Genomic DNA, 542,347 nt, shown 5'->3' on the forward strand with positions numbered 1-542,347 from the left:
CTCACACGTGCTGAAAATGACTCGCTTGGCTTCTGAGAAGGCCCAGCATGGCCAGGTGGTTAAGGCACTTGACTCGTAATCTGAGGGTCGCGTGTTCGAATCCCCGTCACACCAAACATGCTCGCCCTTTCAGTCGTGGGGGCGTTATCATGTTTCGGTCAGTCACACTATTCGTTGGTAAAAGAGTATCCCAAGAGTTGGTGGTGGGTGGTGATGACTAGCTGCCTTCCCTCAAGTCTTACACTGCTAAATTAGGGACGGCTAGCGCAGATAGCCCTTGAGTAGCTTTGTGCGAAATTCAAAAACAAACAAACGTAACAAACGGTAACTTAATTTTACTTAGAGTTTTTATCTTATTTTCTAATAACAGATTGTCTTTAGAAACAGTTTATTTGAAGTGCAGTTAAGATTGCGATTGGAAATAATCTTGTGATTGGTGTTAAACCCAAGGCCATCTTTGTGGGTGACTGGAATGGTTCTCCCCAAGGCTCGGAAAGGGTCCTAAAATAATAGTCTCTGTAAGGTATTTCTAATTAGACCGGATTAACTTCTTTCTACACGGAAATTACACAGTTGCTCAATGTTCCCAGCTGAACTAGGGGATCCACACGAGGTCAACCTTTTATTTTTACATCTATACCTGCGTTTTGTGAAACGTCGTTCTTTAAATTAAGCCATCAGATTTTGTTTGATCTTTTGAAACTCAAAAAGTGGGCTGTTTAACAATTTGAATTGGTTATGCTGATTTCCTTCAAATTATACCTACAATTAATTAACACTTTGACAATTAGTATCCGTCATTTTACAAATGTAAACATGTTTTACCTAAAATGTTTATGTTTTACCTAAAATTGCTGAATATGTTATCTATGCAATAGCTGCCACGAGGATCGAACTGAGAATTTTAGGTGTAATTGTGGATACATTAAGACTATCATGACTTGTTACGTACTGTTATTTATATCAGTAGAGATAACAATTTATATACAAAAGTTTTACAAGCTTACAAACAATACTGCTTTTTTATATTTTGTCTGGAACTGAATATTTTATAGGCTGTTCACGAGGAGCGAATTCTGAGTTGATGTTGTTACACATCGCTTAATGGCTAGCCCTACGGCGTTTACAAGCTGATGTTTCTCCGACGAAAATATCTGATATCCTCGTAGAAATACTAACGTCCAAGTTAATGCTCTGAAGTTAAACAGTTTGTAATATTCGAAATTTATATAAGTTCGTGGTCAAATATTTGTAGTTCTCCGATTAATAAGTGTTTATCACAATTATAGTATTCTGACTGTAGTCAACTAATAATATTAAACTGTCTCTCCGCTTGTTGCGATGACTACCTTTTATACTCACTAGGCGAGATTCTCGAAAACTCAGCTGGCAATAATACTGGCAGTCACTAATATTTTACATACACACAACAAAAGCTGCTGGTTCTTACGTTCGAGAATCATCTACAAATATAAAGAAAAGATGGGACTTTTGCAATACACATTTAACACTATACGTTTAAACACATTTCTAAATATATATTTAACTAAAACAAACATCAATATTAAAATAGATATATAAAAGAAAATCCGTTACATACTTAAATGTTTACCATTCTATATTCATGAAAAGGCTACTAAATCTATTGTGGTCTGCTTCTGAATATTTTTGATAACTTGTTCATTTTCTCGTTTTTGCGCTTCACATATTATGTAATTGATTATCAAACTACACGGATTTAGGGGGTGAGAATATAATAGATCACCAGAAGCTTTCACCAAACAGAAGGGTCCTTTTCATTTGGGGCTGAAAACTACAGACGGGAGTTTGTCGACTGGTAATTCTATCATTTGTCAGCGCTGTCATGGTGCTAAGTAATGAGAAGCACATGTGTCTGTTTAGCACAGACGCTATACTTTTGTAGTAGTGCAAGATAGACCACAATGAAACAGCTAAGATAGATGTGTACAATTCTATTATAATACACTTTAACGACGGGAAAGGTTTTATATTTAATAATAATAAAATTGTTTTAGTCATGCTTGAAGAATTTCCGACTGAAAAATAATTTATTGTTCTACAATATTGTTTTAATCGGGTTATTGTCAAGCACAATGCTACACAACAGGTCGTCTGTGCTCTCTCCACTGCTGGCATCGAAATAAGAAATTAAAATTATAAGCCTTCAGTCTTACATCTGAGCCACTGGGATTCATTTTACAAAAAGAGAGTGAGTAAAAAACACTGACAAAAGTTAACGTTTCCACTAACACGAAACTTGTTTATCATCAGATAAGATTATTTACCCTTATGGTGATTATTCTTTTGTTTCATCTAAACGTGAAATAAAGTGTGGTATGAATGTTTTAAAGAAATCTACAAAGTTAATGAAAATATGATACAGTGTAAACTATAATCTTAGCAGTATCTTTAACTTTTCATATTAGATTGTTTCTTCTTCTTGTGTGAAACTTGATACAGAGAAATGAAACCTTGATTATTTCCTTTATTTTCAATTTATAGAGAATAGAAAAACGTGATTAATAATATTATATAAACAGAACAGTCTATAGTTAACAAGTTACATTATTTAATGTGATGATTATTTAGTTCTGATTTATGTAAGAAACTTACTTTGACGAAAAGGTATTGATAAAATGAAAAAGTAAAAGTCTATATACACAAATACCATATGTCAGTTAACCTTAAAATGACTTCCTGTGAAAGAAAAAAGGCGGTTTATTTTTTATATATCTTCAATGTTGTTCTCTGTCTAAAATTTTGTCTTTTCGCAAATGAGCCACCCCTGGTGTAAGAATTCTCAGCTTTGGTGACTAATTTTTGGAATCTCAGTCACTAACTTGATTCATCACAATAACCTGACGTAAGTTTCTGGTAAGAGAAATTGGAGAACGCAAGCAGGCGTATTGCACCAGTTAAATTTGATAAGCTTATATACCTCGCTATCTAGGAGATGCTGTCCGATTCTTGTGGACAATATTCTGGTGTTTGGCAAAGATTCCAGGAGAGGATAAATTTTCGATATGCAAATATTACAATAGTCAGGGTTCATAGCTATGTTTGTCCTCATTACCAACACTGATGTCGTTATTGAGGAAAGGCAGAGGAAAAGGCTTCGTGTGATTAAGGAGTGTCCTGTTTAATGCACCTGTGTTGTCAGAATTGTCTGTTAACTGTGGATTCTGATACTAGCAAGTAACAGCATTGGAGCACTGTTGTTGTTAATATAAGATGATGAGATTTTTTATGATTTTGAACACAATGCTTCGAACTGGTTTATGTTTTTCTTCATAATGTAAATAAAGATTGTTTTATCATATCATATGCTAACCCTGATATCAGTTTGGGTTGCTACAAAGTAACTTGGATACTCACTGACGATACCCTGTGAATCTTTAGCCTCTAACCAATTTTGAATCCATCTATTTAAACACCTTAAAGTGAACTACTAAATTTAACTTTAAAGAAAACAAAAAATGTGCCCTAGTGTCTCACAAGTAATGCTTAAGTATCAGTTATTTATCTTAAAAATCTCACATTAAAAATTTGACATTGAAATAAATTTTCTGTTTTTATTCTCCTAAATTTCAGTAATTTATATATGTCCAATTTTTTGTTTCATCTTTCACATTTCTAGTCAATCTTATTTTAGCCTGACCAGTGCACGTGAGCACATATCGTAAATTTCATCATCATCATCATTATGTCTCTCGATTCCATGAAGAAACATAGGGCCGCAATCGCTTGCGGATTCATTAACAGGCTGCTTTTTTAAGTGAGTAAATTTTTATCCTACCGCAAACCCCCAACCAGGAAGAGAAACCTGAGCCGTCCCTAATTTTGCAGTGTAAGACTAAAGGGAAGGCAGCTAGCTAGTCATCACCACCCACCGCCAACTCTTGGGCTACTCTTTTACCAACGAATAGTGGGATTGACCGTAACATTATAATGCTCCCACGGCTGAAAGGGCGAGCATGTTTAGCGCGACAGGGATGCGAATCCGCGACCCTTGGACTACGAGTCGCACGCCTAACGCGCTCGGCCATGCCGGGCACTATCGTAAATTTAAGGAAATAAATTTGCTAATTTTGATGGGTGTTAGATTTTCTACAATATTGTATGTATGATAAAAAGTAAGTTTCGTACGTTAAGCATGCGAGAACTTTGACAGCTATTACAAAAATAGCCATTCATTGTGAGATGCAACTAAAAGTCTGTAAGTCTTTATCAACTTCAATTATTTATTTATGGTGATTTGGGTCATAACTATATATTTAACTTTGTGAATGAGGGCTTTCATCCTGATTGGCTCAGGAATGTGGTTTCAGAAACTATTGCTGTCCTAAATGCTCTGCTGTGCGAATTCTTCTGCTTGTATGGAGATCTTTGGAATGTTGTGCCCTTAGGGTCTACATCATTTAACAATTTCACTGTGCGAATATTTCATTTAAGAAAGAGTGTACACTTCTCTGGCCACTTTTTAAATTTTAGAGGGTATTTACAAGTCTGGGTTAGTGTAGTTTGCTTTTGATGCCTATCAAGTAGCCATATTTTTAGAATCTCTATTTTCTCACAATACCTAATTTGGACACATTAGTATTGCTATACTTTGCAAGTAGCCCTCTTTAGTAGAAAGTTGTGAACACCAGTCTTAACTATTAACATGTTATAAACTCTGAACAGTCATTATTGAAAACTGCACATAAAGGATACGGACTCTGAATAATTACAGTGAGCTTCATATGTTTAGCTGCATTGTGTATACGATAAACGTGTTTACCAGTAAGTTGTGACTGAACACTGAGTAGAGTTAACACAGTTGTATTTGTTTCAACTTTCTGTACAAAACTACCACATATGCGCATTGTCGTCCCTAATTTTGAACTGAAAAAGTCAAAGCAGCTTGTCAGCATCACATTGTCAACTTCTACGTTGATCTTGTTTGATCAATTATAATGGGATTTGATCATCCCTCTTGTAGTGCACTCACAATTTCAGAGTAAAGAGTGCGTTTTCGCGGAAACAAGCTGCGAACAACAAATACCCAAATTCACAGTTTGCACACGCTAACTACAAGGTTAGGGCCGGTACGACATAGTTCTACACAGTGAGCTTTTGTTCACAGCATGTTATAAGCAGTTACCATGGCTGATTAGTTGAAAGACATGAAGACTGATCTTTCTTATGAATAAGTTCCACATGCTGAGCATTATTAACTGCAAAACTCTAATAGATTGGCGTTTTACGCTCTGAATATCACATACTGTGTTTACTGTTTCTAACACTAAATGTGAACACTGGTATGATTAGCAGCAAGTTATTAGCGATATAGTTGATAACCTCAAGATACGGATCATCGAGTAAAGTCTGGATACTGAGAGGGTTAAGCGGAAACATTGATTACTGAATTTATTTTCCAATGAACATTATGTAACTAACCAGGAACGTTTCCGTGATTACTTGCAAGAAATGAAAGCTGATCATATTCACATAGATAAGCAAGACTTCGAGTATTAATCACTGATTTGAGTTTGTAAGTTAAACATAAAAGTACACAATGGGGATCGCTGTCTTGTGCCCATCACAAATATTGAAACCAGTTTTTTTAATTTTATGAACCTTTAAGTTTAGGGCTGAGATAATGGTGATGATGGTTTACAAATGAAAAATACAAAACATAAAAATGTTTACACTGAGAACTTGTATAAGTAATATGATAGTTTGTTTTGTTTAAGTAAAGTAAATAATTAATATCATAAACACTAGTAAGCGTTTTTTAGTTAATAAAAGACTGTTTGTTTTTGATAAAACGTCAAAGTTCTTTGAGATGCGTCTCAGGAGATTACTTTAAAATGTTAATCTGTACAAGTTTGTTTTAGTGGCTCAAACTAATCTGTGTATTTATAACAAAACAAATCGGGTTTTGATACTCTTGGTTGGCACAGCACAGATAACCCATTATAGAGTTTTGCGCTTAAGTACAAATAAGTTACTAGGGGTCTGGCATGGCCAAGCGCGTAAGGCGTGCGACTCGTAATCCGAGGGTCGCGGGTTCGCGCCCGCGTCGCGCTAAACATGCTTGCCCTCCCAGCCGTGGGGGCGTATAATGTGACGGTCAATCCCACTATTCGTTGGTAAAAGAGTAGCCCAAGAGTTGGCTGTGGGTGGTGATGACTAGCTGCCTTCCCTCTAGTCTTACACTGCTAAAGTAGGGACGGCGAAATTCCAAAAACAAACAAACAAACAGTTACTAGGAGGCACTGGTGTAGTGGGAAAAATAAATTATTCCTCATTTCTGTGGAACAAACACAAAGCTTACATACTTTAATTCAAAGCTATGTTATTCAGTGAAACTTAAAAAGAAATTACTTTAACAATTTTGTGTATGTTCTTGTCTGACAAAATTCTTTACTTGATCTCTTTATCTGCTTCTCTGATGCTTGCGACAGCAAATTTTTATTTTTTTAACTATGCCCAAAGTGTTGTTTTCAGTGTAATCTCGCATATCTCAGTTTGTTTTTATGTGTGGGAATTCTTTCTGTTTATGGTTTAACACATTTCAACTGGAAAGCATAGAAATAATGAAACTTGGAAGCCGATTCTATCAAGTAACCCTACTCGTAAAGGTTAAAAGCGGTTGATGAAACAGTAGACACATTTGAAAATGTAACAAATGTTATATTACTTAAAATATCCAAGAGATAGAGCTGTTCTAAGGTTAATTATGATATACGAGACGCACGGGAGAGACATTCAGCTCATGCTTTAAGTCTGTTATACAAATAAAGCTCTTTCCGTTTAAGGAAGTACTCATCTAAACTGTTCTGTTGATAAAACAAACCCGGACTCTCACGTTGTGCACCACATGGCCTAGAAATACCTACAGTGTAAGTAAATTAAGACTGACACGCACGTGATGAGTTAACCGTGTTCACGTTAAAATAGGAAATATATTTACTGATTTTGCTTTTCAGTAAAAATTGTAGTGGAGTAAAACGAAAGAAACCAACAACTGATTGTGATTCATCGATATACGAGTCAAAACCTTAACGTTGAGTTAAGATTTTGTGTGATACTTAATGCACTTCTGTGGAAGAGCAGTAGGTTTACCGACTTCCAATAGTAAAATTCAGAGCTCGATTCCTAACGGTAAACACGTCAGATAGCACAGCAGCTTTTAATTAATTATGAGACTGGAAAGCGTGAATATAACGTTTATATTAAAAGTAATTTGTTACGATTTCAAAGGTTGAAATGTTTAATGTGTTCACTGAAACCAAGTTCACGTTTTTCTGTTCTTTTGTTAATTCAGTGTCTAGTTTATCGATATTAAATGTTAAAAAAGTCCGGACAGTTTTGAAATAAAAACTTGTGAAATACCATCTGTTTAATATCTCGTTTAGCACAAGGTATTTTCAATTTAAACTCTTGCCCCAAATAAAGGTTTTATTAATTAATCTTGTTTAAAGTTGCACTTGTTAGGGAAGCCTAACTTAATATTGTGCATAAGACAGTTTAGGATATATATATTTAAATCTCAAACTACAACTTTAAATAAACATCAAACGACACTAATAATTTTACTTGCTTTTATGGTTCAAACGTTCATACCAAGCTATAAAAGAGCTATTGTTTGTTTGTTTTAGAACTGAGCACAAAGCTACACAATTGGTTATTTGTGCTCTGTCCACTACGGGTATCGAAACTCGGTTTATAGTGTTATGAATCCGCAGACATGCCACTGTGCCACTGGGGGCGCAATAGCCGTCTGTTTTAGCCATCCCTATTAATTAAATATTAGACTACTTTAATCGAAAAGTGGAATTCTTTAATCACTCTTATAAAGCATCTATAGCACTATAGGGCATAGTACGTTTTTTTCTTTTTAGTTTGTATGGGTGAAATGGAAGGGTAATGGAAAGCTAACCGTGACCTTTTCCACAATTGATAAAAAAACACGGAACACTCTTCTTTGAAGCCTTCTACAATATTTGACTTTCTCTTTGTATAAATGTGTTCAGCTGTACCTTAACATTATTACACATCCTAAAGTGTATCCATAGAAACACTGTATTGTCAAACGGTCAGAAGTTCACTGAGAACCAACTTCATACATACTAAACATATTCCATGAGTAGAATGACAGGGAACACACAATATTGGCATATAGCACATTCTAAGAAGTGCAATTAAGATTATATATTGTGTGTGTTTTTATGTACAATATAATATCTTTCAAATATCAAAATCACCTTTCATCAAACCTTGGTTGTGTCTACTATCAAAAGTTTAGGTAGATATCGCTCAATCTTTTATTTTGTTTGTGCTGCTATGAATAATTTTCTATAATTCCACTATCAATGGTGTAGGTGCTCCTCTATACAGATGTCTGCTATGTATTTTCCTACTTTGAACTTTGTATTTTGCATACTGTAAGTTATGTATACCAGATATCTGAGTTACCAGTTTCCTCTCCTGTTGTAAAAATCTGGTTACTTTGCAAAGCTCAGATGTGTCTCTTATTAAGTATATATATATATATATATATAAGTCAAATTCATCTTTCATCTGATGTGCACCTGTGTAAATTTTCTCACACTTCCACGAGAGTTGTGGGTGCGTTTTCTTGGATTCAGATGCCTAAACATACAAGTCTCGTTTCTATCTTTTAATGTATAAATCTGCCAATCCACAATCTACTTCTGCTTTGCCAGATTTGTGTTGGAATTTTCTATCGATTGTTGTGCCCATCCTTTTCAGAACATATTTGTACAGTCTAACTGAGTTGTGCATACCTAATTTTCATCTATAATTATTTCTTTATCTCTTAATATATAGCGTAGCCTATTATTAAAACATCAGTTGCACCTGTTCTTACGCCTTATGTCCAACTCTCATATGGATTCATTTTTGGGAAATTTTGTCCACAGTGTAACTGTTAGTAATGTCAACTGATCTGCTTGCAATCAACTTTCAGTTTATCTGATTACCTGTCATCAATTAACTTCTAAGCTGCTTTTATGTTTTATGGAAGAAAGCTTCATCTTCAAACTCAGTTTTCTCTAATTTCACATCGTTGAGAGCCTAACTGTCCAACATCACTTATACATGCTTTCTTGCCTAGACCTAAATACTTTCTATACTTATGTTACATAGATTTTTTTGCTTAGATCTAGATACTTCCATCCTGAAGTTACATGTGTTTTCTGTCTACATCTAGATACTTTCCATTTTTAAGTTACATATATTTTCTTACCCTGACCTTGGTACTGTCCATCCTTAAGTTACAAATCTCTTTATCAAGAACAAGCAATCAACCCTCTTTGAGATGTGTCTGTTGGATTTTTAAAAATCTCTTCTTTGAAACCTCAAGTAAGTCCTTCTCTCTATCTAAGTCTCTGTATCGTACGACATGCATCAATATTTTTTCATCTACCTTAAGTTGCTTTCCATCACTTATCTTGTATATAATTAGTTTTCAGTTCAGGCAAGTTTACATGAAAAACATGGGACTTCAGCTAGAGATGATCTTTACTCACAGTTATTTTGACACTAAGACTGAAAGAGAAAGTTAAGGAAGGAAAATAGAAACACACCCTTGGAATTATTTTAAACAGATAAGGAACTGTAGCTGATGGTTACTAGAGGTAAACCTTGAGTGATGATAAAACAGACAGTATCTAACCAAATTATTGCCACTCATTATCCTTTGAAAGCCAAGAAAAAAGCCTAACGAGGGTTAGGAATAACCTCATATAGCTGACAAATCACATGCAGACAATCTTAGTTTGTGAAACTTTTCTTTTCTAAGTTGGAATGGTTTGTTACTACACAACTAGCTTGCTGCTGATAATCAATATCAAACAGACCAATGAATAAACAGATGCATATAAAAATGACTACAAAGTTTCAGGGTCATGTTTGTGATAGATCATAAATGAGCTAGCCAGTTCGTACCAGGTTCATATATGAATATAAAAACAACTTAGAGAAAGAATTATAATAAAAACCTAGAAGATTGTGTAGTTTATGAAGTTAAGCATATTGTAACATTCCGTTCCATACTTTTGTCTCAACTCATTTTTAAGTTAAATCAAATATTACCAATGACCCTATCATCACCTTACATAAACCATCACAAAACAAAACTAGGAAATATCTTTACAAAATCGTATTTTAAATCCACAATTTAACATACCCAAATAAATGATATCAAATCCAAGGATAAATAATACATAAACACATGATTTTAACGCTCACCAAAAATTATCTTTAAAACAAACGGAAATACAGCGCATCTGTGTACATTAAAGCCGGAAACCTAATCTTGCCAGAACGTATCAAAACAGAAAAACCTGATAATGCCGAAAACTGAGAAAAAATACACGATGAATATGCAGAGAAAAATAAAGTACCGCATACGAAGTAAAATCTGCAGTTAAAACATAACAACCAAACCAAATCACGTTTTTATTTTTAAGTATCTAAAAGTCAAGATCAGATAAAAAACGCACAAAATGAAATTTATGCGCTTATACACTAAAATACACGACGTCGATAAAACACAGTCGTTTAGATTAATACATTTATTCCACACAGTCATTTACAAAAAAACAAACACAACAAAAACACGCGTTACAATAACAGATAATAAAACAGACAAGGACAACCAAATTTAACTGAAACAAAATATACACATAAAATAATATAAAAAGAAAAAAACACGAAAAGTCAATGACACACAAATACAGATATGTTGGTCTCCTAATACGCCGAAATGGTCCTTTTTTGGTAATATTATATGCTATGTGTTGCTGTGCGTTGTTGAAGCCTTTTTCTGCTTTTCTGATAATATTATAGTCTATGTATTGCTGTGCTTTGAAGCCTTCTTCTGCTTTTCAGGTAATATTATATGCTATGTGTTGCTGTGCCTTGAAGCCTTCTTCTGGTCATTCTTCTTTTACCATTTGTCTGACTTAGAAGTTGCATTCGTTTTTCTACCTAAAATATGACTTAGGCCTGATAGAGTTGGTTCTAATATTATTTTGTTGGCAAATTCAATCACGTGGAAACCATGATCATTGACAGTCCGAGAGTTTATCTTTGATTGTGACTGGATCAAAGTTGGTGTTTTGTCCTTGATCTTTTTTTCTCATTGGCTTGAGATATGTAGTTTTAATAACACTGCAGAATGTTTGTTAGTGGTCTACCCATACTGATCTTTAAATTCCTTCACTTTGTTGTCATACATCTCAACCCCTTTTGTTTTGTTACTAACTGGACCTCAATCAGACGACAGATTTGTTTTATTGAACTCAATGCATTCAGGTTAACAAGGAATTTAACCATAAGGACTGAAACTGGAAGACCTAGTTAAAGTCCTCAAAATTGAATCTCATAGATGATGTTCTTTAACTCTATTCCTGATGCTGTGTATATAATGTCCTCCAAGCAGTTTGTCCATAAGTATAAAATCAGAGTGCAATGGGAGTATAAGTAATAAAAAGTAGATTATCAAGTTATCAAAATGTATCTAAGAAAATAAGGAGGGTTAGCTTTGCCAAACCCTCCTGCAACCAGTCAAGTAATCTATGTTTCAATATATGATAAATCTATGCTGAAACTAAATATTACACTATAAGAGTTTTCAGCAATAATGTTATAATAACATCTCTTTTTCTTAAAACATACTACAAAACTTATTTTGATAAAGTCACACAAAAACCAATCTACAGATCATACTTTGCTGGAATAAGGCGTCATATGCCGTAACTGATATCTGGGTTTCTGATGAATACTGGTAATGTACAATGAGGCAGTGGAAAGTTTACATTATTTCTTATTGGGTTATTGTTACACTGTCATCAAAAGAAATATGGATTATGTAGCTTACACCAAGAGAACCAATCTCACAGGCTGGTCGCTGATGGTAAAGTACTCTTTCCTTGAAGCTGTGAACACTACTTGCTGATGATTTCTGAAAATGTTGAAATGTTCAACTTATATTATATAAGAATTTTTGTTAGCGCCACACCATAAACTAAATAATTAAATAAACTAACCCCAACGGTTTATCATCTGGATATCAATAGCCGTGTTATAAATAATGTAACTATTTTCAAAAAACTTCCATAGAAACTACATTTTCATCTTCAGTTCTACTAACTATACTAAATTTGTCAAACAAAATCACAACTGTGCATTTAGTTTTCACCTATTCTTTTAATGAGTTTACTGATAATACAAATAGTTTAACAAAGATTTTATCGCCTGTAAAATAAACTTTAGCTCTTATTTCAACTCTGTTTTGTTTAAAGTTAATCACGAGACTTCCAGGGTAAAGCGATATTTTGTTGTATATAAAATTTGATGTCTTTGCTGAACTATTAGGTGACTAATAAAAAAAATAAAACAGTGCCAACCAACCAAGAAATACATCAGGTATAACACTTGACTTTCAGAATGACAGTACTTTACGATTTTGATTGACAATGCCCCCGAGTGACACAACGGTGTATGTCTGTGGACCCTCACCTCTAAAAACTGAGTTTCGAAACCAGATATCCCATTGTGTAGCTTTGTGCTTAATCCCAAACAAACAATTTATTGACAGCCTCACTAGAGTGAACAGAGCTGGGAATAAAGAGGAGTTGTGGATTCTTGAGAAAGTTATTTGTTGTGAGTCTGAAATCAATTTTATGTCAATGATATCAAATGCACTCTCCTGTCTTCATAGTCTGACCTGTTTATTTCATTATTTTATCACCTATACAACTTTATTTTGGGCGTTTTGCTTTGGGTTACTCTCCAATAGCAAAAATGATTTCTGAATTTACTTCTCATAATGGCTGACAACACTAAATAAATACTAGGGGCATGTAAGTTCTTGGCTAGTTGCACGTATATACACCACAAATAGTAACTGTTATTTGTGTATTTGTACTACACTATACCAAGCTGGACTTAACATTAATAAGGATGAATCGACCGCCACACCTGTTGGAATATAACATCTGCTACACTATCAGAGGTCAATAGCCCTAACTGATTCATATTATTCTGGATTAAAGTAAAATATTACAGGAAACATTGTTTGCTTTTAGACCTTTCGCTATTCTTTCTCTTTGGTTTAAAAGATACCCTCCAGATACTGTCCTCATATTACATAGGAAGTGCTCTGGTATTTGCTTTTGGAACGTACATTACATTGTTGTCAGCATTAACTTGGTAACCGTCTATCATAGTTGAAAGCTTAGCCAGAATATCGGATACATATTAGCCATATTTGGTATGCTCTATTCATCTTAGATACACCAGTATTCCTCAAAATCATGTTGTTTCTGGGAGTCAAAATGAGGTGGACTGAAGGAAATATTTATCCCTGGTGCTCGCTAGTCCAGATGTATGTATGAAATGGTCACTATGAAGTTATTCAATACCAACATGTTTTTTATTACGGATACTTTCAACTGCATGTGGAATTCACGTCAACATACCTGGAAGACCCCTTATGAGAACATCCTTAAGATATATGTATGGTCGACTGTGGCTGCATATTAGACATGTTATCTTCATGATCAAATACTAAACACATCCTCGAAGTTGAATTAAACTCTATTTCTTCTAACACCATTCTAAACCTAGAATGCTGCTTCTCATCGATATGCAAGATGGAATCAGAGTGGTCAGACCCTCTAGGTATTACACTGTACACTTTATTGCCTCTTCCTGAGTTTAGACATTCCATAATTTTAAGAGGTGGCAGTCTAACCTAATCTTTCTTACATCTTCATAGCAAAGCCAAATCTATATGGTTAGCTTTATTGGTGCATGGTTGTAGTTTTAAAATCTAGGAGCATGACCTAGGTCAATTTAGAATAACAATGCAAAGGAAATGTGTTTACCTTGAGAATAGTATTGTATTATTTACTGTGTTAAGTTCTGTGACATGTTTGTGTTGTTCTTGTAATTATCTGTATAAGCACACCTAAAATATTCTCAAAAATGTATTAATACATTTAGATTTGGTTTCTATAGTTTTGAACTGGCTCACTGTTTTTATGGTATATAGAATATTACAGGTGCAATAGAGGTTATACTAAAGGGGTACAATAAGATGGCTACATTCTGAAGAGGATGGCCGAGCACCAGTGATTACTAGACCTCCAGTGAAGAAATGAGCCTTTTCTAGTTGATCTGTGGTTTTCTGATCTGAAGCGAGCTTTAGATATTTAGTCACTTCCTTAAAATTTTCTTATGTACCTTTGACATAGTTTTTATAAGGAAAAAAAAAAAGAGAAGCATAATGGTAATCAATTCATTACAACCTGTAAAAGAACTCCATCAACAACAAATTTTTGTTTTGGTAACAAAAGGTAAATCAAACTGCAATGTGAATTTCCCTATTAGAAAATAAATAATACTGTTTGTTTTGTTTTTGAATTTCGCGCAAAGCTACTCGAGGGCTATCTGCACTAGACGTCCCTAATTTAGTAGTGTAACACTAGAGGGAAGGCAGCTAGTCATCACCACCCACCGCCAACTCTTGGGCTACTCTTTTACCAACGAATAGTGGGGATTGACTGTCACATTATAACGCCCCCACGGCTGGGAGGGCAAGCATGGTTGGTGCGACCGGGATTCGAACCCGCGACCCTTGGATTACGAGTCGAGCGCCTTAACACGCTTGGCCATGCCGGACCCAATAAATAATACACAAGTGAGTTGGCCTGAAAAGACAAAAAATTATGAAACATTTTCATAGTAATTTTTATGCTACTAAATAATATCTAAACAATTAAGCAGACTGCTTGCTTCAAGATGCCAAAAATAAAGCTCTTTATTCAGAAGCCTTTTAGACTTTGTGTCTAACAAAGAAAACTAAACAAATAAAACAAACTCACAGTGCAGTAAAATAACTATGAAAAATAATTTGTACTTTCATGTTTCGAGATGCATCTGACCTACATTAAAACCAATGTGTATCACATCACGTCAAGCACGATTTCTCGAAATAAGAAGAGTTATAAAAGCCAAAACTCATTTATCTGGATTAAATAATTCGATAACTGTCTACCCATTACGAATATTTAGTGACATGAGCGCAAAGGGAACCGTGAGGGAAGTGTTCCATGAAACGATATAAGTGCACTGAGTTTTGGCATAATGAGTCTAATTTATGTAAAGACGTTGTGTGAGATCACCTAACCTAGAGCCAAATACCTGAAATTTATCATGAAAGTAAAAATATCGATTTACTTTTAAACTTAAATCGTTTCTAAACTAAGCTATTTTTTGTTATATCAGCAAAGTTTTTAACAAAAAAAACCTCTTTAATCAACTGAAACTCCAAATTAAGAAATCAATAAACATTTCTCCAGTTTTGTTATCTTTACATGTTGTTTTGAATTAAGCACAAAGCTACACAATGGGCTATCTGTGTTCTGCCCACCACGGGTATCGAAACCCGGTTTTTAGCGTTGTATGTCCTCAGACGTACCGCTGAGCCACTGGGGGGCTTGTCTTTACATTTCATTTTATACTTCCAGTACACAGAGTAACAACAATATTAGACAATATTTTGTTACTAAAATTTTTTTCTATTTATTAGGAATTCTTAATCTAACTGATTTTTACCAATAATTTCATTCTATAAATACATCGCATGTTCTTTTCATGAATGGTCTTCATTTTGATTAGCTCACAAAGGAATTTATCGACGTTTGATTGCTGCGATTGCACTTTTTTGTCTCTTTGTTGGTCAAGACTGATTTCACAAAATTTATTTATTTCAGTCAGCCATTAAAAATGTAAGGATAGGGTAGAATATGGGCTGGGTATGGTTGTATTTGCCCTGTAAGGTTTGACGGATTATACGTTAATGAGTAAATAAGTCACAACTTCTAGCCCCTTGAAAACCAATTTGGAAATTTCCAAAACTGATTTACGAAAAGCATCATCACTTCCTATAACTAACCAAATCAGTTGCAAGTAGTCTTAGTTTATGATAGCTATAGCTTTTTTACGTAATCATATTATGAACCAACAGCAGTAGTGTAGATTTACAGTAGAAACAGAGAATAATATTTCTTTCCCAGAATCATTTTTGTGGAAGCTCAGTACCATGATTATTACTCATTATTCCACAGAATCATATTTGAGAATACTCAGTACCATGATTATTGCTTATTATTTTCCAAAATGATGTTTGAAAAAACAGTACCGTAATTATCACTCATTAGTTACTTACGAGTAGTAAATCCTTTTAGTGGTTCAATGGTAATTCTGAAGACTTATAACACTGACAGCTGGGTTTCGATATCTATGACATGTGCAGCACAAACAACCGTTCGTGTAGTTTTTTTGACTAGCAATAAACAAAGCAACAAATAATAATATTATAGCTTGTTATTCCTCATAATCGGAATGTTAGAAAATAAATAATATGATGTCAGAGAAACACTTAAGTTCAACAAGTTTTAATATTAAACGATAAAAATTCCATAATAATGGTTAATTCCTCTATAGTATTTCCTACCAATGCTATTTTTTATTTGTTTCTCTATCGTAGAAATATAAGCCAATCATGTTTCTTTTGGATTTTTGTGAGCAAGCTGATATCAAATCTCTGCCAGTACTTCCCCACCCTCCGTATAAAGCTGATTAATTACCATTTACGATTTGTGCCTCTGTTTACGTGTGTTTGTGTTTTATTTTAGCAAAGCCATATCGGGCTGTCTGCTGAGTTCGCCGAGGGAAATCGAACCCCTGATTTTAGCATTGTAACTCTGTAGGCTTCCCGCTCTACTAGTGGGGGATGCCTCTGTTTATATTTGTCAATCGTTTCATTTACACTTTAATTTTCTTGTTAGTTTTAAAGAGAGAAGTTGCCTGTCATTGTTAAGTATAAAGCTACACAGTAAGCTTTCTGTGTTGTGCCTACCACAGGTACAGGAAACTGGGTTTTTAATATTATAAGTTTCAGACTTACGGTTGAGCCACTGTAGGGGAGGCGAAAGGAGAGATGAAGCATCTAAGCGACGTCTTGGTTCACTTTTATTTTTCTACGTTATAGTGTTCTGTATTATTATGCAGAACTACCTTTAATATTTTGACCTGTCTCCAATAGTACCCTCTGTGTTTGTTTTTCTTCTTATTCATAGTAACAACCATTCAAGGTTCAGTTGTCTCTTTCTTACGATGTAGTTGTGTTTTCAATCAAATGCTTTCTGTGCTTTTTATCTTGTGCAGCGCTGTTCACCATTCATATTTCAATATATTTTGTCTTACTATCCTCCATCTTCGTCTCTCATTGTACAACTGTCTGTTTCATATAACTTTAAGTTATTCTTGTTTTGGCTTGTGCTTTAACCTTGGCACAGTCTGCTTTATTCTTCCTTTGTATAACTACCAAGCCTTCCATCACCTTTTTATCTATTTCCTCGTGCGCTTGCTTATTATCCAAATCTTTGTTCAGTCTGCTTTTCTTTCTGTCTATGTCCTAGGTGTGTCTGCCTTCCTGTGAAGAGAAGCCTACTTTTCAAGTCTCAGCCATATTTATTTCTCTATGTAGAGCTGTCCACCCTCTACCTCAATCGTATTCTGAATAAAGCTTTCTAACCTTTCAGTGTCACCTGGTGGCTCGGCATAACCAGGTAGTTAGAACACTTGACTCGTAATTTGAAGGTCTCGGGTTTGAATCCTCGTTACACCAAACATGCCCGTTCTATCGGTTGTGGAGGTATTTTAAAGTAACGGTCAAGCCAACTATTCATTGGTAAAAGAGTGACCCAGAAGTTGGCGGTTGGTAGTGATGACTGTCTTTCTTTTGGTCTTAATTTGCTAAATTAGGGAGGACTAACGCAGATAGCCCTCGTGTAGCTTTGTGCGAAATTAAAAACAATCCACTGTCAGCTGTTTCTTCATATATCTGTAGAACATGGAAATGTCTCTGCACTTGTATAGAAGTGACAATCATTGAAACTTATATTTTACCAATTTCTTTTCCGGTATTCAATGCTCTGCTCTTTACCTAATTTATGTGTGTTTTCTTTTCTCTGAAACCTCGTTTCTGCTATGATCAATAAAGGAGATTTTCCTTGGACCAATGACATTACTATTCATACAAACCTATTATTTCCTGTAATTTCCAGGTTGAAATAATCTTGATAACATTAACACGAGATATTTCCCTCAACAACAGGCGGTTCAGTGGTATAGGTAGTAACATAGATTGGAGTTAAAAAACAAGAGATTTGTCTTATTTTGGTAAAAATTTATGATAGTTACAGTATCATAAGACTATAATTGACTGACGCATGACATTTATCGTCATCAGCGTTGTTAATGACGACACTTTCTGTTTACGGGTCCAATACGTAAGCCTTCGTATTCTTCGTCCATCTTTACACCTGTTTTTCAGAACTGACTCTGACAGATCTGACGGCGACTGGAACTCCTTCTTCTATCGATTACTTGCACGTGGAAGTCCTGAGATAATCTGTGCAGCCGCTGTGGATTCGATCACGGTGGACTTTTTGACAGTCCTTGTTCAGGCAAGTATAAGGGAAACAGGATAATCAATGAATGTGTGTGATCCTTGCTGATGAGGTGGTGCGACCACTTAGAAATCTCCTTGGCTGCTCATAATTCCCGAATTTGCTGTTTTTAAATATACAATTTGTGCAAAAGTGACGTATTTCAATCGGGAATTATGAGCAACCAAGAAGATTTAAATATATTGCATTATATTGAGTTATGTTGTTTCTATCTGTTACTTTAACCAGTATACGAGTATAGAAGGACTGACACAAAGATTGAATGTCACCAAAATTATTCCATATAAATACACAGTAACTAATACTTATTACATAAGTATTACTTATGCTATTTTTGCTTATGTGTTTTATCTTGACTCCAGTTATACTTGGGATCCTGTAACCAAAACATTCATGGAGCGGCAAGCTGTATGTTTCAAACATAATTTTAGTATTTAGAGTTAATATATATTATTAGAGCTACTTGTTATAATGTGCTTATTTATTTCAGCGCAAAAATACACAACGAGTTATCTGTGTCTATCCACCACTGGGAAATGAACTCCGTATTTTAGCTTTCGTAAGTCTCTAAACTTACCGCTGACACAAGTAGGGGGGGGAGGTATTATGACCCGTATAGGTAGGTACTTTGCGTGATTAATATTTGTATTATAGTGCCTGTGTGGAATTTAGCGAAGCTGTTTCATTTTAGGTACTCAATGAAAGAATACTTCCACTTTAAATAAACATATATCACAATAGTTTTGTCAAATGTTTAATGCTAAGAAACAGAGTATTTTGTATACTTAAGAAATAGAGCATTTTGTATACCACAGCAACAATGATTGAAATAATAATACATAAATACTTTATTTATTAGATGCAAGATGTGTGACAGTGAACACAGTTACAAACACGTATAAGCTAGAACCAGGTCTGTATTATCGTTTGTGTTAATTGTTTTCTTTCTTTAACGTTTTTATTTTTAATCTTATGCAAAGCTATTGGAGGTCAATCTGAAATGACAGATTAGAGAGAGAGAAGGTTACTAATCAACACAACCCACCGTCAAGTCTAGAACTACTCTACTCGAATAGGAGGATTTCACCATAACCCTTACAATTCATCTAAATTCCAAAGTGAAGAGCACGTTCTCCCCCTTTTTTAGGGGAAGGGTGGGTGAGACCAATAATGGGACACGAATAATAAAATCTCTGATTCTAAGTTCGGCACTGTAGGCTTTAGGTTCCCACGCTAGAAACTGAGTTTCAATCCCCGTGGTGGGCAGAGCATTGTGTATTTTTATTCTTAACTTCAATCAAACAGTAGGCATTAAACCACTCTCTCTGTTTTGTGCATAACTATCAGTATAGTAATTATAACTTTCCTAACAATAACAAAAGGCCCGGCATAGCCAAGTGTGTTAAGGCGTTCGACTCGTAATCCGAGGATCGCGGGTTCGAATCCCAGTCGCACCAAACGTACTCACCCTCCTAGCTGTGGGGGCGATATAATGTTTGGTCAATCATACTATTCGTTGGTAAAAGAGTAGCCCAAGAGTTGGCGGTGGGTGGTGATGACTAGCTTTCTTCCCTCTAGTCTTACACTGCTAAATTAGAGACGGCTAACGCAGATAGTCCTCGAGTAACTTTGCGCGAAATTCAAAACAAACAAACAATTTCTCAGCCAATGTAACTTCAAGCCCTGAAGTCATAATCATGCTTTGATGAGTATCAAAGTGGATTCCAAATATTTTATTAAGAATATAAGTTAGGACTAAATGATTTAATGATGGCTTATAAAAGACCCATGTGTCGTTTAATTCATGTTTTATTTTTAAGAACAAAATTAACTTAGTCTCGCTAATTAAACAAGTTATAGCTGACGGCAATATAACAAAGTGTTGTCATGCGCTCGTATCGTATTGACGAGAAAAACACGCCTGACAATTATTTGAACTCGTAAACCTGATAACTGTTAAGATTGGAACTAAAAATTACAGACTTTCTTTTTTATTTCATAAATTTATCGATTTCGATAATTTCACAACATGTTTACGTATTTTATAACTGCCAACTGTTATCAGGTAAAACACAAACAAACCCAGAGGATTTGTTTTCTTTTTTGAATTTCGCACAAAGCTACTCGTGGGTTATCTGCCGTCCCTAATTTTGCAGTCAAAGACTAGAGGGAAGGCAGCTAGTCATCAAGACCCACCGCCAATACTTGGGCTACTCTTTTTACCAATGAATAGTGGGATTGACCGTAACATTATAAAGCCCCCACAGCTGAAAGTGAGAGCATGTTTGGCACGACGGGTATATAAACCCGCGACCCTCAGATTACGAGTCGCACGCCTTAACCCACCTGGCTATGTCGGGCCAAACTCAGAGGAAGCTGATGGAAGTGACTAGTATGGAGAAAAACTAACCGTATCTTATATTAACCTGAAGTACACTGTAGTGTACTAGTTTATCTTAACACAGGAATTGAAAAAATATGTGATATTCACAAAAATAAAATGAAATCTAACTCGCAGACTAATGTCGCTGACATCGCAATTTGCTTGTTTACACGTATGACGTTTCACTTTTATTTTTGTAACACTGTAAGCCATGCGACGTCTGGCGTCCACATGGCCATACGCACCGACGCCCATTTCCGCACGAACCCAAGCGTGTAAATGATCGGCTGCTTTAACGGTATGGTGGTATCCCGGCATGTGCGGTGGTTCTGCTGTTTGACGCACTTCAAGACGAATTATCTCTACCTGCCTCGTCTGTACTTTGAGAGGACCATCTGTCACGCTACTTGAGCTCCTAGATAGCCAGTTCGTAGATTTAGACAAATTTGGAATGTGCTACGGCAAAGAAAAAAACATTCTGAAAAAACAGTTTAAAAAACTTTTCGTGTTATCTTCAAGAAACGCACAGTTGACCTCAGAATGTGTGGTTCTAACAGTCTATAAATTTTCAAATACTATCTTATGATAAGTTTGGTTGAATTTTGCGCTTAGCTGCACGAATACTTTGTACAATAACCGCCCCTAAATTAGCAGTGATAGACTAGAGAGAAAGCAGCTAGTCATCACCACTACCCACCAAACTTTACCAATAAAATAGTGGGATTAACAGTTACCTTATAACGTCTCCACTTCTGAAAGAACGATCACGTTTGATTTCAGGAGGGTTAGAACCCGCGATCCGCAGACTGCGCCCTAAGTACCATGCAAGGCTCACGTGATAACAACCATTTTGTTGCTTTAGAAAGTAACATGTATGGGACGGTAGTGAAATAATTTACTACTTAATTCACCAGGAAAGATGGCTCTAAATTCCACGTTCATTAAAGCTCAAAAATTGCAATAGTACGTGCCTTGTTAGAACTATTTTATAACACACGTTTTAAGTAACGGTAGAATAGTTAGTTAATATCTCATACACCTTGCAAAGAACGACATTTCAATTTAGTAATTTTCATTACTGCGTTTATTTCTCGTTCGTAGGTGGCTTGTTTAGATCAGAAATTATTGATAATACGTTTGAAGTGTGAACATGTTTAGTAAGCCATGAAAAGGTATTTGTTCTAAATGAAGGTACTTATTTCCGTTTTCTTTATGTATTAATGTCCGTATGGCTTTCAAACTATGATTTCGTATAAACAAACATTAACTTTCTCACTTGCGTGTACGGAACTTTCAGTTTCTCAGAGATAGTTCTTACGGCTTATAACGCTAAAAATCGAGGTTTGGACGCTGCAGTAAGCACAACACAGGTAATCTATAACTTTGTGCTTGACAACAAAGAGACAAACACGTATGTTACCGTCTGTTGTTAGAGAATTTTGTGTAGTAGCTACTGCTACTCTTAAGAAATCATGAAGGTAAAGAAAGTTTAATCAGTTAGAAAACGGCCTAGCATACTTTAGTAATTAGGGGGGTCAACTCAGTCAAACTCCATCATGAATCGCGCTTGCCATTTCAGTCATAGAGTCGTTATATTGTGACAACCAATCGCACTATTCATTGGTAAATAGCGATTGGTGGTGTTGATTGACTAACTTGTTTCTAGTTTCTCATTTTAAAATTAGGGATGTTTAGTGCAGCTAATCCTCGAGTAGCTTTGAGTGAAATTCAACAAGCAAAGAAACAGAAAATAATATTATTGTGTTTTTGATTGCGGAATTAAAATAAAAATTCATACTTAGATATTTGACTAACATGTGACTGAATATAGGATAAAACTATTAATTCCTGGGAAACACAAAGAAAAAATATTAAAATGTTAGATAAACTTTTGAATCGAATAAATCTTGACAATCATTTCTTTTCTTTTCTTTTTTGAAACAGGAAAAAAAAGACCCCCCCAAAAAAAAATCCACTAACTTGTTCTGTACGTCATTTTCCGATGTTTAGTCTAACACTTCATATGTATGTACGAACTATGATGTTTTAATATGTTCATTGAAATAGTTACTTTTAACAATTGTTCTTTCACCACTTTTTGTACTGAGTATAGAGTGAACATTTCTGTTGTTGTTGTTTTCTTTATTGAAAATAACACGTTTTTAAAAAATTCCCACCTTTGGCTTATTTCTTTGTTCTGCTGCCAACCATCAAGTTACCCTTGTGGATAAATTCATTGAGTCTTTTATTGGCATATGCTAGAAGAGACGTTCTTACTCTTACAGAGGTAGTGTGTGATGTGTTTTGAAACTTTGAATAAAACGCAGAGAATAGCAAAGAAAGAGAGTTGTAGTAACTGTGTCAGTAACTTAACATCTAGAAATTCACAGAGTTAACGTGCTAGAACTAAATTGTAAAGTAACTCAACTGAAATGCAAGAATATAATATCACCTGTCACACCAAGATTGTAGAAATATGACCTTGACCAATTGACCAAGGTTTTGAAGTACCTCAAAACCTTTATCATAGTTAAAGAGAAATAAGGTTGTAGAAAACTTGACCACTCCAATGTGGATCATGTGATTAATATAATAAGGTAGTAGAAATTTTATTATAATACCAGTGAGAGTTAAAGGTAAGACGTGAGAACCTCTTAGATTAGCTATATTAAACCGGCTGGTCCCACATTTTACGTGACCATTAATCTGGAAAAAAAAGTAATGAATGTACTGTATCGGATAGGATGGCGGTCAGTGCTAACCATACTGACACAAGTTAAGAGAGAAATGTTCCTATACAAATGCACAGAAGCAAGGTAATTTTTGACGCAGTAGGAGCCATACATACTAGCCCAGTCTCCACTGACTTTAGTTTTCAGGTAAACAGGGAAAACAAGTAGCTGTTTAACGTCATCTCGCTACCAACAGTTACCTTCTTTCATAGAGTGGAATTAGTCACAGCTTCAGCACAAAATCTTAATAACAGTCTTGGTGTAGAAGTTGTAAGCGAAACGTGAACTGTATGTCAATATGTGTTATCACTAAAAAAAGTGAAAACATGTCATTTCTTCCTTGAAAATTACCACAATTAGTCACAAGTCTCTGGCAGCTATATGGTTACTTCCATAGCATAGAATTAATTTCTATATGACTTTAATCATGGTAACATATGTGCCATATTTGCTCTTTCTTTACCACCATCTAGTGTAATCTATAGCTTCACTGAGAATTGGATGTCTTTTTTATTGAAATGCTGAATGGATAGCTCTTCTACTTGTGTCAGTCACTGCTTTTACGTGCACCATGCTAATAATCATTCTAGAAAATATCTACAAATTGTCTATCTTGTACTTTATTTTCATTCTTGGTGACAGTTTAATTAGAAATAATCACATTTCTTGCCGTGGTTGTAAACAGTCATGTAAAGTTCCGCTGAACACTGCTTGTACAAAAGCTTTCCTTACTGTTTACTTTACACTTCACTGCCTTGGTAGCCAGTGGATGGCCTTACCAGACAGCATCATCACATAGGCTGCTTCCACATCAGGCCCACCTTTACTTGAGTCTAAATTGGTAGTGAAGCCAAATGTGTGGTTATGTTGAATTTCTCAGCTCATCTTGAGTTAAAATAAAATAAACATTCGCTATTTAAGGAAACAAGAAAGTGAATGTTGAATACTGAATCAAGGCAATTTTTAAATTACCAGTTGCATTGCATTCTATGTTCTAATAAATGTGACTTCGTCAATTAAACCTGCTTTCTTACATTCAGTCTACACGAGAGATGTTACACCAAACGTATATTCTGATATTAATATCCCGTGTTATTTTTAAGGGTGTAGCATAGTTTTGTGGTTAGGGTTCGCAGTATATAAATCTCAAAATCAAAACCCATCACTGAAGAATGAATACTTATCCTTTCAATAGAGGGACGCTCTGATGTGTAGATTGATACAATTTTGCGCTGGTATAGCGTAACCCAAGTGTTTGCGGTGGGTGTTATTGATCAGTTGCCTTTCTGTAGTTTATTACTTTCAAATTAGGAACGGCTAACATAGTTAGTTCTCCAATACCTTTGAGCAAAATTAAAAACAAGTAAACAAACTGTCAAATTTTTAAATTTAATTACTTTTTTCACCCTTAAAAACTACTTTAAGATGTAGTTAAGACCTACTAAAGGCATATGATATTACTCTGTACCAGATAAAAGCATAATTGTTGTTTTCTTTGGGACAGTAAAACAGCTGTCTGGAGGTAACAGCTTTGTTCCAATTTTTATATACTGTGTGTTCAAGAAATACAGTGAATAAAATAATTGAGTTTCAAAACTTTCTCAATCTTTACAATTCTTCAATTATTAAAACATTATTACTCACAACTCTGTGTACAAATTAAGAGTAGTTTTAATATTATTCATACAACTACCAAGATTTGCATATAATTCAGAAAATATTTGTTTAAAAAATTCACTTTAAACATTTTTACTTATGCATTAATTAATCTAGAAAGATGCATTTAGACTAAACTTAGTTTTAGGATTTTTACTGTTCAAATAATTTTATTACACGCAAAATATAGCAAGTGTGTCAACTGTGTAGCATCTTTAATAAAGAAGATTATAAATCACAAGATAATTATTATTTATATGTTAAGTAGGCAAATCAGATGAGCACACAGAAATGGACAGTTTTTCTTCTCTGCTCTGATTGTTTTCAGTTGAAATAAACACTAAATTGTTCTCTCTGTAACGGACTTAGTTTCATATATCTATTTCAATATTGATGTGTGTTTGAGTTAAATTCATATTTAAGAATGTAGACAACTTATACTGTTAAATCTGTAATGCGAAACTTCCGCCTATTCACTAAAGTTGTAGAAGATTCTTGAGCCTAAGAATCTTCAATATATGTATTTATGTAAACATTAATGCATCGTCTATAATGTTGTGCAGGCTGAAATTGCTAGAAACTCTCTTCACGCGATATGTTTCTATCGCGACGCGCCAAAAACCATTTATTTTATATTACTGGATTGCTATAGTTGGTGTATTATAAATCTCAGAAGTTGTTATTGTGATTAACACTTATTAATTGGGAATTTCAGATATTTGTCCAGAAACGCTTACAAATTTCGAACATTACAAATCATTTGAGTTCGATGGATTCACATCAGATACTAGTATTTTCACGAAGACATTATATATATTCAGCGGTGAAAAACTCGACGTATGATCACGAAGAATGCAGAACTAGCTGGTCCCATATTAAGTGGATTGCACCTGTATCAACTAAAAATTTATTTGCTTATCGTGAACCCTCAACAATATACCAAGGAAGTTCCAGAACAGAAATAAGATTTGATATTGTTTGTAAGTTTTTAAATTTTTGGACACCATTAATATTAATTGTATTATTGTTTTTATATTAAAATATATTTGTATTAAACAGGAACTGTGTGTATCAATCCTGTTGGTAAGTATTATAAATTGGATACACATCGACATTTATTTAACTTCTAGCTTTCAATTTAATTTAATCTAGTTTCAGGCCATTCGAGATTATATAAGTAACATCTGTAACAGAATTGGATTGGTAGCTTTGAGGTTGAATTTAAAATCACGGACCCACTGTAGTTGTTTTTAACTGCTGACCTTCCCAATGTCAATTCCATTGAGAATCGTTTGAAACTGAGAAGTCCCTGAAGGCGAAGTATGTGATGGAGGCACTTTATCTGACATGGCTGCATTTTGATAGTAAGACAACATCTAAAAAAAAAATATTTTATACCTGATCACCACTCACACATTTTACTTGTTAAAAATATTTTTGACTGTATGTAAATATACTCTGAAGACCTTTGATGAACTTATCCAAAATGACATATTTATGGTCTGCTGCCTCGATACTTAAAAAAACATTCCCAAGCAAAAAACACGGAATATGTGTATAGATCGTCAAGCATTTGATATGTTCTGGTCAGAAAATATTCATTTTTTGCTTTTTAGACTTTATCATTTTTTCACCAGCAGGAGCAATTACGCTCTTTTAGCATTCTGTTCTATCAAAAAGTGCTTGTTCTTGACAAGATGAATGATTGAATGAGAGACCAAAGAATCTAGGCTTAATAGCCACTGCTACATTAGTTTTCTATGCGTTCAGGTATCTCAGATTCTTTAAGGATGGTGGCTTAACATGTTTATTTATACAATTTTAATTCTGTTGTAGCAATATCAAATGCCAGTTGTCAGCTCTATTGACCCATATTTGTAGTGTCATTAACAATATTAGCATAAGTTCCTTGCTCTTATTTCCCAGCATTCAAGTCCATTTAGTATTGCTTTGTTTTATAGTAAACATACCTGCCTCACTAATCACCTTATCAGTAACAGTCTTTGCTTCTTCTTGCATGCTTCTTCATTCTAAAGGTTCTACAATCAAAACATGTGTCATGTGTTTCTCATGGGATGGATATTCACTTCACTTGATTGGTTTTCACCAGTGAGACAAGCTACGTCTACTGCTGATGTTTGGTAAAAAGTGTGAATGTGAAAACACTAAAACAGTTTTTCCAGAGCATCTTAATGCTCTCAAATTACGTTTTTTCAACATCAGTTATTTCACAGCTTTAATGCTTCACTACCACAGTTTTTTGAGAAAGAAACCATGAGAACTACCATGCAGGACTCACCTAGCGAGTCCAGCAAGATAGGCACTCCATACAGGAATCTAATGAAATGTTTTGCATTCCACAAAGGACACCTCCTATAACCCACCTTTTGTTTTCTACTTTCAAAGAGATTTCAGATCGTCATATCTTTCTTGAACATAATACATTATCCTATGTGGTATTAATGTGAAGTTGAAGTTATAAGCATCAAAAAGCAAAACAGAAACAAATCGTGGTCATAGATAGCACAAAACTCATGGGCAAACGTCGTATTGTGGCAATCAAAGCCACATAACAACTGTGAGAAAACATCAATGTTTTCAGAGGAAGTTCTCAGAAAATGAAACTGCGTCTCTCAGTTATGTATATAGTATGACATATACATAAAATTATCCTATATGCAATGCCTAAATTAAGTTTGGAGGCACAAAATATCTAGCCATTTGAAGTATACGTATGTATGCCATATGCAGTTTTATTTTTCAAGAAATAACTTATCAAAAATGGTAGTTATTCACTTATGCAAATCATAATTCTTTAACTCTCCTTACGAGTAATAATGAATTTTACTAGTATGTAACCACACTTCCCTCTTTGTATGGTAATAACCTAAAGATATTATTGTACTAATTTATGTGGAAATAAAAAGAGATGCTTCAACAACTTCACAATGTTTTATTTACACTTACTCGTCATCCAAACATCAGTTTACACTTCCTTTCTATATGTAATAGTTAACCACACAAGTTTCAGCTGTTTTTGTATGTTTCCAAGTGTGAAGATGCCTACTTTGCTTATATCAGATATATATAAATATTTCTCTGCAGAACGACCAACTTTTTTTCAGCTAATACACTGTTAATGAATATATCTGCCTAACACATTATTACTAGTTGTGTCTTTGTAAAATTAGTTATTAAAGTATCTGTTCTGTCCAGTTCTTGTGAAAAACTAATAAATATTTAACAAATTTCATTTGTATCTGTATTCTTGTTCTTACTGTTGTTTATTTTCAAACTCTCAATTGTGTTTTTCGTTTCGTGTGATCTTTGTTTTTGCTTTCACCAATCACGCTGTTCATCCTAAAACTATTGGCCAAGACACTCATACATATTGACCTTGGCTACTGCTGTTGAATTTACATTTTAGTTTCTGATAATCCAAATGAGTTTTATCAGTTTTTTCAAATAGAACAAGTATAAATTTTCTATAGATCCTAAAAAAAACATATACACCTAGTAGTTAACACATGATACAGCTAATGGTACAAAGTGCTTTTACTGACGCAAGACGTGTGTGGTCCAAGGATTTGTCATGCGATATATGAAGTGGTGATTTCTTTCTAGCTTCATTCATGTGAAGATGTTCGTGATGGTATAGATATTTTACGGAGTATTCTGCACACAGAAAAAGAAGCAGATGTAACAGGGAAACTCAAGAAAAAGTAATAGTTCTCCATCTGGAGACAGTTTCCCTGATTATACCTTTATTATAAAATACGTAATTATTGTTCTAGTCATTATCAATTACTTCATTACAGTGGCTAAAGCTTATCCACTAGCTAACACATTAGCACAGTCTGTTACAGATGTGTTGGCAGAACAATTGATATCGTGCTTTGGTGTAACAGGGGACTCTACAAAGCCCAAGGAGTTAAACTCAACCATCATACAGATTTGTGTAGAACTTTAGGTATAGCCAATGTACACAACTAATTATATCATCTTCGGTCCGATGGTCTGGCTGATAAGATGGTACTGACTGTTAAGTTTATGCTTCATGGCTTTATTAACCCTACGTTCGAACAAAATGTATAGATATCTGTAGATCCTAAGTAAGGCTCTCCATCCAGTGCAGAAGTATTATAGTATTTGTAGGAATATGTGAATAATTGTATTCTGTAATAATAGTTGCGCATAGACTTTTATAAGAGCTTATGGGTAAAGTAGTCAGGTGTCAAAAGGAATGCTTTGGCAAATCAGTAATGGACCGAAAGATCAAGTATAATGACTGGATACGGTTGTAATAAATGCATTTAGCACAAAATAACTTAACTCTGTCCTGGCTTTCACTTGTTCATAGCTGAATGAAATTAATTATTAGTTAGCGATCGTATGGCGTGAATATATATGTACATGAAACACGTCAACAAGCTGGATCTCAATAACGAAGCTATAGGAATCAGAGGTGGATTAACAGGTTGATTCTGAGCTTAAGAGTTTTGTGTCATATAATCTTGTCCTAATTGATGATGAAGAAGACATATTTAAATGTTCCTGAAGAGTCCAATGAGAAATGCCAATGGAAGTAAAGTTTTTGTGATTAGAAGAGATGAAAATATCTTAATTAAACTATCTAGGAGTGACTATTAACCAGCAACTGGAATTGTCACTTGATTGAAAATCAATGAATAAAAGGAATTAGCGTTTTTCTAGCTACAAAACAGCGCTTGACAACATGCAGTATATCACGTCGTAACCGTTAAATTATTTCTCTGAAAGGACGTTACCCTTACCTGCCGAGCTATTGAGTGATGTTTGCTGGTAGAATATTTGGCAGTAATTACTCAGCCTGTCTTGCATTTTTGAGGCAGATTTTTTATGTAGACTGACTTGGTAGACATGCTAATACACAGCTATGACAGTTCAGATTATAAGACAGGAGCAATAACAATATTCAATCTGCTGGTGATAACCAACGTGTCTCGAAAAATGCTGAAAATACTTTATGATTCTATGTTTTCTAGGTTTGTGGAAAATGTTGGTGGATATTTGCAGGTATAAACTTTCTCAGCATTCTCGTGATCTTCAATGAAGGCAAACACGATTTAATGTTTTGTCGCTATGTAAGATTATCCGTGATTGTCTGGATGTGTATTAAGAAAGACAGACTCAAACAGAGCATAAAAAATTATCATAGTCAGTATTAATCAGAGGAAATGAAATGTGTACTGCTTTTCTAAATATTTTTCGGGCTTAACTAATACAGTGAGGTTTCATGGCAGAAAGCACTGCCTAGATGAAACATTTGATTAGGACTGATTTCTATGTTATAACAGTGAAAGTAATTTTTAACAATCTTTCGTGCGCCTTCAACATTTATCTGTTTTGCAAAAGACGACAATAACTGTGATTTGGATGTTTATTGAAAAATAGGCCATTTCTATGCATTTCTGTCTTTGATGACTTTTGTTTTCATGACATCGTTCGAGTTCTAGTAACTGAACTCTACCTAGAACCTGAGGCCTAACAGTTGTTTAGCACACACTTTTGAGGCTGGTACCAGTTGCCACCATAGAAACCAGTTTGACTCTTGAACAATGACTTCGTGTACTGCAACTACACATTAGCTGATGATAACCATGGATTTATATGTGTGTATTTGACAGAATGGGCGTATTTTTCGTGATATATTTGAACCAGGTTCTCTAATTCAGTCATTTACACGAACGTAATACAGTGTAAGAGCTCAATTTTTCAAATTCATAAAACTTTGGCTTTAAATACTGAATGCATGGTATGTTTAATAAAAAGTAGGAAATAAACAAATATATTCTCTGTTTTCTTAAACAGAGCATAGAGGTCGCCTTAAACCAGAATATTCGAAAGTACGTGATTTCTAACTGCAAAAATAGTTTCTTGAGAATCCCACCACACCAGATGAAACTAATGGTTGACTCACTGTTGTTACTGGAAGTTTTGAATGAATATGTTATCGTTGAGGAAACTGAGATATTAGTAGATTATGTGTTTAGGGAGTAAAATTACGATTACTTTTTGTTTTGGAATGAAAGTTAACTTAGTGATCCAACTGAATTGGAGTGAATTTAATTTATAAATTTGTTTTATTTGTATGATTAAGTGTTAATAAATATTACTATGTTTCATCTCATTATTATTCTTCAATAAATTAGTTATAATTTACCATCGTTCTGCCATAATATTTTTTTTTATTGTGGACTACACAAATATAATTGCATATGTATTTGTGAAGTCAATATAATTTAGTTTATTTATTCAGAGTTTTGGATAGACAGGCGGCGTTAAAAGCTTTGTAATGACTTGTAAAACATTTGGGCTTATTTTGTTTTCTAGTATAAGGTATTACTTGCATTTTTTTTCACCTTTTCTATTGCTATTATGCCAACTAGAATAAACAGTGAATGTTTGCATGAGTCGAAACGGTCAAAGATTTGGCTAAAGTAGCTGGACGCACATTGTTATATACGAAGCTGTGTGGATTGTATACACAGTAATTCTTGAAACACAGTGTTTCAAAGTCATTATGGTGAGCGCATTCACCGTAAGTGACACACAACATAGAACGTGTGCTAAATCCTTATTCGGACGATGTTTTCAAGAAATTATAGGGTCGGGGCCTGACTGCTGGCTAAACTACAGAACCTACTACAGGTTTAAATGATTTGGAATTTTCAACCTTGACCGACCTTAGAGTGCAGGGTGCCCAAGTGCAAGAATTAATGTGGGGCCCTCTGTTAGAATATAGATGAAATTATATATATATAATATATATAATTATATATATATATATATATGTCTGTGAAAGACAGGGAGATAACAAGCAAAAAATATAACTATTCATGATGCATCTGAAACTCAGTTTTAGTTTGTTTAGAATTAGGCATAAAGCTACACAAAGAGCATCTGTGCTCTGCCCACCACAGGTATCGAAATCCGGTTTTTAGCTATGTGAGTCCGCAGACATGCCGCTGTGCCACTGGGAAACCTCAATTTTAGTTTTCAAACACAAAATAATGTAAGTAGATACAATAATAACAATGAAAATGTATTTACAGTATTCTAGTTCAAGTGAAATTAAATTTTCTTGCACTATAACTGGTCCACTGTTCTATGAGGTTTTCTAAATTACAGCGGTAATTTAGATTTATATTCAATTTTGTTTTTCTTTCGGTGGTTACGAAATCGACCAAATTCTCCGACCCTGTATTTTTAGTCTTAACATGAAAATCACTTCGTACGTGGACTAGTAAAAAATACACGATATATTTACGGATATATCTTTTTTCCTGTTTGGTTTATTAAAAGAAAAATTCACTAAAAATACGACTGGGAGATGGATTACCTTCCTTCAGGGACCCGAATGCCTCGAACTCGCTGCACCATTCCCTAAGGACCGAACCTGTGGTAATGGAAACACAAATCTTGTGAACTTTCTGACAATGTATTGCAGTTATAAGAAAACTGTGTAAGATTCCTCAACACAAAACCTCAACCCAGTACGTTGAAAATATGCATCACTCACACACAGCAGTATGACGATCATTTGATGAAAAATTATATTTGATTCCGAAGAAGATCACAAAGAGTGAGAGGCGTCCAAATACCGGAGCAAACCATAAAACAGCAGTACCTCCAATACTGTACAGATTGTAAATATCTTCAATTTTATGTTCACTGATCTTTTTATTGTTATCATTATTTTGTACTTGTTTTCGTTTGTACTTTAATTCACAGTTAAATTTCGTATTACTGTTCATGTATTATCATTTATAAAGTATTTATATCATGATTTGTGTGCTCTTTGTTTCGTTGTGTTTTAGTGTTGGTTCAAATTCCCGTCACTCCAAACATGCTCTTTCCTTCAACTGTAAGGGCGTTATTATGTGATAATCAATCCCACTATTCGTTGGTAAAAAAATAGCCCAAGAGTTGTCACTAGGTGGTGATGACTAGCTGCCTTCTCTTTAATTTTACACAGTTAAATTAAATATAAAAACAAACAAACAAACAATCTTTGTAGTTTTAAGAACAAAATTACACGGAATTATCTGCTGTACCCGCTTTGGGGAATCAAACGCCGTATTTTAGCGTTATAAGTGTGTATACTTATCGCTGTCTCACTGAATAATTTTTCTATTTTATAACTGTGTTCAATGTTTTAAACTATCGGTTGTTGAGTGTTTCTTAATCGTATAATTTTAGTTCAGTTTATTTTCTATTTTCTTCTGCATCTTAATACTAATGTATTTTATTTTAACTTATTTTGAATATCACTTTATTTTAGTTTCGTACTAGTTTATTCCTTATACTCATGCTTCGTTTTGTTGTTTTAGTATCTGTGTCGTGTCGCTTTGAATGTCACTACCGGTAGTACTGTTTACTCTTAATGCCTAATGCTTAGAGCTGAAAGACCAACCTTAGTAGCTAAAACAACTACTAATTTTACAATTTAGTGAATAATATCCGTATCAAATATATTTAGATATTTTTTTTACATTTTGATGCAGGTTTTCCACATTTGCTTATGGCATTTTCAGTAATCAGATGTTCAAAATACGGAAACGTATGCTACTCCTTGTATTTAAACAAGTGTGTGTGTGTGTCTTCATATAGCAAAGCCACATCGGGCCATTTGCTGAGTCCACCGAGGTGAATCGAACTCCTAATTTTAGCGTTGTAGATCCGCAGACTTATTATTTATACAAAGGTAACATATAGCAACAGACAACAGTTTCAATCACTTTAGACTATGTGAGATGCAAATCTATTATAAGAGATAATACAGATACTCGTACAAATTAGTATGAGTTGGGGTCTTTTTCTCGTGTACACGCTATATGGAATAGTTAGTGACTCACATAGAATTGTACTGTAGGATATTGCACTTCAATTCTTTAACTGACTTAAAAGTGTGGTACGTATTTAGAAAAAAATATTTTCACCAAAAAAGCCCCCCCAAAAAAAAAAAAAAAAAACCATCAGTTTTACAAATACACAAGTCTTATTAATATTCAATTTATTCATTACATATTTCAGGAATATACATTTTAGGAACATTTCATATTTGCCCGTGTACTGGAATATACAACCTTAACGAGAAGTAAGAAGTAAGAAAAAAAGAGTAGCCCAAGAGTTGGCGGTGGGTGGTGATGACTAGCTGCCTTCCCTCTAGTCTTACATTACCAAATTAAAGATAGCTAGCACAGATAGCCCTCGAGTAGCTTTGCGCGAAATTAAAAAACAAACAAGATATTGTGAATACTAAAATACACGTGCATTAGTTTGTTTTGGAATTTCGCACAAAGCTACTCGAGGGCTATCTGTGCTAGCTGTCCCTAATTTAGCAGTGTAAGACTAGAGGGAAGGCAGCTAGTCATCACCACCCACCGCCAACTCTTGGAAAACTCTTTTATCAACGAATAGTGGGATTGACCGTCACATTATAACGCCCACACGGCTGAAAGGGCGAGCATGTTTGGCGCGACCGGGATGCGAACCCGCGACCCTCAGATTACGAGTCGTACGCCTTAACACGCTTGGCCATGCCGGGCCACACGTGCATTAGACTTGGCTTGGTAAGGTTAGATTATTTTAAGATTATAAAAAAAAAATCCTTGTCAATTAAATATAGGCGACTTAGAACGTTTATCACACATAAAAATGGGTTTGTGTGTTTTTCTTATAGCAAAGCCACAAAGGGCTATCTGCTCAGCCCACCTATGGGAATCGAACCCCTGATTTTAGAGTTGTAAATCGGGAGACATACCGCTATACTAGCGGGGGACCACATAAAAATACTTGGATGTCTAATCTGTATTTATTCCGATCAATAAAAAAAAACAGCTTTTCCAATAAATATGTTAAAATTACAAATTTCGCTACCTTATTAAACTTATATATATCAAATGTTAACGTTAACCTTATTTTGCTAAATAATTAACCCATGAAACGTTGATAGTGACACTGTTAGAATCAACCATGTAAAAAAAAGGGCTTATTTATCAGTCAAAACTGTTTTGATATAAAGTCGGTTTTTACTATATGTATCAATAAATAGTAGAATAATCTATTTTTTTATACTTAGGTCAATTCAACATTATTTAATATATACCATTACTGTTTATTATGTTAGTTGACTTTGAACTTAGCTTATGATTTATGCAAAAATATTATTTTGTTTTCTGGTCATTTTACTTTTAGAGACGAGCCAGGTATTGTGTACTGGTTAGTTTGCAACGTTTCGAATCGAAAGATCCAAATCTGGAGTCAGTGATATACACCTAAATACTCTATTTGATTACAAGTAGAAGCCGTGTGAGGAAGGGGCTACTGATTGGCTCCACCCTCATTGTTTATCAATTCTAAAACAAGAATAATTATTTCTGAACCCTCTGGGATTCTGACCTGCATGCTTTGCCTGATAATGAGTTGTTTTTTCGAACTGAATATTAAATTTTGTTTAGAAAACTGACATGATGCTCTTCATGGCTGTACAGTTGTTTGTGGTTTACGTAAATTTCTGATTCCCTAGACCTAATTGTTTTCAAAACATTTATGTAAGTGTGGTTGGGACACATTACGATAGAAAAAACACAAATTTCATTCAGACAGTAATACACAATATGGAGTTCTTAATGTCTGTTTTAGGACATAAAAGCCATTAAAAATACTTTTTGTAGATTATCACGGTTTGACTGAAGCCATATATTGTTTATAATAGCATTCATCTAATTGTAAAATTTACTACAGTGTTAACATTCAGTATTAAACAGGAATTAATTTAAGTTGTCAAATGTTTCTTCACGACGATGAATGTCTTCAGATCATTAACTGACCAGTTATGATGTTCTGTTATGTGGTTTCTAACTATTGGACCAGCGAGAGTTTGTTTTGTTTTAATATCTGCATATGGAAGAAACTAGAATCAGAATAATTCAGCATAGGAGATAATCTGTACACATTAATAAGCGTTGCATGGATTTCGCCTGCTAATTGAAGTAAACAACTATTACAATAAGTTGGGATGATACATAACTCTTTTATGGACAAATCGAGAAGCATTATGATGAATGACATAAAAACGTAAAAAAATACAGAGTATAACAATATGGTGTACCAAATTTCCCAATTTTTCATTATAAGCCCTCACAGCATAAAAAAACAAACAAACTTACCTCTTAAATAATTTCCAGTGTAAAGGCCGAACAGAACTAGAACCTTGTTCTCTATTTCAATACTTCTGGGTATTAGGCCTCATAGAATCAAGATCTTGTTCCTTGTTTCAATACTGTTTAGTGTGAGGCCTCACAGAATTGAAACCTTGTTCTCTGTTTCATAAATTTTCTGTTTATAACAGAAATAAGAAAGAAGGCTAAATCACAGCATTCTGTCAAACAATAATAGTTTGAAATTTGACGTTGCGTGTTGTTGAATGGTTACCCTCCCTCTACCAGTTGAAAATTAGGAACTGCTATGCGCTTATAAGCTTTGCATGAAACTTGTAAAACAAACAAACGACCTAACTTCCGGTTTTAAAAAAAATCAAAAACAGTAATCTACGAACATTATAAGTACGCTCACCGACTTTGAAAGAAATGCATAAGTTGATTTGACTAAATCCATCAACAAGATGAAAGAACAACAATGTAAGCTGTTAAAAAAGATAGACTTTGAAACTGGTTTCAAAACTAAATTCGGCTCACAGCACAATTCTACCTCGCTATATAGTAGAATGCAAAATTCATCACTAAATATGAGATGTTAAGACTTACCTAGCCTCCGCGGAAACTGTCTCTTAAATGTGCTATTCCAACACGTAGTGTGTTCTCTTAAAGTGTACTGAGAAAGTTGTTAAGCTAATGTTGTGAAATGATTCGGTCACAAAAGAGTATGACATCTGAAAGACCGACCCTACCAGGAGTGTCAGTCATATATATATCTTTATACAAAGTTTTCGATTTATGTCAATGACTCACGCTGCACGGATCAAAGTGTGAACACTTATAATACTATGTATGACAGCCGTCACACGTTATTGTAACGATGAACATGACGTCACAGTTTGAGAGGATGGATCTAAAGCAGCAACTCACACGGTCGCCTGTATCAGTTTAAAGCTGTGTTCTAAAGTTGTACTAAAAATTATTCTGTACCAAAAATTTAAATTATTAAAAAATAATGCTTACAAACTGCTTTAATGTGGAATTTAGTATTATTGGTACTTACAGTTACACCTATTGCTCACAAACAGAGTTCAATTTGAAATATAAAATACTTTTGATCAGTTCAACTTCAAGTATAAACTTATGTCGATCCATGAGTGTTCTATATTATTCAGAATCAATGGTTATTCACATTTGTCTGTATTGTTAGGTTTAAACTTACTTTAATGTTTTCATAATACATCTCGAACATCCTTAATAAATGTAGCTTATTGCATTAAATAAACAAAACTTAAGGTTAAGGTTATTAACATTAAATAATACTTTAGTTTTAATGACAACAAAATAATTTTCATATTACGGTTTGTTTTTCTGTGTGTGTAGATATAACCATGTCAACTCTAGCTAGTTATCGTTCATGCAGGTTTTTTTTTAGTTTTACAATATTTATTTGAAAGCTGCCTCAATTGCTCTTTTATTTTATAGTTCTTACGTTTTCTTCAATGTAAAACTGCAAAACTATGTCTAAAGTAAACTTAGTTCTCAAACTGTGATCGGGTTTTGGGTACAGCTTGACATTACAAGTTAAGAATAACTAACTTACTGTGGGTGAAACCAACCAGCATCCGGTAGTAAATTAAAGTGTTTGCTAACTTTATGAACTGTGGCTAAACATGACTCACTCATTCTTTACATTACAGGTTTCCTGGGTCCGGGAGTTTACAGACCAAACGAACACGGTACGTTGTGAAAACTCGAGTTGAGTATACCAGATATATCCACTTCACTCAGAGTAGCTTTGGGGAGATGCAGACGTGGTATGACGCATTATGGCTTATCCTGAAGAGGTCGAGTTTGATATCATACGAAACAGCATCTCAGTGAGGAAATCTCGTCGAATTGCTAAGTCATTGATGAAAACAGCAAGATTTTAAGTAAAGCAACAAAAGGGACAGAGCTTAAGCCTAGGATAGGGCTTTTTTAAGAAGCTGATGAACCGTTCATTGACAAACATCTTACACAAGCGCTAACGTAATTAGCACATCAAAACAGATACAAAAAGTAATATTTGAGATCTTCATAACAATTTGTAGCGAGAAACAAAATAGATCCACGCGCATTTAATCCAGCTGTCACCAGATATCAATTTTTGAAGAAAACCGTTTCGTAGATGTGGCAACTGGGTGAAACATGTGCTCGCCTGACTTTGCCTTATTCGTGTGTATATATTCTGGTACCTTTGTTAATTTTTGGCCTTATTCTTTTCTACACATCATAGTAATTTGAACTGGTGAATGAATTACATTTGCAACATCCTTTTTTATTATAGTGACTATGGGCAATAATATCTGGACAGGTTGAACTTGATGACGTTACAATTAATTTATGAAAGCTACTGGTGGAGAGGGACAGATCCGTGATAAGCGTTTCACAAATAATCTGTTTTGGAGGATCTGATAAAGATCGCTTGGCCGAGACGTTGAAAACATACCTTTTTTTCTTTATACAACAGTTTTAGAAATTTGTGGTTGAAATTATTTGTAATTTATTCTTTTGGTTTGGTTTATTGTTACACTTTTATGTTTAGTACAAATAACAATCAAGTTTCGTGAGATAAACATAATCAGCTATTTCCAAGAAACATTCTATTTCGCACTCACGATTTGAGCTTAGCAGAGCCAGGTGGTTAGGGCGCTCGATTCATAATCTGAGGGCCACGGGTTAGAATCTTCTTCACATTAAATATGCTCGCCCTTTCAGCCGTGAGTGTGATATAATGTGATGGTCAATCCCACTATTCGTTGATGAAAGAGTATCCCAAGAGTTGGCGGTGGGTGGTGATGACTAGGTGCCTTCTCTCTAGTCTTACACTGTTAAATTAGGGAGGGAAAGCGTAGATAGCCCTCATGTTGCTTTGCGAGAACTTAAAAAAAAAAAAACAAACAAACCCTCTAATCTTACACTGCTAAACTAGGTTCGGCTAGCGCAAATAGCCCTGATGTAGCTTTGTGTGATAACTCTAAACAAATAAGTTCGTGATTTAGATCGACTGATAGTGATGATGTACTGTAGTCTTTCAAATATAACTTCCTTGTCACGAGGGAATAAAGGTATCAGAATATTGTCAGGTGACTTTAGGTTGTTGACTGAAGCTCGCAAAAACATGAGAAATTGACATGACTGTATAAAATAATTTTATAATAAATTAATATAATAGATTCAAATTCCTGTAATAACAGGAGTTAGTCAAAAAATGTACATTCATTCGATAGGTTATATCAGGTTATATACACGAAACACAAACTTATTTAATTGTACTTATTATAAGTTATTAATATAGTATATCTGCATTCAATATTAAAATTATTATATTTATAGCATTACTTTCTTGATTCAAAATTGTTTATTTACAAACAATATACTAGGCCTAAAACTAATGTCTTATGGCTAGTTTAATTAATTAAACCTAGCAGAACCGCCACCCTACGGACGGTTGTATTTTTTATAGCAATTGCTAATCGTAGGCTTCATACTTCATTGAAAAAGTTTAGAAAAAAGTGAATATTAAAAAAAGGATTTTTTCTGGAAAGTACTGCACGAAAAAATGTTCGGATTGCGCTATAATGTTTTTATATATTAAAAATGATACCATTTGTTGAAGAATTAAACACAGTTTTTAAAAACTCCATTCTTATAGTATTATATTTACAAATTAAATTAATAAAGATATAAGGGAACTCAAATATACAGTCCTAACGAAAGTCGTGTTCTCATTCGGAAAAAGGGTAATTTTATTTAAAATTATATTATGTGATAAATAAATGGTTGTTGCATATACAGTAGTTATTTTTCTAATTGTCTCATTCTTGAATACCCAAAGTGTGAAGTTTTTTATGGATTTTTGTTTCTAGCACTATTCAATAAATGGCGTCACATTGTATTTATTATTTCGGTAACATACATTAGAAGGATACATATATAAAAACTACGTCCACTATGGCAAAATTTGCTAGTTATTTGTTTAGCTTAGTAATTTATTCAAGCCATTCTGTAACACCTTAAAATCCCCAACTTAGCATTAACTAACCGTAAATGCAACGTAATCAGTAAACTTTATTAATTATGCTTCAACCGATACTACTAAAGTAATATTTCTTTAAAAAAACGGCAAATGCCCGAAAACACTACTAGTAACAAAGGTTCAGTTTGAGTTAACTCCATTAATAAAAAGTATTTGCTCCTGGCAATAACAAGTTTCTTTATTTGACACGAAATTATAATAAACAATAGAAAATAAAACTAATGAAACAAAGTCGCAAATACGAAATGTATAATAATTCCTAATATTCAGACACAGGAGAGTTAACTGAAATTAAAAGCCATGCTAGACATTGGTTTGGTTTGAATTTTGCTCAAAGCTACTCGAGGGCTATATGTGTTAGCCATCCATAATAGTAATAGTAGTGATAGATTAGAGGGTAGGCGACTAGTCAAGACAACGTATCGCCGACTCCTAGGCTACTTCTTTTTTACAGTACAATTGACTGTCATATTACAACTCTTTTAATGGGCAAGCATATTCGGTGACGGGGCTTTTATCCCGCGACCCGCAGGTTGCAAGTCAAGCGCTATTACCACTAGGTACGAGTTTCAAAGCTAATACGTTACATTATCTTCTTTCGATTTGTACTTAATTACAACCTAACAAACACAAAATCTTCTGGGAGAAAAAGTACACTAGTAGAAACGCTTGATCACATAGCAATGATAAAACTTTGTTTTCGTTACTATAAATAAAAACAGACGGTTTTCTAACTGACTTACTTTTACACTCCATATAATTCCTATTATGATGGATTATTTTGACTATTATCCATAAAGGTCATTGAATCTTAAACAAATTGTGTTATTTTCATGAACTCAAGTTGATAACTGTTCAAACCTGATTAATTGGTTAGATGATTTAAATGTTGTTACAAGAGGACAGTAGCCAAAAAAAATAACCCCCATATAAACTTTATATTTCTATTTGTATTAATAATCGTCTTTTTTCCATATCATATTTGAATAAAATGTTAAAAGTGAATAGTGAATAACACACCCATGAAGTTATATCATAATTTTGGCGTAAAGTGAATATACAGTTTTAATTTTATGTAATCATATTTTAAGTTCACATTTCACATGAAGTCTAGAAAAAAAGTACCAGTTTTTCTGTAATAACAACATTACAAACTGTGTTTTTACAGTTTCATATTACTTATTAATTTTATTTTATAACTTTATGTGTGGTTCTGGTTTGAATTCTCAATCTCCTATTAAAACGCGACTCGAGTTTTGCTACTTTCATAGTTCCTTCCCATTTAAAATTGTTTCTGTTTTCTTATTGGTCTGTTCGGTCTCGATGACTACCAAGTTGACCTTGTGAGGTTATCGACTCGACATTTATATGGGAAAACAGGGCTATTCCAAATCAGGTTTACATGACTGTGCTTGCCTGATTTATCTTTGGTGATACTGTAACCGGGACAGACTGACGTGGAGAAGTTTATTATTGTCTTATTACGTAAGTCTAATCACTTTGAAAAATCTAAGTTCATTTGTACAGTCAACCATCTTTTAGTTCTGTTGAAGAAATTATTTCGTCTGTAATTTCTTCTCATTATCTGCTTCTTACCGGATTTTTTAAATATGAAAACCAAATTAACAGTCATTATACGATAATCTCTGTGCTTGCTTTAAAGTCATCACAGAAATTCTGTATAGCCTAATCGTTCGATTTTCTTGTATTATGATAAGGTACTCACATGTGTTTTAATATATCTTACATCAAAATATCAAAATGTGGAGTTCCAAGTACTTTGGTGACGAGACTAGAATTTAGTTCAACTAGAAAGTGATAACTTGTTGCTGTGTAATTCTTCCCATTAACTTTTTAACAACAACAACTGTGAAGGAAATTAATAAAATTGATATTCTATCATTACTGAAGTTGTCCAAACTCGCTGGCATGCGAATTTAGTTGAATTTGAAGAAAGAAGAAAATGTTAAAATATTTGTTAATCTGCTAAGCATGTAAGTGGTTTACAAAAAGTAAATATTAAATGACGTAATTCTATATAACAACAAAAACCAGCAATATAAACATTCAAAACAGTTTTAATCGTCTTTTAAGCTTTAAGTACTTTTCCAAATTTAGAGATAGATGATATTTAACTTTCTTGCCTCTTTTACCTGTACACACACAGGAATCTTAAGTTGTAATATTATACACTTCATATCTATGTATTGTTTGTGTTCAAGTTATTCGTAATGTATTTAAAATATTGTTATGACACTTTTAATATTTTGCATTATTCTATTGTAATCACGTTTGATACACTGACCGAATTAACAAAGTGTGTTATTGTATTGTAATCACATTTGATACAATGAATGAACTAATGAAGTGTATTATTGTATTTTAATCACGTTTGGTGCGCTGAATGAACTAAAAAGATTCATAAAGTAATAAACGTATGATTGTACAGATTATTTTTGTAATTAACATCATACAAGAGTTATTCAAAGTGTTATTTAAATTAAAACTAGTACAAAATGTTCTTATTTTAAAATTGTTTATAGCCAGTTTGAAATGCTTCAAATCATTCTCTGGTTCATGCCTTTAATTATTCAGGACAATTAAAGTATTCATGTTCGTTTGAAAAAACGTCATATGAATAGAATTTGTATGTTGCACACTTATCTAATAACTGTGAATTATTGTTGCCCGAGACTCCTCTCACACATTAACCAGGTCCGAATATTTCTACATAAAGTTAGGTGTACTTATATGCTATTATAAATGTGGTATGTTTTGAACATTGCATTACATTCTATACAATGGAAATTAACGCACCTCATATTCCAAACAATGTTTTATTTGATTTTTCACATAGAAAACGTGAATCACAGTGTCTGTTGGTTTAGAATTAAGCACAAAGTTATACAGTGAGCTATTGTGCTCTGGTTACCACAGCTTTCGAAACCCGGTTTATACCGGTGTGAGTCCGAAGATATGCTGCTGTGTCGCAGTGTCGAAGAAGAAGAAATACAACAGTAATTTGGTATTGTGTTAGTTATATATTATTATTTATATAAAAGTATAATAAAAACATTTATACGAAAAGTAATAATGTCAATTATTCTCTTGTCAGGGAATTCAGTTATTTATACTTAAAGAGATGTGCATTCGTTTAATACGGAAAACAATGAGGGATTATCTTATAAACAGCTTATGTTTCTGCAAATTTATGTACATATTTAACATGTTATGCTGCAGTTTGTTTGTTGGCTTGTTTTTGAATTTAGTGCAAAACTACACGAGGGCTATCTGCGCTAGCCGTCCTTAATTTAGCAGTGTAAGGCTAGAGGAAGGCTGAAGGGGTGGAAATGTTTGGTGTGACGGGAATTTTAACCCCGGACACTCAAATTACGAGTCGATCTCCCTCGCCACCTGGCCATGCCGGTCCGTTATACTGCAGTAAAACATAAATAATATTAGAATTACAAACAAAACAAAAACTTTTAAAATGTTCAATTCCTTTAGAAGATTTGAAACTAGCATTATACTGTTTGTCTTGGAAACAGCTTACACATTTTTTAGAAAGAGATTCTTCTAGTACTGTTTACGAGGACATGTAGTTGGCTTTTCTCTTCACCTCTGTATTCATTTTTTTCTAACTTGCTACAAGATGACTGTTAGGTATTACTATTTAAAATAGCCTGAAACTTAGTTAAATGATAACTTAAGTTTAGAAGTTCTATAAATGCTGATATGTATCCAACATATGATCCTCACCAAGAAATATATTTTAATATACAAACAATAATATGATTTCAATAACAATTTACAAATAATGGTTTATGTACAAACATTTTACAAACTTACAAATAACATCGAGCTCTTTTTCTTTTCTGGAATGTTCTTGATATCTTATCGAGGGTTCACGATGAGCAAATCAACTCTGAGTTGCTGAACGTACAATTCATTTAAAGTGGGGCCAGCTAATTCTGAGTTCTTCGTTAATCACACGAAATTTTCACTCCTGAAGTTATATAATGTTTTCGTAAAAATACTAATGTCTGATGTGAATCCATTGAAGTCAAATAGTTTGTATTGTTCGAAGTTTATAAACGTTCCCGATAAAACATCAGAAGTTAAGGATTTATAAACGTTAATTATAATTCCATCTTCTGAGGTTTACAGTATATCAACTATAGCAAAACAATAATATAAACTGTATCTTGGCGCGTCGCGTTGATAACATTTATAGGCCTGAAGGAAGTGCTAGAAATTTCAGTCTGTACAACAATATAGATGATACACTAGTGTTTACGTACACACATATATTGTTGATTTTTACATTCGAGAATTTTCTACAATTTTGTTGAATATGTGGGAGTTTTGCAATAGAGATTTAGCAGTATAATTATGTATGTTTCTAAATATAAATTTCACTTAAACAAACATTGATATTAAAACATATATATAATACAATCACTGCATATTTATTTGTGGATAATCTTGTATTCTCCAGTTTGATTCACATTCCTCTGTTTTCCTATGCATTTCGTTGAGAGAACAACCCTATTTTGGAAAGTTTAAATCCCAATTCTGAACATACTTATGTGGCCTGAGTGTATGAATATTTTGCGTTAAAAAAATATTATTACATATATATCTTCCCAAAAGGAACCAATTTTCGGTGGAATCTTATTACCCATAAAACGTTGCACTGGCTGTAGCTGTCTTGTTATTTGTTCATTTACATATTCAAAATCGTTTTAATATAACGTACACAATGTACTGTAGTTTTGGCCAGGTGGTTAGGGCACTCGACTTGCAGCCTGAGGTTGCGAACTCTAGTCTCCGTCACACCAAACATGTCGTCCTTTGAGGCGTGAGGGCTTTATAATGTTACGGTCAATTCCACTATTCGTTGGTAAAAGAGTAGCCCTAGAGTTGGTGGTGGGTGGTGACGACTAGCTACCTTCACTCTAGTCTTACGTTGCTAAATTAGGGACGGCTAGCGCAGATAATCCTCGTGTAGCTTTGACTACCATTTTATCCCATTGGTGAGTCACAATCGACTTTTAGTTATGAACCTCGTGACACACTAATGGGTCACACACAGTTACGTTTCAAAGCCAAATTGCTCTTGTGGCATATGAGTCTGAAACACTGCAACTGCTCCTTTGTAATTCTTGAATGTTCAGTTTTACTTGTACTTTATTTATTATGTGGCAACTAAAGTGTAAAGGTTTGGGCACTCTCATCATGATGCAATACAAAAGTGTTATCAAAAGACAGTGTCTTTTATATATACAGGTCCTTTTCAGGTTTTAAAAATTCAAAAACCATTTTAGTTTTACATGACGTACTGTCAATAGTTCCAAATAAATACTACATATACAAGAATTATTTTGTCTATTATGCTGCATTAGCATACTACTAGCAACAATGCTTTTCAATTCCACAGTAACTGTTATCAGATTTCCAGTACCAATGGTCTGATAAGTCTCAGAAATGCTAACATTTGAGCTTCGACTAAAGCTGGCTTAACCGTCTTTAATGATTGGAAAGAGTATTTTGTTCATCTGCTTTTAAGCTTTGGTCAGTGGAGATAACTGTACAATATATGTTTGAAATTAGCTACAAAGCATCAGTAATATTATGCAAAACATTTTGTCACAGGCGTAGCTAGGAGACACTTACCTGATTTCAGTTTAAAATATGTTCTCATTGCCAGATGAAAAATCACACTCATGTTTTCAGCAGTAGACATACAACCAAAAGTCAATGACTTAAGTTAGGAACCTCTTCCAATGCAGGTCTCTCGGTGTAAGCTGCATTACACACTTGAAAGTGGCGGGCATGTCTCAAGTACTAAAAGTAGTTTTAGACCTCCTCTCTTCATCTAGTTTGACATGCCATTATTCAGAAGCTAAGTCTAAAGACATGAATTAGTGGGATCATCTTCAGAAGTAAAAGAATGCATCTGTCAGTGTATTTACCTAAAACCAACACAGAATCTGTAAATTCGTCTGTTAATTTATAATGGCGACAATAACGCACTTTGCAAGTTGTTTTTCCATCATTCAACATTTGCTGTATTTGGATATCTCTTTAACTCCAGGGAAGCCTTTTTGTCAGTTTTTTTTAATGTCATATGCATTCGAGTGTTTGTGAGTTTATATTGTCTAACCCAGAAGATCATCTGAGCTTGCCCCCCAGTAGCTCAGCGGCATGTCTGTGGACTTACAACGCTGAAAACCGGGTTTCGATACCCGTGGTGGGCAGAGCATAGATAGCCCATTGTGTAGCTTTGTGCTTAATTCAAAATAAAAACAACAACAACATTATCTGGGCTTATGAAGCTCAGCATATTCAACCTGCGACTATATAAAATCGTTCAGCATATTGAACTGCGACTATATAAAACAGCTCAGCATATTCAACCTGCGACGATATAAAACAGCTCAGCATATTCAACCTGCGACTATATAAAACAGTTCAGCATATTCAACCTGCGACTATATACATTTCTCTCACTTTGCTGTATATAAATGGCTTCCACAATCATGAAAAAAATGCTCTCAGAGGTTTTTTAGCTGCAGATTTGTGTTTGGGCGCAGTAAAATGGTAACGCCAGCAATTCAACTAGTTTAAACCACATTTATTTCAGTATAACAATTTATTTCAATATATTTTACACGTATTATAGAACACAGAGATAGTATTATATACATTGTTTTAAACATACTATAGATCACGGAAACAATATTGTTATAAGTGTAGTAAAGATCATTTAAACAATATTACGTACATTGTTCTACAGATACTAGTAATCACAGAGGCAGTATTACGTAAAATGTCCTATATACATACCACAGGTCACAAAGATTATGATAGTACACTAGCACCTGTCTCTATTACATCACCTGTGCACCTAGAGGCACAGCGACCTCCTCTCTAAGATCATAAGATGATTTTAGGTACTGCGCTGCTTGCCCCTTAGTCCAATCATTCTAGAAATTTATCGGCAAAAAAAATTCAGGAAAGGAGTCCAAGTCTTTCTTAGCACTTTTTTGAATGTTGGTAGGACTATCTAATTTATTTTCTGGCAAACATATATTTCTGGTGAAACAAAACAGCTCCAATTTCAGCAAACAAGAGGCTAAAAACCTATGATCTCGAACGTATTAATAGATGTTGGTACCCATAAACGTGCATTACTTCCTTTTGATAAGCAGAATAATAAGCCGCTGGGCAAGCTTATGAGGCTGTTATGGGTGATCTCGAGTAGTTGTTCGCCCACTTGCGTTATATTCTTCTTAACATGAATCTCAACTCAAAAAGACTCTTATTTACCCCACGGGTTATCATTTCCATTACTAGGTGTTCATTCTTTCTCTCTCCATTTATGGCAATATAGCTCCATCTGGTGGACTTTATGTACTAAATCACTTTCATTCTCCTTCCATCTTTAGGCGACACTGACCAGTGTTGCGTATTTTATCCCAATAGTCATCAACAATCTGGGTGTTCTATAAAACTTCAGCATTTGATCCTAGGGACATTAGAGGGAAAATCACTGTAAGTTGTCTATATCTCCTACACACGGAAGAGCACATTTGTTGAGAACCATAATTAGAGATTTAACAAACTGTTGATCCTTTTATTTTTTGTGGAATTTGTTGGACTAAACATAGTAAAAATGGCCATTTGCATTAAAGGCAAGAGGTTAACACCCAGTAGAGAAAGAGTTTTCTCCTAGATTGAGTCATTTTCTTGGCATCCAGTATCTCCCCTTATGCATAAGCTCATTTGTTTTTGAAAGGAAACGTGCGAACAAAACATCACACATACAGAACACTCTGCGAAAATAAAGAAACATACACATCACACATACAGAACACTCTGCGAAAATAAAGAAACATACACATCACACATACAGAACACTCTGCATCACACATACAGAACACTCTGCGTCACACATACAGAACACTCTGCATCACACATACAGAACACTCTGCATCACACATACAGGACACTCTGCATCACACATACAGAACACTCTGCGAAAATACATTCTGACGTTATGACACTAGCATTTCTCTTTTATCTTACTCTGTGGTACTTTCATGTACAGTGAAAATTTGTTATTGAGGTACCAGAGGTTTTTACTTCACTAAACTGAATAAAGCAAGCAGTGAAAAGTAAGTAACAAAAAGAACAGAACATATTAATGGAACAAAAGGGAGTGTGTTTTTTTATAATACCTGTAGAAATTTATCCTGCCTGATGTTGTTCATCTCTTTGGAGATTATCACATCTGACCAGTGCTAACTAATAGGTTAAAAAGAATGTTCATTTGTCATTGCAATCGGTTAAGGTTTGTTAGCATCAATGATAATTGGTGTTGTTTTTGCCAGGAATGATTGTTCATGACTTATTTCGTACACAAGAATGCCACGCGGCTTATAAAATGGATCATTATTTTCTAGACAAAAGTAGACTGATAGAATTCTCTGTCCAAGGATGGAAGATCAGTCCATCATTTTAAGAATAACTCTAACTTTCAAACATATGGTAAATTTCGCAGTTGATCCAAAGCCACTAGTGATAAAAATAATCACATACAGAAAAAAAGTTTCACACTCACCATGGCTGTTACCATTGTATTGAATTATTAGGATCCTTCCGAAACTATCACAACAGGCCTGGATATAGAAGAAATAGACACTAGTGACTACTTAAAACCGGTATTTTGAAGAAGCCATATTTTTCTTCTGGTGAATGTCAACCTTAAACAGTCTTCGTATTATTGCAGCATTGTTTGGATGCATTTGTTTGTTAATGATTTCGTATCAATTGTTAATATGGCTCATTGACGGCTATAAAGATAGATCGTTTTCCAAATTTTTATGAGAATGATGGAAACTAAAGATGAGTTTATTCTTTGTTGTCATCGTCTGCTATTTCTTTCTTCTCACGTTAGAAATACTTAACAACTTTGCATAAACTAAATAAACAGCATGTTGCTTCAGCTTAAATAAATTTTGCAAAATTTTTCTGTGCGATATTGTTTTACAAAATCTTTTACAATACGTACTTTGATTGGGAATTTCATTGTTTTTATTATAGGGGCCCGGCATGGCCAAGCGTGTTAAGGCGTGCGACTCGTAATCGGAGGGTCGCGGGTTCGAATCCCGGTCGCACCAAACATGCTCGCCCTTTCAGCCGTGGGGGCGTTATAATGTTACGATCAATCCCACTATTCGTTCGTAAAAGAGTAACCCAAGAGTTGGAGGTGGGTGGTGATGACTAGCTGCCTTCCCTCTAGTCTTACACTGCTAAATTAGGGACGGCTAACGCAGATAGCCCTCGAGTAGCTTTGTGCGAAATTCAAAACAAGCAAACAAACACACCTTCCATAATTAGAACATTGCTGGGTTATTAAATCGTGTGATACTCTTGGTATTGCGACTTAAACTTACGTTATCTAGTCTATACACTAAAATTCCACATGATTCATAAAATGGATTATCAGGTTGTTGCATATTATAATTTATTATGTTACGAAGTTTACGTATGTCGATTCCAAACAGCGGGAAATTTTAATTTATAAGTTAATTAGATATTAATGTATATAAAATTTTATTTGTCAACAAGATTGATACACAGAATTTTCTTTCTCAACACAAATATATTTTGATATACAAAAAAAAAATTATAACGGTTATTACAAATAATAAATTATATACAAGAGTTTTACAAACTTATAAACTATACTGAGTCTTCTATCTGGTCTAGAACTGAACATTTTATGTATGGTCCAGCTCCATGACGAGAAAATTAATTATGAGTTGATATTGTTACACTTCGTTTATGTATTAAAGTTATGGTGATTGACAACAAGATTGATACACACAATTTTCTCTTTCTACACAAATATATTTTAATACAGAAAACAACAACAACAACACAATTTATAATGACAGTTATCACTAATAGTTATTACAAATGCTGGTTTATACAGAAGAGTTTAACAAACTTACAAACAACACTGAGTTTTCTACCTGCTCGAAAAATGAATCTTTTATCGACGTTCATAAAGAGTTTGGTTTGATTTGTTTTGAATTTCGCGCAAAGCTATACTAGGGCTATCTGCGCTAGCCGTCCCTATTTTAGAAGTGTAAGACTAGAGGGAAGGCAGCTAGTCATCACCACCCACCGCCAGCACTTGGGTTACTCTTTTACCACTCACAGAGAGCAAATTAATTATTTGGTGATACACCCGTACACTTCTTTTGAACATTTGTACACTTCGCCGACTACACAATCTAATGTCTTCGTAGAAGTATTAACATCAAAAGTTATTCACTGAAATTGCAGGGTTTATAGTGTTTGAATTCTATAAATGTTCCTCGACAGATTCTGGAGTTTTTCGATTAACAAGCCTTAACCACAACTATAGCTTCCGAGGCATTTGGTATAGTGACTGTAGCTGGCCAATAACACTATGTCACAAAATGTTTACTTTTTCTTGTTCTTGAGCAGAAAGTGTTATTTCCCAATTGCTTATGTCTAAAGTAAATGAAAGAAACCTATTTTTCTCTTCAAACTTTGCTTTTGTGACCTGGGAGTGTCCAACGAAAATATGATGGGAGACTATATTTGGGGGCTGATACGTGAAAGTGATTTACATTACAGTCGCAAATCTCGAAAAACTAGTTACTTCTGAAATGTTTGTATAACTTTAGTATAAATACATGTAAATTTTGATTCGTATGTTGTTTTATTCAGACATTATGCAAATGAAAATGTGCAGCTTTGTCCATTTTTACATAGAAAATAGATTAATTTCTAAATTTCATTATCCAGGTGACTAAAGCAAAGCTTGAAGAGAATAATGGCCATTTTCTGTACTTTTACGACGTAAGCAATTAAGAAATAACACATACAACCCAGGAACAAAATTTGTGTTATATAGTGTAATAATAATTATTTCTCGGGGCCTTGGTTATATATACCAATCACGTGAGATTTTCGAAATTGTAACAATGTTTTAAAACACTCTTGTGTTTTTGTAAAACAAATATTATTGATTCTTGCTCTCGGAAGTATTCTACAAATTTAGAGAACAGGCAAGACACATCCAACAATATACATCACATGCAAAAAACAACTGTACTGAAACAAATATAGGTATTAAACTGAACGTATGACTGTAAATCTGTCACAAGGTGTATAAAATGAATATATATGTAAAAACGACTGGTTTGGATGGAGAAAATTTTTATGTAGAGGAGCGAACAACGTTTCGTCCTTCTTCGGTCATCCAGGTTCACAAAGAAGGAAAGAGGTAACTGACCAATAGCTGACCACATGTTTGAAGGGAGTTGTGTAGCTGAGTGTAGGAATGTAGAGGGCGTTTTTACATATATATTTTTCTCTGCAAGTGGGTTTTCTTGTCATCTCTGATTATAAAATGAATAGTTCATATTTTTTCTTTTCAGACATAATGAACGTTTTAACCATGAATGCATAGTTAAAAAATACAAAATAACATTAGTTCGAGTTAACAGAAGTATTTGGTTACGTAATGTAAAAATCGAAATACGTGTACCAACTATGAGCTACAAAAAGCATAGTAGTACTACAATGAATAATACAAGAATTCAGAGATGGTGAAAGCCTTAGATTACAGTGCGTAAATATTGAATGGCTGGTAATTACTTTTGTGATATAACATAAGTCAAATTCTTAGATGGAATGAAGTTATCCAGATATTGGAAGTGTTGTCATAGTAAAATTAACAGATTAAGTAAATAGAAAAAATATAACTATTTTAAGATAGACATTTGAGCAATATAATGAAAAATAACCGATACTACGAAATTTGAACTTTGCCATAAAGATCATAGGTCAGTCACTATATCTAAATGTAATGAACGATATTAAATTATTTATGTTGTGAAATATACAAGTTTTTATTCTTTATTAATATAGTAAGTTATGAGTTATGAATAGATGAATATATAATACCGTTACAAATAATGTCAGTATTTGAGGCCTGCGGAAAAATCTGGAATTCGGAAATAATTGACAGATAATATTTTTTTATATGAGGTATTTGAGTTATGCGCCAAATAATTCATTTGAGAAGATTCTACAAATACTATTACAACTCACAGAAAATGAAAACTATGTGACAGTCGTGACTATCAAATCTGCCGTTCTATGATTTTATTTTCATAATATTCAAGAATCAGATATGTTTCCTGAGTTTAGCTTTGATTTAGCAGTTCATTCATAACTCCCGTAACAATAATTATCACTTATTATGAAGTTGTTTGACTATAGCAACAAAGAGGTTAATTCCCTCAGAGTGGCTGGCCACAATTTGTCACGGACTTTGTGGTTATTTAACCCGTACCTGGGACAGTTTAACTTGTTAGTTCAGAACCTACTTCTGAATAATTGGTACCGATTATTCAAGAAAACATAGGTAATAATTTTGTGATAAAATAAATAAATAATATTATGTTATTAACCCATGACACGTACAGGATTAGTAAATGACTCGTATTGAAACGATAAAAGGTACACGTTACTAAATTAATCTAGTTTACACCGTAACAGTGGCTGTCATGCAATTTGTTAATATAAATAGTGTCTCACCCAATTTTGCTTCTTTCTGTCCCAGGTGATCTTATATATCCTGGTATTAGGCGAAAGGCCTCGTAAACATTAAATATATCAGATCTGATTAATATATATTTTTTTAATTCTTGTTTAAAGTTCCTTTTAATTTCTTGGAATTGCTTTGCTTTGTACCAGTGGTCATCCAATGCTGTTCAGTTCTAGTCTTAGTCTACTTAAAATTATTGCGCGCTGTTGTTGAGACCTGAAGTATTTTTTAATTCATATCCTTTTGTCCAGTTATTTAAATAATGATAAGACGACTGCCTTAAGCCGACATCAGTCAGTATCTCCAGAATACACTGGTTGAAATATCTCCGTTAATATTATAATATTAACGTATAAGATCTAAGATCGTACATGTTAGATAATAAACATTTTAGAGAATGAAGATAATCTAATGGTACTAAAATCACACTTGTGATTTAGTACAAACAGCATATTTTAACGCAGTTTCTATTGTATCGATTAGTTGTAACATGTATGCTATTTTTAAAAAATACTTAATAAGGGTGATCAATCACTATGACGTGTTTTCACAAACTAATTTATTTCAACTGCACTATGAAACACAACCTACTCACAAATCTGTGCTTTTATTTACTCACACGACCAGTCACATCAACAGACCAATCAAATGTAGGAGCATAGTCCGGTGGCACCACACGCCCTACATACACTGCCATCTGTTGAGGAGAAAACAGGAGGCCCTTAAAAGTTCGTGTCTACATGTGTGGGGTGAACATTGGACACGGAAACTTAAGTGACCCATTGTAACTTTGAAGTGAAGCGAAATGAATCACAACTGTTCAAAAGCTACAGCCAAGTGTATAGGGTTATAGAACGTGTACAATCAAATCAGACTGAGGAAGACGTTCAAATCTGTATGGTTAAAAATCTTTGTCAGCCAAAAACCTCTAAAGTAAAATACGTTGTGCTACGACTTTTCTTTACTGGTCGTTTTTATAAGAAAAGAAAAGCTATTTTTAGCTCGTTTATTGAATGAACGTTTGCATACAACTGAACATTAGGTGAAAGCTGTGTTTAAGTACAACTGAACATTGGGTGAAACCTGTGTTTAAAGTATATAACTGAACATTGGGTGAAAGTTGTGTTTATGGTGTAATCAGAACTAAACAACGTACCCCGATGTTACATTTTGTTCCATTCTTTACTGTTAAAAGCATCTCTTTCTTTGTTAGATTCTCGCTAGAATAATACAAATCTAAAAGATATCCCCATTCAAAAGATTTTTAGAACACTTTCTGGTTGATAAATGTAGCAACCTAGAATATCTTGGCTTTTATTTAGTAGAAAGCTATCATTGGGCTGGTTTTAATAACATTTTCATTTAACGGTATAATTATAATACATTTACATAATGTGAACATCTTTTGTATATATATATTATTCCAAACTTTCTAAAGCTCCTTCATTTTATCGTGGATTACTTGAGGCTATGTTTTTCGATCGCTTTTGTTTGCTTGTAATTAAGCACAAGACTGCACAACAGACTGTCTGCGCTCTACATACTACGGTTATCAAAACTTTTTGGAGCTCTAACGTGAAGGAATTTACCAAACAATCTTATTTCCCTTAGCAACTTGCTTTGATAAACTCTTCTTAATACAAAGATTAGTATATAAGTTATACATAGAGTTTTTAAAAAAATATATAGAAATTGGATACTAACATGTTACTAATTATTATTTCAAACCGACTATTTTATTTTATTTTATTTTGTAAAGTCCAATAAAAATTCAATGATTTATATTGATTTTGAGATATTCCACCACACAACATACCTGTATAATTTTTCACTCTATCATATATATGGAGAATTTAATCTTCTTCAGAAGCGCCGCTAGGCACTGGCAAACAAGGTCCGTGTCCCAATTCTATTAGACAGTGCCCTAAATCTCCTGCTGGTGTTTTGAAAAACCGGAATAGAAAACAATGATCGATATCATACTGAAACTCAGAAAATTATGTAATTGGAAGAAATATACAATCTGGACAAGGTTTGACTCTGGAAATTGTTCTAATATTATTTATCGACTTATATTTTCTTCTTGGTAAATAGAATATATTAGAACAAACTTCAATCAAACTACAATACATAATTAACTTTCACATAGTAGCAGATGTAGTGTGGTTGATATACTATTTTCCTCTTTTTTTTTTTCTTTATTTTAGCTCACAACTTCTTAAAATTCCAGTAAGCCACTTAATGATTTACGGTTTTAAACACATCAAGATATTATTTTTGAAATATTAATTAATCAGTTAGAAATAGAACTAAGGAAAGAAGAATTTTGTATATTAATATATAAAACATTTTCACGAGAAATTAATGAAAATTTTTTGATTGAAATAAATACATTGTAGATTTCCTTAACTGTGTTATAGAAGGAAAGAATCCTGATGTTTTGCTTTTCCAGTCTCTTAAGCCAACAAATCGGTTTGCTTTTGTATTTATGGAGATAATGATAGAAGTCTTAATGCCTTACCATTTCACTATACTTCGTATAAGTAACTGGTTTAGGCTTTGTGCTCAGGCCTACTTACGCTCCTTCTTATGGCCTGGGTCCGGCATGGCCAGGTGGTTAAGGCACTCGACTCGTAATCCAGTGGTCGTGGGTACGAATTCCCGTCACACCAAACATACTCGCCATTTCAGCCGTGAAGGCGTTAAAATGTTTTGGTCAATCCCAATATTCGTTGGTAAAAGAGTAGCCCAAGAGATGGTGGTGGGTGGTGATGACTAGCTGCCTTCCCTCTAATCTTAACTGCAAAATTAGGGACGGCTAGCGCAGATAGCCCTCGAGTAGCTTCGCGCGAAATTCAAACAAATCTTATGGTCTGGTGATTAGTGCACTAGACTAGCACTATGATGGTCTGGGGTTCGAATTATTGTCCCACCAAACATGCTTGCCCTTTCAGCCGTGAGGGAGGTTAGAACGTTACGGTCGTTATCATCATTCTTTGATGAAAGAGTAGCACAAGAGTTGGCGATGGGTGGTGATCACCAATTGCCTTCTCTTTAGTTTTCAGTGATTAAATTGGGGATATATAGGGCAGATAGCACTTGTGTTAATTTGCCCGAAATTTCTAACAATTAAACGTCCCTTCTTTAATAAAGAAATTTTGCAAAGAAAGCTATTGTTATAACACTCAGCGTGAAAAGAGTTAGAACAGAATAAGATCTATGAAGGAAGAAGAGTTAGAGCTGATGTAAACGACGTGTTGAAAATTGTTCAACGAATCCACGGTATCGACGAAACAACGTTTTCCGATATTTAATGATAAGAATTGTAGGATAAAGATTTTTGTTTCTTATAATTTCGTAAAGAGCTACTAGAGGGGTATCTACTCCAGTCGTCTCTAATTTTAAAATGATAAACTAATCAATACCATTTATTACGAACCCTTCAGATGAATAGTGGGATTGCCTTTCACATTATAATGCCCCACCCCACCACCACCACCACCACCATCGCACACACAGCTATATATAGAGCGAGCATGTTCGATAGAAGGGTTCAGTAAAGCAAAGTAACCTGTAACGTACATATTTTCAACTTTCTAACAGTTTTGTTGTTGGGATTCAAATGTTTCAGATGTACGAAAATTTAAGAGAATTTTCTTCTGGATATATTGAAACCGTCAAGCATGAATTTGAGTTTTTTGAAATGGATAGGTCTGCTTCGATTGATCAATAAATCTGTTGTTGTCCCATATATGTTATGTGTGGTTCATAAGTAAAACCTAGAATAAAGATAATCATGAAACTTAGATACATTTCTATAGCTTATGTAAATCGTTAGATATTAATTTTTGTGTTTAATAATGTTACGAATTTTTTCAGTCAATTTTTATGTGAATTAAAAATATTTGTAATTCATATTTTACTAACAGTCGTGATAAAATTATAAAGACAGATACTCGTGAAACAAATCATATAAGTTCCTATATCGGTATTAATAACTCACGGAATTTACAAAACATATATTTTGTTTTGTGGTAGATTTCAAACATCCTGTGAGGGCTTAGCATGGCCACGTGGTTAAGGCACTCGACTCGTAATCCGAAGGTCGCGGGTTCGAATCCCCGTCACATCAAGCATGATCGCCATTTCAGCCGTAGGGACGTTATAATGTTACGGTCAATCCCACTATTGGTTGGTAAAAGAGTAGCTAGGGACGGCTAGCGCAGATAGCCCCCGAGTAGCTTTGCGTGAAATTCAAACAAACAAACAAAATATGTAAATATTTTTACGTTTATGTTACTAATACTTCCTTGTGTCTTGAGTGAAGAAATGGCCAATTCAGCTTAATTCCAACTATATTTAAACATTTATCAAAACTACATTAAAGGTTACATGCTCTCTAATCATCAGCTTTTCTCTGTTTTTGTGTAGTTTCGATTTATTACTGGCATGATCGAAACTACTATCAAATCAGTGGCAGTACGTTCTTAATCATTTTGTAAAATACACAATAAATAATACAGCGACAACGAAGAACCGTTAACATTGACAAAGACGTTATTTCTCTACAGTTAAACACCTTAGTTCAGATAAGGAACTTCACAACTTCACATTTTACTAAGCTATATACCGAAATTGAACTAGAAGATCAAGTTACTTGTAAGCATCATAGATTGAATGTGGCAGCCATTTTCTTCTCGACCCACCCATACATTCTAAACATTAATGTATTTAATGATATAGTAGAATATAAAAATACTAAACCCCAAACAATTAACAGATTCTTTTACAACTGTGCTGTTTAATGATTATTGTGTGTGTGTTTTCTTATAGCAAAGCCACATCAGGCTATCGGCTGAGTCCACCGTGGAGAATCGAACCACGTTGTAAATGCGTTGACTTACCGCTTTACCAGTGGGAGACTTAATGATTATTAGTTTCATATTTATAAATAAGGGAAGAATATAAATGCCATTCTTAAACGATATTTTTTAAATAAATGTTTTTTGTGCATCATAATCTGCTAATACGTTAAAAAATAATTAATTAACTCGTTCTGTTTTCTTTTCGAAGTTGCTCAGAATTCGTCTATATGAATAATCCCTTCATTCAATATCAATAACTTTGATAACAACTAATGAATGGATATTAATTACTTGTCTTTTTATGGTAAAAATGAAAATAGTTCGTCCATATTTCTATAAAAAAGTTAAGAATAATTCCATCGACGTTCCTTTTGCGATTTCTCTGTTTCTATTTTACTGCAAGGATCTAATGTACCTTATAATGTAATGCAACGAAAATTTTTTTATTGCTAATAACACAAAACTACTCGAGGGCTATTCATAAGTGATTTTGTTTTTGTTTATTTGTTTTTGAATTTCGCACAAAGCTACTCGAGGGCTATCTGTGCTAGCCGTCCCTAATTTTGCAGTGTAAGACTAGAGAGAAGGCAGTTAGTCATCACCACCTACCGCCAACTCTTGGGCTCTTTTACCAACGAATAGTGGGATTGTCCGTCACATTATACGCCCCCACGGCTGGGAGGGCAAGCATGTTTAGCGCGACGCGGGCGCGAACCCGCGACCCTCGGATTACGAGTCGCACGCCTTACGCGCTTGGCCATGCCAGACCCCTAGTAACTTATTTGTACTTAAGCGCAAAACTCTATAATGGGTTATCTGTGCTGTGCCAACCAAGATTATCAAAACCCGATTTGTTTTGTTATAAATACACAGATTAGTTTGAAACACTAAAACAAACTGGGAGGGCAAGCATGTTTGGCGCGACGGGGATGCGAACCCGCGTCATAAGTGATACGGTAAAGAGAAGGAAGTTAGGCAAGGCCACCTAATGCCAATTCATTTACTAATGATTGACTCTCATATTATAACGTTCTCATGGCTGAAAGGACAGGGTGTTTGGTGGAAAAAAAAAAGATTCGTAACTATTACCCACAATTACGAGCTGAGTGTCTTAACCACTAAGCCATGTTAGACCATTTTTTTATTGTTTGTAATTTTTATTAACTCATTTACATAAAATTATGATAGATCTTTTTGTTTGTGAATAATCTGCAGAAAAGTATTTCTGTTTCTTAATCTGCAATTTTGACTGCAGAAAGAAACAAACTTCAATAGGAAACCTTCATATAACACTGTCTAATCATTCCGTGGAGTAACACTAATTGGATGTGGTGAGATGCCAGACGCGTTTAATTTCGCACCGGCTTGGAGCTATCCATGTATTCAGATAAGTGGGTTTTAGAACCATCATGTAGATGAAAATTCTGCAGGTTTCATATGTTTCCTCCAGGGGAGCTACTGTCGTTTCTTTTGGGTATTTCTCATGGGTATGAATTAGTCTAACGATCGAAGTGGCGTTCATTCAAACACAGTTAAATTAACAAATGTGCTCAAAGATTAATTAGTGAAAATTTATTACTTTGATGTAATAACATTTCACTACTTAACATATGAAAGCTCTTGAGGACCCTTTCTTAATCGTTACCCCTAAATTTGTTATATTTGTTACATACTACAATGTAATTACACTTTTCTAAGCTAATATATATATATGTTATGAGCTAAAATATACTTAACCATACTGTTTTGTGAAGACAGCCAATATAATTCACAGAACCTCCTACTTCTAACATAAAGCATTCCTTCTGGAACCTCTTATTATTGACTCTTCGATGAACAGCCAAATAGTTCACATATAGACTCATCTATATAAAGAATAATGTGCCATTATTCTAAAAACAAGGATCCATGTGTTTTGTAAAAACTAGTCTATTTACTATATTCTTGGCCCCCAGTGGTTCAGCGATATGTCTGCGGACTTACAACGCTGAAAAACGGGTTTCGATACCCATGGTGGGCAGAGCACGGATAGTCCATTGTGTAGCTTTGTCCTTAATTCAAAACAACAACAACTACTATATTCTTTTAGCACAGTAAGGGCTTTCTTGTTTCCAGTCTTTTTCAAAGACCGTATTTCTTCAGCGTCCTTCAGACTATACTTGTTGAAACTTGGTGAATAGCCAAGGTCTTTTGAAATGTTTTTTAAGCTTCAATCAGCATTACGTAAGCATTTGACTCTGATTCTGTTAAATAATATTAATTATTTTTATTTGAAACTCTAAGGCTACACCAAATTATATTAGCTTTACTGAAAAAACAGCAAAAGACCTTGTGTACTCAGATGCACCTCGATGAAAATTTATAATAGGAAAATCTTAATTTTGGTATTTGACACCTGGCAGGGAAGCTAAAAACAGCGAAGTTTGGAAAAGTAGAAACCAATGTTGTAAAATATACTTCAATCAAAGTAAATATCATTTACTTCAACACAATTTTGCTAACGTGTAACGATGCTGTTTATGCCTCTGCTGTATAACTCAGAGTTTCTATGGTCAATAAACTCCCTGAAAGTTTCTTCTCCAGCTGCCTGGTTTTGAAAGACTTTTTTGATCAAAAAGTTGTCAAAGTGCTTGAAAAAATGAAAATCTGTAAGGGAAAGGTCTGAAGAACAAGATGGATGAAGCAGAACCTCGATTCCCAATTCATTCAATTTTTGAAGCGTCATCCTTGACAGGTCTCATAACACCGATTTTGTTGATCTTCAGTCGGCTCATGCGGAACCCACTTATCTAACTTTTTCATATTTCCAATTGCACTTAGGTGGTTGGAAATGCTTGATTTACTTGTGCCTAGCTTTTCTGCAAGCTCATGTATTATTGTGCGAAGATCTGTTTCAACTGCTTCCCTTAATGTGTTTTCATTTAAGGATTGCTTCCTTTCCCAACATTTATGGTCTTCAGGACTTTAATCTCCACGTCGAAGCCTTTCGAACCAATGCTGAACTGTACGTTTAGTAATAGCTCCATGGCCGAATACCTGGTTGATGTTCTGTGTAGTTTGGGTAACTTTTCGTTCAAGTTTGAAGTCGTAGAGGAAAAATCAGACGAAAGTCCTTCTTGTCCATGTTGCCTTAGGGGTCGTGAAACTTACTCTGAGTAGAGTCAAAACAGCAGACAATTAAGACACCTTGTAAAAGACAAATTACTGAATATTCAACTTCTAAATGCCATGGTGAGAATTTCAACATTTATTTCTCGACAGCCTAATAGTTTAAAAATCTTGAACAACCCTTAATAAATCTACTGTACTTAACTTTTTGTGGTCATATGTGTTCCTTTACTCTTAAAAGTTTAGATTGTTTAAATGTGTAGCATATGAAAACCATTCATAAAGTGAGAAAATCACTAATTTACCGATTTTGATATTTTATGAACAATCTTTTTTTTTTCCACAGGCATAACAAATTAATGATACAGAAGGAATGGGTTCTACTAGTAGATGGCGTTCAAACAGTTTACGTGAACTCAGCAGCCTTATTTTTTGTTGTTTTGTTTTTTAATTTCGCGCAAAGGTACTCGAGGGCTATCTATCTGCGCTAGTCGTCCCTAATTTAGCAGTGTAAGACTAGAGGAAAGGCACCTGGTCATCACTGCTCACCGCCAACTCTTGGACTACTCTTTTACCAACGAATAGTGGAATTGACCGTCACATTATAACGCCCCCACGGCTGAAAGGGCAAACATGTTTAGTGCGACCGGGATTCGAACCCGCGACGTTCGGATTACGAGTCGAACGCCTTAACACACTTGGCCATGCTGGGCCGCCTTGTTTTTAATAGGCAAACTTTTAAATACTCACAGCTTACAGTGAATCAGCTCAAAATTAAACTTCATGTACGTGGTGTCGCCACTGTTAGAATAAAGGAAAACATTTAATTGGAAGGATATTTATATTTTTGGCGATGTACGGTAGAGTTACACCCTCTTATAGTTTTACCAACTTATGACAGAGTCAGAAGGACATTAATTAAGAATTTCAAATTACTCTTGTTTTTTTTATAAACCATCTTTCGCACAAAATGATTAATTTGTTTGTGTGATAAATTTAGTATTTAACTGTATAAAATAAGCAATATATGGTTTTATGTTTCCTAGTTGCTTTGAATTCATATGAAACTACTGTACTCGATAACATTAATATGTTCATTAACTACAATATATTATAAATGATCCATACAAACAACGTTCAAACACAGTCCCGTCGCACCAAACATTCTCACCTTTTCAGCCGTGAGGGTGTTATAATGTGACGAACAATCCCAATATTCGTTGGTAAAAGAGGCCAAGAGTTGGCGGTGGGTGGTGATGACCAGCTGTCTTTCTTCTAGTCTTACACTAAATTAGGGACGGCTAGCACAGATAGTCCTCGAGTAGCTTTGTGCGAAATTCAAAAACAAGCAATCAAACATAGTCTGTTGATTGAAGATCTTTAGGTTTTTGTACGTGAGTATCTGACGTGATACAAGCAAAATACATTTTTTTTATTATAAAATATCTCTATTATAATGCAACTTCTACGTACTTTAAGTATGTTAACAAACATTGTGTCATTTGTTTGTTCTATGCGTTAAAAACAGTAGATATATATATGCTTAACACTTCCATTTTAAAGAACTGAGAAATACAAACATTCAAATCACATTTGTTTTTATATAATAAGATTAGTTTTAATGTCTTATTTACACTTATATAGCAAAAATTACGAAAATTATTAAAATACTGTTCGTTAAGTTTCATATTTCTGTAATACAACAAATTATGCAATTAAATAAGTTACCCTTGATTGAATATACAGAATCACATGAATTGTATGACAGATAAAATGCCTATCTTGGACAACGATAATTTATATATGTAGACATACATGAAGCTTCTTTTTTGTTATAAATCAATTTATTGGTTAATGTGCAACACAGGTTGCTGTTGTAACATTGGTTTTTATTGAGGGCTGTGAATTATTTTAACTTTTATGATGTTGAAATTTCTGAAAGTTTTACAAAAGTTCAACTTATTATTTTATAACAGATAAATATACATAATTTCATGGTTCTTCTTTTTTGTAGTTTATTGAATATTAATCTATTGGTTTTGTTTTAATTTATTTTCGAAAAAAACAACAACAAAAACAACTGACTCTTAGAGACGTAAACAAAAGTTAAAACATAGTTTAGAATTAAAAAAGAACTTAAAAGAAGAACGTAGTATTACCATTTTACGCCCTGAAACAACCAGGGCGTTTTCTCTAAAATTTCAATGACGAACCGAATTTCGATGAAGTCAGCAAAATCTGTTGAAATATGAAGGATAATCATCTCTTAAAGTCACAGGTTCAAGGTTCCCAGCATACCACTGACTTATCGTTCACGTGGAACTCTCGACTGCTCACTACTCTTCACTCTTGTACATGAGTTCATAAACAATCAGAAGCTAACCTAAAACTCACTCAACCAAACCACATTTCATTTAGATGTGCAAGCAAGAAAACGTACTTCCTTACAGAAGAACTTAACTGACAAAATGTATTACGTTCACATGCGAACTCAGCATTAACAACAATTTATTATTTAATGGTTTAGCTTTCGTACTAGAAACAAAATATGTTGACAACTAAGATACATCAATAATAAACTGTAAAGTTTAAATGCCGAATATTTAATCCTCAGAAATTAGTTAATTAGTCATTTTATCTAGTCTTATAACTCTCAATTAAAAGTCAGTTACCTAACCTGATACGGCAACAAGTTTCCTATCGTAACAAGAACGAAAACGTTATACTTTATAATTGTTTGATTTGTTGTTTATCACAACGTATTTAGCTCGGTTTTTAACATTATATGTCTTCAGGTTTACAACTGAGCCACTAGGGGAGGGGCTATTTCAAAACAGTTCCACATCACGGCGTCTCTTTACACTTATTGGTTATTTATATACGAATAAATACCGGAACTAATAATAATAAATAACTCCACATATAGCCCAATGTGTAGCTTTGTGCTTAATTCAAAACAATAAAAATAACAATTAAATAACTCACTCATAATAATATTAATATTGCCAACAAATGTTTTTAATACACAAAATCATAGAAACCATCATTAATCAACTGACACACAGACTTAACTAATTCAATAATTAAAGCATAATTGACATTGGGATATGTAACAGATTAAAAAAAAATTATATGTAAACGTTTGTATTAATCTATTGTTAACAAAATCATGTAAGAATCCCATTATTCCTTTATCAGCCGTAGAGGCGCTATAATGTGACGGTCAATCCCATTATTCGTTGGTAAAAGAGTAGCCCAATAGTTTGTGGTGATGATTAGCTGCTTTCCCTCTAGTCTTACACTGCTTAAGTAGGGACGGCTAGCGCAGATAGCCCTTTGTAGCTTTGCACTAACTTAAAAACCAACCAAACCAATTATTCCCTTACATGAATATCATAGACTACATACTTATCCGTCCCCCCAGTGGCAGAGTGGTATGTCTGCGGACTTACAAACTATAAACGGAGTTTCGATACCCGTGGTGAGAAGAGCACAGATAGCCCATTGCGTAGCTTTGTGTTTAATTCAAAACAAAGAAACAAAATTACTTATCTACATGTTGACTTATTAAGCAAAACTGAAATAAGAAGTTATATTGTTTAATTAACTCAAGGTTAAGTACAATCATTTAAGAAATCTAGTACCCTACGTTTTCTACAGTATAAATAGATTCAAACATTGGATATATCTCTGATATTCAGACTTAAAAACCACGTATATATACTTCCCATAAAACAAATATAGTCATACATAATATAATTAATCTTAGTCCATTATAATAGTGTAGTTATAACCAAAAATTCAGTAAAGAGAAACAGGTTATTTCATAAACACACAGACGTTCTTCGAGGGATGACAATTTCTCAGTAACAATGAATCGATAAGAATAACGGAAAATGATCCATGAAATTGACAGAAGATAAATCCATTGGAAAGATCTACAACAATGTGATATCATGGCTTAATACATTGATAGGACCTCCAGTTGTCGGGCTTCACGCCATCTTGAAATTAGCATAAAACAGTTGCTTTTAAGTACAGGCTCGTGAGTGCTGAAAATGTCAGTGTTTTTCCTGTCTGATCATATACTTAGCAGATTTGTACGTATTTGTCAAGTACATTATGTTCTACCAATTCCAGCTTTTCAGTTAGATAAAACGAAAACAGGAAAATTGGTTGAAAATAAAATACAAATATACATATTTAATATCACTGTATCATGGACTATTTCCTGGTCCAATATTCAAATGAAAAGAAACCAATCTGAACAGTGATTATCAAATAATTTCAACTAATTATAATAAATTCAGTTTATAACTCGCTTAAAGAAAGCGATAATTATAAATTTGTACAAAAAGTACCAGCACATACATAGAAGTGATTGTGCAGGCTTTATGAAAAAACTACACTACTTGATACATTATGACTTGTGAAACTGCTTCCATCATGTTGTTAGGTGATATTAAGTATATCTACTGTTGAATAACAACAAAAATGGATTTATTCATTCCAGGAAAAGATAACGTACAAATAACCATAACCTGTATTTGGGACCGTTTCTACTATTACCAGATATAAAAATAAGGAACTATGAAAGAAAGAAGCCATCTTATAAAAGTCTAAAGTCACTGGTATGGAGGATGGTTTTTGGTCTAATGATACTACTATACTATACACTACTATTTGTCTTGTTGAAGTTAAGTCAGTGTTGTCTAACCCTATCATGACTGGTTGTGAACACTTCAGATGTGGAGTATGGTACACACATGTATATTAAATTTTAAAATGTATATTAAAATGACATTCAAACTTTGTTTCAAGATTATGTTTACTCGAAAATATTTTATATTTGTAATTTTATTATGAAACATTTGTTTAACCGAGAAACATTGAAACAAATATTTTGCTCATCCACAGATCCACGTCTGTAAACAAGTATTTAGATTCATAATTGTTAAGACTGTAGGCCCTTGGAAAAACAACGTTTCAGATTTCGTTTTTCAAGTCATTTTCTTCTCTCTTGGAGGTTTTATTAGTATAGCTCTTTGTTGGCACCCAATTATGGTGAAATGACACGTGCTAAGAACACTTGTTATGGAAGTGCAGCTTTGGAAACTGTTATAGTCAATGAGTGACTAAGAATGATGGACAGAAAATGTAGTAATATATGTACAGTAATAAAAAGTAAATAAAAGAGTTTAAGCAGTAATTTGTGGTGTATTTACAAATTAACAAGTCAGAGAGATCCAACTGGCATGATCGAAGGAAACCTGTATAAAATGTACAACACCTGGAAACACATCACAGATCTGGAAATTTTTTTTATATTTTCTTTTAACGTTATTTCCGCTTATAAAAACTGTGTATTTATATTAAATGATATCTGTTTAAAACCCATAGACTTTTCTTTTCTATAAAATTCTGTTTTGTTTTTATTAATGACAAAGCTACATGACGGGCTATCTGCGCTCTAGCTCTCATCGGAATAGAAATTCGATTTTTATTACTATAAGCCCTCAGACGTACTGCCAAGCTGTCATTTTAAGTTAGTTAACGTTAGCAAAGAGGATAAGCGATGAAAGCTTATTAGGAAAACACAGCTTTTATTAATAATAATCATAAAATAGTTATATACGGTGTTAAAATATTAAACGATATAGTATTAAATAATTATTAGCCCAATTCTGGTTTATTGTCACATAAGTAGAACTGATGGAAAGAAAACTCCGAGAAATCAATCCAGTTTTCTCCGTAACATGCATTAATATAACAGTTCTCTCAACTATTACGATTTTGCTCGTATCTCAGCTAGCCTGAAAATCTCCGTTCATATTACATTAAGAACACATAGTGTGGTTGACATGCTGTATATATATATATATACTCTGTTTTACTTCTATAACAGTCTTATTAATGACATTGAAACAACACTCGCACAAATAAATAAATTTAATATTTAATTTAAACAAAAATTATATTTATTGAATATAAATTGATTTTGACAAAAAACATTATTGGCAAAAATCGTGATACAACACTGTTCATTTTGAAAAATAAAAGTAAAAGAGGTCTTGGGTCATCTCTAAATTTTAATTTGGCAAAATAAAGTATCAACATAAATGAATTAAAGGATATTAAGCGAAATGAAAATTGCCTGAACATATAAAATGAAACTTCCTGGTGAATATTAATCGCCCCCTAGTAGCACAGCGGCATATCTGCCGACACAGCGAAAAGTAATTACTGAACATTTCAGTCATGCTAAGAGCGGCTCAGCGATAACACACGGTAGATCTATATTATTATTCTCAAAATGACGTCACAATTTGAAATGTGATTGATAGTGTTATTACTTCCTAACCAGTTATTGTAGAATATCCTGCTTGAGAAATAAGATTTGGCAATGGTATTATTCATGCTTGCCCTCCTGTCATTTAAAAAGTGAATATTAAGCTTTGCTTGCGTGCGCAGCTTTTCAAACATAGCGTTGAAAGTGACCGCCTTAAACGGGAGACAGACAAACGTACGGATAGACATCGCAGTTTGCAATGTTATTATAAGATAAATGCCAGAGATTCTTTTCATGATTAATTCTAAAACTTCAAGCAGTGTTAGTAGTCTGGTGGTACGTGTAGTCTGCCTAATAACTGACCACACCTTTCAGATAGAGTGATACATTCTTCATCACTCTCGTAACTCAGAATGTGAACCCTGAAGGATGACTCTAGGAGTTTTCTCCTGAAAAACATGTTAATAATTCTCCAGTGTTTCTGCTTTATTTTATTTATGTCACTACTTATATTTCTGTTAGAGTAACTAGTTTCCTTGGTAAGATATAGTTTCAGCTTTTCCATTTTTTCCCTTCGTAGGTTCATCCTTTCTTAACATCGAATCTCATAAAGCAGTGAGCCAAACTGCTTGACCACAAGAAAAGATACAGTACATCTATCGCTCAACATTCCCAGGCAGAGGTATAGCACCATCTCATGACCGGATTCTTCTCATCTGAAACAAATTTTTACACAACATTCTTGTTGTAATTACAGTTCTGCCTCTCAGTATTCCTTTTTCCAGCTGCTACTGGGTATACACGTGAATCACCAATACAGAGCTACTCAACATAGCCAGCTGTATTGTCTAAGACACCCTGCAGGATATTGTTAGGGTTAGGAGAACAGTCAATCAACTATTGATTACTAGCCCTGTTAACCATCGTGAAATGTGTTAAGTCTTTATAGCAATCGGTACCTTTTTAATTTTGACGAGCTTCATAAGCATGACTTTGCTGTTTGGTCTTACCTCTCTTCCAACTTACCTGATTTTGTAGGTAATCGACTAATCTTGTTGGTAGATATTTCAAGGTGTTTTTACAATTCTTTACGAAACGGTTAAAGTTATTAATCATACTAAACTATTCGGATACACCGTACTTTAAGTTAAACTTTTATCCTGATCGTAACTGATTAATCGATACTCTGATTCGTGAAACAAGAGGACATTAACCTACTTTGCGAAGTAATCATTGCTCAAGACTGTAGATCTATTACAGGCTTCATGAATGACACTAGAAACACCCATTACAATTTTTTGGAAATAATATACAATACAATACTATATGTACTTTCTCTGTTTCTTTTATTATTTTAAAACACTTAGCATTTGTCATAGAACTCTATTACTTATCAAGCGTGGTGATCTAACCCAGACAGCAGGAAAACACACTTTAGTAATACGTTGTCTCAGATCAAACTGGATTACAAGCAGTAGTAATAAATGACTTGCACATTCGTTGCTAAAATACCCCTAGCATATCTCTTTAGATTAACATTATAAAATACTAGCTTTATACCGAAATCTGATTATGATTGACTGACAACCTTGCTTCGATTTTAACAGCTAGGTGATGCTAACATTGCTCGCCTGAGCCTCTCGTGTTTCTTCAGCTATAAAAACCTGGACCAATCTTGGTTTAAGTGAACTATGAAATTAAGTAGCTAATACAGTCACAATCAGATCACTGCACTAATGATATCTGTGGTTTAGTGTTATTCGTACAATATAAACAGAACGATATAAATTACTTGTGTTTCCAGTCACTTCCTGGGAAAAACTGATGCTACTGGAAGTTGTAAATCATGTAGTATGTTCCGTCATCAATAAAACTCTTCCTAATACTTATATACTGTTATTTGTTAACCAATTATTAGGTATATGTTATTATGGTCTCAAGAAGTCAATACGAAGATGCGCGAATAGAAATAGAAAGAATGAATTGAAGTGTTAGAGTTAAAGTTGTAAGTATGAAAAAGTGATATTTTTTTTCTGGAAATGTATTTAATAATATAATTGGGGAGAGAAGATAGCTCACAAGTGAAAAGAATTATAACTTTTGCATTTTTATTGTTGTATAAAAATCTATTTATATGAAATTAACAAATATTTTATATAAGATTGGTTTCTACTTATATGAGTCAGAATTATCTGTGCCAAAACCAGATAATCAGGTATACTAAGTCATGCTTCTATCCGATAGCTTCCTCTTGAAATCAGGTGGAAAGTGTGTTAGAGATAAATATTATATGAGATTCTGTTCTAAACTTTACTCAGTGTCGGAGATAAAAGCAAGTACTAAGTTGCCTAATCAGTGGATAAAGAAACTATCTGGTACTTGTTTAGGCCTTCTCAGAAGAAACATTTAACACTTGGCACTTATCAGCCATGTTCTCAACTCCTAACACTTATTCAATCTTTAGTGCCACAGAACTCCCGAGTGCTTGTATCAATAGCTGGTACAATATGTTTCCCTATATGGATCTCAACTTGTGTGACTACTTCGTACAGAGTGATTTATATTAGAATATCAGGGAACATTACAGTATTTGTCTCTCTCTAAACGTGAGTCTCCCAATCTGTTAAAGGCATCCGTGGTTACACCTTACAAAACAAATCTGTACCTGTATACTGTATAGACTAGTACAAACTGACCAACCTAATCTTACAAGCTTTACTTTATACGTTAACAACAAAATTTCATTTTTTTTTAGAATAAAACCTGTATTACAAATCTTTCACTACAATGTTCAAACTATACAACTGTTCTTTGCTTAAGTGATAATATCATTAAGTTCGTGTCCCTCGAATACCAGTAGTGCGGGTTGGGTGACTTGTATTTTTGCTCGTCTATTTAATTTGTGAATCTGTCCGAATACAGATAAAAATACTCTCTACAGAGATCCTCATTAGTAGACACGTGAAATTCCAATCTGAGCTCTATCTTTACCAACACTGTATTATAAGATTATTACAGTATTTTCAGAAACTTCAGTGTTCTCGTATTGTTCTTTCTAAACTGTTTATCGTAATTTCTCAGTTTCTAGAAAGTCACTCTGATCATAAAGAAACACACCTCACCACATCTGTCTGAACACTGAACTCATATTAACTTTTTGATTACTGCCACAAACACCCACTGGTGTTTCACGTTCGCAAATTGAAAATACTTAACAAATTGCACTAAACCCAATAAACACTTTTCTAGTAGTGTCTAGTTTTCTGTGTGAAGAAAAAGATTTATTATGAAAATTATGTTATGATTATTTTCGAATAAACCGAATGCCTCAAGAAGGATCATAAAACGTAAATAACGTAAAACATAAAAGACAAATTTCTATTTGAAATTGTATTTAGAGAAATAAAGGAAGAGATTATTTTTAGACGATATAAAAACGTAATGTTATTAGCTAAGATAATTATTGTTTGTTTTTGAATTTCGCGCAAAACTACACCAGGGCTATTTGCGCTAGCTGTCACTAATTTAGTAGTGTAAGGCTAGAGAGAAGAGAGCTAGTCCTTACTATCTACCGCCAACTCTTGGACTACTCTTTCACCAACGAATAGTGGAATTGACCGTCACATTATAACGCCCCCACGGCTGAAATGGCGAGCATGTTCGGTGTGACGGAGATTCGAACCCGCGACCCTCAAGTTACGAGTTGAACGCCTTAACCCGCCTGGCAGAGATAATTATTAACACAATTTAAAGACAGAAATAAAAGTATTATGTTTTCAGTTCATCCATTTATACGTAAATGTGGGAAAACATTTTAAAATAATTTAAAATAGTGACCAAGATGCGTTTCAGTTTTATTGTTTTGACAAATAGGTAGTGAAGAAACAAATAGCTTTATACTATTATTCGCAAGTTACTATATGATCTTAATGAATGTAATCTAATTAACTGTGGTTTATGTGTGTGTGTGTGTGCCGTGAAAATTATGCTCTAACCGTTAATCAAACATAAATACAAAGTTTATAGTTTATTTTGTGATTTTTCTTGCCTTTATCGTTTAACATATGTAATAATAAATAACAGTGTGAAAGAGTTAAATAAAACATATGTTTGATTTGTATAGTACTTTAGTGGTAAACATTTCAAATAAAATCAAATCAGCCCACTTTAATTATAAAACAAATGAATTCTTCCTTATGTATGAAACATATAGAGATCTCTATAATCTTAATATTATTTGTAGACTTACAACCCTAAAATACGGGATTCGATTCTCCGCAGTGGACACAGCAGACAGTCTATTGTGGTTTTGCTTGAAAAGAAACAGACAAACAAAACCATAAGTTTATTACATAATTTGTAGCAAAAATAGTATTACAAGTACGAAATAATTACAATGAGAAGCAAACCGATTTCTCATTGTTGTAAGTGCACATGAAAAGATATGAAATAACCTAGCATTGGTACAGAAAATTTCAATCAACAAATCATCGCAAGTTGTAAATGTTATGCTAACACAACAAAGGCGTTTGATTTTGTTTTGTTAATATATTCATAGTCAGTCTATGATGTGACTTGCAATGTATGAAATAATCACAGTCTCTGATATTCTGCATATAATACAGCCTGTAATTAATCAGTGACAGTTCTGAAACATACGACATGTAATGGAATTGAAGATTAATCACGTTTGAATTTATTTAGCATTAGCATGCGATACACCTTTTATGGCCAAGCAAACTGAAATATTCGGTATTTTGCATAGTTTCATATCTGTGATGCCATCTGTTATTAAACAACTAACAGTAATTAACATCTGTGGAATGAGAAAGTCTGATAAACAGTTATTCGCTTATACGCAGCGTACAATAAAAATGGAATATAAAACTTTATTTAAAACACGTCAGATATTTACCAAGATTTTGATATTCACCTTCTGGCTGTTCTGTATTTCCTGTGACCACATTCATTGGATATCTCCAGAACCTCAAAAGAAAGCGGCTAAAAATGAAGGATCTTCAATATTTAGTGCATTCAGTACAGTTTGCGATTAAGCAAATTGACGTCCATAAGAAAATTGAAGCGTAGCCTATAATAAATCGCTATGATACCACAGGCCTGAAAATTTAAACATCATAAAATTTGTTTTGATTTTAACAACGGATTTTCCATAGTTCAGCTATGCAGAATTCGAAAATATTATTCCTTTTTTTCTATCATATAAGGTTTTTTTTACAAATCGGGAAGAAATAAAGAACACTTAGAGGAAATTATGATTTCGTTTATCACAATGAATATTTGTTATTATTATATTTCTTAACAAAAATACAAACAAACTGGAGAAACAAGAAGAACAGTGATATCAAACGAATATGTGTTTTTATTTATCGTGATTCATGTGTGTAATCTGTGTTTTAGTCAGTAATCAACCATCGTAATGATGTTCAACCTTTCTTGATACCTCCTCTTCATTTGTCTGTTGTCTTGATTAAACCTTTTCCCTTGATCTTTGCTGACGATATCAAGAGAAATGGTCAATACATGAGTATAAGAAATGAACTTTAAAGACAGTATTACAACCAACTCTTTGAATTTATCAAGCATGTTATTGACAACATTTTCGTAATTTAGTCGTTGTTGTTCTCTAAACAATTGTCAATAACACTTTTAAAACGAATTCTTGCCTCTTTTTTTAAATTTGCTTATTGTTCTTTTGAACTGTTCAATCGAAGTAATTTTTTTTTAATCTGATACCCGGATTGAGGACCGCATTCTTTATCCAACAACATACAAAGGACTTTCAAGTCTCCATAAAGTATCCAACTATGTTCTTTATATCTCATCTTATTAGGAAGAAGTTCGAGACTTTCGTACGTTTCCATGAAGGAACCGAATGAGCAATGGAAACAGATGCATATATGTTACTATTGTGAAGGAGAACACCTTCTAGACTTCTTTTGGAAGAATCAGTGAATAATTGCCACTCTTTTGGTTTGTAGACTGGAGCTCCTAGTATTGGTATAAATTCAGCAATATTGAACCTTCTTGAAAAAAGTAAAATATAAACTTTGTATTATTTACCAGTAAAATGATGTCCCTGAAGAAATTAAGTTCTTAACCCAAAGTATAAACGTCAAAATGTCTGAAGAACCCTTTGAAAGGCTCAAATCTCTCACCAAGTCCAGAAATGACACGTCATGCCTCCTGTTAACCATTTATAAACTAGCAGTGTGTTTCTCACGGGTTCCAGAACGATCGATAAGACTCTCACGTCACGATTGGTCTACAGAAATCTATATCCAGTGGTTGTCAAGATTTTAAGCACATCAAAATGTGCTTGTTTTGTAATTTTGCGCAAAGCTACACGAGCCCTGTCTGCCCTGGCCTCCCCTAATTTAACAATTTAGCAGTGTAAGACTAAAGGGAAGGCAACTAGTCATCACTACCCACCGCTAACTCTTAGACTACTCTTTTACTAACAAATAGTGGGATTGATCGTCTTTATAACACCCCCACGGCTGAAAGAGCAAAAATGTTTAGTACGACAGAGATTGGAACTTACGACCCTAAGATTACGAGTCGAGCGACTTAACCACCTGGTTTTGCAGGGCCGTCAAAATGTGACCCGATTTCAATGAATATGACTCACTTATGTAAAAGCTGATGGAAGAAAATGGATATCAGTTTCGGATTCCGTTTACAGGAATTACTATAAAACATAAACAATTCATAACAATAAAACCATCGCAGGCCTGGGTGATCAACAAGTATAATTAAACAATTCGTTTTCTCTAAACTTTAGTATCAGATGTAGAATTTTAAATAATTGGATAGTGGAGTCTAATGAATGTATTCTATGATTAAATAGTTGAAGAATTGTGATATTCCACGAGTGATGCAGGATGTGATTGAATAGCGAATGTTTCTAATGCCGAATGAGGAATATAGTATATGAGTGAACAGTTGAAAGTGGTCTGGCATAGCCAAGTGGTTAGGGTACTCGACTCACGATCTTAGGGTCGTGTATTCGAATCTCTGTCTCATTAAATCATGTTCGTCCTTTCAACTGTGGCGGAGTTATAATGTGACTATTCGTTGGCAAAAAAGATATTTCAAGAGTTGTCTGTAGGTAGTGATGACTAGCTGCCTTTCTTCTTGTCTTTCACAGCTAAATTAGGGACGGCTAGCGCAGAAAACCACAGTGTAGCTTTGCACAGAATTCAAGAGAAATGAAACCAGGAAGAAGCCTAATATTAAACAAATGAAGATATCTTACATTATAGTGCCATACTTATCCCATAACTCTACTCTGACGTAGTTAATGTCAGCGATGGTTTAGATATACTACACAACTTTAAAATTCTTCACGTGTCTGTGTGTGGTACGGGATCAGATATAACTGATACACACCTGTGAAGGTCTTATTCAGGGTTTAAGTTTTATTGCAGGGGCAATCAAATAAGATTGATCGTTCAGTGGTGGTTCATCTTTTCAGTGTTATCTTTTCATTCAGTTCTCACAACCAGATCAAAAGATAGGATACCCAGACCCTGCTTTTTGTTTATTCTGATTGGTCCTGGAACAGGCCTGTAGTCTTACTGATTGGATCTGTAGAAGGTTTAGGAAGAATTCTTGTCTGATTTTGATTTTTCACTCTGTGTGAGAAATTAGTCATCTTCTTGCCAGATGACCAGTGCATCCTGACCTTTAACTTTTTAAGTTCAGTGTTTTTGTATCTATAATGCTTTGTTTCTTTCAGTAATTTATTCCAATCCTCTGTATTTGGTTTTAACATATAACATGCTAAATGTTCATTTTTGTGAGTGTATTAATAAAAATGTTGTATTTCTTAATGAAAACATTGTATCTCGCATATTTTGTTTGAAATTTTTGTGTGCGATAGAGACCACGAATAAATGTACATTCTTAATATTCAGAATGCAGCTAATATCAAAATATACAATTCTGTATATACAAGTTAAATAAGTTAACTAAGTATATTTCTTAACGATTGAATTTTCTAATCTCTAGCATACGATGCAGCATATAATTAAACCATTGGAAGGCATAGATTGATAGGTTGTAAATTTCTAATACTCAACAGATGATAAGAACAAAAGTAAATAAACGATGGAATTTAAAATTCAGCATAAGGTGCATTTTTTTTAATTATAAGGTTTCTATTATTCATCATACGAGACATTGAAGTGTAGATAAATAATCACAGAGAAATAAACACACGCACACGAAAAAATTAAATACAAATGTTCTTAGTATTTTGAATTTTTAATTAACTTCTCATACGTAGTCCATATATTAGTGATTGCATCGTGGTAGTGTAATTAAGTGTATGCTTCTATAGTTGTTAGTTAAACACAATAACTGTTTTTTTTGTGTTTTTTTTTTTGCTTTGGGCTCAGCTGTAGAAATAATTATTTCGTTTCTTTAGCTATTAAAGTATAAACAGATTAAACTTATTCCGGACAATCCCTCCTGCGCAAGCAGCAGGTACCACATTAATAGGTTGTATTAACTGGGAAAAGACAGGGATCGTAAAAACTGTGAGGATTAATCTGAGATACGTTATTACATGATTCATCCACCTATACACAAAGTAGAGTCGTTCTCGAAGTAACGTGTTGTGTGTGTCACGCACACTGGTCTATGAATATGGATTAGAAGCCTCATCACAACATGAGGTGAGCCTGCTGTCGTGACCATCCATCCCTGCCCACAAGAGTCTAGCCTAACAAAGAGTTACAAGAGCTTACGTCTCGTTAGTTTAATTGCCCGAAGTGCAAGTACTTTACAAACCTTTACAGTGCTGTATTTTATGTGAAACTATCATCAGTGGTGTTGTAACATATGTAGAGTTTGGAAGGCACTACACGTACTTTATGAGAATGGCCTTGTTAGTTGTCGGTGAACGTGTCGAATTTTCCTTGATTCATGGTTCAGTAAGCCATAAATTCAACGTGTGGATAACAAAATGTTTCTCATCCTCTGTCCCTTTTTCTCATTTCGCTTCATATTTAACGATGCGTTAATAATCGAAATTCGGTCGCTTACCTGAGGTCACGTGCTTTTTTTATACTAGTTGCATTGTAACACTTGCACTTACTTCAGCTGAAATATAGGACATCGTGTTTAAAATATTTTAGCAAAATCACATGTTCATTTCGGCACAGAGCTACACAATGGGCTATCTGTGCTCTGTTAACCGCGGGGAAACGACCCCCGGGTTTGAAAGTGGTAAGTCAATAAGACTATGGCTGAATCATTGGAAAACAAATTTTATGATAACAGTATCTATGTCTGTTAATAAATGTCATACAAATATAAATCAATGCTAAATATAGAATGGTCTAATTCAAGAGAGTCGAAGATTCATGGAAGAATTGTTGAAGAACTGACACCAATAACAGTATTTTCAGATAAAAGAAAAATAACCATAAAATATAAAATATCTGATGACGTAAATACTCTGAAGAAGTAATTGACCCCAACAATCTTTTCATGTATCTAATCAGCTCTTTTATCTGATTAATTTGATTTTATCGTAAGTTTATACAAATCATAGTTAAGACTTTGGAGATTAACGTAAGTGTATACTTGACATTTTATTTCATACAAATTGTTAAATAAATAAACATGCGACTAGAATAATTGGTTTTATCATTTTTCTGATAATTTATTTTTAATTAATAAAGTAAACAACGAATCGAAGTTTATATTGTCCATAAAAATAACCACCTGGTCGGTAAGCGTTAAGTTTGCGGACACACAGCACTGATATTTGGGGCTCGGTCTTTCTGTTGAAAAAAAAATGCAGTTAGTGATTTGCGCTAAAAATACACCAAAACCAACATCTATTAACGTATCATGATTTCTGTGTTATAATTCACAGTAAATTATACAAAGAGTTATTTTATCTGGTGGTAATATTTTAACAGTTTTCGACTATACATATCGTCCAGGAAGAAAAAAAAAGTTTTATAATTTATTTATTGCTTTGAATACGCAATGTATTTAAATTTTTATATAATCGCCCATTTAAATGTCACTTGACTTAATTTAAAATTAAACACTCATAGCTTATGCTATGTAAAATGCATCCATTATAGTGTTAAAAGTTTGTGCAATTCAACTGATATTTTTATTTGCAAACATTTCCCTTGAGAACAAAAATAACCAATACGTAAATTATACTTGAATATAGAAGGCATTTGAGATTTAATACACAAAAAGTAATGTTAGATTCATCTTATTTATTAAGATTTTGTAATACAACTTGTGTTTCCTGTCGCATATCTCATGTTTCGGAGTTAGGATATAAATATAAGCAAAAGTAAAGACCTTGAAAATATCATTCAGTGTGAGTTACTATAGATACTGTTATTCTATAAGCACTTATTTCTGAGAGAAAAACACTTCTTTATTTGTAAGTTTTTATCATAATCCTTTTGATGCACACTGAAAGCCCAGTAAAGTTGCAAATCAGATATTTGTAAAATGGTATACCTGTGTTGGAGTTTACACTTTATTTCTATTGAGACTGTGTTAATTCAGCTAGGATATGACATACATGAGCGTGTGGAATAAAGATAAACTAATGCGGTATTGCACGTAAATTAAGCGACCATTTCTATTGTACATATTCAAAGGGTATTAATATCTTAGCTCATACTAATTCATACAAGATTCTGTAACACTTTTACATTAAAACCCATACTCACAGGGTGACTAAATACCAATCAAGTATAGTCTTGTGAAGTTGGGCCCCGCATGGTCATGTGATTAAGGCACTCGACTCGTAATCCGAGGGTCGCGGATTCGAATCCCCGTCATTCCAAATATTCTCGCCCTTTCAGCTGTGAGGGCGTTATAATGTGACGGTCGATCCCACTATTCGTTGGTAAAAGAGTAGCTCAAGAGTTGGCGGTGGGTGGTGATGACTACTTGCTTTCCCTCTATTCTTACACCGCAAAATTAGGGATGGCTAGAGCAGATAGTCCTCCTGTAGCTTTGCGCGAAATTCAAAACAAACCAAAACAAAATAAACTTGCGAAGTTGTGTTGTGTAACTTTCGATCAAGGTGATTATTAATGAAAATTTATGATAACATACATTCTGTTCACAATACTTATGAATAAGTGAAATATAGCAGAAGAACCTTTTAACGTCAGGTAAAGCAATGACAATAAAACCAAAAAAACATTTAATAAACTGAACTGAATTGCACCAAACGAAATATACTGGATTCACAGCAGAGTTGCAAAATAAAAACTGAATATTAAATCAAATAAGTTCACTGAATAATTAAAACTAGATACACGATTTAATAAAATCACAAATTAAAAATATACGTAAAGTCTAAAATACACTGAACACGACATGAAATTGAGTTTTTAATTCACTGAGCATAATGCAATACACAACTAACTAAAATACAGTACAACTGAGCATAATACAAAGGTAAAATACGTATCAACTAAATTATAAAAAATTATGAGCGCAAAGTAAAAATAAAATACAGTGAAACACCATGATGATTTAATTTACAAAGTTAAACATTGCTACAAGAAAAAAATTAAGAGTAATCATAGTGAAATAAAATATAAACAAACAAAAACGGAAAATCAGGATAAATAAACGGAATACACTGTGTGAAATATACTTTACGTAATCAACCAAATGTAGAACATTGAAATGTGTCATATCGAAACAGTCGAAATACTAGACGTCCTTGAGACACGTGCTATCATATCACATGAGATTGTTCGACAGCACCTCCGCCAGCTTGTCAATGGGAATCTAATTGCGACCAACAAATACTTTCCCACGTAGAATCGTTCACGTGAGCGGTCAAAGCTTCGTGGTTCATACCTTTTAGTTTTGAACCCGGACCTGTGGATCGTTCTGTTCTCTAGAAGATTGCATAATATATATGGCCACTCTTCCTGTCGATTCAAAATTTGCTTTCGTTATTTAATCACGCGTGAGGCGAATAAAAACAACAGTTTCTAAACACCCCAGGTTGACTTCTAGGCTTTAATTTATCAAATTCCTATCAAGAAAAAGAAAATAAACAAAATATGTGAAATTTTTTTTCGATATTCTTAAACACCAGCAGGTCAACAGGTGTCACGTTATTACAAACCTATGATAGGCGATGCCCTTTAAACATCAACAGGTCAACAGGTGTCAAGTTATTACACCTATGATAGGCGATACCCTTTAACGCACGGTTATTAGTTCACTTCTAGTGTTGATGTAGCTGCTTGTTGCTTCAATAACATTTTACTTACCGTATTTCTTTAGACAGCTTTATGGCTGGTATTTCTATATAACGAATAGTGGGATTGACCACCATTTCATAACTTCTTCACGGTTGAAAGGGCGAGCATGTTTCATAGGATGGCGATTTGAAACAGCAACCAGCACGTCGCGAGCCGGGCGCTCTAATCACCAGATCATGCGAGAACTTCATGTACAATTCTTCAGGTAGCTATTCACAACTTTCTAATGAAGCTATTAGCTTTCTTAATCGGATAACTCAAATACGTTATTTTTTAAATTCTTCAAAACACTCTTAATTGGTTAGTTTTAGAGCAAAACCAGTGCGAAGATCAAAACTAGAATTTTAGCTTTGTAAGTAATGAAACTTCTGCTGATCCAAAACGTATTTTAAAATCTGCATTTTACTATTATCAATTCCAACAGAACAGCTCAAGGGCCATCAACCTCACTTATTTCCATAACTTATACTTTGTTGTTATTCAACATTCAGTTAGTGTCATATCAGTATAAAGCCTATAAAATTTATGGAATCATACCATTCCCAGTAGTAATATAGTAGTGTTATCCAGTTATAGCTTCCAGGACTGAAACACTGCATAAAAAATGTGAAGAATTCATTGTTTTGGCTGACCAAGAGTATTACTCCCTTGTTAACAACTGAGGCAGTCTGTTACGCTTCTATAAGTTTGTTTTTTATGAAAAACTCTGAAAGTGGTACAGAAAATTATAGAAGAGATATTAACATAGACCTTGACGATGAATGACCTTACTGTTACGAGTGTTACTTAGAAAACGGTAAGATACACATTACAAGGAAATACTCTTAATGACAAGTAGCTGCTCAGAAATGACTGTTGATAAGAAATACCAAAAGTTAAAATGTGCATCAGACAACGAGAAGTTAAAGGAGCAAAACTAAATATAATGTTTTTTAATGATAATTTCTAGTTTCAATTACTTATCAAAAACTATTTGTTCAATGGCAGAGAGGTATATGATATCACAATCAATGAACAGCATGAAACATGGTAAAGGAAAAATATAAGTATGGGACTGCATCTCAGCAAGCATTGCCAGTGGTTTATATTAATTGTTGGCACCATCACTGGTGACAAGTACAGGCAGGTTCTGATTCATCACTTTATTTCCTCAGAAAAACGACTCATCACTGGGGGATACAATTTCCAACAATGACTCCAAGAATAGAGCAAATGCGGTAAAAGATAGTTTGATGCTACAAAAGTCCATGGGACACTGAGAACCACGGCTTTGCTTGCACAAAGTCCCAGTAGGTGCATTCTTGAGACTTTATGAACTTATGTGAAAATTGAGAAGGTCCAGATGCAATCGGACAACTTAGGTGAATCGTGGGAAGTGGTACAAGATATTCTGAGCGTCAGCTCATAAATTTTCCTTGATAAATTGTATGATAGCATAAGAATAATGTGTAACGATCTGTGTAATGTAAAGTAAAGGATACACATATTAGTAAGTTATAGTGTTATTAATGCATTTATTTATTCACTTTAATTTTCTATCTTCATGATAATGTTTCGCCTTATCGATAAATTCGCCAAACGATTGACATAACGTGGGTCAGGTGGGTTAAAGCGTTCGACTCGTAATCAAAGGATCATGGGTTCGAATCCCCGTCGCACCAAACATGCTCGCCCTTTCAGCCGTTGGAGCTTTATAATGTAACGTTCAATTCCACTTTTCGTTGGTAAAAGAGTAGCCCAATAGTTGGCGGTGGGTGATAATGAATAGCTGCCTTCTCTCTCTAGTCTTACACTGCTAAATAGGGACAGCTGGCGCAGATAGTCCTCATGTAGCTTTGCACGAAATAAAAAAACAAGACATAACGTGTTATTTGTTACTTTTTGTATGTGTATACTTTTTGCGTTTCCATAAATATTTGCATTTTTATATACATATATAACTTGAACCAGAACTGAAAAATACATTAATCCTCGGTTTTCAAATTTCAAAGGTAAATATTACTGAAATGGTTCCTCTTTCATTATTAGAGTGGGTTTTACACAAATTTCAACACGAGCTTCTTGTACACATATTTAGACCCTCACTACACAATATAAATCCGAGAAACATATGCTTTTAAATGTTGGAATATATTTATTATCACGACTCAATTTTCTAAGAAAAGTGACAATGATTGCTTTCGAACAACAATTATTGTTAATAGAATGTGGACAGCCGATTTATTTAGTTAAGTAAAATATATGAAATAGATAATTCTTCATGATTCAGGAGAACCTAATTCATAAAGGTCCATAGACAAAGTCACTGATTTGAAAATATCTGTTTCTGTAATGTGTGTATTTTTATGTAAATGAGTAAGTACTCCGAAAACTAATGATATAAATAATATTGTTTAAGTTTATCCACGAAACTATCAATATGTGGCTATAACACTTAAAATTCTTATAAAAAACTGACTTGATATGTTAAGTTTTCTAAATAAATAATAAAAATATGAAAACAATAGTTTATCTGGCCATAAATGATTCGGACATTATCTCAGATATGGGGGTTAAATTATGGTAATGAAAGAAAGACCCTTATATATACTTTATTAGGGTTTCATTAATTACAAAATTATCATCTACTATTGTTGAACATCGCTACATGCATTCCACTGAAAAACGAGTGAATGTGAACGTTTCCTCAAGTGACTTCATTAAAGAAAACTTGGAATATCTAGCATGGATACAGCATTGAAACTCAAACATATCCGTAAAGAAAATGTGACAAATATAATGTATTCTAAGTGGCTCTGATAGATAGACTTGGTCACGTCGGTTGAACGCACTTCCTTGTCCTTCCTAAAATATCTACGTGATGTCCTGGTTGAGACCGTTAGAGTGAGGAAATAAGGAAGTAAAAAATAATAGTTTTATCAAACTTTTGTTTCATGTATTCTTCAGCACAAAATTATATAATGGATTATCTGTGTTCTGCTAATTTTAAGTATCAGAACCTGATTGTTAGTGCTATAAGCCTTCAGACTCATTGCTAGGCCACCTGGAGAGGATTTTCATGAAAAACAGTAATGTACGTCTTTAGATTATATATTTTTCTCCAATTGATGACATATCAATCAAAACAGTTTTAAATGATATACAGTAAGTGACGTATTCCTTCAGTAAAAAGGCTTCAAAACATTCTTTTCTTTCAATATTAAGATAGGTATTTAAAGGGCTTGGGTAATGTTTCACTTTTTACTTTTATAGAATTATAAGCTCATGAAGTAGTGTATCAAGCAAAGAAATTCATGTTTGATAAGTTTGTCCGTTCACCTATGGAATAAATAATGTTTTCGTACATTTCTATTTACGTTTGAATGTATGCGTTTTGATTCAAGCACTGTTGTTTGTAACTTGGTATGATTCTTAGATTTACATAAGCTAATGAGCTGGATTTTTTTTATGAAAATTTTTGTTCAAGATTTATTTAATGTACCTTTCAAAGCGCTATGTTATATATTTGATTAAATACACTCGGTCAATCTTTAATAATCTGAAATTATTCGAGATTATATAAAATTGAAGCTTGTTTAGAAGAACGATTTTGATTACACGTCTCTTTTTTTTAAAAGTGTTCTCACATAAAAACATAATCTGAAAAGTCCGGCATGGCTAGGTGGTCAGGGCATTTAACTCACAGTCTGGGGGTCGCGGGCTCAAATCCCCGTCTCTTTAAACATGTTCGATCTTTCAGCCATGTGGCATTATAATTTTACGGTCAACCCCACTATTTGTTCATAAAAGAGTTCGCGGTGAGTGGTGACAACTAGCTACCATCCATCTAGTCTCACTGCTAAATTGGGTACTGCTAGAGCAGATAGCTCTCATGTATCTTTGCGTGGAATTCAAAACAAAGAAACCACAAGTTTAAATACAAAAGTGCTTTTGAAGGTATGAATTTGGATGACATACCACCAACATTGATGTTATATCTCTGGATTTTCCGTTTGTTTTATTAGTAGCTGATACTGAAAATAAAGATATCACTCGTAGAATAAACAAGGCAGATTCCAATCATATATATATTGTTTTTTTTAATCAATCGAATATTTGTTAGAACACATTAAAATATGTAAATAATTGTAGAATGTGTTTCAATTAATGATATTCAAACACATTTTCTCAATATCTAACATATATGAAATTAAAGTTAATGGGATTATTTTAAATAGTCTGAAGAATATCTAAATTACAATATTTTAACAAATGAGGTATTTTTAAATATTTTGAAAAAATATTTGTATATAACGCCACTGTTAGGAAAATATTTAAATATTTTATTGAATACAGTAAGCTAGCTTTATTTCGTGATACATGTAACCCAAATCTGGAAACTAATATTTTCAACATGTTCAACCTTAAATGACAAACGATACACTTTCCTTCACTAATTATGATGTAACTTTAGAACAATCACGAGCTCACATCACGTGGTGACCTAATACTAGCTTTCTATTAGATAAGTATACGAAGAGTTCAATTTACGTATTTTAGAGGTCTTATGTAACATAATTACGTGGTAGCAAGCCTGAGGATTAGGAAAGACATTTATAGAAAGAATCATTGAACTATCCAACCTAATTGTACCTCCCTTAGAATCAGTAAACAGGCGTTGGTGAATTTAATGATCTTTTTAGGTTAATGATCGTGAGAAATTAGATGATCAATTAAAAACATGTTTCTCTACCTTTTCATAAGCATAAATAACTGAGTTAGTCGTCATTATATCTATATTTAAGGTCTTGTAACCTTAACTGTAAAAGAAGAGATGTTGGACTTAGTGGCATTAAAAGAAACAACTCGTGGTGTTGACATTAAAAATGCGCTTGACAGAGCCTTAAAAAATGCTGATATCCCACTGAATAAACTCGTAAGTGTTGCAACAGATGGAGCACTTGCAATGGTGGGGAAAAATGAAGGATCAATTGCACTTGTGAAAAGTTATACCTGCTTTCCAGAGTTTTTCCCTGTTCATTGTATTTATTCATCGTAAATACCTAGCAGCCAGATACTTCAAGTATGAAGATGTTATGAGATTTGTTCCTGAAATTGTCAACTTCATACGCTTAAATGGGAAGACCTATCGACAGTTCAAAGATTTATTGAAGAACTGCAGCTTGACGATAAACCCAGTGATGTCTCTTTCTAGTGCATTGTGAGGTGGTTGTCAACCAGCAATGTCTTAAATAGATTTGTGGATCTGCTGGAACTTATTTTTACTTTTCTTGAAGGAGAGAAAATATTCTATCCTCAACTGGAAAATGATGAATGGATGCAAGATCTGATGTTCTTTACTGATATAATGAATCATCTACAAACTCTCAACTTGGCATTCCAGGAGAATGATAAGATTGTTTCTGATCTTACTCAGGCAATTTTCAGCTGTCAGAATAAAATAAAACTTTTTCAAAGAGACACATTGTGAAGAAACTTCAGTTACTTTTCCAATGTCAAAAGGAGAGTAAATACATTCCTTGATATTGAAATAAATAAGCCACAAACTGGAAGAATACAAAGATAAATTACAAGGACTGCTTGAAAATTTCCTAGACAAGTTTGAGGACTTCACCTGCTTCACCTTTCTTGTAAATTCATTCATGGTTGATGTGATCAATGATGGTTGTCCACATCTCGAACCTCTGGTTACAGAATTATCTGCTGTGTAAATGGAATTTATAGAACTACAGGAGAACCTGGATCTAAAGATGATCCATAAATCCCATTCTACAATTGAATTCTGGAAGCAAGTTCCAAAAATAAAACATCCTGACCTGAAAAAAAAAACAATGTGTGACTCATCTCAATTTTCAGCACAACATACTGCTGTGAATCACTGTACTCTATAATGAAGTTTATGAAGTCGAAACATTATGCAGTTCTTAGAAATCAACACCTGACAGAGTTAATTTGTACAACCTCGACAACATATCAGCCGAAATGTCAACAACTCACAACCAAGACGAAAACTCACAAAACCTCTACTAGCAGTAAATAACCTGATAATTGTATCAATGTTTGTTTGTGTCAGAAAAATATTATAATAAGACTAACTTTTGTAAGGTGGTGTTTGATTAAAATATCTCTAATTTTATTGTTTTATATATTTTCCTCCATGTTATGACCAGATAGTTACTAAGACAAATAAATATCATTAAAAGCATCTGGTTTTACCCCTTTTATTTTTGGCAGTCTCATTTAATGTTAATGAAATGCAAGTTTGAATATATTTTTTAAACGTTTCCATAGTTCATTACCGTATTAAATACGCTCGATGTAGCTGAAGCAATAATGAGCCAGAATTTTGAAAATATTTGGTATATATGTATATGTGTGACCTTTGTGATTATTGAAACTAATACAAATTAACAGTTTAAAAACTACATACATGAATAAATATTATTACGTACATATATTTATTAATACTTACATAAAATATATGTAACATAATGTACATGTGACAATAAAAACACGTGTGTAATATTTGTTCAGCTCGTGCGGCTCTCAAACATCTGAAGTTTATCGTATGTGGCTCTTACCTTAACCAAACTTGGCCACCCTACCTTAAACATTAGGGTGTTCACTGTGTTACACATGCGCACTGGAACCTTTTCATTCTTCCAGACGAACTTGTATCTTGTCTGTTCAGCCATTATGTAACAACAGACTATTTAGCGACTTGCTGAGAATATTGCTGCTCTTGCTTTCTAGGAAGCAAGGAATTTTTGACAGCTGCAGGAAAAAAGGATGTTCTTGTAAGCTCTTTGTGCTATTAAACTCCCCAGCCGTTTATTGAAGGCGAATAAACACATGTCGAAATGATTGTAAAGCTCCCTGGAACACTTATAAAGTAGGCATCCCAACGTCCAGGAAGAGAGCTGCCTGTTTCTCAATATTATTAGACACGCCTCACGCATGTGACCCTCAGCGAATGTTGAAGTACAGTGACAGTGAATTGTGAAGTAGGAATTATTAGATTACAAATATTTTAACTAAAGGCCAGCTGCTGTCAAGGTTAAAGTTCACAAGCTTTACTTCATCCTCCACTAATATTAATGCATCGTCTTGAACGCTGAAACCATTATATTAATATCTAATTCACAAGTATTACAAGTGTTGTTACAAACTTTTGTTGACATGCGGTTTTAAGTTTTTCTGTCATGTTTTTGTTGTTGTAGGATTATTCTTTGTTTGTGTGGGCAGGGGCTTCTATTAAACAATACGGACTGTACTGTCGTATTAAGATATACACGATGTAGAAATGCTTAGCTGCATAGTTGAAACCTCTTGAAACATCTCATGACTTACTAAATATGAAGTCCAGTCCCTTCACCATCTGTTATTAACTTATATCAGATCGGTGAATTACATCCCTCTTAAATAACACTTGTAGCGATTAAAAGACGGTTAAAACGTAATCTAGCTATTTGAATCTTCACACCAATTAGTTTGAAATATAGGACATCAATGACCTTAGAAATCAGCGGGCGATAAAACTTTTGAGCACGAGGTGTTCTATCCTCTGATATATCCTGTCTACTTTTAAATCAAGCTTGTTCTTTCAGAGATTATTTGAACAGGCAAATACTTGAGGGAAGCATTACTACTTATTCAACGCTCTCTACCATACTCTTATATATATCGATAAAACTATACCATATCTTATACTTCTGTACTAAATAAACCACGTTCCTTACTCTTGGCCCGGCCTGGCCAGGTGTTTAAGGCACTCGACTCGTAATCTGAGAGTCGCGGGTTCCAAAATCCCCGTCACACCAAACATGCTCGTCCTTACAGCAGTGAGAGCGTTATAATGTACGATCAATCCCACTATTCTTTGGTAAAAGAGTAGCCCAAGAGTTGGCGGTGGGTGGTGATGACTAGCATTATCATCTCTCTAGTCTTTCACTGCTAAATTAGCTTTGCGCGAACTTCAAGACAAATCAAACAATCCTTACCCTTCTGTACTACACAATGCCATATATCTTGCCTTCCTATACTAAACAATGCTACGTATCATACTTTCCTGTACTAAACTATGCCTCGTATCTTACCCTCCTGTACTAAGCAATTCCACGTATCTTACCTGTATATATTAAATTCTGCCACGTATCTTACTTTCCTGTATTAAGCGTATCTTACCTTCCCTATCAATATTGGGGTTACAGTTATTTAACACATGCTGTGTAGGCTTTTATCTGTTAATCCTTAAAATGATAAACATCTGAATGAATTGGAATTAACTTTGTGCACAAACCATTTATCAGATGTACTTAGATGGTGATTGATACCATGATGGCGAATTGTTTACATGAGCTAAGATGTGCATGGTTAATACCTACTGTACTTTACAGAATCAAAGGTATTGGTCTAACAGTAATTTATATGGAGCAAACTTATGGACTCGGATAGCTCAAAATCAAAGTAAGTGGACTCTTTGTTGCTATTTAGAAGCAGTTGGAGAGGGAAGAATGCCCCATTTTGAACTATCTTCTCTTGTGTATCCCATCTAGTACGTAGACCCCAGCGAGACAAGAGTAGGTTTACGACTTACAATATTAAAATCCGGGGTTCGAACCTCGCGAATGAAACAGAGGGTTTGCTATAAAACAAACAGGGGCATGACTTAGTACGTAAGACCACCTATACACATACACACTATATAAACAGAACTTCAATTATTGTATAACTGGTTTCATCCACCTTATATGTACTCCAGTCGTTGACCAATATCCTAGGTTTCGTTTACCATATGTACAACTACACTCGTCAGTATTTAGATATCGAGATGTTGAAACAAATGTTATGCACAACAACCGATAGAGGGTAGGTAGTTTTTCCAACTGGATCGAACCTCTATCAAGGTATTTCAGTGTTCTTTGATTGAAATACTGCTTTTTTTAGCAGTTTGTATAACTAATGAATTGAACAATATATTCATAGTTAATGAGGCCTGGAACCACCTTTTTGTTAAGAATGACACATTGTTTTAATACCCCACCAGCTAATAATTTAGAACAATAAGTTCATAGATATATTTGGCTTGGCATAACCTTGAAATATTCGCAGTGTATCGAAACCATTTGATAAACATGCTTGCTCTTTCAGTCGAAGAGATTTTATAATGCGACAGTTAGTGGATGATTTTGACCACTGCCTTCCTTCTGTTCTATTATTTCCAAATTAGAGACGGCTGGCGCATATAGCCCTCGTGTAGCTTTAAGCGAAACTTGATAACGAATAAACAGTACCACACATGTTTATTTGCTAAAATTCACAGGTTAGAACACAAACAGCGAAGGTTTTATATCAAACTAAATATCTCTCGGTATGTCAGCGGCAAGTTTATAAAATTACGACTTCAAAATCCCAGACTCAATTTTCCTCCATAGTTTATGTTGTAGTTTTACGCTAAGAAAACAGCATCAAACTAAATATGGTTTTCATAAGAAATAAACAAATTTATTTTAAAAGTCATCGATTTCAAGCGGGTGTTATGGTAGTTTTTCAAAGTAAAAACAGCAAATTCGAAAATTATATTTTTGCCCTGGTTAGTCTGAAACTAAATCACCTGCCCCACGGCAGTACAGCGGTATGTCTCTGGATTTACAACGCTAAAATCAGGGTTCGATTCCCCTCGGTGAGCTGAGCAGATATCCCTTTGTGGCTTTGCTATAAAAAAAACACACAAAACCCACCAAATCACATGACTCTGTGAGACATTAAATCAGTAAAAGCACGTGAATCATGCCGAAACATACATTTTGTTCTCCAGTTCTCTTATGGATTCAAACTTAATCATCCACCAAAAGCTTTATTCATTTTACTAATTATGCAAACTGCTAAGAATGATCAATTTAGTTTAATGTGCAGGGGACAGATACAATGAATGCATGGCGCGCCCTCTATCGGTTAATGCGGTGTTTCGATGCGTGATGGTTTGGACATTTACAAGAGGGTCACACGCACGTATGGTGAATGAGGTTGTTGATACGTGCAGAGAGGAGGAAGAAAATTACGAACAACTAGCTTCCAGAACTTGAAACCATGAATTTTGTAATTAACCACGAAAAAAGTTTACCAAACCAAGTTCTAGACCACACTTTCATTGCAGATACACACGTTACAAAACAACAACAATGAATTATTTATTACAATTTATTTGTTATCGCTTGAATTGTGAAACTGTACTTAACACATAAGCTAGGGTAATAAATGCATTTCTCCATCAACGTGAGAGCAGATGTGTCTTGTATTGCGCGAACTTTCTGACGCATGTTCTAAATCCCGCAGTTTTTGATTGTCATGGGAGTTTTCAACACACCAACTTTCACACTTTGGAGAAAAAAAAATATAAACAATAAATGAAGACTAAATTTTGAATACTTAGCTTTAGGGTAAGAACAAGATTTTAATTATTTCAATTATTTCAAATAACAGGTATGATTGAGACTTAAATACATTAGTCCTATGTTAATCAATCACTTAAACTTATACAGCAAGGTATATGAAAGTTCGTTGGAAACGATAATGTCACAGATTTATGAAGAGATTTTGCCATTGAAAATAAATCTTGTCATTTGGAACAGATTAATAACGTAATGTTGTTTTTTTAAAATAAAATAACTAAGATAGGTTTGTTTCTTTTTTAATTTCGCGCAAAGCTACTCGAGGGCTATCTGTGCTAGCCGTCCCTAATTTAGCAGTGTAAGACTAGAGGAAAGGCAGCTAGTCATCACCACTCCCTGCAACTTCTTGGGCTACTCTTTTACAAGCGAATAATGGGATTGGCCGTCACATTATAATGCTCTCGCGGCTGAAAAGGCTAGCATGTCTGGTGCAACGGGGATGCGAATCCGCGACCCTCAGATTACGAGTCGCACGCCTTAACCCACCTGGCCATGTCGGGCCATCAAGATAGGTATTTTCACAAATGATACTCTTTATAGTTAATATTTCTTCATGAAGAAGTTTATAATAGATAAAGTAAGTTTATAATTCTGGAACCTGAAACAGTCTATTAGAGCTAGCGAGTTTATAAACCTGGAATAAGGAACAACTTATAAGAGCTAGCAACTTGATAATCGTGGAATAAGAAATAGTTTACAACTAGCAAATTTATAATCTTGGAACAATAAACAATTTATAAGAGATATCGTCTGGGTGTTTCTTTGTAGCAAAACTACATTGGTCTATCTGCCGAGGGGAATTGAGCCTCCAATTTTAGCGTTGTAAATTCGAAGACTTAATGCTGTCCCACCGCAGGATAACAGGCAGTGAATTTATAACAATAGTAATTTGTCAAACAACAATTTATAATCACAGCGATAATTATCTTATATATAGAACACTCCGCACGTTTTAACAGATTATTAATTTGTTTTCATTAGATTACTGAATAAAAAAGTCTTCATTATGTTTAGGAATCTTAGAAATCAGTTTATTATTGTATTGACATAATATGCTTTCGCTCACAATAAAGTTTAACGAGAACTGAGACTTTAATTTTGTTTAATATAACCAAGAACCAAACTTAAAAATTTAGAAAAAAAAAATCTTCGCAGCCGAAATCTTTACTTCTGCTTAGAATAGCAAGACAAACGAGTTTGTTGTCATTTTTGAATTCACAAGAATGAATTTTGTTGTTGCTCACGTAATCGAGGCGCCTGTTTAAAACGTTTGGAAGCAATAAAACAATAATCTACATAACTGAAGTAACATAAAGGTTTCAAAGAAGGTTGTACAACCATTGTGTTTATCACGTGACATAAAGAAGTTCAGTATGGATGGAGCGAGGGAATTCTCTGCTTCACGACCATCTGTTTGCCCACAAACGTCATCCTTAAATATGAAATAAGGTGATTTAGTTACACAGATTTTTCGTTACTCCATTAAAATTATAGCAAATTCAAAATCACGATCGCAAGCTGAAGCAATAAGTTCAAGTGGAACAATTTGCAACAACAAACGTTTCATTAAAATTTTGTTTCAAACTTGGCATGAAATAAGGGAACTCAGAACTGTTCTCAGACTTATATTCGAACGGAGTAATGACATACAAAGAAAAAGAAGATAAAATAGTCACCAAGTTAGAGTGCCTCTGTTTTTCGAAATTTGTCTTATTTGTATTGTTTTTCTTATAATTACAAATCACAAAGCTACACAATGAACTACCTGTGTTCTGCTCACAACGAGTATCGAAATCCGGTTTCTCACATTGTAATCCTCACACATATTGCTGTTTCACTGAAGAACAATCGTTCTAATAGGAACACCTTCTAATCGAGGCCTCCCAGGTGGTTAGCGGTAAGTTTCCTGGCTTAAAGTGCTAAAATACGAGGTTTGAGTTCCTGCAGTGGTCACGGCACAGATAGTGCATAATATAAGTTTATGCAAAAAACAGTTTTTTGGTGAGTCAGTCTAGTGAATCTCTCTTAAATGCAAGCAAAACTGACTTAGCTGCAATAACTCATTTATTAGCATTTTTTTGCTTTTGTAAAATTTAATTTTTCAAAATTGTTTAAGATTGTCAGTTCAAAATTTAATCTCAAATTTCTTTATAAGAAAATATTTTATACGCTTTAAGAAATATTAAACGTAATAATTATACTTGTCATAAGGCATTAGTATTAGGCCTATTATATTTTAAATACAACACCCTTTACACAGACTATAAGGGATTTTTAAAAATTAGCAAAGTGCGTGGTAGCAATATTACAACTACAATGTATTGGTCATATCCATTGGCGATAACGCATTTCGCTCAATTCAGAGATCTTCATAAATTTGTTGTAAGAAATGGCTTACATGAATGGTTTTCCGATCATCACTCTGTTCGTTATTTGCTAGCTGACTAGAAGAATTCTGAATTGATTGAAACGGTCGACAACGAACATGACAAATATAATGTGGGCGAAACACTATTAGTAATACACTCTTCTGATTCTTGACACTCCCTGAGGGATTATATAAAGGTAGCAGTGAGTATAATGGGCCTAATACCAATGTCTAATGACAAGTATAATTAAAATAACAAGAATGCTCACGCGTTTCTACTTACGTAATAAAAGTAAATAACGTTTATTTTGGATTCAAAACCTTCACATTCTTTACCACGGAGAGTTTCAAGTGATCGTAACAAGGTATCTAGGTTTACCTATTTGGTCTAAAAGTTATTTTTTAGAAGATCAATTATACTATTTCGTAAGTAGAAAGATTATTTTTATTTACCCGTGGCGCTAATGTATTAGATGATAATGTCATATCTGCCTGACAATTTAGAAAAATAATTCTGAATAACGGAAAACGGAGGCGAAATAATAAAATCGTGACCGTTATTGTAAATTTAAATGCACGCAAGATAAAAATTTCGCGAATTTGAGGGTTCCACGTCGCGTAATAAATTTTTTTATCCAGTATCATATAAGTAAATAGTTTCATTATAGTATAACGCTTATCCAACTTATAAAAGGCGTTGACATCATATTAAATGGATTATCTTGAAATCAGAATTACCAAACCTGCAAAAAGCAAGTGGTAGCTAAAATGTATTCCATGATAATGCGATGTCGCTCGCTGACTCAATAGTGGCCCGGCATGGCCTAGCGCGTAAGGCGTGCGACTCGTAATCCTAGGGTCGCGGGTTCGCGCCCCGTCGATGCTCGCCCTCAGCCGTGGGGGTGTATTGACGGTCAATCCCATATTCGTTGGTAAGTAGCCCAAGAGTTCGGTGGGTGGTGATGACTAGCTGCCTTCCCTCTAGTCTTACACTGCTAAATTAGGGACGGCTAGCACAGATAGCCCTCGAGTAGAAATTCCAAAAACAAACAAACAAACAGACTCAATAGTAAGCTTTAGATCTTATAATACTAAATTTCTGGGTTCGATCCCTGCTCTAGAAACATTGTGTAACTCCGCCTTAAAACAAACACTACGATAATGGAAGTTAATAATTTTAATGCTTGATAAGACATAGCCCATAGTTGTTTAATAGTCATAAAATTTCATGCTGTTGTCACAGTTTAATTATTATTAATTATTTTATACATCGTTTTTAAATTACGTGCTTTTGTTTTTGTGCTGTTGTTACTAAATGTGATGTAAGAAAACCATGCCAGGAGCTTTCTAAAATGTCAGCGCTTACTGAGACAGTCCCTCTATAAGGATATATATTCTTTTTGTTTCTTATGTAAAGTTCAAGTTTGCCACATAAATTACTGTTTCGATTTCTTTAATCTTGATTAAATGTAATTTGTTATGGTTTGGTGGATATACGGATATATACAATAATTTATTTACGCCATGCTCCCTTGAAGTCGTTACCATAATTCCCACTATTCGTAGTGAAATATTACCATAGCTACGCATCCCTTCGTCCAACAAGGATAGGATGTCGGAAATAATCCCCACTCTATGTAGGTGAAGTAACAAGAGTAGCGGTGACCAGCTGACCGAGAAGAATGCGCATTAGTTTGCTTTGTTCTTCTGTTCTGAGTGGAGAGAGTAGTGAAAGTGGAACATGCACAGACACGAGCTCTCTCGTAGAACAAAGGTATTAGAAGACTGAACAACGTTAACGGAGTATACAGCCAATCGTTTTTTTTTTTTTTCCAATTTTTGTTCCCCTGAAGTGACCCAGAGAGAATAAGATTATCATGAAACCGTATAGAAGCGAGTCTGTACTTTTCGGTTTATTCTCGTAGTTGCAAATGATTTATGGGGTCGGTGCAATGAATCATTTTGTGCATTAACCCTAAAAGGGTTAATTCTCTAACAAACAACGTATCGTTCATCATTATGTAAAACAATACATTATCAATGTCAAGGGCCAATACAAAACACACACCAATTTAAAATCGGCCAATACAAAACACACACCAATTTCAATTGTGTGGAAAAGACGGAAACCAAGGAAAAATCGTTATACTTATAGCATGTACAGAGTTTTAAGACTAGAGGAAAGGAAGCTAGTCATCACCGCCCACCGCCAACTCTCGGACTACTCTTTTATCAACGAATAACGGAACTGACCGTCACATTATAACGCCCCCCACGGCTTAAAGGGCGAGTATTTTAGGTGTGACAGAGATTCGATACCGCGACCCTCAGATTACGAGTCGAATGCCTTAACCATCGGGCCATACCGGGCCGATTCGAAAAGGAGAAAACAAAAATGGACTAGAATGTCACTTTAGAGGACATTTGAAGACAACAGAAGTAATATTATATATGAATGCGATGTGGCTGGAATTATTACGAGACACAATCTGTCTTGTCGTTTGAGTGAGACGACGTTTTGGTCGTTTATGTTGAGGCCGGATTCGATTTACAAAGACTCACCGTAGGGAACTTCTATCGGCACAGTCGTGACGACAAGTTTTATCTGACATGTTGTAACCTCTTTCACCTCACATGTCAGTTAAATCAACGTCATCAAACCTTTCTTACAGGGAAACAGTGTTAAAGGCATATATTTTGTGTTTTGTTTTATTGTTCTCTTTATAAGGTAAATTGCCAAGATATCTCGAGTAATAAATAAACAGTTATCTTATAGCTCAGACACGATAAATAAGTAACCATTCTCTGTGAGATTCATAACTTTATTTTAACTTGAAAATAACAGTAAAAGTGTTAATACCCATACCAGCCGTTCTGAGATACATTCATAACTGGATTGTGACATAGAATTTTAAAGTTCATGCTCTTTGAAATCAGATGCTGTAATCATGAGAAGACATACTTGCGACAAGCTACATATTGACCACGAACTGCAGCTGTCTTTAATATTGGAGTGACAAAATAGATGGAAAGGAGTTTGTACATAGTAGCCATCTCCAGCCCTTAGAGTATTCTAACCAGATAGTGGGATTTCACTATTGAAAAACAAATTTAGCAAATTGTATTAAGTGCACATAGAAACGTGAGCCAGTTTCAAATATAAATATGTATAAAAATATTTAAAATATTGAATTAAACAACAACAAAATTTTTCGATATAATACGTAAAATGTATAAAAATAACACTAATATTTATTGTCTCTGAATAACTACAGCGTTACTGACTTTTTGAAATAATATAATGATTAATTATTATAAGTTATAGTTTTACAGAGCACTACAGACTGTCAGATACGTGAAGTAAATTTAATTTAAAATATACCACATTGCAAACTGAGGAATGTGAAGAGGGTTATAAAACTGATGGGGACGATAAATGTCATTACCAATTAATATAATTAATAGTGGTATGTTTACAGCTCCATCCTGTTTCTTGTTCCGGCATGGCTAGGTGGTTAAGGCACTCAACTCCTAATCTTAAGGTCGCGGGTTCGAATCCCGTCACACTAAACATACTCGATCTTTTAGCCGCGGGGCATTATAATGTGATGGTTAATTCCACTATTCGTTGATGAAAAAGTAGCCCAAGAGTTGGCAGTGGATGGTGATGACTAGCTGCCTTCACTCTAATCTTATAGTGCTAAATTAGGGACGGCTAGCTCAGATAGCTCTCGTGTAGCTTTGCGCGAAATTCAAAACAAATCAAACCAGTCTTTCCCTCGAAAAAATATTTATTCAATCGACGTGTTTAACAAATCTCCTGTGAATTCTACTCCCAAGTAAGTTACCATGGCATTTATCCCCTGGCGGCTCAGAGGTAAGTCAGTTGGCTTATAACGTTAAAATCGGGTTTTGATACCCCTAGGAGTTAGAGAAGAAATATTTTGTTTTGCGACAAATAACCAAATACATTTACTGTAAGAGACTAATGGGTTACAATTAGAATTATTACATAAAAGAATCATTATCGTAACATCTTATTTCCATTGTTCAAAAACATATGTAGTAAATTACAGTTAAGTGTAATTGATGAAATATATGAATACAATAAACATAATCTGAACTTGTTTTAAATGAAAGGTAATTTCTGAAATCAAAAGAAAATTTACAATTCTTTCTATTTTCAGTAAAAAATAATATTGATGGCGTAATCATCCTTAGGTTTGTTGAAATTTACGTATATTTTGTTTGCTATATAAGATTATTATACATTGACTTTCGTAATTTTTAGTTTAATAATGTCTAAAATTCTCTCAGTATTGGAGACGCGTTTATAATTTTGCTATTTCTTTTAGTGTATTATTTAGCAAAAGCTAGACACATGCGTCACTATCTAACTTATTATAGCCGTTATTAAGTTCTTCCGATTTTGATATATGAGATTTACTTTGCAAATAATCTTTGTTGTTTATTATACAAGTTTTTAACATTGAAGTATTTAGTTCCACTGGAGACCATTAGAGATGCCACACATTAGAGATGCCAATGTGCATGAATATAGTTTTGGCTACATTCCCGAGAAGACAATGAATTAGTTTAAACACTACAAATGTATACTGTCCGCAGAAGAAGTCATTCACACCAAGTCCGATCACTGTAGAAAATAGAGTAAAAGATAAATTCGTCTTCTTCCAGAGATCGAGAAATGAAATGAACATTTGCTGGTTTTAATTAACTGCTTTAAAAGGAAGTTTGAAGCCCATCAAATGGTGATAATTCAAAGTAGTTCATCACAGGTGTGCTATCTGAACAGTAAATACCACAATTATGAGCACCTGAAGAAGTCCACATGTTTCAAAGAGCAAGCTTTGACACTTTGCTTATTATTTACCGAGTTTTACCACATATGAGATTAGGAAAGACGCACACCATTACCATCCATCTAGAGGATATGTAAGCTATCAATCATGAGAAGTTAAGGAGACTTGAACAAACTAAGTTAGATGATTATCAAGATGGAAACAAAATAACAGTCTAATGTTTTTCTTTAAACTTAATATTGCTCTTAACTGTATGTGATGTATAGTGGACCTACCAATACAAATGTTTTACTGTGCTCAAAGGAATAGATTGATCGATCATGGTTTAAAATAGATGATGTACGTAAATACCATATCAAGAGATAGGTGAATGGATGATATGATATAAGAGCCAAGAAAGGCTAGCTCGATATTAAGGTTGGTTATATTTCACATATACAGAACTGTAGTAAACTGGCTTTAGCTGGGCCCTACTTTATCACGCTGTTCATCAACTCAATTCGTCAAACTACGATGACAAGGCGCTACAAGTGTACTGAATAAATTGATAAATTCAAGCTGAATGAGCTGATGAGTCTTGAATGAGCTGGATGGATCAGAAGTCAGAGATGAGATGATTTGGTAAGCCAGCAGATAGCAAACTAGAGCTCTAATAATGGCAAAAAAAATGCTATGACAACTTATGTGGTTGCTTTTTAAGATTCAGAAGGGTAAGAGCTGATAATGGAGCAGTTCACCTCTTTAGATAATTAACTATTGCTAAAACATCAGCCATGAAATGGCATCAACAAATTGCAGTTGGTGAGTTGTCGATATGATTTTAATCTAAGAAATTTTAGCATTTCTTATATTTCAAGCACTGTTTTAAATGTTTCTTCAAAGTCAAGGTCACTTGACTTTATATACCAGAAAGATTTCAGCAGAAACTGGTTGTACAAATTTAATGTGAAATGGGATTTACATTTGTTACTTTACGAAGCATAAACTTGCAGCGATCCAAGTTAACAAGTTACATTATAAACTCTATATCGTGTATTTAATATGACACTTGAAACATTAACAGCTGAAATAGATAGTAATGATTGTTAGGATATTCAATACATATAAAGACCAAAAAGCTTTGACGCCCTTACGTTTTGTACATTCATATACAATTATCTAGTAAAAAGGAGCAGTTATAGTTTATGAATACTTGTGTCCGATTTATACCTTACCTACACACATTGTTGTATATAATAAAGCATTATTGGGCACATATCATCAGCCCAAACAGCAAGGTATATGTTGACTTACCTTGGTCAAGTTAGTCTCTTCATATGAACAAACTCTCTTTTTTATGCAAGGTTTTTTTAATCATTGGTCTTAACAAAACTCTTGAAGTAATACGAATGAAATACTTCTTTACACTCATATAAGAGTGTACTACAATGCACTCACTGACGCATTATTTCAGGTGGATTTGCACATAGCAGAATTAACCAGCTCTGTGGATGCAAGAACAAGTTAGTTCATGATTCACATTTATTATCTTCGGTTGTGATATTTTCTCTTTAGATCTAAACAAGTACTGCAAAGATGTAAAGGTTTTAAAATGGTTCTAAAGTAAGTTATGTGCCTGCACATTTAACTAAGTTTATATGGATTGAAGCTATACTTTTAAACAAACTTTTATCAAAACTACAAACACTTTAGAGGAGTTGTTTTGAATTTCACACAGGGCCATAGGAGGAATACCTGCGCTAGTCAACCGTAATATAACAGTGGTAAGGCACCTAATCATTACTACTCACCTTCTACTTTTAGACTACTCTTTCATTAAAACATAGTGGGATTGATCGTCACATAGGAACGTTTCCATAGCTGAAAGTGAGAGCATATTTAATGGGATGGGGATTCGAACCCGCGACCCAAAGCTTACAAGTTGAGCACCCTGACCACCTACCTGGTCATGCTGCGTCAAGTTAGATGGCATCTACTGGGATACCAATAGCCTGTTTGTAAACATAGTGTTTAATAAATAAAGATATTAGCACTTAAACTTATACGTTTAATGTCTTGATTATGAAAAGTTTTAACGTAAGGTCATTCGGTTAACGCATTAATAAAACAACAAGGTTCTCACAAGTATTTTCTATATTGAGTCATAAGGTCAAAATTATTGTGAAATAGGATTTTTTTTTTTCATTTAAGGTTAGCGATCGTGTAAAATAGTTATTATTATTTGGTATTCAGAAGTCCTGTTGTTATGGGTCATGTAAGACTTATGTAATTAGTATCTGAGACTAGAATATATGATTATTGTAATTATCATCAGATTTTCAGATAGCATGATGTTACATGTCATGTAAGTTAAATCATTATTATTTGATATAGAGAAGTCATGAATGATACGATCGATATGTCTAGCTTTAAATATGTTTCAGAACGGCTGGTATGGATATTAACACTTTTATTGACAAGCAGAGAACAACATTTCAACCTTTCTAAGTCATCTTAAGGTTAAGAGAGAGAGAGTTTGTTAGTAACCGTTGCCGGACACATGTGTTAGAGACGAGAGTATAAACGGGTAAGGAGGCTGTACGTGGCTTTGTAGTTGGATATGAGATTATTAATTAGTATAGGTATAAAGATGTTCTTTTAAATTGGTTTAATTCTGGTTTTGGTTTCAGAAACGTTGTTCTATTCTTATCAGTAAAAGTGTTAATACCCATACCAGCTGTCCTGAGATACATTTTTATTTCAAACAGATTTCTCGTCATCAAGAATGTCTAGTTTTAGTTATCAATTAATGGAAATGTATTTAATAGTATGGTTAAGACTTTTAGAATAGGTTTAACTGCACTTGTCAGTTACCCCGTTTGTTTCTATCTAAATAACATGTAAACCATTTTGTACTCCAATTTAAGATAAACTTTATTGGTTTTATGAGAAGTGTAAGGCTAGAGGGAAGGCAATTAGTCACCACCACCCACCGCCAACTCTTGAAATACTATTTTACCAACAAGTGATAAATATAATTGACTGTAATTCCTCTTATTCGGTTCAAACTGACCATAGCCTTTGTAGTGGTAAATTGTTCTTATTGTCTGTCTTCACTCTGAACAATATTCCAAACCTTAGTGCGTTTGATCTGGCTGGTTAACTCGTGTGTAGCATAAGATGCCAGTCATGTCATAATTAACAGATATATTTTACCTTTATATATAATCTTTTTACGCTCCATAAGATAAAAGACTCTTCTCAAAAAATCATTAATCAAAATACATCAATTACGATATAAAGAATTAGCTTAATGGTATCATGGAAATCTGCATTTTGAACGTACGAAAATAAGGTTTAAAGCCAAAAATGAGTGTATCTCTTACACATTAATTTGTTTGTTTGTTTTGTATTTAAGCACAAAGATACACAAAGGGCTATTTGTACTCTTCATAGCAGGAATATTGAAATCCATTTTCTAGCAGTATAGATCTGCAGACATACGGCTGTGCCACTGGGGGGGGGGCTTTGTACATTGAAGCAGAACCGTGTTCTAACTTACAACTTTTAACATGGAGGTATAAATATTCTCCAGAGTTTATATACATAAATATTCTAAGTACAAAGAATTCACAAAAATACTCTTATATGTTGACTTTTGCTAATTAGCCTCAAACATAAAGAATTAGGAGCTTCACCGTGTAACTGCAATAATAAAAGGTTAGAAAAGAAAGGACATTTAATTTTAAAATGATACTATAAGTAAATTAGTTAAACAGCACACAATGCTAAAATGTTGTAAAACAAACCAGGGATTCCCAAACTGTAGGCTTCAGGAAGATTTCAGGGGCTGTAGTAAATGCATGACACTTATATTTTAAATTTAATTTTTAATTAATTATTTAAATTTACTGTTTTTAATGAAAGTAAGACAGTCAGAAGCTATTGATTCACTGGTTGGGAGGATGTGAGAGCTCAGTTAAAATGTAAGATGTCCTGGGTCTTGGGACCTCTAGTTCAAAGGCTTACGAATATTTATACTTTTGTAAATCTGCAGCGTACTTAACCTCTGTCCCTATCATTACAGCGAAGAATACTCTTGAATTCACATTATTATGATCAGTCAATACGTGATGAGTTATATTAGACACACTATCCAGACTTATAAGAATGTTGACAGCACTTCTTAAGCTGTGTTAGTTATAATTTCCGGACTTCTAAGGGTGTAGACATCATTTGTTAAGCTGTGTTAGACAGCATTTCGTAAGCTGTGTTAGACATATTTTTCCAGACTTATAAGAGTGTAAACATCACTTCGTAAATTGTGTTTCATATTTTCTATACATATAAAAGCGTAGACAGCATTTGGTGAGTTATGTTTGATTCATTTTCTGGATTTATCATAGCGTGTTTGTTATTCTTCCTGACAAGTATAAGTTACGAATACAACATATACCTTCACCAAACAAGAACATGAAAGTGTGTGCACCACAACGTACTTTTCTCTATCTCTTGAGAATATATGCTTTCTATTAAAATGATGTTTCAAGATGTATATGACTTAAAGTCCTGAATATCCTGTGTGTCCAGTAGTTTACTTTTCCTTTGCAGCCATAAATTGTTTTCTGATGGAACCTAAACCTACAACTAATGATTTCCTTGAGAGAATGAACTATGATGTTTGAAGGGTAACAGTTTTTGTTCGATTATTCATGAGCTACGTTGTCAGTATGAATTGAGCAAAAAAAAAAGTTTATTCAATTTCAAATAGTTTAAGTAAAGAAAGTTAATGATTTCTGAAGGTTTAGTTCGTCCATTTGTTTCTATCTAAATAACATGCAACTTTTATGTTGAAGGTTTAGATCGTTCATTTGTTTCTATCTAAATAACATGCAATCTTTATATGACTTATCAATTTAAGATGAATTTTATTGACTTTATGGCGAATACAGCAAGTTTTGCCCCGGCATATACATAAAGTCAGTCATTCTTTATAATTGCATATAATAGCATAGTTACCAGTGTTGTCGCGTGATGACACTATGGTTGAAACGTTTAGCAACTACATTTATTATGTTCGTGGTGATTCCTCAACCATTCTAAAGGGAAATACCCTCAGGATAGATTTAGGGCTAAAGACATGTGTCACACTCATATCCATCCATGAAGTATACGCATACATCGAGATTGTTAAGGGATATGAATCCAGAGACTATTTTTTTAATATAACTACAACCTCAGTTTTCTCTCTATCAAAGTGAGAAAAAGCTCACAGAGAGGAGTTTCTAGATCAGCAATAAGATCTGAAACAAGTTTGAAGCCACTCCAGAAAAACAGCCTCATTTATAAAGTGTAGATCGTGGATTTAAAAGAAAACTTTCAAACTCACAAAGTCATTGTATTGTAGCTGCACAAATCTCTGGGTGCCATCAACAAGACTCAGAGGTTGTCAAGATATGAGATCAACATTGGTTTCACCATCTTTATTATAATATACACATAGTGTTGAACAATACTGCATGATAAAGACCATAGTATTCAGTACGACCAATTATGGATGAAGTGGTTCCCAGAATAGTATGTGACATGAAATATTGTTCATGTAAAGTGTGATTATCCAAGGAGTCATTGAGATGTCAAAGTTAAAACATTTGTTCATTAAAATAAATTTGATTGTAATATAAACACGAATAAACTGTTTCTCTGGATATTTTACATTAAAAATATCTTTATTGTTTACTGTTATTTATTTTAACACAAAAAAGGTCAGTCTGCTATTTGAACATAGCTAATTGTTGAGTTATCTCCAAGGTTTCATCTGAGTAGGGACATCAAATTAAAATTCGGAGAACCTGGACTCATTTTATGTTGTATTTTCTGTTATCCTTCTTTTACTATTCTCTCTGCTCTGCTTAGTATCTACATTTTGTCTTTATAGATAAAAAAGTAAAGTTTGCTAAGCTTTACAATCTTAAAGTAAAGGTTTAACAAAATTTTTACTTATCAAAATTTAAATTAAACGTGTAAATACAACATTTGTATATAGAACAGACAGAACGAAATTTAAACAAGGTGCACCATACTGGAGAAAACAATGAGACCAGTGTTACAGAAGGCACTTATTAGGATGTAGTAAACTTCTCAACAATATGAGAGCTGGAATATAAAGTGAGGAAAACTGAATGCCATTAAAGGTCAGATGGAGAAACCGAGCATCTGAGATGTCTTGCAACATGAACACAGGTACTTATAGTAAAAGATACCGAATGTTATACAATGATGTTCCCACAATCTATTGTCTCAGTGAAGGTTATCTGACTGTAGAAAACCAATAATGGCAGTGACACAATGTTTCTAACACTTATACTTTAGAAACAGCTACGCAAACTTCTTCAAGGATGGAATGAGAGTTCCTATGTCAAGCTGAATACATCATTTTTTCTCATCTGGAAGAGGATCAAGAGTGCTTGGAAGGATGATATTCCAGAAAATATCCTCTGCATGTAGTGATGAACAGTTATGCTAGTACATTATTCTAAAAGAAGAAATATAGTATAAAGCAATAAGGTTACAATACCCAATTGTATACAAGAGAGAGCTAACAGTATCTTAGTTAAGTCCAGTAACCGCTGATAATCGTGGGTAGAGAGAAGGATTGTTGATTGTACAAGGAAAGCTCCATCTCAAAGAAATAAGCTACTCTTAAACTATACATTAAAAGATGCAAAGACATTTCTAGAGTCTCGTGACTAAAAAGGAAATGAGCCAGAAGGAACTGACTTCTCAGTAGAGAACTGTATAAGGTTTTAAACAATTATTGACAGGGATTGAACTTCATACTCAAGAATGGTAAGAATAGGAAAGTACGCTTGGTACCTGGCCAACTCTGAGGAGATTCACCATACTTTTGAAAGTTGGATTTGCTCAAAAGGAGTTAAGGAAAACCATATTCTAAAAATCTATCCATACAAACTAGTGTTTAGAAATTCCCATTGTGAATAGGAGTGACGAATTGTAAACAACAGACGGGACAAGATGTTACAGAAAGTTTACTGCACCAGGAAATAAATATTAAGTAAGAGATGCAGTGACGTGTGCAATACCTTCAAGAGAATGGTCCAAACCAAATTTAGAAAACCTCCTATACATATTTCAGAAAACAATCAAATGAAATGAGTGGATGAAATGGCATCTCACTCACAACTTACAGATAATTCTGAAATTTCGTCGATTCAACGCAGTTTTCTAATTTTCACTTTGGAACCAACGTAAGTGGTAGCAAAGTGATAGAAAAATTTAGTAAGAGATTTGACTTTAAGGAAGGTTGTGCCTTCCATCATACAATTTTTAAATGCGTAAGCATAAATGTATATATGACGAAAATGAAACTCAGGACTTCTACATCGATACCTTGTAGAACATCCACACTTTAAAGTAGTAAACAGTGATAATGAAATCGTTTTCACATATTGTTTTATCAAAACGTTTTAGGCTATATTTTAAATTATGCGATTCAGAGGACCAAACACGAGAAAAGAGAAGTCTCTTTCAGCATAAGTATAAGATGGTTGAGTGAATAGCGAAAATAAGAAACCAACTGCTGCATTAGTTCAGAAGTTAGTCATATACCTCTAGCTCTAATTTCTAAGATAAAACTACACAGTCACCGCTTTCAAATAATGGAGAAAGAGTTGCTCCAAGCATCTAAGGAGCAGCTTTATGAAGCATCATTTCCATGTTACACAACTCGGTTTAAAACTGTAACACTGCTGAGTTTGTAAACAGTCTGTATACTTTACGGCGTTTATTCACTTTTGTAAATTGTTTTGTCAATTTTAGTTGAATTTCAAACATTTTATTGTAATGTGTGCTTGTTCAGGATTTCATGGTCCTTATTCAGCATTTCACGATCTCATTCAAATCTGAATCTAGTTTCATTTATTTCGTAATATCCTTCTATTTATTTGTATATTTTCTGTTTCCATTTATTTATTTTCTTGTAACTTTGTTTTGTAAACTTTAATTTTATATCAAGTTTGTTTAAATTCATTCTATTTACTTGCAATTAATTTGAGTATTATAATTAACCTCTATAGTGGTTCATAATAGTGATCACAAAGAAATTTACTCAAAACTTTAATATAACATTCGGGCATAAAACGTGTTAAAAGGTAAACGAATTCTTAACACTCAACACTTCCTCTTCAATAGTTAACTCCAATCAAACATTGACAATAAGCAAAATAAGTGATTTCACAATTATTAAACACAAACAAAATTTATCCATTTGTTCAAATTATTGTTTCACAAAAAAATCTATTCTTTATAAATGGACATAAAACTTACGAAATAAGATTTGTATGACTTAAAACTTTAATTTTACATGGAATATTTTATTTATATATAATAATCTGAGTTCGTTTATTGTTACACACAAATCTGTTAAAAGAGCCATGTATGCTGTGCTCACCACAAGTATCCAAAATCAGTTGTTGTTTCTTTGTGTTATGAGTATTTATATTTAAAGCTAAGCCACTGGAGGGATGGCGCACTAACACGAGAAAATTTTGTAATATTAAAATTTGATACAAATATCGATGTTATGATATTGCTTTGTTTGTTTGGTTTAACTTTCGCGCAAAGCTACACGAGAGCTATCTGCGCTAACCGTCCCTAATTTAGTAGTGTGAGACTAGAGGGAAGGCAGCTAGTTATCTCCACTTACCTCCAACTTTTGGGATATTCTTTTACCAACGAATAGTGGGATTGACCGTCATATTATAATTCTACCACGGCTGAAAGGGTGAGCATGTTTGTTGTGAGGGGGACTCGAACCCACGACCCTTGGATTACGAGTCGAGTGCCTTAACTGTCTGGCCATGCCGGGTCATACTGGTTTGTTAAATTTTATGTCAATCTTTAATAAATATTTTAGCTTAAACTCTAAAACATTGCTATTTCTAAAGCCTTCTTTTAAAATTTGTAGAACAATCTTCATGAGTAGAAAAACTTTGGGAAGTGCTGCTATCTTTACAGGAAAGAAAATTCTTTGTTTTGAATTTCACAAAATATACACGGAAGGGTGTGTGTGAAGCCACATCGGGCTATCTGCTGAGTTCACTGAGGGGAATCGAGCCCTTAATTTTAGCGTTGTAAATCCGTAGACTTACAGCTGTACTCGCGGGGTACACACGAAAGGGCATGCGCGCTAGCTGTTCTGAACGTAGCAGTGTAGACAACTAATCATCACCACTCACCAGTGCCAAGTCTTGGACGACTCTTTTACCAATGGATAGTGGTATCGATCATAACATTATAACATCCCCGTGGTTGATAGGGTGAATTTGTTTGGTGAGATAGGGTCTGAATCCGCTACCCTGTGATTGCAAGTCAAGCGCCCTAACCACCTGACCATGAATAATAAAGAAGCGATTATTATTTTGAAATTGTCAACTAATTAAATAAATGTGTAATTTGATAGTTGTTTACTTTCTAATTTCTCTAAATGTATTAGGAAAATCTTATAAATATTAATGCAATATAATAACGTACAACCCTCGTATTATCATTTACAGTATCGTACAAAAGTGTTAAGACAGCAGAATATTTTGTTATTCTTTCAATTCTTCCATGTTACTGCAGAATGTAAATTTCAACACTACAGTAATGCTTCACTGATTCCTGCTGACAAGTGAATAATCCAGATTGAAAATACTTATCATTCTTTAGAGTTCCCATATACCAGTACCAAAGGCATGTTATGAGTGTTCTGCTTGATTGAGCATACTGACCAAATTTAGGGTCTGAAATAACTTTCATGGTATCCCATGCAATGTCTTAACTATATAGAAAAATGGTAGCAAGGAGCTACCATACGGTATCAGTCTGGGCTATAATAAATCAATTTAATAACACTCCACAAATACACCTTGATAAAAACAGTGTTTAACACTATATATATTAAGTTTTTTTATCCTTTCATGGCTCAAAAAGCGAAAAGAATTGTCAGTAGAGAAGAGAGATCGTATAAAAGCTTTACTTGACGCTGATAAATTTTGCAACAAATTACTTTTTGGGATGGATGTGAATTTACTGTAAGAATGTCTGGACTGTGAGTCTATGGTTCATGGTTTACATCATTTTGCTGCAAATATTATGCTATGAACTATAGAGCCATAGTTATTCTAAGGGTGTGATGATGAAATATTGAAATCTTACTATTTGGTTAGACAAGAAAAGATCAAAAAATGGTGAGTGTTGTCTCTCTCTAACTCATCACTTCAAAATTGTGGATGTTTATGTGCATATAGCCCATTGTGTAGCACTGTGTTTACTTACAATCACTCCTCATTATCCTAAGTAATATTATTGTTTTTATATTCCTTCTTCTGCGAATGAACTGTTTTTGTGTTGCTCTCTTTACCTAACACAGTACACCATTATTTTTACTCGTGTTTTCTTACTGTCTTTTGGAAAATATCACTTGTTATCTTCATATTATTTTACCAAACACATCTAGTATATTTCAGTCCTTGTGATTCTCTGTTCCTCCAGACAATTGGTTTCTTTTCGCTCAGTCTGGTTCTCATTTCCTTTCTAATATAACTGTTTATTTGTTATTCCTGCTAACTCTTCACATTACTGACTCGTGACTCTTTTCTTGTGTCTTTCACTTTATTTATCATACAGTAGTTCTTGTTACACTTATTTCTTATATTATTTTTGTGCTATCGACATTCACAAAACCTAATTTTTTTTTTGTACTTTTAATTATTCTGATAAAATACTTTTCATGTTTTCTTGTTTTTGTATTCTTGGCAGATTTTGTTCGCTCTCTTTTTCTTGTGCTTATCTTCAGTCCCCTGGCGAGTGTTTTCCTTGTTCTTTCTGTTTTTGTTTTATTCCTGACAAAATGTCCTAACTGATAATATATTTGTTTTAGTTACCGTAGCTAACTTCTAGCAGAGAGTTAACTTTTCTAGTTCTTCTGTTTCTTGACTAATGAATGTTTTTTTTTCTTCTTTATACTATTCTAATTTTTCATACTATTGCCCCTTTTTTGTTTGTTGGTTGTAATGCTTCTCTCAATCTCTTGGAAACGTATTGTTTTTCCTATCCTTATTTTTGCCCCTTGCAGTCATCTAGAACGTAACGTTCATTAACTAACATCTTGTTCTTCTTTCCAAACTCCAGTTAAACCCAAACGTAATCTTCATTAACCAACATCTTGTTCTTCTTTCCAAACGTAATATTCAATAACCAACATCTTATTCTTCTTTCCAAACTCCAGTTAAACCCAAACGTAATGTTCATTAACCAACATCTTGTTCTTCATTCCAAACGTAATGTTCATTAACCAACATCTTGTTCTTCTTTCCAAACTCCAGTTAAACCCAAACGTAATGTTCAATAACCAACATCTTGTTCTTCTTTCCAAACTCCAGTTAAACCCAAACGTAATCTTCATTAAACAACATTTTGTTATTCTTTCCAATCGTAATGTTCAATAACCAACATATTATTATTCTTTTCAAATTCTAGTTAAACCCAAACGTAATGTTCAATAACTAACATCTTGTTCTTCTTTCCAAACTCCAGTTAAACCCAAACGTAATGTTCATTAACCAACATCTTGTTCTTCTTTCCAAACTCCAGTTAAACCCAAACGTAATCTTCATTAACCAACATCTTGTTCTTCTTTCCAAACGTAATGTTCAATAACCAACATCTTGTTCTTCTTTTCAAACTCCAGTTAAACCCAAACGTAATGTTCAATAGCTAATATCTTGTTCTTCTTTCCAAACGTAATGTTCATTAACCAACATCTTGTTCTTCTTTCCAAACATGATGTTCATTAACCAACATCTTGTTCTTCATTCCAAACGTAATGTTCATTAACCAACATCTTGTTCTTCTTTCCAAACTCCAGTTAAACCCAAACGTAATGTTCATTAACCAACATCTTGTTCTTCTTTCCAAACATAATGTTCATTAAGCAACATCTTGTTCTTTTCAAACTCCAGTGAAACCCAGTTTATTATTATCTAGTTATTATATCTGGTAACTAAAACTTACCATTTTATGTATACTAATAGCATTTTTTATCAAACAGATGATGTTGCTATGGCATAAAAATTAGTACCTAGTTTAGTAAACCTTTTTTATGCTCTTTTCCAAGAGAGTAATTGAATGATTATTGTCCGGATAGTTTTAAGCCTCGATAAATTTCCCTCGAGTGCATAATTTTCTTAAAAGAATCCTAGAGTAATTGCATTATAAACCATTACCATCACCTCTCATCACTATAGACTCTCTTTCCTAGACTTTTACTAGGCTTAATCTAGGTGCATGTGTGCGTCTAAAAATACTATTGTGTTGGTCATATCACTGTAGGCCTATGATTAACTTGTGATTATTACTGCTTGGAACTGATAGAGTTTAGAGCAGGCTATGTAACACCTGCCCTTTTAATAAGGTGTAATTTTGAGACTAGAATGTGATTTGTGCAAACCCTTTGATCATGTAGAAAACTGGGTTGTTTATCAACGAAATTCGAGGCCTGAAGGAGGTGCCCGCTGAAAATTTAGGAATCTTTGTTGATAATGTGCAATGATTTTTCAGGAATAATCACTTGTCAGTAGTGTTACTGAGTGCAATAATGTAACTTGGGAATGAGAATCATATCATCACTAAATAAGTGTCCATTGCAATGATCTTCAAAGTAGAAACCTCAAATAATTCACAAGGGAAAGCCTACAGCATCAGCAATAGGTTATCACTTGACTAGACCATTCTAGCACGTGTGAATTGTTAGTTTAAGATGTCTGCTCCTATTTTGTTGTACAGAAGAGGTGAAACAATCAAATTTTCCTAACTGCACAGTAGGTGGAGAAGGAGAGAACAAGCATCTAGCTGTAGTTACTGCTCTTCAGATAATTAATGGAGCTAAACTAATGATTAGTCATCACCTTAAGAAAATGTATCAGACAGCTCAGGTAGGTGGTCAACCCTGTTACAACAGGATCGGATGAGCAACAGAAGAACTGAGCTTTCAGAACGGTTCAAAACCATACATAAATGAGCTACTGCACAGTGATCAGCAATGGTACTGATTATGGAAGGGTTCACAAAAGATTTGTGTACACAGGTTATGTTTAATAATTCACTAAGGTCTTTGTTGAGTTCATTGTCAATGTTAATATGACCATGGAACCAATGCACGAGATAAGCTGATACTTCTCTATTATTTTGGACATTGGTGACCTGCATTGTTGATAGACAACTATCCAGCTTCTTGCTGGAATAGTCATCAGGATGGCAAATGAAGAGAAACGACTGAAGTGTGCTAGCAATAGCAGTAAATTTGCATTTTCCACGATAGGTCTACAAATAGTACTCACTTATTAGCATATCTGAAAATACTAGGTAAAGTATTTCACAGTCAATCTACATTCAATTCAGCAGCAAGTGCTCATTGATCTTTTTGGTTAAACCAATTCATTTGAGGGACCAGATGGTCAGTTGTATGTAATACAAATAAAATATGCAGGAGAAAGTTATCTGATTAATCATCCACCCTGAAGGGCTGCAATAATAAGCTTTGGACAAATAGCCAATGGCAAGATACAGCAGATGTCAAAGAACAAGATTATGCAACTTTCAGAGTGGTAATCTTTAATGATGATTTGTAGAGGTGACATTTACTGACCATATGTTTACTTGTGATCAGTGAATACCTTGGCACAGGTTTTTTTTTCTGTTGCTATGAATAGATAGATTTATAGACGTGTTGAAAGGTGTTCAGTGGATCAATAATTTAAACTTGGTCTTCAGGTACTTATTGCACGAGATATTAACTATGAAAGAGCCAAAATTACATCCAGCACTCACAGTGGCCTGTGCGAGTTGCAAGTCATGCTATTCAATTTCTATATAATGCTCTCCCCATTTCCTACAGCTTAATGAAGTTTATACTAAAGAAGCTGCAATGAGATAAATATTTGGTATATGTAAACATCGCATTCATATATTTGATTTTTACAATCAAGCCTCCTGTCTGGCAGATAAAAATGGCTAGTTTGAAGTTGAAACCTGGAAAGTACATGCTCGTGCACACAGAAGTACGATTTGTTGTAACAATCTGGAAAGAGACAGTATCTTCAAAGACTTTGTAAAAAATAACAGCAATTGAAGACAAGCCTGTACCCATGTCATGACATGAAGTACGAAATTTTCTTTATAATACTGATGCCTTTGGGTAATTTCTTTGTTATTATAGCCATATTATTTTGTGGTTTCATTGTAACGTATTGTGAGGAGAATAATAAATGTGAGTAGCATTCCTGTGCAATTTGATTAAGTAGAAGTTCTCATGTTGGCATAACAATGATACGACCGAGTTGTTACTGGATATCAACTTCAACGACAGATAATGGAATTGGAGAGTGATCTTAGAATTAAACAATGGATTGGAATGTGTAATAATGTATTTGGGTATTATGTTTATAATTATTAAATGAAACGTTTTGCAGTTGGGTTTATTATGAAGCACATTGAACGATATCTGTATGTTCATTCTCTAGGTAAATAATGGGTTACTAAAATATCTTATGAATTTTCATAATCTAGAAAGGATGGTAGCATGTTGGATCATGACACTGCACAAGTATAACACTAGGGATGAAAATATAGGTGCAGATGGACCATCTTGCTACACAGTGAGAAGATGTCAAGAGGCTGAATGTGATTTGAAAAATTTCCTAGAAATGATTGTTTTATCTTTTGTAGTAGCTACAAGTCCACTGGTAATGAATTCCATTGGATACCACAACTAACTTGTAAGAGCTCAAGTAAATGAGCAAATGAAAAACCTTAGTTCCAGAGTAGTTAGGTACCATTATATTAACAGTGACAACCATGGAAAGCATAGATAAATTATGGTCAAGTGTGAGACCTGATGAAGCCTGATTTGACTAGGATATCTATTGGTGTTAGGGATATTCATTGCTTACAAGGGTCATACATGTGAGTACACATAAGTATATATAAATTCCACTTGACCGTGGTTATTGTTTAATAAGCTGTTTATAAAGGAAATATTACGACAAAATGTGTGATGTTGTAAGTGAACTGTTACAAACTTAAACTACACTTTGAATAATTTTTTTTTGTAATTTAACTTCCTGTTCTTTCTATTTAATGTCAATTTATTAAACTATCTTTGTATGATGCTGTTTTTTACCAATAATTCCCAAAGTGCTCTTAAAATGTTAAAATGAGTATACTGAGAATTTCCCATCGTGAGATATCTCTAGTGATCAAGCTTCCAACAATAATTAAGGTGACTGTGGACACAACTATAATTAAGAGGAGTTTCCAAGTAGGTGGTCGAACTCCTATGTTGTAAAGTAGGTTAAGAAGTGACTTTTACTTAAAGCATTTATAAAAAAGCACGGCATGACCAGACGGTTAAGACAGTTGAATCATAATCTGAGGGTCGCAGATTCGAATCCTCATCCCACCAAAATGCTTGCCCTTTCCACTGATGGGGCGTTATCATGTGACGGTTATTCACACTATTTGGTGGTAAAACAATAGCCCAAGAGTTGGCGGTGGGTAGGGATGACTTACACTGCAAAATTAGGGATGGCTAGCGCAGATAGCTCTCGTGTAGCATTGCGCGAAATTCAAAACAAACTAAACTATCACTGTTTTTAGCTACATTTAACTTATCTATGATATTTGTCAGATAAAATCATATGGGTAAGAGCACTAATAAAGTTCTTTACCGTCATGCTTACTGGAAATATTCGAATGACTAACTTAAATTTGAACTTTGATTGTGCTGTTCAGTTATGATTGTGATTGTATACAAACGTGTGTTTAATATTTTGTACAGAAACTGAGTCAAAGACATGGAAAAATGCTTCTGTTTTACAGTTCCTTTAGGCTAAGAAAGTATGATAGTCTGAGAATTCCACAACAGGAACCATCAGTAAAACTCAGTCAATTAACTATGTTTGATAAAAGAAATTTATTTCATTATCTCAAAGACACTGGTGTCACATGTCTTATAAAACGTAAAAATATCTTAAGTTGTTGCTAACGTGATTGTAAAGGCAACAGATTGGTGTAACAATTTCTGCATCAGTTGTATCTGTAAGTTACTTTTCATTTTACTTAAGTCATCTTTCTTTGGTCACTTTAAGCTCTGCACAAATGTTATAACATAACCTAGGAAAGTTGAAACGTGCTTCTCTGCTTATCAGTAAAACTGTTAATACATACCAGCCGTTCTGAGACACATTTTTATTTCAAGTGGATTTCTTGTCATCAAGAACAAGTGATCATTTCGGTTTTCAAACGTGACACTAGTGTTACATGTCCTATAAAGAAGCCATCGTGTAGACTGTATCCTGGAAGCAACAGGTTATATATAGTTGAGGTAGTTATAGGATGTTTGAATGGTAGAAAGAAAAAAGAATCAGGGGATTCATTCAAACTGGACCATTGTTACTAGTGGCGTGCTTGGGACTTTGGCTTTCTTAAAAATTTACTTTAACAGTACTGATCAAATAATAATTAAAAATATTTACTGATGTCATTATATTCATTTCTATTTATAGCTCTGTTGAAGGTTTTAAGATACTATAGAATTAATTGGATAGATTTCTAATTTCAAGAAATAACTGTCAAATAACGTTTAATTATTGTTAATCCAAAGTAATTCATTTAGAGTATTAAACATTTAATATAGTTGGGTTTCGTTTGGTTTGAATTTCGTGCAAAGCTACCCGATAGCTGTTTGCGCTAGCAGCCTCGAATTTAGCAGTGAAAGACTAGAGGGAAGACAGTTAGTCATCACCACCTACCGTCAACTCTTGGGCTACTCTTTTACTAATGAATAGTGAGATTGACCATGATATTATAACGCCCCCACGGCTAAAAGGGTGAACATGTTTGGTAAGACGGGGATTCGAACCCACGGTCATCAGACTGTTAATCGAGTGCCCTACCCGTCTGGCCATGTTGGGACAGTATAGTTTGGACCCTACTAAATAGAAAAAAAAATTGGCATAGCGTTGGACAAGCCATTCAAATCATCAAGACAGTAGTTTGTTTATACTTATAAAGCAAATAGAATATTAGCTAACATAAACTAAATAAAGTTAATTTGACAATGTACTTACAGAAGCATTGAGTACAAGTCAAAAGAGGCAATTATTCCTCTCTTCGAACCAGTAGTTAGGCCTCATTTGGAATAGTGTGTAAAATTGTGGATTCTTCTCTAAGGAAGAATATCGACTTATTAAAAATGTTTCGGACGAGGACTACTGGGATGAATGCAGCAATGGAAGGGTTATCTTAACCTATTTACTCTTGGGAAACAAAGGGTAATTAATGATGTTCCTGAAGTTATAAGATTATCTGGAGGATCAATAGAAGAGAGGACTGTGAATTTTTGTATTACTTTCCGAAGATAACATGGCAAGAGTACATAAACGTAAGATTTAGACATAACAATTTACACCCAGATAAACGTTTTAACACTCATGGGATTAGTTACTAAGGCCAGGAATGTAAAGACAGTAAAAAGGGGAATGTGGTGAAATCTTTACTTTTCACTAGATTGGGTGTGAAAGGATAGACTTGAAGGAATAGTGTCCCACATGGTCAGTATGTTATGTTAAGCATAGGTGCACGTGTGTTTGCTCTTAAGTATATTGTAGCTTAATTTGAAAATCAGGTGTGATAAAGAACAGTATGGATAAATATACGTTAGCTGTAGCATCTGGTGAGAACGAATCTACTGCCTTATGTTGCAGTACGTTATAAATTGTCTAGACGAGTTAATGAAGAATGCTGTTGTCCTGTGGAACAGCCTTAGGCTTACGGACTTGATTATAGTAAAGTAGCTTTTCAAGTAGCCAAAATAAAGAAATTGACCGATAGCTGCCTCTGAAGACAATGGATTTATCAGACTAATGTCCTTTGGGTAATGTACGCAGTTCAATGGGGTTCTAAGAATGTCTAGGAGTAGCGTATACAGTAGTTTTACTTCCATTTCTTCAAACTTTTTTAACGTTTCATTTGAGTTTTTTTTAAGTCTTTGGTTAGCTGTTTATAAATATATGTATTATCAAGATGTACCTTAATTTTTGGCCATAAGCTAACGTATTTATTAATACAAAACTTTTACACTTGTCACTCATTTTTAGAGTAATTTTTGAGTTAATTACTGCCACTTTCTTGTAGGATTAGATTCACCACGCTGTTGATCTGATCTTAAATCTATTATACACCCTATGAAGAGTATTGTTAAGTATTTATACCCTTTCATGACACCATGGTTGTTACTGAAAACAATAACAACAGTAAATTATATATTCTAAACTATGAATTAAACCCATAGTTTTGCACTATGACTCACACTGGATACTAAATGTATCCGGAAAAACCTGAAACACCACAGATGGTGAAATACAAGTCAGGATGAACCTTTAAAAATTCCATTATTTAATGGTTATCTCTGTAGCTACATTTCTAAAGAATGTTCATAAATATGACCAAAAGATTCTAGCAAACTACAACTAAAGAAAAACAAACCAATACACGTAAACTGTTTCACTGATTATGCCTATCGTGGAGGAACCTACAACTATACATTTTCTTCAAGTTTTTAAAACCTTTGGTTTGAATATTCACACCATACAAAAACCCAGTATTAAAAAATATATACGCACTCTCTCAGCTGCAAATAACTACAATCCGTGTAAATCCAAAACTTCCTTTGTTAAAACCAGTGGCTGTGGAATAACATGCACATAGTGTTGAGCCATATACATAAGTGAATTCAGTTGTTCAATACAAGATTGTTTTAAAGAACATATTCGTATCCCTGCTGAACATGATAATAAAAGAGCCACTATTGAACATTACAAAAACTCACACGGTAACATTAACGAGACATCTTATCATACCAAAATGTTATAAAAGTGTATTCACTTTATTGACAAAAAATAGACGGCCCGGCATGGTCAGGTTGTTAAGACACTCGACTTATAATTTGAAGGTCGTGGGTTCGAATCCCCGTCAAAATAATTATGCCATCCCTTTTTGCCGTGGGGCGTTATAATGTGACGGTAATCCTACTCTTCGTTGGTAAAAGAGTAGCCTAAGAGTTGGCGGTGGGTAATGATGAGTAACTGCTTTCCCTCTAGTTTTACTCTGCAAAATTAGGGACGGCTAGGGCAGATAGCCCTCCTGTAGGTTTGGGTGAAATTCAAATACAAACCAAACCAATAAATAAAAGGAATCTCTTTTGATTTTGTCTAAACTCTCCTTATTAACATATACGACGTCTGGCGTCTATATAACAAAATCCCTCCCACTGACACGGAGCTATAGCTATGGACTTACAACTCAACGCTAGAAACCGGGTTTCGATGCCTTTGGTAGGCTGAGCTCAGGTAACCCATTCTGTAGGTTTGTGATTACGATCAAACGATTAACTATCATTATTGCATATAATTCTTTATTTATTTACATTTATTATTATTATCAGTGAATCTAGCTTTTCTAACAATAGTTTAACATGCTTCAACACGTGTGTTTCTATTGTGTTGTTGTAGTACCACATTATTTTCTGTTATTATAATTTAAAATCGGTTTGGTAACTTGTGACAATAAATACTTTCAAAAACGGCGTAATTCGAAACTTCAGTAGTAATAATAATAACATCAACATGTATTTAAAGTTATTTTTCCTGAATGTTGTTTCTATTCTTCAACCATTATTGACAACCTTAAAACGTTAAAAAATTAATAAATGAACTTACCATCGCTGATAAACATTGAACAGAACACACATATATATCTGTGTGCATGCATATATAAATGTATGCGTCTATGTAATTGTATTCATAGAGAGATATCCATCAATATATATATATATCTATGTGAGTGTGTGGTAACTATTTAAATTTCACTTTGAATAATAATAATCACGTAAGACAGATTCACTTTTTCCGCCTACTATTCTACTGTATGAGAGCGATTCATGGATATGCTGATAAACAGAACAGACCAAGATATTGAAGGAGCCAAAAAATATCTTTACTAACTGCTAACTTCGTGTAAAACGCATTTTATTTACCTTACTACAGATTTCACTAACTCTTATCGTTTACTAGAACTTTAGTGTCATCTAGTGGGAACATTCAGAGACACTTGTAAAAATGTTTCTCTGTGTTCTGTACCATTAATTTTTTAACAGTTTGTCCTTGCAAACACAATAAATGCTATAAATAAATTGGATTGTGCTTTTCAGCTACATTGGACAATAAACTTAAACAAACATGAAAAGTTAAAACCATTTTAAAATGCAAAAGACGTTAGTAATTCTTTATAAAATATTTGTTGAGATAGTTTGACGGTTGCAAAGTTACACACGTATATAAAACACACATATATATATTAAAAATACGCACAAGTAAAAGATTTTATTCAGATTTTTATAAACGATTACTTCAAAACAAACAACAATAAACGAACTTGAATGTTGTTGGAAACTGTAATTTGTAATTTTAGTCCAGAACAATTGCACCCACTAATTCATAAAATTAGACGAATGTTTCGTTTTACAGAGTTCTGTATGTGGTTTTCATAGATGTTTTACCTGTTAGGTCAAAGGTAATAGTTCCATACAGTTAGATGAGTTACATGGTGAAATGTAGTAGTTTATGTAGTCAGAATGAACAGGGTTAAAGCTACAGTTCTATATTATTAAACAACCTGACGAAACCTAATTGTTCACTTTGTCTATAAGTGCGTTACATATAAAGGTTAACAGTTTATCTGATTAAAACGTTCTGATTTGTTTTCTTTAATATGAATTTCAATACATTCTAAAAGTGAAAATGTGTCAGTTCCTCAAACTAATAAAACAATTTGGAATTAAACATATTAATCGAGGTAACTATTAAGTAAAAATGTTCTTAAATGAGATTAAAAGGAGAACCTTTTTATTTTTCTCCCTACGATATGGAACAACAGTTCTAAATATTATTATTTCTATACTTGGAGGTATGTGTGTTTAAATATTTTAGTACTGGAGCATATTCCACTAATAGTATATTTTTGAATGGCACAACATATTTCATTTTACTGAATTTCGGTTAGTAGTTATTTCACTTGTTTGAGATTTTATGAGTTGGTACCTTATAAAGTACAACATGGATACATGGATATTAAATTAACCATATACAAAGACGTTTAAACAGTTAACAGGTAAATTTCAATTCAGATGATGGTTTAGGATTAATAATAGAAGAAATATTAAATCAACCATAATCAATGTTATTTTCTTGGAAAAATAGATCTGTTGTTTCTGTCTCGAACAATATTTTGACGATATATATGTAAAAACGGATCGTTTGGGTTGAGAAAATATTTTACGTAGAGGAGCGAACAACGTTTCGACCTTCTTCGTTTTTACGTATATATTTCTCTACAAGTGGGTTTTCTCGACATCACTGATTACTATTTTGACGATAATTGCTCCTTTGTAATACATTTGTTAGTTAGCGTATTGTACTGTGGTAAGATGCTATGAGAAAGTAGGAGACTTCGATAAATCCTAGGTTTCAGATGTGTGATACGAAATTTCAAAACCGCTATAGACAAACAAGAATATCCAGTAAAAGAAGTATTTGTAGAATACATTAGATAGAATATGAATAGTATACTGTACTATCTTGCAGAATGGATCAGATGGATAATGATAACCCTTCTTCTCGTTTCCTTAACATCTGTTTCGCAGGGTGAGGAAGCAACACAGATTTCACGCTTTTTTACACAAGAAGCTAACAGTTGTCAACCAGAAACATTTAAGAAAACTTCATTAAGTGAGTTTTAGGAATTTACAGCTTTTATTTTCTCTGGTTCGTAATGGTATCTTATCATATAGGATTCCAAGATACAAACTAACAATTCGTGTGACATAATATAATTAGATCGAATGAACACTTGTCACGTGGATTCACCACATTTTTGTTGCTGTTTTTATCCAACTTATTACGGAACTTCCATTCATTGTTATTCTAACAAATATTCACTATACTCAGGCGCATCAGAGTATTATTATGGAACTTGCATTCATTGTTACTCTAACAAATATTCACTATGCTCAGGCGTATAAGAGCAATGTCTCCCACTCCTATTTAATTGCATCGGTGAGCCGCCTTCTTGCCACAGCTTATTAAATGGTCACAACCGTACTTGTATGCAATTCCGTGCACATACGTGAAACAGGACATGCTCTTGGGCACCTGCGCAGTTAACTCGCCAGAGACTGAGAGCGCACAAACCGTTGGAGCAGTTATTACAATAGACTGCGTGCCGCGTTCGCTGACTTGGCCATACTAGCAGGATCAGGTAATATCTCTACTGAAGCAGGAAGTTAGCAGCCTTATTTGCTAGTGGGTGTGGATCTTAGTGGAGAGATTCCTGGATGTTGTAGTTAACATTCATGTCTCTGACCAGTTAGCACCTGAGTACCTAGTAGTGTCATCTCAGTAATCTGTTGAACTTGAATATGCAACTTTACATGTTTTTGTTTTGTAAGTTACTTATAAGAGAAATGTCTCTGATTTAGACAGAACTTCTGTACTTACACATTTCTTTACAAAGACTAGATTTTGAGGTATAATTCTCGTGCCTTCTATCTGTGACAGAACAGTAATTAAGGAACCGTCAGTTGTTGGTGATGCCTAAATAAAGGTACCTGGTTTCCGCTGAAATTATTGAATTGGTTTAACACTTGATATTCAGTAGTTAGGTTTAGAGGAGTTTTAGTAACAATTTCGGATGTGTTGTAAATAGTTTGGTGTTTATTCAATGATAGATTTACAAGTGGATGAACACGTTGTTTAGTAATAAATTTAATTGCACACCAGCTAGACTGATGACTAGTGAATAACTAGACTATGTTGTTTATGGAACCAGTGTTCAAAAATAAATCTCCAGAAGGATTTACTTTTCGGTTATAAGTTGAACTGTGTTATAGGAGGACCCACTATTAGTGGCAAATTAAATACTTTCTTACAAAGATACTCACTGCGTTCCTAGATAGCAAGTTCCTGATCTAAAGTTGAAGGTAAGTTAGAACCATGTATAAAATGAAATTCATAAAGATAATGTTCATATACGAGTTGCTGTGAAATGAAGATAAAATTCTGATACTAAATTGGGTTGTAACGGGATTTCTGAAAGATACTTCCAGATATCTGCTTAACTTCAAGATTCAATTGTATAAAATGTTTAGCACATTTTATCTGTTTAAAATTGTACTTAACTAGCTTGGATTACATTACTTTTTATTTTAAAATATTAAACTAGCAATGATTTGTTAAACTTTTTGGTTTTCGTCATACTGAATATACACAAAACAGCATTTTTCTGTGATGTTAAACTATTGCATCTATTCTAGCTTTTGCAAAATATTTTAATAGAGAACTGTGTTCAACGAAACATTGTGTTTTTCATACGAAAGTTTCGTAAACTAAGTTGTAACCTCTGTAAGAAGTTTATGTTCCTAACTGCTAGCCTCCCGTTAGTACAGCGGTATGTCTCCGGATTTACAACGCTAAAATCAGGGGTTTGATTCCCCTCGGTAGGCTGAGCAGATAGCCCTTAGTGGCTTTGCTATATGAAAAACCCACACCTAACTACTATTTTTTAAAGTTTGAAAAAAAATTACTTTTGAGAAATTAATCCTTATAATATGATTTTTTTTTTCCAGCTACTAGATGGATACTATCAGATGATTTTGTTTTTATATGCTGCCAAACGAATTTTGTCACAAATATTACCAGATCCTTTTGTTTGTAGATACTGTCAGGTGTCCTTTTATTGTAAGATGTTTGCGATTGTAGTTACTCTCAGGTGTTTTAAATAGAAGGAAATGTGAGATGCTTTTCTTTCTACTATCGGGTGTGTTTTTTTTTTGCAGATGTCAGATGTTCGTTATTGTAGATAATTTAGGATGCTGTTTTGTACATCGTGAAATCCTTTTTTTTCTGTAGTTTTCGTCAGATGCTTTCGATTGTAGATAAAGAGGTTCTTTTAATTGTAGATATTGTTAGATGCATTCATTTGTAAGCACAGTCAAATGACCTTAATCATATATGCTGTCAGATGTGTGTGTTTATATATTCCTGATGTTAAATACCGGCAAATATTTCAAACTATACGTAGTGTCAACTCTTTCTGGTTGGTGATACTGTAATATATTTTTATTATACATATTGACAAAGTTATTTAATTTTTGATGCTATCAAATATCTTTGACTGTCAATATTATCAGACGTTTTGTACTTCTGATATATTTCTATAGATACTGGCAGGTACTTTAATTTGTCAAATGATTTTTTACAGATGTTGTCAGATACTTTTGATTGTAGATAGTATCAGGTGCTTTTTATTATAGATATTTTCAAATACACTTATTTGTAGACACTATCAGATGTTTTTGTTTGTAAACAATGTGTGAACGTAATGATTTTATATTTTAAGATTTTACATTATTGTATGTACATTGAGTTTTCATACTGTATGTAAGACACTTAATTTTATAATTGGCAATTTTTAGTTGCAGATAATGTAACACGTTTTTTAATTGTAAGTATTGTTCGTTGAATTTAAATGTTAAGTGTTATTTTTAAACTCACATAGCAATATCATTATCTACAACGAAGTACCTAAGCCTTTATTTCTAACCACAGTGTTTACTATCACATGTTATTTAAAATATGTAAAATCATATAAATCAAACACTTGATAGCAAACACTGTGAAAAGATGTTGGAGGTAATGGCTGATACATTGCGCTGTAGATAGTTTTTATATTATAAAGTTTGAGACAGTGTCAGTAACACTTCTGATGAAGTACAGTGAACAATTCCTACATATATTAGTTGATGATACTGGTCTGTAGGTACTATATTCTAGATTCTGTGTGCTTTATACGATTATAATTGTGGGTAGGATAACATATAATTACAACAAAGAAGCTTCCTGTATGGTAAAAATAACATGCTGACACCATAGAAATAGCAGTTGTTAACACACATATATGAAAAAAAAAAATATTTTTCTTGTCAATATATCGTGCATATTTCCTTCAGAAATATAACCAACTGAATGATTGTAACCACTTGTTGAACTTACGTTTAAAAGTCCTTTTTTATATAATCTTGTATATGCATAAAAAGCAACAATAAAAATAAACTGTAAACAATACATTATAAATAAAATACAATGAATGATGAAGATAAACAGAAGTATTGTATTGTTTATGTTATTTAGTAGTAAAGAGATTTAAACTCTTACAAACGCAAATGATATGGACATTTTGAAGAACGTGCATTACAATAATACTATTGATAACAAAAACTTCAAATCTCTAAATGAAAATGTCTTTGTTGATTTTGTCACTAGGAATTACTGTACCAGTGTTTTTTCTCGTCTGTTTCTTCTACTGAAATCTATATTAACTAGTTTATTTCAAAGAATTTATCTGCAGAAATGTTATCACAAAAGATTAGATGACACCATGTCCAATTAATACTTACTTGCAAGTGATGAACGAATGAGTACAAACATTAAAAAGCTTTTAGTACTTAAATGAAAAGTAATTTGAGGTTTTTAATCACACGTAGGATATTAATCAAAATAACCATTAATTTTTATGATCGACTCTCAAATTTAGGTTGAATTCACAAAAGTCAATTTTAATGGAAAAGTATTAAAATTAACTTTTAATATTTTATTACCTTCGTTTTAAATGACGTGAAAAATCTAGATGGACAATTTGTGACGAACTTTAGTTTAATTATGTAGTTTTCTATTTGATATACCAATAGTTTAAGGCTGGTTTGCAATGAGCGAACGTCAAATCCTAGGTTGTGTTTCTTATTGTACAAATAAACTTTAAAGGCCGTTTTTATTTAAAAATTACCCAATCTATAATTAAATTATTTATGAAGTGTGTTTAATAGATAATGGACAAGCCCAAAATCTAAGATACAAATAATTATACTCCTATAGGTAATTTATACATATAATTGAGTGATTTAATTAATGTAATACACATGGCTGTGTAATAAACATCATTGAACATACTGTGTTGATGTACTTGTAGGTTGATAGATTCAATTCTTTAATGCTGTGTAACTTGCGTAATTATTGACAGTATATGATGTTTTTACTTATAAATAATGTTATGTGTACTTCACGATACTTAGTATGAAATGTTCTCATCGACAATTTCTATGAGTTGTATTTTACTATGTTGTACGTGGATATATCTCAGTGAGCGGGTTAGAGTCTTTGAAAAATATTAGAAAGAAACTAAAGCAAAAATCAGTCTCATTGAATGACCCAGAACTCAACTTTCGATTATTGACCAACATATTCCAATAGACAACACTCAAATATCGATTATTGATAACTAACCGTTCATCTATTCCTTTTAGTTTGCGTTTATTGGGAATCTGATTTTTTAAAACAAATTATGTCCACCAGGGGCACGTGGCTGGCTTTGAGGTTTTGCTGGGAGTGCATGACATAAAAAATTTGGGAACCACTAAACTGTACGGGATTCTAGGTGGTGTGTAATATACTTACATGGAAATTACAAGTAATATAACTGCTATAAAACTGTGTAATACACTTGATTATAAACTGTGTGTGACGTACTTGGTTGTAAGTACTGTGTGGTGTAATAATTACAAAAAGTTATGTTTGGTTGTAAATGCTATATGATGCACTTCGTTGTTAATATTGGTGATTGTTTTTATCGTATGTAATGTTCAATGTAATGAACTGCAAAACTGACGTATTCTTGATATTAGAAAATATAAGAAGGATACGTGTGTTAATCTATGTGTGATGTACGTGTTCGTAGTTGTTAAATGATGTATCTGTCTGTAGATACTACTTGGTACCATTACGTTTAGTTCTCATACCATGTGGTTGATTTGGAATCATGCAATATCCGCAAGTGTTGATGACATCAGAGAATATGTGATATGTATTTCACTGTAAACCACATATTTATAGCTACAATTACCACGTAACACATTTAACCACATATTTATAGCTACAATTACCACGTAACACATTTAACCACATATTTATAGCTACAATTACCACGTAACACATTTTCTTATAGACATTATAACAAGCATGTGACCGTAGCTCCTATGTAATATAGTTTATTGTGCACAGTTTGAAACACATTTGGACAAATTACCTGTGATGTGCATAATTAACTCTAAATAAGTGTTCTCTCACAGACTGCAAAAGCTTGGAGATGTTCTTCATTATCAGTAGTGATTGATTTACGTGACTGAAAAGTATATGAGAGGTAATTTAAGTTACATGTTTTAAGATATAGTAATTCCAGATACTGGTATATATAATCTGCCATGTGTTATCCATGATTACTTGATTTGAAGTATTAACGGTGGATGATTTAGAGGTACTTTGTGATCTACTTCATTTAGGACATTATGTAATGTACTTCATTATAAATTCTGTTTCAGTTTATTTTAGACCTCATACCTGTTTGTAGATAGATTTTCGTTTAGCTGTTTCTACACGTTTTATATTGAAAAACTGTGTATATAGCTTATGATACCACAGTTATCGAAACCCCGGTTTTAATGACACAAATCTTCAATCTTACCGCTGAGCCATTGATAAACGAGTATCTTTTCTTCTGATTAACGAATAATATCTATTGAGGTTTCATTATTTTTATATAGTTTACCTATATTTACAGTTTAAACCTTACAAGATTTGTCTTTGGACTGCTCTTATCGGCAAAATTAATTTGCGAAAAAATGAAAAGCAATTTACATAAAGGATTCGTCATCTGAAGCATCTGTTTAATACTTCTACTGATTAAGCCACCAGTCTGGAAACACAAATCATAACGTTTTTCAAGCACATAAATCGAATGCTTTAGTGAATGGTTTGATTGTTAGAGGATTAAGCCTTATAGACACAAACATGTTCATTTTTTTATCTTTCTCTTTTGATTTTATCATTAAAGGTAAACTGAAGATAAACAAAAACCTTTTCCGACTTACTGGTGGTGATGTTTTCTTGAATTAATGGATTTATAGGAGCAGAAAAATAACACAGCTTACATCTTACAAATTCTGAATTTCTAAGTAGTTTCTCTGTAAGTAAAAACTGAAATTAATATATTTTTTAAATATATTTATATGTATTATTAGTATAACAGCGAGTTTAGGCTCATTATGAACGTCTTTAGAAAGAAAGCAGTCCTATCTAAATCTCCTGTAGGTCATTAATCTGTTTTACTTTAAGTGTAGCACATACACAACACTTGGCGAAGATGTTTCTGTCACGTGACTAGCAGGGAAGACATTTGCTCATTTGTTAAATCAAGATCACATTCACCCGCTAACGATTATTATTACATTTGTTGAAGCAAAACCATGCTCTGATCTCGTACTCAACAAACACAAGTAACTCATGTCTTCTCATTTGTTAACCTCACAAACTTCACTCTGATCCTATAGGACCAATTTTTGTAACATTTTAAGGTTGAAAGACTACCAATGTAGAAATTAGTTTGAAATTTTATTGAAAACGTTACTTTGATCGTCATTGTAAGATTCTGAAATAAGCTAATATCGTTTTCATCATTACGATACGTATTTGAACAATTGACATATAACTTCTTTGAAACTTACCTTTAAAGCTAATGCTTATGGGAGATAAACAGTGTTAGAGACGCTTTTCGAAAAGTGATTCTGTATTTTCTTCTAAAATCGTTCTTTTCCTCCCTCGGCCTGTCAAGTTTCAGGGTGCACGTGATCGATGGCTCACTCTTCGAAAAGCTAGGCTTGTACGTGTGGGGCAGAATATTGGCTGACAGTAGTTACACAGGGAATATACACTGCTTTTATCATTTTGTGACAGAGTATATATATGTATTGAAGGTTAAAATAGTATTGCAAAGTTCCTTCTAATATTTGAAACCCATATGTAGTACAAAAACAACTTAATTTCTTAATAGAGTAACTTTATTCTGGTTTAGTTCAACTGAAATGAAGAATACAGACTAACCTGATGCGCCCTCTCTCGCTTTTTCAAAGTATTGCAGTGTTTTAAGAACTCCTAGAAGTTCTTCTCCATATGTCATTGGTAAAGAAACATATAATTGCAATATTCTAACATTTTGATATTATATCTAACAGTGTTTTTAATTATTTATCAAACGACTACACTTTTATAGTTACTTAAGTAATTTACTACTTGTTCAAACAATGTTTATGTCAGATTGTTAATTAATAAGAATTATTTTATCCGGATGATTTGTTCAGCGTTGGTCTTTGTTATGATCTGAAACCAATTAGAATGAGAGAAAACGCCATGTTTTCTGAGAGCTTGTTTAGGTATATTTCACTTACTCAGTGATCTTAGGTTAGTATGCTCTTAAAATCTCTTTCACAGTTTTTTTTTTAGTAGAAACAATACAGCCTTGTTGATAGCAAGTGTTAAAATATCGTCTATCATACGTGGGGGAATATTCTTTAATCATCAAAAACCAGTAGAAAAATGTCATTTATAGAGTGTGTCCGCAGATACTTTCTTAAGATATATGTTTGAACCTCATTTTCACCTACGGTTCTTCTTTAGATTTATGGACCAGATTCTTATTTTGCTGTCATCATATCCGGCTTATAAATCTACTTATCAATACTGTCAGCAGGACTACATTGGTTCTATTAAAATAAAGTGTTAATGTGCATTGAAGAACATACTAACCTAATATTCCCCAATAAGTTAAGCGTATTTGAACATGCCCTAAGAGGTTGTGACGCTTAAAATCTTAACAAGGGCCAATGATGAACAGAGCATCCGAATACAATATAACTTACTCATAAGTTGAGGCTAGAGATAAACGTTGTTGAAATAAGTAGTATATTTATTTTGAGTATTAAGCTACAGGTCGAAAGGTTTGAGATTTGAAGCAGAATGTTCATGAAAATGCCATGCACTTTCAGCTGTGGGTGCGTTATAAAAGTGACAGTAAATCTCGTTTTTTTTTTGTTCAAACGAGCCTGATAAAGCCTTTATAGTAATGGATGCTGTTGAACGACTGCCGTTTTTTCTGCTCAGTAGTTTAAACTTAGGGCTAGCTGTACTTGAATTTTACAAATTCTCTGACCTGTCCATTTAGTCCACGTGGGCATTAGGTAATGTGTTTACTGATCAACAAATAGAATGTAAGATAACAAGATGTTATTACAAGATATGTAATATTATAAAAGGAAACTACTTTACTTTTCGGTTGTATGTCATTCAGCAAGAACATTATCATGTTGCAGTAGGGTTGATCTCAAAAATATGTACTTGTTGATAAATAATATTTTGTGTTACAACACACAACTTGCTGTTGCAAGTGTTGTAACAATGCCAGAGACGTGATCTCAAGTGTGTATTTACTTGTTTGTAGGTAGTGTTGGAGGATAAATAGTTACTACAGTAGATATAATATATATATATATGTTATAACTTTAAGGTTACGACTGGATTTACAAAGGATCTTGTAAATAACTTTTTAATGCTTATTACATATATATAATACTAATGTAGTTCTGATCTTAAAGTTGAATTTTACAGAAAAAAGAAAACTTTGCAGTCAAAAGAACTACTCATATTGATTAATTTTGCAGGTTCACATTTTTTATAAAAAATATGTGCTAATAAATGAAACATAGAACTTGGTGCAGAAAATGCCCTTTCGGAGCGGCAATCCGAACGTTTTAGTTTTTACGTTTGCCGCTAGGAAAAGTACTGTGACGTAATAGTTGCCAAACAAACCACCAACGCCAGAGCGTTGAATGTAAATAAACATGGCCAGTGCATACGGAGAAACAGAGGTGGAGTCTGTTTTGACTTTGTGTTCTGAACAGTGTCGAGTAGCACCATATCAATTCGAACCTACTCTGAACGAACCTAGAACAGTTACTTTTGACACAGATCTGACAAGTTCTAGTGATGAGGACAGTTCCACGAGAGAGTAGCGGAACTGTGAGTGATACTGATAGCGCCCAGGCCGGTTGCGAGTCGGTCATACCTCCAGTGGAAGAATAGTAAGCGTAAGTCATGACAACAAATATGGTCTGTGTTACTCTTGAAACCTGTCTGGTGTTTATAAATTATTGATATCACAGACTGGGTTTTATTTCTTTATACTTTGCTGACTATGGTAACTGATACTCGGCCCTTCCACAATCATTGTACCGGGTATTTATGATTCGGAACAAAATGAATTTCAATTATACGTCATAATTCTGTTTATAAAATCAAACTAAATATAGCAGTCTGAATAGTTAATTTAATATTTATCATAAATGTATAATTTATATGACATATTCCGTATGTTTGTGCAAGGTGTAGGTGTGGTTTATGCGATTACATGGAGTTTATATTTGATTGTTTACAAGTCTACAATTTAGAAAAAAAAATACATAACGCGTACTTGATTACTTCAACATGTTCAAGACAGTCTTATTTCAATTTATCTTGAAATGTTAAATTTGAAAAATGGAATTCTTCAAACTTTTCCATATTTAAAAATGATACAAAAACATCTACAGAATGATCTACCAGCTTTTAAACTTGAAATATACTCTATTTGGGATAGATTTGTCCACTGTCTAGACTAGGAAATCAAGGTTTTACTGATTTTCAGGTGCCACAAATGCAAAACACGCTCATGAATGTGAAATGTGTATGTCTAGTTTTATTCTTCAAAAACTTGTACTTTTTAAATTATTATATTATACTAGTTATTGTTTATCGTTTTATACTGCACACATACCTTTACGTTTGTTCTTTTCGTGATGGCAAGGGATGGCTTCAGAGAGGTGGAACCTGTACGCTGCAGACTGAGATCAGTCCTCAGCTTTACACGAGGAAAGATGGTGGGGACGATCCTGTCTACTGCCGATGGTTTTTTCAGTCTCAACCTGCCTGGCTTGAAACCCACGGAATCTAAAACAGTGGGATCCGACACAAAACATGAGCGTTCAAAGTGATCTTGACAAAGTTTTACATGGTGTGAAGGAGTCCAGTTCTTCCTATTGACCATCCGCACCCACTGTCGCCACCTTGCCGGTTTTTTCTCCTTGAACGGAAACGAAAAGAAGCTTTTTGCCCGATATCGAACCGTTTTTACGACCATAATCAACGCAGTAAACCATGTTATCATAAAACAAACATAAAGTAGCAATATCAAGACAAAAAATAGTCTCACAAAGTATGTAATCCAAAAAAAGCACCGATAGATTTACATAAAACACCAGCAATGAAAGGAACAAAATGGTCGGCGCGCAACGAAGCGTGTTTGGCAACTATTACGTCATAGTTGTAAAACGTCACAGAAACAGCCGAACGACCGAGAGGAACGTGAGTTCGAGGACCCGCATATTTTGTTTCATATATATCAATCTCTACTTGTCTTTATGAAATTTTAATTTTTTTATTATACTTGTTTATTTCATTTTTATTACCTATATTTTTGTACGCCAAGCTTAGGGCTCACGTATACCCAATTCTATTTATTATCCATAAGGGTCTCCTCCAACCTACCCACAAATTTAATTATACTCCTAGAGTAGCTTATCGTTGGTTTAAAAAATCATATATATAGATATACTAGTATTTTTTTTCGGTGGAAGAAAGAAATCATTGGGTCCCCAGATGGAAGAGTTCTGTGAAAGAATTAGGGCAATACAGTTTATCATTTTCTCACTGTACGTTTGTCTGGAAAAATCACTTACTTGCTTACTTCAATGAAAATTTGTTAAAAATTTTATTTAGTCCATAGACAGCTTTATAAATACAATAAGCTTGTTTGTTTTTTTTAATTTTGCGCATAGCTACACGAGGGCTGTCTGCGCTAGCCATCGCTAATTTAACAGTGTAAGACTAGAGGGAAGGCAGCTAGTCATCACCATCCACCACCAACTCTTGGGATATTCTTTTACCAATGAATAGTGGGATTGACCGTCACGTTATAACGTCCCTACGGCTGAAAGGGCGAGCATGTTTGGTGCTACGGGGATTTGAACCCGCGACCCTAAGATTACAAGTCAAACGCCTTAACCCACCTGGCCGTGCCGGGCCTTACAATAATCTTTAGCTTTTTTGAGCCAATAACATGAAATATTCATTGTTAATATTCAGACATTTTAAAAGTGGTTTTAAACGGGAGATTTTTATGACAACCATTTTTTTTTATGTGTGTTTTCATATAGCAAAGCCAGATCGGGCTATCTGCTAAGTCTACTGAGGGGAATCTAACCGCTAATTTTAGCGTTGTAAATCCGTAGACTTACCACTGTACCAGCAGGGAACGCCATTTTGTTATATTACGATTCCTACTATTAAGTACTACCTTAAATAATGATATTTTTATTTGAGAAAATTTCAGACTGAATATTGTTATACTGTTATTAAATCTGCAGAAGCTTGGCTCTGTTGTAAAAAAATTTGGAATTGATGTTATCCTTGTTTATATAATAGTATTTATAGAGTAAAGACAAAAAAACAGTAGTGTAAGTATAAGAATATTAATATTAGGACTCTAACAAACATCACTGCTTTTACAAGTTGTGAAATTCTGTTTATCTGTTTAGGCTATCTATGCTGTAGAAACTATGGGTAACGAAACCCAGTTTTTAGCTTTATAAGCCTTCAAACTTACAAGTGAATCATTGAGATGGGAGCAGATAAACATACACCTTTTCATGGATAATAAAAATGAGCTTAATATATAATAGTACGCACAATTGTTTGTTTCGGTTATCTTTACTTTTCCGAAAATAATGAACTTCCGCTTTTAATGTATTCGCTCTTAAGACAAATCTTACTCGTTAAAAGCACTGAGACTATAAGTAATCTCTAGAAGTCGTAACTTTCTTTTTGTGGTTGATTTTTTATAATCATTTGTTGGTTTTCTAAATCTACTCAGAAAATTGATAAATAATGTAGACCTGGAGTCAATATATGGGTTATTAGGCTGAGAAAATAATATTTTGACATTTATTAGAGTCCATAGTTGTAGACTAGAAAATAGACTATTTGCATTTTGATTAAACTTGTATATCTACATTTTCACGATTTCTATTCCTGTTTTAAAATGAATAATTTTTAATAACATTGTTTCTTAATTTTTATGTTCGTTTGTAGAGAATAAATTTTGAACCACGTAAGTGCATATTCAGTTGAATGTCACAAGTATTTTTAATAGTTTACTGCTGCATTGGCTTTTTTCCACCCAACTATTATTTACTGAGCGGTGAGGTGACTTTGTGCCTGAGGTTTTGTGTAAACACGCGTTTAACCAGCGTCTAGAACAAAGGAAGCCCCTCACAACAAAATCGCATGTATTACGCATTTATTGCCACGCAAATCAACTGTCAATAAAAAGCAGTTCACTTTTTATATAGAGGACATTCCCTCTTTTCATAAACTACATGTCTAGGTTTTGTGTAAGATATCCAGCGATATTACAAAATTACATACCATTGTTTGTAATAACCTGTATCATCGATATGTACTGTTTAATGTATAATTCCAATATTTGTACTTAGAATGTGGTACATTTGTATTTATGTGTTCCATTTTTAATGAGAACCGCTTGGTTGTCATCAGTTTATTACTGGAACATTCTGAATAAAGATAAACAAAGATGGTTTTGATACACTATTTATTGTTCAATACATGTGGTAAAAAAGTAACCCAAGAGTTGGCGGTGGATGGTGCTGACTAGCTGCCTTTCCTCTAGCTTTCTAGAACGAAAATATAAGAAAGAGATATAAAATGATGCTTGTACCTTTTACAATATTTGACTTTTTTTTTCCTAACAAGAAGACGATAAACAGACGGCGCGTTATGTGAAATAAATATCTATACACATTATTACTTATAACTGCATATACAATAACACATCATTCACACGTACCTACAGTTGTATCGATTATGCTAAAATAAACGAATATAAATCTAACAAAGTTAAAGGAGCAATGAATTCCAAATAACTGTAATCATCCCATTAAAACATTTATTCATGTAAACAATGAATAAAAGTTTGTTTGTCTGTTCAATTTTAGCGCAAAGCTACCTAATGGCTTATGCTACCTGTCGCTAATTTAGAAGTGATACACTAGAGGGAAATAATCTAGCAAACACAGCTAATCACCAAAATTGGACTTTTTTATTCCAACGTATACTGGAATTGACCATTAGTTTATAACAGCTCCATCGCTGAAAGAACGATCATGTTCAGTGGTATAGTTTGATCCCACGACCTACAACTTGTGAGTAGAGCACCTTAGTCATCAGGTTAAGCTAGCTTTGAGCTATAAGTAATTGAAGCACAATAACAAAACTACACAAATTTATTGCATACTGCCCCCTAGCGGCACAGCAGTATGTCTGCGGACTTATACTGCTAGAAACCGGGTGTCAATACCTGTGGTGAGCAGAGCACAGATAGTCCTTTTTTAGTTTCGTGATCAATAACAATATTATTGCATACTTCATTATGTGTATTCAACTATAGACAAGATGCAGACCGTCTGTTGCTCGATAATTTTTTGTTTTAAGGTTAGTTACCTGTCGAGACGGGTCAATACATTATGTATTGTTGACTAATGCTATACAGGGCCGTAACACATTGATTCAACTTATAGTCACATTTCGCAACCTCTTAAGTCAATACGTTAAAACCATTTAATTTGTTTGTTTTTAAGCGCAGACATACACAATGAGATGACTGAGCTGTACGCACCACGGGGATTGAAAAACAATTTTTGTCGTTATAAGCTTTCAGACTACTGAGCCATGGGAGTGTGAGGGGGTAGGTGGCATTATGATTTTGTTGGTTATCAATCACATGGCCATAACGACCTGGCTGAGTTTGGACTACAGATTAAATTAATGCGTTATGTCCTTCAATGGTTTGTCACGTGTTAAATTAATGCGTAGTGAAGCTTACCCAACTGTCAGGTTTTGTTAGGGGTCGGATTCTTTGCAGTAGGTGTTTATGACTTATTAGCAATAAATTGGTTTTCAGAGTTTCATACAGAGCTTTAAATAATTGTCTGGTTCAGTTATTTTAGAACATCCGTTGGCAAGCCAAATTGTTCTTCTTTATCTCTGTTATTACAATACAAACGGTGAAACTCACTTTATAAATTTCCATTATACGTTCTTTATGGTTAAACTCGAAATCACGGAGTCTAAATTCACTTTTACGTTCACTAACGTATGTATCTGCTCTAGCTTGGTCGTCTCTATCTCTGTGTATATATATGTATTGTTCGACTAAGATTTATAATTTTCTAAAAACTACGAAACGTATGATGTAAAAATACTCACTTAAACAATGAGTAAAATTCAGAAGGTTTGAGCAAAATGTCATCAATTCACAGGAAATAAATTGCACAACAAATGGTTCATAAACAATTATATACAATAACTTACCATAACCATCGCTTCTAAAAATAACGTACTTTAACACTCGCACTTGATAACTATCAAAATCATAATTCTCGTTTTAGATCTAAATAAAATAAATATCGTGTATATCTATCATCGACTTCTATTTTGTAAAATTTTATTTTGAGCTAAACAACCTAAGATTAGTTTGATTCAACAGAATATTCGTGTCAAACGAGTGCAGGGCTATAGTACCAACCAGTCATCTTTATAACACTGCATATCAAGAATCATTCTTTTTAACGTGAATTGACAATACTTTAACATTAAATTTGAAATCAAGAAGCAGGTAAGGAAAAGTAGACACCGGCATCGAGACATGAACGTCGGATCTCTGGGTCACAGAACTAATACTCTACCACTGATGTGTCTAATGTTACATGCCACCCTCGTTATAGATTGAAGTCCTGGTTCTGGAGTTTCTTTTTCCTTTCTTGGATTTTTCATGTAAAATTTAACATGAGTTAGAAACAACTCATTTAAATAACTCGTGTAAAAATCTAGTACTAATGCCTTATGATAAATATAATTAATTGTAATGATACTTTGCCAGTTTAGGTAAGGCGTTCACACCATAACAATGTAAATTTTACTTAAAGATGAAATATTTATCTTCTTTTATCTGCAAGATTTTTCCAGTTCCATCTCACCACATGGTTGCTCAGGATCAGAAACTTCTACACTTAACATTTTATCACAGCAGCTAGTGTCTGGATCGTTAGAAGATGTTATGGTACTATTTATCATCGTTTTATGATGTTTTCTGATGATTAGTGAAGTTTTCATTCCCTAAACGTGTTGTTTGCTAAGATTGCACTTACCATCATATACAAAATTTTTACTTAGCATGTCTTAAATCAGTTTTCATTAATTGTTTCTATCTTTTTGTTAAGTGTTAAAATTCTTCGAAATTCATGTTTTCAGATATCTCGTATACTGTACAATAAAATCCTCGTTTATAAACAGTATAACAGTTGGAAATTTGTTGTGTAGTAGTTTTATGGTTGGAGATCATATTTTTACGAACCCAGAGTTAGGTTTCATTACGCCTGGACGAGGAAAATATTATGCATAATATATACATCTTCAAACAATTTTAGATTTCAAAAGACATTTACTTGTATTTATGGTTATACATACTGGAGAGTAACACAACGAAACAAAAACATTATGCATTGTTTTAAACAGAAATGACAGATTTATTAGTGGCCTATTCAGACATTAAGCTGTATTATACTATTTCACTACTGAATGTGTAACGTACAAAATGTTGTCGAATTTCTAATATGAAACAGAAAACAAGAAAGATATATTTTTACTTTCAAGTGGGTTTTCGTTATCACGGAGGAATAAGGAGTGTTTTATCTGTTTGTTTTTTTATTTGAAAGATAAATGTTTTATTCAATATAGGTTAGCAATACTATCTCGAGTATCACCTCGTCTTGTAGGAAACTTGTAACTGCATTCTGTCTGATTTCAACGTTACGAAACATGAAAGAATTACGGGCCCTGTATGGCCAGAAGGTTAGGGCGCTCGATTCGCAATCTGAAGATAGCCGGTTCGAATCTTCATCCCACTAAACATGCTCGCTCGTTCAGCAATAGGAGCGTTATTATGTGACTGTCAATCTCACAATTCTTTAGTAAAATAGTAGCCCAAACGTTGGCGGTGGATGGTAATGACTAGCTGCCTTTCTTATCGTTTTACACTACTAAGTTAAAGACAGCTAGTGCCGATAGCCCTCGTGTAGCTTTGCGCGAAATTAAAAATCAAACCTTTATTTCCGTAATTTAAGAAAAAATATTAAACAAAAGTCTGAAATGTATGGACGAATTTTAAGATTCGTTTATATTTTGTTATTTTTCTTCTTGGGTATTTGACACAAAATTTTACAAAACACATATAATACAAGTTCCTAACCACACAGATAGATTTCTCGAGATGTAATCTGACTACTGACTTTTTTTTAGTTTGAGAATGTTTAGTATAAAAGACATTTGTCAGGAATAAGTGTTGAAATTAATGTGTGTGTTTTTCTTATAGCAAATCCACATAGAGCTATCTGTTGAGCTTCTCCCGAGAGGAATCGAACTGTTGATTTTAGCGTTGTAAATCCGAAGACATACCGCTGTACTAGCGTGGGGGTTTGAAATTAGTAGTTTAGTTTTTCACCTATAATACCATTTGTTGTCGGTAGGTTGATTATCTCTGCTGCTCCGATGGTATTATACGAATTATGCTACACCTCATCTGTCTTGACAAGTATCGTTTAGTTTTACATTTTACCAGTGATGAATGTACACGTGCTTTCGTCTAAATAATACATCCTAATATATCTGAATTATTAATTTCTTTTATCACATTTTCCAAGCAGAAAATAGGTCATGTTTAACAGAAAAAGAAAAGTTAAACTGTATTTAATTTTGTGTATCTTATAGGGTTGTTAGTTTTGGTAAGCAACTAACAACTCTGGTAATTCGGTGACCATAGTGTTTAATACGAAATAGATAAGGTCCATAGACAAAAAGGTTAATTAGTGATAGGCAAAACTTAGTTGCTGAAATCCGTAGGAAGAAAAATGTAAACTAATTATACAAGATAGTAAAATTAAAATTAGCACTTTTTCAAGTCTGCTGATTTGATTGACTTCATTATGTTGTTGTTTTTTCACATCTGAAGAATGAAATTTTATGTAATTCGTTTGGCTAATGTTTTACAAGTCCAGGCTGAGATAAAAACATTCCCCTATTCATGCGTATTACATTGCAATTGATAAGAAATAAGTTTTCCTTCTTCACGTTTTATTAAGAACATTCATTTCGTGATTTAAGTTGGAAAGAATTTATTTATTAGTATAATAATAATAATAATTAGTATAATAAAAGTATAATAATAATAATTAGTATAATAAAAGTATAATAATAATAATTAGTATAATAAAAGTATAATAATAATAATTAGTATAATAAAAGTATAATAATAATAATTAGTATAATAAAAGTATAATAATAATAATGTTTCGCGTCACGCGAAACATGCTCGCCCTTTCAGCCGTGGGGGCGTTATAATGTGGCGGTCAATCCCACTATTCGTTGGTAAAAGAGTAGCCCAAGAGTTGTCGGTGGGTGGTGATGATTAGCTACATTCCCTCTAATCTTACACTGCTAAATTAGGGACGGCTAGCACAGATAGCTCTCGATGAGCTTTGTGCGAAATTCAAAAACAACAACAACTTATACTTTCTTAACCCGTAAATGATCGTTTTGAGCTTACAACACCCATAACTGTGGAATCCATATATTACATCAAAGTGAGGAATGTTTTTGTGTGTTACCGTTAAACTAACTACAACAGGTTTATTTCCTTTGTCGATAACGCTTTCCCACTCCTATTTTGATAATATTCAACAATATACTTCGCCGTTTAACAACAAAACTATCACCTGATTGTTCTTCGGTCAACTATGATGTTTATGTTGAATGTTCAACAATAATGGTGATTTGTTAGAAATGTTTTTTTCTTTTACTCTACATTTTTTGATAACTTCGGTTAGTATTTTTAAAAAAATGAAGTGGTGAATAGATGTTAATTAATAAATACTCTTTTCATATTTTAACACATATTTTAAGCTACTTGGCCCTAAAACATAAAATAAAAAACGTTTATTACTACCATATATCTTTTAACCTTTGTACAATCGAGACAGTTGAAAAGTTGTATTGGAATGTCCACGTTATGTTTTCTAATTCCTCGCCTAGAATAAAATAAAAAGGCTCAATAAACATATTTAAATATCTTTCAGAGTGCACGTTTAGTTTTGTTCACAGCAACATTTCATTTTTCTGTGAAGTTTCTGCTAATTAAAGAATTATTTCGAGACCAATGAACTAAGTGAACAGTGGGTACAATTTGATGGTAGAAGTAAATTCGTTTTATTTAAATTCTATAACTTTCGTTAATCGTTCGACAACCATTTCCCGTCATTCTCGACGAGCTTTTATTCTAGTGCATTATATGGACGGTTCTTCCTACAATTTTCATCAGTTAAGTTGTAGCAATCTTTACAATTGCTTAAACACCCGCCATTTTGGACGGGTTTTTATACTAGCATAAATAATACATTGTAACTAACTTATGCTATATCCAAGAAAACAAAACAGTATTAATGGGAATGAAATTAAAGTAAAAAAACAACAACATATAATGTAAGAAGCGATGATAAATCGTAGCTTAAAATAGATTTTTTACTAGAATCATTTCAGTTTTGTCAGGGCAGTGACAACCCAATTAATGTATAAAAACAACTCACTAAAACACACAAATAAACACCAGTTCTTTAATCATACACAAACAAGGGATTGATGCCAACGATATTGTCCTATAAAATGGAAAATCCAAGGAGTCTTTCAAGAAATTAACTGATTCATGTAATAATTGTTATACAGGTAAACCAGAGAGAATCAGACTAAAGAAAAAGCCTCAATGGACTTTCTTTTTATAGTTTTGTTTGTTCATTGTTAATCGCAAAGCTACGCAATGGACTAACCACGCTGTGCCCAACAATTATTAAAACACTGTGTGTCTGTTTTCGTGTAGCAAAGACATATCGTGCTAGCTGTTGTGTCTATCGAGGGCAATCGAACCCCTGATTTTAGCACTGTAAATCCGAAGACTTACTGCTGTCCCACTGGGGCACTTTCTTAGCAGCATGAGCCCTCAGACTTACCGCTGTGTTATTGGGTCTCGTTTTTCAAAAGCTAAAATAAATCAAACATTTTCAGAACAACGTATGAAACATATAATAAAAATCTGATCTAAGAAAAATAGCCGAAGTCTTCCCAATGTGAAACGCACACTAAATACATATCTCAGTTTTCACCGCTTTCCTGATTGATTTTTATTATTCAAACGTTCTTTTTCATTGGTACAAAATATTTTATTAACAGTTATTAGCACTTATTTATTAGTTTTATTGTTAAAATAATTTTAACCGTCTTTCTTTCTGATAGTTAAGCGATAATTCAGAGGTCTTATAATACTGAAAACTGGGTTTCTATATTCGCGGTTGGCAAGATATTCCATTCTGTAGGTTTGTGCACAGAAACAGACTTTCAGATTTATTGATATACTTTCACGCATTAAGCATTTTGTTTAAGTTTAAATTACCAAAACTTAGTGTAGTTATAATCCAATAACATGCCACCCCTACTGTTTTTGAAACATTGTAGTTTTAAAAAGATTATTACGGTTGAACTGTTTATTATTTTCTTCACTAAACTTCATGAGATATGAAGAAGAAAATGTTTTCAATAAGGATATATTTATCCTTAATATAATATAATATAATATAATATAATATAATATAATATAATATAATATAATATAATATAATATAATATAATATAATATAATATAATATAATATAATTTATATTACTCCAAACAAATTCTACTGTGTGATGTAAGAAGAAATATTTTTATGTGTTGCAAAATTCTTTTTAAGTAGCGACGTTGTGTTGGTATACGACATAAATAGTATGTTATCAGTAACTATTCAAATAATTAATGCTAGACTCACGTAAAAATGAATACAACGTTACCCCAACTTCTCCTGTTACCTGGTAGATGAGTATTTAGAAAAATCCTCTAAATAATCGATTTTTACTTACAAGTAGAACGAAACAGAAAAATAGAACATGATAACAAAGTATCAAAGAGAAAAATAAAACACGATAAAAAATATGCTGTGTGGTCATGGACAAGAAAACTAAAAACACTGACGTAAAAAGTGTCATGAGTGGCTCTCTTCCACTTGCTCGACACGTTTCTGGATATTTAGGGAGCATCATACCATTACACAGTATAATATAAATAGGTTTTAATAACAAACAAAAATAAGACCCAATCCAATTCTGTGGTAGATGATAGCTGTGGTGGTAATACCGCGCTTGGTATTTTCTTCTTTTCAAACACCGTATAGCAACTACATACAAACCACCTGTTCTTTAATCCACTAATCTACCAGGGAAGAGTGCACAGCGCTAAGTATCTACCAGTTCTCAGAAATGTTGTCAAGTGCTATTTAAGCTCACTTAGCATCTTGCTCAGCAGTGGAGCTGAAAAGAAAGCAAACGGACTCGTTAACTTCCCAGGTGATTCCTAGCAACTTCATATGATGAAGCAGTTCGTAATATACGTCTATACACATAACATCAAACATGACTTTATCAACGTTCAATAAACTGTATCTAGTCGCTCTCACTTACTTGACTAGGAAACGCATAAACATTGAGAATATCTCTAGTTTTCGAAGTAATGTTGGGCTTAAGATTAAAATACACAATAGGATGTCCAATACAATAACTACATAATACAATAAAATAATAAACTACTTTATAAAAAATTAGAAACAATGATACCTTTTTACTGTAGTTAAAATGCCTTCATAACAGTTACAACTTCAGTTTATTGTAAGATTATAGTGTAAATTTGGCAGAGGCACAGAACTCTACAAGCTCTGCCTCTGTTAACTTGACCGATATATTTTTATATAGAATGGTATAAATACTGATTTTATTCTTGAGGTATGACAGCTGAGAAACAGTTTCTGTATTCACGGCCTGTTTCGCTTTTGCGGAAGAAATTTTTTTAAAATTATTTTTCTTATTATTAACTGGGGCATGTCGAATACAAACCTACACCATCGGTCTGCCTATGTCCTACCCACCATCAGTATCGGAATTTGGTTTCTGGCATTGTAAGTCCAAAGACATACCATTGTGGCATAGGGAGATGTATGAACAAACAAATAAAAGCCAGATTTTAAGTAGCAAACGCTACTGTCTGAATACTTTTAGCAGGCGTCACACCTCTTGTCAGAATACTTGCCTGTCAAACAAATTCGCAAGTTTGAAGCTTTATTAGTTCGTTGTTTATATATATATATATATAATTTGTATTGCATGTATTGTGTAACCCGTTCCATTTCTACTATACGTACTACCGATTATGATAAACATTAATCCTCTAATGATTTCGTTTGCATTATAAATTAATGGTTTAATATTGGTACACGTTGTGTGTTTAAACAAATTTGTGAGAACCTTATCAAAATTATTGATATTTCATATTTTTATTTACATCAGTATAAAGCTGTCAGTAGAAGCCTAAGTTAATCAACAGAAATATTCCGCTTTGGTGAGAAGGTTGACTATTTACATTCAATCATCTCACTGGTTGATTGCATACATTAATTAATTTGGAAAAAAATAAATAGATATCCGAGTATGAAAACAAGAAAGAAAGCTGGCAAGATGTTGAGATAAGGTTTACTACATACAAAACTATTTCAGTGAGAAAAGTGATTAAATATATAAAATGCAGGAAAATAAAGATTACTGGAAGATGTGATTAAATACGGCTCAGAGATAATGATGTAAACTGGGGATCAGATACGACAGTAAGGAACAGTTTGGGTTTTTATTCAGAACTGCAGCTGGAGCGTAATCGGTTTAACATTTCAAAATCATTCCTGTGATGAGCATGTTTACTAAATATCCAGAAAAACATCGACTAAACGTATATTAAAGTGAAGAGAATGTTTTCTAGATACATATCGAAGGAAGAAAACACTGGCTTGATATCGAACTATACTACATCGGGGAACTCACTTAAAACTCTAAACATATATTACAGCAAAATGAATACTGTGTGTATCTCTAAACAGCTTACAATAATAAACTGTAAATCTCTAAATATATAAAAACAACAAGAATATTGTTTAGATTTCTAAATAAATTACGATAAAAGGAACGCTGCTTATATCTGTAAGTATATTATAGTAATAAGAACATTGTTTACTTGTCTCAATAAACTAGGGTTGAGAAGAATATTGTTTAGTTCTGTATAACACGGTAAGAAGAATATTGTTTAGATCTGTATAACACGGTAAGAAGAATATTGTTTAGATCTGTATAACACGGTAAGAAGAATATTGTTTAGATCTGTATAACACGGTAAGAAGAATATTGTTTAGATCTATATAACATGGTAAGAAGAATGCTATTTAGGTCGTTAAATAAGTTAAGGTACGAGAATTATTTTTTTAAAGATCTCTAAACGTCTCATGGTAAAAATAATGTTATTTTGTTCCATAAATAAGTTAAGGTAAGAAAAACATGGAACCACTGACGACTGTATTTCATAAGTGAAATGTTTTCTAGGTCCTGTAAATGATGACAGCATGAATAATGCTAAATTATATTCAGTAGAGTATAGAACAGATCTCTAAATAAACCACAATAAGTAGAGATTTGACAATTTATCTCTAGATTAATTACAACGAGGAGTATGTTGATTGCATTTTTAAGTGAAACACAATGGGAAAGCATGAGTAGGTCTCTCGTTAGATTAAGCTGGATTACCTTAAAGGCGCCCTCTAGCTACTCTTCGTGTCTCTAAGAAATAAGTTTAGGGGACTACCCAATATAGATAAGAATACCCTTATCCTCTCACCCTAAGCCACCTACAAAATAAGGTTCTGATAGCTCAAACTGTATTTTCACAGCTATACGACATTTCCCTCTAGCTGTGCTATGGTTGGAAGCAGCTACGGAACATTTTTCTTGAATTTATTTTCAAATTTGAATATTATATTTTGCTTTCTGTAACCACTGGTTATTTAGAACATTGCTTCGAATTTTCCTAACCTCTAATTCTAAACTGACTTTCCGTGAGCTTAATAAACTATTAATTATTCCTAAGTCTTCTTACCTGTGAGATTAAAATTAATATGTATATATGGTGATACTTACTTTAAATAACGGTTCCAGTGCCCATCAAGGTAAACTAAAAGTTGGACTAATGTGTGGAATACGTTTTTCAATACACTAATATTAGACATCTAACAGAAATAAAAAGAAACAAAGGACACTCGGAAAACTGACTGGAAGAATGTGACATGTATATGGCAAATGAACTAACTTGAAATATTTTCTTTTTCATAATTCACATAACAAAGAAGTCGCGAGGAGAGAGACTCCTTGCCTTCCACGTTCGTTGCGTGACAACTGAGAAGTAGAACGTAAAACAAACATTAATTCAGACAGTACTGCGTGTACGTGATGTATGCAATGAAACATAATGAGTACAAAGCGAAATAATGAAGAAACGTGGTACGACATAAGCATGACACTGGTGACAAAAACAGGGGAATAGAGAAAATATGTCAGTAAAGTGTTATAAGTATGAAGTTTATGTGATATACAATGACATATCTAACGCAGAAGGTATGATAGTCAAGTGGCATATCATAAAGAAGTAAAAGATATATATATGTCACAAAATATGCGACATGAAAGTTATGTATCAGGTATATAAGCTATATTATATAATATTTATATCATATAAAAATAAATTGACAAACTGGATATAGTATGCAAGTGATGTTATAAAGCGAATATGTGATATACAAGTTGCATTTCAACAAAGAACATATCACAAACGAGCGACATGATATATCTGAAGATAAATACATTTGAGAAGAGTGAATCTGACTATGATAGAGGAAAGATCGACATGTTTCTCATTTTTATTTACTAAAAATAATTATATTTCTTCCTTGTAAAACACTTTTAACTCGTGTTGCAAAGATGAGTTATACAACAAAACTTTTATTGTTTTTGTGTACCATAAATAAAGCTCTTCTTTCTCACGGTATTCGGAGACTCCTTCACATCGAAGAATAGCAGAAAATGAAAACATGAAAATACACAATCCCCTTTTTTATAGCACAGAACCAGGATTTCACTGAACTTTAAAAGCCTTAACATGAATGGCGTTACTGTTAATGTGTTTTCCCCTTCTTGTGTTACAGAAACATCGAAAGACCATTAGGTTTGATGCTGAATTACATCATCCCAGACTCGTTAATGACATTTTTCCTCTAACATCATGTCTGCAATGATACTCAAATGGAGTGATGTTTAAGGGATTTTTATTTTCTTTTGAAATCGAACCAAATACTAATGTTTTCAATATTTGCTCTTTATGTACCAAGGTTGTTGTAGTCATTTCTTTTCAGCTAGAGAGTTTTTCTTAACACTGATTTTCAAACGTAATCTCCATTTAAAAGACTATAAATGATTTATAAAATGGCTATTAAAATCTATTTTCTAATTTTCTTCACACTTAATTTTCGTTTATAATAAACATTTTATTGAATGTAAAATTTGAGAAAAGAACAAACACAGATATTTATGTTTGACATTATAATTATAGACATTATGAGCAAAATGTTTTGCAGCATATAAAACATGAAATTAATGTGCAAATTTTTAGAAATACTTCTATATTTATTGTTTGTTTTTGAATTCTGCGCAAAGCTACACGAGAGCTATTTGCGTTAGCCGTCCCTAATTTAGTAGTGTAAGACAAGAGGGAAGGCTGCTAGTCATCACCACCAACCGCCAACTCTTGGGCTACTCTTGTACCAACGAATAGTGGGATTAACCGACACATTATAACGCCCCCACGGCTGAAAGGACAAGCATGTTTAGTGTGACGGAGATTCGAACCCGCTAACCTCAGATTACGAGTCGAATGCCTTAACCCACCTGGCCATGCCTGGCCTCCTACATTTATAATCGACTTATTTGACATAATCTGTATCAAATACTGCATTCTATTAAAAGACACGCTTGTATTACATAAGACTTAGCTCATTGTGAATAATACTTTAGTCTTCAATATGGAAAGATTGACAGTTTATACATAAAGTTTAATTCACAAGGCTTCGTGTATTATTGTAAGTAACACCCTTATTCTTCAGTGTTACAAGATGTTTATATATAAGGTTTAATTCACAAGGCCTAATGTATTATTCTAAGTAACACTCTTATTCTTTAGTATCACAAAATGTTTATATATAAGGTTTAATTCGTAAGGCCTGGTGTATTACGGTAAATAACACTCTTATTCTTCAGTGTCACAAAATGACATTGTGTTCACTATGTTTAAATCATAATGCTTAATGTATTATAAATGATACTATTAGCCTGCAGTATCTGTGAAAGACAATAATATACAATGTTTAATTCACTGAACCAAGGTGGCAGCTACATATATGTTTCAACTTAAGGTTTTTATACTAGATCTGGCATTATATACAATTAAAGGAACAGCTGAGCCCTTCGTGCTATTACAGCTGTTATTAGAAAACATCAGTTATTCTGAGCTGTACATTTGTTTTGCCCCTCCGCTAGTACAGCGGTAAGTCTACGGATTTACAACATTAAAATTATGGGTTCGATTCCCCTCGGTAGGCTCTGCATATAGCTCGATGTGGTATTGTGCCCGGCATGGCCAGGTGGGTTAAAGTATTCGATTCTTAATTTGAGGGTCGCTGCTTCTGGCGTCTTGGCCGGTATGTTTTGTAGGTGATAGCACGAATACCCGTTTCCTTCTACAGCTGGTTTATCTATGCAACGGTTGAGCAGATATGTCGCGGAAGCACTTTGTGTACAAATGATTTTTATCACTTTTCCACTCAGTGGGCCCCGCATGGCCAGGTGGTTAGGGCGCTCAACTCGTAATCTGAAGGTCGCGGGTTCGAATCCCCGTCACACCAAACATGCTCGCCCTTTCAGCCGTGGGGGCGTTATAATCTTATGGTCAATCCAACTATTCGTTGGTAAAAGAGTAGCCCAAGAGTTGGCGGTGTGTAATGATGACTATCTGTCTTCCTTCTACTCTATCGTTGCTGTTACATACGTTACTCAATTGGTCAATATTTGGTGGTATCATATTATATAAGCAATATCATATAATGCCAAAATGTTGTTTTGAAAAATGCATTTTACTGCGTATTTAATATTTGATCAAATTAAACTCTTGAGCTACACTTTACTAATGAACAATGGGAACGACCGTAACATTTTAAAGACTCATGGATTGAAAGTGTGAACATGTTCAGTGAGAGTTTCAATCCAACAACTACCAAGTAGCGATACGAACGGTCTAACCATCAAACCTGCCAGACTTCTCACATGTGAACAATACTGTTTTTCTCAGTTTATTCACATATAAAGAATGGTATCCTCCAAGCTGGCAAGACGAAAATTATATTTAAAGTACGTAATGCTCTTTTGAAAGTACTTAAAGATATTTTAAAATAACTTTTCACTCAAAAATAACAAAATAAACTTTATTATCCTAAGAAAACCCTCATAAATAATATATTTTAAAAAACACAACTGTTTTTGTCTGTAGATCCGCATCGGGTCTCAGTTAATTAAGGAATGTATTCCATTGTTGTAAATATAATTGCTTTTAAAAAGCTTTTAAGAATACACGTGGTTTTAGCAAAAATATTAATGTTCATGGATAAGATAAAAATGAAGAAATATCGGAACTTACTACGTAAATTAGTTACTTAGAAAAATAACATTCAAATATATATTAATTTCAGGAAAGTTTTTTTATTGAGCTAAGGAACATTTGAATATATATTCTTACATAGTTTGTCATTCCAAATAAAAGTGTTTTCAGTTATTTTTCTATGAAATGAGTCTAACGGTTGGAAATCCTTTCCAATGTGCACCACAAAATAAGTTCACCTCTTTTCCTCGGTATTTAATAGTATTTACCCTTGAGAAAGCGACAGATAAATGACATCAGCTCAATTCAATCCTTGAATAGTTGCACTTAATAAGACTCACAGTTAGCTGAGATAATTCGTTCTTCAGGTATTAGCGTAGCTGTTGTCCTGTCCTTTCAACAAAAGTAGTCAGATACGGAGATTTCTCAAGACAATCTAATTTCCTGGAGTGATGATAATGCTGACGGGAAAGAAAACGGATCAAGCTGTTGTATCTTTATTTCTGTATTAATCACTTGAAAGAGTATTTTAATTTCTAACTAATGTGATAAGTTATTTTATGTACCTTAAGATATGGTTATTGAGATAAAAATGATTATTATGTAATGCTGCTTTTTTCCATTTTTGTTAGTTTTATATGTAGAATGATTAATGAGCTCAACAGATCCAATATATTATTACTTACGCAAGTAAATCCGACATGAACAATGTATTGTTTCCCTGGGTAATTTCAAATTATCTATCAAGTTCGAATCCGTGGAACAATTAGAAATAAGATAAAGAAACCAATAAACCATTCAAGTTAGTCGTCGACAACACAACCTTTAATTTTCCCAGAAAATATTTATCTATCTATATCTATAAGTATGGCCAAGCGCGTAAGGCGTGCGACTCGTAATCCGAAGGTCGCGGGTTCGCATCCGCGTCGCACCAAACATGCTCGCCCTTTCAGCTGTAGGGGCGTTATAATGTGACGGTCAATCCCACTATTCGTTGGTATAAGAGTAACTCAAGAGTTGGCGGTGGGTGGTGATGACTAGCTGCCTTCCCTCTAGTCTTACACTACTAAATTAGGGTGCAGTGGGCTAACAACCTACTCACTTAAAAGAAAAACCTGTTACAGAAACCGCAGTGATTGCGGCCCTATGTTCCTTAAGGAATCGAGTGGCAGATGATGATGATATCTATAAGTATATACAGTCATGTGAAAAAGTTAGGATACCCTATGATAGCCTGTGTAATTTTGTAACATTTTTGGATATATAGATATTTAATCTCAATCGTAACAATACTGAGAGATTATAGGAATATAACTAAACAATTAAAACTGAAGAAAAGACTTTTCAAGATCTTCTGTACATGTAATTCTATAAAAATGCATATTATAACTGAGGAAAAAGTTAGGACACCCCCACATTTATTCCCACTTAAAATGGCTCAACTCACACACAGGTGTATCACACCAGGTGCACATGATTAGAATATCGTTATTCAGCATTGTGAATGAGGCTTGCCCTATTTAAACCTCAGACATTTAGTTTGGTGTGCTCCTGACTGTTGAAGTGAGAGTGAGCACCATGGTGAGAGCAAAAGAGCTGTCTGAGGCCTTCAGAAAGAAAATTGTAGCAGTTTATGAGTCGGGTAAGGTATTTAAAAAGATCCCAAAAGATTTTGAAATCAGCCATTCTACTGTCCGGAAAGTAATCAACCTGCTCTGTATGGGAATCACGTGCTCAGTGTGATAGAACATTCGAGAAGTCTCTCAACTGAACATAAAGGTAACGGAGTCAACGCCTCTCTCTTTCACTCAGTTGGTCACTTTGCCTCACCCTTCCTTTGCACACATAAAACAAAGTTCGATCTTCTTTCTCTCATTATACTTGCGATATAATCAAATTCTGCAAAATTATAGTTCTGTAAGAACAAATTATTTTTTTTTATTTTTAGAAAATTATCTGAAATGCTTGCTGTCCCCAGTTCCAATGAAGTCCGAAAGTGCAATAATCACCCATACAATTTTGCTAAATTTGTCGAAATTAGAGTACTGTGCATATGTGTCAGGACAAGCACGTATTGCGTATTTAGCCATTCTTTTCATTTTATGAGGTAATTCTTCCATACCACTACAGAATATAAATTTCAACATTTTGGTAATTGTATAATATGGCGTGAATCCAAAGGTCATCTAAAAGACTGTTATTTTTACACCACTAATGTTTCTGGATATTTAGGTAAAACTAAACAATACATTAAATACCCGGATATTGCATCTGCAATAAGACCAGTACCTCATGGGGATGATCTTCCAGTGTCACCAGGAACTTGAGAAACAAAATAGTTATACTTCGAAAAAGACAATGAATCATCTTCATCTAGTAATTTTATTCCTGTAGCAACTAAAAGTAAACCGCTTTATCAGGTCACAGAACAAAAACTAAATGATCTGATTCATAACTTATCTCTATCAAAGGGTAACTTCTTGGTTCTCCTTTACAACAATGAAATTTTTAGTTGTAGGAACAAGAGTTTTAATTTACCACAGTCACCAACAACGTTCCGCTTCTTACTACAGCATGCAAGATACTTTAGGTACTAAACATCATTCTCTAGAATAGAAACTTTTTACTAACTCATCCAGAGTTGGTCTGAAAGCTGTACTTTTGCACAATGGGAACATGAAGCCATTGATTCCTGTTGCTTACGCTGTGAACATGAAAGAAAGTTATCAAAGCATGCGTGTGATACAATATTAAATGCACTTTTCAATGAATAAGTAACATTATTAAAGGAACATTTGTTATTTAAAAGATATATGAGAATATTTTGGAAAATTCTATCATAACTTGAAAACTAGAGATGATGAGAATTTTTAGCATGGTTTTTAGGATCGACATTTTCAAATTATTCAGAGTTGTACGTTTTTTTGTTTTCCAGCAGCAAAAACTATTTTTGTTGGCCTGTATGATACAACAATTTGAAGGACTGGTTCTTTGGCTCAGGCCCAACATGGCCAGGTGGTTAAGGCGTTTGACTCGTAATCTGAGGATGGCAGGTTCGAATCGCTGTCGCAATAAACAAGCTCGCCCTTTCAGCTGTGGGGGCGTTATAATGTGATCGTCAATCCCACTATTCGTTGGTAAAAAAGTACCCCAAGAGTTGACGATGGATGGTGACGACTAGCTGCCTTCCCTCTACTCTTACACCGCTAAGTTAGGGATGGCTAGAGCAGATAGCCCTTGTGAAGCTTTGCGAGAAATTCAAAAACAAAAAAGTAAATCTTTGGCTCATGACACATCTTAAAACAGATACAGGATGTGTGTAAATGTTTTCATATTAAGCACTAGTAATGCATTTATACAGTACTTCATTGTTTTTGTTGAACAATTAAAGTTTCAGCTAGGTTTAACTTTCATAGGTTGTTAACAAAAACTGCCTAACTGCAATTATCACGTATTTCATGCAAATGAATAAAATTTAACTTTAATTTTTTATCCGTTCAACACTGTAGAAAAATAAGCTATATTCCATTCATCTGAACACTAACTTGTAGTTAGTAATGTGATTTATGATGCAGTGCATATAATTTAGCCTGTTTTATTTATAATAACTAATTTGTTTTGTAATACATAATATTAACCCATTTACGTGAAAAACGATAACCAAAAAGTCCTACTGGATTTACATAAATAATTGTGAGTCTGTTTATAAATTTCTATAATTTTGTGTTTTAATTTATCATACTTATTGTGAGAACCTTTGTACGTGAAGATTGACATGTACTCTCAAATATCTCAGTGCTAGAGCACTAACCTTGTTAACCAGAGGTCTCGGGTTCAAGTGTGATTCTGTTTATCGGCTTTTCAGATATAAATATTAATTACGACACTCTGAAACATTTATGCTTATCAATGTTTGACGTAAAATACTTGGAATTATTTTTTGCTTAATAAGTTTTCACGTAAAATATTTAATATTGATTATTAAGATGTAATAATAATACCATTTCACTTGTGAGTATTTGTTTGTTTTGGAATTTCGCACAAAGCTACTCGAGGGCTATCTGTGCTAGCCGTCCCTAATTTAGCAGTGTAAGACTAGAGGGAAGGCAGCTAGTCATCACCACCCACCGACAACTCTTGGGCTACTCTTTTACCAACGAATAGTGGGATTGACCGTCACATCATACGCCCCCACGGCTGGGAGGGCGAGCATGTTTAGGGCGACTCGGGCGCGAACCGGCGACCCTCGGATTACGAGTCGCACGCCTTACGCGCTTGGCTATGCCAGGCCTGTTTGTGAGTAACAAATTTATAGGGTATAACATTATTCAGCCAAGTGTAGAAATTATCTTGCATCTTCTGTTGACATCTTAATATTATTCAGAAAACTTTCAATTGAGGCCACCTACCACTCTGGTGTATTACAAGTTAGGATAAACAACACACAACATCCATTGTCTAATTTAACATAGATAAACACAATGTAATAAAGATTTGTATATGTAAGAAGGACGTCTCTATTTGTTGTCACAGCATTACGGTTCATACAACGGCTTCGAATTTGTTTGTTTCTCCTTGTTGTTGTTTTTCAAGTGCAAACATTTAGTTTATAGCTCTGACTGTTTTTGACCGAGATCTCTTTACAGTTCAGTACTCAGGAGGTCAAACCTTATCCATTGATGTATCTGTCACGCTCAAGGTCTCATTGATTCATTCTCTCTAATCCTGCCTAAGAGTTACAAGTGCCGCGGCTATTGAGGATTCCTTCCTGTTATGGGTTGAAAGTTATTACTTAACCTTTATCAAGACATAGTACTTATTTAAATAGCAAAGAAGTGCATAACTCATAGCTTCGCTTTGATAAAAAAATTGCCAACAGCAACGTAATTTAAACTGTTATAAGTTTCGTCTCTTCATAACTCATAAACAAATCCTTAAAATGGTTTACGTGTTCATCAACAACACGTGGTGTCTGTATTACTGTTTCCTTCTTCACAGAGAAATATAATATAAATATAATGCACATCCTGACCACAATAACTGCAACGAATATCTAGTGGAACGTTGATCTCTTATTCCATATTTCTATGATTTGTAAACAAAATTCAAACTGAAACCTAATCGTATGATTAGTTGCATTGTGATATGCTGTCTCTTTGAATTAAAAAGTGCTTGTAACTAGTAAAGCATTTCCGAGGCTATTACCCAATCTTTCACGTACAAAACTTACATATACATACTTACGAAACTTTTAATAAATACACATGTTCATCTATTGGGTGCTGATACTTACTTGCACAAGGGTGACAACTATTTTAGGGGAAAAAAACTTAAACTGTTGTGAATTTTTTTACAAAAATTCTTTAAAACTTATTAAAAACCGGAATCATTAGCTCGCATCAAACCTCGATTTCTATTGTTATAAAACCTCAGACATACCACCAATAAACTGAACACTTATTAATGGTTAAATTAATAGCTTGCATATGTATTTAAATAGATCGTGCATTATCGATTGATATATTAATAGCTATGTATGTTCATGTGTATGTGACCGTGTTATCTCCGAATTCTTCTATATTTTGTGTTCCATGCGATATTTCTTTGCAACTTGTATGCATTTTTAACTTTAAACTTTATGGAGCCTTCAGTAAAATTCTTCTAACTATATATATATTGGATTTTTCTAAATCATGTTTCAGCAATATCTTGGCATACTTAGACAACTCATATTCAGGGACTTCACAAAGTTCCTAAATTTGAGTTGTCTAAATACGCCAAGATATCACGGAAGTAAGATTTAGAAAAATGCAATATAGTTAGAAGTAAAGTAAATCACCCGTAAAATACGTGCTCCCTTTCCAAGTTATGGACTGTCAAAAAACACATAATTTCGCGCTTTTTATTTTTTATTGTAGTCATTCCTGTATGAAATATTTTGAGACTCATGAACGTCAATTTAAATAAACCGCTAGCTGCATTTTATAGGAAATAGTTATATTAATGGCCGATGTAACTGGAGTGAACAGAAATTTAAAGAATTTGGTGAATACAACAACAACAACGGACACGCATTAACATTTTCATGTTAATGATTATCAAAAGAAGAAGTGGATATAAACATTTATAAAGATCTATGTAAATACCTATTTTCAGTCACTTTTAATAATAAATTAATATGGCATTCATTGTTTTTCTTGCATGTGCCTGAAATTTCTTTATATTTCGCACTTCAGTCTTTTCTTTGCAAATTAAAAGAACTATTTTCAACGACAAATAAAAAACACTTTTAATGAAACTTCCAACATTATACTACTTAAAAACGAATATCTAACATTGTGATAAAAATCGTGTTTAGCTGTAGATGTTTTTCACATTACTCTAATGTTAAAAATTTAAATAAGAGGTGTCTAAAAGTAACATTTCAGGTCAGTCTTTTGATTAAGTATATATCACACGTCATAGCCAAGAAGGCCCTTTTTATCAGTACCAGATCTTAGCTGGGATAGACTATATGGCGGGTAGAAATTCGTATGAAACGCTATTTATATGTTTAGTATGGAAACAAACATTACTATTACGGTGCTGAACGCAGAAAATTGGATAAGCAGGGAAAAATAAATTGGTATAATATTTTGTTGAAATATACGTTTGACAGCAAATATTTTTGATTACATATATCTTAAGATTTTTTAATGGATTTGAAATGAAAGATATTTAAAATAATATTTTCGGTCTATCTTTTGTATATCGTAGCTGAGTAGACCTTTCGTAGTACAAGGACTTGTCTGCTGGACTATTCTATAGCAGACAAAATAAAGTCTGAAGTGCTATTTTTATAAATGTATTACTTAAAATCTATAATGAATAAGTTAATAGGATTGTGGAAAACAACAACAAAAAAGGCATATGCAGTCAAGCATGATTTCTATCACAAATATCAGGCATGTTGGTGTGAAAGGGTAAGACAGCTTTCGGCGAGCCATGGTAATATGCACTTACAGTTTTCATTACATTCATTGTAAAATAAATTCCATATAAAAAGTAGGAGGCTGTAACACCAAAGGAAAGGCTCGACTCGTACTCCGAGGATCCCAGGTTTGAATCCCCGTTGTACCAAATATGCTCGTGGGAGTGTTATAATGTGACATTGGTAAAAGTGTAGCCCAAGAGCTGGAGGTGGGTGGTGATGACTAGCTGCCTTCCCTCTAGTCTTACATCCCGAAATTAGGGACGGCTAGCGCAGATAGCCCTCGAACAGCTTTGCGCGAAATCCTAAAAGGACGTTTTTAGATTTAAATATTTAGTTTTAAAAAAGTCACTAATTAACATGTTGTAATATTGGCATACAAGTCAAATCATAATTATACTATTTTGGGCAATTTGTAGAATTAAAATAACATCTTGCCTAATTCACGCTTCAAATGTTTCAACTGCTTATTGTGTTTTGATCTTTTTAAAATCCACATTTGAATTATTATGAGTAAAATTTATAATAAAATTAAAGCCCACCTGAAACACGTCAAAAATATTGTTTATAAAATATTCAATGTTTTTAACGTTAAAGAAAGCAGACGAACAGATTACTACAATGCCATGGTAACGTGTTAGTTCAATGTGTCTGCACCCAACATCCCTAATATTGAAATGACAGACTAGGGGGAAGGCAGCTAGTCAACACCACCTACCGCCTACTCTTGTGCTGCTTTTTAGCAACGAATAATGGAATTGAGTGTTTTGTTTAATACCTCCACAGTTTATAGAACGAACATGTGCAGAGTTTAAATCCCGTGAACCACTGAGAATCTCGTGCCCTTATCAACTGGCCATGTTTTTAAAAACAAAGTAAAAAAACTAAAACCTTACATACAAATATTGTAGAAAATAACAACACTTATTGCCAGAACTCTAATTTTATTGTAAATTTAAAATTATGTTTTGTATTTTAGTTTATTTCATAAACTGTTGTATTAGTATTGGCACATTCTATACTTCATCATAAAAATTTCTGTTTCTTTCATTGATTTAATGATTTTTTAAGACAAAGTATATAATTTTCTTGGAAACATCCTAAAGAAAAACGATTATAAATAACTCAATCGGAGTTATGAACTTTAAATAAAAAACATAATTTATTTTTTGTAGGTAAGTCTTGTCTGAGTTTAAGTGTAGTATCTATGCAGTAATTAAAAGAACAAAGTTCGTTAGTCAGCTTCAATTGGCTAATTCTTCAATGGTGCTTTTAACTTATGTGAGAACGAAAGTTAACGACGTTTAACAAGCATTGTTGAACACGAATACAAACTTTGACGTTTTTAACATTAACTTTAAAGATAATTACTTCACCACTACCTTTTGTCACCCTACACATTCTAACAGGCGCCTGAAAATCAATAGTTAAGCCTAAAGTTTATATATGCTTTGTACGCGAATCACGAGTTTGCCTTCTAGGGTAATAAAATATTATACCATTGCTGTTGTTGGTGGTAGTGCCCCCTATAAAACTTTAGGGAATAATAAAAAAAATGAAACCATGGGAAAGAAAAATAAAAATAAATGAAAAAGCGACAAGCAATGACAGGTGATTTTTACATTTTTCATATCACAATTTTAAAATTGCACTATTTTATAACGTCGCTTTATCAAGAGTTCGATCAAGAATTTTGTCAAATATGGTGTTTGTCCAGAAACAAAAAAATGTCTATTGCTATAATTCATTTATAGTCATTATATTTTTCGGCACTTCTTTACCTTAAATCTAAATACAACAACGTCATTCAATGCTTTAGCTTGCAGTAGTGGATACAGGATTTTTTGGTGGGGGGGATGATCGACTAAGTAACAGTGACTTAAACCCGACACCAAGTAAACTTTTCCTTGTTACTGCAACATACATTTCATGGAATTAATTCTGAAACAAAGAAAAGAAACATATCTGATTATGAACTCTCATTTATTGATTTTATTTTAATATATCAAGTTACAAGTAATCGTACAGCACTATACTGAATCACAGAATCACACAACATAGTGCATGTGACAATGGAGTTTCATATATTTCTAATAACATGTTACAAGTAAACATACAGCAAAAATATTCTAATTGAGATGATCAGTACTTTATATTTCTGATTTCCCATTAACCTACACAATTTTGGTTAGACTAGTGGGGGGATGCATTCCCCCATACCCCCTCTGTATCCATCCCTGTTAGTTTGCCTTTTTTCATTTATGTCTCACTACATAATACAACAACAACAGCGTTCTTTAAAGGATTTAACTACTTAAGATATATTTTCTTCTCATATATACGTGTATATAGTATTTTATTTAATAATGGTGCAAATATGAAACTTCTTTAAGGCTCAGCTCACATGACACAGAACATGCTTCGAATTTGCGAAGTCGAAGTTTCAAACTCGTCAATATCCATCGCTGTAATTTTTTGCCAAAACACTGTTTTACAAGTCAAATAATTTTAGTGCGAACATCGTACACGAAGCACGAGTTGTTGTTCTAGTTTCCTGCGGAAAACATATCGAATAGAAAGTGCAGTATGCCAAACATATGAATTACAAATAACTTAAATGACAGTTCTTACGCAAAAAAAAAACAGAGAAACTTAAAACATAAGTGACCAGCATCTTATGACAGAATTATTACGTTTTACATATAAAATATCGCATTGATTACTTGTATTTACATATTTAATACCTATAAAGTTATTTGTTTATAAATATATGTGCATGAAACAGTTGACTTCTTTATTTTAGCAGTACGTTAATTACCAGTAAAGGAATTATGAAACTAATACTGCATACGTGCTATAAAAGTGAACCAAATTGTAAATATGATTTGTCTTTAAAACTAAAAGAACAAATGATTCATTTATGAAAATTCAGAAATAAATCGTTTTAAAGTCTACTTAGTTTGTTCAGGGACTAGTGATTTATCTCTGACGTGGTGTTATTTGATTGTTCTTTTTTTTCCCTCTCTTCCTCAGAATGGCTCAGCACAATAAACGTGGATCAGCACCGCCCATTAATTCGTCTTCTTCTACCACGAGCCCAGCACTCTCTCCTGTAGTCCAACAGGCTCAGCAGTACTTGGAACAAAACATCAGGGCGTGGTTGGCACCAAAACATAGACAGGTATGATTTGTCCAAACATTATGACATTTAAAAATGTAATGTCAATATTAAATGTGACAAAATGCAGCTTGTAAACACATAAAACGTACTGGATCTTTAAATACTTGCACATATGTTTTAGCTTCCACAGCGCATGTTGGGGAAAGTAAAATTGGAATTTTATTTCGATTGGAACGATGTCATCATTGCAGTAAAGACAGTGACACATTTAACCCTGAGTGTAATAAAAATAATTGTAATATATGATATGAAATCCCACTGTATAGCTTATAAACTGTTACATATCTTTAACTTCAACTAAGACAAACTGTCAAATGAATTATTCATGTTTAGTCCTTACTCTTATTAAACATAAACCGAAACGTATTGTAACTGTAATTACCACAAATTGTATAATAACTTTTATAACTAAACCTATAAGTTCTTATAAACTCGAATTTTGGTTACAGAAACCTGTGATAAATATATTTAATTACTGCTTTCGCAATCTATAAAATAAAACATACCCCTTAGTGGCACAACCACATGTCTGCGGACATCAACCACAAGAAATCGGGTTTCGAGACAGATAGCAAAGCACAGATAGCTCATTGTGAAGCTTTATACTTAGTTCTAAATAAACAAAGCAAACAAAAAGAAAACATACTTTTAATTTTCATTACTCAAAAAAAAAGTTAAACATTCAACCTCATTATTGCTTTTGTAATTATGAAGCAATAAATACTTTAACCATGACTGTTGTAAGGTATAAACAGCAACATTTACATGTCTTCCTTGTTTGAATAAATCTTCGAACTAACTGAAACCTTTTCTGTGGATGCTACAAATTGTAGAACGTAGCATTTGAACCCAGTGTTTGTTTTCTAGCTTATAAATAATAACTAGAAACCATTTATAAACCTAAGTATTGAAATCTTTAATCTCATATCAACATTGAATTAGGATTTGTACAACATACACATCTTTTATACCTCAGTATCACAATCGTTAATCTGTAACATCTGGATGTAACGAATAACTGTATGTTTGACATACACTCTTTAAAACACGTTTTGATTTTATATCTTAGCAAAATCGTTAAAATTTAACATCTGTATGTAACGAATACTTATATAACTTTACTTTTTAACACATTTTTTCCTCCCAGTAGCAAAGAGGAATTTCTGCGCACTTATAACGCTACCAACCAAGGTAAGCAGAGCACACTTTATTGATAAGTAGAGAAAAAGGTTTTGGCCTTCCTGGGTCATCTTCAGGTTAAGAAAGAGAGAGTTTGAATGAGACCTTTTATGGATACATCTCTTAGGGACGAGAGTATAAACGTTTACAGGATTGTAGGGGGCGTTGCAGGTGGATGTTAGGTTATTAATTATTATAGTAAAAGGTGTTTTTTTACATTGGTTTCATTTTAGTTTTAGTTACAAAACTATTTAGTGTATTTTGAACATTGCAGATAAAATAAACACAACATAATCATAGAAAACAGCCAGATATTAAGCAGGGAAACAAATATAAACAAACGCAAAATCAAAGAAGCCCTACTTATACAGCAACTAAAACCAAAATTAATCCAATATAAAGGAACGCCTTTATACATATACTAATTAATAATGTAACATCCCCCCGCAACGCCCCCTACAATCCCGTACCCGTTTATACTCTTATCCCGAAGACATGTATCCGTCAACGGTCACATTCAAACTCTTTTTCTTAACCTGAAGATGATCTAGGAAGGTCGAAACGTTGTTCTCTCCTTATCAATAAAAGTGTTAATACCCATACCAGCCGTTCTGAGATACATTCTTATTTCAAGTGAGTTTCTCGTCATCAAGAATAGGTAGAGCATGGGTAGTATTTAACATTTCCACACCTTTTTTCAACAGCAAGATCTACTATTTTACCTTACCATAGCTTTATTTAAGTGTAGCCGGATAATTGCTTCTAAACGTAGTTGCTCTGCAGTAGTTAGTTGTAAACAGTTACTAGGAAGATCTAACCCTCAAGTCTATATAAAGCTACTTAGATATCATAACAATTGTTCTGTAAAGTCCTATAATTACCAACTCTTTTATTGTGTCGTTTACTCTTGGAGTAGGGTCATATACATTTGAAAGGGGCAATACGAAGACTTATGCAAGCTATTAAGTTGGTGGTTTATCTCCCTTAAAAATATATATGGAATATATTTGTTGACGTAGGTTATCTGCGTTTATGGGATACCGCAATAAGATTTACATTTCAAGATTATTTTTTCCTGGATTCGTATCCTGCATACGTGTTTTTCTCAGTTCTACAAGAAGTAGATAGAATACGAAAGCTAGTTATTGAGATAAAGTCTCAGCATTACGTTTCATTTATGTTTTGAATAAAAATTTTGTTTTACTCTATAACTTTTGAGTGATTCTTTTTATCTGTTGTTCGTGGTCGAGACTATTTGTTGCTTAGCTGAATTTACTTTTAACTGCAAATAATTGTAACCCTATGTTATACACCAACTTATCCGAAGACCACAATTACAGAACTAATGATTTGTACCAAGCTTTAGCTCTAACTGCTTTAGGTGTTTAAGTTGTTAAAACTAATCTCGACTGGACCTCTTATACTTGAAGAACGTCTTTTTGTAGGTGTTGTTAGAATTTCTGTGATGTCGGTTTCCTTACACTTTATTTATTTCTTTTATCTCGCAGCTTTACTGTACTTTTTATTCGCTGGGGATTTGGCTATGATTTTGTAATGGTATATTTCTCGATATGTACCCAATAACTAACCTAAGTTTTTCTTGATATAATAAAATGTGATATTCTAGACGTTCAGCGTTTTAAACATAAGCACAATAATTTACCACTGATCGCTTTCTTCGCTGGTGATGATTTAATTGTGATGTGTTACTGTTTGCCACTGGTCAGTCCATATAACTCATTTTAATTATGATATATACGTACAAATCTCTAGAGTGCCTTTCTCATACATGTAGTATTAAGTACTAAGATATATTTGTTTGCTTATCAAATCATGATGCATTAAAGTTTGAATGTTCGTGTATCTAAGATCATCAAGTGTTAATTTGATAAAAGTGAGAAATAATATTACCTCAATTTACCCGGTGTTTCAGCTATTGTTTGTTTTGGAATTTCGCGCAAAGTTACACGAGGATTGTCTGCACTAGCCATCTCTAATTTAGCAGTGTAAGACTAAAGGGAAGATAACTAGTCATAATCACCCACCACCAACTCTTGGGCCACTCTTCTACCAACTAATACATTATAACGCCCACACGGCTGAAGGGCGAGCATGTTTGATGCGACGTGGATTCGAACCAGCGACTATCAGATTACGAGTCGAGTAGCTGGACCACTTGGCCATGGCGGGGCTGTTTCAGCTATAGTTCAACTTAATGGAAATTCACCCAATGAAATCACCGAATGTCTTTCTTGTGATGTCGTAACCAGCACAAAACAATACGTTATAAATACCAAGAGGCACAGCGCAACAAAATATGAAACTGACATTTCTATATACAACATTGAATATGAACAGAGTTAGAGTTATTTATACAATAACTTAGGAGTGAAAGAAAAAAAATAACGTAATAATATTTCTCTAACAATATCCTCTACTTCCATTACTAAGAGATGTTGCATCAACAAGAAGAAAAAGGAATATATTACAGTTTTCTTATTTATCGAAGTTTAACATTCAATATTATTTAAGGTATATCAATAGTTGTAAATATTTATCTTTACACCAAGACAGTAAAATGTTTTAAGTATCAAAAGAAGCAATACAATAATAGCTGTAGTAGATATTTGTAATATTACGTTCATTGCTAACATAGTTAAAGGTGATAGTTGAGAATTGTTGCAATCCCACTTGCAACAATAAAAAGGATTTTGACAATCTAGAAACGTACTCAAATTATGTTATCAATCATAGTTTGATGTTTGATGCTATCTTAAAAAAATGTAGTGTTTAAGGTATCCTGAAATACTTTAAAAGAATTATAACTATTTTTTTAAAATTATTAATATTTAAAAACATGATTTCCAGAATAATGCAAGAGTTTTCATCGCAGACACCATAGTCTACATGTTTTAGGCCTAACATTGGTTAAGTCTTTGTAAAGTACAGCCAATATTCGATAAAGAGATGAATTAACACTGTAACTTGCGTATGTTTTATACTTCAGTTTAGTTAGTGCTAAACTTTACTGTGCTTAACTCTATAAATACGTATATTTATAATGTTATTAAAATGACTTAACATCAGAATTGTTTTAAATCTTTTTATAAAATTTTAATATATTGTTGTACAAAATGTCTACTAACGTATGTCAACATCACACATATACGCTGGTAAAATTCGAGGGAATCGGCAGAACCCTTATTATACATATATAATTATAGCGCTACTTGTGGTGGTTAACGTGCTTTTTTTTTTTTACATAATATACGTTCTTCTGATGAAGTTTTAGCATTTTTTGACTTGAATTAGTCGCATGTAGAGACTTTTGTTGACACTTCGTAATTGGAAGCTGAAGCCGTATTGCTACTGTCAAGTTTTGTAGGCGGGAAACTGCACATCTTCTGGACTGGTCTGAGATACTGTCTGACTGCTTAAAAGCGTGTTTAAATATACCAAATATTTTTATGTTACTGAAACTCGTTACCACACTGCGACTATGTTTATGTTTATGTGAACGTTCGGTATTTTCTCTCCACCAGTTGAATAATTAATTACCTGTGGTGTATACACACTGAAGAAAGAGTTATTTAGCTTTAATACATAATTATTATGACACTAATATCTAAGTCGAAACTGTATGTAAGTTATTTGTTAAAAAAACACAAGAAAACATTATAATAATTCATGCCAACGTGTTAGTTAGTTTAGTAGCGTATACATGTAAGTTTATAATAGCCAATGATTGAAATGCCTAATATACTACTGTTGTACAGAGTTGTTTGAAATAGTAATATAATTTCACTATTAATAACTATGAGATGAAATACTTATATATAATCTTTATTCATTTCAATAATTTTTAATGGATGTTTATGTCTTTGAAAGTATAGCTTCTTCATACGCCTCCAACAGGTAAATTTCTAGACATGCATGATTTTATATTGACTGTTATACCGTTTTTTTTTTTTTTTTTTTTAAGCTATGACATTTTTGATAAACAATTACATATTTCAGTTAGTTTTGGTATGGAACTTTCGTATTTTAAAACATCAGTTATTACTGAATACATTCTTTAAAAATCGCATACTTTTTATAATTATAGTGGATTAGTTTTCGAATTTCGCGCAAAGCTACTCGAGGGCTATCTGCGCTATCTGTCCCTAATTTAGCAGTGTAAGAGTAGAGAGAAGGCAGCTAGTCATCACCACCCACCGCCAACTCTCAGGCTACTCTTTTATCAACGCATAATGGGATCGACTGTCACATTATAACGCCCTCATGGCTGGGTTGGCGAGCATCATTGGTACGACTAGAATTCGAACCCGCGACCCGCGGATTACGAGTCGAACGACCTTAACACGCTTGGCCATGCTGTGCCTATAGCAGCTTAACCAGGAGAAAATGCTAATACTTACTTCTTGTTAGTGAATAAATGTAGGCTTCGATATATGAAATAAATAAATCTATAAAATAAGAAGCAAAGGTATTTCAACATTTTTTATCACCGAAATGTATGATATAATTGTTATCTTAAAACTGTGATTACTGGGTTTTAAGTTATCATAGGATATGATAAATTTAAATTAATATTCAATTCTTCGTTGTAAACAAGTCAAACGTTCTTCTTTCAACGCTTTATCATACTCTGCACTGCTTGCAACCTGCAGTTTATCTTACAGATAAAAACAACCCTCGCTAGGGAACCGTTTCAAAGATAAGCATTAGGGGTTATTGATCTTTTCAACGCCTTTCTTCAACAATGCCCCTTAATGGGAAAAAAAAAATGCTTGACTTGCTCGGAGGTTTTGGTGTGAAAAAAATGGACTGGATAACTGATTTGTTTTTCCATTGTAGGTAATCTTTTCAGCTAAAAGTATTCTTGCTTTCATAATAATGTATGAAATACTGCGAAAACTTATTATTGTGTTTTAATAGACTACTTATAAAAGAAATACTATTTTTCTTATATATATATATATATTTTTTCTTAATATATTTTTTCTTTAAAACGTATCTTTTTTACTTAATAATATCAGCATGTCAGTCAGAATTTATTGGCGGGAAATTTAAAATAACTGTACTTTAACTTTAATTCACATAAAAACAGTTCGTTTTTATAAATACGTTATTTGATGAGGTGATTTGTGATTTTCATTTAATTTTACTAGATGGTTTTCTACCTACCTAAAAATCTCAAAAGAAATATTTTGTTTAACTGCTTTAAAGCATCAAGCTACTTTGAAAATTTTGGATTTTGTGTGGAGTTTATTTAACCCTTTAGTCACCAGTTTTCCTCAACAAGATAACAAAAAATCTCAGGATTAAATTAAAAGTATTTTAAAGATAACTAACAGAAGGTATAATTTTTTCTTATGTAAGTCGCATTATATCTTATTCATGGATTCCAAGTTAATTCAAGGGTTAAGTAAACACTCTGATCTGCATGTACAGTAAACCAATTGCCACATAAAAACAAATCAGATTAATAAGAATTGATAGTCTTAGCGTAAAGTGTACGAAAAATATGGTTTTGAATCGTCATAAAAAATGTTAAAGAATAGTAATATGAAAATTCTGAGTAAACATACACAATAGCTATCACAATAACCGAAGGAATTGTTTTAACTTTCTTTGAACTTACCAATTATCCATCACGTTACTTAAGTTTCTAATCCCATATTTATAATGAATAACATATTCTGATGGTGATAAATAAGTACAGTTGCATGAGAAGCCCTGGAAATTAAGGAAGGCGGACAATCAGCTCCATTCACCGCCAATTGCTGGGCTACTGCAATCGAAGAGTGGTGTTGATCATTACGTTATAATGTTTTCATTATTCAAAGAGCGAAAATGCTCGTTAATGGGATTCGAAACTACGACCTGTGATTTAAGAGGTAAGTGACCTAACCACTAGGCCGTGCTAAAGGCCGATGCTATGACACCTGCACCCAAATGTACTGATGTTTAACAAAAACTTTGTTGTTATTCTCTCATTAAACACACTTTCGCAGTCGATGTCAACATGCATTTGAATGTTTATTGATTTTATTAACCTATAAAATTTCAAACGTTCCAGCATTTTCTTTTCTTTATAAGAACATGAGTATGTTTAATATATACAAATAAGTTTATCATTTCAACTAAAACATTTTAGTTAGGGTTGATTAATTCTGCATAAAATAACTATTGTAAAAAAATAAAAATTCAGATTTAAAGACGCAAAAATAATGTTTTATTTATATCAGGCTCAGTTGACCTGAATAAATAATTAATTATATATATATTAGTATTTGTATAATAGCCTTTTTCTATTATCTCTCCAATACAAGGTTTGTGTAAAGATGAATTTGTTTCTTTCTAATCCTATATAATTTCAGTATTAATAGAACATGTACTAAATAAAAATTATGTTTTCTTTGCATCAAAAGCTATATAGATATCAGAAACATCACATGATTTATATCAGTTTGTTCCCGTTAGATAACTTCTATAAGATCATGAAAAGTTTTGAAAATACGTTCCTCAGACGCCCTTTAATTGAGTCTGATTTCTGTTAAGTATATCTGTAATTGTCTTATTGCGAATCGAGTTTAATTTTTTGTCGTGGATGTCGAGTTTAGTCTTCATTGCAAAACAATAAGATTTTCAATATCTTGCGTTTGTGAATTTTAGTTTCAGGAAATTTTATTGGTAAATACCAAAGAAGAGCTTAAAATCTTATAATCAGTCAGCAAACGTAGTTGGATAATCACTTATCTGTGTGTGTGTTTTCTTAGAGCAAAGCCACAGCAGGCTATCTGCTGAGCCCACCGAGGGGAATCGAACCCCTGATTTTAGCGTTGTAAATCCGGAGACATACCGCTGTACTAACGAGGGGCACTTATTTTTTAACAGCTAAATTTCGCCGTAAAGGTCACGGTTGTATGGTTGTAACTTTCGTCGTAAGATTGTAATTTCTCTTTATGAATTAGCTTCTCTAGTGTGATTCAAATAAAATCCTAAGAGCAGTTCGTTGGTGTAATTTGATGGTTTTACGACTAGGACTTTCAAGGCTATAGTATGGGTGATGTGGATGAAAAAAAGTGCAGTTTCAAGCTCCATGCTGCATGAGATAGTTAGTATTATACTGTCTGATAAAGAGTCAATATCTGAATATAAAAGAATAGCGTAGTTCGACTTTTATAATTGAATTGTGCTTTTGTAAAACTGCTGAAAACAATTTTTTTATAATATATATATATAAAAAATAAACTCATTTTTTATCACTTTTGAAATAGGAAGCTAAAACATACCAACTATTATTGGGAGACCATTTAAAATTATTAATAAAGTACACACGACCTTACGTTAAATGTTATGGGTAGAAACATTTTACAATATTTCGTATTAAATAAAATGTTACACTAAGCTTTATGTTTGTCTTTGTTTAAACAAAGTATTGTTTTCAATTGTTTTGAAATGATTGACTGTTGCAAACGTTCCTTTAGTAAGTTATTATTTACAATTGACTAATAGTGATTAGTAATGTATTATAAAACCATTATATAATGTTTGTGTGTGTTTTCTTATAGCAAAGCCACGCTGGGCTATTTGCTGTGTTCACCTTGGGGAATCACACCTCTGATTTTAGCATTGTAAATCCGTAGAGTTACTGCTGTCTCAGAGGATAACTCATCTAATGTTATTATAAACAGTCTATGAACTTACTTAAGGTTAAAAAAAAAAAGACTGTATTTATGATACATTTTAAAAATTCACTATTACGTCTGGTAGTTGCGTAGTATAGCATAATAGCAGAATGATTTTAGGATACAGACAGCAAAATATTAGATAATCATCACCTAACATCAGGTTATGTATTTTACACTATATGTATCGTACAGTAATAAACCTTTATTCTGAAGCATTAACAGTACACAGTTTCCGTTAGAGATATTTAAGAGTCCAGCAGATAACAAGATAAAATCCCCCGCTGGGACAGTGATAAGTCTTCGGATTTACAACCTTAAAATCAAAGATTCGATTCCCTTCTGTGAACTCAGTAGATAGTCCGATGTGGCTTTGCTATGAAAAAAAAAACAACAACACAGACAAAATAAAATGAAAGCAAAACTTCGATTTATGAAATTGTCATCGGTTTTAAAGCACAAAATGCTAGGGACATTTTAAATTAGTTCTTGTCTTTTAAAATGACTGAATGAAAAGCTTTGTTTTTATGTATACAATTAAATTATATGAATATTAGAAAAGATAAATTTTGTCGGCAGAAGTGTATACTTTATCAATGGATGTTTTCAGTTAGAATTATTTATACACAAAACGTTTGTACTCTTAATAATCAACCATTGTGTTTAAAAGTGTAGGCATCATTAAATGCAAAGTTTGATAAAGAAAAGATTACAGCTTAAAAATGAAAAAAAAACCCGTAAATAACCTTACACGTTCAAAATTCTAATTTTCATACATGAAAAGGGGAGTATTCCAAAGCATAGTTTGCAGCTATAAAACTGTTTAAAATATCAGAAACATATCGATAAATATAAATATAAAGCTCCATCTTATTTGAAATGGACTCCTGATCTTCTTATTAAAAATGAGGAGACTCTGGAAGATTGTTTTGTTTTGGAATTTCGCACAAAGCTACTCAAGGGCTATCTGCACTAGTCGTCCCTAATTTAGTAGTGTAAGACTAGAGGGAAGGCAGCTAGTCATCACCACCCACCGCCAACTCTTGGACTACTCTTTTACCAACGAATAGTAGGATTGACTCTGGAAGAAACATTGTTTACTTAAAACAAAAGCTCAGCTAATTTCACATTTCTGTAAATAAAATGTAAAAGTTTGTCAATAAGGGCGGGACTACACAACTCTACGCATTAGGTATATCCCAAACCAGTTTTGGTGCTATAAGTTGCTGAACGGGCCCGGCATGGCCAAGCGTGTTAAGGCGTGCAACTCGTAATCCGAGGGTCGCGGGTTCGCATCCCCGTCGCGCCAAACATGCTCGCCCTTTCAGCCGTGGGGACGTTATAAAGTGACGGTCAATCCAACGGTCAATAATAAACAATATTATTTATAACACTCTATGCATTTAGAAATCTAAACTTTATATATAAAAATGCAGTAAACTTTTAGATAGTATATATAACTATTGTCAGAAGTGTGTAAGCTGAAAAAAAGAACAGAAATACATTAACATCTATATCTTGTTCGAGTTCCTCAACAGATTACATTTTTCCATGTACAATTAAAGCATGTGCCAAAAAACGGATGTTTTTACAACTTTATTTAAAATATCGACGAAAAGTGACGTTTTTTTCTAAAAAAAATCTCATCGTCGTGAATAATCATTGTTCTTTAAATTACTGACATGACATGATCAGGAGTTTCTTTGGATCACTGACATGACATGATCACGTGTTTCTTTGGATTACTGACCTGACATGATTAGGTGTTTCTTTGGATTACTGACCTGGCATGATCAGGTGTTTCTTTGGATTACTGACCTGGCATGATCAGGTTTTTCTTTGGATTACTGACCTGGCATGATCAGGTGTTTCTTTGGATTACTGACCTGGCATGATCAGGTTTTTTTTTTGATTACTGACCTGACATGATCAGGTGTTTCTTTGGATTACTGACCTAACATGATCAGGGGTTTAGGGCACTCTATTCTCAATCTGAAGATTGTGGGTTCAAATTTCCGTCACATCATTCATACTCTCCCTTTCAATCCATTCTACTATTCGATGGTGATAGAGTAGGCCATAGGTTGGTGGCGGTGGGTGGTGATGACTAGTTGCCTTCTCTCTAGTTTTTCACTGCTAAATTAAGGACGACTAACGCAGATAGCCTTCGTGTAGCTTTACGCGAAAATCAAAACCAAACCAAACTTCTTTCTGTCACTGATTTACAAAGTTTAAAGTGACGGTCATTCAGTATTTTTGTTGTCATGTACAAAGCTACACAAATGAGCTATCTGCTGGGGTTTTCCTCAGACTTATCTCTAAGCCATAAGCCACTAAAATCTTTATTTATGAAAGTACAGGTACTTTTAAATATAATTTCATGTACGAAATTGTAGAGTTGTTAATAAATATATATAATTCTTTAAATTCATAAATGAAATAGAAAAAAGTATCTAGAAAAACTTTTTATATACAGAGATGTAGAGATTTTTGAAGTGCATTCTAGCATTTAGAGCTTAACCATATTTCAAGTAGGCATCGATATAAAACAAACTTCTTCAAATATACTATACATCAAATTTTTAAACAGGAAGTCCTTATATACTACTTTTTATATACTAACCAAGAATGATGTTTGGGTTTCAGTTTCTTTGCTTCAGTTAGAACCACTTCTTCATTGTCAATAGTACTTCGTCTGATGACCATGATTACCCACTGTTGCCTTAGTCGATCATACAATATTGCCCAACACTGTAGTTTTGATTGTCATACTCTTCTTTTAAGGACTGAGAGATCAATATTAGACCATACATCTTGATAAAACTTCCACAGACCTTCTATTTTTCGTGAACGTCGACTTCTAAGGCTATTTGTTAGTAGAACAAAAAATAAAGGTTCATTGTAGCTATATAAGAGGACTTCAAACGTATGTGGTCGAACAAGAGTGCTGTGTTTCTAGTTTTCTCAAGATAACAGCCGTAGACGTTTGAGGTATAGCTGAAAACCTTCAAACATTTGACATATGACCTACCATTAACTTAAATCCACGTTCGTTATTTTGTTAACAGTACCAGAGGATACAATCGATTTTATTTCAAGATTTTGTCAGAAGGTTCTTTTTCTTAACCATAATTTTCACTTTCCTGGTGAAAGCGTTTTTCCAGATCTGCTTGAGGTATGGTTTTGCAACCCGCTAATGCGCAAGTTTTTTGTTTTTTTTTGCTCTCATAAAAATAAACAAACAAACAAAAAACATTGAAGGCTCTCTTCTTCGAAGTGTTGCATTCTCTGGCTCTACACCGTTTAACAAATTTTCTATACAGTACTTTTTCTTGGGAAAAAAACTTTGTAGCATATGCATTCTTCCAGCCACACGTGGCTGAAAGTCGTCAGATTCTGTCCTTTCCACGCGTGTAAATAAGAGAGAAACACCTCTGAATACTGTGTTTCAAGCTTGGTAAATTGCGCTTGTTACTTGAAGCTATTCAGGCAATATAACTGGTATATTTGTCTTCAAAAACTATAATATATTTCTTTCATTATCTTTGACTTAGATAAACCGTGCCTATTTCATAGATGATTCAAATTTCGTCATATTGTTTTTAAAATAAATGAAAAAAGGAAAAAACTTATGGCTATTTTTTAAGATATAATTTAGCGACAAAACGATTCTCTACTGTTTGATTTGTTTTGAATTTCGCACAAAGCTACGCGAGGGCTATCTGCACTAGCCGCCTCTAATTTAGCACTGTAAGACTAGAGGGAAGGCAGCTAGTCATCACTGCCCACCGCCAACTCTTGGGCTACTCTTTTACCAACGAATAGTGAGATTGACCGTTACATTATAACGCCCCCACGGCTGAAAGGGGGAACATGTTTGATGTGACAGTGATTCGAACCCGCAACCCTCGGATTACGATTCGAGTGTTTTATCCACCTGGCCATTCCGGGCCTACTGCAGTGTCGAATGGTCGCAAATTCACATAAATCAAAATGTTAAGTATGACGTTGCCGTCATCGTACAACACTACGTTATTAACATGTTAAACTAAGCTACGTGACGAGTGTTTTCGAAGTATTGTGACGGTCTAAAATGAATACGCCTCTACAATTAGGGTTCAATAAAAAAAAAACATTATTTATTCACAATAACAGAAGTTATAAATAATTTCAGCATAGTTAATAAACAAACATCTGGCAAGGACCACCACCAATATTAATACATCAATAAAAATGGAATTAGGCAAAAAGAATCAGAGAAAAAAACTATTAAAAATACAATATTCAAACGATAGCTTTCAACAATGATAATAATAACAAATAACAAGACTTATACTTTTCATTGATTAATTGATTAATTAACTAATTCTCTCTCTCTTAGTGAAGCTTCTGGCAGGTTATTTATTTATTCACACAATAGGTCACTTGAGTGTGTTCATAAATTTACATTCTCGTCTGCTATATTAATAGTATCTGTATATCATCACTAGGGAAGATGGTGTCAGTTTAAACATACACACACACGCACATATATACTAAAAAAATTCAAATGATTATGTGTGTTTGTGTGTGTTTTTTTCTCACAGCAAAGTCACCTCGGGCTATCTGTTGTGTCCATTGAGGGGAATCGAACGCCTGATTTTAGGACTGTAAATCCATAGATTTACCGCTGTCCAAGCGAGAGATCAAATTATAATGTTGAAAGTGAGTTAGCGTTTAAATGCAACTAAAATTCATAACTAATCTTAAACACAGAAGGAAATAATAAATGAAATATAAATACAACCATAATCACAAAAAATAGAATTTGCTATTTCACAAGTATACACTCAATAAACTTTAAAGAAAATATTTATATTTATATGAAAACGTATAAACAAAAAAGAAAATGCATTAATACGCATACACACACACACGCATACGTATATATATGTATTTATGGAAGTGTAGCTACTTTCAGAAATTTTATAAACAAAATTTTGCATAACAAATTATTTTATTCATGAAATTATCTGTAATTGAAACAAAAATTTCCTACATAGGTGTGTATTTATGAGGGTAAATTATTTGTAAGTATTTAGGTACAAAAGTGTAGATAGGTTTAAATAGCCAGTATTTATCCATATGAATTAATCTTTTAACAGCATAGTTTATTACAGTATTGGAAATTATTACGCAAACAGTGAATAAAATGGATATGAAATGTAAATATTATGGGGTTGCTCTTTCTCTATTGTATGAAAATGAAAGACACCATAATACAGTCACGTGTTGATACTTCGCACAATTCTGGCTATCATCCAACCAATCAAACAGTACCACACTAGTATAATACCTATAAAATTTCAAACGGGCATACTACTTCCAGATATAATGAAGAAAATAAATGTCATTGCTCTTAGAATAGAAATACCACGTAGAAAACGTTAGGTAGTCAAAGTTTTGGCTGGCGAAGACCAATCCATGTGACAAGTTGAGGCGAAACTTTACGTTTTAGTACGAGAAGTACAGAACCTGTATTGTTATAATATATGTGGTCAAGGTAGGTATCACGAACTATTCAAAAATGATATTAAAGTAGCTCAGGCATGACATCCACCAGAGATATTGCCATTGAAGCAGATATAATTACAGGTGAGGCTATTTCCAAAACATCAAGATGCACATTAGCCTAAATGGGTCAGTGCGAATAAACTGATTAGGAGTAATAACCAAACCAAAACCCTAAAATGAGCATCACTCTCAAACAGTGGGACGAACAAAGCTGTAAGAAGGTACCTTGTAAAATAAAATGTAAATCCAAGTTGTTTGGAAACAATCGAAGATAGTTTATTTGATGGCAGAGAGAGAACTATATATATTTGAAGATTCAACGTTAACAATAAAGCAGCCTGTAGTAAGAAAACAGGTGAAAGCTGAAAGTCAACCATTGATGTTGAAATTCTAAAAGAAATTGATGGCACTTTGCTGACAAGTAGAATCAGACTCCTATACGTCATTTATTCTCTCAGGTCCTGTTGGGCAGAGGTTAATCTTCCACGAAGAAATTGATCTGAAACGTGTGATGAAATGCCATCTATAAGGCAAAAAGAGATCATGTTAAGACTTGCAACGAAGGCTTGACTTCAAAAAGTTCCAATTGGAATATTATTAATACTGTAGAAATTATTTTGAAAGCTAGAAGATTAGCCAAAAATTGTACCAGTTTGTGGAGAAATAATAGGGGACTTTTGGTAATATATTTCACAGACATTGATAAATTTATGGAAGAATAAATATAAGGTGTACTTCAAGCTAGTACGAAGTATTTGCTTTTCTTTTCTATCTTGTGCAATGATATATTATAGTAATGTTAAATTTACCATGTAATTGTAATTTCTCATTGTTTATGATTCCTACATTTTTTTTACTTGTACGTTTCGATATTTATTTCCAGTAACGTATATAAGAAATGTATAGATATATTTATATGTAATTTTTTATATGTGCAAGTGTAGACAGTTTTTATAACATCGTGAATGTTTTAAATAGAAAATTATTATATTAAAGTTCTTTCCATATGCACTTTATACATACATTACAATATTCTCAAACACTTTTAAATAGGAAGTTTTCTCTATATATAGAAATGAGGACAATATCGAAAGAGATAGTTTATAGATTGAAAAGTTTTGTTTGTTTTATTATAGCAAAGCCGCATTGGGCTATCTACTGTGTACAGCGAGTGGGCCTAGTTTAATTGACAGTTTATATGTATAATTGTGAAATTATTATAATCATCTTTTAACAAAAGTAAATTATAAATAAAAATTCAAATATCTAGCTTTCATACATGACATGGCAAAGTTCTTTAGATAAATATTTTTCTTCCTAATATCAATGTGCAAGAACGTTCCAGTGTGCATTACTTAATTTATCAAATACTATAGCCGCATTTAAAAATGCCTTTTGTAAACTGTTATAATAATGTTTAAATAGCACAAAGGACTATTTGTGCTCTACTCACCAGGGGTATCGAAACTCGGTTCCTAGCGTATTAAGTAATGGCATATAGATAAACTACCTAGATGTTTGAAACGGGACTGAATGGAATATTAATGTGAGAACAAATATAAGAGAGAGCAAACAAACGTATAATTTTCTTCCTTGTCTTAGAGGTTAAGGAGATTAATTAAAAAATGAAATAAAAGTGGATGTAAAGAATAGGGAAAGTAAACTGACATTATTAGCAGAGAGAAAAAATAAAAGTTTTAAGACACGCACAAATGTTCACCAGCGAGTACCAACCCTCTGAAAAAAATGAACTCCTTTTCTGATAAATTAGGATCAATCTCTTTTGAAAAGTGCAGAAACGTCCAGCCATAAAGCACGTACCTCTGTAACTGACCAGTCTGAAAAACAGTGCACTAAAAGTCAGAAATATTTCCACTTGTGTGGCAAACGTGTGTAATCAAGACCAAGCACGATACAATGTTTAAACAACAGATAGTTTATTGTCCAAAGAATCTACAGGTTGAATTGTGCACACGATCTCAACCAGATTTAGCAGGCTCCAAATTAGAATTTACAGAAATTTAAGAATTTTGTAGATAAGATATAAGCACGGTGGAAAACAATAAGATATCTACTATTAGCACAATATACTGTAAAAGGTTCAAAATATCAAATTAATAAGATTATTTAAGTTTAAAAAGGGTGGTTTTAGTGGATTTCACACCAAGGCTTTCTAAATATTTTTTTTAATTTTACTTTCAATAATTTCCAATCATAGCTGAGTAGTAACAGGATTTTAAAATATATTTTATCTGCAAGTAACGAGGCCTTTCGTACAATACCAGAACATGGTTGTAGTAACAAAGGTTAAAGTATCCGAAATTAAACTTGTGGGCCATTATTTTTCATCCATTCTCTTTTCGGACCATTGCATTATTGAATTTTTGTTGGGTTCGAGACACACTACATGATGGTTGTCTTCTCGTATAAAAGAATGTATTTTGGTAAAACTAGTAATAAATACATCTACTACTTCATAACTTATCTTGCTAGTCATGCTGACAGCCTAATGATACATAACAATCAGTGGAATCGACAACGAGAAGCAAATTATTAATTGCTTACATTTAAAAAATATGAGTTTATGCTACAGAGTAAATGGATAAAGGCTGTAACTTCATTAGGCTTACTGCCTTTATGAAAACAACTATTGTCTTCCTTTCGTCTCCCTTAATTTAGCTGTTAGACTCGTCATGAAGATTGAGTGTGACTCGCTTATCACCTAGAAAAAAACAGTTTGTTTAAAGATAAGCACAAAGCTACACAAAGGGCTATACGTGCTCTGCCTACCTCGGGTATCGAAACTCGGTCTTTAGAGTTATAAGTCCGCTGACATGCCACTGTGCCATGGGAAGCGAAAAAAAGAAAGAGAGATAAAGTCAACTACTGTTCTGCTGGCTATGTATGTTATTAATTTCTTTTTAGAAAAAAGTACAATATCATAGAACATATGATAGTGATTAGCGTGCAGTGAACATTCGTCAGGACTAACTCAGTCCTTGTTGCAAATTGAAATACGTTTTTCCTTCACTTTACAGTAAAAATTGACGCATTTTGATTTTTCTAATCTGAAACTAGCATTGAATCATTTGCATTGGGCATCTTCGTTTCAAACTAATTGTATAGAATTCTCTAAAGAATAAGTGTAAATTATTTTTAAATTAGTTATATATTATTTTTGGAGTTTATCAGCTAGATATTTTTAATTTTGATATTATAGAATTTAGATACGTACTACTACCAGTGTAAAGTTAGGTATAAATAAAATACTTTAAGAATAGGAACTCAGCAGTTAGGTGTATTCTGTTAATTATAAATAATCACATGTATATGTAGTTCTAAGCCCACGATAATCAGGTTTATTTTATTTTATGAGACCATAACTCCTGTAAATGTTAATTGGCCCTTATATTTAAAGGCTTTATTTTCTATCTTTTGTAAATGGAACTTGAAGCTTACTATCACCAAATTAATTCACTTGCGTTTCCCGCCCCTTATCGATTAAATTTAATTATAAACATCGTTTCCTTTGTCAACAAAAATACTTGCCTAAAACTGTGTACATGTAGTGTTGTCATGTACTTTTTGACTGTAAACTGTCTACGACTTGTGTAAATCCAGGAAATAGTTTTTGTCCTTGATAACGCAACAATGGCAAATGATCTTGATGCGTTTCATTCTAACATAGCTATTGAATGACTTGCATCTCTGCTGGAGCTAAGAATGGACAGGAAAATGTCAGTGTTGTCAAGAAATAACGATATTATTCTATGTCTCACCAACACCGATCACTTCTTTGGGATTCAACTTATCTTTGTCATTCTCTGATGCTCAAGATACATTAATCTAATGCAGCAAGTAATGGGCGGTCACACTTATGAACAAGCACTGGATGTAACTTGTTCTCTTCTCCTTGAACAGTGCCTCAATGATGCTTGTTGTAAACTTTGTGAGGCCTAAATGTTCCCTTTGGAGTAATTTTTTCTGGTTAGTGTGTTTCTGATACATTATCCAGATATTGACCACTGCAAGGTTCAGAGCCCACAGGAATATCCCATGGTACTACTTGCAACTTTTGTGGTTAAATCTCTAGAGAGCAGTAAGGACGTCAAATAAATCACCACTATCTATGCATTCATTGTACTCCTTTATAATTGCAGGATATGTTATTATGACATGCCTGTACTCCTTCTTATTGCATACCTTTATTGAAATCATTAGCACTACAGCCACGTGAGAGGACAAAACTGAACAGCCAAAGCGTCCAACCATCTCATCCTTTCCCTTTCAGAGTTGAAAACCACATCATTCTCTCTTTAGTTCCGGCTATCCTTAGAGAATACCTTCTTGGTCTGTTGAATTACATCATTCTAACAGTACAGATGACCCAGGGTTTCAGCTAAAGCTGGAGCTCAAGGACGGTGAACCAGCTATTAAGTAAAATTATAACTTTGTTCTTTGTCAAATACTTCATACAGTTTGAAGACAAAATCATCCAGATGGTAACCAAAACTTTTATCAGTCCAAGTGATCCAAGATGTCAGCTAAAGCTCAAGGAAGTGGGTCAATTGTCAAATCATGATTTGAAGTTCTGCCCTTTGAGAGCATTTCACGTAGCTTTATGATGAAGTCACCCATTTGGTCAGATCTTCTCCACTTCTAGTTTTACCATTACACATATCGGTGTCGTAGATGATGTCACTCACTTTACAGAAAGCAAGCACTTTAAAGTCCCACTTCTTTGGCTTCTTGGGTAGATACTAGCAAAATGTTAAAATCATTTATACTTACTGATCAACAAGATTTCATTTTGCTTTCCTCCCGCCAGTACAGCAATAAGTCTACGGATTTACAACGTTCAAATAGAGGTTCGATTCCTCTCGGTGGGCTCAGCAGATAGCCCGATGTGGCTTTGCTGTAAGAAAACACACACGCATTTTGATTATTTTTTGTCATTTGAAGATTTCCTGTAAACCTTCTCCAAATCTAAACAAGATATTTGAAATGTTGCAATTTTTCTACTTTTCAGGGCACGAAATTTATTTTTTATGTATGTAGTTTGATTCTTAAGATGGATAGACTAAAAAGCTATGTTTTGTTCATGGGGACTAGGTTAAGTAAAATTGTCATGTGACTCCATTTATAATAGTTACAAATTAAAGGGATAAAGATATTATTAGGTGAGTCTAGCTGCTAAAAATAAGTGTAATTAGTAGCTATGGATACAGTTGTGAGTGTCTAGCAGTAAGAGATAAATGAATGACAGTCGGCTACAGATATCATTGTGAGTTTTTAGCAGTGCAGCGAAAATAGGTTTGACTGACTACCAGGAAGAAATTTTTTTTTAGTACTCAGGAGGTGGAAATAAATGTAAGTGGCTTACAGCTAAAGATGTTTTACAGTAAGTATTTATACTACAGAGTTTTACAGATTAATATATACATCATTTTAAAATGTAAAAAACGTACAAGTATATAGTTAATAAAACTTTAAAAACCGCTTGCATTATGTTAAGTGGTTAGCAAATTATATTAAGATAATTACAGTTTTCCAGCTTGATAACGTAAATGAGATACTCGCAGCTTTCTAAAGTTTATTATTTAGTACTAATGTTAATACATTATATTAAAACGATTTCAATACCTTAGTTTGTTGTTACAATCCAAGTAAACACGCCCAGTCATGCTCTTTCTTGATATTAGCCCTGCTGTGTAGTTTCCACTGCTATAAGACTTTCATGTCCAAAGCACACCATTCTGCTTTTACAGTTTCCATAATACATCTACTGCACGAAGACGACGGTTTCTAAGTGTCTTTGTCAACAGTATGATTTTACATAAATCGATAAGCACTTTGTTTTGTAACTTTATTAGTATGACTTCGAATAAAATAACATGAATACCCATTTCATTACACAGTTATTTGGTGTATACAACAGTCAAAGTATATGTTGTGGAAGCAACTTTTCCATATTCTTCTACATTGTGTTGCGTACTGTTTATCTGTGACACGAGTACGATTCTTGATACTGATCTTTGTGGATTCTTAACTGTTATAATATGTTGTATTTTGTTTACTGCAATATCTTGCTGATCTCCTTTTATATGTTCCTGATGCCCGAATTTATCCACATTTCTTTATCTTCCAACGCTACTAAATGCAAATGATACCGCCACCTTTGAAATTACAGTCTTTGTCAAAATGTTTGCATCACAGGGACGAGGTTTAGCACTAACTTTGAGTTCAAGGATGAAAATGCATCTGCATACAGTGTGTGTATTGTGGAGGAATTGTCTGGACCAGGAGAATGTTATAAGATTGCTAAGGCCAGAAAGGCTCTATATTGTAATCTCATTGAGAACTGTTGGGCAGAAATGAGCAAGAAAATAGATAACCACGACTCTAAACCAGCAACGCCTTAGTTGCAGCGCCTTCTAGTGACAAGTTGGAGACGAATCACAGCGAATTGCATCAGTAATCTCATCGACAGCATACATCGCCGTCTTGCGGAGACTATTAACTTACAAGAAGAGCAACCAGTTGCTGAATAATCAATACAAAGAGATATAAAGTTACATACGCTATGTGTTATAATTTGATATTATATTTTTGTTATTGTACATGCTTTTCTAAGGTGTTGTTGTGGTGGGCGAGATGCTGAATTACGCATCTCTGTACAAGTGTCTGATAAAATTGTTTTCTCTTCCAATACATTGTTCACGATTTCTGTAGAATTTGTCTCAGTTATACAAATGACATATGTAGAAGTTTAATATAACAAGCTTCTCTACATTTGTCAGTGATAAATGTACTTGTATTCTATCATAATAATAATGATTTTATTTGCTACAAAATATGCAACCGTTTTGGTTAAGACTGTGTAAACTCCTAATTTAAGCACATCTTTCTTATCTGAATATATGAACATTTTCGTCAGAAAAGGCTGTTACATAAACTTCTCAAAAGCTGTAAGTATTCGATGAACTAGGAGTTCCTACACAAAGCCAACGAATGTCAAAATGTGGTCGTAATACACGACATTTTATTGTGGCTTTAAATATATTGGCTGTATTTGTCTCGCGGGTTTTCTTTTTGCCTGTTCAAAAGTTATTTTAGTACAATGTATTCAACCATCTGTATAACATTCACATGCCCCCAATAGGACAGCAGTACGTTGATGGGACTCGCTGTGGAGACAATAGATATCCCATTGTGGCCTTGCTCTAAATAAAAACAAACAAACTAAACATTTATATAGCTTAGTGTGAATCAAGTATTGCATATTGGATCTTTCGGTTCTGTAGCTAACAATAAGATCATGCTCAGCCCTACCCGTTGAAAGTAGTTTTAATAATGATAGTGAAAGCCTTGATTTCAGCAAGTGTTACGTAAATATTGATTTTATTTGGTTCTTTATCAGTTAAACTAATTTTTGTAATATCGAAACTATAACACTTTACATTTTGAAAATTATTTTTGGTGTAAGTCTATGTGTGACATATTAATATGTGAAGACTAATACTGTCTGTTACCTAGACCTAATTTGTCAATTTGTTAAATTGACCTAGAAATTAAAAATCAAAACAACAATATTAAATCCATATCACCTTAGGCTTAAGTCCAACTCGCTAAATTTGTTCAAACTTTTCTTGTAAAACTGCCCAAGAGTTGTCTGCGCATAGGAATCGCTATTTCTGAACTGATATACTAGAGGGAAGACAGCTGAACTAGGCAATAACACATATCACCAACACTTGCCTAACCAAATAGTGGAGTTTTACCACTATTTTTATAGAATGCAAATGGAAACAAAGTGTAAAGCATTTTTTTTTCAGAAGTAGAACACGAACCATAAATTTTAAGATTCACAATCTTGGCACACTAACCACTATTCCATACCCAACCTACTCCAATCACTTTAGGCTTGGCTGTGAAGTTTATAGACTAATGTGTCCAGGAAGGTTAATTTATAATGCACATTTAAAAACTTATAAACTTAAATCTATAGTAAAAACAGAAATAACCTAACGTGAAAACATTTAAATCTAGAAACAGATAACCAACAATGAATTGTATAACTCCTATTAAATTAGGTTTTACATGGGATATAATAAAATAACATTTACACTAAAGTTAATTGTAATGAATCATTAATGAAACAATAAAATGTGTCTAGTAAGTTTCAAACATTAATAAAAACAGTTCTTATTTGGACTATAAAATACGTATTTCACAAACAACTTCTGTAGTTTAACGGTTTTAATAAACATCAGAAAGTCAAAAACAAAAGCGTCAGAACATTAAACCTTGAAAGAATTCTTAGAAAGAGTTTACTCTAAACACATACCACAATGCCAGTATTGTTAGAAACAGTTTATTATCAATCCATACCAGAGTACCAGGGATAAAAGTATTGTTAGAAACAGTCTAGTATAAACTAATACGAGAGCATAATTCTTTCGGGTTCAATAATAATTACACAGAAAATCATCACATGCAGGAATATAGGGGAGAGAATACTGATAAATCTATCGATTGTTAAAGTGCTCCAGTTAACTTGGGATTGTCGTTTTAAATATTTTACAATGAAAATTGCAAACGTTGGACAAAATCCACTGAATTGTAAAGCGACAGTGAGCGAAATTAACGAGCGAATAACTTTGTTAATTTGTATAACGTCAGCTTAATTAAAACAAGTGCAGAAACTTGGCTGTTTTACCATATGATAAAGGAAAGAAAGTGATGAACAGCAACGTCAGGTTATGCCGTGAAATAATTTATACAGATGACTAACAACAGAAGTTCAATCAAATATGCCCGGCATGGCAAGGTGGGTTAAGTGTTCGACTCGTAATCTGAGGGTCGTGGGTTCGAATCCCGAGTCGCACCAATCATGCTCGCCCTTTCAGCTGTGAGGGCATTATAATGTGACCGTCAATCCCACTATTCATTGGTAAAAGAGTAGCCCAAGAGTTGGCGGTGGGTAGGGATGACTAGCTGTCTTCTCTCTAGTCTTACACTGCTGAATTAGGGACGGCTAGCGCAGATATCCCTCGTGTAGCTTTGCACGAAATTCAAAACAAACATCCGTTTTGTTTGTGGTAACATAAACACTGGGATGAAAGTAATACGCATATATCAGGTATTATAATGAAAAAGTTATGTGTATTTGTATTGTATTGTTTAAATTCTATGACGCAAACGTGTATATGTAGACAGGTTATCTTGTTGAACAGAGTCTACTCTTCTTACAACCAGCTGGATACTTAAATATATATAGTGTATATGTAGACAGGTTATTTTGTTGAATAGGGTTTACTCTTCTTACAACCAGCTGAATACTTAAATATATATAGTGTATATGTAGACAGGTTATCTTGTTGAACAGAATCTACTCTTCTTACAACCAGCTGGATACTTAAATATATATAGTGTATATGTAGACAGGTTATCTTGTTGAACAGAGTTTACTCTTCTTACAACCAGCTGAATACTTAAATATATATAGTGTATATGTAGACAGGTTATCTTGTTGAACAGGGTTTACTCTTCTTACAACCAGCTGGATACTTAAATATATATAGTGTATATGTAGACAGGTTATTTTGTTGAACAGGGTTTACTCTTCTTACAACCAGCTGAATACTTTTGGAATTTTCAAACATTAACTCGTTTTTCATTTCCTCTACGATGTCGAATCATACGGTATTTCATGTTAAATACAAGTTCCTCAATTATCAGTATTGAAGAGTTATCGAAATTGTTTACTTACTATGTTTTAGAAAACATTACGAAACAAACAACGAACTCGCCAAAATCAGTACATTTAAGTACTACTACTGCTTCTTTATCCATTCTCATGTCTAATGACACATTGAAGTAAAGTACTCTGCGAAAATCATGTCATTAGTCATACCACTGATTCCAACTTCTATTATGACATTACCATGTCTGGAGTAATTTCACTTAAAATATGGATCTAAGCATTGTGTGTTAGTAAGACAGGTTAGTACCGTGACCTGAAAAGATACGTTACTTTCAATGACATTAAACTCGTTAGGATTATCTTCACGCTCAGAGTATAACATATTCATTTACCTGATCAGCAACTGTTTCTTCAATTTCTGGCAGGATAAAAGAACTTGTGACAATTCCCCAAAAACTGAGGGATAAATAGATTAGTAAGTGTTCTTAAATAAATAAAATAATATTCATCGTTTCATTATGATAAAATTCTTTGTCTATTACTACTGTACGAGGTACATTTTGTGGCAAAAACCCTTAAAATCAAGGAAAATTTTTACATTCAGGCACACACATATATATATATTTCAAAATTCCAGTATCTACTTAAACAGCTCTTTGTTCTGATTAATAGGCATAAGCTTAAAGTTAGTATAGAAGCATGATCCATCCTGCTATTAACAAAATGAAGGTGTTTATTCTTGTGATGGAAACTAATAAGCAATCAAGATGGTGGTAAATGTACAGTTCAGCATGACTGATACATTTGAATGCCGAAAAGTAGAGGTATTAAGTGGAATTTTTAGTAAAATATCTACAGAAGATTTTGTTTTACACACGACTGTGGCAGTTTTCAAAATTCCAGTATTTACTTAAATGTTTGGTGTAAATTGAATGAACCCACACATGATTTTCATAAAGGTTATTGTTAAGTTTGTCACACATAGCAGATGTTTAATACGGGTGTAGCATACCTTCTCCCGTGAAGTCTGCGTTTGTCAAGTTACCCTTTAACATAATTTAATTAGATATCAGTATCATACGGAACTATTGGATGGCCTTGGTCTGGCTGTTTAATTACATGGGAACAATTTAATTGGTATATATGAAATAGCAGTTTGAGAAGCTCTGAATATAATCTAAATTAACATTAGTTATTTGTCAAAATTCGCCTTGTTCTGATGGAATTGAATTGTTTGAAATACTGTCAAATGAGTTGTTATAGAGAACTTTACACAGAGGTTCATGGCTATGTTACTTTACTTGGTTTTTGAAAGATGTTGTTTCTATTTGAAGCTTCTGTGTGTTAGATTTTTAACTTCTACATTAACACTCTACGTACAAACTGCTAAAACTTCTATTCGTTATCTTCTTCACCAACATATTTTTTGTTTCAGTTTCAACCGAGAATATCGCAGGTTAAGTTATTAATAACAGATTTGATATTATGGCCAATTGTTTATTTTCATAGAGTCAGTCAAGATTTTATTTTTACTTGTACTTTTTATATACCGTTAATGTTCATATTTTATGAAAATGGAAAGATACTTTTCGAGTTTAGATTATAAGAAGGTTTAAGAGCATAGATCAGTAAACAGCAATTGGGGTCATACTGAGATATGAGAATCTCATAAAGTCTTGTAGAAGCATTTCTCAGGAGAAGGTCTTTCGTCACACAAGATGTGTGCACGTCGTCAATATGGCTTCAGCACCAAGGAGATTACACTATATAACAAATTTTTTTGCTTTTTCTTGTTCCTAGGCAGAAAGTGTTATTTCCCAATTGTTTATGCCTAAAGCAAATGGAAAAGACCTATTTTTCTCTTCAAAATTTGCTTTTGTGACCTGGGTATTGAAATTTTTAAATTTACCCATTTTCCAAAACATTTCAGGTAGATTCAGTGCTGAGTAGCCGATAGAAAAATTTTTGGAACTTACAAGAATTTTCAAAGACATTTTAGAATTTTCTAGAACTTTCCATAGTAATATATATACAGGGGCTCACCACTTCAGTTTAGCTCTAGTTGCCTAAGTGAACATATAGACCTATCTGATTTTATCAGAAATGGCATCAAGAAGCTGCAAGCATTCTCTAGATGTATTCTACTATGTACGTGGCCAATTTATCAAGACAAGAGCGAAAAAATACTCTGTGACAGCATCTGCAATAATATGTGAAGCCTACAAGGCATATTTTGGCATGCCTGTTGAAGACAAAGACAAATCCTGGGCACCTCATTTTACCTGCGAGCACTGCAAAACAACTCCAGAAGGTAAGACGGACAATTTTTGCTTGATTGAATAGTAAGATTTTATATTATACAAATTTTAGACCTTTTAAAATTTAAATATATTTTAATTGTTTTTTTTTTATTTTCAATAGTACAGAAAATATCACATATAAAATATTTTGCATGAACCTCTTACACAATAGTTGTGGACGTAATAAAGTTATTCTTCATAAAAACAATTTTATTTTGCACTTTTGAAGGATGGTACAGAGAGAGAAAGAGAGCCATGAAGTTTACTATTCCAATAATTTGGCGTGAACCCACTGACCACTAAAGCAATTGCTACTTCTTCATGGTGGGCCCTTCCAAACGTCGGGCTGGCAAGAATGCATCTGCTGTCATGTATCCGTACCATCCATCATCCATCGCCCCAATGTTACACTGCACTTAGCTCCCTGTACCCACTCCATCAGAGAGAAAGCAGCCATCCTCAGAAGAGAAGGTAGACGTTGAAGATCTAGATTACAATTTTAGAGGTGCAGCTGGTGAGAGAAACCCATACTACCCCAACCAAAGAGACCTCAATGACTTAACCAGAGATTTTGGTCTGACAAAGTCGAATGCCGAGACTATATTTGGGGCTGATAGTGAATGTGATTTACATTACAGTGGCAAATCTCGAAAAACTACTCACTTTTAAATATTTTTGTTCATTTTTGTATAACTTTAATATAAATACATGTAAATCTTGATTCATATGTTGTTTTATTCAGACCTTATGTAAATGAAAATGTGCAAATTTGCCTGTTTTTACATAGAAAATAGGTTAATTTCTAAATTTCATTATCCAGGTCACAAAAGCAAAGTTTGGAGGGAATAATGGTCATTTTCTGTACTTTTGCAATATAAGCGATTAAGAAATAACACACTATACAGGAACAAAATTTGTGTTACATTTGGGTACTTTAAATCTGCAGAAGAGATTAACCCTTATATTTAATTGCCATTATGATGAGTCATCTGGATATCCTGAAACTGGCTTTTCTGGATTCTATGTACTGGTTGATCAACTTGCATCTTATAGTTCCTAATGACTAAACAACAGCTGACGATGCCTCTAAAGAACAGCATCTGCCATCAATAGCCAGTCGATGATATGTTCGAAGGACAAATGTCTCACTGGGAGACTGGCAACCATTTACAAAGTTGAAAATTTTTTCAGGTTGTTGAGGGCCACTGGCAAAGCCAGTAGCAGGAGGCCTGCTGAATGTTCGTGATCGAGTAGACTAGCTAGATAATGAATTCACAACTTATTGTTCTACCGATCGAGAATGAGAACTACATATTCATCTAAGTGCTGGAGTCTAAAGACTAGTGAGACAAATTGGTATCTTTGACATCATTGGATCCTTATATGTTTGGTAAGTAAAATCCTGGACGTAATTATTTTTGGCTTTTATCAACTAATAGGTCATTTTGTTACAGTACTTGTCCTATAACAAAGATTTAATTTTTTACTGATGTTTAAGCTGGACATTCTTTGCTAATTTTTATTTGTAGTTTCATTAAGAGGAGTCAGTAAGGAAACTTTGGATGATTCCATGAAACATTTCAGGCCAATAATTAAATGAAATAATCAAACTCAAGAATAGTCAGTTTAAGACTTCATGAGGAATTTAAACAACCAGATCTTAGATGCATGGGAAAAAACGCAATGAGTTGAACACAGTTGTAGATAAATTGTGTACTATTTGATGTAGTGAAAACGAGTTGCTCACAGGGCTGAATTCAAACCTCAAGGATGTGGATCCTATGAGAACTTGGATGCTTATGTACATATTGTCCAATGACAATAGGAGAAAGCATACCATAGTAAGGTTTTGGCAGATTTGTGAGATTATCACAAACAAGGTCATCAAAAACCTTCTAAGGAAACTATATGTTACAAAGTGGTTGCCTCGGACGTTTCATCATTGACAGAAGATTCTTATATGTTAACTTGGTTTGGGATGGTAACATTGAACAAGCCACTGAGAGTGTTGGACTTAATGGTTAAATACTCTTAAAGCATACATCAAAGATGGTTGCATCTCAATGAGCTAGAACTGCGTTACCCACATCTCACTCTTTCTAACTTCACCAAGCGTAGAAGGACAACCACACGATTTAGTGTTAAGTAAATACCGGCATTGCAGTAGTCAGTGCAATTTTGGTAATTATTATCCTAAACAAGTAGGAAGAAGCTTGTGTTTAAACTGTAGTTGACACCAACACTAGGAAATCAACTGTACACACACTTTCATGCAACAGAATAAACAACATGCTTCTGTTTTTCTGACTGTCAGACAAAAGGATATTGACGGACATCAGTATTTGGCCAGTTTGAAACTCCTGGAGCATGAGTTGGTTCTGGGTAGGTGTAGTCTCTTGCACTTGCAAAGATGTTTAGATGTAAGGTTACATTTCTGATAAAAGCTAGTATTGTTAAAACTGTGTTGGATCTTGTAGAGTATCTTATACTCCGAGAGAAGACGCCACTTCCTTCATTTAATACTGAATTTGTTCTGGTTAATACGCATAAGCTTAAAGTTAGCAGAGAAGCACGACTCATCCTGCTATTAGCAAAATAGAGGAGTTTTTCCTGTGATTGAAACTAATCAGCAGTTATGATGATGGTAAATGTTCTGTTTAGCATAGCTGAAATACTTCAATGCTAAAATAAGAGATGGAAGTTTTAGTAAAATATCGACAGAAGATTTTCTTTTACACGACTCTAGTGGTAAGGGTAAAGTAGGTCACATAACTATAAGATATGAATTCTAAATGAGATCTATACTTCTTACTTCAGCACGCTATTGAGCAGTATTTTAGGATAAGATTCTTAAATGATATTTTGAGTAAGACGCTCGATTCTAGTACATAAGACACTACTGTAAGATGTAGGCTTATAAGTTATGGGATTAACAACTGAAAAGGATAAAGGCATCTTTACCTTCTAGCTTCCTAATGGAGTAATTTGTCGTCTCGGTGTTGCGGACCACTTGAACCTAATCATTTCCTTACATTAAGGAAAACCATCATTAATCGATGTAACACTTGAACATTAATATTTGGCGGGAATTTCGATAATCCTTCATAATTTTAATAGATTCATTAGCTGGAAAAACTTCACAATCCTTACTTCGTGAACACTCAAGTGAGATTGTTTTAAAATTATAAAAACAGTTTTCTATTGTTACATTAGATTTATTCAGAAATTCTTGTTTGTTTTTGAATTTTGCACAAAGCTACTCGAGGGCTATCTGCGCTAGCCGTTTCTAATTTAGCGGTGTAAGACTAGAGAGAAGGCAGCTAGTCATCACCACCCACCGCCAACTCTTGGGCTACTCTTTTACCAACGAATAGTGGGGATTGACAGTAACATTATGACGCCCCCACGGCTGAAAGGGCGAGCATGTTTGGTGTGACGGGGATTCGAACCCGCGACCCTCGGATTACGAGTCGAACGCCTTAACCCACTTGGCTATGCCGGGCCTACACTTTCTCAACCAATCTAAACTTGTTAACATCTGTAGAACATTATTTATACTGAAACTTTTTACTAACCACTTGCCAATTAGAATGTTAATAGAACTGTCTTTCCTGAAGTGTTGAACGTGGTCCAGTGATTACCGTGCCGAACAATCGATCTTCCAATTCATTTTCCGTGTTCCGTTACCCTAATAAAAATAAAGAAAATAGTCTCACTTCTTATACTCTAATGTCGTCGGTCGTTATGACTGTGACGACCAAATGATGACATTAAGCAAGATAGAAGTAGCCGAAAATGTTATTTTTGTTGTTTACAGCGCAAAGCTAAACAATGGGCTGTCTTGAAAACTGGGAAACTATGTCCTGGCGTTTATTGTTACAAGTTCGTAAACTTGTCGCTGACTGAAATATTTATCCTGAGAACTGGCGGTCGGTGTGGGTGACTAACTGCCTCTTTCTATTCAATCATCTTAAATTTAAATACAGCCAGCACAGATAATCTTTGAGCTAATATTTTCAAACAATCAACATTTTACATAAGACTGTATGTGTGTGTGTATATTTCACACTTAACTACGTCCAGTTAGGCCCTTCCTACCAGTATGTTGAAAGTTTAACGATAGTAAATTCAATGTATGGTGAGCATATAATAAATATAAGTTTTTAACGTGACCTAGGATCTAAAATTTATAAAATGTTAAACAGCATTAATATGATGAACTGGTGAGTTATTAAGCTGTGATTTAAGATTCTCAGTTTTTGTATCAGTCTTGTAGTGATGAATATGTAAGTCTTATTTTTTATTATCTCATTTGTATGCCAAATGTGACGTTAGTGCGTGACCTGAAACTTTTCAGCATATGAATTCTAAGAATTATTATTTTTTACTTTAAGAAATTACAAAATTATAATATTCGTTAGAGGAATTTGGTTTCCAAGTGATCACTCAGTAATGATCGCATGAATTAATGTTCATTGGATATAAACATTTTAGCTACGATTCGTATGTTCAATTTGAATGAGGCAACAGTGTTTATCCAGTTTATGTGTCCATTATCATAATCGTTGTACATGTCAGGCATATATATAAAGTTAACAGAAGCAATGTTAACTTTATGTGTACACCTTCTTCAGTTACAAATGAAAATTATTATAAATCTGAGAGGTAACTGATGTCACAGAATATTGTTCTTCTGAACTGCACGTTGCCTGAAACAGTACCCCTTGCGCCCTCTTGTTTTTTTTTTATGTAAAATCGTTTAATCCTGGTGAATAAATTGACATTAACATGACTTTTTACGCTACACTGGAAAAAATCATTACCAATGGTGAGGACGAGATTTGGTGAGATGAATTTTGTGAGTTACAATAAATTATACTACTTTGTTTTCATGGAGAATTATATGATCAGTGGAAATTAGTCAATATTTTGTTCCATCAGACCACCATTAATATCGCTTACATTATGTTATAACAAATAACAGGTATTTACTAAGGCTTCTGGCTTCTTTTTTAGTTTCTGGAAGGTGTGTTTTAACATTTTCAGTATGAAAACTTACTTTAAGCACACTTCCAAGTCACTTGATAGTAGCATTTGGTATGTTTGTCAGCTTCTATTTTTTTTTTAACCATGTTTTGAATCAGGGTAATTGACTAGAGTACCCTCAACCTTGCTCTTGTAATCTGTAGAATCATTTGTGTCCAACTCAATGTCGATCTTCTAGTTATTTGTGTCTGTATTGTTTATTATTCGTTCAATATCGTTGTTAAGTTTAATAGAAATAAAATAAAAACCTTATAACCCGAGCACTTTCGAAAGATGGACTTTTCTTCTTCAGAGGCAAACTGTCATATTGGTCAATTATGACGTCGGATGCCTTTTTATGTTAAACATAAAACTACACAATATGGATTCGGTGCTCTAACTACCATAGGTATCGAAACACGATTTTTGGCGTTATAAGCCCTCAAACTGACCGTTGAGCCACCAGAAGATGAGACCTTGAATGGTTTATACATTTTAACCCTTTCAATTTATTAAAAAATCTATACAAGTTACCTTACATTTCACTACTGCTTTCTTTATACCACAAGGTAATGTACAAGTCGTGCGGATTGAATGATATCAAATCAGCTATTGTAACAAGATGAAAAAAAGGCGGTAAAACACAGTAACGGTGGGAATTAGAAATATTTGTGGTGCATCATTTTTACACCGTCCTGTATAATGTATCAAATTCCAGTGGACGTTTCGTTATTTTGTTACTTGCGTTTCAGTTTTTGTAATCACTTTTTATTCGTACTGGTTAAAGTGCTAGTTCTGGTGAGTTAACTACTAAATGACACTGAAGCTAAAGGCCTAACATTGTGTTCTGTTGAGCTTCGATTTTGTACTGCATGTTTTCCTATATACTGGTGAGTCAAAGCTTTCGATATTGATTATTTCTGTCTCCCTCTCAAACACTGATTCATGCTACGTAAAATGGTTTCAAACATTCTATCTGTTCATTTATAACCTAAATAAAACAGCAGTCTTAAAAGAAATAAAGAACGTTTCCATGAACTTCTCTGTGATGTTTTAGTTTTTCGTTTCCCAGTTTTTTTACACTAACTTTCATAACCCGTCCCATCTTATGAACTTGAAAGACAATATGACTTTTTTTAAAGTATAGTGATTTTTCACTATAATATTCTTTATTCTATTGTTTAAGAAATTTAAAGCCAGGAACACACATTCATTGTTAGATTTAAATCATTTTATTGTTGGGTATGTGGATCAACAGTAGCATGTTATAGCTGAAATATTTATATTGTATGGCCTTGATAATGTAGTACATGATGCCTTCTATATGTTTTAACATGGCTATCTTTTTTAGTCAGAATTTGTAAGGATATTTACACAAAACAATGAAAAAGAGTTTATTGTATCAAAAACTAGAGTAACAAACAAAAATGTATGCAGTAATAATCTTGTTGTACAATAATAGATACCTGCTGAAATATTGAACAATAACTCATGTTTACAAAAGGGTCGGTTAAAATATAAATATAACTCCTAACAGCTGTGAAGATTTCAGTCTGGTCTCTATGAAGTACCTGCTAGATATATTTTGTGAATATTTCAGTCTGGTCTCTATGAAGTACCTGCTAGATATATTTCTTATAACGCTAGGTTTTTAATACTTTGAAAGTAATTCTGTCTGAAAAACTTAGCCTTCTTTCATGTGTTTACTATATAATATTTGATTAACCAGAACGTGAGCCAGCGAAATATCCTAAACGAAAAACGTCTGATAGAATAAATACTAGAAAACATATATTTAAAAATTAATATATTTTGCATTCAGGTACATTGATGTCAGACAAATAAGTCCAAATATCCACAAAATGTGATTTCCAGAAATATTATGCAAATATTTATAATGAGCTGAAAGCAAAATCAAGTAAGAACGTTTTCCTCTGGGTGGTTTTTACATTCGTTAAACCTAAAGTAACTACGAAGTCTATAGAGAGGCTCTTATCATGTCCACACACGATACAGAGGAAAACCTGAATAATGTATTTTCACTTTCTTAATTCGTTTAATTGCCTACTGTTTTATTCCACAACATTTAGTTTATCTATCCAAAAACTATTCCAAATAACATAAACATGTGAGAAAAATCCCACCAATTTATACCAAATTTTGTACAAGTATTTGTGTCCCATTATGAGATGGATCTTTTGAATCAAGAAGCTAGACACAGGGTCCAACTGGTACAAGTTTGTAAAGAATAGGCATTGTGTATGCAACCTTTACATAAGTAGAAGGATTAGTTCATTGTTCACGACTTTTCTACATGTATTTAGCACACATGAGATAAACATCGTGCAGAACACCGACACCAGCATTTACATAAGTATACCTTACTAAAGATCAGTTATAACTAGTTACGGAAAGATGAAATTAACAGGAGATACGTCAGTGTTATAAGATTGAAGATGCTCTCAGATATGGGGGTAAACATTGGAGGTTATGTAACAGCAGCTTGCGATTCCCTTAGTGTGTGAAACTCCAACGAACAGATCCAAGGCCGAATTTATAACATGGACATAGAGTTTTCCATTGTTAACAAATTCTCTGGGGCTAAAAAATGTTTCTCTTAGTCCTTTTTGCCCTCTTGAATCAAGTTTTCACTATACCAGCACTACCATGGTTACGACTTAAAAATATTGGTTTTCGGAATCAAATGGAAAAAGAAGGACATTCCAAACAAACTCTGCAATAAACACATCCCATAATAATCCCCAAATCTGAAAATGTTACATTTTTTTAAATCCACAAACCAGGGAATCCTGTCGCACTGAGTTAGTTTCATCTTTTCTTGATGATGACATAACACTCACTGTCTCATCTTCTCCCACTTGCATACATGTGCATGCATTTTAAATTTTCAAGAACTCTGTTTTCTTGGTAGTTAACGTTAAATCTCTGCCATGGAAATTAAAATACTTACACATCAAATCCTCACGATGAAAGGATAAAAGCCTTGAAACATCATTAGGTCTAGATCTGCAGTATTCACTAAATCCTCCAGCTCATACCCTGTTCCTTCTTGCCAAACTCTTATTAGCCCTGAACGACTTGTTTTTTATCACTGAGTTTGACCATAGGTACTAAAAAGAGTCATTTTTATGCTTTTCCATTTCTTGGACACACACATACACACACATATATATATTTAAAATATATTTATAATTTCTTTATCTATCAAGGTTTAACTCCCATCTCTTTAGAAACGTCATACTGATGGCATCGTAAATACGGCTAACGCACCCGTGCGAATTAAAATACTTTTTTTTTTTACAATGTGTATCCTCCTACCGTCCTGCGCTTACTTTCATGTGGACAGTTTCACCAACGAGTTTACATTTTTCAGACATTTCCGTTCAAGACCGTAGTTTATCTACATCGACCCCTCACAAACTTACCAATTCTCAAGTTTACCTCCGATATGACTCTTCCCATCCGTGCCAGACATTTCAATAATTTCCTTATTCTCCGTATCTAAAACTGCGTAGACTTCGCAGTGGAAAAATCAGTCATGAAACGAAATCTGAAGAAATGCAAGATTTATATATCAGTTGCTCCCACCCCAAGCAACTGATTCTGTAATCCTAAAATACACCATTAACCTTAAACTTCAGTCTATAAACACTCACATTCTATTTATCTTTACTTATCATCCTAACGACACAAAGTAGCCTAGGTCATCAAAACAAAACTTCAATATCCTAATTGACAAGCTCACAATTTCTAAAAGCTTTAAAGAATGTTCACTCGTCTGTTACAGGCATGATTAAAATGTTTCTTTGATATATTTTTAGTTAATAAAATATTTATGTTAGTTACACAGACCACGGCTTGGAAATTATTCATATAAACATCTGTCTTATATAATAAATAATGATACTACGAAACAAACGGGCAGACACTTCAATAACTCTTTGTGCTACATGGATGCTTACCAAACACTTTAATTTTTTTAAAATTAGTCTTTATTAACGTTGCTGGAATGAACAAAGACTTCTCTTTCCTTTAACTTTAATCAGTTTTCTTTCCCAGTCTTTTCACTTTCCTTTATACCTGATCTAAAGTTTCTCATAAAGATCTGTGGTTTCCTTTATTTTTTTATCTTATTCACTTAAGCTTGCTTGTTATATTAAACCTTCTTTTAAAAAAAATCGGTTCCTCTTAAGTTATTTAAGTTATATCTCACGTGCGTAGCTTTTCAAAATGGAGACAAACGAACAACAAAGTACGCAATATATATAAGATCCCGATACCTTTCATGGTTGTATCTCTCCGGGCAATGCTACTTGATGCCCACGTTCACTCTCTCATTGTGCGTGTGTTTTATTTTCATTTTTGTATATCTAAACATTTTGCTGCTTTTAATCATGATTAAGTGTTTTATTTTTTTACTCAGTTTACTTACTTTGTTTGACACGTCTTTACTCTAATTCGCTCTTTTTCTCTTCATGATTTCGCTTTATTTATTCTAATTTAATTCAGTTAAGTAATTTGTTCTAGTGTTACTCCTCGTACGTTTCTTTGGTCCATTTAGATTAAGAATATATTCTCGAGCCTTCGAGCAACGCGATCTTTATTTATTTTTCTTATATTTTAATTCTTATACAATTCGTTTTCTCTTCACTGGCTGCTGCTTAAAACGTTGTTTTTTTTTATTCGTAAATAAACTTGTTTTAATTTGGCGCGTGTTTCGCCTTGTTTAGTTTCTTCTGCATGTTGTTATTTCTTTGCTCAGGTAGTTCTTTTGTTTTTTTCTTGATTAATATATGATACTCAGGTATGCTGCCTGGCAGATAAGAAGCCTTTGTATTCGTTTGTATTCAAACAAATTGCTGACGCTGGATAGAGAGTTCAAACCTTGTTCATACAGAATGACAAAGACGAAATCCCGAATAATGAAACACAACACAATCAAGTCAGGTCAGGTCAGGTTCCTAGTGCAGGGCTGCACAAAATTTAGCTGAACTACGCGATCGGCATTTCTAAATGGCAAATACAATGGTAAAATGAAGTTATTTCAAAGGTAATATCGATACATGTACAATGTGTTATTTTCAGTTGCGAGGATTCATTTTATAGTTGCAACAGCTCAAACTGGGTCATTAATGAGGTGAAATAACTTGTGAAACCATTAAGTCTGCATATCCTCCCTTACATAACAAAGATATTAACGTAGTGGAAAGATTACAGACGCAGGCTATTAGAATTATTCGCGAATTGAAGATATTAAATTATGAAAACTAACTAGTTCAGAATTTTAAAAACAATAAATTGTTTTCTTTAGAACTAGAAGAACTAAAGTAGGTTTGTCAAGCAGATAAGATTGTAGAGAATATAGACAAGCACACACAAAAAGTTGGAGTGGTGGTATGATATAGACTGTGAATGGTAACTTGATCATAAGTTTTTTATATAGAACTGACTGAAAGAGATAAGGGAAACAATCCCATTATGTTCTCAGGTTGTATTATGCAAAAAGAATGGTCAGGTAAAACCCTTTTAAACAGATAACCCTTTTTCATTGTGTGAAGGACTTTTTAACGTTCTATTAAAGTAGAGAAAACAAGGAAGTGGCGAGAAGAAAAAAAAAGAATTGAATAACTCTTTAATATGATATAAAAAAAGTAAATTGAGATTATATACGTGACAATGAACAAAGTTTGCATTCACTAAACGAGCTTTAATCCAGTATGTTGAATACGACAGTAGCATAATAGAACTTAAGCAAAACGTTGTTGGATCAGTTCTGTTTGAAAACATTCACCACATATTTATTGGTTTTACATTATGAAACAATATATTCAACCTTTACATTCAAGATAAATTCTTTGTTGCCTTGTTAATTCCGGAAGCATTTATTTAAATCTGAAAACAGTGCAGTGTGCACACAACACTGCTGTTACTCTTGGTTACCCTGTGTTTATTTAATGCTACAAATACTGAAAGATGTCATAATGAAAATTGTTCCCAGGCATCACCCTCATAGAATGATTGTAGCTGTGAAATATGTATAATTTTAGTCTTAAACGAAACAGAGTCAGAAGGTTGGGTAACAAAGATTAATTAACTACGTTTTCTCATAGTTAACGTTATCAGCTTTTTGAAAGAAATATAAAAAAGCAGTTTATACTTTATTGATTTAATGGTTTTATTATATACAATCGCAAGAAGCATGATACTGGAAGGTGAGACATCTTTACATCAGCTATTTCTGAAGGTATTATGTGTGATGGCATAGGTGATAATACATTATTGTTGTTCATATTACTTTTAAAGAAAACAGGAAACTTTGTTAAAGCTAACGATGCCTGTTTACGCTTCCCTAAACAGTTTAATAATTTAGGTTTATTTCGGATCGATGCATCGCAATTTATATTTACTGTTCCGCCAACAACTAGACCTTTTAATGACAGGCGTCGATCGAGCAGGAGACAAGGCAAGATTCCTCCACCCATTGCAGTGGGGGACAACAATGTACGTAGTTTTCCCTCTCCCCCATTCTACAATCACATGATTTTATTTGATTTTTAAATGTGAAAACGCTGTAACAAAGTGAAAATACTATTAGGCTATTCATATTATGCTGACAACGACAAGAACGAATAAAAATGTGTTTCCAGAGTCCCCTATTTTGAAATAGTGAATTCATCAGACAACGCAACGTGACTCCCTTTTTGTATCCTTATCGGCAATAAATAAAACAAAGCAGAGACTGTATTATTTATTACTATTAATAAAGCTGTGGATACTGTATTTTTTCAAGAGTCCTATAATTTTTCTAGTCAGACATAGAGGTACATGATAGTAGTTAGTAGTGGCCCCTGAATCGTCCTGAATTTCACTCTTTCCTCCAACTTCACAGCTTATTAACTTCTTACTCCATGTTTTGGACCATCGAAGGTCAGGTTGACCTTTTCCTCCCTCTCAGGTTTTTTTTTAGCACTCTTACTAAAACCCAGGTAATAACCGTTGTTACATTATTCCAATACTTATATTATGTTAAGTTTTGTCCATTAAATGCGCAGATAGCCTAGTTGCTTTGCACCAAAAAACGCCAAACCAACCATTAAATGCAGTTTTAATTAACATACCATTTTCGTGTCGTATCCAAATTCATGAGGTCATACTGACTCTTGTATTTTCACTAGCTTTACTATTGCATTATGACACTATTAGTCCGTATTTACAAAACAGTTTCGCTTAGCAGTCATGTACATAAACATAATCCTATTTTTACATACAAAAGTATTTAAATAGAGCTATATCTGTGTCCAAACTTAAGTTAGCTTAGCACTGTTTGGCTGGCAATTTTCTTGTTTATGATGTTTTAAGGAGAGAGGTACTAAGGGCTTGGTTCATTATGTCTTATGTAACCCTTTAATTTACTTATCAGTTCATTTTTATTAATAGTTTTCTTATGACATTGAAGCGAGTTGACCAAAAGTTTGTCTGATAGAGTTGGTATGTTTAAATAGTTGTATGAAAATACCGAGTTTGTTGATCGTGGAACCTTCGTGAAAATTTTGTTTTGTATTTGCTGTAATTTGTTAATGTGCGTATTAGATAAATGTATCCATGTAATGCAGGCATATTCCACGACTGACCTTATGTATATGTGTCCCTCGCTGGGACAGGGCCTCGATTTCCCCCGGTGGACACAGTAAGTAGTCCGTTGTGACTTTGCTATAAGACACGAACACGTTTGTGAGCAGGTGGTTGGAGCGCTTGACTCACAATCTGAAGGGCGCGGGTTTGAGTTCCCATCCCACAAAACATGATCGTCCTTTCAGCAGTGGGGGTGTTATAATGTTACGGTTAATTCCACTGTTTGTTGGTAAAAAATAATCCAGGAGTTGGTGGTGAATGGTGATGACTAGCTGCTTTCCCTCTAGTCTTGCACTATTAAATTAGGGACGACTAGCGCAGATAGTCCACAAGGAACTTTGCGCGAAATTCAAAATCAAACTTTTTTTTGCCATTAATATGTGTTTTCCAGTTAAATTTTGAGTCAAATGTAAAGCCTACAAATTTTATTGACGTTTTCACAAAATAAAATGGCGCACTTGATTTTGAAAGATTAGCAAACCCTCTCTGTGGACATTCTTCTGAACTTTAATAAATAGTAGGGTTGAAATAATAATAAAAATCAATCAACACATATAAATTTAGTGCAAAGTGCAATGTTAAATAGGCTCTTTCATATTAACCCAACTCACCAACATAGATACAGATATATTTAGTGGCCCAATGCGGATTTATACTGCTAGAAACCGGGTTTCGATACCCATGGTGGGCAGAGAACAGATCGCTCATTGTATCGCTTTGTGCTTAATTACAAATAAATAAATAAGCAGTTTTGTTTGACATCACTTTCAGGTATTTTTGTACCGATCGTCTCGCTCAGATGAACCAACATTTAATAATAATGCTTTACAATTGTAAAACCTATCAGATTCGAACTATTCACCTGATTGCTTATAGATTTACAATGTTTGTTTGGAAGGGTCCACCAATAACGTGTCACATTAGACGTAGAGACAATCGCATAACACTACTTTACATGTGGAGTGAACTGAAGACATGACATTGGTTTTAATTTAAAGTAAACCTGTAAAAGCAAACTTCTTGTTGATCGATACTGGTTGTTATGGTAACGGCCACTGCTTTTACATGTACGCCCCCTAGAACATCAATTGTATAACGATCCTAAATTGAACTGTAAATGTAGTAAGTAAATCGTTAAGAATTTATGTTTATATATATATGAAGTTTTGTTTGTTTTTTAATGTTTTACCGAATATTTTATACACCATTAGATTAGCTTGTAGGAAGATTGCATTTATTTACTAATGTGTATGTATAACGTTAAAACATATAAACTCAATTTTTTTATGTTCGATATTCACGCAATATGAATTAGCTTTGGTTTGACGCTTTAATTTTACTTCCAAATTTTACGTTCAAGTTATTTAACTTCAAACACTGAACCTCATTATAATAACTACACATTTTAACTAGTTTGATCTAATAATTAATACCAACAACTAAATAAAATGTAATATGTGATATTTAAAAATAGTCGTAAAACACCACATATCGACCGTACAATTTGATTATTATGTTTGAAATCGCACATTTGTTCACATCTCAATATAAACGTTTGATAAAAATTTCTGAGTTCAAAACCATTCAACTACCTTTGTTTCAATGGTAACATTTTTCAGTAATGAAATAAAATAAGATCACATACATTATTAGAAATAAACGTGAAAACTTTAAATATGTTTGAGTTTTATATCATACGAAGTCTATGTCAAAAACAATAATGATAAAATATAATATCAATTGGTATTATTGCTGTTTGCTAATAGCGAAATTTTTGGCTAAAATATTACAAAGTAGTTTTAAAGTAACGTATTTTATTATATTGAAACAATATAAGTTGTAATTCAACTAGTTTCATAACCACACTGACATGAGTGACGCATAATGACACTGACATGTCAACTGATAAAGATGGAGTAAGCTGGGAACTTTAAATGTAAATAGTAAGTATGGTTATTCTTACCTGTCTATCGATTTCTCATATACGAATAAATCGAAATCAATTATAGAAATACCGTTTTGTTTTACTGTGTAGATATCACACTTGATCACTTCGTATAAAATTGGCAACAGTACTGTTCATTTTTTTCTGTGTATTTTTAATGTCACTTACAGAGTTTTGTTTCTTCAAACAAATCTGGAATTAAAGCACTCAACATTTGAAGAAATCTCATGTTTTATTCTTCAACCAGAATAAACAATTTTCTTTCATTTAAATTTCAAACAAATTTAAATTTCACTCTTACAAACATTTAGCGTGAATATATAGTATGACGTTTGAGGAATTAATGTTTACACCAGTTAAACATTATTTGAGGTCATTATCTTTGGTATTTAAAAACTATCTCGTGTAAAATGTCATTGAAGATCTTTAATTTCAATGATTATGCACGGGTATATGGAGTAACAAAATGGCGTGGATAAAGAAGGCATTGTGGGAAAATATACCTTATCCATGCTAGTATACAGTGGCTACTTGTTTTACATTTATTTCTAAGTGTATTTAAATGATGCTATAAATAACCTGAGAGTAGTGTTGTGAAAATCTTTCAGTTAAAAACGTATTCTTATCATTCTTTTATATGGTTTTCAGTCTTTCTTCTGCACTTACCTAAAGGCTATCTTTACACCTGAGAATACTTCAGTAGAATGTAAAAAGATTAAACATTTGACCTCATGATCTCTATATTCTGTTTATTAAATTTTGTTTTTTACAAAAAAAATATGATTTTTTGTGCTCCTTTTGTATTCTTCTCCGATATAAGTTTCAAATTTAGATTCAACCTAAAAATTGCATTTTCCTGACAAAGGATTCGTGGACAATCAAAGGAGTTCAACACTAAGGGCAAATGATGACTCCAGAAATTATCAAATTCTAAATAATATCATTTAAATGATAGAGTTTGATTGCTGCTACAAATGATCATGACTACAATAGCAACCTATCCACAAGCTCAGGAATAGCTGCTTACTTGGTTCATCATCTGAACATAAACTTCAGTAGACGTAAGATGCAGGTAACTAAAGTTTGGTTTGGTGACTTGTGGTCGTTATCATTCGGCTATTTTCATACTTACATTCGCATGGGTAACTCATAATAATACTAAAATGTCAACGTGATATGGATGGAGTAGGACGACATTGCTTTGCTTTTGCTACATAATCACGTGGTAAAAGACAAAAGAGGATAAAATAGATGTATAAAACATATGAGAGTTGCTCCACAAGAACACCCATGCTGCTAAAACTACTCTGGGATATAAAGAGTTGTGAACTCGTATAGAACTGTAAAACTAGCTTTCAATAGCATCTTGCCACTTTGTGATAAAGCAGGATCGCGAATGAAGCACTTGATCAAACATTGAGGTCACTGAGCACCAGAAACATCCCGTTTCCTCCGAGCTATTGATCAAGAAATCACTAGGGTCACGTTTTTTTTTTTTTCTTCACAACCACAGTTTCCTGTTACCGAGATGAAGAAAGTATTTTATTCAATATTCACAGGTAAAACTAATAAATCCCTAAATTATTCCTTTAATTGTTTCAAAGAGTGATCTGCTTGAAACATCTAGACTTAGGGACGGACAGTGTATGCCAGCTGCTGGGTCTTAGCACTTGCCTCAATTTAGCACTTGTACTAAAATCAGCTCATTTACCTGGATACGGATACAGTCATACCAGAGTCATTAAGCATGAACATTTTGCCTAAGTCATGTATAAAAGAGTTGTTTTGGTGTTTTAACAATGTGGAAACAAAACTATCTAACCAAGGAAGAAAGAGAAATCAATGATCTTACTTTTTCGATTTACATTTTCCACATAAGAAGGAATATTTCGCCATGTCAACTGTAGATCATATTGATAGCAAGAAGCTGTTAGAAATCGGGTTTAGAAACCCAAATTGAACAGAACATAGAGTGTTCTTTGCGCAGCTTTGTGCTTAATAACAAACAATATTAGCATTATAAAAAATGTTTTCATCATTAAATTCAGATAGATTTTTCTCATCAGATGGCAGAATTTTATCCATTAACTGAATGTCCTAATCCTGAACACCATTATGGAAGTGAAATTGCAACAAATAGAGACAGCATGTAATGAATCCACTGTTGAATAACCGCACGAATGACACTTTAGAAGCGTTGTTGCAACATATTTAATCAAAGTTTCCTTTAAGATTTGATTCCAAATGTCTTTAATACACTTCCATAAAGTTTCTCTGGAAGTAACATTTGGTTTGTCAAATTTTTAATTTACCAAACCCAAGATATGCTTAACTGGGTTGTGATCAGGGTTCTCTGGAGGCCATTGAATCATTTTATTAACTCTAACAGTTTTTTTTTTCAGCTGAATAATTTCTACTTTGGTTGAATGGATGTTTAAAGTCATTATCTTCTGTACCAATAACGTGTAAACCACTGGGTTACCATGACAAATCTGTATCTGATGATGCTTACAAATATCTCCAGTTTCGCCTCAGCAGTAAAACATCCTCAAACCATCACTCTGCCTCCCTCATGTTTCATAGTAGGTGCTATGCATTGAGGCCATCTTTCACCTTTCTTTCGTCAAACGCACAACCTACGTTTCGAACTAAATATTTTGAGCTTGTACTCATTTGCCCATGACACCCTTTTCTAAACATCAACAATATAGTTTTGTACTTTTTAGCTTATTTCAGTTTCTTGACAATATTTGGAGATCGAAGTAAAGGGTTTTTTTTTAACTGTTACACGACCAAATATTCCATCCTTGTTATGTCTCTTTGATACTATAGAACTGGGCACGTTTTTATAATTTAGTGCATAATCGTTCATCTCATGCTTGAGATCAGTAGCAGTCTTCCTTCTACCCCAAACTCTGCAAAACAAAGCTACTTAACATCAGTATCATTGTGTTTCTAACTGATAAAGATTAATGTACAGTGTTTAATTAGTCGGGTACTGTGGTTGACCATAGTTACAGCCTTAAGTTTATTAGTGCCTTACGAGATTTGGCCAGATTAGGGCATCTTTGTTAGCCTTATATCCATATACTAAGGTAACAGTTCAAAACAATCTGTTTACTGAACGTATGATTATAAATTAGAAACAATAAAATTAGATGTACTGAAAATTCTGAAAAATGAAATTAGCTTTACAAATAGTCTATATCTCACTAATGGAACATGCAAACACTAGCTGTTGCTTTTAGTACTGTCTCCGATTTAATGTTCGTTGATCAAACGTAACGTCAATACAGCCGTGTGTAAGCAAAACTTTCACGAAACCTTTCTAATGAGGACTCATTAATTAAACAGTTCCTACCAGTGTGACTTTAGGGAAACCTGACACATGAAATATATTGTTACGACACATATTACTGTGAGAGTGAAGTAGGACAGTTGCAATAGCACAGTAACATTTATAAAAGTTAAATGTTAAATCTATTAAAAGAGAAACAATATATTAAATACATTGAGGTGTGTTTAAGACAGGTAGTCCGACGTTGGCTAACCTCTAACATTTAACGAAACACATAGAAAGGGCAACAGAAATGTATAAGTTAGAGGTTAGCCAACGTCAGACTACCTGTCTTAGTGTCGTTGTGTTGAGCCATACATGGAGATGTTATATAGTTAGGAATTGTTATAGTTACGTAATAAGAGTGTAAATTAACGGGAGATAAAACTAATGGTGGTTAATACATGAAACAGTTCTGCATCACTTTAAAAAGTTCCAAGAAAACTAAAGTGTAGGTGTTAAAGTTTTGAGAAGGTCGTAATACTCTGTAAACTTCGAAACCCATAAGTAATAGCAAGGATGTTGGTGAAATTCCCACAAAATTATAAGACATGTTTGTTTCGTATGCGGTAGTAGAAACCTCGCATGTGAAAAATGCGAGTCATTCCACCGACTCTGCCCTTGTAAATTTAAATAAATTATAATTTGTATCTAATAAATTGTAAATATTGAAACATAAATTATTTGTAATACTTGTATTTAAAATGGAAAGTTTACTAAAATTAAATGCATGATTAACGATACTCATCTTCAAACTCAATAATTATGTTTGAACTCAATTATTATGTTTAAGCTCAAGTATTGTGTTAATTTCAGGTGTTATGTTTAAATCCAAGTATTGTGTTTAAACTCAGATATTACGTTTAAATTCAGGAATCGTATTTAACGTCAAGTATTGTGTTTAAATTCAGGTATTATGTTTAAATTTGAGTATTGTGCTTAAACTCAGGTTTTATCTTTTGTTATTACTGAAAACGTTTTTCCACGCCGAGTTCCTCCAGGTACATTTATTTGCCTCTGTTATTAAAACTTTCATAACCCGGCACAAGAATATCATTCATATATATTACTAGTGTGAATGATGTGTACAGTTTTATTACAGCCTTTCCCTCCAAGACTTGTTAGTATGAAAACTGAGCTCCGGAAAATACAGATCTGAAATCTTTAGCCAAAGTTACCTCCAATAGGTTTGTTCTTGTTATCTGTTGTCTGAGCTTTATCCACCTCTAGGAATAGAACCCCGGAATATAATGTCGTAAGTCTGTAACCTTACAGCTGAATCACTGAAGTACATTCTTTACAGTTTAACATGCACATGAATGAATTTGTGCACGGTAAACTAGTATCATACTATATCTTAAATATATAGTAAAGCTACATGAATATGCATTACAATAGCGTATATATATATGGAAACTAAATGTCAGTGAAATAAACTACACATTTACAGCTTAAAACATAATTATATGTCACACCATGATTTAGTTGTATTATTGGCCTGTAGTGGCTCAGCGATAAACCTTAAGGTTTACAAGGCTAAACATGAGATTTCGATGCTCGTGGTTAGCACAGCGCAAATAGTCAGTTTATTGTGTAGCTTTGTGCTTTACGGCCCGGCATGGCCTAGCGCGTTAAGGCGTGCGCTGCGTAATCTGAGGGTCGCGGGTTCGCGCCCGAGTCGCGCCAAACATGCTCGCACTCCCAGCCGTGGGGACGTTATAATGTGACGGTCAATCCCACTTTTCGTTGGTAAAAGAGTAGCCCAAGAGTTGGCGGTGGGTGGTGATGACTAGCTGCCTTCCCTCTAGTCTTACACTGCTAAATTAGGGACGGCTAGCACAGATAGCCCTCGAGTAGCTTTGTGCGAAATTCCAAAACAAACAAAATTGTGCTTTACAACAAACAAATAAACAAAATATCCATCAATAATTTATTGCAAAAAATTAATTGCGTTAGAAATAAATAGAAGAAACATCTTTAATATTGATACACATTGCAGCATAGCAAGAGCTACTTTACTTTAATAAGTTACACATTTCACCCTGGAACATATTGGTATTGTTATGAGAGTTTACAAGGCAATGCTGAAAGAAAAGGTTATAATTCTCTCACATAACACTAATTCTATACCATCTGCTGTTACCTCAATTGTATTAAATTGCAATATATTTTCTGTTTCTCAGTTATTGCTAAGGCTTTATATTACCGGTATGGATGTTTCTTAACAATCACATTTATTTCCAGTCTTTCATGTAACTCCTTTTATCTTAATATTTTGTTATTTTCTAAGCCTCGTTGCTCTTAAATATGAAGTATCTCAATATGTCAGGTTCTATCAGTCTTTTCTCTTGTCAAGAATGTTACGTAAGCTTTAAATTTGTTCACCTTCTAAATTTCTCGTGTATGCTCTCCTACTCTGGGATTGATCTTTACTAATTTAATTTAAAAGGTGAAAAGATATCCACCGAAATGATACTGCCACTTCAAAACATGAATGCTGCTCTAATCATGGATGTTTTTCCCACTGTTATTCTTCAAAAAGAAGCGGAAAGTTTTGACATACTCAAGATGTTCCTAGAAGATATAGAATTCACTTTTTTTTATTAATCACTTAATCAATCTCGGTATTTTCCTTAACACTGACGACAGTGTCCGCCATTATTCTCCATTCCTCACTGCTTACACCAATTTTCCTAATTCAAGCTTCACCAATTTCCTAATACAATCGAGCCAAGTTAGCCTCTATCTGTCTCTCTCTCTCTCTTCCTCTTTCGATTATATTTCTCATAATTTCCGCCAATTTTCCCTCAGATCTAATTATATCAAAAGTTGCACGTCATCAGCTGCCTGCTTACGTCAAGTAGTTCTCTTCTTTTCTTTGCGTTAGTTTTTATTTAGTTGATGGTTATTATTCGTCTACAACTCCACATTTTGAATTCTTCTAGCTATAGCTTTGTTTCAGCAGGCAGAGCTCAGGTTTCCATCCCGTAGAATAGAACTAACTAAACTCTCCAATTCAATACCATTTCTCTACATTTATATTTTTGATGTCTCCTCTGAGCAATTATTTTACATTAAAGAATGGTTCCTTACCTCTCTTGTGCTTCACTTTACCTCTTATTCGCGTTGTAAATCTGAAGGACACTTGTTTATATTATACATATATAACATCATAATCAGCATATTCTATACTGATTAGCTATGAAACCCGGTAAATTGAAAACAAATAGTTTGCTCCCAAGTGGCGCAACGGAATATCTGCAGATTCACACCGCTAAAACCCAGGTTTCGATAACCGTGGTGAGCAAACACAGATAGCCCATTATGTAGCTTTGTGCTTTATTCTAAATAAACAAACAAATAATTTATATATTTAATTACCTTTTGAAAATACCAAGATGTGTGCAGTGGTTATTAAATATCCATATAGTAATTCTTGTAGCTGCTCTTCGTGAAAATAGGCCCGGCATGGCCTGGTGGTTAAGACACTCGACTCGTAATCTAAGGGTCGCGGTTTGAATCTCCGTCGCATCAAACATACTCGCCCTTTCAGCCGTGGAGGCATTATAATGTGACGGTCAATCCTACTATTCGTTGGTAAAAGAGTAGCCCAAGAGTTAGCAGTAAGTGGTGATGACTAGCTGCCTTCTCTCTAGTCTTACATTGTTAAATTAGGGACGGCTAGCACAGATAGTCCTCGAGTAGTTTTGCGCGAAATTCAAAACAAACTAAACAATCGTGAAAGTAATATACCAGTTTAAAAGCCATAAATATCTACTTTGTAAAACAAATTAATTTAACTTTATTCTACCTAATTATTTTTAGTGTTCATGCTATCACAAAAGGTGCATGTATGCCAAAAAATATGAGAATTCTGAAGTTATATATATATATACACTATGGAACTGCAAGAAGGGTACTAGCTTTGTGGGCATTACGAGTATGGACAGAGATGTGGTAAAGATAAAGCTTCCTTCAATGAATGCATTTCTATGATCAGTGATGTTGAGTCAGATGGGTGTAGCAGAACACAATGAAAAAAACATTTTCTTAAGTAATCATTGTATTTATAGATAAGAACTGTAAAAATAGATTCATTTTTATGGTTATTGTGTTTTATTTTTCACATATATAAACGAGTAAATAGGTATAATCCACAAAATAATTAATATTAAATATTAACCAGCATTTGCCTATCATATTATTTTAAGTGATTCTCAGAAAAATTATATAATGTTTGTTGAGATTTTTTTGTTTGTTATTAAAGACAAACCCACAAAATGGGTCATTTGTGCTGTGCCAACCACAGGTATGGAAACTTGTTTTAGTGTTATAAACCTTCAAATGTATCGCTGAGGGACATTATTTGTTAAAAAAAACTATTGATTTTAATAATATCATGGTAATTAAAAATCTGTATGTTATGTTTATCATAACGACTCTAAAAATCTAATCATTGACTTATCCCAAGTACCCAATACTTATATACACTGCTGGTCAAAATCTTAAGGCCGATGAACATAAAGAAAAAATATGCATTTTGCGTTGTTAGACTTAACCACTTATTTGAGTAGAGCTTCGAAAGATGAAAATAACAAGACAGAAAATTAAAAAAAAAATTAGCATTTAATAGAGAAAATGTGAACACTGTGAAATTAGCCTAAATACTAGCTGGTCAAAAAAATTATGACCATACCAAAAAGAAGTCCTAAACAGGGTAGGAAATGTCCAGCAAGAGGTCTCAGTAGTGAGTTGCACGGCCGTCATTGCGAATAACTTCAAACATTTACTTTGGCGTGGTCGATATAAGCGTTTGCAGAAGGCTGGCTGAAATGTTATTCCAAGTGGTGAAGATGGCTTCACGAAGATCATGCACTGTTTGGATTTGACGTCCATTTCTATAAACTTCTCTTGCCATCCTCCCCCGAACATTTTCAATGGGATTCAGTTCGCGCTGGATGGTCCAAAAAATTACGTTATTTGTCATGAAAAAGTCCTTTGTTCTGCGGGCATTGTGGATTACAGAGTTGTGCTGCTGAAAGATCCAGTCATTTCCACACAAACGAGGGCCTTCAGTCAATAAGGATGCTCTCTCCAACATTCCAATGTAGCCAGCTGCTGTTTGACGCCCCTGTATAACCTGAAGCTCCGTTGTTTTATGGAAGGATAAAGCACCCCAGATCATGATGGAATTTCCTCCACTGTGTCGTGTAGAAAATGTCTCCGGTGGGATAATTTTTTTTTCTCATGAGAGAACAAAACCACTTTTTTACGTTCCATGTTTGGTGCTTCTCAGCAAAGTTAAAGAGATCTGTTCCGTGGTGTGCATGGAGGCGTGGCCTTTGAAGACGTTTATGGTTTTTAAAGCCTTTCTCTCGTAAATGCCGTCCTATTGTTCTTGAGCTGCAATCTCGTTTGTAAGGGCCTTAATCTGGTTCGACGATCGACTGGTGTCTTGCCGGACAACTCGTCGAATCTTCCTGGTTAACCTCCGCCAAATTTTTAGGACCGACCACTTGAAATTCTCGTTCCGTATCCCTCAGGTCTTTTAAGAAATTTGCAACAGAAGTTTTACTACACCCAATCTCATGAGCAATGGCACGTTGAGAGAGACCTTGCTTTTGCAGCTCGACAATTCTGCAACGTACAAACTCTGTCAACTTGTTAGCCTTTGTCAACTTTTTACCCAATGTAACACAGGAGATGTTGACAACGCTAATGCTTGAACATAAATGACTAAATTTCGTTACGTATTTACCGATTAACGCTTCGTTTCAGTACAGTCTTGAACTTTTGACCAGCTAGTATTTAGGCTAATTTCATGGTGTTCACATTTTCCCTATTAAATGCTAAAAACGTTTTTTATTTTTATTTTCCCTTTTCTCATTGTCATATTTTGAAACTCTACCTAAATAAGTGGTTGAGTCTAACAACGCAAAATGCATATTTTTTTCTTTATGTCCATTGGCCTTAAGATTTTGTCCAACAGTGTATACATATTAAAACTGTTGAGTCCAGGTAGTTCTTCTTTTGGTGGTGGGTGGGGAGTTTACAGGGTGTTGAAATCTGAAAGTAAAATCTGGCAAATGCTCTAGATTTATCAATTTGTCATAAGACTATAATGTCACACTTTATTCCAAAGATGGAATTAAAAATCACCTTTGAATAATATTTAAAAAAATGTAATTTGTATATATCAAAATACATGTATAGAAATAATTCAGAAATTGTTAAATTTTGTATGATATTTCTTAGTATCAAGATAAATATTATGATACTGTCTGTTGTATGGCCGTATAGCTTTCTCACAGGGTGTCGATGGATTCTCACCAAAATTTGTATGGATGTTCATTTGGTTTATGCAGGGGTACATAAAAATATTAAGTTTTGCATTTTTCAGTTTTTCTGGGCGTTTGTGCACTCTTTTAACCACCCCTTCACCTCTTGCGGATGGATCTTCATCCAATTCGATATAACCGTTCATTGGGTCCATGGGGAGATAGATATATGCAAACTTGATGTTTTAAATTTTGTGTCTCACAGTTTTTATAGGCATTTCTGCGTTTCTTACAATTGCATAAAAGGGAAGCAACTCTTTATGTCCTAAAATAATATTTCATTAATAATAAACTGAAATAATTTCCACCCATGAGACGGGTACTCCAACTAGTTAAGTATATCTTTCTAGTTTTGGATAAACACAAGTTTACTTACAAAAATTATAACCAAACAAAAATGATTCTCAACCAAAATGACATTTGTTTCTTTGATACAACATATCTCCACCTATAACATACATGGGAGGGTGTGCCTATCATATATTCTTTAACATGTTTCAGACCAAACTGTTCGTCAGTTATGAGAGAGAGGTTAGAATTTTATTCCCACTAAAATGTGACCGTAAGTTCTAAATTTTTGAAAAATTTTCAAAGTAGGGTACAGTCCACCTGAAAAATAACTAAAAATAACCACAGATAGTTATAAATCTAAGCAGTGAATGATGTGCAATAACACTAACAAAATCCAATGAAGGTGGTAGAAGAAAATATAAGATAGCCTCACTACATGTATATGAAACTGAAAAATATTGAAGGTTATATCAGTTTTATGCACTTTATTAACCATAAAACGCCGCTACTCCTTACCCGTGATATTAATAGAAACATAATAACTGCTGATAATTATAACACAAGTAATAATTTTAAGAAAATATGGCTGAAGTATATATCAACCGAAAATGAATAGAATGGATACTTGTACCATCTTTTGTATGTACAATATTATTGTCATTTGATTACATAATATATTGATAGTATGTTGATGTTTCCTTTATTTTGGAGTCAATTTGTATTCACTACATTGAACAACTATACTATTAAAAATCAACCATGGTGTAATTGAAGTTATGTTTACACGGTGTAAATGTAAGAGGTTCAGTGATTCATAAGAAACTTATTAATTGAAACAGTTCAGAAATACACAATGGAAACCTTTACAGTAAGGGAATTCTCATTTTAACTTTATCACAACATTCTATACCTTGAAATTATTATCATGATGTGACATTTGTTTCAATTTGAATTTCAGAGAACTTTACAGACTCGTGATGGTGAGGAAAAGGTATATAGATGGTAATAAATTAGTTTTTTGTTATATGTTTGTTTGTTGTTCAGCACAAGGTTATCCACTGGGTAATGTATGTTATGCCCATCATGAGTATCGAAACCCGATTTTTAATGTTATTGCTGAACCACTGGAACTGGTTAAACGAGAGGATAAAATTTTAAGAGATGTAAAAATGGATGGGTTCCTAGACGCTTATTTGGTGTTGTCTTTGATGACTTTACCAACAGAGCTTTAGATATTTTTCTTCTGTTGTTTTTTTGTTTCAGATGATTTCCATGTACATCCTAACATTCGTATTACAAGTGGTAACGAGTGAACTTTCTAAACGTACACATTGTAAAACATAATTGTGATTTTAAAATACAATCCATAGCAAGGCAATAAACAAAGAAAAGCACTTTAATTGAAAATATTCTCACCTCGTACAACAGAAACTCGGTGCTTGGAAATGCATTAGGCAAATATCATGTATTATACATACTCACACACTCCGCAATTTACACGATAAACTACAGAGCAGTTCTGTAACCTTAGTTCGGCAACAGTACAGAAGGATCTTTTAAAATTAACCAAAAATCAAATGAGACAAACGTCAAATAAACAAGAAAGTGCAAATCCTAAAGATAAAAATAACTTTATAACTACCACAATTCTCTATGTTGATCACATCAGTGAAAATTTAACCGCATTATAAAAACGATTCGTGAATAAACACAGCAGTGGTATAAGTATCCTAATCACATCAAAGGTTGTTTGTTTTGTGTGTTTGTTTTTAATTTAGCGCACAGCTACACGAAGGCTATCTGCGCTAGCCGTCCCTAATTTAGCAGTGTAAGACTAGAGGGAAGACAACTAGTTATCACCACCAACCGCCAACTCTTGAGCTAGTCTTTTACCAATGAATAGTGGGATTGACTGAACATCATAACGCCACCACGGCTGAAAGGGCAAGCATGTTTGGTGCGACAGAGATACGAACCCGCAACCCACAGATTACGAGTCGAACGCCCTAACCACCTGGCCATGCCGGACCTCATGAAAGAAGAACCTTATTGTTAACAATTATCCCACTGAGAATAAAAGCAAAGGACGTCATTTACAAAATTAAAGTAATTATTTTAAACACTTTTATACTGCCGAAACCTAGAGAGAAATTAACATGGGACTTAAGGAACATCTTAAAGGACTCTCACACATTTTTGAAATGAAAAAAAACAACAACAAACAACGTATATTTACTGAAAACAATATTGTAGTCATTCGAATAGAGACACACATCAACAAGATAACAATAACTGAAATACTATTTATAGATTCATCAAAGCCATCATTACACAGACATACAGGAACCCCCCCCTTAGCTGTATTAATATTTTATCCCCTTCATTAGACTGAAAAGCTATTTAGCGCTACCTACAAACCTACGCCACCTACGCAATTGAAACTGCCCTATTTAATGTAACTGTTGCCTGATGATCGTCCGGTACTGTGGATTGAAACGGTGTAATAATTATAATTGGAACTTCCTTACTTCAAAATGTGCCGTCATTTAATTTTTAGAATGTAAGGAGCTTATTTGGAAGTGAGTAATTTAGCTTTTAACTTTTGTTGTTTTTATCAATCTAAGTTTACATAAAAGAAAACCAGTGAAAAGAAAAACTATTAAAAGCAAAACTAAAGAAAGGACAAGTATATTGTAGATTGAAATTTAATGTATTATAATCTGCATATTGTACTCTTCTCATCTGCTTTGATTCACCCAAATTAGTATTTAAATGGTAAGAACAACCTTATGGTATCTACCTGTTTATTAACTAATTCTGGATTATCTTCATTTTTTTCTTTATATTCTGGATCTGTTTCAATACTCTGAATTAAATCTCCAAATTTTGATGCCTCTTACTTAAAAGCTTTGCTATTTTTCTTTGATAGTGTATTCCACAGTCCTTCAGTTATCTACATGTTTACATGTATGCAAAGACCAACGTTATGAAGTTCTGAGATCCTTACTTTGATTCTTTTTTGAATACTTGATACAATTTCCTGCATAATGCGGGAATTACGTACATGAAAACATTGAAATGGCAGAGGGCCTATGTGGTATAATTTCCATGCATCTTGGGGATACTTATTTACGCTTTGTTGGTTGAAATGCAATGGATGCATTACGCAAGATGAACCACGAGAAGTCTACTTTTATTCTGTCAAGCCACATATCACCATGTAACTCAAATAAACTAGCGTCTCAAATAACAATCCTTTCATAGTGGGTACACTGTAGTCTGACATTACAAGTTCAGTTATATACATTAGTGAATCTCTTTTTAAAGTCCACCAATAGGATGTTTACTTGAAAGCATAAAAAATTTGGCTAACAACTGAACCACAGTCCTCGTCTTCTTTTATGAACGTAACTTTTCTTCGGCATGACAAGTATGATGCTTCAACACCTTGCATATACCCTTTAATAAATTACTATTATTATAAGTCAATATAATTTGGCACACGAAACCTTCTTCAAAGAAATATTTATACTAATTACTAATTACCCTGACACTGAGTTATACCGTCAGCTGTAGTGACTCCTTCAATCAGTTCTTTCGATTTCCCAAAATAAAACTTGCTTGATCCATTGTCTTTCAGTTTAGGCGGAATGTATTTTTATAACTTTTCTCGCATCTGTTCTGTTTATACGTCTCCAATTTAGCAGTGTAAGACTAGAGAGAAGGCAGCTAGTCATCACCACCAACTGCCAACTCTTGGGCTACTCTTTTACTAACGAATAGTTGGACTGACCGTCACATTATAACGTCTCCACGACTAAAAGAGCGAGCATGTTTGGGAATTCAAACTCGCGAACCTCAGATTACGAGTAGAACGCCTTAACCCACCTGGCCATGCCGGGCCCCATTTTTTTCTTAGTACAGCTGTTGTAAAAGTTTTTTAGTTGTCGTATTTCGTTTTGATTTGAAAATTATTTTTGATAATGCCCGCCCTCAGAAGCTTCCTTGACTCAGAACGATGGGCAGCGTTTCAATGATCAGCTACATATGAAAATTGAGCTAATTAAATGGTGTGATTTTTTTCAGAGTTCACCTCATGCTCACCATCCTCACTGCCTATGTCATTATTGATGCCATCATCTTTATAACTGTACTTATTCACGGCCTTCTTATGAAAAAACAATATATTCATCGTCAATGTCTTTATTCTTGCTACTATCTTCATCACCAACAACTTTAATCTATTTTAATTCCATCATTCTTCCTACAGGTATCGAATTCATCACTGGAAAAATTATCACTGCCTTCATTGTTATTTGTATTATCGTCGTCATTATTAGGAAAGTCTTATTACAACCATCTGCACAATAGCACTATCTTCTTTTTTATCTTCCTCACCAGTGACAACGTCATCATTTGTATTTTAAACGAAAATAATTATTATATTGAGCAATAGTTATTTTAAAAAGCAATATAAAACTTTCGTAGCATTGACTTGACTGGGTGTACTCATATATGTATATATGTGCACATGAAGATGAACTTACCATGTGAAGACTCTCTGACTACAGTAATGAGAATTATTTATACACAAACCTGTGTTTTCGTCCTTGTTTTGAAAGGACATTCATAATTTATAGAACAGCAGTTCGTATGTGGACTCACAACGCTAGAAACCAAGGCTCGATACCCTTGATGAGCAGAGCACAGGTAGCCCTTTGCTTAGTTTGTGCTTAACTACAAACAAACACTATTTATATTGGTTACAAGGATATTACACACACACAAATATATATATACATACGTGCATATAATATATAATCAAAAATGTGAGAATAGCAAGGAAATAGACAAGGTAGTTAATTAAAACTGTTTATTATAATATAATAAGGTGTTGGTCCGACCTTGCCACTAACAATTTGTAACAAATGTTGGTAGATATTAGGTAAATTCTGTACCAGGAAGATCCACGGGTTTCGATGTGTCGTTTTGATAAAAGCTTCGAATGTGCTTCAGTGTTCTGCTTCTGATAGACCTGTATGTTTAAGCTATAGATATATCAGGCCGTAAGCGACTGTGGCAGACCAATTACTCACCACCATTATACCAAGACATCAGGTTGTGTCCTTCCAAAATATCGTGAACCAGACACTCCCTTACCTCTTAATGTAACTGCCTTTGGAAATATGGTGGACGATTATATTGGCTTCTAGAAAAAAATCTGTTATTGAACTGATGTATTTTATCCCTACTGATATGAAAAATCCTAATAATTATTTGTCTACACTAATAATACAGGAAGTACTTTCAGTGTAGATGTTGAAGCACTTCACAGTAATATTTCTTTTGAAAAGACGTTGTTAGTGTTCATTTATTTCCCAGAAACAGCTTAAATAAATGCATTTGGCTTTACTATAGCTGGCATTAAAAATCTTCTCCAGTGACAACTTCCGCTTTGGAAACGTTTTATAAAAAACTGAGAAAACGAATGGGTAATGAATTAACCTTACTTTTCTCCGTAACTTTTATGTTCACTCTACAAAGTATGACATGTACATACTCAAGTGTCCTGATACACGTATAGATGAAACATACATGCTTATCAGAAAAGCAGTACCCTGAAGGACTCGTCAAAACCTTCTATCTTCGTGATTTATACAACACTGTAGTGATAGCGTCCCAGGATATCCTTTCACTGTGCACATTTTGTTAAGAGATAAAGTCTCTAAATTGGAAGAAAGCTGTCGAAATCCAGGATTTTGATACAAAACTAACGATTCAGCTAAGTTCGCTGTTATATACGTGAAATATTCCTATATAAATTTAAATCTGACCGATTACTTACAATTTTTAAGCTGTATTATATCTGTTATGCTGAAACTCGATACTAAACATACTCAACCTTATAGCCGTAAGATAAAGTTAGTTTACAATGTGACAAAAAATCTCACTATCCGTTTGTAAAAGCATAGCAAGAGTTGGCGGTGGATGATGCCGGATGATTTTTTTTTTAGTCTGGTTGGCAGCTGAAAATTAGGAACGGTGGCAGATAAACTTATGAGCTTTGTCATACATATAATTAAAGAAAAGCATATTTGTTGATTATTATAATTTCCCTTCCTCTTTATATAATACTAGTATAATCCTTTAACACAATTATGCGAAACACCAACTAATTCTGACCTACTCCTGTCTTAATATATCACGAAATATTTATTTATGCTTGACTTGTTAGTATAATGTACGTTAATCTAAATAAGAAACATTCATCTAGAACTTAACGTTTTGGAATATAATATTAAAGGGTCACCTTATTATAATGTGGGTCTAATTTAATCACTCTAAAATAACAAATTTTACACCACGAAAGAATGAACGAAAATTTTGGCTCCTATTGATGGTTAACTGTATATATTTTTTCATAAAGATAAGCTCTGTGTTGTCGCCATCACAATAACATATGTTACATGTTTACAATATGTCAGTACAGCTTATACTCTCAAAGATACTATCTCATTCAAAAAAGGGAAACGTACAACTTATCATGGAAACTAAAAACTATAGCATCGTACCTCATATATAGATGTGAAGATAAATAAACTACTGATGTTTATCACTCCTCCCTCCACACACAGAACAGTAAACATCTGGATTTCATATCGTCTCATCCAATTTCTGTTAAGTCAGGAGCCCTGAACAGAAACAGACGTATATGTAAAGATCTTTTCGAAGCAGAATTAAACAGACTGAAAATTGGTTTTCGAATAATTAAGTGCATTAAATATCTTACAAATAAAAGAAAGAGTAAAGAGCAGCTAACACAATAAATAACGCATGCTAATACCCATTGGAATCCAAAGTTAATATCCACTCTACTGAACACTTACAGAAGGTTGAGTTCGTTAAATTGAAACGACTTTAATATACAGACCAACTAGTCACGTGACAACTATAACCGATATAAAGTTGAGGTGAGACCTCATGCATCAGAACTGCCGTTTGACACTGATGTATACAGTACAAATACAACTGAAACTGATCACTTTTGGTAACAGTATGTAACAACTCTTTCCAGTGCAAAATATTCATTCTTCTATATCATAAATAGAAACCATTAATAGATGGAAAAATCCAAAAGCTGTTCACATGTCCTAAAGAACATTACAGAACACATTCAAGAAATTATCTCTTTGAAAATCAATACAAATCATGTATACGCAAGTTCCTTCCATTACGTATCCTGAAGAATGAAATGCATATTCATGCAATTCTATTCAAACACGTGTAGATCACGTTAATGAAACAGCATATATGGTTTGCTTTGAAATTGAACTATGTAAACATGGACTACAACCCATCATATTTGTACGCTTCATGGATTATGAAAAGGCTACAGGAGGCGTAGTATATTTTGAAACCTTTAGTGATGGAAACTATGCTAGAGATTGTATATCGTCGGGCCTGGCATGGCCTAGCGCGTTAAGGCGTGCGCTTCGCAATCCGAGGGTCGCGGGTTCGCGCCCGAGTCGTGCCAAACATACTCGCCCTCCCAGCCGTGGGGGTGTATAATGTGACGGTCAATCCCACTATTTGTTGGTAAAAGAGTAGCACAAGAGTTGGCGGTGGGTGGTGATGACTAGCTGCCTTCCCTCTAGTCTTACACTGCTAAATTAGGAACGGGTAGCACAGATAGCCCTCGAGTAGCTTTGTGCGAAATTCCAAAACAAACAAACAATGTATATCGTCAGGTAAAGAATCACCAGATGAGGTGATATATGCTGTTATGATGTGAGAAAACTCTAAAGTAGTTTTCATATAGTATACTCAACTTTTGTATACAGTAACACAGAGAGAGGCTACAACTTGTTTTAATAAGAATCTATCCCGTGTATATCTCCTACAGCATCATAATTTTTGTCTTCAAATAGTAAAACACAAACAACTATAATGTCTCAGAATAATAGAGTTTACTCAGAAGATTTACGTTGGTGAAACAGAGCGCCTACTAAACGTACCTTTCAAGAAAAGGAACACATACAACTCTTTTCTACGTGGGACAAACTGTCTGAAATGTCTGTATATTGATAGAATAGTGAAAGAAGGAGCTGAAAAGATTGACAGGGAAGACATCTTCGGGAGACAAAAAATAAAGCAATTACTCTATGTAAGAAAATGACCGTCTGTCCCTGCCTGAAACCCTAGATAAATAAGTAGTATAGAATATCTGAAACGCTAGTTAAGTATTATCTGAAATCTTAATTAAACATGCAGTACAAAATATCTGAAACGCTAATTAAGTATTATCTGAAACCTTAGTTAAATATGCAGTACAAAATATCTGAATCTCTAGTTAAATGTGCAATACAAAACTTTGATCTCCCAGCTCAACCAACATTTTTGGCACAAAACGAAAGCCCTTCTTCTGACAAATCTGAAATAGTAAGTTTAGTTATTTTTTTTTAAAGTCTGTAACAGAAAAATGAAAATGAATGCGAATAAAATCTGCAGTCTTTAGTGAATTGTTTTGATATTTATTAAACCTGTTTGTATATAAAATGGCATTGTTGTGTTTGTCTTTTGTTTACATCAGTTATTTAGAAGACGTAAAGATTTATGGTGAAGATTATCTTAGTTTATGAAAAATAATGATAGCAGTACAAGATTTGCTAGATTACATCGGAAATATTGAAAATAATTTAAATTAAATAATTCTTACGATTTCAATAAAGGTTTGTGGATGGAAGAGTATATAAGTATTTCATTTACATATTGTATGTTTTACGTTGCTACCAGAACTAGAGAACTTAAACTTACTTAATTTATGGTATTTCTGAATGACATTGCTGTAACCTTAGAGAGGTTGTTATAAAAATAAATATATAAGGTTGCAAGAGTCAGTTGTAAAATACGTTTTTTTTGTACACACTCGTGTTTGGTGGCTTAATAAATGCATGTTTTAGTCAACATATTTAAGCCTAAAAATATTTCTTCATCAAGTTAGGCATTAAACTGTAGGAGATGTTTCATTATTTGATAAATTAGAAAATGTGTTTTAAATTACTTAATTCATGTAATAAAAAGGTTCTCTGAACTGTTGTGTAACTTTAAGAATAGATTACATGAACAGAATTTATGTGAAATGAGAATCACGCTTCGAAACAAATAACAGATGTCGTATTTGGGATTATTTCTGAATCTGTCATTACATTGGTAATTGTTTAACATCAATCATTATCATGTATAAGATTCTCAAGACAATTTATTTAGAAATCATATAATTACTTTTTGCAGACCGCATTAATATAAGGTTCACTAAGGTAATTAGAAAAGCATTTGGAAAGAGATGGCCAGTTCCTATACACATTCTTATAAGGAATAATTCTACGCCTTTCAAGTAAAAAACTTAACTTCTTGAGACAGATCTCTTATTAAACACGAATAGCGAGTATTGTGTTTTCCTGTCACTCACTAAACGGTAATGAAACTAAAAAAAACTTTTAGTTGAAGAAGGTGTAACTTTGAAGTGAATTAAACTTTATGGTTGACAAAAGTGCTAGTCTCAAAATTCATAGGTTGTTTTTCTATTTAAAATGTTAGCCAAGGACAAAGTACGAAATCCCTTGTTAAAAAGTGGCAAGCTGTTAGTGTTCAGGATAAAAACATTTAGTAGTTGTTAATGTTTGTACACCAAAAATCATTCTATTTTTCGTAATATACATCCACTAAAAATTGTGTGCTAATTCAACCCAAGGTGTTACCATTTTGTAGTACGATCCGGTGGAGGAAGATCTTTAGTGTTTCATGAGATACTTGTACACGTCTTGCATAACCTCGTGTATGTTGGTACTACTCTACGTCATAATCTTGTGTATATTGGAACTACTTTACGACTGACTGACGGATCTTTGCTATTCAGATCATTATTGGTCATCTAGTGAAAATGTGAGCTGTGAGAGCAATTTTGGCTCTTTTCGGAAAAATTAGCTCCTGCTTTCTAAGAGCTAAGACGAAAAGTTATATTAGTTTTATTTTTCTTTAATTAGACCATTTACAACCTTGGAAGACAAGTGAAGCAAGTGTAGAATATAAACTAAGAAGTGCCTATTTGTTTTCATCAAACTTATGTTTTGGTGTTGTTTTTTCTTCCGCAAACCCTTTATACTAGTTCAACGGTAAACCTGACTACTTTAAACGCTAAAAACTGAGTTTCGATACTTATGATCAGCAGAACACAGCGCAATAAATATGCAGCTTTGTTGTTAATAAATTAAGCAAACAAACAAACAAGTTATTCTGCAGTTTTCTCACATAACATTCCACCCAACAAAATATTTGAATCTATCGTTATATGAGAGCTGTTTATCTGTGTGTCACAATAACTTTAAACTAGGAATAGACAGGGTAAAACTGCGATGAATTTTGGTGTTTGTTAGTTAGCAGAATTTGGCATAGTTTAAACTCTAATTGTCGTAATAGATGAGCTCTGTATGTTTGCTTCATATACAGTCTTTCAGCCATATTCTGGCTGTGGAAAAGGGTCTATGGAAACCTGGAAGAAACCAAATCTAAATTTAATTTGTCAGGTAGAAGGTTCTGTAGGGTCTAGTAATCTGACAGTTACTGATGTCCCGACACCACTGCTAGTTGTATAGGCTGTATCCTTGACCTTTCCTGCATTGGTGTTGGACAAAGAGCACCTCCAATTGAGATCAGGTAAAATACAGATGAAAACGAAACGTTCTTCATACGGATTACCCGTCAACTTACTGTCCTCTCCACTACATGACAAACAACCAGAGAATGCAGATGTGAAATACCCAGCAAACGTGGAATAACATGTTATTTAGCTTAAGTTGTTGGAAAGAGAGATTTTAATTACTACGTTATTACTGTTTCAGGAAAGAAGGACCTCTGCTCTTACTACTACAGTCTTAACGTTGTTCAAGAAGATAGAATATTGAAAATTTCTAATGTGCTGAATTGTTTATATTGTGTTAGTAGTTTTGAGTACTTATACACATGGATGGCGACATTGTATGTTGAATAGTCAGCCTAAACTGTGTACCTTCACAACTATGATTAAGTTTACTACTGTTAATCAAAATCTGTGTTTGTATGATGGACGCGTGTGTAGATGTAAATAACTTATACATGGTAAACATTCATAAAGTCACGTTAGGTTGCATAACGTATGAAGTGATTATGTGAGATAATGATTTAAATAAGGAAAGTACTAGACACTTAATGACTCAGAATGAACTTTGTTGTGCCAGCAAAACTGTTGGTCTACATAAACGAAGCCAATAGTAGAAGTCAATGACAGACTAGATTTGTTTGTTTTAGCGCAAGATAGACTATCTGCGCTCTGTCCACCAGAGTAAATTTAATTCCGACTTATAGCATTGTAAGTCTTAAAACATACTTTTGGGGCACTCGAGAATCGAATAGAACAAATAAGTATTGTTTTTGAGATGCTTTAAATCAATAACATTTCCAAACACAAATTAAACTATTTTTGCAAAATATTTAGTGTTAATTTCTTTTATTCACCAAAAAGTGAATTTCACTTGAGAAAAGATGACGTTAAGGTCTAGTCTGTTTAACGAATAGTGGTGAGTAAAGGACCAAACTTCCCAACAAAACAAAGTATCGCAAGTTAACGTACTAAAGTACGTGACTGAACTCAACGTCGCTTGCTGTTCTCTTTCTTTCTTATACAGTCATGTGAAAGAGTTAGGACACCCTATGAAAGCCTGTGTATTCTTGTAACATTTTTGGATATATAAATATTTAATTTCAATTTTAACAATACTGAGAGATTATAGGAATATAACTAAACAATTAAAACTGAAGAAAAGACTTTTCAAGATCTTTTGTACATGAAATTCTACAAAAATGCATATTCTAACTGAGGAAAAAGTTAGAACACCCCCACATTTATTCCCACTTAAAATAACTCAACTTACATACAGGTATATTACACCAGGTGCACATGATTAGAAGATCGTTACTCAGCATTTTGAATGAGGCTTGCCCTATTTAAACCTCAGACATTTAGTTTGGTGTGCTCCTGACTGTTGAAGTGAGAGTGAGAACCATAGTGAGAGCAAAAGAGCTGTCTGAGGCCTTCAGAAAGAAAATTGTAGCAGCTTATGAGTCTGGTAAGGGATTTAATAAGATCTCAAAAGATTTTGAAATCAGCCATTTCACTGTCCGGAAAATAGTCAACAAGTGGAGGACTTTCAAAACAACTGCCAACATGCCTAGGTCTGATCGTCCAAGCAAGTTCACACCGAAAACAGACCGAAAGATGCTAAAAGAGGTCTCCAAACACCTTAACATGTCATCACGGTACCTACAGCAGGCACTGGCTAATGTTGATGTGAAAGTGCATGTCTCTACAATCAGAAAGAGACTGCACAAGTTTAACTTGTATGGGAGGTGTGCAAGGAGGAAAACTTTGCTTTCTAAGAGAAACATCAAGGCCAGATTGAAGTTTGCCAGAGAGAATGTAGACAAAGACCAGGACTTCTGAAATAATGTTCTTTGGACAGATAAGTCCAAAATTGAATTATTTGGACACCAGAACAAAGGATATATTTGGCGTAAACCAAATATTGCATTCCAAGAAAGAACCTTATACCAACTGTGAAGCATGGAGGTGTCATAGTTTGGGGCTGCTGTACTGCAGCAGAACCTGGACAGCTCACAATCATAGAATCCACCATGTATTCTACTGTGTATCATAGGGCGCTTGAGGATCATGTGAGACCATCTGTACGAAAATTAAAGCTGAAGCGGAACTGGACCCTGCAACACGACAATGACCCAAAACATACCAGTAAATCACCAAGGACTGGCTGAAAACTAAGAAATGGCGAGTCCTGGAATGGCCGAGTCAAAGCCCAGATAATCTTAATCCCATTGAAATGCTGTGGGGTGACTTGAAACGGGCTGTACATGCAAGAAACCCCTCAAACATCTCACAGATAACAGAATTCTGCATTGAGGAGTGGGGCAAACTTTCTTCAGACCGATGTCAGAGACTAGTAGATGGCTACAAAAAACGTCTCACTGGAGTTATTTCACCAAAGGGGTAACACTAGCTATTAGGGGGTAGGGTGTCCTAACTTTTTCCTCAGTTAGAATATACAGTTTTGTAGAACTACATTTACAGAAAATCTTGAAAAGTCGTTTCTTTAGTTTTAATTGTTTAGTTACATTCCTATAATTTCTCAGTATTGTTGAAATTGAGATTAAATATCTATATAGCCAAAAATGTTACAGAAATACCCAGCCTTTCATAGGGTGTCCTAACTTTTTCACATGACTGTAAGTCAAGGACCCTCGACTCACAAGTTGAGGATCGCGGATTCAAAATCCCATAGTCTAATATGCTCGCTCTTTCAGTCGTGGGGAGAGTTATAATGTGACAGTCAATCCCATTCGTTTGTTAAAAAATAGCTTAAAAAGTTGGCGGTGAGTAGTATTTACTAGCTGCTGATTTCTCTTTAGTTATTAGTAAAATGGGCATCTAACAAAGATAGATTTGCGCAAAATTCAAAACATCCAAACCTTATACATATAAATATCTCGCAAAGCTAATAGCAAACAAACTACACTATTCTGCTAACTTAACTTTGGTTGCAATTCATAAAAACTTTCCTTTATTCGAAGTTCCTGTTCATTATTCGTTCTTACGATAACTTTAAACTGTCCTTTACTTACAGGTTCATTACACTTGTTAGTGCATGGGTCTTAATGCAGCAAAGTCACATTAATTTCACATGTGCATATTTCTTTAATGCTAGTTTGAAGCCACCTACTATTATACCCAGTGTAATCTAAAAACACACTTAGGACATTTATACATATCCAGCATTTGAAACCTTGAATACAAACATTTGATCTGTGAACATGAGAAATTTTGTAATTTCCATTTAGGTTTAAAGGTACATCATAATTCAATACGTGTGTCAGCACATCCTACGTGTCCTCCGCTGGTGCATCGGTAAGTTTACGGATTTATAACACTAAAATCAAGAGTTCGATTCATTCCCCTCGGTGGACTCAGCACATAACCAGATGTGGTTTTGCTATAAGAAATCATAGTGATCACACACATACGCATACACGTATTGTTAAATTATTAGTTAAAATTCGTTGTTTACGTGTATATGGAACAATACTAAAACAATTTTTGTTTAGTAATATTTCAATCTGGCCGTTCAGGATGTTTATACCACTTAAATGTGATAAATAACATTTTTTATAATGCGCCATGAAAATGCGTTTTTACTCAACGACGTTTCGATAATTTCACATTCTTTAGGTAAAAAAAAAATCATACTGTCGAGTTCTTAAATGGAACTGAGAAAAGACTATCAGATTTGAAATATAAATCTGTGACGAAGAACCACGCGCTAAACGAATGTTTTGAACCCATAAGGAAGCCACAGATTAAATTTTTCGCAATAAATAATAACGATATGGAATTTCGCATAAGTCTGTTCGTTTATTTTTGAATTCCGCCCAAAGCTACACCGGGGCTATCTGCGCTAGCCATCCCTAATTTAGCAGTGTAAGGCTTGAGGGAAGGCAGCTAGTCATCACTACCCACCATCAACTCTTGGATTACCATTTTACCAATGAATAGTGGGATTGAACGTCATATTAGAACAATCCCAGGGTTGAAAGGTAGAGCATGAATGGTGGGACGAGGATTCGAACCCACGATCCTCAGATTGCAAATCGAGCGCCCTAACTACCTGGCCATACCGAGCACCATTGCAAATAAAAGAAAGTACTTTGACTAATAGACTGCAACATTAAATAAATTAAATAGTGCAGTTCATCATTTTTTTTATTTCTTCTCTTTCCTTGTTGCTGCTTGCAACGGTCTTGAGAATGGAAAGCAGCTTGTGAAACCGTAGTCCTGCCATGACTCAACTTAGGAAATACACTGTGACACATACCGTCTGGTTTACAGTGATTACTGCTGCAGAAAAACGTCATAAGCTCATGAGTTTGAGTTTAAGCTCCATGTTTCGACTTTCCACCCCTAGTGGCATCTAGAATGAGTTTCTTGTGAGTACTCTCTATTAAAAACCTCAGTATTTGTCCTGCATATCATCACACACGTTAAGATGGCAAGAAGGTTAACTACTTTTAGAACAGTATATTGATTCATTCTCTTACGAAAGCTGGGATACTAACCTACTACTGAGACTAGTTCTGACCACCTGTTTAGCTCGAGATTAAGTCGACTTAACGTAGCCTGACAAGACACACTTTGTTTCTGTGTATGTACTCGACACTTATTTTGTTCTATTAAAAAGGAATACAAAAGCAAACAAACTGGCCTTTTAGCAACGTCGGTTAATAACTGCCCTGGAAGACCATTTTTTATAGGTTGACTAAAACAGAATTTTGTAAATTCCCAAAAGTAAATATGTAAATATAGTACTTTTTGTAGAAGTATAATAACTTAAGAGTAGGTTATAATCATATTAATGTGAAGGTTTGTATCTGTCATATACTATGTATTTATAATCATATTAATGTGAAGGTTTGTGTCTTTCATATAGTATGTAATAACAATATTAATTTGTAGCAGTAGTTGTTTCTATGGTATATATATATATATATAATATATGTAAAAGTTATGTGAGATTTTGAAGCCTCATCACAGAGTTACAGTCCCTGTCACCATGTTTGGTCACGTCCTACTTAACGACTGTGCATTATGACAGTAGACCTGCAGCATAGTCTCCATTGCCAATAGTTTTAAAGTAAGACCATCATTTCAATAGGACGCCAGTTCTGTTTTCGGCCTCTTTTCCAGACTGAAATTCATATTAACTAGTTTGGGTATCGTTGTCTGGGAGAGATACGTGGAAGACTTTTGCCGTTGAACTTTGTGCTTTTGGTTTCTCACCTGTTACAAGACGCCTTACTTTGCTTATCATAGACGCAGTATGAATTTTTAAATGTTCCTTGTGTCATTGTCCCATAATTTGATCACTATCCATTTGTTTTCCAATGTAACGTTCTCATCTTGGAAGTTTTACATTCCCGATTTCAGCATATGAATAATTTACATCGAAAAAAAAAGGACTGTTACACACCCTTCACAAAAATGATCAATTTTTAGTGACTTTACACAGCCAGAAATGTGACAAACAACGTCAAAATGTAGTTTTGATACACGTCATTCCACTGCAGCTTATGGCTGTAATTGTCACGTAACTTGTTATTCAAAATCGTTACAATTTATGAATCTAATAGTTTATTATAGAAATTTCATACTACATGTAAGGTATATAATACGTTTTTTTATGACTAGTTTATTTCTTAATATAAATGTTTTCTAACAACATATAATGCTTCATCTTTACTCAGATACATTATTATGTATTTAATCAGTCAATTAATTTTAATTAACTGTATTTGGCGAGTATTATTGTTTTTATTTATGCATCACAGCAGGGAAAGGGTATGGATATTCGTGAGATATATGTTGGTATTATGTATGACTCTTATAAAGGAGTCTTCTTTTAACTTGTTCCAGATATATATATCTGAGCTAAGTAAATGTGTATAATGTTTCTGTATTTGTTTCTTCGACATTTCTTCTTTAGAGTTGTTCATAATCATATTAATGTGAAGGTTTGTATCTATCATATACTATGTATTTATAGTCATATTAATATGAAGGTTTGTACCTATCATATACTACGCATTTATAATCATATTAATGTGAAGGTTTGTACCTATCATATACTACGCATTTATAATCATATTAATGTGAAGGTTTGTATCTATCATATACTACGCATTTATAATCATATTAATGTGAACGTTCATATCTATTATATACTACGCATTTACAATCCTGTTAATGTGAAGGTTTTATATCTATTATACACTTGGTACTTATAATCCTATTAATGTGATTTGTATTAATTCACATTTGTATTACTTTGGGCTTTGTTTTATTTGATTTGAAGTGCCTTTTGAGCTTGATTTTGCTTATTATTTTGCCATATTGTTTATGTATTTTTAACTACCAGTAGTGTACTGAGCCACAAATTATGTCTAACTTTACAAAGTTATGTTTATTTTGTAAGACACTCTACAGCTTGTTCGAAAGGTCCCGCCATAATTTGCTCAGATAAACTGTTTGTAAAGGGTTTATCTTGTGATCTGGATAAATATATTTTCATTTTGTAATATTGTACACTTCAAGATTTTAGTTAAATAAGTGGCAGTAAGCATATACCATATATAATGTTTGGAGACAGTTTGAACGGTTTGTGAAAGAAACTTTGTTACAAATGTACAACGTTCAGAGTAGCTTACGTAATCATAAGGTTCCAGGTTAGAGCACAGTGAATCTGGTCAAGATGATGTACCAGTTCAATAATATGTGTTACTTTCTGAAGCATAATTTAGTTAAATAAGCTGGAATGGTTGTATTGTGTCCTACAGAACTTCGTATATATGTGACTGTCACGAGAAGCAGAAGTAAATCCCTATTCTAACAATAGAATCTGTGATTGTGTTCCTGCTTTTGTGTATTTGTTCTCACATTAACCTTCCATCTAACCAAATATTCAGATGTCTCTTCATGTTCTAAATCAAGAATATCACCCACTATTCCCTTAGAACAATTTCAATTTTGTTTCTATTTTAACTGCCGGCCCGGCATGGCCTAGCGCGTAAGGCGGGCGACTCGTAATCCGAGGGTCGCGGGTTCGCGCCCCCATCGCGCTAAACATGCTCGCCCTCCCAGCCGTGGGGGTGTATAATGTGACGGTCAATCCCACTATTCGTTGGTAAAAGAGTAGCCCAAGAGTTGGCGGTGGGTGGTGATGACTAGCTGCCTTCCCTCTAGTCTTACACTGCTAAATTAGGGACGGCTAGCACAGATAGCCCTCGAGTAGCTTTGTGCGAAATTCCAAAACAAACAAACAAACAAAAAAATATTTTAACTGTCCCCGAATCTGTATGCAAGTTCAAGAAATAGTTTTTTCTGTATTCTTAAAATTTGTTAAATATGGTTTATGAGTGTAAAAATCTGTGAAAGTTTGAAGCTTTTATTTGTTTGAAGTTAAGAACAAAGCTACACAATGAACTATCCGTGCAATGTGGTGGGCACGGGTATCGAAACTTGGTTTCTAGCGTTGTATGTCTGCAGACATACTGCTGGAGGAAGTTGGAAGCTAGAAGAGGAGTTTTATACCATAAGTGTATTCTTTAATTCAGTTTCATTGTACGTTTAGCAGAATAATGAAATTATTATAGTTCACATAATTTTATACATATAGAAGTGAGCATTTACCGCTTGTAAAAAGAATCACATTATTAGAATAGCTAAAGTAAAGGAAAGGATAAAAAAAACCTAAAAAAACTTTAAGGTTTCACGAAAGTGAATCAGTAATATCAGGAATTACGTTTAAGCTTTCAAATAAAACTTGACCTGCAGATGGCAGGAAACTGTTGTTTTTTTTTAAATGAAGTATCTATTAACATCCCTAAAGTATAATATATAAATATATGTTTTTATGTAAAAAATAAAATGATTAGAAATGAAAGATATTTTAATTTGTACCTTCATAAAAGCTGGTGTATACGCTATGGTAGCTGATAGAGTTCGCGAATTACAAAAACGTTTATGGTATAAAATATTTAGGCTTACGTGTTCGTGAAGATTTAATTTGGGAACAACAACTTAAGGATTTGGCAAAATATACTAACATTTATGTCCATTAAAATATATTATTTAGAACACCTATAGGCGTCCATGTGTAAAAACCTTTTATTTCTGATTGAAACAATCAGTAATTCACTAACAAATTTTAATATGAGAAAGGGGGTGATACAGAAAACTTTACTAAAACAAATTGTTTCATTGCATAATAATATTATAGGGAAAATAATATCATGCAAGAATAAAAACGAAACAATTTATAAAAACATAGATGTTTTACAAAATAATATTTAATGTAAGACATTTATTAATGTATATTATACAGCTATATATAGAAAATAAAAATTATATTCTCCTTAAACGCCCCCCAGTGACACAGCGCCATGTCTGTGATCTCACATTACCCATTGTTTCAAAACCAAACAGAAAAGCTTACAAATGATATTTTTCGTAACATAATAGTAAAAGAGGAAACCGTGCATAAACATATTTATTATTTAGCTCCAAAAATATTTAATAATTTATTTCAAACTAGAGAAAAGTAAAATATCATAACTAAATTTAAAATACTACTAAAGTAATATTTATTTAACCATACAAATACACCCCCTCCTGGCACAGCGGTATGCCTACAAACTTACAACATTAGAAACTGAGTTTCTATATCCTTGGTGGGCGGAACACAGAAAGAGAATTATTTGGGTTTGTGTTTGATTACAAACAAAGTATAGAAATAAAGAATATATCAGTCTTACGTAACTCGTCTTGGCATGAAAATTTGCAAGATAAATTACTGTTTGTTTTTGTAAAACTTATTTTTCGCAATGGAAAATAATCTATATTTAAAGGATTTATTATGATCACGATTTAACACATTGTCTTCTATATTTTCAGCCTTGTACATTCCAGAAGTTATTTGCTTATCCAGTTATAACCAGCCTAAGCCTAACAAATCTAAATATATGACATTTTGCATATGTGCTAAATATGCCTCATGTGTATCAGTTTATAGTGTTTTCAAAACATTTTATTCTCTCACTTGTAATGTTGCAATATCGGTATATATTGCTATTATGTAACTTGTCCAAGTATAGTGAAATTTTTGTTTATTATTCACTGGTTTATAACATCAACATATTAGTGTTTTACAAAACCTTAAGAATAAGAGACTCATTAATATTTTTCATGATTCTTTAAGTTATTCTATAATTTCATTCCATAATTGCTTAACAATTATATTGTTTTCATATAAAACATATTTAGACTATATAAAAAGCATCTCAAAATTTGTGTTTCGTATTCCGCGCAAAGCTACTCAAGGGCTATCTGCGCTAGCCGTCCCTAATTTAGCAGCGTAAGAGTAGAGGGAAGGCAGCTAGTCATCACCACCCACCGCCAACTCTTGGGCTACTCTTTTACCAACGAATAGTGGGATGGATTGACCGTGACATTATAACGCCCCCATGGCTGAAAGGGCGAGCATGTTTGGTGCGACCGGGATTCGAACCCACGACCCTCGGATTAAGAGTCAAACCCCTTAACACACTTGGCCATGCCGGGCCTCTTCTCAAAATAGTACTCAGTTTAACTTAATTTTTCAGTTTTATTCCATAGTGGCATTTCTGAAAATATCATGGAGATGGAGTATTTCCTTTCGGTATTAAACAAAGTTTTTATTGTAAGTTAGATCGAGAAATATAAATGAACTTTCCTCTATTATTGACATATAAGGCAGATAACTAAAAGTTAAGTGGATGAAACCAGATGTTTCGAAAGATCAACCGTTTCTTTCAATTATTTTTGAAACTGAAGTAGTCGTTGTTTCAATTGCTTGTAGATCTCCGTTAACGATCACTTGGTGCTACTCTGTTGTTATGGCAACACTCAAGTCGTGATTTATGTGTCCCTTCAAAATGTTCCACGATTCCTGGAATAATCGACAGGGCCTATACAGGTCTTGCTCTGACGTCAAAATATCACGTGGTCTATAGTTTACTGTGCTATGTTGCAATTCAACTGATAGTGTTCGTTTTAGATGAAAAACTTATAAATACGTCAGGTAATATCATGCTATCTGACTTTTTAAATCATCTCAATGCTGTGCATAAAGAGAGGTATATCGATAAAGTGAATAACCTTAACCCTTGTTTTCACAGCTGGCCACAGAAATATAAACCTGCGGACTTCGTATTGATATTTATTACCCTTGATTGCTAGAAAAGGAATATTTGACTAGTTTTAATAAAAAATATATTAAGTGAATGTTCTGACTGACAAGAGGTGAAAACTTTACACTTTGTACCTACCATCTTAGTTGTGGATGGATCCTTCCACTTAAAATTTGTTAAGTGAGTTTTGGACCTAATCAAAACATACGAAATAAATTATGCTGGAAGCAAAAACAAGGTACAGTCATGTTGAAATAGCCAAGTTTTAGCTTCTACTGAATTGTGCTGTATGTAATATACGTGTAAAAATCAGAACATAACACAGTTCAGTTTGTGTTACAATGTAATTCACCTTTAAAAGCAGAACTTGTCATATTCAAGTTTTTGTTTGTACTGAGTTGTGCTACGCTCTTACACACATCTAAAAATTCAAATCACAGTCCAGTTTCAGTTTCTATTGAATTGTGCTACGCTTTTATACACATCTAAAAAATCAAATCACATCACAGTCCAGTTTCAGTTTCTAGTGAGTTGTGCTACGCTGTAGTACACCACAAAAAATAAGAACACAGCACAGCCTAGTTTCAGTTTCTTCTAACTTTTACTCCACTGTAACAGACGTTTAAAATTATCTGATAACATAGCCCTGTCTTACTTTGTTCTAATTTGTACTACACTGTAACAGAGTTTAAAAGTAAGCAGACAACACAGCTCAGTTTCAGTTTTTTCCGAGTTTGTATTATACTGTAACAGACGTTTAAAAATAAAGAGATAGCACAGCACAGTTTCAGTTTGTTATAATTTGTACTGCATCGTAACAGACATTTAAAAATAAGTAAATAATATAGCATAGTTTCAGTTTGTATTGAGTTATAATACTCTGTAACACATCATAAAATATTAAAATAAATCATAACCCAGTTTCAGTTGTGTTGAATTGTGCCACTATGTAATGTAACTTTAAAAATCATAATGTAGTACAGTCCAATTTTAGTTTGTGTTGAGTTGTGCTACTACGTAACGTGACTTTAAAAATTGTAACATAGCACAACTGAATTTTAGTTTGTGTTTAATCATGCTAATTTGTAACATACCTTTAAAAAAACAACTCAGGATAATTTGTAATAAGTTGTGCTCTTCTTTAATACACATTTAAAAATCAAATTCTGTTGACTGTGTAGTTCTAAAAATCCTCAATATCTGTTATATCGTTGTTTGATTTTCCAGTTAGTTTCATGTTTGGCTGATCAATCTGATGAATTTCACAAAAGATATGATTAGCTAAATCAAAGGGATTTTCTCTGCCGTACTTTATTTCGTAAATCTTTAACATTGTTGCTAAACGTTTAGAAGTTTCACCGAAACATCATCTAGCCAAATCGTTACACGTGATTTTAAATACACAACGCACACACTTATAGGTAGATTAGAATAGTTGCATTGTATCAACAGATTAAGTAAAGTTTCGCGCGGCTGAACTTTCATTTCATCGAGCTGACGTTTCACTTGCTCTTCTAGAAATTTAATGTAAAGTGTAATGGCAGTCCGTTCTTTTAATCATTACGGTTATAACTGGTGTTAAATTTCTTGTTATTTCAGTTCTTTAAACGAGGCCCGGCATGACCAGGTGGTTAAGACACTGGACTCCTAATCTGAGGGTCTTGGGTTCGAATCCCTGTCACACCAAACATGTTCGCCCTTTCAGCCGTGGAGGCTTTATAATGTGACGGTCAATCCCGCTAATTCGTTGTTAAAAGAGTAGCACAAGAGTTGGCGGTGGGTGGTGATGACTAGCTGCCTTCCCTCTAGTCTTACACTGCTAAACCAGGGACTGCTAGCGCAGATAGCCCTCGTGTAGCTTTGCATGACATTCAAAACATACCAATCCTTTGAATGAACTGAAGTAATGGTTGTTTAAATCGCTTGTAGATCTCCGTTAACAAACATGTGTTTGCACTCTGTTATATTGTGTTTTTTTTTTGTATATGTACTGAATGTAATAAGATAATTGTATCTGTTCGATCAACATTAATATGTATTACTCTTGATTAGTAGAAAGAAATGCTTGAATAGTTTTGATTGGTTAATGTGCAGTTATAAATTACCTCATGTGCATTTAGATATGACACTTTCCCTTTTCCTAATAAATATATATCAAGTTAATATTCTGATTGACAAGAGGTGATAAATTTACACGTTGTACCTATCATCTTAGTCGTGGACAGACTCTTCGACTTAAAGTTTAAGTAAGTTTTGGAACAAATCACAACACACGAAATAAATTATGCTGGAAGCAAAAGCAAGGTGCAGTCCTGTTGAGACAGCCCAGTTTCAGTTTCTACTGAGTTGTGCTGTGCGTAACACACGTGTTAAAATCAGAACACAGCACAGTTCACTTTTAGTTTGTGTTGAGTTGTGCTATAGTTTTCTCTGCCATATTGTAATTCAACAACTTTATATTTGTCTTAGGTGAAAAACGTATATATTCCCCTTATAATAAATATCGTTCTATCTCACTATCTATATCATCTCAATGTTGTGTATAAATATAAAAAATCGCCCAAATCTGCATGTTGTTAGAACATGTTTATTAATGTTGGATAGACTTTTAATAAAGTTTATTATCATTGGGTTGCGTTTAGTACTTGTAGTAAACCTTTATAATTATGCAAACGTGTACCCTTATTTTTTTCTAAAACTTTTCATTTCTGAACATTTACCTTTTTCATTTCATTGCAACCCAATTTTTATTGTAGGTTTACTAATTATTTTTTATATGGTAACGCTATTTAATTATATATGTTAAATACATTTATCGTATCAAGTTCAAGAAACGTATTACCCCATCAATGTCTACTTCCAAGTTTCTTTGTTTTTAATGTATGATATGTTGGTTTATTTTATTTTGAGATTTCTCATCCGGGTTTCGTTTAACCATTCCATTCATAAACCACATCAGTATTGCAGTTTTGTGACAGTTGGGATTATGTAAGTCAAGGCTTCAGTGTTTGTTAGTATAACATTTGGTTTACTTGCCTGAGAAGCAACTACTGCTTCGGTTTGAAACAGAACACTCAAAAAGACAGCTGGTCTGTTGAAATAACTGAATTCATACATACAAACCTGTAGTTTCCAACCTCTTGACCAAGAAAGGGCGATGTTTAAGGGGCTTACCCTATTTTTGTTACTGTCATACCTGACAGTTATGTAGAAGACGTATTTAAAAATAGTAGCTAAACAATGTATTACATACGGGTCTTATTGTTTATTCGTTTTCTTAGTCAGAATCTTTGTAATGTATGTTATTACTTTAAAGGGTAATCTCTTATGGATTTGTTTACATGTAAAAGAAAAACTATTTTACTAAGAATACTTTAACCATTGCCACTCAGTCGTCGCTATAAATCTAGTGACGTCGACTGCCACTTGTTTTTTTTTAACTTACTGTGACGAGTGGTGAGATTTCTAAAGTTTTCCATCCTTCGTAAGCATACCAGTCAGATCGGTTAAATTGGATTTAGGTGACGTCTGTGCTGGCGAAGGCAGATTAAAGAAAATATTTCCTTGAAACTATAGCCTAACACCACGTGATGTGTGATATGGTATGAGTCATTATCATGCTAAAAAAAGGTATTATTGGTACATTCTACAGAATTACCTCAATATACATTATGCAGAGCATATCAGTCAATAACATGTCCATAACACATCTTCCTCTTACTAATACACCAAGTTCAAACCAGCTAGAAATATCCAACCCATAATACTAATTCCCTCAACCTTATCAACCTCCATATTTTTGATGGCATGATAAAAAGCTAAAGCGCCATGGCACGGTCAGATGGTTAAGACACTCGACTCGTAATCTGAGGTTCGCAGGTTCGAATCAACGTTACACGAAACATGCTCGCCATTTTAGCCATGGGGACATTATAATGTGACGGCCAATCCCACTATTCTTTGGTAAAAGAGTAGCCCAAGAGTTGACGGTGGGTGGTGATGACTAGCTACCTCCTCTCTTCTAGCTTACACTGCTAAATTAGGAATGGCTAATGCAGATAGCTGTCGTGTAGCTTTGCGCGAAATTAAAAACAAACAGAGAGATCATACAGAAACATTATATTTTGCTTGTTTCTCTGAGAGCAAGACCATTTGGGGCCATCTGTTGCGTCCACCGCGGAGAATTAAACCACATATTTTAGTGTTGTAAGTACGCAGACATTTTAAATACAGAATCACTTTCAGAGAAGACACATTATATAAAAGAAAAGTATACAAATCCAGTGAAATTTTTAAATGAAAATGTAAAAAGTAATTGCTAAAAGAATATTAACTATATTAATGTATTAAATATTATGATAAAATTCCATCATTCAAAAAGCATATATAAAATTGTACTAATTACGAGATAATACAATAAATGAGTAACTGTGTGGAAACAAGATTTAAAAAAAAAAACAGTAAAAGAAGGCGAGAACAAGCTTACACAAAAAATAAAGTGGTGATGTCATTAGAAGGTATGAGATTCTCTGTATTGATTGTCAGGTTTTTATAGGGCTGTATTCTTTACAGTAAGTGTCTGTAATTTGTCGACGATAAATTTCAACAATAAACAAACGGCACACAATCCACTTGTTTTAAAGTAATGTATTCAAAACAAGTCATACGTATGTATAGGTCTTACATTATTGGTTATGACAATTATATAAAGAGATTTAAATAATTATCTCTTTTCAGTCAAAGTTCACACACATGAGCTCAGTTACGTTAGACCCTCTTTTACAAGATAAATTATTCTCTTTTACTTCATTACGGCTAAACTGACAATCACGCAGCCTAACTTTACTTTTTTACTTTCACTTACTTAAGTTAATTTGCGCTAACTCAATCCACTATATATACATATATTGTCCAGCTGAAGACTGAAACTTTCTATTAACTATGAGACACTTTTACATAACAATACTCTCTTAAAGCAACGAGAAAAATACAGAAGGTTCGTGTAAAGTTACATCAATTCAGAACAACTGAACCACGCAACAAATAATTTGTAAACAGTTATGTAAGTAAACTAACTATAAGTGTTGCTTCTGAAAGTTACTTTCTTTAATACTAAAACAATATAAGCTGAATAATACTGTTATATTAAACTTAAGTTGAACACTTGTATAAATCTAACATTGAATATTTGTTGAACGTTAAATAGTATTAATATTTATCATCATGAGAACAGAATTATCATTAAAATATTAATATTACGTTTAAAAGCATTATCGGTTAACATTCTTGCTTTTTTTTTTTTTTTTTCATTTTCCGACGCATACCAAGACAGCAGAATATTCACACATTTCGATTTGTATATAGTTTGTGAACAAATCATTTTGCGGTTACAATGCGAATTTGTAATGCAACTTCTATAGTGGTTCTCGTTCGTAATGCTTATATACTATACATTTCACGGGAGCTCAGGTTAAACATTAGAAGTGGTATCATATTTTATTCAAGTTTAAGACATGTAGATTTTTAGGGTTACTAAAGGTAGTGTATTTTTATTTTATTGCAGAATATGAACTATTTAGAAGTATGTTAACAGCTTTGTTGTTGGTAATGATAGTGGTACCTAGTCAGTACTATATCAGTACTGACTGTGAAGAAATGGTTGACGTGAGTGTATATTAAAAAATCGGTTTACACAGTGTATGGAGTGCTTTAGGTCAGATTCAATATTAGATAGGATTTCCACCACATCGTCAACGTTTCATGACTGAGACCTGGACTTGGATTCCGATCACGATTTTAGTTAACGTTGGGAAGTTGCTGCTTCAACTGTAACTTTACATTGACGGAATATATTGGCAACTATACGTAATATAATTCACGTTCACGTGCTGTTGCAACTGAAAAATACAAGATTGTTTTTCGTTGGTTTGTTTTTATAATTTCACGCAAAGCTACACGAGGGATATCTGCACCAACCGTTCCTAATTTAGCAGTGTAAGACTAGAGGAAAGGCAGCTAGTCATCACCACCTACCACCAACGCTTAAGCTATTCTTTTATTAACGATTAATGGGATTGACATTCACATTACAATTCTATCACGGCTGAAAAGGCGCTCTTGATTGGCGTGACGAGGATTCAAACCCTCGACCTTCAAATTACGAGTCGTGATTATTCCTAGCTGCCTTCCTTCTATCGTTAAACTACTAAATTAGGGACGGCTAGCGCAGATAGCCCTCGTGCAGCTCTTCATTAAATTTAAAAACAAACAATGTCATCGTACAAATTAGTGTCACCTTAAAAATATATTTAATAGAGAGCAATGTTTTACTTAAATATATATATATTTAGAGAAAACTAGGCAGCTTACATTTGTTCATAGTAGTTGCTGTTATTTTATATTAAGCACAAAGCTACACAAAGATCAATCTGTGCTCTTGCTCTCTACTGCCATCGAAACCCAATCTCTATCGGGTACCACTGGGAGGCTTATTCAAAGTAACATAGCCGAAATTATATCATCAAATAATCTTGAACAGGATTCTATCCGTAATGTTGTTAACAAACAATTCAGTTGCTGTCTTCATGTGATGTTTGTATTCATGACCTTCCTCTATCAGTCTTTTCCCCTGTGCAAGAAATACCAGTCTAGTGATTTAGGACTGTCAGAACTGTTTGGCTATTCAGTGATGACTTGAACATTTGACTCAATGAAAGTTTAGTGCACTTAAATTTTGGTTGCTTCTGATATTTCGTTGATGGTGATGGTGGGTAAACAATGATCTGGGACAGGTGGATGGTTAGTGACGTAGTAGTTACGTCACTGATGGTGGAACAGTTGAATCAACATAGTAAAATCAGCACTAACTGGTGTGATAAACTTCTTTTCTTCGACAACCTTTAGTTACTTCATGAAATTATATTGGTGAAATTGTTAATATATATATGATCCGGTTGTATGGTTAAATGTCTTTTCCTTATCAAGGTTTTACTTGGCTTTACCACTGGTTTGGTTGAGACAGTATTCAAAGCTAGTTGTTGGAGCTACTTGTCAGTATCAGCACCGGATCTAGCACAACTTTCTTCTTTCAGTTGCTCAACTTCAAGATTCACGTGGCTGTGTTGTTCACAACCATCACAACTGGCAGCTTTATTAAATTCATTAAAGTCCGAAAAGTTGATTAAACCTCACTTGTCTTCCATTAAATATACCAGAAATAAAATGCTACACACAAGTGACAAACAAGTTGACGTTCAACTCTATGTAGGCATCATGAAGTAACAATACAAGTGACAAACAAGTTGACATTCAACTCTATATAGGCATCATGAAGTAACAATGTCTTTCTATAACACATGCTAGGAGTATTAGTGGTGATAATCCATACAGTTGATAGGTGAGGAGACCAAAATCTTGAATAAGGTACAAGCAATTCACAGTATGCAGTTTTGCACAACTAACTTATCGAAAAACACTATTTGTATGTTGCTTTCAATCATACCTGAGGATAATATGGTATAGTAGTTCGAGCTTTCACCACATCCAATACTTGTCATTACAGATTGGTAAATAATAGATTGCTAGAAATTGTTCCATGATGTATGTGTGTCAGTCTAACATTTATCGTACGACATTTGTTCAGCCAATCGTATAGTTTTGTGTAATTAGTTTGTTTTTATAAAATTCATTTCAAACTAAGTATTAAAGAAACAGGAGATTCAAAGCTTTGTAAATTAAAAAAAAAACTTTCAACAATTATACATAAAACTATTTAATTTGTTCAACCCAGATTCTGTTCACAGTCGTGGATGATAAAGGTTCAAGTAGTGGTCCTACTACACACTTCTGTAGAGTATTCTACTCTTGGTTCACAGTCACTGAACTTTTATAATACACTTCTGTAATATGTGCTTTATAGTCTTTCTTTATGATTTCACTCAGCGACTTATGTTCTCTGGTACCATGTTTTCGTCCTTACCAATTCGTGAATATAATTTCTTAAAATTTCCATCTATGCAAAACATAAAAACTATTGCTAATAACAAGTAGGTTTTGCAGTACTCCCTTTAATTAGTGCGACATTGCTCTCCATTGCAGATGTACCTAATATACAAAGTGATACATGTAAAACTGTATAGTACATTTGGCCTTTGTAATGACACAACTAATAAGTAAAGATTTCCTAACTTGACGTGAATAAACTTAACACTGTGACACAATCCACAATATTAACTCAATAGTAAATATTTTTATTCTAAGCTGTCTAGATGTTTTATTGGTGCAAACATTTATTTCATTAGATTTTTGCCACTTCTGAAAATACTATCAGAATAATCGCTTATGTCTTAAGTAAATAGGTGGATCTGCAATGATACATTTATTTCGTTGTGAAACTCCACACGATAACCTCAGTAAAGGGTCACGAACTCTTTCCGTTTATTAACCGTTTGTTTCAAGAAGTTATTATTATAAACTTACTTAACTGCTACCATGAATAATCCTAATTATAGTGGAATATAGAACAATGTTTCCTCTCTTTGTTTGTTTGTTTGTTTTTTTTAATTTCATACAAAGCTGCTCGAGGGCTATCTGTGCTAGCCGTCCCCAATTTAGCAGTGTAAGACTAGAGGGAAGACAGCTAGTCATCACCACCCACCGCCAACTCTTAGGTTACTCTTTTACCAACGAATAGTGGAATTTACCATCACATTATAACGCCCCCACGGCTGAAGGGCAAGCATGTTTGGCGCGACGGGGATGCGAATCCACGACCCTCAGATGACGAGTCGCACGCCTTAACACGCTTGGCCATACCGGGCCCTGTTTCCTCTGTACCAATCGTAAGGAAAGGGGTCAGGTGTCGTCTATATCAACTTTATCTCTTCATACCTTGTCAGGAAACAACTTGCAATATTTTCATTTCTTGAGCAGGTCTTCAATAGCAGAATCATTATTAGTATTATTTGATTTATTATTTCTGTTGCCCAATGCTTTGTCACCTGTTTATCATAGGTTTGTCTGTGACATATGATCACAGCACATTCACAAGTTCTATATGTTTTTAGTCATCACATGATAATTGAATTTGTTGGTTTGAGATACTGAAATGTCATCTAGGCAATGTTGTAGATATTCTTTAGGCATGTACGACAGCCAGTTATTTTCTTCTCTCACAAGGTATTTCTTCTTCATTGTATTACTATAAACGTATTTCTGTTGTGTAGCCACATTTCCTATCTGCTCTCATTTATGCTCAAATGTTTCAAAATATGTGGCTTTCAACGAATTCAAATGTTATTTTGGAGACTATGGCCTAACCACATTCAGGAGAGCCCTATAAATATTACATCCACTTTACTATAAAGTGTTCATTAATACTAGAGAACATCATGCTCTCTTACCCCCTCCTGTGACGCAGTGGTAAATTTGAAGGTTTATAATGCTAAAAAAAACAGGTATCTATACACTTAGTGGGCATAGAACAGCAAACCCATTGTGTATCTTTGACTTAACTACAAACAAACTGCTCTATTTAACATTTTACCATAAAAACATATAGTGAATAATTAACTGAACTAATTTGCTCTGGTCTTACAGACTTGCGGATATATACTTCATAACTTGTATGTGTCTTTCAGCCAGACAAGTAAGTTCAGTACATTATATTGCAACTCCTATGAATATGTAAAGCAACAAATCGTGTGGCATAATGATTTACGAAATCTTCGTGCTGCTTAATGGTTAAGTTGGTAACAGCCTATTCAATACAAGAGTGAGCCAATTACTATAATAATTTAATAAAACATAAAATAAATGAAATAAAATGCTCAGATTCAAATAACCTCTACATATATTAATTGTGCCACATAGTCATTCTCAGGAGAACAGTTAGGTCTGAATTAATAATTCCTTTTTCTCTATCTGTGCATTAAATAGGTTATCATTTTACTCTGAGTTATGTGACAATCACACCCGACATGAAGTCGTGCTGAAGTGGCACATGTCAAAATACCTTTTAATATTATTTAGCGTTACATATATTGCATATTGCCAGCGAAAATCTATCGATTATAGGAGTGATGTGTAACAGCCCTTTCCGACAAAAGGTATTCATTCGTTCAGGTCATAAAAATATGTCCAGATCGGAAATTTCAAATTTCCAAGACAGGGGTATCCATTTTGGTTAGTTAATTATTTTGAAAAAATAGAATTATAGACACACTTTGGCTACTAAGAGCATTCTTAACGTGACTTTCTACAAGTTGTTCTCAGTTGTGGTAAATAAAATGTGGCATCTTGCAAGATGTGATAATTTATGAATACAAGAGGCACTAGATAAAATCATCAAAGTATCTCAAGCGAGAGTATGCAACATAATGAATAAAGGTCTCTGTTTAAAGTGGAAGACAGATCATGTATACGCAAGTTGCTAATATAACATGTCACATGATAAACTGTCGCATATCTCAAGCAGCTGGAAAATGAAATGTGTATTCATGGTAGTTCACATGAAGAAATAGAAGTGATGTTAGCTTCTGACTTCTATATAGACTGACGAAACAGATACCGAAAAACCTGTTGTTCTTGTGCACTAGGTAGATTATAGAAGCATAAAAGAGGAGAGGTGTGCTTTGAATATGACAGCTTTATGACAGAGCTTTATACAAACGTAAAATACAATGCAGATCTGATTTCAAGATCCATGGTCGTCCGATAGAGTATAAATGTATTAATCAGATGATGATTCAAGATCATTCAATATAATGTATGGTGTATTCATAACAAAGCGAAACTCAAGTACAAAATAAAACAAAAACAAGCTTTACTGATAAATAAACAAAAGAACAAAAACATTGAGGAACAAAAATAAAAGAAAACTGGATTTACTTCTACAAAATATTAAACAAAAGTAAACATAAAAACTTAAACATGTTTAAATGTAATAAAACTAAATTGTAAATATTAGCACAACATAGTTGGCTAATAGTTAGATGAAAACAAAGCAAGTTTACATATAGGTTTCAAAGCTGAAAACAAACTCCCTGAAAATACTAGACAAGCTTTTCCAATTCATATAAACCATTATGATTGAGCAGCAAGAAACGTGTATCGAATGTAAAAATTTGTTATAAATAATAACTACAAAATACCCATTAAAACATTCAACGGTAATTTTCCTAAAATAACGATAAACTAATATAAAATGTGCAATCAACCCAATCTGTTGTATCAGGATGTAGATGTAATATGATTGTCTAGTAGGACGTTCACAACTATATACTATCATTCTATTTGCTATTTCATAAGAAAAACTGCATTGCGTTTGTTAACAAGCATAAGATAATTACCTTAATGAATTATTGGCAGAAATGTTTTGGTTTTGATACAATGGGTGTATCTAGCACTATAGTGACCTCAGGTTTGGTAAGTAGCCACAAGGATTTTTTTTCCACTGAATGCCACCGTGTCTTGCCATTTTACTAAGACCGCTACTAAAGAGATCACTTTTGGGGAGTTTCTTTTTCTATAAAAGTACCAAAGGGAAGTATTATGTTCACTTCAAATCAATTTATTCGACATGATACTATAATATAATGCATGTATATAATACCAACACGAAAATGAACAGTACTGTGCAAATGTGTTAGGACGATAGAATATTTTGCAACTCTTTTCATTTCACGAGACTAATTCTTCCGTGCCATTACAGAATGTAAATGTCCACACTATGGTAATGTTTCATGATCCTTATTAAAAACTGAATGAGCCAGGACGAGAATACTTATCATTCTCTATAAGTACCATATACTTAGACTAAAAGCATGTTATGAGAGTTTTGCTCGAATGAACATATTGATCAAATTTAGGGTATTAACTAAATGTCACGGTACCCCATGCAATTTATTATTATACAGAAAGAAGCTAGCAAGGTGTTTGCATATGGTACCAGTATATGCCATAAGAAATCAATTTAATAATACTCCATAAACAAAGCTTGATAAAAAAATGTTTATCACTATATATTAAGTTTAGTTGTCATTCCAAGACCCAAAAAGCGTAGATATTTCTTAGTAGAGCAGAGAGTTCCCATAGAAACTTTATGTGATGTTCGTTTGACTCTCTGACGAACTGCTGAAGATTTGAAATGGCCTCAAAACACTGTCAAATACACCACCAGATCGTGAGACCGAGAAGATAAATTTGGAAGTAGAAAATAAAGAGGCAGAACACCTACATTTAATTATACTGATATTTAATATCTCCGTTTATGTAGCCTTCAGAGCAGAAGGAAGACTGGCACTGATCTTAAGCATTAAACAAACGACCATGTACCAAATAATAGAAAGTGTTCAACTTTACAGTATCAAGAAGCCTCAACGAGAATATTTGTTCGTCTAGAAGTTCAAACAACGACAACTCATTATGATTTCAACTAAAATGTGCTGAAAAAAAAACTGTCTCCATCATCATAATCACATTTCATAAAGACGAGGATATTGGTGGAACTGATTGGATTAGATCACTAGTTTTCATGTTCATCTAATCTTTATAGATTCTCTTCTAGAGATGCACATGATTCTATGACCAGGAAACAGCTATTTAGAGAACAAGTCAAGGACGTCCATAAGACCTTATGAACACTTTGATTTTAAACATACAACATAGGTTTCAGGCTGTTTCTACTGTTCGTAGTGGCTGTATTCCATATTAATATTTCAGGTTACATTATAAATAGCAGGTTTGCATAAAACGAACTAATAAATTACTAACATTGCTTTACATTAGTGGTCTTGCATTGACCTTACAAAAAATGTTAAAACTTCCAATTGTTCCTTAATTATTTTGTATAGAATAAATCTTTGATATTCTCCCAGATTATATTTTCTGAAACATATACATATTGTAGAAATATAACAATTACTAAACTTTGAGCATTTTTTAAAAATAATATGGAATTGTTATGTATTGCATTGTGACTTTTGTAGTGCAAATTACCATCTGTTCTTTCTTATAGTATATTGAAACATATGGAAAATTGTCGTCCCCTACCGGAAACAAATATATTGTAGTAAATAAATGATCAATTATATTAATAAGCATCTTTTACGAACTAAAACTTTCAATATTAAAATGTTAAAAGTATCTAGCAATATTGTATGTCTATCACTGACTACTTCATATATGTAGCAAAATTAAGACTAAATAAGTTTCATTTGCTACAAAGCAAAATCACATTGGTCTGTCTGCTGTGCTCATTGTGGTGAACAGAACTCCACACTTTCGTATTTTAAGTCCTTAAACTTACCCCTGTCTCACTGGGGGTCAAATAAGTGTTCCTAGTTATGCAAAAAATTAATCGAAATTTCTTTTTTTCTCTTTAGAGAAAAACATTATGATATTATGATATCAATATATTATATATTGTTATGATATGTTATGATATTATAAAATAGGGGTATGTTTGTACAACGGAAAAATATCTTCTTTTAATAATTCTCAAGCCAACTTAGCAACACACATCACTTTTTCAAATTCTCCTGCATTCGAGATCTATGAAGCGAATGATACTAATAATTAACTTTCTACATTTCCAAATACTTTTGTTGTGCATTGTATTTTGTTACCCAACATTCGCAAACTTAGTAATCTAGGCAGACTCACCATATTTCAGTGTTTCGCCCTGACATCTTCCTTACATGACACTCATCATATTTCAATGTTTCGCCCTGACATTTTCCTTACATGACGTCTTGTCTAGTCGATAATTTTGCAGTATCAATTTAAAATGTTTTTCTATAATTTACCTCGAATTCCCATTAACCTACCATAAGTGTTCAAACTTCTGTGTTCTATAAAACCCGAAGACAAAGGTTTGATAAAAAATAAGACACTATTTTATAAGAACAGACAACAATGTGATAGTCTCAATGTGATACTCAAGTTCTTCTCTCTGGACTGTCTGTAAAATTTACCGGTTTCATTTATGAAAATCAAACAATTTAGTAATTTGACTACGGTAACAAAACTGGTTCACAATTTAGAAATATTTTGTTAATTACATTGAAAAACATTAAAACATAAATTATAGGTAAGACAAGAATCAAGCGAATTTAAACTATTAGTTTTAAGTCTGAGAAGAAGATGGTAAACTGAATTTTGTTGGTTTAAGAGATAAGATCATTCCTTTATTTCTTTTAGCTACTGTTTTTTTCTATGGTAATCTGAAATATCTTTGTAATAACAAGCGCAAATTTAGAATCTATACTAATCTCTTCAACAGTTGTAATAAAGGTCCACAAGAAACATGAAATGTAAATTTTGAACAAAACCAGCCATTAACTGAGAAACAAAAAATGATTGTTTAAATCACTGATATTTGATAAAGAAATCACCGTATAATCACTTAGCATCGATATTCCATATAAAATTTCTGCACTGAATGGAAAATCTCAAACGTATTTTCAACTGTACGTTCATCACTAGTAAGTGCGTTCTTGAAATAAATTCACGAGGAAACTTCATAAAGTGCAGTTATGAGTGAAAATATTTTACACTATTAGTATTTTGTTTTGAATTTCGCACAAAGCTACAAATTCAGCACTGCAAGACTAGAGGGAAGGCAGCTAGTCATCAACAACCAACGCCAACTCTCGGGCTATTGTTTTAGCAACTGATAGTGGGATTAATCGTAACTTATAATGCCCTCACAGATGAAATGGCGAGTATGTTTTTAGCTTAACACAACCGTTTTTTTTTCATTTTACCTTTTCACGTTTGTTAAATTCATTCAAGGCATTTGATGATGGTGCCTTAAATAAAATATTGAAAACCTTCCGATTATATTATTAACATTATTTTCTATAAAACAGTTTTATATATTTATAACCAAGTTTTGGAACTAGCGAACGTGCTAGCTGTTTTTCCAGTCCTTTATGTAATTAACAACAGCTATAAAACATAATTTCTGTGTACGAGCGACTGAATTCAATTAGGTGATCTCCTGTGTTAGTGGATTTTCTTTAAATAAAACTTTAGAGTCTCATACCTGTCTTTCTACCAAGTTTATATCCTTGTCTGTAGTATGTATTTCATGATAAGAACTGTTTTTTTCCTCGTTTATGTCCTTGTTCGTGGTATGATTCCCATAATCACTGGTTTTTATTCCTACTTTATATCTTTGTTTAATGTCTTCAATGGTAGCACATACATCAGACATGGACCGTTTCTTATTATTTTTAACAAAATCAGAAAACTCTTGATTTTCATATCGCTGCAAAATAATATAGAAATATTATTTTCCGCGAACTAATATTGCAATGAATTACTTGACATCCGTAATTTAACTACTGGCATAATGTTTTATAATGTTGGCTTTTTTAGCGCTATTATATTACCTTCAGTACGTCACACGTAGGGTAGATTCTTACACAACCTTGGTATGAAGTTATAAAAAAAACCTTTTTACTCAAGAGCGAACGAAATACGCCACCTTCATTTCATTGTTTAATACAATACTTATCTTCGTACTGAACAACTGTGTTTTAAACAAGATTTATTACTTCCTTTTTTGTAATGTCTTTGTAACACTATTGTTCCATCTACACTATGATATAATTTTCATTTACTTAAACGATATTATGGACAACGCTAGTGTTATTTCTTCCTATAATTTGATTTTCGTTTCATATATTCTACAAACTCTAAAATGTAATAGTAATTTTGCAACGGTTTTTGGAGCCGAAATATCAGACGACTTATTAAGAATAAAAGGTTTGTGACGGATTTTGGTTAAAAGTTACTCGTCTTGTAGATCATGAATTAAAGAAACTTGGAAACAGAAACTTTAATAGATGTTTTTACATGTTTACAAGTGGTGTCGCTACTGTCCTTTTAACTGTACGTTTGTTGCTTTTCTATGCCTAAATTTTCATATATTTAATTTATTACTGTGAAATTTAACGTTTTTATTCCTTGTACTTTTATGCCTTGTTTAGATCCACTAGAATTGCAAGTGCTTTATTCTTGTGCTGCAATAGCTTTACCTCTGCTATATCTTCATTTAAGAAAGTTATTGTTTTCGCTTAAATGGATTATTTTTCTCATTTTCAACATTAAATTTAGTGTCACTATTATTTAAGAAATTCTTTACTCTGTGCGAAATTTCTAATAACCTTTTATGTTTGAATATTTTGTTTAGTTAACTGGTTTTATGCCTATAAATTCTGTTACCTAACTATAGGCTTGTGTGTGTGTGTATTTTTCCTTACAACAAAGCCACATTGGGCTAGCTGCTGAGTCCAGCGAGGGGAATTGAACGCCTGATTGTTTAATTACTTTGAAAGATCATTTCTTCTTGATGTTGCTTTCTTTCTTCAACTGGGCGCGGCATGGCCCAGCGTGTTAAGGCGTGCGATTCGTAATCTGAGGGGTGCGGGTTCGCATCCCCATCGCGCCAAACATGCTTGCCCTTTCAGCCGTGGGGGCATTATAATGTTACGGTCAATCCCACTATTCGTTGGTAAAAGAGTAGCCCAAGAGTTGGCGGTGGGTGGTGATGACTAGCTGTCTTCTCTCTAGCCTTACACTATTAAATTAGGGACGGCTAGCCCTCGAGTAGCTTTGTGCGAAATTCAAAAACAAACAAACTCGTTTCAACCATACGGGCAAATTTTCTACTTTAATATTTTATTTTTTCTGTATCTTAAATGTTTATTTGATAAACCAAATGCCCATTGTTCGGACTATAGCATGTTTACTTTCTAATTTTCAACTATTGTAACGTTCTTTTGAGGTTGCAATATCTTGCAAGAGTAGTTTCATATCTGCCGTTTGTATAAATACTAACGGTATTTACTTATTTCCAGGTTTCTAAACCTTTTTACAGGATTGCATAGTGATTGGAGGTTTATTGAGTGATGTGGAATAGCTGTCGTCTCTCTAGTCTACCAGTTCAATTTATGGACGGTTACTCGCAGACAGTGTCTTTTATAATTTTGCGCGAAAACCTGCGACAAAGAAACAAAATAATATTTATTTTATAATTTTCATAATAATAATAATAAACGAGCCCATTGTGTGAACCACATCGTGTATATTGCACATTATATTGTAAGTACTGTTTTCACTCATATCTCAGTTTTGATTTAATAATGTGCTAGCCGTCCCTAGTTTGGCAGTGTAAGACTAGATGGAAGGCAGCTAGTCATCACCACCCACCGACAACTCTTAGGCTACACTTTTACCAACGAATAAAGGAATTGGCTGTCATATTATAACGTCCCCACGGCTGAAAGGGCAAGCATATTTGGTGTGAAGGGATTTGAACCCGTGACCCTCAGATTACGAGTCGAGTGCCTTAATCACCTGGCCATGCCGGGCCTTTTACTGTAGGTGTGATGGAATTTCTTTTTTTAACTTTCTTTTCTACTGTTATTGTACTTTAAGAGTTTAAACATATTCGTTACATACGAAGATTTGTACAGACGTGTAGTGTATAAGATAAAGTGAAAAACAGTAAAAAAGAGGACGAAAAGAGTTCACAAAATTTGACCATACTTTTTATAATTGTTAAAATAAAACGGAACATAATTAACTTAATTGATTAAAATATTTTATCTTTAATTTATATATGGTAAACAGAAAAATGTACAACACTGAGGCTTTTTATTACAAGCCGTGAGCGCCTATGCACGAGTACTGTTTTGTTTTGAATTTCGCGCAAAGCTATACGAGGACTATTTGCGCTAGCCGTCCCTAATTTAGCAGTGTAGAGGGAAGGCAACTAGTCATCACCACTTACTGCCAACTCTTGGGCTACTCTTTTACCAGCGAATAGTGGGAGTGACGGTCACATTATAACGCTACCACGGTTGAAAAGGTAAGCATGCTTGGTGCGACCGGGATTCGAACCCGCGACCCTCGGATTTCGAGTTGAATGCCTTAACACGCTTGACCATGCCGGGCCCGGGGTGTACTTCTACTTTAACATACTGAAGTTCGAAACATGTTCTACCTGCATTTACATCTGATGCTGACAAACAATGGTATTTTTATGATTCAATAATACAATGATTGTTAGGTATTTGTATCATAATGGAGTTATCCAGATATTTATTGCAATATAACACCCCACAAAAACATTTCATAAGAATAAAAACAAGTAATATAAAAGTGGGTAAGTTAAAGAAGAAAAAATCCAGGAGGAAACTTGGTTTCATTTTATATTCGGATTAAAAGTCAAGTGTTCCCCTTTACCTTGTTTAACTTATTTATATCTACAGTATATCTTTATAGGGTTTCTTTTTATATAATCTAGTTATTTTTGTAGTTGTAAAATGTTTTGATAAAATATTCCAACTTTTCGTTTTTATTATTATTTTTAAATTAACATTCCACCCGAAGCGGAATTTGAACTCAGGGAAAACAATCAACACAGTCTCAGACCACTACTGTCTTCTCTACTTTTCTATTTTCAACCTGCCTCTAGGCTCTTAAAACATCAGCATTAGGCTAATGAATGTGGAACTCAGTTTACCATTAACATAATTCAAACATATTATCTATTTTTACAGCTGTGAAACCCTAAAACAGATTAATATCTACAAGTGAAATTGTTCTCGTGGAAGTATTTCTCTGTTACTATATATATTTTGCAGTCAAAAGCTGTTATTTAACTGTTTATTTATCTTAATACTAAATAAGCATGAACCCATATTTTTAACGTAATGCGTGTTTTATAGATGTTCAGAAATGAGATAGTCCAGAAAATGGAATAACTGTACTCATATGTACCTGTGCATAAATATTGGCTGTAATGTCTCTAAATACATTTAGCATTATGTAACACCACGTTATAAGGCTATTATTTCACAATTATAATTAATCGAGAACCAGTTATAATAGTAGGTTTGTGGAAGTACTTTTTAGATAATAAATCTGAAATTGATATATACTTTGAGAAAAATGAGATAAACAAGCCAAAAAATATTTAAGCTATAAATGTATTTCCATTAAATGTTGATTTAAATCACGATCATAATTCTGTTGATATTTACATGGACATTGAATTCAAAGACAAGGTGGACTAAATTTTTGTTTCCATTATTTTGTACCTCTTACTCATTTTTAATTGAAACATCTGTTGACCAAAATAGGCTTACGACTTATAAAATGACAAATGATAGTTTATGTTATCATAATGAAGGAGCTTGAATGAGCCTAAGTAATTTAATCTTACGTATTACTCATATTGTTTACTTTCGTTTCCAATTTTAATCATTAACATTACAATTAACGTTACGAAACTATAATACGCCCTTCACATAATTGTAAATAGGTGGATTTTCTGTGTAATATCATAACGACTCCAAACAAATAAATAAAATGAAACATCTTTTCTTACTTCAATATAAGTTATTGTTGGAATGTTCTGAAAATATGTTACATGCAGCATAAGCTATTGTTGGAATATTCTGAAAACATAAGTTATATGCAGTATAAGTTAGTGTTGGAATGTTATATGCATCATAAGTTGTTGTTAGGATTTTCTGAAAACATAGTTATATGCAATATAAGTTATTGCTTGAATGTTCTGAGCACATAAGTTATGTGCAGTAAAAGTTATTGTTGGGATATTCTGAAAGCATAAGTTATATGCAACATACGGTATTGTCGGAATATTCCGAAAACATAACTTATTGTTGGGATTTTCTACAAAAAATGTTATATGCAGCATAAGTTATTGTTGGAATGTTCTGAAAACATAAGCTTTTTCCAGTATGAGTTGTTGTTGGAATGTTATATGCATCATAAGTTGTTGATTGGATTTTTTGAAAACGTAAGTTATATGCAGTATAAGTTATTGTTAGAATGCTCTGAGAACATAAGTTGTATGCAGTATAAGTTATTATTGGGATGTTATGAGAACGTAAGTTATATGTAGTATAAGTTACTGTTGAGATGCTATTAGAACATAAGCTATATGCAGAATAAGTTATTGTTGGGATGTTCTGAAAACATAAGTTATATACAGCATAAGTTATTGTTGGGATGTTCTGAAAACATAAGTTATATACAGCATAAGTTATTGTTAAAACGTTATACGCATCATAAGTTTTTGTTAGGATTTTCTGAAAACATAAGCTATATGTAGTATAAGTTATTGTTGGAACGTTATACGCATCATAAGTTTTTGTTAGGATTTTCTGAAAACATAAGCTATATGTAGTATAAGTTATTGTTGGAATGTTCTGAGAACATGAGTAATATGCAGTATAAGTTATTATAGGGATGTTTAAAAGCAAAAGTTATAACAAGTAGTTTTAAGTACCGAAGAACGCTACATTGCTGGAGTTATGTTACGAACATAAGATTCACCAAACTCTTAGCACTGTCCTTGTTTTTACACTATAGCGACTGTTATAAGTTAAAAGGAACTATTTCTTACATTTAATATTATGTTATGCAAATTAACTAATAAATGATCATTTAGTTTTCTTCCTTCATCACAGTCTGAGAACTTATAACGCTAAAAAGCAATCTCCAGTACTGGCAGTAGGCAGAGCAAAGATAACATGCGGTTTTGTACTTCCCAAAAGAGAAACCCTCAAGGTGTTTCAACACCGGTATGCAGTCTTTGTAATAATCAGGTGAAACAGAGATACATTATGTTAATTAATATTAACTTCCGATCAGAGATGAGCTATTAACTTATTGCTATTATTTTTGAAAAGTAATTTAAATAAGTGTACCTTTCTTAGTTCATACTAGTGCACTGAAAGTAAATAATATTCAATTAGGCTGTTTATTTAATGATACAGTTTTTATATGCTAGGTTAGACTTGAACAGATCGTGGAAGTCCCCCACTGGAACAGTGATATGTGTGCGGACTCACACCACAATAAACTGTGTTTTGATACATGTGGTGCGCAGAGCACAGGTAGTTCATTATGTAGTTTGTGCCTAATAACAAACAACAACGATCATAAGCACCCTCTATTTATTATTAATAAAATTAAGATTTACTTGAAAGAAACAATAAATGAGATATTAACTGTAAACTCATGAAACGGAATGAATAAATTAATATATTACCTCTTAAGCTCTTTATTCATGGTTTTCTTAGAGAGGTGGGAAAGGGGGCACGGATTGGCTCTATGGTATAGTTCTGGATTTTGAAACTCGTAAACCAGGTTTGAATCTGAGCGATACCACGTTATATTCCTCGCACCTGAATTTGTGAGTGCGTCATAAGAGTGACAGCTAATCCCTTAATACAGATGATGGGTGGCAGTGTACTATCTGGCAACCTTTGCTCTGGTCAGTTATTCAAAATTAAGAAAGGCCGAAGATAGTCTTAATAGCTTTGCCATAAATACGAATACTCTTACTAGACGGACCTTACTAAGTATTGAGTTTCTTGAGCGATTATTGAATAATAAAATATCAGTTCAATTCTTGATGTATACATTGTGAGTGAGTATGAAGTGTAACAAATACTGAACTATTATCAACCTTTCTCTTTATTATTAGGGATTTCTCCAGACTGCAACAGCCAGTACGCCCTCTTTCCCAACACATGGAGACAAGATATTGACTGATCATTTCTATGAAGTTCCTGATACTGGTGGAACCACCGAAAACTCTAACGTCGGTATGCAAGCGAGCTATTCCTTTCCCCACTCCCTCGCTCAGGCAGACTTGTCTCCTATGTCAGGAGTACAGGGAACGTCCTACAGTTCTCCTTGTAGAGCTGTTTTGGAAACAACCAAGCCGTCAGCAGCCGCTTCCTTTTTCGCAAGGTAACAAGTTTAGAATCTATTGTGTTTTATGTGTCTGTATTGACAGATGACAAAAATTAGTAACGAGCAGTATAATCTGTCAGCCTAATGAAAAAGTACCAGTAGATATATTCAATCAGATGTCTAGCGCCTTAGCAAAGCAGACATGTTCTGTATATAAAACTTCAATTTCAGGAATGTATTACTGAATGTTTTTAACCAAAATTGTAATGTGCTGATGCGATAAATTCCTGACCGCCTCTGGTAATTTCCAGACCCCAAAATATCTACAAAGAAGAAGAATGCCATGTTGTATTTGTGATAATGTTGTATCGAAACGTTCTATTGTCAACATATAAGCTACTTTCACTGATAACAGGAGAGATAATAATTAACCAGCCGACATTAACTAATTAAGTATAATGGTGAAGATTGTGGCTGGACTGTTTGTTAGAATGGCTAACACCGTTAAAGTTTAATAAAAACACACGATAAAGTGAATGTTCGTAATGCAAAATTCTACAATTGTTCTTCCTTTAGTTACTCCATTTTGTAATTCGTCTATTCTACTAAAACTCGCGACCAAAACAGACAACTGGACATGTACACAAATACAGTACAACTCCATGTATGTCTTATCTTCACTGGAATTGAACTTCCTAAACTTGACTGTATAAAAACTGAACCAATACTGTGATTGAGTTAAAAGCAAAAATACCCAACAAAAACAGAGACAACTGGAGACGACTACAACGTACTATAACATTCATTTAAAACTTGACACATCACTATCTTCGCTAGAACTGAACTTCTCAAGGTTGGACGTATAAAGACTGTGACTGGGCTAAAGACAAAGATATCCAGGAAACACAGACAGAAAGAAAGGACTATTTCCTAGATTTTCACCAATTACAATAAGTTATTAAAAATGCCCACTCTGAAGCCCCATATAAAAGTAGGGGTGGAATCCTTAAAATATAAATGTTTAAATGCCTATGGTCAAACAATCTAATGAGTACATTGTCTTAAACTACTGGTTGCCACTAAAGTAATAAAATTTAAAAGAATTATTTTGCAGTCATTAAAAGTGGGACTTACAAACATATGAAAACCCTAATTTTGAATATAACAGAAAATAATATTATAGAAAGTTCACAACTTTTCAATTCTTGCTCTTCAGCTGGCTCCAACTTAAACCATTTAAGTATAAATTACTTTAGTGATAGCCTATTCCAGCTGACAATCCACAATATCACGTCTATTGACCATTGCCGACCTTACCTATTTCGCTTACAATGTCTTGTGAATAATGAACTTTTACTTAAGGCAAAAGTAGATGTCAGTAAACAGTGAGCGATAAAAAAATATTAACAAGCTTAGAAAACTGTTAACGAAATGTTTGTTGATAGGCTATCGTCGGGTATTATGAAACAATATTCTCTTGACAAGCAGAACTTGATGTATTTCTTTAGGTGCTCCAGTATCTTCTATTTCTTTCTGGAACAATTACTTGTTTTTATCAAGATAGTTCCTTAAAAGACTTAGAAATCTGCATTCCCGTGTATGATGATGGTTACGTTCCGAGTGCAGAAAAAGTGCCTTCATACCAGTTCATTAACTTTTTACTCACAGCAGCTATAATATGGTTGTGGCCAGGAGAGAAATTTTCAACATGCTATTAAAATATATGATGAGTAATTCCTGCATCATTAGTTGCTTATTTAGACAAGGACAAACATAAAATATCCTCTAGTTGACACAATCACCATAAAAATTACAAGTGATTTCTGTTCGTGCACAATTTAAATTCTTCCTTAGCTTGCATACTTGGGACTACTTTTCAGTCCAGTTGATTCTAATAACACCAAGTTCCAGTAAGGGTGACAATACCACTTAGAATCAAAGTGCATATGTTGCATAGGAACACATCCGACATGACTATTGTCCAATGACCTGATATCCATTCTTAAACTTCTCGTGCTTGTACAGTGTAATAGAGTAAAATATGGAGAGTGAACAAAGCAATTGTCGTTTAGAGTAATTCTAACGTTCATTCATATAACGCGATCTTCCTAGGATTCGTATTTTTACTTTGAAACTATTAAGTCCATATTTCACAGCCAGCATGGCGTGATAATGTTTTGCTAAGGATACTTCAGTATGAGCGTTATTAACCACTCTGAAGTCTTGTGATAAAACATATCGCTTTTTTGATTAGGAAAGTGTCGCAGTTTACAATGTGTAGCTTTTCGTGATTTCACTGGTTGTACATAAGATTGATGTAGGTATATTCGCAGAATGTACATTTGGAATATAAAATAAAAGATTAAGTCATTTAGAAATATGACAAAAGATAGATCTTTTCAGTTAAAAGTAAATAGTAATTTTTTACGATAAAGTGGTCAGCGATGTCTTAAAACAATCTCATATATAAACTTTTATTTCCTCTCATAATGATAAACTAGCTGGAAGTTGGCGTTGGTCACAGTTAACGTTGTTATTAAAATAAATGCAAAAGTAGGAAAATTATTTTAAACTGAGCTAAAACGCACACGTAAGCCGACTTAGAATTTGGTCCACTTAGAAAACGTAAGGATTTTCAAAAAAAACAAATACCCTATCCCTACTTTACTGGGTGTTGCTGGTAGACAAAACTCCCATCTTATAGACCATATTTCTTATCTCAGATATGTTTATATATATTTTTTGTGTGGTTGTTTGTTTGTTTTGGAATTTCGCACAAAGCTACTCGAGGGCTATCTGTGCTAGCCGTCCCTAATTTAACAGTGTAAGACTAGAGGGAAGGCAGCTAGTCATCACCACCCACCGCCAACTCTTGGGCTACTCTTTTACCAACGAATAGTGGGATTGACCGTCACATTATAAACCCCCACGGCTGGAAGGGCGAGCATGTTTAGCGCGACGCGGGCGCGAACCCGCGACCCTCGGATTACGAGTCGCACGCCTTACGCGCTTGGCCATGCCAGGCCGTATATTTTTGTTAAGAGCTATAACTAAGCTTTTACAGAGCTCAGCTCAATTAAACTCTTACATACATTTAACTGTTTTGCTGCAGTTATCTCTCAATTGATCCAAATTGAAAACTTTACAGTTCTAACGTTTTTATCCTTCTTGTACTTTACATTTTTTCGTGGTTATCAGTGAAATTATTAGAGATAAACAAATCTGAAATTTTAAAGTTCTAACCTAACTCGTTGCCTACTAAAACAGCTTGTTTTACACGTTATACAATGTTTTAACAGAAACAATGAACTTTGAGTAAATTAGAATTGTCCTTTATTTGTCACAATTATTATAGAAAACTTTAAAATAATTAGACAACTTTAGAGAAATCATTGATTGGCCTTGAATCTTTTAATAAATAGTCCCCTCCTTTACAAAGTTAAAATCAGGGGTTATATCCCCCCTCAATGAATACAGCAGATAGACTTTGCTATAAGAAAAACGCACATAAGAAATATACATACACACTTAACAAATAATTCATCTATACATGTAATAAACCTCAATTTTTATTTATATATGCTTACTGGTTGCATCAGAGTACAAATTAGGATTAAAAGATATGATAATACGATAACCACATTTTAACTAGCCTTCAGAAATTGTAAGGGAAATTTAAATTTTGCTGTATTTTTATTTTGTTAAGGCGCGATACACAAGTAAAATAATGTAACACTAGTACTGAAGCTAGCTTTTTACTTTCATAACTTCTACGTTAACTTAGTATCTGCTGAGCTTTGATAATGTACTGTATTGTCATCAACATTGCAAAAAATGTTTAAAAATGAGGATTATATTTCAGGTGTAGAAAACTACCAAAGGTTTAAGGCGAAAATACAGTAATCTTCCAAGTAATACACATTACATTTATAGTAGGTAACATGCCAATTTATGAGATTGGATTGGATGGCTTGCGCATAATTTCTATCAAAAACAAAACGCAATATGCGCTTTGGGTCCGTAAATACATTACAAGATTGACAACCTATTCTCGCTATTCCATTAAAGTAGCCCAAGGGTTTGGGGCGGATGTTGTTAACTAGTTGCATTCCCTCTAATCTATCACTTCAAAGGTAGGGACGTCCATTAGCTTTGAAAAAATTTAACACATAAACTATATGATAGTCTAGTGTGCTAATAACAAATAGGAGTTACTTTTTAAAATACTGTCTTTAACAAGCACAACGTGCAACATTCAATTAACAGTTCTTAATAATTAATATACCACATGCTGATCAAACTGAAACTTATTCAATTACCTAAAGAACCCCTTGCGAAGTCCGGTGATAAAAATAACTGATTAGGTTAACTCAGATATATCATAACTAATTAGTTTACGAACATAGCCCGATGTTAAGCAATAACATCCTACCAGTCACCCTACCAACAACCAGAAGATAAATCTAAACAGTTACAATGTAGGCGTAACTACAAGTAGCTTGCCATAATAACAACAGCGTTAAAAGCTGAGAAATAGTACAAAATTAGAAAATAATCACAAAAGTATTTGGAATAAAGATAACTTATTGAAAAATAAAATACCAGTAGTATGAGTAACATATAGACAATGATTCTATATGATTTTTCATAATTTGTAAAAGAAAAGTAAAAATACAAGACAAACAAGACAAAAACCGTGTTCAATGTCAGCTGATCATGGTTTTTGTTAAACATAAAATAAATTTATGAAAACAATTGTTTAAATTTTGTTCAGAATGTTTTTCCTTTTTATGTTATAGAGATAGTGATGTCATCATCGTTCATTCATATCATAAGTAAACACGTAATCATCTTTAACACATGGTGACTTGCGTCCTTACAATTGCCTTGCAGCGTAGCTTTCAATGCAAAAGGCTTTGTCGTTAAGGTTTTCGTGTCCAAAGCATTCCATTTCCCCTGAGTTTTCATAATCTATTTACTGTACGTTTTGTTGCTGTTTTTTGTTTGAAGTTAAGCACAAAGCAACACATCGGGCTATTTGTGCTCTGCCCACCACGGGTATAGAAACCAGGATTCTAGCGATGTAAATCCGCAGACATACCGCTATGTCACTAGGGGCATTTACTGTAGGAAAATGATAGTTTTCAGCATCTATTTCAATTGACCGATTGCACAGAAAATGAGAGAGATATGTTTGTATGGAATAACCTGATTACCCGTTTCATTCTCTAATTGTTTGAAGTCTGATACAGTTCAATAAATGAGTTATGGAAGCAATTTGTGTTTACATGACTCGTTCAAAAGTTGCAACAGAATAATAGCAAAAATGTACAACATTAATCACTTATTTATCAGTTTTTTCTAAAAGCCGCTATTTTTTTTGTTATTACTATCATATCAAGTAATAAAATCAAAGAATTTTCATTTTGCGTTCTAACAAATAACTACATTGCCTTCAGATGAATTGGCATGGAGATTCATAACGCTAAAAATCGACTTTAAATACCCATTTTGTAGTTTTGCACTTCAACAGCAAACAAAACAAAAAAGTTAGAAAATAAATAACACATTTGGTTTTTTTCTTTGTGCAGGATATCGAGACATTGATAACTGATTACTACAGCTTTACAATAACAGCACCGTATTTTATTTTTCAAGAAATATAAGTAACTTTGTATTAAAAGCCTTATTTCTTGTTTTAATTTTTGTCATGGTTATTCTATAATAGTATCTGGAGAATAATAAATCAATTATAATTAAAGGGAGGGGAGCGAATAATCATTTGATCTCAGGAGGTAATGAATGTAAACAAAGGAATCGATCTCTTGTACCTTAGAAATGCTTTGTGATATGAAAGATGCGCTTATCGTTTGAGGCAATAATATTGAAAAATGGTGGTCTCTACTGGTCACCAGACACAAAAAATTAACACAACTTCTAACGTGCTTAATGCTTTCAATGGGCATGTAATACACAATAATAAAAAAGTTTCAGATATGAGGATATGAATGGATAATAGCTAATAATTATACATTAATAGTTACCAAAAATCATCATGACTAGTATTATCCGTAGCTTTCCATATACCCTTGTTACTATTCAGATTACACTATTATCCATAATATTCTGGCTTCTATTCATGAATAACGTTACCCTCTATATAGCCTAACCTATTGTCACCCAACTATATTTCTGTCGAGACAATAAGACCAGACTTTTTTTCATATATCAATTTACCACAATCTTGACATCAGTTCTAGCTTATATGTTTCTCATGAATCAGAGACAGTCTACTAGATTGAGTTTAAGTACTTATTTTTGAAGATGATAGCAACGTTTTCTGATGATGAGATATTAATAAAAACGTTTCAAATACTGTCTGACTAATATGGTACAAAGGAAAATCAAATAACCACCAGATGAGGTTTGCGAAATCTTGCCCACGCCATGGAACAGTTCCCAAGTTACTAGGTTCTTGCTGGTGGCAGTAGGATGTATATTTGCCCATGCACACAGGTAATTTAGAAATTTTAAAGTGTGTTTACTTTATGTAGTATTTAATTGAATGTGTATTTATAAATTAATTTATTTATTATTTGCCTTTATAACAAAGCCACGTTAGGTTATCTATTATTTTCATTGCGAGGAATCGAACCCAGGATTTTAACATTGTAAGTCCCTAGATTTACTGCTAGCCCCCAAGTGGGCAGTAGTATAGTGGAATGTCTGAGGACGTACAGCGCAAGAAACCGGATTTTGATACCCGTAATGGGCAGAGTATAAAGACAATCCTTCCTCATTCCTAAGACATGTCTCCGGGAACGGTCAGTTGCAAATTCTCTTTGTTAACATGAAGATGACCTGAGAACGTCGAAGAACTGTACTCTACTTTAATTAAAGTTTTAATACTCATACCAGATGTCATGAGAATACATTTTTATTTCAAGTGGGTTTCTCGTCATCACAAATTATTTGTGCAGCTTTGCGCTTAACTATAAACAGACTCTCCAGAGGAATGTTACTCTGAGTTACTGAAACTAAATGTAGTCATAATCTAGCACTACCTATATGAAACTAAATGTAGTCATAATCTAGCACTACCTATATGTGTCACTATATGTTTTATTTATGACTTAATGAGTGGAACAAGATAATTCGAATTTTCGAACTAACGAATATTTTATTTTTCAGATTAACTTGAATAGCTACTCATATTAACTTACATACATGTTCACTCATTAATTTTTGTTCAGTTTGTAATACTTTATTGGGAAAGGGACCATGTGTTTGTTGATGGCATAATGTTAATATTTTGAGACATTTTCTCTAAAGGTTTCTTTTAAACACATCACACACCATTCATTCATCTTCCGTTAAAATATTTCGCTCAAAGAGTAAGTGTTTTCCAGTGATTCCCTCGGTATTAATATCGATAGATAGGGTCTGTAAATATTTGCCAAAACAAAGGCTCTCTTTGTCCATGTGTTTCCTTTACCTGTATATCCAGTATATTTCTCTTTCTGATTGTTATGGTATTCTTTATGAACATCAATGAGTCAGACACCAGAAAATCTCAAAACTAACAACTTTCTGACAAAAGTAAACTTTTCCACACTTTTCTTTATTTGCTTTATTTATGTCTGTGTTGTGTTTTAGTTAAGCCTAAAAGTGCTGGGCACTATGTGTAATGCGTAACGATCAGAGAGGAAATTAGCTTAAGAGTAGCCATTCGCAAGTGCCCGTACTATATCTTCCTTTAAGTGTTCGAAAGACTAGAAAATACCACGTGAAAAAAACAAACAATAAGAGATAGGAAAGTCACATAACTCCGATACGGCTCATCTTCAGCTCATACGAGCTCTGTTAATTCGTAAATACGGTAGCTAGATCCGCTTCCAGTTAATACTGTAATTTGGGGGTATATCCCCTAATAACCTAGATAAAATATAATAAATAATGATAAGAAACGTTAACAAAACAAACATGCATACGTATATATATTGTTGAATGACGCTATCTTGGGAAGGCCCGACATGGCCAGTTGTTAAAGACGCTCGATTGGCAATTGAGAGTCACATGTTCGAATCCACGTCACATCAACTATGCTTGACCTTTCAGCCGCAGGGGCGTTATAATATTAGAGTCAATCCCACTATTCGTTGGTTAAAGAGTGGTTCAAGAGTTCGCGGTGGGTGGTGATGACTAATTGCCTTCCCTCTAGTCTTACACCGTTAAATTAGGGGCAGCTAGCATAGATAACCCTCGTGTAGCTTTGCGCGAAATTCAAAAAACAAACAAAGAAACAAACACTACTTTGGCTAAAAGTGTTTTACTAGTGTTACTAATATACGTGGTTCGGCATGGCCAAACGTGTTAAGGCGTGTGACCCGTAATCTGAGGGTCGCGGGTTCGCATCCCCATCGCGCCAAACATGGTCGCCCTTTCAGACGTGGGGGCGTTATAATGTGACGGTAAATCCCACTATTCGTTGGTAAAAGAGTAGCCCAAGAGTTGGCGATGGGTGGTGTTGACTAGCTGCCTTCCCTCTACTCTTACACTGCTAAATTAGGGACGGCTAGCACAGATAGCCCTCGAGTTGCTTTGTGCGAAATTCCAAAAGAAACAAACAAACTAATATATGTGGTAATAAGTAATAACAATAACAACTTTGTTACACCAATAGCGAGCTAAAAATAGTCTAGTAGTTATATTCCATTAATAAGAGCACTATCTGTGAGTTTTCCAATAACAACTTACCCTTATGTAACGTGCGAGTACACGATTGCTTGTGCGCACTTGCTACGTGATCAACTTGCAGCTGTGTCAACTAGATAAAAAGCATGAACAGCATGGATTCTAACTATGGTCAAACATTTTTAAGGGAAGTTTTCAGTTCTATAATCTGACTCGAGGGTTTTGTGTTGAACAAAACAATTCTGTCGTAGCAGTTGTGCTTAAGAAGTAAGTCTCCTTACAAATGCTAGCATGGCAGAAGTCTGACAGAGTTGCTCATGGACTTTGGGTTGAATACAAAAAGGATAAATTATACACTCCATCTTTGCATTATTTTCATACTAAGTGTGACTTATTAACACCTAATGTTGTGCTTGAAAATGTGCGACTTTTATGATATGCATTTCAAGGAAACAAAACAAGAAAAAAAGAGAACATCTTATGTTAATAAGAATAGAGATAAGGTTAGAAATGATAATGCTGTATATGTAAAACGATTCCTAACTAATAATTCAGCCAAACAAAAGGTTACCAAATTCACTAAACAGAGCAAAAATATAGCAGCTGCATCAGTAAAAGCCAGAAAATATCGAGAGATAGTTCTAAAATAAGCTACTAGAAAAATACAACTCGAACCCAGTTATTCTCTTGACTTAGTACAAGCAAAAAGCTATGTGGTAGGTGTAACCTTTTTTTTAAAAAGAAATACATAGTAGGAATGGGAGCACCAAAATCTAAGGATACAAGGTATGAATGAGTGGAATAATGTTACAATAGTTGGTGGTTTTTGACACAGTGCAACCTCTGAGTAGGTGTGGCTATCATTCTGTTCATTTCCACTTTGTGTGTTTTTTGTAACCTGGTAACTGGTCAAACTAAATGAAAGGTAAAAGAAGCTAAATTTCTCTGTTGCAAGCTTTTTTCAGTAATCAAGTACAAATTGCAATTATCTGTTTGTCCCTAAAGAAGAAATATTCACCTTTTGAAAGCTCTTGAGTTGTAGGGCTATTATTATTATGAAGACTTATTGAACCTAGGTGTTTTTCTGGCATTATGACGTATGTAATGAAACGACGTGAGCCTAACGAAATGCATGACATCGTAAGGAAACGTTTGATCTTAAAAGCAAGACAGGAAACTCCAATAATCATACTTTGTTTATATTAGGCATTATAGCTATCTGACTGGTGTGCCAAAATATTGGTACCAAAACTGCTTATTTTTAAAACTTTAAAATTTGTTGAGTATTTAGAAAGGATTAACTATTAATAAAACACAATTCAAGTCTATAAATTGGATTAAAGTTCAGAGTAAAACACAAACTAAAATGGGTGAAATGAGGTTGCACTGTGTCAAAAATCACCAAACATTGTAATGTTATCCCACCCATTCCTACCTTATGTTTTACTTTTGGTGCTCTCATTCTTAGTTTTTTACACTTGTATAAAATATAAATTATTCATTTTACATAAGAAATTAAGTGCCGTTTATAATCAATCGCCCAGACTATCAGAGAACACAATCTGACTATTTGTGGTTACCCCTGTTCACTGGTGATGCTCTCTCAAACCGTCCAGTAAACACTGTGTCACTTTTCCTCAGAATCTGGTGTCAGGCACCATGAGCCTACCAGCTCAAGATTTTTTATTATAAATTTTAAAAAAGCATATTTTGAAGGGTTGCAACAAGAACTATCTGTTGCTCATTGGGCAGCTGAGTTATTTGAAGATCTTGACCAAATGTAGAACAGTTTCAAATAAATTATTCAAAACAAATATATTCCTTGTAGAAAGAAAATGGTAGCTGCAAGAGAAGAAAGAAACATGTTGGTTCACAAAGGGTATAAGAAATAAAATTAAAGAAATATAAATTGACTGATATCATAAAACTACTGAAGATCAATAAGTTTGGTCAAACAGGAAATTAGAACAAATATTTGGCTGAAAACATAATTATTAACAGTAAGGATTTTTTTTAGAGTACATTAGGGCAAACTAAATGTGAGAATGGAGATTGGACCCTTGAGTGGTGACAAAAGATTTTATCTGATGATTATGGAATGGCTGGATTATTAAATCTTGTTTTTCTTCAGTTTTACAAATAAAGACTCAAGCAGTATTCCACATCTTGAACAACTGGTAGATTAAAACAAAGTTGAATAACAATTAAATAAGTTCTGAGCTTACGAAAACAGACCACATTAGGGAAGTACTAACCTGTGTTATGTAGTAAATCAAGGTAGTATAAAGAATGATACGACTCCTGGGCCAGATAAAGTTTCTTTGAGAGTTTTAAAGGATACAAAATCTTTATATAACAACGAACACTTTTACAGAATTAATGTCACACTAACGAAAAGCATTCACACTGAGTTTTATTATTTACATAAATATAATGAATTTGTTTGTTTGTTTTCAATTTCGCGCAAAGCTACTCTAGGGTTATCTGCGCTAGCCGTCCCTAATTTAGCAGTGTAAGACAAGAGGGAAAGCAGCTAGTCATCACCACCCACCGCCAACTCTTGGGCTACTCGTTTACCAACGAATAGTGAGATTGACCGTCACATTATAACGCCCCCACGCCTGAAAGAGCGAGCATGTTTTGTTCCACCGGTATTCGAACCCACGACCCTCGGATTACGAGTCGAACGCCTCAACACACTTGGCCATACCGGGCCCAAATATAATAAAGTTCACTTTTTAGTCATTCATATTGACAACACAGGAAGCTAACAAAGTGTTATAAAGTGAAAGCTGCTAGTACTGCAATGCGATTACATAAAAATAAATTAATAATATATGCATTTCTAAATGTTTTAATGTTGGTGGTTCTTATACAGCATCCAGTTATTAGTTTCTTATTTTTTACACCTGCTGCTTAATTTAAAGGAAGCTGAGTTGTGTATTTTCTCACAGTAATATATGTGTATTTAATTTAGTACTAACATAAATAGTCTCAAATAATAGGTGCTTCATATATTTTTTGTTTAAAATGAGCTCATAAAAATGGAAATGAGTTTTGAGCATGAGAGCTCAAACATCTGACAAATCAATGCAGAATTTCAACACCATACAGTTTAGCACTACACAATTAGAAATTACATAGAGAGAAAAGACGATTTCACATAAGTGAATTTTCTCTTTTATTATACCAGAGAACTATGTGTCTGTCCTTTCCAAAAGTTGAGTTCAAACTTAACGAATACAGTCAAGGTAACTTTAACCCAAATTACTTCACTATTACCTGTTAAGACTTTCTCTTTTGCGGTTTCTCTTTAAAGAGCAAAATCAGACTCAACCAAAGTTTCAGTAAACAGCCTTGAGTTTGTAGTGAAAACCACGTGTAAAGCAGCTAGCACTATTCTATGATTCTACTGTACTTAACTCCTTGATACTTTAATGGTTAATTTCTTAAACAGATAAAATAATATGCAGACTACCACTTGAAAATATTCCCCTAGCATTAGATTTATGGAAGAAAAGAAAGGCTTTCTCATTTCAACTTTTGTTATTACATCATATGGGTTGGCACAACGTGGGGGGTTACAACGATCAACTTGCAATCTGCGGATCGATGATTCGGAATCCATTACCGTATACGCTCGCTCTTTCAGCCGTTAGATTGTTGTAATGTGGCAGTCAGTCTTACTTTTCAAGTATCCCAACAGTTGACGGCGCGTGGTGTCGGCTGACTACATTCCATCTAATCAACTAATCAACTGTTTCTAAATTAGGGACAGTTGATAAAAATATCACTCAAGTAGCTCTGCATGAAATCCTGCAAATAAAGAAACGATAACGTAATGCAAATTTAAATATTTAAGCGTTACATTATCAGTCTACATAACGTTCCAGTTAATCAGCTACCCAAGTCTAGTGCCTTGTTAACTTTAGAATAGCTAATTATTTACATAGTTAACTTACGCATATTCCTTCACCATGCAAAAACAAACTGTCAGCTTAAAGTAAAGACATGTCATTCAGGGCCTGGCATGGCCATTTGGATAAGGAACTTGACTCGTAATCTGAGGGTCGCGAGTTCAAATCCCCGTCCCATCAAACATGCTCGCCTTTTCAGGAGTGGGGGCGTTATAATGTAACGGTCAATTCCACTATTCGTTGGTAAAAGAATAGGCTGTGAGTGGTTATGACAAGCTGCCTTCCTTCTTGCCTTACACTGCTAAATTATGTCCGGCTAGTGCAGATAGCCCACGAGTAGCTTTGCGCGAAATTCAAACCAAACCAAACCAAACAAACTTGTCATTCAGCTGTTTAGTTTAATGTCATGATGCCTCTTTACATTCACTGACATTTAAGTGTAAGCACAAGAGTCATATTAAATATAATAATAATGACAACATTAAATCCACTGAAAATTTTCCATCACCATTCTTTACTTTAGATACTAGATGTCACTATCGTACATTGAAATGTTATTACCATCAATTTGCCGTTAAAATATAAACCTACACATTCTGTTAAAATTTATTAATCATAACATTATGCTATATGCTACATATCCCATAGTTCTGAAGACAACGAATACAGAAGAGGGCGTATGGAGGAGTAGAACTATCTTAACTTTGTCTGATAGTTTGTTCCATTTATAATAGTTGTTTTAGACTCTCATAACCCATCTATAACCGTGAGCTGAAAGAATAACATCTCAGAATGATTATGCCTTTACGTTATATAGAGATAAAGTCAGCTTTATCTAAGCATTATCTGTACTAGATATATTTCCGAAGGTCCGCGAAAGTGTTCTGTTTTAAGGGTAAATAAAACTAAAATTAAAGGTAATAAGTATTTTTATTTCTTGCTTTTGAAGTTCTTATGTCGTGTTGTGTTGTAGCACACTGAGTGCATAATTCCTCTCGCGATTCATGGCATGCGCACGTTTTACTGACGTTACAACAGAACAAATTATAGCGTTAAGCGTCCTTTAAGTGATGTCATTTTAGTGTCTGCTGACTGATTTACAGACAACACAATATTATATAATGTACGAATAGTTAAAACAAGTGACTTCTCCAGGCTGCTTTCTGTCCCTATTACTTGTAATAACAGTATTTATATACTTTTATATAAATATAAACTACGTACATATTATTTACTCTGCTATATTTATTATTATTATTAAAGATCAGCAAAAGTCCTCTTTTCACTATGTAATCTGTTTTCATGTGTGACAGTAGTAATCATATCTACTAACATGATCAAGAATGGTAATTTTAATCATTTATATTTGAGTTATAAAATGTTAGGCTTTACTTTCTGCACATTGTTGCTCCTGTAATTTATATATTATTTATCTTTCATGAACATTGTTGGTTGCGTTCAGTGTCGTTCATATGACAGAAAACAATTCACTTCTAAATTGTACTTATTCAAAATATATTATTCTAATTACTGCGTATAACAAAAATATGATTTAGAAGGCTATAATCTAATCTTGTACAAAAGGATAGTAGTGATGTCGTTTCGTTTTTACCATTTTAAACTACTAAAACAATATGATAATTTCATATTAGATAGATTTATATGTAACAGTACGTAACTATAATTGTCTTTCACTTACAGTTCGTTAGGTTATAATAATATACGCACATTTACAACTCTTTTTATCTATAATTTTTACAAGTAAAAAAGGAATTAACCAGTTTTCTTATTTGTTTTTTATATTTTCAAGTTTTAAAACAAGTTAGGATTGTAATTTGTCATTGTGATAAGTCGAACAATACTAAACTTTCATATTTTATTCTCCAAAGTCCCATTTTTATACGTTTAGCCTATATTTTACATTAAATGGTCATTTCTACCTTTTTATGAGAGATATATTTCTGGTTAACTTTGGTTACTGATTCACGAACATCACCCGTTACGTTCAACACAGTTTATATGGCAGAATATCATTAATTAAATTATTACTAATTATAAAAACAGTAATGTGTATCGTTTGTATCATGTATAAACTAATAGTTTAAATTCCACCTGTAAAACTTAAAGTAGAAAAACCAAGCTTTATATAAGTCACAAATGTAATTACCATGGTTAACATTCAATATTATGAAATGAGCCATCAGTGAACTAGTGATGTTTGTCTTCTTCCAACAGTTGTTCATGGACACTTATTCTGGACTACTTGTGACTACAAGAAATATAATTGTGACAAATATTTCATGTTTGGTCATTTAACACTGGTATTTTTGTTTGTTTGAAGTTAACACAAAGCTACACAAGGAGCAGTCTGTGCTATACCCACCACGGGTATCGAAACCAGATTTCTAGCATTGTACGTTTGCAGATATAACACTGTGCCACTGGGGAGCAAAATTGGATGTACCAAAAAATCATTGCCTTTCCATATCATAACCACTATATTTCGTTCACAAACCGAACTTTAAAGACACCTAAAACTAAATCATGGAATGAAAGAAGACAAGGGAATTGAAATGTTCTTATAAGTGATTTCAAAACAAAAGCAAACACAAAAATCGATAAACTGGTAATGTGGTAAAAAAGTCTAAAAGAAACAAAGGGAATGTTATTGGACGAGCATTTTGCAAGATAATAGTAAACATTATAGAGAAAATTCTCTGAAAGGGTCAGTATATTACCACGAACACATATATGCTCAAATTATCAAATGCACCGTGTAAACACGAAAATTAATTAATGAAAATTATCCTCACAAACCGAAAACCGTTCAAAGTTCTGTGACAGAAATACTTTGGTATTAATTGTTGTATCAGCGCTGCGTCTAGTTGTGCTGCACTCATTAAATAATAAATTAAACAAATTTAAGATGAGTTACTCATACACAAACAAAGAGGGCGCTAACAACATTTCATAAATAGGTGTTATGTATTGCTATTAGTAATACAATAGTTTGTACCGCACATTTGAGCCTGACGTCATGAATGGCATGTTCAGCACTTATATATTTTATTCACAAATAATTCTCAATCACAATACTTATGGTTGGATAGATACTTTACAAACTTTCCATAGGAAAGATATTGCTAGAACGAAACTATTAAATAAAATAGAGCTTAAGGACTTATCCTTTTCGAGGAAAAAATCTTCACTGTTGTTCACGGAAATGGAAAACCTCGCAAATTGAGTGTACTAAACAGCAGTGAGGCATGAAACAATACCTCATGCCAATCTAGATCAATGCTTTCATCTGCAAAGAGAAAAGCATGTTTATAAAAGAGGACCATGTGATACAACTATATATATTGGCATGAAGCTTTGCATGTTTCCCGACACCATTAACCAGATGACAAATAAAGTGTAATTAACGAAGATTCAAATGTTCTAAAGTTTGCAAACTCGTAGCCACAGTTAAAATTCAACGATGCTTTCATGGAAGGTGGACAAAAAATTAAAATCACATCGTTTTCATTTACCATGATTATCAAGTCTCATAATGCAATACCAGTGGACTTTTGAGCCTTTCTTGAAATACTGTCTTAGAAACTATGGAAAAGTTTCAAAGTAGGTATTCTAAGACTGATATCATCATAATGTGGATATAGTTATTACTATGGAAACCACGGTGTGTGTCAATAGATCAACAGTATGTAATCACGGCCATCAGAATGAGCACGATGAGTGAGGAAGTATGTAATTCAAATGGATCACGAGACCTGCAACAGTGTTCTTATAAATTGCGGCTAAACCTTAGTATTAAATTAAAAGTGTATTATGTGCCATTGATTTCAAAATAATAATAATAAATATGCAGAAATACAGAACTAATTATGTCTATAAATTGGACGATATAAAACTGAACAAAAACTAAATAAATGGTACAAAACTCATATTGTGTCATTGTGAGTAGCCTATAAGATCATCTAAGCCTAATTGCTGATTAGTTACTATGTGATTATTATTATTAAATAATGATTTTAGTTATTTTATAACTTACAATTCATTGTAGCCTATTAATATTACAGAAACACCTTAATGTTTAGTGACAAAGTTAAGTAAACGATAATCTCATTAACGAAGCCAGAAGAAGTAATATTAAGTGTCAAAGATGTAGGTTCTGCTGTGTGGAGTTGTCATCAGACTACGTGTGCTGCTGCCAGATTGTATGTCAAAGAGTTTCTAAATAAACATCATTCCGAATATGAGATGGAAGGAAGTGTATGTCAGTGGCTGTGTACGTACGTATATGCACGTGATGTCAATGTGGGCAAACGGGCGTTTACAGAAACTCACAGAACTGGATAAATCGTGTGGCTGTAAGCAATAACGTTCCAGAAATGTAAAGATGGTCGCTGTAGACCGTTAGAAACATAGAAACATCTTATGAAATAGAACTAACGGCTATAACGTGAAACACTCAAGATGCTACTCAAAATGAAGAAAAACACACACTATGGCTCTCTTTAACAATAGATACACGATAAGAACAGAAATAAAGGATACAAAAATCCATAATAATCACGAAAAAAATTAAAGGCACACGCACAGCCAAACTGTCTTATATCAAAGTCTCTCTGTAAACAACAGAAACTACAGCACAATATAATTGCAATTTGTACATAACTAAATCATCTACAGACCAACTGGAGAGTAAAAATATAATTTACGTCATATGCTATTTATGTGACCTTTAATATGTTTAAGAATGAGAATACACACATTATCGTAGTCAGTGTTCTGAAGCACAAAAGGCATATATGTTCTTGTAACGTCGATCTGTCCACAAGCACTTAAATGTCAAACATTAAGATCATAATAACCTTAAAATAATGGAATATTAACCTACACGAGTAAAGAAAAAATATAAGAAACCTTCTATAACCTGTATTAAAGGTAGTTAAACATTTCAGAAACATTCAAGCAATATTATTAGATGATTTAGATTGGAAAAGTAGTAAATACCTGGATGACTGAATAGTACACCTATCATTCTTTTTTAACAAGATGAAAAGTATCATATCCCGGCTTCTACCACTTTATATCATTTTTCTCAGGACTACCCCTAATATAGAAGATATTATTGGCCGAAGTGTAGGATATGGATTTATTGATAACCACTATTTTAATATTAATGAAAATTAGTAACTAATTTGTAATTAAATTTAGTTGAAAGTACACGCTATTAGGTATGACATCTTAAGCTTAGTGCGAGTACCGAAAACAAAAACAAAAACAAAACATTCAGCTTAAATATATCTGTAGATCTGATTGTTATTGTTAGAGCCAGACACAGGTTCAGTGATGTGGATAAAGCTCCGAAACCCCACCTACTGGTAAGATGATTTTCTTTGTTAATTTAGTGAACCAGACCAACTCTATTGCGTGTATATACGGTAAATGTAAGTGTGGATCTAACTGTTTTTGTCAGAGTCAGAGACAAATCCAGTGACGTGGAAGAAGCTCCGAAACCCTTTCGTATCGCCCCCCTCCGTGGCACAGTGGAATGTCTGCGGAGTTACAACGCTAAAAATCAGGTTTTGATACCCGTGGTAGACACAGCACAGATAGCCCATCGTATTGATTTCTGCTTAAATTTAAACACATTAAGCATAATGTTTAAGATCCAAGAAAGCAGAATACATAATTACATATATAAGTATAGCTCCTTTGGAATCTATCTTTTGGTGACTGTCATAAGTTAGTGACTGTCATCTATATACAATGAACCTAATGAATTTTAATAATTTATTAGGTTTTATAAAGTATGATCAATGTCATTTTACCCTTTTTTACCCAGGTGATTGCTATTAAGATATCCAGTGCCTTTGCCATCTTTCTGACTAACTTTGTATTTTTTATTGATAACATGGTACCAGGTCGTGTTGTTAAAATGTTCTTTACTAGTACTGCTCGAAGGTTAAATCTTTAGTTCAGTTGATAATTCATACTCGACTGTAGTTCGAGTGATCCAAGATTCGAAATCTAAGGTCAGAAATGTTTTAGACCAATCACAACCCGCAACAATTTTTGCATTAGTTTTCATGCCTGTCCCTTGAACGTTTTTATTCTTATTTTTCACGTATGCCTATTTTAAGCTACACTTTCTTGTAGAACTTACGTGTTAATCCATAAATCTTGGTCAATTTGAAAATGTTTCGCACAGGTAACTTTATCTAATAAAGCCACACGTAAAGTACAAAATAAACTAATGGTACTTGTAATAGTGTACAGAGTACGAAACTGTGATGATCTGTTTGGGTGTAACATGGTTTCACGAATTAAAACAAAGAAATCCACCAAAAGAACAATAAAACCTGTGCTTAAAATAAAAGTAAAAGTAGCTAAGAGGTGTTTATTATATCAGTATAAGAAACAAACCAAAGCTAAATCATTATAAAGTAAAGCAAATTTAAAATTGTAAAAAAGACAAACTTATCTGACATGCAGAAACGTCTGAATTGTGTGTTCACAATGTGATAAGATTATGCTTTTAAACGTATTGCACACGCGTATGTTAAACCCAAGTAAGTCTTGAAAGCCCAGAGAAATTGTATTCAATGTATTGTTTATATTGTTTGGTTTGCTTTGAATTTCGCACAAAGCTACTCGAGAGCTATCTGTGCTAGCCGTCCCTAATTTAGCAGTGTAAGACTAGATGGAAGGTAGCTAGTCATCACCACCCACCGTCAACTCTTAGGCTACTCTTTTACCAACGAATAGTGGGATTGACCTAACATTATAACACGGCTGAAAGGGCGAGCATGCTTGGTGTGACGGGGATCCGAACCATCGACTCGAACTGAAGAATGCTCTTTATCTTGTTTCAAATATTCTCAAAGAATTATTTAAAGCAATTATAAGATGGTTAGTTTTCATATCGTTAATTTAAATTATCAGCTTGTTACACTATCTATTTACGGGCCATTTTACAAATAACAGAATACATATAAGAGTAGAATTGTACAACACTGTTAACGATTAGGTGGAGAATTTTCTATTAACCAGTTAGTTACAATTAACGCAGAAAAAACATTTTAGGAAAATAAAACTTAAAATATTCTGCCACAGACCAACAAATCAATATCTATCGTTAGGCGTATCTTTATCTGTAACGAAACATTCAAGGCTTAGATCATATAGCGACAGAAAGTACTATCTTAAGTTCTGTTAGTATATGTGTCGTAGCTCATATTTTTCCAAATCCCTCTACAGGTTCTGACTAAATTATTTAATTTACGTAGTGTCTTATCTAAATGCAAATTTTCTGCACAAAAAGGGCAACATTAAAGGCATGTAAAGTTAACTGCCTGCAGACATAGTAATTTTCTTTTCCTTTTACAATATACTGCCTTAATTTTGATAAAGTTATTTACAGTAAGCACGAGAACTAAAACCTAAAGGCTTTATTCTTGATTACGAGAAACCCACTTGAAATAAAAATGTATCTCAGAACGGCTGGTGTGGGTATTAACATTTTTATTGACAAGGAAAGAACAACGTTTCGACCTTCCTAGGTCATCTTCAGTTTAACAAAGGCCTCAAATAACTGTTCCATTTTTCTTCTTTCAAAACTTCAGAAAAAATGAATGAATTCAAAGGTTATATTTATAGCTAAAATTTTTTTTGCGTGTGTGTTTGTTTGTTTTCTTATAGCAAAGCCACATCGGGCTACTTGCTGAGTCTACCGAGGGGAATTGAACCCCTGATTTCAGCGTTGTAAGTCAGTAGACTTACTGCTGTACCAGGGGGAATTTTTTTTCATACAGTATCGAGTCACAAACATTACATTATTAAAGAAGATAAAGAAAGGTCGTAAAATAATTAATTCGCAGCAATATTAACTTTTGTTTTTGAAAATTAATTCACAAGAATATTAACATTCAGAACAATATAATTAAATATTAGCAGCATATGTTTACCATTCATTTTTTACCCGGATATTGTAAATTTAAGTAATAATTTATTAAAACAATCGGTTGAAAAATGTTGTTCTAATGGTTTTTCTATGTCCTTGACTGTTTCGTGATATTTTGTGCTACTAAACCGGAGCCAAGAGAGATGAGCTTTGAGACATGTGCTTGAGTGGTTTCACATGACAAACATTCTTGATTAAGTTAGCTAGCTGACAAACCGTCAACAATCGAAACGTGAACCACACTTACTTTCTTTGAACATACAAAAGTAACAAAATTACTGCTCCTTCGTTTTGCTGCTTATCACATTTAATTCGAAATGCGTGCGACTGTTTGGATTCGAAAACATCCTGAGCGAATCAAGTAATCTCATGAGATCAAACTTGGATTATCCTAGGTACAGAGTAATGGCAAGTGGATGTTAGTCTAAATGTACTGTTACGACCCCGAATTCAACACAAACTAAATTTAATTATGTCTTCTTCTATCTTGGACCATGAACTTTATGCTTAATCTGCTTAAAGCTAAGCACAAAGCTGTATCCTTATACAGGAATATCTGTTTCTAGTGTTGCAAGACCGCAGACATACTGCTGTGCCACTGAGGGGCGTTTAATATGCCACTGAACCTAACATCTAATATTTTCATATGTTATAGTTAAAGGTTTTATGATTTTTTTTCAAATGAATGAGAGCTTTAAAATAAGAGGGAATCCTCAGTATTCGCCACATTTGATTTTTATTTTGATAGATTAGAGTAAATTAATATATAAGACCTTGAACGCGGTGAAGTATATCAATCGAAAGAGTTTTTGACCTCGTGAATCATATCGGTCAAGACATGGCGGAGCTATGAGCTAAATATATGTACTAAAGATATAAAATATATTACATGTTTATAAAAGAAAGTCATGAGACACACACGAATAACATTCTGATGAAATCAGTGTATTTTATATTAGAAATATGTCGTAGAACACAAAATGTCTCTCCACATAAAACCCATTACCAGAACCACAATAAAAAGATATGATTTGTTTTTGTTGCTTTTTTATTTCGCGCAAAGCTACACGAGGACTATCTGTGCTAGCCATCCCTAATTTAGCGCTGTAAGATTAAAGGGAGGGCAGCTAGTCATCACCACTTACCGACAACTCTTGGGCTGCTCTTTTGACAACAAATAACTGGATTGACCTTCACATTATAACGTTACCACAACTGAAAGAGCAAGCATGTTTTGTGCGACGGGGATTTGAACCCGCGTTGGTCAGATTACGAGTGGAGTGCTTTAACCACCTGACCATGCCAGGTCCTATGTCTGGATCTAAAAGCCTCACTGTAAACAAACAAATAATATATAAACAACTTAAAAATAAGAACAGTCTTCCGAAGCCACAACATAATACAACAGTAAGTTAAAACACATCAAACCAATGAAGAACAGAAACAAGGAGTTACAACATCTTGTATTTTCTCAAACATGAATCTTTCTTACCTTTCTTGACCATAAAAACGTAACAAATTTACTACTTCTCTGTTTTGCTGTTTATCACAGTAATTCATAACACAAGAATGGTTTGTGTTTTCTATTCTTAATATCTTATTATTGTGATACGTATTATTTGTTATTCTTATTGCAGCGAGTGTATTAAGTTAAAACAATTTTGAAATCGTACAAAATCGTTACGAAAGATGTCGTCGTCCGGTCGTGTTCTATATAACGGCCATACATTTTGACACTCGTCCTGCAGAGTAGTTTCCATTAGAAAAAGGACAATCATAAGATTGTCATGTTTAAACCACACTTTCCCTCTATGTAGACATTCCATAAGCCATTTAGTATGCGTAGACGACGGTTTCCCAACACAGTATCTAACATTATGAATACTCATTCTTCTCATTCTCAGGCTGCTTGAGGTATGCGACGATTGGACTGATATGTCGTGGAAATAACTTATGTCGTTTACACAAACAGAGATCCTCTTTTACTGTGTTGCATTTTGTTGTAAATAACTTATGTCGTTTACACAAACAGAGATCCTCTTTTACTGTGTTGCATTTTGTTGTAAATAACTTATGTCGTTTACACAAACAGAGATCCTCTTTTACTGTGTTGCATTTTGTTGTAAATAACTTATGTCGTTTACACAAACAGAGATCCTCTTTTACTGTGTTGCATTTTGTTGTAAATAACTTATGTCGTTTACACAAACAGAGATCCTCTTTTACTGTGTTGCATTTTGTTGTAAATAACTTATGTCGTTTACACAAACAGAGATCCTCTTTTACTGTGTTGCATTTTGTTGTAACTGGCCTTTGTGTTCGTAGATTCTCATCCGTTAAAAAACCTTCCATTTACTTACCATGGCTCTAGTACAGATTGTTATAGATCTATTTATGTATGGTACTGATTCCTTAAATTGATTCAATTTATTTTCTTCACCAATGCCATTAATTACTTTTGATATTCCAAGTTCCGGATCTGAACATATCTTTCTGATCTGACTGTATGAATGTTATTGGTTAGAAAGAGCTGTTACATACATGTCCCTACAGTAATCAGTTTTCGATGACGTCACATTACTTACGAATCCAAAATAACTTCGAAATGTAGTTCTGATACATTCCATTCCATATTGGCTTTATGTCGACTGTGGTTGTCACGTGATGTGCTTACTTCCATTTTCAAAATTGTTTTAATGTAATATTATCAAACCTTTCTAGTTGAAGGTTTTACACGTACTATTAGTGAGTGTACTGCGTACACAGTACAATTTAGAAAGACTACCAAAGAAAGTTGGTATAATTCAATTATTTTCAAAATTTTCACCTCAATTCAGGGTTCGGTTTTTAGTGGTTTGCAGAGCGTAGATAGCCATTATTTAGCTTGGGGCTAACACAAATATAAAAATATACATCCTTTGACGGTGATGGATAACAAAAGGTTACTGTTTTACGTTTATTGATTTGCTTCCAGTGTTTCACTGGAATAGTTATTTGATTTTTCTATAAAATGTTTAGGAATCAGCAGACAGCATACAGTGATATAATAAAATTCCTCATAACATATTGGTATCGATTTAAATTCAACTGATTTTTTAATGCTGATTCTTTATGTTCGTGTTTGTATTCGTACTTTCATAGAGTTATCTTACTACTGAGTTTCTTAAACGATAAATGTAAATTATGAAGGTAAATTTCCCGTCGTACACTTTAATTTACTATCTTCCCGGTTATTATCAGGCCCATTTGCTTCCCAAAAGAAAAGTGTGCTAAATAATTTAACTAGAAGTTCATCAGAAACTCTGTTGCAATTATAAGTTTCGAACTTTAAATGTGATTGAATTAGAATGAGAGCGGGAACTTGATAAGAAAAATTTCACGATAAAATAAATGGTTAGTTTACACACATTGTTTAGACAATTGCACTTCCTTCTGTGGTATTCTAAAGAATTTTTAACGTTTTGTTTTTGTAGAGAAAAACCTTCTGGCTTGTAACATTCCAAAACCTGTTCACTTCTACATCTTTTAAAATGTACTGACACTCATGTCGTCTGGTCATTCATATTAATAAAAATAAGTTGTTTGTGCCTTTCTTACCCGATGTAGTCAGAAAAATTGTTAGATCAAACTTAAAGGAAATTCCTAGGAAAAAAACACCAAAAAAACATGGAAACAAAACGAAAAACCAAGAATGAGGGAGATTGCACTTGATAATGTGTCATTGGCTCCAGAATATAGCCTATAATCGCATATTATACGCTAACACAGGTATCAACGCATCTGTGAAAACGTTTCAACATTTCTTGACAGAGAAAAATCTTTGACTTTCTATACTAATGGAAAGAAAACCCTGTTGTAGCTTAGAAACCTCATTTATTATCCCTCTGTCTTCAAGACGTTCATATACTGTACCCTCACACTACACAAAACAAGTTTCACAACCCAACATGGCGACACCTACCGCTTAACAACAGAGCTATAAGATATTTAAAATATAATCCTTCAACACCACTTTGTAATACACATAAATAAAATGTTTAACAATTAGTAAACTAGCAAACACTATATTTATATGATGAACAATTAAAACGTCTTTTCATTGTACTAGTGACTCACACTTCATTGTCTTTTTTTTCTTCTTAGAATATTTTAAAAATAAGAGTTTTACTTTATGACAACATTAAAGCTAAAAGCCAAGTGAAACGTATTTTAGTCTTACTTTGAAATATTTAAGACAAACATAATATGATTTACGTTATATAAAAGATGAGCTGAGTATCCCTTTTTTACTTTTACAATGGCTATTTACGAAACAATACTTTGTACAATATCACATTATAATATGTAGCTAAAATCATTGTTTAACTTTTGAATTCGAAACTTAAAACCAATATTTTATTTAAATGATGGCTTTATCTAGAACCAGATAATACTCCAGCTCCAAATGAAAACATAGGCCACTCTTTGAACCTCTTGCTATTCCTGAATTATTTGACATGTTCTAACTAACGAAAACCTTTTTATATGTTTGGAATACTGCAATTTCGCCAGATATGAGCATTGAGATAAGTTCTGTGGCTTGTCGATTTGAAGCGCTCTCCAATAGGGCAATTTCCAGTGTCTCGTAGTCCCCCTTTCAACCACGTTTGAGTAGGGCCTTAACTGATGGAATGTGTGTCGCATGGGTTAAATGACTAGCAGCTCATTGGATAGTCATGTGGGTTCATATTCTGTGACTCCTGGGGAGTGTGGTCAGTGGAGGCTAGTACCAACGCGCTAAAATGAAAGCTGGAGTTTAGGACATGATCATCGTCAGCCTTAGGATATGTTTAAATGGTTAATGATTTGGCCAGAAGAATAGCATCTTCTGTGAGGTCCTCAACAACTGCATGGCTCTGGATACTTCCTAAACTTTTGAAACTCAAGTATCATTTGTTCTTCAATCATTTAACATACATAGTTTAAGTGTTCCTTTATCACTCTGGTTTTATAAGAATAAATGTATAATTGAAGTTATGCGTTCAACATAGATTTTAACACAACTGAAGATTAGGATCTGGAGAATTACAATCACATTTCCTCAATACGAAGATTTTAGTTATTGTATGTCAAAACAACGTCACGAGAAATGGTGTACATGTGTATTCACAAGTAAAACGTCATCAGAAAAAAAGTATTTTATATACATCCGTGAAATGCCTGATCCGACAGGTTGCATATGGTACAACATATGCTCATGATCTCTGCTAGAGTGTCATCTAGTGGTGACAAAACCAACAAGCTAATATAGTTACCATTCATATAGGTGAGTTCTTCCATCATCATCTGGTCGTTAAAAAGAAGGACTAGTTTGAATGGGTAGAAAAGGGAAGAGCTGCTACTGCGGTGTCCTACAACAGTGACTGAAATCTTCACGAGTGTACTGTCTTCTGAGCATAAGAAATCATTTACACGAGTATCAAGCCTTAATTTGACTTACCTTCTGATACGTGCTTAGTATAGCTTCAAGGAACCAAAAGCATTGCTCACACTCTCATGCCTCAAACGTGTAATCTAAGTATAGTAGAGCTGTAATTTGCACAAAAAATGAATGTTGATAATAATGAATTTTCGAATAGTCAGGAATACGCCTGGAGAGAAGTATATAAATGTTAAAAAATAACGTCATTTCTCACATTTAAATCAGCACAACATTGCACTAGCATATGCAAATTCTTGTCGTAAAGTGTTATATTTCTGTTTAAAAGAGAGGTTAATATTCATTAACCACCGACAGTCTGAACTTGTGATATAAAGTGAAATGCTTCATCACGAATTAAAGTAACAATTTATTTGTTTGTTTTTGAATCTTGTGCAAAGCTACACGAGGGCTAGCTACACTAGCCGTCACTAATTTAGCAGTGTAAGACTAGAGGGAAAGTAGTTATTCATTACCAACCACCGCCAACTCTTGAGCTACTGTTTTACGAACGAATAGTGGGATTTTCTATATATTATAACGCCCTATGGCTGAAAGGATTAGCATGTTTCGTGTGACGGGAGGAATTCAAACCACCTGGCCATGCCGGAACGGAACAATATGTATCACTGAATATATGATAAACAATTCGTATACCCACCTAATCTGACGAAATATGTGTATTGTAGATTTTACATCACCCTACATAAAATGTCGTCCTGATCAGTATTTTCTGATGGTATAAAAATATATCCATCTCATAATTTTCTTGTGGCCTTGCTGTTGATTTCATAACACTTTTCTGTTCTGCCAAAACCAAAAGGTAAATAAATAATGGTGTGTAATCTGACTTTAAGATTAAGGTGTAAGGTTTGTTTTGAATTTCGCGGAAAGCTACACAAGGGATATCTGCACTAGTCGTCCCTAATTTAGTAGTGTAAGACTAGAGGGAAGACAGCTAATCATTACCATCCACCGCCAATTCTTGGGCTACTCTTTTACCAACGAATAGTAGGATTGACCGTCATATTATATCGCCCCCACCTCTGAAATGACGAGCATGTTTGAAGTGACGGGGATCGGATTACGAGTCGAGTGCCTTAACCATTTGGCCATGACAGGCTCGAGTTTTAAGGGAAACTTTACCTAACTTTTGTATATATTTGTGTTAATTATTGTGGTTCACAATCAAAGTCAATTTCTCAATGAAATTCTTTGATTCTATTTTTGTCATAAAGGTAAAAAAATAAACAGTTAATATTAGTTTTGTGTATGCTGGAGCAAGAAGGTTTTGCATTTACATCAAATTATTTTTAAATTATTCTAGTGTTAATAATGTAAGAACAGTAAACTTTTTACTATAATTACATGAATTAATACAAAAACATTACTAGTTTTTACTGCTTTAGCCTTAACATTGTTTCAATCAGAGCAACAATATAAAACATTTTTGTGATCAAAAGAATTCATCCAGATGTACCTTCTTATTCTGATTATTTCTTTCGTTGACAATAGTATAATCAGTATACCATTGGATATTACCTGTTTGAACTTATTAAACATATAGTTAATATATACTGTGTGTACTGCTTTATTTTATATCTTGATTCATGTCAACCATTTCACAAAAAAGGAACTACATCTTCTGAGAGTTGAAGTTTAACTTACAGCTTTGTCCAAAACATGTATATTTCACATCACATTTTCATAATTTACTAAATACTTGCACCAAATAGATATTAGATATTGTTTGTTCACACTAGTACGTTGTAATCCATAAGGTACATCAAATTCTGTTCACGTTTTCAAACATAAACAGTAAACAACATTGTTATTATTCTGTGTAGTGCACGTAAATTTCAATGCTTTGTCGGTTCTTTCTTTATTTGTTGGATTTCTCACAAATCTGCTTAGAGCTATTTTCGCTAGCCAGCTCTAATTTAGCATTGATAGACTAGATGAAAGATAGCTAATTAGTGCCACTCACCACTATGTCTTGGTCTACTCTAGTCGAACAGTTCAATTGATAGTCACATTATAATGCTCACTCAGCTGAAAGGACGACCATTATCGGTGATAGGATTCAAACGCTCGACTAGTAGAATACGAATGAAGCTCTCCAGCCACCAGACCTTTCTCTACTTTTAGAACCACCTGTTAATATAATTCTGTGGCATTAGATGACTTAACTTGAGTTTTTAAATAATAAATCAAATATAAATAATTTTCATACAAAAACTGTTCGTAGATGATATTAAAGAAATATTATTTGTGTTGTTTTAAAAATGCATCCATGGAGCTCAGGTACGAAAAGAAGCATATTGATATGTGCTAAAGGAAGCTGTTATCATTATAACAGGTACAAAGTTAAGGATTTTCTAAGTTCAATATCTCAATGATTCTCTAAATCTGTCACATGATAATCTCAATTCATACAGTGTACTGCTTAGCAAGGACATCTAAACTGAATTTCACACTATATCACAAATAAGCACAGTCGAGGTTAACAAACACGAGTTGTGAACTCTTAGTTCGTGACCTCAGGCACTTTAATGTTTATTTTTATCGTTTATTGTTTTTTGACAACAAACTGCGTTCGATGATGTTCAACTCGAAAACATAGAGTAACGGAGGTGAAACTTACAGGTTGCTAATATATTCGATACAAAACCTAATCCAACAACGTAAACAAATTCTCTTGTAGATTATATATGAATATTGGACGTCTGCAGATGGTGGTTAAGGATTGTTTATTTGCTTAGCTGTGAAGCCTTCACAGTTTCGTTGCTTTCATAATCAATCTCTCCTGAACCGCGTTTCTGCCTGACACATCGTTAATACAATATATATATATTGGGCTATAGCTAAACTCGTAACTTTAATCACAAAAATAAGAAAAAATCGTTAAGAGAGATCTAATGAATAACTGAAAATGATCTCAGACTGTCTAAGTAGGATCCGGTTTAGAGGAAGTAATTGTTTAACATGTTTTAAGACGTGCAAGTACATCTCTACCCAGTTAAGAAGCTCTTATCTGTAGCAGAAATCTTCGCTGTACGGGATAGGACAAAAATACTTATACAGTTAGTTCATTAAGATCATAGATTAATTTCTAGCTACCACTCTGAAATTAACGACAATTACATTACTTTTAATTGTTTTCATAAACTCTTCGTAAGTACAAAGTGAACGGCGGTAAGTTGAAGGACTTACAACGCTAAAATACCGGATTCGATTCGCTGTGATGGACATAACAAAGATTCCAGCTTGGCTTTGCTCTTAAAACAATCGATGGTACAAACCATGTAATAAGAACCGTATTGTATTAACTGTATACTTTATAAACAGTAGTATAGTTTTCCGTAACATTTTTAATATGATGATATTTTTATTCCTTCAGCATGTGGTAACTATTTTAATATCCTGATTATTAAACTTATTTTGCGTGTGACTAAAATGATATAAAATAAAACACTAGCAGTTTTATTATCATATAAGTATTTTCTTTTCCACGCACACGCTACGTGATGCTGATTTCACTGTTGATTGTCTATATTATATGTGTTGTAAGATAACGTATCAACACTACAACATTTCACGTCTTCTGAAATATATATTACATTCAAGTATGTGCTAGAAGATTTATTACAGAAGTTTGGTTCCCTGACAAACGCGTTTGTGAACAGTTAAGACCATCAGCTGATTTAATGTAAAACTGTACAGCGTCAATAAATTGTTTTCGTTCTCATAAAATGTTCCTTGTATTATATGGATAAGACCAAAGATACCGAGACAAACTCATGAAATATTAAAATTTCACATGTATCGATCGGTCACGCCTGATCATTTTTTGTGGTAACCACACGCATCTATAGCTGTATGTATGGAACTATGAGACAATATCACCCACACCAATACTCCACAATATTTATATCAGAAGTTTGGTTCCCTGACAAACGCGTTTGTGAACAGTTAAGACCATCAGCTGATTTAATGTAAAACTGTACAGCGTCAATAAATTGTTTTCGTTCTCATAAAATGTTCCTTGTATTATATGGATAAGACCAAAGATACCGAGACAAACTCATGAAATATTAAAATTTCACATGTATCGATCGGTCACGCCTGATCATTTTTTGTGGTAACCACACGCATCTATAGCTGTATGTATGGAGCTATGAGACAATATCACCCACACCAATACTCCACAATATTTATATCATAAGTTTTAGGTTTACGCACCTAATATATGGTAATGTATTAAATATATATATATATATATAATATTTTATTATTAACTTCCGAATAGTAAAATATATATATTATAAATTAAGACTTTATAATATATAATTTACAAAATGATTGTGTAATAATGTTTATTTAAATTCCGGTACGACGGTACGAAAAATAAAACATATTGTTGTGAAAATGTTTATTGTAAAAGATTAAAAATGTTCTGTTAAAAGTTAACAATATCAGGTATAAAAAAATGCTATGTTAAAGAAAGAGGAAAAATGTTTGAAGAAGTGTGTGGAATAAAAGATATATTGTAGCCTGTGAAATAAAAGCAGCATTTTATGTATGAAATTAAGAAATGTGATAAGAAAAAAGAAGAAAGAATGGTATACATTGTTTGTGAAGATATTCTGTTCTGTGTAGAGACAAATCTTTTATATCGCCGTCTGTCAGTAGCGGACTTTCAGTTACTTATATGTTTTTCTCTTTGACAGGAATAATCTTTTCAATTCTTAAAGTACATTCACTGCAAATCTAAGCTTATTTCTGTCACCACTTTCAGTAATCACTTACAATCAGTGATATCCATATCCTATTTGACGAAGCTGTATTTATACAAGTCATGTGGGTGTTTTTTTACACACGTTTAAATTCTTTTATTCTTGAGGGTTTCTGGTAATGTTTTTCTTTGCTCTAGAATTACCATTTTTTTCTAACTTGAAACTTTGCTTAACTAAATATGCTATCACTAATTTAAGCGATTGTTTGGACGTACATAAGCTCATTCATTGGTTATTTTAAGTAGAACGACCCATTAATAAATTGTGGAGGCATTTAAGAGCAACACAAGTTTTCAAAACGACTCATTAATAACTCGTGAAAGCATTTAATAGCAACACAAGTAGAACGATCCATTAATTAGTCGTGGAGGCATTTAATAGTGACAATTCAGAATTCTTATTGTCGACATTTAGAGGACTGAAAAAACTAATAAGCACAACGAACTAGTATGTGAACTAGGCTTATTGTTATGTTTTGGAAGTATAAACCTGTACGAAAATATAACCAAGCAATTGTATGTCAGTGTTATAAAACAAAAACAAATGACTTATTAACAGGGGTAACTTACCACCAGTATCTTCATCAGCAGCACGTTATTTACACTATTACTGTGGCATTGATTTATGTGCTTAACGAATTGTAAAATATGTGCTTTTGTTATTTGCAAATAAGCACAAAGCTACAAAAGGAATTACCCGTGCTGTGCCAACCACGGGTGTCAAAACTGGGTTTTCAGAATTATAAGCCTTCACAACTACCGCTGAACCACTGGGAGTACCAAGTGCTTTTGCTTATTAAAATGTTTTAACTTTTTATCAGAATAGGAATCAACGAAAAGTCGGAAGTTAAAGGGTGTTCAGATAATATTCTTAAAGATTTTGTTAAAAACATAATTTGTTTGGCAACCTCTTTCGGCCAGCCGTAGATCCGCCAGGATACATATGAAAATGGCCACAAGACGATTTTGTTTCTTTGTTTGTTTTGGAATTTCGCACAAAACTGCTCGAGGGCTATCTGTGGTAGCCGTCCCTAATTTAGCAGTGTAAGACTAGAGGGAAGGCAGCTAGTCATCACCACCCACCGCTAACTCTTGGGCTACTCTTTTACCAACGAATAGTCGGATTGACCGTCACATTATAAAGTCCCCAAGGCTGAAAGAGCAAGCATGTTTGGCGCGATGGTGATGCAGATTACGAGTCAGACGATAGCCCACGAATGTTTTAATCGAACAACATCTATTGCAAATTACTAAGACTACGAAATTCAAAAACTTGAAATTTCAAAATTATTACAAATGTTTTCAGTAATATAGTAAAGAGAAATTTTGGTTTTTAAATAGGGCCCGGCATGGCTCGTAATCTGAGGGTCGCGGGCTCGAATCCCCGTCACACCAAACATGTTCGCCCTTTCAGCCGTGAGGGTGTTATAATGTGAAAACTAAAACTAAAAGACTTTTAAATATTTAGTTACGAAAATAATTTCCTTTTGTACAGAGAAGAACAAAATTAATGAGATTTTATCGGGTAGTTTTTTGGATTTTAGTGATGGCTTAATGTTGCTATATACGAAATATTTTAAGCAGCTTTTACAGAACACCTAATGTTTGTTTATAAAGCTGAACAGCGAGCACTAAATAAAATATTCCCAATGTTTAATTACTGTTTATTGATGCTGCATATAAAAATTAGATACTTCAACAAAAGGAACTCTTTACCATTATGTTAGTAATTAAGAAGTGAATGCGTGTTGGAAGACAATTGTACTTCATGTCATCGTATTCGTGGAAGTTTTCGTTAGACACGAATTTCAAGATTGTGTAAGCATCGTTATATGTCTAGGAAAATTACAGTTAACTTTTAGTAAGCTAATATAGAAACGACAAGATAAGAAAAAAAAACTCGCTCTTAACCTTCGATTTACATAAGATCTATAAAACGTGATTACAAATTTAGATTCTCATATGTTCTAAACACTCTTGCTTTTTCAGACGTGGGGACGTTATAATGTGCGGTCAATCGCACTATTCGTTGGTAGAAGAGTAACCAAAGAGTTGGTAGTGGGTGGTGATGACTAGCTGCCATATGTTCTAAAACTTGCTCCTAAACTTATTTTCCCGTATATTCTGAAAAACCTGCTCGTAAACATGGATTTATATATGTTCTAAATGTGAAAAAATAATTTTTGTTAGTGACATAAAATGACTCATATTTTTCCCTAGGAGTTTTGTAAATGTCTGTTATCTAGCTGCAAATATTTTAACTCAAGAGTGTATGTTCCTAACCTTTACAAAATACCGATATAGTAAGAGCTCCTATAACTCTAAACTCGATATATCAAAACAAGGCAGCCAGCCGTCTATTCTTCAGACTTCACAAATTTAAAATGTAAGGTAAAATGGCAAATCCGTGTTGAAGTTTTAGTTTTATATCATAACTAAATCACCAGATTGTGAGTTTCAATAATGTTCTAGGAATACGTTTAAAACATGGCTAAGTTAAAATCAATATAAAAACATTAAAAGTTATAATCATATTAGTTTCATATTATCAGTTCTCTAACATTTGCTTCAGTGGAAAAATAACAACTGAATAAAACTATAAAATGTTGCAAAATGAACGTTTGTTTTGAATTTCGCGCAAAGCTACACCAGGGCTATATGCTCTAGCTTTCCCTAATTTGGCAGTGTAAGACTAGAGGAAAGACAGCTGATCAACACCACCCACCGCCAAATCTTGGCTACTCTTTTACAAACGCATAGTGGGATTGACCCACGGTTGAAAGGGCAAGCATATTTGGTGTGACAGGGATTCGAACCAGCGACCCTCGGTTTATGAGTCGAGTGTGTTAACCACCTGGCCGTGGCGGAAAATGAAGGACTGCAATAAGTTTGCACCCATCTTTCAAGAGATTCTCCCGCACTTGCATATATATATATATATATATGTGTCTAATATACAAATGAAAGTCAAATAGATAAACGAGAAATGAATCCTAACCCACGAACTGATAAATTGAAAACATATTGTAAATAACTATTATATTACAGTCTTGGAATTTGATTATTGAATATTATAAACTTTATAAGTACAGCTATTTATTAAACTATGAGCAACATTAAATGGCAACCTAAAAATGATTACCATATTCGTTTGCTATCCTAGTGTGAAAGGCTGGAGTCAAACAATTCAAGCCACTGGTTTCTTAAGCTTGATACACGTTACTTTCTACGTTTGTTTCATATGTTCATAATCACTTTACACTTTAAAGTTCAACTGCACGGATGACAGCCTACTTATTAACGAAAATCTTCTGCTATCTTTACAACAACTAGAATGTGACACTGCATTTCACAGTCAGGTTGTCATGACAACAGGTTTTATGAGTAGCATATAAAGTTTCATAAACCAGATACTTAAACGCTATTTCTGATCACCCATTTACGGAGATGAATCAATAAACTTTAACGCTAAACTTTTAAAGTAAGGTTTCGAGTACCTTTTTCTCTCTGTGTGTGTGTCTGTGTGTGCTGATTCTTTTTTTTTTTTTTTTTTGACGCAAATGTTTATATCCCGATACAGAACAAGCGCTAGTTGAGAATCTTTAACTGGATGACTTTCATTATCGCTGATTCAATAAAACGGGACTTAAATATATATTACATTTAGCTACAGTTTCTGTTCATTCTTTATGTACGTGTGTATCTAAAATAATCGTTATTATTATTTGCTTCTTTCGAATTTCTGCGCTAGCCGTCCCTAATTTAGCGGTGTAAGACTAGAGGAAAGGTAGCTTGCTATTACTACCCACCGCCAACCCTTGGGTTACTATTTATGAACAAATAGTGGGATTTACCCGTCATATTACAGATACTATTTGTTTGTTTTTGAATTTCGCGCAAAGCTATACGAGGACTATTTGCGCTACTCGTCCCTAATTTAGCAGAGTAAGACTAGAGGAAAGACAGCTGATCATCATCACCCACCGCCAACTCTTGGGCTACTCTTTTACCAACGAATAGTGGGATTGATCGTCACGGCTGAAAGAACGAGCATGTTTGGTGTGATGGGGATTCGAACCCGCGATCCTCAAATTACGACTCAAGCGCCTTTATTAGTGTTTAAATTACACACAATGTCATTTTGTGCATATAAACTAGTTAAAATCATTAATTAAAGAAAGATACTATTAAAAAATAAGAGCGTGTTTTATGTCTTTAAACACTATTTAAAGAAATAAACTCCAAACAACATGAGTTGAATTTAACATTTTCTTGAACATAAAACAGATAAACATCACCTTGATTTTCGCTGTGTTTTTTAGATCTTATTGACACCTTTTTGTTTCATACACAGTTAAGTATGGATGTTACTTATCATCATTGAATTTACTGTTTAACCCATTACGAAATCTCAATAATACGAAACATCCAGCTCTCGCATGATACATGCGTGTGCATATCTGTAATTATATACATACATATATGTATATACTAATATATGTATTACGAAAATCAAAGAATTAAATAAGATAATACATAATAAGGAAAATAGCGAGAATTTTACGTAACATATTCAAATCTTAGATTAAATATAATCAAATGTAAGTACACGAGACAGAGATAAACATTCCAGCCACAATACAAATATCCAATACCAAAGCACATTACTTGATAGCCCACCTTATGATCTGTACCCCAATGCTGGATATTTATATTGTGGCTTCGAAGATTTTCTCTCTTTTCTTCTTCTCCAGACCCTCTCAGTCAGTGGCACAGCGAAATGTCTACTGACATATGACTCTGGAAACCGGGTAGGCAGAGGGCAGATAGCTCATTGTGTAGCTTCATGCTTAGCTAGAAACAAACAAACTCTATCTCTCTTATGAATTTACAGTTACTTCATTAGATATGTGTATGAACAGGAACGTTTCATAATGCTTTGTGAGGGTCTCGTTTATGACCAATTAAATACGTGACATTTGCCGAAAATGGTAAGAAGAAAAAAGTACACGATTTTGATGTATTTATATATATATAAATAAGTTATTGCACTTCCTTATAAAGAACATTATGGTTTATATAATTCTAAATGATCATATTATATTCATTTTTGTATATCTTAATAGTTCCTAAATAGACAGGTACTCTAACTAACTGTTAGCTCTTTGATCATAAAAACAACTTGACACCGTAAAACTAAACAATCTTAACAATATATATATATATATATGTGCTTTATAAAGATAAATAGTGATATTCGCTCCAAAAAATATGAATAATAATATTAGAACACTACTTATATTAATGAAATTATATTTTAAATTCCAAATAGTTAATCAAACAAAAACGTTAATTGCGGGTAAAAGGGCATATATTGAGCCAACAACATGAACATAACTTTCTATGTCAACAACGAATAAAGACCGTAACTCCATAGCTTTATCTCAATTAGTGGTCGAATCCACTTGGATTCATTTACAAAATTGACAAAACTGCGCATAGTCATTACTAAAACATAAGTATAATTTCCCCTCAAATGTTTATATTTGTACAAAATGACTTAATTCCATAAAGTACATAACAGTTCTTAGCGAATTCATTAGCGGAAAAAACCAATATAAATGACGCCCATTATTTCCCCTCACAAACTAGCGGATGATAATAACAATTACTGCAAAATGTAAGGTTTTTCCAGCTTTTTATCCCATAGATTCGTTTTTCATAATTGAACTAAGATTACATTACATTCACTAAAATCACAGTTTACTTTGTGAACTTTAATTGAAGATAAGTTATCATTCAGGTTATCGAAACTATTTTTGAAAATAATTTTTTCGAGTAAAATATTACTGAAATAACTCATTGCTTTAACACCAGTTTCTTAACATGTTTTAGATAAGTTTGTTGTACTTGTTGATCATATTACGTTTTCAAGAAGTATCTTTAACAAAAGTGAAAATTTACAAAAGTAACGAAAACTATCCTAACTATTTCAAAAATGATACAACAGAGATGGTTCATAGTTGCATCATCAGTTATCTGAAACATATCATTCCCTTGTGGACAAAGGTTTGTCAGGTTATCGAGTGAAAATTATAATTATGCTCCATAATAAAATTAGCTTACTCTATTTGACTAAGTATCTTTTTCAGTAAAATGCATAAAGCTAGGACTTATCTCAGAAAACGTCTATGACATCACTGGGTTGTAATGTCAGCTTCCTGTTGAGTTTTGATGCTTACCTTGATTATATTCAAACCTACTGCTGTGAGTTTCACTGCTGGATGCAGCCACAGACACATCTGTGAATCTTTTGTCTTAATTAAGCTATATGAGGGACTATATCCCCTTACCCTACTTCTGGCATCAGGAAAAAAGATATGAACGTTAACATGTGAACATTAAATTGCAGTGGTTATCCAGGAAATATCGGAATAAAGATTAACTTGACAATCAGTGAAACCTATAGAACTAAGAAATATTTTCACTTATCTATGGTTCCCCGCTGGGACAGCGGTAAGTCTACGGATATAGATCGCTAAAATCAAGGGTTCAATTCCTCTCGATGGACACAGCAGATAGCTCATTGTGGCTTTGCTATAAGAAAAAAACACACACACTTATCTATGACAGGTAGCTAACTATATTTAAATGATCTGATCAGAAACCGATAAATAGCAATTTATATGTAGTTCCTATGTGTTAACTATATAGATTATAGAGCAGTGCACAATAGTGGTAAAATATCTCTGTTATTTATCCAACATGATTTACAACTGCAAATGTATACAATAATCCATTTTGTTAATTTTAAATTCAATCTTTAATAGAAAACCCAATTGAAAAATTGACTATTCACGTGATGTCATGCGTAAACACAAAAGAGTAAGTACACTCTTCGTAGAAGAACAACATTTACTGTACTTACCTTTGGAAGCCCGACACGGCCAAGAGTGTTAAGGCGTGCGACTCGTAATCTGATGGTCACGGGTTCGCATCCCTGTCGCACCAAACACGCTCGCCCTTTCAGCCATGGGGACGTTATAAAGTGACGGCCAATCCACCTATTCGTTGGTAAAAGAGCAGCCCAAGAATTAGAGGTGGGTGGTGAGGACTAGCTGCCTTCCCTCTAGTCTTACACTGCTAAATTAGGGACGGCTAGCACAGATAGCTCTCGAGTAGCTTTGTGCGAAATTCAAAAACAAACAAACAAAACAAACTTACCTTTAGAACAACAAAAAGACAGGTCACAAATGAAACAGAAAACAAAACATAATAAAATTAAAACCCTTTAAGATATCTCTTTACAGTATAACAGTTAACCTCTGTAATACAAGTTCTCTTTAAAAAAGAACATGAATACAATGCAAAAGTCTAAAACACAATCATAATAAGATTTACAATTCGAAAGTAAAATTTAAAGATCAAATACCTTACCAAAGTGAAACACATCTCACAAAATCTTATTCTTATAACAGTAAACGGTTTAAGAAACAGTGTATACTCAGCGCAGTTTAAGTGGTGAACAATCATGTACGTGTTCATTCGAGTGTAGTGTCTCAATGTTTTTGATAGCAAAAGGAATCCAGAACCACGGCCATCATAAATTCCATTAATATCATTCCACTCAATTAATAGCAAACTAGAAAACAATAACCACAAACACATTTTATTATAAAGCAGATAAACTAATCGTAAGCAAAGATTAGCTTAAAACATAACAAACTAATCCAAGCAGTTATTCTAAACTAGAGTAATAAAACCAAAAATCAACGTTTACATATATTAGGATATTCATAAGCAAGACTTACAGAAATAGCTTAATATGAGACATGCACTAGTGAAAATGTAGCAATGTGTATTATAAATAATTCTACCCCCAGTGGCACAGCGGTATATCTAAGGACTCACATCCCTAGAAACCGGGTTTCGATACCTGTGGTGGGCAGGGCAGAACACCGATAGTCCAATGTGTATTTTTCTGTTTAATTCCAAACAAATCAAGCCAGAAATAATTCAATAATAACTGTAAACTAAAGCGAATACAATATATTGTAGTAGTATAGAAAACATTTTAGTTTGAAAACAATAATAATTACTAGAAACTAAATGTAGGAAACTATATATAAAAAGAAACACTTGAATTCCTAAAGTGTTGACATACAAACTAAGTGAGTCATCCTTTTTCAAGTTTATCTTTTGTCAATAAATAAATAAATATACACCACGTTTATTATTCTTTATTTTCCCTTGAGCTAAATATACATTTACTCAATATTTTTCTAGGCAGATAAATGTACACAACTTACAGACATATTCATACATTTATATTTTTATATTTTCACAGGTTTCGTATAGGGATTTTAAATTGATTATATTTACCCTTATACCTGTTCACAAATACAGAGAAATATGGCTGAGATGTACTCTGTTGTTGTCCTCATTTTACCATTGCTACAACATTTTTTCTTTGTGTTGAAGATGGGTTGTAGACCATCTCTTTGTTCACCTGTTGAAGAGGTGAAGAACTGCTGTCATTACCAGTCGTATTCTCACAAGCAGAAATCAATCACTCTGGAACAGTTGTTTATCTGGTGGTGACAATAGATATGAAACACATTATACACTGGAAATTCATATTTGCATTGGTAGCAATTTTAGAAGCTTTGGCGAGCTCCTGAATGACTCACAAGGTGTTAATGTCATACATAATTGATGATCAACTAATGTTGATGGTTTCACAATGGTTTTGATTATTTTTCTTCTTCGCTGAATGGGTGTGCTTTTTTTTCAACAAGTAAGGAGAGTTTCAGTGCCATCTTAGATCTTCTTAGCAGCTTCATCGTCCATTATCCTGAGTGATAATTGAAAACCTTTGAAGGTGTTTCTAGTCTATACTCAACCAACAGATGTACCTAAAGGTTGTATAATAGTGCCCTCAAGTGGACACTGATAATATTGACAGCTCCTGCTACCATTTCTAGTTGGATGTTGACAACTGTATTACTAGGCTACATATAAAACTCTATATGACCTTTCATATCCAATGTACTTTTTATCTTTTCACATCAACAACTACCCATGACACCTACTGTTAAAAATCTAAATTACAAATCACATAGTCTGAGTTAAACTACTATTGCTTTTCAAGTCCAAGCAAAACGAGAATTATTGGTCTATTTTTGTGATTATAATAAACTAGAAGACCATGTTCGCTTTATTGTGTAAGAATGTTAGGTTACAATATAATAATTTCAAATTCATATCAACAGTAACAAGAGAAAAAGTCTTATCACTATTCTAAATACAATTATGCTAAAATTTAGGTATAAACTTAGAATAGCCATCTTAATACACTAAAAACCTGAATCCTAGGCTAGATAATTGCTTTCACATTTAATTCAACATTCAACCTACACTTACATAAAGTATCTCTCATTTCTGCCTACCTGAAACTAAGTAGCTGTTCTATGGAAAGGTATAGACTATTTATTTTCAAAACGATTACGAGTGAAATAAGACTAGAAATAATTTCATTTCTGAGTTTTAAACACTAGATAACACCATACACTAATGACCTCTCTCTCGTAATCTCTGCAATCCGTAACTGTATTTAGCCAAACTTATCAACAGCTAGATATGAACCTTTTGTTTAACGCAAAAGATGGAAATAAGTCATAAATAATTTCAAGCCTTATCTTACACTATAATTATTTATCTAAGATCAGACAGTAGAGCTCATTTCAACATAGAGTAAACCTTTAGTTCTCAAGTTTCAAGTAAATTATGCCACGGATGAAGGAAAGGCCAAGCACTGTCTTATCCCAATACAGTGGTTTAACTTTTAACAATAGCAGATTAATGACACAACACACCATCTGGACATCAAAACAGACGTGTATTTGATTATGTTCACAAACCTCGTGAGTGTTAATTATTTATTTTATCCTCAACTTCTGCTATCACGTTATTATTTCCTTATGTGTTTAACTTTTGTGCTTCTTGTTATGTGATACACATATTTACTGTAAACTAAAAAAACAAAAGAAATGTATTTTTATAACTTTTAATATTAAGTTATTCTAACTCATAGAATATTTATTTATTCCAAATCATAATATACAGGAGACTAGCAGTATCACTTAAGCTATACTTCTTGATAAACTAATGGTTCATTCACCAGGTTTTCTCTTCTAATATAAGATGTAAATCTCTCCTGTACATTGGTAGAGTTGAATTTTCAGAACTTTCATTCTTTTCACGGTCTAATGACTCAACTCTGTTTCTTTCACCGAATTCAGACACAGTTCGTAAGGTTCTTTCTTTAGTATACGACTCCAGCTGATCAATATGTGTAACATATTTTTGTGTTAACATAAGATCAATGAAGCTTTTAGTTTAATAAAACTGCTAAACGATAAGAAACAGTTCAGTTTATCTCGCTAGTATCAATGTAAGTTACCGTAGCCATACTGAGCCTCTACACTTGAACTGTTTATCAGTTTTATTATACAATGTAAGTTACCGTAGCCACACTGAGCCTCTACACTTGAACTGTTTATCAGTTTTATTATACAATGTAAGTTACCGTAGCCATACTGAGCCTCTACACTTGAACTGTTTGTCAGTTTTATTATACAATGTAAGTTACCGTAGCCATACTGAACCTCTACACTTGAACTGTTTGTCAGTTTTATTATACAATGTAAGTTACCGTAGCCATACTGAGCCTCTACACTTGAACTGTTTGTCAGTTTTATTATACAATGTAAGTTACCGTAGCCATACGGAGCCTCTACACTTGAACTGTTTGTCAGTTTTATTATACTTGCTTTTCTCATACTGGATTTTATTTTTCTTCTATTAGTACTTATATTCAAGCACATCAGAATTATGGTTTGTAACCACTTTGTGCAAGTCATCAAATATATCCAAAAATATCTACAGCAGATCTAAAACGGTACATTACATCGATGGGAAATATAAATTATTTTCCAAACATCAGCAAGTTCAGTACTGTTGCTCTACCTGTATATATATGATAAAAACATAGTAAGTTATTATTCCAACTAGCTTATACTTAACATAGAAACTCCACAAATTTTCACTTAACTTATTCAACTGTATTATCAGACACAAAATTATATTGTAAATTTCATGTCTTCATTATATGTACTATATAGCACAACTCAGACAAGACATTCAGTTCTCAGGTAATGTTTTAACCAGAAATTGTGCTAAGTTAGCTGAATATTGTGAACATTTATTGGTTATCTCTATAATATACATAGGCATTTATTGCCTGTCACCTGCCCAGAGCCACAGAATTCTTGTCCCACGGGTTAACCTTTAAAATATATCCTGCAGTAAGGATTTCCATGACATGCTTAAAGCTAATTTCTTCCTAAAAAACAATATAATAAACAAGAAGGATTGATCTCTGCTTACTTCTAAGGTAAACCATTTAAAAATAATGTAATTACCAGTTACTACATAAATTATTGTTTGTTTGTTTTTGAAGTACCTGAGGCACTGCCAGATGAGCAAAGCCTTGAAAGTTCAGCATTTTTTTAAAACTCAACCTTACGTGTGTGTAGAACCATAAATACATTCCAGCTTGTGCTTATAGGATTATCATACATTCTGATATATAGATAATGCAGCACCTTTCCATGGTAGAGGCAATATCCACCCTGTGGTAGTTTGCAAGTCCATGTGCAGATGGTTCTGCAGATATCTGCAGTCCAATAACTAAAAAAAACCACACAACACTCTAACCTTGGCTTCAAATAGTTGTGTAGGAAACGTTACATGTTGATTAGTATCCGTCCATATAGTGTTTCTGCGCATAATGACACATCTAAGTATTAGTAAGCCATTGATCAGGAATTTTACAGGCTTGTCCAAAACTGCGACACCATTTATAACACGGCGGAATAGTTCTGTATTCTCCAGTACTTGAACATAGTATATACAGCTTGTAAGGAAACATTTGCAAAACTTATTGAATAACATGGCGAAAATAGAAACTGGCAAATCCAAAATTCGATGACATAATGTGCACTGATAAACCTTTGTGCATTTGTACTGTGGCTGTCTTTAGCGATAGCTTCAGCAGGTATCGGTGGTCTATCTGAGCATATCTTATCATAAATGCGACCTGTCTCATCAGCTTGTGAATTTGCTCATAGCAAGACTGGAACAAGGCACTCTGAAGGCCTGGTTGTTAGAACACTTGAAATTCGATGTGCAGGACGCATGTTCGAATCATCTTCATCGAACATGACCGACCTTACGACCATGGTGGCGTTATAAGGTATTAGTCAATTCTACTATTCGTACAAATGAAATCCAAGAGTTGGTGGTGGGTAATGGTGTCTCTAGTCTATCACTGTTAAATTAGGGGCGACTAGTGCAGATAGCTTTCGAATGGCTTTTTGCGAAATTCGAAACAAGTAAACCAAGGCCCTCTGATGAGGTTATCATTATGTGGTATTCGCTGGGAGCTCTTTTGATATCGCATCCTTTTGTATAATAACGTTTCACTGGTTCACCTCTTGACGCTCGTTAATTTCAAATTGGATGAATAAAGTGCACAGCGATCGATAGACCCATACAAACCCATGGTAAGCATGTAAAAGAAACTGTAGTAGTACCCATTGTGACAGCTGTATCGTTTAGAACCGCATTACATCCTTGATTTTCCTATGACATACAGCTTATGATATATGACCTCTGAACTGGAAAACTTTATTTATATCACCTTACACAATACACTAGACAATAAGAAATGAATAATAAAATAGAAATTAAGCAGGTGACCTTAATGACAAAGTAAAAGTGTAGTTGCATTAAATTTTAAGATCAAATTCAAATTTAATCACACTAATGTGTCGACTTAAGACACGAACAAATTTCACCATTAAGACACGTGGTTAAAATCTGAGACACGACTTTAACTTCAAAAGACAGAATGAAACTGGAGCTAGAGCACAGAGAAGTAGGGAGCAAAAACTGTAGATCTGTTGTTTGTCAGATTCAGTGAGTGGTAACTTCCTCCACCTATGTTAGGTTGACAAGGCGTGAATATTAACAAATGACTCACGAAAGATAACATCTACAGCCCAAGAAAACGTTCCGCGTGCTTGTGATAGATATGCACGTTCTAACAGCTCGACCAAGAGCCGCAAACGACGTAGGCAAATTCAACACATTAACTGTAGAATAGTCACGTACTGTAAGTAAAGTAGTCAGAAAGTATTATTTGAGTGACAATACCGTTGTTTTACCAACTGTCATTTCATAACTTATTTCTCGGATAAACTGTTAGAGTACAAAACAAGTAAGCTTTCTCCTTACCTTCTAAGAACTACGGCTTAGCATGGCCTGGTGAGTAAGGTAGTCGACTAGTAACTTGAGGAGCGCAGGTTCGAGTCTCCGTCACATCATATATGCCTACCGTTTCAGCCGTAGGGATGTTATTCAATCTCACTATTGATTAAAAAAATAACCCAATAGTTGGTGGTGGGTAGTGATGACTAACTGCCTTTCCTTTAGTTTTCACTGTTAAATCAGGGGCGGCTAGCGCAGATAACCCTCTTATAGCTTTGCGCGAAATTCAAAACAAACTAAAGTAGATATCATGTTTGCTTTCAAAACATTAAACAAGGGGAAGAAAATAGAAGTCTCACATTTGTCTATTTGTATCTAAATATCTGTATAAAAAGAAAAACTTCGCTTATAAAGTTTAATTGGCAGTTTTAATAATTATATACAACTGCATGATTGAAATAATGGAACTTTATTCAGGCTACAAGGTAGTGAAATATTATTATATTTATCCCACTAAAATCATGTCAATTTTAAGCACTTGTGCACATTTTATATTAAAGATCCCACAACGTTCTAAGCATAAATTATGAGTAAAATATTGATTATTTGAAACTTTTAAAATTAACGACAGTGTTACTCTAAATCAAACATTTTCATATTTTTCACCATCTGAAGGCAGAACATTAAGATTATAATTATAACATGAAAATGGAGACGAAACTACTTTGATTACTCTAATAATGATTTATTTTCAACATTATATATATATAATATGTATATAAAATAAATTATATATCTATAATATATATAAATATATATACGTATATATACAATGCAAATAAATTTATAAATTTTAATGAAACCTGTAATTATATTCAAAACTGTCTCTAATACAGTAATTTACTGATGATTTATTTAAACAGTTATCTAGATTTTCCCAAGCTGCTTTGTGATTTTAATTACTATTTCTCTTAATATGTAACATGACGAATCATCAAAATCCACTCCGACAGATGTAATATACTTTTCTACTTCCATTACTGGAAAGTAAATGTGATGATTAATATTTGCCATTAGTAATAAAGTTAGCCTTTACTAATTCTAATTTGTATTCCACCAATCTCAAAAATATTCCACCTCTAGACAAACTGGTATCGATAATCATAAATTCATTGGGAATTAGGAAACAAATAGTTCTCTCTACAGTGTTCGAGAGTCGAAATAAGTAAATGAAATCTATATACGGAATAAACAAATATGGACCATTATTGACATGCAATAACACATGATTTGCACCTATTATTCACATGAAGTTATATGGTTATTTTTGCTTAAGAAGGGTTAGATTTATGTTTGTCAAACGCAAATGCTTTACATTGTTTCAAAAATACGAATATGGTTTAAACATTGGAGTAAACCAACTTGCAACTCAATTGATAATGAAACGATTGCTGATGTCGAATATTTGAATTTGATTTGTTTGTATTTAAACTGCAGAACTGGACATTGGTCAATCCATCCTACGCCTATTTACGCTCTTTTTACAGGAATTACCCATAATTTTACAGTTATGAGCCTTCAAGCTTACCTCTGAGCTGTCTCGTAGTTTGTATATTATTTACATAGATAAAGTTTTCAGATATAAAATTCTTATCTTTTACAAAACTTAAATTCGTAACGTAATTTTGTCTGACACATTAGATTTATGAATATCTCTTTAAAGTGCTTCTGGTAGCAAGATAAAGAAGTCTGATGGATAAGGATTTTTAGGTCGTACGGTTTATCTAGACGGGATATCTTGTAGATTTTCAATGCAGCCGAAAATTGTAACGATTTTCGCTTCACTGTTTGTTTGTTGTTCAGTTTTGATGATCTTGGCAGTAAGATGTCAAATTGAAATAGAAAACAGTAACGCTGTGATAATTTTAGAAATATTTTATTGAATTAATAAAATAAATGAAAAGAATTACTGTTTGTGATGCCGTTAAATGCATGCAAACAAAATGTCAATAGTTCGTTTGATTTTCATTTTTATTTTAAACATTTTATGGAATGAGGACTGGTAATAAACTAGGAAAAATAGGGTTAAACGCGTTCCTGCAACTAAACGCTAGTTCGAAAGTAAATGTTTTCATTCATATATTATTAGCTCCCTCTAGCACTAAAGTCTTTCACGTTATAATATTTATTTGAAGTGAAATTAGAATGTGCAAGATTCATTAAAAAGCTTCGAATACTATTTAAAAAATACAATTGGAATCAATTACGAAAATATTGTTTTATATTAGATAAACCAACTCATATTGATTTCATGTTTTATGCTTAGACATACTGTGTGTTCACAACCACATTTTGAAGACGTGAAGTAAATCGAGTCACCTTTCAGCTTTGTAATTAGATACATTTCAGTGAATATAGAAATAAAAAAAAAAAACAATTTGATATTAAAAAAGGACAAGCCTACTTCTAGGATACAGTGTTTAAACAAATTTAATAAAGTATTACAGTTCACCAATTGAAACTAGTTAACACTGAAGCAATTGTTGATCAAGCAGCTGATTATATAGATAAAGTTTTGACCATACTGAATAGGTTGTATACCAGTTGGCCTGATGAGCCCAAATATTGGTGAAAGGCCTTGTTGACATTTTATACAGAAGATATTACTACATTATTCTCTACTTACTTAGTTATTATATAATTTCAAATAAACATCATTTCATAGCAATGCTTCTTGATAGCAATCTCCTCAGCTTAAGGCTTATCTTCATGATTTTTAACTTTGATCATTTATAATTAACTTGCTTTGATCGGAAATCAATTAGAGTTTATATCTACTATCTTTATAAATGCGATGTTTTAAGGCTTGTTATTTCTGTAATTCTATAAATGGTATAAATATATAAAACGAAAAAAATTTCATTCGTCATAAAACTAGTAATGGAAAACAAAGACGTTGTTATGTATATATATAACAAATAATGAGCTAATGACATTAGAAAATCTAATTAAAAGGAAATAATATGTTCAGGATTATTTAAATAATAAATAATTTCTTATTTCAAAAGGTTTTCTAAAAAATGCAATAGAAATGTAATGTGATGAACTAAAGCAAAAGCAAACTGTTTTTTTTTTTTTTACATAATGTTTGGAGTTAGCCTGGCAAGCATGCTGAACTGTGGTTTCAGAGTCCGTGTTTTATCTCCTGTTGAAGAGTTAGCCTGGCTAGCATGATGAACTGTGGTCCCGGAGTCCATGATTTGTATTTTGTTCAATATTATTTAGCCTAGCTAGTATGTTGAAATGTGCCCCAGAGTACATGATTCGTATCCTGTTGAATATTTAGCTTAGCTAGCGTGTTGAACTGTGTTTACAGAGTCTGCAGGTCGTTTCCTATTGTTTCAAGATCGCGGCCTCTAATTTGGAGGCATCGTAAAAGTGACAGTCAAATTTCGCTGTTGGATCAGGCAAGAATAGTCTAAGAGTTTGCTGTAAACTCTTTTTCGCTAGGTACCTTACTTCTAGTCTACAAGGCCTTTGTGTAGCTCTCAAACAGTGTACATTATTTCATGTTTTGTTGTTTATTCTATAGAAATAACTTTTAATAAGGCAAAATTATGTCGTTATCTGAAATTATAATGTCTGGAATAGTCATGTTTATAAAAACACCAGGCTCGTTTGCTTTGTTGCGATTTCATCTGTTCCAGGTGCTTTCAAATACCATGCATCCAGTTTCTGGCCCGGGATGGCCATGTGGGTTAAGGCGTTCTACTCGTAATCTGAGGATCGCGGGTTCGAATCCCCGTCGTACCAAACATGCTCGCCCTTTCAGCCGTGGGGGCGTTATAATGTGACGGTGAATTCCACTATTCGTTGGTAGAAGAGTAGCCCAAGAGTAGGCGGTGGGTGGTGATGACTAGCTGCCTTCCTTCTAGTCTTACACTGCTAAATTAGGGACGGCTAGCGCATGTACGCTCTTGAGTAAATTTGCGCGAAATTCAAAAACAAAACAAATGTGGAGTCATCTCGTTGTCATGCATGTATTGACTAACTCTTAAGATATCATAATACAGTTTATGAAACCTGTTGCTTACGTTTTTGTTTTGTTTTTAATCATAGTTTTATGGATCTAGTTCGAGAATGTACAGATATCAAGAAAACTAACCAAGGCTATCTATTCTGAGGAAACTTCATTGGTTGACAGAGCATTTAGAGAAATTACAATTAATCCCCTGAAAACATATACAGGCTAGCTAAGTCAGCATTTATTCATCTTCCTGGTAGATATAGCTACCAGGAACGCGAAGCAAATCAGATTAGTTCTAAGAATATTTAAGCCCTGCGTGGCTAATTCAGACTTTTTTCTCCCTCGTGAAACAGTTATCATGTCATAAGTGAAAGCGCGACTGGCTCTTTCCGGAAATACGTCATGTGATCTTCACTGCACGATAGAAAGGAATAAGCTACATAAGTACTAAAGACATGTATTGATCTTATAGTGTGATTAAACCGTTAGGCTGTGTTTGATAGGTTTTCTTTTTATTTCTGAAAATACTCGCTACTGAATATGTCACTATTGCCATAGTTTCCTGATTAATGACATATTCTTATCAGAAAAACGCACTGTTAACTCTTATATCTATTGTTCATAGAATCTTTTTTGGGTTGGTTTTGTAACTACAATGTCTTTCACAAATACATATAAACAAAATTAAAGCTATAATTTAATTCAAAACTTAAATTTCAGTTTTGTGTTCTGTACTTCTCCGTTTATTTAAACGATAACTCTGTTTCTTGCCAACTGGGGTTTACTTCGATTTCAGTTATTTCACTCTTGAAGTTTCAAATTGGTTTATGAGTGAGAAAACTCCATCAAGTGAGACAGTTGTAACTGTGTTACTCAACCGTCAAAGTTTTACTTTACCTAATCAAAATGTGCACTTTCTACAGTCAGCCATTTTGAGTATCCTAGTTATAAGAAGTTCCTGCTATCACCAGTATCAGATATTGATGGAATCAGTGATATGAAATCTACAGTATATTGTGATGTGCTTCCTTATAGACACACAATTGTTGTGTGTGTGTGTTTTTTTCTCTTCATCCAATTGAACACTCTGTGTTAACCAGCTGTGAAAGGCTACCAACCAAAGTAGGACGATTGTCTATTTGGGTCATGAGGCGGAGAACGAATATAACAGGAAAGGAGGGATCACTGAAAGACTGTTACATTTAGTGTAGTTTAGCTGTTAGTCGCTCAGCTCTAAGTCAAGTGATCAGACGCGGAGAAACGTTTACTGATATTATGCTTACTCAATTTGTCCTCCTTTTTGTATTTTCTTCGGTACTGATAATCTAATTACTCCCAAAACGAAGCTTTCAGTGTTTTCTATAATTTAACAATAACAGAAGAAAAGACTTTCGACATAAACGTTTTAAAATAGGAAATTTTGAGCAAAACTATTCTTAACAATTGTAGTTCCTAACGGTTTGACCATGTTCATAAATAAGCAGATTAAATATGTTTTGTTCGATCTAGACACACTTATTTTCCTAAGCTCAGGAATTAGTCAACTAGAAGGAAAATTTATGCTTCGATTAAAACTATAGCAATAAGGTTGTGATGAAGAAAACTGGTGAGAAGATCCAACCAGTAATTTTCCAGGGTTCCCTCTGCGATGATACTATAGAACACGTTGTGGATGAGGAAACACGAAACCTTACACTTTATGAGGGGGAAAATAAACCAACCACAGATCTGAGGTGAGAAAACACTTCAGTCAATTAGGCTGTATTTGTTTGCTATAAACCTTATGAGTTTCACCAAATGATGTTACATTTTTTCATCACGTCTTAATTTCATAAAACATGCTGACACGGTTCTATTTAACATCAACCATTACTATACTCTAAATTGTGCTACGTTTTTAATTAATGTTAACCATTACGAAACTCTAAATGATGCTACATTATTAACGTCAGCTATTACTAAACTCTAAATGATGCTAAGTTTTGAATTGATGTCAACCGTTACTAACTTTTAAATGATGCCACAATTTTACTTGACATCAGCAATTACTAAGCCTTAGATTAGAAAAAAAAAAAAGAGAGAAAGGGTTAAAGCTACTTTTAGACTGACAGAGCCCTTCTGAATTTCATCTTCAGGTCTATTCATTATAAATCAATATTCTTGTCTGGTATTATTTACCCAACTTTTCAAATAAAACAGCAGACAAGGCGTTGCTAAAGATTCACGAGTCTCATAACTATTATTATGAAACCTGCTTTAAACAGCTAAGAAGTAAACTATAACTGTTAACGTTGAAAATGTATTCTACATCTGCTTTTCCATAGGTTTGTTTTACGTTTAATTTTGTCTTTATCGTTGTGTAGAGCGACAATTTTTCTTAGAGTAAAAGTTAAACTTCTTAATATGACGTTTTTAACTTTGAATGTACAATTGTTGTATGATTGTAATGTGCTCTATCTCTTCAAAGTCACTCCGTCGCTGTCAAATATTATATTCTTGCATAGAAGTGCGTAGTTATAGTAACCTTTGAATACATTACATATAACTTAAATATAGACTTTAACCCACTGCAGCCATATTGCATTCATTAAATTAATCACTGTCGCCATCTTAGAGATGTCTTCAGAATAGCCTTATTATCCAACATTCATACATGCTTCCCTCTTTTATCAACCGTTGTCGTTTTAATATTTTATAATAAACCTTATTTTCTTTGTTCATTTCGACTTTATGATAACCTTCTATCCGCTATTAATACACATTTTAACCCATCGTTCATACCATTTTGAATTAATATTTATACGGATCATTCGCTCATAAATATTTTATACACTTATGTTCGCCTTTGAGGAATGACTATCTAGGGGTCACGAGTTCAAATCGTCATCGCTGAACATACTACCTTTCAGCAGGGGGAATTGTTATTTTATGATCAATCCCACTATTCGTTCGAAGAAGATTAGCCCAAAAGTTGGCGGTGGGTGGTGTTGTCTAGCTATCTTCTCTCTAGTCTTTCGCTGCTAAATTAGGGATAATTAAATTGAGAGGAGCGCCACCTGGTGAGTCTGCTCAAGAATCATCTGTGATGCATTTAGTCAACGATTAGTCATAAATGCCATGAAGATTTCACGCCAGCTGAATATAAAAAATTAAATAACCTATGACCTCTAGCTTATTCAAAGAATAATTGATAATATATTAGAAATATTTTTATTTTGTTGTTATTGCAGAAGAGTGATTTGGTCTTAATTGCCATGTTTCTACCAATGTCAATGACTACATTAGTTTAAGTAAAAGGTTGCAACTAAATACTTCATAGTGATAGTTTAACTTCGTTTAGATAAAAACTACTGAAAGTTTTAAATCTGTTTCCAAATGCTATATTTTGTAAAAAGAATTGGGGTCTGTTTCCATAGTGTTCACAATGGTTAGCTCATGGTAATATGATACCCAAGAATTTTGCCTAGAGATAATATTTAGATAAATGATTACATATGAAAGTAAAGTCGAAGTCATTAATTAAGAAATTCACACAACTTATATACAGGTACAGTGAAATGCAGTTGAATATTTACAGTCAGCTTTTTTAATCTAGGTTAGCCTAATTGAAGTTACAACTATCATATACAAACAAGACCAAAGTCCTTAGTTTAAATTCATGCTGTAAATTAGGGCAAAAAAATATCTTCTTCAGCGCTACCCTGTGTAAAACCTACTGATGATTCTAGAAGAATTAACAACCCTTTTGAAAACAGAAAATATTCCACTAGTTTAGAACACTTTGTAGTGGCAGTATTCACGTAAAACAAGGCGTACAGGTTACAAAGCTTGAACTTCATCATGACCATCCAACACATCAACTTAGGAAAAGGTTTAAGATAGCTTCGTACCTCACAAAAATTCCCAGTTAATACCAAAGGGGTCAAGTTCTAGGCTGAACAAGCACGTGCAAGAACAAAGATAATTAGAAAAAGTCACTAGTAGAACTCTATATTCTATAAGCACAAAATTAGTAGTAGAATATTTTATTATAGATGTAATCACAAAGACATTCTAAAATAGAAACAAAGAGTCATTCTTAACCTACTCATCGAGAGCAGCCAATATTAGACTTCTATATTCTAGAAATAAACATAATTTTGATACAGTAAAGACAAACTAGATGAACGATAGTTTTTATTGTTACGCATGCTTATCGTATATGCACTGAAATTCAATAGATAATTTTATGTATGTTTTGATTTAAAAAAAGCCCAAGTCAAATTACGGTTGTTTTTATCATACATATATATGTGTGTGTTTCTTCAAATTCCGACAATCAGTGGACTTTTGGACAGCTAACAAGGAATATCAAATATAGGTCTAAAATGCTGTGTTTATAAACGTTTGAGTTGAACTCAGATAAGAGGGACTCGATAAAACAAAAACAATTGCAGCGAGACATGAATCGAATCACTAATATATGAGACTATCAGCCACCGTGCTGTACATGTTTCCGTCACTGAATGGTGTGTAAGTTATATTTGTGAAAGGTGGAGACTTCTGAGTAAAACTATTTTCTAAACAAAGACAAATGAAAAAACCCAACCATCGGTTTTGTAAGACAAAGAAACAAATGCAATACAAGCCGTTTTACGTTGTTTTTTTGTTGCTGTTCGACTAAATTTATATAAATATTCATTTATTAAAGTTTTTGTAGCCACTGAAACACATTTTAAAATAATTCTATAATACTTTATTTTGTTTCATTCATATCTTGTGGCTGGGCGTATTTTTATCGTTTAATGTCTGACACTTAAACTTTAGTTCATCTTAGGATTCTATGTTTCGTCTTTCAGAATCCCTACACGTATTCATGCGGTCGTATCCATTTGGTAGTTACAGTCTTTTAGTATAATCTTTAAGTGATATACAGATAATTGTAGAGTGAATGAATAGACTGCAGACGAGAAGTCACTGTCAGTTATTCAGGACTTGATAGGACTCTCAGCTAGCGTTGGTTATAAAAATACGCGGCCGCTTGCTTTGAGATCAGGAAGTTACGACATTTCATCGTCTGACAAGCCAGACGTCACGCGTCAAACTTTTTTAACACTGTTGACACACGGAATGGCGTTACACGTTTCTTATCTTGGTGCCAAAACATTCAATAATCTTTATCATATATATACATGTATAATATGGGTAAATTTGCGGGAAACGTTAACAACTGTGTTAAAACTCTATTCGTGTAACCGACGACTCGTCGCTCAAATTCTTCGTGGTACAAAGTTCTTCAGTCAGAGGTCATTGTTTAACCTTCACTTTATCAATCATTGTTTGTTTTTACTCGTGTAAAACAGAAGCTGAAAATCACCGTCACCCTTAATCTTCTGTGTCATAACTCATGTGGCATTTCCAGATGTTTCCTCGTACACCCTCTGTCAGTAGTTTTTATTGCTAATACCAAGACCCGCACGACTAAAATGTAGGTTTCACGGTGCGATTAGTTACATACAATACAAAAAAAATAATAATTTTAACCTACTTTTAATTACCATGGTTATAAACAACAACTGTTATAAGTAAAACGATAATTATGATGAGTAATTTTATATTTTATGTCATTTAACTCTGACGGATAATTCATAGCTTGTATTTTGCAGCGTGGTCGTAAATGTTTATTGTTCTTTATGTCTATTACTAAAGCCAACGTATCGTTTCTAATTGTAGTCTGAATGGATGCTTCGATTACGTAATTTTTAGATAAGCATGCAATGTCAGCTACGAAACAATTAATTTAAATCTATTGTTTGTTTGTTTATTTTTGAAATTCGCACAAAGCTACACGAGAGCTATCTGGGTTAGCTGTCTATAATTTAGCAGTGTGAGACTAGAGGGAATGCAGCTAGTCATCATCACCCACCGCCATCTTTTGGGCTACTCTTTTACCAACGGATAGTGGAATTGACCATCACTTTATAATGCCCCCACGGATGAAAGGGCGAACATGTTTGGTGTGACGGGGATTCGAACCCGCGACCTTCGGAGTATGAGTCGAGTGTCTTGATCACCTGGCCAGTCCGGGCCTTTTTGTTTGTTAATGACACTTATTGGAATCGTGTTTAGGTAACAAGGCGTGTTTAGTAACCTAGGAAAATATTTATAGTACTAAATATCACCAACACTTACACTAGTAATGTGGCAGTCGACTTCTTTATAAGTAGAAGGTTTGTTTGGGAATTTCGCACAAAGCTACTCGAGGGCTATCTGTGCTAGCCGTCCCTAATTTAGCACTGTAAGACTAGAGGGAAGGCAGCTAGTCATCACCACCCACCGCCAACTCTTGGGCTACTCTTTTACCAACGAATAGTGGGATTGACCGTCACATTATACACCCCCACGGCTGGGAGAGCGAGCATGTTTTAGCGCGACGCGGGCGCGAACCCGCGACCCTCGGATTACGAGTCGCACGCCTTACGCGCTAGGCCATGCCGGTCCAAGTAGAAGGAAGTTATTAACTGTCATTCTGAAGATCACCTAGTTCCAGTAGTGGCATTAATAACACTGGTGGTGATCCTATTTATAAACAGAAAACAGTTGCTCCTGTTATTGTCAATATCACCTAGTTCCAGTAGTGGCACTACTAACTCTTGTGGTTAATCATCTCGTTTTTAAAAGTAAAAAAAAAGAAAGACAGTTACACTAAATGTAACTTATTCATTAAACCTGAAAATCAATTAAATAATAAACAAATAAATACAGCATCTTGGTGAAAATAATCGAATATACAGATATATATTTCGCAATATCTTTAAAATAAAACAAATGATATTCTCAGTAGCAGTCAACCCCTAAGATATTGATTGATTAAAACACATAATTTACACAAACATAGATAGATACTCTTTCAAAACAAACAGTTTCTAAGTAGTAAGGTAATGACCTTTATTCTGTAAACAATGTAACATTACACATTGTTCATGTTACGAACAGCCTTGAGAATAAAATTAAGTTATCAATGCAAGTTTATTTAGAATTACGTATCAAGTTACAGAACGAGCTATCTGTTCTCTACCAACCACAGACCTACTACTGTGCCACCAGGAGGCAACTGTGAGAGTTTGTTTTGTTTTTTTTTAATTTCGCACAAAGCTACTCGAGGGTTATCTGCGCTAGCCGTCCCTAATTTAGCAGTATAAGACTAGAGGGAAGGCAGATAGTCATCACCACCCACCGCCAACTCTTGGGTTACTCTTTTACCAACGAATAGTGGGAGTGACCGCACATTATAACTCCCCCACGGCGATAGGGATGCAAACCCGCGACCCTCAGATTTCGACTCGCACGCCTTAACCCACCTGGCCATGCAGGATCAACTGTGGGAGTGTCAAGTGTTTTGTAATGTTCACACCCTATGTTACACCACCTTAATATTTTCTAATATTATGTCTGTGAATTCTCTGTGTTAGATCACCTTAGTATATTAAAATATTCACTCTATAACCTGCTAGATAACCTTAGTGTGATGTCACGTAAATACTCTGTAAATACGCACGTAGCCAGAGATGTATATCTCTACATAAAAAATATATAATATACGAGTATGTGCTAATTCTAATATTATTAATCAGTGCTTCTATAAATACTCTACCGTGATAGCATGTAAACATTCTAATGCTATGAGCTAATATTTCACTAAATATCTAAACCATGATTTACATGTAATGTTTTGTTTCGATAAATGACCTATTAAAATGTACGTTTTTTTTCTTTAACGTGAAGTAAAGTCATATTTTCTCAGTACACACTCTTAAACGAGGTCATTATTCCATGAACTGCCTATTGTTGCTTAACAACTATCGTATAACGATATTACTACATCGTTAGTAGCTTGTTTATTGATACCTTATTTTTGGAATATACTTCCTAGGTAAAAATTTCAGTTTTGTGTACTTTTCGTTATGTAACAATATTATTGTAGCACTTGTTGTATAAACTCAGTATTCTCTCCTTACCGAAACCCTGAGATGAAATAGAATTCATTTAGTAACTCTGTGGTTTCCTGTAATAATTCCTGTATTAAAACTAATGGTGAGTTCATTTTTGCTTTATAACTTTTACCCCATTAACAAAATCGTTGTATAAACAATAGTAACTTGATTATAGTCACATGTTATGATCATGTAGCGTGCAAGTAATAGAAGATATGTTCACTACAGCTATAATGATAAAAATAAAACGTCTTTTGTTGTTTTATCCATTGCATCACCACCCACCGCCAACTTTTAGGTTAGTCACCTAACAACGAATAGTAGGATTTAATGTAACGTTTTCACGGCAAAAAAGGCAGCATGTTTAGTGGAGATTCGATCCCGCGATTCTCAGATTGTGGGTCGAACGCCCCCTAACAACCTGACCCTGCCGGGCCATAACTTGATCTTGACAAAATATCTTCATTTGAAGTGTGACTCTTCCAACACAATTAAATTGTTGTTTTAATATCGGATTTGAACTATTTTAGTGCTTAGTTAAGATGGATGAAAGAATCCACAGTGAAAGCATGACTTTTAAGAGGAAATGCATGTTGTCATATTAAAATATAGGAAATTTTCATCGTTATTTGATATTTTAAGATAACTATTTAAGTTTAAATACCTTGGTTTTAATAACAACGCCGATTTGGTAGAACGAAATCAAACAAGTTTGAAAGGGCAAAGAATCAAGTATGTGTTGTCAAAGCTATTTCAGCAATGAATGATTGATTGGGTTGAATACTATGCTATAACGTCTCCTACCTGAAAGGAAAAATACATTCGGAACTGGGTTTTGATCCTAGGCCCGCAAGTTGAACATCTTAACAACCAGGCTATTTCAGGTCTATGGAAAGTTTCATATTTTCAAGTAGTTTTGTAACTTTAAGAATGTGATGCATGTACGTGATTCATTAACTTCAATCACGCGTGTATTACTATGGATTTGTTTTTACTTTTAGTAAAAGAAAAACTAACATTATTACATGGCAGAAGTAAACAAACAAATAAGAGTTATGTTTGAGAAATAATGCAGGTGTTTCTACATTTTCATTCGAAGATTTTTTCTATCACCAATGTTTTATTTGTGTTTTTTAACAACTTGCATTTTTTTATAAGATGCCTTATATTTTATGAAATATTCTCTTGTCTTATGTTTAATTTGTTGCACTTCTGATCAAATAGTCCGGGCTTCGAAACATGATACCAATGAAAACGTCCTGCACTCTAAATGGCGGGCATGTCTTTAAAAAGTGCAATTAGTCCTTTTAATTTGGTTCTAAGACTGGACAACATGTGATGCTGGCTCGATCCTGATCGCTAGTTTAAAAATTAAGGAAAGCCATGCTTGAGACCTAAGGACCTCTCAACTGGCAATTTGGCCCGTTGACCGTAAGACACCGATTGGTTTAAATGTTTTAATTACAAATTTGTTTTCTTACAATAAGTGTTTCCTTTTATTAATCAGTGGATTACGAAAAGTGTTTAAAGTGTTTAGGCTTAATACTAATATCTTATGACAAGTACAATTATGAACGTTTGAAGCCGTTTCTGCCTTAAATTAAAAATAAGTTTTAGTTAAATTAAATCTATATTCTAATGTTTTTGATAGAAATGAAAAATTGGTTTATATGTACAAATATATATATAAGCCCACAAAGATATAAGGTGATTCATCAAATTAACTGTATTTTCAGTTATCATTTCAAAATAGTTCAACGTACATGTCCTGAAAATCTTTTCTATTAAGTTAGTATCTGGAAGGTGAGAGTTTAGTGAGCTGCTCATAGATGAAGATGGAACTTTTATCGATGTTTCTGCTCACTGGCGCTCATCATCATCAATAATGTCCAACATCAAAAAAATGTGCTTGTCTGACGTTAACTTTAACGTTAGTGTTTTGAACTCTTTTTGTTTGTTTTTCCTCTTGTAATCAAGAAAAAAGGACCGCAGCTATTTGTAAGTTAAACGGAGTAAATAGCTAGGCCTATTTATTCTCTGGTTCCAATTTAAGAAATAACATTAACAAAAAATTAATGCCACTGTCATGAGTGGTACATTTCAGATAATGGCAAAAAAATATAATAATAAAAAAGAATTTAAAAATGTACCACTTTCGAAGTTAACAGTTATAGCTTAATGTTAAGTCTGAAAAATGAACTACTTTATTTTATCTTTCACATCCTAATTGTTTTTATTTCGCTACCAATGTGAGCGTTAGAATCGGAAATGTTTGTTATGTCACTACAGTGTTTCTTACATTTCATGATGTTTTTTTTTCAGAGGTCTAAGGAGCAACTTTTTTTTTTAATTCTAATATAGTATAACAGCAATTACTTTATAAAACGCCTATCTCCAGTCTTAAGATTCCTTGAGAATTCTGGTTTACTAATGATGGTCTATTTGCAAACTGAAGAATATTTCTTAATAACTAAATAATATACCATACTGTAATTTTCACTTATTCTCTTCTCCCTCTGTCACATACACACCCACACTAATTGGGATTTCGTGTTTTTGCAACAAATCACTGAGGGACGAGCGGATGATGACCGGAAACAAGGGCACTTTAGCTCGACTCCAGGAAATCTTGATTAGAGCCATCTGGTGGATCGTTCTTGTGACTTCTCTAATTTATAGCTTACCTACCAGAGGTTTTCCACTTTCACAAAAAGATTCGGTGTTACATGTTGCGACACGTTGAACAGCTCAAAAATTTCTCGCGCTTTAGAAGACTAAATTTATCTCTGCTTGTTGTAGTCCAGCTGGGTCTCAAAAAGAAGAAATCGCGTTGCTAGGGATGGGGGGGAGATTAATCGATTCGATGAAGAAGCTCTTTGTCCGTTTAGTCTTAAGAAAAGATTATAAGTCTTTTTTAGAGTAGAACCTTAAGCAAGGCTCTTTTCTCCCCGTCTAATTATTCCACGTCCACAAGTCTAATTTTAACATCCTCACAAATTATCTGATGACTGGCAAAGTTAACCGCAGCAAGAACTTTGTGGTTAATCAAATTGATAAAGACAAGTAATACACTTGCACTTTTTAAAATTAATAAAATATAGTTATATGTAGCTTGTTTTCCTTTAGCAGGTAATCATAGACATTTCTTTCTGAGTGAGCTTACCTGTTTCATAATTAAGTAACTGAGACGTAATTTTCTGCTTTATAATTGAATTCCGTTTAGTGAGGCCTACAACGCCCATAATTTACTCCTGACACACACGTAAACAAGCATGAAAAATAAAATATAATTTTAATAAAGTAATATCTGAAAGCTGATTTTTTATTCAGAATTTTCTTCTTTTTATCGAATGGCTTTCCCTGCTTCCTTCATTCGTTAAAACAGCTATATTTTTGTGGTTTTTTTAACAATGATTTTTCTTGAATTTCAGAAATATTTGGCATCAATAACACATTTTATTTATCCTCGTTACATTTTTGTTTTTGTTTGTTTTTTTTGGAATTTCGCATAAAGCTACTCGAGGGCTATCTGTGCTAGCCGTCCCTAATTTAGCAGTGTAAGACTAGAGGGAAGGCAGCTAGTCATCACCACCCACCGCCAACTCTTGGGCTACTCTTTTACCAACGAATAGTGGGATCGACTGTCACATTATACGCTCCCACGGGTGGGAGGGCGAGCATGTTTAACGCGACGCGGGCGCGAACCCGCGACCCTCGGATTGCGAGTCGCACGCCTTACGCGCTCCTTACGCATGCCAGTCCTCGTTACAATATTTCTGTTTTCGTTGATGCAAAATGTAATAGATTTCTATTAATTAGCCCCAAGCAGCAACAAGTCAAAGTCTAGTTTTTAAACTGCTAAACTCAATTATTTTTTCTCATGCTAAAATTATACTCCTAAACGTATGATATGTTTTGTATTGCATTATTGTATGATAAATGTTACGGTTTAATTTTCTGCGATTTACTTGTTTAACGTAAGATGTCTACAAGAATGTGTCATACACTTTTCTGAATCTATTCGGCACCTCATTAAGCATTTCTTCATCAAAATCAATTTTCTAAACGTGGAGTTTTTCTTCTTTTTCTCCATAAATTAAAATTTTGCACTATATATGATAAGATTAAAAAAATCTTCAACCTTAAATTATATATGTAAGTTACTAACAAATTTCTCACTTATAAGATGTTCCGAAAATATTCCATTAATTATTTTCAACGTTTCAAAAGAAGTTGAAAGTATAGCATGATGCATGTTCGTTAAACATAAAAGAAAGAATGAAGTGTTCGATTAGCAATGCAAGAGTTAATGGAAGTGCTATACCCGTGTATACCAGCAATTTAAAAATGTGACATCACAGACACGACACCAGAGCGAAAATTAATAGAAAAGTAATTTCGAGAACTTAATTATTCACTAGGTTAAACAGGAGAAAGTAATAGAACAAATAATGAAGAATTACACTATATAAATAGTTAACTTACCCGACAAAAATAGTTACAGGTTGACTAAAACTAAATATTTACTTACAGCTTTATAATACTTATAGGAAGAAATATACTGGTTAATTTAATTATTATAAAAACTAGTCTTAAAACACACCTAATTTATACTTGTTGATACACTCTTTCAAAGACAGAAACATTAAATTATTTCAATACTGAGATAATTTGTGTGTGTGTGTGTGTGAGTGGTTGTTCCACTCACAAGAGCTGGTCACAGGAAATAATACATGCGATAAATAAAACTCAGATATGTACAGTCATGTGAAAAAATTAGGACACCCTATGAAAGCCTGTGTATTTCTGTAACAATTTTGGATAGAAAGATATTTAATCTCAATTTTAACAATACTGAGAGATTATATGAATATAACTAAACAATTACAACTGAAGAAAAGACTTTTCAAGATTTTTTGTAAATGTAATTCTACAAAAATACATATTCTAACTGAGGAAAAGTTAGGACATTCTACCTCTTAATAACTAGTGTTACCCCCTTTGGCTGAAATAACTGCAGTGAGACGCTTCTTGTAGCCATCTACCAGTCTCTGACATCGGTCTGAAGAAAATTTGCCCCACTTCTCAATGCAGAATTCTGTCAGCTGTGAGATGTTTGAGGAGTTTCTTGCATGTACAGCCCGTTTCACGTCACCCCACAGCATCTCAATGGAATTAAGATTTGGGCTTTGACTCGACCATTCAAGGACTCTCCATTTCTCAGTCTTCAGCCAGTCTTTGGTGGATTTACTGGTATGTCTTGGGTCATTGTCATGTTGCAGGGTCCAGTTCCGCTTCAGCTTTAATTTTCTTACAAATGGTGTCATATGATCCTCAAGCACCCTCTGATACACAGTAGAATTCATGATGGATTGTATGATTGTGAGCTGTCCAGGTTCTGCTGCAGTACAGCAGCCCCAAACTATGACACCTCCATGCTTCACAGTTGGTATAAGGTTCTTTCTTGGAATGCAATATTTGGTTTACGCCAAATATATCCTTTGTTCTGGTGTCCAAATAATTCAATTTTGGACTTATCTGTCCAAAGAACATTATTTCAGAAGTCCTGGTCTTTGTCTACATTCTCTCTGGCAAACTTCAATCTGGCCTTGATGTTTCTCTTAGAAAGCAAAGTTTTCCTTCTTGCACACCTACCATGCAACTTGTGCAGTCTCTTTCTGATTGTAGAGGCATGCACTTTCATATAAACAGTAGCCAGAGTCTGCTGTAGGTCCTGTGATGACATTTTAGGGTTTTTGGAGACCTCTTTAAGCGTCTTGCGGTCTGATCTCGGGGTGAACTTGCTTGGACCACCAGACCTAGGCACGTTGGCAGTTGTTTTGAAACCCCTCCACTTGTTGACTATTTTCCGGACAGTAGAATGGCTGATTTCAAAATCTTTTGAGATCTTATTAAATCCCTTACCAGACTCATAAGCTGCTACAATTTTCTTTCTGAAGGACTCAGGCAGCTCTTTTGCTCTCACCATGATGCTCACTCTCATTTCAACAGTCAAGAGCACACCAAACGAAATGTCTGAGGTTTAAATAGGGCAAGCCTCATTCACAATGCTGAGTAACGATCTTCTAATCACGTGCATTTTAAGTGGATATAAATGTGGGGGTGTTCTAACTTTTTCCTCAGCTAAAATATGCATGTTTGTAGAATTACTTGAAAAGTCTTAAATTCAGTTTTAATTGTTTAATTATATTACTTTAATCTCTCAGTATTGTTACAATTGAGATTAAATATCCATTTATTCAAAATTGTTACAAACATACACAGGCTTTCATAGGGTGTCCTAATTTTTTCACAAGACTGTATATATGACACGACATAATATATCAGTAAATAAAACACAGATACATAAAGGACGATATACTATATGTAATAAATAAAACTCGGGTATAGTTATTGTAAAACTGCACTTATAAACATCACCAGAACTTTGACAATAACAGTTCATTTGTAAATATAATATATTTAGCATGTTGAAATAAATGGTGACTAATTATTGGTAAGTTATATTGTCTGCCAAACAGATAGTTTAACTATAGAAGTAATAAACATTGATTGAATGGCATGGTACACAAAAGTTGAAACTCTTTACTTAGACAAATTTCCCAAAACATTCAGACAAAGGCAATAAATATGTGAAATGTTGGCAGAAGAGTGATTGCTTGAGCGATTTAGATAAGGCTGTACGCCACTACTGTAGGAATAAGGGGATTCATACTAGAGCGATTTGGACAAAACTGTCCTCCACTACTGTAGGAATAAGGATTCATACTAGAGCGATTTGGGCAAGACTGTACTCCAGTACTGTAGGAACAAGGATCCACACGAGACACTAAAAATACCTCCACCACACACACATGGATAAGACATATGTGAAAATTCAACAACAAATAGTAATTTCATTACATACAGAGTCGGTGGAACTTAAAAGATGGAATCCAAGTGTGCTACCTTTCTGTCTGTCTTAATGCGGGACCAACACCAATTGTTGATAATTAAAACTTTATCACCTAGAGGATATTAAAGTGGGACTTTACTTAAATGTGCCTGCAATAAAGCTAGTCCTAAAAACGGTTTTCTCATGTGGATTATGGTTGTACTTGTCCTCCTGGTTAACCCGGAACTAAAATAACATAAAAATAAAACACATATAGATTTGAAATGTAGAGTTATTTAAGTAAGCACATCACCATTACATATAACGAAGCACATTATAAATTATTTAAACTTTACATTGGTGATATATTCAACAACTTTAAAATATATTATTTTAATTATTTCTTCATATATTAAAGCATGACACCAATAATCCTGTAAGTAACTTTCATCTAATCAATGGTATAGGAAAAGACATATCAGACTGAGCTTATAACCCATGGAATGTTGGTTTCTAACAAACTCCCACTTCAGGACTACGTTTTTTGTACTAAAGAAAGGCAAAAGCTTATGCTGCTTAATGGTATATTTCCAAAGTTCTTTTTGTCATTGCAACGCTGGAAAATTAATGAACTTATTTCTTGCGACTGAAACTAACAAATGTGTCTCTTATAAGAAATTATATAAATTCAATCTCTCAAACAGATAATGAAATTGTCGCAGCAATGATATATCAGCAACTCTAAAAGGTTCAATAGAATGTTACATTACTAATACATTTACGCCAAATGGAAGCAACATATCAGAAATACATGTACGTATTAACAGAGTAGTGGAAACTGTAGAAAGAAGTATGTTTGTTACGCTGTCTGTGACGGTGGATTCATTAAATAGAAATTACACAAGTTCTCATACGTTAACCATATATTTCAAGTTGACGTTAGTGTAGCATGTGATAGGCAGTTGCTTCTCGATTTCACAGCAGTCCAAAAAGTCCAGGATGAACACTCAAAAACAGATTCATTTACATACACAACCAGTAAACAACTATACACGTTCAAGTGATTTTGGCTTTCACACTTCAAGTGATTTTGGCTTTCACACTTCAAGTGATTTATATTCATTGTCTAATAGACATCACTTCTGTCAGCTCCTGTTAGTTGGACATTATTTTCTGTTGGTGTTGCTATCACTTATATATCATTACATTGGCCAGGTTTATGAGTATCTCCAGATCATAATATCAAGAACTAATAGTTTTATTGGATGTTTTCCCAATTTTGTTTGTTGTTATTTTTTCCTACTTTTCATTGATTTTAGTTATTTATTTTATTTTGCTGCATCTAGTAGCATTCTTCACTACAAGTCAGAGTTACACTAGTAACCAGTTGAGACTGAGAACACGGAGTTACATGTTTAAAATGTAAATGAAAACGTATAACATAGAAAACAATGATTAAAATCTATAACATATATCACACAGACATATAAAGGTACGGTTTAAGATTTTTGCCATCATTGTATCTGCATTGTTAGCATTTGTGATTTTTGAGCAAACTACACATTGGGTTTTATGCCCTCTGTCCATCGCAAGAAATCAAACCCCGAATTTTAGCGCTGTAAGAACGTGAATTCACCGAGATAATGTGAAGCGTTAGAATAGATGTAATAAATGCTACAACTAAAGCAGTAACGAAAGTGTTACATTATTGAGATACTTAAAACGCTAATCCAAAATACTAAATAACATGCAACATTGAAAATAAGTTTACGAAACAATAAAGTTAAAAGAATTAAACTGGAAGATCTGCAGAATTCATAAAGAATGTTCTGCATAGAACCTTTAACATTACGTCCGCTTATATAGATGTTTTACGTTATATACGTATAAATGATTATATTTCATACAGTATCATGTTTGTTTCACCAAAACTATAATAACCGGTCTGCTATAGTAACCGCACGTGATACATATATATCATTAATATTTTTCTCTGGGTACTGTAAGGTAATAAACAGTACTGAGCAGTAGTGGACAGCAAGAACCTAGTTCCCATTTAAAAATCGTTGATAAAAAATTCAAATGAAAATTAATTATTTTGGTACACAGTGTCGAAAATCAAAACTAAATCAGTAATTATATACGTTATTAATACGAAACGTAAGGTATGTTTCTTTTACACTCTATCTCACAAATACACCTTGACTATAAACATTCTTAAAAAGTGTATCTTGCATAAAAGTACAGTTCGTTAGTGAAACATTATATCATTTTAATTATAATAGGTACATAATAACTAATAGTAAAGTTTATTAATAAAACATTATTTCATCTTTAATTATAATTAGTACATCTTAACTCCAAGAATGTTTAATTAATTTATAACGTTCGTGCCCTCTAAGATTACCTTTCATGACTTATTCAAGAAGAAATGTCTGTTTATAAATCTTAAAGTTTAAAACAAAACAAAACAAAACTATTCATTGTAATTAGTTAGAAGTAGCCATATTTGAATTGGTATAAAATCGATTATTCAAAGGAAGGTAGTCAATTTGAAAGTGGCAAACAACTAACTGTTCGCTATTGCAGTTAATCAATGTCAGATGTTACTACTTCCTTAAGGGTTTTATTCAGCAAATATTCTGTGCTATACACGCAAGCAAGAGCTACGAGACAAAGTTTCATTATATAATCATCACAATTTACCTTAATAATTTCAGACACAACAGTGTTTTTGACTGATCAACAATGCATTTCCTTCTGATTGATCAGACTGATCGATGGTGCGTTTTCTTTTGATTCATCATCTCGGTTTTGTGTACCGGAATCACTCATGCTAAATTGTACAGAAGTTCAATACAAAATATAAGGCAAGTCTTAACTTATGAAACATTCTAACAAAGGCTCGTGATTAAAGTTTGACAGCTGGAAATTTGATTTTAGATATCATAATCTTTATGGTTTGTATAATTTAAAAGATTTGTATGGAATAAATTGGAAAAGTTGCTACGTAATCCTTAACGATACAAAACAGTCTAGTACAACAATAATTTCTAGTTAAAGTATGAAAACTCTATTTTTTAAGCCAACATTAACAAACGTATTTTTACTATATGAAAACTAATTGTTAAGCCTTTGAGTTCATAACAATAACTTTCAATATGTATAGACAACCATAAATAACCTCTTTTTAAATATATATTTTCATCTAAATAATGAAATAGAAAGGGAATAACATTTTTAACTGAATATTACGTCATGTGCACTTAGACTAAAAGAGAAAGTCTAAAATCCCTCAGAATGACCGTTCTCACTCTTTAATTACTGACCAAAGCAATGGGCAACCACTCAGCAACACCCGCCATCACAAGGACTTTGTCAGGCTCTTAAAAGCAAATAATTGAATTGAATGTCATTTCTATAACACAACAACAGCTGAAAGTGTGTGTAACATCTAACAAATATCTTCTCTACCTCTTTTATCCATCAGTTTATAATATGTCTTTCTCAACTCTATCTAAATACAAAATTTCAGTTAAATGTCTTACTAGTTTAATTAAAGTTTGCTTTAAAATATTGTCCATCCAACGTTCAAATGGACCACGAGTTGCTAAAATCATTAATAGAAACTAGATTATTTTGAATTGCATCAAAGGTTCATGTAACACATTGTAAAGAAATTGTTTCATTACGTTGGTTGCACGGTTTCAAGTTTGTTATTGATTGCTGTATTTCATGATTCTTAAAGTATGAGAACAAACAAACCTGAACGACATGCACAAACTTCAGTGCCTTACGTTCAGTTTGAAAAACTGTTTCAGGATTTGTTTGCCTTCTTTAATTCTTAATCGTATTGTGTTATAGTTTTAGCCTTACTATTGGTCTAAATAATCTTTTTTTTAATTTAGTTTAATGTTGAATTGTCGTGTTATTTATTTGATTATTGAAATTTAACATATTTATATCTTTAATATGTTTGAGAAAATTTGTTTGATATAATTATTTTCAAGTCTATTAAAACTAATAATTTCACGATCATAATGGTCTCAGGGAAGTACTATTAGCTAAATTGCCAATGATACTTAATTTTCCAATCAACCTTTCTCAGAAGAAGAATAAATGGGAAATTATGTTTACATTCAAATGGCTTAGTCTCCATTTCGATTAAAGCTACACCAGACCTATCTGCGCTAGCCGTCCCTAATATAGTGGAGAAAGTGTAGGAGAAAGGTAGCTGTCCATCACCACTCACCGCCAACTCTTGGACTACTCCTTTATCAATGAATAGTGGGATTGATCGTTACATTATAACGCCCCCCCTGGTTTTTGTTTTAAAAGGTCGAAAGTAAAAAACACATTGTATGCCTAAATCATCTTTTTTGTTGCCTTTGAACCTAGGTTGTGGGACAATCATTTTTCCTGACGTACTCGAAACTGGTGCTGGTTTGTTTTCTAGTTCACTCAAATTTAGTATTTTCATTGTCACAAAATTTAGTTGTCTTTTCAGAGACTTTGGGAATACGTTTTTATGTTTTATTTATGATAAGAATCAACTATTGTTACTAGAGAATGATATGCAAAATACATTGTACATCATATGAACTGATCTGCACTTTTCAGTGAATATAAAATAGAAGGAAACACAGGATTCTATTGTTAGTCAACAGCTTGAACAACAACATAAGTGTAAAGTGATGTGAACTCGCTTTCACACCAACAATATAGTTAACTGAAGATCCGTACGGGGTAAATAAATGAAAATCACACAATATGGCCTCTGTTTGGCAATATAGGCGCGATACAATCTGCGAAGCCTGAATTTCTTTATTGTCTAGAACAGAAACTAGATAACAAATAAGCACACGAATGCTTAGAAACACGCTTTATAAGGTTGAATTTATGCCAGATCACTAATGGTACATGTTTCTCTGACCAGTCACCACGAAACAGTGTCAACAGTATCACTACGTATTATTTTATGTATACATATGGAGATTGGCTTGACTTCGATAGAACCTCAATTTTAAGGAAGAGAAGGATCTATATGAATGTGGTGGCATAATGCTCAAAAGAGGGTTCAGCGTTGGTGGCCACACTTACCTTCATATGCTACGACATAGCACTATGAGTTACGAAGCAAGATAGAATCATAGAATTATTGGCGTTTCTATATAGATTGCACTTGGTTAGCATCTTCTTATAATGAATAATAAAGTATGTTCCTATCATGAAACCTACTGGTAGGAGAGGAAAGTTTCAAATGAAACGACTGACAGCACGCTCGCACTCGCCAGAGTTGAATCCAATTGAATATGTATGAGATGCTCTTGGAAAAAAAAAAAAAGATTGGTATCACGTGACTCACGAGCAAGCAGTGCTGATGAACTAGGAACAGTGCTGATGGAAGATTGTGTCGTAATGCTTCAGCAGCTCATTAGTTCACCCATTTGTGGTATGCTACGCCAAAGTACTTCAATTATTGTCCATGGAATGAAACACTTTATTAACAAACGTTTTCTAATTATTTATTGAACTTTAAAGCCCGTACAGCCAAATGAACATTTATGGGCATGGACTCTAAGAGTAGACATTTGCATATTAGATCAACATTAGTGGTCACCCAACACATGTTTTGGGTCAAAATTAACAAACGTGTAACATTGATTTTATTTAATGTTCATTAGTTGCGTCTTGCTAAAACAGAGAAAACTTCAACTTCCCTTAATCATTTAAGCACTGTGAGAAAAAAAAACTCTTACTACAAAAAATAGGTTATATATAATGTATGCGTATGCTTATAGCAAAGTATCATATGTGATTTAAAAATTACCAATATAGGCGTGCTACATTTATAGTTAAAATTAAGATGAATTAAAGTGTTAAAGCGAAAATACAACACTTATCCTATTACACTTTTATAAAGTAGTTTGTTGTTTAAGTCAGAAACTTAAAACTATTATTATCAAAACTATCAGTATTATTCCTTCAAACATCTTCTTCATGTCTACAAATTTAGTTAGGTTTAAGTTGTATTTGATTCGTAAATACCCACCATTATGATACTTTCAAATATGATTTTAGCATATTTTTCAAACTGAATTAAATCTCTTCTTTTATAAGAACAAACTAAACAGAAAACAACGCAAAAGCTGAAGATAAAGATAATGTAACAAATTTTACAAAGGACTGATTTAGTATTAACCACACGTAGAATATTTTACATGGGACTGCGTTAAGATTAATGATACGTAGCATAATTGACATGGGACTGTGTTACAAAGTAGCCACGTGTAATAAATGTGACATGGGAATGCATTAAAAAAAAAAAACTCACAATAAACAACAAGCTGAACAGGAAGCCACATTCAAAGTAATTTGAAGAACGTAAGACCTTCCCTTCAATCCTTTATTAAAATGTTACTTTGCCGATCGCTGTTATTTATTTTCGTATGTCAAAGAAGTGTTAAACGGCTAAATTAATTAAGAAAACATGTGTCAACTGAGAAACACTTTTTATGATGAATCATGATACTTCGCTCGCTGAAGATTTTGCAACAGAGCTTAGACTAAACAGGAAACACTGAAAGCAACAGAGTTATGAAGAACACGTTACTTCCACTGTCCATCCTAAGTGCTTTAAGAAAGAAAAAACCTTTTTAAGTGATGACTCAGAACGACTTTTATACAATAAAACTGAAATACCATCTCCCTCCCACGGATGGAGATTTCGTTTGTTTATATATTTTTTTTTCATTTTATTTTAACTTCCCTATAGCGTTTATTTCGTTTCCTATTACGTATAAAGTTTAGAAAATCGGAGTGATTGAGTTTGTTTATTATAGAAATAGATGTACGTAAATCTTCTCCGATAACTAGATCTCAACTATTACTTTATTAATCATACACCAGGCGTGCCATTCATTTCAAATTTCAATTTATAATTATTCACGAACTATGCAATAAATTAAATAATTTTCAGTTTTTACCGTTCCTGATAAATTAGTTGATTTAAGAAAAAAACTTGTTGAAAAATGATCGTGTTTACTTTCATTTTCCCTGAGTAAAAGATTTGTTAAAACCGTATTGTTTGTTTTTAGTGTTGCTCTTCACATTTAATACTAGCTCCTTGGACTAGTACAGCGGTAAGTCTGCGGATTTACAACGCTAAAATCATGGGTTCAATTTCCCCTCGGTGGGCTCAGCAGACAGCCCGATGTAGCTTTACTATAAGAATACACTCATTTAATATTAAATTAACAATTGCATAAGCTGGAACATGTTTTTCAACTTTAATTATATCTTCAAAACAGAAATGAACGACTTGTTCGCTTATAAAGCTGTCTGTAAAACACAGATAACTGATCCAATTTTGGCAGGTATTTAGTTTTATTATAAAAAAATAGAGGTGTTCAGAGATCTTTGAATATCTCTTTGCGCCAGTTAAGGATAATTCATGAAACGTGAAAAATAAGGGTTTATAGTAGTTTAAAATGTTTAATTGGTACTATGGTGTATCTAGTATGAAATGAAGCCGCCTCAAGAAGTCATGTAAAGTCAAGGAATTTGTGATACTTGAATGGCATTACTCGACTTGATTGTGATTGCAAATTACAACGCGTTTTCTTTCTCAAATCAAACTGCTACTGTAGGGCGGAATGTCCCTCAGTGACACGAGGATATGCAAATCCTACGCCTAGGATAGGATCAATAAACCCAATGCTCCAGAACTCGTTGTGAGGGGAAAATGAGAGCATCCCGAGAAATTTTACCTTCACAGTCCAGGCGCCGAAATAGATTGCCTGAACCGTGCCCGAGTAAGAATGTAGTGGAGAAAAGAATCTGTAATGAAGAGAAGCAGGGTTAATGGGTGCATATGGCAATAGATAGTTTCAAAATTTATAACAAATTAAAACTGTTTAAATGCATTTATAGACTGACAGGGTGGGTAGATGAGGTCATGTTGGTGTATGCTGTATACTGGGTGTTGGAATCCTCGCTGTCGCTTAAATGTTGTTGTTGTTTTGAATTATGCACAAAGCTACACAATGGGCTACCTGTGATCTGACCACCACGGGTATCGAAACCCGGTTTTTAGCGTTGTAAGTCCGCAGACATACCGTTGAGTCATTGGGGGCTCGCTTGAATGAAGCAGGTCGTATAAAGGGTGCGGACGGCTATGTGGGGAAACTCCACAAAAAACGTTAGGAATACAGCTTTATAGTTTCGAAGTATAGCATACGTCGAATCAAAAAACAAGCTGTCTGAAAATTTAAATGCCCTATGATAGATTTATTTTAAATATTTATAAATAAATAAAAACATAAGTTTAATATTACTAGGAATTATAATTAACATTATTGCTGTAATACCTGAATATACTGCCGTTGATATTTGAGCAGTGTAACCTTCCTGAACGTAAACTGTTTCGCTTATAAAAAGTAGACAACATGCAGACAATTTGAATATACTTTCTATTTGATAAGAATGGGATATGATGTACTTTTAACTGTGAGTACTTGAAATATTCAGGTAGAAACTTTTAATAGAAAGTAAATTTAGAAAATGTTAAATAGCGAATAAAACAAATACAGACAACAAACACAAGGTAATGAATCATATTTTTTATTATTCGTGCAAACCATGGTGGTTTTAAATAATATTGCAGTCTTCAGTTTTCGCTATATAGAAACATGTCTTCTGTATGAGCCAAAGACAGACGAAATAATATTAATGAGCTTTAAAGAGATGTAAAACCCAGTAGGTATCCAATAACCACTCGTGACGTATATCATTACCATTATATATTTCTAAGAACGATAAGGTCCCCCACCATAAAATCTTGTACGAGTATCTAAAGAACTATATGAAATAACATTACACAGAAGAGCATAGCAAAGAAATAGAGTCGAGCAAGTATAACCTTACTGAATAGTAAAGACCTTCCTGTAAACTGTTTACATTGTCAAATAATTAAATGTTGATTCTAACAAGCGTTTGGGCTGAGTGCAGTCTAATGCTTAATATGTTTGGCAGTAGGTCTGAATTTCTGAGATTCACATAATTTAATGAAAAATACACCCCGCATGTTGTGGATATATCTGTGTTATAAAAGTGATAATCAAATCCAACTATTCCCTCTGACAAGAATAGCCCAAGAGATGGCGTCGGTGATGTTGATTAGCTGCGTTCCCTTTAGCTCACTGATTCAACATCAGGAAGTGTTTGTGTAGAAAGCTATTAATGAGATTTGTACGAAATTCAACAAACATGAAAGTTTAGTAAACAAGAAACTTCCTCCACCAGTTAAAGACATATTTTTCATTAACTGTGCAAAGAAAAAGTGGCATTTCTTTCAACTGTAGTAACTTTTTCCATACCTTCTCTTCATTAGTTCAGAGTTTCCCTAGGCCTAAACTTTAAAATTATAAGTCTAATTAACAAAGTCGTAACTTCCTTAATAGTCTTCTAAGACTAGGCTCATCACATAATGGCACTTAGACAAAACAAGAAATTTTATCCAAAAACACCTGGGCTTCAACGGTGACTTTCAGACAAAGCAAACTGAACCAAAGTAAAAGAGATAAAAACAATTTAAACCCAAATAAGTCAACAATATGTGTTTAGGAATTCATTAAATACATAAATCCCGTGATATTTATGAGATTAGTTAAGGTAAACAAAGAAGCACAGCGTGATGTATAAATATGCATACCATATTTACAACTGTTATACCTTCGGATGTACTATAGCAGACTGGCTGCCCAGAGCTTTCTTCTCTTTCATTTTTCCAGCAAAAGTCTTAAGAAATATTTATATGGCCTTCATAAGAACTTTCTTTAAGTGTTCATTTTTATTCTCTTTCCTTGGAGGAATGTTTTCTTGCTGTGTTCAGACTATTCTACTGCATCAGTTTTGCTAAATCAGGGCCCAGACTGGAACTTTCAATAGCAGCATCACTGGCCATTGGTGCTCAGATGAATTCTAAGTGAAATCTTTGAGATGATGATGGCAGATAATTAGTCCAAAAACCTTTCCACACAGGAATGATACTACATCGTGAGGATAAGAGGTTACCATTTTTCTTCTTTATGAGGACCCCACTTTAAACCTAAAGAAGACATAAGTCAAACTAAAACGTTTGTATGCTTCATTCATATGTCACATATTTTATCATTTTCAGGTAGCAAAGACAACTATGCATAGATATTCCTTTATGAAGATTTGGATAACCAATTTACAAATGGAATAGTTTAGCTCATTTGGTTATCATGTCCAGACTGTGAATGCAAAATTGTTATAAAAATATATAACACCTGCACTCTTCTCAGACATTGGAAACTCAGACAACACTTGCACTCTTCTAAGACACTGGCATCTCAGACAATATCTGACGTTGGCTGAGCTTGTTAACAAACTTCTAGGGTCCCATATATCCCACCTCAATGAATCTCAAGACGTTTAAACAGATTGCCACTATCATGACTCACCTTTGCTTCTTTATACCTCTGCATGTAAGACAGGATCATTAGATATAAACATCATCTGACACGGCTTCCCATTGCTTCTGTAATATAAGTAAATGGCAAATTACGACTGAGTGTTAGTACCTCAAGAAATATGATAAACAGTTTTACGTACAAGAATTAATAAAAAGCAGGACATTGTTTAGTGTTATTATAATGGTAACAAATAGTAAAGCAGATATATAATAGTTACATGTTTTACATTTGTATTCTTGATAGCCTGCTGAAGTAAATGTTGTACTTAAAGTAAGACAAGCTGGGTCCATCGATGTAAGTCATGAGTGTGTAATCTATGAATTATTATTTTTTCTGCACTAACGTATGTGACATAACCTAGAAGAATATAATAACCACACATCCTTATATTTGGCGATTTAGCAGTGCTCTTACCAATCAAACACCTTTGTAAAGTGATGTGAAGCTTTGGTTTATATATAAATTGAAAACCCAGTTGACTGACTGGAATAAGTGAAAGAAATATTTGGTTTTATTACATCAGGACTCAAACAGTCTCGATGAAGAAATACAAAGAGAATAACTTTAAAGGAAGCAATAGCTCTGATAAACGTTATGACTCTCAGAATTAGATAAACAGCAGAAGTAGCTAGTGAAGACTAAGTGGCTCATGTAAAAGACGATTCCTGGTTTGAAATGTATTTCTAGTCCCTAAGTGATAATGTTGAAATAAAAGCAATCAGAGAGCAGTAAATTGAGGAATAGCTTTGGTGATAACCAAGACGGTTAGCATTTTATCAAAAACTCAACCAGAACCACATTCATAAATGCGCCTTGAAAATAAAACAAAATTAATTGATAGTCGCGATAAGTTGGAAGCCGTTCTAGAAGTTGTAAAAACATTTGCTCATTCGAACGCAGAATCCTGAAAATGGCCATGAACTCGTTTAATAATAATTTCAATTAATATATATATATGTAGGACAATTTCGGATACAGTGTGCAGTAGGGTGTGTTTGTGTATTTTTCTTACAGCAAAGCCACATCGTCCAGTGCAGTAGGGAATGTACATGCTTGTTGTTTGACGTATGACAGTTAAACATGTTAAAACCTGATGTAGGATCAGTTTCACTATGAAATGCCTTAATTGATAAAAACACAAAGCTGTGTGTGTGTTCATAATTATTAATACATATTAAATTAAGTTAAATTACCAAAATTATTAACAAACATAAAACTATAAGATGGGAAAAGCGTAGATTAAGTATGTGTGTGCGATAGTTAATTTAGAGATACAAATATAAGTAAAACAATAAATTACAAAAGAATATTTTTGTACTTTCAGAACATACGCAGACCTAAGTTTCCAAAGTGAGGGTGAGAATATCGTAAATTATCACTGATGAACCCTAACATTAGTTAGCTATGTAAACTTCAACACACGAACAGCTGTACCTGAGTAATTACTCTCGCCACAAAACACTGGAACTGACATTAAGCTAGTCAAAGCTGGATGATCAAACCAATGTATGATATCTTCACCTGGCGGTATGGCTGTAAACTAAAATTGTTTCACAGTTATGGAAGAGCTGTTTTTGCGTTGCTGGTATTGAAATCAAATTGCAATATCTTTTGATACTATTTTTCTGAAAGTGTGTGTTCTCTTTTTAAGTCATGGAACCGTAATATTTCATAAGCAAGAAAAATTTTATTAATATCGACTGATTTTACTATAAAAATTAAAATTCACATGGGTAAGTTAATATTTGTTAATACGTTCTCAGTTAATAATATCTATATCTCTCTGTACGGTACGCTTGCAACAGTATTCTGACACCCACAGACTTTATAACAATATTCTTACAAAATGTGAATCACTTTTATCTCACCTCGTTGATTTGCTAAACTGAAGATAGTTCATTAAAAACAGCGTAATAAAGTTCTTAATAATAAATATACGAAAAACTATTAAACTGTTGTTATGATAACCACGAATATCGTTATACTTAACTGCTCTCCAATTGCTTTACTAACGCCTGAACCCCTTTATCAAATTTCTCATCATGAAGCCTAATTCACACAGTCCAATCAAACTGTATGGAGCCAATGTATTAATAAATACTGTAGACTAATTTTTCCTAATGTTTACACAAAAAATAACGAAGGTTTTATCGAAGTGATAAAATTTATAAGAAAAACAAACGCGCTGTCGAGAACATGTGTGTCATGTACCAAGTTACCTAAGCTCGTTATATGCTCTATTTAATTCACTCTGAACATTTTTGAAATGTGGCAATAGCTCTTTCTTGATTTGTAATCCCCCCAGAATTTGTAACGACAACAAACGTTTCAGGTTTGGTAAATTTTAAGATTCAGTGCATTCATGGTGGTAATAAAGCAAACTGAAGTTCAACTACAGAATTATTTGAGTAGTACTAATGGATGTTATATAATGTTTATTTTTATAAATGTTCATTAACTTTTTATTGTTGCTACAGTTAATTATATTTATTCATTTTTTCTGAAGTTGTAAATCACCCTGCTAATTATTTTTTTATCAATTTTATACTTAAACGAACTGAAATATTCTTAGAATAGTACACCAATTTCCATTGAAAATGTCTGGTAATGTTGCAGAAATTTGCCTGTTGTGCTTTTTACAACCTGAGTGAGGAGTCGTCGTATAGAACATTAATTGTGGCTAAAGGATGAATCTAGCTAGTTACTGAAGAACAAGTACTAACCATTTAGATCTTGAGAAAGTTGACTGATTTCAAAATTTTGGCTGTCAAGGATACTTTATGGAAGAAACTGTGGAAGTACCACACTATGTGTAGAAACTGTATGCAAGATCCTGATGAGGGCACATGAAAGTAGTATTGTTAGGAATATAGGTGGTAGAGATTGATACGTGTTACGATTTATCCTGGGCGAGCTTCCAATTTCTTGTTACGTATCACAATTACTGATTCTCTGGTCGAGTTTTTGATAAAGGTCCAATACAATCAATAATCACACAACTGAAGGGTTTTTCGAAAGCTGGAATAAGTTTTAAAGGGGCAATAGAAATGTTCTGGCTAGGTTTACCGACTAATTGACAGGTGTGACAAATTTTACAAAACTGAGAAACATCTTGACTAATTTTTGACCAAAAGAAGTGTATCATAATTTTATCACATATCTTGTTGACACCTAAATGACCACCCATGGAGAGTTCATGAACAATTCTCAATATCCCGGAGTGATATGCTTTGAAAACAACGATCTGATAAAGTACAACCCAGTGCTCTGAAGTTGGGCATCTGGTGGTCTCAGTTTTCTCATAAGCACACCATTTTTGAAAAATTAACCATCGAAAATTTTCTTCACATTATCTTTTGGAGTGTATATTTAAATAGTTAAGAGATCTGCAGATCGTTTTCTTGCTCGATGATCAGTTTACTTCTAGCAAACGGAACTTCGCCAGTTAAACCATATTCATCACGTTCTCAGTAGGACAGTTATTCACAAGATCTCTGTCGGTTCCAAAAATATCTGAGAAAAATTATAATGCTGTCCTCTGAACACGTGTATATCTTTTGTTTTGGGCTTAATTTCTTAGTCTGAGCCACAACACACGAGGAAAACACATCAAGATTCTCCTCAACAACAATATCATCCTCAGATGAAACAGTGATCGGGTCACTAACCATCTTTTGTTTGGCAACAACATTTACCCCAGCCAAGTATTTCACAACAAAAATGACACGTTCTTAATTGGCAGACTGGATCTTACTCCAACCACAACTGGTCCTGAAACTAGGTTTAATATTAAACAAATATTATGAAGAGGAACGTTAACAAAACCAACCTCAATACCCAAGTAATAACAGACTCACCAGTGGCAGAACTTGAACCTAAAGGCAATATACCTTCTGACAACAATGATCGAGTCGCCTCAGTGTCACGAAGAATGCGTATGGGTATGAGATTAACAGTGTCATTTGTCAAATACACAGAACCAACAGATATTAAAGGTCTAAATTCCTCCTAACAACATCAGTCTTTATATCAGTGGAGAAATCAACAACAACGGATGATCTGGTGAAACTGCGTCCATAACTGGACACATGCGTGTTTCCTCCTTTTCTTTTTTCTTTTTAAAACATCAAGAGTCGGAGATAACATAACAGCTTGTTTACACAAATGGTAGACAAACCTCGAAGGTTTCAATGAATTTTTATTCTGAATGTTAGAATACTTCAAACTAGAGAAGCTGGATTGTTAGAAGAATCCTCAACTTTTATTATTTTATGTATTATGATTTCAAATAGCCTGAAACCGAGTTAAATTGCAATATAAATTTAGAAGTTAATTAATTGTACAGATGTATCAAATTTGTAATGTTTGTCAACAAGATTAATACACACAATGTTTTTCCTTAATACAAACACATTTTAACATACAAACAATAATACGAGTTATAATAACAATTATTACAAATAATTATTTATATACAAAAGTTGTACAAGCTTACAAACAAATTTAAGTCTTCTATCTGATCTGGAAATCCCGCGATATCTTATCGAGGATTCACGACGAGCGAATTAATTCTGAGTTGATATAGGTATAATTCAGTTAAGGGCGAGATAGCTAGCTCTTCACACACTAGTTTTTCTACAACGTGTTTGTAGAAATACTAACATCCGAAGTTAAACTGTTCGTAATGTTCGAAATATATAAACGTTTCTGGTCAACTATCTGTAGTTGATAAGCCTTAAGTGTAATTATAGCTTCCGAGGTTTGTAGTATATCAACTGCTGTAAACCAAAAATATACACTGTGTTTTAGCGTTACATTGGTTACCTATTATGAGCTTAAGAAGGAGTTTCTAAAAATTTCAGCTAATACAACAATACTGGCAATCACTAGTATTTACATATACACATAGTACAGTGTTGATCCTTACACTCGAGAATCTTCTACAGTTTAGTGAATAGGCGGAAATTTCGTAACACATATTTAACAGTATATTTAACTGAAACAAACATCGATGTTAATAGAAACATATAACAGTAAATCCTAAAAACCTACAACTATCCAAAAGTGATGTTAAGTATTTCCGAATACATTATTTAAAGAAAGATGGTGGTTACAGATCACAGGTCTCGTAAACACAGGTGTGAATATAACCTCTATGAATAAGATGCACACAATATTAAACGGTTTCAATGGGCGTGTACTTACTCGAAACTGAAGAAAGGTAATAAAGCCAGATGGTTGAACTTGTAATAAAACCACGAACAGTGGAATATGCGTAGTACATTCTTTAATAATGTATCCAAATTTGATTTGTTTTGTTATAACCAACAATACTTTGTTCAACAGCGACGTGGAGTAAAATATTCCAGTTAATATACAACATGTAGAGTGAAACACGGTAAATGACTACGTTCGTGGCTGTAATAGTTTCTTTGGTGAATATAAAACTGGTGACACCTGTACTGTTACCAAACACGAGTGTGTCGCAGGAACACAACTGAACGAACGGACACTGATCTTTCAGCAAGCCTATGATTACAAACGATATCATTATAGTAAATGCTCTGAAGGCTTACTAAAACTTTAAGAAGACAGGAAAGCAGCTAAATAACTTAGTTGAATCACAAGTAGGACATTTGAAACGATATTATGCAGTTGTACATTATAAACAATATGGCGAAATAAAAGTAAGACGTAATGTTTTATGCAAAATACTGGGCTCATGTAGAAACAATAGTGCATTGTATATAACGTATTAGCTTTTGTTTTATAATTTCCGATATGATGTCTTGGGTCACTAATAAAACTCGCCCTCCTTGCTTGTGATTACTGTGCGCGTGTCGCTTGGGTGTTTCTTTAATATTACTATTGTTTACACATTACACTAATGATTGGGTTCTTTCAAAGAAGATATTCGTAGGTTGTTGTATAAAACAGTTAAATCATAGTAGACTATGAAAACTGAAAGCAGCTGTTCATATAGTTATATAGAACAGTATCACCTGAGTAGATTGTGTACACTGAATGAAGCTGTTTATATAATCTATATAGTTATACAGAACAGTGAAGTCTGAGTAGACTATGAACACTGAAGGTAGCTGTTTATATAGTCTACACAGTTATATAGAACAGTATCACCTGAGTAGACTGTGTACATTGAAAGTAGTTGTTTATGATGAAACTATGTAACAGACGGTAACTGCCTGTTTTGTAGACAAAAGAATATTGGTTTATACCATAGTCACGTCAGAACAGCGTCCTTACAGTAGGTTCACATACATCATAGTTTCACTAAACGCCTTCTCGTATCTCAATAAATTGCACTGTCTATCTGATAGTTATTTTACCTAGACAGCAGTATTAAGTGTTTTAGTCGATATTATATACTTTCAAGTAATAGTTCATGGCTCTTCGCATAGCATACTTCACCTGAGTCACCTTTTGATTATCTGCGCTTAGTACAATCTGGCCATCAGAAAGGAGAGTATATTTTAAAATCAGATTGTATTCAAGTCATTTGTTTCTGAACAAGCTCAGCTGAACAGTTTATTTAACTCGTAAACAACTGCCAATAGATCTGTATTTAATAAGGTCTTATTTGAGTGTATCTTCTATGTTGGAACTAAACACGTGGTTTATATCTATCACAACATCCTTCCACTTTTATGTCAATTTATTTTGAGTGTGTGTGAGTGCTGCACGTCGATACGTTACACGGTATCATTACAGGTACTCGTAATTTCGTATTTCACCAGAATCACGTCATTTACGTTTAAAGTTTAAAGAGCTGTTGTAATATAATTATTTTCTAATTATTATGTAATATAATTAGTTTCTAATAATATTGTTATATTATGTTCTGTACAGTTGATCAAGTGTTCATATCTTTGAATGCATGCGCATCGCTTAGTAACAGCCTGGCACTATTAAGATTTGTATGTTATTAATATATAGGTAAGAGACACGTTTCCTTAACAACACTACTGTAGTGGAAACTAGTGGAAAACGAGCGTTTGTTCCAGAACTGGTTTACTTACCTTTATTATCCTATAAAAAGTGAAAAACTTACAAGCTGTACACACTATATATAGTTATATATATTAGACAAACAACTACCTTAAAATATGTGGTCTTAACGTTTATAAAGTAATAGCGTAACACAGCAGATGATTGCAGAATAGTGTTTTACGTTAAATATAATATAAGCGACTGATGAAGTAAGCAAGTACTCTTTGTTCATGAGAACAGTACAAGGTAACTTTGAACAGTAACTTGAGTATGCAATATTCAAAAGTAATACCTTAACTTACTGTCTGAAGAATTGAAGGTTTGAATAAATGTAACTCACAACTGGCTAATAGCTTGAAACACCAAACCCAAAATAATTTGTCACAGACACAAACTTACAGTTTTGTTACTATTTACATTCATTGTTTTTCGCATGACACATTTCAGCAGAAGTGATTAAATAAAAAAAATCATTTGTACAAAACTTGGAACGTTACAACACACGAATATGGAACCTCTCCACATTATTACAGTTTTTGTCATTACGTCCGACCATGTGCTATCTAACAGTCTTGCATTTTGCCCTTCCGTGTACTTGCCATTAGAAAAGATTCAATCATAAGATAATCACATCTAAGGCACGCCATTCCTCTCTACATCCTGTTTATTTTCTCTCTAGGTTACGAGAAAGATATTTCTTTCTAAACTAGTATAAATGTTGGTTTAATTCTTTAGTTTTTTGTGGTTTGCTACGGTTTAATGAATGTGTTTAGTAACCAACTTCTATACATACAATGTTGGTGCTTTTGTAAGCGGGGAATTCTTCTTGATTATTACCTTACTCTAGGTAAAGGTTTTTGCCAATAACTTTTGTGTTGGCTGGATCTCAGTTGTTACAAGATGCATCTCTTTGCTTACCAAGACAGGGGTATTATTGCAGTATATCTCTTTCTGGATGGTCTTGGTATCCTACACTGATTCGTATTTCTTTGTTTTCCAATGCCATTGAGTAAAAGGAATATTTCCGTGTTAAAATATCTTATTTTCCCAATTTGAACAGGATTTTTATTACTGTTACATATCTTATTAAATTGCAATGAACTTTTTGGTGGCATCAAACCATCCACTTAACGCCAAACAATGTCGAAATATAGTTTTGATACCTTCCTGTTTATCGCGACTTTATATATGATACGTTTTTCTCGTAAGTTATTGACCTGCATATCCAAAACTCTTTTAATATAAAATACTAAATCTATTATTTTCCCTCTTATACCTCAGTAAAATCTAATTACAGAGTGTTTGCATTCAAGAAACAAACACACTTTGCAATCAGCCAGCAGAAGATACCAAAGAGTTTGTCACACTAATGAACACTATTCCCTAAGTATTTTCCAACAGATATCTGAACTACAGGTTTTAAGCTCCTATAGGATAGGAAGATAAACTACTTTATTGTTACAGAATTGTGATTGTATGAAAGTAAACTCGTCATAACTCCACATTTATTTATTTCCCTTGGGTCTTTCCTTAGTTTACTTGCATGTATCTAAAGTACAGTCAGTATTATAATTTTCTAGTCTGGGATCTTTGTAGTTATTCCAACTCCATGGACACCTTAAATGATGAACAACACATGACATCGTATAGCAGAGAGACATGGATATTTTCTTCATTTACTGGAACTCGTACTGATCCTTAAACCTTGTATTGTTTGGACATTAACTGGATTTTTTCTAGTATACAAAATTTAGTAATATCATTCACAATATCAAAAATCATATTGTTATAGTCTCCTTTATTTAAACTTACAATTCTATTTCCTTTATCAGACATAGTGATTAAAATATCATAAATTTTACTTACTTTCCTTAAAGCTGTGTTTCTCACCCTGGCCTTGAGTTAAAATTATATATACGTAAGTCATTCAAACCTGTACTAGAAATATGTGCACATATGTTATAAAAATTAATCTCTCTGAATGGAATTATCACACAGTCAATCGTTTCAAACCAAAGAGGTAACTCCATATTTTAGCAGTAAGATCAATTTTAATCGCCGAGAATAAAAACACTTTCTTTTCTATATCATTTAAAATATAATTGGATTACATTATGATGACATTATATGAATTTTCTGAAAATGATTTACTTATGTGTTTTCTCTTTGAATTTAAAAATTTCTTATTTTGTTATTCTAATTTTTAACGACTAATTATTATAATTTCATTAATTGAGAAGAAACATATACAATACAATATGCAGTACTAAGACAATTCTTTAAATAGCTTTTATAACTTCGTAACGTTTCTTTCTTTACATTAAAGTCTAGATTCCAAAAATCTAGACTAAGTGGTTAAGGTGCTTGACTTGTAATCTGAAGGTCGTGGGTTCTAATCCCTATCACACCAAATATTCCCGCCATTTTAACCGTGGGCTCGTTTTAATTTGACGGTGAAATACACTATTCGTTGTAGAATGGGTACCCCAAGAGTTGGCGGTGGGCGGTGAGGACTAACTTTCTTCCCGCTAGTCTAACTGTCCTAAATTAGGGACCGGTAGAAAAGATAACCCTCGTGTAGCTTTGCACAAAATTCAAAAGAAATCGAATACCTTTTTTTTTATTTCTTTGTATTGTTTCAACTCCTGTAATCTAAAGATGGCAGTATTAAAATTCTGGTATTAATTCGCATACTTTGTAGTTTTGTTTTTTTGTTTGTTTTTTAATTTCACGCAAAACTACATGAGGGCTATCTGCACTAGCCATCCCTAATTTAGCAGTGTAAGACTAGAGGGAAGGCAGCTAGTCATCACCACCCACCGCCAACTCTTGGGCTACTCTTTTACCAACAAATAGTGGGCTCGATTGCCAAATTATACCGCCCCCATGGCTGAAAGAGCGAGCATGTTTGGTGCGACCGGGATTAGAACCCGCGACCCTCGGATTACGAGTCGAATGCCTTGACACACTTGGCCATGCCGGGCCTACTTTGTAGTTATTTAAAAAGTTTGAAATTACGTTTGTTTAACTTAACCTAATTTTTTTCAGATTTTTGAAATCCTTTAGAATCTCTTTAACATATCTTTCATGAACGACACGTATTACTAATTTTTTCTTGAAACATAAAAAAAATTATAAGACTTTCAAAACTAAATGTGATAAAATACGATTTAATTAACAAATATTTATAATTTAAATCGGTTCAACCAAGTGAAATTCACATTTCGGTCAGTGGTGAGTTTGAGGTTTGTTTTGAATTTGTCGCAAAACTACACGAGGGCTCTCTGCACCAGCCGTCACTAATTTAGCAATGAAAAACTAGAGGAAAGGTAGCTCCACCCACCGCTAAATTTTGGATAACTGTTTAATCAACGAACAATTAGATTGACTATCGCATTTGTAACGCCCTCACGGCTGAAAAGACGAGCATGTTTGGTGTCACAGGGATTCAAACCCGCAACCTTCAGATCGCGAGTTAATCACTTTAACTAGCTGGCATTTCGGTCACAATCGACTCTTATGATTATGACTGTACCTTGCGAATGAGACAACCCTCTTAATTTGTCTTCTAATTTAAGTTTAAGAAACACTCCTTCTTTAATTGAATTTTTGATTTGGAATGGAAAAACATGGACGCAAAATGGTATGTTTCCGGCCCACTATAACAAATACATAAAGCAGAATTAAAGAATATATATAAGATTCTAATCTTCCTCAATTCAGCTACCCGAAAGTTGCAATTTTCATATTTTAACTCACTAGTCACCGAAATTATATTGTACCACACAATAAATAAATTTGCCAAACTAACACCAACATTTATAATGTTCCAAGCTTTCAAACTTTCTGTGTAAAAAGTTTCACTTTTCATATTAATTTATCAAAGCAAATTAATCACACTATATAACAAAGAAATTCTGTCAAACATTCCTCTTCTATAGTTAAGTTATATGCAACAAAAGGAAATTAAAACCTCCTGCGTAGAGTTATGCATTGATATAATAAAGGATTAACTACAAGAGCTTTTACTTTTTTGTTTAATGGAAAGATATATTATCACATAGATGGAATTAATTTGGGATCTTGTTTCGCCCCTATAATATCCTAGATGTTTATGTGTTATCATGAGAAGATTTGGTTACAAGAATACTCTAAGGAATTTAAATCATTAATGAATGAAAAATGTGAGGATGAAACATTTACTGAAAATTAGCAGAAAAAAACAGGTAAATAAGTTTTTTAACTACTTAAATTAACAACATCAAAGTAATAGCTTCACCATTGTGAGAGAAAAAGAGAACATTATTTACCGTTTCTGGATCCCTTACTTATAAAAAAGGGGGGGAGTTTGAAACTGTAAACTACGTCTCCAGGTATGTATTTCAACCAAAGCAATTTTATGGAGACTTTGTAGCTTCGTGTATTGGTGAAACTAAACCCATGAGGTAAAAACAGACGGAACTCCACATGCAGAATCTTGAATTAAACTTACTAACTCTCTGTGGTTTAGAACTGTTCAAACTTGATAATTTTGAAACTAAACTTCTTCCTTCTCCCTGTGGTTTAGAACTGTTCAAACTTACTAATTTTAAACTAAATTTCTTCCTTCTCCCTGTGGTTTAGAACTGTTCAAACTTACTAACTTTAAAACTAAACTTCTTCCTTCTCACTATGGTTTAGAACTGTTCAGACTTACTAACTTTAAAACCACGTCTCCAGGTATGTATTTCAACCAAAGCAGTTTTGTGTCAAAGAAGTTCAAAGAAAATTTTGTTGGAATCTTGGAATACAGAGAAAATGATCTTACCTGTAATATAAAATACAAAGTAGGTAATATGAAATGATTTTTCAGTAAAGGTAATGACGAGCACAATCAACGAATACATCAACAAATCGTCCACCCCTAAGAAAGAAGAGTTTGATGTGCCGAAAAGGACAATTTATACAGCAATATCATTCATCAGTAAACATTTGATTGCGCAACTGGTACTCGCCAGTAAAACTTTGAACAAGGAGCGATTTTGTGTTGTGTTCAAAGACGGAACAGATAAATCAACCGTCTGGAACGTTATGTTATATACATGAGCAAATGCTTTATGTGTTCTGGAATGTATATAAAGTTTAATACAAGAAAACCTACGGATAGAATTTTTGGAATTTTCAAATATTTTAAATGTATATTGGATAACAGTAATACTCCAGTAACGATCGAATAGTTGAAATTTATTAGAACAGCCGAAAATGGCTATTTTTACGACATTTTGGGCCATAAAAAACTTAAATATCGTATTAAATTGGCAATCAAACACTGATAAACTTTCCTAAAATATATTTTAAAAAAGGCCTTTTCTCTTCGCACTTGCAAGTCGGTTTCAAGTCAAATAAGTTTAATATACTTCATTTATAATGTATGTATAATTTAGTTTGGGTCATTCAGCCTTTAAAAGTGAAACGAAAATAAAACGTTAAATAATTGTTAATTGTGCAGAAGAATAAGGGAATATATTTCTGTTTTCCTGCTGTTTACTTATAAACATCTACTTTCTAGCTTTCAGTAATAAAATAAGAACCTTCTTCCCTCTCCAACCAATAGCTCTTTCCCTCTCCGCTTCGGGGAAGCTTGGAGTGGGAGCTTTAATCTCCCAAGATCCTTCCTCACTTGTTATTTACGTTTTACGGGTAGAAAATCATTACAAGCTTACCACGCTTCAGTCACAGTTCTTCCAGTTGGTTGAAAACGGCTTTTTTATTCCTGTTGTTTATATCTTAAATTTTTCTTTGTAACAATTATCAAATAACGAGTTTCCTAGTAAATCGAGTCAGTTGAGAAATGTTGATGTGCAACATAAAGAAAAAGTTACCTTCTATTTTTTATTATATTAACAATAGAACCTAAATAATACTTTTTAAATATTCTGAATGATACGTATACTAAATACTAATGTTTTATTCTATCTCTTCGTAAGTTATCTGTCCTTTACAATCCAGTTATATATATTTTTGTTTGTTTGTTTGGGAATTTCGCACAAAGCTACTCGAGGGCTATCTGTGCTAGCCGTCCCTAATTTAGCAGTGTAAGACTAGAGGAAAGGCAGCTAGTCATCACCATCCACCGCCAATTCTTGGGGTACTCTTTTACCAACGAATAGTGGGATTGACCGTCACATTATACGCCCCCACGGCTGGGAGGGTGAGCATGTTTAGCGCGACGCGGGCGCGAACCCGCGACCCTTGGATTACGAGTCGCACGCCTTACGCGCTTGGCCATGCCAGGCCCTTATATATATTTACTTACACTAAGTAGTAGACTATCTTTATGGCATGTAACATTTCTTAAGAAATTTGAATAGCATGGCACCAACTTAAAGAATCTATTGCAATTGTTTTCAAGACAACCGACGTTAAAATGCTTATATCGAACTTTCCGTAAAATGTGCAGCTTCGTTATATTCGTTCCAGTAGTTCAAATACATGGCGAGATGTTTTCCTTATTAATTTATTCATGATGACGAGAAACCCACTTGAAGTAAAAATGTATCTCAAGATGGCTGGTATGGATATTAAAATGTATCTCAAGATGGCTGGTATGGGTATTAAAATAAAGTAGAGAACAGCATTAACTCTTTATTAACCTGAAGATGGCTTAAAAAGGTCGAAACGTTGTTCTCTATTTTACTTTAATAAAAGTTTTAATACCCTTGTCAGCCGTCTTAGATACATTTTTACTTATTAATTTACATGCAATTCAGTAGCTATCTTGTTTGAGCAATTTATTATTTGTGTTTTAATGTGAAAACCTTCTTAACCTATTAAATGTATATATATATATAAATATATTCACGAACTATTTTCACCAGTCTTTAAATGAACAATTTTTAATCGTACAGACTAAACTTTATTCTCCTGCTTATCAATGTCGATTGATGGTTGTTTACTTTTTTGTTTTTTGGAATTTCGAGCAAAGCAACAAGAGGGTTATCTGTGCTAGCCGTCCCTAATTTTGCAGTGTAAGACTAGAGGAAAGGCAGCTAGTCATCACCACCCACCGCTGACTCTTGTGCTACTTTTTTACCAATGAATAGTGGGATTAACCGTCACATTGTAACGCCTTTACGGCTGAAAGGGCGAGCATGTTTGGTGCGACGGGAATTCGAACCCGCGATCCTCAGATTACGAGTCGAACCGAACGCTTTAACACGCTTGGCCATGCCGGGCCATCAAATTGATAATCGTTAACATTTCCAAATATTTGTCTGAGTGTTAAACTCCACAATAATACTTAGGTAAATACTATCGTAGACTGAAATTCATATAAGATCAACATATTTGTTTATTGCGATAAAAAGAGCTTGTTAATTAGCACAGAATGCGATATCTCAGGTGAACGTGTATTATATAGAGCACTATTGAAATCACCCTTCAGTAAAGTGAATGTGCTGTCTGTATAACATTTTTGTAAACAAGAATTAATATAGATTAATTAAGAATTAATTGAGGTGACTTGGATTATAAGAGGGTTTACGATTTAACAAATCCAAAAGATCAAGGATTCTGGAGCGAGTTTTAAGGTTGGATTTGTGAATGAAAACAGAGTTATGAAACTTAATGAGTCATTAATAGAATGCACCTTATTTGACTTGAGAGAAAAGAATGAAAGTGTGCTGTCCAGAACCACGTGCATAAATGTTCTGACTTTCATGTAAGTAAGAATCTTGCCTTGACTGAAAACAATATTAATTCAATCTTTCTGAATTTCGGACGATATTGAGAAGCTTCTGATACCGTTGCTAAAATTTATTTTGCATATAGCTAGGCTGATTTCAATATATTTCAATTTTTACAGTCCTGAATATTAAACCTGCCCTTCTATAACTTAAACAAATGTTTGATATTATAAAAGAGACCCTATTATAGTGTTAAATAATTGCTTATTGATGTTCTTGACTGCTTTAAACCAGTACTTTGATTGCGAACATTTTCTGGTGGTCGAAATTCTTGGGCGATTTCTTTGTTTTCGTGGTGTGTTTTTTTTTCAAAAGTAGCAGTTTCATGGAAGATAAATTACCTAGGTTTTTATCTCGGCTTTCACGAGACAACTTCATTGTGAGGTTACAATCTTTTACATGACTGGTGGAAACCAGGGAAGCACCTTTTCTTTGTCTTGGTTTTACTTTTGCACCATAATCTTTGTCCCATCTAAGCTTTGTCGCTATTTGATAAGGGAATATTTCACTTTCAATTTAGTCTTGAGATCAAATATCGATGTAGTTTATTTTATATTCGTATTTCTGTTGTGTCCTTAGAGCAGTTTAAGTAACCACCTAAATATTTTAACGTTGTCCAATATTTAATACGAGTAAATAATAACATAGTGAAGTGATTAATTAACAAGTACTGTTACTTCTATTTAAAAACGTTTCTTTCACGCATTATACCTGAGACTAGGTTTTAGTATTGTTTCTTTATAACGCTGTCAAGCCACACATTGACGACCTCTGCACGTTTCTCTTCGTACACTAACAACCAACTAAAGCTAAGAAGAATAATTTTATTGGCAGGAAACATTCAGATATCTCTTTTATACACCTAAAATGTAGTATATGTTGAAATTATATTAATTTGTGTGTTGTAAACCAACGTACAGACTCCTGATGTATTACATTTAAACTTATTTATTTTAGAACTTAACCAGATATGTTAATTAATTATAATACTAACCACCAATTGAGAGTTGAAGTATTACGCAAACTTGTTGTGTAATTTGTGTGTCTTATAATAAAGGGTAATGATCATGATCAAATAACTTTTAAACTCCACAATTTTACGAAAAATCTACATTGCTGGAAATAATTATAGAAGCAATGAATAGAAAGGTCATAGAAAGAAAATACTACGGAGCATATCTCCTTTTTTGTAACAAAATAGAGTATAGTCACATGTTGATCATGTGCTTTCTGATTGACTACTATTCAACAAATTAGACGACGTTTCGCCAGAATAATGTTTATAAACGTACATCCAGTCATTATATTCCCAGAAGTAGTGCGAAGAATGACCTCCAAAATGGAAATACTACATGACGAACATGTATAATTCAGTTATGGCTGATAAAGATTACGCCAAGTGATATCACTGAGAAGAAAATCTACGTTTCAGTAGGAGCTACAAGAAAATTCTGAATAGATTACATGAAACTAATACTATTGATAGTGTAAGCATGAGTGACGTTATGAAACATGATATTTACGTGACACAAGACAATATAGATTTTGCAATGTTCTAGCTGTGAGTACAGGTGTGAATGTTACCCCCAGACAACAAAAATCACATCAGCACAAAACGGACTTCACGGATGCTGCTCCAAAACAACGGCTTACGAAAGATTATGAAAACGAGCGACTTAGATGGACGTCAGAGTAATGGGATGGGAAAAGCTAGACGAATGTGTTCATTACAGTAGAATCTAAAATGGATATATTTTTAGTCCTAATCGACAATAGTTTTTTTTTTTCGATGGCAGTGAGAAAAGCAGTATCAGAGTAAAATACATCTACTCTTACAATGAAGCAATACACGTGCAAACTGCATTTCAGCCAATAGTGTTGAAGAGCTACAGAAAATTAATGGCATTCTGATTGCTGACAAGCACATATTGCTGCACAGATTCTTATCCATTATCATTCCCCAAGGATCAAGTCCTGTTGGATAGGGATTCATCTTCTAGCAAGATAGTAATCCCAAGATGCAACAAACGTGGCGAACAGTACCTGGAAGAGAAAAACTGATGGAACACTTGCAATAATGGCTTGGTCTGCACAAACATTCTATATCAATTTTATTAAGGCTCTACAGGCTCATATGGAAGCCGAGAAGGTCAGACAGCAGCTAAACATCTTGACTGGGCTGTGGAGCGTAATGCATCACATGATGCACAATGATACATAATCCTAGACTGATAAATTTGCGATAACCTAAAAGCAAGGTGTACAGTTACGTTTGAGAAATAATAACTACGAACTATATAACTTATCCCCTTTTTTTCGTACCTTCTATCATTCTTTCTCTATGTTGATAGTGATAAATTTATCATTTGCTGTGTGTGTGTTTTCTTATAGCAAAGCCACATTGGGATTTTGCTGAGTACACCGAGGAGAATCGAACCCCTGATTTTAGCGTTGTAAATCCGAAGACTTACCGCTGTACTAATAGGGGACTTTACCATTTGCTATCAACTGCTTATTCATTAGGTCTCCTGTATGTACATCACTTGTGCGTTTTCATAATTATTTACAATTCTGCGAGTAAAAACTTGCTCTATTGCAGGCTATTAAAGATAGTTTTGAACCTAAGGATGGATAATATTAGTCGAAGTTATCAGGATTGTATGCTCTTCATGAAGTTATTTTTAACGTTAGACAGAAGAAAAATCGTAAATTCATCATCAAATGATATTCAAAAGTAGACTTACATTTACATCTTTCAGTTCCGAGAGGAAACATACACGTGTAACATTATATATGTATCACTAAACCATAGAATATTACAAATAACTTATAACTTAATAAGTCCCAAGAAGTAGTATTCTTAGCAGAACTTACTCATATTTTAATAACACATGTACGTAAAGGATGTTTGTCAGTAGTAAGTTAGAAAAATGCATAGTTTTATTTAAGTAACTTTGATGGCATATTGAAGGATATATATTACATAACAGTCCTTATACTTCTAATGTCTATTACTAAATCTTGATAATAAGTGTTCTTAACACAGTGTGTAATTACTGTGTCTCCAGAACAAATTCTCTAAATAGAGTGTGTAATTTAGACGATTATCAGTTTCTTTGGTCACCATTATCATAGAAAAATGACGTAGTTAAGGTAAAAGCTCAGGTTGTTACATTTCGAGATAAATTTAATAATTTTCTGATCTATATTTTCTTACAGAAGCTTGTTTCGTCCTATAAAAAAGCGTAATGGAAAACGAACTCTGGAAAATCTACTATTAATGAATTTTCGAATAAATTATCTCCTTTTGATAGTTTTTATAAAATGATATACTGAGTCCTGAGTATATTCAGAGTAGAGTTCCTCTTTGTTAAATAAAAAAACGCAAGGAGAAGCTTGCGAGTTCACGTTAAAACATAGAAGCTCGATCGTGACGTTTTGAAGAAATGTTTCTTCCTGGAGGAAGTTAGCTATAAGAAACAGAACAAGAAGTTTGATTTGGTTTGAATTCCGTGCAAAGCTAGTCGAAGGCTATCTGCACTAGCTAGTTTGTTTGTTTGTTTTAGAATTTTGCGCAAAGCTACTCGAGGGCTATCTGTGTTAGCTGTCCCTAATTTAGCAGTGTACGACTAGAGGGAAGGCAATTAGTCACTACCACCCACAGCCAACTCTTAGGCTACTCTTTTATCAACGAATAGTGGAATTCACCGTCACATTATAATGCTCCCACGGCTGAAAGGGCGAGCATGTTTGGTGTGACAGGGATTCGAACCCGCGGATACGGGTCGAGGGCCTAAACCATGCCAGAGCCTGACAAGAAGTTAGTACATTTTATTGAAGTACGACTGAATATTTTTAATACTATAAATTATTATAATATTAAAGTATTAATGCGTGATTTTAATATACAACACATCTGTATAATAATAATACATTGAACATGCGTACTCTAGAAATACGAAAAAAATGTGTCTAGTAACAGATGACTGAATATGTATATTGTAGGAATACGCAACAAATATGTTTAGTAATGCAAGACTGAATGTATATATTGTATAAATCAACAACGAATCTGTCTGGTAATGCATAGTTTTAATAAGTGTATGATTGTAAAAATAAGCAACGTGTCTGTTAACGTAAATCATTTTAGAAATAGTAACCCAACTTGTAAGTTTGTGAAAGACTCAATGCTCTATAACAGTTTGAAATGCAGTTTTGTAAAGACCTCTTGTTTTCTTTCTTTTCGTGAAGCTGTATGACGATGTGCTGCTCTCGATTTTACGAATTTTGAAATGATACACAAGAGGAAAAGCAACTCGATAATTGCATCCAAAGCTAACACTATGAACTATTTCAGTCGAATAGTGGGAACTGATTGGGCTCTTATGACGCATCCAAAATCCGGAGCGTAAGTTTACGAAAACGATACGTAAAATTATTGTTAATGGATTGAGATATAGCGATAAAAAAAATAGTTGGGAATATTTCAAAAACAACTGTGCCAACTTTCAGTTGTGAAGTGAAAATGTGAGGTTACTAGCTATATTTGTCTACAATACAACAGGTGTTAAATGTGTTAGATATCCTGAGATATCTTACCGAAGCTTTTCATTTGATGGTAAGAACGTTATATGTACGTGGAAGAAATGCACAATCGACTAATATTCGACGTGTAAGCCTTCCAGTCTTACAACGCTAAAAGAACCGGTTTCGATACTAAGTGTGTATCTTTCTAGTCAAGTAAAATCAAATTGACAACTGATTTTCATATATCAATTTGGATTTTTTACGTTGTTCAGAAAGTAAAGAATAAAGGTATAATTTCTGATAAATTTCCACAAACATTAAGTATATTTGTGGTCTAACAACGTTATAAAAATTTAAAAAAACAGAATATTTATAACATTTGTAAGGGTGATGACGTTACTTGTAACTTGTTTATTTTGTTGTTGTTAAATTTATTATTTTTATCAAAATTTTCAAAATTAATCATAAAAGATGCTTCTAAAAGATGAAGCAGGTATTATTTAATTATCATATTATGAGATAACACAGATTCTATTTATATAATTTAATGGAACTTAATTTCTAAACATTATAGAGTACGTCAAGTATATTTTAACTGAAATTAAAAATGTTAGTGTATTGTTTGAATTTCACACAAAGCTACACGAGGGCTATCTGTGCTAGCCGTCCCTAATTTAGCAGTGTAAGACTAGAGGGAAGACAGCTAGTCATCACCACCCACCGCCAACTCTTGGGTTACTCTTTTACCAACGAATAGTGGGATTAACCGTCATATTATAACGCTCCCACGGCTGAAAGGGCGAGCATATTTGTCGCGACGAGGATGCGAACCCGTGACCATCAGATTACGAGTCGCACACCTTAACACGCTTGGCTATGCCGGGCCTGTTGGTGTATTGAAGAAAATTAGATTGTACTCATACTAAAAGTATGAAATGCCGCATTTTTATCATGCAGAATGTCCGCTGTATACATGAAATGGGTTTGTAGCCTTCATTAATTTGAAACAAATATACTTGAATTTGGATGTTTCAATGCTTACTCAACTGTAAAGCCAAACTAGTGAGTTTGAAGGTTTTAAACACGTTATTTCTCTATAGAATTGATTTATGCATTGCAATACAATCAGTGATGCAGAAAGTTTTTTATGAGTAAATCGAGCTGTATATACATACAGCTAACATTCAGTTGGAGCTACCAGGAAGATTAGAATAAAGCCACTGGTGATTTCTTGAAGCTACCAGAAAGATTAGAATAAAGCAACTGGTGATTTCTTGAAGCTACCAGGAAGATTAGAATAAAGCCACTGGTGATTTCTTGAAGCTACCAGAAAGATTAGAATAAAGCAACTGGTGATTTCTTGGAGCTACCAGGAAGATTAGAATAAAGCAACTGGTGATTTCTTGGAGCTACCAGGAAGATTAGAATAAAGCAACTGGTGATTTCTTGAAGCTACCAGAAAGATTAGAATAAAGCAACTGGTGATTTCTTCGAGCTACCAGGAAGATTAGAATAAAGCAACTGGTGATTTCTTGGAGCTACCAGGAAGATTAGAATAAAGCCACTGGTGATTTCTTGAAAACGCAAAATTATTTTATGATGTATTCGCTAAAAAAACTATCAAAAACGTATTTCACTGAAATGTAACATAGTTCTCGTTGTGTAAAGAATTCAATTTAAAAGAGTTATACTCAAATAACAAAATTTATCACTACGTAATCAAATAAAATTGTTTGAAAAGAAACCTTATATTAATTCCCGACAGTTATTAATGCTGATAATAATACAGCGGTCATGAGTTTATTCCCTTTGAAAACATCTAAATTAATAACTGACACTTCTTCTCGATTGCACATAAAGTCTTGTTTCCATTTTTTGTGTGTGTATTAAATATCTTATAGTGTTATAACAATTTAAATTATTGAGAGAAACAGTTCGATTACCGTTTCTACATACCAGCTTAATTAATGGTTGTTTATAGGCTTAAGTTCACAGTAGACACTAATACAACATTTTCACTGACTTACTGACATCTCCCTTACTTATATCACTTTCTCGTATCCCAACATCTTCTTCGAAACACAAAAAATTCAATATTCATATAACGGAACTAACTTGCCACCTGCTTGAGTACCAATCGAATAAACTAACTCAATAATAAATAATCTACTTCAACAGAATCAAATATCAAGAATCGTCTAAGTAACACACTATATAGCATATGTTTTAGGTTATTTTGAGAGCACACTGCGTGGCACGTATTTTACACCATTTACAGAGCACGCCGTAGTGTGTTACCCTATTCTACAGCATTTAGAGAGGCACATTGTAGATACATATCCACACCACTAAGATACACATATTTCGTACTATTTATGGAACATAATGTGTGTTTTTTTTTACATTCTTTATTGAGCACACTATGTGACGCATGTTCTCCATCATTTAGATAAAACATTGTATGGCACATGTAACACCATTTAGATATAACACCATTTAGGGGGCACAATGTAGTCTACTTATTTTATACCTGAAGGTTTTACAGTATAAAAGGCCTTGTAAAATGTATTTTCTGCTCATTACGTGTAACAGTTGTATATTAACCTTATAGACTCTAATGATAACAACATATCCATTTAAAAAAAAAAACCTTTGTAAAAAAATTGCCAATCAAAATCTGAGGCATTTGAATATGAACTGTACAATACATATTCCTATTGAGAGTTAGAATATTTCAGTATAAATTTTGTATAATAAATTATCATTAACACATAGTATAATCGCTTTAGGATATATCCCTACCAACGCCTAGAATGTTTTAGTGTAATCGTTCTAGAACACACACACATCTAGAATATTTCAGTATAAATGTTTTAAGAGATATTCTCACTTTGCTCACACTAAATATACATGGTGTTTGGAAAGTCACTGTCCATTTACATATGCATATGATTACAAAACTGCACAGTAACTTTCCGAACACCCTGTATAACAGCGTATAAGCTATACAGTTTATATTACCGTCAACGCTATTGCATTTATGCAAGATGTATTTCAAATCATATGAATTTACTTGGGTTTGACCCGGCGTGGCCAGGTGGGTTAAGGCGTTCGATTCGTAACCTGAGGGTCGCGGGTTCGAATCCCGGTAGCATCAAACATGCTCGCCATTTCAGCCGTGGGGACGTTATAATGTGACGGTCAATCCCACAATTCTTTGGTAAAAGAGTAGCCCAAGAGTTGGCTGTGGGTGGTGATGACTAGCTGCTTTCCCTCTAGTCTTACACTGCTAAATTAGGGACGGCTAGCGCAGATAGCCCTTGAGTAGCTTTGCGCGAAATGCTAAAAACAAACATACTTGGGTTTAAACTTCGCAGAATGTATTTCGAAAAATGTTTGATAAATAATAAATCTTAATGAAAATGGTTGCATTAAGATGTTATGTATTGATACATAATTGAATCAACCTTGTGATGTATATTCCGTTCAACATCTGATACACCTGCCATTAAGCCTTGTACATGGAGAATATATTACGTTCAACATTCCTTGTATTTGTGTCAAAACATTGTAAAATAATTTAAATAGCCGGACGTATATGTTTATATGTCCCGTAATATATAGCGCTACTAAGTGTTTAACATTGGTTTATTAACACCATACAATGCAATATTACATCTAATTGTTTATATTTCAATTTCGTATAATATAATTCACAATTAGATAGTTGTGTGTAAATTATGTAGATTGTGTTCCATGCGAACCATTTAATTTATATTTCTATTGGCCCTGATTCATCTTTGAACACCTGATGAATATGTGTATATACCTTGCGGAATACATTCTATTAACTTATGTTGTAGTCCTAAAGAATCCATATCACATTTAAACCCCTTGTTATCTATTTCATTTTTCTAAATATATATGAATCTGATGCGTTTATGTTTATGTTGCTGGAAAAATCCTATTTCTTCTAATATTTGATACAGCCGTGTGTCTTATGAACCAAACCGCCTGTGCTTAGTTACATGTTTTATAGACAAACAGAATGTGTTAAACTTTGAATTACGCTAATGTTACTCTAAGGAATATTAGATACGATATATATTGGTTTGACTAAATATATGTCCATTTTTTCACTTTCTTCATTTGCTTGATAATTCATTAGCTTAATCGTAGTCAGTTTCCTAGCATGTTAGTTGCGGGTGAAGATAGGAATATTGAATGATTTATCTGTTCTATTAAAAAAGACTTATCTGATTATGTGGGTGTAGTAGAATCCTTATGGAATTTAGGATTACAAATACTGTAACGTAAAGTACGTTTCCTTTGGCTAAGAGAGATATAGGCAAAATAACTGTATTTGGTTGGATTCATATGTTATTATACTATTTATATGTTTACAAAATAAACTTTTCGTTTCAAAAACATCTTTGTATAATATTCTCTATATCGAAGTCGGATCACATTTATGTATGTTTTGACATTAAAATCTTTACGGATTTCCTGCTGTCATTTAGTAATTGACCATCCGATGAAAATGATTATAAGAGTTGGTAGTATATATTTATATACATATTGTTAACTATACTTGATTAGTTTTCTATAAGTCTTTTAAAACACATTACCACTAACTTATGACACATTTGTGTATCAATCTTGGAGGACATATATATTTAGTAACATCTGAATGATTTGTGTGTCAGCCTTGCTTGACGTGTTCCCATCACCACTTGTATGCTTATCTTATAAAATACATTCCCAATGTTTCCTAATGCGTTTATGTACAAATCACGTGTGTAAAACTATCCTTGAAATACATTTTTACATAAATCTTATAACATACCTTCCTGAGTTGTTGTTGATGTTCTTATTCACGAATGTATTTACACAGAACAGGATATTTCACAATAATCTAAAACCCAGTTAACTCTTATTTCTCTACTGACAAAAAAGGAAGGAGATATAACATGATTGAGGGAGGAAGGTAGAATAACGGATGAAGCTGATAAAGATAATGGGAGATTCCACGGATTGATGATGGATACACTTGACATGGCGATTGAAGATAAATGTGAAGAAACATGAAAGAAAATGTGTATCTAGGATGATAAACTGAAAACATGGAAATAACTCCAGTATAAAAGCAGCTACTTTTACAATACCTCTCAGTTTTAATGCTAAAAAAACTCTGAAAGACAAAGAACCAACACATCACAACAGCAGCCCAAAGTGCAGACATATATATATATATATATCATCATTACGCGCGCTGCAGCTTCCAAGAAAAGCGCGTGCCCCACATAAGTTAATAGTCAGCATAACAAAGACAAAAAGAAGCAAGAAAGAGGGTGTCCTGAGAAACATCCCACCCAAGTAATTTATGACATATGTGAGATTGCAGACTTCGATTCCTTCACTTTAAAAGAACAAGAGTACTAGAGATTGTATACATATGCCAGAGCTATACATTTCATTAGTTATAGAGATGCAGGTTATGACCCCTCTTCACTTCCATACATTCTTCATCTTAAGTTATTTCCTGTACAAATTAATTTTGATTTTATTGATAAAGTTATCTTTATCGACCCTGGACGCAAAGTACACGAATATTCTTACAGATTTATATCATTTAATATCGTCTAGTACATTTTTAGTTGGATTCCAAAGTAAGTTTTCTCCACCTGGATCAAACAGTTTACTACCCTAAAACAGGATTAACTGGAGTGAACACAATACCAAACCCACTTAACACTGTACGGCCCGGCATGGCCAAGTGTGTTAAGGCGTTCGACCAGAGAGTCGTGGATTTGAATCTCTGTCGCACCAAACATGCTCACCCTTTCAGCCGTGGGGGCGTTATAATGTTATAGTCATTCCCACTATTCATTGGTAAAAGAGTAGCCCAAGAGTTGGCGGTGGGTGATGATGACTAGCTGTCTTCCCTCTAGCCTTACACTGCTAAATTATGGACGGCTAGCGCAGATAGTCCTCGAGTAGCTTTGTGCGAAATTCAAAACAAATACAAATACAAAAATACTTAACATTGAACTAATTTACTCGACGAGAAGATACAACGTCAGGCGCACTGTTATACAATATAACTTGGTATTACTTTACGCAAGTATTTAAAAGAAAAGTGTCCTTAACTGCTTCAGACTTGCAAATATAAATCATGCTAAACACGGTTAATAATATAATCATATAAAGCATCCGTCAAAATATTATGTATTATAAACTTCACAGCAAAATTTTTCTCTTAAGCTAATGTGAATAAAGAGAGTACTATACGAACACGTCAATCCATAAAAATACAGTTCTGTATCAATAACATGCACATACAAATTGTAAAATGTATAAAAAAACAAAAAGAAAAAAGCAAATACCTATAGTCTAGCCTAAACAGGAGACAGATTGTTCTGTACTTGAAACACCAGCCACACACGGATGCCCTATCTGAGCTCCCACAAAAGACTCCCTCAAAAAATCCTAATATAATAATCTCATTCATAGAGATAATACGTGTTTTAGCTCAAGCAACACACATGTTTGAAACCTTTCTTTAACTTTACCATCCTTCAGGTCACATGGCCCTTAGATATATATAGCACTAAATTCTAGTAAATATTTCCATTTTTCATATTGAGTCCTAGAAGTAAGGAAGCTTTCTTTAAAAAAGTCACTTAGCTTAAATTATTTCTTAAAATAATCAAATTTTAAGTCATTATAAATGACTTAAAATATTTAGTTAAAAAGAATCATGTGACGCATTAAAGCAGTGTTAAGATTTTAGACTTTAAGCCGGATATAAGACAGTTATTGTTTAAACACATTTTTGAAATATTTTGGCCTTAATTACCAAAATTCCACGTGACAGTTTTAAGATCAATCTGACAAAATATAAAAAAATGAATTCAAATATTTAAACTAGTTTAACATAATTTTATTTAATACGAATAATTTTAATTTTAGTCGTTTCATTATACATAATATAGAAAGTACTAAATCTTAATCATGTTTCGACCAAAAGAAATTAGCGTAAGAAGATAAACGTGGCAAATAAAAACATATTCCAAGATACATTCCGTGAAACTGTACGTGATACACGAGAAAGACAATAACATATTTTCGATATATCAACATGACACATACATTTAAACACGTCAAATTTTGCAAATGAAACTCCTTAGTGAGTTTCTCCATATATACCAGCACTTAACCAGAAATCTTTCAGCAAAGTTTCATTAAGAGAACATAAAACTTGGAATAATTTCACTGTACTAATTAAACAAAGATATGAAAGAATATCCTTACTTAACATATGAATGAGACTCAAATAGAATAATAACATAATAATAAAAGAATATTTGAATAGTTTTTAGAGTAATAAAGCATATTAGTAAAAAGTAACAATAATAATTACATATCTAAAGAGACATAATTAGTCGTCATGGACTTGACAATGTTGGAAAATTTGCTTTTTTTTTCTGAAGTTACTTTGGAAAACGTGAAGCTCATTTTTATCTAGCAAATTGTATTTACTCTTCAAAATCAATTTTATTATCATTTTCCCCCAACAGATGCCCAGTATCCATCCAGTGGATGGCTCTCTATGCATTATTATGACTTTATCAGTTATGCGAGGTTATGTAGTTGTGGCTCGAATTGCACATTATGTCTTATAGTGTGTGTGTGTGTGTATGCAATTATGTTGAGTAACTGAGCTAATGTGAAGATAGCAGCTGCAGTTTTGGAGGAGGTTTATTTGTGCTCTATTCTGTGTAGAGCTTTTTCTCACATATCTATAGGGTTTTTTTTCGTGGTTACAACTTATGAAAGCGACTTCTCACAAGTGATCACTTCATAACCTCTCTTCTTCATCATATCTTAATAGTTATCATTCAACTTAGGAGAATAAATATTTGCTTTTAAATTAAAAAATCATGCCCTAACTTTAGGTAATTTTAATGTTGCGAATGTTGTCATCATATTTCTAAACAACCTAAGATCACTCACCCCAAATAACTTTCACTAAAGTTTTGTGGATAAAGAAGTGAATAATGTTAATAGTAGCTGTGTGTTGATTGAAATGTTATCTTCAGTACCAATTGGAGAACTTATGCATAAAAGTTGTGAAAATGTCACTAATTCTTTGTTAAGTAGTTGTCTTCGGAAGAATACAATGACGGATAGAAAACTGAATATTTTCCTACTTGAACCTCCGGCAGCACGGTTACAGGCTGTTATTAAAATTATATAAATAAATGGAATTTCCGTGTTTTTAAAAGTAACATTATATAAAAAAGGCCGAAGACTTATAACCCTTAAAAATCGAATTTCTATACCCGTTCAATACCTGTAGTGAGTACATAACAGATACCCCATAATGTAGCTTTGTGCTTAGCAACAACAAAGAAATAAAGCAAACAGTAGATGTTTCGCTAGATTGGCAATTAAACAAGTAATAAAAACTTTCAAAAGGATGTGCTCTGCTAAAACATGGTGGGTACAGCATATTTTATTGTCTGAATATGATAGGTTTAAAATCCAGACTTCATCATACAATAAATTAATTTATAATGTGAAGTAAATTTTCTAAAAACTGCTGATCTAAAGTAAACAGGGTAATATAATCAATGTGCCTCTTTACCACACTAATTATAAGATGTTCTACTTAGAGAGGATGAAAGAGAGAGATTACTACACACCTGAGTTCTTTGCAGTTCTTTACAACATAGAACTCTTGGCTAAATATCCCATAGAACTACTCTATTCAGCTATTACATTATTCCGTAATAAAACTTTTCCGACTACAACTTTTGTACCTTCCCTGAAGAATCGTAAAAAAAACACTTTTCAAATATAAAAAACGCCACTGTAACAAATAACATTACCCCAATCAACAACGAAAGAATGATTATCAGAGCAATAAATGTCAAAAGAACAAAGAGCGATGGCTCGTCCTATTTCTCATTTTAGAAATATCTTATCTTATTGCTTTATAAACAGAGAAACAACTAAAAATTTGGCATTGGCTAAGATGAGCTTTTCCACGTTATCTCTATAAGTTAAGTGTTTTTTTTTGGTCTCCATGTCATTCGAGAGTACAAACCAAACCAACTTTGATACGGTGTACGTTTTCTCTACAAGTAAGTACATTGAAATTTGCACTATGTACAGAGGGTTTAGTACATTATATTAAAACGATTTGAATATGCATATCAGCAAGTCACATGACAACCACAGCCGATATGAAGTCACGATAGAACGGCATGTATGAGAACTATATTTTGACAACATTTGTCATAACGTAAATAGTATGACGCTACCGAAAGTTGATCACTTTTAAGAGATGTATTTAATGGCTGTTTTTCACACAAAATGTTCTTGTATTCATATCAAAAAGGCATGTTCATATCAGGGAACCAGAACTGTCCAAGTACAGTGTTTATAACAGGTGAGAATTCATGTACAAAAATGCCTGTATCAAACACCTTCCAGGTGACAGTATATAACATAATCGATACGGATCTCTATTTGAAAAGTGGCATAAATTTTTTTCATGACATATACATATATATATAGTGTCATGCAACTATATAATGAAACTGGTATTTATGCTATTCCAAACAAAGCGCCTATATACTTCTGTAGAATCAGACTGCTGAGTTGAAAACTGGGAATCGCTTGTCCTCCTGTACAATACGAATTATGGAAAGAGGCAAGGAGTAGTGGTGTGATCTTGACATGAAAGCTTTGTGGCGAAGCCTTTTGCAATGGAAACTACACTGCAAAGCTACTATCCAGATGCTTAACTGGAAGTAGCACTACAGACTATAATAAAGTGTGTATACAATATGCTGGACTTCTTACTCATCTCTCTTTGCCTCTTCTCTTTGTTTAAGACTAATATTGAGAAATAATCTGCACATAGTTGCACAAAAGAAATACCCACACTTTGTAGTGTGTATCATCACTGTATACATATAGATGTTTAGAGAAGCAGCTAGTTAGTGAAAGCAAAGTTTACAATAAGCTAATAAAGCAAAAAAAAAAAAAGAGTCGTTTTTTGGCATGCACGTGCATCGAAGCCACGATAAACACATTGTTTTACTTTCGCCTACGATACAAAAGTCATACCACAATCTATCTATATATAACTCTATATCATCATAACTAATTTAAACGACTTCGACTCTCTCTCTCTTTCTTTGTCAGATATACTTTCATCTCATGGGAAAATATCCTTGTGGAATATGAACAATATTCACAGTTATTTCATCTGGTACTTTTTTTACACCATATATATATTAATTTATCTCTTTTTGCCTCAGTTTAGAAGTGAGTTTCGTGGCTTTCAGCAATGCTGTACTTGAACTTATGATTGAGCGGCTGTCACATAATGTAACAATAAAAATCGTGCTTTGTAATTTAATCTTGCAGCTCAGAAAATACATTTTTAAATGGATTAATGGATTTCTCTCCCGACTGAATTACATTCCAACATTGATTTTAGTTCCTTAATGGCTAGAATATCTGATTCTTGCATCTTCTTCATTGTTGAAACTATCTATTGTTTAAAAACATCTACAATAAGAACGTGATAGAACTTTGATATAATGTGCAGTTCTAACAATGAGCAATACATAAAAATCTAAGAGATATAGTTATGTAGAAACTAAAGCAAAATTTGTATTATAATCCATTAAAATATACAAAAGGCAAACCGTTTAAGCCACCTTCATGCTATTTATTCTAACTGTCTGTATTTGGTAGATCTCACCATTGACTTCCAGTCATCACTGAAAACGTAAAAGACATCAATATATGATCTAACTTAATGCTTTGAAAACAAACCTATCTGATGATGACCCTTTCCATTTTCTATATTTTCCAACAGTAGCACGTACGATAAAGATCTTGATGTGTTCATTTGTTCAAGTAGACTGTCAACCATGAACTCAGACAATAAAATCTGACTTACTTTTAAGAAGCGGCCGCATTGTTAGTTCGGTTGATGTTTTTTAATTCACTGTCCACTATTCCGATTTCTTCTCCACCCACCTTTGTTTTCGAATTCAAAAGGTTAACCAACAGTTTATCGATGCTTCAGCGTGACGTCTTATTCTACTCGTGATATAAAAGCATGAAATAAATTCATATCTGACCGGATTCAAGAAACTCCATGTGTTAGAATATACTACAGCTAAGCCTAGTTTCCGTATTGGAGTCATTTAACTAGATCAGATTATTTTATTATTATTTTCAATGTTTGTATAAACTATACAGTATATATTCAGAATAATATCTGAAGTATTTGTGTATAGAACTTCTACATTATGTTTCCACCGCCAAGTAATTATTTTTTATTTAAACCTTGTGCATTAAATATCCATAAAAATGTGTTAAGCCTGAGTAGAAACCTTAAAGAATCTATTTCTATTAACCTTTAAGGATTTTTTTCTGCAAACATTCTGACTTGTTATATCATTTAATATTTGATTCATTTATGAATGAAATTATATTCATACATTATATTCTCTTCATTGCCTCATACCTTTATATTTAAGCTTATTAGAGTATAGTTTGATCAACATAAACACATTTGAACATAATTTCAACGATTAAAGGACTAATACTGAAGTCAACATTCTAGAACATAGTACCCATCGTAAAAACTGAATTTTACAGTAATGTGTAAAGTTAGTCCTAGAAATTTGTTAAGCTTAAATGTTCAAAACCTAGTATTGTTTGTTTATTTTAAATTAAGCACAAAGCTACACAATGGGCTATCTGTGCTCTGCCCACTATGGGTATTGAAACCCGGTTTCTAGCGTGGTAGATTAGCAGCAAAAACTTAGTAATGCTTAGAAATTTTTTGTTTAAGTTTTCTTACAAACTATACGCAGTAAAGTTGATCCAAACTTCTTTTGCAGGCTCAAAAATACATGTTGACTATGACAAGAAAAAAATACTATAATAAGATAATATCATCAGTCAAATACACTCAAAATTTAATGATTAATCAGTGTAATTCCGCTCATGTTAGTAAATACGTATTTGACACACGTAGTGATATATGTTTATATTTCATAATATTTCACTTCACTATGAATAGCTAAGATATCCTTCCACCAATTTTGCATGCCTAAAATCATGGTATTGGTCGTATCCTAACGTTTTATCGACCATTCCTCTGATCAAGCTGTTTCCAGGGTATTTCAAGTATCTGAAGTCACTTGAATAAATGCAATGCGTTTCTTCAAAGCATCTCATCTATAAAACACTTGAAGTGATTGAACCCTGCTAAACATGCATACCACCCACACCATTTGGTCAGTCTTCTATATTTCCAAGAATTTCTATAAGTGAACCGCAATTTATAAAAGACCTGGCAAGCAGGCCATTAGTTTGAAGTCTATATACTGATACAGTCAATGCACAGTTGTGAATATCTGAGTCATTCTTGAAGCAGGTACCATAAGTGTACAGCTAGCCAGATTTCCCCAATAGCCATATTTCATTGTACTGTTTGAATAACCATAATGTTGTCTTGGTAGACCCTAAATATTGCTTATGACACTCTGCGACATTTGTAACCAATTTCTAACAATCTATTGTGATTGGCTGGGGTCTGTTCTTTCGATGACTCTACAGATTAGTAGAACATCTAATGTATTCTCAAAGATTCAGTCATCGTTGCTGGCTGTGTTTAAATACTCTAAGTTCTGTATTTCAGCTCACATAACTCATCAGATACCTGATTTACAGAATAATAAATTGAGAAAAATGGTTCGCATTACTTTTATAAGTAAGTGTGTGTGTTTTCTTATAGCAAAGCCACATCATGCTATTTGCTGAGTCCACCGAGGGATATCGAACCCGTGATTTTAGCGTTGTAAATCCGTAGACTTACCGCTGTATCAGCGGGGGACTTTTATAATACTAATTCTACCTTGTCGTGGAAATAATAATATAAATTAGAATTCTCCTTTAATTGTTTCGTATTATTCTCAGACACGTAAGTATACGCTGAGTGATTTAAAAGTACACAAAGAGGGGAATCATTCAGAAATGGATATGTGTTCATAAGAGAGAAGTGCCTGTTTGTGTACTTAATGTTATATAACTTTTATGTCACACGATCAATACAGAAGTAAATAACGAGAACCCAAAGCAGGTTCAAGCTTATCCAAAGTATATGTTATCCCCGTTCCTGTACTGACTTAGTAGCAGTTATGACAGCATGACCAATTCACTTTGTTTATTGAGATATAAAGTCTTAAGCCTATCTTAAAAGATGTAAAAAGAGGATTTTACGTTCGAACTCAAAACGCCTTGTTATTTCTTTTCCTCTTCTACGAGATAAGTAGATTTTTTTTACAACATCAGTGCTATAAAATCAAAACATAAAAGTAAGTCGTTAAATGACTTAATGAGTTTTTTTTATTATAAACTACTTCGCATGATTATATCGTGCCAGAACCAATTATTTCAGAAGTTTTTCCAACCTGGCAGCTGGATAAGAAAAAACGCTAATAGGATGCATTTATATTCGCTGTATATCTAATTTCAAGAACCTCTATTATAAGAACATCAACCATTTAACCATTGTAAGATGCAGGAAGAATCAAATTCGTTAAGAGCTGATTACACTTTATAAAAATAATGTTGCACATCCTGCTAATTGCACTTTGTGACAATAACGTTCCACATCCTGTTCATGGATATATTTCATTCCTTGCCTTACGCTGATTTCCACTGCAACAAAGTTCTGTAAAAGATGACAAAATCAATATTAAAATCCAGTCTTTGCACATGCTCTCTATTGCACGTGAATATAAATTTAAGAGACATCGTTAAACGATTCAAACACACAAGATTCCATTAAAGTAACATCCAGGACATAAAAGAAACGTGTAAAAAATGGAATTTCTGTAATTCTGGCTCATTCGTCCATCTTTCTCACGTAAACAGCCGGTATTTGTAAGCATTAGTGAACTTGAAATTCTTAATTATGTCTCATAACCTGCGAGATGATTTGATCATGTTATCACTATATCATTATTAATTAAGAGAGTTTATGGTGCTGCTTATGTGGTAAAATAAGATACTCACATGGCAGTGGAAGGATGGTTTCATTTAAAACTTATAAACTGGATATAACATGTTTTTTAATGAAAAATTGCGGAAATGTTTGAAAGATGTTTCTGGTCTGAGATAAATACTTTATCAAAAGCAAATATCTTGTAAGCAGACAGGCTAAACTGTTAAGAGTTACTTGGGTCGCACAGCGTCATCATTTAGAACATTATCATCAAAGTGTTCCAGATATAAAAATAGCTATCTATGTACAATAAGTCATGTTGCGTAAAATAATTTGAATTACCAATTGATATATATTTACCTGTTAACTAGACAGAAAACGAATTAACATTAAACAGTTTTATCGATAACTTTTATCGATATCTAATTCTAATAATAACTTACACTTCTACGTTTCGCCGCAAGAACCGACATTTGTTGTTATTGAAATGTACAGCTTCTTCTTGATGACTAGTTTGTCAGAAAATAAAAACAAATAATAGCATTTATCCTTACAAAAATATTCATCAAATATCCAGTACAAGTTCATTAGTACACCTCATAAAAGTACGAATAAGTTACTTTTTTATAAAGTAGTAACGACGTAATCACAAGTTATAATTATTTATTAACTTGTTCGTCACTTATGTATTCAATTTATTTCATTTTCCCAAAAGCAAATTATTATTTTATCAAGATTATGTCTAGAGCACGAATGATATACGGTTTAAATAATATTTAACAGTCTGTCCTTCCTTTTTCATTTCTAATATTTTTTGAATATTTTCTCCCCTGCCTTCAGTGAACATTTATTACTAGGTTGGGTAGAAGACGTACGGCGTGAACGACTTCCATAAAGATTTTTTCCAAGTCCCCGAAAGGCTGGTAATTACCGCAGTAAATATCAGTTGTATTTTCTTGCTTAGACATAATGATGGTAAATGGTACTTCAGAGATATTTTTAACCTATCGGCTCCGAGAACATAAAATACTAAGAAGTAATGGGAGCCCTCTCGTTTAATCACGAAAGGTTTATTAACATGTTATAAAATTACTTCCTTGAATTTAACCTAAGATTGTTAAGGGCGTAACATAGTGTAGCTCACACATTTTGGAAATGGAAAGATCTAGTCTTCCATTAAAGATTAGTTGGAAAACAAAGATTTGTAAGTGTAATGACGAGATTTGTTTTGGATGAAACATATTACATGTTTCGGCAGAACATTGGTCTCTCTTCTTCATTACATCTGATGATGACAGTCAAAACGTGTAGTATGTTCCTCCAAAACTAAATTACTTCATGTTGTTTATAAATCGTGCGTCCATACTCAAATCTTACATTAGGAACAGCAAGAGTTATTTCGAAAATTTCTATAAAATATTGATTTGATTTGAACTACTGTAGAAAATACTGCTATACATCTCAAGACGGCTTGTAGGGGTATTAAAACTATTATTAAACTAAAGTAGAGAACAACGTTTCGACCTTCTGAGGTCATCTTCATCATAAATCACAAATTAATAATATATTCACACTTATGTGTGTTTGTGTTTTCCTTATAGCGAAGCCACATTGGGCTATCTGCTGAGTCCATCGAGAGGAATCGAGCTCTTTAATTTAGCCTTGTAAATTCGTAGACTTACCTGTACCAGCGGGGAACTCACCCTTATCATTACCATAGTAAAACATTTTTAAAGATGATTGTACGACGTTTTAACTACAGAACTAAACGTTATTATATAGACACAAACATCAGAAGATTGGGAGTTTGTTTTTTTATCATTTGTGAGCTGGGATCCTCTTTCGTTATACAAACAAATATGGTTGTTTCTGAAGCAAAACAACATAAAAGGTAGTTTGTTTTTAGATCAGATGATAATTGCGTGCCAGGATAATTTACTTGAAAGCCTACTTATGCATCAAATACCACATCGAGTCAGCTGTTTAGTCTTAGCCAATTAAAATATTCAAATGTAGAAAAAAAAATTATTCTGTGTGTGTCAAAGAAATGGAAAATTAAAATGCATGTGACCATTCAGCAAAATCTGAGGAAATGCTGATATAAAATTACATACTTTTGTTTGATTTAAAACTCACATTGGGCTATATATTGTATCTACCAGTTGGAATCGAACCCTGGATTTTTGTCTTGTAAGTCTGTAAACTCATTGTTGTTCCACCGGGAGATAACGTTGCATATGATTTGGTTTGTTTTGAATTTACCACTCGAGAGCTATCTGCGCTAGCTGTCCCTAATTTAGCAGTGTAAGACTAAAGGAAAGGCAGCTATATATCACCACCCACTGCCAACTCTTGGGCTATTTTTTTATCAACGAATAGTGGGATTAATCGTACATTACAACGCCCCCACGGCTGAAAGTGCGAGCATGTTTGGTGCGACGGGCATTCGAACCCGCGACCCTCAAATTACGAGTCGAATGCCTTAATCACCTGGCTATGCGGGGCTTACTTTGCAAGTACAACTGCTAATTGAACGTACACGTTAATGAGACCAGGCCCATTGATAAGTTAAGGTGACATATTTGTAGTAATAGGGCTGAAACTGTATTTAATTTGTAACAGGAAGAAACAACAATACCTATTTACAGGTGAAACAATACTAGGTAACTCAAGTACCTCTACTTTGAAAGCGTATTTATCCTAACTTAGATATCTTAATCGTGTTATATCACCTCTAATAAAATCGGAAAATGTGATAAAGAAAAATCACTGACTCGTGTATCGAGTACAACACAGTATTAATCATAATCGATCCAAACAGCTACGAGGAAAGACCATACAACTCAGTTCCAAAACGCAGCTAATATCCAAATGGAATAAAGTAAGGTTGTGGATTATATCCTTAGCAAGTTTACAGCATAAGGATCACTATTCTGATAGAGGACAGCCGTTTTCAACGCTTCATGTATACTGCGAAGACGTTTCTCAAACTCGGAGGCGATACTAAAATTGTAGCATTTAAGCATAGTGATGGTGAATGGCATTTTAAAGGTATTTTTAACTTATCGACTCCGAGAACAAATATAATATTAATAAACACTAAGAAGGAATGGTAGTCGCTTTTCATTTTAGCAAAGGGTTTACTGATGCACCACAAAAAGTATTTCCTTGCACTTAACATGAAATTAGTACACATCATGATGAAGAATCGAACTATTGTTTAACTTGTGGTTGGAAGAAATAAAGTAAAACCTGTTTTAATGCATGTTTATCTCGGCTCGCACACCAAGAGTGTTACTTGACAACAATCGCTCATTGTAAATCTCTTAAGAACATTATGCAACTAGCGTCCTATTTTCAGACCAGAGAGATCAAAGATGACTTCACGGATTCAACCATTATGCCTAGCAGCCGATAAGACTACCATATCTTCTCCCACAATAACGAGCAGATCGAAGTCGATGATTCTCAACACTGATCTGTACATACATATAGCGATTAGCCAACTGTATTGAAGCCACGCATCCGTCATCTTGCCACACCTAATTAAGACCGCCCCATTTAGGTAGCTTTGTAATAGTGCTTTCTGTTTAACTTTCTTTCTTGAAATCCAAGATCATGGCATAAGGAAAAAATATATATATAATTAAGGGGTGATTATACTTTGTATTATTGCATTTTACATTTAAAATGTGATTTCATAAGCACCTACCAAAGAAAGATCCCACATTAATTAATGTGGTTGAAGTGATAGAAAACGAATCGTTAGGATTTAGATAAACAAAACCTCCCGTTAAATGAAATTGTAGGTTATATACAGTCATGTGAAAAAATTAATACACCATATGAAAGCCTGTGTATTTTTGTAACATTTTGGATAGAAAGATATTTAATCTCAATTTCAACAATACTGAGAGATTATAGGAATATAACCAAACAATTAAACCTAATGAAAAGACTTTTTAAGATCTTCTGTAAATGTAATTCTACAAAAATGCATATTCTAACTGAGGAAAAAGTTAGGACACCCTACCCCTAATAGCTAGTGTTACCCCCTTTGGCTGAAATAACTGCAGTGAGACGCTTCTTGTAGCCATCTACCAGTCTCTGACATCGGTCTGAAGAAAGTTTGCCCCACTCCTCAATGCAGAATTCTGTCAGTTATGAGATGTTTGAGGGTTGTTTTGCATGTACAGCCCGTTTAAAGTCTCCCCACAGCATCTCAAAGGGATTGAGATCTGGGCTTTGAGTCGGCCATTCCAGGTGACAGCTCATTTGCTCTCACCATGGTGCTCACTCTCACTTCAACAGTCAGGAGCACACCCAACTAAATATCTGCGGTTTAAATAGGACAAGCCTAATTAAAAATGCTGAGTAACCATCGTCTAATCATGTGCACCTGGTGTGATACACCTGTGTGTGAGTTGAGCCATTTTAAGTGGGAGTAAATGTGGGGTGTCCTAACTCTTTCCTCAGTTAGAATATCCATTTTTGTAGAATTACATTTACAGAAGATCTTGAAAAGTCGTTTCTTCAGTGTTAGTTGTTTAGTTATATTACTTTAATCTCTCAGTATTGTTACGATTGAGATTAAATATCTATATATCCAAAAATGTTACAAAAATACACAGAATTTCGTAGAACTACAGAACGTATCAATAAATAAATATTTATTTATCAGCTGTTACTAGTTCCCTTAACGCTGAATGAGCTGACTGTTCGTATGATCAAATTCAGAGGAACACCAATGCACAAAAGAATTTCATTTGTTTGTTTGCTTGAAGTACAGCCCAAAGCTAGACAAAATGGTATCTGCCCATCACGGGTATCTAAACCCGATTTATAGCGTTGAAAGTCCATAGACATCCCGCTGTGCCACTAGGGGACCACAAAAAGAAGAGTGAAGAAACTGACAGCGTGCGTAGAACCTTTTATGAAAATGCAATTAATAGCAATGAATAACCTTTTTATTATTGTTCACGTATCCATAAAATTAAAAATCATTAACACACAATTGTTACAGGATCTGCGGTTACATGTGGTGATAGCGAAATGAAATCAGTTATTAATTATAAAAATAAATAAATTCTCTGCTCTTGACATATTGAATATTTCTTCGTTTTGTGTAGCAACACACTAACAAATGGAAATATATATCTGAATTATAAATAAGATCTCCGAAATTATCATAAAAAACACACTTAATTTTACTCTAATATATATTACAATACCACTGCAAGTACATAATAGTTCAGCATGGTTTTTCTACAGCAACCCTATGTGTGGTTTACGAGGATTTCAATCAATACAATTACATGTAATGACCAATAAAATTCTATTATTTTATTAGCTAAATTTATCAAGTAAGCAGTGATAATGCTTAGTGAGACGAGTACATGTATCTTATATTAAATACAGTTTATCATGCGTTTTTTATTTGTCATACGTGTGTTACAGGCAATGCCTGTTCTCCGACTTGATAAATTTATTCTACCTGATGCTTAATAAACCAAAAATAAATATTTATAAGTGAATATCTTTCCACATCTCTTGATCAATATGTTGCTGCATCCAAAGATCGTACAGCGTGGCACCTTAACCAAATTGTTACCGAATGATAGTCTATAATAATATTTGAATGGTAACAAGAGTAAATATTTACAAGTGAAGGTATTTCCACTTTCTATGGCCAATATATTGCTACATCCAAAGGCTGAACATCCTGGTATGAAATTGCTATTGAATGATAGTCTATAATATTTGAATGGTTATGGTAAGATGCCAGGGAGACAGGCGTATGACGACATCCCGCAATGCCATAGCCTGTTAATAGCGTATGCTATCCACGTATACAGATTATTGGTTCCCATCCACTAGAATCTGCTACATCAAAAGTAGAGCAATGTTTGTTTTCTGATGAATCCAGGAATGACGATTATTCACACAACAACAGGTTAAACGTTTAGAAGTTATCTGTTGGTGTTTCCAGATTAAGGACTACACAATAAGTCCATTTTCACAAAATAACAGCTATGCCTTAGAAGGGTATTATGATTTGCTTCCGTATTTCATATGTTCATGTTGAATATGACATGAATGCATAGGTTTATGTGGAAGAAAAGATGATGTTGGAGATAAGTACATCTTTATGCATGACACTGGTTATTATCATCATATCAGATCATTGATGATGGCCTTCAAAAAGAAATAATCGAATGCATAGAATTATAAACACTTTCTCTTGGCGTCGATCCAATACAACATGCATGAGAAATGCTTTCTCCGTGCTATTCGGACATCAGTTGATAAATGGGACCTCCGAAAAGATGGCCTGAATGAGCTGATTGCTTGCTTGCCACGCGGACTACTAGAAGCATACATGGAAGCTACGATAGGTCAAATGCCTTACTGGGTAAAGTTGAAACGAACCACATCCATCATTTTCTGTTTTCTCTTGCGCTCGACTATTTGCAATAAATCAGTCAAAGTCCTTTCTCATGACCAGTTTCATCTGATTATGTAGTGATATAGCGTTTGTGTCTTTACAGTATATATCAGTAAACACTGTACTTTTAAATATAACGAGTATTACATGAAACCACATCACTCCCGAAAATATATAACGTAAGTTATTATAATAATAATAATACATGGTTCGTCTGTGCAAAGAATCTTTTTTACAGTTGGATAGGGCTTTTGAGAATCCAGAACACTTATATTTGTGTTAGATTACGTATTTAATTATCAGTGACCATTAAAACTTAAAGCATCGCTTAAAGTTATTCAGCAGTAAATAATTTTTATGAATACATTTAGTTTTGCCATGACAGATTTTATTATTACTTGTGTGCAATTCATTGAAAAATAACAATTTTACACCTGAATTACTGTAAAAATGTCATAAAATGCTTGAAATAGTTACGTGAAACGATATGACAGTTTTTTTGTGTTTGCATTAAATCAATTGAAGTTATGTAATTAAAGGCTAAAGATGAGACACAGTTATCGTCAATAATGAAATGGATAGGATAGTTTAGCAAATCTGTGAAATGTGCGTGTTTCATACATATCAAATTCTTTTTTAAAAAAAGCTTTGCAAACCAATATTTCTCACTAAAGTGGTGTAGAAAATGAATTCCATGTATGTATTTTATTACACAATACAAGTAAATTGTTTTACTTTCTAATTAGTCAGACGCTATTTTTTTTCTGCAATAGAATACCTAATTTTACATTGCACGTTACTATGTCTAAAAGTGAAAGTAATAGTGAAGAAATTATACCTCGTCAAACTAAATAATATTAGTCGCGATTTGGACCATTTACAGTTAGCATTGCCTTAAAAAAACATCACAGTTGACGGTTCAAGGTTTTGTGCAAAATTGTATTAGTTCTCATATTACAGCCACTAATCTGCAAACTTATATATGGTTAATAAGTTTAGGTTTCGTTCGGTTTGTTTTGAATTTTGCGCAAAGCTTCTCCAGAGCTATCTGCGCTACCAATCCTTAATTTAGCAGTGTAAGACTAGAGTAAATGCATCACCACCAACTCTTGGGCTACTCTTTTACCAACAAATAGTGGGATTGACTGTCAAATTATAACACCTCCACAACTGAAAGGGCGAGCATGTTTAATGTAAAGGGGATCTGAACCCGTGACCCCCAAATTACGAGTCGAGTGATAGAACTGTTATAGTCAGGTGGTTAGGGCGTTCGGTTTGTAATTTCAGGATCACGGATTCGAATTCCAGTCGCACTAAACATGCTCGCCCTTTCAGCAGTGGGAGCGTTATAATGTTACGATCAATCCCACTATTCGTTAGTAAAAGAGTAGCCCATGAATTGGCGGTGGGTGGTGATGACTAGCTGCCTTCCTTCTAGTCTTTGCTAAATTAGGGACGGCTAGTGCAGAAAGTCCTCGAATAGCTTCGTGCGAAATTGAAAACAAACAAACAATCCTTTTAATTTACAGATTGTTAGGTCAGAGTTCGAAAACAATACAAACATTTCATTTACTACTCAGAATTAGAAAAAAAAATGTTGCATTTTTTATAATCATTCAATGAAAACTTTAGTATATAAAATAATAAATATTTTCAAATATTTCGTCTAAAATTTACAATTTTTCTGTTCATCATTTAGAGCAGCACAAAGATTGAATTTGCAATCACCCAGGAAACGAAAGAAGCACCACTTGTCTGACAAAGAAATGATATCCCATTTCAGAACAAGTTTTGCACAAACGCTAAAGATTGCACCGCCTATTCTTCCTCCAAACTTTTTGAAAACTAATCCCAAGAGAGAAAGTAGTAGACTTGGAAAGGTAACGTATAGTAAATTTGTTATTTACGTACTATAATTTGAAACTTCAAGATATTTTTTTAATATTCCAGAAATTTCAAAGCAGAATGCTCTCAAAATATGCAAATGACTTGCTTCATTCTGTCTTTGCTAAATTATTACTGTGAGGATATGTTAGTTCATTACTCTCAATTTACATATATATTTACAACAGTTGTCAGTTACATACTATGTCTTACCTCTACAACTTCCTGCACACTTACGTTGCCTATTTCCTAAGAAAGGGGCATAGCATAGAATAGTGATTAAAGTGTCAGACTGTCAATCTGAGATTACATGGTTTACGTCCCCTCTTACCGTAAAAAAAAAAAAAAAATCACTCTAAAGCAGTATTTGGATCGTGAGAGTAGCAACCAGCTCCAAACATTTGGTCTGACAAGAATAGCCAAACGTTGATGGTGGGTGATGCTGATTAAATCTCTTCCCTTTGGTTATAAATTTGAAAGTTATGTTGGGATTATATGCAGACAGTCCTTGTGTAGCTTTACGAAAACATTCTTAAAAATAATTGTCTTAATGTGAATATTCATCCATTAACTGATAAAAATTAATTTGAAACAAAACTTCATAATTTTGTGCTCATTATGTCTGCAGACTTTGTGGTTAGTCACAGCTAGTAATACACTTAATCAGGACCACAATATTTAAGTTTTCTAATTAATTTGTACAATGTACAATTGTAAAATTTATTAAAATTTAGCGTTAGAACAGAATCACCAAATGATAAAAAAGTAGAAAATTATAAAAATTATTGACATAGTTAAATAGGCATTAGCATTAGCAAACCAAAACAGCTAATCTGAATGTGTTTCTTTTACATTACTACACAGGTCAAATATCAGTTGAATTCAGTTGTGATAGTAGTAATTTTAGTTACCTGTTCAATCGAATTCAGAATCATCCCTTTCTTAAATAACAAGACAAAATTATATGTGATTTGTTCTTTTTCTGGATATTTTACAGGTTTAACATATCTTCCACAGCTATTCAAACTTGTTTTTTTTTAATTACTGTGGTAAAAATTCCTTGACTGAACACAGTATTCCAATGTATAATAACGCATAACCAGCGACTTATACAATGAAGTTATAATTTCTATATACTTGTAGTCAATATTTCTGAAAATACAACCTAAAATCATATTTGTCCAGCCACTAGTAATAGCACACTGCTTAGATAGTTTGATTGATTGACTATTACACCAAGATACCTTTCTTTCATGGCATTCTTAAGATTATTCTCATCCAAATTATACTTATAATTCAAATTATGATAAATCCACATGCATTATATTGCATTAATTATAATTAAAACTCAACTACCATTTATTTGCCTAAGTAAATGATCTAAATCCTTTTATATAGCATCAACAAAACCCCATACCTTTATATCATCTGCAAATTTAAGTAATTTGTTTATTATTATCTCTTCATCTACGTCATTTATGTAAACTAAATGTAAACTAAAAGAGCATAAGTCCTAAGACTGAGCCATGAGATACTATACTTGTGACATAAATCCAATTTGACTGAATTCCATTTGTAACAAACCTCTGCTCTCTTCCATCCAGCCACTCTAATATCCAATTAGCTAACTTATCCCTAACATCTATTTTTATAAGCTTTCATGTGGAACATTTTTAAATGCTTTCTGGAAATGCAGGTACACTAAATATACAACCTTACAATCATCTACATAAACAGTAAACTTTACAAGGAATGTTAAACGATTTGTAAGGCAAATTTTTCCCTATGTGAAACCATAATGACTATGAACTAAAATTATAAAGTTTGCTAAATTAATTTAAATAACATCAGTTAACTGACTTTCTTATAACTGATGTAAAACTGATGGGTCTATAATCACTGAGACAATTTTTTATCACCTTCTTTGAAATGAGGAGCTATCTCAGCTACCTTCCAATTCTCTGGTACATGTCGACGCTTTAAGGAAAGACAAAACTAGTACTAAGTTTCTTATATATGTAACCTCTAAACTCCTTCAAAACCCTTGTGAAGTATTATCTGGACCTGGAGCCTTATCATTTTTTTAAAAACTTCCTTATTTTTTTCTTAACCAGCTCAGAAATAATGTAGCCATCTTGCTTGATCTCTTTTACATATATCAACTGTTCAAGATGCATAATACTACTTATATCATTGTTAGTAAAAACTAAAGAAAAGTCAGAATTTAATAACCCAGTCATTTCATAATCATCAGATACTAGCCTTCCTTTATTGTCCTTCAAGGGTCCTACCCCCATTCCAATGTTTTATGTACCCTTGATGTATTTAAAGTAATTCTTACTGTTAATTTTTACATTTTCAGCCAAACTTTTCTCAAAACTTTTTTGATGTCTTAATTTCCTGTTTCACTAATTTCCTTGATATTCTACAATATTCTAAGTCTTCTATCAGACTAGTCAATTTAAATTTCTTAAATTTATTACATGTTTCTTTAATTTTATACCTTTAATTGTTTTTTTACTTGTAGCTACCTTTTTCTTTGTGTAAGGAATATGTTTATCTTAAATATTTAAAAGTTTTATACATCTGATCAATGTCTCCAAGTAACTCTGCCCAATTCACAATAGATAACTCTTGTCACATCCCTTCAAATTTTGCTTTATTTTTTAAATTTGTAACCAAAATATCATTATCCCTTATGCAGAAAAACATTGAACCTAATGGGGCAATGATCATTTGCATCCAGATGTTCTCCAATTTCTACCCTCTCAATCATTTTCTATATTTAAAGTTGACAATAAATCTAAAATAGTATTGTTTTTGGTAAACTCCTTGACTAATTGGTGAAGAAAGCCATCCTGAATAGTTTCCAAAAACATTTCTCACTCATGGTATGACTCAAGCATTTCCTGATCTATATGCCTGAAATTAGAATCACCCATAATTATGAGTTCATTAACAACTGAAGTCTTATCCTCATTGTAAAGTTTCCCATTCATTTCATCAATATCATTTAGAGGCCTGTAACAGATTCCCACTTAAAGCCCTTTCCTTTTATATCCACTAGTTGAAACCCAAATAGATTCAATTTCCTTGATAATATTTTTAATATCAACTCCAACAAGATGTAACTCACATTTTACATATAAAGCCACTCTTCTTCTCACTTTAATACTCTTTCCCTATTAAATAGTCTGTAATCCAGTGTTTCAAAGAAACTTTTGTCACCAAAATCACCTATCTTTAACTACGTTTCAGTTATGCCCATTATATCAAAATTCTTCATTCCTACCAGTGCTCTAAAATCATCTGTTTTACTTCTTGTACTTCTAAAATTACAATAGTAACAATTAAGCCTATCCTTATAACTACCTCTATACTTACTTTCTATGCTAAACCTTTCTCTGCCTCTTATTCTTCTTAAATTTAGATTTTGCTAGCCCTCATCTCTGTCTAGTCTTAGATTAAAAGTTCCCTTATAGATGAGTTAATAGCCTTAGAAAACTTCCTACCCTATTTAAATGAACCATCCATTAAAAAAAACCAAAAACTCCTTTCTTCCACTGGACTGTTCCCACAAGTCAAACTAGCTTATATGCTCATCCTTAACTTCTACAAACTTAAGCCTAGCATTTAGCCCTAGTAACCTACTTATAACTTCATCCCCATAGTTAACTCTAGGCAGTATCCCTGACGAAAACACATTATGGCCTCTTTTTTAAAATGCCCTTATCAACCCTTTGTACTTAATGATTATCTCCTCTGACCTACCTTTCCCTAGATCATTAGCCCCTACATGAAACACAAATATTGTATCTCTGCTAGCCCCCTTTATTACAGTTCCTGTTCTGTCAGTTATATCTTCCATCTTTGCCCCTGCATAGCATAATATGATTCTTTACTACACACACTATTCTACCTACATGTCTTGTCAAAAAACACCTATATCTATAACTTCCTTATCATTCACTTCCTTCTCTGATCCTTTTGTTTTCCTTCCAGAATAGTCTTGTTACTATTAAATCCACTATTTTTAGCACTATTAGTACTCATTTTAAGTGTTAGCTGATGTATCCCTTGTATGTAAAAGCCTAATATCCTACTGAAATCCTGTTATCATTTCTTTACAGTCTACCCTTCTCTTTATTGCCTCTACTTTAATTATGATAGCCTCCAACTTCTCTTCCAATCTACAAACTCTACATAAAATTGCACATCTTAATTATGGAACCAGTAAAGTTTTGTCGTTCTTAATCTGTTGAGATTATGTACTTGTTTCTGAAATTTAAATAAAGAAAGAAGTTTTATAGCTGGTAATATAATTTAGCAACTCTGTTGCAAAAAATGTTAATATATATATATATATATACTGTTCTAGCAAACAACGTAACGTTATATATATATAATGTTATAAAATGCATTTGTTTTGTAACTGCGATAAAAATTGCCAGAAGAAGCATGTACTAAGTCTTCTAGAAATGAATCGAATCCTGATAAAACATATATTACTAAAATCTGCAGGTCAGAGTTCTTCTTCGCATCAGTAGTGGAGATGAAGGAAGTAAATCCAGTCAATTCTTAGCAGTGGACGTCAGGAAAAAGCACGTGACGCTGTACGACCCAAGCAACTCTCAAGATTTCCGCCTGTCTGCACACAAGATATTCGCCTTCGATAGTGTATTCACATGTGAAGACTCCCAGGTGAGGATGGCAGGAAATTAGACTAAAAAAAATCTGCAGTTATCTTTCTCACACAGAAAATCAATGTCGCAGCCACAAAAGAAATTATTCGCAATATTTCCAAGATTTCTCACTAAAGCTTGATTGTTTGTTTGTTTTTGGAATTTCGCACAAAGCTACTCGAGGGCTGTCTGTGCTAGCCGTCCCTAATTTAGCAGTGTAAGACTAGAGGGAAGGCAGCTAATCATCACCACCCACCGCCAACTCTTGGGCTACTCTTTTACCAACGAATAGTGGGATTGACCGTAACATTATAACGCCCCGGATTATAAGACTCGGATTACGAGTCGCACGCCTTACACGCTTGGCCATGCCAGGCCACTAAAGCTTGAACATTGGCAATACAAAACGTTTAAATCAAACAACTCTAAATTGTACGAGTTACGCTATTACATTGTTATTTAGGTAAAACTATATTTAATTGATTAAAAGTCTTCAAGTGGTGACAGGATTATTTAATATAAGTGGCCATGAAATACCTTTGATCTGAAACAATAAAATATTTTGTCAGGGCTATTTCGAAAAAAAAAATACAAAATTTATTATAGGAACAACTATTATGAAATAAAACATACTGAAGTTAATAACAAAGACATTTTGGAACTATTAATATATCCATGTGAATTACTGTATTATTAACTGCCTTATATACATTGTGAACCGTGGTGTCTGTCCATACGTTCATCTGTTCCCATTTGTAAAGCCGCGCACGCAGGCAAAGCTCAGCATTTAATTTTGAAATGATGGGAGAACAGACAAGAATAATGTTGATGTCAAATTATATTTCTCAAGCATGATATTCTACAGCAAATTGTTAGGAATTAACCACACTGTCACTTCACATTTCAGAATGTGACGTAACTTAAATAACAAAAATGAATGTTTAGAGTATGTTAATATTCAGTGGCTCTTAACTGAAATGCTCAACACTTACTTTTTGCAATGGGCGGTATAAGTAACTCAGAGTTTTGACTGCAAGTGAAAACAAAAGTAGAATATAATTAATCTATGATATTTTTAAAGTTCATTAAATAATTTAAATCGATAGATTAACTTAAACTTTTCCCTCAGTGGGGACGGGTGCATTAACTAGATTAACTTAAACTTTTCCGGTGTGCTTTTTGTTGTTTTAGAGCAGATCTACATTGTGATATCTGTTGTGTCTACCTTGAGGAATCAAATCCTGGATTTTAATATGGAAAATTTGTGTACTTATCGCAGTTTCACCGGAGGATACACTTTTCTGAATATGGGGACGAGTACTTTTGCTTATTATGAAATAAAATATACTGAAACTAAAACCAAAGGCCTTTAATAACCATATAGGTACTTAAGTGAATTATTATATCAATAAATATTATGAAATAAAACATAGACACAGGCAAAAACAATATTCAGTACTCGCGACACTTGTATGAGAAAGACAATATCATTTAGCTAAGGCTTCGCCAAGGTCTTTAATATACAATAGCCTAAAAAAAGGCAGTATGTTTACCATTGTAACGAAGTTGATTAATTTTCACTCTAGACACAAGTAAAATAAAGCCATAATGTTACCTTCCATTGTCATCAGTACTGTGTTTTATATCATTAGTATTAGCATGCTTTGTTTCTTTGTTTGTTTTTGAAATTCGCACAAAGCTACTCGAGAGCTATCTGTACTAGCCGTACCTAATTTAGTAGTGTAAGACTAGAGGGAAGGCAGCTAGTCACCACCACCCACCGCCAACTTTTGGGCTACTCTTTTACCAACGAATAGTGGGATTGACCGTCACATTATATCGTCCCCACGGCTGAAAGGGCGAGCATGTTTGGCGCGACGGGGATGCGAACCCGCGACCCTTAGATTACGAGTCGCACGCCTTAACACGCTTGGTCATGCCGGGCTAATATTAGCATGCGACCAATTGTATTCACATGATCCGTAATGCTAAAATCCAAATAGCAGGATGGCTTTTACGAAGCACAAGTATTAGTAACTAATAACTTTGAACCACGTTAGTTTTGAGCGAATGTAACCGTCAATAATTAAAAAATGTGTCAATAAGCTTTCTTCTATTTTATTTTTCAAATGAAACGTATTAAATGTTCTACCAAAACAAAATCACGAAGCATATTATTTCATTACAAGTTATAGCTGTTTCAATATAGAAAAATATATTTTAAAACAGATACGACGTTTCGATTACTGGTGAGGTCATATTGAAGTACACGAGTTTTAACGGGTTTTTTTTTATATACCTTCCATACCGTTGAAAATTGTATACTTGAAAATAATCGCTCCAGAGATCGAAACGTCAGACGTTTTCAAATGATCTTCCTTAGCATAAAAGCTCAAACTTGTAATAAAATACTACTCACAGTCAGGGAGTTGTCCACGTTGGTTTAAGTTCGTTAAGCAACAATGCCAAATATAAAACGTCCTCTAGTGTGCTATAGTTGTTACATCAAAAATGTTTCGAAATTTCTAGAAAATAATATTTAAATTGAAAGAAAATAATAATTTAAAATTACCCATAAATGCCGCATTAACTAAGATTTTCTGCAATATTAGTCTATTTTATAACAAAGAATGTAAGGAAAAAAAGACCAAACAAACAAAATAGGTTTTTAAAAAGCCGTTTGTTTAGGTTTATATCAATATTTCATTCCCTAAACAAACGATACCTCTGGTTTCGATTAATGTTTGTACAAGGACCATGTTCATGTGCTATTAATCTTCTGTATCTTATTCTTCCCTCTACATCCCTTGAACTTCACCTCATTTATATCGTGGTTCTTCTCTTGATTTTCCAAAGCTGACACTATCTAAGTCTGTATAGTGCAGTGTTTGAAGTATCTTTGATTTTTTTCCATTATGATGTTCGGTTTTTCCGATATATTTTTTTTTTTTTAGGCTTACAAAGCAGATTACTTTCCTTTGTTTTTGTTGCGCATTCACGGATGATGAGTTTACTTTTGTCAAGATATCACGCAAAGTTGTAATGCTTCTAAGACTTGTATGAATGTTATAGTCTAGTATAGTGGTTGAGTGCATTATGTTAAAACAGTTCTTGAGTCTCTGTCCATGTTGCAGATCAGGAATTGTCCTATCTGTCAAGCATGTACTTTGAAAATAACTACAACAAATTTCCGTTGAAAAACAAACAAACTCCGGTATAAAGCTACCATATCCAAAACACTCTTTTCTCTATAACACTTTATTAGTGCACTTTTCAATATTCCAAACACACAGAACTCTAAATGTGCAGCATCCAATGATTTGACCGGAATGTCTTCGTATGGAAGAGCATGGGTAAGGTATGCGACGGTTCAACGAAACGTGTCGTGGAAGCAACTCACGCACATGTTATTTATGTTCCTTTTCCTAATACAGCTTCTTCTTGATTAAGTTGAGCACATTTTCCTAATATTCGAGGAAGGATTTTGTCTCTGATCTTTGTGTTCGTGGATTTTCTCCTATCACAAGATACTTGTTTGTTTATTTGTTTTGGAATTTCGCACAAAGCTACTCGAGGGCTAGCTGTGCTAGCCGTCCCTAATTTAGCAGTGTAAGACTAGAGGGAAGACAGCTAGTCATCACCACCCACCGCCAACTCTTGGGCTACTCTTTTACCAACGAATAGTGGGATTGACCGTCACATTATATCGTCCCCACGGCTGAAAGGGCGAGCATGTTTGGCGCGACGGGGATGCGAACCCGCGACCCTCAGATTACGAGTCGCACGCCTTAACACGCTTGGCCATGCTGGGCCCACAAGATACTTACCATGGTTGGTGTATGACTTATTGCAAGTCTCTTTCCTAGTGATGTTGGCTTCCCGAGTTGATCCATATTCCTATGTTTTCCAATTTCATTGCGTTCAAGGGACATTCCCATATTGGACATTTTAAATTCCCGATCTGAACATATCTTTGTGAAGTGAGTATATGGATATTTTGCATCAGAAAGGGCTACTACACGCCCTTTCCAAAGGTCACAGACGTTTTTATTGGTACCACATTACCTACATGTAAATAACATATGAGTTATGTATGTCATGTGACTAGGTGACTTTCTTATTTAAAATCATTTTAATATGACATGCCCGAGAATCTTATATATAGTGACTATATTTTGTGCTTTTCATTATCATTAATGGATGTATTGGATAGTTCGATAATTTTTTATTAACTGAGTGATAGTGGTATGTTATTAATAAACAATATTTCAAGTTATTTAGCTTCGTTTCAACATATTTGCTAATGAATATTCTTACTTCTCCTCATGTTAGCGTTTGATAAATTTTACATTTTATCGAGACACGGCAGCGGAATTCGTGGTTTATATACATTATACACTTTTTCCAAATGAATTTAGAGGCGTACATATGTTTATGAACACACTGGGCAAAAATATATTTTCGCCTGCTTCTACTACTACTACATAATTAACAAAATACACTAAATTTTAGCATGTATAAAATAAAACTATTTTCTGATTGCTTCGTATACTATTACGGTGACACTTTGGGAATATGGGGACCGGTAGTTTTGACTTCTATAAGCCTTACAGATTACCGCTTCGACTCTGTTCACAGGTAGGCCTGGCAAGAAATGTAGATGTGTGTCGAGCCTTGGATCCCAAGAGATGTAATTTTGTGAGCCTATACGAGATTCGACTAAGTATCATCAGATGAATTTTAAGCAAAAAAGGAATTTTTGTACTTCATAAGTGGATCAAAAAAGTTTCTGGGAATCTACCTCTAATGTATATATGCATCTGTGTGGGTTATTTCCAATATGCAGCTGCTTTAATTTCATGCTCACTAGTACTCTTTGTAAGTAGTACATTGAGAAAGGATAAGGATTTGTTTGTTTCCATTTGCTAAATAAATTATATATTTTTCGTACAGTCAGGTTAAATACAGTTCAGATTGGTTTGCTGCTTTCTTCAGTATTGCAATGAAAGATGGACATAGCCAAAGTACTAAAGTAGTAGTGTAGGGAAAGAAATGCTAATACGACATCTTTTGTTTGAAAATATCGTGGAATAGCTGAGGAGATAGTGTTGAGCCTATTGATGTATCATCCATTACATTTAAGAAATAGGTGTTCGCTGATTACTGACAAATCCAGAATAGTTTCCGGTGTTTAGTATCATACTAACTAGGAGGGTGTCCGAATTTAAGTTTTCCTAATAGTACCAGCGATATGGTTTCTTATGATGTTACATCGGAACTCTCTTGAACGTCCAAGTCATTGTTCTTAATAGTATTAATAAGGTCGCCAAACTATTCATAAATTTTATAAAGTGCTCATAATATTGTGTTAGAGGTTTCGATTGCTGATGAAGACTTGGTAGAGATGTACGCAGATAGGCAACTTCCATAAAGAACTGGTTCATTGTTCTTCTTCTATCGTACCAGTTTAACAGTTCAGTTAACAGCAAGTTTGAAAATTACATCAGTATTTCAAAAAATTATAAAACAAAGAAATGAAACTGCTTGGACTACTTTATATACGTATTGGAATGTATTTTCTACAAAACCGTAATATTTTAGAAGTATTATTTCTTCCATTCTCTGTACTGTTCTTTGCATTGTCTTGTATGCAGTTTAGGGTTAAGGTTTCGGGTATATCGTTTGGGATATAATCCTATAGAACCGACATATAAAGAAGATTTTGCAGAATTTCCGAAACCTGGGTGACTTAAAGCTCTAGTTTCAAAGATTTTGTTTAGTTTTTGAAGTTTACTATTCATAGGTATTACACAAAATGTTTTCAGACTCATAACATGCGATAAAATGAAAAACATAATCACACTAAAAACATAAATAAAGTATGACGGGTAATACTTTTATCTATTATTATGAGTAAAATAAGAAGGGAAATATTTACATAGTTATTCAATTTGGAAATCAATTTGTTTTCGTTAGCTTAGTATTTTGAAAGTAATTTAATAATTAAATTGAAGTCACACCTTCCTGTTGTTTTCTTCACATTTGAGTTAACTAAGTCATTATGAATTTTACATTCAACTTAAGGAATATTAACTAATTTCAGATCCGTCTTCTTTATTTTTGTTTGATATTAGAACTCGTTTGCAGGATTGTAACTATGACAACAGAAATTATGTCTAAAATGCTTTACAAAAACAATCAATCACTACATTTGGTTAAGATAAGCCGTGTAGATGGCAGGTGTTGTTGACTGATTTTTTTTTCTCTGGTCAAACATTTAAAAGTAGGCTGGAACCTTAAGGGTATTTTATTTGACCGCTTAGTTCATGTGTCCCAAAAGACGCATTTCATGTTGAAACTACCATATCTGGCATAGTGGAAAGTACCCGGACTTAACAACGCTAGAAACCGGGTTTCGATACCATGGTGGGCGGAGCATATATAGTCCATTGTGTAGCTTTGTGCTTAACTTAAAAAACAAAAACAAAATCTGCTACACCTAAAAATCCTATACAAATTGACTTTTCTATCTAAACTAAAATCAGCACTGTATTCTTAGTATCCTAAGTGTCACATTTTTTTTTACCTATATTAGTGTAAATACGGTGTTAGTCCCATTTCAAAAGTTTTGTTTTGTCTAAAATAAAAATTATACTGTTTACTAGCAGCATTGTTAACATATGTAATGCTAAAACTTTCAAAGTTGTTTTCTAACATAAGATTAACGTTACTAACTTACAACGTATTTCTTGTTTTTAAAGCAAGATGAAACAGACATAACTATTGTGTATTTCTCTCAACGAAACATTGGACATGTGTTACTAATATCCTAGTTGAGCTTATTTCTAAAATTAATTTAACCTCATTTTTGACCACATCTTAATCTCATCTCGTATATGGATATATTACAGGCAGATATTTGTTCCAGCTCATTATCAGGTGTTCTTCAAGGAGTTGTTACAGGACTTGATGGTTGTGTCTTTGCTTATGGATACCCTAGTGCAGGTAAGGTGACTTTTACGTTTCTCTTCAAGTTACTCTACGTTCAGTTAAATTTAGCGAGATTTTTAATTTTATTTTTCCAAGTCTTATATATGTTTTTTTCTTGAATAATTTGAACATCGTGATACTCGAGCACTGAACACGTGTTTTATGGTAACTGCAAATTTCGTCTAAAGCACAGTGTTTTAATTTATATTTGTTTTAATTATTTAAAGCATAATTGTGTCACATAACCTGTTCTATGCCGAACTTCTGTCCAAAATTAAAGAGTTTCTACGTACTTTAATTTTAACAAAGTGGCTGAATATTTGAATGCCTTTATGGTGTGTTTTATTATTATTATTTGGCCAAACCATGTCTACCCCAATGCAAACGATATACAGTTACACGAATTTTACAGAAATGTGTAACTTCTTTTGTTGTTGTTCTTTAGTTCTTTGGGCGCCTTTTGTGTGTGTGTATGTTTGCTTTTCTTGAATTTTACACAAAACTATTCGAGGAGTATCTGCATTAGCCGTCACTCTTCGTCTACGCCATTCTAACAAACAGTGTGATATTTCAGCACTCTTTAATTGCATGATAATGTGAAACCTCGTGAGGCTTTTGAGGGACCAAAGCTACAGAAGATCCGCTCTTATATTCAGATTTTGTTCAATAAGTTTACTGAACAAATCTACTTCTTTGACATTGTTCGAAGTAACTTTTCATCCATCACTACAGTAAATATCTGTGTATTGTATCTGCAACTGCAGCTCGAATTACGTTTTGAATGATATGTTTCACCTTATGTTGCACGTGTGGCGACAAGTAAGTTGCATCTTTGGTAAGTTGAAGTGTCGCTTGAGAACATCATTATGATTAACAAGCATCATCATCATATTCTGAAAGCATTTCAAGACGCAGGTTCTCATGATCTTCTCATAGCGCTATGTACTGGTGGCTGCAGGATAATAAAACATATTTATCCATGCCAATAAATATGTTTTCTTTCTCTTTGGTATTCTGCTCTTTACTGTATCAGTCATTAATGGAAAAGTTATCCTTTGGGTCTTAACTCCTTAAATTACTTTTATAGCAACTCATTTAAATGTTTCATGCGATATATCTGACACATACTTTCCAACAACTTCATTTTCTGAAGTGACTATTTGTAAATGCACCCATTTCCTTCTTCTCACCAACAACGTCTATATAAAAAAAGGTGCAGAATAATCATCCAATTTGACTTGTAGACAAGAAACTTGTTTTGATCCATCTATTTGCAATCAAAGCTCTTTTTCGCAGCATTATTGGACATAGCTTGGCTATATAACACTCCTAGATGTTTGATAATGGCTATATAACACTCCTAGATGTTTGATAATGGCTATATAACACTCCTAGATGTTTGATAATGGCTATATAACACTCCTAGATGTTTGATAATGGCTATATAACTAGATGTTTGATAATGGCTATATAACACTCCTAGATGTTTGATAATGGCTATATAACATTCCTAGATGTTTGATAATGGCTATATAACACTCCTAGATGTTTGATAATGGCTATATAACACTCCTAGATGTTTGATAATGGCTATATAACACTCCTAGATGTTTGATAATGGCTATATAACATTCCTAGATGTTTGATAATGGCTATATAACACTCCTAGATGTTTGATAATGGCTATATAACACTCCTAGATGTTTGATAATGGCTATATAACACTCCTAGATGTTTGATAATGGCTATATAACACTCCTAGATGTTTGATAATGGCTATATAACACTCCTAGATGTTTGATAATGGCTATTTAATAGACGATACTTCTCACCATTTTCATCAACTGCAAAGTTTTTAAAGTTCTAGATAGGCTTTGTTGCACCAGCTAATATCTGCTTTCAGATATTTGGTATGAACATTTACTTGGTAATCTGTTATGATGAGAACATCATCTACCTTGTTAACATCTGCTGTAACAAATGCAGTTGGATGTCGTAATCTATATAATTATACATAAGCTGCGAAATTTTAACAGTTATACTTGGTATAAGTCAACAGTATAAATCATTTACCACTACCTCTTTTCTGATTTTTTTCAAACATCCCTCCCAAGTTGCTACACATTAACGATGCTCTTTTTGTTAGGCCTAGCTTCGTTTCTCGTTTTGAGCTGTTTTGATTATCGTGTTCTTGTGATGCTGAGCTGATCAATAAAATGGTCTCTCAAAAACCTTCAGCGTGTGTATAAGAACACAAGCCTATTCCACTCCTATCCTCAATCTTAACCCAGTTCTCCTCGTTACTGATGAGCCCCGAGCGACAACCTGTTTCCTGGAGCGGTAACTAAAGCATTCCGAACTGCGGAACAAAACAGCTCATTGGGTTTATTACCTCTTAACCATTGCACAGGTTCTTCTGAATAAGGTCTCACTCAGTTTCATTAAACATTTATAATAAAGGGATAGAAGCTAAGAGTTGCCTAGACGTCTTGGGAAGAGGGTCGCCTGCTTCCTTCCAACCCAAGGCTTTGAAACTGCACAGTGTAAAATGAGACATTCGTATATCCTTGGCCTGCAGAAATCTGTTTTATATACACGAAAATAAGGTAGTGCTTACGTGAATATATTACCTCTTCTACCATATACTGAGCAAAAAGGCAAAAAAGAAATGTAGAATTATATTGAAAGATGTTTTATGTTTTGAATTCGTGATTACGCTTTCTATTACAAAAGACAGGTACAAGTATGTGGATTTAAATTAGAGTAAGAGTGCTCTTTTGTTCCAAAAAGTGATCGTAAACTCGTTATTTAAAAAATTAAATATTCACAGATTATAAGGGCTCTTCTATCTTATAACAAACATAAATGCACTACTGTTCTCTGCCTTCTCCGTATAATGACACTAGTATGGCATTAAATGTCGCGTTAAGCCATCAACAGTATTTACTGTTGGTTTTACTTGGTAGTGTAGAATGAAAGGAAGCAGTAAACGCTTAAGCTTACAGACGGATACTGTCAGTTTACTTAAACACTCTTTACAACTGATAATGAGACTGGAGAAAGCTAACTGTTTATTTAGGCTACAGAATATTCCCGCTGCATTCAACTAGAAGTTTATCTGAATGTTAAACTTATATAAATTCTGTATAGGAATTATTTGTCTTTGCCTTCGTAAAACTAATGCGGAGGAAATTATCACAGTATTGTATCGTTTACTAATATTATAAAACTGTGTAGGAAATTACGTACAGTGTTGTTAAAAACAGACAAAAGAAAAATGAAGGTAAAACGAAACGTTGTATCGACAGTTGCATACATATTAAATATGTATATATATATGTAATTAACTTCTTGGTGGTTTTACCTTCAACATTTTTTATTTTAGCAATGTTATAAAAACTAACTCATTTAAACGCTTACCTAAAGTATGAATCATTTACATAGTACATCTGGAGTGGTTAGTAAGGCTACGACAAGTATTGTTTTCTGAACGTTTTGTTTATTAACTGAAGAATCTCGTGGTTAAGTGGCCAAAGATAAGTCGTTAATAGTTTCAGAAATAATGTGATTTTCAGACTCTCTGTTTTGTTTTCATTCATGAAACTCCTTGTAAAATATTGATCTACTTTTATTTGGTGTTATCTCAATATGTGAGGTTTCTGTTTTAAAGAAAAGTGTGTAGCTACACAACCATTGTAAAATAATAACAACAAATGATTAATTCTAGAGTAACGTTATCAATGAACCCTAAGGCAGGTAATCTACTTTTAACGATAAGTACTTTAGTAAAGCGTGTTAAGGCGTTCGGCTCGTAATCCGAGGGTCGCAGGTTCAAATCCCGGTCGCACTAAACACGCTCGTCCTTTCAGCTGTGGAGACATTATAACGTGACGGTCAATTCCACTATTCGTTGGTGAAAGAGTAGCCCAAGAGTTGGCAGTGGGTGGTGATGACCACCTGCCTTCCCTCTAGTCTTACACTGCTAAATTAAGGACGGCTAGCGCAGATAGCCCTCGAGTAGCTTTGCGCGAAATTCAAAACACAAAAGCAAACATTAGTAAAGCTATATAAAACCATTTCGTACTGGTCTTTATTTGTGTCAATCTAATGTATACTAATCGTAACCATTGCTGATATTTATTTTATTCCTTTAAGAGTTAGATAGGTCTTAATTACGAATCATTTTTAAATAAATCATTTATTAGCTATAACTTTACTTACGTTATGGTCCGGCATGGCCAAGCGTGTTAAGGCGTGCGACCTCGTAATCTGAGGGTCGCGGGTTCGCATCCCCCGTCGCGCCAAACATGCTCGCCCTTTCAGCCGTGGGGGCATTATAATGTGACGGTTAATCCCACTATTCGTTGGTAAAAGAGTAGCCCAAGAGTTGGCGGTGGGTGGTGATGACTAGCTGCCTTCCCTCTAGTCTTACACTGCTAAATTAGGGACGGCTAGCACAGATAGCCCTCGAGTAGCTTTGTGCGAAATTCTAAAACAAACAAACAAACTTACGTTACAGTTGTTTATGAGTGAGTTCTCTTAAGTTTTCATCTATTTACGTGTAAATAAGTTTATGCTTCGTTTTTGTTTGGTTTTTGCATTTCGCGTACAGCTACACGAAGGCTATCTGCGCTAATAGTGTAAGACTAGAGGAAAGGTAGCTAGTCATAATCATCCACAACCTACTCTTTGACCACTTCTTTACCAACAAATAGTGGGAGTGGCCATCATATTACAACTTCCCCCACGGCTGAAAGGGCGAGCATGTTTAGTGCGACGGTAAATCGAACCCGCGATCCTGAAATTAAAGTCGAGCGCCCTAACCACCTGGCTATGCCGGAACATAAGTTTATGGTTAGGTGCCCGCAAATTACGTATTCCCGCCGTGGACAAAAAAAAAAAATCAAAATAAGATGGTTTACGTGTAAGTTGTTTTAAGCTCCTTCGGTTCCTCTAAGTCAGAGTTAAAGTTTTTAGCTATGGTTTTAGGTTATACGTCTTTTTTATAGATTCCTGGAATGTATCCTTGCACATCTTTCTTTTACAGTGTTTACCTTCTTCGTACTTTGAGCTCTCCTTGTGCAGTGCTTATTGTACACTGTCTGGTGATGGAGTCCATTGCCAGAGTTCTAAAGATACCAGAGTGTTATATATATATATATATAATAAACGATCTGATGGCCAAGATAAATTACATGTACCAGAAAGAAAAAAACAAAACAAGAAACTGATATTATAGTTTGCTGTTCTAGTCTCAGAATAAACAAAAAAAGTGTAATTTCATTTCCTTAAAGAAATAACAGTTCTGTCATCACAGAGCTCTCTTTAACTAAATAAATACATTTACTCCCTAACTGTATATCTAGTGTTGTCATGGCATCTGGACAACAAGGGACTATTTGACCCTTCATAGCTGATCTTACTCACCCACCATTAAGAAAAGTAAACATTTCAAAGCAAATTTATTTTTCAATTGATCATCGATTACATCTTTTGTAAAGTGTTGCCTTTCACCGATGGTGACTCATCTCAAACAAATAAAATAAGACATTTTTTTTTTAAATCTAACACTTATGTCCTTCCTTATTATTATATTCAGAATATGCCACAATGAATGAGAGGCGTTTATCCTATCAATCACACGGATTATCTTGTAACTTACATAAATATCTCCTCTTACCTTTTTGTCCCCCAAGATCAAACATATAAACGGATCTCATTCATTCCTAAAAAATAACTCTTCTTTCCCTGCATTCATCCTAGAAGATCGTTTCCAAAACCTCTCCAACAAGTCAATATATTTTATTATAAACGAAGATCCAAACTGGGCACGTTATTTATTCCAAGAGTAGCCTAACTAATGATTTGTGTAGGGAGATAAGTTGTAATCAGTACTATGTGTATGAATTCAGCCTAAAGTTATATTAACTTAAGTGACTAAACCATCACTATGTCAAGATTATTTTCTTCATTCACACTAGGGAAGGTGTTTATATATATCTATGTCAAATAGGTGATCAAACTTTTGATAATGTTACTTGGCGTTGGCAATAATTTTTATGTTGCTCTTAACAGAGAGCTAGTACGTAGTAATTATATTTTCCATGGTTCACCCGATGTAATTTAAAAATTAAATTATGCTATTACAAATAGAGAAAAGAAGTAGAATGAGAACTTTTCCCCTGAGGCCACATTTACTGAAAGCTTGTTATCATCTCTGAGTTTTCATATTTTATTCTCTATCACCAAGGTCAAGCCTGGTACAAATTTTATGCGAACAGTCCAAATTTCAGGTTCTATGTCTACTCATTATTTGTTTATGTCTACTTGCTGTGAAGCAAAGCTACATTTGGCTATTACACAGCGAGAACCTGAACCCCATATTTTAGCGTTGTAAGTCTGTATGCATAACGCTGTCCCACCGGGATAATTTACATTATTAATATATTCAGTTTCTTAAAGACTTAGAAAACGATCTGAACGTTATAAAACACTGATTAAGTTAAAGTAAATTACAATAAATCTCTGAGAGTTAGAGAATTACTGAGTTACAAAGTGATTTTGTGAATGAGTTGTTTGTTACAATCAGCCAACTAGTCAGTAGTTTGATACTATCAGTGAACTAGTTAGTTCATTGTTGTGAACAGTGAGCTTGTGTTTCGACGAAAAAATAAAATAAAGGTAAGATTAACAAGTAACTGAGTTGTAACATGTTATCAAGGTTTTCCTGTTATATTAAATCATTAAGTAATTGTTTGTTTTTGAATTTCGTACAAAGCTACTCGTGGGCTATCTGTGCTAGCCGTCCCTAATTTAGTAGTGTAAGACTAGAGGAAAGGCAGCTAGTCATCACCACCCACCGCCAACTTTTGGGCTACTCTTTTACCAACGAATAGTGGGATTGACCGTCACGTTATAACGCTCCTATGGCTGAAAGGGCGAGCATGTTTGGCGCGACGGGGATGCAAACCCGCGACCCTCAGATTACGAGTCGCACGCCTTAACACGCTTGGCTCATTAAGTAATAACAAACTTATTATTTTAACTAGCTTCCCATTGAAAATCAAATTACAAAATTTAAATTTTGAGAGAAATGTTTATTGTACTAGTTTCAATATTGAATCATTATTCACGTATATACCTGTAAACGAAACACTTGGTTTAGTTGTTAATAGATTTTCCAAAAAGTATTTAAAAAGTCATTGGAGTTAACTATCAAGCAGTTACACTTTGTGTTAAATTACAAAACGTAATACGTTTTCACAGTTAGATGGGGTCGCTGGGTGATCTAAATTAACACCACTAAATAGATGAGTGTTTAAAAAACTAAAACCTATTTATCACAGAAGGTATAAGGCTTACATTTATATTGTTTTTAAACAGAGAAGACAAATACATTCATTTTGTATTATTTAAATAGTAAACATAAAAACATTAGATTTACAAAGAGTATAAAATAAAATAAAATTTATATTGTGACCCCATCTAACTGAGCGAATCTTTCAATTTGCCTCTGGTCAAGAAAGGTCCATCTTTCGAAAGCTCTAGGACAACAAGATGTAATACATTTTTGTTTTTAATTAATTTTTTGAACCTACGTGTCTTTCCAATGTCATGAATACCGACCACGCTCTGCGAATCTAACCTGAACCTCTAAATCAACCTCAGTCAGCAAACTTACATTAACCAACAACCTTCGTCACGTATTTTAACATACAGGGCAAAGACAGTTGATTACTTTGCTAAGTGAACCTGTCTAGAACACTATTATCATTACAGCCTAACCTGGCACTGTTTCAAAAGGAAGAAAAAGGCTCCTAGGAGTCTACAGAAGAAGAACCGAAATAACTCTTCTTCTGTTTAGTGTATAGCTAAATGGTAGTAGGTGAGGCTGATACCATCACAGAAGAACCAACAGTTGAACAGCTAGTTATCAAACTACATGTCATTACAAACAAAACATACCATAGTACACACTCAAAAAGAATACTAATCCTAACCAAATCTTGGATAAATGAGGTCATTACAAAAACCGAAAGATTATCTTCCAATAGAAGAGCTCTTTAGAGTCTGGGGAAAGCCGGAACTCCATTTATGGATAGCTGAAGAATTAGAAAAGTGTAATTCCGCATCTCTTGTTTTTCCACAAACAGGATTTCTCCTCTTGCGATTTGAGCCCCGAATGTATTCAGTTTTGTCACTTATTTAACAATCTTATTGGTACAGAACGTAGAATAAATAATTTTACAGATCATCATAAGCATTTCAAAACCACTGTGTATACACTAACTTTTTACGGTAATAATGAACAATGTTAACATTAGTTTTACTTCCATTTCAGGTGGGTTAAGGCGTTCCACTCGTAATCTGAGGGTCACGGGTTCGAATTCCTGTCGTACCAAACATGTTCGCCCTTTCAGCCGTGGAGACGTTATAATATAACGATCAATCCCACTATTTGTTGGTAACAGAGTAGTCCAAGAGTTAGTTGTGGGTGGTGATAACTAGCTGCCTTTCCTCTAGTCTTACACTGCTAAATTAGAGACGCCTAGAGCCCGTAAGTAACTTTGCGCGAAATTTAAAACAAACCACTTCCATTTAGTTTAACCTCACTTAAAGCTAGCTGTACAACAGTTCCTTGCTAGTATAGGATTATGCCATTAGTTTCTCTTAGCTCCCTTAGTTGTCATAGTTACCACTTAATATTATTGTGATTCTCAATGGGTTGAAGTAAGAATCCATGGCATATATCAATGGTTTTAAAGACTCACTGTTTTCAAGTTTCATGACATTTGTTTTTAAAAAGAAAGAAGATGGATTGTTCACAATTACTAGTAAGTCAGTAGTTGATAAACTTCATTAACTCATCACACTTTTCAAATAATGTTAAAAGCAGTAGTAATTAGTAACATAAAGATCCTCCGGGTGGTTCAGCGATAAGTTTGCAGGCTTACGAGCTTCGATACTTGTAGTGAACACAGCACAGAAAGCCCTTTGTGTGCCTAATAACAATCATCCAACCAAGTTATGTGAGATTTGGTTTTAATATTACATTTTCACTGAAGTAATTAAAAATATGATTTTCCATCTAATCTACCAGTGCTAGACTTTACATTTTCTTAAAAACCAAATATTCTTCTTTATATTATATGGGTTCGATACCGGAGATGGAGCTTGAACAACGGCTACCACATCCAAGGAAGGCAGCAAGCGCGCAAATTACCCATTCCAAGAGGTAGTGACGAAAAATAACGATACGGGACTCTATCGAGGCCCCGTAATTGGAATAACTACACTCTAAATCCTTTAACGAGGACCTATTGGAGGCCTGGCCTATTTCCCTTGTGCAGTCTTGATCTCGCTCAGCGTTCTCACCCAACACGTTCATACTGCCCCACCTCACTCTATCGCCCCAAACAAGCCAAATTAAAATACAGGAAAACTCGCACGTAAAGATAAATAATCTTCTATGAGCGGGGACGAAGAGGAACCACAACGCTGCTGAACACCCCTGTTGGGGAGAGAATTCCTCAAACTTCTCTCTCTCTAAACTAAACCCCTGCCAAGGTTCAATTCGTTCGTTCGTTATATCATACAGTTGTTTATAGAAAAATAAGTTTTTTTCATCATAATATAATTCTAATGATACCTAAACTATAATTGAAATTATTTTATGATTTAACTATATCAACTTCACGTCTTAAAATATACTTCTTGTGATGGTTGACCTTTCGTCTAGGGCCCGCCAGTGCCACAGCGGGTTTTGATACCCATGGTGGGCAGAGCACAGACAGCCCATTTTATAGCTTTGTGCTTAATTACAAACAAACAGACAAACATCTTCTAGGATGTGGCTCTTTAACTGTTAAAAAACATACCTTGATGTGTAACTGTGAGCTCATTTTTAAACTTTATTCAAATTCCTTTTTGAGCCATGTGAAAAATACATTAGACTCACTTGGTTATTACCCTCACAAAATTACAATTAAGAGTTACCCTTTGTCGTTTCTTGACTAACCATCAATTATAACGCCCCCACGGCTGAAAGGGCGAGCATGTTTGGTGCGACCGGGATTCGAACCCCCGACCTCCGGATTACGAGTCGAACGTCTTAACCCACCTGGCCATGCCGGGCCTACTGATAGAAAAAGTACAGCACCGTTCAGCAAATCAGATAAAAGACGTATTTCGACTGGAGATTTGATTTATTGAATGTATTGATACAACAGCTAACCCTAAACCATTATTATACACTGAATGTAAAGAGATGAAAATGCTTTAGAAATTAAATATAGGTGACTAAAGCGAAGCTAAAGCTAAACTAAAGTAGAATAGAACATATATCACTAAAGTATATCTTAAACACCGGAAAAACACTGGTAAGTTAGCATTCAAACATGAAGTTTAGTCACAACATGATCACAGATCAAGGCAAAACTAAACTGAAAATTCACAGCTTGGTGTAATGTTCACAGACAACCAGTTACTCCTCAACTCGTTACGACGCTTGTACGAAAAAAAAAAAACTGTTTGTTTCAAGTTAATCAAAGATACACTGAGATCCTTGGGTTTTATAGAAGGGAATGACATATCACGTGTTGTTTCAGAACCTGTCACAGTAACTGTTCAACATCCTTTCTATCAACTTATTAATCTCATACTTAAGTGAGATTTCCACAATCATCATCTGTTTTGAACGGTGTTCATTGATCATCCAGCTGACAAGTATTTTATTCAAATCATCAATCTTGTATTGTTGCAAGTGAAAGAAAAAAGAGAAACAGAAGCATAATCGGTGTACAAGTAAAGTGACTTGTGTATGTAATATAATATGGTTTGGTTTTATTCCTCACCATTTCTAAACTTTCTGGAATAAAACGCGCTTCTGGTAAAATACTATTGTAGAAGTAATCTATAACATATAATAATTTTAATCGTGTAGTAGCTGTTGTTTTCAGCAATAACATCAAATAATAACATAAAAAATGATGCAAAGTTAAAAAATTAGACTGTTGATTCTCCTCCCACACGAATTTATTTGTAAATACCACAAAAAAAGACTATCATATATTACATCAGGAAAAACTACAATATAATCATAAAACTGTACTTCATCTGCACTGGACTAAATAAATTTATCCCTAAATATTTAATTATTCGTGAATTTCATACTTTTAATCGACATATAGGTTCGTATGTCTATAGTTTAATAATTGCACACTTTATTACGGTTATGTTTCCCTATAAAGTCAGTTACGTATTTACTTTGTCCCTCTTCCCCCAGCGGGCTGAACAAAGATAGCCCATTTTGTAGCTTTGTGCCTAAACTACAAACAGAAAGTTTCTGTTAGTATCATTATCTCATTGAAGAAGGCTTGGTTTCTTTTGAATTTCTCGTAAATCTTCTCGAGGGCTATCTGTGTTAGCTGTCCCTAATTTAGCAGTGTAAGACTAGAATGCAGGCAACTAGTCATCACCACCCACCGTCAACAATAGTGTAATTGACCGCCACTTTATAACACGGCTGAAAGAGCGAGCATGTATGATGTAACGGGGATACGAAACCGCGACCCTCGGATTACGAGTCGAGCGCCTTAACTACCTGGCCATACCGGGCCTCCATTGAAGAAAGACGATACCCATGATATCAATGATGTAGTTGGATATTTTTTTATTTTTTTATTTTGAAAATCTCTACATTGCTTTTGACTAATTAGTATATAAGTGGCTTTATCAAGTAGTTTTTTATGGTAGTGGCTTCGGCTGACAATATACTTATAAGTGAATTACTATTTATATGCAAGGATGAGCGTCATCAGAAATTTTTACTTAGCCGTATAGCATAGTCATCATAGTAAGAATGTCTTGTTCAAAGCACACTTTTTGTCCTTGTCGCTTCATATATCCCATCTTGTATAGAAGGATGACAATTTCCCAGCATCCGCTTCAACAATCCAGTCTCAAGAAATCCATCGGCACTGTGTTCTCACATTGCTTACCACGATTGAGATTCAACTTATTTCTCTTTCAGATAGTCCAGGTACTCCTTCTTTATCCATATTCTATTGTTTTCCAAACTATTTAGTACAAGTGATAACTTCTTTTTTGGAAATTCTATGTCTCGATCTGAATATATCTTTAGTATTTGGATGTATAAATATCTTGCATCAAATATCTTCACATACCCTTCCCAAAAGCGATCATTTTTGTGATATCATACTACCAACATAGCTTGTGAAAAACATGAAACGGTAGTTCTGATACATTCCATTCCACCACAAGTTTATTTCAGTTGTGTTTGCCCCAATGACTGACCTATTTGCATGTTCAAAATTATTTTTTATATGTAATTTACTCAACCCTGTTGTAAGTACGACAAAAATGTTTATTTTCTTATGAGCAACAAACATCTATATTAGTTGAAATAACAGAAGAGTCACTTTGTTATCATAAAAAATTGTAATTATGCTTGTATTTTAACCACTCTAACTCAAATTCTAACCACGAGGTTCTGACCTGCGTCTCTACTTTTGCTAATTTTAATATTTCCTTATGATTAACTAGCAAAAGTCCAAAACAGTAGATGTATTACGGTTTTGGATATAACATCTCAACTGTGAACAAAGGTGGAGGTATTCTAGTAATGTAGAATTATTAGCTAGCTCAGATTTAAGTCATTGTAACAGTTAAGGGAACTATGAATATCGTGTTGTATAGGAACATTCTTGAATATACTTCACTACCTGTATTAATCAACTTTTAGGGGTAAGGGGTACACTCTTTTGAAGATGATAATGTACCATACCATGTCTGTTGATTGTTTAGACAGATAGTATACAACTTTACTTAATCCTACTTAAAAGGACAGGTCCCACAATGTGTGTATGTTTCTGTGTTTTCCTTACAATAAAACCACATCGGGCTATCTGTTGTGCCCACCTAGGCGAATCTAACCCTGACTTTAGTGTTGTAAATCCGTAGTCTTACCCCTGTCCCAGCAGGAGACCAGGTCCCACACACTCGCTACATTTACTAGAATTACTTTGTAAGGAGAGTGGCGGTATATTCCAACATGTATTTATAATCAGCTAGTGGGTAATGGTACAGTCCAAGCTAAGAATAATTAACAAGGTCATGAACCAAGACCATGAATTTACTAGGTTTTATTTTCATGCTTGAAACGAGTAGTATATATATGTGTGTGTGTGTGTGTTTATAATTATGAAATATATAATGTCTTTTTAAGCAATAACGAACATGTTTAATAAGTGATAAAAATGGGTTACTGCATATTTCAACATTTAGAAATGATTAAAACAAAAGAATAATTTTTAATATCCTGTCGGAGTAAATTTAACTAGCTTAAATTATAATATATTGAAAATTCATACTGAAGTTTTCTGAAACCTAGGTAATGTTACATCTTAAATCATAATTCTTGGTGTGTTTTCTAAAAGTGAAATAAAATGAATTTACAAAATATCCAGAAAGCTTCATTTTGATTCCATAGCCAGGTAGTTAAGGCACTCTTCTCGTAGTCAGAAGTTCGCGGGTTCGAGTCCCCGTCACACCAAACTTGCTCGCCCTTTCAGCCCTTGGTAAAAGAGTAGCCCAAGAGTTGGCGGTGAGTGGTTATGACTAGGTGCCTTCCCTCTAGTCTTACACTGCTAAATTGGGGACGGCTAGTGCAGATAGCCCTCGTGTAGCTTTGCGCGAAATTCAAAATAAACCAAACCATTTTGATTCAGATTTGTTAATTATGTGGTCATGTATAAATGTAAATAAGGTTGCTTGCTTTAGATCAAAGCCACATTCGGCTATCTGCTGTGTTCATTGCAAGGAATGAAAACCAGTGTTGTGTTTTAAGTTCGTAAATTTCTTGCTTACCCATCAGGGCGGACAGGGAAAGAAATTTTATTTGTTTCTTTTAAATTTCGTACAAAGCTAACAGTCCCTAATTTAGCAGTGTAAGTCTAGACGGAAGGTAGCTAGTAATCGCCACCCACCGCCATTTCTTGGGCTACTCTTTAACTAACTAACGCCCTCATGGCTGAAAGGGCGAGCATATTTGGTATGACGGGAATTTGACCCCTCAACCCTCATGCTGCACCTTAAACGTCCTGACTACCTGGCTGTGCCGGGCCTTAGTAAAGAAAAAAAACAGAAAGAAAGACATTTGTAAAGTTAAAATCAGCTTGATGTAAATAGAACGGTTTGAATAAATAAAAGTAAAACGATAAGTTTGAAATATTTCTTTGCTTCTCTTCATATTTTCGTACAAGTCATGTCATGCGACCTTTAATGCTGTTACTTTCAATTCAGCTTCTGTTCATTTTCAGCAGTTGTGATTAACCAGGTGATTCCGTATTCCTAATGAGACCTCATTCTGAAGAACAAAGCATGAAAATAAATGTAAATGTCGTAAAACGACACTAAATCCTATTAAGATGGAATGTAAGCGCTGAAAGTTCTTGGTGCTGAACTACATATATCTACTGCGTGAGTATGATAAATGTTTCATAACAGGACCAACACCCATTGATTGCGCCTACCGTATCCTCCCATTATAGCAGCAACCCTGCCACAGTTTCTTAGCTCATGTGATGGATTGCATGTCCAATAAACGAGGAGCTAAGCCTATCTCTTCCTGATGGTAAACTTTACCAGTATACATCCGTCATTTTTCCTTCGCGCATTGTGCGAAATGATTTGAAGAAGATTAAAGCTTTTGCAGATGATATTTGAAGAGTTTCAGTCTCCACTTCACTACACTAAATGTAGTTCTAGACGTCAGAATTGTGTTAACGGCTGAACTTGGTTTACAGTTTCTTTTCTTGCATCATCAACTCCATCGTTGGTTGTTGTTGTTTTTTTCGTGACTCACCCACCATTTTTATCCCAACTCACTAAATTATGAAAATCATGAACAATGAATCTCAGACCTAGTTTGTTCTTACAGCTTATTACCTCTTCTTTATGAGAACAGAAACAGAACGCAACAGTCTGGAATGAACTTATACTGAATGGAAAATATTATTAGCCATTTTCATGCTAAAAGTAATTGTATTCGTAACAAGCATCACCAGAAGACGATATGATTAACAACTATAAAAAACGAAAACTATTTTAATTCAGCCCTAACCCTACTTTCATATGATAATTATGCAAACGAGTACTTATAACAGGCTAAGAATGTTTATGTTTATTATAGTTTGATGATAATCTTTCTAATAATCATCTGTTTAACTTTTTTTCAATTATGTGTTAATATATTTAATAATACTAAGGTATGAGATTGCTTTATTAGTTATTTCAGACCTTTAGTTTTAATCTTGTAGAATGAGCATGGCTAAAAGCATCAATGATATCGCGACAACAATACTGATTGAAAGTATAACTTAATTTCTTGTAGTTAACAATAAAATTTACTGTAAAAATATTGTCGAGAAGACTTGAGTTAGAATTTGTTGAAAATGACTTAGAACGCACTTGTGTTCTTATTTCGTTTCTTTATTTGTCTTTGTGACAAAACTGAATAAACTTTTTTCATCATGAATATTAAGTTTTAGGATTTCTTGTATAAAGTGTAATGTTATTTAAGAGAAGAAAGAACACCAAAAATTGTTAACCATAGTGTAGAGATAATTACCTATATTGAACTGGGGGAAGGCATTACAATTTAAGTTTGACTGTCGTCTTGTTGCTTGAAGGAAAATATACCCGAGTGAAGCTTAAGCTTCCATGTTGTACCGCTCATTCAGTAGCTTGTTGGAATTAAAGGTCACACATGGGTTCATTGTCATGACGTATAAATTATTAGGTGGTGTCAGAGTAGAGATAGCTTGTCAAAGTTTCACATTTGTGGTTTGGTTGAAGAGCTTAAAAACTAAAGTTTTAGTTTTCATACGGTACGAGTCATGCATCACGAGGTTTAAAGAGAGAAGCTGCCCAGCCGAAGTCTTCATTATTGTATTTCTAGTATGGTATCATCAGGCTTAGTATACACGTAGCAGTATTTTGTGTAATAAAAGCTAGCACTGTTACTGATTTTTGTATAACAATTGCTGGATTTTATTTTATTCTGTTGGAAGACATGTTTGTGTTCTCGTTCTACTTACTAGTATCTTTATGTAATAATTTAATGCTTATTTTAGAGTAATTTCAATATAAGTCTTTCTTTATTATTTAATACGCCATTTTGGGCTAGTCGTGACGTAATATGTTTATGTCCACCACTATGTACAGCTCATTGCTTGCCTTTTCTCTCACTGTTAGTTTTAAAACAGAGTGGCTATGTCTGAACCTTAATCTTTGATCTGATCATATAGCTCTTGTGTCTTAAAATGTGCTCTTCACGTCGAAAACATCACGTTTCTATTCATCTCCATGAACACTCTCTTCAGTTCTATTTTAAACCAATACGCTTACTAAATGAGTACACTGTCACAGTCCAAGTATAGATTATTTTATTTTTCCACGAATAAAGAAGCAAGCAATGATAATTTGAATAAAATGTATTGTTGATAACCAATCTCTTTCAGTAGTAAGTTTAGCGACTTACGATTTTAAAACTACAGATTCTATTCCCCGTGATGGACACATTAGATAGACCAATTTGTCTTTATTCTAAAACAAGCAACATTCCGAATATTTCAATAATATTCCTTTTGCGTGTTACGATGAAATCTGTGCGCTGAATGTCGTTTGGTTCTAAAGAGGCATGATCATTTTAAGTACATGGAAATATCTCGCATTCAAAACTGAAAACAGAAATACAATTTTAAAACTCTCATTAACACACTAAACAACGTTAGTTTTATGTTCAACTTGATTTCTCAATTATTACATTAAAGTAACGCAAAAGAAGGAAAGATATTATAACGATACTATACTATACTAACGATAAAACAGTTTTTCTTCAATGTATATCATGAACATAGAATTTGTGGATGATGGTGTTACAAAGTTTTCTTTAAAACACCATTTCCAAAATGAGTAACTGGTTTACAGAAATTCAGAAAATACAGGGTGTTCGGAAAGTCACTGTGCAGTTTTAAAAGCAGCGATAACAGCATTCATTCAGTCTATTTCAAGCCAGCAACTAGTAGCGGTGCTTAGAAACAAAATAAGAAGGATACAGGCCTGTATTGATGCCAACTGGGGTCACTTTCAACATTGTTTATAACTGTCATTCATATTTACCTCCTGTATTCTGTATTGAAACATGTCTGTTAATAAATATATAAGTACACAGTGAATTTCCGAATACCCTGTAGTATAGAAGAACTAAAGTTTATGTTTTCTTTAACAGATGGAACTTAAGCATTAGTTTAAACAACTAAAATGTTAATCTAGGAACCAAGACCATCCTGTATTGTTTATATGTGCATATACTATTAAATATTTTGTTATGGAATGTTAAAGAATTCAAATAAAAAGTTATAAAATATTATATATATTCCTCGTTTTTATATGATCTTATATACATGTTTTAAGGATCAACACGACACATCTGCTGGAGAACCACCGTGCTCTGACACACGGAGCTTAGTTGTGTCATGTTCTAGCAAATCGGTTTTGTTTGTTTGTTTGTTGTTAACCAAAACGATGCACAATAGGCTATCTGTGCTATGCCCACCGTGGGTATCAAAACACGATTTTTAGTGTTGTAAGTCTTCAGAGTTAGCACTGAGCCACTGGGTGAAAGCAAGGTAGGTTGCAGCGTAGTACTCATTGTGCACAAAGCTACTCAATGGAATTTGTATACTTTGTCTTCTACAGGTATCAAAACCTAATTTTTAGCATCATAAGCCCTTGCAGATGTATTAAGTATATTGTTTTTTTTGTTTAAAAATATTAGCTTTTTTCTACATATACGCGTGATCTGGCTCATGATAAATTGATTTTATCCTATTTATGCACTGACCTGAGTCATTCCATCTTGGTTTCACTCTCGCTCTCTCGTGGGAAATATTGCTGTAGGTATACATATTTAAATACACTGAGTAGATTTTCACAATGATATTAATCATTGGCAAGTAATGTGATGCCCACGTATAATTACCTACTTATTATTGGTGACTTAGTGATTGAGAGTGACGCATGCACTTTGTGACTAGCTCTCTCTGTCTTTATTCGGAATTTAAAAAAGGTTCTCTTCAAATTTCTGCTTCAAAAACTCTATTTCCAGCTCCTAAAGAAAAACACAGTTGTTCATCTAGTGTAGATGTTTCACGGAATTATATTTGTTTGTCTTTTGTCTAATACAAAATAACTAGTTGTTAATTTTTCTCTGTCATTGTGTGCATAGTCTGTTTCTTCAATTCATTTAGATAAGAAAGTTAAGTTTAACTTTAGTATATTTTCTTTCATTCTTCAGTGCATCTGGTAATACTATAGAGTGAGTTAGTAAGGCTAAAGTTTTGTATCACAGTCCTAGAGTTGTTTCTGTGTTTTTATCTGTACACTTCTGTACTCCTTTACCCTCTTTAACCACGAAATTTGAATTTTGAAATATTTAAAAATCGTTTTTGAAACAAAGCGATTGTGCGCGAGGGCAGAAGTAGTTGTTGAATGTGGCACAAAAGTCTTTTCCTGAGCATCAAACTTTTGCTATTGACAGGAAAGACCATGCCCATGCTTTCAGTCCAACCACAGCTCACAGAGAACTGCAGTCATTGATTTTTCGAGCTTTTGCCCGTGTTATTTCTCTGAATTTGAAATTTAATGTACAGGTACAGGAGACGCGGATGACTGAATATCATAGTGGTGACTTGCTTTCTCGAATCCTTAAAACAGAATAGGGAATTCTCGATGGGTAAGTAGACTGTTGCTGCCCATGGGGGGCTGAATACCATTGCTGATCAATGTCACTTACATTAGGAAGAAAGGAAGGTCTGCTGTTTGACAAAGGCTAGGAGCTGAAGCTGTCTCTCCATTAAAATAAGACAGTGAAAGCTCAACAAACGAAATGAAAAACCGTGGAGTAGACAAAAGTCTCTCCAAGATGAAGTTAACAAAAGTCTCTCCAAGGTGAAGTAAACAAAAGTCTCTCCAAGGTGAAGTAAATAAAAGTCTCTCCAAGGTGAAGTAAATAAAAGTCTCTCCAAGATATAGTAGACAAAAGTATCTCCAATAAGAAAGGCAGCTATTAAAACCATAAGGGTATTTACTGCATTTCAAGCGGGTTCTCATATTTCTCACACAAATTCGTTGCTTTATGGATCAAGAGCATGATAATATGTCTCTGGGCACCAGCACTCACTGGTACCTATGACATCGTGGGTGTTTGGGACACATTTTCATTGAGCCACTACTGGAAATATTTTGTTTCACCAGCTGCCGATTCTTGTCAGTAAAACAAAACAGATAATTACTATTGCTATATATTAAAAAAATGTGAATGGTTAAAAGGCAATGAGACTCATAATTTTCGAATCATTTAGTGGTTATTCATTGACAAGGCTTTGGTTCAACATTTTGTGATAATTGTTTACTTTGCGGCCCCCCGCTAGTAAAGCGGTAAGTATACGAATTAACAATGCTAAAATCAGGAGTTCGATTCCCATCTTTGGGCTCAACAGATAGTCCAATGTGGCTTTTCTATAAGAAAAACACAAACACACACAAGCTTACCTTACGTAGTTGAATAGTAGTAGCATATTTGTAGATCAGACAGCATGATACTACGTGATGAACTAGAACAAACGATGTGAGTAAACATAACAAATAGTAACTGTTGACCTGGAATAAAGGTTTGTTTAATTTTCTTGTGGAGGTACTTGAACACTACCTGTGTTAGCCATAATAATATTGAAGTGATATACAAGACGAAAGATGGGTGGTCATCATCACCCATTAATAACTCTTGGGTTACCCTTTACTAACGAACAGTGATATTAGTCGTCACATTATACGCCCCATGTTTGAAATGGCTAAAATGTTTGAGGACAAATTTTTATCTAGTGAAAATAACTGTTAAAAATTTGAAAGAACCTGTAACTTTGAAGAGCATTGTTATCCTTGCTTTAAGAGCAGTGGGACCCTAGTATGGCCAGGTGGTTAGGGCGCTCGACTCGTAATCTGAGGGTCGCGGATTTGAATTCCAATCATACCGAATATGCCCGCCCTTTTAGCCATGGGGGCATTATAAAGTTACGGTCAATCCTACTATTCATTGGCAAAATAGTAGCCCAAAAGTTGGCGGTGGGTGATGATGACTATCTGCCTTCCCTCTCGTCTTACACTGCTAAATTAAAGCCGGCTAGCACAGATAGACCTCGTGTAACTTTGTGTGAAATTCAAAAAACACAAAACAAACTTGTATTTTTGATATTTCCACGTACAGTTTTATACGTATATGGTTATATTTATGTAGAGTTCACACCTTTATGAATATTATGTATAGCATTGTTCACGTATTTTCCCTAACAGATAGCAATGCACAAAATGATATCTTTAAGAAACTGAAGAAAAATTTGGTCAGGATGTTATGAAGTTGAGACATGAAGTAAACTTGTGAAAACTCGCTACTGCATCACCAGATAAAAATAAAGTGTACCCGACATTTCTGTTGAAGCTAGGGATCTAATACCCTTGTTTTTTAAAACTGATATTTCAGGGGCTTGGAGATCTCACTTATCAGATGTTATCATAGATATTGATCAACGTTTCTGTAGTAGACTCAGCACCCATAATGAATGTTTTATATTGTGCCAATATATCCTTTTCACAGTTCCAAACCCTTTGGCACACACTAGTGTATTGTAGAATGCATTTCATGACTATATGTGCACAAATTAAACTCAAAACAACCTGTTTTTCTCATTGTGCGTCGCGTTTTCGTGTTTTAAGCTACATTAAGTGTTGTTATCGAATTCATAATCAATACAACTTTCACGTGAAAACATTTCTGCTCTTTGTTTACCCTCGTTTATTTCCAGGAAAATGTCAGCGTACGTACTGATAATACTCAGAGCCAATAATTAATTATCCAGCACAGCAACTCCCATAACAAAATAGTTATCGCTAATGAAACTTCGACTTACTTTCAAAGTTGTACCATAGATTTGGATGCAAAATATTAATACGCTACCCTATGGCCCGTAAAAAAACACATGTCAAGTATTACTAATCCACCTCATATCTAACTTAAACAAATAATTTTTGCGAAATCAAGCTTGACCCAACAAAGAGGCAGTCAAACATCAGTAAATTCCTTTGTAAACCAATCTAAATTAAGAACATTCTCAAAATGAATTCGCAGTGTATTCATAAAATAATCACCACTTGGTAACACTACTTTCTAGCAATGGCTTTTATATCATGTTGCATAACAATAAGCTGTAACTTAATATTGTTGATAGTCCATGCACTGAAAATATAAAATGAAATCTATAAACAACAAAACTGTAAAAAAATAATTGTTGGTTTCTTAATTAGAGAAAATTGTACTTTTTTAATCAAATCATTGGTGATATAACATAAAATAGCTTAATTCAGAAATAATTTAAAATTTAAATTGAATTGATACGTTAACTTTCATGATATATATTTATGTATTTTAGGCTTATTATACACCTATAATGTTTAATGGCAACCCCTTCCGTCACTAAACTTGTAATGGGCAGACAGTAATCAAATTATTCTATCTGAATAAATAAATGCATTTTGGCTTTTATAACTTCTATTTCGAGAAATCAAGCGTGACGTGACACACATTGACTTTTATGTAAGTTAGACCGACAAGTAATATAATATGGGAATATTGGAAAAATGTTGTAGTCTTGGTACATAATTGTCTTATATGTTTAATAAAAGATATTTAAGATTCGTCTAATATAAGATAAGTAATTACGTAATCTCTTTACGCCTTTTTAAGCCTTGCAGAAACGTCCTCGAACCCTTATCGTATTACTGACAATAAGTAATATAAGTACAACGTCAATTTTTCCACATATGTTTGACATTAATATGTTGATAAGTACAGAAAGTATAGCTTTTTAAAAAAAATAGTTAAATCGCGTATTATTTTAATTTTGATGTCATGAAATGTGCTGTTATTTTGTTGGAGGAGGCACTGTAGACATGTTATCAACTTGTTGGAGGAGGCACTGTAGACATGTTATCAACTTGTTGGAGGAGGCACTGTAGACAAGTTATCAACTTGTTGGAGGAGGCATTGTAGACATGTTATCAACTTGTTGGAGAAGGCACTATAGATATGTTGTTAACTTGTTGGAAAAGGTATTATGGAATATATTATTAACTTGTTGAAGGAAACATCCCAGAACATGTTATTAAATTGTTTGAGAAAGAATTGTGGAACATCTTAATTCGCTAGAGCAGACATTACACAACACGATAACTCGCCGGAGAAGATATATGGAATGTTTCACGTACGTTAATAGAAAACAGCTCTAGGTTTGCTGAATTCAGTTTTTGATAAAAGTGTTGATGGAGCTAAGTTTTGTATTTTACTTTCTCTGCAGGAAAAACATTTTCTATGCTGGGAAACAGTACTTCGCCACAAAACCTCGGGGTTATGCCTTCTGCTGTCAGTTGGCTGTTTAAGCTGATCGACGAACACAAAGAGAAAACACAGTCCAGGTTTTCTGTGCGTGTCTCAGCTGTTGAAGTGAGTGGACGAGATGAAGTTATCAAAGATCTACTGGCCAACTTTGCCTCAGGTTAAACCCACTTCGTGTCCCTTTTTACTTATGTTTATTCTTTTTATTACTCCAATAATTTAGCAGTGTATTTAGTAAAATAGGACCATAACTTTTAGCATTTTTGTTATGTGTAAAATAATTGTTTGAACTTTTCTATACAATTTAATATAGTAAAATCAAACATTTTAGCTAAATATTACAAGTTTATCTGCCAAACAACATCAAACCTTTCATCTCCAATTAGTTATGTAGTTTGCTAAAGAGATACGTTAAATCAACCTTATGTGATTGGGTGTAACATTTATTTGTTGTAGTTTACATCTTTCTTTGAAATATTTTCACTGTAAAAGGAATAAAACAGTACTTGGTAAGTCGATAAAACTCGGTTTACGTTAGAGCCATTCTTAAGAAGACAGACGTTTTTGGCTAAAAATATCCGTAATTCAGAACACATTATTCTCTGAGATAATGTACAACGTGAAGGAAACACTTCCTTCAGAAATGTGTAATTTGAACGTAATATGGAAGAAGATAGTATTAGTGCAAACATCTTAAGAAGTACAACCCATGAACTCAGTCGATGTACAACACATCTACAAGGTGACAAAAAAGTCTGGAATCATCAGTGCATTTTACAGCATGTGTTCCACGTGAATTCCTTGAATTTTGAAATATATTAGAATTAAAATCAAGATTAACTCGACTTTCTGATACTTTGACAACGCTGTAATCAGTGACGTCTTTCAAATTAAGGAAAGCTGGGAATCACCTAAGATTTCAGACTTTTCGGACATCTTGTATATTGCTCTTATAAATTTAATCATCATTATTTTCCATAGAACTACGGTTTTGTTAATAAATACAGTGCTAATGAATTACATTTCTAATAAAGGCATTGTAACTATTGTATGTTTTTGGTAGGATCTGAAGGCAGTAGCCCCTCTCCGGGGAGGTACTTGCAAGAAGAAGTCTCATTCGGTTCTCACTTGACGGAACTGAGGGCTCCAAACGCTGATAAAGCGGCTTTCCTTCTGGATGCTGCAATCGCAGCTCGCACCGTTCCTGGTAAAGTTTATTATTAATTTTCGTTACGATTTAATAGTGTAGATATAGCTTAAATTATAAACAAGTATTTAGTAGTTCAAACTGAAAATTTCATCGAATATACAAAATCAACATAAAATGACTGTATTCTTTTTAAACCATAGACCATGATTCAAACTACATATCCTTACCATCAAAATCCATTTTTTTGTTTCACATGCTATAAAATATATTGGCGTAATCTTCATGTTTACAAACGTGTTTTTGAAATACATCAAAGTAACAGTGAATACTTCGGGGTAATATGGCACATTTTCTGATTTTAATGAACATGGCAACTCACAAACATAAAGTCCTTTAAAATATTCATGTGATAATCGCCATACTTATCAAATGTGTATATCTTAGAAAAATAAATAAATATCTGATTTTCCAGAAAGAAAGAAATTGATTTTATGTAACAATAAAATTTCCTTACAATGCAAGACCTACACGTCAGTCTTACAATAACATTTAATTTAAGTACTTTATGTTAAATTCTTTTTGAGTTAAGGACAATTGAAACAAAAATTAACATAATCAATCTTTGATAAAATAATAATAACTTTGAGCAGTACATCACTGTCAAACGTTTTTTATGCTATTTCAGCAACTCCAGAGGATCAACAGAACAGTCACTTCTGTTTTACACTCAATGTATACCAATACAGAGCAGAGAAAGGAAGTCAAGTTGGAGGTATGACAGCTGTACTTTGTTCTTCATGTCATCCAAAACCTGCTGCTAGTGGTTCTGTTAAATAAGTAAAGTTTCTGATGTACATGACATTGAAAGTGCTTTCTAAAAATTATAGTCTTGAAATACTCAGTAGTTGATAAACATATCCTATTTAAACAACAATTTCTCACGAACTGTTGCTCCCCCTCCTAGTGACACAGTGGTCTTGGAATTTATAACTCTAGAATCTATATTTCCTTACCCGTGATGGGTATAGAACAAACAGCCCACTGGGTAGCGTTGTGCTTAAATACAAACAAACACAAACTGTTAATCTAGCTTAGAGCGTTAATTTAATTCAATGAATAAACACGACAGTTACAAGAAACATACGACAGTTACATTATACAAGCAGTAAACACGACAACTACAAAAAAAAATACTAAGGTCGTAATAAACATTCAATAAACACGACAGTTACAAGAAACATATTACGGTTGTACTACACATTCACTAAACATGACAGTAACAAGAAACATTTTACGGTTGTACTACACATTCCATAAACACGACAGTTACAAGAAACATAAGATGGTTGTATTACACATTCAATAAACACGACAGTTACAAGAAACATACTATGGTAGTACTTCACATTCAATAAACACGACAGTTACAAGAAACATTTTACGGTTGAACTACACATTCAATAAACACGACTGTTACAAGAAACATACTACGATTGTACTACACATTCAATTAACACGACAGTAACTAGAAACATACAATGGTTGTATTACACATTCAATAAACATGACAGTTACAAGAAACATACGATGGCTGTATTATACAATCAGTAAAAACGACAGTTACAAGAAACATAGGATGGTTGTACTACACATTCAATAAACACGACAGTTACAAGAAACATACTACGTTCTACTGCACATTCAATACACAAGACAGCTACAAGAAACATACGATGGTTGTATTACACATTCAATAAAAACGACAGTTACAAGAAACATACGATGGCTGTACTATACATTCAATAAACACGACAGTTACAAAAACATACAATGGTTGTATTACACATTCAATAAACACGACAGTTACAAGAAACATACGATGGCTGTATTATACAATCAGTAAACACGACAGTTACAATAAACATACTACGGTTGTACTACACATTCAATAAACACGACTGTTACAAGAAACATACTACGGTTGTACTACACATTCAATAAACACGACTGTTACAAGAAACATACTACGGTTGTACTACACATTCAATAAACACGACAGTTACAAGAAACATTTACGGTTCAACTACACATTCAATAAACACGACTGTTACAAGAAACATACTACGGTTGCACTACACATTCAATAAACACGACAGTTACAAGAAACATACGGTGGTTGTATTACACATTCAATAAAAACGACAGTTACAAGAAACATACGATGGTTGTATTATACATTCAATAAACACGACAGTTACAAGAAACATACTACGGTTGTACTACACATTCAATAAACACGACAGTTACAAGAAACATACGATGGTTCTACTACACATTCAATAAACAGGACTGTTACAAGAAACACATTACGCTTGTATTACACATTCAATAAACACGACAGTTACAACAAGCATTTTACGATTGTACTACACATACAATAAACACGACTGTTACAAGAAACATATTACGGTTGTACTACACAATCAATAAACACGACAGTTACAAGAAACATACTACGGTTCTACTACAAATTCAATAAACACGACAGTTACAAGAAACATACGATGGCTGTATTATACAATCAGTAAACAAGACAGTTACAAGAAATAGGATGGTTGAATTAATCAATCAGTAAACACGATAGTTACAATCAACATAATACGGTTGTACTACACATTCAATAAACACGACAGTTACAAGAAACATACTACGGTTGTACTACATATCCAATACACAAGACAGTTACAAGAAACATCCAACGGTTCTATTACACATTCAATAAACACGACAGTTACAAGAACCATACGATGGTTGTATTATACATTCAATAAACACGAGAGTTACAAAAACATACGATAATTGTATTACACATTCATTAAATATGACAGTTACAAAAACATAGGATGGTTGTATTAATCAATCAGTAAACACGACAGTTACAATGAACATACTATGGTCGTACTACACATTCAATAAACACAACAGTTACAAAAACATACGATGGTTGTATTACACATTCAATAAATATAACAGTTACAAGAAACATAAGAAGGTTGTATTAATCAATAAGTACACACGACAGTTACAAAAAACATAATACGGTTGTACTACACATTCAATAAACACGATAGTTACAAGAAACATACTACGGTTGTACTACACATTCAATAAACACGACAGTTACAAGAAACATACTACGGTTGTACTACATATCCAATACACAAGACAGTTACAAGAAACATCCGACGGTTCTATTACACATTCAATAAACACGACAGTTACAAGAACCATACGATGGTTGTATTATACATTCAATAAACACGAGAGTTACAAAAACATACGATAATTGTATTACACATTCATTAAATATGACAGTTACAAAAACATAGGATGGTTGTATTAATCAATCAGTAAACACGACAGTTACAATGAACATACTATGGTCGTACTACACATTCAATAAACACAACAGTTACAAAAACATACGATGGTTGTATTACACATTCAATAAATATAACAGTTACAAGAAACATAAGAAGGTTGTATTAATCAATAAGTACACGACAGTTACAAAAAACATAATACGGTTGTACTACACATTCAATAAACACGATAGTTACAAGAAACATACTACGGTTGTACTACACATTCAATAAACACGACAGTTACAAGAAACATACTACGGTTGTACTACACATTCAATAAACACGACAGTTACAAGAAACATACGATGGCTGTATTATACAATCAGTAAACAAGACAGTTACATGAATAGGATGGTTGAATTAATCAATCAGTAAATACGATAGTTACAATGAACATAATACGGTTGTACTACACATTCAATAAACACGACAGTTACAAGAAACATACTGCGGTTGTACTACGTATCCAATACACAAGACAGTTACAAAAAACATCCGATACTTGTATTACACATTCAATAAACACGACAGTTACACGAACCATACAATGGTTGTATTAATTAATCAGTAAACACGACAGTTACAATGAACATACGATGGTTGAATTATATAATCAGTAAACACAACAGTTACAAGAAACATACGATGGCTGTATTATACAATCAGTAAACACGACAGTTACAAGAAACATCGGATGGTTGTATTAATCAATTAGTAAACACGACAGTTACAAGAAACATACGATGGTTGTATTATACATTCAATAAACACGACAGTTACAAAAACATACAATGGTTGTATTACACATTCAATAAACACGACAGTTACAAGAAACATACGATGGCTGTATTATACAATCAGTAAACACGACAGTTACAAGAAACATAGGATAGTTGTATTAATCAATCAGTGAACACGGCAGTTACAATGAACATACTACGGTTGTACTACACTTTTAATAAACACGACACTTACAAGAAACATACTACGGTTGTATTACACGTTCAATAAACATGACTGTTACAAGAAACATACTACGGTTGTACTACACATTCAATAAACACGACTGTTACAAGAAACATACTACGGTTGTACTACACATTCAATAAATACGACAGATACAAGAAACATACTATGATAGTACTACACATTCAATAAACACGACAGTTACAAGAAACATTTTACGGTTGAACTACACATTTAATAAACACGACTGTTACAAGAAACATATTACGGTTTTACTACACATTCAATAAATACGACAGATACAAGAAACATACTATGATAGTACTACACATTCAATAAACACGACAGTTACAAGAAACATTTTACGGTTGAACTACACATTCAATAAACACGACAGTTAAGAGAAACATACTACGGTTGTATTACATATCCAATACACAAGACAGTTACAACAAATATCCGATGGTTGTATTACACATTCAATAAACACGACAGTTACAAGAACCATAGGATGGTTGTATTAATCAATCAGTAAACACGACAGTTACAATGAACATACGATTGTTGTATTATACAATCAGTAAACACGACAGTTACAAGAAACATTCTACGGTCGTACTACACATTCAATAAACACGACCGTTACAAAAACATACGATGGTTGTATTACACATTCAAAAATATGTCAGTTACAAGAACATAAGAAGGTTGTATTAATCAATCAGTAAACACAACAGTTACAAGGAACATACTACGGTTGTACTACACATTCAATAAACACCACTGTTACAAGAAATATATTACGGTTGTATTACATATCCAATACACAATACAGTTACAACAAATATCCGATGGTTGTATTACACATTCAATAAACACGACAGTTACAAGAACCATAGGATGGTTGTATTAATCAATCAGTAAACACGACAGTTACAATGAACATACGATTGTTGTATTATACAATCAGTAAACACGACAGTTACAAGAAACATTCTACGGTCGTACTACACATTCAATAAACACGACCGTTACAAAAACATACGATGGTTGTATTACACATTCAAAAATATGTCAGTTACAAGAACATAAGAAGGTTGTATTAATCAATCAGTAAACACAACAGTTACAAGGAACATACTACGGTTGTACTACACATTCAATAAACACCACTGTTACAAGAAATATATTACGGTTGTATTACATATCCAATACACAAGACAGTTACAACAAATATCCGATGGTTGTATTACACATTCAATAAACACGACAGTTACAAGAACCATAGGACGGTTGTATTAATTAATCAGTAAACACGACAGTTACAATGAACATACGATGGTTGAATTATATAATCAGTAAACACAACAGTTACAAGAAACATACGATGGCTGTATTATACAATCAGTAAACACGACAGTTACAAGAAACATCGGATGGTTGTATTAATCAATTAGTAAACACGACAGTTACAAGAAACATACGATGGTTGTATTATACATTCAATAAACACGACAGTTACAAAAACATACAATGGTTGTATTACACATTCAATAAACACGACAGTTACAAGAAACATACGATGGCTGTATTATACAATCAGTAAACACGACAGTTACAAGAAACATAGGATAGTTGTATTAATCAATCAGTGAACACGGCAGTTACAATGAACATACTACGGTTGTACTACACTTTTAATAAACACGACACTTAGAAGAAACATACTACGGTTGTATTACACGTTCAATAAACACGACTGTTACGAGAAACATACTACGGTTGTACTACACATTCAATAAACACGACTGTTACAAGAAACATACTACGGTTGTACTACACATTCAATAAATACGACAGATACAAGAAACATACTATGATAGTACTACACATTCAATAAACACGACAGTTACAAGAAACATTTTACGGTTGAACTACACATTTAATAAACACGACTGTTACAAGAAACATATTACGGTTTTACTACACATTCAATAAATACGACAGATACAAGAAACATACTATGATAGTACTACACATTCAATAAACACGACCGTTACAAAAACATACGATGGTTGTATTACACATTCAAAAATATGTCAGTTACAAGAACATAAGAAGGTTGTATTAATCAATCAGTAAACAAAACAGTTACAAGGAACATACTACGGTTGTACTACACATTCAATAAACACCACTGTTACAAGAAATATATTACGGTTGTATTACATATCCAATACACAATACAGTTACAACAAATATCCGATGGTTGTATTACACATTCAATAAACACGACAGTTACAAGAACCATAGGATGGTTGTATTGATCAATCAGTAAACACGACAGTTACAATGAACATACGATTGTTGTACTATACAATCAGTAAACACAACAGTTACAGGAAACATACGATAGCTGTATTATACAATCAGTAAACACGACAGTTACAAGAAACATTGGATGGTTGTATTAATCAATTAGTAAACACGACATTTACAAGAAACATTCTACGGTCGTACTACACATTCAATAAACACGACCGTTACAAAAACATTCGATGGTTGTATTACACATTCAAAAATATGTCAGTTACAAGAAACATAAGAAGGTTGTATTAATCAATCAGTAAACACAACAGTTACAAGGAACATACTACGGTTGTACTACACATTCAATAAACACCACTGTTACAAGAAATATATTACGGTTGTACTCCACATTCAATAAACACAAAAGTTACAAGAACCATACGATGGTTGTATTAATCAATCAGTACACACGATAGTTACAATGAACATAATACGGTTGTACTACACATTCAATAAATACGACAGTTATAAGAAACATAATACGGTTGTACTACATATCCAATACACAAGACAGTTACAAGAAACATCCGATGGTTGTATTACACATTCAATAAACACAACAGTTATAAGAACCATACGATGTTTGTATTATGCATTCAATAAACACGACAGTTACAAAAACATACGATGATTGTATTACACATTCAATAAATATGACAGTTACAAGAAACATAGGATGATTGTATTAATCAATCAGTAACCACGACAGTTACAATGAACATACTAAGGTCATACTACACATTGAATAAACACTACAGTTACAAAAACATACGATGGTTGTATTACACATTCAATAAATATAACAGTTACAAGAAACATAAGAAGGTTGTATTAATCAATCAGTACACACGATAGTTACAATGAACATAATACGGTTGTACTACACATTCAATAAATACAACAGTTATAAGAAACATAATACGGTTGTACTACATATCCAATACACAAGACAGTTACAAGAAAAATCCGATGGTTGTATTACACATTCAATAAATACGACAGTTACAAGAACCATAGGATGGTTGTATTAATCAATCAGTAAACACGACAGTTACAATGAACATACGATGGTTGTATTATACAATCAGTAAACACAACAGTTACAAGGAACATACTACGGTTGTACTACACATTTTATAAACACCACTGTTACAAGAAATATATTACGGTTGTACTACACATTCAATAAACACGACAGTTACAAGAAACATACTACGGTTGTACTTCACATTCAATAAACACGACTGTTACAAGAAACATATTATCATTGTACTACACATTCAATAAACACAACTGTTACAAAAACATACAATGGTTGTATTACACATTCAATAAACACGACAGTCACAAGAGACATACGATGGCTGTATTATGCAATCAGTTATCACGACAGTTACAACAAACATAGGATGGTTGATTTAATCAATTAGTAAACACGATAGTTACAATGAACATACTACGTTTGTTATACACAATTAATAAACACGACTGTTACAAGAAACATATTACGGTTGTACTACACATTCAATAAACACGAGAGTTAGAAGAAACATAGGGTTGTTGTATTAATCAATCAGTAAACACGATATTTACAATGAACCTTCTACGGTTGAACTACACATTCAATAAACACGACAGTTACAAGAAACATACTATGGTTGTACTACACATTCAATACACAAGACAGTTAGAAGAAACATACGATGGTTGTATTACACATTCAATAAATATGACAGTTACAAGAAACAAAGGATGGTTGTATTAATCAATTAGTAAACACGAGAGTTACAATGAACATACTACGGTTGTACTACACATTCAATAAACACGACAGTTACAAGAAACATACGATGGTTGTATTACACATTCAATGAATACGACAGTTTCAAGAAACATACGATGGTTGTATTATACAATCAGAAAACACGACATTTACAAGAAACATACTACGGCTGTACTATACACTCAATGAACACGACTGTTACAAGAAACATACTATGGTTGTATTACGCATTCAATAAACACAACAGATTAAAGAAACATACTATGGTTGTATTACGCATTCAATAAACACAACAGATTAAAGAAACATACTATGGTTGTATTACACAAGACTGTTATTTATAAATTCTAAACAGGGGTTTATCCAAGGAAGTTAAAAACAGCTTCCTGTTTAAAGAGTCTGGACATAAGGCTCGTGTATAAGTATTACATGTTCTTAGTAAAAAAAAAAATATTTATTGGTCAAGACAGTATGAAATATTTTAGTCAATAAATCTCAATGTATCAAACTGCTACAGGGAAATATGTGGCGTTTGTTAAATTGGACTCTCTGTTATAGGGAATTATCATTCCTTTGGTATCACACGATGAAATCATGGATTTAAAACATGATGTAAAACAACATTTAATAAAATACTTACAAATGTTGATATCTAACGTCTTGGACAATAAATTAGATCTTTCTAGGATATAAATCTACGTAACAGTAGCTTTAGAATAATGCGTAGTTATGCTAAATTTATCTTCACAAAATATTTTAAAAGATCTAACAAGCAGTAATTGTAACATAACATATCTGGCATCGTGGAACCAACTAAATGGAAAATTAAATGATACACTTTGAAAACAGCTTCGAGTAAAATACCTTTTGATATACAGGTATCAGTTGTAGATAGTTAGAAAATCAACTCTTTGTTTTAGTTACAGGTGGCCGAAGTCGTCTTCACCTATTGGATTTAGCAGGATCTGATGACCAAACAAACTTGTCAAAAAATCAGAGTCATCCATTGTCAATGTCAGGCTTGGGAAGCGTTCTTGTGGCTCTTGTAAACGGTCAAAGACACGTGCCTTACAAGTAAGTTATAGACGTTAACAGCTTAGCTTGCAAGACTGTTTTCACAGATTTAACGGCTAAAGGTAATAGTGAATACATTATATGTGATAATAGGGAAGAGTCTTGTTGGTGATGTCGTTCTTTACAGTTGAGATTTGACACAACAGTTACAAGGAAAACAACGTGGCATTACTTAGAATGAGGCCCAGCATGGTCAGTCAGGTGGGTTAGGGCGTTCGACTCGTAATCCGAGGGTTGCGGGTTCGAATTCCCGTCACACCAAACATGTTCGCCCTTTCAGCCGTGGAGGCGTTATAATGTGACGGTCGATCCCACTATTCATTGGCAAAAGAGTAGTCCAAGAGTAGACGGTGGGTGGTGATGACTAGCTGGCTTCCCTCGAGTCTTACACTGCAAAATTAGGGACGGCTAGCGCAGATAGCCCTCGTGTAGCTTTGGGCAAAATACAGAAACCAAAAACCAACCAAACCTAGAATGATATTCTGTAAAGTACGAATAGGATAACAGAAGTTTAACTTCAGTACCTAACCAAGTGTCCTGATATCTCGAAATGCCAATAATGTACCCCCTGTTGGCCTATTACAGAGTATAGCTGGTCACTCAATATGTTAGGAGCAATGGAATGCTGTGCTCAGGTTTCATCTGTGTTATAGTTGCTAAGCTTTTAACTAACACAAAAAAACAATTCATCACATCTTCCGTGAGCAGTATTTAATTGGAATCGAGATTTGTTGACAAATTTAGTACACAAACTGCAGATAAGGAAATTATATTACTGGATATTCAGTCAAGTTCTTATGTTTGTTTCAACGAGACGTTATGAAATGAACAATCAACACTTCATTGTCTATTCTGTAGTACCGGCTGCCATTATATCGTAAGTGCCTTCTCAATTTTTCACCATATGAGATGGTCTATATGAAATAGAAAACCTATAGCCCAAGCGCTTTCGAAAGGTGGTTCTTTTTTCCTAAGTTTCCCGTTTATTTCTCTCAAGACTTCTTGAACCTACCTGTTTTTTCTGACATCATGAGGTGACGTGTATTCTAAAAAAAGACAAAAATATGTAACATTTTTGTATTTATTAACACAGTAAATATTCTCTGATTGACAGGTATAGTCATGGCCAAAATTTTTGCATAATGCCTAAATAGTAACAAAGAAGGTAGTATATGGCCAGACAAACATGTATAAGTTGTTATTCTGGCCTGCATAAGTCATTATGATGATAATTTATTCTTCAAAACACCCACGCACACCTGTTTTGTGTAAAAGGATATGATTTTGGTATAATATTTTTATGAGCTGGTCATCGCTTTGTTCAGACAATTTCTCTGTACTCGGTATAGAGTTATGCCTCGTCGTGAGTCAGACGTCTTACATAAGACTTCATATTGTTCGACTGTCTAGAAATGATATGAAACAAACGGACATTGCCAGAACAATAAGGTACACCCCAGTTTATTGTATCCAGAACTCTGAAACGTTGTAAGATTACAGATTACGTTGTTCCAGCAAAGTCCACTGGCAGACGCCCAAAAGCTATTGCCCGAAATAACCGAACCGTATTTTTATCAGGTTAACATGTTAAAGTTTAAAGGAATCTTGCAAACTCCTACGACAAGAACAGTATGAACATATTCATTCCAAGATATACAAAAGAATATTGAATAAGAAACTGACCAAACAATGTTATTTTGTAAGAGAGGTTATTTTCAAACTGATATTAAAGAGAATTTACTGCTAACCTTGTTACTTGGGTAAGGCTACTTACAATTTAGACATTAGCAATATAATTACGGTTTGTTAAAACTAACAGTAGGACTTGTCTTCGTGATTTGCTTGGAGAACAAATGAGGGATGGCAGGGAATACTCATGAGGTGGTGCAATACCATGTTTGGGCAGTTATTCATCATGGTGAAAAATTATTTTCATAATCTATATGGAAACGTTAAGAGCACCTCCCACAGGTATTACATAAAAACGATATTTTTATCATAAGTTAGGTTTGTAAACCTAACATTGTGTGGTAGAATGAAAATGACTCTTCCCTTAGTGCACATATTGTACAGGATTATCTTGATTAGGATGACGTTAGAAGATTACCATGGCTAACATAGCCTTCAGATTGTAATCCCATTGAGAACTGTTAGGCAGAAATTAGCAGAAAAATTGCTAATCACGACCCCAAAACCAGCCACAGTAGCTGAGTTGCAGCGCTTTCTAGTGATAAAGTGGAGATGAAACCACAGTTAATTACATCAATAATCTCATCAACTGCATGCCGCGTCATCTTGTGGAGGTAATTAGAGAATGAGGAGGACAAACCAAGTATTAAATGTAATATTTAATATGAACTAATATAAGGTTACAGACTCTATTTATAATAATTTGATATTATATTTTGTCATTATATGTGTTTTCATAAGGTTTTGTTGTGGTAACAAATACAAATAAATTATCTGAACAAAATGTTGATCTGGTTGGAAAAAAAAGATTATACCAAAAGCGCATTATTTTATATAAAACAGATTTGTTTGTGTATTTTGAGAAACAAATTCTCAAAACAGCTCAGACAGACCAGGATAACAACTCCTACTGTTTGTCCTTCTCTGTTACTACCCAAGTATTTACTCAGCTGCTGTTCCATGTATGTTGACAATAACATCAATAAAGAACAGTAAGCAAACATTTTGGCCAAGAGTGTATGGTCGTTTATTTCTCAATGCCTCTAAATATAAAAGATATATTTGTCTTGGAAGCTGTAAATCCCTAATATGAACACTTTTTTTATGATCTAAATGTATAAATACGTTACGTTGAAAATGGTTGTTGTAAACCATTCTCCAAAGCAATAAATGTTCGCATGTCTACAAAACAATAACTGTATCGGTCTGTGGATAACGCAAAGCTTGTTGATCTCATACTCCAATATTGTTTTTATATAATGTATCCAAACCGTTGTATTCTCGATTATGAACATACAGGTAGAATTACGTAATACATTTTTTAATTTCTTAATTATAGTTTATATTTATATTTGTATTTCAGGAATAGCAAACTTACGCATTTATTACGGGAAGCAATGGGTAACTCCATCTGTCGAACAACCATGATCGCCCATGTATCTGACTCCTCAGAAAAGTACTGCGAAACATTGTCTACAATACAGTTGGCCAACAGGCTACACAGAATTTGGCGGAAGAGGGCGAAAGTTAGTTAAAATCGTTGTTAATTATACTAATGTATGGAACGACATATTTTCAGTAGTTTATATATCTGTTGTACGTGTTTGTTATTATCGATTTGAATGTAAGCAAGAGTACAAGTTCATATTGATTAAAGTAAATGTTTGTTCCTTAACCCAACATAGTTATTCGTTACTAAACGAAAAGAACTTTTGATCTATTACAGACTGAAGTGTAAGATTTGGTTGTATACTAGCAGCTTTTAAAACATAAATATTGTAAGCTGTGATTTAATAAATAAGTTCAATACTTTTCGTATATTTATTCTGTCAAGACGTAAAACATAAAACTGCAGTTACCTTGAAAAATATAGCTTTGTTTTGTAACTTTTGTTTGTAATTTCAGCAGTATATTCCCAAAGCGTGTGGAGTCAGTAACATAGACAATGATGGAGTATGTAAGCCTTGTGTTAAGTCTGACGCTGTAAGTGAAGATGACTTCCCCTCTGGCAGTAGTGAACTTGACTATACCTCCGGAAGTGAGCAGTCCTGCGTCACGGCCATATTTGTTGGAGAACGTTCACTCAAGGAAGATACTACTAAGACATCACCTCTGAAACAAAGCAAGTCCAAAGTCCCAGAAAAAAGCTCTTCGAGCACAGAATGTCCTGTCTCAAATAGAACTAAAGATCATGAGGCTACATCGCTTTTATCGACCAGTTATCTTGTAAGTTCTTCCAAACAGAATACGTCTTCCAGTGCTGATACCAAAAACCGTACTCACAAAGTTGCTGGTAAATCTTCACAATGCAGGAATTATTCAAGCATTCCTTTAAAACCGAATGTGCCAAAATACTGCACAAAGGGAGAAAGTGGTTTGCCTAGAGGTTCTCACTTGTTTGCAGGTTGCTGTATGACAGATCTTCAATCGTCCTCAACATCTGCTCAACACTCTGGAGTCCAATCACCTCGTAGAGTTAATATTAAGAGGCGTCATCTTGTGTCCAAAGTGGAAAATAGAAGTCCTAATCGATCTAACAGTCAGGCAAAGCGGGAAAATTATGTCACAAGTGATGAGATCTGGGTGGATGGACCCCGATTTATTAAACCAAAATTCGACTCTCGCACCTTACAACAGTTGCAGTATGAACAGTGGGTAGATGGTCCAGCTCTCCATGATCACTCAAAGGAATATAAGAACAAAATGATTAAAAAATGGGTTCAGTTGCATAGTCACTTACAACACCATATTTCTGAATCTAGACAACCAGAAGTTTGGATTGATCTACCTCCAACTAGAAACCAATTTGAAATTCAGATTTGTACCAAAACTTCACAAGCCCTAGGTACGAGACCAAAATATTCATGGGACCAAGCCAATACGAAAAGTTCTGGTTTACATAACGTAGAGGATTCTTCAAATAAAAGACTGGTAAATGACACCAGAATGGGACAAGAAGTGCTTATTTCAAAGAAAAAAGAGGATGATTTCAATGAGGCAGTTGGGCTTAATTGTTCTGAAAAGAAAACATCAGTTGAAGATGTTGATGTCACAGAATCACTAGAAAGTAAAACTATATTTGAAAAGGTTCAAGTTTCTTCTGATACCCCGACGTGGAAAAGTTCACAAGGAAGTATTCGAGCTGAAATAGATAGCACTGCTGATTATTTGGAAGCATCAAGTAGCGTTGATATTTCAGAAACATCCGATCTCCAGACTAGTGTTTCAACAGATGAAGAAGAACAAGATTGGCCCACTGATCAGGCTGATGAATGTTCAGAAACCTCTGATACTGAAGAGCTTCCGGAAATGAAAGACTCGTGTCTTCAAGTCAAAGAAGAAGATATTTTAGCAGCATGGCTCGAAAGGAACGATTTCGAATCCCTGGAAGATAGCGTGATTGAGGAATTTCCAATAAAGCATTCTGTTTTTAATGTTTTGCGTGTGTCTAGTGCAGAACATATCTCTGATTCAGTGGTTGATAATAGTGATAGACTAGAAAGCATCAGTCTCCCAGACGAATTCAGAGATGATGATGATTTCTTGAGTGACTGGAGGATATCACGATATCAATGTTCTCGACATATGAATACAAACGAGATTATTAAAAGAACAGGTGAATTAAGTTTTGCCGTAAGCAGCGATGTTCTAGCATCAAAATTGACAAGACTAACAGAACTACGTCTTCAGTCTCAAAAGCTGAGGAATAATAATTCTGCTTCTGGAGCGTTATTTTGTGATACACATAAAAGGCCGACAACCATGCTAAGTTCAAATCAGCTATACAATATTCCTGCTGTTAGTCTGCAGCAGTCACAAAGTCTAGACGACATGGATATATTCGATGTTCTAAGTGTGAAAAGCGAGCCTGCAGACTTGGAAATGAGCATCCAGCCAATGAATGGGTTAAGGCTTGAAGCTTTCTACAAGGAACTCGAACATAAATTTCCTCCTTCAGATATTTCTTTAATAACACACTCCTCTGAAAAGTGCAACACAAGTAAGGAAGATATTAAAAATATGGATCAAAATAGTTGTTCACCTAATAAAAATACTCTCACTAGTCAGAAGGCTCATTCAACAAGTTTTTTAACAAGCGAAACTGGAAAATGTGAATCATGTGGTGAGGTTATCATAAGTGATCATGTTTGTAAAAAAGTTGATGTTGCAAATCAAATGCGTTCTATTCGACATCCGGATGGATCATCCAATCCAACTCTAAGTAATCATCCGTCTGTAAATAACCTATTGGACTATCCATCATACAGTTCAAGGAAATTCGTTTCTAATCCCTTTCTTTTAAGAAACAGTGTTTTGGCGAGACTTGATGAAATAAATGCAGCAGGCTCATCTTCAGGTAAACTCCAGGAAGAAACCTTTCCTCATAGTACCAAAAGTAGTGTTACATTCCCAGAAAAACAGCGGAATATTCTCCAAAAAGATAATGTATGTGCCAATCAAGGGTGTTCCAAAGAGAATCGCCAGCTAAGTGTAAGTATTAATTCAAAATCATCGAAACCCAACAGAAAAGGTTCCTCACAAATCAGTTCAGTTTCTACACTAGATAGCTGTACTTCCCATCAAGGATCTACTTCCGTAGAGCATGCTTTAAAAAAGTCTAAGGATGTGTTGGGAGTAAATAAACAAACTCAAAAGATTGAGCGCCACCTGAAGTTCACAGATGAATCCAAAACCTTCGGAAAATCAAAATATTTTCAACTTCCAAGAAGTGTGTCTTCCACGACTGAAGAAATTTCCAAAAGTGAGCGAAGCACAAAAAGTAGGAAAAGCTGTCTGGGTGTTACTAATCAGGTCGAGAGTGGCCAGAATGTATCTATTGCATTTCCTTCTCCGTACTCAAAAATTACTGAAGCTAAACGAGGGCGAATTTCAAGCGAACTTAGTAATCTCAGCAGCCAAGCATTGCGGAGCGAAAATGGGGTGCCAATTATAAAAGCAAGGAAAGATTATCATTATTCTGGAAACAGTAGTGGTTACGAGAGTATGATTCGAGATAGTGAAGGAACGGTGGCTTCTTCGTGTAGCCGAGATTCAGAAAATGAAGATGTAGGAGAAAAGAGACGAAATACAAGGAAAGGATCCAAGAAAAAATTGCAAGGTAATTTCGGTAATCTGGTTTGTTTGTTTGTTTGTTTGTTTTAAGATTAGCGAGCAGTAAAGTCCCGTACAGAGTTAATTTACAAACGTTTCCAATAGAATATTTATAACATTATTAATCATTGGTCTAATCCTGTAATATGTATATAGTTAAAAGAGATTCATACCATAAATAAATTTAAAGAGACATAAAACTGCAGATTAATTTCCTATACTTCCTAGAAAAACATTTTCTAATTTAGAAAATTTGGTAATTTTAATCTGAACAGCACCTTATCCGTACACCGACTAAATCAGTAATTCAATTCTTTAGTCATATATTAGTCTAAATCTCACACAGAAACATCACATAAATACGGTACCATACGTTACCTTCCAAGCTAATGCTGGCCATCAAACAACTCTTACTTCCGATCAGAATAAGTTCTTTTACAGAGCTCCCTAGTGGCACAAAAGGATGACTGTGGATCTATACTGCTAGAAACTGGGTTTCGATACTCGTGGTGTAACTTTGTGCTTAAAAACAAACAACAACTGAAAGCTTTTACAGATAATAAGTTTAATGCCTCTCAAACAGAATGGTAGCTCAATCAGGTACTTAAGATCCTAAATGTCCTTCCATGAATCTTTAGCTTCAATCCTAATCACAGCAATTGAGAAAATTTTGTTATAACAATAACTGCCAGTAGCGTAATACCAGTTTAAAATGTCCAAAAATATATCTTTAATAAATCTAGAAATTTCAAATATTTTAATTTTTAACTAAGAAATCTCTTCTCCTTTAAACTGTTATTATGATCAGTACTTATTATTTGAATATAATAAAAAATAATATTGAAAGAAACCCAAATATAACCAACTTCTATATTTGAAGTCTATGAATATAACCTCTCTCATCACTTATGTCATCATAAATAAGTATCAATTAATTCCTTGGTTTTGCAAGGAAACATTTAGTAAATAGCTAAAAAAGTTCATTTTTTTCCTTTGGTCAGCCAATTGGCTGATTCTGCCACGTTCAAACTCTGTCAACTTTTTAGCCTTTGCCATGTTTTTACCCAATGTAACACAGGAGATGTTGACAACGCTAATGCTTGAGCACAAATGACTAAATTTTGTTACGTGTTTCCCGATTAACGTTTTGTTTCAGTATGGTCTTAAACTTTTGACCAGCTAGTATTTAAACTAATTTCCTTGTGTTCACACTTTTCCTATTAAATGCTAAAAAAGTTTTTTATTTTTATTTTCTCTTTTCTTATTTTCATCTTTCGAAGCTCTACTCAAATAAGAGGTTGAGTCTAACAACGCGAAATGCATATTTTTTTTCTTTGTGTTCATTGGCCTTAAAATTTTGGCCAGCAGTGTATGTGACATCTGCATGTGTACGTTCTTCCAACTAGCAAATACGCATTGCAATGTTTTGTTGAATTTTGCCATTCTAGGGTTTTTTCTCATAGGAGCAAAATCATCTCCAGTGTAAATATTCGTTATTCTATCTATCAATAAATGCAAGACTAGCATACATACATATGTATCTACCTGAACAGTACAAATTGACAACAATAGCTTTTTGGTTTCGTTTCTTTTTCCATCACAAAACGAAAGTTGCGTCATATGTAATACAGGTTAATGTGTATATTTGTGGTAAAGAAAAAAACAAGAAACAAACTTTAGACTAATAACGTTTAGAGATAGTTTGAATTGGTAACGAATGAATCTTTATTGCAAATTTAATAGTAAAACAATATGCAGCAGATACTTAATGATAATAAAACATCTTTTCGAAACGTTGTAACTTTGATAGCGTGGCATCAATAAAGTCCTCTTCATTACCCATTGAAGCCGTCTCTAAACGTTGTTAAACAAGCCAGTGCTACCAGTTTGAACTATTCAGATGAATGTCTGCTTTTCATGAGAACCTCACATTTATTGGATATATGGTATTTACTAGAACACGAATTTCTGTCAAAATAGTTAAATAGAACCCACTAACTGAAGGTTTTAAAAATATATTTAGTTACAGTTATGTAATCTCCAAACTTTGGCTGAGTTTCGCACAAAGTGACCATACACAATTACAAAAATTACAGTTTTTGTTTAACAACTAAACAATAAAAACAACCATGGTAAAATACCAAGCAATCATTCATAGTTTCACTTTAATGCAAAACAAACCTAAAATAAACCCGAAATTAACCTTAGAATACAAAATAACCCAATTTATTGAACTATATCAAATAATAACTCCAATTTTCTTGAAATTTAAAACCTGCTACAATCCCTAACAAAACAAAAACAAGGTTTATTATAAATAGCAAATGTTAACGTTAAGGAAAACATTATAAAAGCGAAAGTTAAAGTTATTTTCCAAGCTTCTCTTACTGGTTTTATATACAAAACACGGAAACATACACAAAGCCTCCACCCTGCACACGTCAGCTTCGTTCACTGCAGTCCTAGCCATTACCTGATTTACTAACAGTAAAAACAAACATTTATTTCACGAATCACCTCCACCCACAATTACCAATTAGTAAATTCGTATCGCACATTCACTGAAAATTGGGTACCTTAATTGAGCTACTCTCTGCTCCAAACTGAACTGAAGGAATATATAGGAAATTTGAAAATATTTCCATATTAATTAACAGGAAGTTAATGGTACATTCCTGTACCACGCATTTCCGTTTCTTCCAAGCTTTAAACAACATCTTATACTGTAGGTTGCTAACGTTTTACTGACGCTCAGCGTTTTCTATCTTCAGTAAACATCGTTTTATCCTAATTGTGCTTGTTACAGACTTTTAAGTTTCGAGGGTGTTTGTTTCTTAATTAGAGACAAAGTTACACATTGGGCTATCTCTTCTTTGTCCACCATGGATATCGAAACTCGGTTTCTAGCGCTGTATGTTTGCAGAGATATCGCTGTGCCACTAGGGGGCAAAGTTGATTGATAGTTAGGAATTAAGCACCAAGATACAGAATGGACTATCAAAATCCAGTTTCTAGCGATGCTAGTTCACACACGTACCACTGTGCCATTGAAGAACTAACATTCAAGGAAACTACATCTTTGTTTTTGCTTATAATAGTTCAGGCACTTAAATTAACTTAATTTTTAACCTTAACCTTGGGGTTTATTTTAGGTATTTCCTTTACATTTATCTTCAGTTTTAGTATAACTTACAAGGGGAGTACGCTTGACTGATAAGATAAACTATCAATATCTAATCATTTATAAATGTAAAAAGTTAGGCTTACACTTCTTCTAGTGCAAGGCGCCCGTCATACTAGATAGTCCTGTGAATAACAAATGAGAGATGTGTGCTAAGACAGTTTTTCATAGTGAATAGAACAAACTACAAGTATTCTAGTCTTTGTACTAATATGTTGTTCCAAAAGTGTAGCTTATTGTTTTGTTACTTGAGTTAAACATAGTTTCTCATACATGTTTTAAACTTTTGAAATCTAAAAACTATATAACTTCAAACTTTTTCACAATATACTTAGATTTCAACCTTAAACACTTAGCTGTAGCAAGTTCAACTGTCACTTTGAATTTGAATTAACACTAGTGTATATAGATCCTTATGTGATTAAAATAACATGTACAAGACTGCTATCTTTTCTTAAAGTATTGTTTTTATATTTCATCCAAAGACCTCCTATGTTTTAAAATTCCACATAGAGTTGCTTTTTCTAACATCATATTTGCAGTGCCTAACATGGTGCTTTAAAATTTATTTGTAAATTTATGTGGATTAAGTGATGGATCCAGAACTTTAATCATTGGAATATAGTAGGGTTAATCTTAGCATATTTTGGAAAGTTGAATTAATGCATTTTATGGTTCAAAGACGATAGAAACTGTGAAATCTTATTTATTCTCTAAATATTTGCATCATTTATATTTTATGAAAATCACCTTGATCATTAAATACAATACACAAACGCGCCCCTTTCCTATAGGTAAACGAATTAAATATATGTACGTCTTCGACAATCAGCAAAATCTCATGAAATCATATAAACAGTACGTAAAATTGCCTCGTTTCCTCATGCAAGGAGGATATTACTGATCTGAAGTATTTGTAGGTTAAAGCACAAAATCAATTCTACCATCTAAATAATATGAAAAATAATTTCTGCCATGTTAACTAATATTAGCTCTAATTTCTGAAATTATTTGACACAATTAATTCTGTGGCTGTGTTCAAGGAACCCTTCAAACGGCACCCATTTGTGCTATTATGAAATGAGATAAAAACAAATATTTATTCTTGCAATATTAGAACAAAATATGTATATATAAAAATATTTTTGCAGTAATTGTACAAAAAAGATGTGATGTCATTATCCATCATTATGTGATGTTTTACAGGAGTACCTTCCTGTTTCTTAAACATTATTAGTTATTTCAGTTAAATACTGTCTAACCTTGCAGAAAGCTCAAGTTTTTATAAATAGTGTAGCAAATGACAGATTATTTCTGTAAATGTAAATATTTATTTTATTTTCTAGTGACAGTCAGTAAGAGCTAACCCTTCACTTGTGGATATAGTTACATGTCCTGTACCATCTTATATCTTTCACAACATAACTCTAATTCCACTATCACTTCTGTCTGGTCAATCTAGCTCTGAAAAGCTAACATCGACCAGAGCTTGTTTTCTTGACTGAAATTACTTTTTTATAGTCCTCACTCTTAATCAGAGGGGACAACACTCTGCTATCTTGAAGAAACTTGACACAAAACACTGATGTAACAGCATAAATCCCAAAATAATTCAAATATCTTTCTCGTTTATTGGTAGGTTTCAGACTTTCATTGCCTGGATTTTAGCTAAATAGCTAGCACATACCCCAAACAATTACATGTCCAAAACATTCCACTTTGATGTACATAATTTCTGAGCTTTTACTCACCAACCACTGAAAAGAAAGTGGCTGAGAGATTAAAGTTTAAGTGGCATTACTCACCAACCACTAAAACACATTAAAGTCTATTCCCAATTCAAAAAATCAGGCTAAAGTACAGAAAGTGGTCTTAAGAGTGATTTTCTTGTGATGTTTGACTTACCAGTAACCGTATGCAAAATATATTATCCTGAATCAATGGAAAACCTTGCAAGATACCTAGATCTTTATCTTTACTGAAAAAATAAAATGCATTTCGAAACCTTACCTATTGACATACTTACATTACACATAAAGTATTGGTCCATCGTTCCTTTTTTATCATTACAAGTAGTAATGACAATACACTTTCTGGTTATTACAAATCAGACTTTTATCGTGCGATATATTTCTTGAATGGCTATAATCACAGTAATTCAGGGTAGCTTCTGTATTTTATGGTTGTGTTGTTTGCAGTACCTTTACAACACCTGGCCTTGTTCTACCCAGGTAGTCATGAAGTCCTACAAAACATTGGCATGTCCTTAGTTTCGTTTCAGTTTATTTACTTTTTTAAAAAAGTTACAGCTTTTACATCAAGGAAAGCTATTTTTAAAAACTGATTCAACGTTTCAATAAGTAGTGCTATTATTTTCAAGTATGGCCAAGATGGTTAAGGCGTGCGACTCGTAATCTGAGGGTCGCGGGTTCGCATCCCCATCGCGCCAAACATGCTCGCCATTTTAGCCGTGGGTACGTTATAATGTGACGGTCAATCCCACTATTCGTTGGTAAAAGAGTAGCCCAAGGGTTGGCGGTGGATGGTGATGACTAGCTGCCTTCCCTCTAGTCTTACACTGTTAGCTTAGGGACGGCTAGCACAGATAGCCCTCGAGTATCTTTGTGCGAAATTCAAAAACAAAACAAACAAATATTTTCAAGTAAACAAGTTTTAATGTTAAAGGTTTTTCTATTTGAATCAACATTCAATAGTCTAACAATCAATTTACCTTTTAGAATTGATAGTGGTTATTTATGCAAGTATATATGTTTATATATATATTCGCTTGAACTGACACATTTCTTATTTACGACTGAACGAAAAAACAAAACACTAAGAAAGTGAATAAATATAAATATGTAAAATATGTTGTGCGAAATATTTGCATACGATTAGGAATGTTTGGACAATAACGATAAAAGACGGATAGAGGTGTGCCTGAATATTTATTAATTATAGGCTTGTTTGATTAAAATAATAAGCTTTCTTTGAATGTTAGGTTCATGTTTTAGTATGATGGCATTCCGTTCAGAAAAACTGTGGTTGTTTTGTCATACATTCATGGGCTTTGAAAGGCGTGTTTGATGTTCTTGTAACTTAACTTGTTGCCAAGCAATAGTTACCTTTATTTTGAAAATGTTTCCCTTTGGGGTGGGTTTGTCAACTTATTTTCTTAATATGTGTTTCATTTTCAGAAGTGAAAATGAAGTTGGGTGTTATACCAAGGCTTATATGTAAGCGCTAGTATTTTCTAAATTTCTGATAGAGGTATCTAATATTTTTATATATGAGATGGTTTGGACTTTCCATCTTGGATCAAACACTGATTTCAATCAACTCATTTTGGATGTTTTATCTCGTACAGGTAATAACAGTATCCTAACTTCGTACAGGTAATAACAGTGTCCTTCTGCTATTTCCAGGATCCAATCACAGAAGTCGTTCTGCTCCAGCTCGCTCGACGACGTTTAACACTTCGAGGCCACAAAGTCCTTCCCCGGTTAGTAGTCAACCTCGGCCACTTGGAGGACGACACCACCGTCATGGGAGACGCAGAAGGAATACTGAGGAAGAATTAGGTTGCACTGGATTACTATGTTGTAGACTGATGGATCTGTACTCTAATTAGATGTGTGTGTGTGTGTGTGTAGCTTTTGGGTTCATCATTTTGGGACATTTAATACAGTGTAAAATTCATGACATTTTCTCAGTCGTGTAGAAACAGGCACCAATTTCATTTGTTCCATCTAGTTCATGCTGTGTAAATGCATGTTTCTCTATGATTAAGAAAGATATAAGTTAAGCCTTTTGTAATAGTTACTCGTAAGTTAAGCTGCATATTATTCAGTTGTCTCTAGTCCTATATAAGCATAAGAACAGATATGTACTTAAAATTGAACTGGGTGATTGCGATTATTAATAGCCAATTTTTTTTACGTTTGTTTGTTAAGAAAATTAAAATCTCATAGAAAAAAAAGAATATGTGGATGATACGCCATAAACAGTTTTTTTACTCCTTAGTTTAACTTGGTATGAAGCCACGTTGTTCTGTTAATGAAGTAATGTGTCTTGTTTGTAGCTACTGCTGTACATTTTGAAACCGTGAATGTGTTTAAAAAAATCATTTCTCAAATACCACTATTGGGTCAGATAAGATTAGCCCAAGAGTTGATAGTGTATGCTTTTAACTAGTTAGTTGCCTTTTCTCTGGTTTATCAGTTAGAAACTAAGGACAACTATGCAAAAATAATCTTTTGAATAGGTTTACGGAAATATTCTAAGAGACTAACAAACAAGCATTCATTATTTCAGAAATTAATATAAAATATATCATACAGTAGCGAGGAAATAGGTGTTTTCATCTGTGATTAGAAATATTTGTTTACTATTGGTTCAAATAAAGTGTTTAATTTATTGAAGATGAAACAACCTATAGGTTCTTCTTAGTAATAAAATGGTGCTTACAAAATAATTTTGATATGTAAAGTTCTTTAATGTAATTATTACATTTATTTGTCATAATACTTGATTTGCAATTTGCTAATTCGGACACGAAATGGTATTGTGTAACTTATTTTTAATAATTGTTAATTTATTTCGTGTTGTCTCATGTTCACTGATCATTCTATGTTTACAAATAATATAATTTGCTAATTCCATGTTTTCACCTGTTCTGTCTCCAAGCCATGATTTTTGTTAATTTATTTAATGTTCTTCCACCTTCAGTGAAAACTGTTTAACACCAATTTATGAATTTCGACTTTCCAATCACAAAAGACACATTTATTTCGAATTTTACTTGACCCCACGGAAGCTTCTGATATTTTTACAATAACAGTAACATGTGTTTGCAGTGAGTGCACTCAAGTCTGACCGACAATGATATTAAATTCAGTCTTCTACGTAGTACACAAAGAAACATATCTACCATCATAAGACATTTGAAATTTAAACAGTAATAACGCATACATAAGTTGTTATATATTACCGCACATGGCAGAGCTTCTATTCTTAGTCTGTATAAGTTAAGCGTTATTACTTATGCTATTTTAAGTTATTCGCGCGTGCTTACTTATTTAAAATGAAATTTATTCTCCTCAGTGCTGTTTACCTTGGAACTCTTGATATCTCTGTTACAGCATATAGTATATCGTGAATTCTGAGTTTATTATATTCATGTATCATGTGCCTTCAGGAAGTTCTCTTGATGTTGTAAAAAGTGAGTACAAAAGTAACTTCTACTGTTTTATACAGGATAAGCTGTAATCGTCTGAGTAGATAGTCAGAAAGTTGTCATTTCTAATTTATGTAATGTTTTAAACACTCTAATAAAACATGTTAATTAACCTATTATTTCAACATCTTTTCTTGTTCAAAGGATTTGTGATTGTCAATCAGTAAATCAGATTATAAAAAAGTAAAAAATCCTCAATAGCCTCGGCACTTGAAACTCTTTTAGGCAGAACTAGAGTAAATCAATCTAATAATACATTTTTTTTTCTCCTTTTATTCACAATATTTTTGTGCGCCACCACTACCTGAATCGATGTTTTTACTCATCAGGATCTCTGTAAACCTACTCTGAAATTGAAATTATTTTAAGGAAGATTAGGATAAATTAATTTATTAGGGCGTGGTGAAAGGCATCAATCTAAAGGGTTTGATCTTCTGAGTCCAAAACTGTAATTAGTTCTCAAATTGGTCAAGAAATGGTGAAGTATGAGCTAAATGTTTGTACTTTAAAAAAAAAAAGTCGCTGTACCGCAGATAAAAAATGTTAGCTATAATAAGTTTCGACTTTTCTAAAAAGCGCTTTGTTTTCCCCTGAAAACTATTTCAAAGGTGATACCTTGTTTAATTTTCCTGGATTTTACCAACATTAGTTCTAAGAAAAATGCGATTATCTTATTTCACAGAAATATCTTCTACATAGTTACAAAGTAAGCCTAAAATGTGATGTTTATTCAACCTTACCTTTACCCTAAAAAAAACGAAAATATAAAATGTCAATAAGCGACTGTGCAATTATTAATGTGCTAAGCATTTAATAAATACGAAAAATCGTTTATCTTTCATGCCAAAACAAAACATTCTGAATAAAATAAATTACAGACACAAATGTTTTACTTCATATATTCCTCCACGGAAAAAAAAAAAAAAAAGGTTTGTGTTATTAATGTCTATCCTCCCTGGTGGCTCAGCAGTAAATTTACATACTCAAAGGCGAAGTTCGATTCCTTCCGGTGGAGAAAATGCAAACAAAACATGTTGAGTGGGAAAAAAATCCAAAGTTGTGCATACTTTGATTTCTATAATGTGTAGTTAATCACCTCAACTGTATATCGTACAAATGGAACAAGTGTTTAGTGCGCATTCTTTGAGATATAAATTATTTAGTTATGCATGATCAGGACCAGTCCTAGAGTACAAAAGGCCCGGGTATAAAAATTAATGATGGGTCCACTGCTACAATGTACCTTTTACATAAAATTATATATATATTTACAATACTGTGCAAAACTATTAGGACAAGCTAAGATTTTGTCATTATTTGCATTTTATACAGCTAATTCTTCCATGCCGTTACAGCATGTAAATTTCAACAACGTGGTTATACTTCATTGATTTCTGTTTACAAGTGAATGTGTAAGGGTGAGAATACTTATCATAATTTAGAATTACCTTATACTTGTACCAAGAGCATGCTGTAAGGGCTCTGTTTGAATGAACATACTGACATATTTAGGATTTAAAATAATTGTCATAGTACCCCTTATAGTGTCTCAACTATGTAGAAAGAAGCTAACCTATGATACCGGAATATACTAGAATAAATCAATTTAATAGCACTCCACATATGAAACTTTACAAAAACAATGTCTAAAGCTATATATTAAGAATTGATATTGTATCACGGCCCAAAAGACGTCAAGAATTGTTAATAGAACAGACAGTTCGTATAAAAGCTTTACGTGATGCTAGTAGGACTTCTCGATAAATTTCTGCAGAGTTGAATTGTTCCCTAAACACTATCAAGTACACCCTAGATCATTAGACCAAGACGGGTAAATCTGAAAATAGGAAAGGAAAAAGCAGAACATCTAAACTCAATGATACTGACGTTACGTATCTTCGTTTATGCAGCCTTTGGGACAGAAGGAAGACTGATAGTGATATCAAGCATGAGATAAACAACCATGTACCAAATGACATAAAAGTGTCAAAATCCACAGTATCAAGAAAACTCAACAGGAATGGAATATTTTTTCATGTAACAGTTAAAACTCCTTAACTTTGATCTCCAAATATTGTCAAAACTGAAATTTGATAAAAAAGAACAAAAAATTGGACTGTTGATGATAGGTAAATGTTGTTATGGAGGGATGAATCCAAACTTAAAATATTTGGTTCAAAGTGTAGGCTATTCGTTCAAAAGAAGAAAGGTAAAAGATACATACTTCAATGCATAGCACCTACCATGAAGCGTTAGAGAGGCAGTGTGATGGTTTGGAGCGTTTGTATTCTGACGAGACAGGAGATATTTGCAAAATAGATGAAATAATAGACCAGTGCAAATACCATCAGATACTGATCCGTCATGGTATATCCAATGCTTTGTATATTATTGGTAAAGGATTCTACTACCAAGAAGATAACAACCCTAAACACTCAACCAATCTATGTAGAAACTGCTTAGCTAAGAAAGAAGCTACTAGAGTCAATTAAATGATACAATGGCCCAACAGAGTTCCGACCTCCATCCCAATTCAGCAAGTTTGGAATTTGATAGATCAAAAATTTTACAAATAAAAAAAAACTTTATGAGAGCGTATTCGAGACATCTGGGATAAATTCCCAAAAGACATTTTGATTAAATATGTCACAAAAATGCCTAGAAGACTGTCTACAATTATTAAACAAACGAGAGATGCACAAAATATTGCCCGACATGGATAAGTGTGTTAAGGCGTTCGACTCGTAATCCGAGGGTCGCGAGTTCGAAGCCCGATCGCACCAAACATGCTCGCCCTTTCAGCCGTAGGGGCGTTATAATATGACAGTCAATCCCACTATTCGTTGGTAAAAGAGTAGCCCAAGAGTTGGCGGTGGGTGGTGATGACTAGCTGCCTTCCCTCTAGTCTTACACTACTAAATTAGGGACGGCTAGCATAGATAGCCCTCAAGTAGCTTTGTGCGAAATTCAAAACAAAAACAAAAAAACAAAAAACACAAAATATTAACTGTTTGCTGAGCCCCAACAATTCAACTGAGTTTCTGTTGTACTAAATAGAAAGATTAATAAAATGTTGATAATTTATTTGAGATTTACCTTCCCTTGTTCTTTCAAAGTAGACTGATATCTAAATTTTAACTTTGTCCTCGTACTTTTGCACTGTACTGTACATATGCATCAGAGATAGGGTGATTTCACACAAAAATATAACCATGCATAATACATTTAAAACTAAATTTTAGTAATACCCTTCCCAGTTATCAAACACAAAAAATGAAAATAGATGCAATAATAACTATGAAAAAGAAAATTATGTACAATATTCTAGTTCAAGTGAAATTAAATTTTCTGGCACTATCATTGGTCTACTCTTCTATGAGGTTTTCAAAACTGCAGTGATAATTTAGATTTATTTAGATTTTTTTTTCTTTTTGTGGTCTTCTAAATTTGCCGACCTTACATAGACATAAGGTATAGAAAATAATAGATGAAGTGTAAAGTTTTACTGAAAACAAACATTTGAAATGGATCTAGAATGTTTTAGATATTATGGAAATGAATTTTGAAATTTTGAGAAGAAGAAAAATATTTTTAATCTTAACATGAAAATCACTTTGCAAGCCGACTAGTGAAAAAAAACAATTCGATATATTCAAGGACAATCGTTTTTGTCTACCCACCGCCAACTCTTGGGCTACTCTTTTAACCACGAACAGTGGGATTGACCGTCACATAATAACGCCCCCACGGCTGAAAGGGCGAGCATGTTTGGTATGACGAGGATTCAAATCCACGACTTCCGGATTACGAGTGGAGTACCACCTGGCCATACCAGTCCTCTACGTCTGAAAGAACAAGCATGTTTATTGGCAGGATTTTAGCTCCCAACCCATATATTGTGATTCAATCGTCTTAACCACCAAGTCACAAAAGACGTGGTAACAAATGCATTTGTTATGCCTACTTCTCATATTTAAAAGCTTTAAAAAGGCCAAAAATTACACCCTTGTGCAAATTAATTGAAGCAAGACGGAAAATTACGATTTTTTTCCATTTTTTTGCGCTTTATTTCTGAGAATCCAAAAATTACTCACAAATTAATACATGATATGACCGCCTATATTTTTCAGAAGATCACCGCTTTGGCGTCGAGTCCACGAGTTGTCTGCAATCTTTACTAATTTTTGGATCCACACCTCAATTATGGCCTCAATTAGCTTATCTTTCGTAGTACAATCTTTCCCCCAAAGTCTTTCTTTACAAATCGTCCAAAGATTTTCAACAGAGTTTAAGTCCAGAGAGTTTCCAGGCCAGTCCAGCACCTTTATTTGCGTTGTAGTCATAAAATTCTTCACAAGTTCCGATGTGTGGCACGAAGCCAGATCTTGCTGAAAAATGCCAGATCAATCTGGAAATCTCTTTTTCAATTCTGGAACGACTCTTCTCTGCAAAACTTCGATGTACTGTGGTCCTCGCATCATACCTTCTACGATATGTAAGCCTCCGACGCCATAGTAGCTGAAAAAGCCCCAAAACATCTTCTTCAAGGGATGTTTTACGAACTGACTGATGTGAGATTCTTGAAGTTTCTCACCTGGAGATCTGTTAACATACAGACTTCTTTGACCCTGTACGAAGAAATGAGACTCGTCACTGAATAACACCTTCCTCCATTGTTCTTTCGTCCAGTTCTTGTATTTCAGACCCCATTAATACTGTTTTTTCTTCATTAAGTTGGTAATAAGTTTTTTGACTGGTCTCCTTGCCCTTCTAACGCAATTTCGAATGACGTAATATTCCTCAAAATTTCGTCATATATCCCAAAAATATATCGACCGTACTGCAAAACATAGCTAATGACGCGGTCTGTGTGAAAAAATGACTATTAAAGGAAATCAGCGGGTCCAGCGAGTCTACACCAGCCGCCATGCTGAAAATATTGTAAAATGACCATTTGTTTCAATTAATTTGCACAAGGGTGTAATATCATATTTGAATTTTCGTAAGGTCTATCTCTCTCGTATCTACTTTTCCGTAATAAATACAAACTACTGACTAATACAGTATGAAATTAATTAAAAAATTAGTCCAAAAGTTTGAAGTATTACCTACTCATGAAAACTAAAAACAGTGGAAAGTTTTAGTTGAACTAATACTTAACGTTATAAAGTTTGATCATTAATGTAATGATTTCATTTTTCAAAAGCAGCTTGTAATTACCTTAACAAATTTAATACACACCTTCTGTGATTTATTTGTAGTAAACAGAAATAAGAGGAAATCCTCAGTAGCCGTACCACTACAAATTATTTTAGGTAGGGTAAGGGTAAGGGTAAATTAATCTATAATACTTTTATTATTATTCGCTATATTTTTGTGCGCGAGCAATAAGGAGCGTGAGGCCCTCGTGTACCCGATTCGATTTTATTACTTATCAAGATATCTACCTTTCTATCCGGAAATAAAAATTATTTTAAGCAGGATTAGAGTAACTTTATCTACGAGACCTTAGATCTGGTTAAATACATCAATCGATAATGTTTGACCTCCTGAGTCCAAACCTGTAATTAAATCTCAAATTAGTCATAAGCAGACGAAGTTATAAGCTGCAAGTGTGTTCTCGGAAAATAAAAAAAAGTTCTCTGAGCCCTTATTCCGCGGCTAAAAATATATAAGAATTTATTGTAACATCGTTAGGTGGGGCTTGTTTATTACACGGAATGAGGGCACTTGCATATTTACTATTTTCCTGTGGAAAAATTCGATACTTTGAAGTTTGACAAAAGTTGTTGATGAAAAAAGGAATCTTTTGCTTCAACACAGTTAGCTATTTCATTTCTAACAGAATCAGGAGCGGTAATTTACCTATTTTTCACCTTCTCTATTTCGGACTATAGTAAGCTGCAGTATCACAAAGTTTCAATGGATGTTCTGTGTTAGATTCTTACTTCATATACTATATTTCAGGACAATTCCTTAAGAAGTGCCTGAGATATAACATCTCCAATTTTGATTGAGTTTCTCCTTTTTAACGTACATTAACTACGGTTAATATACAAATTATTAACACTGTTTTTAATTTTGTATAATAATGTGAAGAGCATCATATGTTAGTTTTGATATAGTCTCTCGGTTGAAAGTTTGTTTGCTTGTTTTGAACTTCACGCAAAACTACTCGAAGGCTATCTGCGCTAGCCGTACCTAATTTTGCAGTATAAAGTTAGAGAGAAGGTAGTTAGTCATCACCGCCCACCTCCAACTCTTGGGCTACTCTTTTACCAACGAATAGTGGGATTGACTGTCACATTATAACGTCCCCACGGCTTAAAGGGCGAGTATGTTCGGATTGATTCGAACCCGCGACCTTCAGGTTGCGAATCGAGTGCCTTAACCGCCTGGCCATGCCGGGCCTCTTGGTTGAAAGAAACTCATTACTACATTGTCAGAGACATCTAGCGGTGTTATTCAGGGGAAAACAGTTGAACGCAAAGGACAGGTAAACTTTACAGAAATGATTACCTGAAAGTTGAACAAATTTATTTATTAAAAAAAGATATACTATGTTTTTAGCCGTAGAAACAACAATAGGATGTTCTTTGTTCAAACGTTTGTTTTATGAGCACAGAAGTCTAGAAGATTGTAGCTGTTTTTTGAGCAATTCTCTGTCGTCCAGTATTCATATTTAACGAAAAGATGAGATGCTGGCAAAATAAAAGGGTTTGGATGTTAACTGTACTCAACCACGAGGAATCGGCCTCCCATCCCCTATTTAAGCATTGTAAAGCCGTAAACGTATCGCTGACTTTCCAAGATATGAAGAAGTTTGGAGCAGAATTTATAAATTGTTTGTTTGTTTTTTAATCTCGCGCAGAGCTACACGAGAGATATCTGCACTAGCCGTCCCTAACTTAGCAGTGTAAGACTAGAGGGAAGACAGCTAGTCATCACCACCCACTGCCAACTCTTGGGCTACTCTTTTACCAACGAATAGTGAGATTGACCGTAACATTATATCACCCTCACGGCTGAAAAGGCGAGCATGTTTGGTGTGACGGGGAAAATTTATAAATATAAACCAGGAGAGGTATTTTTAAATAAGACTATAATAAATGAAAGTGCCCGAAAAGTAAGAGAAGTTCAAAATAAATTTCAGCTTCTACAGTAAACATTATATTCTCATATTGTTTATGAAGATATAGAATAAATGTATTATAACTTTGAAACAAATCTAAGTTTTCATCAGCATATCTATATGATAAGAATTGTTTAATTCTAGCTGAGCAATTAGACAAATAACGTTTTTACGGTAGCGCAAATACAAATAATCCAGGTCAGGATTAGAGTAGATCCCATAAGAACACCTTCTATGTATTCATAAACGTATCTCATTATTAAATATAACATAAGAATCATAAGGGACAAGTAATAGTAGTGTGTACCAAAACTGGTGTTATTTTTCGACATTAATATAATTTTAATAAATCAACTCTCTCTCAACACTGGACATAAGATCATGTTTATCAAAATTCAAGTTATTAACACTTTTATTAAATGTGACATTATCGCGAACAGGATGTTTAGAGTAAATGAAATCGCTTAAAGAGTTATTTAAATATATATTTAGCTCAGAAATATCAAGGGTGATGTCGTTATTCTACTTGTGTTTTCTGTCCCCAGGTGGACTCAGCGGATAGCCAGATGTGGCTTTGCTATAACAAAACACAAACACACACTTGTGTTTTCTAGGTAATCCATATAAAATGCTACGACGAAAACTAGTAGGTATAATGGCAGTAATAATCTCCCTTGTTGTTATATTTGGAGAAAATATTTGAAATTTCAACTTCTCGTGAAAGTTTGAATTTGGGAAAAGACTTTTAAATTTTGTTATTATTATTAAAACCGTAACTGGTGTTTTAAAAGTAGACATTTTTATTGAGAACTACGTCATTTTCTTTGTCAAGTTTGGTAATAATAGTCCTATTCAGCTAAGAATATACTAATAATTCACTTATTATGATTATAACTATTATGAGAAACATGTGCAATAATATTAATGTGTCCTGTGGTTAACACTTTTACCCCAAACAACTTTTTTTTTTTAAAGTAATGAAGAAATGTTTCAAAAACTGGTAAGAAACTGACTAAGTTGAGCGTGGGGCAACTTAGGAAAAACCTCTAGCTGAGTTTTTGTTGTTGCCTTTTATACTTAATAACTGTACAAACTTTAACGGAGTTTCTGTTATATATTTATTTTAATATCTGCGTTTGTCTCAGTTTGGTATATGTGACGTATATTGTTGGATGTGTATTGCTCAAGTTCCGCCTGTTTTTTTAAATTTGTAGAAGATTCTTGAGAACAGAAAATATATGATGTAGGAAAACAGTAGCGTGTCTTAGAACATTGTTGAACATTCGAAAATCTCGGCTTAAGGTATATAAACCGACACGCCAAAAGACTGAACAGAATTATTTTTGGTCACTACAGTCAGTATACTAGAAACCTCGGAAGATATAAATGTGATTAACGCTTAATGATCGGAAAACCACAGAAATTTGACCAGAAACGTTTATAGATTTCAAACATTACAAACTTCACTGAATTAACTTTAGTGTTTCTACGAAGTCATTAGATATATACATCGATAAAAAGCAACTTTTAAGCAGTGTAAGGTCAGACAAGAAAATACAGGTAACTAGCTTAAGCAAAGTATAAAAATATCAACTCAAAATTAATTTGCTCGTTGTAGAACTGGATCGTCGAAAAATATTCAGTTTCTAGACCTGAAAGAAAACTCAGTATAGTTTATAAGTTTGTAAAACCCTTGGATACAAGCTTATATTTGTAAAAATTAGTTGTAATAGCCGTTATTATAAATTGCATCGCTGTTCGTATATTAAAATATATTTGTGTTAGGAGAGAAAAATATTTGTATCGGTCTTGTTGGCAAATATCACATATTTAATATGTGTCGAAATTTAATTAACTTATAAATTAAAATTTCGGGCTTTTTCAAATAGTAATACGTAACGCACGTATCATGATAAACCGGAGACTCGTTTGAGATAAATTATAATACTTAATAGAATTGCATAACATATATTATCAGGATTACATAAAAACTACCATTCTACACCTCTGTAAACAGGCTTGAACAATGGATATAATTTCTTAAGATGTTTAATTGTGATTTTATTTTGTTAACAGACTTTTCATGATATACTTCAAATGTAGAAACGTAAAAAATCTTCTATTATTAAAAATATGATTGTGTTCCGCGCGTTATAATTAAGAAAATTTCGTCCGTGTTCACGATACAAATTTCAGAACAAGTAATTAGGTTCCTAGAACTGCTTTAAGCAAATTCTCATTTGTCCTAGTCTACATTATTCTGTAATTGTAATAATGTGTTTATAGACATACACATGGGGAAATTTCTGCAGTGTTCTTAATGTTCTAATTTCTGAAAAACGTATACAAGTATACGCATGATTATGATTGGTAAATTATCGTATTTAAAGTACATAACAGTATCTACAGCATCGTGCTTAGAAAAATGGCTTTAGTCTTTTTTAAAAATCATTGAAAAACACTGTGCCGTGTGGAATATTTCACTTACAAAATGACAACCTGCAGTATTCTACCTCGTTCAAAACAAGCCACGATGTGTAGTATTATACCGAATAAAGTATATTCTTTTTTGTTTTAGCATATTGAACATATATATTGTTGTATATCAATGAAGTTAAGAATTTATCGTTGTTTTTTGTTCTAAGTTATCACAAACATGACATCACGTGTACACTAACACGTTTATGTGCTGTCCTGCTTCACCCATGTAATGATGTAATTGGTTAACTAAGTGTCTTATTCTCTAGTATTATGCATAAGGAAACTGACAATTACAGTGTACAACGTCTTCTTTAAGGTGTCATACCTCTCACCCCAAGTCGTCTAGTGATTTTCTAAACGTATTTAGCGTTATCAACTCAAAAGCTGTCTATTTTTTCACTCACTGTTTAATGATATGTTTATCATTCTGCTTTGGTCTTATGTTGATGAAAGTTGATGTGTTCTATCTTATTCTGTAGTAATAATAATTGTTAACAACACGAAAGTCGCCGCTACTATTGTCAAATGTTTACAAATTATTTAATATTTCGTGTTTTGTTATGCTTACTGAAGTATCACAAGCCCTGTACAAAAGAACTGAGTATGTGTTTTTATGGTGAGAATCTAAAGCTTTCGGATAACAAATACGATGCTCAGAGGTTAAACTGGAGCCAAACAATCGCAACAGCGTTCCTGGTCTACTAATGAATGTCAATTCCTGGTCTACTAATGAATGTCAATTCCTGGTCTACTAATGAATGTCAATTCCTGGTCTACTAATGAATGTCAATTCCTGGTCTACTAATGAATGTCAATTCCTGATCTACTAATGAATGTCAATTCCTGATCTACCAATGAATGTCAATTCCTGGTCTACTAATGAATGTCAATTCCTGATCTACTAATGAATGTCAAAATAGATCACAAGATGGAATTTCACCTCTTTTAGCATCACAGTTTAACTACTGTTGATGCAACAAACAAGTATCACACTCTCAGTCACGAGGATGTCGGTTAAACCCAGATAGTCAGTTAATGGTATTCGCTTCAGGTGGATAGTGTTGCCAATCGGCTGTCTTTTTTTCTTTTCTGGTTGTTCCGGTATTCAACGTTTGGAAGGTTAAGCATGAATTAAAAATATCTTTGACCTGTACGTTTAGCCCATTGTTGGTGTGAATAAAGCATCGTTCAGGTGAACAAACAAACAAAGTGTCTTATAAGTTATTTAAAATACGTGATGAAATTGGTTTTCATAATATGGAGCTTACGAAGTGCTACCAGTCTTTTAGAAACCATAAGTACGTATTAAGGCCGTACAGAATTTTGCTTATAAAATTAGTTCCTTATTTGTTCAAAAGCGTTAAAAATTTCTACAAATATCTACGTAACCATCTCCTGGAATAGTCCCAACTCTCTTGTATCATATTAGAAATACACCAAATATTCCACACTCTTTTATATTTAGAAAATACCAATTTATCTCCTCTTATTTCATTTAAAACATTTAAAAATGTCTCGAGCGTCGTTCTTAAGAATGTTGTTTCTTTCTTTAAGCTTAAACAACGATGCTTACAGGATCCTACACAGCAGAGTATCTGTGTTTATCTAACTGTTTCTACATATAGGATAATGGTTTCTACTTTCTGTATTTATCTACTAGTAAGTGGTAATAATTTGATAAGTAATTTGCTCAGAGAGTTTCATCTGTAATTAGTTTTGTTTTAGCACTATATTGGAACGGTTGGTGATATATGCATGTTTGGATTAAGATAATGTTGTTTTTCTTTCTAGTTTCTTGATAAGGCTAAATAAAGAGCTTATGGTAGGTGTTAAAAATATTCTCTCTTAAGCCTTGTAAATTTTTCACTTGAAATAATTTGTAGAGAGTCAACTGAAAAAGTGTTATTATTATTATTCTAACTCAATTAAAACAAGTAAAAAACATTTAATAATTTTCTTACAAGAGTGGCATCTTGTTTGCTGTAGTTCATTGTATCACAAGAAAGATACAAATCAAACTAAAACAAGTAATACTGGATAATATCATGCTTACAAAACTAACATATTCTTCGCTGTAGCCCATTCTAAACTTACAGTCCCCGCAGGTACAGCGATAAGTCTACGTATTTACAACGCTAAAATCAGAGGTTCCATTTCCCTCGGTGGACTCAGCAGATAGCATGATGTGGCTTTGCTATAAGAAAAAAAAACACAAACTCTAAACCTATAAAGAAGTATGATACATAGAAATAAATACCCTTCTTCTATATTGTAAGCCTGGCATGGCCAAGCGCGTAAGGCGTGCGACTCGTAACCTGAGGGTCGCGGGTTCGCATCCCCGTCGCGCCAAACATGCTCGCCCTCCTAGCCGTGGGGGCGTTATAATGTGACGGTCAATCCCACTATTCGTTGGTAAAAGAGTATCCCAAGAGTTGGTGGTGGGTGGTGATGACTAGCTGCCTTCCCTCTAGTCTTACACTGCTAAATTAGGGACGGCTAGCACAAATAGCCCTCGAGTAGCTTTGTGCGAAATTCCAAAACAAACAAAAAAAATCTATATTGTATAATAATATGTTATACCACGGTTAATGATGTTTACGTCTGTCTATTTTTAAAGCTGAGGTTCCCAAACTGTAGTCCGCAGAGCACTGGTTGTTCGCTGATGATAGGCTTCATAACAATAGAAAAGACAAGTTTGTAGATTCCTGAGCGTGCCCAAATGTTGAGACCTACAAATTCATAAGGAAGGATATACATAAATTATATGAAAAAAATCAAAGCTTTACGTTATAAGTTTTTGAATTAAAGTGGGAAAATGTATTATTTACGTTGTATTTTTTTCCACATTGTAAAATAAAGTTCTTACAGTAGTTAAATATTTGTAGCCACAACTGCGATGATACTTCAGCGGTGCAATTTTTTTATTGTAATTCACAGAGTAATAACGAGTAGTAGCAAAGTTTCTCATTCAAGTGCTTTTTTAAAGTTATCATTATTATTTGCTAAGTGTATTTACTTATACGTTTATTATCACTATATCTACAGATTGTATCACGCTTCAACTTATAAATATGTATTTGCAGTATGTGCACTGCTCGTGTTAATATCAAATATGAAGAGTAGTTCTAGCCATTCTTCAGACCATTTCACTTCATGTAACTATATATTTGTAATATTCTGGTAAAGCACTTGGGAATATTAAGCATTTTCATGCATGTGCTTCAGTAGTTAAGTAAAAGTTAAGAATCTATATAATAGAAATTTCTGGGTGTGGCACCCATGTAAGGATAAAAGAGGAAATAACATGAAAGAGATCACTTACGTTTTGTCTAGTTCTTGACCCCAGGCGTCGCTATCTTATAACTCATAATATTCAGTTCTAGTTAACTGTGATAACCGCCCATCACATCCATGAGGAATGAAAAAAAAATTATAGTTACGAGTTTGACAGTGACAAACTAATGATGCTAATCTAGTAGTACAGAAAACGCTGCTAAAAAGTTTGTTAGAGGCAAGAATAGGAACTTCGATGTGAGACTGATAACCTGAGAAGCGCGTAGCAGTATAACTGAGTAGGTCGCCGATTTACCAACTTTAACTGTAACCAGTCACCAGAGAATATTTTGTTGTTGTTCTTGGAAAACCCGAAGAGTTGCGAAAATAAACCAATGAAGTGTCAAAACTATTTGTGGGTAGTTATGCACGCTACTTGGAAACTTGTAAGAATACTGAGTTCATATCTGAAGATGAAAAATCAGATGTTCTCTAGGACCAAAGAAGCGTTTTTCCAACATATAAAGCATAACTCTTGAAGTTTTCCAAATTGTAAAAGTTATCTCCCATTAATTTAGGCCAGAGCACCGTCTCAACCTTGATATAAGTATAAATTGCTATTTCTTTCGATTGGTTAATGTAGTTGTTACATATTTATATGTCTGAATATAAGCCATCTAATGTTTCAATCGAGAATTTGTGAAGAATAATATACAGTTTAATAGAATTTATAGAGGAACTACTTAAAGAGATAAATAATTATCTAATGTGAGAAACTGTGTATAATAAAGTGAAGAATTATTAAAATTTCATGTATTTTCCGGAATCTCAGTCTCAGAGTCATTATTTATACTGACTATAAATTTCCCTCAAGTTAGTGACTTGTGTGCTCCACACGCAACTGCATACTTCAATTAAATATAAATTTGGTGAGACTGGCAGTAAGGTGGAAACTCTAACTAGCCTGTCACACTGCTAATGAGATTAGCCTACATTTTTTCATTTTAAAAAATAATAATTATAGACATTCGTTTTAAACTTCAAAAATAATGTTCCTCTGATCACACATATGACATTTGTAAGATGCAAGAATCATAATAGAACAAACAAGATGACTTTGTCAAATTGGGATTTTCATTTAGCCTCGATCCTCAAAAAATTAACTGTCTATGTCTACCCTGTATTTCACAACCTGAACTGCAATGCATCCCACTTATCAGCAACAGCAGCCTGTTCTATATGTTCCTAAGAAATGTAGATCTCTATATCACTATCCAAAAAATCAAGCAAGCCTAAAAACCCGTATCCATACAATCTATGCTATGTAAAGGATATTTGCCAGAGCAAGCAGTAAACCAACAAATTTCATGAAGATAGTAGCAAACTACAGCCAGACAGAAGATAAACTACTTCAATAAAGATGCTGCACGTAATATATTTACTTCCATGCTGAAAACGACTCCCAAAAAATAGAACAACCTAGTAATGGACAACAATGACCAATATTTAAAAGCTTAACATACACAGCTGGTATTACATCTAAAACTTAAGTTCCATGCCAGTGAGATAAGCAAATTTAGATGTTAGCAGCTAAAAATAAACACATGCCAGATCAGTGTACACAAACTCTAGCCACAAAGAAAAAATGCAATACCAGCAAGTACAGATTTAGGAGACATAAAATATCAAAACATCCACCAAAAATTTCTCAAATTTAAACTGGCAAACCCAAATTAAAATGTTTACTAAAAGTAAGGAGACCCAACTTAATACATTTACTGATCCAAAGCTGGGACCCAAAACAGAATTCAATGAGCCCCCTTCTTAAACAAAACCAACTGAGACACTTAAACCTTTTGAAGAAAAATCCCAGAATCGTCTACTTAACTGGTGTGTGATCCAACAATCACACTTTACACCTGCAACAACTAAAGGTTACAAAGGCAGCCACAATACAACTTACTAATCTCCTTTCCCAGTATTAATCAATCATTTCTAAAACCCAATCAAAACTATCAAATTTTAAAGATTTAAACTTAAATATGCTTAATGCTAATAATCTCTCTTTCTCCCAGTTTAGTTCCAAGGAGTTCGAATATTCCACCAGTGAAACTGGGTTTATCTCGGAGTATTTTCCTACCCCTTCTTAGTCTCCTTGCATTTAACTTGGATCCTTTCATCAACTCACATTCAGCTCATCTATACAAGTAAAATAGTCAAATTATTGCTAGAGGGAATTTCATTTTGTTGATGGTGCATGACAAAATTAATGCAACGTGAAAACACTTGATGTATTAGTAGTTTCATACCTCCTCTTTTTAATATAACATAAATAGTATAGACGGTTCAGCAGTACTTACAATGCTACAAAAATGTAATTGCTTTGTTTTAGCAGCAGGCAGTTGATTCGTGATACTAAATTATTGTTTATGGAAACTATTGTAATTGAAATAATAGTAATAATAATGTGTATTTTGGATTTATGGCTGAAAACAGAAAGAAATGAAAACAGCAAATAATCAAACAGATGGAGATAATTTGACAAGAGAAAATACTAAAGAATCGACTGTAATTGAACAATTGGACGACCATAAACAAACATTTGTTTGTTTCGTTATTAAGAGCAAAGTGGCACAATGTGCTACCTATGCTGTGTCCATAACATTTATCAAAAAGAGTTATAATCCACCAGACTTACCACTGAGCCAACGAAGAGCAACAATAGAGGATTTCAGTACATGTCTGTCAAGCACTAGAAGTAGAAATACAGCGAAACAAAAAAAAAATCATAAGAAAATACAACACCAGATGGACGTAGGCCTGGTAAACAACACGAACCAAGGAAGCGATGTGTTTGCTACAAAGTGATGGCTAACGAAGTTTTGAAACCTGCCAAGCTCCTGCTTTATTTAGAATCGGAGAACGCTACATTCAAATATAAATATTCCGAATTATTTCAGCACAAACTTATAAGGCTGAAACAAGACAATTTAAGCTTGCTTTTTACTGCAAGAGTAAATGTTCTGAAAGTTTCTTAATACGCCTACCTTTGTAACGTTAGAATATGAAAATTATACTCTATTGGGAATCATTTATTCTGTCTGCAGCTAAAGAAATTATTACAATAGTTTGCAAAAAGAAAACTTTGAAACATTTGAATTGTGCCCCTCTTTTAAATACCACTGGATCACATAGAATTAAGGAGTGGCTGATAACATTAAAAATGTTCTTGTGAAAAACTGTTGATATTTTGCACTCCAGCTGAATGAGGCCACGGACCTTGGAAATATTTTCATACATGTCAGATATAAATAGGAACAGAAAATACTGGAAGATGTTTTGTCTTTTGAGTACATTATTGACTGGCAATATTGTAGGATTGGTTTGATTTGAAGTTTGCACAAAGCTACACGAGGACTATCTATGCTAGCTCTCCCTAACATAGCATTGAAAGACCAGAAAAAGGCAGTTAGCCAACTAGTGGGCTACTTTTTACAAACAAATGGTGGGATTGGCCATTACATTATAAAACTCCCAACGCTAAAAGAGCGATCATATTTGGTGTGACGGGTATTCGAATCGAGTGCCCTAACCACCTGGCCATATTAGGCCAATGTTGTATGAATATGCATTAAGAGTGGCAAGTCAGATAACGGGAAATAAGAACAGAATGATGCCTCTTATCTGTTGTTACGTATTGTAACATGGCCAAGCGTGTTAAGGCGTGCGACTCGTAATCTGAGGGTCGCGAGTTCGCATCCCCGTCGCGCCAAACATGCTCGCCCTTTCAGTCGTGGGAGCGTTATAATGTTACGATCAATCTCACTATTCGTTGCTCAAAGAGTAGCCCAAGAGTTGGTGGTGGGTCGTGAAGACTAGCTGCCTTCCCTCTAGTCTTACACTGCTAAATTAGGGACGGCTAGCTCAGATAGCCCTAGAGTAGCTTTGTGCGAAATTCAAAAAACAAACAAAACAAACGTATTATAATTTATCTCGGACGACTTGATTCTTACACTGGAAAATTTTCTACAAATTTATAAAACAGGCGGGACTTTCGCAATACACATTTAACAATACAAGTTACATGCTTTTATAAATACATATTAAACGGAAATAATTATAGATACTAAAATAGATATACAATATTAAATCTGTTACACTGTGAAGTAGCACTTAGAGTGATATTGATACACTGTAATAATCAACGAGAATCACAAGCTGTCAAGAAAATGCCAGTAGAAATTAAAATAGTTTCGGCTTCTGATGTGAGGAATGTTAATTTCATAAAAGCAAGTCCAGTGAGTGCTCAAACTTTCAGTGTGTTGTGCAGTGAAATGGGTAATACTCACGTACATTTACTTCTCACAAAAGTACAGTGGTTTTCAATAGTTTACCAGTCTGTTTGAGCTTCGTTCAGAAGAACAAACTTTTCTAATTCACTGTCCACTCCAGTTCACAAAATGTCTTGAATATTCATCCTGACTCTCACGACTGGTTTACCTCTCCAGTGTATTTACATTCCTAAATGTGCTGAAATAGAAGTTTTTCTTTTGTTTTTTTTTTTAATTTCGCGCAGAGCTACACGAGGGTTATTTGCGCTAGCTGTCCATAATTTAGCAGTGTAAGGCTACCACCCACCGCTAACTCTTGGGCTACTCTTTTACCAACGAACAGTGGGACTGACCATAACATTATAACGCCCTACGGCTGAAAGAACGAGCATGTTTGGTGTGACGGGGATTCGAGCCATGACCCTCGGATTACGAGTCAAGTGCCTTAACCACCTGTCCATGCAGGGCATGTTGGAGGTGTGTGACAAAAGTAATGCAACGATGAAGAAATTTGATTTATTATCAGATTTAGTAAGAAGAGGTGATTTCAATGCATTTCCAACCTAAGACAGTTTTTTATTGGAGCATTAAGCGGCTCTTCAAAAGAAAATAAAAAACAACATCGAAGTACTCCTTCGTGATTTCAAACAATAATTTGAAGTTTACAGTTGAAGCCAGTCCAAAAACCGGATTTGTAACACATTAAGCACTAAAATCAATGACCTATCTGTTCTCTGTAAAAGAATAAGAGCGCTTGTATTGAAATTTCTTGAGTGGGATGTTATTGTCAGAGTTTAATACAAAGTTACCATCAAAGATTTGTATTAAAAACCTGGAGAGAACACAGAAATTGCAGGAAAGGGAGTTGTTTATTTTCTTATATAATTTGTTGCTATGTGCCTGAGAAGACGGAATTTTCAATACTTTCTGCCCTGAAGTCCAAACAAAAAAGCAAAATTAATGCTAAATCCAACATAAAGCTAAAGGTGACAAACATTACAAAACCCATCTCACAAAAAAATGTAAACTCATCATATTAATATATAGGATGTTAAGTCTGGGTTTAACATTATCGAGATTTTCATACGTTTATTTTTTTGTTAAAATATACTTTTATTACGTGGTCCACCGAGTTCTCCATTTCATCCAAACATTCAGATGAACAAAATCATTTCATAGCCATTATTGTAGATTATTCGTAACAAATAATGATGTCCAAAGGACTAGAAATGTGTTTAACATTAGAAGGCTAGCTGGTTGTAACACACTTTCCTGTCAAAGTGTATCTATGCAGACTGATGTCCAGCATGTCCAGCTAGCAGCAGGATCTTTCTTACTTAAAAGGATTCAGCGTGTTTTTTAATAAATCTAGAGTAATCATGCGATTGATCTCCCCTTTTCTTCCTCTAAAACACTTTTAATACTGGGAAAGGGGAAGGATATGTTTGACTCTATTAAATATTATAGGTAACCACAGAGATCTGGTCCACTGGTGTTTATAACTGAGTTACGTATTAGGTAATAATTCCAAACGTTATGCCAGTAGGCATTTACGCTTCTTGTAGAAGTCAGTTGCTTGCAGAAGGTCCAGGGGAGTGGATTTACTGATGTTACCAGTGGTTTTATGGCTAATTACTATTAATTTTGTAGCTAAACTATACAGTACTTTGTTTTTAAGAAATTTGATTCCCTCTGAGTGCTACCAAAGTTGTCATTGTTACCTTAATGATGCAGAAGAACTCGATATCTTGCCAGTAAATATGGGTCCAATAGAGGCTTCTCTTCCAAGCTTATTAGCATGGCACACACATCCAGGTGATGACCTTTTTTTCCATTCATATAAAGACCAACCACTCCGTACATCCTTTATTAATTGCAAATATTATGCTGGTTGGACACACATTTCACTTGTGGCACATTACTTACAACAATCTGGAAGAGAGTTTGGTCTGTGTTTTTTTTTAATACATCCTTATACTGCCTGCAGGAAGTTTGAATGCTCCATCAGTCTCATGCAAAACGTTGTTCCACGAAACAATGAATACCATACCCAACAAGCTCTCTCATTTCTGTGATATAAGGGATATCTGTGACTATGATGACAGATAAGTGTCCACCTTGATCATCAAATAGTTGCTGATAGTCACGCACATGCCTACTTTTCGAATATTTACACCTTTACAATAGGGAAAAGCAAAATACCATACTCGCACTTTTTCTTAATACGCAAACTATGTAATGAAGATAATGATTCCAAATCAAAGTAACCTTCTTCGTTGAAGCAGGCTAACCTAGTGCTTTCATTCGTAATGCAGTCATTAAAGTTAATATATAAATCCAAGAACAAACCCTCAACATTCCAAAAAAAAAAAAATAACAGACTGATCGTATTCTTCTTGAACTAACACGCCAACAAACTAACAAATGGATCAAAGATCTTCAAACTCTAAGCATCAGTAGAGTAGGATCAGGGTAGACCAGGCCTCTCTCGCCTTCAGTAAGTTATGAGGGAGGACGAATGTATATTTTGCCCGCACAATATTAGAAAATGTTTATGAAGATGGAAAAGCCAACATATAGTTTCTCAGTGACGTAGGAGAGGCCTTGTGCTATGCTTTGCAGGGATAAAAAATCACACAAAACTTACTGAAGACTCATATAATAATTCTACTTTCAAGAACCATTCCTCATTACAGACATGAAACAAACCTGAAAGGAAATCTTGATAAGCAACAACTAACAAAAACAAACAATAAAATACACCAAGCATTAAGACAACTAAATAATTGTTTAGAATTAAACACAAAACTACACAATGGGCTATCAGTGCTCCGACCACCACGGGTGTACCAAAATCCTGTTTCTACCGGTATGAGTCTGGAGACAAATCGCTGTGCCACTGGTGAGAAACAAGTAAATGAAACGGATAACTTCAGTCGCTTGTCAACATAAGACAATCTATTACATGTGCCACTGACTGTATTATTTATTGTGTAATATACAAAAGATGTACCAGTTTATACATTGAACAAAAAAAGCTGCCAACTCATTGATCAAACACGTGAACATCTAGTCCGTATTAAATTGCTGAACCAAACATTTCACCAACAACAGCCATACAACTGAGGACTTTTCGATCCTGGGGCTAAAACGTGCTCCAACAGGCATTCACAAAATAGGTCGAATCGAATGGAAATTGATCCACCGTCTGAGAGCCCTACAACCTTTTGGTTTAAATTAACGTTTTTCTATCTTATACAACTCAACGTTCTTTTTTCACTTTCCATTCAGTCTTGATCTGTAATTTGTTATATTCTATATTATTCCGTTCCTTTGCTCATGAATTGGATAATATTTATGTAAAAGATACAATTTTTAAAAAATTATATCTTAGTGTCCAAATTGCTGCACACGCAATTTTAAAATAATTTGATAACTCAATGTTCAAAATGCTATTCAAGCAACTTTCAAAGTCTGTACTCTTGTTTTTGTTCTAAATTTTACGACTCGGTGCTCAAAAGTAATTCCAAGGGGTTATAACATTACAAAACGAGTTTCAATAGCTGCGGTTGACAGAACATAGATAGACGATTGTTTAACTTTCAGCTTGACAAGAAAAACAAATAAACGTCAGCTTACAGAGGCAAATATATAAAATGGTTTTGGTGATTTATAATCAATTCATTTAATATTCTATATGTTTGTTTTTAGAAGAATAGTAATTTAGAAAAAAAGATTATATATAAGGAACACGTGGCAACACCGGATGTAACTAACCAAAACACAAACTAATTCTAAACTTGAAACATGATGACATCTACTAAACCTAACTCGTTGGAAACTGCAAAGTGCTTCAAGTAAACACATAACACATCCTAATCATACTTATGACATAGTAATTATTAACTGTATAACTATCTGTCATTATAGTAATGTTGTGTATTATTAATACACTAGAAATATTTACTGAATAGCTAAATCAAAATTCACAGCAAATTTGGACCATTATAAAATAGTGGGTTTTATATTCTTTCTTTTTTATTTTTCACCTTCATTCTCGGTTTCTTATTGTTGTTTTTTTTTGGGGGGAGCGTATAAATATACTCCTATCTCACTCCACCGATATTAACTTATAATTGTGTTTCACTACTTCAGTCTCTATTCTAAAACTGGATTTTGAAGTAGGCTTAAAGAACATTAAGCCTCGTTTCTTGTTGTAGAAAAACATTACAATACAACCCTTAATTAGGGCTTGTTGGGCACTATAAAGAGGCAGAGCTAAACAGATATGTCCCTTCCTATTTCTTGATTTTATCAAAGATTGTATTTTCATGTAAACAAATAGAGATTAAAATAAAAAGTACTGATGTAACTACACTAACAGCACAAACACTCGTTAATTCTATCCCAGTGAAAGTAATTGAGTAAGATATACACTGCTGGCCAAAATCTTAAGGCCAATAAACATAAAGCAAAAATATGCACTTTGCGTTGTTAGACTCAACCACTTATTTGAGTCGAGTTTCAAAAGATGAAAATAAGAAAAGGGAAATAAAAAAAAAACTTTTTTTAGCATTTAATAGGGAAAATGGGAATACTATGTAGTTAGCCTAAATACTAGCTGGTCAAAAGTTTAGGATCATACCAAAAAGAAGTCCTAAACAGGGTAGGAAATGCCCAACAAGAGATCTCAGTACTGAGTTGCACGGCCATCATTGCGAATAACTTTAAACATTCGTTTTGGCATGGTCGATATAAGCGTTTGCAGAAGGCTGACTGGAATGTTATTCCAAGTGGTGAAGATGGCTTCACGAAGATCATGCACTGTTTGGAACTGATGTCCATTTCTACAGACTTCCCTTGCCATCTACCCGCAAACATTTTCAATGGGGTTCAGTTCGGGAGAACACGCTAAATGGTCCAAAAGAATCACGTTATTTGCCATGAAAAAGTCCTTTTGTGCTGCGAGCATTGTGAATTGCAGCGTTGTCCTGCTGAAAAATCCAGTCATTTCCACATAAGCGAGATCCTTCAGTCAATAAGGATACTCTCTCCAACATGCCAGTGTAGCCAGCTGCTTTTTGATGCCCCGGTATAACCTGAAGCTCCATTGTTCCATGGAAGGAGAAAGCACCCCAGATCATGGTGGAACCTCCTCTACTGTGTCGTGTAGAAAATGTCTCCGTTGGGATATCCTTATCGTGCCAGCAACGTTGGAAGCCATCTGGACCATCCAGGTTAATTTTTTTCTTATCAGAGAACAAAACCTTCTTCCACTTTTCTACGTCCCATGTTTGGTGTTTCTCAGCAAAGTTTAACTGAGCTGTTTCATGGTGTTGAAGGAGGCGTGGCCTTTGGAGACGTTTACGGTTTTTAAAGCCTTTCTCTCGTAGATGCCGTATTATTATTTTTGAGCTGCATTCTGCGTCTGTAAGGGCCTTAATCTGGTTCGACGATTTGCTGGTGTCTTGCCGGACAACCCGTCGAATCCTCCTGCTCAACACCGACGAAATTTTCATGGGCCGACCACTTGAAATTCTCGTTCCGTATCCCTCAGGTCTTTTAAGAAATTTGCAACAGCAGTTTTACTACGCCCAATCTCACCAGCAATGGCACGTTGAGAGAGACCTTGCTTTTGCAGCTCGACAATTCTGCCACGATCAAACTCTGTCAACTTTTTAGCCTTTGCCATGTGTTTACCCAATGTAACACAGGAGATGTCAGCGGAAGATGTTGACAACGCTAATGCTTTAACACAAATGACTAAATTTCGTTACGTGTTTACCGATCAACGTATGGTTAATCGTTTCAGTATGGTCTTAAACTTTCGACCAGCTAGTATTCAGGCTAATTTCACAGTGTTCACATTTTCCCTATTAAATGCTAAAAAGTTTATTTTTATTTTTCCTTTTCTTATTTTCATCTTTCGAAGTTCTACTCAAATAAGTGGTTGAGTCTTGTTTTTGTTTTTCGCACGAAGCTACTCGAGGGCTATCTGTGCTAGAAATCCCTAATTTAGCAGTGTAAGACTAGAGGGAAGGTAGCTAGTCATTACCACCTCCCGCCAACTCTTGGGCTACTCTTTTACCAACGAATAGTGGGATTGACCGTCACATTATAACGTACCCACGGCTAAAAGGACGAGCATGTTTGGCGCGATGGGAATGCGAACCCGCGACCCTCAGATTACCAGTCGCACGTCTTAACACGCTTGGCCATGCCGGGACGTTGATTGAGTCTGACAACGCAAAATGCATATTTTTTCTTTATGTTTATTGGCCTTAAGATTTTGGCCAGCAGTGTATATAAAATTGAGCATATTAACCCAAGTTGTTTATTATATTTTAGAAATAAACCGAAATGAACTGAAACATTTATAAGGAATTCGTGATAATACTAAAATGAGCTGTAATATAATAAATCCTAATGGGTTATATTTTCTACATTTTTGCAGAATGTTATTGGAAATAACGTATACTCTGCATTTTTTCTAGTACGGTTTGAACTGGCGTCAGGGTCGAAGAAGAGCCATTCTAAGTTGCTACAAATTATGATTTATTTCGCACGAGTTTCTGATTTATTAGGTTACATATTATGTATTTTTATTTCAAATAATCGGAAATTTGAATTTGAATTTAGAAGTTAATTAAATGTTAATATGCATCCATTTTATGATATTTGATAACAAGATTGATACACAATATTTGTTTAATACAAATATATTTTAATATACAAACCAAAAACACTATAAGTTATAATAACGGTAATTACTGAGAGTTATTACAAATGATGGTTTATGTGCAAGAGTTTTACAAACTTTCAAATAGTAATGGATTTTATATCTGGTCTGGGACTGAATCTTTCAACGACGTTCACGGAAAGCAAATTAATTATTTCTAAACTGTCTAAGCTTGAAGCACCCGTAAGTTTCACCGGCGACAAATTCTAATGTTCGCGTAGGAATACTAACATCCGAAGTTAATTCACTGTATGTAAACAGTTTGTAATGTTCGAATCTGTAAACATTCCTGATCCAATTCTATAGTTTACCGATAAATAGACGTTAATCACAATAATAGTTTTCAAGACCTATAGCAGGTTGACTGTAGCTGACTAATAATAATGTTATTTGCCTCTTGGCGCGTCGGTTTTTATATACCAATCACGTGAGTTTCTAGAAGTTTCAACAATGTTCGAGCACGCTAGCGTTTTTGTAGAACAAGTATTGCTGATTCTTACTCTCACAAATCGTCTACAAATTTCAGGAACAGGTGGGACTTGCGCAATATACAGTCAAAAATATGCGTCATATGTAAAGAAAAAACTACACTGAAACAAACGTAAGCACTAAAAGAAATGTACAACAGTAAAACTATTACAATGTAAAGCATTGTGCGAGCCCACCGCTAGCACAGCGGGATATCTCTGGATTTACAACGCAAAAATCAAGGGTTCGATTCCCCTCGGTGGGCTCAGTAGATAGCCCGGTGTGGCTTTGCTATAAGAAAAACACAAGCATGTTGAAATTCAGTCACACAGTTTCTTCAGTCTATTATTTTAGGCCCGGCATGGCCAAGCGTGTTAGGGCGTGCGACTCGTAATCTGAGGGTCGCGGGTTTGCATCCCGGTTGCGCCAAACATACTCGCCCTTTCAGCCGTGGGGGCGTTATAATGTGACGGTCAGTCCTACTATTCGTTGGTAACAGAGTAGCCCAAGAGTTGGAGGTGGGTGGTGATGACTAGCTGCCTTCCCTCTAGTCTTACACTGCTAAATTAGGGACGGCTAGCACAGATAGCCCTCGAGTAGCTTTGTGCGAAATTCCAAAACAAAAGCATTGTGCGTCAGGTTGACCTTTTGAAAACATGTTTTTGTGCATATCTAAAGGACTGGAATTAAAAGTGTTTTGTGTCTTTTATTAATTCATTTAAAACAGATAACGATATGCAGTATTCATCTTAGGAAAGTGTAATCCTCCTGTTTTTCAGCTCATTCAGAACACACTATTTCATCATTATTAGGCTTAAGGAAATGCTTTCTTGTTAAAATAATTTTAGTGTAGTCAAAAAATAAGCAATTGGTTTGTTCTTACTATTTTAAACTTGCAAATATGTACCTAGCGTTTTACTTAACAAAGAAATCTTCATTATAAATTGTAGAAAGGGAAAATAAATCCAGAAAAAAACATAAAATCATTAATTTGATCTACATTAAACATCTGGAGAGGGAGAGATTAACCAATTATGGGATTTATTAATACACTAAATTCTGGTATTTCTCACCAACATTTATTTTATTTTATTTTTAGCAGTTTTGTTAAAGTATTTAAGCAGAATGTTATATTTTATATCCAGTTTTTCTCTTGACTTTAGTATATACAATCTGCTTTTATTGCCAACTCGATATGCACAATATCCGCTCAAATTTTAGGGCCTGGCATGGCCTAGCGCGTTAAGGCGTGCGCTTCGTAATCTGAGGGTCGCGGGTTCGCGCCCGAGTCGCGCCAAACATGCTCGCCCTCCCAGCCGTGGGGGCGTTATAATGTTATGGTCAATCCCACCATTTGTTGGTAAAAGAGTAGCCCAAGAGTTGTCGGTGGGTGGTGATGACTAGATGCCTTCCCTCTAGTCTTACACTACTAAATTAGGGACGGCTAGCACAGATAGCCCTCGAGTAGCTTTGTGCGAAATTCCAAAAAAAAAAAACAAAAAAACCGCTCAAATTTAGTTTATTCATGTGTATGCGTGTGCGAGAGCAAGAAGTCTGAACATCCCTTTTAGCCTCATTAATTATTTGATCAATTAGGTGAATTAATATTGCATTTAATAATCAAAACTGTAGAATTAGTGTCCCCCGCTGGTACAACGGTATGTCTACGGAGTTACAACACTATAATCAGAGGTTCGATTCCCCTCGGCGGGCTCAGCAGATAGCCCGATATGGCTTTGCTATAAGAAAACACAAATACACACAATATAAATAATTGCCCCACCCCAGTGGCTCAGCGGTATGTCTGCGGACTTACAACGCTAAAAATCGGGTTTCAATAAGCACAGATAGCTCATTGTGTAGCTTTGTGCTTAATTCAAAACAACAACAGCAGAATTAATTTATTATTTTGATAAATTTCAGTTCATCTAATTTAATTTTTAATGCGTAGAAACTTAATATTCTTTCATTATCTTATTAAATTATCTTATTTAAACTGTAACTAAAAGATATATATACCCACTATTGAAGACAACAAATTACAGACAAAATACTTTTGGAAAATGATCCAATTTTCATATGTGATAAGACGCGTGAGTTATCGTAAAATGGCAATGCTGCATTTTTACTAATCTATATTGTGTAGATTTGAGCGAAATTCAAAAACATACAAACTAACTAATCTATTCTGAAGCTCGTATGTACATATGAATATAAATAATAACTAAAAACAGTCTCAGAAATTTATTAATTTTACCGCTGCATAAAAAAAAAAATATTCCAAAGTCTCAAATACGTTTATCCCTAAGTAGCTGGACAACTTCTAGTACTACTTTTTAGCAGACTAAACGTACTTTGCCCACTAACTAGCTTTGTACAATACGAAAGCTTTGTTTGTTTCGCGCAAAGCTGCAAGAGGGCTATCTTATCTGCGTGAGCCATCCATAATTTAGCAGTATGAGACTAGATGGAAGCAGCTAGTCGCTACCAGCCAGCGCCAACTCGTAGGCTACTCTTTTACTAAGGAATAGTGGGATTGGTCGTAGCATAATAACGCCCCCACGGCTGAAAGGGTGAGGATGTTTGGTGTGACGGGAATTCGAACCCGCGACCCTCGGATTACGAGTTGAATGCCTTAACCACCTGGCCACGCCGGGCCTACACGAAAGCTAATGTTATTAGTGAACTTTGTAAAATACTTGACTTGGAACTTGAATGAGTTTGTTTCTTAAAACCTGTAATCCATTAAGTGTATGGAAGAACAAGTGTAACAGTGGACTTTTTAACTGTGAAATGTGTTGAAAAACTATACAAGACAGTTAGACAAAACTTAAATATTGTAAGATATAATTAGTATAAGTGTTCTTATAAAAGCATGCTGTTACAAAGTTTCACAAAAAAAAATTTTTTTTTCTCCTTAGTTTCAACGACAACAAACTAATTTGTGTATAATTCGGATACTTTTACTTATCACAAGTCTTTTGGATCCCGCTCTCGTATAATTTCATAATTAGATAGACACATTTCTTTACTTAAAATAAAATAAAAATAAGTAGAACACATCTAAATAAAAACGTAAGCTCCCCCACCTATGGTTCAGCGATAATCCTGTGGGCTATGTGGCTAAAATTCCGTTTTCATTAGCAGTGGTTGGCAGAGCATAGATGATCAGTTACATAGTTTTGCGCTGAACAAAACCAAACAAAAAAAAGGACATTAAAAACTCCTCTGGTTTTAAATGTTTTAACTAATGTGTTTTCTCAGGTTGATTTATTTTAAAATGAGCTGTATGTTTCTTAGACAAATGGAATATATCCACACCGAACTTGTACAAAAAAGTGCATTTCTAAACGAGTAATATGCTTCTTGAATATATTAGTACATCCATGCATACTCACACAAAAACTGTACTAAGCTGATGTATTTTTTAGACATAATATGTTTCTAGGACGGATGAATTATATCCACAATGAGCCTCAAAGAAACTTTATTACGTTACAAAAAAATTGCAAAAGAAAAATATCTTAATTAGGTACAAGTTCCTACTTTGAAAGTAGAACTTTAAATTAATCTAATAAAAATAGTCAAGATTTCATAATGAAAAATTATTAGCTGCAGGAGCTAATAATAAAGTTAAACTTATTTAATCAAGATATAATATCATGTATGATAGGAAACATAATACATTAGAGCCTGAAATAAAGTTTTTCAACACGTATCTACATATTTGTAAATATAAGTACTCTGATACTGATGTAATTACACATCAATTATACCGCTATCGATTTGAGAAGAGTTGTTAATTGGTTTGGTTTATTTTGAATTTCGCGCAAAGCCACTCGAGGGCTATTTGCGCCAGCCGTTCCTAGTTTAAAGGTGAATTTTCAACAAATTTAATTAGTGCCTTAGAAACTGTACTTTGGTTAGGTATAATTCCTTTCTGGTTGCCATATTTTTAAACACTTTAGTTTTTGAGTAAAAAATGAAACAAAATATGCGGGTCCTCGAACTCAAATTTTTTCGGTCGTTTGTCTGTTTCCGTGACGTTTTACAACTATGACGTAATAGTTGCCAAACACCCTTCGTTGCGCGCCGACCTTTTGTTCCTTTCAGTGCTGGTGTTTTATGTAAATCTATCGGTGCTTTTTTCGGATTACATACTTTGTGAGACTACTTTTGTCTTGATATTGCTACTTTATGTTTGTTTTATGATAACATGGTTTACTGCGTTGCTTATGTTTGTAAAAACGGTTCGACATCGGGCAAAAGCTTCTTTTCGTTTCCGTGCAATCAGAAGGAACCGGCAAGGTGGCGACAGTGGGTGCGGATGGTCAATAAAAAGAACTGGACTCCTTCACACCATGTAAAACTTTGTCAAGATCACTTTGAACGCTCATATTTTGTGTCGGATCTCACTGTTTTTGATTCTGTGGGTTTCACGCCAGGCAGGTTGAGACTGAAAAAACCATCGGCAGTAGACGGGATCGTCCCCACCATCTTTCCTCGTGTAGAGCTAAGGACTGATCTCAGCCTGCAGCGTACAGGTTCCACTCCTCTGAAGCCATCCCTTGCCATCACGAAAAAACAGACTTAAAGGTGTGTGTGCAGTATAAAGCAATACACAATAACAAGTATAATATAATAATTTAAAAAGTACAAGTTTTGGAAGAATGTAACTAGACATACACATTTCACATTCATGAGCATGTTTTGCATTTGTGGCACCTGAATGTCAGTGAAACCTTGATTTCCTAGTCTAGACAGTGGACAAATCTATCCCAAATAGAGTATATTTCAAGTTTAAAAGCTGGTAGATCATTTTGTAGATGTTTTTGTGTCATTTTTAAATATGGAAAAGTTTGAAGAATTCCATTTTTCAAATTTAACATTTCAAAATAAATTAACTATTCAGACTGCTATATCTAGTTTGATTTTATAGACAGAATTATGACGTATAATTGAAATTCATTTTGTTACGAGTCATAAATACCCGGTACAATGATTGTGGAAGGGCCGAGTATCAGTTACCATAGTCAGCAAAGTTTAAACAAATAAAACCCAGTCTGTGATACCAATAATTTATAAACACCATACAGGTTTCGAGATGCTTAAAATTGCACTTGAAATAATACAGGCCATATTTGTTATCATGACTTAGGCTTACCATTCTTCCACTGGAGGTATGACGGACTCGCAACCAGCTTGGGCGCTATCAGTATCACTCACAGTTCCGCTACTCTCACTCGTGGAACTGTCCTCACCACGAGAACTTGTCAGATCTGTGTCAAAAGTAACTGTTGTAGGTTCGTTCAGAGTAGGTTCGAATTGATATGGCGCTACTCGACACTGTTCAGAACACAAAGTCAAAACTGACTCCGCCTCTGTTTCTCCGTATGCACTGGCCATGTTTATTTACATTCAACGCGCTGGCGTTAGCGGTTTGTTTGGCAACTATTACGTCATAGTACTTTTCCTAGCGGCAAACGTAAAAACTAAAATATTCGGATTGCCGCTCGGAAAGGGCTCTTTCTGCACCAAGTTCTATGTTTCATTTATTAGCACATATTTTTTTTTTAAATTGTGAACCTGCAAAATTAATCAGTATGAGTAGCTCTTTTGACTGCAAAGTTTTCTTTTTTCTGTAAAATTCACCTTTAACAGAGTAAGACGAGAAGGAAGGCAGCTAGTCATCACCACCCATTAAAAACAAACGAATAGTGGGATTGACCGTTATATTATAACGCCCCCACGGCTGAAATGGTGAGTATGTTTGATGTGACAAGGATTCGAACCCGTGACCCTCAGATAACGAGTAGAGTGCCTTAACCACCTAGTCACGTCGGGCCGTGTTACTAATATTGTGCATGTTATTCAAATAATACGATATATTTCTTTTAATATTAAGTATTCGTTAATGTAGATTTCTATAAATAAAATTTATATATTTTTATATATATAAAATTATTATATCCTGATTGTTCATACAAAATTATTGCAAATGTTAAATATTATTCCGACGAATCTCGCTATTAATTCTTTCGTGTTATTGTAAAAAATTCGTAAACGTATCAAACATAAAATCACTGGCATAAAAGTAACATCTCTAATAACTTTTTTTTTACAATAGATAAACATTATGACTTTGTGTATTTAATAGCATAGAATTTGTTGTCTATATGTACGTATGGCCAGAGTACTCGTTAGACATAATACAAATACGCACGTTAAAAAATCAACGACAGATAATTTTACTTTAAAAGATGTTTGTCATTTATTTTCATTTGTTGCTCTACACAACAAGCCTTAAAATAAGGCAAAAAATAAAACATCGCTGAGATACCAAACCAGAAAGTGACCAACCTACCAAACTCTTATCTGTCTTTGTTTCTGTCGAGATAACTTTAAAAGTACGTTATCACTAAGGTCAGTTTAGACCTAAACCCATTCTAACTATTTCTAGCAAGTACACAATATCATCGCTTGGTAGCAATTAAAAAAGCAGCATAATTCCAGTGTAAACGATATTATCGCTATCCATTGAAGCTGGCGTTTTTACAGAAATCTGATGTATCTTTAAAAAAACTTAAATAGAGGGTGAAACAGGAATTACACGCCAATAATAGGCGAACACTAGATAACTGAACCATGTATAATCCTCAATGCTTCGTACACCTAGTTCAACCGGTGTTTTTAGGGGGCCAACCACTATATTTATGTATCAACTGAAGGAGTAAAAATATCAATATACATAATATGACATTTTATCGCACACATTCATAGAATACACTAACTTTAGTCAGGGGAAAGCGTCACAAAACAAGTAATAAAAAACATTTTATTAATAATTTTGGGAGCGGAACAAGTGCTGTTGAATATCTACATTCTTTCTACTAGTTCATTGACTAGTTCAGGTAATCATTGTCTAGTTTTGGAAGAAAATTTTAAAACAACCAAAGCTTTTGAAGCAGAAATTGTCCACTACATCTGGCATCACTATAACACGATGAGTTATCCGTTAATCAAAAATAAATGTATTAATTTCAAATATACTTAAATTTGTATCATATATGTAAAGTTGACTGTATAACTATGAAAATAAACATAAAAAAATCTCAACAAGTAATATCAGCTAGACGGATAATTTATTAATAATTCAAAACATTATAACATAAAACAGATAAGTTTGTTTGTTTTTGGAATTTCATGCAAAGCTACACGAGGGCTACCTGCGCTAGCCGTCCCTAATTTAGCAGTGTAAAACTAGAGTGAAGGCAAGCTAGTCATCATCGCCCACCGCCAATTCTTGGGCTATTCTTTTACCACCAAATAGTGTGAATGACCGTCACATTATAACGCCCCAAAGGCTGAAAGGACGAGCATGTTTGGTGTGACGGGAATTCGAACCCGTGACCCTCGGATTACGAATCGAGCGCCCTAACCCACCTGAAAACAGATAAGGAAAACGAATTAGTTATCAACAAATTGAAATTTAATGGTACCATACAATTTATCAATTTACGATTATGGAATATTTTTCCAAATGTCTTGTAATACTCCTCAGAATTCAGTTATATTGTTTGTCGCATTTGATCTATTCAGATTTTACATAAGCGGGCCGATCCATGGTCGTGAGTCTTCCACCAGAATTTGTGCTGCATATCATTACATTTACTACATGTTTGTAATGGTTTTCTATCTGGATGATGAACATCCAACCAATAAAAGAATATCATTATATGTCAGAACCTATATGTACTTTTCAGCACTCAGAGTATCATCGTGTTTGTACGTAACTCATACAACTACCTGAGATGTGTAGACTCACCCTTGTTTTGATCTCTAACACCATGCTTCACTGCAGATGTTGTACGTTGATTATAAAAACATTGTCCTTTCTACCGTCAAGCAAATTTTTGTTGATTATTTTCTACTCGCATGTCTATATTTACTCATTCCACTGTTTTTGATCTGATACTCATTTAAACCTTTTGGTTTAGCTATATTTTTATCAGAGACAATTTGTGAGCATTTGTACAACTCCTCTTTGTCATAATGTGTGTTAGAAGTAAAGTTCACACCTGTATTTACGCCAAGGTCGTTGGCAAGATTTGTACTCAATCATTGTCTTGTAAAGAACAAACCATTGATTGGAGTAGTAATAATTTCATGTAACGTTTTCAAATATTACATACAGCTCCTACGAAAACATGGTGTCTTTCCAAAATGATCTGCATAGAGAACTCTTTCAAAATGTTGACATCTAAGTTTTTCATGGCCCGTCATGGCCAGATGGGTTAAGGCGTTCGACTCCTAATCTGAGGATCGCAGGTTCGAATCCCGGTCACACCAAACATGCTTGCCCTTTCAGCCGTGGGGATGTTATAATGTGACGATCAATCCCACTATTCGTTGGTAAAAGAGTAGCCCAAGAGTTGACGTTGGGTGGTGATGATTAGCTGCCTTCTCTCTAGTCTTACGCTGCTAAATTAGGGACGACTAGCGCAGATAGGCCCTTGAGTAGCTTTGCGGGAAATTCAAAACAACAAGTTTTTAATGTGGTATTTCAGTTTTTGGAATCAAATTACTACTATAGAGCTTAAGATGACTCCCTTTACTTCTTTCAGCATTGTGCTGGTGTGCAATTTACTTCTTATTTGCTGTACTCTTGTACACTCGATTATAACACTCCCAAAGTATTTATCATTTTCAGCAAAATTATTTCCAATACTGTTTTCAAACATTTTAGAATTACGAATAGAGACTATGATAAATGTATATACCTATGGATAGATATACACAAACCAAAAGCTCTTCTACTAGGACTTTAACTATAGATTATTTAACTTCCATAGAGAAACTTCTAAACGTATACAATATCTTTACAAAATGTTGTTTTAGGCTATTTCTAAAGCAGATGTTTTTAATACTGCGTTGTCGTTTAGTTATAAGAAACTTTGACATACGTTAATGGGCGTGGTCCGTAATCGTTAGCATGATTTTGAAAGCCTAGAGAATTATTTGAGCCATACACAAAAAAAATTAATTTAATAAATTGGATGGTTGAATCGTCTAATCGTTAATGAAGAAGCACGAGTGAACTCAGAAATCCAAGACTTTTTTAAATATACATTGTCTACAAATTATATATCAATTAATACACAGAAGCCTATGGAAGTGCCACTTGTTCACATCAATAGTTTTAGTACAATGATTCTAAATTAAATTTTAAAATAGAAAGAGTTGTTGTAAGTGAGCAATTACAATTGAAACCTATATTTTTTTAATATTCAAAGTTTATTTAGTTTTACCATTTCGAACTTGACTCTTTCCATCTAAGATTTTGTTTTTAACCCTTCTGGTTATATTAATTTTAACTATTTATCTGTGGATCATTAGATTCGCCCTGCTTGAAACTTTATGTGCTGTTAAAGTATGAAGAGCCAGTTTACTAAAGATCGCTTGAAGGTTCACTTTGATGGCCTATTCAAATGTTCACTAGCGCCTAAGACACTAGAGTTAGTTCAGGGTTCATGGATAATAATGCATAGACAATGCATCAGACATGAAAATTCTTACCAAGATTACTGCTAGGCTTGCTCTGAATTCCCCAGAAACGCTAAAAAATCTGGCAAACATCATGCACAACGGGATTATCAAAGGAAATGCCAACTAAGCTACAGATGTTTGACCCATTGGCACAACTTATGATCAGCATCCCTTCTGTCCAACTTGTCAGAAATTAACTCCAAAATATAAGTAAGAAGTTGAGAATCAGGGTTAGCTACAAGTACCTCATATAAGGTTGCAGTGTGGAGAAGCCCAAGAGACATCTCTTATATCTGCACTTCTGATCTGCTCCTCACATCTATCAAGCATCACATCCACCAGCGAGAGATCATCAGCACTTCACCGCTTAAGACAATGGCTGTCACTATCAAAATCAATAAATGAGCCACCTTAATGGCAAAACACCAGCAGGGGAGCCACCAACAGAAAAGGAGCTTACAAAAAAAAGATACAACTGTCTTTACACCATCATCAAACAATTAAAACAAGTTATCTTGCAACAGATACAGCTATTATGGTGCTATTGATAGGAACAAAAAAACAAATTGACAAGGGTATAAGTACTCTTCGACCATGAGAAGAACAATCTGTTAAAAAATAGACATGCTTCATCCTAGTTAATGGAAGAAGTGATATGCTCAGAGATTAAGTAATAAAGACGCTTTTGAAGGTCCAAGAGATTCTTTGCCGGATCGCCATGATATATCAAATATCAACCATTGTGTTTGAAGGTCTGTTGTAGTGTTTATATAGGTGAACTATTTTGCTTTTCTTCTTAAATTGTACACAATTGTTGTAAATTGTTCTACCTTATATCTTTATTTCATTTTTAGTATAAATATTTAGATATATTATATATGCAAAAACGGCTCGTTTGGGTTGAGAAAATATTTTACATAGAAGAGCGAAATACAAATGGGTTTTCTCGACATCTCTGATTATGATTTAGGTATATTAATGAAATACTCTCCTGTGTATGTGTGTGTGTAGTGTGATAGTTTTATTGTTTTGGTATAGATGTTTTGTAGTTTTTACTTAGTATGTTTCACTAAGTTGTTTGTATGATCACCTACCTACCTTATGGTGTACCATACAACTGATATTCAGACAAGAAGTACAGCACTCTATAGATCTGATGTGTGACTCACTGCAGAAGTACTGCAGATGTGTATCACCACATGTATAAAAAGCCATATAATGAAAGACGTGTTGAGTATAATCGTGGTAAACACTTGCAATGTTGAGACAGCTATGAAGTGGTCATATGGAGCATTGATAGATGTGGAATGCATCAACTACAACAATAATATGAGCCAATATGGAACATATTAATCATAGATCAGAGCTAGATGATTGTGCTTAACTCAGCAGAGATTCATGTTGAAGGGTGTTAAATTATGTCTTTGTAATTAAGCACAAAGCAAGGTATTGGTCTATCTATGCTCTGCCCACCACGGGTATCGAAGCCCGGTTTCCATCGTTTTAAGTCCGCAAACATAAAAATGGAGAAATGATGAGCAGGGAGGCGTTATCATAAACTTATCTACACAAGTATGCAAAATGTTTTGTTTTGCTGTCCCCGGTGTGTTTAAATAAAAATAGTTTTCACTGTCCTATAAATATGTCCAATCTCTTTATTTCTCACTCAAACTAAAATCCTATCGAGTTATTACTTACAAAACATTCCTTTATTTCTTGAGCAAAGTGGCTATTATACTGAATTTTACCTACTTCATATGTGTCTGGAAATTGGCTTTATCTGAAGGGTGCCTGTTAGGTAAAATATCGACTTGCAATCAAATGGTCGTGAGTTCGAATCGCGTTTACGAACATGTTTTCTCCTTTAGCCCTAGAGACGTTAAAATGTGTGATACATCCATCTATTCGTTAGTAAAGAGTAGTTCGAGAGCTGGCGGTGGGTGGTGTTCACTATTTGTCTTCCATCTAATATATCACTTCAAATTTAGCACAGATAGCCCTCGAATGATTTTGCTGGGAAATTCAAATACAAAAAAAATTTTACTTAAAACTTGAAACAATAGCAGAAATATACACAGACACAGTTGAAAAATGTTCGATATACGCCATCTTAATAATAAAAAACTACATTAGAAGCATATTTCCTAGTTTAATATAAATAAGTTCTGTAGGCCCAGTTAAAATAAATCTAATTATTTGACAAACCCGTATTAAGTTCCACGTTTGATGTTAAGTGACGTTAAAATTCAAACGCTTGAATACAAGTATTAAAATGTTTACCTCAAATATTTATCACTTACTGATCTATTTGTCTGACCAAATTTGCTCTGAAAAGCAAAATCCCTCACATTTACTCCAGCACCGTAGAAGCTAAAGTATACAAGACAGCAAGAAATTAAATGGATTATGCACATATATTTTGAGAGCTTTTAAGTTGAAACACCAGTAATTAAAGTCTTATTTCAATAACGTAATTATTTTTCAACTAGCTTTTAAATTTTATTAAATTTCTGAACTCTTATCTTATTCTTCTGACGATACATCAGTGACGTCGGTTATAACTTATTACAAAAATATAAATTGTTTTAACTATTTTAGAGAAAAGAAATTTGTTTTAACATCTTAAATGTTTTTTTCTTTCTGGGACTTGTGTAACATACACATGCACACATAAATATAATGTTTGGGCGAATGTAGGATAAAAAAATTTGGAACATCTTACAAAATCATATAAAGCAACTTATGAAAAATTGGTTAACGCCAGTGAAGGACTAACAGACACTATAATAGAAGTGAATAAATTGAACATTTTGAAGAAATTAGAAATATGCTAATCTGTGAGGACGTAAAGACGTATCTTTACTGTCACTTTAAAATATATGATTTGTGAACACGTGAAATTTTCCCAATGATTTAGTATCAAATGAAATGTAAATTCTTTAAAGAATAATTTTAAAATCTATTAAAATGAAAGAATTTAGTGACGTTAAAACATTAAAAAAACAACACGGTATATAATATTAATATATTTGAAGCTAATAATTTCTATAATTTTTTCACCACTTGAAGTCTTATAAATGAGTGAAATTATTAATAATAATTTATATTTTATTTAGTTACAAGTACTTAGAGTATCTTTTATGCAAACGATCCTAAAAATAAGTTTCATGATACATTTAACAACGAATTAAAGCAGTGTATAAGCATCCACTATATTCCTTATAGGATAAGATCCAAGATTTTCAAAACGTGGGTTCAAATGAATGAATATCGGAGAGACTGACTGGAGCTCGTTATATCCAAGAAACTGAAGATTTCTTGACATTTAGAATCTCTATAGAGCGTTACTAATACTTTACACGGGTTTTTACCGATCAATCCAGCAAGAGAGTAAGAGGAAATTCTAATGGCCAATATTTTCTACTGCCGTCAAGAACGTTGTTTTTTTCACTTTCAGAGACGACTATTAAAATTTGTTTTTCTAATTAACTTATAACAAGTGCTGTTCACTGATGGATTTGGTTTGTTTTTTTTTTAGTTTCGCGCAAAGCTACACGAGAGCTATCTTCACTAGCCGTCCCTAATTTAGCAGTGTAAGACCAGAGAGAAGGCAACTAGTAATCACCGTCCCCAGCCAATTCTCGGGCTATACTTTTACCAAAGAATAGTGGGATTGACCGTAACATTATAACGCCCTCACGGCTGAAAGGGCAAGCATGTTTGGTGCGACCCTCAGATAACGAATCGAATGCCTTAACCACCTGGCCATGCCGAGCCTCACTGATGGGTTAAATAGAAGTATATAATTTTTGATAGTGGTTTGTTTATAACTGATCACAATACTTTGGGAATAAACTATGCTTCACGACTGTCTTCAACATTCTACGGATTACAAACAGACAGACCAGACACTCTCCACCTCTCCCTTTCTTTATACGTACAGGATTATGAACATAGCTAATCCCAGAAAATAATTAAATGTATAATTTCTACTGTTTGTATCTCCACCTTTCTCTTTACTACTATTAAATGTTTTCTTCGATTATGAGGAGAAACTCACTTAAAGTAAAAATGTATTCTAAAGTATGGGTTGAAATTTTTGCATTATCCGTCTTGCTTTCATGATGTCTTAGTTCAAGTCAGTAATAGCAGGCGGGATGTTTTTAATAAGGCTAAAAGAAAACATAAAAACGAATAAAATTCCTTTATACTCTGTTAGTGTTTCCAGGCATTTGAAGAAAAAAACACTGTCAAAATTGGCATAGCAAATGCAAGTTAATATATTGAAAGCATCCTACTTATTCCTTTATAAACTTAGCTCAAGCTACAGCTAAGTATTTCAATTTATACTTGTCGAAGATTTAACATCAGGGCTTTTAGCAGTTTGCACTAGTGCTAAATACTCGTACGAAGACACACTTCGTGATAAAAATAAAATTAAACATCGCTGCAGAACATGAAAAAGCTGTTCGAGTCGAACATTTCATGTCTATACATCAAGTACAAGACATTAAAACGGCGGGTTCCATCAAAAGAAATGAAATCGATTCCAGATGAGCAGGAATTAATTGGGATGTCAGTCAAACGTTGTGAAGAACGTTATAGCTAGTATGTCTTCCACGTGCACAGGAAAAAATGCTAAAAGAGAGTACCGCTGAAACAGAATCTCGACCTAATGGAAAAAAGCGGATAAAGCCACAATAATAAAGCCTAATCAAGGTTTATTGTAAAACAAATATAAATTTTGTCAAAATGTTAAAGGTTTCATTCAGGGATTACAGTTAATTAAATGATATGGAACATCAAAAGTATTTTTATTGTTCATTATTCCAAACGAATTCAAAATGAAATTAGCACTGAAACAAAACAAATTGTCCCCACCCCTCTAAGTGGCACACTGGTATATCTGCGGACTCACACCGCTAAAATTGTGCTTAATTACAAACAAACAAACATAAAAAACTTAAATCCAAAATATACAAATATGTGATGAAATTGCCAATATCTGAAAATACTGTAAAGAAATTTTGAAGTTGGCAAAACCAGTTTGCTTGTAGAGAGAATACAGAACGATCTCAATGAAATTATGGCTTTTATTTATAGTATTTTAGGTTCTACTGTTATGTATGGGGAAACCAATGAGGCAAGCTGCATGAAGCACTATACGTGACAAAAATGTTTCAGAGGATTTATGATACAAAATTTGGAACATGTTAAAAAAATCATACAAGACTACTTATGAGAAACTAGTTGACACTAATGAAAGATTAGCAGACGCTATAATAAAAGTGAATAAATTGAACATTTTGAAGAAATTAGAAATATGCTACTCAAAGAAGTTCGACATTGGCAGAGAAAGATAGTTCATATTTCAGTATCATATCCAAACCCAATGAATATATCAATTAGTACGTCGTTAATTATGTTTTTGTTTCTTGGAGTAGGTGAACAAACGGGAGTAATTGTAATCTGAACGGTAATGATATAGGTGGTTTACCAAGAAGTGTTTAAAGTTACAAAATTGTATTCATGGTCAATAAGATTTTAATGGTATACTTACGTATAGATGTGACTATCTAAAAAACGAAATTATATTTGTTTAAATAACTAAATGTATTATTATAACATCGAAATATATTAGTATATATAGTGTTAGCTGTTTGTCATATCACGACTAACCTCGAAGAGTTTTCACAAGTTACCTGACATAAAAAAGCCTGATATTGGTTATTAGTAATTACCTTGTGGGGGGTATAACTCTCTATTCAGTAATTTATATTGCATTAATTTTCCAATATCAGTTTTTAATACACAAAAACACCGAACGTCATCCTAACAATGAAATGTTAGCCTGACACTTTTTAAAGTTTACATGCAGTCTTTACGTCGCTTTTATTGCTAATAACAAGAAAATACATTAAGTTTTTCACATCTTTAAATAAATGTCACTTCAAGGCTATCTTTTCGATTTACACATTAACTTTAAATAATCATATATTAAGCTAGTTATTTCATTAATTAAAGAGAACGGCGTAACATGCAAAACGTAATGGTTTTGTGATTTTTTATTCACGTAAAGGTGTTTTAAAACAACAAAGAGTAAAAGTTTTACTTCTTGTTAAAGTTATAGATATTGCGAGTAAAATGGAGTAGGGACAAATATTATTTGAATTTAATAATACTAGTTTTTATATTGAACAGTAAATAATTCTTCAAGTGAAACTAATAGGTAAGAATAAGTCAACAGTAAACATGTATCTTTGTCAACCTTCAAACATGCAGATCAGCTTTTGTTCTATGCCTCCCAGTGAGTTATAAGGGACTCACAACGTTAAAATCCTTGGTTCGATACCCGTGATAAAAAGAGCGCAGGTAGTCTATAGTGTAGATGTGCACTATAAGAAACAAACTTTCATCCTGTAATTATCTAATAATTCATAAAAGTTGCACATAATTAAACAGATCTTATCTTATCTTATTAAAAAACCTAGGTTTTAGACGATACAATAAGGTACTTGAACATACATATGAGATTTGGTTTTTACTTACTATTTGTTATACAAATTTACCAGCTCAAGTCAAGAAATAAAGTCCACTTAATGTTTAATAATCTACAGTAGGTTACAAAATAATAACATCTTGTGTTGACTTCCTTCCGTACACAATAAAAGATAATACTTACATAATATTTTCAGTTTTTTGATAGATTGTTTAGGCAGAGCATTCATGATGAAACTTTGTAGAATGGACGGCAACTGCCTGTTTTGGAGACACAAGTGTAGAGGACGACGTTTCCAAAGCCTTCTGCCTTTCGTCTTCAGGACATTCCACAAAGTTTCATCATGAATGCTCTGCCTAAACAATCTAGATAATATTTTCAAATTATTACAAGTTTACTTCAGTCAACAATAAATTGAAAGAACATTATAAAAGTCAGAAAATTATCACGTTGTTTACACTGATCAATCTTTCTAAAACATATTTATTAAAATTCTTCCATGTAAAAACAAAGATATATATGAAGTACCATACTGGTCGTTTAGGGTGAGTTTTAGATTGTTACCAAGTCGATTTATGTAAATTTACAAAAGACAACTGAACTAGAGGAACACACAATCTCTATCAAGCAGTGTTAATCATATCCGGCTCACAAAAAAAAGAAAAAAAAGACATGGAAATGTGACTCTATATCCATCACTATTAAAGGACACGGATAATTTTTGGCAGAACAATGAGAAATAGTATTCTACATGGGTTTACCAAGTTCCATTAAAATTCTTTCTTTTTTCTTTTTTTTTTTTTTTTTTGACTGCGTAGTAGAATGAAAATATTGTGAAAAATCGGTTCCCGCCTTGACATAAACAAATTACTTTGGATTTTTGTAACCTTATCCCTCCAAAACCTAAACATTTCTAAGTTGAGCCAGTGTCCAAATATACACCAGCATTTGTCCAAATCCATTCAGCTGTGGTTTTTGAATTTCGCGCAAAGCTACCCAAAAGATATCTGAACTAGCCGTCCCTAATTTAGCAGTGTAAAACTAGAGAAAAGGCAGCTATTCATAACCACCCACTGCCAACACTTGGACTGCTCTTTAACCAATGAATTGATGAATTACCGTAACATTATAACGCCCCCACGGTTGAAAAGGCGAACATGTTTGGTGTGATGATGATTCAAGCCTGTGACCGTCAGATTGTGAATCGAGAACACTAACCACGTCGCGATGCCAGGCCGCTGTTTTCGAGAAATCTGGCTTAAAACCACAGACACAAACAAACAAACAAACAAATACAAGTGAAAAACCTTCGTCTATGTTTGTTGGCGAAGAATTGAACGTTAAATGTATTTCAACTAACGGCTTTACTATTATGTATTTATTTTAATATTGATGTTTGTTTTCATTTAAATATATATATTTAGAATTGCATGTAACTTACAATACTCAGCCTTTGTGGTGTTATAATGTGACGATCAATCCCACTATTCGTTGGTAAAAGAGTAGACTAAGAGTTAGCGACGGGTGGTGATGAATAGCTGCCTTCCTCTAGTCTTACACTGCTAAATTAGGGACGGCTAACATAGATAGCCCTCGTGTAGCTTTGCCCGAAATTCAAAAAACAAGCAAACTTACAGTGTTAAATGTATGGTGGAAAGTTCCCGTCTTTTCTCTAAATTTGTAAAATATTCTCGAGTGTAAAAATCAAAAATATATTAGTGTGTTTAAGTAAAATATTGCTACCAATTGAACTTCCAAGGACATCGCCTGAAGTTTATAAATCAACGCACCAAGAGACAGCTTTCATATTATTGTTGTTAGTTTGCTACAATTAGTATACTATAAACCTTGGAAGCTATGACTCTGATAAACGCTTATTAATTGGAAAACTATAGATATTTGACCAGGAACATTTATAGTTTTCGAACATTAAAATGATTAGCTTTAGTGGATTAACTTCGAACGGTAGTATTTCTACGAGAGCATAAGATATCTTCATTTGAGTAAAGTTAGCTTGTAAACGGAGGGAGGCAAGCCATTAAGCAAAGTGTAACAATAACAACTTAGAATTACTTCGCTCATCGTGAATAGTCAATAAAATATTCAGTTCCAAACCAGGTAGAAAACTCAGTAGTGTGTTTTGTAAAACTTTTGTACATAAATCCTTATTTGTAATAATTGTTATTGTAATTCTTACTGTTTTTTTATGTATATTAAAATATATTTCTGTTAAGACAAAATGTGTGTATCAATCGTTTTAGCAAATATCATAAACTTGGTACACATGGACATCCAATTAATTTATAAATTAAAATTATAATATCTGATTATTTGAAACCGTAACACGTGACGGAACGTTTGTTTTTGAATTTTGCTCAAAGCTGCTCGAGGGTTATCTGTGCTAGCCGTCCCTAATTTAGCAGTGTAAGACTAGAGGGAAGGCAGCTAATAATCACCACTCACCACCAACTCTTGGGCTACTCTTTTACCAACGAATAATGGGATTGACCGTCACATTATAACGTCCCCTCGGCTAAAAGGGCGAGCATGTTTGGCGTGACGGGGATGCGAACCCGCGACCCTTGGATTACGAGTCTCATGCCTTAGCCCACCTGGCCATGCCGGGCCCTGGGACGGAACGTACGAAACATAATTATTTGGGGTCTCATGTCCGCAAGTGAATCAGAGAAACATTCGTTTTAAATTCAAATTAAAGTCACAATTAAATTTATTTTTATCAGTGCCAACAAGTTTTGATCATGATGATTATCAAGGTTTTTTGAATCACCCCCTTGAACAACTAGTAAGGTATAATAATAATGAATTGCTCGAAAATGTCAAAATTTGAAAATTAAAAGTTAAGAAATCAATGAGAAAAAATGAACTTAAAAGCATATTATTGAAATACTAGTCGATCATGATTTGTTATCTGGGGAAGCATTAAGGGAATTCTCAAGTGTTTCTACTAGTCAATCACTATTGAGAGATAAAAATAAGTAAGAAATCCAGTTAAAACTCAAACAAATAGAGCTTGAACAAGCCTGTATCGAAGCCGAGAGAGAACGAGCTCGCATGGAAATTCAAAAGGAGAAAGAGCAACCCCATATCGAAGCTAAACATCTCGAGGACGAACAAGCTCTTATCGAAACCGAAAAAAACGTTTGGTAGAAAAATTGGAAATTAGACTCAACTTAGATCGATCAAGGCAAAATAACAACTTTGAACTCAATCAATATATTAAGGTTCATCATTTAATGAAAAGAAAAGTGATCACTATTTCCAATACTTTGACTAGATTGCCCAAACCATGAAATGGCTCTTCGAAAATGGTCATTATTATTAGTCTTTTAACTGGTAGAACAGAAGATGATTATGCCGCTCTCTCTCTAAAAGGTTGTATGGATTATGATCATGTTAAAGCAACTATTATTAAAGCTTATGAGTTAATACCAGAGGCTTATCGCCAAAAGTCTCGAGGTTATCGAAAACAAGATAATCAAACTTGTATGGAATTCGCCCACGGAAACGAGGTTTATTTCATTGACAGTGTAATTCTTTGCATATTGTCAACAGTTTTGACAAACTAAAACAATTATGTTTAACTGAGGATTTTAAGCGGTGTACAACAGACGACATCAAAACTTACTTGGATGAAACGAAATTTGAAATACTACAAGAAGCAGTTGCTATTTCTTATTATTACATTTTAACACGAAGAACCACTTTTTATTAAAAGAAATTCCTATAACTTCAACAAAAACCTGTATCTGTTCAATCGAATAAAAAGTTCAGGATTATTCTAAAAATCCATCTTTTCTAGTTCTATATCTTCATACAATCGGGATTCGTCAAAATCATCAAGAGCTGTCTGCCATTTTTCTAAATAAAACTTCGTCATGTTATGTCTGACTGTTGGTGTTTGAAAAAGAAAAAAAGGTGGCAACACCCAGTGTGTTCGTGTCCAAATATGGACATAGTTTTATCACATCACTGAGTATTGTTGATTTGCCACTGATAAAAACAATTGTGTAGTTATGGAGGAATTTTGTGTCTATTTGTCCTGTATCTACGACAAATGACACTGCTAATCCCATACCAATACGTACTCTACGTAATACAGGGAGAACTCAGATTCGAGTTCTGCCACTGGTGAGTTTGTTATTACTGCTATCTTTTTATTTTTATTTTGATTAGTGTGGCATTTAAAAAACCGTGGACTTCAAACATAACACACCTGACCTTAACCTTTCACCATGCTGGTTTTTATTCTTGTCCTTTACGCTTTGAGCCATAAGGTGAGCTATGTTATTTAAGCATGTCGTTAATACTAGGCCAATCGTAACTTCCAGTGTATGTTTCGTGTTAGGCTAGGCCTATTTTTAAATTTTGAATCTAGAAAAATAATCTACGCTAGCCTAGCCCTAAGCTAGACTACTCTGGTCCTAACATATATGCTTATGGTAGGACTATGTTACACTACAGATAATGTGCATGCTTATGATAACATTCGATTCCGGTGCTGGCTAGGAACAATTAATGGTGATTTTGAATTTTTGATATCTAGTGAAAGAAAAGCTAGGGCGAACTGAAAATATATATATATATATTATAACAATAAAAAAAGGACGCCAGTGACACGGCGGTATGTCTGCTGAAATTTACTGAAATGATACAGTGAGGAAGAAGATGTGTTTTTCTAATAGCAAAGTCACATTGAGCTAACTGCCGAGTCCACCGAGGAAGAAGAAAGAAACATTTTCAGTTTTCTAGATCAAGCCTCAAAATTTAAGAACTTTCAAGACCCTTAAAGTAAGGTTTTTATTTTTCCAATTTTTGATAGGTTTCTCCCGATTTTCCAACTACATGGGAATCTTAAGATACAAAAATTTTACAAACTGTTTGTTACAAAGTTTGACAGCCGTGTCTGAAATTTATTTTCTACATTACAAATATTGTATAATTTAGTATTTCACACTTGCCGAGTACAATTTTCAGTTTTCTAGATCAAGCCTCAAAATTTTTTCTTAAAGTAAGGAATATTCAAGTTTACTTAACTAAAGTTTGTATCTGAAATTTATTTTCTGCAAATATTGTATAATTTAGTATTTCACACTTTACTATGGCAGCTAGCAAAATAATTAAAATAAAACTTCATATGTCTCTCTCTGTTTTTGTTTATTCTCATAAATGAAGATAACATTATAATACTCAATACTTATCTTCCTTTATTGAATCATTTTTCAGCAAAAGTACATTAATTAGAAACTGAATTTTTCTTTAAAAAAGATTTTTCATGGTTAGTGAAAATTTGCCAATTTCGTGAAGATACATAAATCGTATCGTATCATATCAGACGATATGGAATCACGGCTTCACGATATCATATCGTTACATCGTCATACCTTTAGCAACTGTCATTCGCCAGCCACCACTTACCATGGCTAAAACATAGCCTGTTCTTCATCATGCACCCCAGCTAACGTTGATCCTGTTTATTCGAACGGATAGAAGTTGTCTTCAAGCAACAATATCCTTCAACAGCCAAAGCCTCTTGATCCACTGGGTATCTGTGATGCTACCCGACAGAGACTTCCATGATATTTACGTGGGTAGTAGACTTTCGTATTAAAGTTTGCTACCATTATAATAAATCTTTAGATAATTTTGGGAGGTTTGGACTTTTCCATTTATGTCCTTTTAATTTTGTATTTTTATTGGTGTTTACCCTATCGTACCATTATTAATTTATTATCACACTTTGTAGAACTGTTAAAACTGCCCCAATCCTTTACTTCAAATGTGTGGCGTTGATAAAGAACCAGTTTAAAATATATAGTTGTGCTGCGCATGTGAATCGCATCAAATAACCGGTTCTTCGTTCGCCTGATAATGATAACAAATGAAATAAATTATCACATACGATCACACACACGCCATTTGTTGTTAATCCAATAAACACGATGAGTGAAAGCGGTTCGGAATCTGTCAGTCCATCAACATCAAAACAACCCATACTAACAAAATAGTAAGACACTGTAAAGTATAATACTAAATAAAACCAACGTGGATAAATAAATGCTCATGCATCTTGGCTGAATCGTCCAGTAATAATTCGATTCGTTATGTTGAAAGCCACATTACCTCAAATTCTCGCAAAGACTTGCAGAAGATCAAATCATTATCAGAATCAATATTGAAAGCATTTACAAGTCAGAATACAATCAGCTATAAGATATAACTTTTAAATGTAGAAAAACTTAATAGTTGTTGCTTAGGTCATATTAGAGGCCGGACTACTTTTTTTTTCAAACGATAAGAAGCAGCGTATTGAATGCAAGCCGTAATAGATGATCGTGCCTGTTTGTGTCGAATTTTTCATTTTTTGCCTTTTGACAAATTTTCGATGTTTCAAGACTTGTCAGGTTATCGTGATATAGTGCCTGAAAACAGCTGATAAATGATTAGATTCAAGATATTACATCAGATTCAACAATAACTCATATAGTTAAATATATTTCCGTAAAATTAAAACTGAGGCCCAGCATGAATACATATGCAATAGGCCTAATAACCAGGTACATGGATAATTACTTGTGAAGAATACAATGTTTAATACGTTTTTTTTCTTTTTATTTATAGAAAATGTTTCTGAACTACATCATATGCGAGTTATAAAATTTATAGATAGAGAAAATAAATTTCGAATATATTTATTAAATAAATTCAAAGTGAAGAGTGATTTCTCAATAATTCTTAATTTTGATGAATGTGTATTAATATTGTGGTGACGGCATTCTTATCACTGCCTTCTGACTTGGCTTTATGAAGAAATAATTTACATACAAACAAGTAAAATTTTATATTTAATCAACCATGCCAATGATAACATTTGAATTTAATTGTCCCGTGTACAACGTTAGAGTAGTTCTTCACATTTGTAAACAAACAAGTCAATTTACAACATTGCTGGGTAAGAGATGAAAGGGCCACAGAATACAGTTGAAAAATTATATTTGGAACCTAGCTCATATTCACAACTCAAGTAATCAGTTGGAGCCACAACAGAATTAGAAATTAAGCAGTAAGTGGAATAGTTAAGACTTGTTACTGACTGAAGATAATTATTTCATTTCTTTGCTGTTGAAGCTCAAAACTACTTTGCTATATACTTCCCAAGTATATGATTTGATGAGAGTTTTAGTTTTAAAACTTATTTGTATGGTTCAAGGCAGTAATATAGATGTTTCAAAATTTCTGCATTTTTGTTCCACTTCGATTTGGACACAGAATTTCACTCAAGTAAAAACGTCCTACATTTCCTAATTCTTGGTCTACCTAGGACCTAGAATCACTAACTGAGAATTAACCACACTTTCTTACAGGAACCATAGTTTGTGATATCGTAGCAATTCAGAAATAACCTGAGGTTTTGTCATCCTTGAATGAAAATTATTATGGATAAAGATCACGTGGTTGATGAGGATAATTTGGCTTTGTGTGGTATTAATTTATTTTCTGTTAAAAGTCAGAATCTCACTTTGTTTAGCATTGTTTCGTTTGGATTATTTTACCAAGACTGAGTTTGCTGAGCTTCTGCATGTTTTCACTTCAGATTGTATAGTTTTCTTTTATATCACAGAAGGGGTATACACACACACACACACACACACACACACTGGTGAGAAAGAGCTCGCTAACATTTCAATCTCCTTCCTTCTCTCACCAATCCAGGACAGTCCACAGACCCACTTGTACCTATTTTGTCTTGATATCTGTATTTGTGTGTAAATAACGACTTATGTATACCGTCCGTATTTCAACTCTTTCTTCAAGAAGAACTCAGATTTCAAAGAGGTAATCAGAAGCACACTATAATTGTTACATTTTAAATCTAAGGTTAGCAGGCTCTGAATGTCTATTCTGCAGTGAAATCCATGTACTGGAGAATACCACACACACATCCAATACAAGGTTATTCTCCTCAAAACAGGTATTATTTCTTTATATAATACTCCTTAAATATGACATTCTGTTAATTTTTTAAGCCAAGTTCTGTAATTTATACTAAGTTAATACTTTCTATAATAAAATTTGCTTCCAAGGTCAACAGAAGTAATGTATATGTGAAATTTAGCTTTTATGGGAATGAGATAAGCCTAACTTAATACAGTGGATGAAAAAAAAATGATATTAACACATTTAAAATATAGTTCTTTTTAAATTTTTGTTGATAGCAACAAAACAAAAGCACTAATGTAGTTATCTTAACTTTTTAGATAACAATTCTTATAACTTGATTATAAGAAACCTAATGTTGATCTATAATTCCTGTTTTACAATTCCTGTTTTTCATAACTTGATTATAAGGAACCTAATGTTCATCTATAATTCCTGTTTTACAAGTACTTATGCCTTTGAAAGGCACAACAGGTTTCTGTGAAAAAAATTAACATGAAGGGGGAATGATACCCCCCCTTTTGGAGCAGTTTTAATCTACTCCAAAATATTTACTATAAAATCAGATGTCAAGCTTTCTGAGCCTATATTTTAAACTTTTGATTTTCACATGTGTTTTCTAGCAAACATTTAAATTACAGCATAGAAAATAAAGCTTCTAACAATATTTATAATTCTATCTGTACAAAGAAATTTTTTTAATAGATGAGCTAACAGTTCTTATAAGTCATTAATGATTATAGATCACCTCATCAAAATCACAAGCATTCTAATTTAAAATTTTAATCTCTACAAACCTATAAAATGTAATGAGTTGGTTTAAATAATATGCAAGTTTTATACTGAATGATACTTTATTTTTTTTGTTTGATTTTTTATTGAAAAATTATCTGCACTCCATACCCTGCAAAGAGCTGACAGATTTTAGCATTAAAAATCTTAATACTTATGACAGATCTTGTATGTGACTTTCAGAATATGTAGCTACAATAAATTTTACTTAAGTTATTCTTAAATACTAAATTAAAATTAAAGAAACTTGCACAGTAATATATCACTAATGATCATTTAAAATTTGGTAAATTAAATGTAAATTATTAAAGATTAATATAACAACAGATAAAGAAACAACTGCTTGGTGTAGCTTTGTCACCTTAAAAATAAAATGTAGAAAATACTAAATGCTGAATTTTAATTTAAAATTATTACATAAAAGAATAACACTAATCATTACATGTTGCATATAGCTAATGTTAATTTCAAATATACATGTGTTGGTTTAATTTTCCAATGTTAGTCACTACTATTCTTAAATCTGTTAAACTAAAATAGTTTAATAGTCAATAGTCAAAAATTGGTGTTGTAGGTAATACTTATTTTACTGTAAAACAACTTATTCATAAATTTATTATAGAGAATTTTATTTATAATTAGACTTATTTGGTAAAAGATGTCACTAAGTCATTTGTTAAAAGTAACAGATAAAATAACAATCTGATGCCAAAATAGCTAATTATTATTTTTAGAAATATACATGTAAGTCCTTGTAATTGTATACCTTGCTTTATACCTTTATATCTCATATTTTTTTATTATCATGACTTTAATTTGTTTGCTTTTATTTGCTTTTGTAAAATTAAGAAATTTTTCAATAATATAGATTAACCTTTATTCTTCACACAATAAATATGCACACTTCACACTATTCTACTTTTTGTCAACTTCTGTGTGCTATAATGATGCAAGTTAAACTCTTCATGTATCTTATACTTAAGCAGTGAGCATAAAGCACTCAGTAGCACCACTAAAAAAACAGATCCATTGATTTAAAAGGGCTTTTTCCAATTCAGTGTGTGTAATAGTCTTATCTGATGTAACTAGGAGGTTGATATTGTCTATAATAATAATAATGCAAAAACTATTTTGCAAGATTTTGTGCAAGTAGTCAATGAACATTTCTTTTAAAAAATTTTTAATTGTTCATTTACAGATTGTAACCATTATCATTACTTGTTGTGTTTGAAAACACAGAAACTTTAGTTTTTAGGTCAATCTGTATGTTCCCAAAATCAATTATCTATACATTTTTGCGTGTCTTCAGTTTACAAATATTGAAATCAGATAGTTATATATATATATATAACTTGTTTTAATTAATGTTTCCTTTTAATAACCAAATTTTGCATTCAGATGAGTTTTTCCATCTCCAGTTTGATCTGAAAAATTAGGGAAAATTAAAATAAAAGACATCAATGTACTTATTAAAACAATTAAAATCAAACATAAAATAACAGGTTTCTTACTACTTATTGAGGTAATATACCAAACTAGTTTGGTATATTACCAGAAATGTTTTAATAAAATGATTAGAAATGTATAAATTATGCAACAAATAAAATAAGAAAAGTTGCAAAACCTTGTTAACTTTTCAATTTTCAAGAAGATAGCTAATTGGCTGAAAAAAAAAAATACTACAGTTATACATAGCTCTAATGTGTTTTAGACTAGCCAATAAGCAACAAATTTAGCATTGGTGTAAAAAATCAGAAAAGTGTTTGCATACTTGAGAAGGGTTTAAAATCCTACACTAATTATTCAAGCACAAGAAAATCAAACATTTTATTTGTATCATTTTAAATTATGAACATGTAGTTCATTTACGTTTCTAGCAAGTTTAAGCTATCTTTACTTTACAACTCTTTATTGCCTACTAATTATTTGTACTCCAACGTTTTCTAAATGCACATGAAGAAAGAATACAAAACAGAATATTCATGATATGACAGGTAATTCTGATAATTATCATGCATATTGCCTCTCCTCTTTGGGATAGAAATAGTGCAAATATACAATAAAAAATACCTGAAGCACTTACATAATGATAATTTGAAAGGCTTTCTAGTAATTTTTTTAAAGATTTTCATTTTTTGTAAACAACCTTTCTAGTCTTAATAAATATTTTTGTTGATTTTATGTGTACTATGTTGTAATACAGAGCCTTCAGAACAAAAAAAAATTGTTTTTTTACTGTAATATTCTGTGATACAAACAAATACACAGCACAATTAAAATTATATAAATATCTGTATGCTACAAACAAAAACATCTCTGGCATAAAGAATAAAACTATATAAGAAATATAATTGTTCTAAATTCTCCACAGATGTAATCACTGATAAAAAGTAACAATTCTATGTGTTCTAGCAAAAATAATACAAATTTTGGAGCAACATCACATAAAAAAAATGTGAATTTAAGTTTTAATTAAAATATGCACAAGTGTGACTTCTCTATTCAATGTTCTTTCCATATTTTATGTCTTTGTAAAAGTTAAACATTTGTTCTCTTTAGTTAATCAGTAATTCATAATACAAATTATAAAAAGGAATCAGGAGTACTAAACACCTTAAAAACAGAATGACATCTTGACTAAGTTACGTTTCTTACCCTATTTTAACCAATAGTAAACAAATCATATCTTTAAGACATCTTAGACATCTAAATTGCTTTGTTTAAAGATATTTCATTTTTCATTAATGTTATTTAATTTTAGAAATTTTACTTTTAGTTTGTTCCTAAAAGAAAAAGACTGAAAATATTTAACTTGTAACTATATGATACTGAAAGATGAATAATAAATAAAATAATAAAAGTTCAAGAGTCTATAAAACCTTTTACAAAATTACCTTAACCTAATTTTTCAAATTCCAAACTAGAACAGATAATAATCAATAATAAATAACAGCAAACTTTACACACTTAAGCAATTCACATGTTTTGAAAACAATAAACAAACTGCATTTTTTACACATTCCTCTTGAAATATATGAAGTCCAAAATTTTACAAACCAACACAAATTGGTTATAAAATGTAAAGTTCTCACAAGAAAACTACAACTAAGGACACAAAGGATAACTAAATCCACAATGATAATATTTCTAAAGTATTAGAACAATACAGTTGGGTTAAGCATACACTGCTACTTATTCTTAGTCCTATGTCTGAATAAGTCATTATTTACTGGTATACTTCAACTCTTACATATTCCAACATATTTTTTTATGCACATGCACTGATCTGGCAAATAATATTTTCTACATAAAGAGAGGAACAGAAAACTGGAGTTCATGAATAATTTTCACCTTCAGAGTACAGACTAAACAAATTCTCTTAATAAACAACTGATAAATAACTTCACAATTCCAACCTGAGTTCTTTCATTTTATTTTATTTACACATAACAAAAATAGTGTCTAATTTCTAGGTACTTAAAGAAATATTGAAGTTACCCAGCCAAGAACACTTGTTTCAACAGCATTTTGTCAATCGTAATGTAATAAGAGCACTTAAGGACATTAAAACAAATTATGAGAAATCACAATGATAAGAAAGAAACTTAAATTACTTATATGAAAATTTACTATGTTAATGAAGCAGCATTAAATTAGGAACTAGATTCCAACTGAGAAAATAAATGCTGAAACTTTTACACTTATGATAACAACAAGGTATTAGTAACTTACCTGAAGGTGGCACCCAGATACTGTAGTTAGGGTCATTCTCATCATACACATATTTCTGGAAAAAAATAATATTAATACTTTTAAAATTATCAAACATAACATTTCATGTCAGATATTTTTTCACATCAACTGTAATAAAAGTAATTGATCACTAGTGTTTAGAAAAGAAAAAAAATTAAAGAACAGTAGATTTTGTCTTCAATTTGATATGCTGAACAATAATGACAGAATTTAAATAATTTAAATGAAAATAAATAATTAACAACTGTTTGAGTTATTTATCTTCAAGATGAGTGAAAACCACTGGTTTATTAATATATATTGTATATAATCCACATTATACAGAAGAATTCATCATTTTGTACAACAACCCTGATTTTACATGTAATATCATGGACTATATATTTGACTGCTTCAATATATAGTTTTCTCCTTTTACCTTTTATAAATAATTTCTTTTCTCAATTCTTTGACTTGTGAGGACAAAAAAAATATATTCAGTAAACAAAGCTGTCTGATAATTATTAAACAATTTCTAACCATCTTTCTGGAACACTATTTGGTTAAAAAATTTGGTTTCACATTCTAAATGCATATTTGTAGTACTTGTGGAAATTTATTAATAAATATTTTTCAGGATATAGACTTGATTTAAACTACTTATATCTACTTTACAGTTTATCTTCATAATTTAAAAGACTGAAATGTAAAATATTTCACAAATTATTTCATAAGATGATCCATAAAATTGTATTATAAATATTTCACCATTTTTTAATGCTTGTACTGATAAACATTTTGTACTTTGATAGTAGTTGTTAGTACTATTTCTATCTATACATGCATTAACACAACTTAATACTGATTTTCTTTACTAGTTCCCACATTAAATTTTCTTTTTTCTTCCCCTTTCCAAAAAAACTATAATCTGTATCTGTCAATATTACAAAAAAATAATTTTCAATAACATTTATAATTCAATAACTCATGACAACATAATACCATATCACTTGGACACACTGAAAAAGAAAAAAACACAGTTGCCTAAATCATCCCTATTTAATTGTCAAATCATAAAACATCTTTCCATGTTTATTATTTTGCAGTCAAAAATTGTATTAACCTACTTTTTATTTGTAACCAGGAGTTTATACCTTTATACAAAATTGTGGAGCAAATAATATTTTATACTTAATACCATTCATAATTAACAAATTTCAAAACACCAATGTTGTAGCATCAGATGTCTTATTAAAATTAATAAATACACTTTTCTATTTCATAAAATATTTTTCATAAGACATTTAAAACAACAACTTTCTCAGTGTTAATACAATTTTTCCTATACCCAGACTGTTTTACATAAAATTCACTTGAAGGCAAAAACTTATCTTTAATCATTCATCCATAATATTTACATCAATACTTACTTCAGTCTACTATCTGGAGTATTTTTCACTGTAAGACTAAATAATACTTAAGAAATTGCATCTCATATTAAGTTTCACATCTCATAATTTATGCTTCTTTCTTATAAAAAATATTAACTATTTGGTGTATATTTTGGAACTTGTTGGTTATCTTATAACAGTTTCCATAAATTATATTTCAATATTTGTTTGTAGTACAGATTAATTACATGTATATTGTAAGGTTCCACACCAAATTACAGAGTGTTCAGAAAGTCACTGTGCAGTTTTGATAGCAGCAATAACAGCATCCATTCAGTCTATTTCAAGCCAGCAACTGATAGCGGTGTTTAGAAACAAAAAAGAAGGATCCAAGCCTGTACTGATGCCAACAGGGGTCACTTTCGACATTGTTTATAATTGTCATTCATATTTACCTCCTGTATTCTATATTGAAACATGTCTGTTAATAAATATATAAGTGCACAGTGACTTTCAAAACACCCTGTATTTATAACATTACAGGTGAATAATTATATTTGTGTGTGTGTGTTTAAAGTATAAAACTATTAAAAACATAAACATAATTATGGAGACAAAAAAAACAATGCTGTTGGTTAATACAACTATGTATGGATATTTTTAGTAATTACACAAAAATATTCTTTCTAAGTATGATTACAAGTGATAATTATGCAAATATAAACTCTTGTATGTAATTACTGAATAACTGTTGAGTATTTTTAGAAGGGAAAACCATAAGTGATTGTTCCATAGAACTGTGTGTAAATATAAAAGTTAAAAATGATTCTGACTGCCCCTTTCTGAAGAACATTTGGTACTTTCTGATGTAGATTTTTGTAAGTGACTGAATTGGAAAGAAGAGAAAAAGACCAAACTGAAGCATCTGTTGAAAACCAGATTCCTACAAATTAACCAATAATCCAAGACACACAAGCACACATACACACCCTAAAAAAATCCAGATAAGAAGTTTATCTAGGAAGTTGATTAATTGTTTGTTTTAAAAATTGTTCATAAACTTACCATTGTCCCAATGGGAAACCATCCATAACAGCAAAAAGTAATTAAATAAATAAGATGACTAAAATAAAGATAACCCTGCCAAACAGTTACTGACAATCAGCTGATTTGTAAAACCATCAGTTATGATCCAAAAATCAGAAGGTGGAAAATATACAGACAGAAAAAGTTAAATGTCCAACAAGACACTAACACCTCAAGTAGAACAGAAATCAATTGAAGATTTAAGGTAAAAGATATCTGTGAAAAAAGGAGAAACCAGAACTACTTGATCAGACAATGAAAATGAAAAGGCCCAAACAACTTTTGTTTTTTAGTATCATAACAAGAAACGAGAAGATGTTTGCTAGTTGTGCAGTCACATGAATATAGAACCTGCCAGGGACATCAGCAAACAATATAGAAGTAATAGCCTGAATATTTAACGGCCTGCAACTGAAATAAAAAGGGACAACGTTTAAGCTTTCATACTAAGACATCCTTCACCCGAAGAAGACTTCAATACAGTCATAATATAATCTTTTTAAATTTCAAGAGGCAGTTGCAGTCGATTGAAATTCTCAAACTTATTAAGTCAATTTTGCTTCATTTCCACTAATACAACAACCTTAAAATATTGATTAATAATGACTGGCCATACAGTTAAGGGATCTCCCTATATACTATAGAATTCACAATGAGTGAAATCAACAAACAGAACTGCCAACAACAAAAATCTAATATATGGTGGTAAAACAGAACTTACATTCATTCTTTGTATGCATGTTCACAAAGTCACATGGAAAGTGGGAGGGTGGAAAATTCTGAAGATATATTATCTGCATTGTGTTAAAGATATTAAAACCCTAAAGTCATGTCATTGCTGATATTATGAGAGCAAACTAAACAAAGAAAGGCTTTTTTGTATTTCATAAATAGTCTACCTAATTTGAATGGCACTACCATAATGCTTCCACATAAAACTAATTAAGTTACTAATAAAAAGTTATTGGATGTAGCTTTTAGTGTACAATTGAACAACCAAGTCCAAGAAAGAGGTCTGGACATGCTTTGGGTTGCTCACCAAACAGAACATGACAATGTCCATATAATATACTGTTGGTAATGATATTGAAAAGTATCAACCATCACTACAACACAGTAATCAGGCAGCTTATAAGAAGAGTACCAGTACTTACCTCTTGAACAGGAGAACCTTGGTTTCTACCTGTGGGATGATCTGGTGTTTTAGAATGGATGTCTAAAACAGTTGAACATGAAGGTGGCAATTGTGGTCCTATAAAGATAACAAAATTACTTTCTTACCTGGTGACTTAACACACACAAATAATTTCCCAAAATGAAAGCCAATCATATAGCTGTGACAGATTATATCAAAAGTAAAATCACACTACTGTAAATAAAAAATTAATACAGTTGGAAAGTCTACTAAGTTTTCAAACAATAGCCTATATTTAAATATTTATAGAAACACCATTCCATATTATGCACCTTTCTGGTGGATATTTAGTTTACAAAATATTTATAGTCAAGGTTTGTACATAATCAATATTGTTTTTATTAATTTTTAAACCACTTTGATGATATTTGATGATTAAGTTTTATTAATTTCAGTACCAAAGTTGATATGTCCATTAATTGCATCATAATAATTTATCTAACAAAATCAGCAAATTAATAGAAATTACTCATCAAGAAAAGCATATTTATATATGTAAAAATGGCTCATTTGGGTTGAGAAAAACCCAAATGAGCCGTTTTTACATATATATTTCACTACAAGTGGGTTTTCTCGACATCACGGAAGAAAAGTATATTGTTATGATTTTTCATCAAAATCACTAATTAGTTTCTTCTTATTTTAATAAATACACAAGGTACCAGAACCTGTACTCTACCAAAAGGTCATCTCAATTAACTTTTTAAACATACTTGTAGCATAGCAAGTATTTATTTAAAATCTCTATCATTTGAATATTTTATTATTTATGTTATCTTTAGGATAAACAGAAAATTCTATTTTTTAAGTTTTGTGTTACAAAATTATCACAAGTTCTGAGGCATCAAAGGACCCTATGATGCAGAAAATTATGAACTTAGCCCATCCTTGATCACCAAGCCTCAACTATTCTGGGAGGTAATTTGTTCTCAATATTTACCACCATACTGGAAAAGTAAAATTGGGGATATCTGATCTTTCAGTCTTAAATTTAATACTTCTTGTCCTGTTGCATTCAGAATTCAACAAGAAAAAATCTTATGTATCATCAGTTCCCTTAATACTTTTGAATAATTCAATTAGATCATTCCTGACCCTTCCCTTTTAAAGAAATAACAAGACATCTCAACCAATCCACATGCCAATATATCATTCCTGTAAAAAAATCCTAGTAGTGATTCTCTGAGCCTTCTTCAACAGCTTAATGTCCTTGCTTAGACAAAGAGATCTAGTACTTCAAAAACAGACTAACTAGTGACTTACACAACAAATCCATAGATTCTTTAAACTTATAATCAGAACCAATACATATACATACAACCCAAAATTCTATTAACTTAAAAACTTGCAACATAACAAAGTTAAAAGCTTCAAAGTTGAATTAACTGACACTCCAAGGTCCTTTTCTTCATCCCTATATTTAAGAGGACTGCCATCTAAGGTACACATGTAACTTATATTATGATAAGCCACATGCAAAACCTCATATTTATCATAATTACATATCACTTACAATATATCTGTCCAGATAACAAATTAACCTAAGTCTCTTTAAAATGATAGCATCCTCATTACAATCAACTAGACCAAAGACTTTTATATGATCAGTAAACTTAACTAATTCATCAGTATGCCCCTATAAATGTCATTAATGTAAATGATGAATATCAAGCTAACAATATACATCCCAGAAGCATGAACACCACTTATAACAGTCCCAAGAGAATAAATTCCATGTGAAACCAAATATATACTCTATTTAATTAATTTGTTTTACCAAGATATTGTTTTTCACCAAGTTGCTATGTAATACTATATCAGAACTTTCCAAAATTAGAATTAAACTAAATACATTCCTTTAGCTTTATTAAATAAGTAACATTCATGCAAAAAAAAATTCTGTAAGGAAGGGTCTTTCTTTTAAGAAATATGTTGGCTGTCTGATAAAATATTGATCTTCATACAAGAATCTCACAAATAAGCTTTTATCAGACTCTCTACAGCTCTCCTCACCGCAAAAGAAAGACTAACTAGCTTAAAAATTCCTGGACAGTACTTATTTCCTCCTTTAACAATTGTAGTAATATTAACCACCTTCTGTGATAGAAAACTATAATTCTACTACACAAAGTTTAGTATTTTGTTATATGTTAAGAGACAAAAAGCTATAATTCTGTTAAAATAATTTCAATATTTTATCATACTTTAAGGAAATTCTAATTTTCAAAATTTTTAACTTGGAGAATTCTTAATGCACTTGCTTGAGCAGGGAGCTTTCTGAGTGCTGCCAGTTTTAATCTGTAAGCACAGACATTCACTATTATTCAGCTTCCAGTTGAAATGGTCATTAGCATGTTAACAAAAGGAAATGTAACTCAGCTTCTTAACCCAACTTGCTTCACCTGTAAATATTCTGAAGGACAATGCACAGCTTCTCAAATTATGATGTCAGTGTTGAGAGCATTGTGTTAAACTGAATAAACACAGACAGAATTTACTGATGTGTTTGTGGGACAAGGTGGCTTCCTGGGTAGAATAACAGTATCATGCCATTATACATACATAAGCAATAAGTCTGGTAAAATAAACACCATTTAAGCCTCTTTGGGGACATAGAAGATGTGATACTGAAATGAAATGGATGTTTAAAAATAAAATAAAACAACACCCAAAGCATAGTTATTCATTTCCAGGAATGAATGTAAGGAAGGAAGAGTAAATGGCAAGTAATTTTCTGAATGTAACAATATGCACCAATGTCTTCCTTTGCAACAAAAAGGCAAATGTCTTGATGTTATGGAAATAATCCATTCATTTAATACTTAAAATATGGTTTCAGGTTAATGGAAAGTTGATCTAAATAGCATATAACACCTTGAGTTGTTTTCTTGAGAAAGACTTTATAAGTTCCATGTTAGGTCATTTGGTCTTTTTTTTAGTGCACCTGCAAATTTCAAGAGACTGACAAGGGTTACATTTTGAGAACTGCACTATGAGATGTCTTGATAATGTGGTTGGCATTTTGGTATAAAGTATCATATTTTTGGTTTCTAGTAGGAAACTAAAAATGGTATTTTACCATACCAAAGATACAGGTATGAAACCAAAATTAGGAAAACATGTTTTGATGCAAAAAGAAGTTTCTCACTGAGATAAAAAGCAAGATGAAATGCCCACAGATCTTGCAAAATATCAATGGTGAAATAACAGCTACACCCACAACCTTACAATTTTTTCCAAGTTAACCACACAACTCTCTACATTGACTGAGGTAGAGGCAGACTTTGGGCAAATGTGTGATTGTGATCAAGCATCCTATTCCCAAAGATGTACTATGGTCAAAACACTGGTGTTGATATATATTCACCAGAATTGTTAGTTCATTCATTAGTCCAGAAAAACTGAACTCCATTAGTATTAATTTTTTGTTACAACTACCTAGGCAACCTTCAACCCAATCATGAATTATTTGGGGTGTGAGTTGATATTTCTTAATGCTCACACATGAAACAGAAACATAGCACCACACCTAGCCAAAATACAAAATTCAAGTACAACTATTGTGCACTGAACCTTTTTATTCATAAAAACTAATCAGTACCAAGCTGTGTGATGAGTGTTTCACTGTGGTAAACATCATGCTCTCCTCTATGAAACTATTTCTTCGCATAACATATTATATTTGATACATGGAAAACTAACAATCAAGTTACATTAAAATCATCATGTTCACATTAATAAAGGAAAACTGCTTTTTAATCTATTGTGTACAGAAAATTACAACATATTTTTGTGTTAAAAATGAATAGATTCTAGTAGTTACATTTACTTTTGTAACTGAGAAAGTAGGCCTATTTGTTGAGGATCTTTGTGGCTTAAACATCTCACTCAATCTGGTATTTAGCTTAACATTTTGCAACAAAACAAAAACTACAAAAGTATGTTATAATAAACATTAGAAACTTCATCCATTTTAAGAGGTAATTAAGATAATTCTATACATTTCACTGCTTTATGTGTTATGACTTACCAAGAATTCTTCTTTTGTCTGTTCTAGTTTGATCTTTTTTGGTTTCACAAGGAATTGCAACTGGTTGAGACTTAACAGCTTCTTTAGCCTTCTCGTTTTCCAATTCAGGGTTACATTCTGATATTTTGGGTTTATTACCATGAACAGATAGCATTTTCTTACATATTGGTTCTTTATCTTCATCTTCCTCTTCTTCTTCTTCCTCTTCTATCTCTGGACCATCATTAAGTACTGGAACATCTCTCTTTTGTTTTGATCTTGCCATGGCCTAGGTATTACAATTACAGCTTTAAAAAATATGAACAACCAAAATATCAGTAATTCTAGTAAGTTTCATGTTGTGAAATCATCCTGGTGAATATAATTCTGATTTAGTGTCTCCTTACATATACAATTCATATTGCTCAAAAGCAATTAATATTTATTCGCAGTAGTAACTTGAATGATAATTTCATACAAAAACAAAATAAAACATGGTTATCTGCATTAGGATTAAAAACATCTTAAGTAAATTTGCAAAACTTCTAATATTGCATAATTACAAAATAATCTTATGTGATACATATTTCCACATCATTAGATTATTCACACACTGTAAATGACTTACTTTTATCTTGTTCTTACTGAACTGGTGAAATAGAATGCATAAAAAAAATTCTATATATAAATTATTTTGGTAGCCATGGGGACATAACCAACATTAATTTTAATTGATAAAAATATCTTTAGAATAAATATAAACATGCAATAACACAAATCTGGCCCAATTACCATTCAATGTTTAGTTCCTTCTTTCTAAACATTAATAGAATCTACACAAAATTTGAATTAATTAAGTTGCTTTGAAGAAGAGACAGAGAATAATTAGTTACAATGAAAAAAATTAAGTGTAGAGACCAAGACTACAAGTAAAATGCATATGGCTTTTAAAAACATGTTGTACACCAGATTTTGTGTTCAGTTAGCACTAGCATTTGTAATAAAAAAGTACTGACTCTCCTTTCACAAAAACATGCAAGAGCACCAACATGCATCAATCTCCCAAATGTCAATTTGTGGATGTGCACATTTTAAATTACCATAATGTATAAGAAGGCCTGTTAGGTTGAAAACAAAAGAAATAAAATTGTAGAAAAAGATAAGAATAGAAAACACATATTTCTTCTTAATTTACACTGACATGGTGACAGCATCAATGAGTATTAGTTCTTTGTAAAAGAACTGAACCTTATTAAGAAAGTATACAGAACGTATTTGAACTCATAACATGTTTGCTTTTGTTTTGCACACATTATTCAAAATGTTTCTCAAATCCTGTAATAAAGGTAATCAATTAATTGATTTAAAGAAGAAATAAAAAGAGGAAGACTTAGGGTATTCAGATATTCACCAAACTCAAAGAAAATATGAATTGTGTTATCTCCAATACATCAATTCAGACTTTTCTGATACACTGTAGTTACAAGCCTTATTCTAAGTTATGTCAAACAGAAAAATATTAGAATCCTTCTTTAATGTGACCGTTGCATCTAGTAAAATCTGCGTCAACCATAGATATAGACTGTGTACATCTTGTGAGACAAGTTTTACTGGTTATTATGCAGCATTCTTCCTGATAAAGTACCACTATCAAATAATATTGTACTTGTACAGCAGTTTAAGACTTTCTAGCTTCATGAATTTGCCTGGTTATGTTACAATAATGAAAACTGAAAATTTACTGTAGGTCTTAAATAATGGCAGAGCCAGTTGTAACAGAAAAAAAAAAGTGATTTTATTTCTGGGACAAACCATTTTAGAAAAAATACTGTGAAAAAGTACAATGAGAAGAGAAAACATAAAAATATTAAGAAGTGCATCATAGGAAAGTTTAGACAAATCAAGACACTGACATGAAGAATAATAGTATGTACTTTGGAACTCAATGCAAAAACAATCACAGAAAATTAAAAATGAAATTCAATGCTACTTACATGACTGTAGTGAAATAATTGTCACTAAGTAAATTTAACTGAGACATTGTTGTGATGAAGAAGGACAAGTTGGTTGTATTCAAAACATATGATAATGATAAAGCATATGTTGAAGTTGTTGTTGTTATTGCTGATGAAATAAGAGATTTACTGAAAATGTTTGATAATGCAAACTGCACTTCTATTTTAACTGACTGTGAAACACATGTAGCTAGATAATGTAATTTTGTAATGTAGGTACATTTCTTCAACTGTGACAGTGAATCATCTCAAAGGTTTAGCTGAACAAAACAACTTTCATGCTCACAATACTTTTAACACAGCCAAAAAACATACTTGGAATCTATAGAATTATAAGTAGAACATGCATCAGTCAGTCCATGCAATGTGCATGTGCTTGCTTACACGTAAACCTGGATAACTGTATAATGGTATTTTTATTTTTATATTAATGCAAAACTGAACAACCTTTAACATGCATTGTTATATACAAATGTAAAAATACAACATCTATAGTGTTTATTAAAATGATACCATAATTTTAAAAATTCATTATTTTCTAATTATTATATGTTCCAACTATTTCATTACAAGTTAAAAAATTGACAATGATGTCTAGAGATTAAAATACACTTTTCATATGAAGAATGAGCAGATGAATAAACTATCATGTCATTTGAATTACTAGTGACACTAAACCTGACACTGTTAATACCTCAGGGAAAAGTGAAAAAAAAAATAGAAGTAAAATGTAAAATATGTGAAATAGCAACAAATGAAGGTACCTGATTTTTACACTTGATAGCACAATTTCAAAAATAAACCATTTCATGACATCTTTTTATCAAAAGTTTCATGAAGAAATAATGTCAAGATCTTAGTCAAAAATAATGGGTGTCCAGATAAACACAAGGTGTTTATATAAAAAAATGTTGTGTACAGATATATATAATTTCTAATCTTTCTGTGCTTTTACACTTCTTTACCTTAAATATAAAATTCCATATTCTGCTTAGTATTTCCAACCACATAACAAAATAAAAGCATCATAAGGGGTTTTCTATTTAAAGTAAACATCCTTCTCATATGCACAATGTCCCATTTTATCATTCTGTATATGTGAAAGATTCTTCAAGCTTTAGTTTGTATAGCACAGAACACTTTGTATGCAATCCTGTATATATTTATTTTTTATATTGTTTTACTAAATAATATTTAAGTAGTCAATTTTTGTACATACATTATATACATGAGGCATAAGTTTATCCCCTAGTGGTAAATGAAAAATATTCATAATTTGTGGCAGTACAACTTACGTGGTTAATGAATGAATGGTGCTAATGTTGATATGAGAGTTACAGAAGGAGTAAGTGCTCTCTTGAAATGGCAATGTTAAGTGTTGAAAGATCTATTCCATTGATTGCAAAAGTATACACAGATATAAAAAATTTTCCTACCCTTCCAACCTTCTATATGTTGTCTTGAAAACTATAGCATATGTGTAGTTAGTTGACACAAGTTTATATATCCATTAAAAAGAACTCGGTTTACACTATACTTAACCAATGATTAATTTGAAACTGTCACAGTTTTTGTACTAAAGTGGATGTAACTAATGTTAGTATTGTTGTCCGTTTGATCAATTATAGCATTTATGGTGTTTTATTACTTAAATATGCCATAGCTACATAGATAGTTAAATTGTAATCAGGTCTTACTTTTATATTTTAGTTAGTTATGTATTATATATGTTTTAAGTCACATTTGAAAGGTTTAATGATTCTTAAGTTTATCTTGTTGTTGTTTGGACAATAATAATAAAATCCTGCAAGAACCAACTGATATATCTGCATAGATAACAAAAGACAAACAAATTGGAAGGGAAAGTTTAAAATATTCTATAGGTAAAAAACACAAAACAGTGAAATTAAGCATATTGAAAAAAACAAGTTTCAAAAGATTTTATAAAGTGCTAAGAGGTATGTGCATTTTTTCATTTCTTAATGTTAAAGATTTAACTGCACTGTATGTTGATTAAAACAGGTAGTTAGTGATATAGTAAAGAAAATGGAAAATATAACCATTTACCTTAAAAACACTAAATGTGAAAACTGTAAGATAATAAATAGTATTTTTATACATTATATATTAATCACCTTGAAGGTGAGCTATTCAAAGTTTGAATGCAAATAACTACATTATATAATGACCTTTTTATCAGAAACAGTATAAAAAATATTTCATTTTTCTGAAACTAAATACTTCTAAAAACTTTCTTGTCAAATTGTAAACAATTTCATCTCCTAGTTTTATATTTGGAACAAAATAAGATGAGAGTGACATTACCTTTTAAAAACTTTAGAAACCAAGAGTTAAAGAACAGTAATTATAAACAAATATTAAGAAGAGTGAATGACTTAGATTCACTATGGATAATAAAACTACTGTGACTTTCTGGAATGAGAAAAATAATACTTACCATAAGTTTATGTTTACCACCCACATTCCATTTCATTGAACCAGTAATAGGTAATACAGTTTTCCCAATTTCATGTTTTGTAATATGTTTGGCTTGAGGTCTAAAAAAGCAGAAATTTTGCATTTAATAACAAACATACAAAACCACTACTAAAAAAATGTTGAAGACACTGATAAACAAAAGTATTAAAGTGAAATATTTTTCAGCATTGAGTTATAAATGGAATTACAATGTACTGAGTAGATTTAAAGAAAGATAAACAGAATAAAAGCTTAATATTACATGTATTTATATAATTTAAAAAGATGAACCAATTAAGAACTATAAAAAACAAAGGAAAAAAGATATTTCTTAGCCATTAATTTTCATAAGCCTTTAAAAAAATGTAACACAATCAACACTATCTTCAGCTGGATAAAATGGGTTAGTTAACACGTGACTATCACACAGATACACAAATACTAAAATTCTAAAAACACACACAGAATATTTATAACTACAGTGGAGTGCTGTTAAGCCGCGGTATTTGGGGGGGTCAACCTGCTTAACCGCGGCTTAAACCTTTGTGACTGAAAAGCTGAAATCGCCAACAGCTCCGCCGAGGAGCCTCATCTGGGCCATTGTGTGATCATTATATAGGATTATCGAATTAAAAATAATACTTTAATTATTGATCACTTTTTCACGGATTTACCGCGGATTAACTTTAATGTATGGAGGTGTGATTCGGTAACAGTGGATAAGGTAGATTAATGGTCGATTTCTATTGTAATATATTTTAGTTTCCCAAATTAAAGCAAATCATTTTTAAATATCCCCTTGAAGTTATAAAGCCAGAATTAAATTCGTAAACCGCATTTTTACACGTTTTAAATTAGTGGTGAGCCACGATAATCCTCGCTCACGTTGCTCACAAGACTTGCTACAGCGGCTTAAGCGATTTCGCAGTTTACTGGTCCGCGGCTTAATGGCGCTCCACTGTACTGATGTTTAATTTTTATTCATTAAGTGAATTAACTACAAAATCTTATAAATATAATACATATTTCTGGATATATTCAAAATTAAATCAATGTATTTACTTGGTAATTTAGTATCAGTTTGAGAAAGGATTCTCTAAGACATTAGGCTGGATCAGAACATCAACCTTGTATAAAATAATATTGACTGAAATATATTCATATTAATTTCTTTTAGCTTCATTTTCTGTTTGATGTAATATTTTTCTAAAATTGTAAAGAACAGTAGTTCTGTTAAATGTGTAATACTTTATACAGATTCAGCTGCTGAAAATGTCCTTAAACAAGCCAAATTTTGTACTAAACTGTTCTTCAAATTCACCTACATACACTGAAAGAAACATGCAGTCAAATTTTACATAATACAAATAAAAGCTGTCTCAGTCATACTTACAAATGAAATGTAACATTTATTTATCCTTTCAAAGACATCTGTTAGCACAGTACCTAGAAGCTTTCATTCCAAGATATCTAAGTTCTATGTTCCTAAATAATCTGAAACTTCAAGTATTAATTAGATCCTTTTATATATATATGATTTAGAAACTTCAGTAATGTTAAGGGGTATTCATCACTTTGTATAAAATTATTAGAATTATATAAACAAACTAAAATTTGTAGGTACACATTCATGTGAATTATAGTAATGGTATATTAGTATTCTCATAAATAACTCTCTTTTTTTAAACAATTTATTAAAACTTAAACCTAACTTTAAACTATTGTCAGTTTTTATTTCTTTGTTAAGAAGTAAACTGACATAAAAGATTTTGATGAACACCTAAAAAAGACAAATACAGTACACTTTCTGAAATAATTTATACAATTTCTAACATGTACACTTACAATAAAAGTGGTGGAAGAGATGCTGGTCTTGCTGCATTAACAAGATTCTGCAATTTTTTTTCTTCCTGGCGTAGCTGTGAAAGTTGAAGCTGAAGCTTTGACTTTGTTCTTTTATCAGTGAAGTTATCTTGTAGTGAAGACATGAAAGCATCTAGCGAGTCCTGACCATTACAGGTATCAAGAAGCTCTAGTTGTATAAAAAGAAATAAAACTATAGCTGTACCATGATTCATCAACTTTAATAACCTTAACTGAAGCTTACAATAACTGTCTGCACAGAAAATACTGAAATTTTATTTGTAATATGCTTACAGTTCATCTCTATTCACTTTACAATTTGATATTTAAAATGTAATTTGATGGTGTTCTTGTTGTTTTGAAACGTAGTATAATGCAAACCAAACATCCTCAATTAGCAATTAAATTCAGGGCAGCTGAATAGTTTGAACATCCAATATCTATTCTGAAAATGTAATGTACAAATTACTTTACATTTAGATATTTAAAATACTTAAGTACAGTTGAAGTATTAGTTATAAGTTACTTACTTTTAGATTTATACATTGTGTATTATCAGTACAATTATTTAATAAAAACTATTCTAATTACAAATTCTGAGAATGCACAAAGATAATGTTTAGGACTAACATACAAGCATAAGTCAGGGAACAGAATTTCAGCAATAGCAATCAGAGGGAATAGCCATACTATCTAGTAATTAATAGTGCACTACATAATAAACAAAATGTTTGTTTATTTAGAATTTATTTACACAAGGTAACAGAAGACTTCTGCCCCTCAGAAATGTAGAACTATGTGGCAAGGCCTTAAACCTGCACAGGAAGTGGAAAAGATATCAGTTTGACTTTGGCAGAGAAAAGATGCTACTTGGCAGAGCAAATAGCAGCCTGCTTAGTATTATGAAGCAGTACTGAACCACCAAAGCTTCTAACCCCATCTGTCTTAGATGTCTAAATATGGTGTCAAAAGATTGTTGGAGGACAGACAGGTGTCTGTTTGGGACCAGTGTACTGACAAGGTATGTCTTGCATGCACTGTAAGTAATGAAAATGTGCCATATAATCAACAAAATGTTTTCTTTGATAGATGGTGTAGACAAGATATTTATATTTAGTTAACTATGAAATGGTTGGCAACTCAACAAAATGTTTGTTTGTTTGGTGTTTATTAACAAAGATAATTTGCATCACATAACATATATAAAAACACTTGTATATTTTAAAATAAATCAGTAGGAATCATTTAAAAGTTATAAAGTGATAAAAGTAAAACAATCAACAAGAGTAAATGGTAAAATACAATGCAATAAAGTCAACCGAAAAACAACCATTGGTTTGGTAAACAATAGTGTCAAATTGCACAGCGTTATCATCCTCAGTGACAAAGTCCAATACAAAAAACTGCTATGAGCAAAATTATACAAAAAGCAACAACAGTAATGGTTGATGATCATTTCCAAGAAAAGTATGTTTATGGCATAGGAAAGAATGGACAATGTGGAGCTTCACTAATATATCTTCCTCTACAAAAGCTGCACAAACTAGAGGTCCAATCTTTTGCTTTAGGCTTAACCTGGAAAAGCTCTCTGTATGATGTTCTTCCCAAAGCTACTCCAAAGAGCATCTAAATGAAAACATGTTTAAAATACAAAGATGGAATGTGTTGCACTCAACAGCATCAGAAGATGTTAACTTGTCTTATCAACCAAGTCATTCTTCCTCTCACACCAATATAGCCAATAATACAAGAAAATGATGCTACCAAAGAGTATGAAAGGAAAAAGACCAGTTTCTTGTGAAGTTCACTGTAAACAAGATGTAGATAATTATTTAGAAGTTCCAAGTCTAGCAAGAAAGTAAATGTAAATATAAATACTGATTGTACCACTTAGCTATTTTGTAATAACACGTAAGAGATTGTACATAACATGGAAGATACAGATGAAATCCCACATACAACTACAGAAACATCACAAATCATCAACAGATATAGCAATGAAGAAGACATAGCTCAAACACTGTTCATAAAAATGTCATAAAGGTATATCTCCACACTCTTTAAATTCCTTTTTGCACAAGTTAAAAAAGGGTTACTGAGTAACACTCAGAATTTAATTTAACCACTTTATTATTCATGAATTTTAATGAAATTAGCATTATCAAATATGTTATGAATCAAAGTTTTATATTATTCAATTTAGTTTTCCTTTATTTCCAAAATAAAACTTCTGAAACAACTAAAATCTCAGTTTTGTTGTTACACGATGTTCATTCAGTTAAAATATCTTTCGTTTCTATTCAGTTTCATCACAGTATCCTTATGACAGTAAGTTTTACAATACATCTGCAAAAATTCTAAATAAAAGCTTATATGATTCTCTACCTCTGACAGAAGCCATTCCCACTTTCAAGTTAATGAGTTACTCAGCAACAGTCTTTTCAACACTCAAATGGCATGTATATAACCATTAGATTTGTTTATTTATTTTGAATTTCACCCAAAGCTGCTCGAGTGCTATCTGTGCATTACCATTACAAAGAGCAATTTTCCATGCAGTATCCTGAACACATAAAATCATTAAATACATTATTGGAGATCATTATCCCTAGCACTTGGTCAATTTTTCCTGCCTTATATGTATTAGTTTGATAGACATTTAAATAACATTTCAGTCTTAGCTTTATATTTTAGTTGCCTACATATTATTTGTGTTTTAAAATTCATATTTGAAAGGTTTAATGATTTTCTAAATATATTTAAGCTCCGTGTCATTCTACAAGTATTACCTAAGTAAGTTCAAAAATATTTTTGGAAGGTAAAAGTCTTTGCCAGTGATAGCATTATATCAGTCATGGATGCCCATCAGCATGTCAACATCAATTATAAAAGATAAAGAACTGAAAAGGAAAATAAAACATTAAAAATAAAAAGTTAGTGAAAACACAAAGGCTTTAAATTACAAACACAACTCAAAGTAGATATTTTAAGATTATTCAATAAAAGTATAAACAGTATGTACATACTTCCATTTCTTATTTTTAAACATTTCATTGCACTGTACATTGATGATAACAACTAGAACTAGCGAGTTAGTGACACAATAGAGAAAATGTAAAATAAAATATAAATATTTAACTTAAAATCTTCCAACATTCATTTAGAAAGTTCTAGAGATTATGAAAGTGAAATGTGAAAAGTGTAAGGTAAAAAATAATATTTTTATATTTAATCTGAAAGTCACCTTGCAGGAAAACTATTCAGCATCTAAGTGCAATTAAATACAATAAGTAACAAATTTTTATTAGAAATAGTAGTCAAAATCAAAATTAAATATTTTATTTTTCCTAAAACTAAATGTTTGCAGGAAAGTTATTGTCACATTTCATCCACTACTTTTGTTTTTGGAATGAAATATGACAAGAGTGATATATATTTATAATGTAAGTAACTGGTATTCATACAGATATCTGACTTCTTATAGTACTTCAAGAACACATTAGGAATAACACTTCCTAGATATTTATACTGAAATACAGAACAGCATTCCATCTACTTACAAAAAACATAGCAAATGTAGTTGTTTACATCAAATATGGAGAGGAAGTTCAAAGACCTCAGTGCACAGAGTCTAAGACCCAGATGATGTATAGAATTGAACATTATTAAAGAAGAATATCTGGGCAAAGAAGGAATTGAAACCTGAAGTCTGGTTCTAGGGATCAACCAAACTGTAATCAATAACACCTATCTCTTACCAAGACACTGAAAAAGAGTACCTGTAGGTAATGACCTTTTAAACTTTTTCTTAAACTGCTTTATGTGTAGAGTAAAAGTCAGCATACAGTAAATAATATGTTTCAAAAACTTTCTTTGTTAGACCATTACCCACAGTGTGATCTGGGTCTAGGTACAAACGTTGTTAATGGCAAAAATATGTGGAAGAGTATTGAGTGTTAAAATTGAAACCCATTTGTGGTTGTCCAATCACATATCTAAACAAGGGCAGTTTGAAACAACCTCTTAATGCTCTTGTTATGGGCTCAGTGCATTACACTAAAGTCATGACCCCAGAAGTGACCATTAAAGTTTCCACACTGTTAATTTTTTAACACATTTTAGATACCTTTACAAAATATTTCAAGATTTTAATAAACATTGCAAGTCTTATTTTAGACAAAAGAATCAAAATTCTTAATCAAGTATCTTTATTAAATATTTGTTTGTAAATACATAGAGTCAGAGTGTTGATTACTCTGTATACAAAGTTATTTTCAATTCAGATTAAATTACATTTTGTCATTTGAAAATTTTCAAATTTTACTTGCTTACTCCCTAACATCTCCTAAATACTTATAAAAATTTTATTTCAAAAAACTTTTCATTTTATCTGTTTTTCCACCCTACCTCTACATGGAGTTTCTCAATAATTTGACCGATCTTATAACCATAATAAAACTTAAAAGTTCAAAAATGTGAAATAAAACGAGTAGTACTTTCCTATTAGTATTGACCATGAAGTTTCAAAGCACTTCTCCTGAAAGCTGCTACTTTTAAGCTTTTCATATCTATTTCTTACATTTATTTTACTCTCAGAAGCTGACACAGAAACTTTCAAAACAAAAAGCAATGAATCACTGCTCTTTCCATTAGATTTTTTTATGTGACACCATAATAAGAAACCATCGATATCAAACAAGCTTGTGTAGCATAATTACCAGAACTGTCACACTAGGTTTATCATAAACCTGGATCATAGAAAATAGTGGAAGAGGATCTATTAGTTTGTTTACAGTTGCAACAAGTTGTCTAAAGTAATAAAAGTGCAAGAAAATATTTATGATATGGCTATTTACACTAGATCAGCCTAATAATTTGGTATGAATTGGAATCTTAGTTATCTTCCCAAGGTGATCAAAATTTAGAGGTATAAAGTGTGTAAATGCTTATCAACATGTAAATAACACTAATTTATAAATATATTATTGGTATATGCTTCACTTTTAGTTTTGTAAGACACAGAACAGTGAATAAAAATATATATCAAGAAAAAATAATAACTTTTACTACTTTGATGTCACAAAATTGACTTGTACTTACATGTCATACTTACAAAACTTTATTTATTCTTACAAGTGGTAAGTAAAGGCAAATTACACATTTCAAAGACACATTTTAAAAATAAAGTTATCAAATTACTATACTGGTATATAAAAAACCACTGTAACTTACCAGTCTTTATAACTAAGCTGAGTTAAAAAATCTCATTTTTATTCAAAGCAGCAACTTTCTTAAAAGATTACAATATTTCAGGTCAGCTACAAGTTTTATCTCCAAGTCAATTACAAATAGTTATCACATTTATGTAGTTTGAAATGCACTCTTTTTATAAACATGTACTTAACAGAAATAGGTACAAGCAAAAAAAGAGGTTTTAAAAACAAAATTGCAGGTATTACTCTGATAGGTTTGACCAATATATTTGTATCTCAGGAAGCAACAACATTCTAAAGATTATATTCTAGCTTGTCAGCATGTGAAATATGAGTTTCTAAACTGTGAAACACTGTAGACATTTTATGTTAGACGTGATACAATATAAACTAAACAATGAGAGTAAACAATGTGACACACAAAGATAGGATATTTAGTATTTTGTTTTTAATAAATTCTCTTGAAATTTAAAAAATTAAAACATATAATATTAAAATTACAATCATAATGTACATTTTCATCCCAATTTTATTGACATACATTAATGATAAAGTTATTTAATTTAAATTTTGAAAATAACTAAAAGGTTGTAACATGCATTCTTTGACCTGTTTGTAGTGAGAGGGTTAAATAAAGATGAAGACTGTTAGGAAATCTGTTAAGTCGTCAGTATCAAAAGAATTTAAAAAAGATAGTGTTAAATAAAGATGAAGACTGTTAGGAAATCTGTTAAGTCCTCAGTATCAAAAGAATTTAAAAAAGATAGGGGAAGCTATTCCATAACTGCCTTAACTAAAAGGAAGAAGGAATAAAGTTAACATGCAGCATGAAGGAATGCTCAGATCTTTTGCATTGGACCAAGAAAATCTTGTGTTACCTTGGAAGTTAAGGCTTATTAGCTATATTTTTAAAGATACAAAATTGCTAAATGAAGGTCTCTCAAGATACCATACTATCAGGTGATAACACAAACCTTCTCTAAGTGAAATAATATAAAGTCAAGATTCCCAAGCTGTTTCTCAGAAATATTTTAGGACTGATCATATGATCTACAGTAAGTCCTTGCATGTTGAAAAGGGGGTTATATGATCATAGGAGCTAAATAAGATGAACTAAAAACCACTCTATCCTACACCTTGAAAAGAAAGTATGTACATGCAATAGATCTAGTTTATCCTTTAAACGGCAGCCATCATCAATTGATGATGCTACCTACAACATTCCTGCTGGTTAAGGGTAAAGAGAAGCATAGGCCTCTGCTTTTGGAAATGGACCACAGTAACTTGACAATGTAATTAAGGAAAGGTCTTCATTTCCCAGATAAAAATAAAAAGTGACAGGTAAAGTAAAGCAGCAAAATAATACTATAGAATCTCATGATGAATATCACTGATTGAAAGACATCAAAGTTTATCCTATGTAGTGCTGAATTTAAACTTTCACCATCAGTAGAACAAAAACAAAGGGGAATACACTAAGCCAATGCCGTTCCCTTGGATGTGGTTTCGCTAGATAGTAGATAGCGACAGTGGGAATCTCGTTAATCCATGTGCAAGGATGGGGGCTAAAGTGTGAACACCGTAATCTTTTACAAAATATTATTCAACATAATATTACATATTTGACCTCAGAGCTATCAATTATTAATTCCACTCTACATTTCAGCAACAGCTCATAGTAGTGGAAAGTAAATACCACATAAAGGATATGGAATACTGAAACAGAACTGTAACTATGCATTTTGGATATACTAGATATTATGCAAACAAATACAGAAGAAATTATAATATGCGTACAAGCCGTAAATGCATTTAGGAATATTGATAGTTGGAAAACTTTGTTAAGAAAAAGAATTAATAAAAGATAAGCAACTCATAGATAATAGATTTAATTGGGTTTAGCACCACATTGAAATGTTAAGTTTTGAAGATGAAATAGTTGTAGATGTGTCAGACGTCATTCCATATCCAGTTTTGTTCGATATGAGATAGGAGCTGTTGGGTTACAAAACACACCAGTAGAGGTAGTAATATGTAACCTCTAATGTAGCAATAAAGGAACCCAAAGAAAGAGAGCCACACAACTTGAGTGGAGCTCTAAAAGGTGACACAGAAAAATTAATAAAGAATGAAACATAAGGGAATCTTCTAGCCCTTATGTATCAATTGTAGTGTTAGTGCCCAAGACTGATAGAATAGCATTATGTATTTACCTTAGACAGTTGAATGAGATTACTAGTGCTGATTCCTGTGAATACAGAATAAATGAAGTTAGTTAAGCAAAGTACATTAGTAAGATCAATTTATCAAAAGGTTATTTCCAAGTTGAGTTAAAGGAAGATGATGGAGAGAAAACATTTTTTTTTATAATTTAGGTACTATTTGAGTTTATTATTGTGTCCAACAGAGAAAAGGATACTCCAGAAACATTTTTAGAGATTAAAGGGAACATCTTATGAGGTTTAAAGGACCCAATCACAGCATACATAGATGACACTGGCATACATACGAATAATTGACATAAGTGCCTAAGACTGTTGAGGGAAGTACTAGACAGGCTGAGGAAAACAGGATTACCAGTAAAACCAGCTAAATGTGAGTTTAGGGTAGACTGCAAATATTATCTAGATTATATAGTGGATAAAGGATTGATTGCCCAAGTACAGATAAAGGTAAAAGCTATTAAAGATTGGAGAGACCTATAACAAAGAAGGGAGTGAGATCTCTTCTTGCAAAGATAAGGTATTAGAGATTTATTTTTAAGTTTACAAAAACGTAGTCCCACTCATGTTCAAAGTTTTATTGAACAATTATTTTATGAATATATGTCAAAATGTGTGGTATCAAATTGTAGACTATAAGTTACATTTTAATATCATACACTAATGAATTTCTTAACTTAAAAGTAAATATTAAAAAAGTAAAACCGAAATATATATATTTGCATGTCATGCAGTATGTTGAATGCTGCTCTGATTCAAAATAGATGTTTGTGATATTCAAATATAAAGTCTATAGTTCCTTATGAATTAGATACTCAAATTACAAATACTGAGAAACTAGAATGCAAAGTCACAACAATCCCATCTTGTTTTATATTCGTGTCTTAATGTTTTTGTCCACATCCTAATTTTTCCTGTGTCTGCCAATATTATTGGCAGCAGTATAGGAGACTGAACAATGAGGTCAAGTCTTGTGGGGGCCAGGCTCCACCAATTTATTGACATTTAAGAGATCTTTACTACCAATAATTGGGTTTTGTCAGAGGGTCTCTGTCTTCAATTCTGGCCACCACTTCTCTTTCTTTGTATCTTGTTCCTTTTTCTCCTCCAAGGGACTCTGCATCAAACAGTTATTTGTCTGAGCTAGTGAGAGACCTTCTTCTCAAGGAAGCTATCGAGCTAATGTTTCCTGTTCAGCTGGATGTTTACTTTCCACTTCTTGTTGCCTCAAGAAAATATAGAACAGCAACTAAAGAAGTATAGTAAACAATTATCTGTTCTAGTTACAAACTTTGTACTCATTTGTTGCTTGCCATAGGCTGCTAAGCCTTATAATATTTTGCACATGGAGGATGTGAAGCAAAATAATATTTTGTAGGTTTTATATATAGAGCTGACATAACCAAAATATAAAAAAATTACTGTATTGATACCACAGAATTCCATTATAATTTATCAAGCTTAATAACTAAACTGTATTTGGAGTATGAAGTTTCAAGCACAATAAAGATTCAGCTTACAAGTTTGATATTTTGTATCAAAAGAATAAGGTGACATCATAACACTAGAAAATGACTAAGAAAGCCAGTAGGGAGACATTCTGAGCTTCTGATTGGCTATTCACATATCAAATAATACATAAGCATCAATTTTATGTGTGTTCTTTCAATATTCACTTTTAAACTAAGAAATTAAATAATGCATAATACTAGAAGTTTAATTATTATCCACAATTTGATACTACACTTACTAACATAAATTCATAAAATAGTAGTTGAATAAAATTTTTTATGCATGTTAACCAAAACAATGACATGACCTTTGGCCCACATGAGGGGGTTAATCTCGATCAACATCTTTTTTTTTTAAGGTTATCACTGTGTGAAACCAAGTTATAATATATTTTTTTTTACTTTTAGTATAATTTGTGTCCTTTTAAAAAGGTTCCAGATTAATTTTCAAACAATTACTTTACTTCTAAACTTTTCTACTGTTTTATATAATTGAAATTTGTGGAAACCTTAATAGCATTATTTTATTTTATTCAAAATACATGAGATCATTTTATCTAAAATAACATTGATGGCTTACTACAGTCTGACATATAACAAATAAATCTCATGATTATGTCTCATCAATAATATTATCATATGAGCCTATTGTCCAAGTCTGCCACAAGTCATGACACTTTCAACATAAAATCTTTACTGCTATGAAAATGAGTGAATACAAGTGTGTCAGTGTGTGCACATCATGACTTTTTACAAGTTTCATTCAAACTATAATTAAACAACTTTATCAGCAATGTGTATAAAACACAAATGATATTTTATCTAAGTTTTAATTTCTTAATTTTAAATGGAGATTATTATAAAAATTGAGAATTTTTACATCTTCTCTTTTCTCCTTTTTAGATTTTCCTGATCCTTTAAATGGTTTATGGAGTTTCCAACTGATTAGAAACACAAATTATAAATAATGACAGTACACAATAAACTTTTATCACATTTATTTTTTATATATCAGTATATTTCCAAATCCCATAAAACTAATAACTCCCACTTTTTCAGACATTTCAAGCCACTACTACACTTTCTGTAGTATCATACAGTACCTATTTGAAGTTTATTTTGCTGAGATAGTATTGCATCAAAGTCTGAAACACACAGTGTGTTGGTGGAGATGAAATTCATTTTTGAACAGCAATAATGGACAAAGTAATATTTTCAATACTTCACAACCACCAAAGGACTTTTTTTCTTGGAGCAGTTATATCATTGATAATGCCCTATGAAAACTGTGGATACATTTTATTAGCAAAAACATAACAGCATCACAGGAAAATACCAACTTTCATGGAATGTGTGTGGATTTCACAAAGTTCAAGCAATCTGCTGTAGATATACATTTATAATCCATTGCACGATGCTCTTGTTCGCAGTGCACAGTTTTTCTGAAATAGATTGCATACTCACATGATAAGTACAAAAAAACTACACATATGGAATGGTACACCATCATAGGTGATTCTTTTTGTATGAAATACTTTATATACATTTCATTGTATCTTGCTTAGTTAATGCATGGCAACATACTATAAAAATATATTGAAGTTTGCAGTAAATAATTTCAATATTTTGATTTGTTGCTCATATGTTACATATTTCCACCCCTTTCAGAAGACTTCTAACTCTCGTCTCAACTGGCAGTGTAATAGTATTTTCGCTGTTATGCAAAATGGATAATCTTTAGTAAAATTGTTTTTATTATATTCCATACAAATAGACATTAGCATTCAAAATTTATTTTGCAGTGTATTTTCATAATGAAGAAGCTTTTTGAAAAGACTATACTTGTACTGAATATACAATTTTGAGCATGTGGAGGAAAAACACAGATATTACAGTGTGTTGCAAAACAGAAAAAAATCAGTGATTTACCCAATACAAAGGTAAAATTGTAATTACCATCATTCAGGTGATTTAAGTGAAAGGTTTTAGTAGTAGACTTTCACTTCAAAGATGAAACCTGAGAGAACTGTAAACATCCAGTCTACACTGTATTCATCCTTTGTAATGATACTCATTTGCAATGAGATAATACAGAATTCACTTTGCAGATATTAGTTTATTTTAAGAAAATATCACCCCCTCCCCAAATTATATATGTTCATTTTTAATTCTTTTCATTAAGTAGAAAATATTTTGTTGACCTCAACTTTCCTTTCTTCATTACACACTAGTTTTCTTACTCAAGATTAGCATAACAGTCTTGATTTACCATAAAGTGTGAAAAGGGTAAAGGTCTACAAAGTCCAAAATTTCTCTATTGAATGACCATGTAATAATTATGAATAAAATGTTTAACTCTTAAACCACAGCCTGAGTGGATTCCACCCAGCCTGTGTCCATCAAAGTAACCATAAAGCAGTTACATGACAAATTTTTAAAATCTCTGCATATTCTCATAAAAATTTGCAGATTAATAGTAAACATTACAGAACTTTCATATCCAAAATATTACATTTTATAATTAAGTTTAAGATTTTTAAAGTAATTATTTGCTCATGCATTTTTTCTTTTCAAATGCTGACTATCCAACATGCAAACTAATTTTGATTTTAAGTCTAAAAATACCTTAGTGCATCAGAAAATTATCAAATTTTGCATGCACAATCTCTATAATCTCCAGATAACTATCAAACTTTATTTTGGAAAAAAAAAAAATATTTATATGTTATTTTCTCTTTCTTAACTCTGTACAGTTTTGGTCAATTTGACCAACCTCATAACCACTAAAATAAATTATGAAATAGAGCTAAATTACATGCTTTTCATTCTAGAATGACTATAAATTATGATACAAGATCACAAATGTTTATTACATGCAGCTTAAATATCATAATATTATACATACATGTATATATTATTTTTATTTTATTGATCTTTCAGCTGCATCTGATTAGCACTATGAAAGTTGCACATAGGCACATGGAACTTTATGTTACCATATCCAACAGTACACCATTGGCCTTTACAAAGCATAAATGTCTTAACTTTGTCCCAGTGTATCAGGATTTTGTTGAATGCAATCACATTTTGGTTGCAATACATTACATACCTATATATATTATTTCTATTTGTAAATACATTTTTAAATTTCAGTTATTTTTAATAAAACACAAAGTGTAAACAAATAAATATAGAAAACAATGATCTCTTCTATTTACAAAATTTGTACTCACCCTAATTTGCTAAGCCTTATCTAATTTCACATTGGAGTATGTAAAGCAAAATAATTTTTTTAGATTTTATATGAATTTTGAAATAAAAAATCTTAAATTACCATATCAATACCACAAACTATCACTGTAATTAATCAGACTTACTGACTAAGCTCTACTCGGGACTAAAAATATATTTTTTGAGCACCATTTCATCTGACCTCTTGTCTGCAAGTCTACAACAAAAATGATTTTCCTAAGAAAACACTTTGAGAAAGCTGAGAAAACAATGTGGGACAAGTTCTGCATTCTTCATTAGTTATAAAAATGTTCTAGAGTGAAATAGGTGTATGTAAACAAGTATTTCCAAAGACAAAAGAGATGAACTGGGCCAACTTGTTTGATTTCTGAATATAATAATATCTCAGAAAAACAGAAAAGATACAATGTTCTTATATTATCTTCTAGCTTGTAGATACTGGTAATTTCTATGTCATAAAAAACTATGGCCTTTGTATTTGGACATCACAAACATCTAATGTAAAGCAAAGCTGCATTCAAGTACCACCTGACACACAAAAATCAATATTTACGATTTTGTTTTAATATTTACTTATAAATTAACTAATGTAGAATATTGAAATTTGGAACCAAACTTATTGACACATGTTCATGAAATTGTTGTTAAAGAAAATTTGGAATGTAAGTATACAAATGTGATGACATACCCTCTGACCCCTACTCAAAGCAATAGGGTTAAATAATTTGTAAGAGAAATTAGTTTTGGTAAACACACATGATTTGTTTTACCTGTTTCATTCTTCTTCTGTAGCCTGTCTTGAATACTTTGAACTTCTTTCTGAACACTTTCTAACTTATGGAGCTAAACAAGATCAACATTATGTTTACTTTAGTTTATTCATGTGTTTATTAAAGTATTCAAAATGTTATTGGCAAAAACAGGGAAGTTCTAAATTTTTTTATGAGTAAAATACTTTTTTAAAATTACTATACTAATATAAGGGCCTGATATATAAAAGCTTATACATACACACTCTCTCTTTTAAATTTTTTAATAGACTATTTGTGTATAAATAAAAATTTCATATTAAAATAGATGTTTCTGGCTGAATAGCATAATGATTAAGATAAGCTAGTCTAAGAATTTTTAGAATATTATTTGAAATATGAATTACAAATATTACACTGAGAGACCAGTTTCATTATTACCATGATTTTATTACATGTTTGTCAACCAAGTTTTATAATTTTATGTAAATTGCCCATCTTATAACTTACATGTTTCTAATAACTGCACATAAAAATACATTAACTGCATCAGATAAAAGCTAAAAAAATTAATTAGACTATTAATAACTTATGAAAGCACACAAGGAATATGTATCAGCAATAATGTTTGAAAAGAAAATTAACTAACTCTGCAAACTAAAAAAACTGATAATCTAAAGGGATTGTTTGTTTATTTAAAGCAAAGCTACAAAAACTGTATGCCACATTGCTAATTTTGAACTACTAACCAAAAGGAAGTCAACTGGGTTGACCATACCCACCGCCATTTGGACCACTTTGACAAACAAATAGTGGAGTTGACATTATAACACTCTAATGGCTAATAGGTACTTACCAGTGAATCATAGGTTTCAACAACCTGTTCTTTTTTTATCATTTTCTTTCTCATTTCTCGTTTCTTCTCAATAGTTCCTGTCCTGTCTAGAAATGTGTCTTCATCACTTTCATAGAAATCTTCCTCTTCCCAGTGTTTTTGTTTCCTTTTCCTACCCTCTTAAAAAATTCAAAATTTCCAATGAATACAATAAACTTAATTTTATTTGTAAAACATCTGTCAACTAAGCTATTAACTGCAAAATAAAAATGAATCAGTATTCACAGTAAAACTTATATCTCTGAAACAAACTATGTTGAATAAAACTTGTTAGTAATAATTAAATACATATATGGTGATTTACCTAGTTATACATATATGAAGATACTTTAAGGTAAGTTTTTAAAAATCAATTTGTGGTATGTAGTTTAACAATTATTAAAATGCACATTGGTTGAAATATTTTCTAATTATAAAGTTCTTACTAGTATTAAAGGTATATAACTATAATGGTTCAGATTACAAACAAGCACACTAATGGCCAATAAACATTTTCTTTACAGCTTCTTCAATTCCCTTGCACCATTCCTACACTTCAAAAGAGAAATGTTATTGTTGTTTGGCATTTTATGGCACAAGGCAACTAGGCTATCCACACCAAACAACTGCTAAAAATAAATAAAAGAGCTGAGCCTTGAATAAAGGGCCGTAGTCCATGTCTGGAACAGGCACAGCAGTGATAGCACCAGAGCAGACAGACTTAGCTGTGGTATCAGTAAGCTTGTTTCTGTGAATACCAACAATGTGGCCTGGTATCCAGAAAAACAGGACAGAAGTAGATAATAAAGAGAAATGGGTCAGTCAGTTTTGAATATTGAAGAGAACAGTAGAAATCTAAAAAGTCAGCATAAATAGTACAGTTCTCATACAGCATAGCTTCTATATGATACAGGACAAGAGAAATGGCATATCATTCAGCAATGAACACAAAAGCTGTAGAGGGGATTCTGTGCGCAACCACCAAACCATGGCAAAGCCCACAAAGTCACCTGATTTCTAACCATCCATATAAATGGGAATGTAATGAAGGTTCGACAGATGTTCAGTAAACAGAAGACAGTACTTCAAATTGGGAGTATCCACCTTCATCATATAACTCAAAGAAAGGTCACACTTGAAGATGGTAATAAGCTATGGTGGGATGGACTGACCAGTGAAGACAGCAGTGTCATCCAAGTACAGAACCAATTCAGCCTGCTATGCCTAGACACACAGACCAAAAGGAACAATGGCAGACTATCTATCATGAAAAAACATGATCCATTGAGAAAGAAAAGCAAAACCCCAGGTGGAGTACTGCAGTGAGGATTGAAGGTTTGAAGTATACAATTGCAAACTGTGGAAGTGCAGGAGTTGAGCTTCAGTGTCCTCTTAAATGAAGAAGTGCACAAAGCCCCCATGCAGAGCCAAAGACCAAGATGGTGAACAGGGTCCAACATCTTAAAGACCAAAGTTCTGGTAGAGCCATAGACCAGAGACCATTAGTCCAGTTTTGACTGAGTGAAGGCATGATAGATCTTTAGCACAGAACCTCAATCCACTCCCCAAGAGGTGGAAGAGAGGACATGGAGGACATTCAGTGCCCTTGTACACTTGATGTATAGTTGCTTGATGTTTAGAATCAAAGTCAGCTTATGGTTAAAGATAAGCCCCAAGAACTTTGCCTCAGGGACCAAAACTTCACCAAGATGAAGCTCAGGATTGGTGGCAAAAGTGAGTGCAAACAATTTTGGAAAGAGAAAAGGTAAAACTGTTTGCTGTGGTCCACTTCAGTAATCAACTGAGAGCAGTCTGTAGCTGCTGCTCAATAAATCTTATGCTCAACGATTAACACGAGATGTGGAAGTCATCAACATATAGTCCATTTGCAACTGTAGGAGGAAGTTGCCCAGTAACAGAATTAATCTTTATAATGAAAAGTGTGACACTTAACACACAGTCAAAAAGGACTCCAAGTTCCTGTAGGAAAAAATGGGAAAATGTCAAACCCACAAGAACTTGAAATTGTTGATCTGTTAAAAAATTTTTGACAAAACTTGGGCAAATGGCCTTGCAACCAAAGTCTTGCAAAATGCCAAACCTCCATGTACTTTCAAATTGTATCAGGTGATCCAAGGTGGAGCACTGACATGAAAACACACACTGTGTGGGCAAGAGGATGTTGTTTGATTCGAGAAATCAAACAGGACAAGATTTAACAATCACTTCTAAGACCTAACAGAAACAGCTGATAAAAGTAATTGGGTGGTAGTTTGAAGGAGTGTTGGGATCCTTCCTGGCTTAGAAAAATGGAGGACAATAGCCTGATACTAAGCATCAGGAAAAGCATTCTCCTGCTAGATACAGTTAAAAACAACCAAATGAAAAGCAAGAGAGGGCAAAGCATCTCGTAGTGAACATCATCAAGTCTGACTGATGTGCTGCCAAATTGATGAAGAACAAGATTGAGTTTCATCAGTGTATAGGGGCAATTACAATCTTAGAGATAATTTAGCCCAAAAGGAAAAAAGCAACTGCTCTGCCAGAGTTTTGATGGCTAAGACATGCTAGATGCATGAGCAAAACTTTCACCAAAAGTATGTGCAATGCTTTGAGTATCAACAACTTCCTGACCATCAGAGAGCAAGACTGAAAGGAGGACAACAGTACACTGCTCTCTTTCCTTCCGAATCTTGTCCCACATGACTTTGAAACTGGTGGTAGAAAAGCAACTACCTGGACAATACAGACGGTCACTGCTGCCATGCAGTTGTCTATCAAAGGCTTACAGATAGCAGCAGGATTAATTTCCAAAAAAGCAGTGAAAGAGGGCCAGCTGGCCTGGACCAGCTTCCATCATGGCACACAGATCAAGTGACAATGACCATGACCAGTCTCTCTTAAAATGACAGAAAAATGATAAATGCTCCATGAGTAACTGTCAACCCTATCAAAAAAAGTAAGAGAAAAGTGAAAGGGAACAGATAGAGAGGTTAAAAGCAGTAAAAGGTTGACTAGGTGCATGAAAATAAGTTTAAGAACCAGTACTGATGAAAGATTGTGATCCAACAGCATATATCCTATGGAACAAACTTTCCCATGAATATCAGCAACATCCCAGAGAGGATTATGTCCATTAAAATTCCCACGTTTAAAAAGGGAGATGGTAATTGTTCAGTGAGGGTAGCAAGGTCTGATTGATCATAGGTCTCTCCACGTGACAGGTAGAGAGAACAAATAGTGACAGTAAGAACCAAGGAAATACAGACAGCCTCCAAGGGCATATCCAGTGGCAAAGACAAGGTGAGCATCTGCTGATCAACCAGCAGTGCCACCCATCCAAGCACTTGTCCATCACAGAACCAGTCATACAGTGGCGTAGCTAGGGTTTTCAGCACCCGGGGACAAAGTTTTCGTGCCTCCTCATGACAAAATGTAAGCCATAATTCCTAATTATGTAACATCAATTTTGCACCCCCCTATGATGTGCCTGGTGACAGATATACCCCCTTGCCCACCCAAGCTACACCACTGCTGTCATATCTGTACAAAGAAAACTGCCAAAATGTGACTGCTCTTGCAGGTTTCAGAAATGTTTCCTCTAAGAAGAGATGCATAGGATGATAAGAATCAATTAAATCCTTAATATCATCTATATTCATACAAAAACCTCGACAATACTACTGAATCAAAGTGGTCACTTTTATTTAGGTGGAGGAGAATTGGACAGAAAGGCCTTCTGTTTTTGACATTGTTTTTTTTGTCTTTTCTGAAAGGAGGTCCATCAACTTCCATGGATCCTTCTTTGGGTCAAGTGAGCAGGTCTCTGTCTGTAGGCAAAAATTTCAATGACTGAAGACATGAACAAATATTTGTTCTGCATCGTGGGGCTAGAGAAGAAGATGGACCTGAGGAAACATCCAAACCTGGAGCCAAAAGAAGTGAACCCAGGGAGCTACTGGAATGAGTGGCAGGGAAAAAGATGGTAGTAGATGTAGATTCATTGACTCTTTCAGACAAAAGACTCTTCATGTGCTTTGCAAATGACTCTATTGAAGACACAGAGAGATCTGTCTGCACTCCCACTGTAGCAGTAGAACAGAGTGCATTAGCATATGTTCAAGACAGAGAGAGGGACAATACCTTCCTAGCCTTTGGGTAGATATATTGTTCACAGTTTTCATAAATTGCACCTCTTTCTTCTCCACTCACTCAGAGCAAAAGTAAGAGCAGGTGAGATGAAAACTACTGCAGTTAACACAGCATAGTTCCAGTTTGCACTCATATGCATTGTGGACTTTGCCACCACAACAAGCACATCTTAAAGAACCACGACATTATGTCTTTGAGTGATCAAACTGATGACACTGGAAACATCTGAGAGGGTTGGGAATGTATGGCCATACCTTACAGTTCATATAACCTGCCTTGATTGTGGCAGGTGGATGTAGTGATGTAAATGTCAAAATCAGAACATTAGTGGGCAGCCAAACAATGATACTGCAGCAATGCCAGGGTTTTGTGAGCTTTATACCCAAACTCAAGCATCAGACACAATGTCCATAACACCTGTTAAGAATGACCAACACTGGTACTTGGTTGACTCTAGCCCAACTGGATCACCCAACTGACTCAAGGGAGGCCACCCCAAAGCTACCTTTCTTCAGGAAATTAAAGCCAAAGTGATGTATTATGGTTGGACCTCTCAACCACCAGGATCCTCTCTTCCCCTTCATGGGTCACCTCACACAGCAAACACATGGGTGGATGTTCAGATCCCATAGGAGGTAAATTGAAAGTACAGAACCTTCTCTGGGAGGTCTCCTCACCACATCTGCTTCAAGGGGTCAAAAGGAAATTTTAAATCTATAAAAATACTAAATTATAGTTACTGATCTTTCTGAAAAGAAATGTGATGCAATGATGTTTTTCCTGCTTCCAAGAACCAAGATTAGTTTACTAACAATCTTAAAAGTCAGGTTTATTCAGTACTAAACATTGGCAAAGAATGTTGCAAATCCTTAACATGAATTTACAGACAAACTTTAAAAATAAATCATAAAAAGGGGTTTAATACATTTGTAAACATATGTGGGTATAAAGTCTAGGAGTTTAGAGTTAATCACTGATCACTTAACTTAAAAGTATGGAAGGTTAAATGCATCTTGAAACTAGTGTGAAGTTTATGTTAGTAAACCTTCAGAATGGAGTCCAGGAATTAAAGTTTGTTTACTAGTAAACTTTATAAAAATATCTGTTGGAAGGTATACAAGTAATTTACAAAAAAGTAGTTTCAAGATGGCTGGTATGGGTATTAAAACTTTAATTAAAATAAAGTACTAAAGTTTTAATACCTATACCAACTGTCTTGAGAAAACATTATTTCAAGTGGGTTTCTTGTCATCATGAATTTATAAAAGGGAGATCTACAGGATGCAATAAGTAATTACTAGTAACTTCTAAAAACTGCTCTACAATTCAATGTTTGTTTTCATACAAACCTTTCAAAAGGCTTAATTTGCCATGACCTATAAGTGTAAAATAAAGCCTCAAATTACATTATGTAATTGTGTATTACATTGTGTATTATGTATATTATATTATTTTCCCTTGAAATTCAAAAACAAATGAAAGTTAATACAAAAAAATAAAGTGACTAAGTAGTAGAAATGTATTAAATAATAGCAATGAAACATTTCTTAACAAAGTAAATTAAACTGTAACAGAAGACCTAAAGTAGGAAAATTGGGAAACAATGTTATTTTCATTTATATTTCAAAGCAAAGTATTAATTTTTTTTTGTTTATACATAAGAACTATGCCAATTTAATCAATATTGTAGTTTATTTAGTCAATAATACAAATTTTGTTTCTATTTTCAAAAACTTCCAAGCAAACAAATTTTTTATTTTTGCATAAATATACCTATAAAATGTAATTTATAACATATCTTGTTGTTTTGAACATGAAGAAAGCACTATTTGGATCTAGAGAAATATAGATTATCATGTTAAAATTATATGCATAACTATGGATATTCATAACCATAATGACTGGAATATACAAAAACTTGACAGTAAGAAATCAGAATGTGTTTTCTCCTGTTGATATACTTGTACATCTTCATGTAATATTCTGCTTTTGATGTTTGAATTTTGAACTCAGAACAATCGTTTTAGTGTTAAAACAAATATATCCATGTGTTATAACCTACAATATAAATAGAAAAAAAATTTTGTTGTAGCATTTGGAAAAATATTAGTATATAATGGCACACCTATATTTCTAATAAAGTATTCTCAAAGAAAAAAAAAGAAACAACATGAAATATACTAGCATATCATGTAACAGAGACCATGATGAGATTGGCGTAACATTCCATGGCGATCTAGGATTCGACAGGCTTCTAGAGCACAAGCAACCACAGCTTCTTTCTTCTTTCCTTTCACTGAAGCTTCAGCAAAGACAGGCTCACCAGTCACAGAGTCAATAGGAAGTCTATTTTAAGAACAGAAATGTGTTACTGTTATTACTAAACAAACCTAAAAGAAACAACCAAAACAGTTACTGCAGTTAAGTGGTATATATATACAAAGACTTCCTAACAAAATCAAAATCAACACAAAACCCTTCATTAAAATAATTTTAAGATCTTTTGTTTAAAATGTTTCTTGACCTATCAAGAATATTTTTAGAGCATTTAAGCAAATAATGATTAAATATCTATGCTAACCCTTATCATCTCTACTCATATTTATTCCAATTTAGGGTAATGGAAAAAAAAATCTTCAATGAATGATAAAGGAAGAAAAAAAAAGATTAAAAATTTGATCCATGCAGCAAAATGACTTTGCTGTATTATCCAAGCCTCATCTCTCAATTATTTTTTTTAATTTTAGCTTTTCAATTTTAACATGAAAATTACTTTGCACATAAACTATTCAAATCAAATACTCGATATATTCCTAGACAATTTATTTTACCTTATTAAAAATATTTCACTAAAATATATGAATTTTTGTAAGTGAAAGATTTATAATGTTAACAAAAATACTGCCAAATTTTGCAAAGATATACATACTATATTTAAAGTTAGAAGTATTAAATCTATAAAGACTTGAAATTAATACAAAGAGGTCACATATTTAATTAAATTAACCAAAACCATGCTGAAAGAGTTAAATGGTAAACATTAAAATGAGATATACAATGTAGTCAATCAATCAAAACCAATAAAAAAATTTACTGCACTTGCAAAATCTAATAAAATTACAAAATAAATTTGACAGATTTTCTTACTCTACTCTGCAACTGAAATATGCAATTCCTTTCTCCTCCACATTATATTCAAGTTCGTAGCCTGGAAATTCAAAATCATTTTACAAAAAGGATCACACTAAAACACAAATTGGATTTTCTATTGAGCTTTAAAAAATCACAAACTTTAATGACAATGCAAGTTCATTTTAATAATGTTAGGTACCTTGGATAATATATTAAAATTTTCAAACAGAAGAACTCTGACAGATGAGTTAGTTAACTCTTTCTTTAGTGAGTACTTATGTTCTTGATTACAACTGGCTGAGTTTAATTCTCTACTAATTAAACACATCTGATAATAACAAGCATAAAATCATAAAATTTATATAACAACATAAATTATACCTTAGTAAACATGTTTTGAATTTGAAAAAAAATTAATTAATTAATTAAAGTTAAGCAATTTTCTTATGTGATCCAAGTACTTCTCACTTCTCATTTAAAATCTTGCCAAATCAGCATTCACATTATTCATAATGATTTATGCCTTTTAAAGTTATTTCACTATATTTTTAAAAATTGAAGTTAAAAATGTGCAATATTTAATTGAAAAAACTGTAATTAAAACTAGACAAAGAAAAAATTTACAGGATAGATTATATAAAAAAAACCATGATAAGTTCAAATATTACCAATAAACACCAGCTTTACTAAAAATAATAATCTCAAAGAACCTCAGTGGTGTCTGAATGGTTAATTTGTAAGGAAACACCATACGATCTGAACTTCACCTTCTCTCTCAAACCATCCTCGCAATGTCTTTTTAGGATCATTCAAATATAGCTCTTCATTTTCTGTGGAGAGGGCAAATGGATTTTCTGCATCAATGTCTTCTTCATCAGCATCTTCACCTATAAACAATGCATGAAAACAGTTTAGAAACAAACCAGCTTTTATGATACTGCTTTTTCTAAAATGTCAAATTGTTTTCTATGTTAACTAAATCTATGGACATTGTAACCATGTGTACAAAAAAACACAAAAAAAAACTACTATCTGATTGTATACTAGCTTAAACTAGCACATGATACAATAACTTTTTCCACCATATATAAACCTAGATAATAATTATCAACTACTTTTATATTTTAACTGCTAATCTGCTGCTGTCTTCAGAAAAGTCCAAAGAAAGTCTATTTCTGTGTCATTTACTAGACATAATTCAATCTTAATTCTTTTTGAACTCTGTTACATTATTCAGTTGACAGGGTCTCCCCAGTTTAGAACTTGAATCAAATACATATACTTGAATGTTTCCAAAAAGAACTGCTATCAGAAACTTAAGGAAAGACAACATCATAACAATACTATTAGGAGACAAAAATAATACAACTGTCATGATGATGAGAAACCTATTTAAAGTAAAAATGTATTCTCAGATTGCTGGTATGGGTATTAAAACTTTAATTAAAATAAAGTACAGAACAGCATTTTCAGATTCTTAGGTCATCTTCAGGTTAAAAAAAGAGAGTTAGTTTTACTTCCCATACCAGCTGTCTTCAGAATACAAATTACTACTGTATTTATAAACAAAGAAAAATATCTGTCAGTCTCCAAACTCTAGCTTAGAAATCAGCAACTAACGGCTCTTTGTGTAATTACTGAATTGCGTATCTGATTACAGTTGACGATACAATACTTATCTAAATATTGATGCTGTGATACAATGACTCTAGATACAGAAGTTTTAACAACAGTTTTCTACAAAGTTTGAGTCTTGTCTGTAATTTATTATTGATTTATATTACTAACTTTGTCTTATATAGTACTTCATACTCTACAGTGATTTTCTTCAAATTCTCAGGTTTGATCAAATAAGAGACAACTAACAAAAGTAAAACAAAAAATATATCTGTATTTATTTTATTATTGTTAATTTATTATGTTACTTTGCAGAGAATGTTTTTGATAAAAGAAATGAAGACAACATGTTGTATTTAATACTCATCTTTCTTTATTGAATCATTAACTTTCAGTAAAAATACTTTATTAGAAATTCTGAATTTTTCTGTACAAAACACTTATAATGTTTACAGAAAGCTTACCAAATTTTGTGAAGAGACATAAATTGCATCATACTGGATGATGTATCAATACAAACATATTACCAATACTAAATCAAAGGCATTATCATAAGTTACACTGCATTAAACATTTATTTTATTAAGACATATTGACAAGCAACCAGTATTCCATCATTGTTAAGAATGTATTTTGATGACAGCAAGTGAAGCAAGTTTCAAAACTTGGACATAATACACCAAACAACAAATTAGGAGCTTACATGAACATTGGAAAGACAAGAAGTAATAACTAATATCATCACATGTATAAAATCAGTATCTGTGTCCACTGTGAGTACTGTTCTTACTTAAAACAAGTGAAAGTTTGACAGTAAAATTTAAATTAGTGAAAAGAAAATTAATAAAAATTCTGTTAGTGTAGTGAAGAAAAAAATAAGTGATCCAGGATGTATCATCTCTAATGGTATTATAACAAAGGAAATAGGGCCAGAAATAAGTACTTGCAAAATCCAAATATTTTTTTAAGTATAAAATCAACCTGTGTGGAGATACAACATGTTATTTTATCCAAAAAGAGTAGAATAACTAGTGAGACTATATGGAGAAAAAACCCTTCAAAATATGGAATGAAATTTTTCAATTTCCCAATTTGTTAGTTCATGACCACTGAAAATGAGTTGCAGAACACACCTAGGTATTCAGGAACTTTACATTAATGAAAAGAAGTTTTGCAATTATGTTCACTGATGATGCACGAACATGTGATGCTATACAGAAAGAAACCAAATTATCCATTACATTTTGTCAAATTCACTAAATATTTAAAAGCAATTTCAATTCACTATTTTAATACACAAGTTCTGATGAAGACAATAATCATGATTATGAATGGCATGAATAGTTTTCTGACTTATCAGCAAAATAAAAGAACAATGTAGCTGAAGTCTTAAGTTACGTGTATATATTTAAACAGCAGTCTTACAGGATATCTACTATATAAAGTAAGACATGTGTCTGGGAAAACAATACACAGTAATATTATATCTATCATTACATGTATGTACCTTATACATTTCCACACTTCTTTATCAATTAGCAGCAAGCTTGACAGTGATACAGGATGACATAAGGAAGGTCATGGAGTGTAGGGCCCCATCTAATTTCATATTTAATCCCAGAAAAATTACTAAATCAGCACAACTTGACACAGTGATACAGGATGGCATGAGGAAGGTCATGAAGTGGTGGACCCTTCCATCTAATTTCATATTTCATAATGACAGAATTCTTGAAAATAGTATGTTTTCAGTATTGGTACTTTTATGTATTGTTATTAAACTTTAAACATTTATTATGTTAAACAAAAACAGAAGCATAATTTCTTATCCTTTGTTACAAAGTTTTATTTCACCTGTCCAATGGATGAATACTCCAGCTTGTCATAAAAATCACCAACATGAAGTGAAAACATGTTTTTAAAAAATATGTATATAGCTTATGTGTCAGAGCATTATAGCTTGAAACTTTATTATTGTCATTTTGCCTTATTTGCTAAATTACAGGTATCATTCAAACAATAGGATGATTTTGGGCTGAAAAGATAATGTATTTCATTTAAATTAATGTTGAGTAATGTTTTGACTCACTTGAGTATATCCTACTCTTATTTAGGTGTTGGTTATTTCTCCTATAATTTTAATTTTACAAAAGACCTTTGTTTATATTTCAAAGTTAACATTTTCCTATACTGAAAACATATTCCCAATAGATGCCTACCTCTTCTCATATAACAGCTTTTCTTAACTGTTACTGCCCTCTATATGCAAATTTTTCTTCCCACTAGCTTTGATGCTCCAATTTACCCTCATGTGTTTAGATGTGGTATAGCTGTACTGTAGCATGCAAATAAATATATAAAGTACTCTCCTAGCATTGCTGACTCCCTCTATATTGTAATCTACATTCATCACTTCAAGATTATTAAGCAAAAGGAGGAACTAAGAGTAAAGAAGACCAGTGGCAGCATCAGTAGAAGAAAGTATCAATCAGAAAAATACTTTCACTGTTTGAAAATGTTAATAATACAATACCTTAATTCCCCTCACATAATTAGCTAGAATCACACACCAAAATGGTGAAAGGACTGATCTAAGAGTTAGCTAGATGAAGACTCTCTAGCAGGTGCCCAAAGAGAACCTGTGGAGTGTGATACCTGAATGTATAGGGTCGCATCCATGGAAGACCAACCCCCATCTGTACCAGGTATACTCTTTGTCAATTGTAAAGATGTGTGTCTTTAAATTCCATGGAAAGATGCACATCCAAACTGTAAGTGAACATGCTAGATAATGTCAAGTAGCTAGGGTACATCAGATTATTTTCAGTGTGTCAATTCCAGTCCAAAACCAGGTAGTATCTGCCATTTTTCTTCTGGTCCATGATATGGGGAGGATCTCAAGTGTCTTCACATCAAGCCTAGGAATCAAAAAGTAAAATAAATATCCATTCTAACAACTGAGACAGGGCACATATGTACAAACCCAGTACACAACCATTATCAGGCCAGCCAGGAATTCAATATCCAGAACCTAAAGAAATTTTTCTTCTGGTATGTAGTAGAAGGAGGGATCTTATTAACCACATGTTGACTCGTTCTATGTTTATGTAACACAAGATTACCAAGAAACCAACATCCAGTAACCAGTAAAATGTGAAAAAGCCAGCCAGAAAAGTGAACTCCATGTGGTGAACTAGTCCAGTCCAAAACTGAGAAGTATCAGGAATTTTTCATGCAGTAGGTGGACAGTACTTAACATCTACACTGATAGAACACCACCACCCTACTAAGAAGGAAGTGCCATGGCCCACCACCATGATAGCTGGCAACTGGTATGTGGTAAGGACTCCCATATTCTACTATAAGAGGGAGGAGAAAAACAATAATGGGGAGTCTAAAGGTACACTACACTTTAAGATAATGCAATCAATTATCACAAAAAACTATTTTGGAAAGCAGGCTGGTTCTGATTTATTCAACCAGGATTGTAAGGTTGGGTAGGTATCTCAACACTGCTTTATTCATGATACTTTACAAGTTGGTGTGATCTTGTTCAAGCCTTATTCAAGAAGATACCATGAGGTAACCTTAATCAGTCTGGTGGAATACACCATCTTTTCAGTGAGTGTTCTACACATACGTGACTGTATGGTGTAGATTTATGTTGAAGTAGACAGACACCTCTCACCACAGAACAGGATCCAATCACTGAAGAAAACAGCTAATGTAATGGTATGAAATTTAAAAAAATGAACTTACCCTCTCACAGGCAAAATAAAGTACAGAGTAGGGTAAAAAGAGACAAAAAACAGTCAAATAATGCAAGCAGTGGGTCACAAAAAGTTGAGGCATTGTCCATATGCCAACCTGTACAATTTCCTCCCACAGACAACAGAAGTAGGCAGCTAGGAAGAGGGTGAGATGATGAATTTGATAGAATAATACTTGGAAAATGTAACAAGAATACTCAGAAAATGATGCATAAAAAGCTGAATAAGTTGACAAAGCCAGCCAGTAAGGGTGGGAGGAGAAAGGTCAGAGGTATAGGAAATATTCCAGGGTATAAATAGGTGGGGACAAGAACCACAGAAGGAAGAAATGCTCTCAAAATAACAACATAGAGCACATATTGAAAAAAAAAAATCAAGGTCAGTATTATCAGCAGCTAGTGAAGGGGACATCATCTTCACAAGCTGCTGACATTTGTGAGAAAAACTATCATCCAAATAAAGGAGTACAGAGATAAGGTGATAAAGACTATTGGAGATGTTCAAGGAAAGGATATCAGATCTATGATATCCACAGACAAAAAGGAGCATTAAATGTGCCTTTAGTGACAGGTGTTACAATGGACAAGTGGCCATTAGTTCAAATAGCAAAAGAGTAAGTACAAGGTGGACCACAGTGAGATTCCAGTCAGGCAGAAGTATCAGAGTGGATAAAATAAACAAAAGAAATGAAATAGGAAAGAAAGAATGAGAGGAAAAGTACAACAGGAGAGAGAAAAATGAAAGGTATTAGATATGACTACCCTACAGCCAGCAAAGGTGAATACTGATTGATCATTGCCAAATATTGAAGTTAAGAAATCTGAAAGGTTGAAAAAAATGGAATGGAAAGTTGAAAAATCAACATCACAAAAATTAGCACCAGAAAATGAGCCAATTTCTTTGGTAGGCATTCAAGTAAGAATTGTGGACAAAATGGGACAGAAAGGAGGCTACCTATGTAGAGAGTCTGTATCATCTTGCAAGGGTCCAAACAAAATCCAAACACAAAGCTGGAATGTGGTGTCAGGAGAATAAAATACAGCACACTGAGGTGGATGGAAAAGGGAGTGGCAAAGTGGAAGAGGTAAGGGAAGAGATGATTGAAAAAGGGTTTAGGTCAGAAACCAAAATTAAGCGGACCAAAATGGGGCAATGAGAAAAGACTTGACATGAAATGATTTAGATCAAAAATGGAATACAGGGAGAAGACAAATACGAGAATAAACATTAAGTTAAAGGTTAGTCTAAACCTGCTGAAAGCATTTACCACCAAAGCTACAAAATATAGATGGGTGGCAAATGCATCCAGGAGTACCACTCCACAGGTAGAATCTTGCTAAGACAAGATTATTGATCTACTACTATGAGATGTGACAAGCCAGAAGGTGGGCTTGCTAAGGCTGAGCACAGAAAAGTATACCCTATGTTTGAAAGCAAAACAAATGTGAAAAGATGCCCCCTTGTCAGTTGATATAAGAGACAATGATCAAATTGTCAGAATGGATCATGACCAAATGGCCTAATGTAAAAAGTAGGAAAACAATCCAAGGCCTTACAAAGTACAATTAGTTCAAACAGGTTAGTATGAAGGAAAAATTGGCAATTGTTCAATGACCTGAAATCTTCTGAGAACCCACATACACTCCCCATCTTATAAAAAAGCATCTGTGAACAGGTGTAAACAAGGACAAGGAGAAAGCAAATGAATGCCAACTGAGACACTTTCTCTATTGAGCCACCATGAAAAGTCTTCTTGGAAGGAGGATAATGATGAAATCCAAGATAGCCTGAACAAGATTCCTATGATTATGCAACACCTACTGAAGATCACAAATATGTGCATGACCCCAGGATATGAAGGCTTCTATGGATGCCCAGATCTTCAAAAGAGATAGAACTTTATATGCAGGAAGAGAAGGAAATAACTTAACTTTGAAAACTAAGAGCTCCATCAATCTCAAATGAAGAATAAAAGGCTGGCTCTGCTGAGGGCAATGCTGAAAAAGCACCTCCAAATAAATCAGGTTATTCATGTATTGATGGGACCACTTTGGTCAGGTAGATGGTGAGTAAACCAGACAAAAGTAATGTTTAGAAACTGGACAGATACAGATATGAAGGTATGTATCTGCGACATCAACCTTCTTCATCCAGAGATTCAGAATAAATGCCAACTGTAGTATGAGGAAATACTCCACGATGAATCAAGAGAGGTCAGTGGAGCAGTTTAAATTAGATAAATTTATAATAAAATGCCAGTGCCCAGTCTTTCTGGGAACCACAAACAGTTTGGAACATAACACTAGAAAGAATGACATTACTGTTTGAGAGCATCCTTGTAGGTAAAATCTCAAATTGGAGAAATGAAGGTCCTTCTGATAGAACTTAAAGATCTTAGGAATCTTTAGCAATTAAATATTACAGATGAACAAATTTGACTAACTGTGCCCCAGTCATGCCAAAACCTATGGGATAGTCACAAATGCAGATGCTGTCAGAAAACATGACAAGTAGAAATCTGGTGGCTCATCAACAAAACCTGAGAAGAAGATGCAGGTAGAAGTGAAGAAGTAGTGGGAGCAACTTATGGAAATTGAAGTAGGAGAATGTTGGGAAAGACAGGAAACAAAGGAAGTAAAAAAGGAATGTTTTGTGTGGCTTCCACCCAAGACTCCAATGCATCAGGAAGATCTCCAAAGATAAACTGACACAAAAAAGGGAGCCTAACAAAAGTCTCTTAAATAGCAAGCAAGAAAATGCATGTGTGATAAGAAGGCACCCTTTTCAAGAAGCTCCTAGCAACGAAGAAACCAGGTATGAAGAAATACGGCTGAGGAAGATAAGCATGCTAATGTTGAAAACTTAGAGTTCAAGTATCTACTAAAACCCCCCTTGAAGGAAGAGTGAAGAACCTTAAAATGGAGTGAATGGAAGAAAGATAGCAGAAAAAAATGATAAGTGTAACCCAAAGATGTGAAAACTGGGATGGGAAAAATTTCTATTTAGTCTCTGGATCAAATCCCTACACTTGAATCAAAGACTCCAAGAACTGAGAGTCCAAATATGAAACATCTGACCTATAATAAGCCAAAGCATAAGAGTCAGACAAATGTGGAGCACAAGGCATGCTGACACCAAATGTAATTGAGCTGAAAACTGATAAGCATGCATTCAAATATTTAACAATCATTAAATACTCCAACAAAGGTGCAGAATGGAAAGAGGAAGAAGAATCAAATTACATAAAACTATTAAAAGGTAACATACCTGAGACATCATTCTGAAAAAAATGGACATAGGATAAGGTAAACCCAAAGTGGTAACATGAGATTGTATTGCAAAGAAAAGAGGTGGGGACAAACTGTCCAAATCCTTGTCATCGTGACCTGATCCACTCAGAGACAAGATACCTAGCTGCATTTCTGGAGACATGGCAGGCTGCATGAAAGCTTTCACTTTCTGATATACAATGGCCAAAACCTCTTCAGCAGAAAGTATGGATCTTGAAGCTACTGTAGTAGTAGTAGTAGTAGTAGTAGTAGTAGTAGAAGATGAATCAGAAATAGCATTATTTATGACTGAAGTTATTGTAATGATGTTAAAGTGAGCAATCATGTGTTGGAAATTGGAAAGAAAATATTCCACATAAAACTAAACAAGCAAAAATGAGACAACAACAACAAATTAAGTTATCAAAACACAGTAAAGTTAAATGAAAATTACACAGAAGAATGAAAAATTAGAGCACAATTGCATACATGAATGACAATTACAAATTGAGAAGTCATGAAACTACTCAAAAGTACAGAGGGAGCCAAATGTGCTAAGAAAGTGTCTCACATTTCTGTTGGCAGAGAAATGTCACATGCTTAATTGTATGCTATACTGCAGCCCTAGCATGTGCAAACACACAAGTATAGATGGAAGTATCAAGGCTAGTAGCAAGCCAAAATTGCACATATAAAGGGCAGCACAAGTCAAAAAGCTATTATGTGAGTGGAGAAAAAATATAATATTGGAAACATTTAATTTACTGAATGGTCATACAATATGTCATAAATTTCAAAGTTGTAAAGCTTCATTATATGTACATAATCCCTAGAGCTCAAGACATTAGAAACATTCATTCAATTTCTAAAAATTTATAATAATATGTGTATGATGAATATATTTATGAGCATAAAATGTTGAAAATGTTTTAAATTAGAACCTTCATATTTTAAAGTAAAAAATTAATAAAATATTTTAGAAAAGAGAATTTTAAACAAAGATAAAAAAGTGAAAAAGTCTGAATAATTTAAATATTAAAGAATTCTATATTTAACTCTTTGAACCCATAATATTTTGGATATTCTGCCAGAATTATTTTCATGATGTCCTAATAATTATCACTATACATTATAAAATTTCCAATCTATTTATAAAAGGTAGACGATAATGTGATTTTGATTAGTTTCAACCAAAAAGACATAAATGTAAGAGGACACTGTCACAGTCCAATTGGTAAATTGGGATTTTCAGCTGTAAACCACAACAATGCCTAATTGCAATACTAGTAAAGCAAAAATGATACCTTGATTACTCACACAATTCTGTATATTAAGACTTAAGTTTATTGAACATTTTATGCATATAAAAAACATACAATGTACTTATCTTGGAGAAAGTTACTACAAAATAACTCAAAACCATGGTGTATGGCATTGCACAGTTTATTTTATGAGTGTTAGTTCTCATAATCTTGTAATTGCAAAGTTAGCTTCTAATATAATCATCACTTACACTAAAAATTACTGACATATAAGTAATAAAGAGAAAGGCTTCTTAAAATCATTTGTGACTTTCTGTAGAAGATCTGGATTCCTAAATAAAATGCCTGGAAAGGAATCTTCAAAAGTATACTTTCAATCATGGTAACACAGTTCCAGAACAATGTTAATAGTGTAGCATAAAAGTTAATTCAGAAAAATTATTTTCAACATAATAATCAATAACGTTTATTGGAAGCACATGTAAGTATGCAGACAAATAAGAGTACATTTTTACCAAGGCCCCAGTCAATTCCTCCATCCTCTTCTTCTGTTTTTTCCTTTTCCTTTTCTTTTTTCATTTTATCTAACTCTTTCTGTCTTTTCTGTTCTTTCAGTTCTGTAACTGTTAGTTCAGACTCAGCATCTTTATCAGTCTCTGGACCCTATAACAAAACAATCACAACACTGAATGATGCCACAGTTGCTTATTTTACAAGTTTAAATTGCAAATCAAAAGATCTTTATGTGTATGTGTGTGTGTGTATGTATATCTATCTATCTATATTAAATTTTAACATCTCAAAAAAGGAAGATGTAAAAACAGTACCTCTCTACTCTTGTTGATGGTATAATCAATCCATTTGATGTAACTGTGTAACTAGATTAGCCCATTCACTGTGACTGGAACATATATTTCCCAATCCTCCCACTCACTGTTATTGGGACAAATCTTTCCCACTGTTGAAGCTGGTTACACCTCATTCTGCTAGGTCCACATTTATCATCCTGATTACCATCACTAGGTGGAAAGTTAACGTCCCGTTGTCTCATTGCTTCTTCATCACCACAGATTTGAACACTCGACTCACTTTCACTGTCTTCCAAGTTATCTGGGTCAGTGCATCAAGCATATCTATATACTAATTATGGTTACTACTGCTGCTTTAGTGATGAGGACAGAGTTGGCACATAGTTGTCATACATTCTGCTTAGACATTTTGTTGGTTAATGAAGGACTGAGTGAAAGACATTGAGATGAATCACATACAAACATTAGGTGGGATGTCAACAAATACTTGCCAACTCATTCTACTCTCATACATCATGCATGGTAATTTTGAATGGCAAAGGGAAATGTTTGTCCTAGTTGCAGTGTGAGGGTCTGGCAGTACTGGAAAATATACACACCAGCCACAGAGAATGGGTTGATCAATATATTCAATTACATCAGTTAGTGTCATGTAAAATACTACATTACTCAAGATTACAATTAAATTGATTAGTCTTGAAAAAATTCAGATTGTTACTGTTTCAAATGATTACTCCAACTATCTAAGCAGTTGAAATATTCAAATAAGGACTTATTATTACTTTCAATTAATTCAAAATTCTTCAGCTTAACTGATTAGCTTTACAATCCAAATAATAATCAACTAGTCAAAATAAATGTTCTGATTATTACTATTTTCAGCTATTCTAACTATCCAAGTATCATTTGGGAATAATTAATTAGTCAAACATAATCAATTAATGAGCCATATGATTAACTGACTATTAAATTTCAGTTAACACCCAGTTCTATGAACCCATTAAACAGTGGAAATGTTGTAGGTAGCAGCATCAATTGATAATGGCTGCCATTTAAGGGTTAACTTAACAATAATCTCAAAAATTAAAGTAAAACTAGGATACAACTTATATTTTCTGAAGGGTAAAATGTACTTTAGTAAGACAGATAAGAAATAGGACCACAGAAAAGTATGTATATACTGCTTTCAAACTTCTCCAACATAAGGTTTAAAATAAAAATTAAAAACAGTGATAAAAAATAAAACATACATGAACAGATAGGTTTTACTACACTTTATCACACTAAACCTTTCAGTTAATACCCTTTTAAGTATTAACAATATTTACTTCTTCACTGAGACATCGAAAGGAGAACAATTCTCCCAGTGATATCAGCCAACCATGAATTTTATAGATACTAGATAAGTGTGAAAATTCAACTCTATATTTAATTATTATAATTTACAAAAATGTTATTTGTTAAAACATTAGACTGACAACCCTTGTACATCTACAATAATAAAAGGGTGTATCTGTTTGTGTGTGTGTGTGGCTGACATAGCTCCAAGAAGAAAACCTGGAAACCTGAAATCTGCATACATAATAAGTGGATCCTAAAGGTGTGTACCTGGGCATTATTACTTATCTCTGTGAGTAAGTGTACATCTTTTTGTGAGGCAAGCAAGCAAAAAAAACACATAGAAAAGAATATGTACTGCCATAGCTCCAAGAGCAGTACCTAGAAACCTGAAATTTGAAACCCATACAAAGTGGACCCTGAGGATGTGTACCTGTGTATTATTACTCATCTAAACATATGTGCATGTTGATGTCTGTGTTGCAACCACCATAGCTGCAAGAAAAAAATCTTGAAACCTGAAATTCTACACCCATACAAAATGATCCCTAAGGGTTTGCACCTGGATATTATCAATTTTATACAAAAAATACATAGAAAAGAAGTGGTTCCTTATATTACAAATAGGAATCATAGTGAGTTCCTCATTATCAATTTTTAATTTATCTTGGGTAGAAAGAAACAGTTGGGAAAAAGAATAACATAGGAATAATGTAACAACATACAGCAAATGCTAACCACAAAAACATTGGAATGATGGCAACCACATGCCAACAACAACAGAAACAAGGATTTACTGAAAGATGACATAGCAAACAAAACAACAGATTCAAATGGTAGGTGAGTAAGAGCATGAAGGACAACACTGAGGCTCCATTCAAAGAAAAAAACATGATAAGGAGGATGAAAAATAGAAAATAAACAAAATAACACAGATAGGATGAAGACGGAGCATGGACAGAGAAGAATGACACATGTTGGGACAAGGCTGACAAAGAAGTATAGGAGACAAAGGAAGAGGAAATGGTGGTGACACTAATAGCCACCACAGAAGTGGAAACCATGCCTGAGCCAGTAACATGGGTCTACTGAGAGCATTCACTACATTTACCTGCAGATAAGGAACAGGCAACAAAAACTTGAGAAGTGTTGTTCTGGGAGTAGATGCAAATGTGTCCAAATCAGGGTTACCCCACAAAACACACAACTCTCAAAAAATAACAGGATCCAAAGACAATTCTAGCAATTGAATCTTATTGGGAAGTGGAAAACTTAACGAAAACCAAATTCATGGCACCCAGGATATGATATGCCAACAAAGTAATGTGATGGCTGTAAACCTAAAAAAGATGATCTAGAGTTGGAAAACAAAGATGCCTAAACTGGGTGCTTCCTTACTTGGAAATATGGGACTTCACTGTCGAATTGTCCAAATGCACCATCACCACCTGTCCCAAAAGAGACTACAAAAAGGGAAGAACAGCTTACTGAACAGCAAAAAGGTCCAAGCTATTGAAATGAAGAATGAATTCTGTAAGAATCCACTGTTCTAAAACTTGTTGACCATCATAATATGCTTCCCAACTGAAATGGGAAGCATTAGTGAAAAGGTAAAAAACCAAATAAGGTGCAGGAAAAGGAATCCACACAGTAGTCAATAGTATCATTCCATTCCATGCACCAGGCAAATTCTGTCAGTAATGGAGAGGAAAGGGTAAGAGAAACCTCCAAGAGATCAAGAACTTCATCTACTAATTAAAACCCATTGAAGATGATGCATGTCTGCACAACCCAAAGGAATGAGAGTCAGGAAAGAGATTCATGTCCACAAAAGATATAAAAACTCTCAACCAGAAAAAGTAGATGAAGAGAAATCCTAGCAAATAAAATGTTCCATATATCATAATCATAAAGGAAAAGTGGATGAGAAGACAGTAGTAGAGACTACACAAAACAGAGGGCTAGACCTTCAGAAATAACCTTCTTAAATAAATTCCAAATGTGGGTGAAGTGTAAGAGTCCAGCCCCCACTGGCCCTGAATCAAAAACCTGATGATGAAAGCCCCAAACACAACAACAGGCAGCCTAATGACTGTGCCAAGCTTATGAATGAGGAGTTGGGACTGATAAAGGATGAGCTACTGAGACAGGAGCAAGTGTATGGGACAAATTGAAGTCAATGAGGATACGGAATAACAAAGACAGGCTGGTTCAACCTTGGACTCCAAGCTTAAACAGAGATAGTAGTCCTGATAAAAAGCACAATTGTAAAATGTGTGTGGGGGATGAGGCATACATTTCTCTTCTCTCAACCATTCCCAAAAACAACCTAATATCCAGTGAAAGTAAAGAAAAAAAAATAGATATTATTCCAAACATTCATCCCTAAGAAGGTAGGAGTAGAATGATAAGAAACAGGAGAAAAAGAAAAAAATCAATCATAATTGATTAATCAAATCAACAAACAGCAAAGGCCTGGGCAAGACACATAATACAACATGCCTCTAAGAAGCATGTTCATGAAGTGGGAAAATGGTTGTCCAAATTCTCATCCTCTCTGTCAGATACAAGATGCCAGGACAACAGGATACTCCTCAGGTGGTGGTAAACATTGCATGAAATTACATAATTCACTGTGGATCACAGTAGTCACATAATCAGCGACTAACTGTGGAATCAACCCTGATGACATAGTTGGTAATCCTGCTGGTGGAATGAACAGCAGAGGTAGTAGTAACTACTTGAAACTATGATAGCATAATTAAAAAGTATAAACTTAACACAAGAAACAAAATATATTTAGAATTAAATATTATCTACAAATAAACTTCATGAGTGAAACAAACATGCTTTAACAGTAATATTTCCAATTGAAAAATGATTAACAAGTACATCATTATAAAGAGTGTTAGTTGCAAGAGAATAGTGTCACACTCATATTAGTGAAGAGATACTGCACGATCATTTGCATGTACATATGCAGATAGAAGCGAGAGTTAGAAGGCAAGCAGTGAGCAAACAATGTGCACTAATGTAAGGCAGTACTAATCAAAAAGGCTTTTCGTTAGAAGAGGTAAAAATACCTTACTTAAACAGGTAATTGCTGTTTCAATACATATGACTAACTTTACAACTACATACTGAAATATTCATTTAAATTTACTGGTTAATACATTTATTAATATATCCATAGCATATCTAGTTTTTAGTGATGCTATTGGTATAATGATAAAAAATAATTTTAAAAAATCTTGTTAGCTTCTGTATTTATAACAACTTTAATTTTTTAAACAAAATATCTGCAAACAGGCTGTTGGTATCATACTATAATAAATTCTTGCTTGCATGATACTGGAAAAACGTTTTCATTATGTAGTGTGCAATCCCCAACTTTGTAAAATATTTATCCTGTGTACATGTAGATTTGCAACAGGGGGTCACAATTTTCCATTTCACCTTTGTTTCCTATTATAGAGAATTTTATTTTTCTCCGTTCTCAAGATGTAGATATAATGTCATGAATAACTCTCACATGAATCTAATGTACTAGCACCATCTATATAAATATAATAGTACTGTCTGTTGTATGTCCATGTAAACACTTTGCAGGGTGTGGATATATGAATATTGTCGTAGGTTTTTTTACCACTGCTTTGCCCCTGTTGATAGATCTTCACCAAATCTGGCATGAAGGTTTGTTGGGTCTATGAGGAGATACATGCAAATGTATAGTTTCACATTTTATGTTTTGCTGTTTTTAAGATTTTTTTTTTAAATTACACATAAAAAAATATTACTATGTTACACATATAAACAACTTTTCACGTCCTAAAATAACCTTTCATTAATCATACATTTACATAACTTCTGTCCAGAGTATAGGTACCCCAGCTAGACCCTCTAAAATTTTCACAGCTTTTCTGTTGTTAAGAGTTTGTATATTTAAATTATTTTAATGATAGTTTGTATATGATAGATACTTTAGTTTTATTTATTTCATTATACAGACACAAAGATCCACTGGCATCTCCTCTTGTTGTTAAAAAACACTTCAATTCTTTACTTTGATTCAAATCTTACATAAAAATGCATTATTTTTGCATCATGTTCTAACCATGAAAATGTTTTGAACCACCCACATTGAATATGACAGCTGTTTCTACAGTACCTCTTGAAAACAGTTTCTATAAGCAGATTCAACATCTGAAGGTCTTTTGTCGTCTTTCTTTGTGATTGTTATGTTGAAAAAAACCATAAGTGTTTGCTAAAAGCCAATTGTGAAATTGTTGGCTGTTACAGCTTTTAGAAAGGGATGCAAACATTGTCCAGAGATTTTGAATCTTTCCACAAAATTGTTTCATTGGGCATACTCAGTATCAGAGCTGATTTATAATTGTTATGTACGCATAAGATGTTAACCACCACCATTTCTCATGCTCTGCGAGATTGGTAACACCTTGTAAAAAGGAGAAAAATACTTTATTCCATTTAAAGTACTTTTGAGTCTTATTATGATGTTTTTCACGTAAATTCTTATGATCACAGTTAATGTTATTTAATGTAAGACATTTTCTGATTTTGAAATAATGAATTAACTCTTTTTCATCTGATTCACATGGCATTTGACTTCCATAATTATACATAATATTAAAAATATGTTGTCATTATCTACTAACTTTTCAACTATAAATCCCATCACAAATGAAGCACAACTCTTCAGTCTGCATGTTATATTACTTTACTCTCAGCAGTCAGTTTCAGTCCATTTATAATCACACAAAAAGCAAATATGTAGCAGCTAAACCAGTGGTTCCCAACTTTTTTATGCCCTGCACCCCTAAAAAATTTTAATATGTTCTCGCACCCCTCACAGTAATTATTTATTTAAGAATAAAGGTGAAGGTGGCCAAAACAAATGTTATCTCGCACCCCTGGTTGGGAACCACTGAGTGAAACAATGCTCAATAGTTGTATTTTAGTGTTGAATATAATGATTCTAATGAGCTATTACCACAGATAAAGCAATGTAAAGAATATTTATTGTTCAACTGACATTAGTAGGAATTCCTATCACTGATCAATCCAAACAAATTTTCTGAAGTTATAAGTGTAGTCCAATAAATGCTTTATGGAGATTCAAGGTACAGTAAATGTAAAATTGTTACAGAACTAAAATGAAATGGAATTATTTTTTATGAATTACATGCTTGAATGAACTGGAAAAATCATGTACATAAAGATGAAGGAACATCTTGCAATTTAATAAATGACATCTATAAGTTTAAAAAATCTTCTACATTTACAAAAAAATACTTATTTCAACCAAATTACTTTTTATTTGTATGTGTATGAAATACAATAAAGTAAAATATAAAGTACTTCCTACTTGCAATTCAATGGAATATATAGTAGTAACACAATTATAAGTACTCTTATGTTTCACACTAATTAACCCTATCACAACACATCACAGATAAAAGGTCATGTCACTGCATTTGTTGACTTGCATTCAATATTCTATTGAACTATTTCATGAATTTATGTCAGTACATTTGGTATCAAACTGTGAAATATAATTCAAATTTTAATATTATACATCAGCTAAATTCTTAAGTTAAAAGTAAATATTAAACAAAGACACCTAAACATCAGTTTTTGTGAGTTGTGGTATGTTGAATGCAGCACTAGTTCAAACTAGATGTTTTGTGATGTTAAAATTTAAGTCTATAGTTTTGTACAAATTAGGAACTCAAACTACCAATATTGACAATAACCAATCAAAAGCTCAGAATGTCCTCTTTGTGATTTTCTCAGTCATTTTAATATGTTAGAAGGCCTCATCCTTATTTCCAACAAAGATTTTAAGGAGATTGTGTCTTTAGTCTGCTTGAAATTTCAAATTTTATTTAGGCTTAAATACAGCTTAGTTACTAAGCTTGATAAATTGTAGTGAAATTCTATGGTATCGATATAGTAATTTATGACTTTTTGATTATTCAACTGTATATATAAAACTTTTAAAAAACATTGTTTCATATCTTCCATGTGTGAAATTTTAAAAGACTTGGCAACCTGTATCAAGCAGCTACTGAATACACAGGTCGTAGCTAGAAGAGACAATTGTTTGCTCTACTTCTTTATTCACTGTTCTACACCTTAAGAAAAAAAAGTTTAATACCTTATTTGTAAATAGTAATAACCTATATACAAATATAATGTTTAATAACTGAAATGTGAATGTATATTCCAAAATACTAGTCTACTAAAACACAGCCAAGACAGGGCCACTTTGTAAAGATTGAAGGCCAGTTTCATATTACTGAATATGTGCACCACATCAATGCAAGTTTTGTATTGTTAGCCAAGCATGACTGGAAGGTCAATATAATAAAAATAATAAATATATATAAATATATAACATTATCAGAATTAAGCTATTTAGACTTAACAATTTTATTTTCATGTTATGACCTGTAGTCATTCTACAATGAAAAATAACAATATATATTCATTTCCTAATTATTTTTTTATGGTGGTTACAAGGTTGGTCAAACTCACAGACCCCACATAGTGAGGGTACAGAAAATAACATGAAATATACACTCTTATTGAAAACAAATGTTTGAAAATTATTTAGGAAGTTTTAGACCTTACACAGAATATTTGGCAGTATTCACAACAAAGTTTTTCTAAAGTTGTGTGAAAACTGAATTTAATTAAATTTCTATAGTTTGGGAATTTCATAATATTTTGGTCATTCTGAACATCAGCAGGTTTAGAAGTATTAAAAAACTAATTTGTAACACTTTTTACAATATGATCAGCTCATTTATAAAATGAATAAGATTAGCAGAATTTTTCTCAACTACAGTTGGAGCAAATAATCTTACTCAAGTAATGTTGAATTTATATCCTGCTTTATACATTCTGTAATGCTTTCTTCTAGGACAACTGACTTTTCACTCCCACTTAACATCATTTGTAATGAGAACAAATGAAATTGTGAAAAAACCATGAGAACTGAAGTATAATAATAATATTAATAAAAAACCAGACATCACAAAAATATGTTTTGTACACTTGTTTTTATAATTAATAAACATATTTACATGATAAAGACTATACAGTGTTGCTACAATCTGAAACAGCTGTTAAACCTTATACTGTAGTGTCACATTAGTGTGATTTTACTTTTTATTTTTATTTTAACCTCAAAAAATGAATATTTTAATCCATCTGACCAATATGCCATTTTAACCAGATCACTAAGTTTACTTTCCCAACTAGGAAAAAATAATATCCTCAATGCATAAAATATTTCAAATAGCCCAAAGAAACATATTTGATAATTTAAAATACTAAAATTAATAATTATTTACAGCTAAAAATTAAAGCCACATACATTGTTATGGGACTGTTAAAGTAGCTATATATGTGAAACTATTTATTTTATCACACAAAAAACATTGAAAGAACACACTAGTAGTTTCTTAAAAAGGATGTTAGTATACAGAGAAAGAACGTTGAAACCAGTTACAATTAAGCCTTTTTTTCCTTTTCAAAATGAATCAATGCCCAAGAAAAAATGAAGAACTTTAAACTATGAATTCATAAATAAGTAAAGGAATCTATAGCTCCATAAGAAAACAGGAGAGAATAACTTTGCAAATAAATCATCTATGATAATACAGTATCTTAAAATAACAAAGAAACAAATGTTACACACATAACATTCATAAAGCAAATATATTATAAGGCTTTAAGGTTTTGTCTTACATAACTTTGGTATTTATGGATAATATATTAATTTTTTTAAAAGCAAAACAATTGAATTGTTATGGACTTTTCAAGAATTTTTCTAATATCTTGTTTGTGTAATAAATGAAAATGGATCTAATGTGTGATCAATAACTGATCTTGAAAATCTATTCAGTTTCTTTTCAAGAGTCAGAAATCACCTTAATGAGGGTTTAATATATTTCCATTAAGTCATACCTACACAGTTTTATATACCTCTTTGTACAATATTTTAGACAAGAGTAACATTTTTAGTCATACTCTTTTCTGTAATTACATATAAGATAATAAACTAAAGCACTGTGTACTTTGTGCAAATCTTAAGCCTCTTATTTAGAAGGTTGTCCTATATAACAAGATTTACCTGTAAAATATACAGTCTGCTACTCCCTCCAAACTTCAACATGTGCCCAACTCGAACAGGGCAGTACACCTTGGATTTGAGCCGCTGTTTATTAACATAAGTACCATGCGTGCTTTCCAAGTCATAGATGTAAAATCCTGAAATTATAAAAAAAAATGTCAGTTCCAAGTAAATGAAAAACATTCATACACTGAACAAACTACTGTACTTAATTTGCAAATCAAACAAGCACAACACAACCATAGAAAACACCAACATACTAAGTAAGGAAACAAAACAAATGCAAAATCAAAGCTCTACTTATACAAGAACTAAAACAAAAATTAAACCAACATAAGGAAACACCTTTATACTTATATCAATTTATAGCCTCACATCCTTACCCCTACAATCTCGTACCTGTTCACACTCTCTTCCCCTAGACATGTACCCAGCAACATTCAGTTGCAAACTCTCTTTGTTAACCTAAAGATGACCTAAGAAGGTTGAAATGTTGTTCTATATGTTTTTTAATTAAAGTCCTAATACCCATACCAGCCACCTTTAGAATACAAATCTATCTGTTGCTAAATGCTCTTACTTTCATGTAGTAATCTAAATAAACCATGGAATTATCATTTTGGTTCCTTGATTGAACACTGTTTTACTTATAAATACCATAATCATTCATAATTTACCAAAATATATTTCACAAAGGCATTCTTCATGTAATGGAGCCCAAAATATTTTAAGTAAAAAATTCAAAAAGAGCATATTTTTTCATCATACGTTTCATAAGACATACAATAAATGATTAAGGATACAAACAGGCATATAAACATTCCATGAGTGTTCTCACAAACTAGTTGTAAAAATGAACTGCTTAGAAAATTCAAAGTTGAAAACAAAGATTATCAAGGATTTGTTAACAACAGGTAGACTGGCTAAATGTGAGAGATAGTTTATAAGGTAAAGGAGATTTACATGGAAGAAATGGGCTCCACTTAAACAGGGTAGTTTACAGGTCATTTGGAAAATCTCAGGACAATTAAGATTTAGAACATGCAAATTAAAAACCAATACTTAAGATAGGTCTGTCAGATTTACAGATAAATATGCTGACTAGGGCTTGAACTCAGAACCCACAATTTATATTAGCATTCTGAGACTAGTGCACTTCCAACTGAGCTATCAGGCTTAGCTGCCTCTACAGGGTACCCCAATCCTTATCACTAAATATTCCTTTACACATTTACACAGCATTCACTCTTTATGTGGATAGGACACTAAAATTATGTTGTAAACAGGAAAACATTAATAATGAGTTATTATTAATTAAATACATAGCAACAGAAAGAGATTTTAATCCTGATATTGTAAAAAAAAAAAAAAAACACTAAAAATCAATGATGAAAATATTACGTTAAAACCACTTGTTGGAAAAAAAAAATAAAAAAAAGAATATTTTGTACTTTCACTTATACCTAATTTACCTCCTCAAATAAAGTAATTTAGTAAATAAATAAATACTTTTCCATTACATAAACCAAAATAAACAAAGACAGCCAAATTCTTAATATAATTCATGACAGAACTGATTTAATTGAAAACTTGTTATATATAAATTATTATATGAATAAGAAAAAGTTTATGCAAAACAAACTTGATGAAATTTATAATACTATATGAACAAACCCAAAAGAAATGTTAAGATAAAAATATTGCTATCTCACCATTAACAGAACATAACCCAAAACACAATTCAATGAGAAAAAACGTTATTTTAGCACAACCTGCAAATGTTATTAGCATGATTATATGCAAATCTATTGTTATAATCAAATACAGAAAAACATAAACTTAAAATACTGAAAAAGGATGACAAACCAGGTGAAAATGTTGTAAACAGATGATGTTAAATTCTTTAATATGTAAATTGTATTATGGTGATTTTTGTAATGGTATAAAGAAATGTTATTTTTGCAAAACATAGCACTGTTGCAAATGATGCAGTGATCACAGTGATGCTCAGTGTATGAGACTGTTTCCACTCTTATAGGGTTTTAATGGGGGTTCTAGAAGGAATTCAATGACTTTGTAAAAATTAAAGTGAACTTAAATATTAACTTTTCTCAGAAGTTAGTGTAACAATAGCTTTGAAAAACCAAATGATCCTGTGTTGTCTTTATATTAAATGTTATTATCAGCTAGTTATTAGCACACCATATAGTCAATTAGCTTTTCTTCTATTCAATAATAATATAATTCCAACAAATCACTTAATCACGAGATAAAGCCCTTCCTAATAAGTAATAGTAATGCTCTAATTTATTATATTGTATTGGTAATGTAGGAAGTATTAGTATGAGATCATTTCTTGTGTGTGAATTATCACCTTTCTCATGATTTTCATCTGGTGAAATGCAATACTGAAGAACAGCATGGTAACGGGAAATGGAAGGATGTTCTAAAACAACATGGCAATGATCAAGTCTTCCAAATACTGTGTATGGCTGATCTATCAACTTAATATAGTTGGTAATCACCCCATTCTTCACCACTTCTAGGTAATAACCTGATGATTCTGGAGGAATTCCACTCCAAGAAGGTTCTTTGTAAGGCAACTGTTTTATAGGTTCTCTTAATGTTTCACAGAATTTTAACACTTTATCTTGAGATTTGGTGTCTTCATTCCTCAATTTTACATTTACTGTCAACTCTTCATGGTCACCTTTATTGATAATAGTACATTCGTGCAATACTTTTTCTGCCTGATACATTTCCTTTGGATAAAGTTCACTTTTATTATCCCTAAGCAGTTGTGATTTAATACCACTGTTATTCATCGAAATTACAGGCTTTTTAAAAACGTCTTTCTCACATTGTATAGAATCTATATGATTATCTTCTTCTTTATTACTAATACTAGAACAATTAGTATCAGTATTACTGTCTTTATTCATTTTATCATACAATTCACTGGCTTGCATATTATTATTATTTCCTTCTTTCAAAAGGCCTAGATTTGTGGTTTCATCATATTCAATAAGTTCTCTCCTACCTAATTTACTTGTAGTTGAAGATTTATCACTATTCACATCACAACCTGACAAATTGGTTTCACTTTCAAATTGCGCCGTAAATTCAACGGAGGTTGCCTCGATGTTTTTGTTTTGATCCATTTCGAAATCACTTATTCATTTTACAAAACTGCAACGTTTACACTGTTCATTACATAAGTCACCACATCAAAAATAAAATGTTTATCAGCCATTCATAAAACTAAAACGACTATTTTAATATGAAGTACAATTAATCCCACACACATGAAATATAATTCGATCTTTTTTTTAATATAAGCATTTCAACAGGGGTCGCTAAGGAGATATTAATTTATTTTTTTTTTCAAAATAACTTCTTTCAATCACAACAAAGCTAAATAATAAAAAGGATTTTTCAATTAACTGCGAGGAAGAATGACAAAAAGTAAAGTCAAAGTTTTGTTAAATGACAAAATATAGCTTGTTGTGTCTTTTCTTTAAGCAAGTTTTGCAGTTTACATTATATCCTTCGCAAATCAAGCCATCACTAACTGTCAATTTTCCAAGCGAGGCCTAGCATGGCCAGGTAGGCTAAGGCGTTCGACTCGTAATCTGTGGATGGCGGGTTCTAATCCCCGTAACACCAGACATGCTTGACCTTTAAGTCATGGGGCATTGTAATGCAACGGTTAATCCCGCTATTCGTTGGTAAAAGAGTAGCCGAAGAGTAGGCGGTGGGTGGTGATGATTAGCTGCCTTCCCTCTAGTCCAGTGGTGCACAAACATTTTGAGTCAGGGCCACAAACAAACTTCTCGTAAGCGTTGGAAGCCACAAAAAAGTGAAGATTAAAATCGTCCCACAGTTCTTTCACACAAGATGGACATCACATTTAAGAACACACAAATAACGATTACATCAAAGAGTTTGCACATTATTCTAAGAAATGTTATGATACATCAACTTTCACAAAGTCAGTGCGATGGATGGTGCTGCATGTTATCTACGAGTTTAGAAATGTCCGGCTTGATGTTTGACGGTGAAAGACGCAAGACTGCTTCCAGATGATCATCAGTCAGCTGATTACGAGTGTTGTTTTTGTTTAGTTTCATATGCGAGAAAGTCTGTTTGCAGCAGTACATGCTGGTGTGGACAAGTGCGTTCTCTTTCAGATTAGCAAATGTATCAGGCAACGTTTTGTAGAAGTCAAGCAAACTGTTTTCTCGGTAAATAGCACGCAGCTCATCAGATGCCTGGAGATCAGTAAGTTTGAGCTGATATTCTGCTGACAAGTCATCCACTGAAACAGTGAAAGGATCAGCAAAAAGTTTCATCAACAATCTGCATTGGTCAAAGTTATGAAACCGTGAATTGAAGGATTGAATCAAGGTATCTAGCTTCCCAACATAAATTCGTGTGTCAATGTCCTAATTCTTCTGTAGTTGTGACTGAAAAGTGGGAAAGTGCATGAAGTTGCCTGATGCTGCTTGCTGCCGAAACAACTGCAACTTTGTCCTGAAAACTTGGACGTGATTTGCAAGCTGACAGACAAGCTGATGTTTGCCTTGCAACTTTAAATTCAGGTCATTAAAGTGTTGTGTCATGTCGACCAGAAAGGTCAAATTAGCTTGCCATGCTGGATCAGTCATGGCTTCTGAGGAATTTTATCAACTCATCAATCAACTCCCAGAATCTTTTGGGCATCTTCCCTCGACTTAGCCAGCGTACTTCACAGTGATACACAAGGTCATCATAGTCTTAATCAATTTCTTCAAGAAAACTTCGAAACTGACGGTAATTGAGCCCTCGTGATTTGATGAAATTAATGGTTTTCGTCAATACTGCCATCAGTGCCTGAAAACCAAGTTCTTTACTGCACAGGCTCTGTTGGTGAATAATACAGTGCAACTTCACCAACTGTCTGTTTTGCTTTTCTCGATGCTTCACCAACAGTGCTATTAGCCCGCTACTTTCTCTGGTCGTGGCTGGTGCTCCATTAGTTGTCACACTTACCAATTTCGTGAAATCCAATGAAACACCACTACACAGTCGTACTGTCTCCTCGAATTGAGCAGACCCAGTTGTCTGACCCTTCATGGAATCCATGCCAATTAGTTCCTCTGTGATATCAAACGATGACGACACACCACGAACAAAAACTAGTAGCTATGCTGTTGAACTGATGTCAGTTGACTCGTCTGCTCCCAAAGAGAAGTAGACAAAGTTGGCTGCTTTATTTGTAAGCTGCCTTGTCACGTCTACTGAGAGGTGTGAAATTCTTCGTTGAACTGTCATGAAATTCAAAGCCACCGTCTGTACTTTGCGAACTGCTTCCGGACACAACTTTTCCGATGCAGTAATCATACATTGATTGACAAAATCACCATCAGTGAACGGTCGGCCAAATTTCGCTATCATCAACGAAATATCTTAACTGACCTCACATGCTGCACCTAAATCTGCTGACTGCTTTGTAAAACGTTCTGCTGGTGAGTGAGCGACCGCCGCAGAGATTCAATTTGAGCTGTTCGTTCATCACGGACAACGTTGTGGAAATCTTTATGCTTCGACTCATAATGACGCTTTATATTGGATACCTTCGCCACTGCTACTGTCGAATGACACAGCAGACAAATCACGTTCTTCTGTTGTTGAACAAAACAGTATTGCGCAGTCAAATCATCATGAAATTGCCGGTTTTCGTCGTCAACTTTTCTTTTATGATTAGCTGCCATTTTTGTTACGAAATAATATCAAAATAGGGCTCGTAAGTAAATCTCGAAGAACAATTGGAACGCGTGAGATTTCGTAATTACGGAAATATTACATCATTGCGCCAATGATTAAATGTCTATGCATTAACGAGATTTACTTATTGAATTTTCTTTATTGCTTGACACAAATATGGAACCATCCAGTATCTAATCTAATGCATATTTTTCGATGGCGCTTAATCTTCGTGCAGGCGCGAACTCTCCATGTTTGACTTTCCTGTTAGACATCGCGGGCTACTCGGCGACTCTTTGCGGGCCGGACTTTGTGCACCACTGCTCTAGTCTCACACTGTTAAATTAGGAACGGCTAGCGCAGATAGCCCTCCTGTAGCTTTGCGCGAAATTCCGAAACAAACATACAGGTTTTGCTGTATTGTTTAAAATATCCATTAATAAAGCGAATTTAACTCATAAATAACACAAGAATTATCGTAATTTTCTTTCAGAAATTTTAAGTAGCTTAAAACAGAGGATGAAAACGTTGTGATAAAACGAGTTAAAGGAAATCATCACTAGACCTCGTGTCAACAGGTCCGATAATGCTCTATCTAACTACAGTGCATTTCAACAATATTCCTACAGAGTAGTTTTCACTGAAGAAAAAAAAAAAAACTCTGTCGTAAAACTATTATCTCCAAAACACGCCTCTACTTTCTACTAATTTTCCTAATCTATTTAATGTAGAAAGACAATGGTTTCTACATTTTCAATCTCACATAAATCTACAGGTGCTATATCTGACGAACTGACCAATATTTTTCCTGTAGATCAATATGGATGTTCCTTTTATTTCTCAACTGCTTGACATATTAAAGTTGAACAGATATGTCATGGCAGTAACTTGTTTGGCATGTGCTTTATATGACCTTTCCAGACAGATATCTTTCTTAAGTATATTGCATGTTGTATCTCACTCAGAAAGACTGTTATGAGTATTAACACTTTTACTAATAAAACAGAGAACAACGTCTCGACCTTCCTAGGTCATCCTCGCATACTGTTACCTTGTGCATATGGACGGTTTTGTCACTGACATTTGTGTTGATATATTTACAGATGTTATAAAACAGTTCACGCTTTGTTTGCCATAACTGAAATATAATTTGGCTTTTTTTTTTTCTGTTTGATCCTGGTGTCCAATCTGATCCAGGAATATTTCTTTGCTTTCCAAAGGTATTATATTTATGACCATGGGATAGATATATCTTCGAAATTCTAATATTTGCATTAGGTAAGACTGAAACATACACTTTCCAAAAGCAATAAATGTTCGATAACATTACCTATCGAAACTATTTTCGATAGCTATGGTTGTCGTGTAATTTGCAGATCTAAGATTGTTTTAATATAAAATATTCAACTTTGTATATAGCCTGTTCTTGCAATGCCTTTTATAAAAATAGTAGTATAACAACTGAGTTGTAGCACACTGACACTTTTGCAGAACCGATTAAAATTCTAATATTAAAATGTGATATTTTCATGTAAAACTTGATTTTTGGACAAATATTAGTTAATAAAAAGAGATTTGCTCAGGAAATAAGTGTGAGTTTCCCTAGTGCATGTGTAATGTGGTAAGACTGGACAAATTTAGCAAACGACGTAAATGTAATATTCATATTAGAAAAGCAAGAAGAAAATGCTAAATGTGTAGTTGTTCAGACGTAATCAAAATTGAACTATTACTAAATGTCAATAAAGTTTCAATATAGCCATAACTATAGCTTTTATAAGAATTAAACTCACAATTACAATCAGAAATTTATAAAATGTAATCCTTGCTTTGGCCTACAGATACGTGGATAAAGCTGCCAAAAAAGGGATCAAATTTCATAAATTTGTAATTGTGGTTTTAATTCTTATTTTATTACTTTTAGTAACAGGATTCCTACTTTATTTTAAAATCCATATTTGTTATTAATGTCTGTATAAAGTATATATTTTACCTTTAGAAGCTGTCATGTCTCTGTTCATCGATATGCAGAGCAAAATTTGGGGTTGAAAATATCATATATTAAAGTATATCCATGATATTTTTAGCATTTATAAAAAAAAAAACTGTATATACTTATTGAAATATTAAAAATGGATACCCACAGACCATACAAGTAAACTGGAGATATCTTACAGTGATTGTCTGAGCCATTTGGGAACCAGCTCCTATGATGTGATCAGGTAACAGAAGTAAGTTTCCGTGTTGGAAATGTTATATTGAAAACACGAGCGACCTTTATAGCGTATTATTAATATATTTGCAAAATCAATATATTGAATGATTGTTGTTTTTACTTGGAAATTTAATAGCGTGGTTTTTCGGCGTTTGAGTTATGTGGAAATCCTGCCGATCCTTACCATTAAGTGCTGCAGTACTTAATAACATAACAGCCCAATCAAGTTTGTTTGTTTGCCTTTGAATTTCGCGCAAAGCTACACGAGGGCTATCTGCGCTAGCTGTCCCTAATTTTGCGGTGTAAGACTAGAGGGAAAGCAGCTAGTCATCACCACCCACCGCTGACTCTTGGGCTACTCTTTTACCAACGAATAGTGGGATTGACCAACACATTATAACGTTCTCACGGCTGAAAGGGCAAGCATGTTTGGTGCG

General features: G+C 33.4%; 2 protein-coding genes and 1 long non-coding RNA gene across 3 annotated transcripts; 1 reads left to right on the forward strand and 2 right to left on the reverse strand.

Moving 5' to 3' along the window:
• Positions 1-119,804: 119,804 nt before the first annotated feature.
• On the forward strand, positions 119,805-425,741 carry LOC143222997 (uncharacterized). The gene is made up of 13 exons (XM_076450333.1): positions 119,805-120,623; positions 156,458-156,605; positions 250,039-250,307; positions 365,263-365,443; positions 369,969-370,148; positions 377,041-377,134; positions 399,610-399,807; positions 400,711-400,854; positions 401,483-401,569; positions 410,262-410,415; positions 413,468-413,630; positions 414,010-417,223; positions 423,823-425,741. The coding sequence occupies exons 2-13, from the start codon at positions 156,459-156,461 to the stop codon at positions 424,026-424,028; spliced, it is 5,037 nt and encodes a 1,678-aa protein (XP_076306448.1). The 5' UTR covers positions 119,805-120,623; position 156,458; the 3' UTR covers positions 424,029-425,741.
• LOC143222998 (uncharacterized) lies at positions 356,250-372,631 on the reverse strand. Its single transcript, XR_013012609.1, has 3 exons — positions 372,549-372,631; positions 369,957-370,170; positions 356,250-356,845 (listed from the first exon to the last, which is right to left on the reverse strand). It is a non-coding gene; the product is annotated as an uncharacterized LOC143222998 (long non-coding RNA).
• A 50,248-nt stretch (positions 425,742-475,989) lies between the features above and the next one.
• Positions 475,990-537,295, reverse strand: LOC143222999 (kanadaptin-like). Its single transcript, XM_076450334.1, has 14 exons — positions 536,325-537,295; positions 533,951-534,087; positions 524,158-524,305; positions 514,492-514,611; positions 513,740-513,800; positions 512,796-512,938; positions 506,423-506,580; positions 505,588-505,660; positions 492,602-492,788; positions 490,737-490,836; positions 486,285-486,552; positions 482,214-482,311; positions 478,583-478,637; positions 475,990-476,274 (listed from the first exon to the last, which is right to left on the reverse strand). The coding sequence occupies exons 1-14, from the start codon at positions 537,109-537,111 to the stop codon at positions 476,225-476,227; spliced, it is 2,385 nt and encodes a 794-aa protein (XP_076306449.1). The 5' UTR covers positions 537,112-537,295; the 3' UTR covers positions 475,990-476,224.
• Between the last annotated feature and the right edge of the window lie 5,052 nt (positions 537,296-542,347).

This window comes from Tachypleus tridentatus, chromosome 8, assembly GCF_004210375.1.
Source record: "Tachypleus tridentatus isolate NWPU-2018 chromosome 8, ASM421037v1, whole genome shotgun sequence".
NCBI classification, from domain to species: domain Eukaryota; kingdom Metazoa; phylum Arthropoda; class Merostomata; order Xiphosura; family Limulidae; genus Tachypleus; species Tachypleus tridentatus.

What these genes read in the sequence shown, in the direction of transcription:
- LOC143222997 (XM_076450333.1), top strand. Translation starts at nt 156,459, where the DNA reads ATGGCTCAGCACAATAAACGTGGATCAGCACCGCCCATTAATTCGTCT. An exon ending in GCCGCTTCCTTTTTCGCAAG is followed by an intron (nt 250,308 to 365,262) that starts GTAACAAGTTTA and finishes TTCATCATTTAG; the next exon opens with AGCAGCACAAAGATTGAATT. An exon ending in GAAAGGAAGTCAAGTTGGAG is followed by an intron (nt 401,570 to 410,261) that starts GTATGACAGCTG and finishes TCTTTGTTTTAG; the next exon opens with TTACAGGTGGCCGAAGTCGT.
- LOC143222999 (XM_076450334.1), bottom strand. Translation starts at nt 537,111, where the DNA reads ATGGATCAAAACAAAAACATCGAGGCAACCTCCGTTGAATTTACGGCG. An exon ending in ACAGAAGAAGAATGAAACAG is followed by an intron (nt 492,789 to 505,587) that starts GTAAAACAAATC and finishes TTATACAACTAG; the next exon opens with AGCTTCTTGATACCTGTAAT. An exon ending in GTGGTAAACATAAACTTATG is followed by an intron (nt 486,553 to 490,736) that starts GTAAGTATTATT and finishes TGTAATACCTAG; the next exon opens with GCCATGGCAAGATCAAAACA.